This window comes from Triturus cristatus, chromosome 4_1, assembly GCF_964204655.1.
Source record: "Triturus cristatus chromosome 4_1, aTriCri1.1, whole genome shotgun sequence".
NCBI classification, from domain to species: Eukaryota; Metazoa; Chordata; class Amphibia; order Caudata; family Salamandridae; genus Triturus; species Triturus cristatus.
Window position 1 is genome coordinate 642,875,267 of NC_140585.1, and position 576,716 is coordinate 643,451,982.

Below are 576,716 nucleotides of genomic sequence, written 5' to 3' on the forward strand. Positions count from 1 at the left end.
GACCCATATGTCATGGTGTAAAAGCTGCAAGGCCCTGAGCAAGGTGTTGGGAATATCGAGCAGGGTGAGTTTCTCCCAAAGTTTACTCTATCCCTCTATCGACCCTGTCAAATGCAGATTTATAATCTATAAACCCCCTATATACGGGACTGATATTGGATTCAGCCTGATCGATCAAAAGGGAGAGTGCAATGAGGTTTACTGTTATCCCGGTGTGTCTTGTAAATCCAGTCAGGTTTGGTGGTATGATTTGATTTGTCTTAGCCCCGGAGTCCAGCAGCACGCCTGCGAAATACTTTGCTTCATTATCGATTAGGGCAATCATGCGGTAATTCCCAGGAGATTGCTTGTCACCACCTTTAAAAATTGGAGCGAGAGTCGACCCGCGCCATGTGGCCAGGATGGAGTTCCTTTCTAGTATAGCTAGATAGAGCCGGGCTAGATAGGTGGCCCAGAAAGCTGGATCCTGCTTGTATAGGGCAGGTGGTATTCTGCCTGGGCCGGGAGCTCCGTCTCTTCGTCCCTTTGCGATTTGTTTTTGGATTGAGGCCTCGGAGAATAAGCGTCCGACTAGCGGCAGGGCAGGTATTGGGCTGCTGTGAAGGAGGTGATTTGTATTTTCCTTCGTGACCGCGGGAATTGCTGATGAGGCACTCCATTTTTTTGAAAGAGGTTGGAAACAGGAAAGCGATAGAGACGTTCCTTTGAGCGCCTTGATGCATCTACACCTTAATACAGGTACCATAGGAATACAGGTTGTCGCCGTCCCTGGTTCCTATTTTTATTGTTTCATTTTCACACAACAGTCCTAAAGAAGCGCACCAGGATCCATTAGGGACCTTTAACAAGCGTGAAACATGTTGACCAGATCTCACTTTCACACACACTCACGGGTAATGAGAGCAGCAGAATAATACTCCTCCCTCTATTAAATGTGTTTATTAGAGGTCCTCCATATCCCTTATTTTTTACTCTTATCTCCCGGACCCTTAAATAAAATGTGGCTTCTAGGTACCGCTGAGGTAATTTTAACTCACTCTCACATATTTTAGGGCCACACACCCACATGCACAACTGTGGTATCTCCTAAAAGATCTCTGACAAAGAGCCCTCTCGTGGGGCCCGTGGGGGACAGCAGCGCCGCCCCCACGAGGAGCAACGCCCAATGATGCAAGAGTGTGTGAGGGCACTATTTCCAAAAGAAGAAATTCCCCACCCTTCATCTAGTTCCAACTGCATACATAGAGACTACACGTCATTCTCTCCTTTTCTTCCTTTTCCTCATGCACAACAGGAATGGGTTGTCGTCTGCCTTATAGGAACAGTTACCCCTTAGTGATTGTACTCAGAGAATAAGAGCCTTAGTGTTAACTGGTCGTGGATAGTGGTTTGAACTTCCCGGACAGTGCAAGCCAAGCGAGTCTTTCGCCTGCCCAGGATTTTGATCTAACGATGGTCAGACGTTACAATGATCATTTAGAAAGTGGAACCACTCCGGCTCCGAGATCTTGGAGCCGACCACCTTCAGAAGTGCGCTCCCCTAGAACTGTGCTGAGTTGTTGGTCCTTATCATACAGTAGTTTAGCCCAGAATGAGTTCCAGGTGTTCCTTCGATGTTTGCGTTTAGCCTCCTTCAGATGTCTTCGAGCCTTTCTTAATTTACTTATTATTTTTGGGTCCATAGGTGACATTTTGAGTTTTCTCCACAACCAATTGATGCCTTTTTTCCAGACCTCATTATATATCTAGCATAGATTACTTGTGAGGCCGGCATCCTAACTTTAACTAGTAGTTGCTTGGCTTCTGCTGCCAAAGTTGGGAGGCTGTTGATAGTACACTTGATGTGTTTTAAATTGATGGTGTGGATTTCAAAACCTTGGTCCGCTGCTGGGTTATGTTGCAACAGCTGAATGTCAAGGAAAAGCACTTGGGGACGTTGATTGCTGTTTATTTTTTCAACAAATCTAAATGCAGAGATTTGGTTTAGTAGAGGAAGGCTAGCAAATGAATAATCAATCAAGGAGGCCCCGGTGTTAGTTAAATATGAGATGCCAGGAGGTTTGTCAGGATGAAATCGGACATAGAGGGATCTTAATCCAAGGTGTTCCAAGTTCCCTTGAAGGGCCCATCCCCTTGAATCGTCTTTGGTCCACCCAGGGCGATCCTTCATGTTGCTGGGTTATCTCGTTAGCAAGGAGATCTGTCATTAGCCACATGTTGGAAGGCTCCTGAAATTAAGATATCTGTGCTGGGATTTTCAGAGCTGAAGTTTAGCACCATGGAAATCAGCTCCATGGTAAGCGCTGACCTTGAGCCCGAGTTTGGGCGGATGTAGACATTTATCAGGGTTAGGCGCCTTAACTGGCCATTGGCGGTTCTGAGTGAGGTGCCGACTTCCTGAAGCCCTGGGGTGTCACTCGCTTGATCCCAAGAGCGAATTGCACTGTTGGTCGATGCATAGATTGCAGAACTGTCACTACTGCGGCTGAAGTTCCTTTGTTTGGTACATCATTTTTTATATGTTTGGGGTGGTACTGATGAATCCTCTTTATTAGTGAAGTTGGATTTACCATTACTGTTTTAGATATGCCACTTTTAGAAAGTGGTTATTTCGATGCTCTTACTGCTCTGTGCTCCTGCACATGTCTGAAGTGGGTGACAGCTACACTTTGTGCATTCCCCCTAGACAGCCACTAACAAAGGAAGGTTAGGTGTGTCTGCATACTTCTACGCATTCTGGTGGCTCTTAATGAGTCGGAATGGAGGGGAGCAGACACTTACACCTGAATAGGAGGGCCTGTTTCCCACTGATTACCACCTACTGATAGTCTGGAGCCACGGCTGGGAAGAAAGGGCCTGTGTGCTCTTCAGAAACCTTTCTTTGAAGTCATCCCCCACTTCAAAGTCACAACTGGGTATACATACTGGGTCTCTGACACTAATGGGCCTGTGACAAACTCTGTCAGGAAGTAGGACTGCTGTGCTGCTACAAGGACTGTCACTTTGCAGGACTGCTGCTCCGGAGAAACTGCTTTTCTGCTCTGATATGCTGCCTGTTGCCAGCTGCTTGCTATCCTATACCCTGCTGAGAAAAGGACAGGACACACCTCACTTGAACCCAGAGTGACTCCAAGGGCTTGCGGGCTTGCCCCCTATTCTAAAGTCTCAGGGACATTAAAGACTTCCTCCAAACCTGCCACAACACCTGGACTCAGCCATCTGCGAGTCCTGACTTGCGAGGTGGTGCCAATCCAGTCTTGTGCCCTTGGAAGTGCTTGTGTCTGTGCTGAACCAGCAGAATCCATGTGTTATGCTTGGCATCCTTGGCACGGTTTCCCCTGACATTTTGCCTCTACCTCCTGTATTTTTGATGCTGTGCTGGATTTCGTTTTTATGGTTAGATGTGTTGGGCAGTTTGCCACTGCTGATCAGTGTCCAAGTGCTCCCTGTAAAAATTGTTATTAAGATTGATATCCATGATTAGCCAGCAAGATGGCCGACAGGTGAGGAGCTCCGGCCGGAAGCTCCCGGCCAGGGACTGCCTTTTTGGCTAAATCCTCTCAAATCCACTCCCCTCCTTGACCCTTATACATACTCACCTGGGTTTCTGTGGATGGCGATCCCTCGATCTTCTTACTCACAAGATCGAATTTGAAACCGGCGTCTGCCAACTTTTGACGAACTTTGTACCCAGCGGGACTGGCCGCTGTGGCACCGTCCTCCCAGCCCTCCATCTGACCTCCGAGGTTCGGTCTATGGCGATGCCAATTTCTGAGCAGATGATGCCCGGTGCTCCTCCAATGCTTGGCGGGGTCTCCATTAATCGCGAATCCATTTCAACGCGGCAGATGCCCAGCTGGGCTGCCCTGGCGGCTGTTGAGGAGATGGGCTGGGGACTATGCCATCTGGCCGTCGCCTGCCTCCCGGGCTCGCGGTCGCCTGGACACAAAGAATTCACCACCAGCTCTCCTGAACTCCACTGCTGGGAGTGCTGACCTGCCAGGTGGGGCCTGTTCCAGCTTTGGACCTCTGGATGTTGTTCCTGCTGTTGAGAGCTGGAAGAAACATAAAGAAAGCAAAAAGAACAACTCCGACGCAGTCAGCACTGCCGCCAGTGATGCTGTGACCTGCACCGAGGCAAGGGGCACAGCTCGTGAAGTGCAAGACGCACCGCCCTGCCTGCACCGCAGCTCCGACGCCCTTAGATGCTTGCAGTTATCGGCCTTTCCAACGCCAGCACCGACGCCATCACACAGGTGCCTATATCCTGTTATCGCGGGCCAATGACCTACGAGGATGACTTCACAAACTCTTCAAGTTTGCATCACCTAACCGGAACCAATGCCTCACCGCTGATGCTGCTGTCTTCCCCTGTCCTGACTCAACACGCCACCTCCTCACGGACACGACGCCTTGCCTCCCCCTGGCAACCAGGGAGCCACCTCTACGATGCTGTGCATCATTCAGAGACTTCCTTTTCCAAGGTACTGTTGTTTGGGGTCCGTGTGACTCTGTGCCTGACACCAACACCTCACTGTCAGCGCCATACTTTGGATTTATGCCTGTTAAAGCACCGTGATAGCCCTAGGTGGAGCTATTTGTTTCTACAAGTGCTATTTCTGCAAGTAACTGTTTTTAAGTGCTATTTTGATCTATGTGTGTTGGATTCTTGTAGTTTTGGTCATGTTTGGGTTAGCTAAAGATACTTTATTTTTCTAAACTGGTGTGGTGTTTATTTGTGGTTTTTTCACTGTGTTACTGTGTATTCTGAGTACAAATACTCTACATATTGCCTTTGGGATAAGCCTGTCTGCTCGTGCCAAGCTACCAATGGGGTGCGCATGGGTTATCTAAAGTGTGTATCCCCTTTACCCTGACTAGAAGCAAGGGTCCCTACCTGGGAAAAGATACATACCTCTGCCAACTAGAGGCACCTCTTTCTAACACAAGGCATCGACGATTTTGCACTGATCGGTACTGTTTGTGTTCTAAAAGCTTGTGCTTTCATGCAATATGTGGAACGCTGGAGCTAAAACAAAACAACCCTTGAAGTCTATTCTTCAGCCATATTGCGGCAGTAATATCCCTGTAACTGTGCTTTTATAGACAAGTTGGGAGGGGTGGTGAGCAACAAAGTGCATGGGGAACAGGTGTTTGTGGCAGGGAAACAGCACACGTGAGCAAGAGCTAGAAAATACTTGCACTCTCATGAAATGCTAAAAAAAAGAAAAAGAGGTAGTTTAGTAAATGTAAGCAGTGGAAGTATACAGGTCAGCCAACCAAAAAGATCGCACAGGGGATATAGTCCATAGTAGTGGAAAACACAAGATGAGGAAAGCAGGCTATCAAATAAGAAGTAAAGCAAATGAGAGTGACAATAAAGCAAAACAATGGTAAGCAATGGGGACTGTGAGCAACTTTTAGTTCACAATAGCTTTACATAACTTAACATTTTTCTGAAAATTTGAAATTAGCAAGATAATGGTATCAGATGACCTTTTTCCTGACCCTGTCTTATACTTTATTCGGTGGTCTTGATCCTAGTATTCCAACACTTGTCGAGTTAGCAGAGTTGATGATTATACCCTCTTAAGAGAAGTGAAATTGTCATTATTTCAGCATTTTGAATTATATTGGACGATAGGGAGCAGCTTCAATGTTTCATATTAACATTAAGGGAAACTTTTTTATATGTTGCATATTTATATAGCGCGAACTCGACCCGAAGGTGTTGGAGCGCTTTACACGAGAACCGTATTTACATTACACATTCAGGCACGGGGAGATTAAGTGATTTGCCCAGAATTACAGGATGTGGACGCGACCCCGAGTCTCGAACCCTGGTTTCCAGCACCAAGTCGGCAGTCTCGCCGACGGACTACATCCCCTCCCCTTGGAAACGTGGAACCCACCATTCACGGGGCCCTTGTCCTATCCTCGTGCTACCACCCAGTTTCATTACTGTTTCTCTTTCCATTCTTCCGGTGAAGGATTCTACAAAGAGGGGCTCTAAACGCAAGTAAAATTGCCTAGGCAGTACATTTAATTGTTGTGGATTGCAAGTTATATTTAAATATGTCATTAACACTGAGAAAGAATGTTGTGGATTGCAAGTTATATTTAAATATGTCATTAACACTGAAAAAGAATGGACAGAAGAAATTATATTCTGAAACTTATCAAATTGATTTTTAGGATCGATGTTCTCAGCAATTGATCAGGATTTTATCTTGAACGATGTTTGCTTTGAGCATTTTGAAATGCTTGCTTTAATTTTTACAAAACAATACTTTAGAGACATACATTGGCAAAGCCAATAGCTCAGCGCTGGCTTTATAAAGGTGAAACATAGTGGTTTTAACAATTATTGTATAGTAGAATGTAAACGCCGAAGGCATCCAAAATGGAAACGTTTTTATCGATTTACACAACAAACGTTTAAGTTCACCTATATGGCATAACAAATATTGATTTTAAGAGTCTTCCCTGCCGCTGCAGTCGACTACAGCACTTTAAATATATTTAATTTACTAATGAGATTCTACCCTGTTTGGCCAGTACCACGGCGCCTGTCACAAGATCACTGCAAAACACTTGATTACAGCAGCTATTAGAACACTACTCTGACTTCACTGGTACCAGCAGCGGACAGGAAAGAGCACAGACAGACTTAGCTCGTCACTCATAAGGGGCGTGTCTTGCCGAGTCAACCGGGGGCGTTACCTAATTCATCAGACCCCGAGATGGTAGCCGGAGGCGTGGCTGGAAAGGACAGAGGTCAATGCGAGTAGCGTCCACTCTACCTTTACGCAAGTGGACAAGAGCTTAATACAGTCACACCACGGGCCTCTTAAGCAGCAGTTTCAAAGGCCGGCACAATGGCCACCCACACCCAATGGCGTGCAAATGGAGGAGGGTTCCCAGAAACGTACGTCACAACTGTTCTCCTCGGCCAATGGCTTGTGGGTGGAGGCGGGCCTATTAGCTGGGAGCGGCGCGCGCTCGGGCTCGTGCACATCGATGTGACCCTCTGCTAACATATCATCCAACAGAATGGAACGCGCCTGCGCCGTAAAAACGGTGCGAACCAACAAGAAGTGACCCTCTGTTCGTGCCCCCTGCAGCGGCTTGCTCCGTGCTTCGGCTTGTGGAGTGAAGGCTCGCGCTGAGTGTGTCCTCGCGCCGCGTCAGCAGGCTTCGGTAAGTGCCCAACGACTCGCACTTATCAGAAGTCGGAGCGTTTCAGCAAGGTTCCCCTCAAACAGCCAGGCTCCTCTTGCCCCCCCCCCCTTCCGCCCCCTCGTAGTCTGTCTCCAATGCAGGTGATGTCCACTGGTCTGCGCCTCGCGGTGGTACCTATCAGCTGTGTATTCCCAGTTCCCGAGCACGGGTGCCAGCGTCCTTCCAGCATGCTTGTTCTCTGGCAACGCTTTCGCAAAATGTGTGCAACAAATGACACACAGCAGGGCGAGGGTATAATACCTACATCCAGGAACATAAAAAATCACGTTTTATCACCAAATGGTCCCCTTAAGACCACCTCCAACCGCCCCCGTGGAATCCGCACCACCTTACGTTCCTTTGACTGATAAACATTCCACATAACATGGATCCATAAATTCATGCAAGCCTTCGCTCATGCACACTCGCTGCCTTCCATACCAATGCAGACCCACAGCGGGCACTACAGCTGTGCACGCTTCCAGTATCCGCAGCGCCCCTCACCGCTGTGTGCGCTGACAGGTGGGCAGCATTCACCCTGTCCCATTACTCGGCACCTCTTGATTAGATCTACCTGGTATCTGAAAACCTGTTAACATCTCGAGTGTGTGACAGGTTGCAAACAAGATCCTGTTTCAGCCCCAGCTACCTCGGCTCTCGGATGCGGCGATCACAAGTGGGGTGTGCGCTAAACATTGTTTCTGATGTGTATTTTACTCAGCCATTGCTGTGAAGGGAGGTAGCGTGTCTCCTCCCCGGGCATGCTTCAGCAGCGTCGCTAGGTCACTGGCAGCGGCAGCCTCGCACGGCTCTTTATCTGCTAATACATGCCTTGGGATTAGGGAGGGGGCTGAGAGTCTCTGATGACACGTTGGTGTCGCCGCTCCTCGCATGCCCGCCCCCACCCCCCTTGCGCTCGGGGGCTCTCTGCTTTCTGTGGGATTGGGGGGTGACCTTGGATTGGTGTCCCCTGTGCACTGGCTGCAGCGCTGCTGCTCCCGGGATGAGACGTGCGGTGGGTGAACAGCGCACGGGCGCCAGTGCGTGAAGGATGCGCTCGTGGGGTCTAAGCGCACGCCTGCCCTCCGTGCGTGCGGATCCATCTAAGTCTAAGGTAGGGAGTCCCGGATCAGCCCTCGAGTAGACACCTCCCAAGCACGCACAGGCGCAGAGATGGCATCGGCTCCCAGCGCACTCCTCCCTGCAGGATTAAGAGCCTGAGATTAGCCTACTCCGGTGAAGGAGCCCCGGAGCCGCCGCTTCCTCCGTCAGAGAAATAAATGTGCTTTGGGTGGAGGAGACCAGCCCTTTTCGTGCATCAGGCTGGGAGGTGAGACATCGGAGGCAATATTATGACTAAAAATAGGACCGCTCGCTGGCTGCTGGAGGTGCAGATATTTTACAGGCTTTATTTACCGCAGGGCGACATTACTGTACATTTCCACCTCCTCGCCCCCATTTTATCAAAAAGTAACCGAAATGAATAGGGTACTATGGGTTCATGCAGAGGGCACTGTAAAATAGCATCAGTGTGCTTTGGGCGCTGGGAGCTATTTAAGAGAGAATAAAAGATGAGCCAGTAGGAGATGGGCTGCTGGAGACGCGCATCTGCGTTGCTGCATCGTGTGCTTCCCCTCAGCGCCGCGTAATGTGACTGTCATGAGCTCCCTCATCCCCTCCCCACACACAGGCTTGCCGGATCTCTGAGCCCTTCAGGTGTTGCCGCATCCTTGATCTAGACACTCCCTTGCCCATTCCCGGCAGATGGATTGGTTGATCTCCTGCTGTTTGTCTAGTGATCTCTTTTTGTATTCAGAGGACGGCAGCCGCACGCCGAGCCACCCGAAGCCTTCCTCGGCTATTGATCCTCGCTGTTGTTTGTCTGCAAGGCAGTCAGGGTCGGTGCGGGCGCCGGGGGGCCTCTAGGCAGAACCCTCTTTTAAACTGGGAAGTGCGCCCCCGAACCTGTGCACTAGAGCAGGTCAGCAGTCCGGCCACAACCTTTGGATGCCAAGCGCGCGAGCCTCCGCGGCCCTGACGCTTCTGGGCCGAGCAAAGGGCGAGCAGTGTGCTTTGGAATGAGCGCGCGTAGGAGAGGCTGCTTCACGGAGCAAAGGTACGTTTTTTGTATTTTTTTTTCTTCTGAGGAATGTAAGCGAAAATTGAACGGGCCCCACCGTCCGCGGCTAGATTGCAGGCAATCCGATGTAATGGGGTTTGTCGCAAAGAAACGCAAGGCACGCACGCAAGGTTTTCATGCAAATTGTCCCGTCAGTGATGTACAGCACATCAAGTCTCACAACACCCCCACCTCAGTTTCTTGGCATTGCAGCCAGCTTGTGAGAAGCCCGTGTGGTGCAAACATTCAACTGAATATCAACGGCTTCCTTACATATGGAACCCAATGATCCATTCACTCTAGGTAGAGGAGAGGATAAAGGCACAGTAAATTTGCTGAGCAAATTTTAGGACGTGCGGATTGTACCATGGTGTTTAAAATTTTAACATAGCGTTTTTGACTTTTGACACGCCTTTTAATGACATCAGTGTTCGATTTTTCACTCCTTTTCTCCTGTATAGTTACTTTTGTGCAGATACTCTTCGTTCCCATTCGAATACTGTTACAGTTCACATACATGTTTACTGCTGGCCATAGAAACTATGGGAACAGTACATATTTATGTGTTGAAATGTTGCTGTACTTAAAGACTGTCTGTTTGGATTGATGTTTATATTTTCGTCCGAGTAGCATGCTCTTGCCATGTGAAAACAGTCCCATGGAAATCCTCTCTGGATGAAAATAGCTTGTAAACATCCCCCCTTGAAACCCTTAAAGCATGGTCAGGCTGTCACCTCTGTGTATGGGGTTTCCCCGTGGCTGCATTCCAATGTTCTTAGGCCCTTCAGCATGTCAGCTGCTCGCTCTAAACTTCAGCGCCTGCTCCGTAACACCCTGCAGATAGCTCCGTATGTTTACAGACTACACACTGTGCCTATATGCACTGTTATTATGTAGCACTTATATTATGTTTTGGGTAACGTTAAACGTTCTTGTTGCCTTGCAAGTAGACTGTGGTCTTTTTTTCCTCCGTTCTGTTTTGTCTGACTTTAATTCGTATGTAGTTTTTTCGTTTTTGTAAATGACTGTAATTTTCCTAGCTTAATGTAGCCTGGGTTTTCAATCTAGTCTGATCCTACCACAGATTAGGTCTAGAATTGTCCTTGGCACCCACCATGTCACACACACACAGTCACCAACACACACGGATTTCATACAATTGATGCTGATGTCCCATGTGCCGGCAGATGTGAACCTTGAAGTGCTACGTTTCCATGCTGCAAATAAAATACCAATATCTTCTCACAGAAGCTGCAAGTGACTTACATGTTTCCAAAGGGGGTTTCTGTAGCATTGATTTTATTGAAGGTAAATGCTAAACCGGATTTTAGGTAGGATGCCTGACAGCGTTTTTAAGAGCATCCTCTTTGATTCATTTTTTTTTTAAATTGTTTTTATTAGTTGCGCGCACGGAGGATTAATTGACTAATTCATAAATGTTAAATACCTTTGTTTCCTGGTACTTGTGGCAGAATGAATCCAAGTGCTGGTTTGGTTGAACCAGCGTTCACGGTAGATGGAGAGCTCTAACATGGACCCTCTGAGTGGTTTAAGTTACTGGCATCTCTTATGTACCCGCTAGGCCTTCTTCACCCTTTGGTGTCTCTGGCACGCCACCTCTGTAATTCCATCATGATAATCTGTCCCTTAGATCAGGTGAGCTGAAGTACAAATATGCAAATCCAGTCAACCCGTCACATGTGACTCTCACAGGACAATGGAGATGTAGTTGGTTTGTCCTTAAATATGTTTGTATTTCCAGACGTGTCAATGACAAGGTTTGTTAGTTTAGAGGTCTGTCTGCGCAGCCCACAGTCTTTCAAGTGGGTCGTGCTGTCTTAAACTGGTTACTGGCTGAACGGAAAGGACAGTATAAATCATTGATCAGGTGTGTGCAATGAAATTAAAATGAGTGCTTTTGCTGACTGGCAGCTTGATACCTCATCCTGACAACTGAAATGTCGAATCCTTTGTGGCACCTTCCCTTTGTTGCTGCAAGTTTCAAGTCATTGGGTGATATCCGATGTCTCGAAACACGGCTGCTATGTGGACATTGCATGCTACAGTAGAAAACCAAGTTGAAGAAAATATTTGTATGGCTTCTAGAACATTTTCTTTGGACCGACCGTACTCCAAGCAGAATAATGAAACATGTCACTTTGGTTCTTTATCTTCTAGTGTTGTCATTTCTCTTTGTTGCTAACGAAGTAGCAGTGTGTGTTTCCATGGTCTTTGAAACCCAACTCTCTTGTCGGTTTCCACAGCCATGGTATAATTTCAAGCACGTCATTATATAAAGTACCGATAAGATTAAGTGGTGGATGCTTCGCTGTCTTTTGGCTTATGTGATGGTGGTTCTGTATGGCTTTAAAAACTAGCAAAACAATGAATATTGGCAAGTTTTTTTGTTTCAATTATTGGTATACTGGTTGACGACTCGGTTTACACTGAATAACTGCCTTTCTTGGTCTACTTTTGGTAAGCGTGGAATTGGCATGCTCACCTGTGAGTACCCCAACACATGACATCCCATGAAAACTGCCTCTATAAGTTCCACTCGTATCAGGGGTTTTATTTTGCTTGTTTAGTAGAATCCTTTATCAAACCCAGGTGTTATTACAAATGCAATAAAATGGAGCAGTTTCTCATTTTTATTGCCTCCTGCTGTTGTGGTTTTTGTGTGGGACCACACTAACGGCTCTTAAGAACCAATCATTTTCTTAAGTGTCTTTCTTCTTTATAATAAAATTAAGCAAATTTGTGTTTTGGTCATAACCGTGATTTGAAACATCCATTGCGGCACTGATGCTCATGTTTATTAACGTGTAATGTAGCAGGCTGGTGCCAACGCATGGCCCTGCACAAATTTATGTATAGGCACCATGTTTACCGTAGTAATCTGGGTATCAAAGATGACCATTTGACGTTGCATTCACTCCCTTCTAATTGGGCTTATGAAACAGAGTGTAATTTATTAAGGACATTTTAATTCTCTTCAGTTATTCAAAGTCCAACTTAAATTACACTGTTCAAGTGGCATTTAAGGATTAGACAGCACTCGGCAATGGTGTACTTCTTGAGCTAATTTACACCATTTTTTTTGTAACTAAATTATATAGAGGTGTACAAAAAGTACTATGCAAGCACACATTCTGATATTCTCTTTAGCAGAATCTGTATCCAGTATCATTTATTTCCGTAAATGGGCTTATTTCCTTGGAAAGTCTACCAGTACCGCAGATTTTCTGTTCTACTATATTCAATCATAGTGACCAGAGTAACCCAGTGGGTGGGCTTTGTGGAGATCGGGAACATCCATAAAGCTGTACTGTGTGAATTCCACAAAATTTGCTAGTGCTTTTAACAACCAGTTTCCACGCTAAAAGTTAGTGCCATCTCAGAGCTGTGAAGGGTTTAAATTGGTTATGAACAACGCCTAAGTTCCCTTCTGTTTCATTGGAGCCATATGGGAAACCCTGCCCCATATTGAAACATATTTTTCATGTGCTGATATACGTATGCACAGTGCTTGCAATTTTGTACCCAAGAGACTTTCAACTGACGGCAAATCTGTCTTTTCGGGGTGTATGCCCGGAAATCAGGAGATGTGTCCTAAAGTCGAGAGCTGCCGACTTTGGCAATGGGAACTTGGTTTGAGTTCCTGCGTCAGCTCAAAATCATGTGATTGTGGGTAAATCACTTAATCTCCCCATACCTAAATACTTATTTTAAGTGACCATGTGTAACGTAGTCTGGAGCCCATGTAAAAAGCTTTTATGTATGTATGTATGTGGCATTTCTCTAGCACAAACCTAGCCAAAAATCAGGGGAGTGCTGTTCACTATCAAAGTCACGCTTGAGTGTGCTAAAAATAGGAGTGGAAGCGGAGCTTTGTGAGGTTAATGTATTGTGATATAGTCTTCTTTAAAAAGGTGAGTCTTAAACTCTATTTGGAGCAGTGTTTGGCCAGTCGTGATGGATACAATGATGTTTTTCCAGATCCTATGCATGAATGGAAGAGGCTGTTGGCTTGTTTTTATCTTTTTTAGACTTCTTACTCTGTAGGTGTCTTGGCTGCGGCTGGAGGTGTCTTGGCTGCGGCGAGTTCCACCAGAGATGGTGAGTTTGTCTGCAAGATACCCAGGGGTGTAAAAGATGCAACTGATTTTGAAGGTGTTGTGGGTTGGCAAAGGGAGGCAATGGAGTTCCATTAGTGTGGGAGTGACGTGATCATATTTATTCAGGCTCTGGATGAGTTGTGCTGCGGCATTTAGGTTGCCTCTATGCGGAGGTAGTGTGCAGTTTGGGAGCCCATAGAGTAGGGCATTACCGCCATCCAAATGCCAGAGTACAAGGGCTTGAACAAAAGTTTTAAACTTTCTTTCTGGAAGAAACAATTTGACATTCTCTAAAAGAGAGAGCTGGTACCAGGTTGTCTTTGTGTTTTTTTTTCCCCAATGTATTCCTTGAGGGAGAGGTAGGTGTCCTGACTGAATCCAAGTGCTTTGACATTCTGTGAGAGTTGGGGTTCGAAGTAGTCAAGATTTGTGTCAATAAGTCAGATTTGTTATGTTACTGCGATTTCTAGAGCACACATTCTCCAAACTGTCTCTTGGCCCTAAGTAACTGAGCCAGCACAGGTCAAATATTTATTGGTGGGCTTGCTTTAAGAGCCAGGTCTTCAGCAGCTGTCTGAGTGTAGCATAGTTAGTGGTGGTCAACCGTTCCAATGGCAGTACGTTCCAATCTCGGGGGGTCAGTGACTGAGAACCTAGTGCTATTTGCGAAAGGGGGACCCCAAATGCACAATAGAGAACCGGTTTATGCGGGGTAAGAGACAATCAACTTGAAAAGAAAACCGAAACCGGTTCAGGAGATATATATTCTTGGGCCTAATAAAAAGGTCCCTATTATAAAGCAAAACAAAACTGGAAGAAGGAAAACAGAAGAATATACATCAAACACCCAATGAGGATATCTTTTTAATTTATTTTTTTATATATTTTTTGATTCAGTGATTCATTTTAGTTAGTACTAAAAACATTCTTTATCTAATATATACATGTTTAGGAATTAAACATACATTTGGAGAACATCGGTGTATATATATTCAATCGTAAAAAACATAAAAACCAAAGTTCAAAGCCCCGTAAACAAACACTCAGATTCATACATTTACTCATTCAATCAAAATCACATTCATCAATACACATCACAAATGAACTGGATTATCCTTCGGTATTTAGGTGGATATGGTCGTTGGTGTATCTTCCAACGAAAGCCAGATGGTATTCAAAGAAGAAGGAGGTCGCCAAATCAAGCGCCAACGCGCGTTTCGGTATCGGACCCACTGAGGGATTCCACCTTCATCAGGGCGGACCAAGGATAATGGGGGGGGGGCAAGAACAAAACCCCTAGGTATTTAAGGAAATAAACACAAATAAACCACATATAACAAAATCAAGTTCCAACAACAATAAAAATTGTTAAACGCAATTTTCTTAAAAAAAAGAGGGCATTCATGTGATTTAATACACAAACAGATTCCAGTTACTAATAGATACAGATCAATCACAAAGTTATTTAGCATGGGTCCAGAGGTAGCTCAAACAGACATTCACCAAAAGAATATCAAAGTCGAGTAAAAAGATATAGTAAAAAACCCAGCACCAAGATATGGACAGAAGAGATTACAAACATAAAAAGAAACATCCAACAGATTTGTTGAAAAGATTTGGAAAAATAATAACAAGAAGCAAAGCGTCTATACCAAACTTCCAGATTAGGGGGTGTAAGAATGGAGATATCCACCCGTAAGTGATAAGGGGATCAACTCTAGCTGATACATGCTGGGCACAAAGTACTTGATAAAACGTAGGTGCCAATCAATCGCACCAATACTCAAGACGCCGTCAGAAGTCGGGGAGAAGCATCCAGTCTTCTCTTAAATTGAGGGATAGGTAAATAGTGTAGATAACTGGATCTCAGTTTTCTGGTGGGGGAATGTTTAATAATCAAAGATTTGACGAAGGCCGGACCATCCATATGCAAGGCCTTGAAGACAGTGCAGCATACTTTGAACATGGATCTCTGTATGACTGGAAGCCAGTGGAGAGATGTTTAGTCACCTGAGAGATTTGATAGTTTTTGGGCAGGTGATATATCAGCCGGGCAGCCTGTTTTTGACTCAGATGGAGCCTGCGCTTGAGATATTTAGAGAGGCACAGATAAAGGGAATTGGAATAGTCAATTCTTGACATGATTGTAGCCATTATGACTTGAACCAAGGCATCCGTGGTGAGAAATCGAAGTTGAAAGAAGCTGGCGCAGTGAAATCTTCCAATCTGCTGATGATGATGAAGCCAAGGCTTTTTACTGACTTTCTAGGTGGGGAGAGCCCATCTCACTAGGCCAGAAGGAAGCGTTCCAGAGCTTAGGCTTGTTTTTGGTGATTTCTGTCTCTGTTTTATCAGAGTTTAGCTTCAGATGATTGCTGTTCATCCGGGACTGGATGAACAGCATAGTTTCTTGAAACTGCAATCTTGACGTGGGGCTATCATTGATTGTAAATAGCAGTTGCATGTAATCGGCATAATTAAATAAATTTACTCTCCTGTTTTAGAGAGAGTGTTAACCAGGGGGCCGGCGGGCGGGAGAAGGAGAGGGCGAAAAAAAAAATAGGGGCAATCTAACTGATTAGGATCTGTCTCTTAAGGAATAAGACAATCCAGTTTAAGGCTGTGTCCCGTAAGTCTGCAGCCTTGACACTGTCAGCCAGTAGGGTGTGTTTGGCCGTTCCAAAGGTCACCGACAGGTCAAGAAGTACTAGGGCTTGAGTATTGCCACTATCCACTCCCTTTCGCATGCTATCTACTACCGAAAGGATCACCGCTTCTGTGGAGTGTGCAGGCCGGAATCCTGCTTGGCAGGGGTCAAGGAAGTCTGTGGCCTCAATTAATGAACAAAGATGGCGGGCTGCTTGTGCCTCAAGTAATTTTGCTAGATAGGGGAGTGGGGAAAACTGGTCGATAGTTTTTCATGTCGAGGGGATCTATCCCTGCTTTCTTTTGTAGTGGCCCTATGACTGCCCTTTTGACTGTCTCTTATTTGTTGTTCTTGCCACATCGTTCTGCTTTGGTTGGGTATTAGCTTGGCCTTTGGGCCAAGTTCATGCTATATATTTGTTTTTTTACAAAAGTAGATTTCCATGCATAGTCATGAATGGATTTATATATTTCCAGACTTACATAATCTATGAAAATCACATGAGGAAATGTAGGTGTCAGATGTGTGTGTCAATGTTCTATTTAGTGTTCATGCCCATGTAGCAATGTAATTAAGTTAACCCACATTCCACCCTGCCTTGCATGTAGTGTTGACTAAACATTTCAGCAACAGATGTCGTACTGTTCATATATATTGACGATGGCATATTCAGACATAAGGCTGGGCTAACAACATGTTACACACCCATGTAGAACTTAAATGGGGAGTAATCATTTCCAAAGTGTATATATAAAACATGCAGTAACTTGCTGTATGCTTCCACCTCTAATTATCTGCTGATAAAGCCAGCTAGGATGAAATGTACTGTTGCTGCCAATTTTGAAGATGGATTTACAGCAAAAATGCACTGTCTGATTTACAGGACATAGTAATTATGAAAGTAGCATAGATGTCAAAGGATCTGTCTACCCATTTTATAATCCTCACAAAGCTCTGTGAATTGTAGAATGTATTTAGTTTTATAGAGCATTGGATATATTTTAGTGCAATTACCTATGTTTGAGGACTTGTACCCCTTTCCAAATTGCCAATACAATTTCTAAACAACCATTGCAGCATGCAGTAGGTTTAATGTTTGTACATTATGTGCTGTCCGTGCTTGCTCAGCTGAGCAAGTACAAGCAAAAGCTTCTGAAGTGTGTATGCTGTAGAATAAACATTTGCATTCTTTTCCAATGGTCACATTAAAATAGTATTGCTTTGAAGCAAATGTAACAGCTAGGTCAGGTAATTGACAACAGTGATGGATACTTGTGATGAAACTTTGTAACTGACAGTTTAGATTCTACCAGGGATGATTTTTCTTAGTGATAGCAACTAAAGGGTGCTGTCCACCAACCATGAATCTCTAGTAGAAATTTTGGTTTCAGAATCCAGCCCTAAATAACCATCAATAATCATACCACCTTTTTTAGTACCATGACCAGGCACCTACAATACATTTATCTCAAGTGAAACTCTTGAAGAAACAAGTCATCAGTTTGTTTTGTATGATCACAAAAGGTTTAGCAGTTTAAGAATGGCTTTAGAGTGCCTTCAGCACTGTTGTAGACATATCAGTGCAAGCGTGAGCCCGTTTTATACCAAAAAGAAAAACAATCCTCTAGGTTGGATGGATCGTTAGACTATATAAACCAAGATTTAGGTTCGGTTCATCTGTATTTTAATATGATCTGTTTTTGCATTAAACATAAGCTATCTTGCTGGTAAGATCTATTCGTATTCATGGATACCAAGTGGTGAACTGTAGCCGATTAGTTAATGAGTTGAAGTATTTGGAGCGACTTTAGGCAGTATAAGCTATCTCGCCTATTAAATAAAGAGTTTCTACTGAGTGACATAACTAAAATCAATTTTACTTTAGTTGGAATAATCTTATTGTATCATACTTCTTGCTTTTATACCAACAAAGGTGATGGTGCATCTCCCAGCAGTGGTGGGAATACTGGAAGGGAGTTTGAGGCACTGCAGATGGATTATTGAGACAAGGAGGGACCAGGCTGTCGTGGTAAAAAGTACTCGAATAACCCACCATGATACCACTACATAACTGCTGCCACCACTTCCGTGCTATGTTACTGGCTAGTCGTCTCACATCAGTGGTGAATACATTATTTGGCTGTTATGTTAACAAAGCATTGCATAGTGCCACATGCTATCCACGAGGCCCCTATGACTTTGAGTGTCAGGCTATCTCGACTTCTCATCTTGTAGCTTTCTTGTCTGTCCTAGGAGGGCTTCTGTCCCAGATAATGGATTGAGGCTGTCCTGGTGTCGGCGTTGGGGTGAGCTGCAAATGGTCTAGAATAGGACCACAGTGCCAGGCTGTTGTGTTGAGAACTTTAACCCCACATTTAACATGGTCAACAAGAAAATTCTGACCAGCTGATGAAAGCTGGTTGAATTGTCAGGAGTTTCTTTGCAGTGTTTTTCTGTTTTCTTAGCGTTTACCAATTCACTGGCATTGCCGTCCAATCACACTTTTATTTTTCTGATTTCTTGCATGTTCTTTCTTTAGTGCATGTTTGTCAGGGCTTTTATTCTTTTAATGTCTGACTGAGTGCTCTGGGAGCACTGATCAGGATGAGTTTTGTTCTATGTGGATGGTATCCCATTGATCATCTGAGTTTGACCACCTTTCCGCTGTTGTTGCCAGTCTCTGTTGCGATTGTCATGCAGCAGTGTAAGTGCCTTTACTTTTATACGTGAACATTCATTTATTTTTGGGGTTCCCACCCCTTAGTTGGTTCTGTATGTGCCACTCTTCAGTGAATGAGGTGCCTGTTCAGATCCACGGTGAAAAATCTTGGTCATCTTGGGCAGGGATCTATCACTTGATGGCCAGGTAAAGACATACCTGCCATCTGCTTCCATCAGTTAAGGCTATTATGATAAATCTTGCTGTTTGTTACCACCATCTTTCTGCAAGGATGGCCATGTCTTGATCAAAAGAAAATCCTCTTTTGTTTATTTAGCAATCCCTTGTATGAATGCTATGGCTTTGGACAGCACTACATAGTGTTTTTTTACTGGCGATCCCATGCACCTCTCAAATCCCTTCAGTCAGGCTTACTGTTGCTTCTTGGTGTGCACAACTTTACATAAGTGCACTGGGTGTTTCGTCTTCCGGTTAGTGGACTGACTGTGAAACTCTTCCTCCAGACTTCCATGACAATAGCTTATATATAGCCTTTGCAACTCTTTGAGCATGTGTTTTTTCTGCTGATCTTATTCTCTGCCCTCAATGTATTTGGGATTGGCTCTATTTAGCCCCATAAATCCCAGTGCTGAACAAGTGATTTAGAAGTCTGTTAATTACTTAAGTGCTTGCTGACAGAGGGAGTCCTTATTATACGAGCTGAACTTCTTCTATCGATGCAGTTTTAATCCTTTTTGTTTTCACCCAAGAAGACCAAGCTCAAATGTCTTGTATACAGCCACACAAATATTAGTGAAGTCTATGGGGGAGGTAATGCCTTAACAAGTTCTATTTATGAATACTCATTAAGCTACTACAGCTTATATTGCAGATATTTGGAAGCTAACAAAGTCGATGGGTCATGTTTGCAGGATCTGACTGGAATTCTCACAGGCCACAACATGGTAGTTGTTTTATATGAGGATAGTCTAAACTAGAAGAATACAAGGCCTGTTATTAATTTGTTACTGTATAGTTCCGTGCATGGCACCTGCAGATCTTAAGACTTGTGCGTCTGGCATAGATATACATTACGTTCTGTTATGTCAAGGGCACTCTGTATCCTCCTACGGTATCACTGATATTCTGTATAACCTTATTTTTCTTTTGATAATTATATTTGTCTTATGGGGTGCTTCAGTGGGTAAACTGAATTTTGTCTCTCCTGCCCCGTTTGGTCCAGGAGTTGATAAACAAATGAGCATGCCTGTTCCCATGGTAAAACAAACATTGGAATAATATGTGACTCAGATGAACTAATTTGTAAATTAAATTCTGAACGCTCTAATGATGAGACAAGATGATGGAATTCCACCACTGCATCATCAAGGTAAGTAAGTAATTGCCTATGAATGCTTACCGTAGAGGGGGATACTCTGGAGTGGATGTTTTTACAGGGTGATCTGTCTTTGACGTTTTAGTTTACATATAAAGGCAACTATTGGTATTTTTAGATGTTAAACTTTGTGTTAAAATGACATTCTACTCTAAACTACTAAGAACGGTGGCGTGGCCCAGATGGTGGTGTAGTAGGATGCCTTTCCTTGTCTCTCCTACCCGCCGCTGTCCTGATGACATAGCACAGGCTTGCCAAGTACAAGCTAATGGCATACCCACCCGGCCCCCGTCTGGACACCATAGAGACGGACGGGCCAGTAAGCAACCCCCGGTTACGTTGTGCAAGGCCCAGAGCGACTGTCCTAACTGAGCCTACGGTGGAGCTTGTTGAGACCAACCTACCCTAGAGCCTGGGAGATTAGAGAACCTGCCGGAGCTGCCGCCCAGCAGCGCACAGACCGGCAGGCGATGGGCGGCTGGGGCTGAGACTGGCAGTCCTTGCAGGCTGATGGAGGACTGCACTTTGTACGAGGGGGGTAAGGCAGCGATGGCGGCCGGCGAAGCAACAGGAGACTGTCTGGAGAGCAGGGCTTGCACTGTGGCCTGGGCTTGCACTGTGGCCTGGGCTTGCACTGTTGCCTGGGCTTGCACTACGGCCTGGGCTGGACTGGCCTTGTTGCGGGACTGACTACCAATGCCGGTGCACACAGCCCCCTCCCTCACTACAGTCTCTGCAGGCCCTGGAGGAACCCGGGAGGCAGAACAATGGGCACATCCACCGAGTGGGAACAAGATACAGACCGGGTCGGGGGCCGCAATAAAACCGAGAATCCCTGCGGCCTTTGGAGAGACATCCATTGGCTTTACAGGGCCAGAACGGGCGAGCCCAGCCGGGACTGAAGAGGCAGCTCCCTGGTCCCCAGCGACCCTAACCCCAAGAAGGACGATGCCTAAGAGGCCCAGGCCTTTCAGCAGTGCTATGTATAACCGAGAGGGTGGGTGGGAGGGAGGACGGGGATCCCTGTCCACATACCTGACCCTTCATGGTCAACCCTATGGACTTGCTAGACCGTTCGACTGAAAGTAAGATACTGTTCAAGTTTACTAGTTGTTCTCTTTTCTCTTTTCTTTTACTTAGTGTTGGGACTCACGCAGCTGATACAGTGAGACACATGTAGAACTCTCCTTAGGTCCGTCACTGCAATTGATGGACCTCACAGACCTGGCACGCAGCTACACCCCATAGTCTACACCAACCTGACTGGTCCTGATGTCCACTACCCCACTTAAAGTCCTCACCCTTAATGTGAGGGGGCTTAAGTCCGGTAAAACGCAATGCAGTATTATCCTATTTGGAGAATTCAGGGGCGGACATCTGTCTTCTTCAGGAGACTCCCCTTTCTCTCCAGGGATTGCCATTGCCTTAGGTCACGTTTTTCCACACCTGTTTTTCTCCTCTGCTTCTACGAAAAAACGCTGGGGTGGCTGGTCTCGTGCCGTGCTCCTTCAGGGGGAAAGTAGGTCAGAAGGAAAACGTCTTGCATACCACTTCACACTGGGAGGTCAGTCCCTGACCGTGTGCTCTATCTACGCTCCTCGCGATGGGCAGGAAGCATTCCTAAACATGGCATTAGCTGAGGCGATGTCCACCACTGAGAGGAGGTTGTTGTTGGGAAGGGATATCAACCTGGTGTTCGATAATGAGCTGCACGGAGAAGCAGGGGTGCTGTCGGAGGGAAGACCAGAATGGCTGGGAGACCTTGGGCTCAGGGACGTATGGAGGGCCTTCCACCCCCCAAACACGTGAATATTCCTTCCTTTCTAACTCCCACAAGTCATACACTAGGCTGGATTACATGTTGAGCACGATAGACGTACATACACTTGTCACAAATACTAAAATTCTCACAGCGACGCTCTCAGATCACACTGCTGTGAAACTGTTGCTGTCCTTCACCCCGCTGCAGCGCCCCATCCACCAGTGGAGATTACGTGATACTATGCTGCAACGCCCTGAGGTTGTGGCGCCAATCCATAAAGCCATTACTGAATACCTTACACACAATGATACCCCTGATATCCCTATTGCGACACTGTGGGAGGCACTCAAATCCGTAATAAGGGGGAATTTATTCTGATCTCGGCGGCTGATGACTCTGCCCAAAGCCAGAAATGGGAAAACCTCACCAAACAGGTCAAAGAGCTTGAGCGCATACACCAACATACAGGGCCCGAGGGTTTGGTGTCAACTGTCCGCCCTTCGCTCTCAAATGGCAGGCATCAATTTAGATCGGGCAGAATACATCACCCTCCACTTGTGCCATTCCTTTTATGCTGGCAGAGACAGATGAGGCCTACTCCTAGAGCAGAAACTGCGTGCTCCATGACAGGTCATGGGAGTGTCCTTGATACGCACGCCAAAGGGGTTGCTGGTGACAGAGGATAAAGCCATAGTGGATACCTTCTGGGAGTTCTTCACATGCCTCACCTATGGTCAGTGTCAAGACCCCGCAAATAGAGCTCGTTATCTTCAATCTGCGCGCACGACCCCCCCTCCTACTGGAACAAGCCGAATTACTAGATAAAGAGGTCCACATAGAAGAAGTTATGACCGCTATTTCCTGTCTAAAACCAGCAAAGTCCCCAGACAGATACTAGTCTGCCTTTTTATAAAACATTCTGGCCCATCCTAGCGCTCATACTAACGCAGCTATTCAACTCCTATGCTGACCCAGGGGGGATCCCAGCCTCAATGCTTACTGCCTTGGTTACTGTCATTCTTAAACTGGGCAAAGATAAGTCGCAGTGTAGCTCATACAAGCCCATCTCACTTTTAAACTTGGACCTGAAACTGTTTACGGGCATTCTCGCCATTAGGTTTAACTCGTATATGCCTGCCATTATCGAGCCAGACCAAGCGAGCTTCATACCCCAGAAACAAACGAACGATCACGCCAAGCGCATTCTACATGTCGTAGAGAAAACCTTTCATGCTTCAGGTGAACTCCTGTCTTAGCTCTTAGCAATTTATGCTGAGAAGACTTTCAACATAGTCCAGTGGACTTTTCTAGAACAGGTCCTGGAACATATCAGACTAGGTGAGAAACTCCAAACGCGGATCCTAAATTGCTATCATCGGACCACTGCAACAGTCCGGACTAATGGCTACACCTCTGCCCAATTTCCAAAAGGCAGGAACCTGCCATGTTTCAGGGGTCCCCTCTGTCACGCCTGTTATTCACTCTTTACATGTAGCCCTTAGCTCGAAGGGTCCGAGTTGACAGCGCGATTACTAAAGCGACCTTTGGAGGGGAACGTCACACCATCAGTCTCTACACTGACGACGTGCTGGCAACATTGGACAGGCCAACTATGGCATTACCGTTTTTCTGAGGGAGGTTAAGGCCTTTGGAGTGGCATTGGGCTTCTGGGTAAAGGGGAGAAATCCCAGGCGTTTAATCTCGCCCTGTACCTTCTTATGGTGGGTCAACTGATAGAGCAATATCCCAGCCAATGGGCAACGGAGGTGATCCCCTATCTCTGAATTAAACTAGTACCTAAAACACAATCAACCGCCTCCATCAACTACCAGTAACTACATAGACAAGTCCATAGTGATTTAGCCCGCTGGAAACCCCATCTGATCTCCCGGTTGGGGAGGGTGGCCACCATCAAAGTGTCGATGCTTCCGAAAATACTGTACCTTTTTGAAACCCTCCCACTCTCACCACCAAGGGGCTTGATCTCCAGACTGAGCTGCTTCAATTCATTTGGCAGTGGAAGAAACCTTGCATGAGGAGGGAACTGGGCTTTTCTCTCCCTAGAGATGGAGGCTTGGGTATCCCGGACCTTCAATTACACTACTGAACGGCTCAATTGCGCTACTTAGTAGAGTGTAATCGGGCTGAGTCTGAGAAACACTGGCTATTTCAAGATAGAGCAGTGGCAGGCACGTCCCTCTGGAAGGAGTTTGTCCTAAAGAAATTGCACAGACCGCAGAACCTATATTCCCCCCCAGGTTACATGAGCAATGATGAGGGCATGGCATTGTACCAAAGTCTGGTGTGGACTGACATCCTTTCCCTCACCCATGACCCCTCTTTTGAAATAACCTGGACTTTGCTCCAGGTGTAGGACCTGGAACATTCACAAAATGCTGACAGTCTGAATGCCGCTCTATGGGCCACATGTTCAATGAAGAGGGAGTAATCCCCTTCACCCAAGTGTCCGCGGATTATGGACTCCCCGAGACTGAACACCTCTGGTATATGCAAATTGGACACTGAATATTACACCCCCACAGCAGATGTCTTAACCAATTGTGAAATGGTTGATCACCAAAACATCCGCCAAAAAGTTAATCTCTGAGATTTATGTATTCCTGAACCAGCATAACCAATATATGCGCAACAACAGTCCGGTTAGATGGGAACGAGACTTTGGAAGACCACTGGGGCGAAAAGAGTGGGAAGAGATCTATCATAGAGCCAAGCACACAGCTGCTAATGTGGCACTTACCAAAGTGGTCACATACAGGTATTACACCCCGGTGCAATTGCATAAGGTCAATCCGGCACTATTCGAATACTGCTGGCGGGGATTTCAGTTCACATCCTGTGGGACTGGTCACAAGTGCTTGGCGATATAGATTTATACCTCCAAACACAACTGCCACGATTCCCTACCTACACAATCTTCAGTTTGCCCAATCCCTTAACGTATACCCTAAAGGGTAGACGAGGAAGCAGACCGGTCTAGCGATGGGGGCAGACAGGCAGAATATTCTCTCGCGCTAGGGCACTTCACAGATTCCCACCCACACCGTATGGCTCCACAGGTTATGGCACATTCTAGGCATGGAAAAGATTTTGCTTACACTCGCTAACCAGGGTGCCTCCTTTAGGGCATTGTGGCATCCATATCTATCCTTGCTCTCTCAAGATTTCTCGGAATTAATTACCCGAAATACCTTCGCCTTCTACGTCTACCGAAGACGGACACACAGCCATAGTAGAGTTGTTGTAGTAATTGATGCTTGTTAATTGAATAGCAGTGAGCTGGGGTAGGGAAGGGGAGGTGGGGCGGGGGGGTAATTTGGTTGCCAAACGGTTACCCGTATGGACATGTTTGCTTTGAGCGGTCTCACGAGCTCATGTGAGGTCGGCATTGCTGATATCGGCACGGTTTCCTTTTTTCCCCTCCCTTTCTGAAACCTAAACAAAAAATAAAATTTAACCATGAACTACTAAGTAAAGGTATCCGTGATTTTGGTGCCACACACAGTGGGTGCCACCATTAAGAAATGGCTACTAGTACATATGGAAAAGTGTGTATGTATATATATATATATATATATATATATATATATATATTCACTGAAAAAACCATAGGTTTCACACACGTTATAGTTAGGAATTAGCATTTAAAAAACCTTGCAAATTCACTGAAAAAACCATAGGTTTCACACATGTTATAGTTAGCGGAAATTTTACTGATAAAAAACCAGTGAAATTCCCCCGTTATAGTTAGCGCAGGCAACTATAACTCACGCGACCGCAATCCTCTGCTGATGCTAATACTGTATTTAGACACTTATTTGCCCATGTCTTCTTCCATACATTTTTAGCTATACATATATTACAAATTTTTTTTTTTCATAAAGATACATATGTCATCAGCAGAAGATTGCAGTCGCGTGAGTTATAGTTGCCTGCGCTAACTATAACGGGGGAATTTCACTGGTTTTTTATCAGTAAAATTTCCGCTAACTATAACATGTGTGAAACCTATGGTTTTTTCAGTGAATTTGCAAGGTTTTTTAAATGCTAATTCCTAACTATAACGTGTGTGAAACCTATGGTTTTTTCAGTGAATTAGTACGGTTTTTTAAATGCTAAGTTTTTTTCCCTTATAATAAGCCCTGTACATTTGGTGGCCTTCGGCCACCAAAAGCACAGGGGGTGGGGTAAGTGTGGATAGTGTTTTTTTTTATTTTTATTTTTTTACCGTACGCTTACGGTAAGCGTACGGTAAGCGTACCCCGCGAAATTGCCGAAAAAAAAATAAAACCGTTTTTGCACTTGGGGGATGTTTGGGGACTCCCTCAACATGACTATGTGGGAGGGAGTTGTCAAAACAGCCCCTTTACATGTTTTTGGGCTTGATATTTTAAAAATCACTCTCAGTGCGAGAGACAAAATGGCGGCCGCCGCTTCCTGGTTTCGGCCGATTCGAATGTTTACTAAGATCTAAGAGCCAATCAGAATCGCGCTCGCGCACGCCACCGTACGCTTACCGTAAGCGTACGGTAAGCGTACCGTAAGCTGGCTCAGATATATATATTGATTTAAAGGCTATTTTCTCAGAATCTACTGAACAGATTTACACCAAACCTACAAAAGGCACTTCCTTGACCTAGGGACTACCTCTCTGCCAAATTTTGAGTAATTCTGTTCAGCCGTTCGGGCTGTAGCTCGTTCTAAAGGTCCTATGGAAAAATGCATGGGAAAAACGCGTTTTGGGACCCCCCTTTTATCTCAGCCCCCGCTTGACGGATCCCCCCCGAGACTTTCAGGGTAGGAGCGGAGCGGAGCGCCCCACCTATTTTGAAAAATTTGCGAGGATTCGTCGACCGGCGCCAAAGTTATTCAAAATAGAATGTTGAGGTTTTCCTATGGAAACGTGGTCCTAACTATAACTACCTACTGGCTATCGCCAGTAGGTAATATATATATATATATATATATTCACTGAAAAAACCATAGGTTTCACACATGTTATAGTTAGCGGAAATTTTACTGATAAAAAACCAGTGAAATTCCCCCGTTATAGTTAGTGTAGGCAACTATAACTCACGCGACCGCAATCCTCTGCTGATGCTAATACTGTATTTAGACACTTATTTGCCCATGTCTTCTTCCATACATTTTTAGCTATACATATATTTCAAATATTTTTTTTTCATAAAGACACATATGTCATCAGCAGAAGATTGCGGTCGCGTGAGTTATAGTTGCCTACACTAACTATAACGGGGGAATTTCACTGGTTTTTTATCAGTAAAATTTCCGCTAACTATAACATGTGTGAAACCTATGGTTTTTTCAGTGAATTTGCAAGGTTTTTTAAATGCTAATTCCTAACTATAACGTGTGTGAAACCTATGGTTTTTTCAGTGAATTTGTACGTTTTTTTAAATGCTAAGTTACTTTACGCCATTCGTGGCGTGCGCGCCCACTTAACGCAGTTCGTTCCGTGCGCGCACATTAAGCACGCGGTGCGCTTCGCGCACCGCGCGCCCACTTTACGCAGTTAGTGCCGTGCACGCACGGTGGGCACGCGGTGCGCTACGCGCACCGCGTGCCCACGTTACGCTAGATGGGCCATGTACGCACGATGCGCTTCGCGCACCGTGCGCACATGGAGGACATATGATGCACTTCGTTTTGAAAGGTAATATTTTAATTTTTCGTAATTTTTATAAGTGGGGTGGAGAGAGTGTTGTTAATTTTTTCTTTTATTATTTTTGTTTAAAATATTGTGGTTTTTCACTGCCCCCTAATAAGCACAGGGGGTGGGGTGAGTGTGGATAGTGTTTTTTTAGTTTAATTTTTTTACCGTACGCGTACGGTAAGCGTCATCGGCGAAATTAGCGAAAAAATAAAAATTGCATTTTTGGCCTTGGGGGGTCTTTGGGGACTCCCTCAACATGGCTATGTGTGTGGGAGCTGTCTAAACAGCCCCTTTACATGTTTATTGGTTTTATTTAACAACCTAGCTCTCAGTGCGAGAGAGAAAATGGCGGCCGCCGCTTTCTGGTTTCGGCTGTTTGGAATGTTTACTAAGATCTAAGAGCCAATCAGAATCGCGCTCGCACACGCCACCGTACGCGTACGGTAAGCTTACGGTAAGCGTACCGTAAGCTGGCTCAGATATATATATTGATTTAAAGGCTATTTTCTCAATCTACTGAACAGATTTACCCCAAACCTACAAAAGGCACTTCCTTGACCTGAGGACTACCTCTCTGCCAAATTTCTAGTAATTCTGTTCAGCTGTTCGGGCTGTAGCCCTGTCTAAAGGTCCTATGGAAAAATGCATGGGAAAAACGCGTTTTGGGACCCCCCTTTTATCTCAGCCCCCGCTTGACGAATCCCCCCGAGACTTTCAGGGTAGGAGCAGAGCGTAGCGCCCCACCTATTTCGAGAAATTCGCGAGGATTCGTCGACCGGCGCCAAAGTTATTCAAAATAGAATGTTGCGGATTTCCTATGGAAAAGGGGTCCTAACTATAACTACCTACTGGTGACCGCCAGTAGGTTATATATATATATATATATTTCACTGAAAAAAACATAGGTTCCAGGCACGTTATAGTTCGGAATTAACATTTAATAAAACCTTAGAAATTCACTGAAAAAACCATAGGTTTCAGGGGCGTTATAGTCAGCTGGACTTTTCACTCGTACAAAACCATTGAAATTCCCCTGTTATAGTTAGTTCAGCTAACTATAACTCGCGCGCCCGCAATGCACTGCTGATGACGTCACATATTACATCACTCATGACATGGTCAATGACATCACTGATGACATCATCCAGTGAATGTGTGTTTTTTCTGAAAATTACATATGTTTTATATATGTATATCTCAAGGTCGATGGAAGAATAAATGGGTATGTGTCTAAATGGATGATTTGTTTTTGAAAAATTGATTGTATTACTGACTGATTAAGTGTATCATAGTGAATACATGGCTTAGTGAGTAATGTTTAAATATGTAAATATCTGTATCAGCCTCTCACTTTGTGTATAAGTGGCTGCATGGGTTGGTGAGTAGCTACAGGAGTGTCTATATAGGTTATTAGTTGGTTTTTTGAGTATCCGTATGAGTGTCCGAGTGTGTATGGTTCGGTGGGGGGTATTACGTAGTGCATAGGTGCATGAATGAGTGACTCACTGTTTGTATGTGTTGAAGACAGCATGTGTGCAGGACTATATGGATGGATGAGTGTGTGCATGGGTGTGTTAGTGAGTGAATGACTGTCTCAATAGTGTCTTAATGAGTAACTACATATGTTTTAAACTAGTATATGTGACTATTGGTGTATTAAGTGAGTATATGTGAGAGTGAGAGATTGAAAGAGTTCCTGTATGAATAAGTATGTGTTTCTATAAGTGATTGTTTAGAAGACTAAGTATGTGTAAGGTTCTGTAGAAGTAAGTGTGGTGGTGTGTGTGTATAACTGTATATGCAAGTAAATGGATGTTTGATTCTTTATTAGCATGAGTGACTGTGTGTGAGTAACTCTATGGATGAGTAGCATTGTGTAACAGGATGTATAGGTGTACGAGTACATATGATGAGTGAGTACATGTATGAGTGACTGTATAGGACTGTTGAGAATGAGTGGATGTGTATGTGGATCTTAGAATTACTGAAAAGGTTGTTGTAACTGGTATTGGTATGTCCATTGTTTTGAAAATTTTAGTTTCTATTTTTTAATGTGTGTATCAAAGGTTATATTAGGGGGAGAGGAGGTCTGCCACTCTATCACAAGGATGATGTCATCAGTGATGTAATATGTGATGTCATCAGCCGTGCATTGCGGGCGCACGAGTTATAGTTAGCTGAACTAACTATAACGGGGGAATTTCAATGGTTTTGTACGGGTGAAAAGTCCAGCTAACTATAACGCCCCTGAAACCTATGGTTTTTTCAATGAATTTCTAAGGTCTTTTAAATGCTAATTCCTAACTATGCCTACAGAGAGAGGACATAAGAAAAAAACGCACTGAAAGAAAAAAAAGAAATGCAGAAAGAAGCAACAGAAGTCCTCAAAGACGAAGAAAAGTGCAGGAAGAAGGATAACGTGCAGAAAGAAGCCTTGTTGCAAAATCATCCTGTACCCTCAACTTTTTCAGACGGATACTTGTGGTAACTGAGTCTGACTAACCAGTCCTAGAGCCAGTGCTATGTTAAAAGACACTCAGAATACAGTGAAAACACCTACATACACTAGGGAACACTATGCGTTGGGGTCCCCCTGTGATTAGCATGACCTCCTCTGTAAGCCCCTAGTATATAATAGGGCAGGGGATTAAAACTACCTCTTAAAACGCGCCACAGGGCGTGTTTGCACACACACCTCAGGCCCCGTCCCCTCCCTTCCCCACTGTGTAAACATGCCCTGTGGCCGTTTTAAGTTGGGAGATTAAGTCCCCTTGAATCCTGATGGTCCCTAGGGTCCAACTAAACCACTAGGTACCTCCAGTAAGCGCCACAGAGCTGCGTTGCAGAGATGTAAAAAGGGGCACGGCCCAGACTACCTCTCGGCAACGCAGCACAGTGGCGCTTACTGGAAGCACCTGGTGAGCTAGTTGGCCCCCAGGGTCCCTCAGGATTGAATGGGAATTATTTCCCCAACTTAAAACGCGCCACAGGGCTTGTTTGCACACACACCTCAGGCCCCGTCCCCTCCCTTCCCCACTGTGTAAACACGCCCTGTGGCTGTTTTTTAAGTTGGGAGATTAAGTCCCCTTGAATCCTGAGGGTCCCTAGGGGAAAAATAGCCCACTAGGTACCTCCAGTAAGTGCCACAGAGCTGTGTTGCATAGAGGTGTAAAAAGGGGTGTGGCCTCAGAACACCTGTATTCAACGCAGCTCCCTGGCGCATACTGGAGATACCTGTTGGGCTAGTTGGCCCTCAGGGACCCTCAGTATTGAAGGGGAAATAATTCCCCAATTTACAACTGGCCAGGGGGCGTGTTTGCAGAGTGCTGCAAAGAGGGGGCATGGCCTCCGGCGCAATGCCGGTCATTTATTTATTTATTTATTTATTTAAGAAGGAGGGCTGTGTGGCCCCCCTTCTTTTTCAAATTTATTGGCCCTGGGGACCCCATCCCACAGGGCATGCACCATAATTTTTTTTATTGAAAAAAAATAATTTGGCCCCCCCATGGCCTTAATCGGCCCCGGGGACCCCAACCCCCGGGGCCGGCCTTTGTTTTTTATTATTTAAAAAAAAATATATATTTATAGAAACACCTAGGACATGCTGGACAAACCGTATGTACCTATCATCATTGCGTGATATTCATTAAAAGGCGACTATGCATACAATGAATCCACGTGGAATATATTTACACCGCTAGTGAAGCTCTGACGTGTCTGACGTCCTACCGTGCCTAATCCTGGCGCCCCCGCCGGTGGGTACTCTCCAAGTAGACACCCTTGTCGTTTATTTATACAAACATGGGTAGCTATTTACCGGGCACATTTAATACACATGCACACCAAGCCATTCAAAGGGAATTCGACAAATTCGACCAAACTATGCAAGAAACCCCCCTCATGGTTAATAAAATACACCTCCACCGCCGGATGTGTAATACTTTTTATTTTACTCTCTGGAAAGGAGACAAACCTCACTTGAGAGTCAGTGTGCTCCTGGCTGAGCCCAATGCTTTGTTACACCCACCAGTGCCCGCCGAGTGCCACACACCTCTGTGTTGTATTCCACCAGCTAGTGCGTATGCTATGACACTCTCTAGCCCATGTGCACTGTAACGCCACCCCGTGAATGTCATGCCACACTTGCCTTCGCACGGGTTATATTGCCCCATCTAACGTGCCTTCCTCGATGCCTATGTTATAAAGCACAGCGCTATGCCATACATATTACAATCTGGGATCCATATCTTTGTCACAGTGCATATGCAATGTTACACTCCCCAGCACATATTTTATATTACAACCTTAGAGACTAGTTAGGTTAAACAACACTGCCCTGTGCATATTACACTCCAAGGCGCATATCGCATAGCACGCACTAGTGCCTGTGCTATCTCGCGCTCTCTAATGAATCTGTCATTGCGCACAATGTATTGCATATTATATTTCACGCCCGGTTCATCTTATATCACGCTTTTTGGTGCATAGTTTATACCATACACTATATCTAGTTTTCATTTTCAATCGTACTCTCGGGACTATGTTCTATATAACACTGCGTCCACCTACCCTTTTCACGGGCATTACATTTTGCGATGGGGGGTGGAGGGTCGGGGGTGTTTCTGCCAAGTGAGCCCGGAGTCAGTCACAAACGTCCTCTTCTTCCTGAATAAAAGTGAGACTATGCTGCATACTTGTTCATATTTTAAGTAGTTCGCACAGACACACATTTTAAAAACCAATAAAGTTGCTAATACCCACCTTCTCTGAACAGTTAGCTCTCTGCCGAATCCACCTCCTCCCTATCCTCTGTTGTCTAAATCCATGGTCTAACCTCCTCCCTCCTGTGCTGCCACCGCCCTCCATTTTGCATGATGTACCAGTCCACCCCTCCTACCCTCCATTGCCCAATTCTATGGCCCATCATTGACCTCTTGCTTAGCCTCTGTGCTTAGCTTGCTGCCCCTATTCTCCTTCCCCCCCTGCCCTCCGATGTCTTTGTGCATGCCCCTGCTCCATCCTTTTTGCCAACCGTGTTCCATGAACCTGCCACTCCTATCTACTCTGAGTGTTCTGTTGAGCTGCCACTCCCCTCCCACCTGCCTAGCATTGTTAGATGACTGTAACCTGTCCCTGCCTGTCCACATGCCATGCCACTATCCCCTTCCTCCTGTCATCCATGGTCCATTTTACTGCCACACCCTTCTGCCCTCCCTGGTCTGTTTTGCTGCAACTGCTTCTCCTGCCTGCCCCGCGCGGTCTGTTGTGAGGCCCCCTTCCCCTGAACTCTCTTGTCTGTGCCCAGGTCCTGACCCTCCCTTCTATCCTCCATGGTCTTTTGTGCATGCCCCTGCACCCTCCTTCTTGCCCATCATAGCCATTGTGCTGCCACTAACCCTCCCGCTTGCCATGCATGGTCTTCTGTGCTGCCATGGCCCCTCCCACCTTCCCTGTGTGGTCAGCTAGCTGCCCCTGACCCCCTTCCACCTTCCCTCCATGGTCTGTGTGTATGCCATCATAGTCTCATTGTTGCTCTCTATGGTGTGTCTTGTTTCTAGTGCCCATCCTGCCTGACCTCCATGGTCATCTTGCTGCTCCAGCCCACTGTTTCCATGTGCAGACCCCTATTCCCTCCCTCCTGGCTTGTCTGTTCCATTGTAATGCCCGACCCGTCCCTCCTGCCCTTTATGGTCTGTTATGCTGCAGCTTTCTCTCCTGTCTGTCCATTATGGTTAGCTAGCTACCATTGCCTCTTTCCCCTCTGTTCTCTGTTGTCCATGTGTATGGTCCTGTCCCCTCCCTATTGCTTTCTATGGATTCTTGTGCTGCACTCCCGTCCCGCATGCCCTGTGTGGTGTATTGTGCTGCTGCAAATCCTGATGCCTGCCCTGTAGGGGCAGTTTGGTGCACCTTTCCATGTCCCGCCTGTCCTCTGTTATCCGAGTCCATGTCCCTACATCAATTCCTCCTGCCTACCATGATCCAATGTACCATACTTGTGAACATTTTGAACTTGGTAAGAGGGAGATTTTGAAAAAAAAACTGGGGTATTGATTTTCCCCTTTGAGTTACATTGAAAAGAGGAGATTTTAGACAGGAGACAGATCAAATAAAGCCCATTTGAGCTTAAAAACATTGGACGTTTCCTGGCTGAAACGGGTCTGTTGGCATGTATGGTTGTACTACCACTTCCTTCTGCCCACAATGGTCTATTATATTGCCACAGCCTCTCTTGCCAGTCCTGTATTGTTGGTTTGTTGCCCCTGCCCCCCTTTCCACTGCCCTCCATAGTCTGTTGTGCTGCCACTGCCCTTCCTGCCTGCCCAGTGTGGTCAAATTGTTGCCTCTGCGCACTCCTACCTGCCTTCAATTTTCAGAGTCCGTGCCCCTGGCCTCTGCCTCTCAACAGTATCCCAATGAACAACTAGATTGCTAACATTCTATATTTATTACAAAAGTGTGGAACGCCTGATGTCATCTTGATGTAATCAAAACTATAATACCTAGAGCATTTCCTTTAAAAATTATATATATGAGATGGTCTTATTTGCATCAAAATTATGGTTAGTGCTCTAAAAAACTAAAATGAGGACATATTTTCTGAGTTTTCAAATAGCGACAAAGATCTTTTAAATTATTTGTAATCTTTGTTTTTTTTATCCAGTTGACCACTTGATTAAATGTTGCACCTAGGGGATAGGATGTGGTGTTACTTCCAGAGCTGCAGACTTTGCAACTGGGGAACCAGGTTGGATTTTCTGCTTCAGCTCAACATTCTGTGATTCTGGTCAAATCACTTAGTCTCCCCATGTCTACAACCAAAATGAATTTGTTCTTGTGTGATGTAACCAATGCTTATGTAAAGCACTCCAATACCTGACAAGTCTGCACTATATAAAACTGCAAATACACAAAAAATAAGTGTTTTGCACACTTCTGTCATTGGGCTACATGTGAGCTACATCTGGGTGATATTTGTGCTGCATTTGGGCTCTTTTGTCTCTGGTGGCCATCTTGGGAGATTTATTTGTTATGAAGTTTCCTAATTTCCTCATGTACTGCAGTCTCCTCAGTAGGAAATACTTTCAGTTTTTTACTTTGATTCCATCAAGAAGGTATTCAGATATGTCACACATTTGCCATAAATTGTGAATGTTAGCACTCTAGTTGCTCATTAGATCACTGTAGTAAAGCTACTGCTCACCAGGGAAGTCTGCTGCTGGTATTGAAAGTGCATGTTTCAGTCTGCATGTCAGAAGCTTTTTAATGAAAAAGAAGAGGATTTGAAAAGTCACCCAAAATGTGCCCTAATTTTTCTTTCTGCAGCACTAATGATACTTTCTATGGCAAAATGAACCCCCTCATTTTGTTCCTTTTTAAATTAAATGTTTTAGGAGTTACCACTTTATTCCAATCAAGATGGCTTCAGGTGTGCAATACGTTTGTCATAAGTAGGACTGTTAGCGCTCTAGTTGCTCTTTAGAACACTCTGGGAAGCTGCAGTAGAACACAAAGGAATCAACTGACAGTCTCTGCCCTTGTTGGATGTACATGTTTTACTGAGAATGTCAGACTTCATTCTCACATGACTGAGAAAGATAATGTGAATTTACAGAAAATATGCTCTGTTTAGCTTGTAGATCACCTTCCAAACCTCTGTGGGAAAAGCATGAGAAAATAGTTTTCTCTTAAACATGATTCGTGATATCACAGCAGAAGGCTTTTTCACATGGTAAAATCACCACAATTCCTAAAATGAGTATGGTACCATCAACAAATGATTTATAATGTAACTAAAGTCTTAAAACCTTCTATTAACTGCAATGCTTTTTAATGAGGTGCTATCATGTATATGGGTCCCAAGATGGCTGCCAACACTTCTTGGATGAAGTACTGACAGCCAATCAGATCTCACGCTGTGATGTGTGGTTAGTATCCGCCCAGATATAACTATTTTTTTAACTCTAATTTTCTCAGGAACTGCTGAACGGATTTACACCATTTAAGCAAAAGGCACGAGTCTGAACTGAGGACTACCTCTCTGCCAAATTTGGTGTAATTCCGTTCAGCAGTTCGGGCTGTAGCTGCGTCAACCGGTCCTATGGGGAAAATGCATGGGGAAAACGCATTTTGTGACCCCCCCCCCTTTTTTTCTCGGCCCCCGCTTGACGAATCGCCGTGAAGTTTTCAGGATAGGAGCGGACCGCAGCTGGACAAAAGTTTGGAAAATTTCGCGAAGATTCGTCAATCGGCGCCAACGTTATTCCAAATAGAATGTTGCAGATTTCCTATGGAAAATAGGACCTAACTAGAACTACCTACTGGCGACTGCCAGTAGGAGATATATATCTCTCACTGAAAAAATCATAGGTTTCAGGGACGTTAGTTAGTTGGACATTTCACTCTTACTAAACCATAGAAATGCGGCCGTTGTAGTTAGTTCAGCTAACTATAACTTGCGCCCTCGCAATGCACTGCTAATGACGTCGCATATTACATCATTCATGACATGGTCAGTGACCTCACTGACATCATCCACATGATGATCTGATGCACCTCCTCACACCCTAATATAACCTTTGATACACCAACTCTAAAATACAGACTACCGTTTTCACTGATTCCTAGGTCTACACACACAGTCACTCATACATGCAGTCACTCATCAATACAACACTATCATATGCACTCATACGCCTATACACTCCCACACCGCCACTCATGCAGAGTTACTTACACACATACTCAGTCATGCTAAGAATCAATCACACTTCCATTTACTCACCTATACAGTTATACACACACACCACCTCACTTATTCATACAGATACTAACTCCTACATACTCTTATACAATCACTGATGCAAGTACACACTCATCCATGCAGCTACTCTCACTGACTCACTTTTAGTCATTTATTTACTCCAACTCTCACATACACTGCCTTTTACATATGTAGTTGGAGATGTACCACTGAGAGACACACACACCCACACACCACCCCCCCATACAGCTGTTTCCACATGCACTCTTTATCCCATACACCCAGTGAATCAACCATTCACACATCTATGCACAGTCACACACCTCCCACCCAGACACTCAGGCACCCATACAAATACTCAGGCAACCAATCAATAACCCATATTGACACTCATGTAGCTACTCGCCAACCCCTGCAGCAGCTTACACAACAACAGACCCACTGATACAGACATTCACACAGTTTAGTAACTAAGCCAGTCACTGGATGATGTCATCAGTGATGTCACTCACCATGTCATGAATGATGTAATATGTGACATCATCAGCAGTGCATTGTGGAGTTATCGTTAGCTGAACTAACGGTAACGGCGTAATTTCTATGGTTTTGTAAGAGTGAAATGTCCAACTAACTAGAACGTCCCTGAAACCTATGGTTTTTTTCAGTGAATTTCAATGGTTTTTTTAAAACAAATTTCTAATAATGTGCCTCAATCCTGTGTTTTTTTTTTTTAGTTAACTTCTAAGGTTTTATAAATGCTAATTTCTAACTATAACATCCCTATGAAGTCTCCTTGAATCCTAAAACTCCTGTGTGGCCAAGTAGCCTACCAGGTACCTCCTGTAAGTGCCACAGAGCTGCGTTGCAGAGAGGTGTTCCTAGGCCACGCACCTTTTTACACCTCTCTGCAACACAGCTCAGTGGCGCTTACTGGAGGTACCTGGTGTGCTAGATAGCCCCCAGTGACTCTCAGGATTCAAGGGGAAACTAATTCCCCACTTTAAAACGTGCCACGGGGCGCATTTGCACTGTGGGGCAGGGCTTCCCGCGATTTACCGGTTCCTTTTTTTTTTTTACTTTAAAAAAATAACATTGTGCGGTGGGCTGCGTGGCACTGGGGTCCCCATCCCCCCAGGGCCTGGCCGCTCCATTGTGGACCGCAGGGGGGGGGCAATTCCCCCACGGTCCCGCCGGCTCCCTGCCTCCTGCGGTAGCCGGCATTGCTTTTCCATAAGGGGAGCTGCTGACATGCAGCTCCCCTTGTGGAAAAGCAATTCTGCTTTGCTTGATTGAAGCAAGAGCAGGTTTTCCTGCTCTCTTCAATGAAGCAAAGCAGGGTTTGCTATGGCATGGTGGGCACCCAGGGACATTGCAGAAGACGGCCCTTGGGGATGGCGGGCCACGGAGGACTCTAGGAGGGGGGCCGTGGGGCCCCCCTCCCATTGTGTGCAAACCCCCGGAGAGGTGGTGGTCCCCGGGGCTCGGGGGTCCGTAACGGTCCACCCGCATTTGCATACTTATTGCCTGGGGAGGTGGTGGTCCCCGGGGCTGCGGGGGGGGCTGCATGTCCCCCAAACATAAATAAAGTCCAGGGGAGGTGGCGGTCCCTGGGGCTGCGGGGGCCACCGCTATTATGTTTGCACATGCCCCGGGACCTGGCCCGCCCAGGGACTCAGTAATTACCAAGCGCAAAGCCCGCGCTTTGTTTTTATTTTATCAGCTGTTTTACATTTTTTTAAAATGCTCTTTTTGGGCCCTGGGGGTCCTTGTGGGACCTCCTGAGCAGGCCTAGGGGTTCAGGGGGTTTCTACCCTGCCCCCTTTTCTTGTTTTTTAACCTTAGTTTTACTGTTTTCTTGTGACTCGGTTCTACCGAGTCACAAGATGGCTGCCACAACTTCCTGGTTTAGAGTGTTGGCAGCCAATCAGATTGAATCTCATGCCCAGGAGGGTTTGCGAACCCACCGCGGCCCCAGATATCGAAACTTTTTTTCTTTTTTTAATCTCTCAGGAACTACTGAACGAATTTACACCATTTAAAAAAAAAAAAAAAAAGGGCTCTTTCTGAAACAAGACCTATCTTTTTGCCAAATTTGTTGTCATTCCGTTCAGCAGTTCATTCTGTAGCTTTGTCTAAAGTTGAAAAAACTTTAGACCAAGCTACTGGAAAAATACATGGGGATAACATGTTTTGGGACCCTCCTTTTTTCTTGGCCCCAGCTTGACGGGAGCTGACCGGAGCGGGCCACTAGTTTTGAAAATTTCGCAAGGATTCGTCAAACGACGCCAAAGCTATTGGGAAAAGAAAAAAACGCTTTTTCAATAGAAACTAGGTCCTAACTAGAACTACCTACTGGCGACCGCCAGTAAGATCTATCTCCCTCCCTAGATAGATAGATAGATAGATAGATAGATAGATTATTTAAACCCTCTATTGAAAATGCAATTATGGAATAAGAAGCATACCTTGGAAATCTAGATTACAATGCTCATGATTTCCAGCAAGAAGGAAGAAAGGGATTGCTAGCACCAATTGCTTACACTAAAGGTATAGGAAAAGATTGCACAAAGTACTCTGGTGGTACATAAAAAGGCATGTGCCTTAGCAATAACGTTTTTTTTTTTTTAAATCAGATAAATGTATGGCATTTTAAGAAATAATTTGGGTCTCACTGACCATGTTGTATGTCTATGGTGGTATTTGTAAGGTGCAAATCTAGCTGGGAAGAAACCGTGCACTGAATAAAATAAGCCTAAAGAACAATGTATTAATTTACAAGAGGCAGATGCTGGTCAGTTACATTGTGAAGTGGTAGTGGTCCAGTTTCTTCCCTAACTACAACAATGTTGGAGCTATTCTGAACGATATTGGAGTGGAAACTTGAATTGTATTTGAAAGGTAAATGTTCAGAATACCCAACTCAAAATACACATCAAATCTTAAGACTGGTTTAGAGTTTGGTGGCTGAATTACTCCATCACTACTGTGACCAGTATCCCATCTGCCTTGTTACAAGTGCATTATATATATATATATATATCCACTTGTAATCATGCGGACGGGATATCCGTCACGTTCATGATGGAGTACCCATCTGCCGAACTCTAAACCAGGCTCTTAGTTTGTCTAAGCATTGCTAACACCATAGTACTTGGGTTCAGTCTAATTCATCATAGACAATTATCCTATGCTTAACCACACAAAGGCACCAGGTGCACATCCATGTCAGTTACAGTCCATAACTTTGAGACCAAGACTTTGGTGCTTTGAATGTCAGAGTCTCTACATTCTTTTGGAACAAAAGGATTCTTTGCTACACTTTTTGCCTATATTTCGAATGCTGTACCAACCAGTGTGTCATCTAAAACAGTATTCAGACTTCGTCAAGGCTAAATTAATAATACCGATATTTATAAAGTGCAAACAGCTACCTCAAACAGGTGTCCCGGCGCTCTAGCAGTAGGCTGACGAAAAGCTCAAAGCAGAGCCCTAAACCACTATTCTGACCTAAAGAGCCAGGTTTTAACTGCTTTCCAAAAGAGGCTCTGAATCAATGTGATGGAGTTTGCTTGGCAGAGAGTTCCACAGTTTGGCAGCCACGACCGTGAAGGACTTGCCGCCTAGGCGAGCCTTCCTAATGCGAGGGGTGCAGATCAGCTTTTGCGAATTAGACCTCAATGAGCGAATTTGCTTATAGCAGCATAGCCTTTGTTTTAGGTAGATAGGGCAGTTACCATGCATAGCTCGAAATGCCAAAGTCAGAGGCTCGAATTCAATTATTTTTGCTACTGGTAACCAATGGAGCTCTTTTACATGCGGATAGACATGATGACGGAAAAGAACACGTCTTATCAGTCTCGCAGCCACATTTTGGACCATCTGCAGTCGTCTAATTTGGTACTTTGGCAAACCCAGATAAGAGGCCATTAGCATAGTCCAGCCTAGATGTCACCGTGGCATGGACTACAATTTTGTGGCAATCTTCTGGAAGCAAATGCAGAAATTTCCTCAAATTTCTCAGTTTGCTGAAACCGGTGGCTGTCACCTGCCGTATTTGGGCCGAGAATGAAAGATCATCCTCCCACTTTATGCCTAGACTTTTTATAGTAGCTGCAGGGGATGGCCCCATTTCCATCGTCCACCAGAGATCCAGCGCTGGAGGCGGCTCCTTCCCGAAAAACATCACCTCCATTTTTTTTCCAGCGTTGAGTTTATTATTGTTCATCCACAGCACAATGTCTCTCATCTAGTCCTTGAAGCTCTTGAAGGAGTCCTTAGTCTGCTCTTTAAAGGAAAACAGCTGGGTGTCGTCGGCATGTGAAATCTCCTTCACCCCCCAGTTAGCTATCAGAGTGAACAGCGGAGCCAGATCGAGATCGAACAGAAGTGGACTCAACGCTGACCCCTGAGGGACTCTGCACCAAAGATGTTTAGGTTCAGACTGATAGGGTTGCAAAGCGACCTTCTGTGAACGATTATTGAGGTAAGGCTTCAGCCACGCCAGGACCATGCCCCCAATGCCCATCTCCTGCAGTCTTTAAGCCAGCAATTGTGAATACAAATCCATTATTTGATCTGAGAAGGCTAAATGAATGTTCCTAATCGAGACCTCGGTAACGTGCCTTGAAACAAGGTTAAGTCATGGACTAAATTGTAGTGGTAATGCACCTAGGATAGAGACCCATAGGCAAGGATAGTGGGATAGTGGGATGAAGCTAGTGATTCAGTTATAGGCCATGCCATCTCTGTGCTTTGAATGAAAAGTTGGAGCCATATTGGGGAATGCTCCAATTGAATTGGAAGGCACACTTTTGGGCATCACGCCTAAAAAATCAAGTTTCCGTTTCCCTAACTATTAACACCACAGTACATGGATTCATTCAAATCGATCAGAGACCCGGTTTCATAACTAGCAGAATATTAATTGCGGCACCAGATATATATTCGGTGTTTTATGGCCTTGTTCACATGCAATGCCATAAGACCCCTAGAAGAAGACATTCTGGAACATTCAAGGGCAATCAAAATACTCCATGATGAATGTCCTTGAACTGCACTTTTCAACAGTTTGAAAAGCCACTCGTTCATCAAAGTAATTTTTAGCCCACATAAGTGGGAACTGGCGCTATTCAAGATGTAACCGAAAACGTCATTACTGATTATTTTAATATATATGTTGTTTGGACGAATGGGGCATCCACATGTAAGATGCAACAACATTGATTTTTTTTTCCAAAAGGTCGACCATGATTGTCCATTTCTTTACGTTTACCAATTTTCTTACCAAGAAATTCAAGTTCTGCATTATTTCAGAGCAGAGTTATGGATGCCATAATCCATGATGTTTATTTGTTAAAGGATTGACGTTTATACATAATAATACTTTATGATAATACAAGGATTATGAATTGATGGATACTGTTTTTTTCTTTAAACAATTTATTTGTTGAGTAGTTGTCTTGGAACATATCTGAATCCCATGGAGACTGGCTGGGTGAGGTATTGGCACTAGAGTATCCAGTGAGCAAAGTCATTGTGGCTCTTCTAGGATACCTCAGTTTCTTATGATGAAGTCTGTAGTGGTGGTATTGTACATTCAATTACAAACTTGCCTGGTGGTTGGCCTGAAGGACTACTGATAAATATTAAGTCCTTTATGAAACCTCACATTACAGGCTTGGCATTGAGACAGTCCCCTGTTTTGGCGTGCATTTATGACTAGTAACTGATTGCATGGCATAGCTAGAAAGCAAGATATATCTGTTTTCTTACGATTTAATCTGTTGAAAGATTGAAAACCCCGAGCTAGGTGAACAAATTAATTATGATAATGGAAGGCTGTTGAAATCTTAACCCGACAGGTGGCCACAAATAGGTTGAAAAATTGATTGAAGTGTCAGAACGCAAATTAAAACGTGCACATTAAAACCAGCAGTTTGCAATGTCGTGCAAACAGAAATGTTTGCGCAACATTATAGAGTAGATGGTAAGTTCATTGTTGCCTTCCAGACCGATGGCAGTGATGACTGAGTAATGTGACAAGACCATCTAGCGAGAAACAAAATGTTGTGTTGCATTGGGAGGAACATGATCAGCAGGAATGCAGATCTCCATTGCACTGTGCACAAGGTATGAAAGACCAAACCTCAACTAGGGCATGCAGGCTCCAGTAAAATGCAGAGGAAACAGAGCGCAGATAGGCTGTCCAGTCTGGACAGTGGTGGACAATGGCCCAAACAACATCTACAGACCATGAATAGAGTATCTGGCACATGTCATAGAGTATGATAGACACATTTTTTGAAGAAAAGATCATTCACAATTATTCATGCAACTAGGAGTTGTTACCCAACTAAAGTTTGGGGCCAGAGTGCACTAGTGGCACCACTAAAATCTATATTTTATGTTTTAATCACTATCTGCTTATATCTGTCCTCCAAATGCAGATAACTGGTTCAAATCCTAAAGGAAGCCACCCTGCCAATCTGTACTTTAAAGTTCTGGTGATTGAGATCAGAGTACGCATAGGTCTAATAACCTGCTGATTTCTGGTGCCAGGGTGTCAAACGCACCCCTCACAGATTTAAAAGCTGCTGCGCTTTCTACATACTTTTAAAACGATTGTCCACGTTGAGAGTTATCATAGCTAATAATGATGAAAAATGGGAATACCAAGATAGCAAATATTGCTACGCCCTGCATCGTGCTTCTGGGCAGATGACTGCATATGTTTGATAATCGTCATCCACCAGGCCTGCTTGCCAAGTTGGAAAGGAAGGAATGACCAAACCAAGTCGCTTGAATACACACAAGGACCCATGCTCTGAATAAGATCTTTGCCAATCCGAAGCAAAATCCAGTCAGTTTGTTAGCCCACATTTTAGAAGGACAAAGTGTTGGTGAAAAACTGCAAAACGCTTTGTTTTCCCTGCCAGTGACATGTTTGGGCTGCAGGAATAATCAAACTTCTCCTTGTCCCTGCGTGAATGTTAATTTTAACCCAAGTGATCTTTCCAAAAGATGGAATGTTAAATCTGATCCTATACCTGTAACCACAATGATTCACAGGTACTTGAGAATACTGCTGTTTCTTTTTGGCTACCAGGAAGGCTTTTAGTGTTTAACACAGCAAGCCAATGGCACTGTGGTCCTGGCTGTTTCTCGCATAGTCTTCATTTGGTGGGGAATCTTTAAACAGTCGCATTCGAGCCAGTCAGAAGCACAAGGTCTCATGAAAATGCACCTGTAGTAACGTAATAGCTTACACAGCTGCACTGTAGGCAGTGTCAACTCCGATGAGCAAACTTAGCTTTCTAGTCACTCATGCTGAAATGGAAGGAAGAGTGGTCTAAAAGCTGAAAGCTATGCTAAGCTTAACAGAGCTAGATAAAAGACATCGAAATGCAGCATTTGGTGGGCTCTCTCAAGAATCGAACTTTTTCAAACTTTGATTTGGGGCCATGTAGTTGTACTGAATGCTTATTCGGGCCAGCGCTGAGTGCTACATCTCTAGAACGCCGAGTCCTGATAATTGGTATAACTCGCGCTAGGAGCGTTTACATGCATTATCGCGCAATCCATTCAAGCAATGGTTTCGATTATAAGGAGCTACATTAGCAAATATTGTATGTGCCATTCATTTTTTTTTTTTTTTTTTTTTTTTTTGCTTTCGGGATTATTAACTGATTTATTCCCTGAAGGGCGAGGACACTGAAACCATCCTGAGGATTAACTAAAATTAGTAACCTATTTCCCATCCACTTATTTGCCATCCCTGATTTTCTTAGTTTGTAAAACTTAAAAAATATATATATATATATATATATATATATATGTATTGCTTTTTTCAAGATAACATCTAAAACATGCGATGATTTAACCAGATCCAAATACACATTCCCTCCTCGACTGTCGCAAAACAAACCCTGCTAGGTTCTTTCCATATACCAGATTTCATCTTTCATTACAATTTTCAGTCTTGCGTACTACTCTCTCTTGACAAGGGCAGCGTTGCTAAAAAAGCTTATATCCGTAATAATGTCATCTCGTTGGATGCCCAACAAGCCACCCTAGCAGGCAGCTCAAGTGGGACACCGAGCACTGTGATTAAATATTTTTTTCAGCAGAGAAATTTTATTTTAGAGTACTCCTGCAGGGTATTGGAAAACAACACATGCTCTCAAGTAACGTATTGAATAAACCAAAGGAATTTTACCCATGATGTCCGTAGTGTTAGGATTGTCCCTCCTGGTGGTCATATTTATAGTGACCGGGGGACATTGATTGGTGCTTAGCCAGCCAGTGATGCAGTTGGTAATACCATCGCACCTGGTAAAAACATTATGGCACCACAGCCTAGAATCATAAACACCTTGCACTTACCCTCAGTAGCAGCAAATTATGGTACGTCTACTAATGGTGCTATAAGCAATGACCCTGTGAATCTGATATGAAGCCACCAGGTAGAGCATTCCTACAATGAAGGTTGTGTGTTTGCTACCTGGAACGTGAATGTGCTTTCCAGTAATGTCTTAACATCTGACTGGGCTAATTTCATCCTTAGTTATATCATATGCTTTCAAGAGACCTGGTGTATTAGCCCGGTCCATGTGAAAGGATATTCATCCCATTTTTTAGCAGCTACAAGATCACAATCTGGCCAAGCAAACTGGGACCTGTAAATCCTCATTTCCAATAGAATGGCGGTTAATGTTAGGAAGGTTGTAATTGTGGGCCCATATGCTCAATTCCTATGGCTAAGTAAACAAGCATTGGCATAGCCAATAGGTCTCGCCTTTGGGACCTTATAAGTGTTTAGCTATGCAACAGTTGCATAACTAAATACTTATAATGTCCCAAAAGCGAGACCTATTGGCTATGCAAAGCGGCAAGTAATCGTGGTAAAGCGCAGCGCGTGCGCGCCCGCGCACATGCACTATAGCTCTAGGCTGGCCTGGTAGCACTTTTTGGAGCTCTCTTAATAAGTCTCGCCAGACCAGCGCATGCGCTGGGTCAGGCGAGACCTAAAAAGAGGTGACCGATTTGATAGTAAATTTTTACAACAATGTCTTCGACGGCTCACGAGATAGTGTGGTAACAGCTACTGATCAGGGTCTGGAAACGTGCTTATCTATAGTCAATACTGAGTATGCTTTAATTTGGGCAGGAGATTTTAACTTGCAGCCATATGGCCTCCTAAATATAGATGAGTAATCTGATCATTTTTGCCACAATGCTTACGGGGAAGCACTCCATCAGATGATGGTCAAATATGATTTTTACCTCCTTAGAGGAGCCAGTGGCGTAAATGAGACCTCTAATCCAACTTTTATAGGCACAAACTCTAATTCTAGAATTTAAAATGTATTGGTTTCTGCCTCTGTAAGCCACTTGTGTGGTAACCTTACTGTGGTACCCTCATTGTTTAGTGACCATAACCTTCTAAAACTAACTTTTTATTTCTGGGGTAAAAAGATGGATGTTTTTAACCCAATTAATCATATAAAACCGGTTGGGACAAATGGGGTTACAATTAAATGGACAGGTGTCGATCCCTCCTTGACAATGAGGAAAATAGGAACTTCCAACCAAAGTGAAATTGCATACTATCCTTAGGGGGAAATTACTCCATTAGTACTGACCGAGAAGTTTTTTAATGTTAGTAAATACTAAATCGGTGAAATCTATTTTAACAATGACCCCTGGGCCACTAGGCGGTAGGAAGAAGAGGTGGTTTGACGGTGCCTGCACTAAAGCCCTACGGGGCTTGAAGCATGCCCTGTCTCAATCTCCATGTGACCTATCTAATATTCAATCCTTACGGCATGAATATGAGGCAGTTATAGTGGCCCGGAAAAGGACACTTAAGTAAGAGGCTTGGGAAAATGTGGCTATTGTAGCAAAAACTCGAAATAACAAACTTTTTTAGGAGACGGTAAATGCCCCATTTTTGAAGAACGATAACACTCCAGAATTCAGCTCTTTTGTCCCAGTGGACAAATGGATGGAACATTTCTCAGAAATTTTTGATAGCCATAGGGAGACGATCATGTGGCAGGATGGGCTGTTAGATGTGGGAAGTAACCTCCCCTTGAACATTACAAATGAGGAAGTCATTCAGGCTATCCATGCGAGTGCAGGGGGACGGCCCCAGGGCCGGATGGTGTCCCGGTTGACGTTTTTAAAACGCACCTACTCTATGGGGACCCATCCTAACCAGAGTGTTTAATATAGCTACCACAGATATAATCACCAAGACCTGGGGTGAGTCAATTATTATTCCCATATTTAAAAAGGGGAATAAAGAAAATCCTAGAAATTATCGCCCAATTTCACTTATAGACACCGCAATGAAAGTAAGGAGTAGGGTCCTCCTCCTAAGACTTGAAGAATGGGCAACAGAATACGCTGTTTTGACACCAGTCCAATATGGGTTTAGAAAACGCTTATGGACTGTTGAACAATGTACTAACCTAGTACTGCTTATTGGTAAATATGCTAGGGCAAAGGCAGGATCCCTATATCTCTGCTTTGCCGACCTAAGCAGTGCATTTGATATAGTGGACCACCATTTGTTGGGAGCTCCCAGGGCCATTATTGGGGTTCCTCTCCTGCCTGTACGAAAAATTATCTACCCAGGTCCGTTTTGGTCCCCAGGGAGAATGTACACCAAATTTTAAGGTGGGACGGGGAGATTCGGCAAGGGTGCGTATTCGAACCGATTTTATTCTCTTTGTTTTTAAATGCGATTGATAATCACCTACAGGCAATACAGGCTGACGTCCCTATGGTGGCAGGTCGTCCGACACCCATCTTATTATATGCGGACGCCACCGTACTTGTTGCACGAACCCCAATAGGCCTGCAGAGACTGATGGACGCATTTTCTGACTTCATGTTAAAGAAGAAAATGGTCATAAATAAATCTAAAACATACACTATGATTTGTGGGCCCTAACCCCCTAAAACTTTTTATATTGGGAAAAAAAACCTCCTATTTAGATTGTGAATTCCTTTTTGTTATTAGGTATTGTTTTTGCGGACAATGGCTCTTGGTCTCTACACATTTCATATACCAGAGCCAAAATGAGCAGGGCAACTCAAGGTATTTTTACAGTTTCTTCCAAATTGGGGAGTCGGCAAGTTAATGAGATGGTAGCCTTATTCAAAGCTAAAGGAACAAGCATAGCCCTATATGAGGCAGGGCTATGGGGTCATTCAAATACTAAAGTCATGCAAATACAAGAAAACTTCTTCCTGAAACGGCTGCTTTATTTACCGTCATCTGCATCCAATACCATTGCGCATTATGAGGTGGGTCTCCAGTTTTTAGAAGATTTCCTATTGGCCCGACCTCTACTACTGTGGGATTCAATATGGAAAAGGAAAGAAACCGGTTTTACTAAATCAATTATTTTAGATTGTCTTAAATTGCAAAATGCACCTACAATTCCATGGCTGCTATACGTTAATACTGTTCTAGAAAAGATATATAAAACATCAGTATGGACAGAAACGTCAAACTTTGATCTACTCTATGAAAGAAATTAAAGACCTCTTTTTACAAAATAGGATAGATCGAAGGTTATTGACTGAAATAGAACAAACCTATTGTGGCTCAGTATGTATCATATAGCAGCGATATGATTACTAATAACTATTTGTCATATGTGACTTATGCACAGCATCGCTTTGTATTAACGAGATTTAGATGTGGCATTGTTTATTTTCTCGTAGCTTTTCCTACTTTGCGGTTCTATCCGCCTGCAGATCTTTTATGTCCATGTGTCAATCTAAGCAAACGGAGCACGTTGCATTTTATGCTGTTTTTGTAAAATGTATAAGATTTTTGGATGTTTTTATTTAAAGCTACTATTTATTACTTATAACATCAAGTAAAGAGGCTATGAAATTCTTGGTTAGATTAGGTGACCCCCTGACTTGTTATAGTGTGGCCCTGTTCATTATGAAAGCAATTAATAAGAGGAAAAGTATAAGATCATAGGAGTATTGATTTGATACGATTAGTTTTATAAATAACCTTTTTTTTGTGTAATAATTAAGAATTGCCTCAATGATGTACAAGTATGAACGTTATGGTCAATACATTTTGTATATGTTGGAATATTTTTATAATATGATTGTATTTGTTCTATTTTTATAATTACTATTCTTTTATGGGTATCTTAAGATAGTCGAATAAAGACGAAATAATTAGTAAACCAAATCACCTTTTACCTGCTACAATATAATGGGTGTAGTATTTATGTCTGTATGAGTCTGAACCCTGACTTAGTGGCCACCTCTCTTGGGCAAATATGTGCCTATCCCCGATCATTATGCTCTAGTAGACCCACGTCTCCCTCCTATTGCCCCCTGAATGTCTGCAGCATGTTCTGTCATTGGGCAACTTTTGCTATATCAACGTAATAGCGTGCTTCTTCAGAGGAGTGGTTGGACTCTAAATTTCAGTGGCAATGCCTCCTGAACCCTTCAGCTGCAAGTTTTTATATTTGAGGAGGGAAGATTTGACTAGTAAGGAATATAAAGAATTGCATATGTGTAAGGCTCAATTCCGCTTTCAGATCTGTGTGTAATTTGAACCTATCCGCCTCCCCAAACATCCCCCTACTTCAATGTTCCTACAATATCCCATTTCTTAAATCCAGGGAGCATGCATAGTTTAACAATGCAGAGTCCCACAGTGGTATTTCCCAATTTGAAATATTTTTCCACCCTGTTTTGTTCCATCTATCACGGCAAAATGTATCTCCATAGTCCAGGATGTTGTTTTGTATGATGTATACTATTTTGTGGATAGTAATCATCTTGCTCCACAGCGTGCTCCTGTGCCCATGAGTACAAGTGTCATCCAGTGTACTACATCTTTTCAAATCCGGTGAGGTCCAGTTTTCTCGTTCGAAATGTGTACCGACCCTTAGTTATAAAGCTACACCTGCGTGCAACTTTAAAGCTTGATAAAGGCCCTGGTTATAGCTGTCATCAATTCTAGTGGCATATTTAGGTATCTTATCACTTAAAATGCAGTTTTGTCCACTGATCATCAAATTGCATAAGGAATTTTTTCAATTATGTAAATTAATATAGGTGTAATGTGTCAACATCCATTGGTGTAAATGTAAATATGCTGCCATACCTCTTTTTTACAGTTGTGCTAACTCCTGTATAAATTAAAATATATAGTCACTTAAATTTGACCTTTTGTATGACCTGCATTCACAACTAGTCCTAGATTTACACATCACATTAGATCCAATCGAATGAAATGTGAATGAACTGGATCCTTGTGAAATTACTGCTTCCCCTTTGGAGTTTCTGTTCAGATGAAGGAGTCCACCATACTGACAGGTGACTCTTAACACCTATGCCATCATCCACATAGTCTCTATTGGCCTATTTGTAAACAGAGGGACACCATAGTAATGAAGAGTTTGGTTTATGGTGCTATTGGCCAAGATTTCAACCTCTACTACCTTGTGCCCAAATCTCCATCAAATTGACAGGTTCGAACTTAGGCTAGCCTCTCAGGAAGAGAGCTGATGGCAATGATGGATACAGATCCCATAATTCATGCACCCCTAGTCAAGAATGCACCTAGAAGGACCACAACAAAGGAGCTGATCTGGTTCTTAGCTCATACAGTTGATAAAGTGAGACTCTCACTCTAACTTACCAAAGCTGCTTCTGTAACTCCTTCACGTTCCTTACAAAGATATTATTAGACGCCAATCATTGATGGATTTGTCAGTGCTTAACCCAAGACCCAGGCTGTATGAGTTCAGACCACTTTTTGAGCTCCCGGAAATGTTCTCAAACATGTCTCTATTTTCAATTAATCTTTTATGTGATCTTATGGATGACCACTAGCATTGTTTTAATTTTCTGCGGAATATTTGTAGTGCTGAAAACGCAAGAAAGGGGAATTGAACCAGGAAGAGTAAACTTAGATGGGAAATGATGAATTCCAAATAAGTGTCTTGAAGTTTTTCGAAATTACGTAACTTATTTAGCTGACTAATATTAACGTGTAACTTATTTCACAATTGACTGTCCTCGTTGGCAAAAGGTTTGATAGTTCTATTCACAATTATCATAGTCGACCACAATAACAGAATTTGTTGAGTCCCTAAAGCCATGTTAGTGGATTATTTCGCTTCCTGTCCTGACGACATGGGGAGTTTTTCCACTGATTGCCTTATTTGTGTTGGCAACTTAGAAAGATTAGCATTTTAACAGGTAGGAAGCACTGATGCCATATTACGTGAGCATCCTCTCTAGCAGTGTTTATTACAATCCGTACAGCGACATTCTGCATGACTTGAAGGACCTAAACATTTTTTTGACATGCCAACATGCAAGAATTTGAGATTGTCGAGGTAAAACCTCAAGCAGTCGTGGCCGTGTCGGTGAGAGAGATTGGGCAAATTCTCTTGACCAGTTTTATATTTTAATTTTCTGTTTGGTTAATCTTATTTATTTGCAAATATTAAGAGTAAATCAAATATGACCCCTAACCTCGTTGCATTTACAAGCGTCACTCTGTGTATCCATAATCCTAATGAATTGGCTTGGGACAAGAACTAAAAAAGAAAAAAAAGTTACATTTTTAATATTTGAACTTTGTTTCATAGACTCAAATAATGAAGAATAATGGGTTTTACAGTTCGGAGTGTTGATTGTATTACTTGCAGCTCATCCAGTTTGTATGGAAGTATGACTGTGGGCTTAAGTCTGATCTTTGTGATCCGCTCTACAGTTCATGCAACATGATTGAAAATTAACTGATTACCTTATGTTTGATACAACTCCAGGTTGTATCAAAAGTTCTCAGAGAAGTTCAACCTAAATGTTGACAAAGCCAGTTAGCCTGGCTTTAAACATGTAATATTTGTGTGAAAACATACAATATTCAATGGGTAAAACAAATATATATATTAAACATAAAGGAGTTGGTGCAGCAGCCCAAACACAGCTGCCCTGGTTTTTTATAGACAGTGTATATATCACCTTTACCGGTCACGATCTTCACGTCTGGAGTGATTCTACCCAGCTAATGTTCTTTTTATACTTTTGTGTTTCTTTTCAGATTGACATTAAGGTATTACCTTGTCGCAATATAAATTGTCCATAATGAGCATATTTAGCAACATTGATACATTTATTCAACACATAGTATTCCCCATGTATTGATTGTATTATAATGTCTTATGTGAGTAGGGTAGGGATCTGTGTACCCGTCCTGAAGAAGAAGCACGCTTTGAAACATGTTGACACAGACACACGCAGGAGGTTTTGTACATTAATACGTCAAACCTCCACCTCACCGTTTTTAATAATACCAGCAGGGAGGTTTATTAAAATTCCTTTTAGTCCTCACTTGCCAGGTATTTTTTAACACTCACTCGCCATCCACTTCTGACCCTACCACTCACACCCTCACACACTACACATAGTGGTTACATCAAGTGCTCCCGCTTACCCACTGGTTAGTAGCACGCCGCGCTCTGTAGAGGGGCACGAATACCCCTATGATGAAGCATGACACCAAGGGCCCTTTTGGTGTGTGAGGGGTATTTAAAGAACACAATGTGCTTCCCACCAATGTAGGAAACCCATCCAACCCAAGACCATATATCTTGTTTCGCCTATTTCTTGTGGGTGGATTCCATTAGTTTATTAGTTATAGTTAGGGGAGATCGAATCCACTCCCTGTGTCCGCCCGGACACCCTCTCTCTCCACTCCCTCCTTTGGTATTTAAGAGCAAAAGAGTCAACAGAGGCAAAGCGGATAAGAAAGGGGGTACTAAATGTGAAAAGCCAGGTTTTCAGATGTCCACATCTGAAATATAAGTTGGTTATTCCATAGTTTGATGGCTGCTACCGAGAAGGTACGACCACCCCATCTAGTCTTTAGTAATCTGGGGATCCTACGTTTTTTGCACAAAGAGTATCTCCGTGTCCTCCCCAAGTGTACCATTGAAAAAGCGCTTTCAAATTAGAGGTGTCCTTATGATGTTGGGCCTTAAAAACTAGGCACAAAGCCTTAAAAGCAGTGTATTTTCTGACAGGAAGCCAGTGAAAGGAATGGATCACCTCCCTAACGGAATGCTGCTTGGGAGTGTACAGAATGAGACGAGCTGCTGCATTCTGTACAACCTGTAGTTTGTTCAGGGAGTAACTAATAATGATCAAAAAATCAAAGGAGGGAGTGAAGAGGAAAAAGGTAGAATCGTCCTCCTCTTGATACTGTTATCCAACATAGGGATTCTACCATGTATTAAGTGAATATATATGCACCCATGTGTGTGTTCAAATTTTTATTTGAAGTGTTTAGTCATACGTGAAAAATGGTGCAAAAGGATCAGAGCTCCTTCTCAATTTGTGGGAAGGGCAATGTTTCAAAAAATTGTAAAATACCCCTCACATACTGAAACCTGATTCAGTGTCATGCTTCAGCATTGGGGTCTTCCCGCCCCTCGACGGGGCGTGCTACGACTTGCGTAGACGCAGGAGAACTGTATTAAGTGATTGGTGAGTATGTGTAGTGTGTGGGATCGTGAAAAGAAAATGTGAGATGGTTAAAAATTCTCTGGCTAGTGGAACAAAAATACTTTGTCTTCCCTGGCTGAGAATAGTAAAAGTGGGGAGGTGTAGATGGTGTACTATAATGAGTCTCCTCCTACAAGGTCGACATGTTTCAGAAGCCATCCCCTTGGCTTTCTTCCTCAGGACCACTACACATACTCACCAATCACTAAATAAAGTGCTCCTGCGTCTACGTAAGTCGTAGCACGCCCCGTCCTGTAGAGGGGAGGGAAGACCCCAATGATGAAGCATGACACTGAATCAGGTTTCAGTGTGTGAGGGGTATTTTACAATTTTTTGAAACCTTGTCCTTCCCACAAATTGAGAGAAGGTGCTCTGATCCTTTTGCACCATTTTTCACGTATGACTAAACACTTCATATGAAAATAGCAGCGCACACATGGGTGCATATATATTCACATAATACATGGTAGAATCCCTATGTTGGATAACAGTAACTAATAATGTTCAGATACAAGGCGTTGCAGTAGTCCAACTGTGAGGTAACCAGGGCAATGATGACTGACTGGTGCAATTCCGATGGGATGTAGGGAATGACCTTTTTCAGGGTCCTAATGATGTAGAAGTAAGTGCTGACAGTGTGACTGACCTGAGCATCAAAGCTCAGAGTCATCAAGGATGACCCCGGGGATTTTGGCTGACCTGACAGGGAAGGGGAGAGGTTCGCAGACATCAGGCCACCAAGTGCTTGATCAGATGGTGTTTTGAGAACCAAACACAAGCACTTCAGTCTTGTCTGCATTAATCTTCAGGAAGTTGTGCTTCATCCAGCAGATGATGCTGGACATGCACTGGTTGAACTTCACTGCCACCAACCGGAGGTCCTTTGCAATAATGATTTGCGTGTCATTAGAGTGCGACAGCACTTGTAAACCAAATGAACACACCAAATCAGCCAATGGAGCCAAATAGAGATTGAAAAGGGTAAGAGTCAAAGATGAGCCCTGTGGTACCCCACAGGAAATACTGAAAGCCTTAGCCTTGATGCCTCCACAGCTGACAGTTTGAGCCCTACGGGACAAAAATTAGTGGAGAAGCTACAAGGCAGTCCCACTGACGCACACGCTGCATGCAGTCGCTGAACCATCCATGCCGGATGTATCGAATGCTGCCAAGAGGTATTTGTTTCATTTCTATCAAACTCGATTAATCTGTTTGCAACACCAGAATTGATTCACCCGGTGATCCGCCTCTATTTTATTGACATTCCATGTTTATCACAATGCCTTGGTTAGATGCTATGTCATTGTATGTTCAGAAGTACACTGCACTAACGGTCGGTGTAATTGTCGTGGCACTGTAAAAATGAAAAAACACAAACCGATTCAAACAAAAATTAGCAAAATGTAATCTGATGTGTAATATGCTGTATTTTACTGTAAATGGCAATGTAGTTATATTATTGCTTTAAAAAAACTGACACTGTTAATGTTCTGTGTTTCCATAGAAACAGTGGGCCTAGGGTTGTGCTGCATTTTGTATCTTATTGTGGCAGTAAGCATAGTTTGAGTCTTCAACTTCAGATACTCCAAATAGCAGACTCCGAATCCTAAATATTGTCAGTGCTTTTAAGTTGAGAATATTCTATTTACTATGCATACTAAAACCCAAGGCTGGTGAAAAGATTTAAAAATCGTTCAAAATATTTCTATTTGGAGCACTTGGTCTGTGCCCTATGTGCTTGGCTGTACAGTGGTTAATGTATGGCACTCCACTGTTTCCAAAGCTGTCTTCACCAGTTGTGTCTTGAACATTTGAGCTGCCATGTGGACAGCCCACTTCTGTTTTAGGCATCCAAGCCATGGAAGCATTTACAGTTCTACCCTCTTTCAGTCATTACTTTCGAAGTCCAGTTTTAATGTGTGTTTTTTTATTCTGGATGTCCTGTTAGTTAATAGCAAATATATTTTTTGGTTTGGCATTATCCGATAACTTTTTGATTTTAGTAAAATAATATATATTCTACTCACTTATAGGGGCTTCCAGCCAGTCTTCTTTATCCATTAGTCCGTTATTGTCATCCACATTTTTCTTTCACACACAACAGCATTCTGAATCGCCCAGAAAGTTAGCCCACGTCAGATACTGGCTAACTTCATTCTGCTGCATTCTACTCCTTCACAAAGGAGTACACTGGTACACAAAATTGTTTTTCCATTGCTGGGTGCCAATGCCAATGTGTGTTTTTGAGACCAAATAAAATATTCGTTGTTTTTTTCCATCTTGTTGAGGGCCCAGTAGCCAGCAGTTCCCATAATGCACCGTGAAAGCCAGAAGGCTGACAGCCAGTGCCAGTTTTGTGCCCAAATCATGAAAGATAATCAAAACACAGCACATTGATTCTTTGGGCCTGTATTACTTTAAACCTAAATTCACCCCACCCCAAGTTCTGTAGTAGATTAATCTCTTATCCACATGTGGAATTCGATCTAACGAGGAATGCTGTACCAAAATGGGAACTTGGACCGTCATGTGCTTATGAACCAAGAAACATTTGCATAAAAGTAGACTTTTATACCACCTTGTAAATCTGCACAAAGAATTGCTTTAATCCGTTCTCGCAAGATATGTTTTGTTTTGGCTGATAGTGAAGTACTCCGACTTGACCTGGCTTTCACAACGGAGCAGAACAAAACTGAAACGTGTAAACCGTATTTCCTATAGTCACCAATGTAGCTGTTGGACGACACGTCTACGCCATGCTTTTGTAGTGTAGGTCGTGGCTGTTAATCGTCGTGTATCACCATTCGCTGCCCGAGGCTGCGCCTTTGTTGCATTCCTTGTGTTTGTAACACTCGATGTAACTTGAGCAGAAGGCGCTGTATAGCATTTTCTTGCCTGTACTCCAAGGTGGCGGCTGCAGTCGTGACGCGGTCGGGAGCAGTGAACTGACAGGTGCTGCGCCTGCGCTTTGTGCCGGGTTGCCTCCTTTTCTCCGACTGTTCCTTCATGTTGTCTTTGACATTATACAGTTACATCTGACCCGCCCTGCAGACAGCGCGCACATTCTTACGCTGTGAACCACTCTGAAGCTTTGGGACAGGTGTCTTGGCACTAGCAGGCGCTCTCTGTGCTTCGGCATTGTCTTGAGCAAAATTATTCGCGGCCGGGTTTTCCCACCAACATTTTAGTTAAGATTAGCAGTTCATAAACTCTCCTCGCATCCGCTTGCAAAGCCCCTTCTCGCATTCCTTGTTATTTATTACTCACTGTTCAGCCTTCCTTTTGATTTAACCTTGGGTCTGTATTCCTGTCAAGATGTCCGAAAGAGGGTGTTGCTTTAGGTGTTAAATATTTCTGTAATCTAAGTGCGCAAACATTAAGAATCTGAGCATCCGCGCTCAATGATCTCTGATTGGAAATAGAATCCTGCAGTACGCACAGCTGATAGATAACGTGCATTCTTTGTTGAGTTCTGGGACCGTGGTGTCCTGGCAGCCGACTGTGCCAAGCATGCTTATCGAACCACAAACCAAATCCCCAAAAAGCTCGTGGTTTTAAGAGTTTATAAATACTCCCCGTTCGGTGTGCTTGAGAGTCGGAGGCAGGAAACAGATGTCACAGAGGCTGTACGGTTCAAGCCTGGCCCCTTCAATGCATCTCATCGGACCGCTGAATTCTACACTATTTAACTTTCAGTGCAGTACCACTACGTCGTTAAGATGTGATGCTACATAGGACGCAAATATTCCCTTATCGGCGAAAAACTGCATGAACCTTAATATTAGCATGTGGCACTAAACGATTTTTCACAGTTTTAGGCGCATGTGGCGAATAGGTCCCAGCTGCTACATCATCTCTTCAGTTTAGTAAATTGGGAAATCAAACCTTCTAACCATATTGTTTGTTGTTGTTGTAGTAACTTTATTTCGGTCGACAGACCATAAAAAGTACAAACACATAAAAAAAACCCAGTAAAAAGACATTAAAATAGTTAAGTTAAAAAGTTCTGCCTAATACGCCACATATACAACAAATAACGAGAAACAGCAAACACAATGGGAGGATAAGTATCATAAGTCAATATCCTACAAGCCTGTGTGTAATGCAAAAATCCCAGATTCCTACAAATAGGAATCAACCAGCGTTTTCTGGATACAAGGTAGGCAGGACAAAAAAACAAAACATGAGAAATATTCTCAGTATGGTAAGTGCATGCAGGGCAAGCTAGAATGTTTGATTTGGTCCACTTAGAGGTAAAAGATCTTATGGGAAGAGTGCCATAACGCAGCTGGATATACAGCTTACGGGCAACTGGAGGCTCAATTAAGTCCATAAAAACCTCGGCCCTAGGCTCTATTTTTACTTGAAGGAACTCCGATGATAACCTACCCAAGGAGGATGAACTCATTAGCGTCTGAAAGTTTAACGTGTAGATATGGGAAAGGAGTGTCTTCCTAGATATCCCAGCACAATTAGTCTCCGGCATGTCGCATAATCCAGGAAAACCAAGCCGAGTACAAACTGCATTAATATGCCTAAGCCACGGGATCGTTTTGGATCTGAGAAAAGGCCAAATCTCAAGGAATTCAACTCTATAATCAGCCAGTTCAGGGACAGACCACAGCCTCTTCCAGTACATAATCGGTCTAGCGCCTATTATCTCCTATATTGGAGTTAGCTCAAGGTCCAATCTAAGAGGGATCAACGGTGTACTAGGCGGTAGACCAATTGGGTTTCTGACAAGACTGCTCCACCCTTTTGAGATCGAGGGTCAGGGTCTGCATATGCCCCCAGAGTTCAGCCCCATACATTGCTGACATTCTCACTTGGCGACTGTATATTGTAAGTGCAGGGGAAACCGGCCTAAATGTAGATTCCTTAAAAACTTTACTTAGTCCCCCTGCTAACTGGGTGAGCCTAAGCGTTGATCTAGCAATATGTTTATGCCAATCAAATTTCTCTGTGAGGGTAACACCCAAATATATAAACATTTTGTCCCTTTCCAAGGGACTATCAAAAAGCACAGGATTAGGGCGGGTACGTTTTGGGGGGTTGAAGATCATAAACTTTGTTTTTTCTATATTGATTTCCAACCCCCGAAGATGGCAAAACTCTACAAAACCATCAAGGGTTTTTTGAATGCCCGATGATGTTCTGGACAACAAAAGAGTGTCGTCCGCGAACATCAGAGCGGGCACTCTGCCTGTGGCCAGTCTTGGGGCATCGGTATTGGGTACACCATTCAAATATTCAATAAGGCCGTTGATATAGAGGCTAAAAAGAGTAGGTGCCAAAACGCACCCTTGGCGAACTCCTTTTAAAACTGGAAATTGATCTGTGAGTTCTCCGTTCCTTCCGGACCTAACCTGTGCAAAGTTGTTTAGGTGTAATCTTGAGAGAATGGCTAACAAATAGGGCGGGAGACCCATTTCCGCAAGGACTTTCCAGAGTTTCGCACGTGGGACCAGGTCAAAAGCCGCCCGCAGATCCACAAATACAAGATAGAGGCTGCCACCCTCCACCTTAGCTGTTTTCCAATACAGGACCTGCAGGCGGAATATCTGATCTAAGGTAGAGATACCAGACCTGAATCCTGCCTGGAGCGTAGAAAGTATCCCCTTTTCCTCGATCCACCCGAGGATCCTGTCCAAAATAACCCTCCCCATCAGTTTTTGTGATGTATCAATTAAACTGATGGGTCTATAATTTGACGGGATTAGAGGGCAAACCTTTTTGAGAATCGGCACAATTTCGGCTCCTAACCACGTGGGCGGCAAATCATCGCCCAGCAAAATCCCGTTAAATAGGGTAACTAGGTAGGGAGCCCAAATTTTTGGTTGTGACCTAAAAAGGTCCCCAGGCAGTTTATCTAGACCGGGAGCTTTTTCTGGGAGCAGGTTACCTAAAGCAATCTCAACCTCACGTAGGGTGATTAATTCATCTAGTAAGGGGCGTTGGCTAGCAACAGTTAACCGGGAAAGTTCGTCAAGTACACTAACACGAAGTTGCTGGGATTCAGTGGCAATAGTGACCATATCACCAGACTCAGAAGTGCCATAAAGGGCACAAAAGTGGCTTTCCCAAACGGAAGGGGCAATATCAGGGGCAGAGGCCAAACTATGGCCACTGAGTCCAGAGGCTACTATAGTCCAAAATAGCTTAGTTATTGTTACCAAGTGCAGAGCCCAGATTCTCCCACTTAGCAACTTCCCAATCCTTTTTGGCATCTCTAAGCGCCTTCTTATACGCAGAACGATGTAGCCTAATGGCTTCCCTATTACTAGTTTTTAAAGCACTAAAGAGAGCCTTCCTGGTAGTCCGACAGAGAGCATTGTACCACCGAGGGGACGAAGTCCGTGGGCAAATGGCCCTTCTCTCGGGGCAAAGAATATCCTTAGTTGCTGCTACCAGGTTGACATGGATTTCTGAAGTCCTGCCTACATAACCAACTTTTCCCATTTCTTCAATAAAAGGGATAATGATCTTGTATAAGGCAGCTAGCTTAGGGTCGGACATCTGGAAGTCTAGCCATTTAACTCTTCGTCTACAGTTTGATATAGTCAAGGGCACAGTGGCAGAATGTTCAGCCAAAGTTTGACATTTGAGCCCAAAGCTCCCTAGCCTAAATGAGAGTACCAGAGCGTTATGATCGCTATCAGTTCTTTCAATAACTCTAAATTCATGCACCTTATCCCAGTGCCTAGCCTCTAAAAAGATGTAATCGATTATGGAGGACTGGTTATGCCGATTGAATGTTACATTTCCCGGTCTGTCAGGTTCCACCCTCCCGTTGCAAGCTCACAATGAGGTTGTAAGGGCAAATGACTGCAGTTGTAAAACTAGCGGGGTCCAGACCTTGACCGAAGGGGGTCAATGGATGGGGAATCGCCCACAGTCAATCAATGTCATCTGGGTCACCCGTGGAAGAATCCATGAGTGGCTCGAAGTGGCAGTTGAAATCACCGCCCACGATTAACACGGTAGAGGGGTCCATTGTCTGGATAAAGGTCAACAGAATTTCAATGGCCTCTGAAGTAAGACCCCGCCTAACTGGCCTTGAGTATACATTAAACAGGGCGATATTTGGCCCATTTGGTGTAGTCAACAGTACACACTGCACATCCTGCGAATTAGTACTTATTTGTGATGCAGTTACTCCCAAGTGCGTACCAACCCATATAGACAGACCCCCTGCAGGTCTACCCCTCTCGCCCTTGCTGGCCATGATATCAAATATAGCAAATCCCTGAGCTTGACTGCTTTTTAATGCCCAGGTTTCTTGTAACATGCAAATATCGTGGAGGGCCATAAAGGAGCCCCATTCTGGAATGGGCAATTTACTCTTAAGGCCCGCCACGTTCCAAGAAAGAATTTTTACATGGCCAGTCAGTAGAACTTGGTTAACTTGGTCATGGGGCAAAAAACCACAAGGGGCGTTAATAATGACAGATCCCTCTTCTAGTGCAGAGATATGCTCATGGGGCAATGCGTATTGGTCAAGAGTAGGTGGAACTGTTCCAGAGAGAGTAGGTTGTTGTAGGGTGAAGGTCTGCAGTAGGGAAGTAGACTCGATATTCTCGGCCTGCTGCTCCATGTTAATAGGCCTACTAATTAAAGATCCCCCCTGTCAATCGCAATCGTCGAAGCCTGAAAGGGCATCGAATCTGTTTGCGACTTCCAGCGGGGTTAATGGTGGCCAGTAATCTGTCCTCCTATAACCATTTCGGTGACTCCCAAAAGGCACAGAGGCCCAATCAGATACACTTTCACAAGCCACAGGGATGGGTGCATGGATAAAATGCTGGTTATCAGAGGATATGTGTAAGACAGCATGACATGTCTGCATTCGGGCCGGGGCCCTGAAGTACCCCCTATGGGAGACTGAAGATCTTGGATAAAAATATGTCAATTCGCGAGGCGTAATAGGCCCACAACTTTTGCCCAGAGTATAGTCAAGGATATGAGTAACAGCTCTGGGGTCTCTAAAATTAATAATAATTAGATCCCCCTCAATATCCTTAGCTCTACGTCCCAACCAGGGGAGTCGCCGAACGTGCAATATCTCCCCATTAACATTGAAGGGAAGGGGCCTATTTAGGGTAAGCCAGTGCATAGTTTTGTTTTTGAGCTCAAAAAACCCTTCATTTTTGCCCTTTTCCAGTAACGGAACTCTCGTAAGCACTACCACATAAGGGACAGCTTCTGGGGGCAAATCAACTTGATGCCTTAAGTGGTCCACTGCCTTTGATACAGAAGTACCTCCCCTCACAATTTGAGTATTTCCTGAAGTAGATTCAAACGCTCCCCTTGTCGCTTCACCCAAATCATTTTGTACTGGTTGCTGTTGGGCTGTATTGGGAAATGAGACCATAGATTGGCTTCCAGAGATAACCTTACAATTTTTCCTGATAGGGATGGAAGAGGGCACTGCTGTCACAGGGGGAGGCAACACTGAATGTGCATGGTCTTTATATGCCTCCACATGTTCAGTGATAGCCAATTCTAGGTCCCCCAGACGTTGCTCCATATTTTTTAATCTTTCCAATATAGGTAGAGTGAATGACCTTAATAGTCTTTCGATACTCAAGAGGGGCAACGTGCAAACCTTCGTTTGTCAGACAATGTGGGGAGCAAGTTGGATCAGGGGAGGAAGGTGCCATTGGAGTAATAGTGCTTGTATCCTTAAGAGCCTCTGTAGAGGGAATAAGTGATACACTAGACTTTGGCATGGATACAATATCTAAAATAGGTCTAGGTCCCCTACCAAAGTCAGAGTGGTTAATCTTATTCCTTTGAGGATCACCTACCCTCTTTCTTCTCTTAGCAGGAGGGGGTCTTTGAACTTTAGACACAGCCACCCTCCCAGCCTTCTTTTTAGTAGCCTTAGTCTCTGGTTGAGGGGACACCGTAATCATATCAATTTCCTTGGTGGAAATACTAGAAGAAGATAAATTGATGGAGACATGTGAATTATTAAGTTTATCAGGTGAAGAGGGCGTGTCTCGAAGCAATATAGGAACGTTATCAATGGCTAATGACTCCTGAGTAATAGTAAGAGGACTTGGCTCGGAAGGAGTAGTATAAAGCAAAATGTCCGTGGGCAATCTATTTTTCATGCTTTCTATGGAACGACGCCGCTCAGCCCTTCGTTCAGCTAATACAATCTCCTTCCCATTTGCCGCAGCAGCCCTGGAGAAGTAATCATCCAATGTACCCTTGTTCGTACCTCCTACAATTGTAGATGGATTTTTGAGCAAAGTCTCGGCCATAGTTAACAAAGCAGTGGAACGAGTCAGTACTCGCAATTGCCTCCAATGGATGGTCAAGTTAGAGGAATGCCCCGGTTGTTTGTTACTTTGCATTGGCAACTAAAGTGACACAAACAAATACTTGGTAATTGATGAAAAGTTATGTTTTATGTGCCTGTAAGTAATTAGCTAATAATAAAAGTATATCCGAACTAGGGGTGGGCGGAATTTGCGTAGTCGCGCTACACAAAGCTCCGCAAAACGGTAAATCTCCGCAAGCACGCAGAAATTCCGCTAACATGCGGAATTGCTTGTTTGCGATGCTTTTTTCCTGTTTGCGAATGCTGTTTGCGTGCTTTGGGTGAAATATCTTGCGAACACACATTTTTTAGAACACAAACAAGCAAAAAAAATCGTGAAGCCGCGGAACGCAGAATTTTGGTCAATTCCGCGTTCTCCGCAGAACGCGTAATTACCCAAACTCCGTAAATTCCGTGAGCGGAACGGAATTTACCCCCCAAGCCTAATCCGAACTGGGTTTGATTGGGGTGGGGTAAGGGTATTTGTATTTGCTTTTGTACAATTTGAGTACATTGAAAACTGTTAATTTCTGTTGTATTATGTCCCCGAATCTTTGAGTGGGCATATTTTCATGCATCACATCCATTACTAGTGGAAACTACGAAGTTGTGTTGTTTCAAACCTATCTACAGATTCCCCCCCCCCTCGCCGGCCCCCCCCCCCCAACTAAATCACAATTTCTCATTCTGTTTAAACCTCTCCTTGCGATCTCACAATATCTAACTGTTGGACCTTTCCCGTTCTGTAGGGTCACTCTGGGTTTTTGCCTTCACCTTCCTCCTTTTACTGGATTCATTTTTGTTCTTATTTAGGAGTCTGGGGTAGCTGTACAACCGTTTTTTGCGGTCACAAACAGGAATTCGGCCCGTTTGCGACTGCAAAAAAGGTCAGCCCCATGTACAAACCATATTTTTTGTGAGTCACTAACCTATTAGCGACTCGCAAAATATGGTATGTGACTCGCTAGTAGGAAGAGGCATGCCAAGGGCGTCCCTTTCTAATAGCAAGTGCAAATGACATGTACGATCTGTTTTGCGACCGTATTTGGGGTCGTAAAACCCTTGCAGTTTACCACCCTTTTCAAAAGGGTGTTAAGCCACTCGCAAATGGGAAGGGGTTTGAGGATCTACATGCTGTCTCAAGAAGGAAGACTAGACATTCTTGCCATGATCCCAGGCTACCTGAGTTGACTCCATTGGTGAGTTGGCAGAACTGTTAGCTACAGGGAGACAACAAGCTTCCAGAGGCCTCCCTGCTGCTGCCCAGGTTACCAGCTGCAACTGGACCTGCTTGCGCCTTGCTTCTAGCCTCTGCTAGTGAGTCCCTGATCCTCAAGAGATGCCCCCGGGGTCCTGGACCCTTGGTTGGCATCAGTGAGAGTTGCTTTACAAATAAAGATGAAAATCCTGAAGTCTGTTCTTATGCAAATGTGAGGTGACCTCTTTTGTGCTCAAGGTCGACCGAAAGCTGCCTCCTTGCAGCTTCTTCCAACGTGAACGGAACTCTTTGCGCCAGACTTGAGAAGGTAGCTCTTCAGCAGAACTAAACTGGTCCCTGTATCGGCCTATGCCCTTAGTGGTTGGCATTAGTTTGTGTCTTTGCCTCGGTCCAGCATACCCAGATAACCAAAAGTGGCACTTTCCGCTTCTTAATAACTCACAAAGTACAATGGCTAGGAGTGAGAAAAAAGAGGTAGGAGTAGGGTGATATCAAAGTAAAAGAAATAGATGAGGGAGAAAACCTTTCAGGACGAGAACCCTCACTCACCGTAAGGTAACATGGTTCATCATATGGGTTCCCTCCTCACACTGAGGTGTAGGCTACGACTCCCCTAGGGGAGGTTTCTAAGTTGTTTTCACAAGATGAGCAGTGAAAGAAGGTCAATGAGGGGCAGAGTGCAAAAAGGAGTGGTATTCTAGGTGACTAAAACTATCTCTGGGGGTTCTCTAAATCTTTATTGGTCGGCCCCAGGGACAGGGTTAAAAGGAGGACTGGGGAATAATCAAATATATCCCTATCAAGGGTTAACATATTTCTGCCATAGATTGGTCTCTTACAGGGATCCAGCGGCATTCGTCAGGACCTTGGTGTTAAGTAGTCACTCTGCAACAGTGGATATAAGTGATTGAAAAAATAAAAACGTGTATATACTGGCCACCACAGGATCATGGCAGTCAGGCTGACGATGACCCGTGTAATTCTTAGGGGGTTGTCTTCTTATTATGGGTGTGAAAGAACAGCTCTCCAAGCTCTAGGTATTCATTATAGTGCCCAACTCAATATGCATGATCCAATCTAGCCATGGAAGAACAGATCAATACCCTTTCGGCTAAATGTTTTGGACTTATGCGTATGTTGAGGAAAGTCTTACCGTGGATTCCCATCTCCGCCAGAAGGGCCCTGATCCAGGCACTTCTAGTAAGCAGACTGGATTATGGGAATGCTCTCTTGGTGGGGGCAAGGGAGAACCTACTTTTCAGGCTACAAGTAGTGCAAAACACGGCCGCTCGCTTAGCCTTAAACAAACCCCCGCGGACGGCATCCATGCCACTTCTGAAAGAGCTCCATTGGCTGCCATCAGAAAAAGGGCACTCTTCAAACTTCTGTGCCTCGTATTCAAGGCACTCCATGGACAGGGACCTAAATACCTCCTGAAAAAGCTGGAATGGTACATTCCATTGCGACTTTTAAGGTCTAGCAGCCAAAAGCTTCTCATAGTGCCTAAAAGCAAAGATGGGGGGCCATGCCTTTTCCAATCTGGCCCCGAAACATTGGAATGCATTGCCTTTAGAACTGCGCTCCTGCCCCTCGTTAACAATTTTTAAGAAGCATTTAAAAACCTGGCTATACAACTGACACATCTCGCTGTAGAAGCCCGCCGCCCAGGCGCCTAGAGATCCCCTTGGGGATGATTCGTGCGCCATATATATAAAAATAATAATAACTCCAAACGGACGTCCCAGCGAGAGGGAAACTCGCGTTGTGGCACTATTTTCACTAAAACATTTAAAAATCAATATCGCCAGTTCTACCGCTTGGGCTTTTGTTGGTCTGGCGTCGTTTTATTTATTACATGTAGTCTATTTTCCTAAATTGGTTTTGGATTTTTCTTGTGTTTTCACTTTAATACTGTTTGAATGCCGAGTAAACATTTTACACATTGTGTTAGACCTGGCATCGTTGGCGTGTTCATTCCCCTGTCTTTTTTGCTTCTGACCTCCTGTTATTGACTGTGTGGAGCATTTCATTTTTGCTGATTTTAGAACTCTGGGCACTTCACCACTGCTGATCTGTGCTAAAGTGCAAGTGCTCCCTGTGGAATTGTGATTATGATTGGATATCCATGATTGCCATATTTGATTTACTGGTAAGTCCCTTATAAAAGTGCAGTGTGGGCCAAGGGCCTGTAAATCAAATGTTAGTGTGTCTGCAGCACTGATGGTGACAACCACATGAGTAGCCCTGCAACCATGTCTCAGGCCTGCCACTGCAGTGTCTGTGTGCAGTTGTCAACTGCCATGATAACCAGGCAAGTGCACCCACTTGCCAGGCCCAAACCTTCCCATTTTCTACATGTAAGGCACCTCTAAGTTAGGCCCAAGGTATACTAATGGACAGGGTGCAGTGTATTTAAAAGGTAGGACATTTACTGCGTGTTCTACATGTCCTGCTAATTTTGTTTTTCACTATTGCAATGACTAACTCTCGCTTAGGTTATCACTGGAGCTGCCTCATAACCTCTTACAAGTGAAACTTTCAGTTGGGAAGAGATAGAGATTAGCGGTTCCTGAACTAATAATTAAAAAATAAAATGAATCTTTTAGTGAAGTTGGTTTTTAAATTGCATGTTGAAAAATGCCACTTTAGAAAGTGGGCATTTTCTTGCTTTACCATTCTGTGCTTCTGCCTCCCTGTGGAATCCACGTCTGGTTTAGACAGTCACACAAAGGGAGCTGAGGTGTGCCCCGCATATCCGGATGGCCCATCACCAGGCTGATGGGTCTTCTCAAGCTAGATTGGTGGGTGGAGTTGTCACTGACACCTGAATAGGACTGTGCCTGTCCTCACACAAAGTTGTCTCCACCCCCTGTAGTGTGTGGAGCCTGGTCATGGAAAGGCAGGGCCTTGTAGACTAAAGACTTTCCTGTGAAGTTTGCCTACTCCAAAGGCAGAAACTGGTATAAGTCCTGAAGCTGTAACATCATAACTTCTGAACACTTCTGGTCTGAGAGGAGATTCTGTCAAGAAGAGCTGGAGAAGCTGTAGGAGGGGAACTGCCGCTCTACATTTTGCTGCGTTGTGCTAACCTACTGCGTGCTGCTTCTGTCTTGGGCAGTGAAAGGACTGGACTTTTGCTTTATGTATCCCTCTTGCCAAGTTTGTCCAAGGGCTTGTGTGTGTACCTGCCTTCTGTTAAGAAGTCTCTGGGCCATCAAAGACTTCACCTGCAGCCCCCTGAACTCCTCTGCTGGGAGTTCTGACCTGCCAAGTGGTGCCAGTCCCCGTTCTGGGCCCTTAGGTATGGCTTTGCTGCAAAGAAGAGAATAAAATCCATGCATCTCCCTTCAGCACCACCTGTTTTTTATGACGCAGCACCTCTGGGTGATTGAAAAACCAACGCATTGCTGCAGTGCGGCCGAAGAATCGACGCAGCACCGGCCATCTGGCTGAAAGATTGCCACATCCTGAGTTCTAAGAACTGCCTCTCCGACGTCGGCTTGAACTTTGACGCATGCACTGCTGTGTGGCTGAAGATATCGATGCATCAACTGCCCCTCGGCTGGAAAATTGATGCAGCGCCAGATTCGCCACCGCAACATTGACCCAACGCGTCTGGATTTTTGACGCATTGCACCTGTGCGCCAAGTACTTCATCGATGTGGCCCAGCAGTAAAGAACTGAGGCTGCATGTCTGGCCACCGAAATAGCACCTCCCCTCACAGTAAGGAACAGACACATCACATCCCCTGGTAGTAAGGAACTGACGCAGCACCTCGCCTGCGCTGCAGTAAGGAACTAACGCATCACCTCCCCTGGCAGCAAGAAACCAACTCATCACCTCCCTTGGGAGAAAAGAACTGACGCATCACTTTGCTTTTCCGGCGCCTCCTCCCCCTTCACCGGTTTTCGACTTTGAATTTTGGCATGTTCCACGTACTTTGTCATAAAAGTGACGCATCCATAGTGTTAGACCTGGCACCTTGGCGTGGGTCTCCCTTCCATTTTTGCTGTTGCCTCATGTTTTTTTGCTGCTATTAGTTGCTCGGGGCACTGTGCCACTGCTGTCCAGTGCCACAGTGCAAGTGCTCCCTATGGTAAATTGATGTATGAATTTGTGATTCCATGATTGGTTGGTTTAGTTTACCTGTCAGACCCTAGTACAGTGCACCGGGAGTGCCCAGGGCTTGTAAATCCAAATGCTGCTGGTGGGCTTGCAGCACAGGTTGTGCCACCCACAGAAGCAGCCTGTAAAAGTGTGTCTAAGGTCTGCCATTGCAGAGCCTGCATGCAGTCTGGTACTGTCAGTCATGCTGACTGGGCAAGTGCACCCACTTGCCAGTCCCTAAACTTCCCCTTTTCTTCATATCAGACACCCCTATTGTAGGCCCAAGGGCAGGGTGAATTGTAAGGATAAGGTAGGACATGCCCTGGTGTGTGTGACATGTTCTAATAGTGAATTACAGCCGTTTTAGTTTTTCACTATTGCAAGGCTACCTGTTCTCCATAGGCCAGAATGGGCAGTTTGATTATTACATTTTATAATCCTAACTGACTCAGGGAACATGATAGAAATTCGAATTTAGTATGCCTGAACTCCGAATGATAAAATACATCTTTTAGTGAAGTTGGTTTTAATATTCTGTGTTTGAAAATACCACTTTTAGAAAGTAGGTATTTTCTTGTCTAACCATTCAAACCTGCCTCTGCTAGGCTGTGTATTCCTTGTCTGGAGTTTGAATGACAGGGCTGGGGAATTCCAGGAGACAGGGTGAGGTAGCCCAGTGGTGAATAGAGAGATCTGCATCTAGATGGGTGGGAGGAGTTGCACCTGGGACCTGAATAGAGCTGTGCCTTCCCTCCACAATGCTGGCTCCACCTCCTGTGGTGCATCTGATGTCTCTGCCCTGCACTCTGAAAGGAGGAGTCAGGTAAACAAAGTGCTCCAGGACTGACCAGAACTGGTTTGAACAAGGCAAAGGACCCTCTGCCTTCAGAGGACAAAGGATTTTGGGGTTTAAGTATTGGGACCCTGATCCCAAGAATTTAGATCACTTTGGGGAAACAAGAAGATACCTCTGCTGAGGAGAGGAACCAAGAAGAAACTGAGGAGAGACTATCCCTGAGACTGGGGGATTGGCCTGCAGGGGTTGCCTACTACCAAAGAGAGGAGAAAGGAACTTTGTGTGTACTTTTGCTCAACTTGTGAAGGATCTCCAAGGGCTTGGAAAAGAGCTTGCCTCCTGCTGAAGTCTCAGGAACAACAGGCTTCACCCGCCAGCTCCCCAGAGTTCTTTGGAAGTGCCTGCTGCTGTTTTGGGCCTTCTGAGGGACTGCATGTCGCAAGAAGCTGGAACCGCGACTCAAGAAGAAGGCCGCCGCTGCAGCAGACTAGTCGAGTCTTCTTGCCACATCGGAGAAGCGTGCCCCCCTCTCCCTGTCAAATGAACAAAGCGTCGTCTCCCACTGGGGTTACACATTTATAGAGTTATAGAGGCTTTGAAAAGGTTCTTTCTATGGCTCTGCTTTATAAGAAATAAACTGTGCTTTTTTCTTTTATCTCCTCATTTTTAAATTGTGATTGGGAAATTGTTGGGGGGCGCGGTACCTTTCTCATTTGGGAAGCAGTTTATAAATATTATTCCCCTCACCTGACTCGCGCTTGGGGAATACAATTGGGGGCTTATTTTAAGTATGTATTATGTTTATTTAGATGCATTTACGGGGTAGGAGTGTTTAATTTGTACGCTCCCTGGTCTTTTTGAGGCCACTTTCGGTCTCGGCCGCCATTTTGACTGGGCCGCTTGCCTCCTGCTGTTAGCGCTATAGTTGCTGCACGCCGCTCTCAGCCCACGTTCTTTAATGGCCTCTGTTCGGACGTGCAGTGGCCGTGCCGCCAGCGCGCCAAAAGAGCACTTAAGGCAAGCCCGTCTACGGCCGTCCACGGCAAGTCAGCGGCCATGGCCAGTTATGCTGCCCGGGCTGTGCCTTATGCTGTTAATCCATGTCAATACTCTGAGTTATTGAAAACGCTTCGGCCTCCCCTTGTTTCTCGCACAGAGGTGGCCCCTTGCCCTTTCTGTCGGCCTGCGGTTGCCTAGAGTGTGGGTTTACACTGATGCCCGCTCCTTTCCCTGCTCATCTGTCTCATGGAAATAAAAGGACTGTGCGTATCAGCGCCGCTTTGATTAATGCCAGATCTCTAAGGAAGCACTATTTAGATGTGTTTGATATGATAACTGAAAAATCCTTGGATCTGCTGTTTGTTACGGAGACCTGGCTGGACACCTCCTCTAATCCTATTGTGGCTTTGGTAACACCTTCTGGGTACAAGCTTCATCGGGTTGACAGCGCAGCTGGCAGAGGAGGTGGCCTGGCTATTTTTTATAGGGAGCGCTGGGTGTTGCATGGCGAGGCCTCAGTTGTATGGAGTGATTGTGAGGTTTTGGACTTTAGTATACAGTTCTCACCTCATTTCACTCTAGGTGGCTCCCTTTTTTACCGCCCTCCAGGTTCGTCGGCGGCCTTTCTTAAATCATGTGGGGATGCCATGGCCGAACGTGCTTTGCGGTTCTCCCGCTATTTGGTTTTGGGAGACGTTAAGCTTCATCTCGATCAATCTGACTCAGGAGACACTGTTGAGTTTCTTAGTTCCCTGGAGTTGGCACAGCTTTCCCAATGGGTTTTCCACCCTATCAATCAGGCGGGCCATATTTTGGATCTCGTGTGCGCTAACTTCTCGATACAGGTGGAAAAGCCCTCTCCCGTCTCCTGGTCAGACCATTTCCTGATTTGCTTTTCTTGGGAAATCACTCAGCCTGTCAAGAAGGCAGTGGATTTCTGTCCATCAACTTTCAGTAAGATAGATCTTACTCAGTTTGCTAGCTTTTTAGCTGAATCTCTGCCCTCTCTTCAGGCAGATCTTGAGGGAAACCTATCTAGGTTCACCGATTGGATTTCTGACTCAGTGTCTGCCCTTTCTACACCTCGCCGGGTTAAGTCTGCAAGAGAGTCTCCTTCCAAACCTTGGTTCTCGTCTGAGCTTAAAGTCTTAAAACACGAATGTAAAATACTAGAAAGGGCTTGGCGCTCGAGTGGCTACTGCCCGCTAGCCAAACACAAATTGAGAATTAAACAAAAAAGTTACTACACTGCCATAGCTGCAGCAAAAGGCTGCTACTATTCAAGACTTATTGACCAAGCGAGTAATAATTCCAAAGAAATATTCTCCATTGTGCAAAGTATTATGTCTCCCAGTGCCTTGGCTAGATCTGTACCAGCTTCCGAGACTTGGTGCAATATTTTGGCTAAGTTCTTTTTGGACAAGATTTGCACTATACAAGCTAGCTTCTCCTCGTCTAGCATGGCATGCAAGACCGCTTTAGCTGGCTTTTTGCCTGCTGCACCTCTCAATGGTTTGTCTTTTGAGCCTATTGAGCTGGATTGTTCTCTCAAAATCCTAAAGGCCTTGAAGTCGGGATCTCCATCTGACCCCTGTGCTGCTAGACTTTTGGCTTCCGTTGCGGATATGATTAATCCGGAAGCCAATAAAATCGTCAATATGTCGTTAAGGATGGTTTTGTGCCAGCCGCATGGAAACAGGCTCAGATTCTCCCTCTTCTCAAGAAACCATCCCTTGATCCACTGACACCGGGAAACTATCGCCCCATTTCACTGCTGCCTAGCCTGTCCAAAGTCTGCGAGAAGACTGTCACCAAGCAACTGACCAACTTTGTTGCGTCATCTGGTCTGCTGCACCCGGCCCAATCGGTGTTTCGTGCCTTGTTTAGTACGGAGTCGGCCTTGCTTGAGGTGACGGAGGCAATCCGTGAGTGTCTGGACGCCGGTGGGAGAGCAGCATTAGTTATGCTGGATCTCTCGGCTGCGTTTGACACGGTGCCACACTCTCTGCTTTTGGATCGCCGTCTGAGATTGGGATCTCCGGCACAGTTTGGCGATGGATTAAATCTTTCTTGGAAGAACGCTCTCAGCAGATCTGGCTTCCCCCTTGCGTCTCGGTATCGCAGCGTGTAGCTACAGGCGTCCCGCCGGGGTCATCCCTTAGTCCCCTTCTTTTTAACATCTATGTCACTCCGCTGATTTATTTAGCGGAGTCACTCGGGGCTAAGGTGATTGCCTATGCGGATGACACCCAGCTCCTGTTTTCTTGGAGTAAGGATAATGACTCTGTCTCGATGGCTCAATACTGTCTCTCTTCACTCTTCAGCTGGCTGGCCCGGGCACAGCTTAAATGTAATGAAGAGAAATCGGAGGTCCTCTTGTATGGTGTCTCTCCTGACCACTTTCGAGAGAGACTATGGCCCACTGGCCTTCCCCGACCCAAAGCAAAGGACACTGCTGTAAAAAACCTAGGGGTTTGGTTTAATGAGAATCTGTTTCTCTACCCAGGTTAAAAAGCTGGTCGGATCTTGCTTTGGTATTTTGAAAGCTTTGAGGAAATTTTTACCTTTCCTTCCAAGTTCGTCCAAAGAAACGGTGGTTTGTGCCCTGATTCTGTCTCGCCTAGACTATGCCAATGCTCTTTACGTGGGCATTCTGGGCTACCTCCTGAATAAATTACAGGTCATCCAAAATTCGTCCGTCAGACTCTTGCTGGGTATATCCCGCAGGTGTAGTGCGCGGGCTCATTTGCGCTCTTTACACTGGCTCCGGGTGGAGGCACGTATAAGATTCAAAACTCTGGCCATTGCCCATAGGGCCCTGTATGGCCTAGGCCCTTTATATCTTCAGAAGAGACTTGCTTTTTATGTCCCCTTTAGACAGCTGCGGTCCTCCTCCCAATTTTTGATGTTGACACCAAGATTTTCACGTCAGAGGCTGGGTGGGAGCTCCTTTGTGCGCAAGGCCGCTCTGGCCTGGAATGCTCTTCCTTTGGCGCTTCGTTGCACTCATGATCCTGTGATTTAAAAAAAAAAAAAAAAGAAAAAAAGAAAATTAAACTCATATTTTTGGATAATGTCTTAGCCTATGGCCCCTTTTCTTAGTTCGCGCCGGGACACTCTGCTGAGTATCTGTACGCGTTATAAATTGACCTAACATAACAACATAACAGGTACATTAATGGGAGTCCGATAACATCAGGCATCAGAGTATGAGTGCAAATGCGTGGCGCATTACAGATCAGGATGACTCGAGGTATAATGTCAGACGATTCAGGCAGGTCTTCCGCATATACTTCCAGTTTCTCCCGACAATAAACCACATCTCTGATCCACTTCCGGATCGTGGGCAATCCCCTTGCACCCCAGCACATCGCCACAGCTCGTTTGGCCAGTAGCGTCGCCACAGCCACCAACCTCCTCTTGCAGGGTTTTAAAGATGTCACATTGCCCAGCAGGCATAACTCAGGCTCACATCTCACCCATTCCTGCACAACATCCGTCAGCACGCCCACAACTTTGATCCAAAAGGCAGCTATTCCCATACACAGCCAGGAGAGGTGTAAAAAGTCAGCCTCTGGTTGTCCGCACTGCACACAAGACGAATCGTGTAACCCGAATTTTCGCACTTGGGTATAATAGAACTGATGCAAACATTTAAAGTGTATAATGCAAAGGTTACAATTAGCAGTAAGACGCTCAGTCAGTCAACTTACAACAGAATCGCCAATTTTCTGCAGACAGCATTACCCATCCCCCCCCCCCCCCCACCCCCAGCGCCTCATTCCACCTGATATGGGAGGGGTGATCCTCCACCTCCCTCTCGCGGAGGGATGCAGAATATAATTTTGTAAATATGCTCTTACGGTTCTCTCCAGCAAGCACCGCATGCAGTGCTCTCAGCGGCTCCGCTGGATAATCAGGATAGACGTCCCTGACTGCCTGTCGAACCCTCACATATGTGAAACCCAGCATGAAGCGATTTGTCCCTCCCACTTTCTCGTCTGACAGAGCGCTGAACTGGCCCCGATATGCCAGGGTGTGCCGCCAACGGTAGTTTAGGGGCATAGAGATAAGGCAGACGTGCCCGTTTAGCCAATGCCTGCTGATCCCAGGCAGTGCACTGCACCGGGTTGATTTCCGTCCAGGGGTCCCCACTACCACCCGAAAGGGCAGCTGCCACTAATGGCAAGGGGAGTATTGCATCAGCCTCTATTGCAGTATGTGGAAGAAAGCGTTGGGGGAAAAAAAAAAATGCGCAAATTGCACCTGTGCGCATAGATAATAGAGGCGTAGATCCGGCGCCTCAATATGCCCACGTTCAAATGGCTGTACCAAAGTATCCCAGCTGCAACGGGGCTTCTTGCCCCCCCAGACAAATTGTCAGAAGGGCCGTCTGTAGCGCCTTAAAGACTGACCTGTTCAAGCGAAGCGGAATATTCACAAAAAGATATAGTAATTTTGGCAGAATGGTCATCTTGGTCACCGCAATGTGGTCCATGAGTGATAGAGGTAGACGGGCCCACCGCTCGGCCTTGTCTGTGATTTGTGTGATAGTGCGCCCATAATTCATAGAGATGACCTTCTCAGGATCTCTATGTAACCAAATCCCCAAATATTTCATGGAGTCCGGGGTCCAGGACAATGGTAAGTCTAAATCTACCTCGCGTGTTCCAGCTGTCAAGGGTAATACCGTTGACTTAGCCCAGTTTATCCCCAAGCCAGAGAATCCTTCGAATTTTACATATTCGCGGAGCAGTGCAGGGAGGTAGGTCGCAGGTTCTCGGACGTACAAAAGCATGTCGTCCGCATAGAGTGAAACAACAAGCGGTCGTTGTCGGAAGCGTAGGGCAGCCGAGGCATGCACCTGGCGCAACTTGCAAGCCAGCGGTTCTAGCGCTAAAGCAAATAGCATCGGCGACAGCGGGCAGCCTTGCCGTGTACCCCTGCCAATGGGGAACGCCGATGACCTGAACTCTGGCGACTGGTTCAGTGTACAACACCCTGATCCAGTGTAAAAAATAAATAAAAAGGGGGCAATGCCCATCCGCGTGAGTACAGTGAACATATATTCCCAAGAAAGAGAATCAAAGGCCTTTGTGGTGTCTAGGAGTACCGCCGCAGCCTGAAAGTCGGGGTCAAAATAGTGTAGAGTTGCGAAGAGAATGCGTAAGTTGTGCGTGGTGGAGCAGGCAGGCACAAACCCCGACTGATCAGGAAGTACCAGCAGGGGGACCAGCGGCGGAAGTTGAAGGGCAATTATTTTAGTTAAAATCTTGGACGATAGGAATCACAGCTGTTTGGCTCCTTGTCAGGATTCAAAAGCATCACTATCAGAGCCTCCCTTAACGAGGGCGGAAGGCGCCCAGTATCATATGCCTCCGCGTATACCTCAAGGAGACTGGGGGGGGGGGGGGGGCAGGGGCAGTTCATCCGCAAACATTTTGTAGAACTCGCTGATTAGCCCATCCAGGCCCGCAGCTTTACAGGTGGGAAGAGACATGATAGCCAGTTTCACATCCTCCTCATCAAAGGGTTGGATAAGATATTCTCTGTGGCCTGGGGCCAACCAGCCAAGTGCTACGTCATCCAGATACTTGTGAATATCATCGGATTGCACCACGTCTCTATTCCTATAAAGAGCAGTATAATAGTCAAGTATAGTCTCACTAATGCCGCCCGTGGTGTAGTAGGCCTCTCCCTACCCATTGAACATCTCTGTAATATATTCCTGGCTCCACGGAGCAGCCAGCTTTTGTGCAAGTGAACAGCTAGGACGCCCCCCCCCCATCATAATAACGAGCCTTACTATTCCGGGACCTATGTACTACCTCCTGGTCGGCAGTTTCATTGTGTTCAGTCACCAGCTCCCGGATCTTTGACAGCGTTTCGGGCAGCGGGTTTGTCTCGTATTCCCGTTCTAGGGTCGAGATGTCAGCAGCCCGTTTGCGAATTCTGTGCCGTAGATCCCGCAGTACCCCGGCTTGGGCCCCCATACACACCCCTCTAATGGTGACTTTTTAAATGCCTCCCGCACAGTGCCTACGTTATCAACCGAACCAATATTTTTCCTAAAGAAATTGTGAATAGCCTCTCGAATGGTGGCCCTCAAAACTATGTCAGTCAGGGAAGACGGCTGCAGTCTCCACTGTAACGGCGGTCTTGCACATGCGGGGATTTGGAGTTCCAAGAGCACTGGAGAATGGTCCGAAAGTGTCCGAGCCAAATGACGTACCCCAACCGCCCATGTGCATGCAACCTCCGAGGCCAGCCAGAAATCCAGGCGGGACCAAGTCCCGTGCACAGAGGAAACAAACGTGCTCTCACACCTCTGGGTGTTGCAGACGCCACACATCTTTCAAACGCCCCACATCCATCAAGCCATGAAACGCCTCCGCGGCCTGTTTAGGCCGTACCAGCCCTCTACCCATACAATCAGCCTTCATATCCAGACATACATTAAAATCCCCTCCCCATATTATCTCCGCATCGGGAAACCCCGAGATATGGCACCAGACATCTGCAAAAAAGTGGTGTCGTCTACGTTCGGTCCATACATGTTCACCAGCTAAAAATTCAACCCACCTAATTGACCATGTACCAGCACCAGCACCAGTCGACCCGAGTCATCTGTCTCAGTGCGTGAGACCTGAAATGGGATCCCCTTCTTAATCAGTGTGATCATCCCCCACGCATAGCCAGAATAGAAAGAAGCTACCCGTAGTCCAGCCCATCTACCTCCCACATTCTTTTCAGTCAATTTCGTGAGGTGGGTCTCCTGCAAAAAAAAAATCTGGACATCCATCCTGTCTAAGTGAACACAGACCTGATCTTTTTAGGAGTGTTGAGACCACGTACGTTCCGAGTCAAAAATTGTATGGTACCTTTCATCCAGTCAGTAGAAGGCAGAGAGTCCTAGCTAATAAGTTTGTCAAAGACCTATATATGCCTGTGTATCCAGGAAGAGACGATTCACAATACAACAAACATGAAGTGCCATATTGCCCCCCTCCCATCATAGCGCCCCCTACCCGCCAAAGCCATCCCTACCCAAAGCGAGCAAACCCAACAAACAAGTCTAACAGTTTGTATACAATGGGGTACTCCCATGAGGGGGAACACTTGACAGCTACGTGCCACCCTCATGGTAGGAGGTGGCTAATCCGAGCTAAAAAGAAAAATAGAAGTGACCCCGAATAGATACTTAGTGCATCCTAGACCCCGCTCTAAGAATATATAGTGCATCCCTCAGCAACCCCTGTCGAGCCGAGCGAGTTTCACACATCACAAGTATAGCATGTAACCAGCCATCAGATCAATAGGCGACATATAGTGCACATCTCCCAGCCATTACACATATCACAAATCCACCTCCTCTGGTTCAGTCTGAGGCTCACGCCTCCGCCGTTTCAGTTGTTTGGCATGGTCCATCGCTGCCTTAGGGTCAGAGAAGATTCTCGACTCTCTCTCCTGGCCAATTCGTAGGCGAGCAGGGTACAGCATGGCATAGGAGATGCCTTCAGTTTGAAGGAGTTTCTTTACAGCTCCGAACTCCCTCCGAGCAGTTTGGACGGCGACCGTGAAGTCTGGAAAAAATGATAGAGTTCCCTTGATGCTCAATAGCGCCTTTCCCTGTGGCCATCCTCAGGATTCAGTCTCGGTCCCTGTAATTTAATAAGCGAGCAATGATGGGGCGTGCCGCTCCACGATAAACATGTGGGACAGATTCTCGGGCCAAAGATATCTTTTAGCAGAGTCTCTATAGGTCTCCATCCTCCCAGTATTCGTCGACTCCGGCAGGCCTGTAATTCGAAGGTTGTTACGTCGAGACCTGGCCTCCAAGTTCTTGTTCTTGGCCTGTATCGGTGCCAGTACCATCTCCATATTTAGGGTCTTGCCTGATACCTCGCTCAACCCATCTTCAGTTGTGGAGACTCGCTGTTCAATCTCCCCCATCCTAGCGTTTTTGTTTCTCCAGCTGGGAGGACATGTGGTCCAGCCTATGGTTCACAGCGGCCATGGTACCCTCTATAGACTTGAGGCTTTTCTACATTGCCAGTAGGGTGACCTCCAGTGTGGACAGGCCATCAACTCCTCACCCCCCCCTCTGCCCCTCCCGAACCCACGAATGCAACGCAGTTCCACCCCACCAGGCCTTTGCAGAGAAGCTCCGAGGGCACTCAGCAGCAGACTTTCAGCGAGCAAGGGTACCCAAGCTGGCGCAGATTAGGGAGCAACCACGAGCACGGCCCAGTGCAACAGACACTCCAGGCAAGGAGAGTTCATCCCGAGACCTCCAGATGTGCACCCAAAGGCAATGACCACCCCGGGGCCTCAGCTGCTAGTTGCGGTGCAATCCCGGGTCATATGCGCTCATGCCCAAGTCACAAGGTTGGCCCCCAGGTATCAGTCGCTGTGTTGGTCTAATGCAGCTTGAGCCTACCCCCGCCACCGCAGAGAAGACCCGGACAGGGCCACGACCCACTCACCGCCTCCCGCTGCCGGCGTAAGGAGCCTCCAACAGTGCACCGCGGTTGCCGTCCTCTGCCTCCAGACTCCAGGGCTCGCGATGCCGTATCCTCCCGGGACACTAGGGACTCAGGGCGCTGACAAGCGCTACGCCGGGATCCCCGCCTCTCCGTCCGGTCCTAGACTCCGGCCGGAGCCCCAGACAGCCGACGGGTTCTACAATCACTGTCGCAACTCAGGCGAGCCCAAAGACGTCTCACAACACTCCACAGGGCTCAGCTTCTCTTGCCAAGAGGGGTCACAGCTGTCCTCTCACTCCACGGCCAGCCGAATGTTCAGGCCCAGGCTGCGGCGGCCGCCATTTTCACTCTGCACCAGGCGGGCCACGCAGCAGAGGTTATTGCCCGGTCCAGCCGACTGCGATGGCAGATGTCGCGTGCAGTAAAAGTGCGCTGCACGGAGCAGTCGTTTCATAGCCGGGTTGCTGATAATTTTAAGCAGATATTAGTCGGATTGGCGATTAGCCGGCGGAGCTGGACTAATGTGCGGCCATCTTGCCTAGCGCCCCCCTTCTATCATAGACTTTAAGCGTAGGATTAGCACAGTGCCATCCACGATGAGATAGAATGGGATAACGTCTTTTGCCATTCCTACAGCAAAGTTTTTAAGCATAGGACTAACACTGTGCTATCCAAGCCGAGCTGTAAAATTTAAAATAGCCTTTTACCACTCCAGGCACAGTAATACAGCTTTGAATTGATAAAATACCAATTAAGGGAGAGGGGGTTTATTAGATTAATAGGGTTACATAACCAAATGTATAGTTAAAACTACCTATAATGGACGGCATATCTAGTTGATTTATTCAGAGGTACCTTTTGGCGGAACTAACACCAATAGAGGATGATTAATGGGTCATGATCACCCTACCACCTCAACTTTTGGTTAACATGTTTCCGACATGCTCTTAATACCCTCATGGGTTGTTGGCCTTCGTCAGGAACAGAGATAAGGACTAGGCCTTTGACACAAATTACTCTTCAATAGTAGAACAGCCCACTACTGCCTATCGCCATACGCAATCTCCACCTGAAAGAATAGCATGTGATACTTGTAGAATACAATCGTAGAACCCTAGACATTCACTGAAAAAAGAAAAGGTTTAATTGGTGATCTGGTTAGGGGACAGTCACACAAGAACTAATGTTTAAAAATGTTTAAATGTTTAAAAATGAGTGAACTATAACTTGTGCCCCTGTCATGCACTGGTTATAACCTCACATATGACATCACTCATGACATTTTCAGTGACATCGCTGGTGGCATCTTAAATGGCGTTGATGAAATCACTGATGAATTTTAGATTTCCAGCTGATCAGTTTGTAGGTTGTTGTTAAAGTGTCTTACTAGACATTTCTCATAATATTTGAGTAGAAAAGGACGATGGCTTTGGGAGTAAGGTTGTGGCGAATTTTCATTGGGCTACTTACTTGATGGTTGCCTATTTTATGATGCTTCTAATAACATAATTTGTGTTTGTTACTTCAGCTTAGTTTGCCTTTTCTTCTAGGCGTGAAGGATGGAAGTGTCTATTGAAGTAAGGCTCTTCTCTCTTCACCCCTTTCTTTCTCAGTAGTTCTGTTCCACTTGGTTTTCTTAGGTCTCACCTGCAGACCGACCGCTTTAAATGTCTGACAAGAACTGTTGTCATCACACAATACATACATCTATATATACACAGAAGGGAGTTTTGAATAGCTTTGTTCAGCCATTGACTATAGTGGCTCAGCTGGCTTTTGGCATTGACTAACAAGCTGTCCATCAGTGTTATCGACCCCTGGCTCTTAGTGAACATCCTAAAAATATTGCTGTTGCCCATCCGCTTGCTGTCCTTTGTTGCAGTGGCTAGTGGGGTGCAGGCCCCCATGCGGTCTCTACATGATAACCAATAAAAGCTACGCTTGCCTGCAGCTCCTGACACTCCCGCCGTGAGGGGAACGGCTTTCTTGCTCCAGCCTACCTGTGCAGCGCCGTGAGGGCAACGGCCGGAACAATACCGCAGCTTTCCCCCCACTGCCAAAGACTCCATATCCCAGGTGCCCCGGGGACCATCGGCGCACACGGGACGTCACCGCCTGCGCCCGGAGGCGCTATTAAACATCGGAACAACCCGCGGGACGCGCGCGGGCAGAGCCGGGCTAAGCCCGGGCAAAGGGCGGGCCGTCTGTGGCTGGAGGAGGCCGGGCCGGGCCATCCCTCTAGGCCCGTTAGGAGGAGACCATATGAGCCTTGAGACTCCGACATATGTGGTAACCTCCAGGATTGACATTGATCAGTCAAAGTTTGCCCGGAAAATCTGTCTCTTATTATAAGAAATCTTTTTTGAGGGCGTGTATTTTATCTCATTATTATTATTACTTTTCTTTTAACTGTTTTTAACTTGTGTAAGACAATCTATTATTGTCTTTTTCTAGGTGGATACTTTTTGTCTAAACCTTTGAGTAGTAAGGGCATAAACAGTAAGCACACTGTTGTCCGCCCAATGACTAGACAATTGGCAGCAACAACTCAACCACTCCCGAGCCTCACAGCTATTGATAAAATGCTCCAAAAAACAATAGGGGTTGTGGCAACGGCCATAGAAAACACTGAGAGGCGTCTCTCGATTACCCCTGTTATATCCCCCACCACATCTTTGGGGGACTGTTCTGTAGCCACAGCCAACCCTTTTGAATTTACGTCATTTCTCATGCCCTCATTCTCTGATCTACCTTGTGCTCAGATTGAGCCTGACGTAAATGTTTCAATAGAGGTTCCCCTGTCTCCACCTCCCTTGACACGCATCAAGGCTCTCAAATCCAACGTTAGAACGAAAAAGTCAAAATTTGTTAAAAATTCGGCCAAAAAAAGAGCATTAACACCTGTTCTTGTACAACCTGAACCTAGCTCTTTTTCCCCGATCATAGGACCCCCTGTCTGGGCTACTCATTTAATAACTGATCTCCAGACACACATGGAACAGCTTATCAATAACCAATTTAAATCCTTGTCTACGAGGACTGATAAGCTAGTTTCATTGATAAATAATAAAGGCCTTGGGAGAGCTCAGTCAAACTCTGTGCTGGGGGATCTCGCCACTACAGGGGCCTCAGGAGCAACTAAGCCTGCTGTTAAAGGCCCAACTCAAGGTGTCATGCCGAAACCCATTTCAGTGCCGAGCGCCTCTGGTTTAACCATTTGTTCTAATTTGCCTTCAGCTGTAGCAGCCCGAAACAGTCCGGCTTACTTTCTATATCCAAAAACTCCCAGTACCCAGAGCATCGACCCGGGAAGGACCCCACTTAATCCTCCCCGGAAATCTGGTGTAAATGGATAATTAAAACATCCCCCTCGCCCCCAGTTACACCCAGAGGCATCACCGTATGTGGTGGTGCTTACGGGAGTACCTGAACTGGTTGGCGAACGAGGGGAAACTTTCCCTGAGTTAAAGAATAAGATCATCTCCTGGCTAAGCAGACATAGACCCTTAATGGGAGCTGGTCAGGGGGAGATCTTGTTTGCGCGTAGAGTTAATTGGTTGGGGACAAGACCCAAAGACATCTGTGATTGTGTAATTGTTAACTTCAGGGATCCTAGAGTAGCTGAACCAATACTAGCTAATGGAGGGCCTCCTAACACTGGCACGATTAACACTTGCAACCTGGGGTATTTTTATTCTCGAATTTTAACATCGGGAAGGTCGGAACCTTCCTTTTTCCACCATGGCGGTAATGAGTTTGATTACAATATCTCAGTGGGCAATAGATATAGTGCATTGAGTAATGTAGATTGACTGCCAGTGCCATCGCGTGCAGACGGAATGGTTCCGAATCGGCCTGGGAGTCATGTTGTGGAGGGCTTGAGCATAGAGGTGGGGTCCCTCGAGGAGGTCTCTAGAGCCAAAGTGGGTAGTACAATTACATTTCCCCATTTTAAAAACTCTGGCTCAAGAGGAGGTGGAATGGTGTTGGAACAAATAGGTCCTCCGCCTCCCAGTGCCCCGATGAGGAATAATCATGTAGGGACCAGGGTACTTAGTTGGAATATTGCGGGACTAAATAATAAGGTTGATGATGCTAGGTGGAGGGATTGCTTAATGGAGTGTGATATTATTGGGTTGCAGAAAACTTGGGACTCTAATAACACGTTTCATCTGGATGGTTATACAGCTTATAGGTCCTCGGCAATTGCTTCCCCTATGGGGAGGGCTAAGGGTGGGCTATTGACCCTGATTTCTTTAAAAATTGAGGGCACTCACAATAAGGTGGAGACCGGCTCACCTTATTGTTTGGCTGTACAAATCTTAACCAGGGATGCGGGCACTTGGCTTATTGTCAACTTATATAATTCTTTTGAAAAATCTTCTTCAAATGAACATTTAGTTAGATTACATGATTTTTTGGAGTCATATAATGGAGAAAATCAAAACTGTTATTCGGTTTTTGTGCTGAGTGATTTTAATGTTCATTGTTGTAAAGAGAATTGTCATGTATGGGATAGCTTGGGACCGATCGGCCAAGTGAATATACATTTTGAGCACTCCCCACAAGGACTTTATCTGGAGCAATTGGTGGCAGATTATGATCTGATTTACCCAAAGTTAACTGATGAGGAATTTAGTTCCAACTTTCAAAGGCAAGGGTATAGGGTCAATCATTGATTATATTTGTATAAGTACTGTATTAGTAAACGGGGTAAGTGGGTACTGTGTATCCTGGTCTACTTTCAGTGACCATAACCCTGTCACATTGACCCTGGTGGACGACCTAAAGAAAAAGGAAAAACCAAATAGAACAGTGGGTAATTTAGAAATACGCTCCACAGATAAAGCGCGCTGTTTAAAATGGTGCCGGGTAGTGCCCCAGGAGTTTTATGCTTATTTACTGGTTAAGGTTGGAGATGAAATGTCCATTTGTTTGACAGAGGGTAATGTGGACAAGATAGTTTTGGAGGCATACTCCAAAATTTGTGCACAAATTGATAGGGACCTTAAATTGCCATGTAAAGGTCAAGATAGGGTTGGGGAAAGATGGTTTGATCATAATTGTTCTGTAGCCCATCTGAAGTTGCTGGCTGCATTGAAATCCACTCCATTGGATAAACCAGCTATAGCTGGTCTAAGGAAAACATATAAACTGGCCATGAAGAACCGGAAAAGGGAAATTAGGGAGGAGGCCTGGCATGAGCTCTTATCTATTGACGTTGTCAATAATAGTGCAAAATTTTGGGCTGTGGTAAATAGGCCCTTTTTCCAGGACTCCTGTAAAAGCGAGCTTGAATGTGGCATCCAGGAACAGGTGTTGTACAACCACTTTAAACTAGTCTATGAAGGGGAAGATTCTTGTGTTAACTCTGACCTTAACATAGAGGAGTATACTTTGTCGATCACTGAGTCAGAGGTGTCCGAGGCAATAAGGCAGATGACGAGTAATAAGGCCCCTGGACCGAACGGCGTGCCGGCAGACCTGTTTAAATCTGACATCAAGACATGGTCAAAAATATTGTATAATGTTTTCATTAATGCCTGTCAATTGGGTCTGCCCAAAACATGGTCAGAGTCCGTTATAATTCCTATCTTTTTAAGAAAGGCAAGTGAGGGGACCCCAGTTGCTACCGCCCAATATCTCTCATTGATTCTTCAGTGAAGGTACTTGGAAGGGTGGTGTTAAGTCAACTCACAGGATGGCTTGAGGAAACGGAAACACTCTCAGTCCTGCAGTATGGTTTTAGAAAGAGCATGGGCACGTTAGATGAATGTTTAAATCTACATTTATTGATCGGAAAATATACAGTTGCTAAGAAGGGTGCTCTTTACCTAGCGTTCATGGACCTGTCATCTGCCTTTGACCGAATGAACAAGTCCAAACTCTGGACTATGCTCCTAAATTTGGGAGCCGATAAAAACATTGTCCATTTTCTCGCAGACTTACACAGGGATTTATCAGCCACTGTGAGGTATGATCAGACGGGCAATTGTACCGATGGAATAAAAATTGTCAATGGCGTTAGGCAGGGGTGTATCCTGGCGCCTCTACTCTTTACGCTTTACATGAATAACCTGGATTTGATTTTAAGCGCTGGCTGTAAAGATATCCCTCGTGTAGGGAAACGCTTGATCCCGGCACTCCTTTATGCGGACGACGCTGCCCTTCTAGCTATAACCGCGGTTGGATTACAATTACTTTTAAATTCCTTCACGGTTTTTATGAGATCCCTTGACCTTTCTGTAAATTTTTCTAAATCCCATGTAATGGCAATTGGCTGCAGGACCACAAGGGTCAAAACTTTTTACTGCGAAGGGAACATATTAACCAGGGTATTTACGTTCCCGTACTTAGGGGTCTTATTTGATAATCAGGGCTCTTGGGGAACCCAAATTATAGCTAAAAGAAACGTCCTGACTAGAGCTACATCGGCTGTTTTAGGTTTTGCCTACAAATTGGGAGCTAGACCAATGAAGGCCCTCTTAAAAATCTATAGAGCCAAATGTGTCTCACTTGTAATGTATGGGGCTGACCTGTGGGGTTGCAGGAATGTGAAGGCCATCCAGGTGATCGAAGATAAGTTCTTTAGGAATATTTTATCTGTCCCACAATCAACAGCAAGCTACATTGTTAATCGGGAATGTGGAGCGGGTTTTGTTGAAGATTTAATTGCCATGGCACCGCTGTTAAAATGGATTGTTACCTGGTTAAACCCTGAATTAGGGCTAAATCGTGAAATCCTGAAAGATTGTTTGGCCCTTGATTATGGGTGTCGCATTCCCTGGCTTAAATATGTCCATAATTTGTCAGTAAAACTTGGCAGACCTGAAATATATAATTTTCCTGAAAAACTGCTGAGTGGAGATATAAAGTGGGTTAAAGATTCATATTTGCGAATAGCTACAATGGCTAGAGAAGATAGGGAGCTGGTAAAACCGACAGTAAGGGCTCATCAATTGCGGAAGACTACCCTACCATGGAACCATATCTAGACAAGGTTACACACCCCAATCCCCGATTTTCTACTGGTTAGATTCAGATTAGATCAATTTCATGTTCTTTTAGGTGAATCGCCAGGCTGGAAGAGGGTGGAAGATCTTGGGGTCTGCTCATGCGATGATTTCTCTGTTCAGGATACCATGCATTTTATTTTTTTCTGCGAATATCTTCCTGGTATCAGGAAGCGCTTCATTCTCCCAAATTTAGTTAATAAGGGCTTCGTGCAAGTTACGCCAGCTCTCCTTTACCTGCAGTTATTGTCGAATGTGTGGGAAGTCTTTAATGTTGCTAGTTTCCTTTCTGCGGCAGTAAAAATTATAAGGAAAACAAGTCGAGCCTAATCTGTCAAACTTTTTATCTGAATTAATTTAACTTATTTTGTGGTTTTCTTTGTAATTCATTCAAAATATGCTTGTAAACCTTTGTATATAGTCTTATATGTAAATCATGGTTTTTATCTTTTTTAGGGACAAAATATGTCTTTGAGTATACTTTTATGGTTATGCATAAACCGAATAAAGTACATTTGATTGATTGATTGATAACCAATGTCTGTGGTATTCCCGACCTTCCATCGCTGTGCCTCACACGTTTAATGCCTGCTAGTGTTGGAGTCATGCCCTGTCGCCTACATTTAGTACTGCAAAACTGGCCGGAGTCCATGCAATACCCCAGTGTGAGAGCTATGCCTCTCCCCTCCTGATGTAGGCCTATGCTTCGCCCTTCTGAGCCTTTACTTCTCTCAGTGACGCCCTACTCCATTCCAATCGCCGGTCTCTGAGCTATGCCCTACACCCACCCTATCCCCTCTCACGGACCTGCTCAGCTGGTGCAAAAGAGATTAATGCAAGCAGCATGGGTTACGTGGTAGAAAAGTACGAGTTTAGATTAGAACATCCGAGAAGACCCTGAGTCGGGCTACAGACAGTTCCAGACATAGTTATGGTGAGTTACCCTTCATCCATGGCCAGAGTGAAGACCTGTTTTAAATCTAAAGAATGAAGAATTTAATATTTTTTTTTGTGAAAGCCATTCATGAGGAGCATGAATGAGAACCACCAGAAACTGAGGAGAGTTAACTTTCTTTACAGTGCGATGGAACTGGGGGTGCAGGAGATGCTGGGGCACCCCCATAAAGCTTGGAAGAGTTTAAACGGCGAACGAGCAATAAAGGGGTTTGACTTTTTTTTTTTTATGGCAGCATTTTTTGTGTTTTTAAAAGACTCTATTAAATATCCTCAATGGTTTTAGTGAGGAGGTACTATTGAACAGCACCCCTACTCTAAACATCGTTCCAGCACCATTGTTTTTCAATGTTTTTTCAAAGTGTATTCTGTCCATCTTACTTCCCACATGAATGCCGCTATGCAGGACACCCGCAGGAATGCTGTTGCCCTTTATTCATATTTATCTATCACTCGCACCGGCAAAGATCTCATGTCGCACTCTATTTCAGCACAGTTCTTCATGTTGACGGGTTCTTATCACCACTTTAACTGGTGTCACTATTATTATCACGATTGTCAGAGCCACAGAAAACCCTCTCAACTCTCCCAGGCACGCCCCAAACAGAGCAGCAGAAAATGTACGTTTGATTCTATATCCATTGCTGTCCAGCATGCCATAAAGTCATTTCCGTGTTGTTTTCCAAATAATTGTCAGGCAATGGGAACGTTTCTTCTGCTCACCCATTCCGTGTCTAAGGCAAGGTCAGGCACTGCCAACCTGGCTCTGGTTTTGGAACACGGTGCCTTGGCTGAACAAAATTGATGGAAGGTATGTGCCTGCAAGGACTTCTCCTGTCGGCTCCTGTATGGGGAGAATTTCCAGCCCATAGCGGGAGCAGGTACAGATCTGCACAAGTCCATAGATTTCCCTCTCCGCCTGCAGTACAGTGCTCTTCTTCTCTTAGCCACCTCAAAGCTCAGCCAGTTTCCAGCTTCCCAGGGATCGCTTGAAAAACTGCATTGTTGGAGAGCTGGCCAGGCAGGCCCCAGGCATGCCTTGCAGCCTAAGCACATGACATCCACACCAGTTCAAAGAGGGCAGTGCACGCAAGGCAACACGTAGGGAAGGTGTAGTGGAGTGCACCCCGCCATAAGTGTAGAGTGATGGATCTAGGAGACCCAGCTGCCTCCTGGAGTAAAGCTGTATGCAGATTTCTGTTTTACCTCTTTACACAGGTTATTGTTCTATTGGCTGATGCACCTGGTGACACAGACTGAGGTAAAGTGCACAGACAAGCAACCGTAGGGCACAGGTTTTCATCTTGCTGAACCTGTCGTCCACTTTGCTAAAAGTGGTAGGATAGATTTGTAACTTAGACGGGCTGTATTTTTATAAATCTTAAAACTGTCCGTAATATGCTACTGGAAGAGAAAGCTTAATGGAAGGAGGGACAGGTGTGTATATGCAGCAGGCAGAGTAGCAGTAGCATGGGTGGAGAACTGTTTGCGTATGACGTGTCTGTCATAAGGCTGCCTGCGGCAGTGCCGACTCTGGTGGTCGCCGGCAAGGTTTGTGGGTGGTGGGGCGGGCTCGCTGAGCAGCAAGGGAAGGGGGGAAATTGTGTGCAATGTAAAGAAAAAAAATATCTAAACACTTACCTTGCTGCGCCGGGTCCTGCGTCTCTGTTCCTGCTCTCTACTACACTCTCCTTGTCGGACTCGAGGCACAGCCAGGTTCCCCTGACCAATCACAACTCTGCAATACAGTGTTGTGATTGATCTGAGCGTCCTGGTTTGACGCTCAGCCAGGGAATGGGGTCCTGGGCATGTTCCCCACGCAGGCTTTTGGGCAGACCGAGAGGGCCGTCTGAGAGCAGAGCAAGCATGGAAACATAAAATGATATGCTTCTTTAAAGCAGTGGGGCGAGGCTCCCCCCCCCGTCTCTGCCCCCCCTTACCTCCCCCCCCCCCCCCCCACCTCCATAGCGGAGAAGCCACCCCTGGCCGACTCCTGACTGGAGAGGATCTGGCTGTGGGCATTTCCCCTGCATGCTTTAGTTTGCCATATGTGGCGCATGTCTGCCTGTGTCTTATGCACAATAGTCTGAAATCTATTGGCCTTACTTATGACTCTGATGTCTTGTTCAGGCCCCTGGTCGACCTACGGGTTTAGGGATATTTTTCAGTGTCCTTCAATAGTTTATCTTACTTCATGGTCTTTGCTCGCTTGTTCCTCCTAAACGTCCTAGCTTCCATGTTTTCTTGTACATGCCTCATGTCAACTGGTAACATTGGCCCAACCCCGGTGTCCTTGTATGCACAGCCTCAGTCTTGTCCGTAGACTCACTCTGTCTCTCACGGACTCCACCTTGATTTGCCCCAGTCGCCCTCACAGATCTTCGTACTATTCCCATGTGTGCCATCTGTCTACCAAGAGCTTCTTACTGAGGTTTGTGGAGCAGGGACTGCCCTGAGAGCTGGCACCGCACAGAAAGCGGACAGCGCTGGCTTCTCTCAGACCGGGGGGGGGGGGGTGGTTCAACAGATGGGGGGGGTTGTTCAACAGATGGGGGGGGTTGTCTCATCCCACGGGCCCAGACCAGCACCTAGAAAACTCTAGCACCGCGGGGCGCTCAATGGCCTGCTCGCCTCTCCCCATCCTCTCACCTGCTGGTCCTCATTGGCTACTTGTCTGGAGATAAGGAGGATGTTGCTAAAAGACATTAGGGAAGCGCGAACCTCCGGCCTAAATGATGGAAAGGAGCGAGGAAGGAAGAGCGGTTAAATGGACGATGGTTAAAGTGATAAAAGGAGGGGGAAGTTGTAGAGGGACCTGTACTGTACCTCGGACAGAAAGTCACTGTTTCAGAACTGTTATTAATTTTGACTACACCACATTGTTTTCAGGCTCGCAGCCAGTTTGAACTCCGCTCCCCCCGCCCCCCCCCCCACCCCCCCACCCTCCTTTCACAGCCACACTCCTTTCACAGCCACACTCCTCATCCCATTTGAGAGGCCTTTTCTTATTGAAACACAGACTCCTCTCTTAATCATGCGGTGAACCTTTGGAACAAGGAGACCCAGTTTTGAGTCGCACCTTTCATACTTTATAAATTGTATGATCCTGAACATATTTCTCTTAGCTGCCAGTAACTGGGGTTGCCTAACAAGTGTTCCTTTTGGAATGGAATGTGCCCTGTATAAGAAAATCCCCCAAAATATTGAGAATATGAGCTCTTGCCTTCCATATACAAATCCCACAGGTAACCAATCGTTGTAATTAACAGTTAATGATATCCTTCAGTGGTTGTAAATAGATCTACTTCAGCAGAATAATAGGCCTATAAGGTGTTTCAAAGTTGTAGACCGCAAACAGGCACAGTAACCTGTTAAGCTATCCTATAGGCGATATAAATTGGACTTGCCATTAAGCTCCACTGCAAAACTTTTTGCTTTAAGTACAATATGATTCATAGCGGTTTCTTAGTGACAATCTGACAGACTGGGGGTGGTGGGGGAGTCTTAAAGAACTGCATGTTATTTGTAGAGCTAAGCCGCGTTATGCTCAAACTAGTGTTTTAACTGGCAGTGTACTATCCCTCCATTCTACTTCCTCCTTTATGTATCCCTTTTGCTATCTGTGGCATATTTACACACACTTTCCTTCTCCTCTGTCTGCCAATCTGTCATTTTCCCTTTCTCACCCTTTTACTTGTGTGTTCTCCCTCTATGTATTTCCTCTTTTTCGGTCTCTCCTACGGATAGCCTTTAGCTACCGGTTGCCAAAGTACTACTATGGACCGTGTCAGTACTTAAAATGGGCTTCTGATCAGCCCATCGTTTAACACTGGCTTGCTTGTCTGTCTCATTTGCTTGCACCTATTCATTGGATTCCTTTCCTCTTCTTGTGTTTATTCTCTGAATCATAGCTTCTTTACCTTCTTTTTGATTGGATGATTTGTGTTCTTCCACTGCTTACATTCAGGGGGTTAATATTTAGGTCTAGGCTTTAACAGCAAGGCTTTCCAACCTCCACGAAGGAATGAAGGCCGTCGCCGACTGGATGAGAAACAGCCGACTGAAGCTGAACTCGGACAAGACTGAGGTCCTCCTCCTCGGCTCCACCCCCCTCGGCCTGGGACGACTCCTGGTGGCCGACTGCACTAGTAGCACCCCCTACACCCACAGACCACGCACGCAACCTAGGGGTCATCCTCGACTCCACCCTCTCCATGACGAAGCAGGTCAACGCCGTCTCCTCCTCCTGCTTCAACACCCTCCGCAGGATCTTCAAGTGGATCCCCACCAAAACTAGAAGGACGGTCACCCAGGCCCTTGTCAGCAGTAGACTGGACTACGGCAACGCACTCTACGCAGGAGCCCCGGCCAAACTCCTGAAACGGCTCCAACGCATCCAGAACGCCTCTGCTCGCCTCATTCTCAACATCCCTCGCCGCAGCCACATCACACCCCACCTGAGAGACCTGCACTGGCTCCCCATCAACAAGAGGATAACTTTCAAGCTCCTCACCCACGCACACAAGGCACTCCACGACACCTGACCTGCGTACAGCCGACTCAGCCTCTACACCCCCTCCCGCCAGCTCCGCTTCCCAGTCCGCGCCCTCGCCACCGTCCCCCGCATCCGAAGAGTGACCGCCGGCGGCAGATCATTCTCCCACCTCGCCGCCAACACGTGGAACACCCTCCCCATCCACCTACGGCAGACAGAAGACCTCCTAACCGTCAGGAAACTCCTCAAGAACTGGCTCTTCGAACAGTAGCAGCGTACCTGAGCCCCCGCCCCCCCCCCCAACCCCCCACCCCCCACCCCCCCAACCAGCGCCTTGAGACCCTCACGGGTATGTAGTGCGCTTTACAAATGCTATGATTGATTGATTGTTAACAATATACATAGTGGCCTTTGGGGCCTCCTCTTTTCAACCACCGCCTTTCCTCATCCAGTCTCTTTCAGCCCTTGGTTTGAGACTTTGCAAATGACGTCTTGGTTCTGCCAGGTGACGACTTTGTCTCTCACCTAATTCTGTTCGCTGTTTGAATCTATCCTTCCACTTCCATTCTGGTGCTTTCATTGAACTGCTTGAAGGATTACTTTACAGCTGTGCCCCTCTGTTAATTTCTGCTGACTCCTCACGTGCCTTACTCTGATGTGCTGCTGCTGCAAGTATTACCACATTAAACCTATTTGCTTTTGCAAATGCTTGTTCTGTTTTCTCTCAGCAGCCATTTGTTTTCTTGCTGTCTGCCGGGTAGGCGGTTTCTTCCCACGAATCCTTACACCTTTGCTCTTCACACCCCTCCTAGCTGGCTTTATTTTAATTTAGAATTTGTTTACATGTGCCCCCCTCCCTCGCCCATGCTCTCTGAACCCTCCCTACTGTTCCTGACCCTCTGCTCTGGCATTGACCTTTTTCCCCCAACCTCTCGCCCCTCTCCCCCCACGCACTCCTCCGTTGCTCCCCCTTCCTGGCAAGTCATTTTCCACCATCTTGGAGCGGTAAACTAAAAGGGTGGTAAATTAAAAGAAGGCTCTGCCAAAATGCTCTTGGTTGAGGGATTCACCCTTGCCCTGACATTTTGTTGCTCTACAGACCGTTCGTATAATATCACCAGAATGTGTTTTTTGTGTGTAGATTTCCTTCAAATTTGCTCCAGTTCCTTTACTTAATGGTTCTACCTTGTTTATTGAAAGACGGTTTTTGACTAATCCTGGAGTACTGGTCACACAGTCATTTACAGTTTATGGTACAGCTGGTATGTATTGCTGTTTACCTGACACTTTTACTTGAAATAAGTGAGGTTTGTGTGTATGTAATATATATTTATATTAGTGTTTCATTTTGAGAGTTGGTGGATGTATTTCTCAGGAAGGTCAGAATTGTGGGCAGTTTTTGACCAGGCAGATTAAGGATTGGCTAGCCAATTCTGTTTATTTATACCTGTTGCTTTTTCTAGAGCTCACGTTAGTTTATGGTTGTATTAACAACAGTTAATACATAATTGGTGTGCTGCAGAATTTTATGGCCTTTACTTTGACCAACCATCCCCTTTCTTTTTGTTTTTTCCCTTTTTGCCACTTGAACTTGTTAAAGTGTTGATTTATATACAAATACTTATTTTTTGTGTAGATTAATTTTGTCACAGCCATATAACCTGTTTTCTTGTCGGTAATCTGCCAGCACTCGGTATGCAGTCAATGCCATGTGTTAGCAACAGATGTGTAAGTAATCTTGCTGAGATCAAGTATTGCAATACCGAGGTTCGTAATGAAATTGATATTTGAGTCCACACAACACAAGCTGGGACAGGGTGCAACACACTAGATAATACCGTTTCTATGAAGCAAAGATCTTTTCACAAACAAATGGTGGAAATCTAGCATTTGTCTTTAAGGCACTTTCCTTGTATCCTCTTCTTGGGGCAAAAAATGCACCTGCATTACACACATCAAATGATACTGTTAATTTATTATCCTAAAATGTGAACACAGACTGGGCTGTGAGGGAGGAACTTAAAAACGTGTGCCTTCTACATTAGTCGGAGAAGAGCATTATGAATTTAAAATGCAAGATATGAAGCATAAGGAGCAGTGCATTTCGGATTTACAATATTTGAGGTATGCGGAAGAATTTCTACATTGAATGATAAATGTATTTCAAATGAAGGATGACGTTACAAGTGCATCTACAATAAAAACACATTGGACTGTAAGCATTCCAGCGAAGAGTGCACCTGCTGCCCTACAGGAACAGGAAGGGTGAAAGTGGGAAATGGGGGGGGGGGGGGGGGGGGGGAGGAGGGGTGTAAGGGTCACTGGCAATCAGTGGCAACTTGGCCTCAGACATGAAGGATGCAGTAATTTGTCTCTAATGTCCCTGGGCCTCTCCTATTATATCTGTGCAAACTGGGCCAAGCACAACTCTCCCCAGCACTTGGCTCTGCGGCAGCAATGGTAAGCGGTCACAGGCTTCTCAGGACCGTAGTGTGGGGTGCATCAAGCGTAGCACTGACCGAACCCCGAAACGTGCAATGACGTATTGTCTATTCCAGTGGTTGTCTTTTGGTTTTTTTATAAAGGAAAATTCTTTAATACAATCAAAAACAAAATAGTACACACTACAAACTGCAGTTATGAATGATAGTCAGTGCAAGGCCACTGTACACAGGATTCAAGGACCCTTCTTTTCTCACCCGACCTTTCTCTGTCAAGTTTTCAGGCACAGGTGCGGTAGGATTCTTCCTATGCAGCGTTTGTGCGCCTAGTTGTACAGTCTTAATTCCAGTCTTCACCTTCTCACTAATGCCTGTAGCCCATGTCTGCTTCTTCTTCCAGGAGGAAGGTGCACCAGCTGCGAGTGTGTTGGCATGCCAGTCTTCACCCAAGTAGCAGCAGATGCGATGTCTGTTTTCCAGAGTGAGTCAGTAGGGTCAGAGGTCACAGGGCGACTCCAGGCACATCTGAAGGTGGTGGTGATGCAGCTCAGATGACACACACGATGCTAGATCAGCTGCTTGGCCAGACCGGTTCAGTTAGTCTGTGGCAATGCCGTCTGCTTAGGACACACTTCTGAATTTCATCTGCTCTCTCTGTTTTGTGGCACAGTAGTTCAGAAATAAAGTTGTGCAGTTTGTGTTTTTTCAAGATGGTGCTACTCACTAGAATAATTTTGGGTCACAGCAGAACAGTCGTCTAAGGCACACTTCATGACAGTGCCATGTGGCCATTTCAGTGAGAGACCAGTCTCTCTGATCTACTTGTCGGTATCTCGTTTGTCTGTGGGTGAATTAACACTCAGCTGTCGAGTTTTTTAAAATTATTATTTCTTGGCATTTTAGTCCAGCGTTAAGCTGTTTTAGCCTGCCCTGGTGTCTTGCTTGTGCCTATCAGATAATATAGAAACTTCCACACGGTAGCCCAAACCCACAAGGCGAAGCAGGAGACATAAACACAGCACCTTTTAGAAAAGGGATTTATTTTACAAAATGCAAGGACTCTCTCTTTTAGAAAAAGGCTTGGAGTTTTATTTTACACAATGATCTGTAATAGAAAGGCTTTCCCCAGATGCCAAATGCACAAGATTCAAATATACAAAGAGATATATATGTTTATATGCAAGCAATAATAACACAGTTGGTAAATATAATGCATGAATAATACTGATGAATAAACAAGCAGCAAATACTATGAAATAAGACTCAAGCAAATCTACTGGGACGTCCTGCAAGAGATCAGAAAGCTATATATTCATCAAATAAGTAATTTGGAGGTGCACATTGACTCGCGCACACACACATCACAAAGAAAACACATCAAATGATCAAAGCCACTGGCCAAACATCACAATGGCAATAACCAAAACTCAATACTTCACCTGGTGCAAACATTGCATCTCAACCCACTCCTGACTGAAGAAGTTAAACGGCAGCGATTGAGAGCCTCATCAACCAGATCTCCACGCTCCAAGGTAGATGTGTCCGTCCCCACTCGGCTTCCAAACTCCTAGTTTCTGAGTCAAAAGTTCTCAGCTTTATGATCTCAAAGCACACTAGAAGGTTCGGGAAAGACCTCCCCCCTGGGCCAGAGAAATCTTACCAGAACTGGCCAGGTTCCAAGCAAGTATTCCCATGGCAGGAAGGAGTTCTCGCGTCCCCTTCTCCAAATCTCACATGTTCCAGCCTTTATCTTGAAGCTCACAAAGCCTTCAGGATACATTAAACAAAAAACAATCCTTGAACGTGAATAACCCAAACAACTTGCAAGCACTGCTGTGCACGCAGAAAAGCTGAAGAAAGGCAGAGTCAGGAAAAAGGATGACATGAGGCCATGTCGAAGCTAATAGTAAGAACTTCATAATTCTCATCAATGTACAACACAATGCACAATTGTGCACAGCTGCTTGTAGATTCATATACTTCATCTCACAATGTCCAACACCGAGCACATGTGTGCATCACTGCTGCAAGTGAGGACCTGTTTGCCTGGACACGATGCAGGATCACATTAGATTTAGCTGGGGGACTTGGGACAATGTGACCTTTTTCAGTCTGCCCTTTTGCACTGTGCCAACCACACCTTCCTGTTCAGGTATATCACTACTGTGTCTCAAAAGATCAAGCCCCCTAAAGACCTGGGCTGCATTCAGAGTAGGGGGAGGAGTTTTCACTAGCACCTGAATAGGCCCAGTCTGCATTTAGAGTGGTGGGAGGAGATTTCCCTTGCACCCGAATAGGGCTTGTCTGCCATACACAATGCTGTCTCCACCTCCTGCCGAGCAGCTGCACCAGAGAGGACAGAACTGGTTTGGACTGGGCTCAGAAACCCTTGCATAAAGAGAACAAAGATATTTTTGGATTATAAGTACTAGATCTAAAACCTCTGAACTTTAGACTACTTCTGGAATCAAGAGGAACCTTTGCTGATGAGAAGAGCTGGAGAAACTGAGGAGAAGTACTTCCCTTGCTGTGTGCCTGTGCCTGCAGTTGATGTTTCTGGCAAGGAAAGGAGAAGGACTTTGCTGTGACCCCTGCTTGAGGAATGTCTCCAAGGGCTTGAGTAGAGCTTGCCTCGTGTTTTGAAGTCTCAGGAAAACAAAGACTCCACCCCCAGCTCCCCTGAACTTCCTTGCTGGGAGTTCTGACCTGCCAGGAGTGCCTGTGACTGTGTGTGGCCTCTGGAGGTTGTTTCTGCTGCTGGGAGCTGGAAAGCGACACAACAACAAGAACATCTACGCATAGCTCTTTTTGCAACAGTTTTTCCAATGCAATGCTGTGGTGTGAGAAGAATCTCCTCGCACTGCCGTGGAAACCGACAGAGCACCTGTCGCTGCTGCAAGAATTGACACATCGAGGGATCGCGGCTGAAGAAATCCACGCACCGCCGCTTGACGACGCTGCTGCATCGCCCGCCAACACATCACTGATTTCCACGCATCGTCCCTGTGCGTCAAGTTTTCTACGACGCATCACCCGTGGATCGGAGTCATCTCAGAATCGACGCATCACTTCCCCCTACAGACTGGACCCGACACACCGCTCCAATGTGTCCAGTGGAACTGTTTCATCGCATTCCACGAGGGTCTCAGGAATTGACGCATCTTTGTTTTTCGACGCTTCCCATCGCTGCGGCTGTTCGGCTTGGTGATTTCTGTCTCAACTACAGGTACTTTGCAAGAAATCATGCATCCATACTTTTCTATGGACTCCGTTGCTAAAACCTTTTGAAAGTCATTTTTCTTAATACTTGTATGTTGAATTTTTGTCGTTTTGGTCTTCATAAGTTTAGTTAAAGATACTTTACTTTTCTAAACGGGTGTGGTGTGCATTTGTGGTGTTATCACTGTGTTACTGTGAGTGTTGGTACAAATACTTTACACATTGCCTTTTGGCTAAGCCTGTCTGCTTGTGCCCAACTACCAGGGGGGTGAGCAGGGGTTATCTAGAGTGCGTATCTCCCTTACCCTGACTAGAAGCAAGGGTTCCTATTTGGACAAAGGTACCTACCTCTGCCAACTAGTGACCCCCATTTCTAACAACAAGTCTAAGTCTTCGCACACCTACATGCAGGATAAGCATGAGGGTGGAAGGAAAGTCAAGAAACAGGATACCAGATACTCTCAGTTGGGCACTCAGGGCTGGAAATATGTCTGTATTCCAGGCAGGGGACATTCCTAACAAAAGGCTTTCAAAGAGAGATGATCTGCAATATTCGAATGCTGTGGCTTAATGAGTAAGTTTAACCTAAGGTACATACCAGTGAGGGATGCCACTGGCTTCCAAAGTAACATTGTTTTGGGTGTAGCGGAAACCCTCAATATCCATTCGCCTTACAATTAATAGAAAATAGAATGATGATCAATTCTTCGCATGCTAGCAAATCATCTCTCATTCAAGCAGCTCACATTTTAGAATATAGATTTAAATCATCAAATGAGACAGAGCAATAAATGTCCTTTGTCTAATCATTGTACCCAGAGTCATCGTCCGGTAGAGGCAGAGATGATCTGGCCTGGTTTTTGTTGAGCCACTACTGTACTTGATACAAAAGTTTTCCGTACCCCTTGTGTTTTTTTTTTTTGTTTTTTTTTTTTTTAACATGGGGAAGTCAAATGCTAGAAAGAGGCACTGGAAAACTTGTTCAGCATGGGTATCGCTCCTTTGTGTTATGATGGGAGTGAAGATCCAGGGCTTTTCTTGTAGTGGTGCATTGACAGGGAAGGATTTTCTAGAGGAGAAATGTTATACATCTGTGTCATTACTAAAAGGCTGGGCTTGGCTCTATTAAATTACAACCCGTAAAGACCATAGCAATTGGTACAGGAAGGGCTAAGGAATATGGACTGGATTTTTACAACATTCAATTATGATTTTACGTTTTTTTCTTAGTAGTTTGTCATTGAGAGATTGGAAGTTCATTTTGTAAGGTTAACAGAACTCTATATAACCAATAATATGGTCGCCAGTTCTGGGTTTTATTTAAACAATCCAATGCATCTGAGTTGTAGTAAGGTTAATTTCAGTTGAAAACACACCTGAAACCAATGACGAAAGGAGTTAACCACAGGCCTGGAGCATTGCATATTTGGTGTGTCATTGGTGAAATGGAGTCCTCTAATCTTCATTTGTGAAAAGAATAAACATGCTATGTTAGCCAGTCTACTTGTTTTATTGATGGAAACGAGTGTAGATTGTTAAAGTAGTGCTGAAAGCAAGTGTCGATAATCAATGTATTACGTTTTACTACTTGAAAACGTGGGCAAAAAATGTAGACTAGCGGCTTCTTTGTGACCTGAAAAATACATGCTCTTCGGGAGGAGAATATTTGTTTTCGTTCTCCAGTTTGGCACTGAGATGTTCCACATTACATCTTGTTTTCTTGAAGAAACCTGACAGTTAAAAATAACACTAAAAGACCCCCAGAAAAGCTACTGGGGATCAGCTGATCAGAAATGGCAACCAAGGTGATTGAGAGAAACAACGTTAACCGTAGCTAATTATAAAGCGAGTGCGATCTTGAGACTGTGACAAACGTGTAGAGATGTTGGTCTATTTCAGAATGTCTGCCTAGTGGTTCAGGTTTATTTGGTGGTATATGAATAACTCCAGTGGCACAATTGAGCCGTGATTCGTAGCATTCAGATGCATCGCAAATCCTGAGGTACTGAGCACATCTCTTATGGTCTAGAATGACTCGGTATGTTCATGGAGCAAATTCAGAAGTACATTATTACTGTGGATAGGGGAGCGCCTCTTCAATTCAATTTTGGCGCTCAAGCCCATTATGCTACCCTAAATACAAGCCCATAAATCGGTGACAATCCTTGAAGACCTGAAACTACAGGGACTACTCATCCCTTTCCTGAACAATCCCATTAATTGCATACAGTTTTCAAAATCTAGTTTATAATCCAAACTGAGGCCCCCAAATGGGCTTCTTCTTTTTTTTTTTTTTTTTTTTTTTTTTTTTTAATAGTTGCCATAACACTCATTGGAGTTGATGCTTAGGCCTTAGCTCCGTTTGCCTGGGTTGGAGGGTTGTTAATGTTGCAATTGCTGTTTCAATTTAACTGTTTAGGTTGAGCATTCGGGACCTGTTGTATACATTTTAGTATATACTTCTCTTGTGGGGTTAAAACCATCCCCCTGGTTTTCATTTGTTTTTTGTGTCCTTTAGACATCCTTGCTTGCTAGTGGTCAGTCCTGCCTCTTTGTCCCTCCCTTTTCTCTTTCGTTCCTCCCACGGAGCAGGGACCAAGTGCTAAATCTTTACACTTTGGTTGTTTCTTTTCTGTTGGGAGGTATTCTTTTTTTATTTCTTCCCTGCTTGTGTTACTGTTTGCCTGTGTTCAGCTTCAGCTCCCATAGCTGCTTGAATCTTAATGGGGCATTGGTTCCTCCCACTTCGGCCCCTGTCGCTGGATGCCCACCCCCATCTTCCCTCGCCCGGCATTTTCTAAATTAGTTTAATAGTCCATTCTTTGTTTTCCTGATAGTATTTGCATATAAAACCACTGTTTACATTTCCTTTTTAGGGTCGAACAGTTCGTACGTCCCGCCTACACTACAGCAAGCTACATAAAGTCCGCTTGTCATTGCCGTGTTTTCAGTGGCACAAGCCAAGGAGCGATGTTAGGAGCAGCAGCTGCATTGGCTCCTGCAGTACTCCGTTGTACTTTTCGGCACTCACTCTCCCCTGAAGCCCCCAAGCTCCAGGGATTCCCCCAGCCAGTACAAGCCCCACATGAGGCAAGGCATATGATACCGGCCCTCATGCCCCTTTCGGGGGAAGGAACATCGAGGTAGCAACTGCTGTGTGGCGTAGCCACCGAATGGCAGATGGCTTTTTTCCTGAACTGCGGTCTCTGTGTGGGCTCTAAGTTGCTTCATAACCGTAAGTTCTCCATGCTGTGTGCACATGTGACGTGGTTGCTCTATGCGTTTTTAAATGTGTATGAGGGGCCAGCGCGGAAGAGCTGTTTAACATTGCTCATTTTTGCATATTTTATATATGTTTATTGCATGGTAACTGTCTCTCCAACACATAATCACCTCTCCTTCTGTGGAATAAATTGGGGGAAAAAAACCTCTGAAAACAAAAAAAGCAGCAGTGCGCCGTAATTATTGCATTGCACCACCAAAGCGTGTGCTTTTAAAACGCTCTTCTCTTATTGCACTCTAGGGGCTCTTTGGCATGTCGTCTATGGATTTTCGTGCATGTTTTAGTCTTGTTCCTGCATTCTGCGTCGTGTGTCTGAAAGTTGAATCTGGTGTCTCGTTTCCAACCCCACAATGTGACTACAAATCTGTGTGATACGTCAGTAGGGGTCATGAATTATTTGATGGCTGATCACAATAGCCTGGAGTCGGCGCCACCGCCAGATCGGATGGAGAAATTAGTAGTCTCCTGGGCTCTTAAGGTCCGTTGGCGCGTAGCTGCTTGCGTTTTCAACGTCCCTTGCCCGTTCTTTGTGCATGCTCCCACTCTGTCATGACTTGCCCCCGTCGTTGTTCCTTGCTCCTCTCCTATCACCCTCCCTCCACCATGTCAGAAGTATGCGCCATGACACGGCTAGCGCTGGCCACATCATAGTGCTTTTTCCCCCTAACTTTCAGCCGTAGTTTTGCCAATGCTTTTAAAAAAAAATGTTTTGTTCCGTAAAGTTGCCTTGCATATCATTACAACTGGTCTAATAAATATGTTTATTTCAATATGCTGCGATTCTTTGCAGTTCTACTAGTGGATGCATTTCGTCCTATTTTCCAGGAAAGAGCACTTGACTAACACGGTGCTTTAGTGAATTTATTTTATATAGGATAAACCACGTCCATAGCTTGTCGCAAGTGACCGTGAGTTTGAAAATAAAGCTTGGTTTTTATTAGTATGTTCCCCGATAATATTAAATGTATTTATTTTCAGAAACATCTGTGGGGACGTAATAAAAATAAAATTAACCATTTATCTTCAAACACAGTAGTGGATACTGTAGAATTATCTGTTTTAGAGGAACACATTGAAAACTTAAACTGGAGGTGCAAATTTTGAGTCCAGTGATAAGCTGCAGCTTGAGCAGAGTGGGCATGCAAACCAAATCTAATGTGGGCTGCTCGGGCTGGCAGCTGCCGCAACATACTGCACACTCTAACCGGCCTAGGCTGATGGTAAATAATATCATTTTTGTGTGGACTCGCTCTGCTTCGGTTATGCTCCACCAAGTACGCCAAGTGGTAAATAAGACTAACAGGGGAGGAAACAAATGAGCAGAAAACATGTAAGTAAATGGAGACTTATAAAATGCAAAACAAAACTGCACATCCCAAAATGCCTAGCAGTGTTGGTTAACAAGTCAAGCTTTTCCATTTGCCTCGCTTGCCCTGTTCCTTCAGAAGTGACGCACCTTTGGAGCGATAGATTTGAGAACACCTTTCCATCCATGTTCAAGGGAATGATGCCGGCCTTTTGTGAACAAAAGCCTCCATTAATTAGAATGCACCCAACAAAGCGGCCAAAACAGCCCCATGTCACCTGTGACTTTCAAGCAGTCCATACTTAGCCTGTTGGTGTTCAACTTAGATATTACTATCAACGTACCCAAAATCTCATCCAGAACGCTCTCAGCGCACACTGTTCATAGGGTCAGAACGAGACACTATGGTGAATAGAGCCTCGCCCCCTCCTCACAGGATTCTGGACATTCAGGATATATTCAGATGTTTCACAATGGAGCTATGGTTCCAGTCCTGAAAGTCTTATGCCTGCTAGGTCTGATGGACTCCTGCATTCTATTGATTTCCCATGCACGCTGGCACATGTGGGCCCTCCAGTGGTGCCTCTGTAGGCGGTGGTTTCTACACAACTGGTATCTCAGTCGTCAAGCTCTCCAAAGACACTGCAGTGGATCTGCACTGATAAGGTGTGTCCGGCAATCTTTCTCAAGGTAAGCTGTTCCACGCTCCTCCTCCGGTGGCCCCTAACGGATGCCTCCACTGTAGCATAGGTCATTTGGGGGACCTGGAGATCAATAGTCTCTGGTCTCCAGTGGAAAGATTGTTGCATATCAATCTTCTGGAATTGCTGGCAATATATCTGGCTCTCAAGGCCCTCCTCGGTCAGTCAATTCCAAGTCTCCACAGACAATACTACTGTGATCTGGTACATAAATAAACAAGGAGAAATAGGATCATAGCCACTGAGTCTCTGCGACTCTGGTCCTGAGCTCATGACCATCTGATCTGCCTCTTGGCAAATCACTTGACTGGAGTTCTCAACATGCTTGCGGACAGTCTCAGTTAGCATTTTTCTGTTTATCACGAGTGGCGTCACCATCTGGAAGTGGTACAACATATTTTCTGGCAATGGGGCACCCCTCAGATAGACCTATTTGCCGCTCAAGAGAATTCACACTGCTATTTGTTCTACAGTCTTTAGTACCTGTTGCAGGGAGCACTGGGGGATGCGTTTCAATTGGACTGGGGTGCCCACCTGTTTAAATCATTTTCCCCCAATACCCTTGTACCCTTGGGTTCTGAAGAAGGTTAACCATGACAGGACCCAAGTCATATTTATAGCCCTGGATTAGCTACGAGGGGTATGGTATACAGACCTCTTCACCTCTCTCTGTGCCCTCAGCTCCGTCTCCCTCACAGGGCAGACATCCTCTCGCAATAGCACGGGCAGGTTCTACACCCCCCACCTCCAGAGCCTGGAGATTGAATGGGGCAACCAGAGATATTTATTTCTTCTTCCTGATGTGGTAGACGTTATACTATCGGCCAGGAGACACTCCACCAAGTCGGTTTATGCTGGCAGATGGGGCACATTTGTAAAGTGGTGTAAAGAGAATTCCATTGTATGCTTTGCACTGACCCTAGTGCAGCAAGGTTGTGTGGTTGCAATGGTTAAGTGGCATTTGGTTGCCATTATGGCATTCCTCTGCTTACGGGACCAGCCTTCCCTTTTTAAGTCTCCTATAGGGTTAAGGTATTTTAAGGGACTTAATAAAAAAAGTTCCCTCCCACTCCATTTATCGTGCCTCAGCGGGATCTTAATTTGGTGTTAACCTTTCTTATGGTTGCTAGAACGTCGGCTAGTTGTGTTCATGAATTGCAGACGCTAAGTGTGAAACCCCCTTCAAGACTTTCTATGCACGCATGTTGGTATTGAGAACAAAGGCTCCCTTCCTGCTAAAGGTGGTTACTCCCTTCCACTTGGACCAGTTTATCACACTTCCTACTTTCTATCCTCCCCCCGCATCCATCTAAAGAAGAAGAAAGGCTTCATCAGTCGGACCCTAAAAGTCCTGTGAGCTTTTATTTTGACAGAACTCGTGATCTCAAGCTGGATGATCAGCTTTTTGTTGACTATGTGGGCAATATGAAAGCAAGAGCATTGCATAAGAGAACATTGTTCAGATGGATTATCGTGTGATCAAGATCTGCTACACCATGGCTAACCAGGAACCACCTGGAGATATTGAAGCTCATTCTACTAGAGCTAATTCTTTTACTTCCGCTTTGACTAGAGATGTCCCTTGTGGCAACTTGGACCTCCCTCCACACTTTTGCGAATCACTGTTGTTTTGACTATGTAGTGAGGGGGGGGGGCGGTCACTTAGCCCGCTCAGTGTTGCAGGCTCTTTTGGTTTAAGCAAACCGGCACCCACATCCGAGCGTGAGACTGCTTTGAGATTATATTTAAAAGGTGAGGAATCCACAGTAAGATATATCCGTCAGAAGCACGAGTTACTTACCTTCGGTAACACTTTTTCTTGTGGATACAGTATCTACCTATGGATTCCTCACTGACCGACACTCCTCCCTGTTGCTTGTCCACATGTACCAAAACAGAGGTATTTTTATGTATATTTTGTTTATACCTCTGAATGTATGTATAGGTGTGTGTGTGTGTATATATATATATATATAGAGATTGTGTGTGTGTGTGTGTGTGTGTGTGTGTAGATGTATGTGTGTAGATGTTTCTGTATTTGTGTGCATATATAGTATGTATATAATGAAGTCTTTTTGAGACTTACCATGTGCTTGCACGTGGATACTGTTTATTCAGCCATTTGTCACAAAGGCACAAAAAATGAAAAAAGTGATTGGAAATGGACGTCCGCACGCCGACGAGGTCGTCTTATGGTTCTGATTACATCAGGTAGTCACTTGTGGAGCTGGGGCATTATGATGTCCTCACCGAAGTGGGAGAGCTGTAAATAATTATTTCAGTGGAATGCTTCTGCATTGGGTTATTCAAAAGGTGAGGAACTGTATCCATCCAAGAGTTACTAAAGGTAAGTAACTTGTTCTTTTAGCCTTTAAAAAGACTCTTTGAAGGTCAGATGAGTTGCACACTTGGGTGAAAGTTGCTTGGAATATTGTTTTAAAAGGAAAGCTGTCCATTTCAGAAACAAGGTTGCATTCCTAGTTTGCTTATCATGTGTTGTCCGATAGACTGTTTCAAGGGCTTCTGTTAGAAGGTATATAGCATACATATGCCATTCAGTTGATTCTACCAGTCTGACTGAGAAGAAGGGGGCTGCCAGAGGAGACTGCTAAGTTATGCTGCTTCTCCACTTTAGCAGACATCTAGAGATGACAATAGGGAGGGCGTGAAGCATACTGTAATGAGTCCCAAGAAGATGGGCTCCAAGTTAATAAACCTTTACCATTTACATGTTAAGTCTTTTCCTCTTCCTTTGTTCTCTCCACTCTGATATGCCTGAGAGTTCCCTTCGAAAAATGTGAAGAATCCACCTGCAGAGACAGTGTTCCACAATTCAGATATACATTCGACACCTTTGCAGTCCAGGTAGTGATGTTTTTGACAGGATTTGTCCTTCTGAGATCATAAAATATCCGCTCCCACCCTTCTATCATCAGGGGAAGAAGGCTCCGGTCCAGGGGAGTAGAGTTAATGGTTTCACATTTAAAATAGAGAATGGTTTACTAAAACAGATAACAAAATATACTTTCTTTGAGGTATGCATGGAGCGTTGATGGGCTGTAAGTACTTTTACATGTAGCGGGGGAGGGATTTTGACTACTAGGACGCGTTTAGAGGGGGGGAAATTTTAGTAAATGAACATGTACTGCAGGAAGTGATACAAATCAGCCTTTCTTGTAGATAAGCTTGCGAGGCTAGAATAATGGTGGCTTCATATCCTCTCATTTTAACATTGATCTGAGGTCCGGAGTGCATACCACCTGGCTTCCACTGTGTAAGTCAGTCTAATTCTCTGCAGAGGTGCGCATGTGGAAATGAAAGATTGTACCACCTGCTCCATGAGTGAGCTGATTCAACCTCACGTTTTTTACTCACTCTTCGATCATGTCACGACAATGAAGTTCTCAGGATAAAGACCGACTGCTCGTGTCGAGACTGTGAACGGAGGGAGAGATGGGTCAATGCACCATCTCTGGTATTTTTGGTCTCAGCAGTACAGTGTCCATTGGCTGATCATGGGAAGCGAGGTGGCAACTTCACGGCCTGCCGACACATCGTGCATGATAAAAAGTACACCCTTGAATGTGGGATTAGCTCCTCGGGCTTCCTGTGCTTGCAGCGCGGCTCCCAGCCATGGATGGTCCTTCGCTCTGCAACGCGAGATGCTCCCAGGGTTAATCTATCCGAGCGAGCAGCTGGTGCATGAAGGATGGGCACGGCTTCTGTCACTGGAGGATTAATGTCCGGGCTGCCTTCACAGAGCGTTTCCCAGGCAGGAACTGACGGATCGTCATATGCTTAGCAGAAAGCACACGCTGATTTTTGTTTTTTAACACGTTGCTCTTTAACTATTTAAATTATTCCTGAATAGCTCCATTTTACCAGCATTTTACGCAGACTTTGAGCAGAATGAAGGTCATTTCGCGTTCCATTGCCAGAAGTGGTTGAAAAACATTTGTATGTATTGTTCTTTATTTAGAACTGTTTGCTACTTCGATCACTTGAGGTCTAAGGATTATTTGTAACACCTTTTGTGTGCGGTAGAAGGTATTTTTCTTCTTTTCTGAGCGGCCTCCAGTATATTGATGTCCAAGTAGGCGCGTCTGGCCAACCATTATTAAAATACTTTCAGGGGCAAGAGATCATCCTAGGGAAGGATTAACTCCTGATTAACAATAGATGTAAAATACAATGGCTGATAATCGTTCTACACAACACAAGTCATTAGTGCCCGTCTACCATTGCTGAATGCCGTAATTGATAGGTTGTGTTGTTACTCATTTTAATGGTACTCATTTCTCTGACCTCGGTAGGATGGAAGGCTGACTCTGCCTTGCTGGTAATCAGTCCTCTGACTTGTTCTTCACAGTGCATCTCTGCATCAAGCATCTGACTCATTGAGCCATCATGCCACAGTGTGGTGATTCAATTTAATAAACAGTGCTTCTATATAGTGTAGAATGCTGCACAACAAATCCATAGATGTAGAACGACTTTTTGTCCTCGTGCGATTTTTCATCTGAAGTTACAGCAGAACCTGGTAGATCCTGCACATTTGACTTTTGGCAACCATATTTTCTAAGGTCTTTACCACAAAATCTACTCGCTTGTACAGCAAACTGCAGTAGAGGTTGTGAAGCTACCCACAAGGGTCATCCTCTAGCCCACACAAATGTGAATCATTTGGGGTAGAATTGATCAGGCTTTGGCAAACCATGCCTCTTCAGCTTTAATTTTCAGTTCTGAAAATTGTGAACTCCACTGAAGCAGAGTGCAGTGAAACAATTTTGTCCTACACCTGCTAAATCTCACTAGTCCTGCAGCAGTAGTCTGCGATAGCCCAAGAAGAGCCCTAATTCCACCTTACTCAAAGTCCAGCAAAAGGCACTTTGCTAGTTTGTGTTCCCCAGCCAAAGTCGCTTGTATTGTATTATAATGAAGTTTAACGTTCAGAGAAATTGCACTTTGGTTAATTGTAAGATTGCGTGTGCTTTATGTGGATCTCTTCAGAGTTCCGTATCATAAATATACCTGTGTACTGTACCAGAGGGCAGTTCATTCATAATTACAAATTTCCTCTTTGTGCACGTGTTGCTACTGGACAATTTGCTCTTTGCACAGTGTCTGCCACAGAAGTTCAGTATGGTTAGACCTGTCAGCCCTTTGGGTGGTCCCTCCTCATCATTATTTATTTTGTCCCACTTTTGCCTCAAACCCTATTATAATTTTTCCTTTTTGGGAACCACCAGACTTTAGTGTTGATGCAGGGTCAGGGAGCCATTTTCCCTACCCCTGGAACTTCTGTCTGAGGGCCTGAGACACACAATGGTGGCCTCCCATTGTCACCTGTGACATCATCAGAACCCACTGGAGATTTCTAGAACCTTCCGTAACATTCTGGAACCCTGTGACAGTGAGAGGCAGTTTAGAATGTTGGGAGGCCATCTCAGAGTGGCAGTTGGCATCTGACTAGAGAAGAGAGAGGACCAGTTCAGAAGGAGGTCGGAGTAAGGCAGCAGGGGTGGAAACCAGTGCTTGGAGTGGGGTCCAGAAACCCACCCTTGATGCTAGTCCCTACTGACCAAGCCCAGCCTAGAGCCCTGTGTGGGACCAAGACCAGAAAAACTATCTTAAGGACCTAAATATTGTGAAGAGGCCTTAAAGAAGAAGACCAGCAAGCTCCTGACCTGTTTAGCGGTGTCCTCCTGGAGCCCTGACGTCGAAGCCTGGAGACCTGAGGCCTGAGGTGGAGAAGCAGCGCTGACAGAAAGACGTCGTACCCGGAGCCGTCAGAGGTCGATAGAGGGCGCCGACGGAGGTCGTGGAGAGGCACCGGAGGTCGAGTAAGGAGTCACCTGAGGTCGAGGTGAAGCGCGCCAGAGGTCGGGAGTGGAGATCGCACTCCGGAGACGCCGGAATCTGAGGTGAAGCGCGCCGGAGGTCGGGAGTGGAGGTCGCACTCCGGAGACACCCGGAAGCGGGGAGACCGTGACCCTGCGACGCCGGAAGGCGACATCGAGCCGGAGCAGCCCAGCGACGTCGAGCCGAGGCCGCCCAGCGACACCGAACCGGAGCCGCCCAGCGACACCGAACCGGAGCCGCCCAGCGACACCGAACCGGAGCCGCCCAGCGACATCGAGCCGGAGCAGCCCAGCGACATCGGGCCGAGGCCTCCCAGCGACACCGAACCGAGGCCGCCCAGCGACGTCGACCCGGCGCCGAGCGGAGCCGATCATCGTGAAAAGGGCAGTAAGTGGTAGAAAGGGCATCTGAGGCCCTTTGGAGCCCTAAAAGACCATTCTAGGGGCTAGAGGGGTGTTAGAACCAGCCTGGGAGTGCCAGGGGTGAACTGAGACTGGTGCAGTGACCTCTGTGAGGGGTTGTGTATTTTGGGAGAGCCAGATCCTTAGGTTACCCCTATTCTACCTCAGTTCAGGCCCAGCCTTGACCAACCTAGGTGGGACACCCCCCATGTCATCCAAATGACCACAAGCTGTACTTGGGCGAAGTAAAACCAAACTACCTCGTGAAAGGGTTGTGAACTGTAATTGTCATTGATGGTGTTATTTAAGTTATTGAGGGTGCTTTATTTATTGTCTTCCACTAATTTATTCCTGCACTGTATTTATTTGCCATCTGTATTTATTGCACCTATATTTATTCCGTGTTTATTTATGACCTGATCCTATTTATTGAAACCCCACTGTGGTATTATTTATTTGACCTGCTATTTTCAAGAAAAGTCTTCTGGTATTGTATGTATGTTTTAAAACCTGCAACTAAGAGAAAATAAGATAAAGACAAACTACTTTCTTTCATAATTTTTACGGTGTAGTGTCGTTTTTGGAACGGATGAACACATGGTTATTGTGAGGGTGTGACGTACGCTTAACACGGTGCCTGACCCCCGACCGCTCGAGCCAAGCTACCACGGTGCTGGGTACCTGGTGACTGCTAACCCGTTTGCCCGGTTTCCAACAAGTATGTATAATATGTCCATGCTGTGTATGCTCAGGGGTGTGACTTCCGTTGTTGCAGCAGGTGCAGTGGCACCAGGGCCCGCATGACCCTGACAATTGCTGCATTTTATAAACCTGTAGCCGTGCTGCCCATATCCTTCCTTGCACATGGGCCCAAACTATGCCACTGTGTTCAAAGGCGAGAGAGGGAGAGGAAGCAGCACAAGCATATCCAAGAGCAGCGGCAGCTGCTTCAACGCGCTGTGCGTCACCGTCACCTAATTTAATCACGCAAAGCAACGCACATTGCCCAATGACGGAATTGCTCATTAACACAGTCTGATGAACGTTATGGTGTTGTCCTTGGCCATAAGAGACGTTTGTTGCAGCATTATTTGTTTTCTGTGTTCCTTGATATCACAAGAATTGTTTACTTATGAGCACTTGCGGGCTGTAAAAGGTGTTCTGCATGTGGGGGTCATCCTGCGGTGCAGGGTCGCTGCGAAATGGGTTCTGGTAAAATAAGCAATGCTTCTCGCTTCTCTTTATTCAGGGTTTACAGTCTGACTGCTGTCTTGGAATGTTTTTGGGGAGGGTGGAGCTTTCCATAAATACCTTTGCGGTAATAACGTCGCCTGTGAGCATCACTACAACATCTGCTGATGGCCGCATTCGAGGTTACACTCTGCATTTAAAGTGTATTTCATGAACGCTGTAGAGGAAATTTTTACCGACTGTTTTCTGTGTAGTATTTATTTTTAGTGAATAGGAACACCATCAAAGTTTACTCGCACTCTAATTTTATATCTACACAGGACAGTGTAAAAACATCACATCATTTGCACAGGTGCTGTTCTCGCCATAAACATAATCCAGGGCCACCCCTTATTCCAAATGGAAACCTGGGTATACATGCGTGTCAGAATGAACTGCTGCAAGTGAGGACCTGTTTGCCTGGACACGATGCAGGATCACATTAGATTTAGCTGGGGGACGTGGGACAATGTGACCTTTTTCAGTCTGGCCTTTTGCATTGTGCCAACCACACCTTCCTGTTCAGGTATATCACTACTGTGTCTCAAAAGATGAAGCCCCCTAATAGAAACGTGTTTGTAAATATGGATTGGTTTAATTGTCTAGGTCCTGTAATGCAAGTGGTATGATGGCAGCAGGAAAGAGTCAGAAGGAAACACAAATTGACCACATATCATTAGTCCTGCCATTGAAGCGGGATTATTTTCTGAGCAGTCAGTGTGGCAGTTTCCCTGCTAAAAATATCATTAACAACTTTACTCTCTTTGATACTCATATAGGAATTAAATAAGTAGCTGTTGCTGAAACAAATGCCCTTCTTATGCCACAGTGGTTCTTACAATTGAGGCTCTATATTATGATTCCCTTTCTGATTGTGAAATCTTGGATGTGCACGTTCCTTGTTCCCCCTATTTCCGGAGCTAATGGGGCACTCATTGGCATAGCCAATACGTCTCGCCTTTGGGACCTTATAAGTGTTTAGCCATGCAACCATTGATTTGTTGCACCAAGGATATTGTGCTGCATAACTAAATACTTAGAAGGTCCCAAAAGCGAGACCTATCGGCTATACAAATGCTTTTTTTTGTAACTTACAGCTCATGTCATGAACGGCGCGGTTTCTACGGAGCTCAAGCACTTTCTGTTGTGTACATGAATGTTTGCAACTGTGGGCACTCTTTGAATCCGTGCAGTGCTATGCTGCAGACACTGCTAATAAGTCGCACTTCTAAGAGGTTACTACTAAGCTGCAGACTCGAGACACTGTGTCTGGAGTGCTTCAGGATGTGCCTTCCATTGTTGGTGCCCTGCCCCGGCAGTGACTAAAGTGCCGGGGCAGGGCACCATAAAAAAAACATCAGGTGTCTCAGTTCTCAAATCCTCACTTACCTAATACAGCGCCATTTAAGGGGCAGCAATACTACTAATTTACTGCTCCAGTGAGTGTTGTATGGAAGCACACAATTGCAGTGCTTCTTCCTTTTAGGTCCTACCACCCCCCCTAGAACCCATTCTATAATCCAAATATAAGCACAATAACCAGGGGAGCACTCAAAAAATCATATAGACCCTTAAATTCATAATCACAATTGCGCAACTATTGTATCAAAAGTTAAAATATATATTTCTTCTCCATTTAATCCATTGAATAACAGAAGCCGATATTTGTTGTATTCACCTTCATTCTTTGAAAATTAATTCTCAGGCCAGCCAACGTGATTCGTCCTTACCACAGGACTTCATCAGGGATCCTGATCTAGGAATTCTGTTAACCTCTACTTCATTCATTTTGATTAATTCGTATCTCCTACATGATCCAGTACTTTTCATGTTGAGCAACATCATCTCTGCAACAAAATCGTCCGAAAGCAAAAAAAATTCCTCACTTGCCTACCTGTTGATTTTGTGTAATCCCAAAATCGAAGGATGAAGCAGCGTATTAGGAACAATTGTGAAAAGGAGTGTAACTCAATGACTTTATCACAGTGAGAACATATCACCTTCCCAAGCGATGTGTTTTCAGTTTGCATATCTAAACACCCGTCTGCTGCTGTTAACTATGTTTAAACATCGATGTTCTTCTGGTTCCAGATCTGCCGAGCGATCAAGCCAAACTCTGCAACTGCGCTGTTTTCCCACACCTCCCCAGGCCAAGACCTAAAATATACAATTTTATTCCATCCTCAATGGCTGCAAATTGACCAAAAATGTCCTGTTTATTTTCCTAGCAGAATTTATTTTCGCTGCTCGGGAAGAAGCAAACGCGCGAGGCCTTCATTCTTGGCCCGCCCAAGGTCTCGGGATGATGGCAGCTTTGGCCGCGCTGCTGCTATGATTTATCAAAATAACTGCGCTGTTCGTGTTCAACCATCGCGCTCGGCCGGGACTAAACACTTCCACCGCTGTTTGTGCTGGGGTAAATAGTGACAAATGGGCTCCTCCTCACCTTAACCGTTGGTAAGCCCTGGTACTTACACCTCGATGTCTTGTTTGCCCCTCACCCACCACCCATGGCGAAGTTCAGGAAGCCCGCGGCCGAGCCCGCACGTGCACATGTCCACAGCAGTGCTGCACCCCTATAAACTTGTCAGCATGAAAAGAATTACTCGCAGCTCCCTGTATAAACCCATCCGAGGCTTTCGTAAACAAAGGCCTCGATCCCTCTCGTTGTAATACAAACAACTGCAAGAGGGTATTTGCTCAAATTCATTTATGACAAATTCAGCCCACTTGAAAGGGAACTTTGAAAATAATCATTCCGCGCTGTCTGGCCCACGGGGATTTGAGTAATTAATGCTTTCACTATAAAAGTGAGAGAGTTCAAGGATTTAGAATGAAGGGCATGGAACATATTTTTTTGTATGACAGCACTCAAGGCTCCAAATGTAAATGGGAGGGTTACATAAACAAAATAGCAAGCATCGTCCGCAAAACTGAAAGTGACATCAAAGTAACTTCATCCACAACAGATGGCACCCTGCGCACCGCTGCTCGCTCCCGGAATGCAGCCGACACTCTGCTCGCTCCTGCAAGCCTGCAAGGCATAGGCTGTAGGAGTGAACATTTGTCTAAAAGGTGGGACATGCGCCCGTATTTAGCCATTGGCAGGCTACAAAAACACTGAGTCTGAGCCACATGAAGAAAAGCTGTGGGAGTTGAAAGCTCTTACTAGAAGCCTCGCAGAGCAGCGCAGGCACACTGGCTCAGGCAAGACCTAAAAGAAGACCGCTGTGCGAGTATTTCATCCCAACTGTTCCCTCTTGCGGTTCTGCTCCAGCACCTTTGATCTTGTGATAAGTCACCACCCTCCTCGACATCAGGCCCAGTAAATTAGCAGAGAGATATAGTGACTGGGCCCACTCAATAGCGGAGTTCTTGATCAAAAAGAAGTTAAAATGTTTTATTACAAAAACCTCAAAATGGCATTACAGAGAAATGCAAACTATGTATGCCATAAAAGCTCAGATACAGAGTATCTAGTCAAAAATCATAATTAATGTCTCAATAGGAGGCAGGAACAAAAGGGGTGGACAGTATCCCTAGCTAATAGATGTTTAGGAAAATCTCTCTCTGAAGTAAACTGGACAGGGCATGTGTTACAAAAACAAAGGTCTCTGGCTCATCTCCCCCCACCACCCCAATCGAGGTTTTTACACATTTTATAAATGGGTGAAAAGCAGAGATTTCAAAATCAGCCTGGCCTGACTAGTGATAACACATATTGCGCAAATCATAAGCACAAATATAACATTGACCCATTTCTGAAGAGTGTAAAACTCTAGCAGCTTCTGCAGTCTTGATGTGTACAACATAATATAATTTTTTTTTCAAACAAAGGTTCATACAGTAGTGTTCTAGCTTGCCTACATTGGAACTTCTTGTTCCTGAAGTTTCCCTCTGTTTAATACGTTTAGTAAACATAGAAAGTTATGTTCGCATTACATGCCCTGTAAGGAAAATGACCAATTATGTCAGTGTTACACATGGGGACATTGATTGGGAAGGGTATTGCTCAGGAGCAAGATGAACAAAACACCAAAACGGCTTCCCTAAAAATAAACTTATGTTTCTGCCAAAATGTGGCACTAGTAAACTACATCAAGAAACACCCTTCTAAACACCTAATAAAAATCGGTTAAAGTACAAAATCATGAATTCGTCAGTTAAAAATAAATTCATCATTAAATTATGTTTTAATGCTAATGATTTTTCCTACCCAAAATTCCACATTCAGAAAAACCTACCACACTACTCATCCCTGGTACGGTAGGGATTCTAAATATTAGTGCCACATTCAGGATGGTGACAGAAATAGTATAGATTCAGCTAGGCAATCCTATAAGATGACCCTGGGTGGAAAAAGGAACTGTGGCGGGAGCATGCAACAGACCTATCTAACGGAAGCCATAACAATTAAGGATATGCAAGCCTTCTGGCCTATCATTGCCCTCCAGATCCAACTTTTCGCTATATGAAAAGTGTGAAAATACTCGATTTTTCAGTCAATTAACTACATTACTATCTTCCTCAAGGAAGCACTTAAAGCAATAGTGCCACAAAAATTCAACAAAGCTGCTGGGTTACATAACATTTTAGGAGACCTTTTTAAGTCTGCGATTAGGATATGGGGTACTTGCATACATGCGGCTGGCAGAGGGGCTTCTGTTCCTTAAACACAGCTAGAAACAGAAAATGTTCTCATCTTTAACCCCTTCAGTGCCACGCCCTTTCCCCCTCCTGTGCCGGGCGTTACATTAGCGGGCGGGGTTCATGACGAGATAGTCTCGTCATGGGCACAGCGCAACCGTGCTCCATGACGAGACTATCTCGTCATGGGCACAGAAGAGGTTAAGAAAGGAAGTTTCGCTGACCCAAGAAACTGATTAAGTATTCAACAGAAAGGCAATCTCTAGAGGTTCTTTGCAGGGATGATGCTAGCCAGACTGTGAATGTGATGCAACTGGAAGTGCCCTAGCTAGGTTTAGAAGAGTGCCTGCAGAGTCTATCCGCCATATAGTTTTCTTTTTTTTTTACATATGTCTTTATTAGTGTTTTCAATGTTTTTCGAGTTGTTTTCATAGAGGTGTTGCTCATAGTTATTATCTGGCCAAATGCAGTGTTCATTTCCTGAAGTACATCAATGAACCGTTAATTAATTAATTACATATTTTAATCGTACATTTCAGACCTATTTCCCTAATATAATATAGTGTTTTGGTAGCACATAATCGTGTAACATTATACACTCTAGGGAGGGACAACTCGCGAAGCATCTATTAACCATTTTGGCTTTTTCATCAGTAGAGCCTTTCAATCAATTGCTTCTGGCCCTTACCTCTTGCCTTGCGTGTCCGTAGGCGCCGGGAAACCTCCGGGTAGCTGTGCGCCATATAAATTTAATAAATAATAATAACCATAGCTTAGTTATAATAACAAACAATTTGTCCCATTTTCTGGGAAACCATTCAACTGTTGTTCAGTGTTACCTCTAATATTCACTTTTTTGGTCTTTCTTATTGCTCGTACAGATGATCATACATATGTCCTTGCGTATGCCCTCTATTTACTGCAGTAAGGGAGGTGGGCAGTGAGCGAGCCCGAAGGTGTAATCCCTCTCTTACTGTGCCCCTTCGCCAATCTCCACTTATGCTTCTACCGAGTTGTCACTGCCATTCTCCATATTCTCACCTGCTTCCTCCTGCTCACCCAGACGTTCTGCACCCCTGGTACGCCATGCCCTCAGTATTTTTGTCTGTAATTTTGCTGTTTGGCGAAGGTGGAGCTCTCTAGCTTCCTCACGTTGTATAGCTCATTCTTCTGCCTTGGCCCAGCTGCCTAATTTTTTCCCATATCAGCTTAGTGGGGCCATTCAGCGCTTTCCAGGTCAGAGCTATTTGTCTGCATGACAACACCAGGGCTAGTTCTACAAACCCCCAGCTTGACTAGTACCTGTAATGTCTCATATGACTGTGGTTCTTGTTGGGTGCTTCCCCAGAGGTCTTGAATCGTTTTCACTACTGAATGGTTAGTGAGAAATTGGCCACTCGGAAAATTCTCCACTCTGGTAACAGTCTCCCACCGACATAACCTCAGCCTCTGGACATTTGTATCCTCGAATGGGGCAAGCGGGTCTACGTGCGGAAACCCAATGATTTGTAGACACTGAGCATAAAGGAGAACTCCTGTAGTATGTTGGAGACATCTCTTCCAGCTATACAGTGCCAGTTGCAGCAGCACCCCTGGGCTAGGGATGTTCACCGAGGGGTGCAGAAGCTTCGCTATCCGTAGCCTCTGATTGATAATCGGATGCATAGTATTTAGGAGTTCCATGTTTCCGTCTGTCTAACCACTGGGCCAGACATTGCAGCTGGGCCGCCAGGTGATCTAGGTCGAACTCTGGGGCGTCTAGTCCACCCTCCTCAGGTGTCCTCTGTAACCCGTCTAACGAGACTCTATTTCTGCCCCCATCCCAGATCAATTCCTGTGCTAGTCTGTTAATCCCAGCAAACCACGAGAGCGGACTCACTACTGGCAAGTTCACAAAGTATATAGCATTCTTGGGAGCATAATCATCTCTGCCAGAGTGATTCGGGCCATCATATGGAGTTTTAACCAACACTAGAATGGGACATACACCCCGAGGGACCGGATAGCTGGGTTCAAATTCCCTTCTTGGAGATCGTTCACATCATGAAATTCTTGTATTCGTAGATATTTAAATGAGCGGGGGCCCAGTTCAGGGTTGCAGGTAGGTCGGTTGGGCGCTGTGTCCCACTCGTCAGCGGGAAGATATAAGTTTTCGATTTATTCAGTCTCAGGCCTGCCAAGGCCTAATATTCCTCCAGCAGGGTCAGCACTTGTTCCGTTCCATTCCACTCCACTGCAACCGTCTCCTAGGTATAATAATAAATCGTCTGCACAGAGCGAGATAGTGTGGTCTCTCTTACCCAAACGCATTCCATGTGTTCGCCCTTTCTGCCTAAATAGTTCTGCTAGTGGTTCAATAGCCAGAGCAAACAGGAGAGGGGATAACGGGCACCCCTGCCTGGTACCTCTATGGATATAATACGAATGTGATATCACCCCTCCCATTTTCACTTGCGTCATGGGGTGGGAATACAGTAATGTAACCCACTTTTATGTCTCCCAGTCCCATTTTAGCAATTGAAGCGCACAAGAAATCCCACCATACCAAATCACTGTAATAGTCTATGAATTTTGGCAGATGTGGCCCTTGCCTGTATGAACCCATTCTGGTGTCCGTGGATGAGGCTTATCATATCGGGTAGGGGTCTTGATGCTAAAACCTTGCTCCGGATTTTAAAATCCACATTCGGTTTGGAAAGCGGGCAAAACCTGAATATCTGTGTCCCTATTAGTTTTGACTTTGGTAGGGGAACCACAAAAGCGTCCCTAATAGAGTCCAGCAGTACATCCATGTCCAGGACTTCTGCATAGAGCGTCTCCAATTTGGGAGCCAGGGTATGTCTACCGGCAGACCATCTGGTCCTGGTGTTTTCCTGGTCACCATTTCTTTAGAGGGCCTCCTTTATTTTGAGAGCTGTCACTGGCACTCCCAACGCAGCTCTCGAGTGCGGGTCTACTGTCCGCAATGATAAGGGGGTGAAAAACTCCCACAGGTTGTGTGTTTGGGGCCCTCATAAAGTTTCCTGTAAAACATGCTAAATGCTTCATTTATTATTCTGAGGGAGTAGAGCACTACCCCCATCGTATTTATAATTTGTGTGATCCTCTAGAATCGGGGCTTATTAATCATGCAAGTTGGTTGTCCACCATACCCCCCCTGCCCCTTCATGTACTCTGGAGCGATATTTACGTAATTTGAAACCCCGCAACAGCTCTAGTACCCTATTTTCCTCCCTCCCTCTGGTGTTCAGCGGTCTATGCGTTTCTGCATCCCCCGACAGTTTAAGGTGCTGGTCATGTAGGGTGGACTCCAATTGGGTGAGTTCTGACAGCAATTTCTTGCACAGTTCCACTGAGTGTCCCAGGCAGTGTCCTCTTACCGCCATCTTAAATGCCTCCCATTCTAAAGCCCAGGTGTCCATCGAGCCCTGGTTGAGCTGGAAGTATTTAGTGACCACCATCTACCAGGAATTCCTGAAGTGTTCATCAGTCAAGAGGGCTGGATTAAGCCACCATGTGGGGTGGGGGGGGGGGGGGGGGCACTGTTGGTTCTGCCACAGGTCAAAAACACAGGAAGAGCGGGTTGTGATCTGAAAAGGTGCAACTTAGATACTCTGTGTTGCCGCTGGGGCTGACCGAGCAGAACAGACCAACAAGGCAAGTCTAGCGTGAAGGTTATATAGGTGTGAGTAATCGGCATAATCATGCAGCAATCTGTTATGTACCATCCAGACGTCTGTAAGAGCCCACTACGTTAACCACTCTCTAAGTCCCCGTGCCAGTTTGGAGGCCAATGTGCCTTGCAATGGAGGGGTTCAACTATCCAAATCAATGTCCGCCACACAATTAAAGTCACCCCCCCCCTCCCCCAAAAGATGTACTTTCCAATGTGAGTCTACCCTGTACTAATACGAATCTGCCCTCTAGGTTTATATGCATATGTTACATCTCAAATGGCATGCCAGACCTGATCCATAGGAGTGTGCCCTGGAAAATGCGGAGTAGGAGGTGGCGTGTAGTTTTCCTCGCCTCCTAAGCCGTAGTCTAACCTCTTCCTCTGCAGTCCGGTGGGGTTCCTGCAGCATGACTGTGTGCACCCCTCCTAATGACATAGCTATGCATCTTAAGGCAACAAGTAACTCCCCATTCCTAGGGCAGCTTCGCAGCGGCTTGCCACCTAAACCTGTAAAAAGAATCAAGAGTAATAAAGGTAGGTGGCTTCTGCTAACTCCATGGTATAGCCAATCTAGTTAGGGGTGCAGTGCAAAGCAGGACTGTGCAACAATTGCCCTCACTCCGGCTTTAATAAGGTACTGCAGTGGCCTTCCTCTGGTTTGGTGACCCAGTACAGGATTCAGATATCTCCCTTGCATCTTAATCCTAAAGCACGAGTGTTACACCCCAACCTTCAAGCAGCCACCATTCTGCAAACGCCTCCCATCTCGTCATACTAATAAAGAGGGAGGCCTCACTCCGTCCCCATACCCCCAGATCACTACCAGGCATTACCGGAACCATAGATCACCTTCATATTAGTTCGTCCAGTGATCCCGGAGTCAGCAACGTAAGTAGTGTGTCACTCTGTGCCTGAGTGACCAGTTTTGTGGTCGGTGGACTCCGCAACCCATCCGTCCGCCGAAGGTGTTGTCAGGACCTCTGCTACTACGAGTTGCTTGTCATTCTCGCGATGTCTGACAAGAGCTGGGTTTTTGCAAGGTGAGCCGTTGATTAGATCTCCGCAGCCTTCTCCGCTTTGGTTTGGTAGGTACTACCGTAGCCCTCCGCGGCCTGGGAGGCTGTGCATCAGTCTTGTAGCTTTCCAGCCATAACCAAACATCATCTGGAGAGTCATAAAAATAAGCCTGTCTGTCCAACTGTTTTCAGTGCCTTGTGGTAACTGCAGAGAATATTGTATACCTTCTTCCCAAAGTGTTTTTTTGCCTCTAGAAAGGAAGCTGGCGATGTTTGTACCTTTGCAGTAAAATCGAGAAATACTGACACTCTGTTATCCGTCTCATATGGGCCATGTGTGCAAGAGTGTTGGATTATGGCATCTCAGTCTCTATAGTATAACAGTCTTGCCACCACTGAGCGCGGTGGCTGTCCTGATGCCAGAGGACGCAGCAGGACCCTATTTGCTCTCTAGAGTGCGAAGAACTTAGTGATCTAGGAGTTACTGTCTTCTGGAGCCGGTCTTCTAAGAAGGCCACCAAATCTGTTCTTTCTGCACCCTCCAGGAACCCCACCACTCTAATGTTATTGCTGCTTTTACGACCTTCCGCATCTTCAGCTTGCAGGTCGAGGGTTACCACCCTGTCAGTTAATTCGTCCAGCCTGTGTGAGTCCATTTTTTTTGTTCTGGATGTATCCCTTCCAATGCAAGTTCCTCTTCCTTCATTCTATCTACTAGTTTGTGGTGGTCTGCCTGTAATAGGCTCAGTTCTTCAGACACTGTCCCAATGTCCTGCTGCAGCGTGGTTTTTGTGTCCGTTATAGCAGCCAGAATTTTATTGAGATGGGTATGTGTGGATTGATCATTTGCCTCCACCTCTTCCACTCCGGTCTCCACGGTGCCCTGGGAGGGCTGCCCTCCATCCGGTGGTCCATTCTCCTGTTTTGGTCTAGGTTTTCCTATCTTGACCTCTAGTTTGTGGTTTATGGCTCTCTCAGCAATGTCGTGTTAGCTGTACTGCTAAGGTCCCCCCTGGTCAGCGTCCAACCATACAGTCCGCTGTTCCCAGGGCATCGCGGTCCTTGTGCCATATGTGCCTCCCCAGACTGACAATGTCGACCGGACCTTATTCCATTCAAGTTTCCCTCCAGTTGCTAGCCATCAAGGTAGGTCTACAACAGTGTGTGAGGGGGTTCCGTGCCTAACAAAGTCTTAGAGGTGCCCGTGTTGCTCGGTCCCACCATGTGGGGTGTTTCATCTGGGGCTCCTAGGACTGGCTTCCAGCACTTCCAGAGCAAGTCGAGCCAGTTCCACTGCCTCCTGGTGGGCCACCCCCACTGCGTTTCAAGTGGGTTTATTGACATCCGGAAGCACTAGACTCCCCACTCCAGGGATCCAAATAGTCTCAAGCGACTTCTCAGGCAGTCCCCAAATTGCAGGATGTACAGCCACATGTATTGGGGGGCCTCTGCTGATCAGACACACAGCGCGGGCGTGGCCACCACATCCCGGCGCCGGGTGCTGTCACTCCACCTCACCTTGTGTTGAGGCTTCAGGCGCTGCAGCAGCCCTGCTGGCAGTCTCAAAGTTACTTCTTGCCAGCACAGTTGATCTCTCTCAACAGCTGCTGTAGTTGGTTGCCCGGCGGCGTTGTCACCAAGGGCACCTCCTCATCCAGCCTCCATCCAGTGGGCACGCTGTATGGGCCCAGGCTGGTCCTCGCCAATAGCCGCAGGCGAGGCCAGGAGTTCTCTCTCCAATAACGGCACCCAACTGATTCTTCAGGGGCGCTTGACAAGGCGCTGCAGTAGTATTCCCAGACTCATTATTTTGCCCTTTACTGTTTGGGCCCACTGGGTCCTTGGGAGGAAAGGCCGCTGCAATCAGATGTTGAGCGCGGGCGTGCGGCCTCACCCTATGCTTCTGCCTCAGACTCAGTCGCAGTCTTGTCAGGAGCCTAACAATCTCCTCTGTATGGCACAGCGGATCTTTCCCTGCAGCTGCTGCCATCCGAATGCAGTCCTTCATCTCTCACAGTGACAGCCCGCTTGTTCGGGGCTGCCGCTACTCTGGGCACCGCGCAGCAAGGGTCCAGTCTGGTCTTTTCCTCCAGCTGCGGGCGAGACCAAGGGGTGGGAAGGGGGTGGGGGGAGTCGCTCCTAATCAGGGTCACACTTCCACTTGTTTTGGGCTGCCCTTCAAAGTATCGTGACCACAGCGTCGCCTCCGATCCGTGACCATGCTGGGTAGTGTGGGGCGCCGGCAACAGCGATGTGGCATATGGCTTTCTCCGGGACTCACCCAAGTCCTGTGCTCACCGCTATGTTCAGTTGATTCAATCTGGCAACGATTGGGTGTAGGGAGGGCTGTTAGCAGTTATTTCCAGGATTTTATGCTGGTGCCAACACATTTTTGTATGTACTATTGCCCATGTAATTCATGAACCTAGCAATAACACAACATTCCTTGGTAAATAGGCGTTCCTGACTTTTCCTTCCACACTCTAGATTTTCTTCCAGCACCATTAGCCAGGGCCTAATGCCCTTTTCCTGGTCTTTTGAACTAGCCCTTTATGTACTGAAACATTATTGTGGTTTCAATGGTATTCTAAGTTGACTTATTATATATTTACTCGGCTGACTACTTTTAACTTCTTACCCAAATTCATAAACATCACTACTTCCTTTAGTCTTTCTAGTAAAAACACATTAGTACCTAGTGATGAATCTCGAAGCCATCTATTTCCAGTGTCCGCTTCATATATTTAATCCTTTCAGCTTCACGTTTCCACCAATGCCATTTAGTTTTGTTGAATTCTGTGCCACTTTCCTGCACAGTGAGGGCTGCATTGTAGCATCTGCTGTCAGGAACCCAAAGCCAGCTCCATCTTTGTGTGTGGAATCTTCCTGAGTGATGTCCTCTGTCGGGATGGCAACTCTGTTGAAAAGGAAGGTCATTTCCTCCTCCTTGAAGACACAAAATGTCTAGAGTTTGATGGCAAGAATATATATCGTTTTGGGGTCTTTTTTTAAACCGACTTCTCATTAAGATGTTGCAACTTTGCTCCCATGTATTAAAATGTTATGCATAACATGGGCAACGAAGCAGCTAAACAAACTGTTTATGGCCAACATCACTGCCAGGCCTCTAAATAACATTCTATATGCACAGATGGATTTGGAGACAAAGTCAGAATCCCAGAAAGAATTAATTTACCCCCATTCGATGGGAGGAACGTGTTTACCCCTCCTCTGTTAAAGTCTACTAGCATACCATGATGGTCATGGCCAAATCGCAAAAGTATGATCTACTCATCAGACTGGTAACTAGGGAAGGCCTTTGTCTTACAAGACTAGAATATCCTTTGACTTTAGGCTTAATGTATCTGCCTCTCATTCCTCATGGTTGCCCCCATGTGCAAGAGGAGGTGCACCAGGAGAAAAACAAAATCTGACTGTCCAGACTAGATTGGAGGTTAAGATGTCCCCATGCTTTGATATCATCCTTTAACACTCCTTCCCCCACTGATTTCCGAGAAATATTTTGAGTTAAAGTGACTCTTCTTTTAAACTCCACTTTAGGAGGATTGTGTGGTACTGATTGCTCTACTTCCTTTAAAGGAGAAACTGCAGAGAACTTCCCACTCCAGCATTCTAAGAAGCTGACTTTAGCTCAGGTCCTGAAGCTGTCAAAGCTATGACTGGCAATGCTCGGTGGACCTGGATCCTGTTCTGCACAAACATCAGCGGTACCTCTACTTCTTGGTGGGGAAATCAGAATTACCAATACACAATGCTCCACATAGGCCCATATGAAGCCCAAGATCATGGCCCCAGTGACCTTCTTTCTTCAGCTGTAGTAGTTACATTTCTACTCCTCCCTCAGCAACTGCCTGATGAGGGCTTTGATGAGAAAGGGGTTACACAGATGGACCAAATATAGGAAAGCATTGAACATTGTATGTCCAAGAAAATGTGCATCTCTTCAGTTGGAGCATTTTTTGGGAGGTGTATAGGGCAGTTTTGAAAGAGCAGATTATTGCACTGGTCTTGAGTAAAAAGAAAGACTGGCCAGTATTAGGCAGTTGGACATAGAAGCGGTACAACTAGTGAAAGCTGCAGGGGTCGGTATATATTTTGAGTAAAATCAACTGGCTACGAAGCAGGAGCAATATAGGCTCCTAGTAGCAGATGAAACAATGACTTTATCATTGCGCACAGATTCTTTTTTTAAATCCGGAAGCAAGAGTCTAATTCTTGGCTTTGTTGAGCAAAACGTTGGTAGACGATTGATACATCCCAGAAGTTGTTGATGGTGAAGGGTTGTTGGTTAATGGTAATTTAGAGATGATTAAGGCGTTTGCTAATTATTTGAGTTTCATGACTCTAGGCATGGTCCGACGTGTATGAAATCATAGAATTTATTGAAGTGGTCTCAATACAGAGCCTAAATGATGCAGAAGGAAGCTTATTGGACAGCGAAATCGCGGAGAATGAGGTCAGGCTTGTGTTTGTGGGTCTCCAGGCCCCTTCAGCTTTGTAGTGAAAATTATTTCTTATAAATTCCAACTGCACCATATTGCACAAAAAAAGCCTTCAGGACATGATAAAAAATTGGACACTATCTGAAGTCCTCAAATTGGCAACAATGACTTTTAAAATTTTATTTATTTATTTCATTTTAAACCCCAACAACATGAGACTCACATAAATATCATATACATGACATTTGTGCATTGCAATTGAGTACTTCAGAACAGCAAGGAAACACCATTCATGGTACATTACACTTGTGCTTTTATCGACCTCGCACGCTTAGCCCTTAATTCAAGCATTATTACCAGAGACCTAGTCCAGAGACACCATCACCCTCATTCCAGCTACCCACATCAATGTTCAGGCGGTGCCCCTCCTCAGTTGCAACTCCACCCACAGCAGCAGTCTTACCCTCCACATATGTTTTAAACAATGCCCAGAAATGTTTTGGTCTATTTCGTGGTGGGAGCAAATCACTATAAACTTCAGTTTGCGTACTACTATAAAGCATATCCCTTGACCATTGTGCAAGTGTGGGAGGAGGCCCCCGCATCCAGCATATCGCTACACATCGTTTTGCTAACAGACCCATATCAATCAATCTCTGTGCCCCCTTTGGTATTGTTTTAGAGTATCCCAGTAGGGCAAGTGCCGGTTCTGGCACCAGCGACAAGTTTGCTACTTGGTTTAGTTCAGCAAAAACCAGCTCCCAAAAATGCGCTATTCCCGGGCAGGTCCAGGCCAAGTGAATAAAATCAGCGTCCTGTGCACAGCACCTGTCACACACAGGTCGACTCCGCTCGGAGTCCATATCTGTGTAGTCGTTCCGGGGTATAATATACCCGGTTGAGAAATTTGAAGTGTATTAATCTATGCCTTCCGTTCAAAGATATACATTTTGTGCTGAGGCAGCAGTATGTCCACATCTCGTCCATGATGTCCCTTTGGAGATCCCTCTGCCAAGCCAGCCTCGCCTTAGTGTAGTCACCACTCCGAGTAGCCATCGAGATACGATAAACCTGGGACACTATTTTAGTAGGGGCCTGTATAGTAATAAGGTTGGTCAGGGCCCAGGGGGGTTCCGACATGTCCTCACCCAGCAGCTCACTGAGTGTGTGAAGGACTCTATGAAATTGGAATTTAGTAAGCAGGGTCGGGGTCTCATCTTCTATACCTAGGTCCCCCCAACTTGTTGCCACGCCATCTGAAAATAGGTCGCCTACTGTGTATATGCCAAGTGTGCTCAGTGCTGCAACGACCCCTTTATCCGCACATGGCACTAACCATCGACACCAGTAGAGTCTTGCAACTGGAGAATATAAGATAACCACAGCCTGAAGTTGTAATAAATAATGCCAAGCATGCACGACTGTGTTGAGGGAGTCCATAATCCCCGTACGTCTATCAGGGGACCTAAACAGCAGAGCAGGGAGCGGAGTGGGGTCAGCCACTATAGATTCTCTACTGATACACGGTATGTCAAGTGGTCCATGAATCCAATGGAATGCCTGCGTGCTCTGAGCTGCTCTGTAATATAAATCGAAGTCAGGGGCACCGAGTCCACCCATAGAATACGGGAGAGTAAGGATCCGCCAGCTAGTTCGTGCCTGCTTACCAGCCCAAGCCAGGCGGATCATCGGTGATTGAATGCGCCGAAAAAAAAACTTTGCCAGCACCATAGGTATATTTGTGAAAAGAAATAGGAACCTAGGTAGGATTATCATCTTCATAATGGATACCCTGCACATCAAGGAGAGTGGTAAACAAATCCACCTTTCTATATCTTCTTCTAGCTTATTAACCGCCACCCCATAGTTCTCCCGAAACACCACTTCCGAGTCTGTATGCAATTTAATACCCAGATATCTCACCGCCTCCGTAGACCACTGCAAAGGGTATTCAGGCTCAAAGACCAAAGTGGATGGAGTGAGAGGGAATATAATATACTTATTCCAGTTGACGCACAAACCTGACAGGGCAACAAAATGCACCACTTCCCGCAATATTGGGGAGAGGTTATCTGCAGGGTCACGGACATACAACAACGTGTCATCCGCGTAGGTAGAGACAATCGGTGCGTATCCCGGGAATCTGATGCTTCTATTGCTATGATATTCCCATAGCGCACATGCTAGTGGTTCGGCCACTAGGGCATATAGGATAGGGGACAGAGGGCAGCCCTGCCTAGTGCCTCTGGAAATCCGAATAGGATCTGTAACAAGGTTGCCCAGCTTTATGCGGTCTGTGGGAGAGTTGTACAGCACCCCAAGCAATTGAACGAAGATCGGCCCTACCCCCATCCGGAGGAGGACATGCTGCAGGAATGGCCACTCCACGGAGTGTAATGCCTTTTCCATATCTAAAAATACCACAATAGCAGGTATCTCCGATCTAGTATGTTGTAATGTGGTGAATACCGTTCGCAGATTATATGTCCGATTTCTGCCTGGCACAAATCCAGCCTGTTCTGGCGCCACTAGAGTCAGCACTAGGGGGATCAGGCGATTTGCTAATATTTTTGCAAACATTTTTGTGTCCACGTTAAGTAAGGACAGGGGCCTATACGAAGCACAATCGTCAGGAGGTTTACCCGGCTTGAGGATCGCAACTATAATCGCTTCCCTCATGGATGGTGGCATCATCCCAGTAACGCACATATCCTCAAACAACGTGGTCAAATGTGGCAATAGCAGTTCTAAGAACACCTTGTAGAAGGCTACCGTCAGGCCATCCCCTCTGGGCGCACTCCCCGCTCTCATCCTGTTCAATAGGTCGCTTTCAAAATTTCCGGTGAGTATTAGTGAGCCACGGCAATTTGATATGGGTCAGGTAGTCAAGCATGTCGTCGTCCGAACTGTCCCCCCGGGAGGAATATGCCTCCCACACAGTCTGGAAGCTGTCTACAGTACCCAAGTTTTTCTCAAAAAATATTTCAATAGCTTCAGCAATTTCTTCTTTAAAAACTGCGTCTAACAGCGAGTAAGGGGGAAATCTCCAAGTAAATGGGATGTATACGCATTTTTGGCGTGTCAAGCACCAACAGTAATGGGGAGTGATCAGAGTAGGTGCGGGGCAAATTTTTGCACGTACGAATAGTCGAAAGTAGTTGCCTAGATATAAACCAATAATCTATTCTGGTGTGGAGGTTATAGTATGCGGAGTAGTGAGTGTATCCCCCCTGCGTCGGTTGTCGGTGGTGCCATACATCACTCGTATCAAAGCGAACCAGTGTGCTATCCATAGGTTTAGCCGAGGATGATGCCAGTCTCTCCGGGCCGCCAGACCTGTCCAGTGCTGGGTCCCTAATCAGATTAAAATCGCCACCCCAGAGTTGCCTGCCTCCCAAATGATGACTAACAGTGTCAGTCAGTTTCAGGTAAAAATCTGGGCCATCATAATTTGGTCCATATACATTAACCAGCAGAAATTCACTCCCCTTCCCCTTGCATCTTGTGATAACAAATCGTCCCTCCTTATCCGTCTCTACAGGTTCAAGCTTCAATGCCTTCCTAGGGTTTGCCCTTGTCAAGACCCCTCTCGCGTGTGTAGTGAAACCAGCAGCATGAGAATTACCTAGCAACTCTCTAAGGCGCAGCACAGGGCTGTCCAGTGGCAAGTGGGTCTCTTGTAACATTACAATGTCAACGTCATGCCTGGTCAAATAACTCAATACCTTACGTATTTTCCGATGGTCGTTCAAGCCACGCACATTCCATGTGAGTGCGGTTACAGTGTCAAGGCCCTTGCCCCCAAGTGTACTATCCATACTCTCTGTGTGGTGGATTTACCTGTTTCCGCCATTCTTGTTCCATTACCGTGTAAATGTACATGCCATACTTGCCTGAAACTAGCCTCGTGAGTCTCGCAACCGTCCCTCCCTTCACCCACGCCGGGGCAAACCCCAACTGTGCCTGGCCACCAATACCCCTCCCATGTCCCCCCCCAAAAACCCACAGTAATGATCTTAAACAGTGTGATACACCTAAGGGCAGATGTTGCGAGCTAGAGCAGTACATGAGCAATAGGGGAATCAAGTACAAGCTCCGACACCACCCTGATATCTTTGTTCAGCCGCACTAATCCCCTCTGTAACTAGGCATCTAAAACAATGTAGGAACATGATAAACTTTGCCCCGGTAAACAACAATACATTTGCATATCTGTGGAATCTCTGCTAGGATTGTCGGAGACATACACACTGCCACCCATCGTTGCAGCACTCCTAGAACCCCCTCCTCCCCAATGCAAGTCAACATGCTACGTCACAATTTTGCTTACTGGGACACCAACAGCGTCGAGGTCAATCCTGTTCCTCTAGACCGCCACCGGTAGCTCCCAGCGATTTGCTCTCTGCCCGGGCTGGGGTGTTTCTCTTTGGACCACTCTTTCAGGGCCTTTTGAAGGGTCTTTGGTTCCGTGCAAATACGGGAGTGGCCATTCCGGTTGACTTGTCAGGCAGGGTATAACATTGCATAGTCTATGTTCAGGTTTCACATCTGCCGTTTCAAAGGGGCAAACTGTCTGCGTGCCTCTTGGACACGCGCCATGAAGTCCGGGTACAAGGAGATGGAAGACCCCTCATACTGCAAAGATTGTTTGTTCCGGACAGCTGCCAACACCGAGTCTCTGACCCTATAGTTCAACAGCCGCGCTATTCTAGGTGTAGGAGGTGCCCCAGGTGAAGGGCGAGGGCCCAGCGATCGATGCGCTCTTTCAACCACGAACATTGTAGAGAACACGTCATCTCCCAGCAATGTTGTTAGCAGCTTCTCAACTAACTTCTCCATATTACCAGTGGGCGTCGATAAAGGGACTCCCGTAATCCGTAAGTTATTGGGCGTGAGCGCGCCTCCAAATCTTCAGCCTTGTCCTGAAAACCTGTAGAACTCTGCCCATTTGCTTGTGGTCAGTGTCCATCGACGTTTGTGCCTCCTCCATCTCAGTGACCCTGCGCTCTGCCATGTCAAGGCATTCTGCGCGCTTGTCCAGTCTTTCGGACATCCTGTCCATCCGATACGACAACGCATCTATTTTGTTGCCCAGCCCTGTCATGCTTCCTTGTAGGTTTTTTCCATTAGAACCAGCATAGAGCGTATATCACCTTCCATTTCTTCGGGCCCTGTGTCTTGGGTGGCATCCCCCTCATCGGTAGCCTTGTCCCGACCCTTTAATTTCTTGGGGTCAAACGTAAGTTTGGGTTGTGTGCGATCAACTCTACCCATGGTGGTACCTGTTTGTGGTAAGGAGCAGGTCGGAATACAGGTAGCCAAATCAGCTCGTCGGAATTGTACCGCCGCTATCCCAATGGCCCCAGTCGCACCAGCAACTCGCCACGATCTCCAGATACTGCTAGCCTCGCACCATTCAATTCTACAGGTAGAGGAAGCCTCAACTCCGTCAATTGCAGTGTTAAATAAACAAGCCTACAGGAGCGCCAGAACAGGAAGCTCACCTTTCGAGTTTACGGAGCCCTAAGCAACAACTTGGTCTGGCCCGTCTCCCGGGTCAACTCAACACAACTCAATTACTCACTGCAGGCACCAGAGTCTCCCTTTATACTTCAGCCAGCAGGGCCCTGCACCGATTTTCAGTCTTCACCTGAGATTAGGATGTCCCCTGCATGTGATGGATCATGCGTGTGCGGAGCGCAGCAGCGTAGGTACTCAAGGTGCAGAACACTGTAATTCCAGTTGCCAGTGCTACGCTCATTTCTGCACCACAAGGTGCCTCGATCCAGGTCTCAAGCCAGGGCCACCGAAGCGGGAGATATTTGCGTGCGCGCCTGAAGTGGTAGCTGTGTGTTTCAAATCACAAGGGGGCGCAGCCGTCTCCGTGCCATCCTCTTCGCATTGCAGGCCACACACGACCACTCCTGGGACGGCATCCCAGATCCCAGGTGCCTGCAGCGAAGACGGTGCCCGTTCGTCAGGGGCCTCAGGCAGCGCAGCCACTCTGGCAATCACCACAGGCACATCGCATACTCACAGGCAGCGCCTATGCAGCTCTCCGGATTGCCCTTATGCACCCTCTCGTCGCTCACAAATCTATGATTGCTGCGTAGTGTATCTCCACCGCGTCCGCACCTCAAATGGCCCCGGCGGAACCCGGCCGAGGCAGCGTACCAGGCTCTCAGACCGTCTCTCAGGTGGGCCGTCCACCTGTATGTGAGTGTCACAGGCCAACCTCAAGGTACGTTGCTACTCCTTTTTGCAGCGATCCGTCCACTGAACCAGAACGTCTAGGCCAGCGGGGAGCCACTCCCGATGCGCACCACTGGAGGATTGCTGCGGGTGCGTTAATAGGCATCGGCTAACCGCCCTCTCATGCAGCTGCAGTGGGGCCTAGTGGCGGAGTTCAGCAGTATGGGATCTGCCCCACCCCCCGCCCCCACGGCCGAAGAGGGCGCAGGGTCGCAGGCAAAGTCGCTAAAAGGGGCCCATCACCTTCAATCCTGATGAGTCACACCCTGAACTCAACATCTCGGGTACCTGGGGAGTCACAGCAGTCCAACCGCGAGGATCGTGATCTCCACGCCCCCGCCTCTCTTCACTCTAGGCCGGCGTCTCCATTGCAGTCGTGGGCCGCAACAGCTCTTCTCGCAGCAGCGGTTTAGAGATCTTCAGAGCAGATCTTCGGGTTGCCTGTATTGCCGGAACTACGCGCAATGTTTTTTCCAGGTTGTGATGTCCGGCAGAACCAGGATAAATGTAGGATTATTTGGCGGCTGCACAGAGCCAAGCGCTCATGCGGCCATCTTGCAGCTCGCAAGCTCCGCCCCCCCCCAACAATGACTTTAATTCATAAAGACAAACAAAGGCACAGGTGAGAGTCATTTAACCCAATAAACAATATTCAGATTAAAATCCTTGCCAAACCTTTAGAAAAAAAAAAGTGCTTGGGGTGGTGTAGTGTCAGAATCAGTCACAAAATGTGTCCAGTAGAAGGCACTACGTTAAATCTTGGGATAGTTATAAACTGCTTACATATGGTTTGTGGTCTTGACGAAGATGGGTGTGTGCCAAAATATGATAGCCTTGAAAGAGCTGATTTGCAAGTTACAGAAAGCCTTTGTTCAATTTTTACAGTTAAAAAGTATGTACCAGGTAGGGAGACCTTTTGCCACCAATCTTTTGTGCCTTGATCCTGGGGCCAGTGGCTTGTTGAGTAAGGAGGGATGCTTTAGTCAAATGGGTTAAATGAGATTCAGGTTTCACCATAAACTGGGAAAAGTACCTTACTGAATAAATGATTGGTCACCTGTACCACCACCTAGAGCTTCCTCTCTTACATTGAAAATGTGATAATTCAAATATTTACGAGAAATTATGAACCTCTACAAGTGTAACCTTGAAAGACTGTTGGACCATTTCGGAAAGGACCACCAAATGGGAAGTCATGCTCTCTTTGAGGTGGTTAAGCTCCCATGATTTCTTTAGACATTGCAAAATACCCTATTCTGGGTTTCTGACAGTTTCTTTTATTTTTTAGGGAAAGGGGGAAGATTTATTTTGTAGTGTCTTGTGGGTGGTGATCACCTACTGATTTACTCAGTACTTTATGTGGAGGGATATATGATGAGGATATTTTAAATCCAAAGTTGCATAGTTACTACCTGGAGGCAAACACCGTAGTCATTAACCCCTTGAGTGCCCATGACGAGATGGTCTCGTCATGGGCCGCGGTTGCGCTGTGCCCATGACGAGACTATCTCGTCATGAACCCCGCCCGCTAATTCAACGCCCGGCACAGGGCGGGGAAAGGGCGGGGCACACAAGGGGTTAATGAATGAGTGTTTAAGGTGTAGCATGAACCCTCACTGAGAATTAGCAGTTAAAAGAACGACGAGGATGGGCTTCACACATTTAATGGTGTGGCAGTCGACTACATTTTAGTCAGGCCAAGCAGAAGTGGTAGTAAAGGTTGGAGATGGGGCAATACCGTAAACTGATTGGGAGAGGGTAATCTTGCAGGAGAACCCCCATTATGGACTGTGAATTACATGAAAGAACTTTCCATGCTATGCAGGCAAGAAGGGCAATATTTTTTTTTCCACACCGGAGTGTGAAGTTGGAAGTGTCCACAAGCTAATTAAGTACGTACAATTGCATTACTTCACAGGAAGTATCTCATGCCAAGTGAGGGTCCCCATGAGTACACGCAACTAGAAAAGGCTTACCGCTACAGAGCTAGTGCCAACGACTATATCCGTGACCTACAAAATGCAGAATAACCATGCTCAGCACTCATTAGCAAAGCTAAACATTAAGTGGGAAAATGATGTAAGGAAAGTAGAAGGGGACTTTTGGAAGCAATGGTATATCCTAGGGAAGATATGATAATGGTGCATTCAGACCCATCAAATAGAAAATACTTCATAGGACATGTTACTTTAGAACACAACTCTTCAAGAACTTTGATATGTCAAGTCATTGGCCTGCTTGATAGAATGTGAACATGTTATAACATACCCTGTAGCTGTACCCAAGAGAATATTTTTTTATAGTAAGGTGGCCGAGAATTTGCATGAGGTTGTGGGTACAGCACTCAAACTGCCTCCTATGTGACCTGTTCGGTGTTTGTGGTGATATTGAGACTATATGGTACTGCAAACAGTTTACAGATTTAGCAATTACTGTGGCCAGGAGAAACATAGCCTAGAAGTGGGGTAGTAGGTTGACTGTAAAATAAATATAAGTTGGCAAATTGAATTGATCTAAAAGTTGGACGGAGAGTGGGCAACAAGGTCGTAGAAAATAGGAGGGAAAAAAGTAGCAGGTAAGTATGAGGTACAAAAACTGGATATTTGTAGCAGGTAAATAGCCCACAAAAAGAGCATTTAAGCAGATCAAAAGGAGTTGTCCAGAATACAAAGTGGAAAGAGTGAGGCAGTAGTCAAGCCACAGTAAGTGCCTTTTGAAAGGAGGTTAAGGGCCTTATTATGAGTTTGGCGGTGCAGGAGTGGGACTGCCCTGCTCCCGCACTGCCAAACCCATGTTTGAACCACTGACCAGATTAGGAGTTTTCTCCTGTCTGGTGGGATGTTTATGGCGTTCCCAGGGCAGTGTCTATAAAATAGGCACTGTAATTGGAACGTCAAAGTCAGTCTATGCCGTGCAGGTACTGATGTGCATGCAAACTGAGGGGCACATGTTGTTCCCCCTTGTGCATCCACATGGCGTGACTTTGTTTCTTCACTTCCACACTTTCCATAGCGGTCGCACCTCCATGAAAAGTGTGGGGTGAGGAAAGTCTCAATATTCTTGGCAGAGCCACAGCAGCCCGCCAAACATATTGCTACCTCACAACCTCAGCACAACTGCCAAGGAACGGCGGTCCCTGGGTGGCTCAACCGCCATAGTCATATTAGGCGGTTGGGAGACTGCCACCGTGTGTCTGGCAGTCTGTGGACCTCCAGACTCATAATAGGGCTCAATGGCACGTCATGAAAGTAGCATTTGAAATAGTGGTCCTGAGAACCAATGGTTGTGATTTTCATATTCTGATTTTGTACAATTTCGATAAGATTGCCAGTGGCGGTTTCTCTGTGTGGGCGTCGGGGCTCCGCCCCAGGTAATTTCCCAGTTAATTAATTTAACAAGTTTCCTTTGATTTAAAAAAAAAATAAATACCAGTACGTTTCTTTTTTATTAAGAAAATAAAAAAACGCAAAGAAAAAGAACACATCGCCGCAAACTTTAACATGGGGCACTGTCGTCAGTCTGCTGCCTCCCACTGTCAATACCCCCGCGCTGCACCACCTGCTATGTCTTTGCCGGCTGAGAACCTCACAGCCCTGAAGGCTGTGACGCCATCAGCAGGCAAAGACATAGCCTGGAGGCCCAGTCTCCACCCCCTGATGGCGTGGAGATTAAGTTAGCCCCGGGCGTTTTTTACACAAGCCCGGGATTGCTAACATCTCCACGTCAATCAGAGAGTGGAGGAGACAGGAGAGTGTGAGATTCACCCCCACCCCCTCCCAACTCGTCACAGGGCGTGGTGAGAAGTGAACCACCTGTCCCTGTGACGAGTGGATAGGACCCTCTGCGCAGACTCGGAGTAGTTCTTCCCGCGCATGTAGCAGCAGCCGCCATTTTCGGGACGGACTGTGTCGTGTCAGGAGCGGTGGAGACTGACTAGTGAGTCAAGGTCGGGGCCTTTGAAAAAAGAAAGCGGACCGGTCGTGCTCTGTAGCAGCAGCCAGCCTAGTCCACCATCCATCCATTTGGTTGCACTTGCAGGAGGTTGCTGTCAGGAGGACCGAGAGTGAGACGTGTGTGAACTCGGGCAGGTAGGGCCTACCGGACCGTTCTCTAGACTCCCATATGTGGACGCCATGGCTCGTGCTAATGACATCAGAGATTAATCTAAGCCTACCCTAGGGGAGCAGGGCGGAAGAACCAGCACAGAGCATACGAATCACCGCGGGGTATGAGAAGGAGACTGTGAGCGATGCTAGCACGCTGCATTACAGAGACATTTATGAGGCCTTCCTTCCCGCGCGAAACGTAATTAAATACAGCTGCGAGGTTTCGCTAGCATGGAATCCAGCCTAATTGAGGGTTCTCACTGGTAACCTACAGTAACATTCTATACATTTTTGTTTAGGGAGTATTTTAACGTTTGTATGAGGCATATTATGTTACATTTGTTTCCAGGAATTTAGACATAAGTATGTTGTGAGCAGTAACATATTGTATTTCACAAGTAGCGCGTTTGTGTGCATGTTTGCTTTTCAACCCTCCTCCTTCGCTTGAGTGTCTGTTTTTTGGTCGCGTTCCGTTGGAAGCCTCTGCTAGGTAATCTTTTTAAGTCTGGCAAAACAAGTCGGTTTCTATGGGTGAGCCTAGGGGCATTGTCGTTATCGGTATGAAGTGACTTGGCGGCTGCCTTGACTCCTAAAGCAAATTGATACATCTAGATGTGACATCGTTTCGAATTCAACTAGGAGTCCTACAAGAGTAACATAAAACCGAGCCGGACTCAGACAGAAAATTGGGCGGGGCACCAAAAACAAAGTAGTCCTTTCTAGCGAATCCGATATCTAAAAAAAATGTAGTCCACATTTGCAACTGAAGCCAGTTTTGAACTTGTAGCTGTATATGTGTTTTTCCAAGATATCTGTAATTGCATTCACATGTGCTTGCTGCAGGCAATGTTTGTGGTATTACCAAATAACAATTCAGCCACAAGACTATTAAAACAGGCAACCCACAAACAGCCAATGAAACGGCCAGCCCATCTGGCGCTGACAGAGTTCGCTATAGGCCAGTCCGACTGTGACATACAATGAAACCCACACTGGAACTTTTAGATGCATCAAAACCTTTTACAATCAGGTTTTAAATCCATTCATGCTGTGGTAGGAATGTACATCTGTGTTTGGGTCCCATAGCCTTCACAAACGTTCTTGAAATAATTGTTTTACAAGATATTGCAATCCAAAGCAACTTGAATTGAAGTCTGTTTAGTAGAGATGGCCCATTTCTGTTCATTACACATTGTTTTAGACCACTGTCTGCGGTGAGCATGAGCATTGATTCACTAAATGTCTGGGGTAACGGAAGTGATATCATATACCCTTTGACCCTAATGATGTCAAAGGAAGTGACAACACAGGACCTTTGACTCTGAATCTTCCTAGGGAGTGATGTCACATGACATTAATCCTGATGACATCACATTAATTAACATTTCTGAAATTCCAAAATATTTGCATGATTAATGTAACAACACACCACAAACAAATGTCTGTTTTGACTGTCATCTATATAAAGGTGTGGACATGATATGTCAAGAGAGCAGGCACCTGAATTGTAGTAATCAGGTGGGTGTTTCTCTCCTTTTGAGAAACATTGGAAAAAATGGGCACTAATAGTGAATTTTAAAGCACAATTTTCACATAATTTTAAACTTTCTCCCATAGTAGCCTGTGAAATTAAATTTTAGAAATGTATGCTATTTCATTGTTGTGCCTGTTTTAAGACCACTTATTGCACACCTACATGATTTTCGATGAGTTTCCATTTTTTGAACCTGTGCTGTAAATACAAACCTTTTTTCCTCGTCATCTACCCTTCTGCGTGCAATCATTCCACTTGGTCAGTAGGCAGATCCAACCTATTTATGCAACATTGTTAAAATTAATTGTGGTTTATTGCAATTTAGAATGGTTTATTCATGAGGCCTTGGAACTGATGATAGTTTTAGGGGAGGCAGTGGCCTGTTTCTGTTAAGCACAATGGCTTCCGAAAGTCTTGAAAATCCACCATTTGGCTGCTAATTTTTCAAAATTTTCTCGGGGGGGGGGAAACCCCCCCGAACCCTCCGTAGGTGGTTCGGGCTCGCTCGCTGCGCTCGCTCGCGCGCCATTCGACACCAAAAATTTTCAGCCCCACCACTTTAAAATCTCACCAGCCGCCACTGAAGATTGCCAAATATTGCAATTATTTGAAAACCGAGTTCCCATGGAATTAATTCCGGATGGCTCCTGAAATGTTCTTCATTTCTGTTAGTGATCTTTTTTGGAAATCTTTTAAATTGATCTAGTTTCAATAGGAACACGCACTGTTAACCTCTAATCGTACATTCTGGCAAAGTGTTTTGCCTGTCACCGGATTACAGTCTAGGGTGTTGCAGGAGTCGATGTAAGGTTGTACGAAGATGTTTACAATAAACTAATTTTTAGAGAGTTAAAGTACAGTCTTTAATGATCTACAGGGTATGAGGGGGGGTGAGATGTGATAATTCTGTATTAGCTGCACATGCACCTTTAAGCTGACACCTCACATGCACTCCTGTCATTTCATCCTGCAAGTACAAACTTTTGCGCCGCTTGATATCTTGTGAACTCTTCAGAGATGTGCATACCAAGTGAACACATACACAAGCTACACTTGGGATCAGGTAGACAGCACTCCCACCTCATTAGGAAATGGTGCCTTCTGGTCGGCGCTCATTGCTCAGATACCTTGAAGCTTTGATGTGGTATCTCTTACAACTTTAGCCAAGTGGTGTCGCTTACAACTAAATAATTCAGTTAGTAAGCAGCTCAGAAAATTAAACAATTAAAACGCGGGTTTGTTGCACTACCTCAGTGTATGTTGTAATGTAATATGCATTCAGGTGAACCGGAAAATCTGTACTGAGCAGATGTGTTTTTCCCCCACTCTAGTGACAAGCTGATTCAGAACTTCAGAGTTTTTAACCCCTTACATTTCAGCCATTTTAGTTAATTCTATCCAGAACTTCCTGTTCACATTGCTTTTTTACTGTCGCTAATACCGTTCCTTAAGAGTATACCTGTGGCTGTTCTTAGTAAAGCTAGTGTGGAACCCTTGAGAGGAGCTATTAACAAAGCGCGAGGGGCTGTGAGCTGATCAGTAGTGGTTTTAGGATTTTAGGCTCATGAAACGATCATGGACAAAATGTTGCATTTTGGTTTTTTTTGGTCTTCTTCTTTTTTCCCTAATAACAAAGGTCTCACCTAGTCTCGCCAGCGTTATTTAGCCCAAACCAAATTTCATAAAGAAAGATGCATGTATACATACATGGAGGGCCCTTGGTCCCCCTCTTCATCTATTGATCCATTTAATTTTCATCCACATTTTGTTTATCCTCACACAGCATACTTACAGCGTCGGTAATTATTCGGACAACTTTGTGACTGAAAGCATTTTACCTGATCCCATGTGCACATAGTCCTTAAAAAAAGACCTGTTCTGTACCAGAGCTGATGGGACAGTCATTTACTTTATATATGCCAATGCCAGAAGTATAGGCTTTGCCAGTGCTTGTTGGACTTTCAGTGTACAGTGCCAGCAAGTGGAAAATACATCTAAGGGGGTCTTTCACAGTGCCACAAGTTGACACAGACTAATTCTGACTATTTTCGTAATGTAAACAAACTCTCCAGCAACTTTATTTTTATTTTTTATTTATTCTCTTCCCTTGAGATTTGACCCCTGCTTTAGTTGGTAATGTATCTGCCATGGCGAGGTGGCTTTTTTGCCATCATAAGCTGTAATAAACATCAGATGTTATGTAATAAACCCTTTTTTACTAAAATATGCTCTTTGGTCTTCCAAATGAATGCTATATTTTCATCATTGAGTTCAAAATATGGTGCAAACCTGACCTCCACTACGAAATCACCTAATAATATGGTCTGTCCAATTTTGGCATTCGCGTCCAGAAGCAGTACATGGGACTTGCAGCACTCTGACTTTAAAAATCATTCTAATTTTAGACTTTGTAACTTTCACCTTCAATGTTCATGTTGATTATATTTTTACAAACCATGTCTATGTATCTGAGGGATGCGTCATATATGTACCTGCCTGATATGTGGGAATTATTGAAAAAACAAAAACTGAGAAAACACATTGAACAAAATCAAATCTTGGAAAACTAATTTTACGGAATAGCAATTTTAAATAAATTCAAATTAATTGCAAATTGTTTTAAAGAAAATATATTTTTGGAGGGAAAATCCTATATTACATTCGACTTGGGTGGAGTTCAGCAGGGGTAGTTGGAGGTTTTAGGGATCAGGGATGGATGGAGTGTAGGGGTGTGTTGAGGGATTTTTAAGGTTCACAGATGGGTAGAGTTTAGTGATGGTGAAGTTTTTTAGGGGACAGGAATGAGTGGTGTCTAGGAGTTGTGTGTGGATCTAGGGTTTGATAGGGTTCAGCAAAGTAAAAGCATTTTAAGTAAATGACAATATAAAAGAGATCAATCTGAATTAATTTCGATTGAACTAATGCACTGGAATAAATACCGGCAACAAAATGTTTCTGAAAGTAAGACCTGCGACCATTGCATTTACACTTTAAAAAATAAGGATGTAAAAGGCAATTAAAAAAACGTATATATTCTATGAGCTGGCTTCATGAAATGGAGAATTCCATTCATCCTGCAAATTTCCATTAAACCGTTTGTGAAATGATTTCTCTGTAATGGATTTATTTACATGACATCGTTTTCCTATGAATTCACATACAACCACATAATGGAAAAACCCCAGCACCAGTAAACCGTACCAAGACGTTTAGAGGGTACTTGGGATGCCTCATAGTTATTAAAAGTGCCCCTGTCAGTCAAGCCGGGAAATGCATGTTAAAGCAAACTGCACATTTCTTTTATACATTGTAGTTTAGCTTCTTCCTATGCCAAGAATGCAGACGGTCTAAAAAGAAAGAAATTGATGAATGGTAAGTGGTGTGCGCAAGAAATAGCTGGATAAATGAATGTAGTTACTAAAGCTGGCAATATTCGATCGAATTGTTTGCAAAAAATGAGTGCTTTAATACAAACTTCTCCCCTGTGACCTTCCCTTTCAAATTGTGCACGATTTCCTGAATAAATGCTGTTTGAGACCTCCAAACTGCAACCTGCATCATCTTATATAGTTGATGTACTACACCCTTCTGACTAAGGATGCAACCTTATCTGGTTGAAAACAGGTGATGCATCTAATGGTGTGAAATAACAGTAGCTTCTTCCAGCAAAGTGAACATCTGCCCAGTATTGCACTTGTGCCCTAAACACCACAGATTCAGACTACAGAACTGGATACAAGTACTGCCTCAAACCAGACCTAACCACCACCTCAATTTTCATGCATTAGAATTAGTACTTGTGGGAATTACTCTCAGAAATGGACAAGCTAGCCTGGAAATGTTTGTGCAAGCACCAGCAGCCTTGCGAGTATGAAAAAAGAAGGTTTAGACCTGGCCAAAGGTGTTTCTGCCAGGTCGAAATGCCAATTTAAAACTGAACTACAGGTTGCAATGGCAGGCCTGAGACCTGTTTTACAAAGCTGTTTTATTGTGTGGCACAATGAGTGCTGCATCCCACTAGCAGCATTTAATTTACAGGCCCTGGGAACATATAGTACCATTTTTTGGGGTCTTATAAGTAATTTTAATGTATCAACAAGGCGAATTATATTATGTGATAGGGAGAGAGCGAAAGCACTTTACCGCTGGTTAGCGGTGAAAAGGTGCACATTCCTAAAAAAACGGGTTCAGCAAGAGAAGGCAAAAGTCTAAGGGTGACCTTGCAGATGGAGTTCTAGAAGCTGAAGCAAGAGGAATCCAGGCCGGGTTTTGCAGCTCACGGATTGCAGGACTGTCAGGGCTGAGTGTGCGAGTTTGAGCGCCGGGAGGAGGACGCCGCCCCGCTCCCTGCCCCGCTCTCTGCCCTCGCTCAGCTTTGCCCCCGCCTTACCTCCGCAGGGAACTTTCGGGCGCTGCTGTCGGGCGCAGCCTGGACTTTGGACTTCCCCGTGGCCTCTGAGGCCCGAGGCCTCTGGCGGAGGAGGGTGGAGGAGGGCGCGGCAGAGGCTCGGCAGAGCACACTGGTGACATCGGCGGACATCGGCAGTCAGAGGCAGTCGGTAGTTGGAGGCACAGAGCTTTTTGGAGTACCGAAGACCCCTGGCCTACTCCTGTGTCCGGTGAATGATTCTTCAAGACCTTCATTAACGTTGTGGGATTCCTATTGTGCATGCCCGGAAGGCGAGTCTCTGTCTGAGACAGCATAGATGCGGACGCGGTGCAAGAAACTGCAAACTGCGGAGCTGAGAACCGAGCCGAGCCGCGGCAGGTAGATCTTGCGGCTGGAGACCCACCGTGGAGGCAGGTTACGTGGGAGAGCTGCTGAGAGTCACGGCGGGAGAGCAGAGCGTGACTCGCGGCTCGTAACTCGAGACCCGCAGCCGAGGCGGGACGGGGGAGAGACGCTGAGAGCCGCAGTTGACGAACCGAGCGGCTTGAGTCCACAGCAGTCACAGCAGCTTGATTGGCCGCCTGCTGCCTGTTGCTTTAGAGCCATTACCGCCATCACCGTCCGGGAAAGTGAAAGGCGGAGAGCCCAGCAACTTTCAACTTTCAACAACACCACCACCGCGAAACTGCCGGTGGACTTCGCGAGCCAGGTACCAACGGTAAACGCTGATCAAGTAGTTAGGGGCAATTGGGGGCAGCATCGAAAGAACAGAGGGGTCGAACGGGGTTAGGGGTGGCCCCCTTGAACCCCCCTCCCCTAGGCTTCTCTCTTTCCTTTTCATATAAACAAAAACAAACAAAAAAAAAACAACATAATAACGGCTAATACATCGTATTACATCATATTACAAGGAAACCAAGGGAAGGAAGGAAAAAAAAAAAAGAAAAAAAGGGTTAAATTACAATGCGGTCTGGAAGGCTGAAAAAAGAAACAGCCAAAAACCGCAAGAAGTCGAACAAAGAACCCACAGAACTATCTGAGGATCAGGAGTTTGTAATGGCGCTAAGGAGCGAGGTTGTGCAATCACCAACTCACCTACAGAATTATGAACATGGCCTTGGCCACACAAGTTGTATTACCAAGAACGAAATAACCCAGACGCCTTCAACTCAACAGCATAATATGCAAGACGAATCAACTAATGACGTAAAAAAGAGGACCCTCAGAGACTTCTTTAAGAAACAAGGAACCAAAGTTCAAGTCTCTACCAACCCCATTGAAACATCGCCTCAACCTGTTCAGCTGCCCCAAGCTCTTCCCAATATTAACACAGCTCAGATCAAAGTGCATGCCATGATTCACGATCATCTTCAAAACCAGGCCTCCACCACACCCTTAGACAGTTATTTAACAAGGGACGCACCCCCCACCCGGGAAAAAAATAGGTCAAGTCCAGTTACGCAGTTAGGAAACACACCTCCCCCTTTACAAAAATTTAATAAAGAACAGAGTTCATCACCAATAACCATTTCAAGTGACGATTCTCTTTTCAATTCCAGACCATCACCCTTACAGCAGGAATCTAACATTCATCTAGATAATCCGGGCTCCTTTGGAAACAAAATAAAATCCACCCCCCAAGCAGCACAATGGACAAGAACCATTCCAGGTAACATTAAGCCGTTAACGCCAACGACACCACCTGTCTTCGCCCATTATGAATCACCTGAAACAAAGCCAGGTGAGCCCAATGACCACTCCCTCTTGGACCTATCCTTTTTCAAGACAGAACTCAATAAAACAAAAAACGGTCATGACCCAGCAGCGTTTGATTCTACCATCATTTGGCCCCAGCTCCTTCAAACTTTGCAATCTACAGTGTCTGCACTAAATTACCATTCAGACAAACTCGATTTACAAGTCGACCTTTTAAATACATTAGCAGTATACACGGCAGGGATCGAAAACAAACTAGAAGGCTTGAATACCTTAATAACGAAAGCGCAATCTAAAGTCAACCTGACCCAAGCGATATGCTGCTGCTCGCCAATAATTGATAGCCTGTCTACACTCCCTCAGTTCCTCGCTATGGTCCTGACCGAAATAAAGAAACTACCACCAGGCGTGCAAACTCAATCACACCTCTTAGATTCACATTCAATAAATGGAATCACCCCAAAAGTCAAAGACCAAAGCATAAATCTTAAGGCTTCTTCAGCAAAAATCACCACTCGGTCAATCAACGCTTCAGTAACAGTTCCGTCTCCAGAGAATCGAGATAATCGAGCGGTACCCAAGGAATACGGTATTTTTCAATTAATCAAATCAAACAACAAAAAAAATATCACGTCAATAACAGACAAACCACTCACACTTGAGACTGCGCAAATTGGTGACACCACGGACGCCGGCCCAGGTATGGGACCAACAAATAAATCACCAAAAAATCAATACCTGAGCAAAAGAGAAAGGAAGAGACTACGGAAAAAACGCAATAAACGTAGTACAGCGACTCAAAATATGACTAGCGAGCCATCACACACTGAAAAGGTTAACACACGACTAAGCTCAATCAGCACTGTTAATTTAGATACCGTCCTCACATCACCACAAAAATCACCCATACAATTGTTCATAGAGATACCAGGCAAGGTGCCATCAACACCTGCCAATAGCAAAAAAAACAAGCCCCTACCTGGGGCCAGGGGAGAGGTTACAGCAAAGTTCCCACAGCCTCTGACTTCAGATGAGCTGGGAAAAGTCACAAAGTCAGAAACATTATCTTACATCATCAAGACCGGATTAGACGATTCGATAATTCCAGCAAACACGGCGAGTGCACCAAAAGAAATTCAAAACAATGAAATCACAGAACAGCACGATGACGAGTATAGGTCAAGAGGCAAGGAAAATTTTCAGATAACATTATCTAAGAACTTGGACATACTACAAACGGGTAAGCTTCTACCAAACAAAGTAGACCATGCACCCCGAGGTGAACATATTGGATTTAAGCAACAATCATCCTATATTCAAAGGAGAATTGATTTACCTCAAACCATAGACGAAAATAATCATAAGACCTCTGGCCCGGACCTCTTAACATCTAACTTAAAAACTAAACTGTTATTCATTCCAGAATATTATACACAAGGACCACATGACATCCTGAACAGAGGGAACATTTTGAAACTTTTCAAATGCACCCCCGAATTGTGCCATATCGAATCCAATGATATAATCTCAATCGAGTTCAAACCTATCGAAAGTAATCAACTCACAGAATCAACGTTAATTACCTTCTCAACTTCAGCAATCAAAGAGGAAGTACTTTCAAGGTCTGATTTATTTAATAAATGGGGCATCAAAATAGTTCCCCAAACAGAACCACGGTATCCATCGGTCCTTGTGAAACCTTCGGTCACATTAGACAAACAGGGACCATCACTTTTTTCAGTATTGAGATCAGCCAAAGGGCGATCCCCAGTAAGGGCGATCTATCCAAAAAAAGAGGAGGCCAAAACCATAGCAATTGACTGGGCCTGGTTGCCAGCGGCACTGGACGGGGGAAATCATAATTGAACTCATTCTGGCCTCTCAGTGTGCTCATGGAACATCAATGGCTTTACCCAAAAATTTCAATCCCCAGATGTGATAATGTTTTTAAAAAAACACGAGGTCATACTATTGCAGGAAACGTGGTCCTTGGTTAGCCTCCCAATAGAAGGATACTTAGAATACAGAACACCAGCTCAGAGGCTGCACAAATCGGGTCGACCCAGTGGCGGTCTTTCAATTTACATCTCCGCCAAGTTAAATGTTAATATAGTGCAACTGACATTTGAAGAAGATTGGATTTCCGGCGTAAGGATTGACAACCCTAAACAGACTGAACAACTAATCCTGATCAATATTTACATCTCACCAAGTGCCAGGGAGAAAAAAATGAAGTTTAACCATCTAATCCAGGTTCTGTGTAACATACAAAGTAACTACAAAAGCCCAGCCTGCCTAGTAACTGGTGACTACAACACAAACCTCTTTCAAGAACTTCCGAAAGAGTATGATGCACCGTGGCCAGACACTCTGGAACAAATAAAACCCACTGGCAATAAATTTAGCAAACTAGGCGAATACATGGTGCTACAACTTAGTGCTCTGGGATACACAATCTTAAACGGTCGCTTCCCCAAGGATAATCCTCCAAACTGGACAAGATCAAACGGTCATACTCATTCCTTTTTAGACTATACCATCTGTAACAAGGAAATCCTCCCTCTCATCGAGAATTATACCATAGCTGCTCGAGGAGACAGTGACCATCGTCCCCAAGTGACCACCCTGTCATTCCACTTAGTACATCACGCCACGACAAGTTTGACTTCAGAAGGAAACTACACTGATAACCTCCAAAGGCTGAAGTGGTCTGACCCGATTATACCAGCAATAATGAGTCAATGTAGAGTCCAGCGAGATTCAACGAGTATTGCTGCACTCCCGCCTATTTCCTCATGGGAATTCTTCTCCCGGGAACTGCTTAAAAAATTCCCACGTACTACACGGAAAATCAAAAAAGGAAATCAGGCAATAATAACAGCCGAAATCAGGAAATTAAAAATAGTACGTAACAGTGCTCTAAGACAACTACGCAGGTTCCCTGGGGAAGATTATAATCATAATCTTAACAAATATAAGCAAGCTCAAAAAGCACTTCGACGTGCAGTATTTACTGAGAAAGAACCGCTCTGAGCAGTTCTGGCTAAAATTGTTACACGCAAATAAAAATCATAACCCAAAATTCTTCTGGTCACTTGTTAATACTAAAATACACAAACAAGGAGGACAAAGCAGTGCTAATATCTCTGAAGCTGAATGGGTTTCCTATCTCACAACTCACTTTGAGGAACCAGAAAAAGATATCCCACCGGCCAGACCACCAGCCACGGCTCCTCAACCCAATTCACGCCAACTACCTGGCACAACGGATGCAAGGATATTAGGAAACCATGTCGAATTAAATACAAGGACCCCATCGACAACCAATACGGAATCTCTGCTTCAGTTTATAGATCTGTCACAAAGTGCTCCAACAACTCTGGGAATTATTAGAGAAAAAACTGTTCGAATCATAACCGAGTGTCGTTCAGACGGAGCTCCAGGACCAAACGGACTCCCCCAGTCTCTGTTTAAACAGGATACAGAATTTTGGGGAAACCAATTGGCACCTCTCTTCTCCTATTGCCAGACCAAATCGGTAATACCGGAATCGTGGCAAGGTGCCATTATCCAGCCAATTTACAAAGGCGGCAAGAGATCAGACCCAAAAAACTATAGGATGATCACTCTGTTGGACGTGGAATCAAAATATTACGCTAAGCTGCTCCTTCAAGATCTGGCATCCTGGGCTGCAAAAAAACACCTTATACCTTTTAACCAGACAGGATTTGTGCAAAAATCAGGCACTATAACGAACTTGCTTGCAATTTCTGTCCTGCTGGACAAAGTGGTGGCCTCAGGAACGTCAATGCATGGCTGTTTCGTCGACTTTAAGGCTGCATTCGACCGCGTACCCCGAAGCCGATTATGGCTTAAACTGCGGTCATGGGGGATTCCACCAGTGTTATTACAAGCCATAATCATGTTACACACCAACACATGGGTTCGTATAAAACTTGGGGATGGAACCTATATCTCAAGGAAAATACAAACCTCCCGCGGAGTGAAACAAGGGTGTGTGTTGGCGCCCCTTCTTTTCAATCTTTTCATCTCTGACTTGTCAGAATCACTTGACGAAGTTAATTCTCACCCCCCAAAACTTGCCGGGACAAGAGTTAGTAATCTACTATACGCAGACGATCTGGTCCTGCTAAGTCACACCAGGGTTGGCTTGCAGAGACTACTCGATCGGTTGTCTCTATATACCAACGAAAATGATCTCGAATTGAACTTAACAAAGACAAAGGCAATCACCTTTGGGCAAAGGAAATATCAAGGTGGAGGTTGGCGATATAACGGTAATAACGTCGACAGAGCCCCTTCTTACAAGTATCTGGGGGTTCACTTGGACAGAAGGGGAATATTCTCCAAACACAGAGAAGAGGTAGAAGCCAAAGCCCTGACAATCCAGGTGGCTTTTAAGACTCTAGCAAGGGAACTATCTGGTCCCAGTCTGACCCCACTTATAACTGTCATGAAGGCAAAAATTATCAATTTCCTCACCTATCGCCAGGAGATTATGCAAGGGAAAGACAACAGCCACGTAAATAAAATAACAACAAGAATATTTAAACAGGCGCTGGGTCTACCAAAATCTTCATCTCCCGCCCAAATACGTCTCGAGTTTGGTCTTCAAGACCATCAAGCAGTAGGGCGTGGAGCATATATCAGGTTGTGCAATAAATTGCGTACCTCCAGAGAAGGAACCCTGGAGGCTCTTTTGTGGGTGGAAATCTCAGCCGGCTATCCTGGCAGTTCATTCCGGCGCTACCTGCAAGATTCTTTAAAACTCTTGGATATAGAAGAAATTTGGTCCTCTAATCCATCTCAGCAGGCTCTTAAAATTTACATCAAAAGAAACGTCCGCCTTTGGTCTTTTCATTCGGATAGAGCCCAACTGGTGCATCGTAAGCACGCCTGGTCAATCATATCAGGATTCAAGCCAGGGATTATGGCACACTACCTGTCATGTACCTACTCAGCGCTGTGGAAAAAAAGATTTCTGGCCCTCAGAATGGGCGAATGGCCATTCCTGTACCATTTGCCAGGATGGCGCCGCACAAATTCCAACGTAACATGCAGGGGGTGCGGGAGCAGCCCAGAAACAATCGAGCATGTGTCATGTCTATGTCCTGCAGTCCTCGACGATCGAAAGTTCTTGTTAAAGAGCGAATGGAACAAACTTGGAATTCGTACGTGCCGGCAAGCCATCCTTGCATCAATGAACCCGGACAATCCACAGCTCAACATCCGGTTCACTAAGTTTATCACAGGAACAGCAAGAAAATTTATACACAGCGAGAGCCAGTATGCCATTAACGGTTAACTATCAAAGGACAGATTAAACCCCTTACTGCTTTACCGGATTTGTACATCTGTCAGCATCCCCCAATTGCAGCAGAACATGGCCTGTTGCGTACGGACCATCTTGTTTTCCTGTGTAATCTTGGAACCCTCAAATATTGTACGCAGGGACCCTACAATATAAATGGACTCGCACCACTAGGGTCTTTACCACAAAATCTGACTTAATTACAGTGTTATTGATTATCGCCTTTTAAAAATCAATGTCCGTTTGCGGCCCTAATAGACGAAAAAATCTGAACGGAGGATTATGGCCCTTTTTTAAATCACTTTCTCTTTTTAAAAAAAGGGGGTTGCACCGTTTAGATGAGTTAAATACTTTTTATCACTATAAAAAACAGGCCTCTAGGAGTTTTTAAATTATTTTATGACGTATATTTACTTATTGTGATGGTATAAATGTAAATATTTTAATATCTATTCTTGATACACGTTCTCACTATGGTAGCATATTCATCATTGTAATGATTTTTATTAATCAAACAATAAAGTATTCTTCTAGGATGGAGTTGGGTCCAAAAATCATCTTTGTTTTTTATTTTCAAAGATGTGCTTCATATTCGCTACTTTTCAGCTTTTTGGGAAATTATCTGTTCTTAATATCCTATGAAAAAATAAACCCTTGCCTACCAATGTAATTTTGTTTTTGTAAAACATTTTTGATATTTAACATTAATACTATACAGCAAGAAAAATTGATAAGGTATCCTCCCAGATAGCAGATTCAAATAAAAGAAAACATGTGTAGCACACAACATTATCTGAAAAGCCGCAAGGTCTCTCTGGCATCGATCCTCCTCATCACCTCCCTAAACCACCAGTGCACTCCCATCCCATCCTGAAGGTGTGCATCTCATTGTCGAGAGACCAGGGTCGTGTGGTATAGTGCTCAAGCAAAAACCTTCAGACCTGAGCCCAGTGCTTGAAAATCATACCATCCTTATGTGGACAACTGCTAGCTATGTATATAGTTTTATTGCTGGTTCATATACCTCTCCAGGCCCCTCCTTAATCCAAATTTGATTTAATTATAACTGCTGGTTGGCTTTCTGGCTTTGGGCTCTCATAGGTTTAATGGATGCGATCGATTTTTCTTTTGTAGTAACAATAGAACATAAAGATACAATCTCCTATTCAACAGTATCACATACTTGAGGGGCTTCTATGTAATCATTTAAGTATATCTGCTCCAACTATTTTACTCTGACTTCCTCAGCAACCATACACTGTGGGCACTGTTGGTTTACTACCCATACCTTGCTACGCTTGTTGCCAAAAGTTTCCAGAGTCTTTGGATGAAAGCGTGCTATTCATGCTATCACAACAATTATTATATTGTAACCCCATTTGTTTTACTTATCATTTTACATTCTGATTTTAAATACTTATGGAGAGTTACTGCATATCTCTCACTTGAGTTCCTGATTTTTCTTCTTTATTTTCTAATTTGGGTGTTTAAACACCTACATTCTCTATCAGACTAGCTCCACCCTTTGCTTTGGTTGGAACTTGATATTTTTTTTTTATAGTGGCTAGTGGACTTTAAATTTACTTCTAAACATTTCACCACCTGCCTAATTGCACGTCCATACCAACTTATGAAATTAACCAGTACTTCCAACCTGTAAATCTTTTTCTGTTTTTGGTTGAAAATTTCACAGAATTAATGGATGTTTTTTATTAATTCGGGTCTAAAGTATTTTAAAATTCACTGTTAAGTTGAAAAAGCATGCAAAACAATCAATGAAATATGTTCTGCTGGAAAATCAGAAAGAACTTGACCATTTACACACCTCCTAAAACAAAAATGTCGAATATCTGTCTACGGCAGAGGTGGAGTAGTTTGAGAAAATTGCGGGGTTTATAATGCAAGCTGATAAATCCTTATTGTAAATGTCAGTTTTTCACAGGTTTTATATGATGCTTAAAGTATTGCAAAAAGTGATGGATACATGGAAAAACCTCTGGATAGATCATCAAAAAAGGAGGCCCTGATGGTTTTGACACAATTGTGAGTTGGATGGGCCTATATTAACAATTATCACGATTAAGAAATAAACATTGGAAGCAATTCTTTGTAAATTAACAAGAGTTGCCAAGATCCAATTGCAGTTGGAATTTAACAATCCGAGATTACTGGCCACCCTGTTGGGTTTTTAGGGTCATCATTTCCCCTCAAACTCGACCTGAACTATTAGAAGGAAATGTATGCTCTGGTAAGAAGCCCTCTGTTAAGAGAATTTCTTCGCACAAACAAGAAATAAATGATGGCCCAGTTGGACAGAATCTTATTTAAGAACTCTAAATCTATTAATTTTCTAAAGACATGGATGTTTGAAGAAAACACTAGTAGATTGTGCAAAGATCTGAACTCCCAGTGCATTTCACAGTTTACAGGTCAATCGCATTATAGTTTGGGTGAGTAGATTATTCAAGTTACTAGACATGCAGGTCTGGTAAAAGTTTTATGATTTTTTTGAGGCCTGTTATTCTAATGTGTTAAATCATGTACACTGATATTTTGTTGCTTGGAGCCTCACAGGTTACCATTGTAAGCAAGCGTATCCTCTCGACAAACTCTGGGGTAGAAGATTTGCACTCTGAGAATCCTTGTTGGACCCTTTAATAAGGGTAGTACATTGTTTTGCCAACTGTAATTTTATAATTTTTTTTTATCTTTATACTAAATATCTTGCCTAGTCACCATAACCAACTTGAGTTTACTATATTGAGAATAAGCGTTCCAAAAAGTCAATCATTGGGTAAAGGCTATAGACCTCAAAGGCTATGGAATTCACTGGTTTATTCAGACATTTCATCCCACATGTCAAAAATCTATTCTTTATTTATGAAAAGTGACAAAATAAACCAGATGCATTTATTATAAAAGGCATCCATTAATGCAAATAGACCTTAAAAAGTGCATAGGTATTCTTTGTGCCAAAACCAGGAGATGGGTATTTTCTTACATGGAATCTCACAGATAACAGTAGACAAAAGTTTGATGTTGGTTACTACTTTTGACAAACCATGGAGGTTTAGGATTTGCACTGTGATAATCCTTCTTAGACCCTTTTAGGGGTGCTTCACAGTCTGGCGATTCTACAAAAAAAAAAACATGTTTACATGCACACATATATGTGCATAGAGGGCTTTGGGTCAGCCCTTTTCTACCTCTGGTCTGCGTACAGCATGGAGCTATGGTGCAGCCCATTTCAACCGCTGGCACTATTGCCCTGAGAGTGACAGTATTTGCCTGGTTATAAGTGTGCTTTAATGTCAGGGCTGGTGGGCCAGTCCTTAAATATATCCTTTAGCTTTCCATTTTCTCCTTTTATTGGCCCCTATAAATTTGGTTCCTTCTACTTTTTTGTTTTCTTTTTTTAGATCATCCTGCCGCTACCCACACCGTACTATTAGGATGCTCGCTTGCACTCATTTTATCTACAGTACTGCGTATCATGTACAGTAGGGGTCCTCTGTAAAATTAGCTACTTATGTGCAATGAAAATCTCCCAAACTTTTAATATTAATAGGGTTGTAATGGTGGACACATCAGTCAAGACCTATTTCTCGGAAACCCATGTAAGATTATCATCAGTGATCACCTTAGTGCATCAGTGCTAGCAGTAATGTAAAAATGACGTTGTCAAATTGCAGTGCCACTACATGAGTAATACATGGCTACAATGCCCCTGTCACAAAGTTAATAATACGTTTCCACAACGCTGCACTATTCATCACTTAAAAATTAGCTTTACATTTAGAATTACATAATGTGTATTGTAAAGTGCACATTGACCATGAAGGGAGTCTTGGTGCTGAAGTAACATGTTTGTTGTTATCTAACTGAATGGCTGTAAATGGTTGAATTGGAAATTCAACTTCAAATGCTATTGAAAATTCAACCATTTGTCCCCAAACATCGGCTTACGAGTACCGAAAATACACCTATTTTCGCATATATTACATATACTTGTTCAACCAAGAAACGGCTTCTAGCTTATTAGGCTATGCTGCACACACAAGTTATTAACCGGTAGCTTGAGAGATACCATTTGCAAGCCATTTGTGGGAGAAGCCTCGTACAGCCTCTGCTTCTCAATTTGGGTGGCCTTCTTGGAATGGAGGTGTTCATTCTATATCCTTCTTTTCCTGTTCTAGGATGCACTTTGTACAGTGCCGTTGATGAATAGCCCTCCGATGCTATTTTCAATATTTTTTTATTATTTTTGAAGCGGGTGCCTGCCATTTTAGCTAGTGACATATTTTCTTCTATACTTTTATTCTTTTAATGTATCTTGCATATGTATGTTGAATGCAATAATATGTCGGGTGGTGAATGGATGCATCAGTGCAAAGATGAGGGACTGGGCATGTATGATAACGTGTTGAGTGCCTAAACTCGCAAGTGACTGAAGAGGCACGTTCACTTATAAGTCAGGCCAGTTTGCATTTCAGATGGTTGTTGAAATGACTGCAGCATACCTGTCGCATCACAGTTCTTCAGTGGCCACACCTAAGTTCAGATACTTCGTTAGTTTATAAAGTAAGGAATGAGTGTTGCAATCAGGACATCTATGCAATGTCCTGATCACATCTGGTCCTACTCATTCCCATCAGTGCTAACCAACCTACCGCAATTCCTTGGCAAGTCCACTTTGTGCACCTCACCTTGAGAACGAATTGGTGTGTGACATGGGGTAGAACTATAACTCGCCCAGAGTAGAAGAGTTGTGACTACGAACTTAAGATCTTAAACCAACAACCACTATTGACTCTCTAGAAAGTTAGCGAAGCTTAAAAGTAACGTTTTGGATGTGTAAGTGTTTTGTGAAAGTAACGCCTTCAAATGTATGTCTACAATAATTTCAGTTTCGAAGATTAAAATGCCAAGCATCAGCAGCTTGAAAAGTGTTATGTTTTTTCACCATTGTAGAAAGCACAGTTATACCAGGCAGGAGGATAACACAAGTTCTTGACTATAGACTCTTGGAAAACGGCCTGATGAACAGAAAATCGTGCTAAGACACACCTCAGTTTGAAGTCCTTTTAGTTAAAAGTTTGCGAGGTGTATTAATTTTTTATTCTCTTAGGACTCTAACCCAATAAGCAGTTTTAAAGGATTATACTTAATACCTCAGGGAGTTAAGGTTTCCCACAGTACACCATGATCCACTGTATTAAATGTGTTTCATAGATTAATAAGGTTGTGTAAACGGCTTTCTTTAAACTGCGACCTAATATTCACCTCGGAGCTAGAATATAATTTGTTGTATTAAAATTTGTTCTGGAACCTTATTGGTGTTTTGGGATTTAATTTTCCCAATCCCGCAAATGTTTCTATATAAACTTTACAAAGAATTTCCCTTATGAAACCATAAGGGATATAGGATGATAATTACTGCCTTATTTCTTAAACCTTTTTCTCAGATTGAAATAATGAAACTTCCTTTCTAAGAGGAGGAGATTGTCACTGTTGAGATGTGCCTCAATATTGAAAATATTTTTGTTTGATACCACAGTAGGGTTTGGCATATGGTTACTGAAATCTCGCCAGGGCTATACTGTAGACCTTAAACTTTAGAGTCTTGTATCATGAAATGTGCAATACCTGGTATGCATTCCAGTGCACTGTAGTAGCTTCAGAGTTCATTTATACTTTCTAAATTAGTGGAAATTTTGGCTTTATATTCCATATTGTATGTGTTAGTAGTATTATATGCTTGAGGTTTGAGCCCAGTACGTTTCCACTTCGCTTCAAACTAGATTTACGATTAGTTCAAATCATTTAACATTATGTAGAATAATACACTGCCAGTGGAGTTTCTACACTCACCCAGCCAGCTAACCTCAGTTTAATAGGAAGCATGGTATAGGTGCAGGTAAGTTAATACAAAATCACTATTTCTATTTATTTCTATTTCTATTTATTGGATTTATAGAGCGCATGGCTGCCCAAGGGCTTCCCAGCGCTAAAAAGGGCTCTGACAGTGAACAAGCTGAGTCAATGCCTAATTATTGTGAGAAAAGCTAGGTTTTCAAATTCTTCCTGAAAGCTAGTTCGTTTGGGGCAGCACGAATTTCCAGAGGGAGGGCATTCCAAAACTTGGGTACCAGATGGGTGAAATATCTACCTCCCCATCTGGCTCTTTTAACTCTGGTAGTTTTGAGGAGCTGTTGCTGGCTGGATCTGAGATGTCTAGAAGGAATGTACCTGGATATCAGATTCCTCAGTTTTTCTGGCCCAGAATTGTTGTTGGCTTTACGAGCGATGCACAGAGTTTTAAACCTAACTCTAGCTTCAATGGGTAGCCAGTGGAGCTGTTTAATTGCTTCCCTAGCAGAGATGCGGTTGGGGATCTTTAACAAGAGTCTAGCGGCCGCATTCTGTACCACTTGTAGCCTCCTAATGAGATTTAGGTGAACCCAAACAGAGGGAGTTTCCATAGTCCAAACGTGGGATGAGGAGGGATTGTACCACCGTTTTTCTCAGCTGCTCAGGGATTACAATAATGATTTACCTTACCATTTTGAGCAGGGAAAAACATATCCCTGAAAGTTTCCTGGATTGACAGTCCAGTGTTAGGGAGTCCTCCAGCCAAATACCAAGGTTTTTTTTATTGCGGATTTGGCGACAGGAGGATCTCCCATACATTTGGGCCAATGTATCAGAGGTGACTGGATACCTGGATCTGAGAGCAAAAATAAGCTCCGATTTATTCCCCCTGCGCCCCCCCCCCCCCCCCCCGTTCAGCTTTAGACAGCTGTTGGACATCCAACTCGCCACTCTCTCCAGACAGATCGGTAGTTGATTGTTACTAGATTCAGAGCCATTAGGAAAGGACACCACTAATTGGGTGTCATCGGCGTATGACCCCACCGATATTCCAATTTACTGTACCAGCTCAGCCAACTGACGGACATATACATTGAACAAAGTCGGACTGAGGGACGAGCCCTGCGGGACGCCACATGTGGTAGGGAGGTGCTCTAAAGCGCAGTCCCCTTCCATCACCTGGAAAGATCTATTATCCAGGAAGGAGGCAAGCCACTCCAAGGCTTTTCCCTGAATTCCCACTTCCCCCAATCTCACTTTTAAAACGGCATGATCCACAGAGTCAAAAGCGGCACTCAGATCTAGCAAGAGGAAGGCGGCAGACCGACCTTCATCAAGTGTGGATTTTAGCTCTTCAGGCACGGTCAGTAAGGCTGAATCAGTACTGTATGTGGCTCGGAAGCCCATCTGGGTAGGGTGGAAGATATCATTGGACTCAAGGAAGTTAGACAATGAATGGTTAACATGCTACTCCAGGAGTTTACCCAGGTATGGTAAAAGGGAAATTGGACGTAGATTATTCAAAATTGCTGGATTGAGATTGGCTTTCTGTTGGAGTGGCTTGATGATAGCATGTTTCCAGGCTTTTGGAACGAACGCCGAATCTAGGGAGAGATTGAGAAGTTCAGTCACTGAGGGTGAAAGAATATCCAGTGCGTCCAGTAGCACCCGAGGGGCATTGGGCCCAATGGAGAACCCGATTTAATTGTCCTAATCAGCTGTCGGACCTTCTATTCCTCTAATCTGGGAAAACAGGTCAGGGAAGATGTCAGGGGCGATTTAGCCGTTATAACAGTGATAGATTCCCTGTTTTGGGGAATTGATCGTATAGTTTAGTCACCTTATTAGAAAAATAGGCTGCGATGTCATTACATCGTTTAATAGAGGTGGTGGGGGCATTTATGTTTTCGTGTGGGTTAGACAAGGTTTTTACTACTTTAAACAGTTCCTTAGAGTTTACTGCCCGGGCTATTTTTTTCTCCATAGTATTTGGATTGGGCTAACTTCATTTCATTGTGGTATGATCTGATTAGCAGCTTGTCATATTTGAGGGAGGGGTCATCATTTCTCCTCCAACCTCTCTCAAATGTTTTGCATTGTTTTTTTAGTGCGAGAAGCTGCTCATTATACCATGGGGTGATTCTAGAGGAACGTTTGCTGTTAAAGGTTCTTTTCGGTGCACAGGTATTGGCAGATTGAGTAATCCAGTGTTCCCACTGCTGGTATTTTTCGTCTAAGTTACCCGAGAGGATAGGGGAATTTTCCTTGAGGGTGGTTTGCCATGTTTTAAGAGTCCACTTTAGACCAACTCCTCTTAGTGAGACTTTGAACTAAAGATGTGTGCCCTTGCAGTGGCCTAGGTATGGTAAAGGTAATTAAACAATGATCTGACCAAGGTACTGGCAAGGGTTTAGAGACTAAGTTGAGGATAATTAGAGAAAATAAGGTCCAGAGTATGGCCCTTCTCATGGGTAGGTAGAGTTACAAATTGGGTAAATTGCAGTGCTTCCATGTCGCCTTGAAGCGGTCTAATATGATTGGAATCGTGCATATCTACATGAAGATTAAAATCACCGAGAATTGTCAATAGAGTCTTTTCTATAATAAGGCTGGATATTTGATCAGGTAGCGCCTTTAAGAATCTGTTACTAGCACCTGTGGGCCTGTAAATCAATACCCCTGAAAATGTATGTGTGGGGGAAAGGGTTAAATGAAATTGAGCTCTTTCACAATCAGGAAGTGCAAAGTCGGATAGGGTGCATTAGTATACTTCTTTGAGTGATCGCAATGCGACCCCAGCTCTATTAATACGGTCCTGCCTTTGTAGTTGATAGCCCAGGAAAAGGGCAAGATGGATATCCGGACCTGAACTGGTGTTAAGCCAGGTTTCACTCACAAACAATATATCTAGAGGCTCTTCCTGTAGCATGATTCTGATTTCAGACAGATGTTTTACCATAGAACGAGCATTTATCAATCCCATCTTCCAGTTACTTTCTTTATCAGTATTGACTCGCGCTTGGCTTGTCAGCCCAGTGTTGGTGGTTGTCATATAACCGCAGGTGGGGCAGGAAACCATAGGGGAAGGCGAGTTATGAGTTCCTATCTGGAGCGCACAGGAATGGTGTGGTTGAGGCCTAATTTCTAGTAGCTGCTTCCTAGAATATATATAGGTACCTATGTTATGTGGACCAGATTTTCTGGCCCCTGGTCCCGTTTGGGCGCGGACGGGTGCAGACGGGCTTGCCTTTGGCACGCCTTCAGCGCCCCAGCGGCGCGTCCGCTGCGCTTCCAGCCCTGAGTGTTCATTTAAATGCGAGGTGGAGTCGGCAACTAGACCGCCGATCTCCAATCCTCAATCAAAACTATGGTGGCCAGGTCCCACTCTAACTCTATGGTTCCTGTAAGGGAGGGGGAGGATCCCTGCTGTTAACGAGGCTAGTGGTAGTGCAAAACTAGTTCAAATTCAATTTGAGGGTAGAGGTAGTGCAATACGAGTTTTTAGTTCAATTCAGACAATTCAACAATGTAAACAATTTAAAAATCGCTATGTTAAAAAGAATGCCCCCACAAAGAAGCAATGACAGGTTAAAAAGGTTCACACGTTTAAAAATAGGTTTCAAAAGAAAAACAAAGTGTGCGCAAAGCAGAGCTTTCACTGCAGGCTGTGACATGGTTTTGCATAGCCGACCATGGGTGCGGAATTCCTATAGCCTGGCGCTCAGGACACATTTTTTGGGGTCAAGGGTTACAAGTTTTCATGTTTATTTTGTCCGTGGGACAAGTAGGCCCAACCCCCTGCAGCACAAACCCTTTGACTGCCAGCTCACAGTACCACATTATAGATCAGGGAAGGGAATTGTCTGCAGTCAATTAATATTTGTGTCCATATCTTAATGCTGTTCGAACTTTTATATATGGTTCATTAATACAAAGCCTTTATTATTAAGGTGAACCCTGTAAGGAAATGAAAGGCCAGAAGGCACTATCAACAGTGGTTCCAGTATAAAAATGTGGACACGTTTGCAAAGTTTAACAATATGAGGCTTCATATAATGACTCCAGGATGCTCTCAGATTAGATGCAAATATATGCAAAAGCTTGAAAGCAAGATTAATGATTTTTGCTTTAAAAATAAAATGCTAATTAAAAAATGCAACTAGGAAAAAAACGTTTAGCTTAGCTACTGTGAAATTGTAGGTGCCATTTCTTTTACGCATCATTTAGTAAAATGTGTTGATGTATGCTAGTATTTCCCAAAAATATTCATAATGGAAAATTAGTGCAACCAGTTTCAACAAAATTATAGAAAATATGAAAATAAACGTGCATTGGCAAAGCCAGTAGGTGTGACATTGGTGGTCAGCCTTTTGGTTTTGTCAATGCGTGTCTTGTTTTCGCTTGGCTTTTGTGAGACTTTATTTTTGTGGGAGCTGCCAGGCCGCTACCATTATAACAAACATTGGCAAAAGCAAAAATATTTTTGGTTTCAAACCACAAATTGCCACAGTAGTTCCTGGCACTGAACAAAACTACTTTGGGTGCCGATATGCTCCCTGTGAAAGAACAGCATGCTGTTGCCACAGTGAAGCCCGGTTTCCAGTACGGAGAGAGAATTTTAATAAAACCAAAAGGTCTTGGTTAATGCCAGACCTAAATAGAGGCCGAATTCTTAATGAAAGTCAAAGGTGCGCCCATGGTATGGCCTTGCATTGGTGCATATTTATGGCTTTTGTGAATTCCGAAGAATTTACTGAAGTAGGTCAAGAAATCATACTCCTAGAAAATATTTGTGAACTGCATTTCCGCATGAACAAATATGCATATGTATATTTCCTCAAATCTGTTGAGTGGATATAATTTCACTTTCCCACCAATTACTTTGTCTCCCCAACTCATGGAAGAAGCTTTACTTCTGCCCTGTTGAGAGTAGGTTTCAACCTTTCTCTGTATTGGGAAATATTAGAGAAGAGCTGGTGAGAACCCATAAAACATACAAGATAGGTTTGAACAGACTCAAAGGCATTCCAACTATGAGGAACTATTGCTTACCACTACCTCCAGCCCCAGTATGTAGATCTGCGAAAAGCTGGTAAAATAAGGGAATTGCTAGTAATCTGGCCCTACTGTGGTATGAGTTCTGACATAATCTGAGAAGCTATTATCAGAGCTCTTGTATAATGGGATTGCTGCCATAATTTGTCAATGCACTACATGGCACCAAATGGACAAGTGGATTTTGTTACAGGACAAGTAGTTTTATGAAGCAAACTGTCCCATGGAAAGTAGATATTTTATCAAATTCAACACCCCTGGCCGACTCATATTTCCTCCCTGCAAAGTCCTTCCACTGAATCTTCGAGCGTCTGACTGTAAAAAGCCTGAAGTGGATGGAAATACGAACAAGAGATTCACAGTTGAAATTACTCCAGCTATGACGTCTCTAGTTGGTTTCATCATATAACTAGACCCACTTGTCATTTGTCAATAGGTTTTTACCTTGGCATTCCTCAAACAGTACACAAGACAAGAAATGCAGTCCGTGTTTTCTATGTAAGCATTCCATAGCATGTATTAATCATCACTGTTTCCTCACTTATTATTCAGTCTCTTCTGTCTCGGGAGATGTATTCTATCCTCATAAATTTCCTGGTTGAAATCTTTGAACAGTTCTTAAAACTGATTCCAAATATTCATTTGTGTCACTCTTTACACAGTGTTTGAATTATTATTTTCTCTATAGTTTTTATAGTTCTTGTTGGACATACAACTTGCAGATCCTTATCCGAGTCTCACTCTGTTATTGCTGACAGTGCCTTTATTTTATTCAAAGCTCCAGTTGTAGTCAAAGTACTTCTGTTAAGATAAACTAATTGCTTTCATTCCAAAACATAATGTCTTTGCAATGAATCTTGCACTTTGGTTTACTTAATTTCTTTGCATATTGGGCAATCTTGATGTGACCTTTCACCCTAGAGAAATTGTTCTTTTCCTTCAATCTTTACGTATGACGTCAAGATTCAGGCCAAAAACAGGAGTGCAGTCAAAGCAGGGCCCCATCCAGTAGGCTTGTCAAAGCCAAGCGCATTGTGATAGTGGGACGTGTCACAAATACCTGACGTGCCCAGCCTAGCCATTAAATCTCGCAGGACTCCAACACATCCCGAATTTTGGAAGACTTGGGCAGAAACAATCCCTCAAGGACCAGATGAGTCCTTTTCAATGTCACTGGTGACCTTTGTTTAGAGTGCGTTGGCCAACATAGCGTGCAGGTCCTGACAGAAGGTTCAACAGTCGGTTCTATTTGAGATTTCCACGTTCTTATTTGAAGCCTAAAAGTAACCGGCAGGCCTAAATTATCCTACAGGCCTAAAATTGGACCTTCACCTACTGTTTCTGAAAATGCAAATATGAACCGTATGTCCAGCAAGTGAGGAAAATGTTCTACAAAACAGTGGTCTTTCTGGCCATTGTTTAACTTCACATGGTTTTTAAAGCGTTTTTGTTCTGGACATGTCTGGCTCCCAAACCTTTTAATTCATTCTAGTGGTCTTCCTAGATCAGAGGTGATCTTCCTTAGCATTTCCATGAGAAGTAGAGATAATGGAGGTTCCATCAAACTATCAACAGCCACCTTTCACAAGTATGAATAGTACCAATATATCTCCGAGTCATTTAAGAATACTGATTCTTCACTTCTTGAAGTTAGTCTTGAAATCCAGGGTTTGTTGGAGGGAGGAACAGCTCTAGCATTGCTTTTCCAATGAGCAGCATTAAGCCTTCTTGCAGTAGGAGTTCTTCCTCAGCCTAGATCCAAGCTGGTTCTGAAGTGCCAGTTGGCACGCATAATTTCTTAATGTTCCGTAAGATGACATTTTAATTAGGTTCTAACCTGTTCCCAAAATGGTCCCTCTTTTACCTTTACTGACGTAGTTCTTGTTGGAGTGTGAAGTTAATTCTAGAATCCCTGTTAAGTGATACTCTGTCAGGTTGAGGACAACCCTGTGGATGAGGAGTTACCATTTTCCCTCCATCCCTACCTAGTCACTTCCAAGTGCTTTTCGGCACCTTCTGCTTGCACTGTCCCTGAATGCCTGACCGAGTGAATACAGTCTATATAGGACCACATATTTCAAAGAACTGGGTGAGGGAGGGCTGTGTGCTTACATTCAATGCAGCAAGCTTGTTCTGTTCAGTGCCTCGGTTTCTTTTTGTGTTCCCTATTAATACTCTCCCATGACTTTTCTTGGGGTGCTGAGCTGGCTTTTTGCATATGTACCAAAACCAGTAACACAAATTTGTTTGCAGATTTGATCTTTTCAATCTAAATCTCTCATATAATTTATGCTCACACCAACCTGCTGTACAGTTAGTCAAAGTAGGAGTGAATTTACGGTCAAGAAATATCACACAGGAACCTCTTGGACTAAGAACAAATTCTCCTAAAAGGGATGGAGTAATCCATAAGGTATCCTTGCCTAATAGTTTGCAGGTTACAGACCATAAAAAGACCTTCAGAGTCCCTGCTCCAATCTTTTAGTTCTTTCGGTGATTGATAGTGAGCACATCTTACGGAACCTCAAAAATAATAAATGCACATCACTGTTCATGCTAGTCTCTTGTTGGATCTGTACAGAACGAGGGGGTACCTCACTATCCCAGATGCCAGTTGGAATAATGCATGGATTTTGTTCAGTGACTTTGAGAAAGGAGCGTGCTGAAAAGTCCCTTTTGAAATGTCCTTTTCTTTGACAACAGAAGAAGTATGTTCCCTTTCTCTGCAGGGAATCATTATACTACTCCTGATGCAAGGAACACAGCCTCTGAAGTAATCTTAATATCACATGAATAAGTTGGACCTGTGGGCAGCCTATCTTGCTCTAATTCTTTTCTTCCCTCATTGATATGCCTTATTTGTGAAGCTTTTTTCATAGATTGAAATAGCAACACTCCCTTTCCAAGAGGAAGAGATTCATTGTTAAGATGTGCTTTAATATGGAAGATATTCTTGCCCAATGCCACAATAAGGATCAAGTCAATACTGATTCACATAGACTAGAGATTCTTAACCTTTTGACTTCTGTGGACCACCTCTTAATCATTACAGGAGTCCGGGGACTCCCACTAAATCATTATTGGAATATGGGGACCCCGACCAAAGCAATTTTGATTATTTGAACCACAAGTCTATACATAACAATTCAGAGTCCAGCATTCATCAAAGAAATACACAAATGATGAAATATTTAATTTACAAACAAATATAAAAATCAATTTTAATTGGGTGGTTTGAGCTTCTCTAAATCCAATTGAGACTATCCATTGTCCATACAATATTCAGTTTTAAGCACTTTTACTGCTCCTCTGACTCAGTTTCAAGATATAAACTTAATTTTTAGCTTCCAATTTCAGATTCATTCACGTTTAGAGAAGGTTTAGCATTTTCAGTTTTACATTTTGCTACATGATCTACATACACTTTATTGATCTGTTAATATTTAATTTTCAAAGCAGTTGTGGACCCCTCTAGTAGGCTTTTAAGACCCTCAGTGGACCCTGATCACAGGTTAAGAACCACCGATTATAGACCATACACTGACTATTGCATAAATCCGAAAGCTTGAATGGATGAGGTTCAGGAACCACGTAAATGCTCTTTGTCAATGTTAGGCAGTTTAACTGAATGAATTGGTTGATTGCCTTTCAATCTTCAGCGTGTCCTGAGTCACAAGTACTGGGTAGATGGTTCTTAGTAGCAAAGTGGTTGCATACACACCCTTGCTTTGAGAAATATTCTATTGTTGAGTAAAGTTACCAGCAGACCTTTTTGCTGCTGTAGAAACCTCTACATGGCAAGACCTGGCATCTGGAAACCAAGAGGCAATATTGACAAGTAATGCCCTTCTAATAAGTCTTCAAAGAATCTTGTTTCACTTTTTCACTGATGCTATATTGTAAGCTTCAAAATTCACTTTTTTCTTGCTGGTAGTACACTGTACTTTGAGATAAGCTGGGACCCTTGAAGTGTTGCACATTTTAACCTTCTACGAAATATTTTGTAATGTTGATTTGGTTACATCTGTAAAACCCAACTTTGCTTTAAAATAACTGGCTAATTAAAAATACATTCTCTTTGTAAAGCAATTAATATGTATGCCACCGTTGTCAAGTGACCCAACCCGCTCTCCTCCTTTCCCCGTATACAATGTGAAGGACTACAATGAAACTGGCTTGTTCTTTTCAAGCTGTATTTGCCAGATCTCATTTCTGTGCTACATTGTCAATAAATCTCATTCAGAGGCAGACATATACTCAAGCTACCAATTCAAATGAGATACTTTTAACAGTGAACAAATGTGTATTTTATTTTCAACGCGGACTGCCTTTCTAGAAGCATTACACCAAAGATTTTTTTTCAGGTCTATCAAATGTTTCCCATTGACTTCTAAAGGCCCAAAAGTCTGATATCTAAATGTTTCCCGTTTAAATACTTAAATGATTTAGCATTTTTGTATTTCATTACATGCCTTAAGTAAAAACATTTTGTTGTGTGATTTATAAAATTAATATCCATGTTGGTGTTTTATAATACATGCATTAATATATTTGCATATTTTCAAACTGTTTTCTGTAATTTCAGGCCATTCCAAGACTGTAATTAATGTGGAGAAAGGGAAATCGGCATGGAACAATATTCAAGATGGCGCTTTGGAAACCTTCCCTGATACCTGTTTTTTATTTCTTATGAAATGTATCCTGTACAGTGATTTTCTTCATCTTAAAAGGATTATTTTCCATTTTTGGAAATTTAAGGGGAAAGATTTTTACCCAAAGGTACTTTATTTATTTGGAAAGTTGCACACATCATGGGTGACATGGCTAATAATTCTGTTGCATATAGTGGTGTAAAGAATTCTGTAAGTGAAATTAATCATGGAGCGGATTTTGGGATTACGCTTAAAGAACTGCGTGAACTTATGGAACTACGATCCACAGACGCATTAAATAAAATTCAGGAATGCTATGGTGATGTATATGGAATTTGCACAAGATTGAAAACATCACCACATGAAGGTAAGGAAGTTTTTCTGTTTGGCTTGGGTAAGTAGGATGGGTGACTATATTTAAACAAGTTAAGCATTTTCTCTATGCTGCCATCTCAGAACCTGTTTGTTTATACTAGGATTCGAGCTCCTGCAAGGCAGGTGAATGTATGAAGCTCTAAAACAATTACAGTGGGAGTCTGTGTAGATAGTTAATTTGTATTTACTTTTATTCTTTTCCTTAAAATGAAATTATTTTGCTCTGCAACATGAGCTAGAATGGGGTGAATAAATGTAACCTATTGTTTTTTTTCCCCACTAAAACCTAGAGTCTAACAGTCCATTCCTAGGCTAAATAAACTCAATACCCACTATCTGTTTTAAGTGGATATTTTGTGGAATCTAAGCAGCCATTTAATGTTTTTTGTACCTGCAATTGTAATTGGAAGATAGCCATTGTACGACTGAGCAAGAGTGTTTCTCATCTAGGCGAAATGCTGGTATTATTACAGTCACTTAATCACTTGATCTGAATCCTTTCTTCATAGGGAGGGTAATATTCCACATGTTTATATCCTCCTTGCCTCCAACCATTTTTACCAGAAATGTGGCACATGATTTTGAATGCAAATTTCTGCTTCACCAATTTATGTTGCTAAGTTTAGAATGCCTAGTAATCCATAAGAACATGCACAGACCATTGCAAGTGGCGGCAGCAGCTTCTTTGTAAGAGTCCGTAGATCTGTTTACCCTGCCTTTAATCTGAGACAGCTCACTCACCCTCCCATTTCTCCAAGTTAAATATTATTTTCCTGGAAGTATGACTCCTGCATCCGTTTACTATGCGTCAAAGTGCTTCAATACTTGAGTCATGGCAATTCTATAGAAAGTAAAATGTTCTGAGTTGTCTTACTATTTAGATGGGGTGGGCCAAGATTCACAAAGTATCGCTACACCAGTGATATTTTATATTGATGGCACAAATGACCATTTTTGTGTTCAGGTTGAATGGTTCATTATAATTTCAAGTCATTAGTGTTTCTAAATGGATGTTTCAACTTCTTGTGGGCAACAAAACATAAATTCTAACCCCAATATTATACAATGAACTGAATGTAGGGTAGCACAATATCCCCTGTTTAATATGGGCACAGTGACACACAGAAGTTATTACCAATATTTACCGTTTTTGATCTAAGGAAGCCAGTTTCAAAATCATATTGACACAATATCACTCCTGTCCTTCACGCCATGGTTTTTGTTTTAGTTGTCTCTGGTGCTTAATAGACTTCATTTTTGTTTTTCGCTTGATTAATGGAAGTATTCACTTAGGATATGACAGAGAACCAAACGCATGTAGGTTGGAAATCAAGGAGTATAAGAAATGTCTAGGTGCATTTCACAAAAATCTGGTGAAGGAAATTGTAGATAGTCCAATAGTAGGAAGCTGTAGCAGTTTCTTTAGGTGTTGCCTCTTTTGAACAACAGGAATTGTTAGATTGTCTTTAGTATATTTTAGTACATATTTTATAAATTTTTTCCCTAATCAAAGGTAAACATTTTGCCTTCACTTAACAGTTTACTCCATGACAGACCGAACTACTAATTGTCGTTAAATGCTGTCCTTATTACATTGTACCTTGCATGCCTCTCTCCAGTGTCTTGTGGTGGATTCCCCAGTCTTTTCCTTTATTGTGGACATACTTTTTACTTTTCGAGTTGGGTTCACTAAAGTTTGTCTCAATAATTTGCTGTCTTTTTTTTTTTAGCTGAAGCATTACTGGTGGTTAACATTTTTAATAGCTTTTGAATGTCACATTAATGTTTTCAATAAACGCTGTACTGTTGAATTGTCCTGTTCCAGTTCATCCAAGTGTACCAAGTTTATTTGTGCTGTCTTCCTACAAACTGCTTTGGGTGTCCTTGGAGGAAACATTGTACCTCCTACCTTTTCAACCACTTTAGGCTGTTTCATTGGTTGCCTTTGTCATCTGTTGTCGGTGTTCTGCTTTTGATTGGCTGCTTTCCTCACTATCTACTCGGATTGTAAGTTCGCACTCTTCCCAGAAGCATTTTATTTCTTAGCATGTTTTGGAGCTGCCTGGCTTCATTCACTTCCTGAGGGTAATCCGCTGGATCAGGTGCTGTCTGTGTGCTCCTTTCACATATTTTATGAATTGATATGTTCTCACTTTTATTTTATTTTTGACTTGCTTTGCCTGACACTGCAGATGCTAAGGGCGCCTTGCGCATGTCCGCGCCTAGCTCCAGAACCCCGTCCTGCACTCTCCTGATAATCCTCAACTAACTGGGTTATTCGCTTTGTACTCCTGGGGCAAGTTTGGCACCGGTATCACTTTTCAGCCACTTGAAATTTGCAGCACTGTTATATGCAGAGTATGTGGGTTCTCTGTTTCCCTTTGCTGACTTCACACTCTGCAGAGGTTCTGCAGGATATAAACATCTGATCCCAAAGCTAAATGCTTTCTTATGAACACATGTTCTCTGGTTAAATACCTGCTAGATGTATTTGATTTAGTTGAGTCATATGATACTGATGCTGTTTTTCTCATGGAGAAATGTTTGGAAAATACCTTTACCCCTGACATTGCACAGCCGTTCCTCAAGTACTAGTTAGACAAACATGGGAGTGGCCTGGCTGTCGTTTACAATTCTTCCTACGTTTACAATTCTTCCTCCTCCTGTATGCTGGTTGTAGCACCTGCTTCCTCTCCTGCAGAAACTATGATCTTAAAGCTTTATCTTGGCTCCACTAGACTATTTACCAGTTCGCTTTGACATTGGCCCCAGATAATAAACATTCTTGTAGTCCAGCCCTCCCCAATTTCCTTGGTCCATTCTTACTTAATTTTCCCAACTTTTTATTAAGTGGCCCCAATTTTCATAAAGAAAATCTGGCGAACCCAGATTTGCTTGCCTTAATAGTCACTTAAACCATGGGGTCATTCAGTTGGTCTCTGCCACCTGCGCCTATGGCCAGCCACTTGCTGGATCCACTCTTTTCCAATATTATTGAGTTCAAAACTCTTCAACCTATCCCTCTGGAATGACGGACCACTATGCTGCCCCTTAGGGCATCATACCTCTCTCCATGATACGCAACAAACCAAGACTAATACAGTATATCCAACATTAAGTGCGATTAGATTTTACATTCTCTCGTGAGCCAAGCAATCCATCTTAATCAATATATAGTCTTGGCCGCCCAGCAATTGTGCATCTGGGTCTCTAATTCAATCGAATCTCCTCCACCATTCCAATCAAAACTGCCTTTTTGTCATACATTTCCTCCCGCTCCGTGGTATATTGAAGAGTTACTTAAGACCAACCACAATTGTAAATGTTTGGAACAGGTCTGGAGACACTAGTATAAAACAAATATGTATATCATAACATCAATTAATAGCATCTCATCTAATGTGTAAACTGCGATTTTGTCATAGTTTTGCAAGGTTTGCTTTCCCACCCACGGGTGGACTCAGTTCAGTACTCCAACGTTGAATGTGAAAGACAGATTATTGTAGCCCTGCCGAAAACTACTCAATGCATTACTAAAATAGTTATTGCTTTTGAGTTACTAGCAATCCCTATATAGGGATCGAGGGCACCATGGTAACAATAACCTATTTTGTTCATAATATCACACATGCTGCACTAAGAATACTGAACACTTTTTACTTAAAAGTATTTCTTTTTACCCGAATAACCGGTTTCTCAGTACCTTAAAAAAAAAAAAAAAGCTAGGATATTATGAAAACTGCAAGAGAGCACATTATAAACAACAAGAATAAAAATGAACATTTTTTAAAATGGTTAACTGTCATCTAGAACCTAACACCCTAACAGCTACATCTATGTGATACACTAGGAGCATAGAAGGCAGAGCAACTTGCAGTCTAGAGTTTCTTAGGGACTGCATACCTTGTTGACAGCAAAGACATGCTGCGGTAGCGGTCTTCCCCCTGGGTTTTAGAATTATTTGTGTTAATAGGAAAGAAGATAAGTGGAGTGGTGGGGTAGCCATCATTCTGAAAGGAGCTTGGGACATTGTCTCCTCTGATTTGAGCAGTAAAGGCCCAATTGAGGGCATGCATTTTTGCATTAAGATTTCCCCCACCCTCTGTCACTGGCTTACTAATATACAGAACTCCTGACTGCCCGAATCAATATCTCTTGGAACTAAGCGATCTTATTGCACAGAAATCACTTCAATATGCGAACTTTATGGCCTTAGGGGATTTCAATCTACGTGTGGACGACCCCGCTGTCCCCAGGTGTCACAGCTTGTGCAAGTCCTAAAGGTAGCAAACCTTATTTAACATGTATCTGTCTCTACACATAAAGCAGGCCTTAGACCTTATCTTCTCAAAATATTGACTCTATTAAAGCTGAAGACCCTCATTGTCTGACATGGACAGATCATCATCTAGTTCCTTTTTCCTTTAACCTAGGGAATATACAGCCCTCTCGTAAGAAACTTTCAGCATTAAGCAGGAATTGGAAAATAATATTTGCAGAATATGTGCAGACAATATAGGTCCACTGCTCCTTAATGGTGGCCCATTATGCACGGGTGATCCAAAGGAAGATGCAATTGGGTTTAATGGCCAGATCACGGCCTCCTCGATGCTGTGGCGCCTCTAAAATCTTCCAAATCTCAAAGAGATTCACTGTCCGCCCCATGGTTCTTGGTAGACTTAAGAACCTAAAAAAGTGGGTGCAAGAGATTGGAAAAACAATCGAGGAAAGACTATGCTCCAGAGGCGAAGCCAGCCTATAGAGTGGCCTTAAAAAAGCTGCGTAAAATGATGGGAGCAGCTAGAAGAGAGTATTTTGTTAAGCAGATTGAGGGTGCCAAGAATTCAGGCTAGGAAATTTTTAGGATCGTCAGATCCTTCACTAATCCAACAGCTGTTGAAGGAAAACTTCCTCCCTCCTTAGCCTTGTGTACAAATCTATCCAATTTCTTTGAGGAAAAGATACAGAAAGTCTATTCCTCTTTTACGACGGGAGACCCATCATTTGTACCACAGGCACTGCCATCCAGCAAGCCTATGGGCACTTTTATGGAGTTCGCCCAAATAACACTGCAGGAATCGGCTGAAATCTTAAGATGCAAATTGGGCTCTCCGCAGATCCTTGTCCACCCAAGATCTTCAAACTACTAGCTGACTGGATCAATCCAAGTATTGAATCACATCTTGAATGTGTCTTTGTCCTCTGGCATCATCCCTGATGTCTGGAAACAGGCATTTTTGCTGCCTCTCCTGAAAAAAGCTAATGCCGATCCGGCGGTGCTCGGCAACTACTGGCCAATCTCTCTGCTACTGGCACCGGCTAAAATGCTAGAAAAATTGGCACAATGTCTACTCGCCAACTTTGTCGACACACAACATCTTGCATGACACGCAATCAGGCTTCCGGAAAGGATATAGTACCGAAACCGCACGGTTCAGCACTAAGTCCCCTACTATTTAACATTTACCTGGTACATCTATTCAATCTCATAGACACCTGGGATGTGAAGGCTGTTTCGTACGCAGATGACACTCAGCTGGTGTTCTCTTTTATCGATCACTCAAAGGATTAATTTACTAAATTAATGGGGTGCCTGAAGGTCATTGCCAGATGGATGAATACCAACACATTGAAATTAAATGCAGACAAGACCCAGGTCCTGTTCTTTAGTCAGCCTTCCCCCTCCCTACAGGACTCTGGTGGCCTGGTGAGCTGAGTACCCCGCCCAGTCCGTCAAAGACGGCGAGGAATCTGGGCATCAAGTGGGACTCATACACGCCATGTCTCGTCGATCTGTTTTGGAAAATTGAAAATTTGAAAAATTCCTACACCTTTTTCCGGAGGACAGCCGCAGGACAGTAGTTCATGCCACGGTGACATCCCAGCTGTACTATGCGAAGTCTGTACATGGGTCTACCCAGATACTTGATGCACAGACTGCAGATAATTAAGAATGTGGCTGCTAGACTCATTCGGAGAGTGCCCTTCCACCACCATATCACCCCTCATATCCGGTTTCTGCACTGGCTTCCAGTAGCAAAACGTATTGAATTTAATTTCCTGACATTAGCTTTTCGGGCCATGCATAACATAGGGCCTAGCTACCTTAGAAATAGGCTTCACCCTTACCAATCTTCTTGAACACTGAGATCTAATTCCCAGTTTCTATTCTGTGTTCCCCATTTCGCAAAAGCCAGAAAAGGAGGAAGGCCCTTCAGTCAGCACCGCCATGCTATGGAATGCACTGCCCTTACATCTACGCATGTCGGACTCTGAACCCGAGTTCCGTAAGAACTTGAAAACATGGCACTTCATCAAGGTTAGTTGCAAGGCCCAGTTTGTTCACCTGACTTCTCTACACAGCGCCTGGACACCTCTGTCTGAGGAAGCGGTTTGCGCTCTACAAAAACAAAATAAGATGGTGACTTCCAATAAGATGGCATCAGGGCCTACATAATATGGAGTTAGATCTTAGGGGCTTTACGTTTCATCCATGCTACTAAAATTAATTGTCTAGCACAGAGGATCTATAAATATTCGAATTCTACAGACTTTTCCATGGTCAAAAATCATCTTGCCACCCTTGCCTTCTCTAACTGTATTCCTCCCGCCAAAGATTTGTCAAAATTGGGCCTCCTTTTTCCAGAAAAACATCTTTAAAATGTATGCTTCTTTTTCTTCTCAGCCTCCCCCCCCCCCCTCCCCCATATATTATCTTCTTTCTTTAAACAGCATGTCAAATCCCAAGTCTTCTAAGTTGGAAGGTTTTACAGAACTTTAATTCCAAGGGACACTTGCACTGATGGAGCACATCAGATCGGGGTCCCCCTTAGAGCCCTGTATGGCTCTTATTCTCCCTTGATGAAGATGGCTTTGGTCCTGTCTCAAGGGATCTTTGTAACCTTTCTCTGAGATCATGTTCTGTTCCATCTGCTTGGAAACATGCATAGGTCAGCCCCTTGTTGAAAAAAAATATTTAGCTGTTCAAAACAATCTCTCTTCTATCTCTCCTGGTTAAACTGAAGGGCTCGAACAAGAAACTATCCACTTCCTAAAGTCTAATGACTATTTGAACGTGCCTAGCCTGGTTTCTGTGCTTGTTATAGCACAGATGCGACCCTCTTAGCATTGATCAAAGACCTTAAGATGCTTCTACAGAGCAGTAATTCTATGACACTGGTCCCTTTTGACCAGTCTGCCTCTTTTGACCGTCTGCCACCCTCATTCCTGGCCTTTTTAATATGGACAGTTGTAAAAAAAAAAAAAAGAATCCCTGTTGTGGTTTGGCTGTTTGTTTCCATACCATTTGGCACCCTGCAAGTCATCTGTGGGGTACCTGAGAGCTCATTGTTCAGCCCCCATGCTGTTCATCTCTTATGTCAAACTTCAAATTACCATTATTGGTTGCTCAGTATAGGCATCCTGTTCTAGGCGGATGATAACCAAATTTACTTTTCTATCTCAGAAGATCACATGATAACTGCATCCTCACCCATGTAAGTCGCCAACTAGATGTCCTTGAATTTTCTAAAAACGACACCAGAACAATACCAAAATCCTCTTTTTTTTTCTTTTTTTTTTTCTGCAAGGCGTCGAAAGACTGCCTCCCCCAGCTGGTGCCCACAAGAACTCAGCCTTACTACATATGTGTAGAATCTTCAACGAACCTCAGGTTTGTGGAATACTACCAACTTCATTTTGCTAAGCAAAGAGGACAGGTGACGCCCACCTCTTTTGATATGCTCAACATGCCGAGGGAAATACTTCCTCTCCCCAATCTTTCAAGGAAGATTGTTGTCCATGTGCTCATTACTCAAACTTGACTATGGCAGTATGCCCTACTTGGGGACCCTTGAATATCTGATCTACGTATTCCAGTTAGTGCAGAATTCTGCAGCCAGGTTTCTGCTCAATTTCCATCCCACTGCTTCTGTTTTGGATAAGTTCAAAAATCTTCACTGGATGTTTTGGTGGGGTAAAAAGAATCCTCTTCAAGTGTCTCTATTTAATTTATAATGCCATGACAGGAATAGACCTCTTCATCTCCAATCTAATTTCCTGATTTACGTCCCATAACACTCTTTGCTCTGCTTCCAAACTCCTTGGCTTTTGGTTTCCTAGCTTCTTGATCGCAGTGCTAGGATGTCCTTTGGTGGTAGCAGTCATGCTTTAGAAATACTGATTCTAACACTTGGGTGTTTGTGACGTCTAAGGCGTTCGTATAACTATCCCATACAGTTTTAAATGACCAGGGTTTAGGCCCGCGGTGCTTTCAAATGGTGGGAAAAAACACCCTTCTCAGTTATCAATCCTAGGACTGAATACCAATGGATAACCTCTTGAGGCACACACAATTCATGTCATAGGATTCATTCCGATTATACAGTACAATGAACAAAGAAACATTCTTGTCTTGACTTTTGTATTTATTTTCTGGCTTTTTCTTTTTTCTGTTAGACCTCCATTAGCCAGGCTAAACATTAAAGAAATCTACTTTAATTTTGAAGAGTCTATAGCAAATTTTAACATCACTATTTACATACCATGCAGAAGGCGTAGTTTGTTATGGTGCTTAGAAACAAGCCATAACATTTCCATAGCTTTTTTCTAGTACTTCCTTTTAATGTTCTGATTGCTCGCCTGTACATTTTCCCTGAAATGCACTTTACCATTGTAGCAGCAGCAGCCCTTTACAAGAGTTGGGCTACAGGGGACATAGGAGAAGTAACTCTTTAATTGATCAATGGTCTTTTAAAGACCAGTAAAAACTATGAATGTGTGTAAGGTGTAAGCCTTCTACATAGACTTGAAAATCAGAGTGCCGGGAATGAATTGGAGCCCATTGTATGTTTTCTATTAAGTAGATCTCACTTTATCCTTTCAGGTCGCTGCTTTCAATTCACAACAAATGCACAAAGCAGTTCTACCACCTCTTTAACATGTGTCTTGTCTCTTTCGGATATAATCTCCTCCTGCAATCTCAACTTTTACTGTTATTCAGATAATACACAAATCAAATTTAAGTATGGAAGGCCCTCTGACTTTGACTCTTATGTAAATGGACATTGACTTAAGTGGTCAAATAAACAATGACCTCCAACCAAAGCAAAAAAACAAACGCATCACAAGCAAATATATTGATATGCGGCAAATGGATCAAACACCACCCATCAACAATATGGCCTCCGCAACCAAACAACTGGGCCCAAGTAAGGAATCTAGGAGTAACAATGGACTCCAATCTTTTAATCGTACTCCAATTGGACTTTCATGTATGTTTCAACTCCATAGTTTGTCACGTCTTTCCTTCCTACTGGCTAATAAGAAAGATAACTCTTCCCCTAGAGTTTGAAATACTTGACTTTCATCACTTGCTGACCGTGTTAGCCCCCCCTCGAAAGTCTGGCCTAGTTGCACCCCTGGTGCTGAAACTTTTAAATGTTTTCTTCCAGCGTGGGTCAGCATAACTTGGTGTTCTCTCCTCACTGTTTTTCTCTGCTATGTTTATTTCTCAGTAACTGTCCAGAGCTTGGCATATATAATGGACTTTACACTGCTTGGCTCCACACACTCCTGCCTGGTCCTCGGTGTGTTTACATTCTTGCAGTTTTCCGTTGCAATCGCATTTCTTAGTTGACTAAATATCTTGCCGTGGGCTTTTCTGATTGCTTGTCCAGAACTTGGATGGACTCGAGCCGGTGGTTTTGTGTTCCTACGCCACCGCCTTATGGCTGTGCCACATCCGCTTTTATGCACTTAGTTTATTGTTAGAAGGTCCCTTTTTTTTACCGCGTCTTTTTGCTTCCGAATTTGGATTGCATAAGAATGAAGCAATAGTAAAGCAAAAGAATGTGCTGGATTATCTAAAGCATTTGTGTAACTGTAGTAGCACTTTCCATTCCTTTCTATTCTGAATGAAGGAAAATATCCAGCTATTCTGGCTCTGTGGTAAAGTGCTCTAATGCCCCGGAGCCAAGTTAGCGCTGCTGAAAAAAGAATGCCAACTTTACAGTGCCTGACTGCCTGGCCTCTATATTTTAATTTATATCTCATGCCCACCCTGCCTCCTCCACGTGCTTAAATCCTTCTCCTTGGATTTCTTCGTTGTTGCCGCTTTGTTTGCTGCTGGGTCTTTGAATACAACATGACTCGAATGCACGCTCCCAGGCGCTGCTTACTTTCTTCCTTTTGTCAGCGTTTTCCTCCACTCCCTCCCGTTCATTAGGTTTGTATTTTTTGTCACGTGTTTGACATGGATTACTGGACTGACTTTCCTGTGCTGTTTTTTTTATTTTATTAATTCTCGTGCCTAGTTGTTTTATAATTTGGATGATGTAAAGGGAAAACCGATAAGTTGCACTATTTGATTTAAAGTTAGATAAATAATAAAGAGCCTCATTAGGACAGTGTCTTTCTCCAAATTTAATTTCTTCATAATGTGGGCAATTTGTGTGAATTGCTTGTGCTTGCCCCTTCCAACTAGTGCTCTGAGGGAAACCATACATGCAAAAATGGTGTAGATTAGCTGCTACCGACTCGCAGGCAGAAATTCCCAACGGAAGGGCACTTGCTAGGAATAATGAATCTTAAATGTAGATGATGTTTGTAACTTTTGTTTTTGGGTCATCTGGGTTTGTAGACCTTGTTTGTGTGTTGAGATGTATTCATTCCAACTTGTGAGGCCATCAGTTTTATCGCATTGATTCGGGTTCAGAGCTAATTCTTCAGCACTCTTGTCAAAATGGAATATGTTTTTTCAACTAAGAGATGACAGATAACCAAGAATACAACCCTTTGGCATTGAATAACACACCCGAAACTACAACAGTAATTTAGTCAGCTCATTATGCAATCATACCAAGCTACCTATTTGTCGGCAAAACATATGAAGATTTACTAGATGTGCTTCTACAACTTTCCATCAATGTGCTGTAATTTTTAACATTGAAAAGGCAAGTCACATAACAGCAATTATCTAAGCTTGCAAATTCCTCTGCCATTTTAATCGAATTGTGAATTGCATTGCATTGTTTAAAATAATCCGACAAGTATACATCTCAGAACTGTGCCGCTACAATTGCACTAAAACCGAAAAATGGTTGACATGGTTTACTAAATAATAAAATACAATGCATATATCGGAACAAAGAATGTGAACGATTATTAATAAAGAATTATTAATAAATTAAAAAAATGCTTCTACCATATTGATCCAGACACACTTTTTTTTTCATTCCCACGTGAGACAGATTGGCTTTGCCAATGCTTGTTTAGTTAGATTTTGAAATTTCGGGATGTCCAGAGACCAAGAGTAGGTAATTTACCATGGATATCTGACAAATGCAGATTATCACAAAGCATATTCATTTGAACGTTTATTGCAACCAAGCCTGTAAAGCTGCCACCTGTCAGAACAGCCAATTAACGATATATGCTTAGTATGGCTGAAAAACATAGGAGAAATCGGCCTTCCAGATAGTAAAGCCCACATTTCCACACCCCTTAGGCCTTTTGACACTAACAGATATTTATATTCACCCATCTCAGTGATACTCCCTTTATCAACGTCAGAAGCATGGTAAGCTGAGTGGCTCTCTGCTGGATTGGAATCTGCGGCCATAAGGTAAACCAAGATGATGTGGAGCTGAAGCATTAGTCCATTGAGCCACCCGACTTTAACAGAAGGCGTAGTTGTGTTTACTACAAGGCAACTTTGCTTTACGCCATAAAGCTGTGCTTGCCTCTTTTTCAGGGAATCGCATGAAAGGAAATATATAATAAATATTCACCACTGACGACCCCTAAGGCTGTCCAAGTGATCCATAATATATATTATTCTTGGGAATGCTCCAATATTGTGCGAAGTGGTTTCACTAACAGACTTATTGTTTTAACCACTTTGAAGCAGACATAGATAATTTCCACCTTCAGAGTACACTCTTAACCCATACATTAAAAGTAATGCAAACCGATTTGTGCAGATATAAGCCACTATGCAATTGTGTTGGGTCTAATAAGCGTGATACCATTGGCAAGTGACCGACTCCCCTCTCCCTGCTGCACCCCCCCCCCCCCCCCCCCCAAATGCACCATATATATCCCAATGAAGAAACTGGCTTGTTGGTTTTCATGCAATATTTGTCATATCTCGTATCTGCGCTATAAAATTATAAGTGATGTTTATTTTTACATTTTGTGCATCATGCACTCTAACTCCCATCCTCTTAATGGCACTTTCTACAGAGAGCCACACACCGTGATGGCCGCCTAAGAAGCGAGCTCTGCTGGCATGATCTCAAAATCACCACAAACCTCACCCACACTAGGCCCTCCAAATGCTACAGCTGAATTATGTTGTAAAGGAAATCCAGTGGCTGTAATGTAGATTATAAGAAGGTTTATTACATTTTAGTTACAAGTAGGTAAGTAGATCGGTAAGCCCCACCAGGAGAAATATCCTTGCTGCTAAGCCCATATCTTCAACTGACACTCAATCCAAACACTCAACATGACCTCACACACTGGCTAAGCAGCAGGGACTTGGAACGCTGGGGGGGATGCATTAGGTTACAACAAATTACTGTAGCTATGAAGACATTTGTCATTGAGATCTGTGTTTGGGACCATTTGACCTCGAAGCTGCAGTGACTAGGATACCCTCGAGAGCGTGCAAGGTTAATATTGTTGGAGCTGGACTTGGCCTCCCTGTTATCTGCAGGCAAATCACTGATAAGGGATTGTGGCCTGTCGGGGTCTTTAACTGCTTTCGGACAGGCGACCAGCAGTAGGTCTTCAAGTGTCCTTGGTGGAAGGGCCTGCAACTGTATCATGGAGCCAGGCTACCGAGAACTAGAGGGCTTGGGATAGGCGTATCCCTACTTGCCTGATGTATGGCTAAATACTGCAGGGAGCTGAAGCTGGACGTTCAGATGTGCACTGGGTTCCATGCTCCCCCTGTGTCCAAATTATGACCAGTCACTGTCTGACAGCTGCCAGTAGTGGTCATCGATGAGCTGGGCTCCAGGTCTGTGGATGTAGCTGCACCATGGTGGAATCTTGCTGTGTGAAGCAGAGGTCTATCACTAATAACAGACTTATTGTTTGGGTAGTTTCTCCAGGCATGGCACAGTTGCACTGTAGCACTGGATTTTGTTATCCCTGGGTGGAACCAAAGAGTAAGCAGCTATAGTGGTTGCTGAATAGCCCACCTTGAAACACAACGTGGCAAGTCCTTCAGCTGCTGTTGGGTAGATGGTAGTCTTATGGACTAGCTTGGTAGAGTCTGGCAGTCATCCTGCGTGCATGAGGCGAGCCTCCCACTAATTATGCCACCACTGAGGTTCTATGGCATTTTCGCCAATATCCTCATCATCTGACTTCAGTACTTTCTATGTAGCCTGTGGTGATGTTTTTTTTCACACTCTGATTTACCATTGGCCCTGTTTGATTTTTCTTGCAGTTGCTGGCAACACGATGGTTGAAAAGGTGCTAAGTACATGTTAGAGAGTTGAGGCGCTCTTTTTTTTCCCTCAATGCTACCCTATCCCCTGGTTACCGGGATGTGAGCTAGACAACACAGTAGAACAGGCTGTGGTGGAGAGAAACGTACCAAGGTATTGCGAGCTGGTCAGAAATGGCAAAAGCTTCAATATGATAGACGGCAGGTGCAAGGTCAAATAGAGGAGCAACAGCAGAAATGGGGTCCACCACAGCATGATAAGGTGCCTCACTGCTGAAGGACATGAAACAGCGCCTATGGACTATTGAGTGGTGGAATCAAAATGCATGAATAATATGGAATTTTTTTGGGAACGCCAGCAGGTGCCTTTCTTTGCATGAGAGGCTTTTTCACAAGTATTCATTGTGGAAAGAACACATGATTCATTGGAGACCAGACTTAGCAGAGGTCAGAACTCAAGACTCATAATTGCTCGTTTGCTCAAAGTGAGGGACAGGGATGTGGTCCTTTGCTTGAACAGGGCTGACACTCACCTCTACAATAATGGTTCCTACATCGCGTTTTATCCAGACTTTACCCTAGCTGTGCAAGCATCCAGGAGATTATTTCTAGTGATCAAGAAATTGCTGAGGAAGAAATCCTTTAAGTACTCAATGGTGTATCCAGCCAATTGAGAATTGAGCACAATGGAAAGGGGCATGTTTTTTTTTTTTGCACTGGAGGTCATTAAAACGTTCTTGAAACCCAAGGAAAGGTCAAGATCTGGCTCTAGCAGCCCAAGCTCTTCCCATGATAACCATAGAAATACAGTGACTGGCTACTGTGGCAAGGACTAGTCACAAATCGTATTATTAGCATCATACTCTTTAGCACACTTAAGTAAACTGGACTGTGATTGTTTCAGTATGTGTGCATAGTACTTAAATGTTGATGTAAAGTGACATCAATGGCTAATTCTCTGGATGATGGTCTTATTAGAATCTGTTTGTTCTTCGTTTAATAGTTTGTGTTCCATTGACATGTTCACTTGTAATAACTCCTATTTGTTGGGTGTACTGATAGAAGGGTAATATTTCTTTACAGTGGTGGACAATATTAATTTCCTTGCACCTTGTGTGTGCTCTTAGGCACCCTTAAGCTTAGAGCCCAACCACAGGGATGTGTCACAAATTTATTTTTAAATATATATATATGATGGGCGGGCTATTCGCTAACTGTTGGGGTTTGTGTGAGAGAGGGTTGAGGTTTAAGATCCTTGAGGTCTCTTCACTTTTTGTTCGTATTTTGAAGTCCTGCACTGTGGGGACATGCCATGCACCGACACTCTAGGTATATATTCACATACACTGATCTATCCTTAGGCTTCAAGCACGTACGATGTTCATTATCTTATGCACAATACATTAAAAGTACTCAGTTGAAATATAATCCCTGGGAGGTCCGTCAGGTTCCTGCTTATCTTGATCATATTAAAATCAATGTGGCTCTGCTTCAGGAGATTCCTATCTCACCAGCTACGATGTTTACTTTTGCTTCCATGTGGGGACGGCACAGATACTTTTCTTCGTATTCTAGAGGAGAGGCATTTCTTAGACCTATAACTGTAAATTTCACTTTGCAGAAATGGTAGGTGGGGGAGTCACAGTAGTAGTGTGACAGGTCGATTCGCTGCAGATGTATATGGGCCCAAAGTTGTTGCCTCTAAATATTTAGATGATGTTATGCTTAAGTGTTGCAGATTTTCAGCTGCTCTGTTGCTCTGGGTAGGGGATTTCTATTTAGTGTTGACATCACAGCACAATAAGTCTACCATATTTCAAAGGCCACTGTCCCAAGTGAGCCATGCAGTGCTCCATAGCACGCAGTTGTACCATCTGGGTGTTGCTTGGACAATAATGCCCATGCAGCAGCAGAATAAACCTATTATTACACGGTGTAGACACTAGTTTGTGTATAGATTTGTGGCTAGCTTCACATTCTCTACTGGAGAAAATTCGGGAGGTGAGCATCCTACCAAGTATCTTGTCTGATGACTTCCCCGTGATGCTTACATTAGCTAATTTTGCTCTTTCACAGAAGATTAGTTGCTGGAGGTTTAGAGGGACTGAACTTCCAGACCTGGTTTTCTGATCCATGATATGATCGGTAATATTGGGGAATTTTGATTTAAAGGAGTAAACGGAGTCTAAGATAGAATCACTCTGGGAAGCATTTAAAGTGTATATATTCAGGGTGTATCTATCTCTAAAGGGACAAGTTTTCTTAGATCGCTTTGTTGACTGCTAGCAGTTATTAATTTGAGCTGGTGGTTTCCGGTGCTTAGCACCGGCACTTAGTTGTCAACACCTGCACTTATAACAGTCCACTTTGTAGAGTAAACACCTAGGCAATCTAAACGCAACACAATCTAATATTCAATGGAAAGACAATAATGATATGGAAGGAGACACAACATACAGGATATTATAAAAAATATATATAGACTTTTTATTATATTTAAATATAGCAATGATAAAGATAAATTGATAATGAAGGACTGTATCATTTGGAAATGTGATTCAAAATAGAAATTGGATGAAATAGACAAAGCATAATACAGTATGCAGCAAATCGCATTTGTAGTCGATCAGATAACAAAATATAAGTACAGAAACATAAAAATAAGAGTGGCGAAGACCGAGATGTTCTCAACGCGCGTTTCGACGCTAACAAAGCGTCTTCATCAGGAGAGCCAAAGTATCTTTGAATCCTATAAACATACAAAATATACAATGTGAAACACAAACTATATATATGTATTTTTTACACACATTAAAACAGTAGTATTCAACTGATTATCATTTTTTTGTTCATTCATCTAAATGCTTTTTTCTTAAAAACATGGTGCTCCTTCACATGAGTGTAGTGTCAATAACAACAAAAGTACTGTCACACACCTGTCCATAGTGAAAAAGCCGTAATAGTATGCATGAGAAAGGGAAGTGATAAAAGACGAGGTAGATATAGTTGTATGAGTAATCAGAAAGATGCAGGGTAAATGTGAAGACATCAAGGTGATATATAGAGAAAATTACAGCATGAGATGTCAAAAGTAATCACGAGGTGAAAGAAAAATGAAGGAAGAAGGATCTTACTGAATCAGTAAATGAGCAAGACTGGAAGATAATACGTGAGGTCCAACTGTAATACACTGGCATGAAGGATTCTTCCTATATGAAGTAAGAGCAAACAAAAACTCAAGATACAAGTGGGGTAATCAGCCAATCAATTAACTCTAAGATATGGGGCATGAGATGTCAAAAGTGATCACTAGGTAAAAGAAAAATAAGGATCTTACTGAATCGGTAAATGAGCCAGACGGTAAGATGATATGTGGTCCGACTGTAATTCACTGGCGTAAAGAATTCTTCCTATTTGAAGTAAGAGCAAACAAAAACTCAAAATACACATGAAGTACTCAGCCAATCAATTAACTATAAGATGTGGGCAATGCGATGTAAACTGAAGCAGAGACATAGCATACCTAATAATCAGAGGCATCGCTTGTGGCGAATAAAGAGCCAGGATAGTTGAAATCCATGAAGAGAAAGGTGTAGGGGCCGTCCGAAGGATAAGTAATAAACTACACAAAGGGTACTCTGGAAAATAAAGAAAACACAAAACAAGTATAACTAGGGGCAATGACGAAGACCAAAAACGTCACATGGAAAGTGATGCCAAAATGTACCTGCCTCGCAGATCCAATGGGTCTGTGTAATCAGATAAAGCCTCCAGAGATTAGCGGAGGTTCTCTTTCTTAGCAAATGTAGATGGATAGAGTAGGCAGCTTCCAAACGGGTAAAGGATAAATATATATGTTTCACGGGTGACCACTAGGGGAAGAAACAAATGTATGGAGAAAAAAGAAAAAGACTAACGGTTACTTTGAAAATAACGGGAAATACGAGAAAAATGCATGTGGCTATAAAAGGGGACCGTAGGACGACTTACTTGGTACAGTACCGCATACAGGATTTCAGCATCGATGGACCACAGGCAAGGGTGAGCTAGTCAGCTGGAACGCCCGATTTAAGCGGAAGACGTGAGGTCACGTGATGCGACCAGGCGAGGACGTCGGCCGTGAGCGAGATAGAAAGGGGACAGCGGAAGAGTGACTGAACTACTGTGTAGCAATGAGGAGGGATTCTGAAACAGGGAACAAAATGGGGGTGGGACACTAACGATAAACAAACCGATCAAAAGAAAAAGGATCAAAGTGAATGAAAAGTAAAGTATATTTACTGAAAACCAATGTATCACTGTCCATGAGGGGGATAGTGAAGTCAGGGTACCGGAAGGAAGAGTGAGAATCAGGCACAAAGAAAATCATAACATATGGATAATGTTAAACAATGAATACCAGGAAATAATGTACAATGCAGGGAAATCGGGACATTAGTCTGTTGAAGAGGATGGCATTTTCCCAAGGAAGATCACTATTCAATCCCTTGTGGAACGTGTTGAGGGTGAAAATCCAAAAAACTTCTCGTTTTTTACGGATTTCGTCACTCTGTGTATCATTTTTCAGATGGATTTCTTCAAGTATGTGCCATTTGATTTCTTCTGCTGAATGTTGAAGCTCTTTGTAATGTTTAACCATAGGGGCTACTAGTTTGTTGGTACGGATGGCAGAGCGATGTTCATTGAGACGAGTGGCAATGGGTCTGGAGGTTTCTCCAACGTAGCCAAAGTTGCATGGGCAGATGATTAAATAAATGACGTTGGACGTTCTGCAGTTGGTCATTGATGTAGAATGAGTGGTATATCCGTTCAGAGTAATAGTGCTACCTTCTATGGCTCCATCGCATGCTTTACAGCTGGAGCGTAGACATTTGAATGTACCTTTAATGGGGAGGTTGCCATCAATGCTTTTCTGAATGAACGGAACATGGGTGCTGAAACGTGATCTGACAATTATGTCTTTCAAATTTTTATTGCGTCGATGCGCATACAGAGGTTTCTTCAAGTGTGTGGAGGGATCCTGATCTGAATTAAGAATATGCCAATTGGCATTGATGATGCGACGTAAGTGCAGCAAGGTGTTTCTGGCTGTAGGTTTAGTGAAGAGATCCACTTCCAAATGTCCGGAATTGTGTGAGATCAGGATGTCCAAAAATTCAATTTTCTGTTTGTTGGTGTGTGCTGTGAAATTGAGGTTGGTATCTGTAACATTGATCCATAGGAGGAATTCCTTGAGTTGTTCTTCAGTGTCTCTCCATATGAAGAAGATGTCATCTATGTATCGTGCCCAGCGATACACTGATTCGAAAAAGGGAGCAATTTCATTGTAGATAAAATGAGATTCGAATTTGGACATGTAAATATTGGCTACTGAAGGAGCTACGGTAGCTCCCATACTTACGCCGCGGATTTGTTTGAACCAGGTGTTATTAAATTCAAACGTATTTTCAGTTAGTACAATCCTGAGACATTCCAAGACAAAAATGTTTGGGCACGGTAACAGTCCACCACATGGTGGCACTGTTTCTCTGATTTTAAAATGTGCACAACAGTTGTTTACTAATTTAATGTACATTAAACATTACTAATACCTGCCACTCTAGCCAGTCTTTTAGCTTTGGGTGGCATGGAGTAGTCTGAATTGTCACTTGTGTAAGTGTATATTTTTTACTTCAGTTTTGTATAAAATAACATGGCAGTGGATAGAGTTACAACCCCAGTACACAGTGGGTAACGCACAAACAGCTCTCCACATTACAACACAGAATCACATACAAGCTCAAAAGTGTGTCGGGATGATGGGCGTCACTGTTAAACAAACCCATACCTGTACCCCGCTCAGGGGACTGGTCTAGCTGTAAATTACCAGTTAGAGCCTTCTGAGCTGTTAGAACTGTCACTAATCACTTGTTGTGGTAGAGTTGGGGTCCAGGAGCCTGTCGCTCAAACCTCTCCCCACGAGATAGTCCCCACATCTTGTCGTCCCATCTACTTAGTATCACATATAAATTTCCTCTGCAAATGACCATTCCATCACATCCCTCTGCCAATGAGCTATCTCTAGGGCGTACTGGCCGATCCAGGTGATGGCCAATCTGCGTTTAGCAGGTACCCATGCAAGCTGCAAGAATCCATACGCCATCTTGCAATCTTTATTCCTTTTGATGTTCCCTACCAAGCAACACTGAGGGGGGTCACAGCTGCCTGCAGGGAAGTGACTTGCGCTAACTCGCCCACCACCTGGTTCCAAAAATCTTGCACTGCTCGGCAGCCTAAGGGCAAGTGGAGGAAGTCTGCTCCATGGTTTCCACAATGAGGGCAGTAATCAGAGCGAATATGTGATAGGTGATGAAGAGCCTTGGGGGTAAGGTAAGTGCAGTGCAAAAAGTTGTTGTATACTAGCTGGATGTGGGCATTGCATGAAACTACGCAAGTTTGTAGATACAAGCCCAATCCCTGCCTTCCATGGTTGTTCTCTCCTTCGCGTCAGCCATTTGTTGGACTGGTAACAGTATCCACACCGGCTCCCAATGGAATGGGGCGTGTCTCAACACCACTGTGATGGAACGTTGCCAAATTTGTGCCATCTGCTGCACCACAAATGGCACGTCGACCAGGGCCCAGCTCCCTCCATTATTATCGCTAGTAGCTGTCCAGCCTCGACCATCCCCGCCAGCAGGTACTAATCCTAGCTGTCTCTGGGCTCCAGCCAGCGTGCCCAGGGACAGCTTAAGGATTTTGAAGGCCCTGGGTCAATTGTATTTTGGGGGTCCCTTGTTTGCAACAGCTTTGAATTTATGATCGAATTTCAGCTCTTTCATGCCCTTTTTGACCAGGTCACTGACAGTGCACAGGGACACTCATCCAAATGTATTATGTGTTTACTTCTAATATTCAGGCATAGTGATGTGTATTCAATGTTGTAACACATCAGCAGCTCACTAGTATCACAGCAAATAATCTCCATGACGCCCTCCCATGTCCCATATGTGAGGTCCTGTTTTGATCTAAAAGAAACTATTGCAGGAAACAAACACACATTTCTCTGCAAAATGTCTGCAATAGGCTTTCACATATCACCCACATTAAAAATAAATTAAAGGAGAACGGGATTTAAAAGAATCTATTTAAGAGTTTTTAAAGGTCATCGGGGCAAGATTTGTTGCAAAACAGAGCTGGCACTATCATGGGGCCCACTGACAGGTTGTGGCCGTGGGCCAGAGCCCACATTACCTGCTCCTTAAAATGTCTCTGTGCGTGCCACGTGCTGCATATGCGTGACATAGTAATACAAATCTAGCTTCCAGGGCACCCGCCTCATATGGTCTGTTCAGCTTGGTCCAAGCCACTCTGCTATGTCTGGTGGCCCAGAGCATTGAAACGAGGATCGAATCCAGCTGCCTGGACACTCTGGCTGGCAGGGGACAAAGAGAGTTCCAAAGGACATATAAGCAGCGCGGCAGGCCCACCATCTTGGAGTTGGTCAGACTGCCCATCAATGACAGAGGGAGTGTGTTCCAGAAAGCAACCAAGGCTCTCAGTGAATCCAAAACTCTACTCATGTTGAGGCCAAGCTGTTGTGCCAGAGTGTGAACGACCATGACCCCCAGGTACCTAAATTGCGCCAACTCCCAGAGCAGACCAATGTCCGGCAATCTCTCCCCTGGGGTTCCAACCGGTGATGAAAAGGGAAACTGGAGGGACTTTACACGATTTGTCCTCTGCTCGACAAGGTCCTAAAGTAGTGTAGCAAGTGCAACAGCATAGCCACAGATTCTTGGGGGTGAGCTGAGAATACAAATGCGAGGTTAGTACCTGTGTTGGCAATGTCATAGTCAGTGCTAGTAGGGTCAATGGGAGGTGCAAGCAGTATTGGCCGCCGGACAAGGACACTGGCACTTTGTTTTTTGACGGATGTATGATGGAACTACGCATTCCGTTGCAACGCATGCCTTTACCACACATGCATTACAGCGCGAATGCCTTTGCCACGTATAACCTTTACCACGCATGCTTTTACAACGTATTTTGTTGTAAAACATGTATGGTAAATGCCTCCCTTTTCTAACAACACCTGACCCTGCTCTTATTCCTAAATCTAGACCCCACAGTACCCCTGCCCTGTTAAGAAAATACCCATCTCTGCGCTAAATCTAGACCCCCACCGCGCTTCCCACCCTGTTTAAAAAAAATACTCGTCTCTGCCCTAAGCCCTAAATCTTGACCCCAATGCGCCCTCCGTCCTGTTTAAAAAATACCCGACCCTGCCCGAAATCTAGGCACCTGCTTAAATGGTCCGGTGTGTTTTTTTTCCTAATTTGAAAAGGGAACTCTTCATACAATAAACAGATGCAGTTTATCCTAAAAGTGTACTCAGCTTTCACGGTGGTTGTCAGCGATTTTAAACGGGCGCATGCCTGACCTGAACAAAGATGTTGCTAAGACAGCAAAACACACGTTTCCAGGATGACACACAAATGAAGGATTCCACTGCACTCTACCTGCCCTGCCTGATAAGGCTTTTATCATAGACGTCACAGCACGATGAGTCAACTCTTGTGAGGCACAGCTCGTCAAGAGGAAGCGGAAGTATCTCTTCGCTCCTCTAACGATGCCGATAGCCTTGCCCACGCAGGTGCCTCTACCCGCATATGCCCTCACCACGTACGTTGTAAAAAAAAAAAAATGCGTGGTGAAGGCTATGCGTGGTAACAGTGTATGCGTGGTAATGCCTGCGTGGAAACAGCCACGTTGTAATGGCTGTTTCTCGTTTATTTATTTTTTACTTATTAAGCTCTGGCTGCCAGGAGTGCTGGAGAAGTTATTTAGAAATGTTGAAATAGCTTATGACTTAATCAAAGACTGTGCCACACTAATTAAAATACCTGATACTTTCAAAGATTTTAAAGAGGTTGCCAATCGGAAGGTGCTGTATCTAGTTAAACAGACCCACACTGGGGCATTTGGGGGATGGAGATCAGCTCGGTAGAACACTGGCATAGATCACGAAGGATCGGAATAGTGAGTCACAGGTTTTAGATATTATTGCCAATGAAAACAACTTCTTCTCTAGATATTGTGAGCTTATTAAGGTTAAATTATGAGTGATTGCATTCCTCTAGTCTAATTTAAATCCTACTGGAAGGATCATTAATTGATGTTAGTCTTGCTTGGGTTCAGATGAGATGCCTAAACTCCTTCCTCTCTCCCGATTTGAGCATGCTAAAAGTGCAATTAATAGCTTATCAAGTGACTTAGCCCTAGAGGGCAGTAGGTGGTGGCAATGGTATCCCTATAGAGTTTCATAAAGAATACTGCAATATCTTGGCTTCCTAGATCGCTAGATGTGTACATCACTGCTGTTTTTAAGGCAGATTCCCTCCATCGATGATGGAGGCAATCATAACTATTCTCCCGAAACCTGAAAGTGATCCTCATTGGTGTTCTTCGTAAAAGCTACTCTGGCTGTTAAATTCCACTTAAAAGATTTTTGCTAAGATTCCGTCACAGTTGTTTCAACTATTAATGTAACTATTAGAACTCATGGAAGAATCTCCAACGTTCAACAGCCTTCAATTTACTCACATTGATGGCCATTTTGCAGAAGGTGGAACACCTTTCTGCGGTTGCAGTCACGTTAGAAGCCAAAAAAGCTTTTGATACTTTGGCATAGCCATTCATGTGGGAGGTGCTAAGATGTATGGGCCTTGGCTAATAATTTATATATTTGATAAGCTGATATGTGGGGCCTGTGGCCTCGATGAATGGTTAATAATCTATGTTTCTAGGTGGTACCTGTTACTTTGGGCCCACACCCTTATTCCGGCCTTTGGCTTAATTAAAACTGCGAGTTTCACTCCTAATTTGACCTTTACATTAGGAGGCCATCTCTATTGGTATCCATGAATGCAGATGGCATCATGCTGTATTTTCAAAATCCAGGAACCAATATGGCTCCAATCATCAGAGGTCTAGTTTAATTTGGTGGCTACTCTGATTTATATCAGTTAATCAGCAAGTCCGTTATTTCCCCTCACAGATAGTACTGTTTTTCTTGGAGACTACCTACTTAAATGTAAAACAGAGTGGATGAAATATTTAGGCATACGTCACTAATGACACTCCAGAACTGCTTGGAACAAATTTCGGGTGCGATCTAGAGAATCTAAAAGCACAAGTTGAGCTCTGGTTAGTAGTGCTGTTCATATTGCTACATGGGCTGACCTTGCTTATAGAGATGGTTGTGTTGCTGAAGTCTTTCTACCACTTTGCAAATGTACCAGTCTGTAAACCTAATAATTATTAAAATCATTTAAGGCAGGTTCTGTTGGCTCTGATTTGGGCTGGTAGACTGCCCCAAGCTCAGTAAGTTCTGATATTGCAAACGGCGAGAGGGGGACTTGTCAGTGCTCAACCCATTTTTTGTATTATCTATCTGCACAGGCACACTATGTAAAGTTTTGGTTTAGTGAGCATGCCTCCCTTAAGCATGTCAGACTCAAACGCAGGTGACCTGTAAAAAGTCTACTGTTGTAAGGGATTTGGTGGATGTGGTTTGAATGATCAAATGGTCCTGGTGGGAAGTAGCAAGAAGGGCTGGGGCTGAAGTAGCTTACTGCTACTTGATGAAAATAGTATGCAGTCTTCTTCGCCCATGCTTAAAGTTCCACTGAAAATACATGGAATGCCGTGGTAATCAGTGTTCGGTGATTATTTTCCAAATGGAGTATTTCATCAAAATAACTTTGTTCGATTTAAATTAGTAAATCATTAAAGCACTTTGAAAACATTTCAATAGCATCACTTAAAATCATTTAAAAACCAAAATATTAATCCATTGAATAATAATGAAACACCCCCGCTAGGAATCGTGCTACATTAAAACAGATGTTATAGTTATCTAAAAATTGAAGATATAGTAAAGCAAGCCTCACGTGCATAAAATTCATTGGTAAAAGGAGGGGTCGAATGTACTTAAAACGTAAACTAGCCAATTTGGGACAAATAAAAACAATGTGTCAAGTATCCAGTGCAGCAGCCATTTTGCATGTACAAAGTGGTGGATCCGTAGGTCTCTGCCACCCCACTACAAGAAAATATGTTGTCTGTTCAGAACTGGTATATACAGTGTTAAATACAGTTCGGTTTGACTTGCAGATTTCACCATCATATAATATGTGCACAAACCTTTGGACAATGAACGTGCAACCCTTTTTTCTTGAGTATGTCCATGGAATGCCTCCTTCACCTATACAGCATCTGATTTGGAGATCAACCCGGTCAGGAAATCGTTCTGGTCTACCCAGATCCCACAACCTGCCCCTAATATTTTGCACCTATGGTACCCGATGTCCATAGTTCAGACTCTGGCAATCTCTCGAGCTTCCTGTTAAATTCCAAATTGCTTTTCAGCCGAACCGAAAGCCACAATAATATGGGGCGAATTTTAGTATAATCGGAGCTAAACCCTTCACCCAATTAGTCATGCACAATCTCAGAGGTTGCGCTCTGTGGGATCCTCAGAATCTTCCGAAAAAATGTGTTCTTGCAAACCTGTATAGGGTGACAAGACTTGTTTCCCCATATCTCAGCACCGAATGACATTGTCAATACACATTTAGCTTTATATAGGTCCATTATAGACTTAATATGAACATGACCTAGGCACATAGAGAATGCCTCCACTCTGTGTTTTCCTATTAAAGGACTGTATGTGTGCACTCAACAATTAATTTTACTGTCTGGCTAAATACCTAGATAAAAAATATTCTGCTTTACCGATGATGTGACTGTTAATTGAATACATTTTAGTTTTAGCATGTTTCTGCTGTTTGATGAAACTAGCGCTAGGATGCCCAGTCGCTGAGGCAGCCATGCACTTTACAAATTATTTGATTTGTTTGGCATGAACCTGTACTTTTTCATATTGACCCTTCTAACGCACACAAACTTCAATTTGCAATCATATTTCCATGCCGGCGTTGCATTGGCAAGACCAATTGTTGTGGAATTAATAGTGTTTGTTTTTTATTTCCATAAAGAAAGCAATACAATTTCCATATACAACTGATAGTCACTTAAACGTCTTAAAGGTTTTTAATCTGATTGTATTGTAATCTGTATGAAAAGTAAAACTATCCTTTACACTCTTATTCTTCGCAATGAATCCCACAGCTTTACTTGGGGTCCTATTTAAAAAAAAAAAAAAAATAGAAATCTTCCAAATTTGTCATGGTACCACATCTAACAGAAATACCGTCATTCATTTTCAAAGTACGTTCCCTTTCACTGAACTCTGTCTCTGCATGCACCCACAAGATATCGAACAACCTCTAGAATGCTTGGCTCTTTTTATCTAGAGTGGCCTGTGACTTATGGCAGACTCTTTGCGTGCCAGAACGGATAAAAAACAGGTCGAGTCATATTCTTTATTTCTCAAGTGAATGTAGCGTTATGGAAAAGTGTGAATTTTCGGAAGGAAGAAAATGCGAAAAGGAGGCTGGATAATAAAGCTTGGAATTCTAGGCAAGACATTTTCTGAAGGACACTGCAGTCCGCAGTTTACCCTGCTAAAACCTTAAAGCATGCTCGTGATTTGCATTAAAAAGGCGGCTTGAAAACAAAGTGAAAAGTGGCAGTGTTCGCATCTTTACAAGAGCCACTCTGCCTACTGTGGGTAGTGTTAGACCATGCCAGTGTGTCTTAAGCACCTTAATCTTCCTCAACCGCGTAAGGTAGTTCAGGTGACAGATATATGTATAGTTTTTGGAAACGAAGATCCCAAAGTAACTCTTAAATCTTACTGTATAGCCTCCTCAAAGCTCATTAGGCAATACTTCATGGGCAGTATTCAATAATAAAATTTCTGTTTTATTCTAATTTATTTTTCTAACACCTTTCCAAGAGCAAGTTTGAAAGAGCCATTGTGTGGTTAATACTACCTTACTTACCAAAACAAATAGTGTAACATGGTTCACGTGCAACTTTTTTCTTTTTTTTTTTTAGTTTAAAAGAAAGTTTATTGGGTATAAGTATAAGATAAAATAGTAATACAATACAGTATATAGTAATAAAAATGGAAAATATGTTGTATACAATAAAGAAAGAAAAAATAGGAGGGTGAGAAGGAAGAGAGGGGGGGAGGGAAAGCAGAAAAATATATATATCCTATATTAATACTACTGAAATATCATTCAGAAATATAACCTACATATCATACTTATCTCACTACTACAAACTTAATTATATATTGAGAATAAGCACAGAATATAATAATATTTAATTAACATTAATTTAAGGAGGCTTGGAAACTTCTTCTATAGCTGGAATATGTGACGGTAATGATTGAGCAGACATATCTAGAAAATTGGTACCGGGTAGCCATAATAAGTCACATTTAATGGCCAGTGCAATCGGGTGAACATAAGCTCTATCTAATCTGTGGTTATAACAAACACCATACCACCAGGCCTGAAAAGAAACATTTGAAGCATTTTTCCACGATTTAGTAATTTGCTGAAAAACAGCTATAAGTAAGTCAATGATGGTATTAAGGGAGGTGGAAGAGGACCAAATTTCTGCAACACTACCTAGAAAAATATGAGAAAAAGAAAAAGGGATATGTGTGTGAAATATTTTGTTAACTTGCTGCCATACCCTAGTCCAAAATTGATGAATAACTGGACATGTAAATAACATATGTTTAAGATCTGCAACAGGGGCTGGACAGGACCAACAGGTAGAGGGAGTGAGAGGGTTAATCTGATTCAATTTGGCTGGAGTCATTAAGAGTCTATTATATATGAAAAATAGTGTTTGTGTAGTATTTGCTGCTCTAGAAGATTTCCTTAGTTTAGTCCAAATTTTATCCCATACTAAAGTGGAAAAGGAAGTGCTTAAATCAGATTCCCAACTAGATTTTACTGCAGACTTATCCCGAGTATGACCAATGTTTCTCAATTTATTGTAAATTTGAGAAGCTGAAGTGTTCAATTTCAAAAACGAAATTTGAACCGGAGAGGGATTGATCTGTGCGGAAGAAGTCATGAGATTATCATAAGAACTTTGAGCAGCTAGGGTCAAAACTATATATTTAGAATGATAAGAAGGTAGGGAATAACGCATTTGCAATATAGAGAAGGGTATACAGGTATCACCTAGAAAAAGCTGAGGAGTCCAGTTAAGACCAAGATTGAACCAGTCTTTCCAAAAAAGAGTCCTATTTTTAATCTTAATGTGACTGTTATACCAAATCGGAGATTGCAAGAAACGGTTTTGGTCATCTAAACCATCTAGCATAAGTGGATGAAGAATTTTATGAGTATGTTTAAGAATGGGGAGAGAACATTTTTGGGGAGTATTAGATATGGATAAAAATTCATCAAATGAGAGAGGGTAAATAAAATAAGATTCAATTTCTACCCACAAAGGTAAAGATAACAAAACAGTCGCATTCTGTGATAATAATGAAGAAGAATTCTTAAGAAAGAAGGAAGTATGATATGATGCAAAATCAGGGAAGTTAACTCCACCTAAATGTTTAGGTTGTTTAAGTTTGGAAAAAGACATCCTAGGTTTTTTGTTCTGCCACAGAAATTTTTATAAAATAGTATATATTTTTTTTGTACCAGAATTTAGGAATGTTGATTGGAAAATTAGATAAGAAAAATAAAATTATAGGGACCAACATCATTTTTACAGAATCTAGTCTACCCCACCAAGATAAAAACAAGGGGTGCCATCGCGATGTGGAATAGGTTAAAGTTGACTGGAGGTTCTTAAGATTAAGGGATACAGTATCTTTAATAGAAGGAGTAAACCATAGACCTAAGTATTTAATCTTAGTAGAGCTCCAGTGGAAAGAAGAAGATACAAAATCAGCATGGAAACAATATTTATTTAACGGAAGAATTTCACATTTGTCTACATTGAGTTTGTATCCTGAAACTGAAGAGAAAGTATAGACTTCTGAAAGAAAAGCCGGCAAGGAGGTCTGAGGATTAGATATAAATAAAAGAATATCATCGGCATATGCCGAGAGTTTTAGATGTTTATCGCCATAAGGAAAACCAGTAATATTTTTGTTCATCCGGATTCTAGATAAGAAGGGTTCTAAGGCCAAAATAAATAAAAGGGGAGAAAGGGGACAACCTTGCCTGACACCTCTGAGAATTGGGAAAGAAGAGGAAACTAGTCCATTAGCTAAAATAAATGATCTTGGAAAAGAGTAAAGCAGTGAAATATAGGAAAGAAATTTAGGGCCAAAACCAAACCAAGTAAGAGTTGAAAAGATAAACTGCCAATTAGCATTGTCAAAGGCTTTCTCAGCATCTAAAGCCACAGCTGCTAACGAAGATTTAAGGGAATGAGATTTACTAAGCACATTGAAAAAGAGACGGGTGTTATCAGAGAGGTGGCGACCCTTAATGAAACCACATTGTTCTTTACCGATTAATTGTGGTAGAATATTATCTAGACGAAGCACAAGAATCTTCGCAAAGATTTTATAGTCCAAATTGATTAAAGAAATAGGTCTGTAATTTTTGCATAGTGAATGATCTTTACCTTCTTTAGGAAGGAGACCAATCAAAGCCTCTTGAAATGAACCTTCAGATCTCTGGGAAGTTATAAAAAACAAGAATAGTTTAAGTAATTTGGGAATAAGCAATTTGGAAAAGTGGGTATAAAATGCTATAGTAAAACCATCAGGTCCCGGAGCTTTCCCCTTTTTAAGTGACTGAATAGCTTTGAGAATGTCTTTAGTGTGTATATCAGTTTCTAGAGAGGCGAAATCCACATCCAAAGAAGGAGGTGGAGGAATTGAGGCTGAATATTGATCAATGTCAGATAAAAGAGGTGTAGATTCAGGAGTGTATAGTGATTTGTAAGAATTGGAGAATTCTAAAAGAATGTCTTCGTCTTTATGGAGTACAGTATTAGATGAGGATATGATAGATTCAATTTTAGTACGTTCCTTTTTGATTTTGAGATATTTAACAAGAAGATTGCCAGATTTGTTTCGTGCACTATAGAATTTAGCGCTAGATTTAAGTAAATATAGATTTGCAGAGTCAGTAGAAAGTTTATTAAAAGAAAGTTTGACATTAATAAGTTCCTCTAAGGTAGACTGGCTTTTTGATAAGTAATAAAGGTGTTCCAGTTTTTTAATTTGTAAATTAAGTGCCTGAGATGAAAGAGAAGCTGTACGTCGCTTTTGAGCAACAAAGGATAAGATAAAATCCCTAGAGGCAGCTTTAAAGGAATCCCATACAAGTTGAGGAGACAGTTGAGGGGATTCATTTTCTTCGAAAAATAAGGAGGCAAATTCGAGAGAGGCTGGTGTGAACTTAGGGTCTAATAAAAGAGAATTATTAAATCTCCAGCGTCTAGTACCTTTAATGGGAGGAAGTAGATCTAAACTTCAGGAAACTGGGGCATGATCGGAAATTAGAATAGATCCTATGTCTGAGTGAGTAATGTGCTGAAGTAGAGCCTTGGAAATAAAAAAGTAATCTATTCGGGATTGTGAAGAATGAGCAGGTGAATAATAAGTGTATTCTTGTAGTGTGGGATGACAAAGTCTCCAAGAGTCTACAAGAGACCTTTGAGAGATGGTGGAAGTGAATTGAGAATGTATAAAAGAAGGGACTAATCTGGAGTTCCTGTCAATAAAGGGATCGACAATCGTATTACAGTCCCCACCAAAAATCAAATACTCATCAGTACATTGCATTAAAAGGGAAAGAATTTGGGGCCAAAACAATTTATCCTGAGTAGTGAGAGCATAAATATTAAAAATAGTGAGAGGAATCTTGTTAATCAGTAAGGAAATCACAACCCATCTACCATCAGAATCATTATCCTGTCTTATGAGCTGGACATCCAAGAATTTATGACAGAGAATAGCAACGCCATTGCGTTTTCCTGAGCCAGGTGATGCGAAAACATGGCCTACCCAATTCCGTCGTAATTTAGTTATTTCAGTATCTGGTATATGAATTTCCGGTAGAAGAGCAATATCTCCCTTTAAATTTGACAAAACTCGTTGACGTTTGATAGGAGAACCCAAACCTTTAACATTCCAAGATATAATATTTAACAACATTTAAATCTTATATAAAATTAGTCAAAACAATTCGTGAAAGAGTTTGCCATGTATAAAGGCAAAAACAATGCAAAGTATTCAACAAAATATGAAAAAAGAACATAATTGTAAAGAGATAGCAGTGAGAAATACATAAGTTCATGAGATAGAAGAAAAAATGAGGATGAGAAAAAAGATTATATAAATGAGGAGCATAAAAGAAACTGAAAATAGAGATGAAACAGAGGAATGAGGAGAAAAAGAGGGAAGGAGTGAAGATAACAGGAAACAAAAAGACTAAACAAAATTAACAATTGGTAAAACAATACAATAATAGAAAAACATACCACAAAAGAACAATAATGAAGGGGTAGGTGGCGCCACATGGGGAGGGCCAAACGCCAGGCGAGAGTTCGCAGGACGAGAAGCACACAGAACACCATCCAGGCGGAGTGAAGAACACTGAGAATAAGGGAGCACAGAAACCACAACCTAATAAAAAGGGGGTAAGTAAGATTATAATTAATATGAAAAAATTATAATAATACCAAAACTTACAAATATGACAAACAAAAGAAATTCACACTTGCGGACAAACAAGTAACAAATATTAAACCATTGAGACAAGGAGATTCACGACATATTATGATTTAGAGATGTACATAGAGACTCCTTTACAAGAGTCCAAAAATCGTTGAAGTACAGCAGGGTCTTCATAGTTGGTTTTTCTGTTGTTGTAAGTCACTTTGAAAAGACAGGGGTGAAATAAGCCATAACGAGCGTTCAGGCTGCGAAGAGCTGGTCTCATATCTAAAACCTTCTTCCGACGGTCAGCAGTTATTTTGGCATAGTCCTGAGCAAAAAAGAGATTGGAACCATTCCAAGAAATCTTTCCTCTCTGTTTGGCTGCCTGTAAGACTTTAAGTAGATCCGTATATTCTAGGAAATACAAAATTACTCCTCTGGGTTTCGTTGAGGAAGATGGAGAACGGGGGTTTTGGCCCAAACGGTGTGCATGTTGGATATTTAATGGCGGAGATTCTGGAAGACCAAGGAGAGTTGGAAGAAAGGACTGAAAATAGGATATTGCGTTAGAACCTTCAAGTCCTTCAGCCAGACCATAAATGCGTAGATTATTACGCCTATTGCGATTTTCTAAATGTTCAACTTGTTGTTTAAGATGTTCAACTTCTTTATGCATAAGAGGAACTCGCACAGCGAACTCTTGAACAGAATCGACTCGTTTCTCCAGGACACCAACTCGTTGCTCAGTGTGAGACTAGTTATCCTCCAAGCTCTGCAAACGAATGTTGGTTTCTTCCATATAAGGTTTGAGGGCGCGGATCTCCTGAAGAAGAAGTTCCAACGAAAGAGGTGAAGAAGAGTTAGTAGGAGAAGGCGGGTTCGTTTTTTCTCGTTTTCTAGGCGTGAAGGGGGCTGAAAATGTTATTTTGGACCCCTGTTTGGAGCCTAGTCGAGTCGTAGAGGGAGAGGAACCCTTTATAGCCACAGAGTCACTGGGAGTATAGTCTGCGTTCTCTTGTAGAATGTTAAAAGGATTGAAGTCCTCTAAAGATGCACCATTGGACTGCAGAGCTTCTTTACGATTAGTCTGAGATGTTGCCATGGTCTTAAACTGAAAGAAGGTGATTTTCAGCAAATTCTGGAGAGTGAAATATAGCTGTATGAAACTACCAAATGTAGGACAATACACAACACCACTATATGAGAAGAAACGCTGGTGACGGTTCAAAAAATTCTGACCCAGAGAGTATTGTCACCCAAAGTGAGCTGGCAGCAGTACGGAGCGAAAGAGTGACATCTCTGCCCTGTCAAACTGGTTTTATGACAAACAAATCATTTTCCAAGCGTAGAAATAGCAAGCCACGGAACATAAATTGTGTCAGATAAGGTAGCACAACTGTGGTGTTCAAATATGAAGTACCAAGCGAGAAACAATAAAGGAGCTCAAAGCAAGCGAAGTAAAATTCTGTTTAGGCAGTCATTTCATTGAAAACAGACATCCTCTGAGGTACAGTGGCAGCAAACGCGAGGAGCGCCTTAAAAATGAAAACAAGATGGCGGCCGCGAGTGCATTGCAGCCGTTCTGAAGCGAAAAGGCATCCTGAAGCTCACCATACGCCGGTGGTTATAGCGCGTTTCATGGAGTAACACTTGCGACGATATCAGAAGAGGTTTCTACTCTCCGAAAGTGAGCGGAGACAGCCTGGAGAAAGTCTGTCGCCTCACGCCACCGCGGAGCTCTCTAAAACGGCAGCCATCTCTGAAGGCGCCTAAGCCACGCCCCTCACATGCAACTTTAATTTTGAGAAAGTTGCAACTGGTAAGTGAAATTAATCTAAGGCATGATTTGAGACTGCTAGAGATTCTATGAAAGAAGAAAAGCAAGTTGAGTACATGATTAAAAGACTTTGCCCTAAAGTATATTCTTGCTTTAATATTTAGAAGGTGTTTTGATTAAGTAACGGTCAGCTGTTGGCGATGGATTTAATTTCTTTGTGAATTTCGATGATTTTCGAAAAAGGCGAAACTCACTTTTTCCTGCTGCGCAGAAGTAGAGTTGCCTTGCTGGCAAAAAAGGTCCTAGCCCAAAGCTAAACACACTTGCTTTTAGGTGCTTTGAGAATGACGGGCAATGTAATGAATTACCTTCATGATAATTGCATTGAGGTAAATTAATTGCCTAGACACCTGGCAATGCTCTTGAAAACAACTTACCCACGTGGGAAGCCTGTATGTGACTCCTGCCTACAGGTTCCACCTGGAACTCTAGCAGGTAGGTACGACACACCGGATAGCCTGCTGGGAAACATACTTTCCTGCACTGTAAGGAGCCATGCAGGAGTTACCCTAATGGAATTACCATCGCATTAATCACATTGCTGTGTCCTTGATAGTTCTGGCCACCACACAAGTAATCCTCACTCCGTGCACTCCTCACTGCGTGAAACAAGCAATATTTCTGCTGCATTGCAATCAGCCTTTTCTAATCTATGCCAAACTGATGCGAAAGCTGTAGAAACGGGCAGAATTCCTTGACGTTTCCCATCCGCCTACAGTAGGTTGCTAAAAAAAAAAAATGCTAATCCCTATTGTTCACACCTTTTTGATCTCTATTCTTTCCACTGAAATGGTCTGAAATTAACTGGTATTTGGAGACTTCTGATTAATATCCCATTTTAGCTTTATAATCCAAGCAAGAATGAGTCTTTTGTTTATTACTTTGGAGTATTGAGTCAGACTGATTTACCAGGACTATAATTTGTTTACTGAACTATAAAACCAGTGTGAATTAACTCCCTTGGCTTGTTTTTGAAGTTAAGAATCTTTTTTAATGTGAGAAAGCTTCAAACGTATTTTGTATTATATTAGATTCCATTTACTATGGTCACGTTTTCAAAACCAGTTGTTCGCATCCCTTTCATCGGCGATAGTCAAACATTTTTTTAAACATCTGGTCCTGCTGTGCTTTAAACGAAAATATATTTTCTTTACTTTCTCATAGAGCTATGAGGGAACTAAAGTGGAGTATCTTTATACCTATTAATATGACTATTATTTTTGATAACCTCCAAGAATGCTAGAATAGAATTCCACACATTTGTTAAGTGGGTTACGTCCTCTACTTAAACAGATGCTCGCTGGAGCATATCCATCAGATCTATTAGAATTTTCCTCTGGGCTTTATCTCCCATCCACTTCTGTTTTTTTTTGCCTAAAATTGTGGCCTGGACCACTTCAGCCCCATCTCATGCCACTAAGTATAAAGGAAATAGTCTCGTCACACACTTGCACTATGGCTATCTGACAATTTAGGCAATATCCAAAGATACTTGGACTACTGATACCCCATTTCCAGTTTAAGAAATAATTTCTTAGTATCGTTTGCCAGTGTGGTGACTTTGCACTCTGGTATCCTGATGAGACAGACCAGTATTGTTTTTCCATCGTCAGTTGATAAATTCAGTATGCATTTTATTCACTCAGGATGTGTCAAGGATAGAACTGGCTCTTCCATCTGCCAGCTATTTTATAGATAGGTATTCAATTTCTGAATTATGAGAGCATTTGCTCTAAATTAAGCCTCCTGATGTTTCAGTTTACTATAAAAGGCAATATTTCTTAAAACCTAGCTATTTATTAATTCTGAATAATCATTGATTTTCTGCTGAGCAACCTTCCAGGATTGCTGCCTTGTCAACCGCTGATGTATAAATTACCCTGAATTTTTAAACTATATTTGAGATTTCAGAGTTCACTAATTTATCCTGCGAAGAAGTGAGTGATGCAGAACTCACTTGGAGTTCCTGCTCATCTCACCCATATTATTTGGAAGTCTATAAATGCTCCACCTGCTCAGCCCACCATGTTTTCGGAGCACCATTTTATGTACAAGTCTATAAACTCACCGTCTAGCATTAGTTCAGGCTCTTCTGTTCTCTCACCAACCCTAACTTTGTATGAGTTCTCAACATCCATGTGCTTGTCCAACATTTCTTGATCTGCCAAATTGTTGTTTGTCTGGTTTAATTCCCTTACCTTAAAATGCTGCCTTAGTTGAACCTAGGAAGCATTTTATATTAACCATTGTGTTACCCAGTTTGTACCTCAGACATCTGGGTCCAACAATATGAATATAAGATGCTCCTAGAGTACACATACAGCTTCATTAATGATTTCTTCAAAGAATGTTATGTGGGTGATCTACCATCCCGCTATGATGACCATCAATGTTACTATTCAAGATGCTGTAAAGAGGTTATTTGCTTATCTAGGATTGTTTTGGATGATCAGGTTAATTTTCTCTGTGCGTGTGGACATCCCGACGGGTGTTTATGAGGTCCTTAAGTAATATTGCAGTTTCTAAGGGAAATGGTGTTTTAATTGCTGAACTTTTTCTCTATTGTCTTTCCTCTAGCACTGATGGTGTTCTTCTGCTTTTGCTTAGATATAGACATATGCCAATAACAGTGTGAGTCCCTTTTTCACTGTCAACGGTCAAATCAATCCTATAAGAACTTTACGATCTGGAATTGTGTGTTGTATTTCACAATTCATATTATTGGGGTAAAAGTTGCATTTCATGATTCATTTGAACCCAATTATACACTGATAGCCTGCTAATTGGAAAGCATCATTATTCTTGCCCTTCAAATGTTGACAATCTAAATTTCAGTTGCAGTCTTCTGCATCATTTGGTTTTGCCCAGGAGCTATCACGAACCTTCTGATCTGGACTCTGTGATAACTGTTGGGGGGGGGGGCACATCTTCATTTACTTGGGAAATAAACCATTGCAGCAGTACATATCTAATCTATCAAAGGTTGTTCTACCAAACACCTGACTGCTAGCCCCATAGGTTATATTTGTTTTTGTCAAATTAATTGTCTATTGGAAGCAATGGTGTCTTTATCTTTTCACCTGTGTGTTTTCCCGTACCTATTTTAAATTAATGATTTGTGCATAGAGTTGTGTGCAGTCCAGTGAAGAAAGGATACCCACCCAGTAGGGGCTGATCACACTGCATTCACATATTGTATGTAAAAGGTCCCTAATATAAGCAACACATCACAGACTAGTCTTGGAGGCCACTGCGCTAATCATCCATAATTTTTATTGTATAAAGTTTACTCTTTGTAAGTACATTAGTTGACTCAGGCGATATCTTGACTCCATGTTTGATTCTCCTTGGGACCCCTTAGCCTCATCGGAAAAAGGGCCAAGATTATGTCACTAACCCTGACGCAATGCTTCAAAGGAGTCTGTATTGGTAATGGCAAGGGGCTAATAGGATGATCGTTTGGTCCTTTAGCTTGCATCACAATAGTTTAATCTCTAAAGGCTTAAAATCAGGGCGATCCCCTTAATCCTGGGTTATGGCAGGTAATAGTGTGTTATACCGGTAGATCGTGGCAAAATTGGCTACAGTGCAAGTCATATTCATCCTGAAGCTCTTGAAAGGATTTTGATACTACCTGTCATCACATCACTTAAATGACTCCTTGTTTAAATTGCTTCAACCTAGGCTTTTCCATGCCCATATTGGTGTTTCTTTAGTGAGCTTCTGTCCCCATCCAACTTTCTGTCTTTCCAAATCTTGAGTACCAGATTTGTTGCCAGAGGAAGTGTGGGATCCACTGACACCACCATCCCCTCCTCCCCCCCCCACCCCCCCCCCCCCTTAACGTAGATGTCATTCTGGCACCCACTTCATTGTCCACTCATCAGCCTAAGCTGTGTCCCCTTGTATGTCGTACCATCACTCATTAATGATCTGCAGTTGAGATGCACAGTAATAAGATATGTCTACCACTGCTATTCCTTCCTCGTATGTTGACTTAAAACATTTTGTTAAGAATATATGCAGAAATTCCAGATTCCATAGGAAGCTCTGTAAGTTGGAATTAATTTGTCAAAGAAACAGATTGTGGTATTTCAAAAAGAACATCTGAAGTTGGTATAGTAGGGGCTGAAAAAACACCATTATAAAAATCGTGGACCTACCCAGAAGCTTTGTATCCGCAATTAGTTTTTCACCTGTTGGCGGGATATTCCTATCCCATGCCTGTTTGACATTTTGTGTAACAAACACACAGGTATTTGGACCCTTTTTTGATCACCTACAAATCTCAAGCCCAAACATAGCCTACTATAGATGCAATCCAATGATAGCCCCAAAAATGCGAAAAATCTGCTATGCTTGTGGGCCGAACCACTCCTGGTCCATTAGAAACACCAGAATGTCATGCTGCTACTCTTTTTACTCTTTTTAAAACACCCCATGCCCCCTTAAACCTATCTATCCTCCGCTATTCTGCTAATGGATCAGTCGTGATGACCAAGAGCAGCAGTGACAATAGGCACCCATGTCTAGCGGCTCTCTGAATTGGAAATGAGTCAGATATTATTTCCCCCTACCCTCACCCTAGCTGATAGGCCTGTGTATAATGGTTTTTCACATTCATAAATTTTAGGACCTAGATTAGTCCTCAGTAATAGCGTGAACAAAAGTCTCATCCCACCAAGTTGGGGGCTGTCTCGAAGTCTATCCAACCTATCTGCCAGAATATTGTGAAGGTAGTTTGTTATGAAGAGTAGCTCACTTTGGCATGATTCCAGGCTGATCTGACCAAACCAAGGAATAAATCACCTTGGAAAGCTGATTTGCCCAAGCTTTTGCTACTATTTTGACTTTCCCATTCAGAAGTGTGTCAGACGGTAAGAGGAGCAGAGGTCTGGGGGGCAGTCTGGCTTATGAATTACCTCTGTCAGTTGCTTGTGGATCAGTCAGCAATAGACCACTCTCTCATGACTTTTGTTATTACTTTCCCAAGTTAATCTGTCATTTTGTCGGACTGCAGCGGGCCCAAAGCCTCTGACCATTCTGTAACAGTAAGATCCCTTTCCAAGAATCCCTTTTCTGCCTCCGTCTGACCCTGCAACCGGAGGTCAAATGTGTTCATGTGCAGCCTCTCTTCTTGGGAGTAGAAGTCTGTATAATATTTTGCAAATCTGTTTTTTGGATATTAATTTACCTTGAAAAAATGAAATGACGAGGCGTTTGGCAAAACAGGAAAAAGTTAGTTTAATTAAATGCAGGGCCCTGGGAGAGCATAGACTGTCACATCTGAAGACAGTCTCAATGTACAGAGGTTTTGGCCGATCATATATACAGTTTGTGAGGTCTTTGCACATGGCATGTAATAATGTTCTCCCTAATGGATTTCGGTGTTTTGACTATGCCCTTTTTCTGTATGCTTCAGTTTTTGGTCTACTTTTGGACTTCTTCTGGCAGGTCATTGGGTGCCTTCCTGAGGTCTTGTGTAGGACTGGTTGTAATTTGGCTTACCAGTAGGGTTTTGAGAAGCTGCTCTGTGGCCCCCGTGATTCTGATGTGGCAGTGAGTGGGATCGGGCCTATTGCTTCATTGGACTAGGTTCGTGGAGGCCTCCATGCACTTTGTGCGGGTGGCTGTGATCGTCATCTATGGAACCCTATTCCCTCCCATCATTCCCCTCCTCCTCTGATCCAGAATGCTTTGGGTCTGCCTCTCTCAGCGGAAATCTGGGACTTTCTACCTGGTGACACGCTACTCCCACTGCTTTGGAGGGCATGATCCGATGAGCAGACTATGGATGTGTTTGGAAGCATTAGGGGAGAGGAGGAGTCAGAATGTCCGGCTCCCGATAGGAGTCAAGTGCTCGACGGGGACTAGTCTTGCTATGAGTAACGAGGTGAAACGGCTGATTGCCCAGGTGAATTTCCCTATTGACTTTGTGCCAAATTTTTGCATGGACTACAGAGTTCTATGGGTCATCTTCACATCCCAAGTCCATGGAAAACCTCTCGTATGGCACTGGAGCATTACCTAGTTTTGGAACAAAAAAGGGGGACTCTGTTTGGTGGAGACCCTGGGGTTGGTTGGTGAAACTTAAATAGCTTGCCCAAGGCTGGACTTGGACTGCTGGACCTGGGGGCCAGTTTTATGCACCAGTTGGGGGCCACCTTGCTCCCTCTTCATACTGTCTTCCTTCCGGGGGGTGCGATCAGCCAACCCTGCCCTGGGGGATTAACAGCGGGATTAGCGATTGTTATAATGATGCGGTCCTAACATGGATTGCAAGTGCGCAGGTAAGGAAATGTATCCTGAAGCGACGTGAAAGTGGTAAGTCATGTTGGGGGTTTTGATTAACTGCGTATTTGTATTGGGCGATTGCGTAAAGGTATTACCTCCCTAGACCGTTACGCCTCCCTGCCGTGGCCCCGGTGCTTGTTGGGATGGGTTCCCTGCCTGCTGCGGTTGCCATGTGTTGTGGCGGTATGGCTGTAGCCTGATTTCCTTGAGGCTGATTGTATGAAGCATTTGTGTTGCTCTGGGTTTGGTTTCGGGGGATGGATAGTCTTTGGAGGTGTCCTGGTACTATTCCTTTCTGCTTATGATATCCTTTTAGGTGATGAAAGTCAGCTCTGTGTTTTTTTCAGTGACAATAGTGGCATTTTTTAGAATTTGGATGCTGCCTGTCTTTTTGACCCCTGTTGCAGGCACTCTGTTGGATCCCACTGGCTGGGTCTTCTACCAGTCGGGTGTCACTTGTAGACTTGTGGCTGCCGCGGCCCTCTTTGGGGCAATCTTGCCCTTTTCATTCCAAAGGGGCCAATGTGGACTGTGTCCTACCCACTTTAGGCCCCGGGATGTTTCTAGTGTGGCAGGTGGGGAAACTTCCTCTGGGTGCCGTATTTCCTACAGCGGTCACTCGCTTGGGTACCGCATTTGATAAAGGGTAGTGGGCCTCTACTCTAATGTGGGGAACGTACCACTAGGCAAGGGGCCACCTTGTCTGTGCCACTTCCTCACTTGGAGAGGTGCCAGGGTGGTGAGGAAGGCTGTCCCTAAGCAGCTTGGGCCAACTCCCTACCTAGCTTTGGCGGATTCAGGCACATGTGTGCATCGTGGTCCTGAGTCTCTTGCCCCTTGTGCACATTACATGCGATCCTTTTGCAGTGTCTGCCAAGAGGTGGTGTGGGCGTCCGGCCCACTGCCAAGCTAATTTGTATAACTCTAAAAAGATTCCCTTGTAACCCAGGACTACCCAGAAGAGGGCTCAACGGACTGGGATCACCCTGGTTGGCATACATGTGGTGTGGGAGTGGATTGCTGGTTTGAGCTCTAGTAGGGAAGCTCCAGGGAATGAGCAGGCTTTAGTCCCATTCTCGGAGAACTGAATGGACTTTCTTTGCTTGTACAATAGGTCCCGCCCTAGTACATTGGTCGGATGAGAGAGGATAGTACAACAAGTGGTCTCTTAGCCTATTCTCGCCTATTTCCATATTGAGGGGTTCTGTGAGAACTTCGCCGTGCAACAGAGATTCCCTGTATTTTGGCAGTGGTCTTTGATATGGGGGCTACTCCTTCCCACAAGCATGACCTTGCCGCCCTTGTATCCACAAAAGAGTGGTACGGTGTCTTGCCTATTACCAATGTGACCACGGGTCCTTCCTCAGGGCTGCCCTGGGCTGTTAGTGGGGCGAGTGTGATTTTGGTAGCCTCTGTCGTGCACTCCCCATTTTACCCCTGTGTTGGTGGGCATCATCCTATGCTTTCGCCCTCGCTGTCAGTTCCCAAGGAGCTAGAGCCTTCTCCCCTGACGTCGCTAGATCTTTGTCCGTGTAGGTTGCGAGGTGTGGTCACCCTGCAGTAGCCCATTGTTTTAACAGAGCCATTCTTCTAGCCCTTTTTTGGCCCATATGTCTGGTCTGGAAGTGTGTTCTATGATGTTGGTATTGAACATTCCCCCCTTGGGCCAGGGAAATGCGTGCTTTGGTATGGGCGTGCCACTCGCGAGTTCTGCTCTGATCAAGGGGAAACTGTGTACACAGAGCTGTTTCGGCAGCAATCTACTGGTTATGAGCTCTTTAACCCCTTCAGTGCCCATGACGAGCTGGACTCGTCATGGGCCGCGGTGGCGCTGTGCCCATGACGAGTCCAGCTCGTCATAGACCCCGCCCGCTAATGCAACGGCCGGCACTGGGCGGGGAAAGGGGCGGGCACTGAAGGGGTTAAAGACAGTGCATCTCAAAAACGCTTGACAATTGACAGGCAGATGCAATGAAATAGTAGCAACCTGTAACAAGGTGCAATGTTTAGTTCACAACTGGTAGAGTTGATGATTTTTTTATTTATTTTTTTCCCCAGCAAGAAAAGCAAAGGCTGAGATTCTGATTTGTGGGAAAACATAGTTATTTCATAAAAGTATAAATGTATTAACCTGACATAACATTCAAACATGAAGCACAATGGCAAAGTTTTAACACCACTGCAACATCAATATTGAATAAATGGAAAACCTAAAAGAAACTAGAAGAGAAAAGTTATGTTATGGTTATTTTGTCCAAAAAATCTTAGCCCCCGCCTAGCGCCTTCAGCCCGAGGAAAGGGAATACTCTGTGTATTTCACAGAGCTAAGTGATAGTTTGTCAGTACCAGCTCGAGAACAAAAATAGCAACAATTTGTGTGGAGAAAATGGAACAACTTGACAACTATCAGTCCTCTGTGGCCAGACACAAGCTACACCGTATTTACCAAGGTCCACCTTTTTCCCCCCTAACGTCCGAATTGCACCCTATAGCTCACCCAGGGGTCATGCGAACCTTCTGATGTAACGCCCAGAGGTCCAAATGGAAAAAATCCACCTCTTCACTTCTTTCAGACATTGTAGGGTGTTAAGAAACTGGCAATCCCTAAGAAAACCCCTTTAACAAAACGTTAAGATCAAGATGGTGGCTCTATATAACACACCAAGGGCCTTGGTGTACCAGTTGTGTAACACTCAGCGGTTCCACCGGGGAAAAAAAAAACACCCCCCACACACAAATTACCTTCACCTTCTCTAGCATAGTAATATATGCGCCTATCCCAGTTTCCCACACGCCTCATGCTGGGACTATGGATCAGATATAGTCTCTTACTCTTGTGACGGAAGCCTCTGGATGAACCTCCACCACACAGATTCCGCAGAACTTTTAATCAATTATGGTTTCTGCTCACCAGTCTTGTTGCACTGATGTGAATTCGTTCGGGCAGGGATCCTTGGCCTTCTTCAGCAGTCTTGTTTGATAAACCAATCTCTTCTATCTGGTTCGCCAAAATGTTGCTCGGATATGAATTTGCCTTAAACAAATTAAGACGAGGCATTTGGCAAAACAGGAATACGTTGGTTTAATTAAACGCAGCAGCCGGGAGAGCATCGACCGTCGCTTCTGAAAAGCATCATAATGTACAGAGGTTTTGGACGATCATTTATACAGTTCGTAAGAATCAATAAAATGATTTCACATTCTTAGAGAGCCGGTCCGTTCCTAGGAATAAATCATGAATACAACCATCTGATAAGAGGGACACAGGTGACACTCTTCCTCGGGGAGAGCCAGTGTGTGTCACTGTGTATGTGGCCAGATGTCTGACATAGGGAACCTGTGATAACTACGTGTGATGTGCATGCTGGTCCTGATTGGCTTAGTGTTTCTAACTACGTGTGGTACCTAATTTTGTGGTGTTTTGGGAATGTGTGCCTTTGGCCAAATATGTTTTATTGGGGCCAATTTCCTCTGAACTGTTTGTGGTGTAACTGCCTAACTGTGGAATTGAGCAGGAATTTTCTCTAGTTGCGTGTTTGTCTTCGGGCCGAGTGTAAACCCCAGCTGTGACCTATCAATCGGTAGGTCTAAGTTTTGTTCGAGCGGCCTGTTTGACCATGTATCTCTGACTCTGGGTTGATGGGGAGGTCATCCTGGGTGAACTCGACAACAGCAATACAAGTTCGTTATTGCCTGTACATAGAACATGGCGATTATTAATATCATATTTACCGACATTCTCATTATTATGCGTACATAGATATTGATTTGACTGGTTTTGACGTTATGCGTGCATAGTTTATGGCATACATCAACATTGCATGTATTGGTATTGCCACTTTTGTGCATGCATATATCATGGTGTACATTGACATCGCATTCACCAACATTAACAAATCGATAATCTATATATTTTTCCCTCTATTTATTGAACCGACATTCAGTGTGTAATCGGATCATGTTTTCACATAAGTGATGCAGCATCTTACTTGCCTTGCTCCCCATTGATAACTGTGGCTCTGCATTGCGAGCCATGCTCTCCATGCCTTGTCTATCAATATCTTCTGAAGCAGCATCATAGTGTGTAATGAGTCTCTAACTGTAGCAGGCAATGTTAAGTGTATGTATTGGGATTCAAGTTCAAAGATGTGAGTCTCTAAATCTGCTATTTCCTTCTGCTGTCTATGCTTATGGCTTGTTAGGTAGGAAACTAATAACGTCACAACATAGATTGGCCTTAAGGTCCTCCCATGATGCTGCAGGAGATTCAACTGAACCCTTGTATAAAATGTCAATCATCTCTCCTGTGTGTGTGTTCTACAACGCTCGTCCTGCAAGGACCAGACACTTGAGGGCTTTCTCAGTGCATGCCTTTGCAGGTTCAAGTGGAGGTAGCGCTCCACAGGTGAGTAGTCTGAAAGGCCCATGCCAGAATCTACATCCCAAACACTCCATGTTTGTCCTAGTTAGGCAAAAAAAGTGATCTAAATGGAAGAACATTTTGTGAGCCCCTGAATAAAATTGAAATCTCTGCCAAACCTCTGACAATCCTTGAGCCCCCAAGAATTTTGCAGTGTGGGTTCTGGGTAAGTTATCCACCAACCTCCACACCCACCTGCAACAGAATCTGTCAAAACTTCTTTCCAGTCTCCCCCCCTAACTAACTGTCTCCCAGTTAACGATACCGTAAGTGACTGAAAATGTCTAGATCGCTGCTGGTTAGTGGTGCACATACATTATTCATGGACAATGACTTCCCCTTAAGAGGCCATAAACCTCCACCTACCTACCTGCCTAAGCAGTCTTGCCAAATTAATGTGGCCTTGAAGGGCACATCACTTAGAATGAGTATGGCTGCTCCACTTGAGCCTCTCATAAAGCCGGATTGAAATATCTGTGAAACCAAATGGAATTAAACTGTAGAGACCCTTGTCTTAAACTCGGAGATCAGATTTCAGCTTTGTAAGCTAAGGAACCCTATTAGGATGTTCCTTCATACTCCTCAGTTGTTTTGAAAGTATATTGAGAGCTTTAATTAATAACTCTGTTTTGAAACATGCACATTGTTAGTAATGTTGTTTTAAACCATATTAGATTTACCAATATCAGTGGCGTGGATGGAACTTGGGCTTGAACAAAATAACCTGCGACTGCACTGTGCTATCTTTCGTGAGGAGGGTATATGCAGTAATTCCAGCATAATGGCAATCAAGTTAATCATGGCAAAGTAAGACATTTTAGCCTCCGTTTTTAAAGGAACTGTCTGGCAGTTGTAACATTTATTGAAACGGGTAAAGGTTGCATCAGCTGAGTATTAGGATTAAGGTTTTTTCCAAGGTTGTATATGGTTACCTTTCTCACCAGTCCAACAGGTTTGATTTAAAGAACCTTTTTAATATATCCTCTTTTGACAAATTGCCTTTTTTCCTTGGATGCTCAGAGAGGCTCACTTCAACAACCGTAATGTAAAGGGACGAACTTCAGGACCTGTGGCAACTCGTAGGTATCGTTATTAGAAGAGCCATTCCCTTTACTCCATGAACCCTACTAAAAAAAATAGTTTTTCATGTTACTGTAGAGACTTACTTTTAGCTGAAAATTTGTTTGCCACAGAGTCACTTTTTTGTCCTTAGACAGGGGAGCCTTTTCAGTCACACAGGGTGTGAATGTGGAATTTACTTTACACGTTCCTTTCCTTTAAGAAATGTTATTTAATTTGGTTAAAGTTCAGCCCAACATACTAATGTAATTAAGAAATATTGATGAAGGCATTGACCACTGCAGCAGTTCTGTGATTTGATATGTCGCTGACTCCCACCCCCACTGTACTTAGGATTACAGTTTCCATACTTTTTTTCTATGTACTTTAACCCGCTATCGAATGAAGACCGCCTTGAAACAAGGTTGCGCTTCCAGGCAATCCACATGGGAAAACCGCCTCAGACCCCCAGTGGGTCGTGCCCCACAGTTTGAGGAATTCTGTGCTAGGACCACATATCTTCAGTAAAACAAACTTTTGCTTTGTAACTTTTTTTGCTAGACCTTGCCAGGCAGTGCTGGGTAGGTATCCAGGATAATACATAGTGGCACTATGGTGTTTCAGACATCACTTACCACTCCAAAGTGATTGGAGCAGTAGTGATGCATCTCAATGCCAGAGTGCTAAAGGCATCCACTCCGCCTTCTTTCTCACAGCCAAGTTAGGATCCAATATCCAACATTTAGCAGAAAGGTATGCAACAGAGCATACAAAATGAGCTCCACGGAGCAATTGCTAAAGAGCCGGTCCAACTGAAGAGCGCCCTAAAAATCTGACGTTTGTAGGTGACGTGTTTTTACTTCTCCAAAAGAGTGTTTCAGAGTGTACCAATTGTGTGCATTTGGGGTTAGATTTATAAACGGGAAGGGCAGATAGCGGTCCCTTTTCTGGGAGTTGGGCTTAACACAGGTTAATATTGTGTACTAAGTTCGCTAGACAGAGTGTGAGGACTTCTTGTATTGCTTCATAGTTGTATTTCATCATTGATTCGGATTGGTCTGTAAGCAATTCACTAAATATTTCAGTTGATGGACTGAATAATCTCATTCCCTCATCAGTCCCGTATTAATAATTTGGTTTGGTCTGTTTAGCCCATACCCAGAGACGATAGATTGTCTCTATAGTAGGGATGGCTTGGAGGGGACTACAAGTCGAAATCAGTATGTCGTTTGCAAAGGCTGACGTTTAAACTCTTATTGGGATGGTCATTTTAGAGGAATGTCCGCATTTTTGAAAAATATCTGAAAGAAAAGTTTAGTTATTGTCCTTGAGTTTTGGAAGTCATAGGCTTCAAAGTTTGTTATATAATATACATTTCCTCAAAATGTGGATACTACCCATGTAATTGCCTGAATTTTCAATTGACAGCAGCCAGGTATATTCGCTACGGAGCCTGTATTTTAACGTTGCTTTCTCTTCAGCAACTGTCGCTAAAGATGCGTCAGGATGATTACCTATATTTATTATTCTGTATTTAGTTGCCATATAAGTCTCAGCAGTTGTTGATCAATGGGTGCTTTTCATTTGAGGGAGCATTTGCTCCATTTTAAGGTCGTGCTTACAGACTGTTTTAAGCAGACTTTAAACTGCTGACGAAAGGTAAAAACTCTTAGTTGGCTTTTGAGCTATGGCTGACTTACTTATGACTCATTTGCTTGTTTCTTATTTGATGACTTTCCTTCTTTTTCTCCTATTTGTCTCTTCCCTGGAGCATAGCTACTTTATCAACCATTGTTTCACCCCGAAATAATACTCCTCGCTCCCTCGCGTGCTGTGTTGCTCCCTCATCTCACCCCCATCCAGAGCATGTCCACTGGTCCCCTTCACCAGGATGTTTTTTGGGGCTTTTTACAAATTTATTTTCTCTCCCTGCACCTAATTCAAAGCCCCTCCATTGCCCCCATTCACTCTTATTGCACCTATCCACTCTCCTATTGCTCCACAGTCCTCCAATCCAGAATTATTTGGGGTGCGCGGTTGGGTGGGGTGAAGGGATTGCCGGAGAAATGGCAGCTGCCGTTTGGTGTCAGGCCACTCTGTTTGAAAAAAGTACTTGGACACTTTAAAAAATATATTTTTTTTTTTTTTTTTTTTTTTTACACGTGCGGTCTGCCATCTCAGAATGGCAAATACAGAAATAAATAAAATGATGACTGTATCATTGTGCATGCATGTATTCAGAAGGAAGCAGATTCCAGTAGCATCTTGAGTTGTATGCGCACATGTGTGCATGCATGTCATCACAAATTTAGATTTCTTTTATTTTTTCAATAGTTTGGAAATGCCAGACCTGTTGGATTTGTCAATGCTTGTTACCGTAATACTTCCACATCAGTCATTTTCTTAAACCATTCTAAGACCATTTTTCCCCCAAATCTTCCACCTCCAACTGTCCCACCGTATTTTGGATTGTTTCTCCTCTAATAAAGGATATCCGTGTATCCCATTCAATAGGTACTGTGGTTGATCCCTCATTGATGCAGTAACATTTATAAACTCTCTGGGGAGTTTCTCTCACTAATGTTTACCTTCTCGATGTAGCACGATATAGGTGTATATCTTCTGACCCCGATTGGGTGCTGCCAGGATAAGGTTATTCTTGGATTTACACCCTCCTTTACTGTTCAAAGTTGTGTAAAACTTTTATGCCAACTTCGGGATCGTTCTGCCTGTAAACATTCATCGGAGTTGAGAGGAATATTTTTTTAATCCTGTTTATTTAATTTCCCAATTAATTACTTATTAGCTTTTTCACGTAACACAAACCTGTTCTAGGATGCGAGCATCTCATGCATTATGAGAGGTGTTTATAGTGCAGTATTGTGGGGACGGCTATGTGAAAATGGGTTTACGGAAACCAAGATGTGATGGGGAAGCAAGGTGAGAACATCTAATTTTGAGAAGACTATAGTGCACACTAGAAGGGTTTCTTTAATACTATTATATATATGTCACATATTTACATCAAACTTATTTTACAACTTGAGGCACAGGGAAAGGAAGTGATTTGTCCAAAACATCATAACTTTGACATTAAGTGCCAAAGCCAGGATTAGAGCCTAGAGCAGGTTTTTAACGATTAGCTCTCAAGATACTGGTAGCTTTCCAGCTAGCTACCTGTAAGTAGCGCTCCTGTGTGCAGCCCAGCCGACTAAATTATATTTTGCTTGGCTGAGCTGATGTATGTAAAATATTCACAACGAAAATGTGTGTATTTTCAGAACTCAAAAGCTCATGGTTTAAGAAAAATGGCTCCATTTCTAAAATATTTTTAAGGCTGATATTTGAGTGGTAAATCATTTGGCACTATGCAGCCATATTATTATCATAGTAATGGTGCCAGGGGCATTGTCAGTCAGTCAAACATAAGATCATTTTAGATCAGTATTTAAAAAGATTTGCAACATAAAACTCATTACATCAATTATCCATAACATTATAAAAACATTCCAGGCTAAAATCAATCCAAGTCCACAGATGATGATAAAAGGATTTGCTCCCTAACTCATTGTGCAGTAAAGTGCTTAATGCTTTACAAAAACTTCATTCACACCCACTCAAAGGTTAAATCGCAAAACCGCATTTCCAGCAGTAACTTAAACGCTTGCCTCCTTTCTCTAATCCTGTATTTTGTTTTTAAATTGGCTTTAATAAAACTTCCGTTGTGTTAAAAACCACTGGCAATCCACTAAAATATGCCTTAAATCTCCCTTCATATTAAGACCACACTTACAAATTCTATACTCCTCCAACAGAGAACCTTGTGCCAGTGGCATTGGGTTCTGCATTATCCATTTAAAAGCGCATGAAACTGACAAAAACTTTTCACATTGCTTGTGGCCACTAATGTAATCTTGTCTGGTGCGCTGGCACCAGTACAACGCTTACAATATCAGTGTATCCTTATCATTGGACGTAAGTTGCTCCTGTTACAGAAACGGTTGGAGATCCCTGGCCTGGAATGTAAGGTCCCAAGTCTAGAAAGATATCACGACTAAACAAGTTCTGTAGGCTTTGTAAACGGACTATAAAATCTACTTCAATTTCATTTGTGGTGTTATTAAGCTGTTTGTGCTGTTACATTTCATGATGAATATTCAGGATGGGGCATTAAGGTAACTTCATATTGTTAACTGAATAATGTGGGTATGCTAATGTGTTGCACTCGAATCATAGTATCTGTTTTTCGGCAAATATTGAATACCTTTTCTTCTCAAAGTAATTTCGTTGTTGGTGGTCCAGGAGACAGCAAGACTCATCCTTGACCTCTCATGATGGACCCACATTGCACCACACCTCGGAGAGCTACACTGGCACCACATGCACAAATGCTGCTAATTGAGGCTGCTCACGCATGCATACAAGGCACTGTGCAACATTGGTCCACAATACATGAACAACCGCCTTTACTTCCACCAACCCACCTGACATGCCTCTCTCCTGCTCTCACTCACCCCCCCCCCCTCCTTCCCCTCCCAAAACCCAAAAAAGTTGAAAGGAAGGGCCAGCATTCTCCAAGACAGCGGAGCATTAAGACTCTTCCTACTGTCCCTCTTGCAAACCATGCAGACCTTGCGGTTTCCCACATCCATCTGTTGCATGAATGCCGATTGCTGTGCCCACATCACACCGTACCTTGGGAAACTTCACTGGTACAGCCAATACATACTTCTCATGCACATGCAGAGCCCTACACAGCACTGGACCAGAATACCTGTAGTCACATACACTTTCACCAACCCACCAGACACCTACGCTCTGCCTCACTCACACACTCACTCACTCCCAGCATGCGCAAAAGCAGAACTGGAGGTCACTTGTTCTTCTACATTGCATCCAAGACATGGAACAACCTCCGTTAACACATCCAGGCCTCCTCCTTACTTCTTAAATTCCGCAAGAAGCTAAAGGCCTGGCACTTTGAGGAACTGACTGGGACGGACACTCAACACCTTTAGTCTTGTGACTACATGCCTGCTCCAGCACCTGGACACCCTCACAGGCGATTCGCTGCACCAGACAAATTGACATAACATTCCTTCAAACATTTTAATTGAAAATGTATGCTTGAATGTATGTATTTATGCACGCAGATGCACTTTTTATTTATATAAGTGTATGTGTCTGAAAAAAGGTACATGAGGGGTAACTGGTTCCACAATACCATTTAGGGATTATATTAGAGTGATCAACAAAGGACTAAAAGCAAAGTGGAAAATTGGAAAAGGCTTATTCATAGCAGCACCTTTAATGCTGTATCCTACTAAATGGATGGCTTGTGATATGAATATGCAAATGATGTTAATTTATGTTGATCATTAGGTGGTCTGTTACTGTTTGACAACGTGTAAGGTTAGAATGAACAATATGCGTTATTGTTTTGGGCAATTCCACGCAAGGTCATGTCTTGTTGCGGAATAGATTAAAAAAAAAAAAAAAAAAAGTGGCTCCAATTTGCTGGACCACCTACTGGTTGGATTTTTATTTGACCGCAATGGCGTTATTCATGTAAATATAAAATTCCATCATATGACTATTTCTGTGAATCATAAGTTTTTAACTATTGTCATTTGCGAGTAAAAATAGTTTCTGTGGAGTAACATATTGTATTTTCTACACCATGCGGCTTTGTCTGTTTACTGTACGCAAACATCATTGACACTACGCCCTTGTAGATTGAGAGATTGTTGTCCAGTCTAAAATTAACCTTAATGACCCATGCCGGACACGTCGTTGTTAAGGTCTATTAAGGCTTTAAACCTCTTAACCTCATGTTTTCTTGATAAAGAAAATCATTACAAATTGCATACATATCAATGTACGTTCCAGGGCGTTTGGCCAGGCCTCTTAATTAATCGGTCTATTCATGTCATTCGTATTTTTCCTCAACCCACCATGGCAAACAGCATGGGGCAGTAGGTTAGTCCACTTCAGCCATTAACTCATTTCATTAAGAGTGCTGCATTTTGCTTGGACATATGTGCACTTCTCCCTAAAAAGTAGTCCGCTTCTTAAGTAGTCCAATCTCTCATTTAAAAAGAAAAATGTATGCTTTGAATTTTTTTTTTTTTTTTTCTTTTTTATGAACTGTTGTAATGGATCATTTTTTATTTTACTTTTTTTTGGCAAACCTATCCATGTTCGCTTTAGACTGCTGCATTTATATTTTTTCTTACTTTTAAAGTTTTCATGCTTATTGGGTATGTGTGAAAGAGGTAGGATTGCCAAGGCCGTTGGGGGAGCTCCCTAGAGTATTTATGTAACTCTATGGAATTCCCAGGAGTCAAATTCCACAAGTTCCACTCACCCACCCTTAATCATCACAAATGTAACCATAATCATAATTTAGTGATCTGTCGAGTAAGCTCAACTTTGCTATTTAATGTTGCCTTTTCAATTTATAGAATGTGTAGGTATCTACTCGATACTGACTGAAAACCAACTTCATTCCATTTCATATAGAGCGAAAAAGTGAACAGTCTTTTACAGAATTACTATATTGACTAAAAGCGAAATGGTCAAGAGAGGCAAGTACAAAAACGCCAGATGATGGTCACAGGGCCAGGGAGTTTATGGGGACACAAGCAAGAAGTGGAAAGAAGCTACATTGGCATTTTGGGGGGAAAAAGCAAAGGGAAAAGGAGGCAGGGGGCAGGGGGCAGCAAAAAACATAGGACCGAGCAGCAAGCATGTTGCTGAAAAGCGAACATGATAAAAAAATAGTTTTTCACCAAGAAGCCCCTGCGCCCTTTGGGCTAGTCAGCCCGATGAGTTTCACTTAAGTTGAAAAGATAGGTAACCTAGGTTAAATGAGATGGTTATTCTGCAAAGGATTAGTCTGATTTGGGGTTTTTGCCAAAATTACATGCATACGTATGAAGTGCTGCAGAACTACTGCTTTAAAGTGTTGTACATTTCAAGTTAAAGGCAATTTTCAAGTGATTGGAAAATACTTGGAGTCCACCCAAATGTGAGGCATGGTTTCTGTGTGGTATTTCTTACTCGTCACTACAACGTTTGATATTAGCCGTACTGGGTCTGGTGGTTCATTGGACTAATGCAAACTCCAGGAATCTGTTCAATCTCCTTGGACACAGGTTCAAATCCTTCTGGATCCACTTAGCTTTTCATGCTTCTGAGGTAGATAAAACGGCAACTATTGAGTTGAGTAACAATAAACATAGGTTATTATACACCAGCATGCCACATGGGTTAAACTTATTTTTACAAATGCACATACTATGGATAAATATGGTTTATACTTGTCCAGGCTTTAATGCTCAGCTTTAACCATTTTTCTAAAGTTTGGTTGAGCAAATGGAAAGGGTTGTGTTCAGATTTCAGGGCTTTGCAACTTGAACACCTATTGAGGAATCTCTGTGCTTCAGGTCCTTGACAATTTAGATAGCAAGTTGTGATGTAGATGAGAGAGTACAAATTCTGTCTCTGATGTGAACCAGTGTGATTTTGGTGCTGCTTATAAATTTGCGGTTTGTGCCAAATATTACAATGACCTTTGGTTAGACATTATAATAATACTTTTAGTCTTCCATTGTATTTCCTATCCACGGTAATATTAAAATCATCCAATAACTACAAAAATTATTGTGATCAATCTGTTTCTTACCCTGTTGCCCTTCGAGGTCTACGGCATTCCTTGGGCTCTATATCCTATTCTAAACTTCAGCCTTCTGAATTATTCAGCGAATAAATAGTAGAACCCACATGCATATGTGTACTTCGAATCAACACATGCTGGAAGGATCTCACTGATCATTGTACTTGGGAAGTTTCTTTTAACTTGAACGACATTATTGAAACATAAGATACTGAAGTGTCCCACAAATGCTGTACATTGTTAGGGCCACTGTATATCCCCATCGTCCATAATTTCTACACCTGTGGAAACATGCTTGAGACAAACCTATATGCCATCATTATTGTTCACTGAAAACAATTAGGCATAATTATCAGGCACCTTCATGCAGTGGCTCTGCACACACCCACACTCTACAAATGGACAAACACATTGAACATGTAGCGATTTCGGGACTCGGAGGATCAGCTAACCCTATTCAAACAATTTCAGGGCCACGTGGGGAATAAGGACCTGGTGTGCTCTTTGTCACTTCCTCTTGGACAGATGTGGCAGTGTTTAATTCAATTGATTTAACCAGGAAGACCTGCTCTTTGGTAAAGTTTAATGGTATTACATGATCCAAAATAGATATTAATTCAACGTGTCGCTCTAATACTTACGTGAGCATGGCTTATAGTGCGCTGTTTCATTAACAAATATTTTATTTATTTATTTATTATATTAATTTCTAAGGCGCACAGCTACCCACAATGATTGATTCGTTGTTAATCAAGCAGCCAAAGACACTTGGTCTATGCTATGCTGTTTATTAGTGACATTTATATTCCAATAGGCTTAAATGGAAGTCGCAACATTTATTCACCAATAGTGACCATGGTATGTCATCATTCAGGCCTGTGATGAGTCTTAAGTTTGAATATAGATCTTTGCCCTGTTTCAGAAAGTTTGCATGCATGTTTGGCTGATTGTGTAATGATTCCAGGATACCCCAAACTAGAACATCACCATTATGCCACTTTTTCTGCAAAGTGGGCTGTCAGTTTTGTATGCCGGCATCGGATGGTACTCCTATTGTCAATAATTTAGCTTTTGTGTGTTTTCATCCTAGTGTATTTAATTTGGCACTGGCAGATTATCATTTGTATTGCATTCATCAAGTTATAAAATGTGTTTCTCTTTAATTGCTTTGTGTGTTTCAAGCCTCTTTTGTGTTTGTAGTAAGTGGATAGACATTACAAAGACCTGTGGTTAAATTGTAAAAAATAAAAGTGCTGAGGCTCTTGTCGGGAGGCAGCTTGCACCAGCCCATTTCTCCTGTTAGCGGCGCCTACAACAGAAGCAACAACTAACCTTGAAAGTAGGGAGAGGATGTGGCGTAATGGCCAGAGATGACAACTTCATAGATGGGTTACTGAGTCTCGGCGTCGTTAAACATCCTGTGATTCTGGGCAAATCACTTCATCTCCCTGTGTCTACCATAAACTACTTAAATGGTGCTCCTGAAAAGCGTCGGCGTTGATGATTAAGTGCTGATGCTCAGCACCAGAAACCACCGGCTCAAATTAAGCACTGCCAAAGACCACATGGAAGTGGCCAGTCATAGTTGGCTGGTTCCACTTTGTCGTTATTGGTTCTTGTGGACAGACATTTATTTAATCAATTATAGACTAAAATGTCTCTAAGTTTATAAAAGCAAATAGTGGAGATTCCAGAGTAAGATAACCAGTGTTATGTAGTAGTTTTTTATAAACTTATTTAATATTTTTTGTATGATATTTGAGATCTGTGAAAATGTTGTTAAGCAGTTCATTCTTTAATTTTTGGGCTTTGTAGTGTTTTCTGGTAGTGCCTCTCTGTTTATTCCTGGCACATTTCATTGTTTAATCACATTATTTTGTTTTTAATTGCCATAAATCTTCTGCTTGGGTGTCAAAGGTCTCAATTTCGCTGCAGTTTCTTCTCACCCATAAAAACTGTCCGTATGGTAAATTTTCCCATAATACGTTCAGGCGGAAGCAGTATTATATTGCGATTGGTTGACTTTTAAAAAGGTCTCGTTGTAAATTTGACTTGAGTACATGTAATTATTAAATCTAATGAGATATCAGTTTTGGAATAGGTGGATGTAAATTTTAAAAATCGATCTTTCTGTAATCCAATCTACAAACTCTTTTGGTAGGTCTCTATTGCTTTTCCAAATAATCAAAATGACGTCAATGTCATGTCACCATACTTACATTGGTCTCCAGTATGAATGGTCTTCTAAATAGATATATTTCGCTTCAAAGTTATGTATGCAAGGTCAAGCCAAAATAGGTGCAAAGGTGTTCCTCATAGAAAGGCCTTGAATTTGGTGGAACACCTTTTCTTTCAATTGGAATACCTGTTTTAAAAAAAAAAAAAATTAAATATATATATTTCTTTTATGCTACGGTGGCACACTACATAATAAAATGTATTGGGGTAGTATGTACCCATTGGTTTGTTCTAAGGAGTATGTCAATAACTTGTGAAGTGGCCTCCTGTGGTATACTCGTTATATAAATTAATCTCCTTTATAATATGCAATGTCCTTCGTGTCGTTTACAAAGGATGACATTTTTTCTTCATATGTTATAAGAATGAAATCAAAAAGTTTGATAATGAGTACTTGATAGGATTGGTTGCTTTCAGATGGGTTATTCTGTTTTGTTTTTTTTTTTTTTGCTTATGAATTTTCGGACGAATGTGAAAATAAGGTATTTTGGGCTCATTTTAATGATGAAATCTACCTCCAATTTAGAGATAAATTCAGCAAAAAAAACATAGCCATATTAGTTAGTTGGATCCTCTGGTAACATCACCTTAACAGTCTTATCACCTAGAAGTCTCCTACACTCCTTTCTGTATTGTTCTTTATACAGAGTGACATTGCCACTGCCTTTTTCTGCTGGTTTAATAGTACTAATTGCACTCTGTTGTTCTTCAGATGTACGTTTAAATGAATCCTTGGTTTGAGATTTTTTAATGTCATCTTTTCTATCTTTAATTTTACCATTGGGCATTAAAATGAAAGATTCAAATTAGTCTTTAATGTCAAACCACTGGTAATTTTAATATTTACAACAAAAAATCCCCCTGGTTGCTTGATCATCAACTAAACACATCCAAAGAGGTTGTTATTGGAGCCAATCGGGTTTTGCAAACCCTACCCATCATGGAGCATTACCCGGTGATAAAGTATGTCAAACGAATGGGTAAGGGTCAGTGCATCCTACAAAGGATACACTTTGGACTTTTGACATTTGGTGGCTCAGGTAAATTTACCTTTTTTGAGCACTCCTTTCGCAATGTCACACCATTATAAGCAAGCTTGGAGTGCCTCATAATCAAAATCCCCAAATTTCACAGTATAGCATGACGCAAACTCTATCTTAAGTTATTTTTTCTAATTTATTGGATTCAGAGCTGGTTTACTGGTGCTCTGTAGAAGGTGTACAAGGAGGTAAAGCTCAATGTTGAGGAAAGAACTACCGGATCAGCAATTTAAAGGAGTGTCAGAAAACCAGATCACAAGTTGCCAGTTAATATGTGATTGATGCTGTGTTCTCTTCACTATCTGTTGTGTACTATGAGGAGGACTCCATGAGGAGTGAGAGATGGAAAATAAATAGCTCCTTTTTTGGATATTGTGTCAGACCACATGTTTGAACTCAGTCAGCAGTCTGTTTACCAAAAGAGTATGGCTATTCTAAATGTTCATGGCAGTAAACTGTTCAAATCTAAAAAGGCAACTTAACATGACTCCAGGGGCAGTTGTCTTTCTACACTTCAAGGCAATCATCAGATCCATCAGGACCAACACTAATCCACATCAGACTCAGACGTGCCAGATGCTGCGGTTTCCTCGGCACATCGGTACACTTTCGACATGAGGTGTTCGACAAAGACTTTATTTAAGGTTCACACTAGCCATACACAAGCCTCTGTGGAGGAAACCAATAGAGAGCAACTTCAGGACGAGGACTGACTTAGAAAGGAGCGTTGAAATCTGATCATGAACCGAATCTTTATTAATAAGGGTCAGAAGGAGTGCACCCTTCATATTTTTGTTTTAATCAGTTTTTATTAGTTTTCTGTATAACAAAGGACAATGCAAATATCTGCAATGCAGTACGATTTACAAGCAGGCTGTGGCCAGTATATTCATGTCACTTACATATGTCATTATCACAATATTTAAAAGAAGCGTCACTGCATACCTCAATGCGTCTACTCTCTTCTGGCTCATCCAAGTCTCCTGCATACAAAACAATTAGTGTCTGCCTTCTGCTCGATCTGTCAAGTAAATGTCAGTAAGTGTACTGTAGTGAGAGCTGCTAACTTGGGAAGCGGAAAGTAATATTGGGGACAACTAAAACATAACTAGGATTGTATGTTTCACGTAAAATAGCAACACCCACGGGTCCAGACTCAGCCCCGTACCCCACAATAACAGTCAAAAGTGTACCTCCACATCCCAACGTGTAAGATCTATTGAGTGTATGTTCAGCAAACCATAATCCGGGGCACCAATTCTGCTTTTGTATTGGCATTGAGGAGTGCACCCTTCTTGGTGGTAAAATTCTAGTTCATTGGCAAGGAGCTCTCCATTACAGTGTTAAAAGCATCGGATGATTTCCCGTTAACTGCTGTAGCCCTGCAGAGTTTATACACCGTTGTATGGAAAAAGATGTAAGGAATGCAACAGCACGTATATGAAGCATTTTGAAAGCCAGTAGGTTTGGGTATAATGTATCGCTTGCAGAAATAGGTGTGCACAAATGCGGTTTGCATGCTTTGGCAATGTAAAGCCAGACTAATTTGCTTTGGCAATTCTTGCAGGTCCAGATCCTTGAATGTGGGTGCAAACCTCTACAGATGTTCTTTAACATAACGTTACACTTAAATACCTTACTTCCATGTAATTATGCAGAGGGTGTAATTGTGCAGTTGCAGAGTTTACAAAAATTCCACCCGATATAGTGGTATGCGCGTTACTATCTCATCAACAGGACTGTATGTACAATGCAGAACTGCATACACCATGTGATTTGGAGCACAACTGTAACAATATTCAAATGACAATCCATCTTGCATTATGTTGAAATAGGGGTTTTCAAATGAAAGTCACTGTATGTCTTGCACGCTGTATCAACATTGACTGAATATTTCACTGCCAGATTTCTCTTTCACATTCTGAAAAGTGCGCACTATAATCTTTATTAATTATTACAGTATTGTTATTCAAGTAAATACCATTGATCATTAACTTTTCGCAAAGATAGATTTTGATAGGAATTCTACATCTGAATATCAACTCAATATTTATAATAAAGAAAAATGCATTGATCTAGTAGTACAAATTAGCAAAAGGGGAGTTTTAGGGGATTAATTCCTCATCATTATTACATTAGGCCCATGTAGAAAATACCTCCATTGTGGAGTTTTACCTTAAATAGGGTACAAAGGTTAATTAATCAATTTCTGGGCAACTTACACTTAGTCAGCTTCTTGGTAACCCTGTTGTGGTGTATGACTTGCCAGCCCTTTGGTCACTTATTCCAGTTGGTTTGCATGTGTTACCTGCTTATCTCTTCACCTTCTTCCTCTTCTCTATGAAGTCTCAATATATCTGTATGGATGCTTATGCATTTTCCTTGCTATACGTGAGGGCATGTAGTCAATATCTAAACCTGATTTTTGTTGTTGTTGTAGAACATCTACTATCCAACCACATATAACTGGTTTACTAATAGCCATGTCAAAAGCCTTATCAATATCAAATGCCTCCACATGACTAATGACATACCTGTGGAAGCAAGTGCCCAAGAGCACTAAGAGCATACTACCAGGTATAAATCTCCCCAACTTGGTATGAACTGTCATTCAAAGAGCAGCTTTTAATGTGCTTTGGATTGTCAATCATTTTGTTTTTAAAACAACATTTGTGTTTTTAGAAGTGGTCCCCAAATGTCAGCTTGTGACTTTCATTGTACAAATGAATAGTATTGACTGGTTCTGCCCCACCAATCCAGATATTACTGTCACATGCCAAGGATGCCCATCATAATGCCACAGTTGCCTACATTTTGCCAAGTGTGCCCACCATTATGTCAAACACAGTTGCCGTTGATGGCTACCATAATGCCCTCAAACTCTACATCATGTTCGTGATTGGCATTATTATTCCAATGATGATCTGATAGATGGCCTCAATGAGGAGGAGCTTACTTACAGTGCAGCAAGTATAAATGCTGTATTGCCATGATTATACCAAGAATGCCTAACATATATCCCAATTTACCTCTGGAATGCCAGTGTCAACTTAGTCAGGAATAGGCGTAATTGTGCCAGAGGTGAGCCCCTTATATTGGGGGCACCAGTTGTATCCCTTTGGTGTTGCCCGATTTCAGGAATGGCTTCAGAGAGACACAATGTTTTTCCAGAAGTGCCCGCTTACGACGCAGCCGCTATGTACGCAACAGATGCATAAGAGCACACATTTGTACACTTGCTCACTGAAACACCAAAGCCCTCTTCCTCTTCCTCACCACCGCCCTCTTCCTCACCACCGCCCTCTTCCTCTTCCTCACCGCCGCCCTCTTCCTCTTCCTCACCGCCGCCCTCTTCCTCTTCCTCACCGCCGCCCTCTTCCTCTTCCTCACCGCCGCCGCCCTCTTCCTCACCACTGCCCTCTTGCCCTCTTCCTCACCACTGCCCTCTTGCCCTCTTCCTCACCACCGCCCTCTTGCCCTCTTCCTCACCACCGCCCTCTTGCCCTCTTCCTCACCACCGCCCTCTTGCCCTCTTCCTCACCACCGCCCTCTTCCTCACCACCGCCCTCTTGCCCTCTTCCTCACCACGGCCCTCGCCCTCTTCCTTCAATCAAGCCTCTGCAGTACTAGGAATGACTTATTCAATATGATTGGATCCTCCAAATTGTGTACTGTGTTGGGCTGCACTTCATGGAGCTAATTTCAGGGCAATTGTGAGTTACACACTGGTCTCCAAAAGGTAGCTTGGGAGTTAATGGTATCTGTCCCCTAAACAATTTTTACAGTGAAGTTACCATTTTACAGCTAGCAGCCTAGTTTGTGCAGCACATAATTCGTATTGGATTTACCACACACCTCTGTTATGCAGCCTACCTGTACCACTCGGCAGAAAACAAAAACTAAGTTTGTGAATTGCCACACTCTTTTTGCCAGTGCCTTAAAGTAAGGTGAGTAAAGAGAGAACGTCTCAAGATATTTAGTGAAAGCACTTTAGGATTACAGAAGAAATCAAATAGTATAGAAAGCCTTTTCCATACACCATTCATAGCCTAAAAATAAGACAGTATTTTTTATTAATAAAGTGTTTTTACATAAGGTTAGTATTCAAAAGTCTTCAATGTTTCCTCTTGCTTGGAAAGTAAGCATCATGACCGAGAGCCTAGGTGGAACCCTCTCCGCCAATAAACAAACTGCCATGCTAGTGAGAATTTACGTAGAGATCAAAGAATCTGCCACAATCAACAAAAACATTAAATGGTCTGCACCAGCAGCATGACATTTGGGCTACAGGGAGATAAATTAAAAGTGCTCAGCTCCTGCACATGGCCAGGAACTGCAAAAATGAAATGTTCGGTCTGAGTGACCTATATGGAACCTCAGAGGAACAACAAAATAAATGCTCCATCCCAATGGCATGGCCAAGAATTTTCTGAGGAGAGCAGAGAAGTTGCTGGAGGCTACGAAGATTGCAACTTTAGTAGTTCATCTCCCGGCATTCTCTAAATGGCTTTCATTAAACAAAGCAAATCACACAGGATAATAAAGAAATACTTATGAAACTAGTTGTGTATGTAACTGTAGTATAACTATTTCTAAAGATATTTTTAATGTATATTTGTTGCGTACAAAAACATGTGCTCTTAACAAATACCAGCTGAAAAATCTTGCTGTGAATACTTGCCTTGGATTATACTTCAAGAAAACATTTGGTGGTTAATGTAGAACCTGTAGCTGTAAGTGGGAAAAGCCTTTATTCCAACATGGTTTCTTCATTCACCAAATTGTCCCTCCCGTCGGCTGAAACAAATGCACCTCATGTAATTAAATGAACACCCTTCCTTGGAGGTAGAATGGCACATCCCATAGTAAACATCATCTAGTTAGTGAGTAATTCTTCTGAATTTCCTTCTGTGTATATTTCAGAAAAGCACCAGCAGAAGCCCTGGCATACAGCTGGGACGGTCTCTATCCAGGCCTAAAAAGCAAGCTCACTGGAAACAAGTGTGGGTGGTGCAAAGTCACAATTGAAGTATAGATTTGGTGCCAGCCAATAAGCCATAATTGTCTGGGTCATAAAGCATCTTTACTCTCCATATAATGTTGCGGATGCACCTTTCCAAAATTCATAAACCCTATAAGGGCTGTTTTGATATCCTAAAATAGATGTTATCAGTGTACGAAATCGCTTAAGGGTCATGCTGTAGGATCATGCTGGGCTTCTCAGAACAAATAAATCAAATCACCTCTTCGGGCTTCTTTTTGTTTAGGGTCCTTGAGAACATCTTTCCATTCATTCCCCGGGACCTACAAAAGACAGTGATGGTGGCAATCGTTACCTCCAAGATTGATTACTGTAATGTTCTATATTTAGGCACCCTTAAGCAACTGGTGAAAAAACTTCAATCCTTACAGAATACAGCGGCCAGAATGTGCTTCTAAAAATTCCCAAGTTTGCATCTGTTTCCAAATCACTGCAAGGCCTGTACTGGCTACCTGGCAGAAAGAGGATCAGTTTTAGGGCACTTTGCCTGGTCCAAAAAGCGCTTTACCGAACTGGTCCTGGATACTTTCAGAATCTGTGTTCACAGTAGGCACCTAAGATCCAGCTCAGTTAAAATGATAATGGTCCCCAGAATAAATAAAGCAAGATGGGGCGGAAGGACGTTCTTCTTTTGTGCGGGGAAAATCTTGAATTCACTACCACTAACTTTACGCTGCCAACCCAACTTGTCACAATTCAGGAAGTAATTAAAGACCTGGCTATTTACTGAATCTTTCAGTTAAGTGCAGTTGTCCAGCTCCTGCCTACTGCCTCTTACTTGATGATTAACTGCCAGCACTAAGACACCATCGAGTACTTGCGCGCTATTTAAAAACTAATTTAGATTACATTAGGAGCTCCATTATTCCAGCTGAAACCAGTCAATGACTATTATTACCCTGAGGCAGTATAGTCCTATTGAATGACAGCAAAAGTAGTTGGAAGTTGGGATTGAGGTACGTCAGATTGGTTAAATAAACCGTTTGCCACATTGAGAGTCATTTTGAATTTTCCTGCATACCAGGTTCATCTTGAGCCAAGTACTAAAGATGATCTTCATTTAGTGAGTTCAGGTGTCAGAATTGATGTTCCTGTAATTGCAAAGCATGATTTCAGATGTTAGAATTGAGGTTGCTTTAATCTGGTGTGATCCTATATGATCCATCAGCTGTACTCAAAGGGAAATGAGGGGTGTTTATTGTGGAATGACTTGTATGATCACTCCCTGATACTATGTTTATAAAGGGTACTGGAGTTTAACTTGTAGTTCTTTTTTGTAGGAGTTGCACAAGGAGTTGATACTCAGTCCCACCCCAATTGATTCTTTGATTGCACAGGGACCTGCTTAAAAGCCAACTCCTGGGCCTATTTGTTTCAGAGTGGTATCTGCCTGGTCAGTGAAAAGGCCTCCACTATAATTTCCTTTTCATATAGTGGAAAGGCGCAGACCAGTCATCAGCTAAATTTCCTTTTGTGGGGATCGTCCCCTGTGAGGAGCTTTATGGCTCGAGCAATGTTCTTTTCTGTTTTCTGGAGTATCTCTTCTAGTCTTGATATCTACATGAACTATAAAGTAGTAAATTCTCAGACAAACACTCAGAAAAGCGGAGGAGCAGTAGGACCAGTCATCTGAATAGTAAATAATACCTTGTGGCTTAAAGCTTTTCAGTCACTCCAGGGACAACTCTAGCCCCCGGAATCACTTTTATAGTACATTTTAAGCATAGGTTTGACAATCCAGTCCAGAAATTAGGTTTCTCTTTTTCCCTTTGTTTCCTGGTTTCTTCTTCTCTTTACTGGTTTTCCTCCACTTTGTTTTTGGTTTGAGCTGCAGTTTTGGTTGGTGTGAGTTAGGGGTATCTCTGACCATTGATGTGTATATTCGTAAATAATTGTGCTACTCTTTGATCGCATTGCACAGTAGGGTAATAACCAAAAGAGATGTCTCTCTTAATATTACAAGCAATTGCACAAATGATTTTACAATTTTCAATCCGTTTCACCCTCAGATTGCCGGGCCCGTGCAATGTTCATGTTGAACTGGTTTTAAAGTTCCTGGAAGGTTTGCTGCGGACTGGCTCCCCTGCGCGGTGATGTATATATTAGCAAACACGCTACCACCAAGTGCTACATTCTTGATCAGAAGACACCATCTCTATGGGGCAACACCTGGTGAATAGTGTCTCTCGATAGGGGAATATTTTGATGGATACAGCGGCCTTCTAGTGGCTCCTACTGCTTAACCAAAGAGCATTCCATCGTATTTGCGCAAACATTTTCCCATCACTGCACTAATAGTGCATTAACTGTGGGCTGTGAGGGAAGCAACCATGTTTCCTGCATGACCTTGATATTTAACATATGCTGTCTAATCTATCGATTTAGAACTATTAATAAGTATAACATTATTGTGATTTGTGCTACATCATAAGTATTCTAATTATGAAGGGCTTGTGTATCTCGCTAAAACCATAAATCTTTCTCCCAGTAGTATTAACAGCTCGTTTTAACAAGTGTTTCGTGTGTCAATTCCCCATTGAAACACTGTCTGTAATCATGATATGGTGCAAGTATCTCTGTTAGTTGGAAATGATTGTACCTTTCTGAAAGTACAATAGAGGTGTTCTTGACAAAATGCACGGTTTCCTTCTACTGTCTGATTCTACTACAAGTGGAAGGGACCTGTTGTGTAGTTTAGACTCTGAGATCAGAAATGTATATAACCTGCCCTCCTGTTGGGAAGCCATGTGGCTTCAAATAATCAGAGGATCTCGCAGATTAGTCTATAATATTATTGTCACTATTTTGAGACCGATTCACATGCAGTTCTTTATTCTTTTTAGTAGTTAGGTTTAATTAAGTCTTTGGAGTTGCAAGCTGCTCTTATTTTACTTGGAGGAGTGAATTTAACCAATATTAACCAGGTATTTCCATATTGGTAGAATCTGTGCCTTTTTCAGGATTTTGCCCTTTAGTAGCCCTTTGTAGGATTTAGGACCTCACGGTAAGAACCACTGATGCATTCTAAGAGGAGTCTTGGTCCCAAATGACAGATTTCTCTTTGCCCCATACCACAAAGGTATACCCACCAGTGCAGAGAAACAGACAGGGGTTCCATGAACCCCTCTCCTACATCATACGTAAGAAAGGACCCATTTTGGGACTGCCATCAGTCTTGCCAGCGACTGTCCCTAGGGTCACCTCCTTACTTACCACACAAACCTGTGATAAATAGTTTATATGCTAGTCTAGGACAGGTCTTATGTGGAAAAATGTTGGCAATAACGAACATAACCTAATGCATATGAACAACCCAAGTGTGGTATATTTTGTACATATGTTTCCTGTTTATCCTAGCACTAATTACTAGTAGCCAAGTCCTATGATCATGAGAAATGTGAGAGTCTCATACCTGGACCACAAAGATATAATAGGACTGAGTCTGGGGAAGATGCCTGATGTCCTAGGAGAAGCTGCTTCCTGGATTCTTTTATTTCGTGCCACAAATGTATGGAGGAACGCACTTTTGTGAGCGAAGTGTCCTTCGCAGAGAGTTTGTAGTGTGTGCACACTTGATAGGCTTGGTAACCTAATGCATTTGTCATATGAACCTTACAGGAATAGCGGCAGGAGTGCTAACCTATTTATAGTGTGTGTGCAATATAGGAACACTGTCATAAATAACAGTAGCTAGTAATGATAAAAAGCAAACCTAGCAGTGCACCAACATCAAGGCCATATGCATGACCTTACACAAACCTAGAAGTTAGAAATAGAAACATGGTTTTGTGTCATCAACCAATGATCATATTGGCCACACACTAAAAACATGGCACACATACGACATTTGCACATATTAAGGCTTCCAGTGTCTTTACATTACTGTATTTGTAGGAACGTTGGAGGTGGCTTATTGGGGCCAGGGTGTACCACTAAAGTCACTAGGTGCACCTTGGCTCAAACCTCCAATTTCCCCCAGCCCCACCACCCCCTCCCTCCCCAACCCGGTTATGGCACAGAGCAGACAGACTTAACTTGGAAGCATTTTGTAAAACCTTCATGCAGTATTCAAACAGTAATACATTCAAAACACAACCTAAGAAAAATCCCAAACCTATTAAATACAATAGAATGAAGTTAAATTAATAAAATGACACCGAAATGACTACAATCCAATCAGTAAAACTTGAGATATGATTTTTTAAATGTTAAGGTTCAAAATGGTGTCAAACTGTTGAGCTACAATCGCCGTTCATCTGAGTGCTCTGGACTGGGTCAAGGCTAAAGGTTGACTGCGTTGATGCACCGGTTAAATACAAGGACCATGTTTGTCCCATTGAAGAGTTTAACCTTTGGACTTACTCTTTGGAATAGAAGTAAAAGAATCGTCAGCCGAGCGAGGCAAGTGTGTGGCGTAAGAGGGCTCCTCATCATCAAATAACTGCTGCATAAGGTGGGGGCAGGACAGGCTCAAGACTCACTCCCGTAGAGGCCAGAGCAGGATCCAGGGCAGGTCCCGTTGTAATCAGTTGGCTGGAAAAACAGGCTTCTTGAAGCTTTTTGTGTACCTGTAGCCCTATTAGGAGCCATGAGTCCCAATTTATCCTGTGTACAAGAGGGAGAGCAGGTCCAGACTGCAAGGCTTTTCTCAGGTCACAGACCAACAGGTCTTATGTTCTGTTCGTCCTCAGATCTGAGGAGGTTACCGTGGGTGCCAGATCTGTCCCCCGGGCCATCCTCTGGGCAGGGGAAAATCCCCGCCTCTCCCTAACCATTGAGGTAAAAGTTCAGAAGGGTGACCCTACACACTTTTACAGCACATCCTCTGCTTCTTACTGCAGACAATCCCACAGTGCCCCTCTCTGGCCAAACACAACTTGGCAGAATCGTTCTTTCTCTGTGCAGAGCTTCTGTGAGCACCGTAGAGACGTGGCCAGGGAATTGAGCAGCCCCTCTTATGTTTTGTGGTCACCCCAAACTGATTATGGGGGCAACTCCTTTTCCACTGGGCTTGGTGCCTGACTGTCTAGGCGTACAATGGAGGGCGGCAGATCAAGTGTTAGCTACATCTGCCTGTGACACAGTAGGTCCATAAAAAGCTAATTAAGTTCCTGGGAACATCCCAGTTTGTCAGACTGCGAGACAGAACACTTCCCCCCACACCCAAGGCATTTGTCTCTGAGTTCAAGTTTATTTAATTATGGTAACGGAACTCCGAAGAGGTCCACATAAATCACAAATCCACCAACCTATAAAAGAGATTTTGCTTTACAATAAAATAGACACAAACCTAATCCTCCCCACAAAAGATCAAAAGCCAGTAAACTGAAATCAACGATCAAAAGGTTTTTCAGTTAACAAGACGGCAGCATAAGATACAGTCCAAGCTAATTAAGTGTCCTTCGTGCCATTAGTGCAAATTATAGGGAATAATTAAAATAAGATAATATGCCATAAAATACCATCAGAACATGGAGGATAAAGTCTTCCACATAAAACAAGTATCTACATCTACATCTTACATATCTGATGCACCTTAATATAAATTTAACAAATACGTAAACAAATTTAAATTTCCGTGACAGAATATTTTGTTTGGGGGGGGAGGGGGTCATATTCTACTACTGCTGAGGATGAGAGGATAGGTAAATGTAAACATATTGGCCTTATCTATTTCCGTCGGCATATTTGCAAGGCTGGACAGATAAGTAATCCATGGTTAAGGTTTCCTGCTTTCCGTTTTTACTGATTTTTTACAGATAAATACAGAAACAAAACATTCATTTTCTTGTATGTATATATTTTTAAATGTGGATAAAAATGGAAATATTGGTTGCTTTTTGAGTAATTCTAAATACTGTCTGCCATGACTGCCAGGCAAATAGATGTGTGGATTGATAAGGGGGTTAAAAAGAAAGTACTTTTACTAAAGAGGCTTTAACAGCAGTAGACATGCACAATGTTGATACTGAAATTTGCATATTTTCATATAGGTGCACGGATTTATCCACTGGAGTGTTCATAACACTGAAACCTGGGAGACAAGCAAGCATTAGTGCATATTTTTCGGCTATATAAATGTGGAAATATGCTAATTTGTTTAATTTTTCCACAAAACCCAAAATGAATATGGATAAATACAGACGGAAATGGCATAAAAATAAATACCATAAAACCGGGAGCACTATACATGATTGACCTCTTTGAGACAGTTTTTGCACAGATTACAGATGGGTGATAAACCATACCATTTTGCCAGTAAGTGATTTAGAGGGAGCATACCCAGCCTTAATAGTAACCAAAAACTGCACACCCCATGCGCAAAGTTCCATGATATATAAGCCTGTGCTTTATTTATCAAGCAAAAATCAATAGCCGGATTGTTACCATTCTTTAAAATGCGAGCTTCTCTGTCCCTTGAAAAACTTATAGACCAAGTGGCCTATTTCAGGATAGCTTTTAGTTGGCGATAAAGGGATTTTTGCACGGAACACCTCCAATAACTGAGTAAAGTGTCTTCTCCTGGCAGACCTGTAAAGGGAGCCCAAACCTTTCCCCTGAGTGATGGCTTTAAAAATATTGTTATTTATATGGGCTTTGTCACTTAAATTGCCTCACACTGTCTCTCAGAAAGGTATGTGACTTTACAAGTTTCAATTTACTGCCGCCTAGAAACTATGCATAGTTTCCATACTTCAAATTTTTTCTCCTGTGCACTCACATAATTTTACTTTTAGATGCATTGATCTTTAGGTGGTGAGTCTCAGAGAATTTTTGGAGCACCTGCAGATGACTATTTAAACCCTTAGGGGTTAGATAAAAAAAATTCTAAGTCAGTATTGAGTAGAAACCCAATCCATTTTTTTCCCCCAATTACCAGTGCAATGCCCTCACTTTGGGCCAAATAATCAGGGAGATCTGAAATATATAAGGAGACGAGCAAGGAGGCAAGTAAGCATCCTTTTTGTAGTTAATTTGCAGTGGTGATGGCTTGGGGTAGTCATTTTGCATCCTATTTTAATTCTACACCAGGTATCGGTATGGAGGGCACGAACTAGCTCCAAAAGGGTGCCTGGCATGTCCAAGTTTAAAAGCTTACTCCACAGCAAAGGACAGTCTACTTTGTCAAAGGCTGTGGAGAAATCCATAAAAGCTGCATATACTGTCCCCCCCTCTAATTTGAACATATTTTTCATTTATTACCTGGAAGGCGGTCAAATTATCAATTGTTCCGTGTTTCACCGTTAACCCAGTTTGCTCCATAGGTATGATTTTATTGGCCTCTGCCAAATCGCTAAGATGGGTCAGGAGGCATTTACCCACTGTGTCAAGAAGCGCAATCTGAAGAGAATTTTGTGTTGGGTCACGGTCTCCTTTCTTAATTAATGGAACTATGATACTTCCCTTCCAGGAGGGGGGGGGGGGGGGCATTTTTTATTTCATAACGGTGCTTAACAACCTGGCAAAGGATTTTACTCCACAATGTACCTTTTTGTTTTATGACTGTGAAAATAGGCATTCCCCTGATCACCATTTCTATTAATTTTTCATGAGGCAGTCCATACAAGGCATAGTCTTCCTTCAACATGAGGTACTTATTTGCCCTCTCTTTTGCTGCGTAGAGTTTCTGAAAAAATCTAACCCATTTGTATTCTTCAATTGCAACAGGGAGAGATCAAGATCTAGCTTCAAAACCCTCTGCAGCAAGAGACCAAAAGGTCCTTATCGGGCCTTTTGAGACTGCTTACCTAAGTTTTGTCCAGATACTATCTTCCTTCCCCTTTCTTAGCCTGGCCTTGAATTGATTCCTGCTCCTTTTTAATAATATTCTATAGTATCTTTCTTTTTTTTTTTTTTTTTTTTGGAAAAAGTTTTTATTGAACAATAATTCGGTTACAAGTATGGGCCTACAACCACCCGGGCCGGCCGCTAGGTACATAAGGAAATATACACATATCAAGGCTGCAATCCGTTCCCAGGGCACTGCCCCGCAGTGGCTCAAGATAGTCCTCGAAGAACAGCAAGCGTCAGTCCAACAATAACCGAAACAAAAAAGAAAAACAATAAAAACAAAAGGCGAGTTACGAGGGATATCAGTGCGGTTCAGGCTCCCCCCGGGAAACTCCAGTCAGAACATTTGAGCAATCCGCTAAAGAGAGGAGGACCGGGAGGCCGGGAACGGAGGGGGGGGGGAAGGGGGTCAAGGGAGATGAACGTCCATATGTGGTTGTTACAAAAGGCGCTAGGAGCCGTCAAGGGTCAGGGGGACATGGCGATATCAGTGTCTACCAGGGGGGGCGTACAGATGCCTCCGCGATACGCATTCCATTGACCCCAAATTCTACCCCATGCCCCCGGCTTGCCACGGGCCACATACACTGTCTTCTCCCGAAACATACACCAGTCCATATTCTCCTTCCATACTGACACGGTGGGCGGCCGTTGAGCGCCCCAAAGTTGCGCTATATCCCTCTTGGCAATCATGTTCCCTAGGGCCGCCCATCGGGTCTGAGCCGCGTTGTAGTCATTGGGCTCCCACACATTCAGGACACAGCGACGCACCTCCGGCAGCAGCACAACCCCGGTGACCTGTCCCATAACCGTGTGGACCCGGCGCCAGTAGTCCGCCACCTCGCGACACTCCCAAAGGATATGAAGAAAGGTGGCGCTGAGCCCGCAGCCTCGTTTACAGAGTCCGTCGTCTGAGAATCCCATCGCGACCAAGCGCGGACCCGTGACATACACCCGGTGGAGAATCTTGAGCTGTACCAACCGGAGACGAGCCGGAATGGCAACCTCCTTGGGGGACGACAGTGCAGACTGCCAGTCTTCGTCGTCCAGTTCAACCCCATCCCCAGTCCAAGCCCCCCGAAGGCGCACCAGGAGATCTGCCCGGTGATTAATCAATTTTTTATAAATTAAAGAAATAGTACTATCAGGGGCATGTCCGTCAAGTACGCGGTCCTCGAGGGGCGAGGAAACAGGGATCTTGGTCCCCTCCCCGAAGACCGAGAGCAGGGCGTGTCGAACCTGGGCGTAGCGGAAGAACTCCCTGTCGGTCAGCTCGTATTCGGCCTGGAGCACCGCGAAAGTCTTGACCGCGCCCTTGTGCCACAGGTCTCCCACTTTGCTGATACCAATCGTGTCCCACTGGTCAAACCCCTTGGTGGTCCACAAGCTGCCCAGGCGGTCGGAGGCAAACAAGGGAGTAGCACATGTCATTCGCTCACTCCAGCCCGTGGCCGCAGTGGCAGCCCTCCAGGTCCGCACAGCAATCTTAGTAGGACCCGTAAGGGTCCGGTCAGCCAGGCGGGAATAAAGTGCCCTGTTGTAGTTCCCGCCGGGAAGCAGGAACTTGTCCATCTCATACGCCGGATTCAAGCCGGGCGCATACGTGGCGTGGTTAATGGCAGATAGCTGCGAAGCCCAATAGTACCTGCGAATGTCAGGAAGCGCGATGCCCCCGTCATACCAGGGGAGAGTGAGCTTGGCAAGAGCAATACGCGCCCGGCCGTTCCACACCAGTCTCCTCTGCAGGCTCTCCACCTCCCGAAAGTAGGCCACTGGGATAACGTCAAAGGAGTTCTGGAGTGCATAGAGGAACCTGGGAAGGGACATCATTTTAAACAGCGCGGCCCGACCCAGCGGGGACAGGGGCAGCCTGCACCACCGGGCCGTGTCCTCCCGCAGCCGCCGAAGTGGACGCAGAAGATTCTGCTCGTAGCGAGCCACCGGGTCCAGCGAAACGTATATCCCCAGGTACTTAAAGCCGCTCAGATATTTGAATCGGGAGCCGAGGCGGCAGGAGAGGAGGACCACCAGCGATGGGATAAACGCAGGATTTAGACCAATTGATCGTGAGACCCGAATTGTTCCCAAAGGAGGTCAGAACGTCAAAGAGGACGTTGAGTGACTGCCGCGGTGAGGTGAGGTACAGGAGAATGTCGTCCGCATACAGCGAGACCCGATCTTCAAAGCCCGGGCCCCACCGGATCCCTCTAAGCGAGGGCTCCCAACGGAGCCAGGCAGCGAGTGGCTCCAGGGCGAGAGCAAAAAGCAACGGGGACAACGGGCACCCCTGCCTCGTGCCCCTGCCAAGGGCAAAGGGCCGAGAGACCCGCCCATTCACCACCACTTGAGCCATGGGTCCCGTGTAAAGGAGCCTCACCCAGCCAATAAATCCCTCTCCAAAGCCGAATTTTTCCAAGACGGCCCAGAGGAATGGCCACTCAATAGTGTCAAATGCCATCGTGGCATCCAAAGAAACCAGCACGGCCGGTTCGGGGAGGAACTCCGCCCTGGCGAGGACCCCGTGCAGACGCCGCAAGTTAAGAGCGGTGTTGCGGTGCGGGATAAAGCCGCATTGGTCCGGATGAATAAGGTCGCACACTACACTCAACAATCGATTGGCCAGGACTTTCGCCAGGATTTTAGGCTCCGCATTGAGCAGTGAAATAGGCCGGTAAGAGGTACAGCGGTCACGAGGCTTGCCCTCCTTGGGAATAACGACTATAGTGGCCAAGCGCTGGTCGGCAGGAAGGGAACCCGCCGCAAGAGAGTCGCGGAACATGCGGCCGAGGAAGGGCGCAAGCTTATCAGGACGCAATTTGTATAGTTCAATGGGCAGCCCGTTAGGACCCATAGCCTTGCCCGAGCGAAGGGAACGAATCGCGGTCGCTATTTCATCCGACGATAAGGGGGCGTCCAACCGCTCCCGGTCCTCAACGGACAGGCCGGGCAGAGCAATATCTCTCAGTAGGAGGCGAGAGTCATCCTCGTCCCTGTCAGTCACCGGGGAGTACACCGCCCGGAGGTGATCAGCGAAGCATTCCACAATCTCATCCGGCTCAGTCACACACACACCATCCGCAGCACGCAACTCGGGGACCACACGATTCACTCTATCTTTTTTGTCCAGCCACGCAATCAACTTACCCGCCTTGTCCCCCGCGTCATACAGTCGGCCCTGCCGCTCCCTATACATAGTTTTGGCCGCGTCAGTGACCAGGGACCTATATTCGAACTGTTTCAGGCTAAGGGCATGGAGTCCGTCCGGAGTAACATTCGCCTCCAGGGCCGACTCCAGCCCCGAGATGTCAGTCTCCAGCTTCACCACCGCCTCGCTCCTAACCTTCTTGGCCACCACTATCTGGGCGAGGGCGTGTCCGCGTAGCACAGTTTTAAAGGCTTCCCAAAGGGACAACGCAGACGACACCGACCCCTCGTTTTCACTGAAGTATTGGTCCATGGCCTTAACCAGGCTGTCACGAGTCACAGGGTCCCGCAGGTACCAGGGGTTAATGGGAGCTATCCGACCTGCGGACCGCGACCCGGTGTCAAAGAGAAGCCACAGCGGAGAATGGTCGGAGATACCACGCGCCAGGTGTCTGACCTCTCGAATCCGACCAGTCTGCGCCGCAGGCATAAGAAAGTAGTCTAACCTGGAGAGACTCCCATGCGCCCCCGAATGAAAGGTGAACTGACACTGGGTCGGATGCAATAGTCTCCAACTATCCACCAAGCCGAAGGTCTCCAACATCCCACCCAGCCATGACTGGGCAGCGGGGAGGGTCCTTGGTGGGTGACGATCCAGTTCACCCGAAACCACAGAATTAAAGTCCCCGCCCATGAGCAGGAGGCCGTCCGGAAGGTCAAGCAGCATTCGACCCAAGTCAGTGAAGGTGGAGTTCTGGAGGCCCGGGGGGACGTAGACTGAAACCAGGGTAAGGGGCTGCCCCTCCCACCTCCCAGTCAAACACACATAGCGCCCCCTGTCATCCGAGACTATCCTCGTGATCTCCACCGGAAGGGAGGTTCGCAGGAGAATGCCCACCCCCCTGGAGCCAGTTGTGAAACCAGAATGGGCTACGAGGCGGTATCCCCCCCTGTTCATCGCATGGCAGACATTGCCGACCAAATGCGTCTCCTGGAGAAACACCACATCAGGAGTCAAACGACGCAAATATTGCAGTACAACACCCCGCTTAATACGATCCCCCAACCCATTGACGTTCCATGACATAAGCCTCAACCCGTCTCCCCCCATCCCATCCAATAGCTCAAGAGGCCCCCAGCCCGCAGCACCGCTCCCAAATATGGATAAAAATCAATACCTCGCCTTGTAAACAAAAAACACACAACTAAACAACCCCTCTTCCCCCCCAACCCCACCCCAAGTCCAACGCCCCCCACCCTGCACCCCTGCGGGCCAAAGACCCCCCCCCAACTTGCAGTGTGCCTGTCGCCCCATTAACCCCATTCTACAAAAAGACCCCGGAGGAGGAAAGGGACCCGTACCCGCCCGCACCCCTCACGGGTCCTGGTTAAGCACAGTATGCAAAAGAAGTAAGACCCAACTGTACAGTGCCAAGCCGCAAAAAGTAAGGACCAAAGGTCAGTCTAAGGGGACCCGTCACCTGCGGTGCCCCCAGAGGGCCCGGGCCGGCCACCCCCGTCCGGCAGCGAGTCCAGCCAGTCACTTGCGGCCACAGGAGAGTCAAAAAAGGCAGTCCGCTCTCCATGCTCCACTCGAAGTTTCGCCGGGTAGATCATTGAGTACTTCAGGCCTAGCTCGCGGAGACGGCGCTTCACCCCTTGGAATCCCATCCGCTGTTTCTGGACCAGTTGCGTGAAGTCCGGATAAAAATTGATGGTCGAGTTCTCGTAGCGGACCGGGCCACGGGTCCGTGAAGCCTGCAGAATAGCATCGCGGTCCCTGTAGTGGAACAGTTTCGCCACGATAGGCCTCGGGGGGGCCCCCGGCCGCGGCCGGCCGCCCGGAACTCGATGGGCCCGCTCCACAGCGAAGAATTTGCTTAGGCCAACCGGGGACAGCTGTTGCAGGATAAGTTCCTCGACCACGAGGTCCACCGGGCGGCTGTCGGAGGACTCCGGTACCCCAATGATGCGGATATTGTTGCGTCGGGCCCGTCCCTCGAAGTCCTCAAGCCGCCGGGCCATATGGTCGTTGACCACTCTAATGTCCCCGAGCGCGGCCCGCAGATCCGACACCTCCGCACCCAGGGTGGAGGTCCGTGCATCAAGGGCCTGGACCTTCTCGTTGGTTTTAGAGAGGTCGGCCCGAATCAGGGTGACATCGATCGCGACCGTGTCGATCTTACGGGCCAGGGCCTCATATTGCGTCGCGATAGTTTCCCTGATGCCCTCGATGGCGCCCATAATGTCCTGCAGGGAAGGTTCCGCAGCGACGGTCGTGCCTCCCCCTGCAGCGTCCGGGGAGAGGCCAGCAGCGCCAGGGGACCTCCTGCCCTGGGTATAGCGGTCCATGTTGTTGCTCTGGACCGCACCCCCGCGCAGTGAAGCCTTGGTCTTGCGCCCCTCCGGACCCCCTTTGCCCGCCATGTGAGCGCAGTCACTCAATGGGACCTCCGATCAAGGGGTGCGCGGGTGCCAGCAAACGGACCACAAACCGTCGGTGTAGGGGCCGGAGGCGTCAGACCCGCCAGTAGCAGATGAAAGCAAACCTCGGGCAGAGGCCCGGGAGGCACCTCGCCACCTTGAGCACGCACGCCAGCTGATCTCCTGAAGGCCAAAACCGAAACCGAAAGTGCTGAATCGGTAACTGGCACCGCGCTGAGGCCGCTGTTGTTCAATTGCAGCCCGGCCCCACGGGACACCTTCACCCCGGCCACCTCCGTCGGGTGGGTCCCAAAAGTTCCGGCGACGATAACTCAGGATTCCCAGGTCCGATTGGAGTTTTGAAAAGAGATATATGATCAGCTGGTCTTCATCTCCCAGATTCCATACACCAAATCAGGATAGTCTCAGGATATATTCCGAGGAGCAGAAAGGGTCCGGGGAGCCCTGTGCTCACGCGACCATCTTGGATGCGCGCTAGGCTCCTCCTTGTATCTTTCTGAGTTATAATTGAAATACTGTTTCCTGACTAGAGTATTTATTTCCTTGGTTAATGGAAGGAGGGATCGGGGGACCCCTTCAAAACTTTACCTTTTGGTTCACATAACTTGCATTTTCCACTAATTGTTGCATGAGTGTATTGAAACTTTATATTTATTTTCCTGCCCAAGCTGCCAGCTTATCTAGAATATCCTCTAAGATGCCATTGAGGCCAAGAATGACCCTGTTATCCCAATGGCATCTCCCTGCTTTCTTATCAAACCTAGCGAACTCACCATCGAATACCCAAGGGTCAGTGGGAGACGTGTTAAAATTTACAAGGAGAGTCAATAACTAATGATCACTAAAAACAAAATCGGAGACCTTGAAGTCTCCCAGCAGTAAGAAAGAAAACCTTTTCCCATCACCATGTAGTGCAAGATTGACTCTCCACCAGAAGTCTTTTACATGTAAAGACTGCTTGAGAATCAGAAGGCAGTCTCCCATTTGCTATAACACCATCAACCTTTTCCAGTTCAACCACTAACATTTTCCCTCTTATTAGTTCTTATGTTTTTGGGAAAAAAGAGCTTGTGGAATCGGCATGACTTCCTCTTTTTCTTTATCCCGAAACCTTTCTAATGTGGGATTAGAAATCTTACAATTCAAGTCCCCTAGCAATGTTATCGGTGGGGGATGTTCTTTATCATAGGCTTCTTTAATATGGGAGAACACCTCACTTAAAAGGACATCTGTGAGCAAGTTTACACCTCATTAAGGGGGCCATCCAGTTCCTGGGTGACAGTTGGAAGCTCTTGCAAATGGGCTTCTAGAGGATGTAGGTAGATAATGGGCAACTTAAAAAAAAAAAAAAGAATACTTGTCCTAAAGTATTTATTACAAATCTGACTTTACCAATTGATTGGGCTTATTTTAAAAAGTCGAAATATGAAATTTGTAGCTGCTTTGTATGCAAAATATTACATTTAACGTTGTATTCCAATGCTTTCCTATGGAACAGCTACCCTTGCTACAGTGAAAATAACTTGGATGGCTTTTTCACCAAGCCATCCAGCATTAACAATAACCTTTTACATATCCTAATTTTAAATACAGTGCACTCTTTTTGATCCTGTAAGGCCAACTTAGGGCTGATGTATTAATATTTTTAAAAAGAGGGGATATGCATGTTAAAAGGCATTATTTTGATGGGCCGAATTTGCTGTTTAAACCTACACACCCTAGTTGTTGGTGGAAGGCCTGCAGTCTTATACACACTATCGCCATAGGGGATGGGAAAATGAGTGCTGCAGTCCACTTGACATTTAAATTACATGCCTTGGGTACACTGTGATACCATATACTAGGGTCTTCTAGGTAAGTTAAATGTGCCAATCAGGGGTATGCCAATTTTTTCATGTTGAAAGGAGAAGCACATGCACTGTACCACTGTTCAACATAGGTAAAAGTGCACAGAGTTCTAGAGCCAGCAAAAAAATGAAGTCCGAAACCTGGAGTGGTGTCATTCAAAAGATTGTAATTTTCAGCAACGTGTAGGTTAAATATGGAGGGAAAGTTAGCTGCAGAAATATGATTAGCCTTTGTACTTGACATGAAACAGAAGGACATTGCATACGAGTCATGTGATGCTCTCACCGAGGGAGGACAGAGTGTACAGCAATGCAGTGGCATGGTAGAGCAGTGAGTCCCAGGAAGAGGGGCAGGTGGGCTTTTACTTGTGCATGCACATAAGCAGCAAAGTATTAGCACATTTATTATGCATTACTTCCATAGGAAGCCTCTGTCATTTACACCAGATTATTAATATGGTAAGTCACAACTGACGTAGCAAGAGTTTATAACAAAACTAGTTACCCACTTTTGCTACATCATAAAGGACTTCCCGCCAGCCTATCAGGGTTCTCACTGAGTCTGTCAGCACTGTGCTGCTTGTACGCTTTAATTGAAAGCAGATAGCACAGCTGTAGGAGGGGATGGGGTGGGTTGAGGGCCACAGGGACTGTATTTTTTTTCACATTTGGGTTAGGAGGGAAAGGCCATGTTATGTATGAGTCCCCTCCCCCCTTACTCCTCTGTCCCTGCATATCAGTTGAAAGCAGGGGTAGATGAATTCAAGGGCCTTATGTAACATGCTATTATATATGGGTGAAAAGTTATTTGCAGGGATGTTTTCACCTCTGGGCTCTAAGTGACCTGAACAACTCGAGCTTAGCTCAAGCTCTTTATTTCATCTCACTTAGAAAACCTTAGGTGAAAAACATCCCTGTAATTCATTGTTACCGATCTGTTATTATTGGTTCTTATTGGAGAGCTATTGGCGTGAACGACTGGATTCTAAATCGCGTAATTCATTGCTATGATGCAACAACCGTGGCTAACAGAACTTGTTAACCACTGTGGATACGTCATAAATGAATTCAAGCCTACTTTGGCAGGGCTGTCTGAGAGCCTGTCAGAATGGCTCAGCAGAGCAGGAAACGGAGTTCCAGAGCAAAGGGGAGGGAAGGAAAGGCCAGGCAAGGCACATGGAGTGGTTGGAGGCAGCAGCTTTTGTTTTTTAAGTTTGGCGGAGGGGAGTAGAAGCCATGTTATGTATGGCTCCATAATTACGCCTCTTCCCCTTTGTAGCAATTAAAAGCAAGTGTAATTGATTTTGGGGTCCATACGGAACATAAAATTATAAATGGGTAACGGAGTTGGTTTTTCACCTCAGGGATCAGAGTGATATCCTAGACAACTCGAGCTTCGCGCTGGTCTGTCTGATGTTGCTAAACAGCCCCCCTGATCCCCAATCCCCAGGGGAAAGCATCCCTGTAACTCACGGTTATCCTTCCGTAACTCCATGTATCCTAGATGGTACGCAGTAATCTGAAAGATATCGGGACACTACAATACAAAGTCTCTCTAGAAGTATTGTTGGCGATAGTTCATGCATGAGAGATTCTTGGGTGCTTTCTGAAGCGGGAGAATTCTGAACAGGGAATCGGAACATCAGACACTCCACAGACTAGAGTGCTTGCTGTGTTGCACTAAATAAATAGCTATTCCCGGTGCTTTTATTGCTTTTATCCCTTAATGCGCATTGAAATTATGCAATGGGTTACTCTAAAAATTCCTACTCAATCTGCAGAGCTCTCTGTCTGCAACCTGAACTTGGTGGGGACCTGCAATCAGTTTGTGATATCACTGAAAGCAAAGTTTCTATGGGAAAGCGCTGGAACTTTTGCCTTAGCCAGCTTTGGTGGACGGGTATTCGGTTTATTTTTCATGATTTCCAAACAGAGTGGTCGAAATGTGGTTAACGTTGTACGCTGTCAAAAAACATCTCATTTTAGTAAATATATTAACCATACAAACAGTAGGATATACACATGACTTGTCTCAGCTCAGTGGTGTTCTCCTGATAATATAGTTTGTTATATAGAAGGGGTTTTGTTTTTCAACAAAGCATTTGCAGAGATGAACAGCTAAATCATTACAACTTTTCTGATATAGCAACATTGCGTTGCTCCTAATAAGAAAATTGTGTCTCCCTGCCTGGATTGCTGGACCCTTAGCATAATTTAAATATTATGTTGGAGTGTTATCCTGCATATTTTATTTGCATTTAAGGTTCTGTGTTTACTGATAGGTCATTTGATTTCGGCTATGCAGCCCGTATATGTATGTGTGTTTTAATATGTTGATCATTAAACATTACTACACATACTTAATGCATGCATTCAGAAACGCTTATGATTGCCCATAAAAGGTTCTCAAAGTGACTCTTGGGTCACACTGTGCTGTTCAGTTTTGATATTTAAGAACGCCTCCTGAGAAATGCTACTTTTGTGAAAAAATATACTTTTTTTTAACCAAATATTTTATGTGTCTTTCTTGCAGGTTTGAGTGGTAATCCAGCAGATTTAGAAAGAAGACAAGAAGTATTTGGGAAGAACCTTATACCTCCGAAAAAGCCAAAAACGTTCCTGCAGTTAGTATGGGAAGCGTTACAGGATGTAACGTTAATTATATTAGAAATCGCAGCCATAATATCTTTAGGCCTTTCTTTTTACCGTCCTCCAGGAGGAGAAAATGAAAGTAAGTATGAAAGACTTATATTTTTTCCCTCACTGTATTATCCCTTATTTAATTTGTTGATCTTCAGCTTTGTTTTTAACCAGTTTTTATTTTAAAATGCCAATGGTGGTGCTGCTTTGTGGAGGTTAGCTGTTATAAGGTTTAGGGAGTCGGTAAGAATTCACAACTTGTCAAGAGCACATACTGGATTTCTGTTTCTTTGGACCTGTGTAGCATGACCGCTTCTGTCAGGTGAAAGTGTTTACATGGCTGCTCATAAATACAGAATTCATTCAACTTGAACTGCCTTATGTTAAAATATGCTTCCAAGTAGAACAAAGAGGTTGCTGTGTTACATCAGTCAAAAAATAGCATTAATCATCAATAACCTTGTAGAAACTATCCACTCTACTCTGGTATCTTTCATGGTGTGCTCGCTTGAGCACCTTTTCATTGTGTATAATATTACCAATAAATGCTATACTATTTATATTTGTAATATGGTCTAGCTTTTCTCTTTTTGCTATGTTATTGATGATTAATTATTTTGTTTGATTTAATTTAACATCAAGTAATCTTATTGTTCTTCCTGGAGCCATTATTCTTGAGGCGTTTGTATGCCCCTGGTTCCTGGTGGTGCCTGGGCTGCCCCTGTTCCTGAAAGCCATTGTGTTAAAATATGAGCACACAGCTCTGCCCACTTTCGTATTACATTTTTGTTTTCCTGCATTATGAAGTTGCTATGGTCTGTTCACTATTCGGATGGAAATAACAAGGGTTCTTTGTCCAATCCGCCAAGACCTAGTACCTGCTCCTTTTAGAGTTTGACAATTCCTCCTCAGTAAAAACGTAGGTAGGCTTATAAAATATTGCTTTTCTAAATTAGGATTGTCAGCGCTAGAGGTCATCCAGTGGTTTAATGTGTTCTTCTCTAGGTTTCTCCAACAAGTATAATGGTGCTTTCCAGTAATCAGCGTCAAGACACCCTTATGGGTAATCAAGCGCTTAATAAAATGTATACCATAAGGAAAGGTGCGCTCTTCCAGTGGGCCCAGTATGTCTGACTTGAAAGGAAGCAACAGCAAAACAAGCATTGGCATAGCCAATAGGTCTCGCCTTTGGGACATTATAAGTGTTTAGCCATGCAACAGTTGCATAACTAAATACTTATAAGGTCCCAAAAGCGAGACCTATTGGCTATGCCAAGTGGCCGTGCGGACGTGAAAGTTAAAGTGATGCGATCGCACATCAAAGCGGCCACGAAAGTGATCGCGGTCAAGCGCGAGCCCGTGTTCATGCACTGTAGGTCTAGGCTGGCCTGGTAGCACTTTTTGGAGCCCTCTCAAAAAGTCTCGCCAGACCAGCGCATGCGCTGGGTCAGGCGAGACCTAATAAATCTTCTGGCAGCCCTTCAGCAGAGGTGTGAGCTTACATTCACATTTTTAAAAGAAGTAATTTGGAAACTCTTTAGGTCTCGCCTGACCCAGTGCATGCGCTGGTCTGGCGAGACTTATTGAGAGGGCTCCAAAAAGTGCTACCAGGCCAGCCTAGAGCTACAGTGCATGTGCGCGCGCCGCGCTTTACCGCGATTACCTTCACTTTCGCGGCCGCACAGCCGTTTGGCATAGCCAATAGGTCTCGCTTTTGAGAACTTATAAGTATTTAGTTGTGCAACTGTTGCATGGCTAAACACTTATATGGTCCCAAAGGCGAGACCTATTGGCTATGCCAATGCTTGTTTTTTCCTGATTCTGATCATGAAACTACTTTTTAAACCAATGTCCGTTTTCAGAATTGCCTCAAAACACATATTTATTTTAGGCATACATCAGTGTACATAGTTAACAAGCTTGTGTTGGCGATTAGTAGTAACCCCACAATTGTATATTGCTTTAAAATACATTTGAGGGTTGCATCATGACACCAGCCTTATGTATGTTTTGTGCAGCTGCATTGAATTTTTTTCATTCAGTGTGTGTTCTTTTTGAACTGCATAAAAGTGCATTCACTAAAGGGTTTTTTCAAATTCATTTTACAGTGTGTGAAGCAACAACTGGTGCTAGCGAGGAAGAAGAAGGTGATACGGGATGGATTGAAGGCGGTGCAATCCTTGTGTCTGTGGTTTGTGTTGTGTTAGTAACAGCTTTCAATGACTGGAGTAAGGAAAAACAGTTCCGTGGTTTACAGAATCGGATTGAACAAGAGCAGAGGTTTACGGTTGTCCGTGGTAGTCAAGTCATCCAGATACCGGTCGCCGACATAGTTGTTGGGGATATTGCACAAGTAAAATATGGTAAGCATGTTTTTTTCTGTACTCCCTATTTTCCTTGTGTCAAATAGACTTGTCCATGTCAAGACAGCTGTATATTACGGAGTGATCTGCCAAGGGTTTGAATAGGAAGATTTCGTTTAATGTTTTGAGAGAAAACGCAATAAATATGAAAGTGTGCTCAAAAGTCCCGGGCGATGTGCCCCCTAAATAGTTATTTCTATTCGAGTAACTCATTGAATTTGAAAAAACCTGCTGCCACTAGAACCAACTCTCAAGTAAGCACGGAGCGCTGCATAGTTTGTCACAAGTGCATTTACAAATATTACTGTTTTATGGGCACATAGTAGTTTGTAAATTCTGACAAATGTGGTTCTTGGTTCTTTTTTTTCATTTGAGGTTTGACTTTGAAGAAGTCAAGGCAGAAATGAATTGGGGGACAGGGTACAGTCCTCTACATTAGGACGCAATCTGGGTGCAAACTGGGTACAGCCATGAACTTATGAGTGCCCTGGGCACACATTTGAGTGTAGCAGGCGCGGCTTGAGGCTTTATATCACTAAACTCGCTGGTAGTTCCAGGACTCAAGCAGTGAAAAGACTGCAGTATCGTTAAGTGATAAAGAATTTAATGACCGGGGGATCTCCATTTTCTAAACTGCGCAAGGCGCTAGAAAGTCAGACAAAATCACATTAGTGTCGGAATACTGTTAAGCACGACTTCAAGTGGACTCTACTTTGTAGTGTTATGGGCCAGGCCTGCTGGAGAAAAGTTGTTGGCATTTAGGTGGCCGCAGCATGTGTTCAAACATTTGATCCCGTAATTAGATCGATGGGAAAACTATGGGAAAGGCTCTGGAGGTGATGAAGATGATTGACATGGTGATCTGTCCCAGAAAGGCATTCTTGAGTTGGTACGAGCGCCCCATAGTGGGAGTAGTCGTGCTGTACTAAATTTGCCTCATCTTCTTGCCTTCAGGCGCTCATTTGAAGGTCTCATACATCTTCAGACTGCTCCTTTTTGGCACACTGCCACCGAATGAGGCCCTGTGTGTAATACTGCTTTCCCTCCTAAGGTTCTTCCTGTCTGCGAGTTCAAAGCACTGGTACCTGGTAATGTCCGTTTCCTTTGGGGCAGGCTCCTGCGCGACGAGTCGAACATGTGTCCAAACACACACGAGTCATTCCTTTCCCTTCCCAGGAGGCCAGTTGGTTCACACCCAAGACAACAAAAGTCTGGGCAGTGGATGAAGCTGCCAAGATCATGTTAATGAGGCCACATCCACATTCTTATGTTGAGGACTAGAGCATTTACAATGTGTTCTACTCTACCCAAAGTTTGCTTTTAGAATACACTCGGAAAAACAATCCAATTTAAAACAATGGTTTATCTGTTTTAAGTAATCCGTCTTCCATCTGCAGATGTATATAAAGTAAAGCTTGACCACGCAGGACGGGTGGCTTAGTTTTGACCTGTTGCTGTGCCCGGCACACAGTACCGAACACACCAGGTTTACCAGAAATGCCACTAACTCTTCGTGACGTTAGAGTTGCATTGCGTTGCACTGGTGCTGGACACAGTTGCTGCACTTTTAAAACCGGTTACGGCTGCTAATGCTGAGAGGATTGTCATTTTCCCAGCCTGCCACCATGACACTTCCAGAAGTAAATCAGGCCACGTTTGTGGCACTGCTGCCAACTGGTGGCTCCCGCCTCAGCCTCAGCCCTCGGATCCAATGGGCAGTGTTAACAAGGGATCTTGTCATGCTCCTGCACCACACGAGAATTGGGGAACACACAATTGCTGATGTTTTTAACTGTGTTGAAGTAGGCATAATAACCAGCAGTGTGGATGCCGGCGCTGTACGAGTCTTCTCTCTGCCCCAACATCCAGTCCTCAGTGCTACCTCATGCTAAATACCCTTCTTCAGATTAAATTCCCTGTGTCCTCGGGGGACTTTCTGAAAATACGTTTCTGTTCTTAAGTAATTCACATTTAGAAAGTGAAGAGCTGTTTACGGTACTGAGCTGTAGGGTGTAATGTTCTCAAGCAGTTTAAAAAGTGTTTTTTTGTTTTATTTTTAAAGCGCCAGAGCCTCTCCTTTTGGACCATCATGAGTCTGGATCCTTTGTACCCATCTGAATGGGACCGAGGTGAGGGCACTCCATCGTAGATGGCGAGGGCAGCTGTATGCTACGGAATACTCCTCATTTGCTCGCGGAACGCTAATATGGATTCGCCCAGGGACCCCGTGGGAGGCCACGGACACTGCGATAGACAGCGAGGGCAGATACACGGCCGCGCGAGGTAGGCTAGATGGCCAATATATCACACTGATGTCCATCTACTCCCCAAATGTTGAACAGGCTGGCTTCCTGGCGCGGCTATCATTGACTATGGCAACTTGGCACGACACTTCGTGGATCATAGGGGGCGACTATAACTGCACCTTAGACACCACGCTGGATCGCTCCTCCCCGCCCCCAGCTAACGCCCCTACCAGGGGAGCCACGAAGGCGCTGCTGGAGTGGGCCGCCCAATGGGACTTACACGACGTCTGGCGACAGCGCAACCCAGGGACGCGGACGTACTCCTATTACTCTGGCGCTCACGACTTACATGTCCGCCTCGACCGCTTCATGGCATCCACAGACCTCCTACCTCATGTGACGGACGCGCAATACATGGGCCGCACACACTCAGACCACAATCCACACTCTATGTCCATAGCCTGGGCCCGCCCACACCCCCCTGTCCCCACATGGCGCCTGCAGCCAGCACTGCTGCTAGATGCGACTTTTCGCGCTGCCCTGCTCGAGCGCATCGCGCAATACTTTGAGGACAACGCTGGCACAGCAACTGACTCGAGGGTGGAGTGGGACGCCTTCAAGGCCGTGATACGAGGCCACTGCCTGCGCACTCGGGGGCAGATAAGACATCAGCTAGAGAGAGACCTTACCAGGCTGGAAGCGAACTTGCTTGCGCGAGAGGGGGAAGCTGCGGGGGGAGACGGGGCCCACTGCATGATGCCCACACGGAACATGCGCGCCTCCTGGAGCGACTTCGCAATGTTAACTATGCCGCGCACTCGGCGAGGACTCACCGCCTTGGGGACAGACCAGGCAAGCTTTTAACGTGGCTGATTGCACGGGACGCCCGCTCTGCACCAGTGACGGCTATACTGGGCGAGGGGGGGGAACTGGTGTACACGCAAGCTGGTATCCATGACACTTTTACTGTCCATTATACCGCATTGTATCGCTCCCGACTCGCGGTCCCTTACACTGCTATCACAGACTATCTCTCCCCTCTGCCGATGCCGCAATTGACTATTGTTCAACAGGATGAACTCGGCGCTCCGCTGGAGGCGGACGAGCTTAGAGAGGCCATCTTTCAGCTCTCTAACGGGAGAACACCGGGCCCGGACGGGCTACCGGCTGAATTCTACAAGGCTGGCTCGGACATCCTAATCCCGGAGCTCCTGCGAATGTATGCGGCGGCGGCGGAGGGAGCTGCCCTGCCCCCGACGCTGAATGAAGCCACGCTGGTCTCTATACTTAAGCCAGGCAGGGACGGCACGCGAGTGGGCTCCTACCGCCCATTGGCTCTGCTAAACACAGACTATAAAATCCTTGCTTCTGCGTTGGCCAGGAGGCTGGCCCCTCATGTACCAGCTCTTGTGCATCGGGACCAAAATGGATTCGTCCCCACACGCCATACCTCCTACAACATCCGCAGGCTCTTCCGGGTACAGGAATACGCCACGCAGCAGTGGCCAAGGGCGGGATGCCTGATACTGGACTTGGAGAAAGCCTTCGACTCCGTTGAGTGGCCGTACCTGAGAGCAGTAACAGAGAAATACCGGCTGGGGGGGGGCTACAACGCCATGATCGCCCTGCTTTACAGCGAGCCGACCGTCCGGGTCCGCACGGGCCGCATCCTCTCGGACGCCATCCGGGTCCGCAGCGGCACCCGCCAGGGCTGCCCGTTGTCGCCGTTGCTGTTTGCACTGGCAATGGAGCCCCTGGCTGCGACACTTAGGACACACGGACTGGAATGGGGAATCCCATTGACGGATGGCTTGCACACGGTGTCCCTATATGCGGATGACCTGCTACTATACGTCAGAGACATGACCGCCATCCCTGCCTCCCTCGCTGATGTATTCCGCACCTTCGAGGCAATATCGGGCCTGAGGGTTAACTGGGCCAAGTCGGGAGCCTACCCCTTTGACCGGAGACACCTGAGTGCGACGTTCGACTGGGAGGGGACAGGTTGCGGTGGTACCCCACCACTTTCCGCTACCTGGGGATTCGGATCTACAGAGCCCCGGCGGACGTCCTAGACGGGAATCTCCTCAGAGCGATCGCATCTGTGCGTACACAGGTGAGCTACTGGAACACCCTGCCCCTCAGCGTGCCTAGTAGGGTGGCACTGACTAAAATGATAATGCTGCCCCGCCTATTGTACTATTTTGCAAACCTACCCTTGTATGTACCCGCCAAATTATTCCGCGACCTGGAGATATTGCTGCGCAACCTCATCTGGAACAAGGGGAGGCCGCGTGTAGCGCTGGCCAAATTGTACATGCCCACAGACGCTGGGGGCCTAGCGGTCCCCAATATGGAGCTATATTATCTAGCGGCACAGATGCAATGGGTGGCGGGGTGGCTGAGCGGCAAGCAACTAGAGGACACTGCCTCGCATACGGCTGCCTGGACACGGACGCAAGTCCACACACTGTTCCATCCGCTGACTCGTGCGCCCTGCCCCTCCCAGGTTTACCTGGCAGTGGCGCGCAGGTGTTTCCAGAGGTGCCTCCGCCTCACACGCGCGACCACACCGTACGCTCCAGAGTTACCACTATTGGGCATGCCTGGCCCGACGGGACCCCTCACGGAGGCCCACTTGGCAGGATGGGAACAGGCAGGAGTAGATACGCTAGGTGACCTGTATGAGGACGGCGACTTGCTGACGTTCGCCGCTCTGGCCGAAGGTACGACGCTCCCGGCAGGACAGTTCCTCCTGCATGCCTCCCTCATGCAGACGCTCTCGGCTTCTTGGGGTGACATGGCGACGGAGCCGCCGGCACATACCTTCATCCAATATCTACATATCATGGGAAATGGCGCACATGTCATACACTGGCTGGTGCAGGCGCTCCTAGCGCATTCGCGACTGCCAACCTTGATGCTGAGGGAACGCTGGGCGACGGACAGGGGCAGAGACTGGACAGACAAAGAATGGGCGATGATACTGGCTAGCCCGACCAATGTTCCGCGCAACCCCCGCTTCAAACTCATACAATATTACATACTACAGCGAGCATATCTCACCCCTGAGAAGATCAATAGATATTTCTCGCGGACGGACGCCGCCTGCCCACGGTGCTCGTCACCAGGAGCGGACCTTTTACATATGCTCTGGCATTGCGCTGACGTGCAGGCATACTGGGACGACGTGCTGTCACTGATAGAGCGCGGTGCGGATGGACGGCTCCCGCGCACGTGGGAGGCATGTATCTTGGGCCTATACAAGCGCACGAAAGCGAATAAGGTGCAGGCGCGCTTCTGGGACATGGGGCTTGTAACGGCCAAACGCTTGCTCACCAAGCATTGGAAGGCGACGACCCCCCCGCACATTAGGCACTGGAGGGCCTCTTTCGTAAACTGGGCGCAAGCGGAAAGTGCAGTGCTCCTACGTGAGGAAACTGCGGGACTCAGGCAGTTCCCCATCGCCCACCTTTGGGATGGCCTCCTAGCCACCTTTCAGACGGCCTGCCGAACCCGAGGGATAACCTGAACACTGGGTGGACATCGACACACTACTAGCTAGATGGCGACATCTTTGAGACCCTGACGGGGATAGCTCCCGGCCCCCTCTGCCTGCTTATTCCCCTGGCGTACCTCGCATACTGCGCGGCAGGCTGCTACTGTTAGATATCCCCTGCTCTGTGCTATGGCGCGCGCGCGGGCCTTACTGCCGCTGCTGCTCGAAAGGGCGCACACACTACTGGGTCATGGGCACACCCAAGGAGCCAGAATCTTTCCGCCCCGCACAGATGCCCCACACTAGACGCGGAGGACCACCTCCCTCACGCGAGCGGGCAGTCCTAGACTGCGAACACAAAGCGCTGCGGACCCTAGGCCCTCCCCTCCGATGGCCCCCTGGCCCCCTCCCTCTCCCCCCCTCTTCTTCTCCCCCCCCCCTCGCGACCGGCCACTCGACGCGCCTCCCACACGGCCCGGTTTCGCCCCGCTGGGCAGCTCCTATCTCCTTTCACACTGCTGCAGGCAGATCTCCACTTTCCCCCCCCCCCTACCCCTCCTATTCTAGCCCCCGCCCGAGTTTTCGACCCTGGCCCTGACCCCTACGTTTATGTTACGCACCCGGGGAGCAGTTCGGCGACTGGCTCAGCTCCCTGGCAGACCCCGTGTTCTAACACAGCGACGGTCGCCACGCGCATCCTTGCGAGCTATGCTGCAACCTCCTTGTCGCGCTCCAGCCCACGCCACGCACGGGCCACCGGGACTCCGGTGCCCGCAAATCAGGGCACCTGACGGACAACCCGGCGCCCAGCGCACTTCCTCCTATGAGCCTAGGGGCTGGTTGACGACGCTGCGCTGCGGGCTGGTACACAGCGCCCCCCTCACTCGCAGACAATGCGCTTTAGAGGAGAAGCGACGCGACAAAAAGCAGAAAAGCACCATTGACTCGCTTATACGCAATGTACACACCCAATTCCTCTACATATGTTCAGCTGACCTCCGCCGCCGGACCTCCGGGTTGTCGGCTAAATGGCTGTGTCTCATCATCTGACTGTGTATATTCAAACATTGCCGACCTGATGCTCTGGCGCAGGACTGTACATTGCCAATTGATGCACCTGTGGTTAATAAAGGTTTTCAAAAAATAAAAAAAAAATAAAATGAGTCTGGATCCTTTGTCATGCGGTCTCCACTGTTGTTCATAAACGCTGAATGCATCCGCCTGGGTGCAATGTCCCTGACCATGTTACCAGATCAAATATTCCATTTGTACATAATCCTTTCGTATCTCGTGTTGCTTTTGTTTGCGGCGGAGCAATCCAGGTTTGAACCGGCAACTTGTGGGAATCTATTACTGAATACAGTTCGGGAAGCCAGATATAACGTGAGACCAGAACTCCTCCAAGTATGACTCCTGTTACATGTGCCACAGAGTGTCTATAGGCGTACTCTTTTAGCTTTGCATACGAACATGCAAAATACTGTTATCTGCCGCCCTTCCTCACCAAATGCACTTTATGAAATTGTTTGTAGTTCTTCACAAGGAGGTGCTGCAATGAAGAGCAGCATCCTGTGCTACATATAAGCCATCCCACTCTTATTGGCTTGTCCTTTAATCTTACAGTGCAGGCTTCGTCTTTCCAGAATGTGTGTTCAACAGCCGAAAGACCCGAAGACCATCTACTTATGGGGTTTAATTCAAACCAATAATTTGACATTTAATTTCAGACATAACAAAACAGCGACATACTGTAACTGAGAGATTATGAGCCTTTTGTAGCATATTTAAATATAATTTATTGCATACTTGAGAAAATCTACTCTCTGTTCAAGTTCTGTGTAATTGCTTTTTTAGGAAGGGCTTGGAATGTTTACTGTTTCAGGTGTAGGGACTGGAGGGTTAGGCTGTGGGACGGACAGGTTGCAAAACTGATGTGAGTTGTAACTGTGCTCGCACATGGCCGAAACAGTGTATTGGTTTCTGCAAGAAATCCTTGGTTCACCCTCGTGAACTGAGCACAAGCAACAAGGCCTTGCTCCTAGAAAATGCATTGCTGTATATGTGCCGCAGCTGTCAATTTACAATGCCTTCAACAATGAAATACTCCAGATCCAAACCAAGTTAGTTACATGATAGATGGACCCAAATGTAATAAAGCTGTAACAAAGAATCACACACTGGGGGGCTAGGGGGGGGGAGGACCAAACGGTGTAAAGTGTACACGTTTGATCAGGCAAATGTGTATATCTTTGGAATGCACTCCTCTGAACTCTTGTAGAATACATTCGGTGGCCCTAAACTGGTAGTAATTTTAACGGATAATAAGGACACTTCACTACTTGTAGTTTCATTCCAGAATACATATATGAGGAAAGTGTGGTTTTTGCAAACACATTTCTTCCAAAGATGTCGTATGGCTTCACAACAAATGCCTTTAAACACATACTTTTATCACACACCTATTACTACGCATTGCCTTTACAATGCAGTAAGCCGTTACCACGCATCTGCCTTTACTACACATGCCTTTACAATTCAAGGTAAGTATATATAAAGTTAGTGAAATACTACACATCCCTAAACCCTAAAAAACACCCTTACCACCCAATACCCCTATCCACACCGAAACCCTAAAATCAACCTTACGACGCAATACCCCTACTCATCCCTAGCCCCTATCTATCTGCCTGTCGTTCTATCTAGCTATCTATCTACGCAACCTTACCTTGCATTGTAAAGGAATATTCGTGGTAAAGGCAATGCGTGGTAAATGCAATGCGTAAATGCTTGGTTGCGAAGGCTGTTTCCCCTTTCAAAGGTTGGCATTTTAAGATTTATGGGTTCTCCTTCAGACTGAGAGCTTCGGCACGTTATTAGTAAAAGTGCAATTTGTAATCCTATGCATGCGTGTAGGTAGAAGAAATGTTGTTCTCTTCTACACCATATATATAGACTCCGCAGCCAGATAATAGCCATGAACTCACACTTGATTTGCCACGGTGAAATTAATGGTTCTTTTCCGCAGATAACACTTATTGGTGCCTTTTTAGCAGATAACATCCAGTGCTGGGGTCACAACAAAACAAATGGGGAAAGACAGCTTGAAGATGATTTGCTGAAAGAATCTGTCTCATTTTAAGCCCACTAATAGAGTTGATTTTGCATAACTTTCTTTCCAAGTACTTCACTTTTATTACTTCTCTTGTACTGCATGTTCTCTGTAATGATCGATGTAGTGTATTCCTCAATTATTTTATGTAATCTTCCTTTCATATTCAACGTTATGTCAGACTTTTGCATAAATATGATTTAGTTGCGGATACTCTTCCAAATCCATAATGTCCTGCAGAAATGTCAGTGTGCAAAATATTAATTTGCCTCTTATACCAAAGGGAACTGAATTTGTGGTTGACTGCAGCATGTTAAATATTGCCACAACTCTAGCACATAACATATTACCTCTTCCAGTACAAACGCTGCAGTTGTAAAAATATTAACATTCCATTGCATGAAATTCAAAAACGTTCTTCATGGACCACAATAAAAATTCCTCAGATGGAGCAATTGACCGTGGCAAGCACTCGCTAGCCACAGACCTGTCATCACTTCCAACAGTACATCTCTTCTGAGCTGCTCATGGATCTGCTAATATTTGCAACAGAGTGCTTATAGAAATAGTTACAACTGGTGCTGCTTTGGCATAGATTGCATTGCTGTGTGTTTGAAGGTAGGACGAGACACCTGTGGAACCCTTGCACCCTAATACTAAAAGCTGCTTGCTTGCGGAGGCTGATTTAGAATAGGTTCTCTATACCTTAAAGCAGAACATAGAAAAGGGTAACTAAAGCACACAAAATTGCCTCGCTCGCCCCAGTCTGAGCTACTTGGTGGCAAAAGGATCAATAGGGAGGACCTAGACCGGAAGAACCAGTATATCAAATAACCCAGCATTGTTTGAAGCACAACCCGGCACTCTTATGTAGTATCAGTCCAAAGTGTTGGACCTGCTGCTTTATAAGTGGATAGACTCGAAGTAAAACGTGTAACACTGATACGTTTCCTTTCGCTTAGCAGAACTTGGAGTGAACCAAGAGTCCCCAACAAGTGGCGGCTGCTACTTAATGGCAGTGGTAGGGGAGGGGTCGCTGGGCGGGGTTGGGGGAAGAGGGAGGGAATGAAAAACAAATTGAAAAATCACTTACCCGCTAGCCAGATGCCACCTTTGTCCTCTTCAGCTCGTCAGTCGACTGCAGGTCTCCAGGAAGCACACAGGCTCCCCCAGCCAATCGCAACACTGCATCACAGCAACATTGTGATTTTTCTGAGCGCCGTGGTTCAGCACTCGGAGAGGGACTGGGAGGCTGTGCATGTTCTTCACCGAGAGTGTACAATTCAGTCCGGTGGAGAACGTGCGAAGTGCGCATGACTGTTTGGCCAGCCCAAGACACCCAGAAAACTGTAAAACCTGCACATGTTACCCAATTGAAGCCCCACTCATTCTGCTAACTTAGCCCTCTCCTTCACATCCTCTTGAACAGCTGTTAAAAGCCCAACAACTAGTTCCCTAATAGGCCTGCTACTTTCTCTTCAAAACCTTCCCTTTCAGCAGTTTGCGCAGTTAATTTGACTGTTTCAGGGAGGCTCATGAGTCTAACAATATGGACAATGAGCAGTTGCTCTGCAGTATTCTGTCTGCATGGCACTCTCGTAACAGCCTTAGTAAATCTTTCAGTAATCCATGGTTTCTGCTCTCTGACATACCCGCGTCTTCTTACTGTCGCCACAACACCTGGCAGCAATTTAATTTCCTTTCCTGATCCGTCTTACCTTCCATCATATCTCCTTTTCCTCTCATCCTCTGTATATCAGATGCCTAAGGTCAGTTACCCAATAAGTACTTGTGCTCTGTTAGGTGATGTCTCCAGGACACCCACAAGACTCCTGCATTCCCTCTCCTTCCTTCTGCTCTCCTTGTCTCCATTTTCTTTCCTCCCACTCCTTCAACACTTTGAAGCAATCCTAATGGTAGCATGACTTTCTTACCTTCAGCTTCACCTATGCATAACTTAAACGTTGCCAGTCCCAAAACGTCCTATACTAATCCTAAGCTAAATGGAATGTATTTGTCTTGTTCAACAGAAGCACGTTTTAATTAAACTTTTTTTTAACAAACTCAGCTGAGAGTGATTCAACTAGTCTTTTATTCTTCAGTCAAATCCTGTTCTCAAGTTGACCCTGTTATTCATCCTATACATAAAGAGAGTAGACAAATCCACTTGTGTCCATCTATGCCTTTTCAAGAAACTCAGAACTCTCCCCTTCCTTTCTTAGCTAAATGTTGCTTCATATGCCCTTGTTCTTTCTTGCTTCGACTCTGGATGCTGTTCTGAGAGGTATCCCTCAATCTTAACTGTCTTCCCACAGCAGTACTTCACTCAGTCCTCGCCTCCTGTCTTCCATTTGTAAGTTGGACTTTATCAATCACATCCTCAATGAACTCCTCTGACTTCACATTGCTGTCGGGATAAAATTCAAAATCTGATAACTCGCTTTCTTAGTAGTCCATCTAAATTGTTCCCTATATCTAGAGGCACTTCTCAACCTCTCTGGATGCCAAAAATGTCTGAGGAGCAGATCCTGTCTACGCCTCAAACACCTACATTTAAAACTTCATCTCTAAATCAAACCTTTTCGAGTGCTGCATCTTTCTATGCTAACAACTCCACCAACCCTGCAGAAATTTAGAAAGCAACAGAAAACACACCTTTTCTACCTTTACCTAAATGATTCAGCCCAAAACTAATATTAAGGATTGTCAACCATGGAAAACTAATTAACCTTATGTACACATTTGTTGGCATTCACATACATTCAAAGCAACTGTGCTTTTAAACATCCATTTTCCAACCTTTGAGTGTGATTTACTACTGCAGATTTCGGCACACTTGTGGCAGAGAAATACACAGTTGTAGAAACATTTACACAAGACCGAAATATCTTTGTGAATCCCTGACTGACTGACTGAAAGAAATGTCAGTTGTAAACTAACAAATTTATCTTTATGAATAGGGCTCCCTATGTTTTTTTTGTCCTGTGTACACAGTATTATTTAGATTAGTGTGGCACAACTAATCATCTGTGAGGGTATCCAGGTGCTGGAGCAGGCGTGTGGAGCATATGACGAAGGATTTTGGACATCAGACTTATTTGAGGAGCCTGGTCTTCAATTTCTTGTGAATTTCAAGAAGTGAGGAGTGACATTGTAAAGGAAAATTTACCAACCCCAGAACCTCCACCATCTCCATCACCTCTTCGCAAGACATCTGCAACAACCTCTTTAATTTCTTCCAAAAGAAAATCCTCAACATCTACAGCAACTTCTGCCCCCAACGCAAGAACTCAACCAGTTGCCCACAACCACAAGATCACAAACTGGAAACCCCTCACCCCAGAAGATTCGCCTATATCATGAGAACAATCCACTCCGGGACCCCCACTGATCCCTTCCCCCACCATATCTTCAAATTAGGAGGAACCTTCCTGGACAACTGTAAACTCGCACAAATCACAGCTCTCTTGAAAAAGCCCACGGTACACCCAAAAGAGCTCAGCAACTACCGACCCATCTCTCTCCTACCACTCCGATCCAAAATCATTAAGAAAGCTACCAACAAACCACTCGCAAACCATTTTAAACAACACCATCTTCTAGACATCTTGTAGTGTGGATTCCGCTAAAACCACAGCACAGAAACCACTCATCACAGCAACTGACGACATGCAGACCATCATGGACAAAGGAGAAACCGCTGCACTCATACTGCTCAACCTCCCCTCAGCCCTTCACACCATCTGCCACAGTACCATCATCAAAATACTCCAAAACACCAGACTATTTAATCCTGTCCTGAGCTGGCTGGCCTCCTTTCTCACAGATAGGACACAGTGACTGCCCTACGCCTCCGAACCCGAGGACCCAATCTGTAGAGTCAATCGGGGATCATCGCTGAGCCCTAACCTTTTCAACGTCTAAATGGCACCACATGCTCATGTTATAAGATCCCACAGAATTAACATTGTATCCTATGCAGACGACACCCAGCTCATCCTCTCCCTCAAAGACCGCAACCACACTACCAGAACCAACTTCAACACCTGCATGTCTAACAAAGCAAATTGGATGAAACAGAACTGCCTAAAGCTCAATTCAGATAAAACTGAAGACTTGATCTTTGGAAACAAGAGCTCTCCATGGAACTACTCCTGGTGGCCAACAGACCTCTGAGACCCACTCCCACCCCTACTGACCATGCCAAAAGCCTGAGCATCATCGGGGATGACAGTCTCACCATGGCCAAGCAAGTGAATGCGGTCAACTCCACCTGCTCCTTCATCCAAACATATGCTCCACTATATATTCCATTGGGTCCCCACTGACACCAGGCACACGGTCATCCAGGCCCTCATCACCAACAGCTAGACTCGGCAGCACACTATGCTGGCATCCGGAATCCGCTAATACAAAGAATCCAGACCACTCAGAACGCTGCCGCCATTTTCATCTGCAACATTCCCCCATAATGCACTCATCACACCCACCTCCGACAGCTTCACTAGCTACTAATCTGGAAACTATGCAATTTAAACTGCTCACCTATGCATACAAAGCCAAGTCATCACCTACGACTACCACCGTCTCAACTTCCACTAACCCACTCGGCAACTGCAATCAGCCACACTCTCAATTATGCAAATACCACACATCCACAGGAACAAGTCAGGAGGGTGCTTCTTTTCCTACATCGTTGCAAAATCCTGTAATGAACTTCCTCACCACATCAGAACCTCCCCATCCCTTCCTAAATTTCTCAAGGAATTGAAGACCTGGCTATTAAACTAGGAGCCCGATCAGCCTACTTATCTACTTTAGCGCCTGGATTCCCCTCTGGTGATAAGCGCATTATACAAATCCTCATAACATAACAGGAGAAGGCCCTTATGTTTTGAGGGAGGTTGTTCCAGGGCTTGAGTGTGTTGTAGGTAAATGCTAAAACTCACGTTCTGCTTTTGGGGATGTGTGCAAGTGAGTGTGGCTGAGCATAGGTGTCTGAAGGGTTGGTGGAAGTGTAGGCGGTTGTTCAGGTATGTTGGTCCGATGTTGTGCAGTGCCTTGTAAGCGTGTGGATGAGTTTGAATTGGCTGTGTTCCTGGATGGAGAGCCAGGGGAGCTCTCTGATCTGTGAGATGTGGGTATACCTGTGGGAGGTTGATGAGTGTACCACAGCATTCTGGATGGTCTTGAGTTGCTGTAGGAGATGGTTGGAGATCCCAGCTTAGTGTGTGTTGCCATAGTCCAGTCTGCTTGTGAAGAGGTCTTGCATGGCGGAGCTCTGCTGTTCAGGGGTATCCAGGTGAATATCTTGCGGAGCATGCAATGGACGTGGAAGCAGGAAGAGCTGACCGCTTTGACCTGCGCGATCATGTTGAGCTTGTTCTCCAGGACGATTGCTAGGTTTGTGTTGTAGTCGGTGGGTGTAGGTGAAGGTACAAATTCTGATGGGCACCAGGTGGAGTCCCATGGAGAATTCTTATTCTTGAAGATCAGCACATCCGTCTTGTCTGAGTTGAGTTTTAGGAAATTTGATCTCATCAAGTATTCTACATTGAACATGTAGTAGGAGAAGTTGTTTCTTGTGGTGGTGGACTTGACGGCCAGAGAAAGGATGAGTTGGGTGTCCTCTGTATAGAATATGATGGTGATTCCTTGGGATGTGATGATGTTGGCTAGTGGAGTCAAGTAGATGCTAAGCAGGGTGGGCCTGAGATGAAGCTGGACTTTGAAGGACTCCACAGATAAGTTTCTTGAATTCCAATGTGTAGGGTGGTAGTCTGACTCTGTGTTCTTGTCTGAAAGGAGCCTATCGACTTTAGGGCCGAGCCGTGGATGCCTTTGTTGTGCAGTACTCTGACTAGGGTGTAGTGGGAGCCTGTATTGAAGGGTACGGAGGGTTAAAGTAGGATGAGGACTGCGGTTTATCAACGGTCCAATATGGTGCGGATGTCATCGGTGGCTATAATGAACGCTGTTTCGGTGCAGTGGTGGTTGTGAAATTCTTATTGGGTGTGGTCCAAAAGGTCATTGAGTTTGAAGTGGCTGGTGAGTCGCTTGTTCTCCATCACTTTGGCTGGGTATGGGAGCAATGTGATGGGTCAGAAACTGCTCAGCACGCTGGGATCAGCGGATGGTTTTTTGAGGGCGTTGACTGGGAAGGTGGAAGATTTAATAGAGGTGTTGATGATGTGGGTGAGGCTGTTGCTGATTCTTGTTCATCCCATGTTGTACATGTGGTGGGATTATGGGTCCTTTGGTGCCCCAGAGTATACCTTTTGAATGAATGATGCATGGTTTACATCTTCAGTGAGTGTTTTCCATTGTCCGGTGCCTGTCTCTGTTGGTGATAGTCAGGTTGCTGATAAGATGTTTGAGGTCTGTTGGTTGTTCAAAGTTGCTGTAGATTTGTACTGTTTTGCTGTGGAAGAAATAGAAGTTGCAGAGTTCCTGTGATGAGGTCATGGTGTTGGCACAGGCCTCAGGAGTGGTTAATTATTTGATTGAGATCTCCTTGAGCTGTTGGAGCACACCTCTATACGCTTGGTTACTGCCGCCTTGTAGGTGGTTCTGGCGTTGGCATCGTGGCTGATTTTCCATTTTTTTTCTAGCTGCTTGCAGGAGTGCTTAGATTCATGAGTCATCGGTATACCAGCTGGCTTGTTTGTTGGTTCTTCTTTGTCTGTTAGTTTTGATGGGTGCGAGAGAGTCTGAGCAAATTCTTGATTCATTTGTTGAAGTTGGTGATATCCTTGTTGAGGTTGTTGTTTGAGGTGTTGGGTTGGTCTGTTTTGAGGGCATTGAGCCAGTCTGCCTCTGTTCCTTTGCTCCAGTTCTGAATTGGTAGGTTGGTGTTGGTGAGTGCCCTGACTCGTGGTGTGGTGATTTGGAAGTGTATGATGCAGTGGTCAGACCATGTGAAAAGTAAGGCGGAGTTGTACATGATCCTGTCACAGGTGGTGAATATTGGATCCAGAGTATGTCCTGTGATGTCCGCAGACTCTGTGACTAGTTGGGTGAGTGCAATGTTGTTCAGGTTTTCAAGGAAGGCTGTGGAGCAGGGGTCTGTCCATCTGGTTGTTGAGGTGGAAGATGAGGTTGCAGAGTAGCATGAAGGAGTAGATGATGAAAGGAGCAATTTGACTGGGATGAGGTTGCTGAAGTTGGTTTGTGGTCCAGGTGGTTCACATGCAAGGGTACCTCTCAGGGTGAAGCTGTCATCCGCTTGCAGTCTGAAGTGCACGTGTTTCATGAAGTGTTGTCTGTGGATCTGGATCATTTGATGGTGTCCTTGATGATTGCGAGCCCACCTCCTGGCTTGTGCAGGCAATCCTGTTGTGCGATCTTGTAGCTTGTTGGGCTAAGCACAGCTATGTTGGGTGCCGACATGGGGTTGAACCTGGTGTCCATAAGAAGGAGGTGGTCTAGCTCACGGTTGCTGAATAGATCACAAATCTCGGTGGAGTGTTTGCTGAAAGAGCGGGTGTTGAGAAGCATGCATGCAAGTTGTTGTTGTAGTGCTGTTGTGTTGTGGTGTGGTGTGTTGTGTTGTGTTGCGTTAGCCGGAGTGGGAGGTGAAGTTGTTGTTGCAATTGGTACTTGTGTGGGTGTACTGCTACAGACGAAGCAGCATTGGGTAAATGTGAAGGGTCCTACTGTGGTATGTGGTGCAGTGCGCCAGCCCGGGACGGAATAGGAGCACAGGGGCTGGTGGGCAGGGCTATCTGGAGGGGAAGAGGAGGTGGCAAGAAGATGCAGCCAGAGGTAAGAAGCCAGATAGGGTGGGGAAGGGGTTGCTGGGAGTGCATGCCAGACATGAGTAGAGAAAAGGTGCGAAAGCAGAAAACCGGCATGGGGGTTGGAGAGGCAAAAAAAGGTTTAAAAGAGCGGATTAGGAGAATAAAGGAAAGTGGCACAAAGCGGTAAGAATGGAGGTGGAAAAGGCACAAAAAGTGAGACATAGGCGTATGAAAGTGGCACAGTGGGGCTAAAAACGGGAAATAAGGCACAGAAAGGAGACCTGCGAGATTAAGAGGAGGACAGAGACCCAGGAGAGAGAGAAGACAAGAAGAGGAGGAGGAGGAGCGTTCTATAGGGCCTTGACTAGTCGGTGGACCGGTCCAGTTTGGGTCTGGGCCTAAACACCTAACTACTTGCCGTAAATAGCAAGTGCTCTGCTGTAAAATCAGTGATACCCATTTAAACAATCGCCAAAAGATGATACTCCCTGCTGAAATTCAAAACCTCTATATGTTAAACTTAGATGTCTGTACAGGGCACAATACTGGCACATATTGTCACCTATATAGAATTACATTTCATGTACATTCAAAAGAATAATAATTACATTTGTTTTAACCAGGTGTCAACATTGGATTTTTTAATTCAGTTTCTGCTTAAATAGTACTAAACTTAAAGTGACTGACGGCACCAAGAAAAAACCACTAATAACATGCACGTTATGTTTCATACACCAAAACGTATATACTTTTTATTGGAAGGCGAATTGTTTTTGACGTAGCACTTTCTGTCTATTCATTGCTGTTTGATAGTGGTTTGATGGGAGCTTCTTCTCTGTGCGTTGTAATATGAGTATTGCAGAGCGCCCTAATTTATTTGTGGGGTTTGAATGATTGTGACCACAACAAATTTCGTACCGGTTGGGATTTCACACCTTCCTCCAGACAGTTAGCTACTTGTTAAGTAACAGATTGAAGCTCGTCAAGGCTCTAAATGTTTTTTAAAGTATAGCGAGTATTTTGGAAACGCCTGGCATTGAGGTTGGCAAGCCCAGCCAGCTCCTCTCACGGAGCATAGTTTGACTGGGTTGGTAGGCTGAATCCATTTCAGCCCAAAAGGCGTAGCACGCCTGACAGAAAACGTCACATGTGCATGGGTATGTCTAAATTGTAGACTAAATATTTGCGTTTAATATTTTAGGTGATCTCTTACCAGCGGACGGTGTACTCATTCAAGGAAACGATCTTAAAATTGATGAAAGCTCGCTGACTGGAGAATCTGACCATGTTAAAAAAACTTCGGAAAAAGATCCTTTATTGTTGTCAGGTATGGCCCAAATATTTCCTGTCTTATTGTCTGTATTTGAGATTTCTATAAGGAATGTTTAATTCAATGGTGTTTCTTGGAAGTATTAACAAATCAGAATCTTTGTTCCCAGGTCACTAGTACTCAATCTATCCACCACGGAAGGATAAAAGGCATTGCAAACGATTTGGTATTTAACGAGTATCCCCTGGCGGGGAAGTGCAAGCGGTGTCAAACCTAGCTCCCTGCAGTTGGATGCTACCACTGACCCATCTGGGACTAGTTATAGGTGCAGGGTGTAGTACCTCAAATTAATTAAGCCCTCATGTTATGGTTGTTTTGACATTGCTTTGATATATAAATGATTTGCTTCATGCTCAAAATAGCAAAAGGCAAAATAGCTTTATAATTTGAACGTGTGCCAAAAAACGATCTCTATTCAAAACAGTGAGTTATATTTATGGAGAAGACATATTTTTTTTTTAAACCAGGGTTTGAGCGCACAACTGCCTCACCCCTTTTATGTCAGAACATATATTTTTCACCCAGCTGGTGAGCTCCCTTGATTACATTTAGTGCCCACATTCTTTGGTACCTAACCCCCATTGCGATTTGAGACACCCTTGTTCTACCTCTTCTGTTTTTTTGTTTTTTTTTTATAAATTAAAAATGTCTTCCACCTGCCAAAGGAATAACTGTATTTTTGGTTCAGAACCCCTCCTCTCATTTTGTTCTTCGGTTCTGTTCATTGTTATTAACTTTCTCATAAAAATACTTACCTGTACCCGGCTAGCTAAGCAAATAATATCCGAAATAGCCTGTAGAAACTACTAAGGTACAGCAAAGTATTGGGGCATAACAGAAAATAAACTGTGACTGGCAGCACAGCCGTATTAGAAGGGTCCTTGCCATAGAAGTGTGTGACTCGACAAAGAGGATGTATACCAAATTCATCCCTTACTCCCACCCACCATAAAAGTTATATGTGCCCTAAGTTTCATTTGGAAAATCTAGTCCTTAATATAGTCAGTCAATTTTTACTCGTTCAGAAAAAATTGTTATTTTAAAGTTTTTATGGTTTTTGGGGGGGGGTTTGTGCAAATTTCCTATTTGCATCCATCGCATTCATCATATTCTGAATGTTGCTGTCTACATTCTTGATACTTTCCTTGGTTTCGCGATGACGAATGGTATTTTTTTCCACTGTCCAAATACATCCTTGGTGAATGAGCTGTGTTTCTCTGAGGTTTTTTGCCTGGTAAAAAGTGATTATTTTTGATTTTCCGCTGATTAATCTGTGTTTTGGGATTACAACTGTCTGCCTGCTCCAGATCTCCTCAGCTTACACTTCCATGTATGGAGATTGAGCGGTGACAGCTGAGGAGTTTCAGCTTGCCGGGTGAGGTAATGAATGTGATTTGTGTGACCAAAAAACGCTCAACTAAATCGATCTAAACAGGGCATTGGGAGAAATTTGTGATCTGGTGTAGACTGTGTCCGCTTGATACCTTTCAGGCCAAGTTATGAGATGTTCTGTTATTTATTTTATCTTTGGCCATCCAAGGTTTTGTGGTAGTTGCAGTTAAAGGTTATATGTGATCTCTTTCAGCCCATTTATGTTTGCCTGACTAAGTGTCCTAAATCACCTGTTGTGATGAGGTTCTTATAAGGGTTAATGTATGTTTTTGCCAAATCCCTTCATTATGCCTCCATTGGTCCAAAGTTTGGTCCTGGTGTTTCATATGTGTATGTTCTATGAGCCCCTTGCACAGTTGCTTTCAATGGCGCCTCACCATCGAGATGGTTTTTCCTTTTTTAATTACTTCTCAACATCTCGTCTGTGAGCTGCAGGCACTATCAGTTCAACCTTCATACATTTCTTTCTTTCCTGGCAAATAGTTGCTGAGAACACTAGCTTCTTTTCTGCCAAAGGTTGTCTTACCCTTCCATGTGGACAGTCCCTCATCTTACCTAGATTTTACTCACCTCGACATCCTCGAAAGACTAGAAGCTCAATCAGCTTGGTCCAAGTGGAGTCCTCTGATTTTCATCTCTTCTGGTTGTTTGAAGAGGAAGGCATTTCAAATGCACACCCTGTCCAGGTAGACCTTCCTACACAAAGACATGCTATGCTCTGGCCAAGAAGAAACCCTCTTAGGGCCTGCATGCTAGATTCCCTGAAGCCAATTCTCCCTCCAAGGTGTTGGGGGCAGTGTTCCTGTCTTAGATATCGGGTAGGCTCCTGCATGGGCGTCCATGCATGAATTTACCAAGCACTACTACTTCGACAGTCCTGTCTACAGAGAGGGCCATTTTACATGCTTGGTTCGCAGGACTTAGTATGAGTCTTCTCTTCTGACCCTCCAGCTGATGCTAATCTTGTTTCCTAGCCCATTGAATATTGCAAAAATTAATTTTCTGGAACCATTGTTTTTCAAACTGCTGCAAACTCAAAGTATGTTAGAAATAATTTTCAAGTTGCCACACCCTGGCTCCTACCATTATTTAATCAGGCAGATTGCAGTCCTATTTTTATCACATAGTTTGATATATGGGTTTTTGACTAGCTCTCACTTAATTGGTGCAATGTGTTTCATTTCCTAATACGGATGCAATCATTGTCTACCATTAACCTTCGCTTTTAGATGGAGTTGAGGAATCTAGGGCACTTCTAAGGTAACTACTTGTATATGATTCATTCTAATGGGTTCCAGGTGTTTTGTTGTGCTATACTGGTGATGATTTGGCTAGTCCGCTGCCATTTCTTGTATCAACACAAGGATAGAAGGGTCCTGCTAATTGTCCAAAGCCTTCCATAGATTCCATTCATCTGAACTCTCAAGCTGCTCAATGCATTTATGTGTCTTTTTAGCCAATGCTTAGTGGGTACGCTTTTGGATATCTCTGCTAGATATCTCACTTCAATTAGCTCCATGAAACTGCCTTCCCTCAAGTTATATCACATGTCTTGGAACCTAGACGTATTGGAGATGAAATTCTTATTAAATTAATTTCATGCTCAAATGTTGTAAAGCTATCCTATAAGGCTGTCCACAATACTTCATTTGAATATAGACATTTTTATCCTTTTAAATTGATCACCATAAACTTGCATTGAAAAGTTCCTTCTGCATGTCCGCATAATTTACTGAATTCCTAAAATGTGAGTTATGTTGTAAATTCTGGCTTTTCTTTAAATTCATGTTGGAGAACATATCCTTACCTGCATCTTGGTTACTGAACACACTAGTTGTCCATCACTCATCTCTAAGACTTAATACGCAAGTGTGCTTGTTAGCATGTTGTACTCCATGAGCTGCTGTATTCTGGGTTGGAAGCTGTTTGTTTGAATGATGTTGGCAGAATCATCCGAATTTCTGAATCCAAATATTGATCAGATCTTCCAGGTGAATAGAATTAAATGCTTGGCATTTCCAATCTCAAAAACACCAAAAAGGAGTTTATATAAAGTTCTGAGTTGTTATTCAGTCCTCTAGAAAGTGGTTTGGTTGGAGGCATGCAGACACAAGCCATCAGTGATGAATTGCTGGTCATGCTTCTTGTATTTGATTTTCTGGTTGCCATAGACTTTTTGGACTACTCGGTTGTGCTTTAGCACTTAGGTGGTTTGCTGAAGGTGTCTTTCGTACCATTGGTCCATGTTTAACTGAATAGGATTTTGTGCCTTCATACTGTGTGAAATCCTTACTTGCTTCTGTTACTATGAAACAAACCAGTTTTGATATTGAATTATAATTGCTTCAGGAACTACAGAAACACATAAATTCTTATATATTATATAGAATGCTGAAGGAATGTTGTATGTACGTGAAGTAGTTAGTACATAGATAATAATGCAACAAAGTAGAGGTGCATCACGTTTCATACAATGTCTCTTACATGATGAAAGGAAGATTTGCTTGACAATTAATTTTGCACAGCAGTTTGGACCTGATGTGTGTGTTTTTGGGAGTATATTTCTTGTACTGATATGCCTGTGTCTATACAGTTAAAAAAATAAATATTAATTTATGTTTCAGGCACCCATGTAATGGAAGGCTCGGGAAAAATGGTAGTAACTGCTATTGGTGTGAACTCGCAAACGGGAATCATTTTTACCTTACTTGGCGCTGGTGAAGAAGAGGAAGAAAAAGAAAAAGAGAAGGAAAAAAAGGAGAAGAAAAGTATGTATATTAGTTTTGGGGATCTGTTGAATGTATTTATTTTTATGTCCGTTTCAAGAATTATTTGTAGACCTTTCAGGAGTGAATATTCAATATAGTTTTAGAGTCTCGTACAGCAAACGTGCTTAGAAGAATATAATTTTGAAAATCAAAGCCTTAAAATAACTCTCAATAACAGGGACGAACATGACGAATATATTGAATGCATAAACAATGTCACATGGGCAAAACCCATGTTTTCTTATTATTTCCTCATTCTCCAGTTCCAAATTACTTGCATATATTTGTCATGTTTTTTTTATAGTACTTTTTACAATAATCGCCCAGTAACACTGATGAATGTATTACCTACATAATACAACAAGGATTTTTCTAGGTAGCGTAGGGAAAATAAAGAATTAAATAGAAAATGGAACATATTGTTTGTTCTACTGCTGTAACAAGGAGCAGTCAAGGTATATTTAAAAGTAGGGGACTGCTTGCACTGGTTTTCTTCTTCTACGTAACAACATCTTTGATGCTTCATAAGTGAGGGCAGATAGAACAGTTTATGTAGCCTGGATATTGATCACTCCACTCACAGGCACAGCAGAACCTCCAGGAAAGTAAGCGTGAAATATGTGAAGACACTAAATGTAGACCACATACCTCTGGAACCACGCAGGTTGAAAACAATCTAGTCAAAAGCGGTGCCGTTAGAGAGCCATTAAAATTGCACAGCATAGATGAGAAACAAAGAAAGGACTACACAAGAAGCAGAACGATGTACCCTTCTAAAAGCAAACCAATCATAAGGAACCAAAACTTAACTGCAGTTTGAACGATTACGTTTGGATGGGCAGTCGTTAATTAAATGTTTATATTGGATAAATGCATAAAAATATATACATACCAAACAATGTAAATCTTAAACATGTCACGTATGCACTAGATAGTTTTACAATTAATTTCTCGGTCCAAATGCCGTGTTGCCTGGCCAAATAATTTTTAATCCGCGTAACCATGTGGAAGGCATACCTATATAAAAGGGATGCCACTATCTCTTTACAGTCTCATTCAGTGCTGTTCTCTCCGGCAACTAGACCCTGTCTAACTCTATACTTTTAAGGATAACCCTACAGATGAGTTAAGGCTGCTTCCAGCACATATACCAAAACCTAGTTTAGCTATCTTTCTGACCATATGCATCGTATGGGTACAGAAATCTCCTGTGATAATAATTACTTCAACCTCTCAAAATGTCACCTACAACTTTTTCCCCTAAATTTCCTTTCAAGGTATTTGTCATTGGGATTTAATTGGGGAAACATTCAGCCCAAGTAGCTTTCTTTTCAAAAACTTGAATTTGGCTTTCTGTTCCAAGACTACAATCTTGCAGAAGTTGGCCAACTTCTTCAGCTGATTCTCACAAATATGTAAGGCATGCTTGATTTAGAATGCCAATTGTTGTAACCCGGATACTTGCAACATAATTAGGAAGATGAACACTGAATCTAGCTTACCTAGATTTCTACTTGGACATCGCAAGAAGGTGACACTAAAGTAAAAAACAGGAAAACAGTGGTCAAATCTTCCACTTTGTTGTGCATATTTAGGGAGAAAAAAGATGGATAATAAAAGTAACACTTCCACTTACTCTAATTAGTCATCAAAGACAGTTGGTTAAGTCTTGCTCTTAATGTAGAGTCCTATCCTACTGTATAAAGAACACCAAGTTATTTTTCTGGCCCGTTTGTCTTCCTTGATTAATTTAATTTAGCCTGAAAATTAATTTCCTTTTCTTTAAAAGAGTACCTGTGTCAAGTGTCTATTTCACATGCTAGGTCTGCCTCATTTGTGCTAAGAATCTAAATTCTCTTTGTGTTGGGTAGAAAGATCCTCACTGTATGGTCAAACAGATTGGATAGTGCATGCATGCGGAACACCCTCCTTGACCTACACTGGCAGTCTATTTAATTAAAGTATCTTAGAACTGAAGCAGTCAACCAAGTCGGCTGCATTCAAGATATCACCACTACAGCATGACACTATAGCGTTGGATGCCATTAGGCGCCCAAAAGCTGTGAGACATTTGGATGCTTTAATTACCTTTTTGTCCATCATATTTCTCCACTTGTCAATGAATCGTTGGTTCCTGGAGCTCTTCCATCTCCAAATATACACTAGAGCTTTTGTTGACTTGGAAATGGAGAGCATAAAGAGGTGTGCACAAAAATGTAGTGACTTTCATAAACCATTTGTAAGGAGTTTGCTGATATTTTGGCACTGAACAAATAACATCATTACACATGGTTATCCTGGGCCTGTTTATACAAGAGGTGAAAGAATGTGATTACCAATTTGAGACCCAGATGAACTTGGAAACGCTGCACCTTTGCCTCTCCCAGCTCAACCACCGCCTCTCATGGAGAACCCCTGTGCACTACTTGGATTTGAGCTTACTCTTTCCATGATTCAAAAAACACAACTTTTTAGCTCCCTGAATGCATGCACCTTCTGTATGTTTCTGGGTATAACAATGTGGTCACAGGTTTAAAACCTGGGGAATCCACCCAGTCTCATTTGTCCAAGAGCAATAAAATTGCCACAATTAGGGTCGAGTAGGAAATTGGTTATCTATACCTAGAAACTGCAATTCTGTAGCCCTTTGCAGGTTCTGATATTTTATGTTAAACAGTATCACGTTGTTGTGACTAGTGAGACTCACTTGCAATCAAGAGTCAGAACCTAAAACAAGCCCTGGGGGAGGCCTGGAAGAACTTTAGAGATGTGATGGCCTAACATATTATTGAAAAGCCTTTGGCAACTGCTGACCACCAATAAAGTTTCCTCAGCTGTCACCATATAAATATGGGTTCAACTGCAATTTGATCATCTCTCTGCATGAGATTCTTAGATAATGTTGATATTGGTCTGTGCAAAAATACACCACTCTTTGAGCCAACTTTTGAGTGCAAAATTAAAAGATTGTCAAGGGAGAATGTGCCTAATTTCAGCATATCCAGAAGCTTAATTTGGGCAGTGGAGAAGCCTAGCAGGTAGTCTCTGCTATGCTTAAGGGTGTCTTCCATGGGCTCTCTCAGAGCAACGAAATAAAGTTCACTATGTCAGTGTCGGTTCAAGGGTGAGATATTTTGCCATTAATAAATGCTGTAAGACATCCTGCCTTAACAGTAGTCTTGGTCCCTTTTTCCAGCTGCATAGGTGATACCTGCCAAACTGTTTCAGTTAAATCTGTGAACATTCACATAGCTTAGGTTGGCAGGGTTTGCGCAGTCACATGAGTTTGCTTTGAAAGTGAATGATTTCAAGCTGAAGGGTGCCCCCAGAGGTGGTATTGTCCAGGATGACGTCATGGAGTTTTGGTACAGTCTTTTGGTTAATTTGAGTTCAAGTCTTCTGCACCATAGTGGCAACCATTACCCCAGAGTAGTGAGCCACTTGTCAGGCCAGTAATGGTTGAAATTCCCTCTTGGCTCTTCTGCTAGCATGCATCTTAGATCTTGTACCTTCCAAATGATACATCTCAAAGCTGAGATGCAGCCAGGCCCATCCGAATTTAGTGTAGACTTGTGTACTTGGTTAAAATATAACTGCAAAGGAGTCTGCCGGAGAGTTCAGGCTTTTAATGTAAACATTTCATTCTTTTGAACACTTTCTCTAAAGTCTCAATCTCCCCACGGACAGTTTCGCAGACCAGCATGTTGACAGCCAAGCCAGTTTGCATATAAAGAAACTGTGCAGTTGGCCTACCTGTTCCAGGAATCCATATGTATCCGTTACATTTGCATTTCTGGCTGGCCTTTATCTGAGAGAGCCACCATTTGTCGAAAAGAAGCTTCAATGTTTAGAGTAAACTGTTGCATAAATGTCTGGGTAAGGTGGCATATATGAAAACTAGACCAGGAATTTCGGGCATTTCCCGGAGACATTTTTTTTTTTTTAAAGATTCAAACAAAGTGGCCCCTTGACTACTTTGAGTTAATAAGTCTTGGATAAAAAGCTCTATGTCCACTGTAAATCCCAAGCTGGCATTTGATAGGAAGGCTAAAATCTGATTCTCCCAATTGGTCAGAACCTGTGGACCCTGCAAACGTGTTGTTGTCCTATTCAATGTGGCCTGTGACATGGAAATCCTGTCATGATAAATACACGTTCACATTTCCTTTCTAGCTGAAAGGGATGCTGTTCCATTCTTGAGTAGCTTAATAAAGATTCATTTGGCAATGATAGTTCTGATGTGAGAATGACTTTTTTACATTACTTTGCCCTTAAATTCAAAGTGAAGTAATCTGCTAAGTGAATTTAGAAAAGGCTGCCATCAGGTATACATCTTTTAGGTCTTTCCGAACAGCCAATCCGATGGAAGCTTTATTTCTCACAAAAAGTCTGAGTTCCACCTTGGCAATAAAGCACTAGGTTTTAGAAAGTCTTCCTTTCCAGAATCATTCTCAGAAGACATCTTAGATCACAAGAAGATGGGACAGTGGCTCCCTTCTGAAGAAGAGCTACCTCCTCATAGATTATTAACCATTTATTTGTCTTATGAGAAATTAATGTTAAGGCCACTTAATATGCCCTTGACTTCTCCCCTTTTGCTTTCTACATCTAGAGTCCCAGTTTTTTAAGACATTGGAAAATTAACTCCTTGTCTGTCATACAGCTCACAGATGCTCACCGTAGACTTTTCAGGTTTCACTCCAGCCAGGGCTTCCACAAGGTCCAGTTTCACAAGGTACAGTACCAGTTCCAACTGACTGCTGGTTCTTCCACACAAGATGGCAGCATTCAGCATTTGTCCCTACGGCATTGAACAAGATGCTAGCAGGCTGAGCTTTGCGGTACAGTTCCAGTTCCTATGTGTAAGTGGAAATCATAAGTCCTCCTTTCTTATTTCCCTAGCAGGTCAGGCAGAACTCGTCTTCTCTGAGATGTTGTTCCAGGTTTAAGAAGGTTCTAAGAAGTTGGTAATAAGGTGCCATTTTTATCCTGTTCACTAGATGATGAAGGGCGATTTCCCTTTGTCAAATATTGACAGTATTCTCATCACCAAAACTCCTTCTGATTTTCTGCACTTCTTGCATCTCAATGTAAACCTCCTCAGTCTCCCTTGACTGCATTTTCATCTAGGCTACAATATGGAATTTTTTTAAAGTATACACTTTATTTTCCTTGCAGGTAAAAAACAAGATGCAGCAATTGAAAATCGTAACAAAGGTAAAGCTTTATGTTGTATTGTGAAATATGTTTAGTCCAGTCCGTTTTCTTTCACTATATTATGTCATTTACCAATAATTTTACCTGTGCTCGCTAGCATCTGAATTGCACTAAAATAACATTCTAATACCACCATCACTAACATCAAAGTTAGTTTCTTACAATAAGGTCTCCATTGTATGTCTGCAGTGACAGTATAATTTCTATTTATGGCGACTTCCGTGAAACCTCAGAAAGTGTTATTATTAAAAAGTAAACAAGTGCAGCCATTTAATATTGCCCCATGTAATATTATTGTGTCACGGTCTTGCAGTTCCAATAAAGACGCTGCCTCTTGCCTTCTGTAGTAATAAGACACTCGAGTCCTAATAGGTGTGCCATCACTAAAAATCGAACCTAGTTTGAATCCCTCTCTCCACTGCCTCGTTAAAGCGCTGCCATCAGAAGAACTGAACCTACTAACACGAATGTGGAAGGATATATGAAGATGATGAGCTATGGTAAAATACATTCCTGATTGATCACTCTGAGTGCCGAAGCTAAAGCAAAACCACACCTTTTCCAGTTCTTTTATTTGCATGCGTAGTGGAAGGAGTGAAGGCAGTCCGCCTCCGGAGGATGGGCAGGCATGGTTATCAGACTGTCTTTTCAAGAGATGGGTTGAGAGGAAGTGCTTGAAATCATGTAGAGAGTAGGAGCTCGGATCTGACTACGAAAGTTATTTTATAGGAAGGGTGTAAGTAATGTAAAAAGCAAAAATCTAAATGATACGTAGTGTGGCTTATTTACAGCCCAAAGCTTATTGCTTGCAAGAGTAGTGTCTAGTGTAGAGCTGTAGTATGTGAGTATTGTATTGTAATTGCATTTATGCTGTGCTTACAAAACCCTGGAACAAAGCATTGAAGCACTTATGGTGGATAGCACACTACTCAGTAACCCAAAGTTAGTGGTAAACCCAGTGGTTATTAGTTACTTTTATAAATGGATTATTTGCTTGTGCTCTGACGAAATTGAAGCATTTCCTCCAGTTTCCAGTTGTGGATTAATGTAATAGGAGTTAGGTTTGCTTACTAGAGTTGAGTTCATAGTTGAAAGATGTGACGGTGGCCTCCCATGTAAAGTTATGAACTGTAGGATGAGAAGGCTGTAGTAGTCCTCGCATGTTTGACTAAAACCTTGGTTTGTGTCTGTAAAACATAACACACAAGATGATGGACGGAATGTTGCACATTGGCAAAACATTCACCGATCTGGGTTTAATCCATTGTTATTTTGCTCACCACGCCACCCCAGTTCAGACAAAAACGATGGATATAGGCCCAGATCTCTGTACTGGGGTGAATGTATGACATTGTTCTGCATTCTGTCCATCAACTGTTCTTTTTGCATTTGTCACCCCGAGTGGGACGGGTATGCTCAGACGTGAGTCCTGTGCTCTCCATGCCACTGGAATCAAGCTATCATGGCTGAAGAGGGGTGAAACCCAGAAACCGGTCCTAGGACGCTTGTTTCCAGTCCAGGGAGGACCTGGCCTGGCAGTTCAGGCTGGACTGTTCCCATGAGGCACAGGATCAAGACTGATTTGCATATGGCTGGGTTCAAACTGGAATGGCATGGTGAGCAAAAAAACGATGGATTTAGGCCCAGATCTCTGTACTGGGGTGAATGTATGACATTGTTCTGCATTCTGTCCATCAACTGTTGTTTTTGCGTCTGTAAAACATATACTGCATTCTTGTATCAACATGAATGCCTTTATAGGGTGACTAGTAAGGTGCTGCTGGAGTCCTCCTAGTAAGCTTCTGTGATAGAACAGCTCACTAAATTCCATAGTGATCTACAATGACTTGGAAATAACAGAATAGTGGGAATCAATATTTCTTATAAGTGGTTGGAATCTGATGCTGTAGTAGCTGAGGAGTTAGTCGACCTGATTGTCATTGTGTAGTTAAGTTGCATTCCAAGGTTCGAGATTGAAGACTGAGACTGGGAGCAAGGAAATTACAGGAAAATGAAAACTGAAGAAACAAGGTAGACCTGGCATTTGGGGCAAACAATTCCTGACTGCTGTTTATTGTGAAAGAATACAAGATTATTTTTTTGTGAGGCATACCACTGCCCTAAAGCTTGGCCCTCATCTTTCAAATGCATAAGCACCATAACATTCAGAGCCATGATCCTTGGCTCCACAGTCATACACTGCATCAATTTTCTACACACATCCATAGGGTAAATATTCATACATTGTTTGTCTCATATTGATGAGGTGAAAGGCTAAATCGTGGGAGGGAGGAGAGATCAATTTAATAACTAGGCAGGCCAGTAGGCAACTCGCTCTGGCAGGAGACCGGTAAAAAGAAATATCCGGCTACTACAATTTGTTGATGCCACAACTGTCAGTCTTCCACATCCTGGTGAGCTGACACAAGTCATGCTTCATTAAGGAGGTTGCACATGGCATGTCCCTTCAGACTTCAGAGCACAGCTCTGGGTCGCATTCCATGCTGCAGTAAGTTCTTAGCAAACACGTATATTTGTGTGTGCTACAGCCAAAAATTAATATCTGAAAGTAGAAATGCTCCCTCTCTTGTACAATGCGGGAGACTTTTCTATCTTTTCCATCCAGCAAGCACATTGCATGTTAAACTGGGCATGACTGCACAAGTCAACACGTCACTGCATCCTTCTTTCACACCCTGAAGATGCTGAGGAAGATCTTCAAAAGGCTCCCTTGCAACACTAAAACAAACTGTCACTCAAGCCCTAGGCACCAGCAAGTTTGACTACAGGAACATGCTCTATGCTGAGATCACCAAGCAACTCACTAAACAACTACAAACCATTCTGAACTTGGCAGCCAAACTCATTCTCAACCTCCCCCACAGAACCTGCATCACACGACACCACACCTCAGAGTGCCACTGGCTCCCGATAACCAGCATGCTTATTTCAAATCTCCCTCTCCTCTCCCCTCCCTTCCCTCTCCCCTCCCTTCCCTCTCCTCTCCCCTCCCTTCCCTCTCCCCTCCCTTCCCCTCCCTTCCCTCTCCCCTCCCTTCCCTCTCCCCTCCCTCTCCCCTCCCTCTCCCCTCCCTTCCCTCTCCCCTCCCTTCCCTCTCCCCTCCCTTCCCTCTCCCCTCCCTTCCCTCTCCGTCCCTCCCTCTCCCTCCCTCTCTCCCTCCCTCTCTCCCTCCCTCTCTATCTTCCTCTCTATCTTCCTCTCTTCCTCTCTTCCTCTCTTCCTTACTCTTCCTCTTTCCCTCTCTTCCTTACTCTTTCTCTCTCTCTTCCTCTCTTCCTCTCTTTCTCTCTCTTTCTCTCTCTTTCTCTCTCTTTCTCTCTCTTTCTCTTTCTCTCTCTCTTCCTCTCTTCCTCTCTTCCTCTCTTCCTCTCTTTCTCTCTCTTTCTCTCTCTTTCTCTCTCTTTCTCTCTCTTTCTCTCTCTTTCTCTCTCTTTCTCTCTCTTTCTCTCTCTTTCTCTCTCTTTCTCTCTCTTTCTCTCTCTTTCTCTCTCTTTCTCTCTCTTTCTCTCTCTTTCTCTCTCTTTCTCTCTCTTTCTCTCTCTTTCTCTCTCTTTCTCTCTTCCTCTCCTCCCCCTCCCCCCACATACCTGAACAGTTGCATCTCCTTTCAACAACCTCCAAGACATGTCCGCTCTACAGGACTCCTACATGCAGGCATTCTTGATTGATTTGTTAAAAATGTAAATTAAAATCTTCCATAGATAAAAAGTTGCATGTATCCCCCTGTTTTGCGGGCCACCTGGATGTATCAGTTAAAAAATGTTGGTAGTTTGAACTGATTTAATGCTTGCAAATATGTACCTCCCATGTGCATTTGAAATGCAAATCTGTTGACACGTTTAGTTTTTTTTCTTTAGAAGAGTTGTGCATCCAGCGATTTATAACGGACATATTTACGGGACCTGATAAAAATATCTTGTAATTAAGATGGAGGGCATGATGGAATTAGTTTGTACTAATGAGCATTGATTGGCCTCTGCTTGGAGAAAATGGTATATCTGCAATCTACTTTCCACCCCAGGATGTTAAACCATAAGGGTTGGGATATGCACTGAACTTCCGAAAAAAAACTTTAAGCTTAGGCTTGTTTAAGAATTTATTGCATCAACTATTGCCTTGTTCGTCTTATGCAGTATTTCTGAATCTTTAAACTTTAGAAGTTCATCGAAGACTTCACTTCTTAATCGATGTATTCGATTTAGCCCCCCTCCAACTTGTAAGAAGCAAGTGGTGAGGGGCAAACACTTGCCAGATGATAATTTACTTCTATTGTTTATTTGTATTGTTTAATTTTATAGTCATGAATGCAATGGCAACCTCCTTGCAATACTCTGTGGAGAAGGAAGTTGTGAGGATTTGTTTTGTAATGGAATTAAAAGGCATGTCACATATTATACGGTATGTAAAGTATGACTTAAATATCATGTTTGTGTAACTTTTATTTATTGTGCTTTTCAGCAAAAGCCCAAGATGGTGCGGCAATGGAAATGCAGCCACTGAAGAGTGAAGAGGGAGGCGATGGAGAAGAAAAAAAGAAAAATCATTTGCCAAAGAAAGAAAAATCTGTTTTACAAGGGAAACTTACTAAACTAGCAGTACAGATCGGCAAAGCAGGTGAAATATTTGTGTAGGGTAAATGTTAGTAGTGTGGATTGTGATATGTATTACTGGTATGTAGGTTTTCTACAACTTCATGTCCTTGCTGATAGACAAGGATAGAGGTATTTGTAAGGCACTTACAGCATGAATTAACAGCTGGTACACCATGTGCTATGGTGAGGGTTAATCTTGTGGGTTTTTTTAGATTTAGACTTGGAGTGTGCAACGCGGTGCAAGATATTTGCTTTCTTGGTATAGGCCCTTCATTACATCTGAAGTTAAATCCAGCTTTCCTTATATCTGCAAATCCGTTACTTCTAAGGGTAACAAATTATGATTTTCCTAGATGTAGTAAAGAAAGTCCTTATTCTGTCAAACAAGTATTTCTTAGAATTCCAGTGACAAAGTTATTTCTCTGATGAGATAATCACTGCTCTTAATAAGATTGACATATTGGTAACTGCTAGTAAAATTATTATTCTGTGCCAAGAACTGTGGGAGAGGGTTATGCATGTTTTGAAGCTTACACACTACTGTGCATTGACCATCTCCTCCACCTTGATTAGTGGATGCCAATACTGGAATGGAAGGTCCTGTTATATCAATAGTTGAAACATTATCTGGAACTTTAAATCTTGGTCAGTCTTATAAGTTTTAAATTGGTACACCATAAGTAGGCGAGGATCTTAAGGAAAACTGTCATGCCACACTGTTGTGGTATTGTCTTGGTTTTACAATGTTCAACAATAAATATTTTTGCTTTTTCACTCGGATCCAAAATGTCGAAATGGGACAATATTGCAGGTGATCCAACACAATCGCATCCTAAGTTTCAATGACTGTTGTTCCCAAGGCAAGTCAAGTTATTCATTCATTGGCCTTCAGATGCTTAGTTTACATCCTAAAACTGTCTATACTCATTCTAGACAGATATATCAGACGCATACCTTAAAGCATTCTGCACGCTGTTGACTCACTGTTGTACCAGCTATGCCATGATACCGTGCTCTAAATTGCTAATTGCATCTTATGTATAGGATCCTTAATCTTGCATTTTTTGCCAGCTATGACCGACATTCAGCACTTGAACTACATCTGCTGAGCTAAGGTCGTCAGTCATGTCCAAGACACAAGCTAGCCCATCAACACCATGCTGATTTTGCTTCTAATTGTTTCTGTAGTCCAGACTTTTTGAATGAAGACTAAAGGTAATTTCGAAAGTGCCAGGTTTGACAGTCTTCTGAAGTCTTTCTCTCGGAAAGGTGAGACATTAATGATGCCTTCTTCAGGTGAGTCTGCCTATCATTCTGTGGGCATTAATTGAACCTTGAAAAGGATTGGAAAATTCCAGTACTCTTCCATTAGCACTGACAATTCTTTGCGATGTCCACCATGGTACTATAATCACCAGTGATCCATTTGCCTATTCCACCTTAGCAAGCACTCTGGAATGACTGAGACTGATTCCTTCTTGCTTGTTCTACTGGATACAACCACTGCCTTTTTGTCTCAAGCTTGCATCTTTAAAACTTATGCAAGTCCTTGTAAGATTACAGACTCTGCCTGCTGGGGCAGGGTTATGTTGCCCATAACTCCCTGCCACTGGAGAAAGGAGTGGCCGTGGCTGTGGCTGTGTCGGTGGCAGAGGGGGTGCCTTTTAGCATAAGGCGGCTTTCTGCACTCATGAGATTTCGGTCTCTGTATGTTTGGGCATGACTGTGTTGCTCATAACCCCTGCTACAGGAGAAAGGAGGGGCCATGCCCCTGCATGCAGGATGTGCCCGGGCGAAGACTGGTCCTGTCTGCACCCGGGCGAAGACTGGTCCTGTCTGCGCCCATCAGAGCCCAGAAGAGGCTTCCCTCTTGGCTCCAACTCCTGTTTTTTCCACGTAACTATCAATGTTCTTCATATCCTTCACAACCGAAGGAAATATGGGGAAAAGAAAGCATTTCAACTTGCTGTTTTTCTCTAGTACAATGGGGGTGATTGAACAAGAACTTGATGTAGTTACAGTGCAGATAAACAACATCACAGGGGCTAAAAAAGAAAGACTTGGGGCTACTGCTAGTAGTGACACTGCTGATTCTACACCACCCCATGCATTGTTCCGAACTGAATCGCATTCTGGCAGATCTGACAGCCTTATGTATCTGACGTGCTGGCGACTATTCAAGAGGCTGGTATCCAAGGACTTAAGAAAAGTCCTGATTTTATAGCTGCTCTCACCCCCAGCTAAGAAAACAGTATGGGTGTCCCAACCAATGGAGGTGCCAAAAAACAGTCCGGTTAATCCCTGTCGCAGTCCACCTGCAAAAGTAAAAACTCTACTAAAGCAGTCGTTTCCAAAAGGGATTCCAATTCGGTTTGCTCTGTGCTTGAAATATTGTAGGAACGGTTAGTTGGGTTCATGGAAACTATATCAAGTCATTTTCAGGGAATGGAAAATCTATTGATTAAACTTCTCCCAAATGTGGGGCTTAGATTAGACCTACTTAAAAAGGATGTAACTTCAGCATGGGGTGATAGCCTTTTCCATAAAGATTCTGCCCTGCAAGTATCCACACAAATAGAAAGGCTTTGCCCTCCAAGCAGGGAATGTCTGCCATCACTGTGCCTGTACAAAGCAATAATGTTGAGAGTTGCTCCTTGAGAGCTGTGAATCAGTGCATTTTGGACCTTCCACCTGCTGCTACACCCTACACTATAATTTTAAAAAAAGTTATTCCTCCTCTGGGCCTTGGTAAAGTAGAAAGGCATGACCACTTACTCAACAAGGTCACCCATTGGTCTACCCTCCGGTTGAAAGTGCTACACTACACAGGAATACCAATAAGGTCCAAAGAGTTGCATGGATTGGCAATAGCACTAAACCTGATGGTTGGGACAGCCTTTGTTTATTTTAGGGACAAGTTTATACTAAGAAGAATCTTAATCAGGCGATTAGGGATTGTATGAAATTTGATAAGGTCGACAAAATTCCATTGCTAATGTATATAAAGAATACAAGTTATAGCCTGGGTTTTCCTGAATTTTATTCCAATCCAGAGGCCTTTTTACCAGCCGTTAAACAACATTCAAAGGATTGCTGTTGGATAAAAAGGTTGTACAACGAAACAACACAGGAAAATAAATTGCATGCCTTAACCACGCCATTTTTACCCCGCATTCTTTACCGCATATGCTTTTACAATGTATGCCATTACCACACATTGTTCATATTTTTAACAGCAATGCATTTGTGGATGTAGACCCCAACCATATCCTCCAACGTAACTTAAATGTGGGGTTAAAGTCATGCGCTGTAAAAACATACACGTGATAAAAACGTGTGCTAGAAAATGTGTGGTAAAAACCTTATTGTAAAGGCTATTTACCGAGAGGAAGCAATAGACTGTACGGAGAATATTAAAAGCACAGTTTGCCAGTGCAGTATTTTAAATTCTGGATCAGGTATGGAGCTGTACCATATATGGCTAGATAACTACTAGCGGGTTCTGTTGAACAGGTTGAGATCAGCACTTTGCACTTTATGGTTGCTTTCCTAGAGCCAGTTAAGTATTAATCGACCCTAGATGTGTGCTCGTGTGATGGTTATTCTGCACTATCCACTTTGCACTTTTCTAATGCCAGAATAAAGTTTACAAATTAACAAACATGTTATTACAGCTTTTAAAGGCTATTAATGTGCGATATTACAAGCAAGCCATGTTTTACTTGCAAGTACTCCCTTCGCTGAGTGTATGCCTGATAGTAGTGAATTACATACAGTGGGTAATCAAATCTAGGAAATATGCTTGTCTGATGGTCTTGTTGCACTTTACATTTGATATTTTCTGATGCCTTTTGGATTTGATTTTAATATTGAAATGTTTATTCACTAATTTTTATGTTATTGATAACCTGTTTTTGCCTTTTATAGCCATTTGACCGAATAAAGCTTTTTTGGTAATCATTGAGTCCCTATAATGCAACTGAGCTTGCCAGTAGATTTTGAATGAATTTTGTAAGCAGCGCCACTATCTTGGCCAATTCCCTTTCCCAGAGTTCATATACCCCAAACCTCTCTCTTGATTCCACTAACCATCTGTGCTGGAAGGCTCAGAAATCCCATATCCAGCTCCAAGACTCGTGACAGCTCCTTTTTTTTCTCTTTTTTTTTTTTAAACCTTAATTTCAAGTTAACCAACGATGCAGCATTTAAAACAGTGATCAAATTGGACAGTGTGCAGTTAAGCGAACATAACCATATGAAGGTACAACTTTTGCCATTCTCCAAAGAGCTAGTATACAGTGTCTCTACAGTGGGACATCCTGGACATGTCTCAGCCAGTACTCCAGGAGCTCTGTGCAGTAGAGGTTTAACTATCTGTCAGTGCTCTCATATCTTGTCGAATCAGCATCTGGGGCTGCAAACCTGTCTCCCAGTTTTTTCCATGTGAGTATATCATCATCTAATCATCTCTCCTGTTTAGTTTCATGTGGAGCTAGTCCACTAGCGTCCATTCCTCTACATCTCTGAGCCAGTGTTCAATCTCTACCCTGCATCTGGCCAAAACCAGTGCAAGCTGCAAGTATTTCTGTGCCGTCCTACGGCATTTGGGCCTGCTAATATTTCCCAGTAAACTAAACTGGTGGGTGAGGGTGCCCTATAGCAATGTGGTGTGTGTATGTTTTTCCACTACCCAGAGCGAAAAGTTCTCCACTCTTTGACATCCCCAGGCTATATGTAGAAAGTCAGCCCCATGGAACCCACATCATGATGGAAAGGAGCCCTCCGAAGAATAATTGTCACCAGCTACTGCTATATGCGAGCGGTCTGTCTGACCACAGTCTGGGCACTAGAGCCCTCCATCAGTAGAGCAGAGACCTGCTCAACATCAACCGCCCATCAACAAACGCTTCTTCCAACTATCGCCTCCTTCCAAGCAGCGGGCAGCGTGCTGTATGAGTGCCGCATGATAATAGAATACAAGCTGTGGCACTTCCAGGCCACCTTCCCACCCTGCTTCATTTTCCATCCCAGATAAGTGAAATAAGAATTGTCAAGCTACCTGAACACACTGGAGGGCAGTGAACAATGGGAATTCTGTATGACATACAGGCAGCACGGTAGAGGCACAAATTTGGAGATCACCATCCTACCCATAAGTGTCAGTGGCAATGTGTTCCAGAACTCAACCGACGGACACAATGAGTCCATCACGTTCCCCAAGTTAAATCACAGTTGTTTCGGCTTGGAATGCACAACTATGATTCCCATGTAGCGGAAGTGATCCAGCTCCCAACGCAAGCCAATGTCAGGCAGGCACCCCACAAGAGTCTCCACCATCTCTGCAAGAGGAAACAATAGGGACTTATTGTAGTTGATCCACAGCCCAGGCAGGGGCCCCAAAGTCATCCAATAGTCATACCAGGGTCCTGAGGGAGTCACTAGGGGAGGTAAAACATAAACCAATAGAATGTGGTGCACCACCCCCGAATCTATGCCACAGTTATGCAACTCCCTCCGGGCCCAGACTCCCAAGGGACTCACGCAGGGCTAGACAGAGTTCCGAAACCATCCATGGCAAACTGCTTGGCCTGCTCCCCCTCCAGGGGGTGCGGCCGAACTGTTTTCTAGGGCCGGTTTTGGCCGATTTTGTTACCGGGGGCCGATATTCCCAGCCCCCGGTGACAAACTGCCCCCAGGGGCCCAAAACCGTCCCCCACCCTTGCGGCCCACCGGGGAAATGCCTGGTGCACGCTGGGGCCAGTCCGGCCCTGGCTCCAAGGCAGGAGCAATTAGGGACATGGGACAACCCTGCCGCATCCCTCTGCCCAGTAGCCTCAGAATAGCACAGTTCCACCTGCACTCTAGCACTGGACTCTGCGTAAAGCAGCTTAAGCCAACCCCTAAACTGGGGCCTGAAACCCATAACCCACAAGACTTTGAGCAGGTACCCCCAATCTACAGTATTAAAGGCTTTTTCCAGGTCTCTAGAGACCAAGGCAATTTCGTTGCGGCAGCCCTCAACCCTGTGCAGCACATGCGTCTGCGGTTCACACCCATGCTACACCCTGGGATGAAGCCGCATTGATCTTTGTTCACTAGGCTGGTCATAACTGGGTTCAGGCGATTGTCCAGTAATTTGCATAAAACTTTGACATCACTTGATCATGGTGAATGGCCTATACGCTGCAGGGTTGGTCTTATCCGTGCCTGGCTTGAGCAGCATACAAATATTCTCTTCCATCATGCAGGGCGGTAGTACCCCCTCTCCTTTGCTTCGAGAAAAACCTTGAAGGTCCTGTGTGACGGCAACTGAAAACTCCTGGTAAAACTCCACCATGCACCCATCTCCTCTGGGTGTTTTTGATCATGGAAGCATGTGCAGCGTGCAGCTCTTCATGGTCTAAGGCGGAGCCTAATTCCTCAGTCTCCCCATTCCTGGGGAGCTCCAGACCCTCCAATAATGTCTGAGACAGTTTGTGTGTTACCTGATGATCCCCCCTATACACTCCTTCCAGATGTCTTCGAAAGGAGGACACAGTGTCCGCTCTCGAGGTCACTGTCGCACCCCCGGAGTCACTAAGTGTCTTGAGGATGGTGTGTTCTTTCTACGCAGGACCCAGGCCAACAGTCTGCCCAATTTGTCTCCCTCTCTATGCAGTCGCTGTCTGTATTGCTTCATGGTATATTTATCCAGCGTGTCCCACATGTCCGCTATAAGTCAACACACATCAGACTCCACTACTGGGTCAGTCAGATTCGGTCTTTGCAACGTGGCCAGTCCTGTGTCTGCCTGCATCTTATGCCGCACCCTGTATGTCCGCCCCAGACACGTCCCTTTCAACACCACCTTCATCGCCTCCCACTCTGTAGCACTGCGTGCAGAGGAGCCCCAGTTAATTTCCATATAGTCAGTCAATGCTTGGGACAACGTTTCCCTTTCTGCAGCACCTGTCAGGACCTCACTGGAAACCTGCACACTGCTCTTTGCTGCGCAGGTCCCCCCCACTTCAGTGTTTAAAAGACTGGGGAGTGATCAGATAGAAATCTAGCCAAGTGTGACAGTCATACCCTCTGCTACGGAGACTCCTCCCACTATTATCCTGTCCAACCTACTAAGCGTGTTATGAGTCAAGAATGGCAGGTGTATGTCCGCTGCAAAGGATGAAGCATTTGCCATGCATCAACAAGCACTAAATTGTCCATCGCCTCCCTGAGAGTTTTGATCATATGGGCTTTGGTGCCCTCCCTAGGTAGCAGTATGTCAAGTTCCCCATCCATCATGCAAATAAAGTCACCTAGACTGAATAGGGGTATGCCCACAACCTGCGCAATCAGGTCCTGTATCATGTGAAAAGTGTGGGCACTTTTGGAGCGTACATATTAAGCATGGATACAGCCCTCCCGTCTAGTCTTCGCTTTAGCAGCATATGCCTGCCCTTCATGTCAGCCTCTGCATATGTAAGGAATAATGGTGTACCCGGAGCCATGCAAATCAGCACCCTCCTGGCATATGTTGCGTAGGAGACATGGAAGCCCTGGCATCATCCAGGTGGGTCTCCTGTAGACCGGCTATACTGACTTTAAGTTGTTTTAAGAAGGGTAGCTCCCTGTACCTTTTGCTACATTCCACATGAGTAGCCAGATGTTGCCCCCATCATCATGGTTCAGAAATGCATTGTTCCCTCTCGCATCCACTGTATGGTTACAAACACCACCCGCTGCATAAACGCACACAAAAACCTATAATATTGATAAAAAAAACACCCCCTCCTCCCACGGACTAACATAGTGCAAAAAGTCGACATATGCCCACCCAATGCATGTGCCAGGACCTGCACATCCTCCATTTCCATCCAACAAGGATAGGCCCTCTACTTCCATCACCCCGTAAAGCCACTCATCGCAGCTATTGTAACCGAGTCCTAATGGGGAAACCTAGTCCCACAACAAGTAGCTCAGTGTCATCTTGACCCCAAGTAGTTTCTCCACGTCACCTCAACGCAGCTAAAGCCCCCACAGGTAGACACCATCGCATTCAGACTGTACATTTCAGTCATTTCTCGGGGCAGACAGTCAGCATCCCGCAAGCAACAGCAAACCTCAGCCCATTGTTTAGTCTACCCTTCAGGGCCTCCTGGAGATCTGTGAGCATTACAGTAGGATCAACTCTGCATCTCTTCAGAATACAGAGTATCCGGCACACATTCTACCGCAAGACCTTGAACTCCGTCTACGGACCGGCCAAAGGGGATGGCGAGCACTCTCCTGCTGACATCCCAGAGTTCTCCTCTTGACGCACCTGCATGGTGCCATCCTCCTGGGTCGTCACTCAGTGGGAACATGAGGGGCTGACAGCCATGGGCCCCTGCTAGAAGCAGCCAAGCCCAGGCCCACGTCTGGGCCCAGCCTCCAGTCCCCCACATGTCTCCCCTTCAGGGTGACACACCGCTGTCTTGTCCCCCCATCTCCAGCCATTCCCAGACCTCCTCCAGGCATTCAAAAAATGTGCCTTCCCCTGCAAGATAACCTTCCTGGTGTAGTCCATGTAGATGGCTATTTTGCAGTTCTCGAATAGGGGCACAGCCTGCTCCTGGGAAGCTCACAGTATGCAGCCCCTGTCTTGATAGTTCAGGATCCTGGTGATGTTGGCCCTTGGTGGGGCACCCATTGTCAGCTGGGGCATCAGGGCCCTGTGTGCCTGCTCCGTAACGAAGAATTCTGACAAGCCCATGGTTGAAGCGGTCGCCTCATCCAGTTCTCCAGGAAGATCTCCGAGGTCCCCTCTACTGTCTCCGGGAACCCCAGCACTCGGATGTTGTTGTGGCAGGAGCGGCCCTCCGCTTCCTCCATCCTGTGACCCAGCTCACTGGTGACTGTGGTTAGTTTAGCTACCTGTCGCTTGAGGGTGATGACATCCCCCTGCAGTGTCTCAATGATGCTCTCTGCCATGGTTACCTTATCGGCTACCCTCCGCAGATCAACTCAGAGCAAATTGATCTCCATATAGACCGTTTCAATTTTTTGCTCAAGTGCAGTTTGAGAGCCATAGATGGCTGCCAGCAGCTCCGCCCATGAGGACTCCAGTTCCCTCTCTGAGGATGCACAGGAAGAGTCCGTCCTATCCTGATGGGTAAGCCTTTGGGACGGCCGTCATAACGTGTATTGTGTGATGGTAATAGCGGGGTGCGAGCACGCTGTTTTCTCCTTCCCCGTGTTCTTGATTTAGAGCAGCTGGTACTCTGCGTACTGACACAGTCCACCAATTCAGATGTGGACAGGCCTCTGCCTGCAATGCACTGCAGCGCAAAGCCTCAACTCTGGCCAGACCCAAGCAATCCAGTGGCTCCAGCAGATCGTTGGGTTCCATCCCAGGGGTGAGAGAGAACCCCCTTCCCTCCAGCCATCTCAATTCCTCAGAGCCAGCCTACACATGCACCTTCACAAGCTTCAATCACCTTGGCGCCCCTGCTCCTGCCACCCAGCAGCCATTCCTGTGCTGATTGCCTCCCATACGGTCACCCTTTGTTCCGTCGGGCCAAGAGGGTCTCAGGCCCCCCAGGTGCTTGTTGAGGGCCCAGGGACACTCCTGTATGCCGCCTCCTTGGGGGAGGGGTTGCCCTCTTTGTCTTGCAATAGTCTACCAGCAACCAAGAGGTAGGCCCCCCTCCTCTGGCCCATCAGTCCAGGTTCCTCAAGGTGCACCACCACACCTCAGCCTCCTGGACCCTGCTGAGCCAGCCCTGTCTCAGCTGTCTTCCTCAGGCCAGAGGGTCCCCGGGTCCAGCTTCTCCAATTTTACCTTGCTGCAGCCTGCTGATCACTTTGCCACCCAGTTCCATCTTTCCCCCGATGGCCCCTAGGGGGGGTGTTAATGTACTTGGCAGGGGGGTGGAGGACATCTCTCTCAGCCCCCACAGTGCTCCGGGGCACCAGCAGCAATCAGGAGAACGATGCAGCTTCCAAGGCCACAGCCCAGAGCGCTGCTTTCGCCAGCCGGGTCACATCAGTACAGACCAGCAGGCCTTCAATCACCAGCTGACAGTCTGATCCCATAAGCAGTTGGAATCCATCTCTGCCCGAGGCCTGCGCTGCAGACCTCCTCCCGCGGGGCTGCAGGCTGATCCAGCCACAGTGCCGATGTCCGTCGCTGCAGGCTTCTCCACGAGACCTGCTCTGCATCGCCTTTCCCCAGTCCATTACAGTGTCCATGAGGGTCAATTCGGGGTCCATGCAGCTCGCGGGACAGCTGGATTCTGCAGGATCTGACCAATCCGGGCTGGAGCGTTAGTCCTAACGGCCATCATTTTAGGAGGTCGAGCCCCTACAGACTCTGGTGTCCAACCCCAAACCGAATCCGTAAGAACTCCGACCATGGTCATGTTAGGACTCCACACTAACGAACCTGGTTCCTATTTGTTTTGACTCTGACAAACACTTCCCCTACCATAGAGCTTTCCTCAGAGGCTCCATCATATTTTTGGCTCACATTCTAACCAGACTTTTCCACCACCTGATTATGATGGAGATGACTTACCACCTCATTACAGTGCCGATAATGTATACATAGATTTGCAAGAGGCCAGCAGACTTGATACTTCCCCTGATACTGGGTTGATTTCCCTGCTTGGACCTACAGCCAAGGAGGGTGCCTCATTTGCCATTGTGATTCGATGTGCGTTTGAAATCCTGGACCTGCAGCTGCCTTCTGTTGAAGTCAAGACAAATGCCCTTATATAGAATTTGTACCCTGGCCCAGCCTCCTCTGAGCCCTTACTCCTGTTTAATCAAGCCCAGACTGACACCCTTATGGACTTTAGGCTAAGCTTTACTTTTTCCCACCAGTGATCAGTCAAGTCGCTGAATGCCTGTTAGGCTATTATGCACATCCCTTTTGGGAGACGATGAGCACTACCTTGCCCGCAGTCCTGAAGGAGTTTCGACCTCTTTGGATCAATCCATTGAGGATGGCCAGAATGCCATCAAGTATGTTATTAGGCTGGCCTTGATACTACAGATTGCTTGGGGCAAGCGGTGGGCACTAGTGACTCTTCTGGAGATATGCAGGCATCCCATGTGGATATGCCTTTCGAAGGGTGCTGCCTATTTTGCGAGAAGGCTGATTCTGCCCTCAAATGGTTAAGGAAAGCAGAGCCACTGAGAGTTCCTTAGGCCTTTCCAACATTGCTTGTCAGTCTTGCTCCTTCCAAGGTTACTTCAGAAGAAAGGCTTATAGACCTAGTCAGGCCCCACAACAGCCGCTCCAGTCCTTTCATGGCTGGGGATTAAGTAGTCCTTGCACATTTCATCAAGGGCAATGCTCTTCTCAGTCCCCTTCCCCTGCAGCATAAACCTCCATATGCTTTAGTTTCCCCTTAGCTGCATCCAACCATCCTCTGGGAGGGAGAATCGCACATTTTCTCCCAGAATTGCAGTATTCTGCATCTGAGTGATGGGTTATGCCCTTCTGTTTCTATTTGACCAACAACTCCTTCCTCCCACATCAGAGTGCCGGTCAGAAGGGCTCCTCTCCATCTTGCTTGAAGTGCAGGCCTTACTGGCCAAAGGTGCAATCAAGAAGGTGCTGACCTTGAAAGTGGGGATGGGTTGTTACTTCTGCCATGTCCACACACCGAAGGTCGGAGGCCTTCATCCTATTGTAGTTCTCCACCTTCTGAACAGTTTCCTGTGGAAAATACAAATTTAGAATTCTCACATTGGGCCAAGTACTGTCTGCCCTGGGTCTGGGTGACTGGATGGTTGTTCTGGATCTACTGAATGTAAACACTCATGGGCCTGTACTGCAGTTGCACAGACCTTAACTGCAGGTAAAGGTAGGCAAAGAGCATTTTGAGTTTGTCATACTCCTCTTCAGTCTTACCAGCGCCCCTCAGCTGTTAATAAAAGTGATGGCGGTGGTCACTGACAACTGGCTGTTGAAGGCTGTCTAGCGGTAGTCAGTCATAGACCTCCTCCAGATGACCACGAACATCGTCGCGTCTTTGGGGCTCTTGATCATCAGTCCAAAGTCAGACCTGACTCCTTCACAGAGCTTCCTTTTATCAGTACTCTTCTGGACATGGTGGAGTTCTGGGCCTTTGCTCCCTCACAACCATTCCAGGCCCTTCAGGCTATGATCCTGATGTCTCAGCCTCACTCCTGGATCTTAATGAGTGGTTCTATGGCTTCTTGGTCTGGTGGCCTTGTGCTTTCTGCTTGTCCACGTCACCAGTTGAGCTATGCGGGTTCTGAAGTAGGATCTGTAGTCTCAGTGAGGCCAGCACCAAGGAAACCTGCCTGATGATATGTGCATTTCAGAGGAGACTGCACAACATCTGCAGTGGTGGCTATTGAACTGCAACCTCATTAGCGGCAGCCCGCTCCCCCTTCCCTACTCAGAGCTGATACTGACAGTTGCATCACTGCTGGATTTTGGTGCCCATCTGGGAGAGGTGGAGAGCCCCAGTCTCCGTGAGAAATTCTGCTCCACATAAATCTGTTGGAGCTGCAGGCCATCCGCCTGGCACTAAAGGCCTTGCCGACAAGGTCCTCGCCATGGCCATGTGGTACTGCATCAAGCAGGGCGGAGTGGGGTCCTGGGCCCTGTGGTTAGAGTTGCTGCGCCTCTCGAGTTGGCTGGAGTCTCAGCATTTCCCTGATTGTGAACCACTTGGCGCAATATTTAAATGCCAGGATGGAAGAGTGCAGCCATGATGCCTGGCAGATCCTGAAAGGCAGTTGCAACAAGAGTGTGTTCTGGGTACAAAGAAATGAGTTTTCAGCTGCAGACAAACTATCGATCATGAGTCAATAGTAGCCTATAATGTACTTTCTAAGAGCACATCTTTGAACCACTTAACCTTTGGTTGGTGTAAAATGTACTGGCATCTACAAGGCTTACCTTGCTTATCTGCACGTCAAAACTAGGACAGAATTCCTGAAAAGTCGTATTGCATCAACAAGTTCTTGCATATTGCAGCATAATGTGGGAGAGGAGTTGGCCTAATGGCTAGGGCGGTGGACCTCAAATCTGGGGAACTGGGTTCGAGTCTCGGCAATGACGCTGAACATCCTGTGATTCTGGGCAAATCAATTAATCTCCCTGTGCCTAACAAAAATAATGTGTGTCCTCCTGTAACGCAACTGGTGCTATGTAAAGCGCTCCGATACCGGGTCACGTTTGCGCTATATAAAACTTTGTTTTAAAAAAAGTCTAGCTGTCCAAATGTGAAGAATTGTTTTGGTGTGCTTGGTCTCGACTTGAACCTTATCCGTTTTTATCCTCAAGTGGCTTTTTAGACATGTTTTTATTTTTTTTTAATGACCTGAGTTGTACACCTTTTTCTCAAAACTTTCTTGAGGTATATGAACTTGCAATACTCTTAGGAAGGCACCAGCCATCGCCGAATGACAGCAAGAAAATCTTGATCTAATTAAATGGCTGACCATTAGCCTCATTCCCTTAGTCCACCTCACTGCCTCACCCTGCTCAGTTTGGTGTCTGCCTGCAGTTCTCTTCCCCAATTTAAAGCACTGCTCGGATTTCTGGTATGTCCTTCAGTATTGTCCACTTTATAAACCTTTTCCGAGGCTCCACTGGCTGATAATCTGCTCTCGCGACCAATCCTGGTGAAAACCCCGCCAGGGAAAGCCTTCTTGATTGACGCTTGAGCTCTTCACAGCTGTGAAAGTTTGAACGTATATACCCATCGCCTTGATGATCTCTAAATAGTAAGCCTTTTGTTATTATTCCTACCTCTACCAATTCCACTGATATAGGAGAACCGTTCATTTGTAGGGAACGCCTCTCTGCCTTCCCGCATAGGCAAATCGCTGCAAGTGCCCAGTCTGACCAATGTTCTGGCTGGACTGGTCAGTGCGCACGCGCCTCCAGAGACCCTTAGGAAGAGCATACTGGTGCAGAAGGCTTCGAGGCACTTTGCGCCCCCGGCCCTTCGAGAGGATGGTGATTAACACTGTAGTGGAGGGAATGTCTGGTGCTGAGCAGTGAGCACCACATGAAGGGCACTGGCTGCTAAGGGCCCCATGGACCCCTGGAGCTGTTATTTGTGCCCTGGGCTGCCCACACACAAATAATACACACATTCCATTTATTAACAACAAAATAACAGGCAAAAACCTTGCTTAAAACATTTTTTTTATAAGCGAAATCCCACGGAATCGAAACACCACCTGTTTCCCAAACAGTAATCTTTCTTTCATTCTTACCGGGGCAGCCCGGTAAATGAAACGCGGTGTCGGCGAAGAGATAACTGACAGACTGGTTATGTGGAGTTGTGTTTTTGAATGACCGTAGTATTTTTTATTTTTTAAGATGTAGTTGGTTTGAAGCGAGGTCACTCCATTCTAAGACGTGATGGGCCCAGTGCCCCTGCAGCCTCTGACCTACCCGGCTGGGGTTGCATTCCTGGTTCCTAGAACACCGTGGCTCTTACATCCAGGTGATTGCATCCTTGAGTTGTTTCTGTCTCGCAATGAGACGGGGCGGGGGTGGGGTTGTTAATTGAAAAGCTTCGTGATGCTTAAGGCTGAATTTCCCTGAAACAACGTGCCCGGATTCACAAGCATGGCTCGCGTGCCCAGTGGTGGACCACGTGATGCCCGTTATCTTGCACGGAATGCTTCCGAGCAGCCGTATCTGCATGAAGAGGCGTTGTGTGGTCTACATCCAGCCTGTTCATGAGAGACACGGAGCCGAGTTTTATCTCGTCGTGACTCTGTGTTACGAGCCGCCGACGCGGTGGCTCCTGCAGGTCGCTTGCACTTTGATTCGCACATGGTTTGGGGGCTCCAGTGTGGAAGATCAGGCTAATTGCGGGTGTGGTTTTCACTTCCCTCCGCACTGACAGTAGTGCATTTGCTTCACATTTCCTTATTGCATTAACCCAGTGGTGGAAGTGGGCGGGATCGGCAGGGCTCGGCGTGCCCGGCGTGCCCCTACTTCTTAAATTCCAAAGATTCCGTTGAAAATGCGTCCCAGGACGCAAGAAATCGGCATGGCCTATAGATAAAGCTGGGCGTTCCTGGCGTTCGTGACGGGCGGGGCGGCAGAAGTTACAGGACTGGTTTTTTTGTGTGTATATTTATATAGCGCGAACTCGACCCGAAGGTATTGGAGCGCTTTACATAGCACCGTATTTACATTACACATTCAGGCACAGGGAGATTAAGTGATTTGTCCAGAATCACAGGATGTGGACGCGACCTCGAGGCTCGAAATCTGGTTTCCAGCACCAAAGTCGGCAGCGTAGCAGATGGACGACATCCTCTCCCCAAGAGGATGTGGTCCTGATCTTCTCTGGGCAAGGAGGAAAAGACAAAGAAGGTGTCCACTTGTGGTCTGCCGCTTCAGCTGCCCCCTCACTCTTTCCTTCTTCCATCTCTTTCTGCCTAGCAGTTCCTCTCTTACTGAAAACCGTGACTTCAAGAAGGGGCTCTCACTCTGTTTCCTCTCCTTTCTTTTATTTGCTCCTCTGAGAAATGGATCCAAAAAAGAAAAACACTTTTGCTGGAAGTGTTGTATACTTCTGAAATTTGAATTCCAAAGTAAGCATCGGGAATAAAAGGTTAAAAATATGAAAAATAAATAAAGTAAGACAGAGTGGTAGCAAACTGGCCAGACTGATTTTATTCACACCCAAACACATTAGCGCCACTTTTACAGTTTGCTAGTGAAGCGCTATTTTTGTTTTCTTGTCTTTGTTTTCCCGGGGCTTGGAACTAGTGCACCAATCCTGAAGGTACTGCAAAACAAAATGTGTACTGCGGCTCTGCGTTCAGGGATGTGGTCTTTTTTACCATACTGCTTACGTTTTGTAAAGATATAAGTAATGGACAGGACCCTGTAGTCATGTCCTTAACTTTTCAGGCAAAAGCGCTCACTGATTTCTGAATTGTGAGTGTAAAAGCGTTAAGGTAACCATGTTCCTGATTACATTTCACATGGTTTGCTAAATTTTGCATTCCCTATGAGTGTTTGCTTTTTCCAAGATGGTGTCACTTTTTTTCTGTAGGCCGCATATTGCTCTTGTCTAGTGCGTAATTTAAATTGAGCCGCATCCAGGTGTTTATAGCCGGCAGCAATTGGGTTGCAGTTGAAGGCAGTGTGTTTTTCTCAGTGGGGCAGAATAGTGCTCAGTGGGGGAGAGGATGTGGCACTATGGCCAGAACTGCTGAATTTGGAACCTGGGAACTAGGTTCAGCCTTCATGACCAGACCACTCTCCTGAGGGAGCACATTCCCATGCTAGACCTTAAAAGGCTTCGCAAGACCTTAGAAGCCCTGGTGTCTTAGCACCAGCAGGTGGACCCTAGCATGACAAGTTTAAGTTAACCTTCAAGGCTTGTCCACCACTATCCATACTGAAGTTCACCTCCAGTCTTGCGGGTAGGCCGATGAAGCAGCACACTCTAGAGCGACAGTGACTCTGTCACTGAGGTCACAGGACCCTTGAAGGGCCAGCTCTAGGGCAGTGCAACCGGTGTGAACGCACTGGGTGCTGACTTTGAGTGGAGGCATCACTTTTGCAAGTATATTATGGTTTTAAAAGCGCTTTCTGCCTCCTTCCTGGCCTCCAGCAATTAAGTTAAAATCCTAACATAGAACAGTGAGCCATTAACTGTCATCTAAGAGCTGCATACAAACTGCAAGGTATGAATTAGAGTGTTATGTTTTCCCCCCCAGTCATTGATTATCCTAATGTTGCAAAGAGTGTTCTTTAGGATAGAAATCAATTCTGATTGATAAAGAGAACCCCCAATCATGGTATTACGTTTTAAATTATGAGTTTGTGTTTCTCCAGACCAATCACTATTAAACTATACTGCCTACTAGTATGGTTGTCATGTGACTCCTACACCTTGTAGTCCTTAGTCTTTTGTAACATTTTCTATACAGTGATTTACACACATTGATTGTGTAATGTGTGTGATGTGAAGTGCTCCGACACCCTACAATGGTATGAGTGGCGCTGTAAATCAAATTAAATGCAACTGAGAGTGGGGTTATGGAGACTTGAGGGGCACTGTTAAAGGGTGGTAGTGAGGGAATCCGTGGGGGAGGTGGTCATTGGGGGGCACCAACAAACATTAATGCACAGGGCGCCACCAGTGCTAACGCCGGCCCTGCCCTTGTGGCCAGTATTCCTCACCCATAGGGACCTCCATTGACCTTGTTTCAGCAGTAGAAGCTGCAACTCACCAGGGATTGGCAATGCAGGAGTTGCACTCACACCAAACTAAGGGGTCAATTATAATGGTGGGCGGATCGCCACAGCCCATATGGCGGTGGCGATCCACAGGCCATTATCCTCCGCCCGCCTCCCATTTACCCCCGCCATATCAGGATGGTGGGGGGACCCCAGCGGACGGAAAGACCGTCCGCTGGTTTTCCGCCGGTCTCACAGGAGACCGGGCGGAAAAGGGGTCTAACATGGTGACGGTGTCTGCCAGATACCGCCATCCATATTAGCATGCAGGCGGAGATGTGCCTTTCCATTGCGGCGTTGCTGCCATGGAAAGGCATGCCGTCTTTGCCTATGGGGGCCCGCAGCGGGCCCCCAGGTTGTTGGGGGGGGGAGGGGGCACTTTCGTCCGCCCGCCATCCTAATAGGCCCCTAAGTTCGCAAACTTAACGATCTCTCTGCTTCATTCACAAGCACTTTTAACATGTGCTGCCTGCTGTGGGGCCACTGGAATTAATTATGCAGCAAAGGAGGAGAAAATTATACCGCAGTGTTGACTAAATTATGCATTAAAAAAAAAAGGCTGCAGTGTAATGCAGTATACTTTCTGATATTTGATAATTTTGACATGTGTACCCACACTAACCGTCTCTGGAAAGATTTTGCCTTATTAGTACCAATGTAACATACAAATGTAGCAGTGAGAAAGGTGACCAGTCAACTTTTGCAATAGGCCATCCACTCCGCAGGAACACAAGTCACGCTTTTTATTAACTTTTGATACCTTTGAGCTACAAATAATTTATTAGTTTAAATGGTCAGATCATGCAGCAGATCTTGCATTATGAGGCAAATATGGCAGAGCCATAATTATATAGAACAAATTGGCAAATGAGGATATTTTGCGATTCATGTTTGAACTGCTGTTGTGGAAAAAGGGAGAAGTGCTGATAACAAACTCCATGGCTCGGAGACAAATGGCTTGTGCTTCCACATTTTGTCGTATTTAGGACATTCTGTGATTAGAAGCAGATTCCGCTCTGTGAATGTATTTTAATGTCAATAACTCGTTATAACCTTAAATAATCATGTGTATCCATTGGTTGATTAAACTGGGCAGTGAAATGCCAAACAAAAACTAAAAATTGGGATGTTTGCGCATTCTGGCCACACCTCTGGCTCCGCCCACTGACCCAATCCACGCGTTATTCCCGCCCTCTGATTATCCGCCCACAGTTCCCCTACTTTTTTTTCCCCCACTTCAGCCACTGCATTAACCGCGGTACATTCATCCATTGCATCAGTGCAATGGCAAATTTAGTTTTATCAAATCCAATTCTTAAACTTGGGGCACAAATCTTAATAATAGGCAGCCCATGTTAAACTGAGCAAACACGGTCAGAAGTCGGAAACTAGTAAACAGAAAAGTGCAAGTACAGCTCAGTGCCCCAGCTCCGGAATCCAAACATGTATTAACTGATTGTACCTGACTTTTAGGTTCTGAGTATTTGCTTCCTACCTACAGTTAGGCCACATCAACCCCGCCCCCCCCCCCACCCCCACTGTTAGTGTAGGTGAGTTTTATGTAACTCACTCTTACAATACAGTATTAACCAAAGCAGGGTTACTTAATTCTTGCACTGCACATCATTAAAACATGTTTAAAGGTCTCTCTCAGAAAATGTGTAACTCTTTCCCTGTCCCCAAAATTCTCGGAGTGCCTGGTAATGTGATAACCTAACAATAACTGGTTGCAGTTCATTTATATGGGGTTATATAGAAATACTGCATAGCCAGGGCCACTGGAATTATGCGCTTGTGCGGCCGCAGCGTTTTTAGCATAGTTGTAGTCAGTCAAAAATGTTTATTTAGACCCTAGGTCTTTAAACACAGATCATATACAGCCATATCACCTTTTATGATGATATCACTTAAATATACTGCATAAGATAACAAGTACATAATTCATTATATAAAACTTATTAAAATCAGTATAATTAAAATGTACCCCATTTCAAATCTTCACCCTATTGTGTCACATTATTAACACTATCATAAATTACCTACAATTTACAATTGTATATACACATAAAAACCATACTGCGAACATAAACCTTCCTATGGCACATGCCATGTCCCAAAAACTCATTTTGGTTAGAAGTTCCACGGTTTGTACACTGTTTCTAATACCATATTAAAAAAAAATTGGATGTAAAAACATTTCCGTGCAGTCAATACTTTAAAACAGTTCAATAAAATTTGCAATGTATTGCATTTATTACTTAAGCCACAAGTACAGTTTCCAACACAGTCACGCCACTTTTATATGTTCATTGATATAGCAGGGGTCAATTCTGAGCCATAACCTTAACACTTCTCCTCTTAACCAACAGTTGGGTATTGCATCCATGTACGGGTACCCTCCTTCCTTTTGCCACGAGTTGGACATGAAATTATCTGATTTGTGTTTTTTGCTCCTCAAGGAACTGCGTCTCATAATCTCAGGATAGTTCCTTGCCTAATGCTCTGAGCTCACTTTTTGCAATCTCAATATGTAACTTTTTCGGGCACAACTGAATTCTCATATCCCCACAGACGTTTAAATGCATTTTCCCAGCCCCATTGGCCCACTTTAACTCCCTTGGCAGTATTTACATTTTACACCACTGAGACACCTTTTGGTCTTCCCCCTAATTTTGTTGCTCCAAGAATCTTATCAGTGCTGTGTAGGCCATTGTATTACAGGATACCATACCAGTCTCCATTCTTGTATCTTGGATCAAAGGAGATCCAGAAAGACAGTAAGTGTTTTTTTAAGCATTTAGCCTCCTCAACTTCCCAACCACTTTTAAAACTTAGATATAACAGTTCTGCTCCATATTGGAATTGTGGTGTAATCATGGCCACATAGGCTTTCAAAACAGGCCTATCTGACATCTCGCCATAATCTTTATTGAATTTCTTCAGGCCACTAACTGGGGTAGCTGCCTTTACTCTCAGTCAATCCAAATGGACACTCCATTTTAGGGATTTCTCAAACCAGACCCCTAAATGCTTATATTCCTTTACTATCTCCAGCTTGTTGGAGTGTCAAACCATTTTTATTGCAGGACCAAATATATACCGTATTACACTCAGGACAATTGTTATTAATGCAGGTTTCCCACCCCGCATCCATTTATCCGTGCAGTATACACAGCCGTTCTGCCCACATCCCGGAGGCCGGGTGGCACCACTTAACCATATGTTACATCGTTACAGTACGTACAAGTACGGTCGTCTAGTGGGGAGATCCGCTGCCTGCTTTTAATGTTAGCCCCCCTCTCCCCCAAATTCCCATGAATCTCACATTCTACTTCCATTAAGTTTGATCCTGCAATCCCTCCCTCTCCCTCCCCCCCCCGCCCCCCCAGTGCCCCCCCCATAGCGCCTAGCCAGGAAGAGTTAGTATGTGTGATGGTTAGCAGGAAAGATCCATTAAGCACTAAGCGTGTGTGACTGGCACGGGAGCCGGTGTCACGACTACATCGGCTGTATCATCAGAGTCCTCGTCTTCCTTCCCCCTGGTTAGGCTGTCTCGCAGGGCCTGCACTAACATTTCCCATTCCATTGCTGCTGCCGGAGTCCGCTCATACGGTTTGCGGTGAGCTAGCTGGTACCTAAGTGTGCTCTCGCTAGCCGCCTATTTTAGGAATTCGTTCAGCCATCTCCGGTGTGTTGGGCCTGCCTTCGACTTCCACCCCTTAGTCACCTCCCTCTTCGCCAGTATTAGGCCCATGTCTATAAATTTGCTGGATATTTTATTCTTGGGCGTGTGCGGGAACCAGTGGAGTATACTAACGGCCGCGTCGTACTGTAAGTCCCTGTCTGCTACTTCATTCAACGTGCTGCCAATCTCCCCCCAGTACTCCTGCAGGTGTGGGCAAGCCCTCAACATGTGGATCAGGTCTGCTCCTATCTTGTTACATCTAGGGCAAGCAGCCTCCTCAGCCCCAAAGTATTTCCTTATTTTGTCTGGGGTGTGGTATGCTCTGTGGAGCACATAGAAATGAATCAGTTGAAATCGTGCATTTCTCGTGCTTTTTCTGGCTCTACGCACTAGTTGCGTCCACGTGGTGTCCGGGATTTCCACCTGCAGGTCCAGTTCCCACTTGTGTTTTAATGCAGCCAGGGGCGAAGGGTTTCATTTAGCATCCGTGAGTAGAGACACGTCACTGCCTTGAAGGTGCCAGCTGACATCATGCACGCCAGCGTCGTCGTGGGGTCTCCAGCTTGTTGGAGCCCAGAAACTAGCTAAAATTGTTTACTTTAGTACCAAACACATTACCTTTTTTTTCCATATTTAGTACAATTTCTTTTTATAGTTACAGTATTCCATAATCATGTCCAGCTTTCTTTGCAGGCCTAACTCTGTTTGATCTAGAACTAAGATTGTCTGCATACAAAAGACATGCAACATGTTTGCCATCTGTTTTAGGACTGATGTCCTTAGCGCCCCCCAGAACTGCTGGCAAGTCAGCTATGAATAAAGAGAAAAGTTGGAGAGCCAGGACGCACCCCTGTCTTAATCCATTTTCAATTAATATTTTATGCATCACTGTCCTCTCAGTGTAGATAATAACCTGTGCCCAGTTGAGCTGGGCAGCTCCTGTATAATAACCATGAGACCGTTAGGGATGCTCCACTTAATCCATGCCTCCCATAAACGTTTCCAGTTCACAAAATCCGCCCGGAAAATGACAAAATAGCAAAACAAACTGCCCCTCATCTCCACTGACTTCCGCGCTTTGGACCAGAGTGAGATAAAATGATCAATAGTGGAGTGCCCTTACTTGAAACCTCCCTGCTCAGGGGGCACAATATGATTTACTTCCGCCCAGTCTTTAAGCATTCCAGTACAACTTTTGCAAATAATTTTTCGCCTGCATCCAGCAGATTTATTAACCTATAATTCTTAGGGGCTTTTATGTCTTCTCGCTCATGGATGGATCCAATAATTGCCCCTCTCTAATTGTCTGGGTTCTGGCCTTTGTGAAGAATGCCCATAAGCATTTGCAAAAAGAATTCAGTCCACCAATCGGGGCTGGTCTTTATAATGAAAGCTGGGAGTTTATCTGGTCCAACTGCCCTGGCGTTTTTAGTATAGTTATAGTTTCCACAAAACCCATCATCTGCTGCAGAAACTGCAGATTTTAACAAAAAAAATATTGTTTCTAGCTCAAACAGTTCAAAAGTTACTTAAAACACATCAACAAGTGATCACGCTCTGCGGAAGGCCGTTTGCAATGGTTTCCTGGTCACCTTTCTGTTCCTTATTTCTGTATTTGGATGCTAAATAGGTACTAATTAGGTTCAGTCAATACCCAGATAGTGTTAACAAGTGTAAAATTGACAATATATGGAAGTAATACCATCACAAAATGTGCTGCATTAAGCCTCATATTTGCCTTTTCTTTCCACATAATTTAGTCAGCCCTGCTACATATATTTGGCCCGCTCCTGCTGCATAATTCCAGTAGTCCTGTGTACAGCATACCATCAGACCTACGGGGCCTGAAAAGGACTATGTTGTGAATACTCTAAATGAATATATGTATCACCTCTGCAATTTTGTGCCTATATTTCACAAGCTGCCTATCTGAAACTCACTCCACACTGCAGGTTTCCTCTGTCACTGTGAGTTAATGTTGCTTTTCCTGCACAATGAAGGTGCGTCTGGCATTCCTCAAGATCATTGAAACCACAACCAAAGCTTCCCTTAAGTCAGTGAGTTATCGTCACGAACCCTTTAGTTAAATTTCAAAGATGCACATTAAACTAGAGTTTTCAGTGCACCAATGTGCTGCTACCTGTAAGATGCCTGCAGTGATTGGGGGGGCCCAGCCCCCTCTACAAACAATAAAAGGCACGAGAAGAAGGTGGCCAGCTTCGCTTCGCTTCCGTCTGCAGCTTTTGGGGTCCATTTTTGCTCCTGTTAACAACAAGCATTTGCAATGCATTCGATCTCGCCTTTGGGACGGTATATATATTTAGCTATGCAGCACATTAGCCTGGGTGCTGAAACATCTACTATTCTTTAACATGGAGGGAAAGTAAGCACCAAACTGCGTGACACGCTAGGTATGGGAACAAATGGAGAGAAATATTGCCTTTCAGCGGGAAATGGTATAGTCCAAAGTTCCGTTTTTAATATAAAAGCAGTGCCTTTGGTGGTTATATCACTGAAAATACAAGATTTAAAAAAAATATATTCTTGTCTACGGGTGCTTGCAGAAGACAATTTCTATGCACTGGAATCTAAAGAATGCTAAAGTGATTCTTGTATTTTACTAACCTCTGCTGGTCATTTTCTATCAAGAAAGATAGAGGCAGTTGCCAGAAAAAGAAAAAAAAGAAAGTCCCTCAACACTAAGCAATTCTGGTATTTTACTGACCTCTGCTGGTCCTTTTCTATCAAGGCGGTTAAATAGAGGCAGTTGAACAGAAAAAAAAAGTCCCTAAGCGGAAGCAAACAAGTCCTAGGGCTGATCTCCAGAACCCACAAAGTACATACACATATAAGTGTACAATCCAACACACGCCTTGACGTTTCGATAAGGTCACTCGACCGCACCCCTCCCATCCGGGCTGTGTCCTCGTTAGCTTTCACAAACAGTTCCCTGATCAAGCCGACGCGTTTCGAGGCTATGGCGCCTCTTCTTCCAGGGCTCATACGGAACATCACTGACGAGTCACCTGACTGCTGATACCACATCCTTTATTTAAGCAGTTGCCAATCACGGCGTACCAACATATCACTCTGCATTGTGGGGCTTATAGTCTTTTAAGGTGATTCAAAATATAACTTTAAGTAAGCACAGTGTCCGTTCCTCAATAGTTCATTTATTATTACACCTTTAGTAGGTGGGGAATTATAAGTGTATACTAAAGTGTATATATACTAAAGTATATACAAGAGGTCTCGAATGCTCGACCTAAAAACGAGAAGCCCACAGAGTAATCTCAACATCTCTTTAACCTTTGTGTTAAAAACATTCCCATCCCGTGTATTGCGAGCGCACTCAAAGGATTACTGATGAAAAGGAATGGTTGGGTCGGCAGCGGTAGTGTATAACATTGAACTATTCTAACCGAGACATCTCCACGCCGTGCACTTCAGAGCGCACTCGTCCATCCAAACCACGGGTGAGGGCTCCCGTTGTACAGTTACTGTGCTCAGTTACATTAGTACATTTTTCAAAATGTTCCTTCTCCGAACACCCTGTTACTGGCTGCACCTCAGATTTCCTCCGGGTCACCTTGAAGCCAGAGATATACCCACATTTTCGTATCGAGGCTCAGACAACGAGAAGTCCGCCGCATACAACAGTTTTCAGTTTTGCATTATGCCTTCACATTATTTTTCTGCTATGCTGCCAAACACTTCAATGTAGTACTAAGTGTAGCAACAAGATGTATCCTTATACTCTCCATCTTCACAGCCTTTTTTACCCCTGTTGCTCGACAAATTGCTTTGGCATTATTAACAATAGTTGTACCTCACTGCATTGAACAGCTGCCAACGCAGTGTGTTTCTCAGGGACTGTGTTTTTAACAAGTCAAGACCACGTTACTTGGCCATTCACCACCTTCTCGTCAGTACTCTCAGCAGCCATAATAACATTTTCATTGTTCATAAAAATAATTGTATCAGTTAGAGTTAGTACTTTCATGCAATTGTCATAATGCATCTTAATTAAATCGGATTGGGATGGGTTTGTAACGTTATCGACCAGATTTAAAATGTTTTAGTCTGAATATGGACATTAACATTAGGATGCAGTATGGGTTCAAGGTTTGTGCAACGAGTGTTCACCATATTGCAAGGGAAGTTATAACCTTTGGGTGGAGGATCATCAGATGGGAGTAGATAATCCCGGTTAGGCCTGCTGTTTGGTTACCTTATTAAAAACTGAAGAAGGGGGCACACCTCAGAAAATCCATAACTAACCTAAGACCTGGAGCCGCTCATATCTCTGTTTTTGATTAACGCAGCCCTGGTTTTCTTATTTCTCGAGACCTCTAGACTCGGGCATCCTAGGAGCAGCAGTGTTGACCCGCGTCGTCCTCCCTTCCCTCTGGGTGTCATGGTCCTGGTAACATCTTCTAGTCTGGGATCCCAGTTCGATAGCACCCCGTGCTTTGTTTTATGTCCTCCTACCTTTATTATGGTGTGGTGTATTCATCCCAGGGTTCATGGAAACTTTCCCAGCCAGGGAGCAGTTTCCAAGGACCTGACACATGTGGTTAAAAAAGGAGCACCGATGCATGAAAAGTAATGTTAAATAACTACCCGTCATGACATCGCTTTCCCGGAAATGTTCAGTGTTAAACTGTATTGTGGATAACTTCCAAAAAGCTCCATTTGCATTAACATAACTCGGTAACTAAGGCAAAGAATGCCTTGAGTTGGGGGGATAAAGTAAGCGAATGGAAAGGCTATTTCAGGCTTATCTTAACTATTTGTGACCACTGCAATCACTTAGCACTGTGAGATTTGTGTTTCGTTTTTACAGATGTTTAAAATCGAACCATGTAGGACATCCCACTATTAGCATTGCTGCAACTGTCTAATTGCTGTCCCATAAATATTGTTGGTTTAAATCTGACTACACATTTTGTCTTTGATTCCTAAAGGTCTGGTGATGTCTGCAATCACAGTTATCGTCCTTGTGTTGTTTTTCGTTATCGACACCTTCTGGGTTCAGAACCGTCCTTGGCTGGCAGAGTGTACGCCAATTTATGTCCAGTACTTTGTAAAGTTCTTCATTATTGGGGTGACCGTCCTTGTGGTGGCAGTGCCAGAAGGTCTTCCACTTGCAGTCACCATCTCTTTGGCGTACTCTGTGAAGGTGAGTGGCAGATGCGGAAGCTAATGGTTGTGTGAAAGAAAAGTGTGGACGTGTACAGCAAGCCTGGTAAACTGGCTGTACTTTGTATCACTGAATGGACAGAAGATAGGCTGTCGTGATTGGCAGAAGCATTTTTTCATTTCAAGCCAGTGGCTGGTTGTTTACATTGATTTTGTTTAATGTAGATCAGTAGCGTTAGTTTAAAGATGATGGACCAGATGCATAAAGGGGGGTGTTGGTTGCAGCTTCTGCGGCCAGCCTCTTCCTTTGTTCAGGAATGGATGTACAAATCGTTTGGGTCATAAAGTAAATATCTTTATTGTGTATGGTTAGTTAACACCTTTACAATATACAATGTGATAAAACCAATCCATATAAAAATAGACAAATCTTAAATGGTATGAAAAACAGCTTAAAATAAATGCATAAAATACAAAATTGATATTCAAGGGCCATCAAATACTAGCAGCAGTCTAATTACATCCAACAGCTGTAAGAGGGAGCGGGAGCTCAAGTGTGGCAGCGAATTGTTCATCGGACTGGGATTCCTGGGCAGCACCCTCGGGACCTAAACCTTTTATATGCAAGATGGATGGATGGATCATTTGGGTGACAAAAGGATGATGTGCATTGATGTGCACATGCCCTGACCGTTTATACACCTTGGGTAGAATGTTGCTGCATAGCTCCTCGCACAGCGCCGCAAAAGCTCAGACGTAGACTGCAAGTGGACAGTAGATTGCTATGCTGGTTTGCATGTTTCCAGTGCACTGCATCGTGACCCTGATATCATAGGCACAGTGGACCATAGTGAGGGGTGCTTCGCAAAAGTGCCATGATACAGGGCCATTTTAAGCATTTGGGGGGCCGAGGGCCAAATGTATTTTGGGGGCCCCTGTCTGAAACAGCTGTGAATTTATGATCCAATTTGAGCTCTTTCATGCCCTCTTTGGCCCGGTCAGTAACGGTACACAGACACACTCGTTTGATTTTAAATGTGTTTACATCTAACATTCAGAGAAAGTGGCGTGTGTTTTTAATATTGTAGCACAGCAGCAGCTCACTAAGATTACGGCAAATAATCTGTGAAACCCTCCTAACAACCTGTTGAAGAATTATTCAAGATTATCAGGGCAAGCATCTCTGCAGAACAGAGCTGGGTGTATCAAGGGGCCCCCTGAAAGGCTGGGACCCTGGACCAGAGCCCCCTTTGCCCATGCCTTAAAACGCCTCTGCCAGGATAAGGCACATGTGGTAGACCCGTTCCTGCCTCTCCCCAGGTCTATTCAACACATAATGAAAGGTAAATTAGACCCCTTCCATTTGCAATTTCGAAGAGAGTGCATAAATTGCAAAGCAGTGATGAACTTCTGCCCCTTCCGTTGTATCTGTCAAGGCCTTACCCGTGCCCATTCCGGGTAAGGCCTTGTCTTCTTCACGGGCTCTGTAAACTTAAAGGGCGTTTGCACATCTGACCCAGCGTCTAGAATTAAAAAAAAAAAATGAATTCTTTGTAATTCGGACCTTTTCTTTTCCACAGCTGTTTCCACAAACAGTTGCAACCTATTTAAGAATTATCCTCATTATGTAATGGGTGGTGAGGTCTGACCCTTTATGGCGCTTGTTTTAATCAGAAAATCTTATTGGCATACGAAGCGGCAAGGACAAGTCCAGCTTAGTCCGCGTAGTCACCAAAACCAATGGTCTGTCTGGCAAGAGAGTTCATCGCAAAGATAGATTTTCACGTGCAATCAACAGCAGTAAACTGCTTAGGGAAAACATAGTCAATATACTGTCAAGCTGGTTCAAAGTGCAAAAAAATAAGATTACGAGACGATGTATGCATGACCAAATACACATGGACAGATTTGTCTGAAGAAGTGTCGCGTTTGAGCTGGTTAAATCACAAGATATAAAGTGGAAACAAAACGCCTGTTTTTTATTTCGAGTAATATTCTTTGACCTGCAGCTTAAGGTCCAAGTTGTTGATATAAGTTACCAATTATTGGCTGAATTTAAGCACACCGTTTCGGCATGTATTTATTGTAAGTTGCCATGCTTCTTTTGCACTGTTTGGTCGGGAAAGTACAACTTAATGTTCTCAGTCTTCATTTTTGCTTCGGGCACGACTCACGACTCGTGCATATATCGCTTGGAATCTCATAATGCATTGGGACACTGTTGTCACCTTCTTACCTTTTAGCCACCATCAGGTCAGGAGGTGTAAGCTCACATGCTGGGCCTGGTCTTAGTCGGCATTGTGCAATCTCCCGGTGTGCAACAAGCCAGGAAGGCCAGCTTTTTGCTCTCGCCCAAGCCCTGTCCTGTAGCAGTGGTACCCTTATATTTTGTTCCCACCAGTCTGAGGGTCTGGATGGCCTACCTCCAGCCCAGTGGAGTAAATGTAGAGAAAATACAAACTGGATGTGGTTAATTAGAGCCGGGAAACTGAAAGCCCTTCAGCCGCCCTAAATGTAAACCAGTATAATGATGGAATTTTTTTTTTTATACTCTTTTAGTATTGTTTTTTTATGGAAAGCAGATATTTATTTTTTTAACTGGTCGATTAGGAATACCACTTATGCAGTAAAACAAATCATGTTGCTCCTAGCATTAGTACCATGAATTCTATATGTACAGTCCAAAAAATTAGAACTGTCTAATGATGAAATGTTTTTTTAAACGTGTTTTTGTAAATATTGATGAGTTTTGTTTTTAAATTGTCTTTTATGACTTGAAGTCGAAATAAAGACTGTTTGATTGATTGAAAATACAAACTGCGCAAGTCTGCTGCGACCAAGCTGCAGACGCGCAGTTTGTGTTGTCAGAGCACTGAAAGGAACAACTCTCTTTGAGTGGAAGTGGGCCTGGAAACCGGCATCCTAACGCCTTTTCAATGACGCGCTGCCTTTCAGCGCTATAAGGCAGGACCCATGTCACACGAATATTGTGATTGACAACTTGACACCCACTTAGGCTCTGATCTGCAGTATCACGTGAGGCGAGTGTGACTGAGAGCTTTCTGTAAAGAGTGGAGGCTGTTTCATCAGATTGTCGCTCTGCATTTCTCTCGGATGCGCGCATACCCGGAGATGCTGTGACATCACTGTCGTCCTGCGAAATGTCGACTCGATTCAGTCACTGTACTGAGCTGTTAATGATTCGCAGCTCATAGGGGCAGCTTCAAGTAAAGTTTTTCAGATAGTTGAGAGTTTCAGTGAAGAGTACCAGAAGGAAAGGGGAATGCAAGAGGCAGAGAGGGAATGAGCGAGAGACAGAAAATGTGTAGAAATGAAGGGGGCCGGGGGGAGGGGGGTCTGAGACCAGGTGTCTGACTCCGACTGTGAGACTGTCCTACAGAGAGTGATGGAAATAGCTACGGTGCTTTATAGAAATTGCGAAACCTAAAAACAGTACAAAGAAATAAAATGACAACCTCAGGAACATTCCGTGTTATTTCTCAGTATACCTTAACAAAATGTAATTGAAAAGCCCCCGAGTTGCCCAAACCATGAAGCGGCGTGGCCGGTCTTTCCAGGAGTCCATAGAGCAAGCGCAAGCTTCATATCTGGCTGTGCCAGTCGATGCTTGCAGCAGGGACCTGAATATTTCCAGAGTGGTACTACTTTGAAAATACCAGAAAGGTTGGTTTAGCTTGTGACGTGCACTACAAGAACTATATTGTTTGTGTACCAACAATGTCGGTGATATCTGTAGAACAGTATCCACTCTAATAGTTGCTAAGAAAGTTACTGATTACTGGAAACCAAACGTAATCAGATACTCAATACTAAAATTACTGTTATTTGTGAGTTCATGGGCTCACGAATTTACACGAGAGAAGTTCCCTGACTTCACAGAGATGCATAGTTATTGAGGATAGGTAGTGCAGAACGGCCTTACTTTTAAAGCCTTATCATGGATTATGTCTAAAAGAAACTCAAATTCATTCATATGAGATTTGTGAACCAACACCTTTCTGCCGCCAACACCCCCCACCAAAAATAATCTTTTTTTTTTTTACTGCCCAAATCATGGAATTCTCACGCTCTGTCAAAACCTGGAATGCTACTAAACAGCAGCATTAAGCATTATTTAAAAATTGATCCATTTTGCTCCTTCAGGAACCGGCTAGGAGGAGACAATTTGCAGCAAATGTGCTGAATTTTAAATTCAGGTAGTGATGTTTGTGGACAAAATTCAATGAACAACAACTATGAAGGAAACCATCATATGGTTGGACCGCAGCTCTGTAGAAGGCCTTGGACTAGCAGCCTGGACATGTTTTGGATGGAACGGCAAGGCAGAGGTTCTAAAACAGCAGTCTCTTCCTTGGCTTGTTAACTGTATGAATGTCACGTACCCTACAGATGGGTGTGATTCTGTGCATCTGTGTTTCTCTCCATCCTGTGTGATCAGCACCACCTTCGGGGTGCCTTACTCATTTTCTAGCATTCCCTGCATCAACATGTTCTGGCCTAACCTCAGTGGCCGACCCAACCTGCAACCCGAAAGCCCTGCCCCCAGTGTGCACCATCTACACCAGTTATAGGAAGGACTTAAGTTAACCTCAGCTGCCACAGTTAGAGGTTTGCCCTCAAATGACGTAACACGCGTAGGAGAAGTGGCTGTATTTTTGTGCTTTTGTCATTAGTTCGTGAGCAGCAGGAAGTAAGTTCACTCAGACTCACTCATATCCTTGGATAACCACTGGTCCCAGCACATACCTAAAAACATAAGCAGTAATCAAGGAAATAACATATGATCCCGGGTAACACACTCCTCCCTGGATCAAGGGTGGAAGCAGAAGGTTAGGAGCACTACTTTGCAGTTTGACAAAATGGAAGGTATTGGTAAAGTGATCATTTTGAGAGAAAAATCCTCCTGTTGTACTGAAATGTTGACACGAACTTAAGCCGTGACCCCACTAAACGTGTTACTCCGCAGCTTCTGTGCTAATGAATGGCTCACTTCTAGACCAGATGACACTTGTAAATGCACATTCACTACAGCATCTGCTGGTGTGAATTTAGTTTTGTAAATAAGTAAAGCCAGCAAACATGCATGAAAGAGCTCTTTGGAAGAGTGTAATAAGGGAGTGAGGATGTTCTCCCTCCTCAGATCGGTGATACCCTGACCTTTACATTAGGTACTTTAGTTGGATATTGCAAATGCTTTTAAACTTGGAGCTGAACATGTTTGTTATTAAGCCTCATAAGTGTACAGAATAATATATTGTTTTTCTTTTTCCTATCTATAGAAAATGATGAAAGATAACAATTTAGTAAGACATTTGGATGCCTGTGAAACAATGGGCAATGCAACAGCAATTTGTTCAGATAAAACTGGAACCTTAACAATGAACAGAATGACTGTGGTGCAGGCGTTTTTGGGTGAAAAACATTACAAAAAAATTCCAGAACCGGACTCAATAGATGAGAAGACTTTACACCTCCTAGTAACTGGAATTTCTGTGAATTGTGCTTACACTTCTAAAATTCTGGTGAGTGTCTTCTTATATGTGTCAATTTGAGATATTGGCGCTTTTTTAAGCAACATTTTAATGCACACATCACAATATGGTTGCATGATCTGTCTCTAGTTTTTAATATTGTCTGTGGTTGGCATGATTTTCCTAGTGCGAGGTTTTCCCTAAGGGCAAACACGGCGGACATTCTTTAGCTAAATTCCCGTGAGAAAATAATTGAGTAGACATTTGCTTGGTATGCCTGAGATTTTAGCCCCTCCCTCTTCAGTAGGGTGCACCTATCGTAATTGTATTGTTTGTTTAATTAAATCATTACAATGTGTATTAAAATATTAGCCTGGCATTTTGCGCTGTGCTTCTCCCATCGCAATCAATGAAAGAATAACAGTTATATATTATTTACATTCTGGAGTGAGGTAGTCATCATACATGAACAAGTGCAAAGTGGCGTAGTAGTAACATTTACATTTAGATAAAAGTTCCCTTCTAAAAATGAGCTCGCCATCAAATAGGAACAATTGCAAAGTAACGCTAAAGTGCATACATGTTCGTAGGCCAGTGCAAAATCAAAATGTTAAGTTGCTTAGGGGCTTAGTTGTGTGTTGTCCAACAGTTCGGCCATTAAACAGTGAGTGGTTAAATAGAAGCTCTAGATCGAGATAACGTGTTCCGTGTTGTACTGCTGCAATTCTAGTGTAGGGTTCAGAGTTACAGTGATCGATAATCGGTCGTTAATGTTACATCTTTTCCTCAGACCCACAGCTTGGCGCTCTGTATTCCTTGGGCAGGGTTCCACTGTTATTAAAGAAGCAGTCTTTCAGTAGAAAACTAGTGTTCTATATTGCACATGGAGTAACACTTGGAGGGAGGAGGAGTCCGCGCCAGGGTGTGCTGTTGGCTTTGTGAGGTTATTCGATGTTGTGAGACTTAGATAAGGGTCGCCGATTCATCAGATCAGAAGACTAAAGAGCGGCAAAGACTACTTCAATTGTGTACCATTGTTGTGCCCACTAGTACCCGTTTCCTCATGTTTGCACAGCCCAACCTGAAGTTTGAGTGACCAATAAACTGCTTGAAAATACGGTATACAAGATGAATGAAGATCGTAAAACTGATATTTAGGGCTGTGTTCACCGGGTATAATGCAGCGATGATGCTCTGCCAGGAGGACCGGACTCCCAGTTTGTTCCACTCCGGCCTCAGTTTTGATCTAATCGGGTTCATCAGTGCTGAGCAGATGCATACGACATGCTCCAAAGATTCGACTGATTCCCCATAACCCCTACACATGAGCTCACCTGATAGGCACCGCCAAAGGGGTAGATGTTTCAAAAGGTGGTATTTGCCCAGTCTAAGTGCCAAAAATCTCTGTTTTAGTTGCAGGGATAATGTGCGAGCAAGTTATGGCAATGGAGAGGCCTGCTGGTAAGAGTTGATTGCTGCCCATGAGTGCTTGCGGTTGGCAAGGATCGGCCTGTCTGACAAATAGCAGCACAGTCTGATACGCTTCTTGATGCTTAATTTGAACGATTTCTTTACTTGAATTAAGGTTCTACTGTTCACTTGCTGATAATTGCAGCGTACATTCATTAAAGAACTGACTGTCACCTACCAGGGTTAGAACTAATGTCTGACCATAGCAGGGACTCGAAGGAGCCAGCTCTAGCCTGCCTTAAGTTGTGACTCAGGTTGAGAAAAGCACCCACACTTTGCATTTCGTAGTTAAGGAGGTTGAGCTCTAATCGAATCTGGACTGCAGATTAGGTTTTTGGCAACTGAAGCACCTTTTTGTAGATCTTAGTCACATGTTGGTTTAATGCGGTGCTAAGCTTGCCCAACGAGATTTCAAAGCCGTACTACAAGGTGGGGCTTTTTTTAGGTCGCATAACTTTTAGCATTGGAACTATGCTCGGGCTGTCAGCTTTTTGGAGAGTTTAGAAAGACTGACTTGAAGAGCCATGGCTTTTATAATGATTTAGCTGCGATGCTTGACAAGGGTGCCCCTAGAGTCTATTGTTATCCCCAGATATTTGTGTTTTTCCTACCAAAATTTGGATGTTGTTGTACGACCAACACCGCTTCTGTAATATTTTCTGCCAAATATGCCCACTTGGGTTTTCTTTAGATTTATCCAAGTTATTTGTGGTGGTGTAGCTGTGTAATTTATTTAGCAGTCATTGCAGTCCAACTCTCGTGAGACTGAGAACAAGGTCGTCTGCATATAGGAGATTGCTGATCTGAGTACAACCAATCCTAGGGGAATGGCTATTTATTGCTTCTAGCTCTGCTGAGAGGTCGGCTAAGAACAGGTTGAAAAGCAGAGGAGCTAACACACATCCCTGTTTCTCACCTCAACGTCTGTATTTTTCTAAATGGTGCACCTATCTTATGTGGAGCGCTATTCTATCAAGCCTATGGAGGTAAAAATAGTAGTAAGACATTTGCTGTTATCAATGAATTTTTCCCAAGACTATGGGGGTTATCTTCACATTAAGTATCATCCAGTTTTGGAAATTCGACATTAGCTATCCCTAAGGTCTTATTACTTTGTTTCAGTCCACTGGGAAGTCGTTTTCAGCATATAAATAAAACTAAATATGTGATATGATATATTTTTTTAGGCAAATTATGAAGGTTGAATGTATCTGTGATCAGTGGAGTCTGCTGATCTTAGTGGTGTATTTCATATATCTGCCGTCATGCCAAAAATTGCACCTGTAAATTTCACCGGTTTTTCATTTTCAGCTGATTTCCGACATTTTGCAGGTTTTTGAAAACCTGAGGTGACCAAACATTTGCAGCATACACACATAATCACTTGCTAAATTCAGAACTTTGTCTAGATTTTAGAAATACATATCTCTTTGTCACTGGTTTTTATAAAATATTTCACCTTTAAAGAGTAATCTATTAAAATATTGCTAAATATAGACTTTTATCCCAGTTCGCAAAAGTTCGGAAGTGGATGATTTTAACACATTTATTGGTGCCATTTTAGGAGTTAGATTTTATATAGCTCCTAATATGAAAAAACACATTTCTGTTTTTACTTTTTCTGAGGACTCTCTTCAAATAAAACCGCAGATCCTTAATTTAAAAAAATAGTCTGATCATTTGTAGAAAGTTCTGAAGGTTTTAATGCAAGCCAAATCGCCATTAAAACTTTTATGGTGGATTATGTGGCCTTAGCCCCCAATTCGTAGTTTTTTTTGTCGATGGGATTTCAGATGTTGCCAATAGCTTACATTCTAGTGATGCTCTTATAACATTACACTGTGTGTGTTGTGGCTTCTTTAGATTAGCCTCTATGTCAGCTTTAAAGCAAACACCTAGCTGGGGAGCAGTGGTGTACTGCGCAGTGGGCTCGAGCTCTATTATTAGATTTCAGATAGTTTACACTGAGTCATGTAATAGTGAATAATTACGGGTGCTAGTGTTCCTTGAAGGGAAGTCTTTTTTTCTGAACTGCAGGTTGGTGATAACTGTTAGGATGGAAAACTCCACTGCATGGTAATGGACAGGTACCCCTGTCCTGAGTGCTCCCAACTGTGCTGGTGTCTGGATCCATGCTGATTTTGTTGTCCTAGGCAAGCATGGATGATGCATGTGCCGTGCGCCATGAAATTAACCGATCTCACCGAATGCAGTCTTTTTGGATTGTGAGGAGCGCCCAAAGCGCTTTCCTCATAGTGGTGAAATGCTACTGCTTTTTCCTGTAACTAAGCAGCACGAGTGCGGTGGTGGCAGTATACCATGTAGCGATCAGTATGGGTGAACAGGTCCTTGTTAACCTGTGTCATGGCACTGAGGCCTACAGGCTCACAAATTGGAAGTTCCGCTGTTGTGTGCTTACCTCACCTCTTGCCTTGCGTCATATTGTTGTGAAGTGCTGCACAGTGCTGGAGTGGTGTATCTGCCCTAAGTGTATGTGTGCCTGGAAAGTACTGTGCAGTGCGTGCATGGTAGATGCATGTGCTGAGTTTGTGTGTCTGAGTGGTACAATTTATCAAGGGTATAGCACTGTGCAGTACATGCATGGTAACTGTATGTTATGTTAAGGCAATTTCTAAAAACTATGTGCTGGGTGTTTGTGTACCTGTGCGTGGTAGAGTACAGGAAAGATACAGTGCTGTACATATTAAAAAGATGTACCTGGTGTGTGTGTGTGCCTGTGAATACATAGGCTATGTCTTCCAGGCCTGCATGATGAAACCGGATGAGGTAGAGCCCCATCCCCAGACAGATTTATGTTTGGCTGCGTTCCTGTAAACTGGGTGGAACACACTGGAGAGGGGAAGAGTCTTGTTTCCCCTGTGCACTTCATAGGGTTCTCTTTGATTCAGGGAGGTCAAAAACACATCACCGTGGCTGATATCCAGGTGTGCAGTCCAGTCACTCCTACTCCCTGTTTTGTGGGGCTATCCGCTTAGGAGAAACAGTCTGCTTTCAAGAGAAGTCCGATGAGTGGGCACTTCAAAAGGAAGCAGATCCCCCAAATAAACTTTAAGACTCGTACTCAAAATCACATTTGGTGTCTGGAAATGGACTATAAGAAAGGGAGCTTGAGACCCCTGTACATTCTTAACTGTCCTGCAGCCAGTCAGGCTGTGCAAGGAGGAGAAGCTCTGCAAGACTTCTGCCTGTGAACAGGGCTAGGGGCTAAGACCTTCTAGTCTCCCTGTTGGGTGAGGAGGCATCATCCAGGGAATACAAGATCACCTAGCATGGAGCACCAGCGCCTACTTGCTTGCGAAGACAAGTGTGCCCTATGATGAGAAGGTAAGCACTAGAGGGAGCGAGGTCCAGTGAGGAATCCTGTTGTGGTTCCCCTGTGTGAGGTGGGAGGAGCTACTGCTGCATCAGTTGGGTCGCAGCCTGTGTGCAGAACAAAGGCGGTGAGCCTCTGATGCCAAGGGAGATCTGCCGTGAAGTGGCTGTAGATCTTGCTGTGCCAATCTGGCAGGAGCTCGTGTAACGAGGTGCCAGGTACCCTGAATGCCAGGAGAGGCTGCCTCAATGTGTGCTATACTTCTCGCTGTGCCGATCGGGCCATAGTTCATCTGGAGTGAGGATTTGGCAACCCTGTATGCTGGGTGGACCATGCAATCATCTGCTGAGCCAATATGGTCTGGTCGCTGCACGTATATAGCAGAGGAATGCCAGAGGGGGTCACCTGAACTAGCAAGAAGTGCGACCAGACTGGAAGCGTCGCTGGAAGAGGGAGGTAGTAGTTATCTCCCACATACCCACATCAGGACGCGGAACCAGCATCAGCCACTTAGCATCACCTTCTCTCCATCGAGAGGTGGACTGAAAGACTTACTCTGTACGGAGAAGCCACGAGGAACCTCCGCTCGGTGCAGGAGCAAGGCTGCATGTGAGAAACCTAAACCTCGCCAAGTGCAATGCCACCTGGGCTACGTGCAGTGAACTCACCTGAACTAGCTACTGCTACTCTGGCGCCCGCAGAGGGTGCACACTCAGGAACTCTGGACGCTCCAATTCTGCAGGTGCGGTGCGACTGAATTCATGCCAAATCGACCCCGGGGTAACTTGCTTGCTAAATAGCGCTTAGTAGCTGGTACTCTTTTGACTTTACCATAGAGTCGTAGTGAACACTTAAGACTGACTGCTAGTTACCCTGGATGTTGCCTAATTTGAATGGGAAATGACCATTATCGCTAGAGCGAGAGGGACATAAGGAACTGCCCACGAACACTAGATCCCTGACCTCAGGGGGACTGTGTAGTTGTGTGTGAATGTTGTATTTGCAGTAAAATAAAAATGCTTCTCTTTTTGCAGAAAAGTGAGTATATAGCTGGACAATAATTTGTTGCTGCTGTATTTATTTTGAGCTGTGAGCCTGTGTGCACTCCCTGTTTTTACCTCCACCCGAGGGAGCCTTTGGCTGTTTGGACCATGCTATTCCTGAGGATCAAGTGCTGAAATGGTACATGGCCCAGTTGCTCAGGATCCATAGTAGGTAGGGTCTTGATACATCAAGCCTAATTACCCATGGTTGGGCCCAGTAGCTCCAGCTTGCCGCGTAGCCCTCCGAACAGGGTTCTGACGGCAACCATTCTGATTCCGGTGGTGATTTTGTCCCAGATGTGGGATGCTTAAACCCAATGGGGATGTTTCAGATCCTGAATCATTAGAAGTCCTGCTTTCCGGTATTTTCCTTCTTGCAGTTCTTGGTAATCAGTCCAGGAATGTCATAACTGATGGCATGACACTGCCTTGTGCATTATGTGATTAGTTTCCAGTCAAGTGTGCCAGCCTGTGGTTTCATGTGGCCTTGTAGACGATGCAGTTGGTGTCAAAGGTGATCTAGTCAGGGAGGGGGTCCAGTGAACATTACTAAGAGTTCAGCAGATGTGGTTGAATTTTTTTTGAGACATTACTGGGAGGTATGCTGTGCCATTAAGGATGCGTTTCATGGGTGTTGGTCTGATGTTAAACCACACTGCATCTATCCAGGTGGGATAGCACACGTAGAGTTTCCCTTACTCTTTGTGATTTACATTTTTCTTAACTAAAGGGAATACAACAAACCACAAGAGACGTCCCACTGTCACTGAACACATGAATTACAGATAAATACTGGTTACGTATTTAATACCCAGATATGGATTCCCCTTCATGCATTACAGCAATTTTATTCTCTATATTCTTTATTTTTAATGTTCGTTTTGAATGTAAATTTCTGCCTTAATCATCACATATGATATATCGGTGTTGCTATGCAGGTTCGTATTTGTAGAGCATGAATTTAGCTCAAGAGCAACGTAGGGCTGAGTTTTCAGTGTAGTAAGACTCAATTAATTCAAAGATGGCTTACCGGATTTTTGGATATGGATCAATGGAGTAGTGTTAGCTGCATAGAAAAGTATTAGTGCCAACACATTTCCAATTGTGTTTCCTCTTTAGTCGCTTACAAATCGTTGCTGCATAGGTCAGTTAGCAGTTGAGCCAGCAGCCTTTCTTGCTTGACTGCTTTCTTCAGTTTCAGCATATAGTTCACTAACTTAGTCACTTCTTTATACCCTCTTCTAAATGTGTGTTTATGCTCATGAAGTAATAACTTGCACGAAAACCAGACGTTTTATCCTTTTCACATTTCACCAGCCTTCGTCGAAAGTCATCTATGCCAGCTTTCTGAGGTATGTTTAAATCTCTTTCTCAGGTAAAATGTAATACCCAATGTGAGCTGAAAGCTGACAGAGGAGAATCTACAAATCCACCACCCAATTGACTATTGATCACTATTCACCTTTTTAGGTCTGGTGCAGGCCAAGAACTTTGGTTTGTACTAAAAGTATATGTTTAATATACTTTTTTATAGGGGCTTTCAGCCGGCCCTCTTCATCCATTGGTCCAGTATTGTCTTTTTAATTTTTCTTCCATCCACTTTAGCATAAAGCATGGGGCAGTGAGTAAGCCCACTTCAGCCATTGGCTAAATTTACAAGGAGGACATCAACAAATCAGTTCCTTTCTGTGCCAGAGAATACTATGACAAAGTGTGCGTTTTAAGGAAAATAATAGTGTGAAGAAAGTCACTGCTAATTAATAGTAATTACCTTCTTCCACAAATACATTTTTATGCTCTGTAATTCCACCATCTAATCTTGAGAAGTTGGTGGTGCTTAATCTGTGTGGATGAGTCCGGAACATATCCATGAGCACCTGGACTTACATTTTACTGTGATTTTAACCTAGTCTATTGCCATGGCAGGCATTATAAAAAGAAATATGTTGTTTTTTCACAGAGCAAGGGGATGGCGGGGCTTCAGTTGTCATAAAATGTACAGTTCTGATTCTTTCCCGCTCCACGCACTTTGTAAATTTCAGTAAAGTAAATTGTATGCCTTCTCTTCCTAAGTTACATACAAGAAGCAAGTAGTCTGCTTAAAAACTGATTTTTCGCTACGGCATGTAAATATCCTGTAAACACAAAGCTATGCTGCAAAAAGAATCAAGTAGGAAACAGAACTCTGGTCATCGGAAATCAAGCAGCGTAAATACTAAAGTCCCAAATTATGAATTAAAGTGACCGACCAACTTTTCTGAAGAAAGAATAGAATCCAAGCTTTACTTGATAAATTAAATAGGAACAGAGGCAAGGCATTGACTGAGACTAGATGAGGCACACCCAAACGTACTATTATCATGCCTCTGTATCACTTTCAGAAATGTTCTTTTTCAAGTTGTGCACTTGTTTCTATTTGGAGACCTCACTCAATGTGAATCCTCATGCTCCTCTGAAAACAGGGCACTACCTTCCTCCATATCTTTTTTAGTTCACGCCTACGCAGTGTGCATGCACTGCATAGGAGACCTTTAGCCGTCGTGCAGGTCTTTTTATAAAGCACATACTCGTGCTTGTGGCGGCATACGGCTTGCGGGAGTGCCCAGCCATGTACCACAAGCACGAGTATGTGCTTTGAAAAAGAGCAGAATGCGTGCGCACGCACCCGCTTATCGCCTGCGCACTCACTCAAGCGCCTCTAAGCACCACTCGCGTGCTTTTTTAAATTTTCTTTTAGCGGGCGTGCTCACACAACTCCCGGGCTTGTTATTTCATTGTATTTATTTTGACGTTTTTAGAGCGCCTAATTGGCACCTTACGGGAACTTCAGGGCGCGTGCTGGTATTGCCTCTTTTCTGATGCCAGCTCATGAGCGTGGCTTAAGGCTGCCTCTGGGCTCATGCGGTGAGCCAATGGTGGTGAGTTTTAGGGATAGGAACCTCATACTGTGAGCAGGAGCCAGTATCACGGGGCAGGATGCTTTGGGTCAAAGGGCAAGGAGCCTTTAGTCGCGTGCAGAGGGCACTTGATTGAAACGTACAGTGCGCAGGGCTTTAAGTGGGCAGGGTCCCTCCTGGTCGTAGACCTGCCAGCAATTAACAAGCATTTGCAATGCAATAGATCTCGCATTTACGTCAGTTTGAGCTATTGACATTGCAAATAACAATGCCTTTTATTTTTGTTTTCTTTTTTAACATCAATAAAAGGCATTGTCATTTACAATGCCAATAGCTTAAACTCACGTTAATGCGAGACCCATTGCATTGCATATCCTTGTTTGCTTTGTCTTTACATGAGGAACTCCAGGGCTTGGCCTCTGATGCGGTTTTAAATCCCTAGGGCTAGATTTTGTTTTGAGTGAACAGCAAATCTGAAATTGATTTACAATTGTGCTAAGCAATCAGAACTTCATGTCAAAATTCAAAATGTATATTTTTATGCAGTAATTTCTATTTACACAATACTTTCGGGATATTTGATATAGCGTTTAGAAGTGATTGAATTCCCAATAGCTGCTAAATAAATCTTTATTCACTTATCGGGCCAAGTTCTCTGCTGTTTGCCAACAGCTGGTCGTAGGTTGATTTGTAGTGGATTGGTGAACTTCCCTTGAATATTTGGAATGCTTTCTCCCTGACTTTTGAAGTTCCCACCACTGAGTGAATTTTCCTGTTTGCTTATTTTGAACCGAGTTTTAAGGATAAACTTTGGATTGAGAATTTATCTGCAAGTACATATTGCAGTCTTGTGTCATTGAGTTTCTACAGGAGTAGATAGACGAAGGGCTGAAGATGTGTACGTGTGCTTCTTTCTCAATTAATCTTAAGGAAGTACCACATTTGTTATGTTTTGTACAACTATTTCTGCAATCTCTTCTGCAGATACGGATGTTATAGATGGTGCCCGTTTTTACAGTTTGTTCTTGTTGAGTCTTTTCTGCTTATTCTTTATCCCCTGTTCCCTTGATGCTATCCGTTTGTGAAACAATAGGATCTAAAAAGAAAAATGAATATATAAAGCTGGAAGCATTACTTTCCTTCCTAAAAGGCACTAATGTGCCTCTTTTATTCGGGGTGGGGGGAAGCTTAGAAGATACGGATTTAAAGAGTGCACCTATAATAAGAAGGTAGGACAGTTTTCAATTTTTTTTATTGAACTTTTAGTTGATACCGTACCTATTTCAATATAGGACTATAATGCAACAGTCCTAAAGCTGTAGTGATTTTCTAAAGATGTACTTGCACTTTGCACAAATGTATTTAATGCTTCAGATGTTTTCTTAACGCTGAATGCTACAAAAGTCTTTAATATTTTTTATTGTAGTTGCAGGTTTTGCTTAAGAATATTCTATAACTATTTTTACTTTTACAGCCTCCTGAAAAAGAAGGTGGTCTACCAAGCCAGGTTGGTAATAAAACTGAATGTGCCTTGCTTGGATTTGTTCTGGACCTAAAACGGGACTATCAAGATGTAAGAAATGAAATTCCTGAGGAAACACTTTACAAAGTGTACACGTTCAACTCTGTACGAAAATCCATGAGTACTGTATTGAAAAATTCTGATGGCAGTTACCGGATGTTCAGCAAAGGTGCCTCCGAGATCGTTCTTAAAAAGTAAGCTTAATTATTTTTACCTCCAAATCAAAAAATTTGCAATAGTCGCATTATTTTTATGCAGATAATTTCTCCATGTAGTGTAAAAGAAATGTAGAACTGTGAGTATAAGACTTTGACAGTGATTGTCTTTTCTCAATATTGGCATTTTGAAAATAAGCTCAGTATAGTTGGGTAAGAAGCAAAGTGGCATCTTGTCTAGTTATAACCCAAAGGAGTCTCTTGTGTGGCTGGTTGTTTTAAGCATTCAGTAAGTCATCATAGATGCACTCTGTCACATATCCTTTGACGCATGCTATTGATCTCATAACTCGTTCTTGTATTCACTCACTTATCCTTCCACAGTAATACAACCCAAACTCAAGCATATGAAAGATAAAAATAAAGAGAAAAGTAGAAAGAAGAAAACCTGCTGCTCCTTAAACATGGCCGGCATATACCGCAAATTAAAAATGAAGTTATCTATCTACCGAATACCAAAATTGTCCAAAAAAATAAGACGCACTCACGGCAGATAAACTCTCCAGAGTTCTTTATTCAAGGTAAACCGGCATGTTGCATCACTAAATTCCTTGCCTTGCGCGTTTCAGCCCTCCTGGTCCTTGTTCACAAAGGAAGCTCACAGCACTTCACTCTCCTTTGCATGCTAATTTGATGATTGCCCTCCGGTGGGCCTCTCTAGTGTGGAGATTTCATCAAAGCACTCGTAGTGTCCTTTAACAATTTTTTCCCTTCAATGGATGAGCGCCACTACATTTCAATAATTGTTCATCAGCCCTCCAGTGGCCCTCTCGATGCCGCAAGCAGGTTAAAATTCCATCAATGTACTGTACCGATGCGAGGCTCTGAGAGGTTCAAGCTCCCGGTCCCACGTTATACTCTAGTGGTGGTGCAGACTTCAGGACTGTCGTTATCATACCAAGAGTGTCCACAAAAAAAAAAGTACCTTCACGGCAGATAAACGCTCCTGAGAGTTCTTCATTCAAGATAAACCGGCATGTTGCATCAAGATGAAGTCCTTGCCTGATGCGTTTGTGACTTCCTGGTCCTTGTTCGCAGGGACAAATGAAGCTGGCAGCACGCAGCACTTCACTGCACCACCACAGGCTTTTCACAATACATAAATCAGATCTACTGCCTTTGTTGTTACTTTTAATAATAAAAAGATCAGACTTTTGGCATCTGATGTAACATTTCACAGTGCACCAGTCAAGCTTATGGCCTTTATCACTGGCTTTTCAGCATAACCAATCCAGATGTACTGGATTAGGCTTGCGCCTTGCCATGCTACGGTTGTCAGGCATATAGTCCTAAAATTACAATTGTATAAAAAAAATCAGAGATGCCAAAACAATGGACAACCACTCCTAAGAGGGAGAGACTAACGGGGATTATAATGGTGCACACCACCTACCCCCAGGATTACTCAGAGGGGGCAATCAACACTAAAAATATGGCCTTCAACAGTAGTCTGTGAGATTACATTTAGCAAAATGCCTGTCTATAGGCTTTAACACAGTGTGATAACAGTCCACCCTTAAAGGGCTATTGACTTTAACCCCTTTTTTTTCTCAAATAGTTCAGGCCTACTTCCTTGGTCATAAATGTTTTTATAAAAAACAGATCACGCCCGTAGCATTGATCGTGCGCTTGTTACAATAGCCAGTTCAGAGCTTTTATATTGAGCGCAGTTTTTCCCACAGGCAAAAACAGCAACACAAGCAGTCTTTTAAGTTGTGCTCTCTCTCAGTATTGCTTCTTGAGTCTCTTTTTCGGTTGCTCACATGAGGTCTGGTGACAGCTGCGCTGACCAGCCTGACCAAAAAATGAACAGTTTTTTCTAAATCCAAATAACACTCTATTAGTCAATGTTTTTGGCCCATCTAAGATGGCCTTCTGATAACCTGGCCTTGTGTAAGGCAGTATGGCAAAAATCAGTTTCCTTACTTTCCACGGATACGTTTTTCTTCATTTAAATTTTTGAGACAGGGTATATAAGTTTTTAAGCCACAAATGCATTTAACTCATACCCCAGCTTGACTAAAACCTCTTGTAACCCGATACATTTCCATGTCATGTGTTTGGCTGTTCAGTAGTATCTCTGCCAATCCCCTGATTTGTGGCATCCTATACTAGGATAGTGAGGTCGTGCCCCTTAAGCATTGTTATGATCAGTTTGTGCTTGATATTAACCGATACTGATTTAGTTAACAGGCCTGTTCCACCTAAAATCTAGCCTTTCCAATCGGAATAATGTATTATCATCCCCTGTTTTTAAGAATCTGATGCACGCTAGTCTCACTTACATGTAGAATCTATGGCTGTAGATGTTTTGTTGAGTTTGGTAATTACATTTTATTTTATATGGTAAAACCTTATAGGCTAACTTCCAAACCACATAGTTTGATACACATCCCCCAAAGAATATTTGGCAACTTTAAAGCTTCTTTCTTAAAATTAGTAGATCGTGACTTTCTGGTGCATGTGTAAGTATGAAGCTGAAACTCCAGTACAGTTCAAGGCTTGGACCACTTTAGTACTGTGACCCATTGTGCTACTCACTCGATCATCACAGTCCTGGTATGAGTGGTAACTGTTGGCTTCAAATTCTCGTAATGAATTCCAAGCAGGGTTCTAAACATGTAATCCACAGAACGGTGTCGAATTTGGTGTTATTGCTATGAGGACAGCTATGCATTTGAAAAATATGAGGTCTGATTTCTTGTGGCTGACTCTAGATTGCCCTTTGCACTAGGTATCTCACTTCTCTAACATAATGATCGCACTCTTAAATATTGGCATTGCAACCTATAATTTCCTTTCGATCAGTGGCAGCTCAACATTTTAAAAAGGTGCAGTACTGAGGCTGGCATTGGTCAACAACTGATGGTTGAGCATTCAAAACCGTTTTGAAGTGCTTGGCACCTGTATGCCTGTCTAGAGCATGGATACCGAGACAATGCTGGGCTGCTCCGAAAAACTGTGGCCTACCATGATTCACCTAAAGGAGCATGGTGTCGGAGCTCTCCTATTCTCTCACCGTTGTGTCTTAAGCACCCATTCCAGAGATCTGTCAATAACCTGTCACTCGTGCCTAAAGTATACTTGTTCTGTGAGAGATGAACACTTGTACTAGTCTGCCCTCCTGAGTCTGTTCTACGGTGAATGGAAGATTAGAGGGAGTCTGGCTTTGCTGCTACAGTCCCGTGCCTGCTCTTTGAGGAAGCAAAGCTTGCACTGCTGCTTCCCGACTTGTACATGTTTTGTGATGGGGGATTGCTAGCGCTGCAGCTGCCCGAACTCTACCTGTCTTCAGAAGGAGGGAAGCTTGCTCTATTTCTGTCCAAGGTGTTTTTGTTCAATAAAGAGCTGTACTCCAATGCTGTTGTCCCCTCGTATGAAAAAAACAGAGGATATATTTATTGTGCTTGCGTAACACGAACTATTAATCATAGACTGTATCACAATAGCTGATGTGAACTCCTTATAGTCCTGAGGAAGGCACCTGACCCCATTGGGGCAATAGCCAAGGCAGAAACATATCCATGTAAAAGGAAAGTATATTTGACTGCTAGACCCTCCCAATTTTATTCTTGTGGCAGGGAAAAAACTGTAAAACATTTAGCTCAACAGCACTAGAGCTGACAGTTAAACAACATAAGAGACATAAACTCACTCAAATTAAGGAACCCATAACTAGCAGACTATGTAAGCAGTGAGCAGTAGTACTCTCATATTCTTCCCAGTACTAGATGTGGAATCCCCTGAAGCATGCCACACTACTTAAGTGAGGGTTCATTATCCTAAGTGAGTGCATGAGTGGAGGGTAATTCCATAAGAGGTTTGTCTGTTTTTTCACCAGAGGGCTCTTTTTCTTGTATGTTTGTCTGGGAATGCATACACCACACCTCTCATACCCTCTTTAGTGTATTAGTCACTTGTGTTGTATATGTTGTGTATATGTGAGAGTTACGTGAAGTTCCTCCTGCTACTGGTACCTATTCTTTACTTGGTCTTTGTTTTAGGGAAGGTTGTGTAATGTGTACCTTTGTGTTGTGAACCTCAATATAAAACTTGCATCCCAGGAATTCACCTACTGGTACTGCATGGACACATTTACTCAACCATTTGTAGAGTTCCATCAACGAACAGATCACTAATTTTCTGAATGTCTGCTTTGTGCCACACTACTGTATTGGTAGATTCAGGAGTGCCTCCAGTTTGGAGTGTAACCATATTTGGATATCTGGGAAGAATGGTTCAGTAGTCTTAGTGGTCAAGGCATCATTTCCATCAGTATCTCATAATCTCGTATGTAGTGTTGGTGCATTGCACGTGTTCAGTGACATGCTGCTCAGTGACATGATGATGGAAGCACCCAACTTTTTTTGGCTTTTCTGTTTAGCAAATCATTTAACTATCAATTTCAGCTCAGCGGACCGGAAATAGCTTTCATAATCTGGTGCTCCCAGCCTTTACTCAAGGTTGATATTTGCAACATGCACAGTGGAACTGTGTGTCTTCCTGTACCCTATATCATTTTGGCAGTAGTAGTCAACTGGGTAAATATTTTCTTGTGGAGTTAAACTAGTAGTGTTGCAACATGGTACAGGAAGTGCGATATGACATTCATTTTTGAGAGGGCTACTCTGCCTGTTACTGACAGTGAACGTTTTTTCCAAAAGTGGATGGAGTTTTCTGTTTGCCATTGTTTTACCTATGTCCCCCTCTATTGCTCTTTTCTCCACATGGTATATTTAGGTCCCTATATATACTTAAAGATGTTTTGTTTCCACTCTAGAAACAGGTCAGGTAAAGTGCTACAATCTTGGGATGGCTGAGAGCATAGCAGAATATAGACATTGTTTACAAGCAGTCCTCACATTCTGCAGAATTGTTCCATCTGTGACATCAAAGTCAGTAAGTTGATCTTTAGATCACTATCGGGTATCTAAACATATCTTGCTGCCCCACATTTCAAGCCCTGGCATAAAGATGAGATGTCTGAAGTTCTATCATATCTGTACGTTAATAAGTTCTTTAATTTATTTTTATTTTTCCCGTTTATGTAACCTTGGCTGCACAAGCTCTTCACACAATAGATGGATTGTGGCCTTAGGTCATAGCCTATATCAAGCTGTGTTATCAAATTTTTAATCTTGCCATTGCAAGTTCTGAATCCCATGATGAATGAGGTAATGCAGCAGAAGTCACACTTAGAAATAAAGAATTGTGTCCAACATCTGCAGAGCCTCAACATGGAAGAAGTCCTACAGGTTTTTGTAGGCCTCATGGTTTTGGCTCATACAGGCGCAGTTCAGAGTTGATCAAATATTTCACAAAATATTCTGTGGTGGAGGGGTTTCCAAATAACCACTTTTGCTATTGGTTCTTTAATGCTAAACAGGCTTTTTTATGGTCATGAATGTGGTGAGTATTCTTTATTGTACTTACCTGTAAGAGTAGTTATCCAGTAAATGTATTATTCCCATATTCATCTAGCACTCTGCCCTCATTGGAGTTTAGGTGTATCAGTGGGTGCATACTGCGCAAAATGGACACAAATGGGTCCAATGGTGATGAAAGGTCAATAGATGTAAACGATTTCAGGGCACAAACATTTTCAGGGTACTTTTTTTCTCTTTGGAATTAAAGAAGACTAACACTATTAATGTGGCAATCATTTTCTTTACATGTTATCAAGGGTGTATAAAATTGCTACTGGGTATGTGTTTTTTTAATCCTGAAATGGGTTGTTGCCTTTTAAAGGAGTTGGCATATAATTCATAATACACATCTTATTATATTGATTGAACTTGTCTTTTTGCTATATATGTTTGAATGTGATTTTTTTTTTCCCCCTTTTTTCAGATGTTATAAAATCATAACTGCTGATGGTGAAGCTAAAGTTTTTAGACCAAGAGATCGTGATGATATGGTAAAAAGTGTAATTGAACCAATGGCCAGCGAGGGACTTAGAACAATATGTCTGGCTTATAGAGATTTTCCAGTGGGAGAACATGAACCAGAGTGGGACAATGAAACTGACATTCTCTCTGGTCTTACATGTATCGGTGTTGTAGGAATTGAAGACCCGGTTAGGCCAGAGGTAAGTTATTATTAAAATATGTTTTCCACATAGATTTGTACAAGAATGAGCAAGTATAATATTAGTTATGAAAAGTTGAAACTGTTTTGCAATAGTGTATAGAATTGAGATTTTGTCTGGGAAGGGATATTCTACAGGTTTGTGCAGTCTTCTTTTTTTTTTTTTTTTTTTTTTTTTTTTAAATGTGACACATTGTTTTGTATTTTTCTGCCACTGGTCAAACCATCTATCAAGCCTGAATATGGATTTACGTGCAGGCAATGATGATTCTCAGCAGTTTACTGCATGAAGAATCACAATTCTTTTTAAAACAAGGAGGCTAGCGTTATTCATAAACCTGTATTCACTACCTGTGAGCAGCAAACACTTCAGAGCCAAGAATAGAATACAGCATGAACACAAAATCCATTATAGAACACTTCAATCCATATAAGCTCCATGACCACCATTTCCGTCCATTTGTGTGGCTGCTTATTTTAACCAAAATGTTAATTAAACTGCTTGAAAACATCTTTAATTGTCCATCTGAAAATATTACGGGCTTTCTGAAAGAAAAGAACATACTTTGCAAGCTATTCTTTTACAAGTTTCAATCCTTAACAGTATAAACCCCCCAAACACACACGCTCACACACACGCTCACTCACTCACATCGTCCTAGTTTTCCTCCCCAAAGCAAGGGTGGGAGGGATTACGCTAGCCTCTTTGTCTCTAAAGTAAAATCATGATTCTCTATGCAGTAAACTTCTGCTGATCGTCATTTTGTGCCCAGACAAGAGGCTAGCATTATGCATGTTTAAAGCCTTGAAGTGCAAAGCCACAAACATGCTCAATTGGCTTTAAATCTAATCAAAAAATGTCAGCAGTTGACCAATCAGCCGCCTTAATTATCTCCAACCTTCCACCCCGTTAAAAACCTTCATGGTCACAGCACCCTTCACGAAATGGGCTTTAAACAAAAACGAATTTCCCCCTTATTTCATAACATTCTTAACCCATTCAGCAGTGGTTGTTAAAGATAAGCACCAAAATATTTCATATCAGAGATCATCAATTTATCCACTCCTATGCTCCCTCACTCTATTCTCATACTCTTTAATAGATCTCACAACAAAGTTTTAGATACTCATCAAACTTGGATAAAAACTGAATCCCCCTTAGTTTTAGTCCTTTTCCAAATCTCAAGAAACACACCATGAGGCTGAAAATACCTATTGCTTAGCTGGAAAGCTCTGACGTCCGAGACTCTCTTAAAAGAAATGACAAAGTAGCCAGCTCCAAGGTTAATTCTTTTGTATCCAAAAACCTATTGCTTGCCGACTTCTCAAATAATTTAAAATTAGCTCAACATCACTTAGACATTGATATCTAGACTTAGGTGCTCCTTTAAGCCATGTACCTTTAATGACTCTACAAATCAATGGATTCCTGCTAATCGACATACCATCCAGAAGTGAATCTACAACCGCTATTGGAGATCCGAAACAATTAACAGTTCTATAACTTAGACCTTTCCCAAAACATTCAACTAGAAAATTAGCAATCATAAACTCATCAGCCTATACGGGAGCCCAGTTCCTTCTAAGCACCAACGGCACCAGACATTCCCATACCTTTTTCTTGTTCCTGGTCCCCAAGATTCATTGAGTAAGTCCGAAGCCTCTCCCGCACATTCTTCAGATCTTACTGAATTTCTTAAATTTTCCAAACTAGAAGGCTGAGCGCATCTGACTCTTATCAGAGGATGCTCCTGTCCATTTATGTCCATTAGTAATCCTTTGCAAGGCTGCACCAGAAATGGCACTTCCACTACTAATTCCATCACTGTCAGAAACCAAGCTTGAGTTTTCCAAAACTGCATCACCAGCACCAACTTGAAACTCTGACTGGCAAAAACAACTGCTTGTAACTCCAAACAATTGATGTGATCCTTTCAAAACTTACAGAAGGAGCACCGTAATTTAAATAGGAAGTCTATGGAGTATACAATGTCTACTGAGCCTAAAATAAAGGCAGAATACAAAGTCACACAAGACTATTCATCATGTGCTCCAAATGAAGGCATATCAAGACAAATCTTTTCTTAGTATTCTTTCTTTATTTTTCATTTTCAAAAGGAACAAGGACACAGTCAACGTTTAATCCCAAACCATGGGGATTTCTTCAAGGCATAACAGAGGTCCTAAGCCCATAGCTTTCTAGCTGTATTCTTCCGATTGGACAAATTCATGTACCGTGCCTCCGTGTGTTCCACGTATAATCCCTCTCCCTCTCCCTCTCCCTCCCTCTCCCCTCTCCCCTCTCCCTCCCCTCTCCTCTCTCCTCTCCCCTCTCCCTTCTCCCTTCCCTCTCCCCTCTCCCTTCCCTCTCCCCTCTCCCGTCCCTCTCCCATCTTTCTCCCCTCTCTCTTTCTCCCCTCTCTTTCTCCCCTCTCTCTCTTTCTCCCCTCTCTCTCCCCTCTCTCTTTCTCCCCTCTCTCTCTTTCTCCCCTCTCTTCTCTCTCTCCCCTCTCTTCTCTTCTCTGTCTCTCCTTTCTCTCTCTCTCCCCTCTGTCTCTCCTTTCTCTCTCTCTCCTCTCTCCTCTCTCTCCCCTCTGTCTCTCTCTCTCTCCTTTCCTCTCTCTCTCCTCTTTCTCCCTTTTCTCTTTCTCCCTTTTCTCTTTCTCCCTTTTCTCTTTCTCCCTTTTCTCTTTCTCCCTTTTCTCTTTCTCCCTTTTCTCTTTCTCCCTTTTCTCTTTCTCCCTTTTCTCTTTCTCCCTTTTCTCTTTCTCCCTTTTCTCTTTCTCCCTTTTTTCTTTCTCCCGCTCTTTCTCTCGCACTCGCTCTCTCGCACTCGCTCTCTCGCACTCGCTCTCTCGCACTCGCTCTCTCGCACTCGCTCTCTCGCACTCGCTCTCTCGCACTCGCTCTCTCGCACTCGCTCTCTCGCTCTCTTTCTCCCTCTCCCCTGCCCCCACAACAGGCCTCATTACCATTGAAAGGCACCAAGGAGCTGATGGACGACACCTGAATTGATATACCTGCCCTTCCTATCCTAATTGGTAAACCTGAATCTCTAATACAATCGGAACCCAAAAATATATTTTTTTTCGGCATCCATTTTTAACATCCAATCCAAGTCCTGCAGAACATCTCATAACAGATGAATCCCTTCCATCTTATATTGCCTGTAAGTCGCAAGGTAATTTAGTTCTCTCAAGCTTATCACAGGTCTCCAACCTTTGTCCTTTTTTCCACTAGAAACTGGATACTCTCAAACCCAAACAGATCTTTGTCCACCTTCACAATTGCTCCTTTCTCTAACATCTGAGTCACCTTATCTGTTACAATCTGTGTTAAATGCTGTTTGAAATGCAACTCCCTTGGAACTTTGCTCTGAGTGAGCCTTGAATGGAACTCTATTACATACCCTGAGATTGCACCAATCACCCAAGGATCATTTGTAATTTCACATTCCTAAATGAAATACTTCAGCCTTCCTTCCAACCTTCCTACTCACCTTGTCCTGACAAATTAACTTGTGCTCTTCCTCTCATACACTGAGTTCTTCTTCCTTTTCCTCTTTAGGGGAAAAAACTGCTGATCCTTGACTTCCCCTGAATGTTCCCCGTATGTAATTATATGGGCTTTTATATTAGATGTGGCTGAAAGGTTGCCCTTTCCTTCCGGCCCTTCTATATAAACTGTGCCTTATCTAAAGCAGTGAAGGTCTGGACACATTTCCCAAGGGATTGTTTTAATTCCTCTCCAAAAAGCAAACCTCTAGCTTCTTTGCTAGTTTTCTTTTTAGACAAATCTCCCAGTTGTGGACGAATATGGAACAACACATACTTTGTATAGAAGAACCCTCACCCACCACCCTAGTTGGTGGCATTCTTCATCATCAGGTTCCCACCTGGGACGCCGAGTGTCTCCCAGGTGTGCTTCGACGCCTGACTATAGCGAAGCGGGTTTTAGTAGTGCAAGACAGTGAAGGGTGAGTTCATCTACAATTGCCTCAAGGATCCCCCTCCACGCTTGGATATAATACTTTTTTTTTTAAATAGTAGGGTCTTTGGCAAGGTTAAAAAGGAGTCTGAATGGATGTTTTGTGTGGTTAAATTGATCTACGAGAACCCGCTCCTCTGTAGTCAGGCGTCGAAGCACACCTGGGAGGCACTCTGCATCCCAGTTGGGAACCCAATGATGAAACATGCCACCAACTAGGTTGGTGGGTGAGGGTTCTTCTATAAAACTTAAGATTTTTCCTAAAAACATACAATTTTTCTTGTTTTAATAACTTCCTGGATGCAGTAGATTCAGTCTGGAACTGTTCCTTTTTTGTTTAAGTATTTTCCAGGGGACAAGGACTAGTTCCATTGAAATCCTCTCCCTCTTCGTGTTGATTTATTTACACAACAACACAGCCTTGTGTCTCTCAGAAATTAGGCTGGTGTTGGCATTCTCCTGAAAACAAATTACTCTCTGGTTCTATACTATTAATACATCCAATACGTATCCTCATATTGGTTCAATGATCTCTCTAGACAGTTCCTTCGGTCTGTTCCCAATTTGAAAAGTTATGTAAATAAATCAGGATCCAAATTAGATGTCATAGTCTCCTTATCCCCAATGGAGTGGGTGAAAACATTCCGCTCTCATTGTATTCCTCTCCTCATCTAATATTTAATTTACTCTGTCACAGGATGCATTGGCCACCAATCCAAGGTCCTTGGATGCCTAGTTTCTGAAGGGCTAAAAGCTACTGTCCCATATGTTCTTTGATCTCTTTCCACACACTATTTTTTTAAACACTCACTACTCTCCTATTCCTCTCGAAAACCATCATCATATCCCAAATCCAGGATATATTCCTCCGAATCCCTCTGTGTACCCTGTTGATATTCAACTTGGTGGAAAACATTCTCTTTTACAGGGTAAACCTACCCTCATTGTGTGATGCATGGGATACTACTCTTGTGAGTCTCTGTGGACATCCACTCATCAGAAAAATCCAGAAATTCCAGTCCCTTTTCATGTTTCCTCTTTTTCAAAAAATTTCCACATGGATCCCTTATTTGCCTTGCCTTCATCCTCCGATAATGGCCAAAACTCCTCATTAATGGCATTCCCTTTCCTTTTACCTTCCGTTAAGTGAAAACACCTCACTGTCTCTAGTCCAGCATCTTCTAACTCTTCAGAGATCACTTTTCTCATTATCACCTTTGTTCCTAGTGTTAATAATTTCCTTTAGTTATCATCTTCAATTTCTAATTTACAAGCCTTGTTGAAAACATATTTGCAAACCTTATTTGTCTTAATTGAAAATCTGGTGTTAAAATGCCTCTTTAATCAATCTCAATCAACAGTAAGTATTTAACTCAAAATGTCGCCCGACAAACCTCTGTGGGCAATAATAACCCTGTCACAGTTACAAGAGACCCGTCAAAAAATGCCCAATTGTCTTTCAAGGCAACATGGCTGTCACCATGGTGCCAAAAACAAGCTCTAATTTCTGTAAAAACAAGGTCTAATTTCCATAAAAACAAGGTCTGATTTTGATAAAACAAGCATCGCTAGAAGTCACGTCGTCCTGCTTTGGCCAAAACAAATATGGCTGCCGCCATCCAAAGACCTTAAATGAAACTAAATCTCTGCTCATACTTAGCGTTTGGCTGTCGGCACGAAGGCTCGGAACAGCACTAAGCAACATAACTGAAAACCGACAATCTAGCTTACTTTTCAAATCTCCTCAGGTATTTATCTCTTATTAGAAGTCTATAATCATTTTCAAACCAAATTTAAGAATAGATTAATATTAATTAACATGCTTAAAAGGTAAACCCAATAGATTAGCTGCAATTAAAATCCTAATCTGATCCTTCCCAGCAACTCTTTCTTGCCCGAAAATTGGGCTTCCACACTAAATCATCCAAATCATGAACATGCATTCCACAAACCTCACAATCTTTTTAAAAAGCCAACCCCATATTTATCTGCTCGAAGCAGCAAACAAAATGAGGAAGGAAATGGTGGTAATGGAGTTTAAATGGATTGTCAGTGTTCTATATTGGATTGTGTGTTTATGTTGTATTCTGTTCTTGGATTTTGAAGTGTTTATTTACCACCTCTGAGCAGCAAAGATTTATGCTAGCCTCCTGTCTTGTCATAAAAAGTAAACTGCCTTCTTTTATAAAGGTAGTAACTAATGGTCCGAAGCATCCAGTAAAGCCCTTAATCTCATCTCCCCAGCCTACCTTTCTTTTCTCCTAAGATTTTCCGTTACTCTCCCCAGGTTGTTCAGCTTTTGTTTATTCATAGCACCGCTTTCAATAGTTCATGTTTTATTGAGTCTATAATTCTGTGTACCTAACATATGATAGCTTTCTTATTTCTTTATCACATTAAATGAATCAATAGTTGCTTAGTTATTACTTCTATACATCTGTGGTGCACTCTTTACTTCTCTATTAAATGTTTATTTCCCTGCCATCACCAAATTACCTTGATCATTTAATAATATTTTAAATGCAGATCGTGCATGAAAGGTATCTCTTTTTTACAATGGATATTGACTCTTGCAAATTCTTTATCAAACACCTTTGAGGGCATCAAACTGGAGCAGGAATTTTATTTACTGTAGCAAGCAGTTACTGGCTCTATCCAGGACTGTTAAACCTATAATCATGGAGTCGTAGGACAACAGAAGTTACATCGGATGTAGTCATAGAAGATACTGATGTCTGTTCCCTTTCCTTTTTTTTCTCTGGCACAGGATCTGAGCCACTGAGATTTTCTTGTTTTTCTGTTCTGAGTTGAATGTTTGTGGGGGAAAAACTCTCAATATTGATACCACTGAAATTGTTTGGTTTCAAACCCTGTCATGGGTACCCTATGCAGATGTCATTAGCAGCCCCTTATATTGTAGGGCGTCCTTGGGCCTTACTAAGAAGACATTGGCCTTTTGCGTATGTGCTCTCATACACCCAAATGCCTGCTTTCTGGGAGCAGAAAGCCATTCTGGCCCTTGCTAACCTGTTGTAGAAATCATGAAGCCTGGCAATGTCTTACCTGAAGCCATTCTTCTATGCCATAGAAAACACAATAGAAAGAATTCTTCTTGTTCCTCACACAAAGAAATGGGAAAGCTCAGAAAGCACACTTCAAAAGTGGCAGAGTTCAACATGAACCTTTGCAGGTGGTTATCAAAACTGTAGGAATTCTCAGGCACAAATCAACACCTTTAAGTAGGTTATGTTGGCTATTTTTCAGAAAAGCCCAGTCTTCTGCCAAGGGTTAGCTGCAACAACAACCTCTCTGCTTCAGACAAACTTTGGTCCAGACTCTAGTAACTGCGATACATCTTGAGCCTGTAACTGTTGACAGTTCAGCTTGCTATGTATCTAGGAAACTGTCAGTGATTCCAATAGCGACGGTATTGGTTCTGGAGTTTACTCTGCTGAAAACTGTTAAGGCTCCGATGTTTGACACTATCCTAACCACTTGCAACTGCTCAGATCAGTATTTTAGTGTTAATACCTTCTATAACCAAAAATGATGATACAAGGCATTCTCCAATGAATGCATAATCTTTTATGTTGGATTCTGACATTTTATTGTTTGCTGATCTACCCGTCGTGGAAGAGGAAGAAATGTATACTGATGCAGAGATCTCATCTTCAAACGAACGCTAGTTAGAAGACTTACAAAAGGCAGAAGCTGAATAAGTCTCATGAGATGTGGTGATATTCTTAAAGTATGAGTACAAGCCCACTTTTCAGATGAATTTGAGCATGTTGCAGAAACTCTGGTAAAACCTGTGCAGTGTACCCTCCTCCTAAGATTTTGGTAGGCAAGCACACTTTGGAGCCAATACTGCCTTTAATGAAGCTTTGCTTTAGTACAGTAAACAAGCCTGGTAAAACCAGGATGCTTGTTTCCGGTTCAGGGAAGACCTGGCATGGCAGTGCGGGCTGGACTGTTCCCACGAGGCACAGGGTCAAGACTGATTTGCATATAGCTGGGTCTGAACTGAGGTGGCGAAGTGAGCTAAAGAATGATGATGGATTCAACCCAGATCTGTGACTTGGGGTGAGTGTCTGAAAAGTTTCAGTGCTCCTTCCATCATGTCCTTGTGTTTGCTTTGTTCGCTCTAAGTTGGCAGGGTATGCCCAGACGTGAGTCCCTTGCTCACTTTGACATTGGATTCAAGCTAGCCTGGCTGATGAAGGGTGTTGCCCAGAAACCGGTCCCAGGATGCTTGTTTGCAGTTCAGGGAAGACCTGGCTTGGTAGCTCGGACTGGACTGTTCCGATGAGGCACAGTGCAAGACTCATTTGCATATAGCTGGGACTGAACTGATATGGCGAAGTGAGCTAAAGAATGATGATGGATTCAACCCAGATCTGTGACTGGGGGTGAGTGTCTGAAATGTTTCAGTGGTCCGTCCATGTCCTTGCTCTCCAACACTGGTGTGGGCAGTTTTTAAAAAGAATACACCTTCTCCTTTGCATCTAGCATTCCTATTTGATATTATGGCAGAAACCAGCCTGGAACTGCCTACAAAGTCTCAGTCACCTAGTGGCCACTGAGGACCAAGGAATGCTACACAATTGGGGATTTTGTTTTCACACAGACGTCCATTCCTCAGCTGGGTAAAACTCATCACACACAAACTCTTAGTTAAAATTATCCATTCCGTTTCTTATTGTTTGTATCACCAGCACCACAGTGTGAAAAGATGCAATACTGCAGAGGCATTTGTGAAGTGCAGATGGGAATCTAAGGTGAAAGGGACTGTGGTGATTAATTGAATGACTGCTCTGAGGTAAACCCTGACCAAACCGCCCTTTACCCAAACTGTCACTCGCAGGGCTTAATGGAAAAGTGGTTATTGAATTTGGCCTTAAGACTTGGAGAATGAACTCAATCTCACCAGTGCCCAACACAACAGCTCTGCCAATCCAAGAAATACTACACTTTGTCGTATGTATTTTCACCATGTTTAATAACTGATGGGGCAGGGGATCTAGTGGTAGTTTGTTTAAAGACCATCTTAAACAAGATGTACGTGCTTGATGGGCTGCAGTTGTAGGTGGACCACAATTGATCACACCAAAACTGAGAAGGATGATAATGAGCAAATTCTTTGTGACCAATAGATTGTCTTACAACTTCCTGCATAGGCCTGTCTCCTGTATTTGTCTGCACTTTGCTTGTAGACAGTTTGTACAGACTTAGAGGTTTACCTTGCATTGCCAAGTTTCCTGCACTGGTCTTCTGCTTTTGTGCACTTTGGTCTGGAGGAAGAAGGGTTGGAACAAAACCGGGTTTAGAACCGTTAAGTAATAAAAAGGGAAACGCCTGGCAGCACTGTTCTAGTTACTAACTCAGTTATGATCATGACTTCCAAAAGATGGCAACATAAGTACTATTAAAAAGATTGACTCACATTTTAGCAGGTGCACAGTTTCCCCCAATGGGCAAAAAACACCTTCTGAAACCCGGAAGTGAATTTTGAGACAACATCCAAAACTATCCTGTGGGCATGCCATCAAGGCGTACAAGCTTGTCCAAAACAGGGTGGCAAAGACAGTAGCTGTAGGGACCCTTTCGGTGGAAAATGTAGCCATCTTGACAAGATAATCCATCATCACAAAGATAGCCTTGTACCCACAAGCAGGTGCAAATTCAGTGCTAAAGTCAATTGAAATAGCTTCCCATGGCCTATAGACCTCAGGTATAACTAACTGCAGTTTTTCATAGTTGGGCGTGCCTTGAATACATAGGATTTTAATATTAAAACGTTACTATATTGCTTGTATGTTTTTAACCGAGGATCCTGTCAAGGTGGATATTTGGCACCAAGTCAGTGTAGTGGTTTGCAAGTCTTTAGTCCATTATATCGGAGTGTCTTCATGTGAAACAGACTTTGTTTATATTTTGCATTCCACTACTTCGGAGAGTACTTGGACACCTGCTAAGGTCTGTGGCTAGTGAAGTCCTCGACAGTATTAAATGATGTGGGTGATTAAAACAGGATTGTCTTAGTAGGAGCTTTGTCAGCTTCTTGGTTCCTCAATCTGTCAAGGGGTGGATAGAGTATCACTCAGAAAATATAGACTTTCACATTGTATCACTATTGGTCTTCTAGTGGACTTTAGAAATTGGAGGTTCCAGTCGTCGTTGGCACAGTTGCTGCATGTGCTGTCCCCAGGAGGTAATGTCTCCATTCATTCACAATCTCCTTTGCTGGATCCATCTGGATGCCCAATGTTGTATGAATAAAATTCAAAAAATCAACTGAAGTGGTATGAAAGTGCCACTTAAAGATTTAGCAAACAGGCCATTTCCCACAGCTTTTGCTCCAATAAAGTAACACTTATTTTAGAGAAACAAGGGTCCCATTCAATTAGGATGGGTATAGTCTCACAATTCTTACAATCAAAAATTGGAATTTACTATGTCCATAATTGGAAAATATTTGAAATTTAATAATAAGGTGAAAACACAATTAATATGCGGTGAGAAGTGAGCAGACCATGAGTGGGTAAAAAGGAAATCAGCCGATTTCCTTACCACAGGCAAGTGACTTAAAAAGTGACTTTGTAGTGTTTGCAGAATTCAAATTATAGAAAGTCACAATCAGTATAGCATCTCATACTCGATGATAAAATACAACGTATAGTTAGGAGTTCAGAGACGTGAGTCGACGACGTTTCGATCCCCATAGAGGTGGTGGGATCTCTTCAGAACTAAAACGATGAAGCAAATGCCTGGGAAAGTTTGCTGTATGCGGACAGCGTAAGAACAAAAACGGCAATGCGTTCCTGAATGCAAGCCCCGTACGACCGAAGGTGCAATAGGGGTAAAAAGACCGCAATTAAGGTTGCGCAGAGGGAATGGAGGACGATCCTGTGTTAACGCAGACCAATTTCCGGTTCTGCGTGTGAATTATCCCAGCCGGGATAGGTAGAGAGCCAGCGTCCTTAGCGACGAAATAGCAGCATCTTGAAGGGAAGTTCCAGACGATCGGTCCGTGGGTGTCCGTGGAGTCACGGCAGTAATGATGGCCTCTTGCATATTCATAGTACCTCACGCAAGACTCCAGATGCGTCCTCTCCAAGAGTGCTTAGCGCGCAAATGGAACCAGGCCCAGGGTCAATTGACAGATCTGCTGTTGGTAGACGGTCATACCCATCGCTCTTTGCAGTGGTGGACCACCAAAAATCTTTCCAAAGGGTGACCGTTCCTGGAGCCTGTTCCTCAGATAGTACTGACAGCGGACGCATCGCTCTCCGGCTGGGGAGCTCACCTACTACATCACACCATGCAGGGCAGGTGGACATCTCAACAAGTCACTCCACATCAACTATCTGGAGTTACTAGCCATATTCTTAGCACTAAAGGCATTTCAAACAGATATCGGGCAAGGCCGTCCTAGTCCGCATGGACAACACGACAGCCATGTACTATATACAGAAACAAGGAGGCACACACTCTCCGCAGCTCTCTCAGCTAGCACAGAGCATATGGAGATGGGCCATACCCCAAAAAATCTTTCTCCTAGCCCAACATGTCCCTGGAGTCCAAAACACTGTGGCCGATCTGCTGAGCAGACAAACACAACAGATCCACGAGTGGGAACTCCATCCACAAGTTCTTCACCCATACTTCCAAATGTGGGGGCATCCACAAATAGACCTCTTCGCCACCCACAAACGCCAAATGCCCAAGCTTCGCCGCCAGGTATCCACACCCATTGTCCAAAGGCAATGCTATATGGATGAACTGGTCAGGCAGATTTGCTTACGCTTTTCCGCCTCTCCCACTCATTCCATTAGTGGTGCGCAAACTACAACAACACTCCCTTACTCTCATCCTAGTAGCTCCAACTTGGGCCAGACAACCGTGGTACACCATGCTGCTGGAACTATCTGTAGTACCGCACCAAAAGTTACACCTCTCTCCACACCTCTTAACCCAGAACCATGGAGAAATCAGGCACCCGGACCCAGCTCAGCTCAACCTGGCGATCTGGCTGCTGAAATCCTAGAATTCGGTTATCTAAATCTTCCCCCAGACTGTATTAACGTCATTAAAGAAGCTAGAAGACCTACCAATAGAGGTTGCTATGCAGCCAAGTGGAAACGCTTTGTGGTTTATTGTCACAGCAACAACTTCAATCCCCTAGATGTGTCCATTCAGCACATCATAGGTTACTTACTACACCTCCAAAGATGCAATCTAGCCTACACGTCTATTAGACTGCACCTTGCAGCCATAGCAGCTTATCTACAAAACAGGCAACATCTATCACTCTGTACCTGCCATTAAAGCCTTCATGGAAGGCCTTAAAAGAATAATTCCCCCCAGAGTGCCACCTTCACCTGTGTAGAACCTAAACATCGTCCTCACAAGACTAATGGGGCCTCCCTTTGAACCTCTGCACAAATGTGAACTTCAATTCCTAACATGGAAAACTGATTTTCTTGTAGCCATCACTTCCCTCAGAAGAGTCAGTGAGATACAAGCACTCACCAATCAAGAACCCTTTCTGCAAATGCACCATAACAAAGTGGTTCTCCATACTAATCCAAAATTCCTCCCTAAAGTCATTTCTCCTTTTCACCTAAATCAAACTGTGGAACTGCCCGTCTTCTTTTCGCAGCCACAGACCGTTGCAGAAAGAGCTCTCCACACATTAGATGTCAAACGAGCCTTACTCTACTACATCGAGAGAACATAACCCTTTCGTAAGACAAAACAACTGTTCGTTTCCTTCTCACCACCACATAAAGGCAACCCCATCTCCAAATCTGGGATAGCTAGGTGGATTGTCAAATGCATTCAGATTTGCTGCCACAAGGTAAAACGAATGCTATCTGTTCCCCCTAAAGCCCACTCTACACGCAAGATAGGGGCTTCCATGGCATTTTTAGGGAACATCCCCTTAGATTATATCTGCAAAGCAGCTACATGGTCAACACCGCACACTTTCACTAAACACTATTGTGTAGATGTGAAAACTAAGCAACAAGCTAGTGTGGGCCAGGCTGTACTCAAAACATTGTTTCAAACCACTGCAACAGATACTGGTGGTTGCCGCTAGGGATGGGTACTGCTATATAATCTATGCACAGTATGTAATCTGCAGCTCATATGCCTCGAACGGCAAATGCTACTTACCAGTATGCATCTGTTCTTGTCATGTAGAGCTGCAGATCTACACACGCCCACCCGGCTGCCTTTATCTGTTCTAGTTTATCTTATTTAGATACAACGCACAATTGGCATCTTCACTGTTTATTACTACGCTCCATCATTTCCCTGCTGGCGAAAAGCAATCTGAGAATGGAGCCAAAGCCCATGCGCAATACAATCCAAGGGAGGAGTCACATACCTCGTGACTTCCAAAGACTTTCCAAGAGGAAAAACAACTGCAAACATCCAGGCCCAACACCAGATGGCGATCTATGCACAGTGTGTAGATCTGCAGCTCTACATGCCAAGAACAGATGCATACTGGTAAGTAGCATTTGCCTTATCAGATCTTCAGGTTCACTCTGACCAAACACAGTTCCAATACATTCTGAAGACTTTGGTAGTCTTTGCTTCTGCCAACCTCGTTCCAGAATGGATTATGACCCCAGCAGATACAGCCCATTAACATCCAGGCCAGCGATGACTAAAAAGCACGCCATTGAAAGAAAGAAATCTAAGGATCTGAACAGCCCCACAGACTCCTTAATCTTGCCCAATTGGCAATACTCACTCCTCCCCCCCCCCCCCCCCCCCCCTGTCTTGAAAGGAATTTAGACTTCTGTACGTACATGGAAATGGTTAGTTTAAGATTTTGGAGGTCCTTATGTTAGTTTAAAGCTCATTAAGCATTAGGAAAGCCATCTAGTAACAGATTTCCAGTTCATATATGCAAGTGATTTAACTGGGTAAATTGCAGCCTTCAAAATATGCTCCAGTCTTGCCAACGCAGTAAAATATTTTGAGGCCATCCATGACTCCTCTGATAGAGGGGAGGGGGCTGAAACACCTGACATATCAATTGCTGACTGTTGCTTTGTCCTTGAGGCATTCATGCCAACTTGAAGAGCCACAATGGTATATGTGCTTACTTAATAGTAAGAAAACACTGGCCATCCAAACCAAGACATCCATCCCTTTTCTTTTTCAGAAGACCTGAGACAATGGACCATGCAGAGACTTAGTTTAGCAGAAACATCAAAGTAGGAAAATTAGAGTGACACTCTTAGTTATTGAAGAATGTCACTACCTTAAGGTCAAGCATTGTAGCTAGGTGCAATGCTCTAAAGTTCATGAAAGCTTCCATAGTAATTTGTCTTACCCAGTAAAGGCTTGACAGTTATGGCCTAGTCCTCTGACCCTCTGAGAAACATTAACAGCCCTGTTAACATCCTAGAGTATTGGGGGAGCTGGAACAGTTATTTGCACCTGAGTAACCTGAATAACAAAGGAAGTTCCTTGATTAGAAAACTTCAGTGTACTTTAGCCCTGAGGAAGTGGTTGGTATAGAGGTGTGAATTGTTAGGAAGGCCTTGAATTAATGCACCAAAACTGACAGAAATTTAGGATGATCACTAGAGCCATTGGGAAGGAAAGTTGGGTTGGGTTGGGTTCAAATTTCAACTAGTCCATGTATCTTAACTGTCTGGTAGCTCTCTTAGGGGTGTTTAAAGCCCAACAGTCCATAGTAAATGCTTTTCCCCCTAAAAAATCCTTGGATCCTAAAGTGTAACGTTACGTTCTCAAGCTTGTTTTTGAGCATCCTCTAACAGAAGTGTGCAAGCTTTACCTACTGGATCCATGAAACAACCCTGCAGTAGAGGTGAAAGCATGACAGAAAATTTGAGAAGAGCACTAAATCCCTGCCATTGTGATCTAAATCACTCCTGCCTATGCTACTTCACTTTCATCAGCACTCTGAGAATCAATGCAAAAGGAGGAGTGGAGAATGCACATCACTTTCGTGTCCCTATAATGCAAGAATGTGTCCATGCCCACACTCATGAATACAGGCCTTAGCTGAAAATGAAGATCCTTTTAAATTTAGTGAGATGCAAATAGTTCTGTCAAGCAAACCTCTGGCTGGCAGACAAGGCCTTAAACCTCTTCAGGTTCTACAGTAAATGCAATAATTCTCTATGAAGAGAATCCAAACTGCCATTATATTGCTCTGATTTTGCACATACTTCACCTCAATGGATTCCCCATGGTCCAAAACAGTTGTCCCAGAGGTATTTTGTGGCATAAAACCGCATCTATAAATCTTAGCTTTCCAAATGGTTGACACACTTGTCTGTCACTGCACTGTACATGGTCATTGGCTTTGTATTTTTGAGTCGTGTCTCATTTCAGACATTTCTATATAAGTCTCTATAACCTGCTCTGCTTATGTTACTCAATTATTTAAGCAGAAGCCCAAAATATGGTATAGTCGTTCAAGGGATCCATTTGTTCCAACCATTTTTGAAGTTCCGATCGTTCTTTCTCCGATAAGGGTGCATGTTCTAAACAAAACAACCCACCTACTGCAAATGTTAAATGTTTTTCACTTTATAGATGTCCGCAGAAAACCGCTTCCAGAAATATAGCTTAAATTAAATCCAGAATTTGAAATCGCCAACCTTCTAATAGTGCTTGTGCACAAATGTGCCCCCTTTTTCTGGAACATGGATAACATGTAATTGCTGTAAACATTGATCCCCCTACTGTGCCCATTTGGAGATATACTGGACCAGGTCTGCAGCTCCTGAGTGTGTCGATTGAGATTTTCTACTTATAGAAAAGAGGACAAGGTTAAAATGGGCCACGGGTGGACATAGGCTGCACTGAGAGATCACAAACTTAAGCTCAAGTTTGTGATGAAGAAAAGGGAGAAATCCAACAAAGATCTCTGCAGATAGGTAATAGACTGCATCTGATTCTTTTGTATTGCTGGGTAGAACCGGTTTACTGTCTTTACGAGGCAGTTCTCAAGATTACTTGACATTTGTGCAGTAATAGTGCTGTTCACTTATCCACTTCATGATTCGAACATTCTTGCTACATTGCATGTGTTTTAAAAAAAATCTTATATATGCCTTCCAAACCTATTTCTCATGCGCTTATTCTAATTGGGAAGAAAATTGAGCCTGCTTTGATCTTGCATTTATCTGAGACATTTGCTTGTCACTTGACTGAAGCCAAAACCATGGTGAAGTGGAAACCTTGTGCTTATTAGGTTTGGTACAGATTTCTAAGAATATATCCAGTTATGTTGAGAACAGTACTCTGAGAGGAGAGGCCTTTAGCTACAATCCGTGCCTCCATGCCTCCAGATCTCTTAATTTGGAGTTTGTCAGTAAACCTTTCTCCCTGTCAGCTGAGATCACATTGTCAATACTCTCCTTCTCTCCGATCTCCAAGATAGTGGCTGTTCAGCCCATTTAAAACTTTGTCCTCAGTGGACCTTGCGTGCTCAGTCAATTTTCTTTTTTTTTTATTGTTGGAAAGTAGTGATTATCTGTGGAACCACATCTGGAGTAGTTGACACCCTTCCACATCTTTTTTTGTGAATTGAGTTCAGTGCTGGAGCACGCTTGCTGTGGACTTCAGTAATGCTGGAAGGAGTTGGAGGTAGTTTGGCAGACTGCATTCAAGAGGCATGATAGTGGTGGACTGAAAGGAGTGCATTCAAGATATCTGAGCCCTGTAACCGTTCTGACTCATGATGGTGTTATGAAGGAACTTAGGCCGGGTCCATAAATGCTGTACCTATTTTAAGGTGGCGGAGGGTAACGGGAGTAGCTATAAAGTTTTGAGAGTTTTAGGAGAACAAGTCCGGAAACTGATGAACCTGTTCTATTCGTTTCCATGGGCTTGTTTCCAGTACATATACCTATGTCTTTCTCGCACACAATCTCCATTTGCCCCACTGTTCATATGAGCAGTTGCCATCTCATGAGTAATCCATTTCTAAATGAATTTCAACAAACTTTTTGGCTCATTAGAAACCTACTTGCATCAAACAGTATTGCATGTTTATTCCACAACTCCATGCTCTGTAGAGGACAGAATGTTAGCAGGTTTTTCACTGCAATTGTTACTGCATCAGTACATTTTGTTTTGTATCGTCATGCGCGAAAGTGAGGTGGCATTGGTGTAGATATTTGAATCTTGCTTGATCATTGACACATTGGACTTAGTAAATCGTTCAGTCCCTCTTAATCGACTCTTGGTATAATGTCAGAGGCTTAGTTTAAGCATCTAATACATGACCAATAGATTTATCAAATATCAGTTAAATAGCTGGTGGTGGACTTGTTCCACAAGTTTGTCTTCAACTGTTACCTTTTTAATGTTTTATATCCCTTGGAAAAACTCATCAGATTCCACACCAATGATTTTACTGGTGATGCTCAGGTTAAGCAAACTTATAGTTTCACTGAGCTTTCTATGTGGACCTTGCTAACAAGCACTTGATCTTCCAATGTGTCCCCAAGTCCTCAAATTGAAGTTTAGCAAGACTAGCATCAAGTTGGGAATCATTTTGGTCGTTCAAGTAGGGTTGTCTGTCTTAGGCCTGTGGGGGGGAGAGGGGGGAGATTTGTTTGTTTTAATGTGTTGATCTATCATCTAAAGCTTTTAGAATCCTGCTAGGTAATCTTCAAAATGTTATTTTGTTTTTCAATTTATCTCAAGACCCAGGGGTTTATAAAAAGTCATTCACAATGAGATTTGCAGAAGTCCGCATTCTATGGTTGTTCAGACTCCCAGAGTCAGTGCGGATGGGTTGGCACTTTCATGTGTACCAGATTGTTCTGAATAACGAAATATAAAATCAATTAACATCTTTACCTGTGAGGTGTGCTTGAAGGTCTGTGAAAATCAAATAAACAGCTGTTTTTGTTAAACAGGTGCCAGATTCAATACGAAAATGCCAGCGTGCTGGTATCACTGTACGAATGGTCACTGGCGATAACATCAACACCGCTCGTGCAATTGCTACAAAGTGCGGTATACTGCACCCTGGGGAGGAGTTCCTGTGCATTGAGGGCAAAGAATTTAACAGACGGATACGAAATGAAAAAGGAGAGGTACATTTACTACCTACACATGTTTTTTTAAATTATTTTTATTTAGTTTTAACATTTTTACTGTACAGTTATAATGGGTAATGTTTTGACGTTTAAATCTTATTTACAGATTGAACAAGAACGCATAGACAAGCTTTGGCCTAAACTTCGTGTACTTGCAAGATCTTCCCCCACTGATAAACATACCCTTGTGAAAGGTAGATTTAATTTCATGTTCAATATTTTAAATATGCAGTAATAACTTCAAACCTCTGCTTCATTTACATTTTCTATGTGAACGTTATTTCCTGCAAATTTCTCATCTGCTGGATTTCCCTTAAGCTTGCCCAAAAAAACTGAAAAAGAAAGAATAGCTTTAATCCTGTTTGAGATGTCACAACACTGTGCATGTAGCAGTCCCTCAGATTTTAGCACTCCCCATCTTTTTCATGTGAGAATCTTTATTCCCATTTCTTAGTTTCTGAGTCTGTCCTCATTTTCAGTTGTGTGTGCTGTACTGAATCTGCTAGATTTCAGCCTGTATTTGCAGTGTCTTGCCTTACCTTGGATTGGTGATAAAGCTTAAGGATCCTTCACCCATTAATTTCTTTCTATATTAAAGGGGGAATGACTAGGCATTTTAAAACATGGCTGATTAAGATTCAATGAAATGACGAGTTCCATTTGTGAAAAAGCTGTCTCAAAGTGCAACAACCACTGCGGCATAGCAAAGAGGAGCTAAGGCCAGAAGTTCCAGTTGGAGTGAAGCTTTAGAGTCCAGACTATCTGTCTTCACATTGTTCAGTGTCCTCTAGAGGAGGATTTCTCATATGCCATAAGAGACCAGTTCACCTGATGTTTAGAGGAAAGAGAAGTCAAATAGTTTTACTCCTTGTTCTTCCTTACAGAAATTGAAATAGGTGGGAGTTGACACATGGTCCTCTTTTAGTTATCACTCATGCAGAGCGCCTTTCACGGAGTTAAATATTCTGGTTTGCACATGTTGCTTTATATGGTTCGGCTACTACTGTCATCTAGTTTCATATCTGAAAAATTGTAAATTGTTATAATGAATGTCTTTTTCAGAAGTTAGGTGTGACTAAAATAAGTCATCCCTATTTCGATCTGAAATCCCCAATGACTTATGACAGAGACTACATTTTAACACTAGATATGTTTGATCACTTTCCACCCACATCATATCTAGTGCTGCAGTGGAGGACGAAAGACATTTCAAAGACTTTCCACGAAGTAAAGGAATAGCAACGCTGAAACTTTGGTACCTACTGAGAATGAAGTACATTGCCAACACAAATTTCCCAAGTCATACCTGTGGCACAAAATTGTAAGAGGATGATGTATTTTTGGAGGGGCGGCAAAGTTGTTTTAAAGAGCATAGAAACTAAACTATTAAGTGATGCAGCCCCGCTTGCGTAGTTGGTTTCATGTTGTCTGTTGAAAGCTCTTATCTTTGATATGATGAATTATGGCCAGCGCGTGCATTCCTTCAGTAGAATTAGTCCAACTTGATGATTTGGTGCAACATAAGCACTGCTGCCAGGAACGAATTCTGGGCAGCAGATGGTCTGCTGCCAGACTACAGATTACAATGGAAATTTTGCATCCTACTCAGGCTGAAATGAGGTCAAACTGGGATGTGCTTTTGATCCTAAAGAAGGCATTAGGTACAGATAGTTGGGGTCTAGTTGAAAGTCTAAGGGGTTGTATGAAGAAGTGAGAAGAACAGGACTAACTCCTCTCAGACTACCAGAGAAAACATCCTAGACACTGCAATATTAGGAGCAACGGAGTCTGCTACAAGGTGTCCAAGGCACCTGAATGCATAAAGGGCAATACCTTTTAGTCTGAGCGGTCTAATCAGGAGTCCTGGATTAGCCCAGTGTAGACAAAGGGCACGTAGTAGTGGCACTATGGTGTCTATTCAGTAATGTAATAGCAGCAATATGTGAGAAAGCATGGATGGCAGAGCAGTGGGTCACTAAAGCCTATCCAGAAATGTGATGGGAGCGAAACTGAATAAAATCTTTAGACCCCAATTTTGGAAATGGTTTTGGATAAGATGTGGACACCACAGTAATGGGTCTGTGAAGCCTGCCTAGAAATGGAATAAAAGCAATGCAGGGTGAAACCTCAACGCCACTGTAGTGCGTCTGTGAAGCCAACCAGGAAGCAGAATAGGACCAATGCAAGGTGAAAGCTGGATACCACAGTAGTAGGCCTGTAGAACCTATCCAAAAATATGAGGAGAAATTCAGGATACCACTTTGACACAACGGTAGTGAGGCCTGAAGCAGGGGTCTTGTAAAGTATTTAGCAGGGAGGAGGGTGATAAGGAAAAATAGGGAACTGCAGGTGGATTTGGGTAGTGGATATTTACATAGTGACAATTGCAAGGGAGATGTATGTTTAGTGAATAAAGGTAAAAGTAGGCAGCAGAGTTTCCAGTTTCTAGAAAGCCCAGACACGGACGATGACAAATTGATAACACCTTTTACTTTCTGATTTTTATCTGGATGGCTGGATTGGTTGTCTCGGGGAAGGTGAAGATACAGGCTTTCAAGTGAGAGTGGACCCTGAAGAAAAGTTGTGGATCTGGGACGAGTATCCCATTCCAAGACTTAGCCCCGCTGAAGTTGGGAGATGGTGGAATGAAGGAATGAATGAATAAAGGGAGGGTCAGAGGAGAACTTAGCTAACACTTTTAGTCTGCAAAGATGAGAATTTACTTAGTGCATGTGAAATAAACCCCAGACTGAATAAGGGGAGGAAATAATAGAAACCGAAGGATGATGTAGGCTGTGAATATTTTTGACTTGGTAGGCCCCCTTTTCTACCCTGTCTCCTGGCACTTTTTTGTCTTATAATGTTGCATTAATATTTTTACAGGAACATATTTCAATAGTTTTTGTTTTCAAAGTATCCGAATCAAATACATGTTTCACATGGCTTTAAAATTGCATTGTTTGCTGAAATTGTAGATTATAAAGTAGTGTTACATGTTTTAATGAAGATACTTTAAATTCACACAATTTGCCTTTTTTATTTTTAACCGTAGGAATAATTGACAGTACAGTCACAGAGCAAAGGCAAGTAGTTGCAGTCACTGGTGATGGCACCAACGATGGACCAGCACTTAAGAAGGCAGATGTTGGATTCGCTATGGTAAGAGTTTCAATTTTCAATTACTCCTTTAAATAAACTGCGCATAGAACCGCCATTGATGAAAGGAATCTAGAATTGGATTCTGTAAAGTCCATTCTGGTCCAAGTTCCTTATTTCTAGTTTATATGTTTGACTTAAAAGTGAGTTTACGACCTAGAAGCATTATTGAATTCTATATATTTCTTTCTTCGTCATTGATTAGTAAAATATTCAGCTGAATGTATGCTATCTAATGGCATGCTGTCTTTTGTTGGTAGTTTGGTAGGATTATCAAAGTATGATGTACTTTACATGAGCTATATTTCAAAAAATGTATAATGATATTTAAGAACGTTCCTCTCGCATATTCTAAATCTGGTTTATCTGGGTCAGGAAGTAGCCACATTTATTGTTTGATTTACAACCATTTCAGATATCTCAGAAGTTCTTTACCCTACACTAATTAGACTATTTATAAGGAATATAAACATTTGTGATGTGGCCGATGAGGTTATCTTTAGAGGGTCTGTCCAGTCTATCGAAACAGCCAGATTTGATAATATTTACCTCAAACAAAGTAATCACCGCTGTGGGGTTTTCTGGAGTTCGGTGACGTAGCTGCTCCCTTAGGTAGACAGGCTGTTTTGCTGCTATACTAAAATAGCAGTAACCAGGATCCTAAGCACACACTCCTAAGCTACTATTCAACTCTGAATAAATCACAAAGTGCTAGAATTAGTTTTGAAATATAGATTTAAGCAGATGATCCAAGTACACTGATGTACCTACAAAGAATGTATTATATCTTGCTCTGTCAAAAGCCATCTCATTTATGCGTCGGGCATAAGCAGTCACTGCTTTCTATGTTATAATAGGACCAGTCCTAGTGAGCATCCATACCTTGATGTTTTGATGCGTTTCTAAGAGAAATTCTGTAGCTTCTTGGTTCTACTACCTACTCAGGATAGCATGAACTTACACCTCCCCCATGGGTCACTGGCTAGGGGGCAAATTCCAGAACACTGTCTGATAGCACAGAAATCAGGATCTGCTGAGAAATATCTGTATTTCGTTATTTTGTGCTTGAGAGATGTTAATGGTAGGTGATCTGTTCTTTGGGGGTCCATGGGGTCTAGAGTGCAGATGAGCCATTGATAAATGCGTGTTCCTCATGAATAGGATATGTAGCATTTATAGATGAGGTGGGAAAGTCTTTATAGGGTAACTGGTCACCCGGAAGCAGTTTATGCCGGTGTTGGAGCAGCGGCAAACTAATCAACACCCAAGCCTACCTGCGGATCAGATCGGCCGGCCGACGGGGAAGTCGGGGAGTCAGACGCAGGAGCTTACTCTGCCTTCATTCCGGGGAGCGAGCCGGAGGAGCGTCCTGGGGGCAACGGCGACCGTCCCTCCTTTCCCCAGGGCGGTTTGTTGGCGGTTTGTCGGTGGCTCCCCAGTTGAAGGATTGCTTCCCCGGGAGCTAGGAGGGAAAGACGAGGCAGCGAAGGACACAGGCTGGGCGAAGCCTGCCTGCCTTAAGGCCCTTAAAGGAGCACGGACCCTTTTTTTTTTTTTTTTTTGATCATTCAGCCCGCTGAGGACGGGATTAAACTATCAAACGTTTCACCAGGCACTGAGACCGACGCTGGAGGCTGCACGCTGATACCAGGTCCTGGGAGAATCGGCAAGTAAGGCGCGCGCAGCTTTGCTTTGTTGCCCGTTGGTTGTCTTTGGGAGTCATACCAATTCCAAGACACCAGCTAATACTGAACATAAGTGACTGCGCTATATTGAAAAGATTGCATTTTATGAACTGCAAGTAACAAAAGGCCCTCTGAGTTAACAGCAGTAACTCAATCACCCATTTACACAACGTTTTTTTTGTTGTTTTTTTTGTTTTTTTTTGCTGGAAGTCACAGTAAATCATTTCGATTTGTCCAGCGCGGTACTATTTCGTAGGATTTCCCGTTGGTGGGAGCTGGGATCACTTCTGGAGTGGAACAGACAGTGCCGATACGGCTGCTCCCATTGCAGATGTGGCAGAGGAGATCTGACCTGGGACGAAGCCGCACTAGCCAGCATTAGAGCTAGAGGGCGTGGAAAACGTGCAGCGCTCATTTGGCCGGTAGTATTTGATCAAAGCCCTGTCGCTGCAGAAGTCCGGCAGTAGTCCCGTGAGCTTTTCCTCAGTCAAGTCCCCCTCTACTTTGTTGCCTTGAGATGAGATCTGGCAGGGTGAGGACGACGGCTCCCCAAAGGAAAAAGAAAAGCAAAGGGAGAAACGAGAGGACAGTCTCTGACCCAAGTCGGTCACCTATTCTGTTGCTGAGCGACACCGACACTACAACTGTTATCGAGCCCCAGGCCTTGAAGAAGCATTCTGATACAAGGGCCAGTAAATTAATTGGGAACCAACCGAAGATAACAACAAAATTCAACTACTTAAAGGACGCTGGGTCAGCGGTTTTTTCTAGCAACAAGAAAATCACCGGGCTCCCAACCCCCCTAAGCCCACTGGTGATTATTTCCAAGGATCGCTCAGTAAACGGGGGCCCAATGAGTGTTGACCTCAACATAAAGGAAATTGACACTGAATCAGTGGCGGAAAACAACAGGATTTTGGGAAATCTCAACTGTACGCTTCCTGAAGTTAGCTTAACCATCCCGTGCAGTCAAAACAGAGAATCTGCGCTTCACTTTATTAAGGGTATTAACACCTCCCTTATGACGGAAAAGCTAGGCACCTTCTCTGGGGGGGGTGGTTGCAACCAACAGGTTTCTCACTGTGTATGCAAATCTGAATCAGTGCATAATGAAACTGTAACGAACACAGAAGACGCTGAGGGTGTCATAAAGGAGCTTTCCTATCTCGAATCGACGGAATGGGCAAAAATGTTGAACTCATATGGGAATTCAAATCCTGGCTCTCCCAAGCCACCAGCAAATTCAAGGCAGGATAAAGGTGAGGTACCCTCGCAAGAAAATGCATGGGCCACCGCCCTTGATATCCTTCAAAAGTCAGCAGACGCTATGCTCTATCAGGCTGACAAAATGGATATACAAATCAGCCTCTTAAACACACTTGCCGTATACGTTGCCAAAATCGACGAAAGGATCTCAAATCTAAACAGTCTGATCAGACGGGCCCAGGAAACTGTAGATCGCCCGCAGCAAGGATGCGACTGCTTACCTATTGTGGAGAAACTCAGTTCGCTTCCGGGCATAATGGAAAAGCTGGTAGCAGACTTAAAAGAAATAGCAAAAGCTACACCTACCTCTGGGAACAGTAGCGATACAGACCCAGGAAATCCAAGCGAAGCTCGTCAATCTAAAACAGTCTTTAATTTAAGACCAAGTGTGGAAGAAATTGACAACTCCCTACGACCCGAAGAGAACACGGCGCAAAGTGGTGGCACGAGAGGGAAGCAGGTTACTAGTAGAGCCAGTTCCACCCCTCTCTTCAATTGAACAAGAAGAGGAAAACCCTGCGGGGAAAGTTAAGAGACAGAGAAAGCGGAAAGGATGCAATAAAATGAAAAGGGGCAAACAAGTCCTAAACCTCTACCCGATGTTTAGCAGCCTTGGACCACCTGGTGTTTCCGGAGATGTCGAGCAAGTAACTCCCTCTGTCCCAGGAACAACGGAAGCACAACCAATCAATCAAGTTTGTGACAAAGGGAAGAGTCTCACTTCCAGCCCGCCAATAGTAAAGGAACCACCAACGGTCCCTTCGGGAAAATACATGCCCATTGATGCAAAAGAACAAAAAACCACCACCAACTTGGCTCCCCCCAACATACACATCAAGCAGAACGAAATAGACGTGAATCATGCTCCGAGTCTTGCGACAAGGCCGCTTGGAGGCCCCATCTTAAAGCTGGAAGATGCAGCAACCTGTGCCAATCATCAACAGGGCCCACTCCCAGTAAATAAAAACTGGAACTTTGGTCATGTAAATAATGAAAAGCCTGACACTACGCGCAATGAGATCCCCTTCAAGGGTCCTTTGATAAAAATAGCGCAATTACCATTCATGGATAAAACAAAGGCAATGCCCAGGCCAAATAGCACAGTTCGGAGTGGGGACAACTACTCTACCCTCTTCTATCCAGAATACAAGTCTAAAGGCAGCCACGATATCCTAAATCGGGGTAACATTTTAAAGCTGATACAAGCGTTAGGTCTGTCTGATGAAATTACCTCTCAAGACGTAATCTCGGTAGAATTCATCGCACCATGTCAAGGCCAATCAAATGATTTTACAAAAATCACCTGGAAAACTGCTGAAGCAATGAACAAAATTTTAGGGCCAATCGACACCTTCAAACAATGGAGAATACTGATACAACCGGGAAGGGAAGAGGGTTACCCACACGTTTTACAGGGAAGCTGCGGTGTTGTAAATAGAAGCGTAGGGAGGGGTACAGTTTATTCCGTCCTTAGGGGAGCATGTGATAAAACTCCCACTTCTGCCCACCCAATGAGGAAAGCAAAAGAAGATGGGTGCACAACAAATAGGAATCTGGACGAGGTGGGTTCTTGGTCATGGCTGGCCGGCGCCCTGAATACAACCCGTCTTTTACGCTGACATCCTAGCAGGGTGGACTGCTACGATAAGATTCCTTTAAAAATCTGTTCATGGAACATAAATGGCCTCACGAACAAACTCGAGGACAACACTACCATTCCCTACCTTCGGGGTTTTGACATACTCTTATTACAAGAGACATGGCTCATGGCACCGCATCATCTAGAAGGCTTCAAAATCCACCACATTCCAGCGCACAAACTGAATCGTCCGGGAAGGGGGAGTGGCGGTCTAGCAGTTTATATATCAACAAAAAACGCAGTCACTTCACTGGGACTTGCCGGCCTCATCAAATCGCCTCCAATGTATGGGAATCTCTCTTATCGTGAACAATGGCCAAAAATGGAGGTTAACACTCATGAACGTCTATGTTCGCCCAAATACAGCATCCAGGAAATCCTTTGCAGATGAAGTATCGGCATCAGTAGTAAGAGCGCAAACCGGTTTTCCAAATTCAGAAATTTTACTCACTGGTGACTTTAACATGTGGTTAATGTCATTTCTTCATAAAAATGAGGTCACCAAATCACACGATAGCATCTGGGTGATCCCACCGCAAGCCAAGCCGGGTTGGCATAAGGAGGATTCTCACGGAAGTTCTCTACAAGGTAACCTCGAAAATCTGGGTCTAAGAGCTTTAAACGGACGTTATCCTGCTGACAAGCCACCTCGATTCTCCTACCTATCGAAAAAAGGCACTTCATTAATCGACTATACCTTTGTCAGCATCTCTTTGCTCCATCAAGTAGCTGGATACAGTTTTGGAAACAGAATAGAAAGTGATCATTGCCCGCAAGAAATTACTTTGAGGACTGGCCTCACACAACATAAAAAGGTAAGGGACTTGCCATCTGAGAGCCTCACAATTAACCTTCAAACGCATCAAATGTTCCCTTAAGAATCTTCAATCCATATCAGCCGAGGCCAAACAAATAATTGAGCGCCAAACGTATATATGTGCCAACTGGTCAATATTTGCTACCGAACTTGCGGATAGATTTGCGAAACCAACAAAACATGCAAGCCAAATTGATCAAAAGAACATGCCGCGCTCAAACGGTGAGATACTATCTGCAAAAAGAGCAATGAATCGCTCATGGCGGGCTTTAAAAACTGACCCATCGGATCCCAGCAAAATAAAAAAACTGAGAGAGGCATGTAATCATCTTAAAAAAGCTAAACGTGAACTACGCAAAAACCAATGGAACCTGTTTTGGGTCAAATTACAGTATGATATTAAATCAAACAACTCTGCCAGGTTTTGGCGCACAATCAATAGTACATCTGGACGCTCTTCCAAAGTCGCTTCCTCGAGCATTCTCAAAATAGAGTGGGTTGAATATCTTTCTTCCCACTTCAATGACCAGGAATTGCGCATTAATGATCAATATCCCCCTTTCAGGGACACACTACTACAATCAGAGACTGCCTCGGAATCTCATCAGAACTCTTCAAACTCTTCAAAAAAGCTCGGCCACAAAATGGCACCAATAAAAGTAATTCATTCGATCCAGAGCTGCGCTAACTTAGTGCCAGTCCAGAAGGGCGAAATTGAAAAAATAATAAAAAAAGGACGTCAGGATGGCGCGCCTGGCCCTGGGGGAATTCCTCAAGCTTTGTTCAAGGAAGATCCAACTTTTTGGGCTGCGAAACTAAGCCCCCTTTTTAACACATGTCTCCAAAACAACATCATACCGCCCTCCTGGCGTGGATCTATCCTTGCACCAATCTTTAAAGGCGGGGACAAAAAATCTCCTGGGAATTACCGCCTCATCGCACTCATTGACAACGAAGCCAAGTATTTTGCGGGAGTGCTGCTAAACTCACTTAGGTCATGGGCTGTGGAAAACTCCATAATTCCCCCGAATCAAACAGGCTTTACAATAAACACTGGAACTTCAGTCAATCTCATGTCCCTCTCATGCCTAATTGACCAAGCTAAATTCTGCTCTTGTTCACTTTATATGGGGTTATCGACTATCAAGCAGCCTTTGACAATGTCAACAGAAGCAAATTATGGCAGAAGCTGTCCAGTTTCAACATTCCAGAGGCCCTTCTAAGAGCCATACAACTCCTGCACCAGGATACATGGGTTAGAATTAAGATCGGGGACGGCTCAAGACTGTCTCGCCAGATTTCGACAGAAAAAGGCCTCAAACAGGGATGTGTCTTGGCCCCAATACTTTTCAATCTATTCCTAGCCGACCTTCCCGAAGTTCTCAATAAGGTCAATTCCCACGCTCCTAAATTATCCGGTTTGCCGCTGACAAACCTATTATATGCTGATGACGTGGTACTGTTAAGTAAAACAAAGATCGGAATGCAACGACTTCTGGATGCTATTTCCGACTACTCCAACAATAATGAGCTTCGCATTAACAACAGGAAGACGAAAATTCTAGCGGTGCATTCAAGGAAAGCAAAGAAGCTGTCTTGGGCTCTGAATAACGAACGCATTGTCGAATCCAACTGCCAAAGGTACCTTGGTGTCACTTTTAACAACAACAAATACAAATCCCAACTAGAAGAGCAAAAAAGGAATGGCACGGCACTTGCCTTTGCAATCGGTATAATTCAAAAGAAACTTCAAGGCCCTACTCTTGCACCCACACTTCAGGTGGCTCAGGCAAAAATCATTCCCACTCTAACTTATGGCAGTGAAGCTTTAAAAGGATTGGACAGTGACCATCTGGATAAAATAATCACTAATATCTACAGGTCCGTGTTTAAATTACCAAACCACACATCACCTGCACAAATCAGGTTGGAATTTTGCATCTGCAAACAACGACTGGCTAGAGCCATGTCCTTCCTCGTGTGCTGTCACAAGTTGAGGTTATCAAAGGAGGGAAGTTTAGGTTACCATTTGTGGGCCTGCATTGATATCTTATGGCGAGCAGGACACGAATATTGGTCAAAAGGCTTAAAAACTCTGTGCCTAAATGACCTCTGGATCCTGCATGCCAGTCAGAAGGAATTCAAAAGGCTAGCGAAAATCAGCACTAAACAATTGTCAAGAGTGGAAGACAAAGCCAGCCTCGCAAAAAGAAGTCATGGGTGGATGACCCTTCAATCCTATGCCTTACTAATCCCACAGCCGTACCTTACCACATTGTTTAGTGCTCGGACGAAACTAAGTTTTTTAAAACTGAGACTGGGAGTCATCAATCTGTTGACACATCGGCCAAAATGGAAAAGAGAACATGGAAAAGTACAGTGCAGACTTTGTGGGTCTCCCAAAGAAGACATTATACACATCATATGCCTGTGTCCTCTACTATTGACAGAGAGACGGGCTTTACTCAAGCATCACTGGAATAGAAACATGATTAGAAGCTGTAGAGCAGCAGTTTTGGCGTGTTTCGATCCTAGGAACACTAAACTAAATTGTGCCCTAGTAAGATTTATGGAGTGCGCTGCAAAAAAACATACTGAGCTGTCCAGAGTCTGCGATTCCCCCATTGGAATAATGCTGCTAAATCTTCACTTGCTGCTTCTGGCTCCTTTGAATATGACTTTTTAAACTGAAGTTTTACCTTATTATCCATACATATCAACTTTTTATGAAATTATCGTCTTAAATTAACCTTGAATTTTAAATGTTTGTATTTGCAATGGTTTACTTTTAAATCACGCAATAAAGTTTATATTATTATTAATATAGGGTAACTGTTGATTTCTCTCATGCAAATTGGTATCTCCTCGTCCCATTCCAAAATGACCTCCGAATAATCATTTTTGGGCCCAGCTAGCACCGCTTGGAATATCCTTTCCTGTCCTACGCTTAGACAAGTAGATTTCAAAAGCTTGGGTGAGGTGGTTACTGGTCTTCACAACCATTTTTCCTTGCACATTGTTTTTGCTTATAACGATTAGGTAAAATAGGGTTTTCAGGTTAAATGAAAGGATTTACAGAGGCAAGGGGAAGACCTCACATTGGGCAGAATAGCAAAAGGAATAAGTAGATTTAGGTTTTCAAGAGCGTGAGCAGGAACGGAAGATGGGTGACTTTGAGTATGCATAAGAGTATAGTGTCCAGATAAAGGGGATCCAGAGCATGGAGATGATGTTAATGGGGGTAGTTCAGGAGAGGCTCAATATTAAAAAGATTGGGTCAAAGAAAATTAACTGGTAAATATTTCATTTTTAAATGTGCTGTGCGCAAAGTGGCTGATGGCACTTAATAACAATATTGTGGAGATAGAAATAATCTGACAAACCGCACAATAAAGAAAAGACAGCAACAGTATCATAATGCCTTCCATAATTAACTGTTATGACAAATAGTTGTTAAAAAGAAAGATATTCAAAACAATTAGGAAACCGTAACAGTTGGAATAAGTCTCGTGGATTCCCACGATCGTGGACAGTTGCAGTATATCGATAATACAAAGTGCGATATTTTTTAACTCTTTGGAAATCTGGCCAGACCTAAGCCTAGCTACTTATGCATGCGTGCTCCCACAGACTTGGAGCTTAGCAGCCAGGTAAAAAGGTCAATGTCTTTTATTGAAGGCAGATCATTTCAAATTGAATGTGGAATTTAAGTGTCTTCCTACCAAACCACAAATGTAGAAACTCAGTTGTGGATGCAATTTTGTAATTGCTTCAACCATGTACCTCCTACCTCCTTTTGGGAACCTCAGTGGCTCCATGTAATATTCTGCACTAGCAGTACACTGCCTCCAGTGCAACTCCATAAACACTGGTAGAGGAGAGAGTGAAGAGAAGCTCATCGAGCAATAACCAATGAGAAGCATAAACATGAGGTATGAAGACAGAATAGTCAGCAGATGAAAGATCTAGAAGCAAGAATAAGTAGGTACCCCACTATGAGTACATTGCAGAATATCGTACACAACCCTCGGATTGCTGAATCAGTATTTTGTTATGGATTGAGGTCAGATTAATGACCTCTTAGGAGGTCACTCTGATCAATGTGTGGTATCAGAGGACTAATAAGATTGTTGCTCATGATTTCAAGGGTGAGTTTCTGTAATATGGTTTGTGCAAGTCCTGGTTTTGCAACAAAAGTATTGATACATGCCTTAAATATCCTTTGAAGGTTCCCAAGAGATAATGTTTTTTTCAGGTATCTGTAAAGATACAGTGGAGTTGCAGGTCCAGTTCTTCTTCCATGAGTAAGAGCGCTGCAGGCAGCAGGTCAGCACAGCTGGGCAGAGGTTTCTTTAGAGCAGCATCCAGCAGAGTGGCAGTTCTTACAGCAGTTTTTCTTCCTGGCAGAGTATCCACCCATCCAAAGTATGCTAAAGAGTTGATGTCTGAGGTCCCACTTATATGCACTGGTGCCCTGGTTCTAGAAATTGTCTTTGAAGTGCATGGGATTTCCTGCCTCCCCTGCCCTGGCTCCAAGCTGACTGAAGTGACAATGCAGAGTCGTTGGGCCCTTTATGTGAAGGCAGAGCACAGACTATGCAGGTGTAAGTAGGGCTGTGCTCAGCTACCCCTCGCCCCTTTCTAACAGCAGATTGCCCACTCAGGCACACCTAATCCCTCTATTATGTGACTGTCTGGGAGGTATTCACAAAGTCTATCAGTTACACCCAGCCATGTGACCTAGGCCAGGCTATCGGTACAAAAGGGCTAGGGGAAGAGAAAATGTCAACTTTCTAAAAGTGCCATGTTTAAAAGTGTGTTCAAAAACCCAACTTCGCCACTAATTAGAGCTTTTCACCCCAATTCCAAAGACATCAAACATTAACTGGTTATCTTTTCCCATTTGGAAATTACACTTATAAAATGTAATAAGGCAACTTGTACCTCTCTGCGAGGTTACACTACTTCCAGTTGAAGCACTGGGAACTATAACCCCACATGAGACTTGCTGCCACCAGGGAGCTCCTTCCTATCAGTCTCTTTGTACAAGGCGCGGGGTTGACCAGAGGGTGTATCTGTTTCTCTTGGTGCTCTTGATCTCTACCAAACTCCTTCGGGACTACGTCATGTATCCTTTTGGGAAACCTCATTGGGAATTAGCATTAAGGATAAATAATGGCGCACACTCTACAGAGATAATCAATCTATGGGACTAAGGGAGGCAGATTATAAGATCCTTTATGACTGGTATCTTTATCCTGAGAAACTACACACTATTTCCAAGCACATAAGATACATGCTAGATGGGATGTGGGATGGTAAGAGACTTTCACCATGTCTGGTGGTTCTGATGAGACTGTCCTAAATGGAAAGATTCTTTCACAGATAAGGGAGATATTGGGCTACCCGATCCCTGACTGTCTAGAGTGCGCCCTGTTGGGTCTTCAAGATCCCTCTCTGAAATGCCAGTACCTTGGAGATCGCTCTGTTTTTGGCTCTGTCTGGGGGCAGCCAAAATTGCCATAGCTGCAGCATGGAAGAAGCCTGACGCCCCATCTATTTCCCAGTGGCACTCCCATCTCTGGCAAGCTCTCGCTGTGGAACGTATGACGGATATACTGGCTGAAACAAGAAAGTGTTTTGAATATATTACGGGCCAGTTGGTGCAGTTCCTCTCGAAGGGCCTCCCCTCTTCTCCTGTCAACCCCGAATAAGAGCACTTCACCTCTTTCAGACTTAACTAAATGCCAGCTCCCTCCCTCCTCATGGGGAAAGGCGAGAATCCCCCGCATTTGTCACCCTCACTGGTAGAATCTTTTGAGATTTTCTTTTTGTAATTGCTGTACCCCCATGCATGTTTTGTTGATGTTTTTATTTACTAAAATGCTTCTAGATGGATTTGTAAACATTAGGAGTTTTTCCTCCAAGAAGGGGTACCTTCCTAGTTAAAACACACACTACTGCAGAAATGATACATGATTTTACTTGATATATTGTTGTTTCTATTGAGCCAATCTTTTGATAATCTGAAATTGTCATTAGCACACTGTAGCTGATGGTTTGACAAATCATTGACATTGTAGTACTTTGTAATGATACCCTTCAAACTTGATAAAAACAGTTTTACAAAACAAAATTTGATAAGACAACCCCAATGTTATTCTATGGGAGAGGTAGGTCTTGCATTAGTGAAAAACGAATGTAAAAGCTTTTCACTACCAGGACATGAAAAACACAAAAGTACATGTCCAACGTTTTACACATTGCACCCTGCCCTCTGGGATGTCCAGGGCCAGCCCTAGGGGTGCTTTATATGTAATAAAAAGGAAGGCATGGGCTTGACAAAAGGTTCACTTTGCCATTTTAAAATGGCAGTTTAAAACTGCACAACCAGGCTCTGCAATGGCAGGCCGGAGATATGTTTAAAGTGCTCGTTAAGTGGGTGGCACAACAATTGCTGCAGGTCCATTAGTAGCATTTGTTTTACAAGCCCTGAGCACATGTAGTGGTACTTTACTAGGGATTTATAAGTAAATTAAATAAGCCAATTCTACCATGCTTTAAGCAGAGAGCACAAGCACTTTATTACTGGTTAGCAGTGGTCAAGTGCACAGAGTCCTAAGGCTAACAAACACTAATTCAGCAAAAATAGGAGGTTAAAGGCAGAATGTTTGGAAGTGACCCTGTGGAGAGGGCCAGGTCCAATAATATTGTACAATCAGCCAGGTTTCAATCATCAGAACGTTTGACTACGGAAACGCACTTTAGGTGGGAATATCTGCTCAAGTCACCAAGATGCTCTAGGTCATCCAGAATACTGTGACCAAACTCTTACCCATCGCCCACATATCCACCCACTTCAAAGATCTGTATTGGCTCCCCATCTACAAATGTGTCCTTTTCAAACCACACAAACACGCCCGACATGTCCCTGAACATGCACTTTGTCTTTCACCCCCTGCAAGACACCTTTGCTCCACCAGCATTCTTCTTGCCTCTGTCCCTCACATTCAAAGCACCAGAGACGAAGACCGTGCCTTTTCGTATCTGGATCCGAAGAGCTGAATAGGAAAGTCATGTTTTTTTAAAACAGTTTTTGCATTTTTCAACATGGCAGTCCATTTTTCCGATGCTTTATTTCCACCTTCTTGCAGTTTGTGGTGGAAAGATACGTGAAAATGGATGAACCCGGGAAAGCTATACATTTCTGAAATCTAGACAAAATTCTAACTTTAGCAAGGGTCATTTTAGGAAAAACTAATGAAGGAAAAATGGGTATGAAGGAAGCCAGTAAGCAAGATGCTGTCTTTTAGAAAAGTGAGAATTTGTGCACCTCTGAGTTTGCAGTTGCTCCTACTATCATGTGATTCAGCGTGCATTTTGCTAAATGGTTTTTATTTTGCAATGGCTTACATTTGAAAGCCTTAAATGGAGAGTAATCGAATTAGCAATAACAAATGTTCTACTATTAAGTGTTCCTACTCCTAGCTAATAAAAACCAGTCTCCGCTTGTGTCTGTGAGCGTTCTCCGCTTGTATCTGTGAGCTTATGCCCGCAACAGGAAAGGCTTCAAAACGCACATAAGGGCATTCATTTTTTGGCATGAAAAGGAGGATTTTTGCTTATGTGGGTGGCTGCAGAATTTTGGCCTGGCCAGGAAAGTCAAGGGTTTTCTGAATTGTAGGGATCACTCCAAGTTTTCTTGCCCACAACTCCCTACAAACTTGAGCTAAAATCCTGCATTTTTCCTCACATTTCTGTGAAGTAAAAATCTAGAATCTGTGGGGAAGTTTCCCTGAAAGTGGAACTTTGCTCCCTTTCCAATCTTGCCTCTCCTGTGTTGATCGGTGGCAGAGCCTATCTGAGGCTTCCCGCCCCTGAACACCAATCAAAAGTGAAAACAGACCCCAGCGTTAGCGGCGTCTTGTTTTACGTTAGTTTTGCTCTGACGTTAGTGAACTATGCAGGTCATTTGTCACAGCATAACCAAAAAATCAAGCTCTGGGCTCGAGGTAGGCTCTTGTGTGCCGACTTTGATTTAAGAAATGGAAATGTTTCTGGTTTTCTCACTAGAAACATTGTATTTTTTCCAGTATGGTGATGACCCTTCTAAGGTAGTGTGGATGATGTCAAAGGCTTGCTATTGTGCATATTAAACCGTGAATTGTCAGTACTAGCAAAGAACCATAAATAGTGTTGTTTATGTTTAATCAAAGCTATCTTACTTTGGGTAGTGTTCTGTCCGTGTTAAATGTGTCTTCTCTTCTCTTCCAGGGCATTGCTGGAACTGATGTCGCGAAAGAAGCCTCCGATATCATTCTTACTGATGACAACTTCTCCAGCATTGTTAAAGCGGTTATGTGGGGACGAAATGTATACGATAGTATTTCCAAGTTCCTTCAGTTCCAGCTCACCGTCAATGTAGTTGCAGTTATTGTTGCTTTCACCGGGGCATGCATTACTCAAGTAAGTAATCGTTTATTGCATTTTTCTACTTTTCTTGCGCTTAACAACTGCTACGTCTGACGGTTGCATATTTTTTAATCACATAGTTTACGGTTCTTTCCTAGGTCAGATCATTGCCGCCTTTAGTGTCTTAATCAGCGAGTTGCTGTGGACATCCAGGTGTTTCCTTCCATCCTCCAATCAAGTCAGTAGTTGCCTCTGTTCATCACTAGATGGCACTGCCGTACCTGATTCTGAACACATCCAAACTAGATATTGTCAATGTTCCGACAACCAAAGAACTAAGTAAGACACGCCACACCGTGTTTTATCTCTTTGTTTCCGGTTTCGCTTTCTGCATCTTTCTCTGCTAGAAACTTGGAGTCTACCCAGACATTTACTTGTCATTCCCCTTTCCTCATCGCATGTCCTATTTCTGCCTGTGTCACAGTACACACTCAGGAAGAGAACTTTAGTTTTCCTCAAATATGAACCACTGACAACTTCCTCATTAGCCTCCCATGCTATTCTCGCCCACACCAGGGAAAGATCTGGCGCTGTGCCAGCTGCATTGTTATTTCAGAAATGTTCAAGTTTGATTACAGTGTCCAATGTTGCGTCGTGATCACCATTAACTATCAGCCGCTGTGCCGCGCAATAAACAGACCACACACAGTTGGGTCTCTCGGCGCGAACTGCCGAACTCGGGGCACGCCCCTCTTTATTTAACTCGACGCGTACGCCACCGTCGCGGCGTACGCATCACGTAGGTTACATGTGCGCTCTAGCGTCCAACGCTAGAGCGCTAACTGCAACATCCCTCCAACTTGGATGACAAAACTCCGACTCGAACTCCCCCACTCAGTCACTTACTTGGCAGGCAAAGTCTCTGAGGCGGCTACTTGGTGGAGGATTCTCTCTCCGCCCATACCTGGTCGTCGCTCGGGTGTTGGCGTCTGGCGGGCAGTCGCGTTCCGCCCGGTCGGCTGCGGAGCTGGGCCCGCCCGGGTCTGTTGTCGACTCGGGTTGGGTCAGGGGTGATGAAAGTTCTCTTTCGGGAATCCTGGTGTCCTCCACCTCTTCCTCCGCGGCCTCTGGCCGGTGTTCTGTGGCCGAGGGTATGCGCTTGAACCACGAGATGTTACGTGTGGCTGACTCAGCCCCTCTTCTGGCCGTGATCATTGTCCCGTGGCGGCGTTCCACTGTCCAGCTCCCTGGCTCGTACGGTGGCTTGAATTTCCCTCCGGGTCTTTATGAGGACATTGTCTCCCGGCCCTAGGGCGCGCTCCCGGCTTCCCCTGGCCCGGCTTGCTTGCTGGTTCCGCCGCTCTCGTCGTTGCAGAGCCTGCTCCGCTGCAAACGGCGGGGGGGCCCACCCGGGGACTGTGGGTAGGCCATCACGGCGTGTCCCTTTTAGCATGAGGGCCCAGGGGGCTTGTCTGGTGGAGCAGTGTGGTGTGCTGCGATACTCCCCAAGGAATCGTTGGATTTCTCGTTCCGGGTCCCGATGTTCGGCGCTGGCTATTCGCAGAACTTTGTTTAGTGTCCGCATGAAACGTTCAACCTCGCCGTTGGCTTGGGGCCACTGTGGGGTGATCCGCCTGTGGCGTATGCCGTGATGTGCGAGGAATTCGCGGAATTCATGGCCCTGGAACGGTGGCCCGTTATCGTTCTTCAGTTCTGAGGGGCGCCCGAACATGTGAAATATCTTCTCTAGTGCTGGCCCTACAAACGTGAAGGCGGTGGATGGCAGCGCCTCCACGAGGGGGTATTTGGAGAAGTTGTCCACGACTACCAGCGTTACTCTCCCGACTGGGAGGGTCCCAAAGTCCACGCTGACTTTGTCCCAGGGGTGTCTCCCGGGCTCTTCAGTCACGATGGGGGCTGGAGATTCAGGTCTGCTAGTCATCTGACATGCCGGGCAGTTCCTTACGATGTTTTCCACCAATGCGTCCATTCCCGGGAACCACACCTTTTCTCTCATTCTGGCCTTCATCCTCTCCGTTCCTTGATGACCTCTGTGGGCCAGGAGGGTGGCTTGGTGGCGAAGCGCTGCTGGCATGACGATCCTCGCTCCTCTCAGGACTATTCCATCTCTGGTGGCGCTGAGCTCATTCCGTACGCGCCAGATCTGCTGCAGGTCAGCCCTCTCGTCCTCTGTCCACGTGTTGGCCGACTGTAGGAAGTTGGTCCACGACCCCTGTTGGAGGGCTTCCCGAGTTCTGGTCATTACGGTGTCACGATCCGCAGCTTGCAAGATCTCTTGGAGTGTCAGTACCTGCGGGCAGGTTAAGGCCGCGATGGAGTCTAGATGCGCTTCAGCTGCGTCTTCCTCGTCCTTCCCGGCTTGTGGGGGCTCTCTTGTGTCCGGGTGTCTGGACAGGAAGTCGGCCGGGTTCTTGGCGCCAGGCCGGTAGGTTATGTCCATGTGGTATTGTTGGAGTCCAATGGCCCATCGTTCAATTCGTGGCAGGGGGTGTGGTGCTGTCCCTTAAAAAGGGGTACCAGGGGCTGGTGGTCCGTCACAACTGTGAACGGATGTCCACAGACGTAGAGGTGGAAGTGTCGACAGCCCCACCTTATGGCCAACGCCTCCCGCTCGATCTGGGAATACCTTTGTTCGGTTGTTGTGAGTGCTTTGCTCGCATAAGCCAATGTGGCCCACCGCCCTGGCTCTTGTTCCTGCGTGAGGACTGCCCCGAGTCCCACCGGGCTGGCATCGACTAGTAGCTCCGTTCTTCGTGTGGGGTCGAAGTAAACCAGAGTGGCGTGGTCGAGGAGCGCTGTCTTGATGGCTTGGAACGCGGTGTCTTCCTGGGGCCCCCACTGCCACGGTGCGTCCTTCTTCGTCAGTTGTCTGAGGGGCTCGGCAAGTGTCGCTAGGTTCGGAATGAATCGGCCGCAGTACGTGGCCATTCCCAGAAAGCTGCGTACCTCCGAGGCAGATGTGGGTGCTGGGGCGTCCTTGATGGCTTGGGACTTCCGGGGATCCACCTGAATGCCGTTGTTGGTGAACTTGTACCCGAAGAATTCTATTTGCTGCTGGAATAGCTGGCACTTGTCCTTGTGGAGTGTGACTCCGTAGTCCCTGAGGCGTGTCAGTGTGGCTCTGACTCTCCGATAGTGCTCATCTATGGTGGTGGAGTGGATCAGTATGTCATCACTCACATTCATGACTCCTGGCAGGCCTTGTAGTATGTCCCTGATCGTGTTCTGGAAGATCTCCGCCGCAGACGATATCCCGAAATTGAGCCGCCTGTATCTTCTCAGCCCAAGGTGTGTACTGAAGGTGGTGATGTACCTACTCTCTTTGGCTAGTGTTAGCTGGTGGTAGCCGGCGTTTAAGTCCAACTTGGAAAACCACCGTGCCCCGTTGAGGTCCGCAATGATGTCGTCCATGGTGGGTGTGATGTGTCTCTCCCTCTTGATGGCTTTGTTGGGGAGCCGCATATCAATGCACACCCGGATCTTGCCAGGTTGGCGAGGCTTCTCCGCGATTACCATTGGGGACACCCATGGGGTGGGGCCAGTGACTGTCTCTATGACCCCTTGTTCTTCCAGCTTCTTGAGTTCTTCTTCCACCAGAGGGCGTAGCTGAAAGGGGATCCGTCTGTGCTTCAGTGCCGTGGGTGTGATAGAGCGGTCGATGTGGAGTCTGACCGGCGGGCGCTTGATTTTCCCCAGGCCCGTGAACAGTTCAGGGAACTGGTCCAGCAGGTTTGCCGTTTGATTATCTTGAACTTTCCGGATGAACACTAGGAGTCCCAGGTCCTCGGCGGCGTGTCCACTTAGGAGCGTATCTACCTCTTGGTTGATGATGTGTACATCAATGGTGATCTCGGCGTCCTCTGTTCCCACCGGTACTGTCATTTTCCCCAGAAGGGGTAGTGGGATGTCGCTGCCATATGCATATATGCGGGCCTTTGATGTCTTGAGTTCTGGCTTCGGTCGGAGTCGGTTGTACTGCTGCACCCCCATGACTGTGACTGATGCTCCCGTGTCGATCACCGCGTTCACCTTTGACCCTGCGACTCTGACGTCGCACCGGGGTTGTGGCCGTCTTGTGCTTTTCAGGGCTCTGGTGAACGAGATCACGTATGTCTCCTCTCCATCATCAGACTCCGAGTCGTCCTCCTGCAGGGCTCGCGTGTGTCTGGGTTCAGCGTCAGTACGTGAGGAGAGGGACAGTTGGGATAGCTGTCTCAGCATGCTTTTCGCAGGCCTCCTGCCCCTGTGATCCTTCCGCGGGGCGCGCTTCCGGCAGACGGAGGCAAAGTGGTTCAGGGTGCCACAGCTGGTGCACGTTTTACCTTTCGCAGGGCACGTCTTGCCTTGGTGTTCTTCATACCCGCAGTAGTCACACTGCGCTGGGGGCGACCTCCTGGGTGCTGGTCGGCGCGTCTGTTCGCGCGTCCTCACTGCAGCTGCGCGCTCTGTCTTGACGGTCACTCATGGCCCCGTGCCTCGTGTGAGCGCTTGTTCCATCTCCGCGCGTGCGTCGGACAGGTCGTGGGACCGTGCCAGCACCAGAATATCAGCCATCGGGATGTTTGGTTGGCGGAGGATGAGGCTCCGCAGTTTCTTGCTTCGGATGCCATAGATGAGCTGCGCCCTGATCTCTTCTTTTGCTCGGTCGCCAACCAGGTGAGTGTCTGCGAGCACCCTCAGCCGTGCATGAAAAGCACCCACTGTCTCCCCCTCTTTCTGCTTCGCTTGACGCATCTTGAAGTTCTCGAAATCCGGGTTCATCTGGGGGTCAAAGTGAGTATTGAGGGCCGTCACGGCCGCGTCGTAGTCGTCCGCATTACCGGTGTTGGGAAGGTGCTTAAACAGGTAGACTTCCTCCCCCGCGTAGTGAAGAAGGAGCGAGCGCTTCACCGCCCCGTCCGTCTCCCGAGAACCGATGAAGTAGTTGTTGAGCCTGCCGATCCACGTCTGCCAGCGTGGGGCGGCCGTGGCGGGGTCAGCCGTCTCGCTGAAGGGTGGCAGGACACCGGTCGGAGGGTGAAACAGGTGGGCAGGCGCCTGGGCTCCGTCATCTCCCATGGTGCGGCAGGGAAGGCGTGGCGCTGGGAAGCAGGGCAGCTGCTAGAGGACCAGCGTGGCGAAGGGCAGACGAGGGCTACTTGGAGGACCTCGGGGCCTCTGGGGGGGGCTGACGCAGAAGATGAGGCACGATGCACCAGGAGAGGCGCAACGCTGAGGCGAGACCAGCGGGAATCTTCTTCCACCGGTTGCAGGCACAAGTGATTGGGGCACATACGCTCACCATGTGAAGAGGGCAGCAGTGAAGTCCAGGCCCTGGCAGCAGTAGCAGGAGACACAGACAGGTGGTGGCCCTGGCTCGAGCGAGCAGCGTGACTGTCCGGAGGGGGCTCAGGCGAGGCCAGAGCAGAATCGCGGGACTGCCGCGATCCCAGGAGCAGAGGCAGCGCTCATTGCAGTGCACGCAGCAGGTCCGGCCCCCTCGTCGCCAATGTTGCGTCGTGATCACCATTAACTATCAGCCGCTGCGCCGCGCAATAAACAGACCACACACAGTTGGGTCTCTCGGCGCGAACTGCCGAACTCGGGGCACGCCCCTCTTTATTTAACTCGACGCGTACGCCACCGTCGCGGCGTACGCATCACGTAGGTTACATGTGCGCTCTAGCGTCCAACGCTAGAGCGCTAACTGCAACATCCAAGATGCCCGCGTATAAGTATCTAATTTTAATATATAACCCGATCTAATGCCTGCAGAGTCCTTACCTTCTTTTCAAGTGTAAGGCCAGCTATGGGCCTAGTGCACGAGAGCCTTCCGTGGCTGCTGTTTCGGGAAGTATATATACTGTTTGTAGTTTGTGCGTATGTGATAGATGCTACAAGCGAAAACAACCGCAAAGTCCAGCGGTAGCAGTGTAGGCAGGTCTCCTCGATCCAGATAAAGAGCAGAGATTTGCCTTTTTAGATCCACTACTGTGCAATGCATTCCCTGACGCCTGAAACCAATAACGTGCTTAGCGTCACCCTTGTATGCATGTGCATCCCCACTCCCTTGCAATACAAGTGACCTACTATGAACAATCAGCACATGCATCTTCTGTATCAGAATGATAATAGTTACGCCTCTGGGATGGGAAAAAGTGGGAGGGCCTCCTTGAAGCAAGCCTTCAAAATAACAGTAAATTGTTTTGGAGTATTGTAAAGTGGGGTTCCGGTGGGCAGCCAGAGGGCCCCCAAAATAATGTTTCCCAAGTGAAATGGGTTGAGTATTTCAAACCCCAATATGCTGCACCCATTGATCATTCTGAAAGTCTGGAGTTCTGCCAGTTGTTTAAACCAGATGACGATTTTACCAGTTCCGAGGTGAATTTAGCATTGTTGGGGGTGGCATCTGGTAAAGCACCCGGCCCGGGCAGTGTTCCTGCAGACATCTTCCTGTATGACAAGCTTAGATGGGGGAGATATATCCAGCTGATTGCTAACGCGCTGGCTCATGGTGCCCCTATCCCTAGTTCATGGAAAGCCGCGGAAATCATCCCGGTGTATAAAAAGGGGGACCGCTCACTCCCAGAGAATTACCGGTCTATTAGCTTGATCGACGCTATCCAGAAGATCACTGGTAGGCTGATCCTCAACCGTGTTCATTTCTGGATAGCGTCAAACAATATTTTATCAACTTTTCAGGCAGGTTTTCGCCAATACACCAGTAACATTGATCAAGTATTCCGCTTCATACTCCTCTATTGGAAGACGGTTGTCCTGGGCAAGGGGAGTTTGTACGCGGTGTTTGTGGATCTTAGGGCCGCATTTGATCTGGTACCCCGTCCCAAACTTTGGCTGACATTGAAAGAACTAGGGCTGCATGGTGGCTTGTTGTCCCTGATCCAGAGGCTGCACGCAGATAATTCCGCTAGAATAAGATGGGGAGGGCAGGGCTTAACGACAGAAGACTTTCCTGTCCAAAGAGGTGTCAGGCAAGGCTGTGCAATGGCCCCAACGTTATTTTCTTTATATATTAACAACCTAGCGGATTGTCTTTTGAATGCCCAAGTAGACGCACCCATTCTTGGCAACACAAAGGTCCCTATTTTAATGTTCGCTGACGATACGCTTTTAATTGCCAAAACACCTTGCGGTCTTCAGCGTTCATTGGACATTTTCGAGACCTTTTGTGTTGACCGTGGCCTTGAGGTGAACATTAAAAAAACAAAGCTTATGGTATTTAGGCCACACAAATCTTTTAAAAATACTTTTGTTTTATTTAAAAATCCGCTCGAACAAGTACAGGTTTTTAATTATCTAGGTGTTAACATCCAAAACAATTTTTTGTGGAAACTACAGCGTGATATGTCCACCTTAAAACATAGGCAACTTGCTGGAGCTCTTGCTGGCGAATTTAAAAAGTCTCCCTCGAAGCCTATTAGACCTGTGCTTCAGGTGTATAGTGCAAAAGCGGTGAGCTCGGCTCTATATGGTGCTGAACTGTGGGGCTACGAGAACCTGTCTCCTTTAATTATTTCGGAAAACAGGTTCTTGCGTAGCATTACTTCTCTCCCCCAGAGCACGCCCATTGTCCCTTTAAGATATGATCTAGGCAAGAATTCAATAGCCGATGTAGCCAGGCTTCGTCCAATTTTATACTGGCGTCGCCTGTGGACCACCCCGGATTTAGCCCAGTATGCGGAGGGCTTTCTGGATATAATGTCTTTGACAGGCTCCCGGAAGATTGTTTGGCTCAACGAGACCAGAAAATCCCTTGTGGCGCTTGGGATGAGTGATCTCTGGGAGAACCCCATGGCTGCTACCTTTCCATCTAAAGCGCATATGAAAGTAAAATATTGGGAGTGGGTAAATGCCAAGGTATTTCAGGAAACCAAATCTCTCTCACTAACTGATGAGTTTTTGAATATTAAACCAGCTCCAAGGTTAGAACACTTCTGCGATCTTGTCACCAAAGTGCTCGATAGGAAATTATTTTTCCAGATGCGGGTGGGAGCATTGCCTTTAAAATCCTTTTCTGCTAGATGGAAATCTACGAGCAGCAACTTATGTTTTTACTGCAAATCTCAGGTAGAAACCCTAGCTCACATGTTTTTTGAGTGCCCTGCCTACGCGGCCCCGAGGCGTGTCTGGTTGAGACCTGTTTGCAAACTTTTGGGCACAAGACAGAGTGTAGAAGCTTTAAGACTCCTTCGTACTTGCACAGACCCGGTAATTGTGGTGGCCGTGGCCAAATTTTTGGGGTGGGCATGGGTAATTAGATCTAAGAGACTTAGCGAGTAGGTTTAGTGATTTTGGATGCTACCCTTAATGATTTTTGTGTATCTCAAATGTTTTTTAAAAAATGTAAATATTTTAAATAGCAACATTTTTAGATTGTATATTTGTGTATTTTGTACCTGTGCTGTTTTGTATCGCTTTTATGACTTCTGTCGAATAAAGCTGTTTGGATTGATAATAGTTATCCTAATAATCTCAATTCAGTGACAAATAATTAATTAAAAATACCTAAAGCATTTGGTTACACATCCCTACTTCCCATAATAGCTTAGTGTATTTCCTAAATAACACTTATACATATATCTGTGTATAGTGTTAGTTCCATAATTGGGTGATCCGAGCCATTAGTAATGTCTCCTGGATACACATCCCGGGTCCTGTGTCCCTCCTTGCAGACCTTGCAGCGCTGTTGGTCTTCGGGTGGATGCCAGCTCTCCGGCAGGTCCCCTCTCAGCCACCGTACCGGTGTGTGCGTCTCACCCCTCCTCGGTCTTCGCGTCTCTGTACACTCTCCCTTCAGTGGTTTTCTATGGAGAGGGGATGGACTTCTCCCTCACATCCTCTCCTACCATCGCTTTGCCGTAGTAGATACAGTGGCTGTTAATGGAGCTGCGGGCAGCAGGCAAGCGTTTCCGAGGCACCCGGAGCGCTATGCGCATGTTGCTTTTCTTCCAAAACGTGTCTGTGCAAGGCACAGTGGCCTTGTAACCTTGTTCTGCAGCTTTCAGAAACACAGCAATTTTGCAATTCACGAGAAGGGAAATAAACTTTTCTATTTTGTTTGCATGAATAGTTGTGAAAGTAAGGTTTATCTCAATCATGAGCGAGTGTGGGGGAAATGGTTTACCTATTATGGCCTGTCGATGTGAAGTGACGCTCCCATGCCATGTTGATAACATGTCTCCTTACATGTATGTGCGCACAATGTTTTCCTACTGTGAAGATATGTTCTGCCGCAAAAAGTTCAATAAAGTTGGTTATAAAATAAAAGGTTTATCTTAAAATGGTGATTGCGCACACCCATTAGTGTTTAATTCAGAATATTGGTTTCCTAGATCCTGAGCCCGTCGCACACATACTCAAAAAGAAATAGTGCGTCCATGTTTGCATACAGTCGGGCCTGGCTTAGGTTTACCGTGGTATATGTATAATCCATGCCACACAATGCCATATTGGCCTTTTTCCTCCTTTCTGTTCATGGAGCCATGTGTACTGCTTGCTTCACGTTGGGTTTCCCCGACTTACAATAGTTATTTGACTACTAATGGAGCATCTTCCACATGTGCAGGGGAAGTCTTTCGAAGTTATTCACTCTGACCCACTCATCCCATTGGTCTTGGCCACATCGATTAAAATAGGTCCTTTCTGCTTTGAGAGAGCCTGACTGCATGTGAACCTGGTATATAGGAGATCTGGAGCTAAGGATGTCCTTTGAATGTAACTTTAGAGGTTCATTCATTTCACTCCAACACACCTTATGTGAAGTTCAAGCTCCACAGTGACTCTAAAGGTTAGCACCAAAAAATACAGATTCAAGTATTATTACGCAGAAGGCTTGCTGAGAAGCTAGGCCACGTCTCCGCAGCGACTCCGTTAGAAGCTATTCACTCTCATAGCACTAGATATGCGGAAATGGTTTGAAGATGTAGAACAGTCTTAAGATAGTAGCACAGGATTAAGGCTTGGCCAGAATACTTACCTCAGGGTTGAATTATCTTGAAATTACCCTTCATTAGTATTTAAGTGCACGAGTCGGCAACAGAAAGAGGACAAGGAGTTAAGAAGATGCCAGGTGAATAATCCTGCAGTGACAAAGGAAAATATATGGATTTGTTTTGTTCTTGCAAACTTGATAAATAGTTATGAATTTTAAGTCTCAACTCTTGTGGCATAGCATTAGGGCTCAATGTTTTTTGCTGGCCATCTTGAAACTCACAAGTCTGCTCTGACTACCAAGCTTTGCCACTGTGGAAAAACATATTTCCACAGCCATGACTCAGACAACCCCTAAGTTCACGGAGCCCACAGCGGTGATCAGGGTTACCCAGAGGTGTGAAAAATTCAAGACTGACCAAAGGTAAAAAGCACCAAAAATGGCATGTGACAAGCAAGTGGCCATTTAGATTCCAAATCTAACTGATACTATGGGCCCGACTGTCCCATCACTTCTGACTCCTGAGCTTCATAGAGAGAGAGAAAGGGCAGGCGAAACATTGAGCATCTGGCTTTTATTTAACTGCAGGAGGTTGCCCACAGGGCCTGACTGTAAGCCAGGCCCAGTGCCCAACAGCAATTGGAAAATAAGTGCAAGCTAAAACATTTTAATTCACTGAGAAAAGCCCAACGATTAAAAGTGAGTAATGGTTCGGCTCAAACAAGATCTACTACTGAAATTCAGCAGTTATGGTTACCAATACACAAAACTCACACCATACCCTGTCCCGCCTGCCATGCACAAAATACCAAATTACCAACGGCTTGGAAATAAATGAGCGATCAAGGAAACATGAATGGTGGGGTAATGTTGTGTGTATTGCTAACCAGAACTGGCGAATTTCGTTCGTATCATGTTTTAACCAGAACAATAACTCTTCTCTCTTTTTTTTATTTTTTTTAAACCGTTTTTTCAGTGCATGTGTAATATGTATGTAACATTTGTAGCAGTAGATTACATCCTTTGCACATGTATGCCATCTACAATTTACATTACAGGAAGTTTGGTATCAAGGTGATTTGTGATATCTCTCCTTTAAACTCAAACTTCACTGGGACACATACTTGGCCTCAGATTATTTTTCCCAACATCTGCTTCAGAAGTGTCCTGAAATGCTCCACTCTGTTAGATTGCACTTCATCACCAGTGGACTGGGGCATTTTTGGGGGAAAAAGACCTTAAAGCACAGAAGTTCAAGCTGTTGCTGAGGACGACTGTTGATGGTTTAAGGGCAGAAATGTTATCTTCATCTCACAATCGTCAACCTCATAAGCATCAAAACAATGGAAGGTCAGATGACAATGACTGGTTTGGGTGCAGGGAGAACACACTCTTTAAATTGTGCCCATCTTGAAATCATATATTCCTGTGGTCGGACCAACGTTGTTTGGTAACCTCTGCTTACAAAGGAATCGCAACAAAAACGGTGTTTGGCCTGTAACGCTGTTCGATCCGAAGTGACTGTCACGCACTGAAGTTACTAAATGTAAGCACAGTACACTGAAATACAGCGCTTAGACTCTCCTGAGTCTCCATCCGCAAATAGGGTGAGGCCTTTGAAAGAGTCTGCTCCAATCAAGACATCAGAAGCCCATTACCTTGCACAGAAGTCACACATGAGCAGATTGCTACTTATATCTCCTCTGAATACACCGATTCGGGAGAAAGATTTCCCAGACCCTACACGAAACCCACAGCCAAGACCAAGACAGCACCTCTGGGTTCCACTCACACCAAGCAGGGCATCCCAGAGACTGCACCTAAATTCATGAAGGATACTTCCTCAGGGTCTGGATTTCCAACCAAAGAATGGCTGGGAGAGCCCAGTGACCTGTACAAGGAACCACCTAAAAAATCATCAGCTGTGGCACTGCGCATAACGGTCAACACTGTTTGGCACCTTGCACCAAGTAGCCCGGGCTGTGAGGCAGAGCGCATGTTGACTCCTTTGACTGAGACAGGTTTTCAAGTTGATCACTCCCTCACTGCCCCTCTCACTTCCTATATGAGGCAGGTGACATCCTGATAACATGCACCACATGATATACATTGATTACCAAAGTGGGCATATAATAGCACAACTCACTTATTGTACTTGTAGTTCCACAGAGAAAAGAAAACTGACTTTTGAGGAAGTAATAGCAGAAGAATTAAAGGCGTGCTCAATTTTAAAAATAAAGTCTCACACTGTGGTTATTACTTTTTCACATTTGTGACTAAAGGTTCAAGCAGATTCAGACCAAGACCCAAAACCTGACACATTGCCAGCAATAATGGCCTCAGCTACCATGAGGAAGCATAGCGGGATTACAGAATGAATCCTAAGGATGAGGTATTCTTGGAGGCATATTGCATAAAGGTCTCCTCTCGCCACTAGATGACACACTTCGTCATTGCCTTAGCAGCAGCACATCATGAAGTGGTACTGCGTATAGTAGAGGGTGGCTTCCTATTTGAAACCCTTTCTAAAACGGAGCTTGTAGCCCAGTTATGTAAATTGTAAATGTAAATTGATACTTGTATAGCGCACTACTCACCCACAAGGGTCACAAGGCGCTTGTACGAATACCGCTGTGGAACCCATCCTGGCTTTCCCTGTGAGGCGTCCACTCCTGGGCACCCCCAAGGTGGAGGCCAGGCATCCTTAGCGTTGTGGGGGCCGTTGTGGAGATTAAGCAAGCTATTGCCCAGAGTTGCAGAGTGGGACTCCATGATTGGAATGGCACTAAGGCGAGAATTATCAAGTCCGTGGAATTTTTGAGCTCAAGACCCGCCGAGGCGGGGAATTGAACCCTGGTCCCGGGCTAGACCTCTGCATCAGGGTCTGCCGCTCTAATCATTGAGCCACACTTCTCCACAGTTCCTTCCCATGCTTAAAACCGTCTTAATATTTTCCAAAGACAAGTTTAAGGAACCTCTTAAGGCTCTGCCTTTCACCCTCCGGGTACATAAAAAAATTGAAGCCTGCACTGCAGGGCCCAGTTCTTGTCTGGCAGACTCCATGACAGTTAACACTGCACTTAAAGGAGCACTTAGACAGGCCAGTGGAGATGGACCTCCTCCTGACAAAGAACGTATGAAAATAGATATTTCATGTATTAACGGCTATGTGAGCTGCCACACAAAGGTGTAACTCTAACACATTTGGGATGATATAGAGGGTTTCTTGATGCATCTACGTAATGCATAAAGGAAAAGAGCTAGAAAAATTGCTGCGGAGGGAATCCTTAGTTTTAACACACATAGTTGATGGATGTTAAATGTAGTGGACACTGTCTCGTGGCCAATCAGAAGCACTGTCTGGCTCTGATGCCATGTCTAGTTGAGGGTGTGAGTTTCAGCCAGAGGTACAACCACGCTTTTGTTTGCCATTTGACACGGAGCATCTGTTCAGGCTTTAAGTAGTTGAGGTGCTCAAAGATATTCGACACAGACCCAGCCAAAGCAATGGATATCTTATCAACCTACTAACTAAACCATGTTTAAGAGGCTATAATTCTCTTATGTACAAAACTGCATCAGGCACAAGATCACAATACCAGCCTCCCAGAGGTAGAAATGGGAGAGGTATAGGTAGAGCTGTGAGGTGGACAAAGTAGAGGCACTTCTGCCACCAACCAATGACCATGACCAACTGGTCCTCTCCCCAACCATCCAACACCTGTTTCAGAAAGACTGAGGTTCTTGTACCTGCCTCAGTGGCAAGTATAACCCCGTACAATCAGTGGACACAGGGGAGTAGAGGTGTTGAAACTGCATTTTCCAACATTGAAAACCAAGACTAAACTTACTGGCATTTTACAACCTTGGATCAGTGGGTGCTCTCCACCATTACCCAATGATGATAGTCTGTTAAGTGGTTTGGTAAAGTCTATGAAGACATTATCCTTTGACCTGTCCAATAAATGTTAACATATGAATACATGAATTTTAGCAGATTTTGCATATTTAGCAGGCCAATGAGACCATTTTATAATTCCCTTGTTTGCTTATAACAAATGCTTAAATGCAGACCTACGCAGATTAGGTTGAATAAAAAATGATTTCATATTGTTTCAACATTTTCATGCTGCTTTTTAAAATTGATATGGTCTTAGTTAACAGTCAATAAAGATTCATTGCAATAATAATACTATTTCGAATGCCATCATACACTTCATCTTTGAGGAACTACAGCTTTTAATTCAAAAAGAACCTACAGCAATATTTCTCAACTGTCAGAAAGGCAAATTCGAATAATGGTAGCAAAACCTGGAACAAATTTAAATTGGTGCTCGCCATGTATTAAATTTCTGTGTTTACAGGCTGATTGTGCAAAGTTTTTAGAGATCAGTTTAGATGTCTATTGTATTATTTGTGGTGGGTGATTACCCCTGTCAAGGAATAATCACAGCCCTTGTCCGGCTGAACCCTTCATGCCATCAAATTAAACTGAGCCCAGCGGTAGCTTTGGCACAGAACAGACGGGCAAAACTGGAAGCAATGAGTAAAGTATTTCTGCAGTCCCGAAACAATTTTAAAAAAAATGCCATTCAATACAAATCCTAAACGTAATAGAAAAATTGGGTAACATGTAATAAACAAAATGACGATGACAAATTCAATATGAGGAAACAGAGATATGAATTTATTACTTTTTTTTAAAGTAGGAATAGGGCCAGAAAGCGCTCGGTACCAATGATAGTCTATGGTCTTGGTACACCGGGACCGAGGTGCAATATCCAGTTGACTGCGTTTGAGAGAGAGTTGGATACAACAAGCGAGTTCATCCTGGTGAAAGATTTTACCTTCTGACTTGGTCTTTTAAGTCCCAATGAATCACAGAAGTACACTTCTGAAGCCCCCCATGACCTCCGAGGACTCCCTTAGAGACTCACAGGGTGTCAGGCGGAGGCCAACAGCAGGATCCAGTCAGCATAGTTGCCACTGGTATGCTGGGTATATCAAGGGCAATGCCCCTTGCAGCTTGTTTATGTAGCCACATAAGAGGCCAGCCAACTGACCCGTGTAGTCCACCTCCTTGTCCTGGGTGCAAGAGGGAGCAGGTACAGTCCTTCAGGGGTCCTCCTAGGTCACAAACAGATGTCCAGACCTTTGATTTTCAGCAGGTTCAGAAAGTGTTCTGAAAAGGGTGCTGGGGATGAGATGTTTATGCCTGGCACTAGCTGGTGGATGGGATTGACTCCTGGGCATTCCCTAACCAATGGGGTAAAGGTTCCAAGGGCCAACCCTACCCACTTTTTCAGTTGGCATTTCCGTCTCCTTGCAATAGGGCGAACAGGGACAAGTGTCAGGGTGTTTTAAATATGGCGAAAGTCTTCGGCCACACCAGACTTGGGCTCGGGCGGGTGGAGTTCTGTAGTCGACAGGTAGAAATGTACTTTTTATGTCACTGGTGTATTTCAGCGCATGTACTATGCCCTTATTAAAAGGTTAAATATGACAATCCGGGATTTGCCAATTTCTCCATGTTTTAGGGATCAGAGCACATACACTGGGCACCTGACTGCAGTGCCACAGTGTGCAAAGTTTAAAAACAGCTCTAAAATAGGGTCCAGGAAAAGGTGAATCACCTGGGGGTGTCCGTGCAGAAAAGGCAGATTTCCTACTTCTGTGATTGCGGCTTCATTTCTTTCAGCAACCCCCTTCACCGTGTCAAGTTACATGTATTAATAGGGGTGCTCTTGTTTTTGCAATGCTCTGTGCATGGGGACAATTGGGAGGGCCACAATTTCCTATGACACGCGTAAACTACTAATGTTGAAACTGTCAAGCTGCTCGAATTGCTCTCCCTAACATGACTTTTCTTCCACCGTCGTTTCTAGGTATGTAAGCATCCTCTGTTCTGGTTGTCTTCTTTTAAAAGTCATTTCTTCTTGCAGGACTCTCCACTTAAAGCCGTGCAGATGCTTTGGGTAAATCTCATAATGGACACTTTAGCATCTCTTGCTTTGGCCACCGAACCTCCTACAGAATCTCTCTTGCTCCGAAGGCCTTATGGCAGAAATAAGCCTCTCATCTCTCGAACAATGATGAAAAATATATTGGGACATGCCGTCTACCAGCTAGTTGTAGTTTTTACGCTTTTGTTTGCTGGTAAGTAATGTTTATACACTTTACACTTGGACAACTCTTAACCTGTATGGCTATCATAAAATGTACTATTTTTCACTTCATGGAGAGTTACTTGCCATTTATATTGTGTTAAAAAAAATAACATTTTGTTTGGGGAAACGAAGACGCGCTTTGTTCCTTTGGGATGGAGGAAGGTGGATCTTATTTCATGCTTACTCTGGAGCCGGCAAGAATAATTGTTTACTTCTAATACCATAATAATTAAGATAGTTTTATCATACAAAGATATTAGTGTTTGGTGATATTATGCCCATTGTTGCATTCAGTGTAGCACTTGGGTCATGTCTATTTTCCGGTTAGTGCACATTGGATATGTTGTTTAGGGACTATTGGAAAACTGCTCTAAGATGCTCACCGTTGAATCGAGCAGAATAGATAAGGGTGTTTTTTTTTTTTTTTACTCCAAGTCACAATCTCTTGATGGAGCATCAGGACTGTCATTAGGGGAGGGCATCAGGGGTTCTTTGCTAAGACCCCGTGATTGTTGGTGTACACACGTTTATATGACAGAATATGCCTGGATATAAAAGCAGGCCTAACCAGCTCCTTAATGAGGCTGCTATCTCAGACACCACAAGATGCAGCCAAATATTATATTCCAGTTCCCCAATTTACCTATTTCTTTAATTGAGCTGCATTCTGGATGAGCAAAGTCTGAGCTCCACAGTATTTTTGGCTCCAGCCCTACAAAAAGATTGTATTTATTGACACGTTTTCAAGTGCGATGAACAGCACAGGTTTATGCGCTGGTAGAATTGTACATGCAAAACACAATGAGTAAAACTGAAAAGAATTCAGTATGTAAAGGTTATCCAACACCCCCGAGGTCCTTGTGTGTTGAGACTTGCACGTTCTGGCCAGAAAACAGGCTGCATCATGCATTAGAACTTTGAGGATCCATTGAAGGTTTGCCACCCCGTGAATCCTTATTTTAAGGCTATCGCTGCCTGGATGGTATGGGCATGGTCTGATATGTGGTATTGTAATATTTGTTTGATACCCTCAGATGCTCCTTAAACAACAAAATTCAAAAGCAGGGTTCAAGAGAGTGCCACAGGTTTGCAAATTACACCATTAGTGGTGCTCCATTATAGTTGGTTTATCATTTTCATCTTTCAGATTTTTTCTTATACCTTATGTCAAATCTTCAATTCTCCTATGTACAGTTTATGTTGGAATGGGTTTTAGTTTTGGAAAGGGCACAGAAATACATCCGCCCATATCATGCTGCAGCATCTCAGGACTGTCTAATGCAAGATGGCTGTGGAAAAAAATTGATCTATGACTACATCTTGCTGACCGATGGGGTCTTTGGAAATTGAAAGGACATTACATTCTAAATTGTTTTATGCTAAATAAAATGATGGCTTCTCCCTGTGTTGTGTGGTAGACACTTAACTAAATTATCCAGGTGACTGACCAATGTATAGAACTTCTTGTATTAAGCATCCAGGATAGCTAGCAGAGCAGGAATTGCAACTGCTTGGGCACTAACAAGTTGAACTGGCTGCGGTTCTCAGATATTTGCATCTAGAAGACTTCCTATTTACCAACCATTGAATGTCATTGTGGCACAGATTAAAGAGGAGACTAATGATCATTGGAGAATGGCTGAAATGTGTGAGAATGGAAGGTCTTGAATATTAATATTTGCTCTTACAATTTAGGGGAAATGTGTGAAGGTGCAGGTAGAATGGATTGATGATGAGACTTAAAGTCTGGGCAATACTAAGCTGATCATTGAAGAATGTCCCCAGGGATCTGACGGATATCTGCAGGAGATGTATCTATCTAGACTCATATCTGCTTACTTGGACCAGTTTTCTAGGCCTATCCAGTCATTAGTGCTCTGGTAGCTGGGGAGGCCTCGGCCTGGGTGATGACCATCTCATTTACTCTTTTAGTTTTTCTGTTCGATTGGAAACGATGCACAATCTGGGTAAAGTTCTTTGGACACCTTGATTGTCCCCTTGAATGCTTTTACCGCTTTTTCACCGGATTGCAAACTGCTCACCTGCTGATCAAATGACACTTACATGGACTATTGTCTGCCCAAATGTGTTACCTTGCATTAGATGCTATTGTACCGGCTACAATGTGCCTCCTTACTCTTTGGATACTGCCACCATTCCACTTCTCAGAAACAAACTCTTGTTGAAGCAGCCACCAGCAGCCCCCTCATTTCTTCTTTACTGCATGGCTAGTTGAAAAAGAGGTGAATCATTAACTTTCCTAATTTATACATGAAAACCATCGCCTCGACCCTCATCCGACTGGGTAGTAGCTGTATGTGCATGGTATTTAGCGGTTATCTAGACTGGACGTTGCACTTGGTGCAGTTCTGGCTCAGATTAGATGTATTACTGGGTGTGAGTGTTTGATTGGTTCTGATGCTCCGTCCATCACCACTCCCTTTTGTACCTCTTTGTTCGCCATAAGTTGGCAGGGTATGCTCAGACGTGAGTCCCTTGCTCACTTTGCCACTGGATTCAAGCAAGCCTGGCTGAAGACGGCTGAAATGCCAGAAACCGGTCCTAGGAAGCTTGTTTCCGGTCCAGGGAAGACATGGTTTGGCAGTTCGGGCTGGTCTGTTCCCATGAGGCACAGGGTCAGACTGATTTGCATATGGCCATGTCTGAACCGGGGTGGCAGAGTGGGCTAAAGAACGGTGATGGAACAAACCCAGATCTGTTGACTGGGTGTGAGTGTTTGATTGGTTCTGATGCTCCGTCCATCACCACACCCTTTTGTACCGCTTCCTCTCTTTGGACATGCTTGATGTTCCTAACGTTAGTCCCTTTTTCTTCTCGCTTGGCCTTCATCCTAGCCATCAGTGGGTCCCACCTGTAGTGCTGTAATGCTTTGATTTGAGATCTGCCTACCTACGTGGTGCACCGCTTGCAAGTTGTTTTAAAGGCTGTGGGTTCTTCCTGGGCTTCCCACTGAGCCCCAGTTTCTAGTACGTAACCAGACTGCACTGGCTTCCACTTGCCAAGAGGGCTGTTGGTGTTCGTGGCAGAGCTGCCAAGAACTCTGGCCCTCTCGCCTTGAGGAAACGGCGTGGTTCCTGTCCTCTTCCATGCTTCTTCAGACGAAGCCTCCGCTCTGCCCGCTCCGTGCAGGGCCCGCCTTAAAGTGCTCAGAGCTGTCCCTGCGCTCTCGCTATCGAAAGTCACATTAATCTGCTTATCTTTAGGAAATAGAGTGAAACCCGGCTCTTCTCCAGATCAGATGTTGCTGCGTCTCTGCTCCCAACACCAGGACGTCCACGCTAGTAATTGTGCATTTCTGCAAAAGCAGTAAACATATAAATGCAAATCATGGACTGGCATTTGGATATCTTTTGAGCATTCTCAATTGAGTTGGTTTTTTTTTGTTTTTTTTAAAACCAAATCCATATTTTTGAAATGTCTTCTTGGATGGGATTTTATTTAGGAATGAAATGTCCTGTTTGACATTAGCTGTTGAGTCTCGCACGCTCTGCTTTTGGTGATGCAAATGCCCTGCTCAGGTGTATTGGCCGTCGCTGCTCTCTTGCTGATCCTATGCTTGCCGGTTAGAAGTAAGAGGGCTGAACAATGAACAGAGGGTTTGTGTCCCGGGGGCTCCTCCCCCAGAGGGGCGGGTTCTACCTGGCGTTACCTTTTTTTTAATTTAGGTAACTGCCCTTCTTAAAAATCAACTCTGTGCGATACTTTATCTGCACGGTTAGTGTGTTCTGTTTAAATGGCGATGCTAACAAAATGCATTTTGTCCCAGCAATGCGTGCCAACTCTGTTTCCCTGGTTTCCATAAAGGGTTTTTGAGGCTGTAAACCGGATGTGGTGTTTCATTTTGTATTCTGTGAAAGCGTTGTCAGTGGGTCGTATGTACTTTGCATGTGTATGCGCTCAGATCTCTTTTCTTATTTCGTTGATGGTGATAGATTATCCGAGTACGGCTCAATTGTGGACAGACCGGCCCACTCCACTCTGTCAGCGGAGCATATATGATCTGATATGGAGAAGAGAGTGTATCTGGCCCGGCTTCACTCTGCTTTGTTTTACTGTGTGTCTTCCCCTCTTGCGCCTCTTGGCGCTCCAGGCGCCTGTCCCCAGGCAGGTACCTGTGCGGGTCATGCTAGGCTGCTCTGTGCACCACCCCGCCTGCACTCTGCAGGCATCTGCTGTTGAGGCGTGTTAAGAATGATTCTTAGTTTGGCCGTGACATTCTCTGCTACTTGTTTGAGTCGTCTCTTCCCTTCCTGTGGAATCCGCCCTCATGTTCAGAATAGAGTGAGCTTCAGTGGAGACCCTGCTGGGCCCCGCCACGGGTGAATTAATGCAGGGGACCCTGCCGTGATGAGGCGTGAGCAGCCGCATTCTTCTACGCTTACTTCAGTGCAGTAAAAACAAGCATTTACAATGCAATGGTCTTGGCAATATTATAGGTAGAGCTATTGGTATTGCTCCTTATTTTTTTTAATATTTTTGTATCCGTAAATAAATGGCATTGTCATTTCTATTGGCATTCGCTTTTTTTTTGCATATGTGACACCTATTGCATTAGCAGAGAGAGAGTGAGGTAGTGAGAGAGAGTGAGGTAGTGAGAGAGAGTGAGGTAGTGAGAGAGAGTGAGGTAGTGAGAGAGAGTGAGGTAGTGAGAGAGAGTGAGGTAGTGAGAGAGAGTGAGGTAGTGAGAGAGAGTGAGGTAGTGAGAGAGAGTGAGGTAGTGAGAGAGAGTGAGGTAGTGAGAGAGAGTGAGGTAGTGAGAGAGAGTGAGGTGGTGAGAGAGAGTGAGGTGGTGAGAGAGAGTGAGGTGGTGAGAGAGAGTGAGGTGGTGAGAGAGAGTGAGGTGGTGAGAGAGAGTGAGGTGGTGAGAGAGAGTGAGGTGGTGAGAGAGAGTGAGGTGGTGAGAGAGAGTGAGGTGGTGAGAGAGAGTGAGGTGGTGAGAGAGAGTGAGGTGGTGAGAGAGAGTGAGGTGGTGAGAGAGAGTGAGGTGGTGAGAGAGAGTGAGGTGGTGAGAGAGAGTGAGGTGGTGAGAGAGAGTGAGGTGGTGAGAGAGAGTGAGGTGGTGAGAGAGAGTGAGGTGGTGAGAGAGAGTGAGGTGGTGAGAGAGAGTGAGGTGGTGAGAGAGAGTGAGGTGGTGAGAGAGAGTGAGGTGGTGAGAGAGAGTGAGGTGGTGAGAGAGAGTGAGGTGGTGAGAGAGAGTGAGGTGGTGAGAGAGAGTGAGGTGGTGAGAGAGAGTGAGGTGGTGAGAGAGAGTGAGGTGGTGAGAGAGAGTGAGGTGGTGAGAGAGAGTGAGGTGGTGAGAGAGTGTGAGGTGGTGAGAGAGAGTGAGGTGGTGAGAGAGTGAGGTGGTGAGAGAGAGTGAGGTGGTGAGAGAGAGTGAGGTGGTGAGAGAGAGTGAGGTGGTGAGAGAGAGTGAGGTGGTGAGAGAGAGTGAGGTGGTGAGAGAGAGTGAGGTGGTGAGAGAGAGTGAGGTGGTGAGAGAGAGTGAGGTGGTGAGAGAGAGTGAGGTGGTGAGAGAGAGTGAGGTGGTGAGAGAGAGAGTGAGGTGGTGAGAGAGAGAGTGAGGTGGTGAGAGAGAGAGTGAGGTGGTGAGAGAGAGAGTGAGGTGGTGAGAGAGAGAGTGAGGTGGTGAGAGTGAGGTGGTGAGAGTGAGGTGGTGAGAGTGAGGTGGTGAGAGTGAGGTGGTGAGAGTGAGGTGGTGAGAGTGAGGTGGTGAGAGTGAGGTAGTGAGAGTGAGGTAGTGAGAGTGAGGTAGTGAGAGTGAGGTAGTGAGAGTGAGGTAGTGAGAGTGAGGTAGTGAGAGTGAGGTAGTGAGAGTGAGGTAGTGAGAGTGAGGTAGTGAGAGTGAGGTAGTGAGAGTGAGGTAGTGAGAGTGAGGTAGTGAGAGTGAGGTAGTGAGAGTGAGGTAGTGAGAGTGAGGTAGTGAGATAGAGGTAGTGAGATAGAGGTAGTGAGATAGAGGTAGTGAGATAGAGGTAGTGAGATAGAGGTAGTGAGATAGAGGTAGTGAGATAGAGGTAGTGAGATAGAGGTAGTGAGATAGAGGTAGTGAGATAGAGGTAGTGAGATAGAGGTAGTGAGATAGAGGTAGTGAGATAGAGGGAGGGAGATAGAGGGAGGGAGAGGGATGTTGAGGTAGTGATACATACCTTCTCTGTGGGGGTGGGGAAGGCGGGGGAGAGCAGACACCGCTGGAAGTTAAGAGTGGGTCCCGAGAGAGAAAGAGGAGCGGTAGTGGAGGGGGCAGAGGGTGGTAAAACGAGATAAGAGCAGGGAGAGAACGAGACGCAGAAAGGGAGACGGAGGCGGGGTGCGAGGAAAGGTTATGAGAAGAGAGGATAAGAGAAAGTAAGATAAAGAGAGAGATTGGTGAGGGAAGTGTAACTGCTGGGGGCGGGAGGGGGGCAGGCACGAAAGAAGAGGAAGCGCACGTGAAAAATAGGAGGGAGTTTGAGGGAAAAAGTGACCCAAAGGAAGAAAGAGGAGATAGCTGGGTGGTGGAAGAGAAACGTGTGAGGTGAAGGACAGCAGGAGTAAGTGAGGGGTCACAAGGAAGGAGGGATGGAGTGACACAGAGGGAGGAAGTGACACAGCAGGACTGGAGGGGCAGAGAGGAACTGATAAGGAGAGCGCAGAGCATAGGAGATGAGGGAAAAAAAGAAAAGTTGCGCCAAGGATGGAAGTGTTTCTGCTGGTGCAATCCATCAACTGTTTACAAGTGCGAGCTCATAGCGTGACCTCTGACCTACAGCAGGGGCGCGCTCTGCGCTCGCGGGCCAGACCTTGCTGAGAGCACCGCCCCCTCCATCTACTGCGAGCCTGGAAATACTTAAGATCAAAGCTTCCCCCCTGTTGCAGAACAAAGGCAAATGTTGTAAACGGGCAATCTGGGCTTTAAAATAAGAGCCACAGCCAATTTACATGCCATGGCTTTATTGGGGGACCGATCAATTATTTTCCAACTGGGCTATATAAAGTTTAATAAAACATCGAAACTGGCTGGGTTTTAGTTCTGGACGTGCATGCTTGCATGTTGTACTTGAAGGCAGCGGGCATCTTCAAATAAACAGGGGCTGGAGACCCACGGGCCTTGAGGTAACGGAGATGGGAGGCAGGCGCTTCCTCAGGCCTGACCACGGTGCGCTGTACAACAACTCTGCACAAAAGGAAACCACACTATACGGGCCCATCACCCGGCTGCCGATGCAACCCCCTCGTGGCCATCTGTGGGCAAACAAACTTTCCAAAGAAAGCACACATTCTCTAAATCGATTTCGGGCAATACTTACAAAAGGTGTTTAACCCCAGAGATACAATCAATTCAACATCTGCTTGTTAACAATTTGGAGTTTTGAGTGCAACATAACCAGCAACAAAAAAAAAACACGTGACTGTCCGCCCCCTACATTTTGCTTGAAGCAAACCAATTCAATCGTTTGATACTAAGCCCTGCTCGTAAGTATGCACGGTGACAATTTTTTGTCGGTTACTTTGCATACTTGAGAACAGGTTGCATATACGTAGCGAGCCAACCCTCGCAGTCAAACACGCCCCTTTCTTCTAAGAACCCCGGCCATGAGTCCTTAGTCTCCTATCACGAAGCCCCGTCTCCGCTATCATGGCACGGTAAGTACCTAAAGTACCAGCCCAGAAAACAACTTACTCACCCTTACAGTTGCTGAGCCCTTATGGCAATCTACGTATAGGATCAGTGAACGAATGCCCTCCCATTCCTTGCTTACCAGCAGGTTGCTGCTACGGTTATCTCCCTCCGCCATGATCTCGGATCCACAGACGGTCAACGACTGTACCCCGACAGCTGTGGAGTTAAGAGAATATAAAATAGCGCAATAAATATCCCAACAGCTTTTACGTGTTTCCGGAATATCACCGTAAACACATCGACACGGGGCGCCCTGATTGGTGTACATCTACCGAAAACTCTACCCTCGTCAGCCAACGGCAAGGCGCATGCGTATCCGGAACCACCAGGAGAAGTTTACATTTAAAACGTTGATGGCTTGAACACGCACTGTTTACTGTTGCCATAATTTGCTGAAAGGAAGCTCCAACACATGTCAAAGAGCACATCTAGTGTTTTAAAAAATCAAATAAGACCACACCCACAAAACCACATCAAACCTAAACAATAATCTGGATCACTCAAGTCGAATCAAGTTTTCCGTTATTGGTATATTGGAAGCCGGATCCAGCACGGGATTGAGAAGGGTGATCCAGCGCAGGATTGAGGAGACTTGCAACGATATTGGAATCCGGATCCAGCACAGGATTGAGAAGGGTGATCAGCGCAGGATTGAGGAGACTTGCAACGAGGTAAAGTTACGGGGGTCTAGCACAGAACACAGGATTGAGAAGGGTGATCCAGCGCAGGATTGAGGAGACTTGCAACGAGGTAAAGTTACGGGGGTCTAGCACAGAACTAAGACGTGGGATCTTGCACAGTACTGCTAAGAAAAAAAATGGCGGATGGAAGCTTCGAAACTTTTTCGGATTCGGGGGCGTGTTCCTGCTGTTCAAAAGGGCGTGGCTAAAAAGTGGAAAGAACAGCAAGGAACACGCCCCCGAATCTGTAAAAGACGGAGCCTATTTGGAGGGACGGCTCTCTCCTCCAACGGCTGGCCTCAGTTTAGGAAGCCAGCCAATGGAGGAGAAGCTAAAAGAGAGGCGGGCTAAATAGCCACTCTAGAAAACATTAAATCTCCGACTTCCGGTTCTGCCTTCGGCAGACCGGTAGTCCTCGACCTAAAAATAGACTTTATTTAAAGGGTGAACTGAAATTGAGAAGGCCCCAGTTGCATACGATCACCTCTTTTAGGATGAATAATCACAAGCTTGGGGTCGCTTATATTTCCCTGGCAGGTATTTTCTTTAAATTAATGTTGACTTATGAGTTTTTACCTTTATGGTCTTTGAAGTATTTGTCTTGGAAACAGTCCTTTTTTGGGGGTCAGTATCCACAGCCAAATCATGGGCAGTTGCAGACGCTTAAGTCTATTTAACTATGTAAAGCTTCCCTTTCAGTGAAGGCGCTAGGGAGGGTGTGCCCATACCTAGGGTTGTCTGAGTTTTCTGTTGACTTTGGCTGCATCTCGCTCAGTAATAAGGAAAGGCGCTCAGATCTTCCACACCCCAACCTTCTGTATGTTGCCTGTCCGCAATTATTGCCGGAGGCTCCCTCAGCTACCTCTCGGCTGAAGTGTGGAATTCACTCCCTATCCACACAGGGCTGACAAGCTCTCACTCGCTAGCAATTCAATAAAAACATAACTCTTTTCTGAATGATTTCTCCACATGTCTGTAACAGATTTTTATGTCATCCTTTACAGCGCCTGGCACATATCTTCTGCCCTCCGTACAAATTTAGCACAATTACCTCCGTAGTATCGAACAAATAAGCTTCTTTTCTCTGGTTTCTTTGGGTCAAACAAGGGGAAGCTGTGAAAAAACAGTTTCTAGATGGGGGAATCCTGTGCATAAAGCTCTGTTATGAGCTGGCAAAGAAGAAACTACCTGCAGGCATTGGGTCGTTTACTAGCAAGGAAAGGCAGCCATGTATGCACTTTTAAGAAGGTCATTTGTGGTACATGGTTGTAGGGTCTCTCTAGTCATATTTACCACTACTTTTTTCAGAAACAATGAAATACTTTTGGAGATTTTGAAAATTGGGAATCTGCAGGAATATCAAGTTTTCATCAGAAAAAACGTTTCCGGAGCTAAGCAACTCTTACATAGACTTGCTAGTTTAACCAGTAGGGTTGCAGTTAACTTAGTAGAAGGCGAACCCCTCTCCCTTCACTTTTTAAAATTATTTAAATGTTTTTCATCGCTGACCTCTTTTAATCATCAGTGTTCCATTCTGTGTTCACTGGTTCTATTGTGGGCCAGCTCCTCGGATACCTGCAGCCCGAGGTTACTGCCATCTTTTACTAGGCTTTCACCCTGGTTATTTCGCCGTGCTTGCCTTGCCAACATGTATTTGGTAAAAACCCTGTCGCACGTGTTTACGTTGGTTTCTGTGGGTGTCCGTCTAATACGGCCTACATGATCTTATCTGTCCTGGCCTAGAATTCAGAGCCAACGTTTCGGATATGTGCCTAGAGTATGTTGCTGATTTCCGCATATGGGGAGGAAAGACTAGTCTAATTTGTTTGTATAAGGATCACGTGATTGGTGGGTGCGAAATGAACAACCACTTATGAACTGCCAAACCTCTGAATGAGAGCAGAGCCCCGGCCACCCATTTAAAAACAGCAAGCTTTGAAAATGAAAGAAAAGCTGCACTTACCAATGCATTTGTCTGTGGAACATGTACACTACAACACTAAATGCTTCTGGAATTCGGTAACAGCAAATCGATAGCGTGCAAACATATATTACCTAATAGGCTTGGAAGCTACAACAAAGAGAATAAATAGCAGATGATGTGCAGGCTGCAAAAATGCTGTGTTTGCACCGAGCGTTTCTGCTGACGTCCCGGTCCATCGGAGGAACTGCTGCGGGTTCGGGTGTCCCTACTGGAACTGGACATTCAAGCGCTGTAATAAATAGGTTATGTCACACAATACGGAATATAAATGAAACCTAAAACAAGCGCTCCGGCGCCTATGGGTTTACAGAGGGGCTAGAAATAGATGAACTGCAGAGACGAATGGGATGCAGATGTAAAGGATAACTTCTCTGAGCAGAACGACTCATTATTTGATCATAATACAAATGTATCCGAAGCTGTAATGAACCTGACACGACCTATTTTAAGGAGCAGAATTCCCGACAAAGGAGAATTTCCTTTTCTTCTGGCACATACATTTGATAGGACTGATTAGGTCTTGTCCGCTGGAAACTTGCAACGATATTGGAATCCGGATCCAGCACAGGATTGAGAAGGGTGATCCAGCGCAGGATTGAGGAGACTTGCAACGAGGTAAAGTTACGGGGGTCTAGCACAGAACACAGGATTGAGAAGGGTGATCCAGCGCAGGATTGAGGAGACTTGCAAGGAGGTAAAGTTAAGGGGGGTCTAGCACAGAACTAAGACGTGGGATCTTGCACAGTACTGCTAAGAAAAAAAAATGGCGGATGGAAGCTTCGAAACTTTTTCGGATTCGGGGGCGTGTTCCTGCTGTTCAAAAGGGCGTGGCTAAAAAGTGGAAAGAACAGCAAGGAACACGCCCCCGAATCTGAAAAAGACGGAGCCTATTTGGAGGGACGGCTCTCTCCTCCAACGGCTGGCCTCCGTTTAGGAAGCCAGCCAATGGAGGAGAAGCTAAAAGAGGCGGGCTAAATAGCCACTCTAGAAAACATTAAATCTCCAACTTCCGGTTCTGCCTTTGGCAGACCGGTAGTCCTCGACCTAAAAATGGTAGAATGTTTTCACTTGTACATCAGTAAGTCGTAGTACTCTGATGTTCTTGACTGATAACTGAAATGAATGTTGGTACCTATTAAGACATCCCTCGGAATTAATGTTTCTACTGAGGTGTGATATCCGCAACATTTCTCTCTCTAAAAACATTCTGATAGTCTCCATAGCTAACTCTGCGGTCCAACTGGTTATGCAACCCCCAGCGGCGGACACTGCGAGCTGTTGACCCAACAACGCTCTTCTGGCATCGCATAGCCATACTCCCGGGCACATTTGCGAGGACAGGTTCTGCGTGGAATGTGGCCCAATATACCTTTATTGGCACAGTGAAAATTATTGGCAAAGCGAAAATATTAAATCGCACGTTTTTGCCCCAGCACAGCTGCATCTTCTGGATCCCATGAATATCTAGATCGTCGCGGGTCCGTACTCTGGAGCTGCGCGAAGAGAAACTGCGCTCGGAGTTCGTTTAATTAACTAGGTTTATAACTGTACTAAGTAAAGTCCAAATCGTAGGCAAGGTGGTAGGTTCCAAGATGTAATTTATGATATCAGGTTCCAGGGTGAGTAGAAAGATGGTAGATAGTAGTAAGATGGTAATTAGTGGAAGCCCCACCAGGAGCAGCCTCCCTGCTGCTCAGCCTCTCACCTTCAGCTGACTCTCGAACCAACCCCACACAGCAACACTCCGTGACATCACCCTGCGTTCTCCAGCCATTCAGGCTGAACAGAAGGGAGGGTATGGGTGCAAAGAAGAGAAGAAATCACACTGCAGCAATAACTAATGCCCAGGAAAGAATAGCAGGTCTTAAAATATGCATGCAGGTGCACAGAGAGCAATATGTTATTATCAGCATTGTTGAGCGAGGCTCGTAATGGCCGCTCTCCACACTCCGCAGTGGTAACATGGCGGTGAGAATAAATGTCAACCACTAACGGGTTACTGAGAGCAGCCGTACTGATAAACGGACATTCGCACATCTATTACTACAATACATAGGTCCCAGGCTACTCTATATAACCGAAGTAGAACGACATTGACGCGGGAAAAGCGCTGTTTCACTGCTTTAGCCTGCATAGAACAATGATTTGACACGCAAACAACTCTCCCAATCGTCACGTGGTGCCTTGAATATGATCTTACATTACTCGCTGCTCGAATGTAAACACGCGCAACATTATTTCATTTAAGTAACTTTTTCAAACACGAAACATGAAATAAGGCCAAGGCATTATGCAGATGCGCAAAATGCGATCTATTACTTTATTTAACTTTGTCGCCGCAAGGGCTTCATGACCTACTCAAAAGCATGGCTTCTTCCCACGCGCAACAACGGTACGAAAATGCAGATTTTGTAGGCAACTCGGGCAGGACATTGTGTTGACAAATAAATTACGTTTGAGCATTGCTTATGTTGGTCTGCCATCTAGCGGACAAATAAATTAGTATTCATACCTTTGAATTCTCAGTTAGAAAATAATTCAATCATTTGGCATAATATGAAGATAGGAAAATTATGTGCTTCTAATGTGCCCTTGCCGTTCTCTGGGTATAAACATTTATATTAGTTTTTGAATATTTGCGACCTGAGCACTTTCCTCCCTTTTATATAATGTGGGTTACACTAGTGCTCCAGTAACCACAGACTAATGAGTCCTGCTTGAAGTGTAAAGCCTTTCCCTGATATCGGTGTATTTCTGGAAGGACTGGGTGATGGAAGTACCATCTTCTCTAGGCACCTTCGGATACAATAGGAAAATGACTTGGCTCCGAGATCTTTAACAAACACAAAGTTTCTATACCAAGGGAGCACCTACAATCAAGATATTGCTTAGCAACCAAGTCCCCATACTCTTCAGGTTTCTGGTTGCTAGTGATAATCTAAATATGCTTCCAGGCTTTACTTAAAATTAACGGACACCTTAAACGTTTGAGTCTTTCCCCCCATAAATTATCGAACGGGCTCTGCATTGCTGCCTTTGGTAAGGAATAGAAAGGACATTGGGTCACCCTAAGGTGATGGCCATTTTAAAAGTCAAAAGCAAGAAGATATTACATTTTGGCTGTAATTTTTATGTAATCCAGCAAATCTTGTAGTCAAAATTGGACTTGTTCCCTTCTTGGCACTTGGCCAGTTGAGTCACAGCCGAGCATTTGTGCTTTTAAGCGTGCTGCGTCATGACAAATCTATCTTTGGCCATTTTAGGATCCACAAACATCTTCCAGTGGCTTTCCCCTAAAAAGGAGACATCACAGCTATGGCCTTGGTGTTCAATAAAAACTTGCACGTACTTCACCTCGTGATGTGCCTGCGCCCTCCTCCACGTTGGAAACTTGTGTTTGCCACTCCTTGCCAAGGGCTCCAGTTTCCCAGCATTGCACCAACTCTGTTCTTTCTTTCTAAACTGTCTAACTAGGCACACGGAGCGGCCACATCTCCAAAGCTACTGCTGTCTTTGTACACGATTTTTCAATCTAAGACATATGATGGATTCGATAAGTAAAATTTACTTGAGGCGACACTAAACAGCTTTCTCTTTTGCTATGGCAGTTCTAGGTACCTCAGCGGCTTCCAGCCTCTACTAAACAACTGTCTCTAAAGAGATGCGCTTATGTACTTTTTCCAAGCATTAAACCACCCCAACGGAAAAACCTGCCAAGGAAGTATGCAACACCTAACAAGAACATACATGTAAATATATAACCAAAAAAGACGCATATTTTGTATGTGCATTACAAATGTATTATACATATTTACTATTTCACTGTTTTTAGACACAATGGCACAAAGAACATGATGCATCATATCACAGAAACGAAAGCAATTATTATCTCACATGTGCTACACTTACAAGCAAGAAAGTAGAACAATGTAAAATGTCAATTGGAAATGTACTAAATATTAATGCTTGCTATGGGAGAGCCACTACAAAAGATGGTGTTGTAATTAATGTAAGGGAATGCAACCACCCCCAAATATGACAGAAATGGAAGAGATGTATTGCAAGACATAGGAGAAGCAAGCACTAGCTCCCAAGATCCCACAACTAAAATCCTAAAAGATAAGTACGGACCTGGCTGTCTGCGTTTCTCCTACCCCTGTTGATATAAATCCTTTACAATAAAGTCCTTTAATTCACTGCTGAACAGGCCAGCAAACCCTAGGTGTCTGTAATCACACATGTGCTACACAAGAAGCCCTGTGAAGTTCCCAACAAGCCTAATTGCTGTACATTTGTGCCTTTTTTCCCTGCGTGAAATTCCGACACATTTAATTGTAAAGTTTGCTGTATATCCACAGTTCCAGATAGCTCCTCAATACACGAGTTTTCTACTTGCCATAAATGTATCTAATTTGATTGTTATTATGATTGGTCTACTCATCTTTACCATATCCAAAATGCTTCCAATGGTAAAATCTGAATCGACGCACTCCTGCTCATAACTTACTATGATTAGCCTTCTATCTGTGGAAAGAATGCCTCTGAATGTAGGTCATTTTACACTTTCATATGAATCGTTCAATTACTTAACTCGGACACGCTACACTAGCCCCACGTTAGATGGACACATAACACTGAAACTTGAAAGCAATGTTGTTTTTATGCTATTTTCTAAGGTGGTGAGGAATGTATGAAATTTCATCTGCACACTATTTCACCTGTTTATTTTTTGTTCATTTTTCCAATGTTGACTAGATTTCATTTTATGTTTTTTACTCTGCTGTGCTTCCGGTGCAGCCCCCGCTATTGTGTCACTGGTTTCATTGACTCTAGGGCTGCAGCTCTGTCTTTTGCATCCTGGTCAGATATGGATTTGGTCAAAAGGATATATATCCCAGAAATTCAACATTGTTGTTGTTCTGCTGAGCTGAACCTGATTGCCTTGTTGCAGAACCCATGTCGCCTAAGGATACAGATTAAATACTGTGTACTTTGCATCTTCTTAGAAATGGCGGGATGGGTATCCACATCTTTTCCAGGTAATTTGACCAGGAAAGATCAAACCAGAAGTCAGAATCTAGTTATCTAATATCGAGACATGAAAAATGTTGTGCCTGAACCAGCTTAAGCAAATTTGCCATTTGCACATGTGACAGGAGGACTGCGCACCTCCTCCCACCTCTGAATGACTCTGCTTAATCCACCTGCAACCAGAGTTTTCTGAACCAAACAATACTATGAGCAGAGGGGGAGCGTTGTCTTGGGGCATCCTTTGCTGGCATATATTAGTGAATAACATTCCCATAACCTAGCCCATTTCTAGAAGTAGTACATCTCAGACTTTCTTAGCTGCTTTTTGGAACTTCCTGGTATAGTGCTAGAAAAAGGTGAACAGATCTTGTTGGAGATTTGAGCTAGAGCAGAGCCTCAGTCATTTTAGGATCACCTACCAGTGTTGTTCCCGTTCTCTGTGCAGACAGCACCACATCAGAACCAGGCTGGGAAAGGAGGAATCTCCCCCCCCCCCCCCCTCACACACACACCCACCCCCACACACACACACACACACACACACACACACACACACCCAACCTCTGCCTGAATCTTCAACCTCCAGCATCTGGTTCTGAGAGTTTGTTCCCCGGTGATATTTGGGAAAGCCCTGCTGAGAATGAGCGGCTCAGTTGAAATTTTAAGACGACTCTCAGGGTAATCTTTACAAATGTTATCTATGGTATACAAAGTCACAATTTGGGGAATGATGTGCTCGCCTCATCTTGATGAGTGAGTGCCCGGAAGTCCATGTACAGTTGAATGAGCTGCAATTATAGTTACTGCATGGATGTTATTTAGCATGTTAGTAACTTCGGCCAAGTAAGGCCAGTGCAAGGCAGCTATTTGTCTCTCTGTGAAAAACTTGTGCTTGTTACACTAAAAGCCAACTCGGGTTTGTTACGAAGCGCAGGATCATGCTCTGGCTGTTAAGTATAGCGACTGTGAATACTTGGAGGGCCTCTTACTTTTGTAGTCTTGTATATGAAGTTAAGATGTTGAAGATCAGCTTAGATTTCAAGCCTGACTTTAACCTCTTCCATGCTCATGACGGAACGGTTCCGTCATGAGCATCGGTTGAGCTGTGCTCATGACGGAACCGTTCCGTCATGGCCCCGCCCGCGCTCGAACCCTTCAGCACCGCGGAGGAATCCGCGCAGCGCTGAAGGGGTTAAAGACCAATCATAAGGGGTCCCCGCACTCCAGCGGAAGAGCATACAGCTCCAGCTCAGAATGCTTTAAAAAGGAAAGCAAGCTCTACATGGGAGTTCAATATTATTTGGACAGATAGATACTGATAGCCCTGCGGTAACTGCCACTTACTTGAGTGGTGCCCAACCTGGTTGATCGTTCCAAAATAAGCAATTCTTTCCATAGAGCGCTGCTTAAATTCACTTTACCATAAAATGATCAAACATTACTTGTAATACATTAATTGATGCTGTAGCAAGTAAACGCCACATGTGTCAAAGGCTTCGGCATACTTAAACTCCTGAGAAAGATATTCTACTGCATACGCGTGGATCTCTGCAGAACCGTAGTGCAGGCTCTGGTTACACGTCAAGGGTACTACGGGAATGCTTTGTAAGGCATGCCGGATGATCTATTCTCCTGTCTGTAAGTAATCCAAAATGAACCTGCTAGGCTTATTTGCAATACAGATGGATTCCGCTCAGCATGTTTAAAAGCCCCCCACTTCTTGCCTATGTGCAAAAGAGCAAAGTTCAAAATCCTCTGTCACACGCACAAGGCACTTTAGGATACTGGACCAATGATGCTATGCCATACACTAGAATGCTAGAAACTGTCTGGCAGTCTGAGATCTCAAAACAATGCACTTTAAAGTGAAGACAGAGGGCCGCTCCTTTTCCTTTTTAGCAGCAGCCCAGGGGAACTTACTGGCACTCGACTCACGGAGGAACACATCACCTACAGTAAAACTCTATTGAGAGGCCAACTGGAGGGACATCGAGCAAACAAGGCTGAATTGTCCTTGCTTGCCCTGAAACAGAGATACTATGAACTAGGGGACAAAGTGATTTGTTTGTAACAACATTGTGCCTGCCTGCATGCATCCAAGATTGAAGTTGAGGAAGGGGTCTTGGCTCCAAATGAGCAAAATGAGCAGGCACAACAAAAACAATTTCATGGCAGTCTCTCTACAAAGGGTAAGATGGCTCTCAGGACAACCTAAACTCCTACCTTCATGACTGCCCTTGGGAGCCTCTTGATCCCCAACACTCTGAACGTTTGGAGACTCCCATTACCTTGGCTGAGTTCCACCAAGCCCTAAAGGAGCTACCCGTGGGCAAAACTCCTGGCCCAGCTGGTCTCCTTGTGGCTCTCTATCACCAAGTCCTTCCCCAACGTTAGGATCATACGTTGACACTTTTTAACATTTTCACAGTGGACTAGTGCCTTACCCCTACACCATGGCGGCAGCATAGATGGTACTTATCCCCAGGCCTGGTAAAGACACCTCCCTTTCTGCCTCCTTTTGCCCAATTGCACTTTCAAACATAGATGCCAAGATCTTATCTTGTACACATGCTAACTGACCGGAATATTCAAAATCTATTATGGAGGAACTCTGCCGACACAAGCCACTTCAGATGTCCTGGCTGGGCCGCCTTCAAGCTGTCAAAATGTCCATCTTCCCGAAAATTCCCCATCTATTCCAAACTCTGCCTACCCCATCCACCAAGATGATATTTTTTGCCTCCATCGGGGCATATGCACCTTCATCTGCAGAGGGAAATGCCCCAGATTCTCAAATATAGTATTGATGCTCCCTGGAGACCGTGGGTGGGGGCTTTGCCTGCCCCAATCTCCTTGATTATTACTGGGCGGCCCATATGCGCTATATCTCGGAATGGGTCGTTCAAGAAAGTGAAAAGCACTGGTTCCATTCAGACCGAGGGGTGGCCTGCCGTCCCCTCTGGGACATGGCATGGCTTCCCAAATATGCAAGACCATGGAGTGCATACATAGCTACTCGCACCAAAGAGGTCCTCGAGATCTGGGATAAGACTGCACTCAAACGGGGCCTTACTGCCTTCCTCCCCCCCCCCCCCCCCCCCCCAACACTCTGCTTGCATGTAATCCAGACTTCATGCCAATTCTACAGACTCATTCCTTTTCTAGCTGGGGAGAGGGAGATTGCCACACCCTCCGGGATCTATTTGAAGGGAAGACTATTAAGACTTTTGAGCAAGGCAAACAGGACTTTCATATTCCTGAGTCGTCCAGATTAAAATATTAACCACGCCACGGGGCATACCACCCTTCTAATGTCCAGACGGTGAAACATCAGTAAACCCCCTTTGAGACTCTTGTGGGGTCATTTGAGGGGACAAAAGGACTAATACGCCCCTCCTACCGGGTACTCCAGTATTTAGCCCCTGTGCCCCTTCACGCATACCAATCAGAGTGGCATACCGACACCACTGAGGGAATTTCGCAGAAACAATGAGACTGTTATGGTGCGACATTCCGAAGATTTATAGAAGTATAGCCCAGTGTGGGACAGCGTACAAATTAATGATGAGATGGTACTATACCCCTACGCGCCTTCATTCTATCTACCCTGCCATCTCAGTTTTGGCGCTGCACTTTGGGTCCTGGATACTTTCTACACACATGGTGGTCCTTCTTTCTCATAGTGACCTACTGAAAGGAAGTTCTTGACTACATTAAAAGGTTACGCGCTTTTATCTCCCTAATATCCACAATGCAGTGATTCTCAGCATCCATAACCAGGTCTTGGAAGCTATGCCACACACTGATTGGCACTTAATAAGCCACGTTAGGTGCCGCCAAACAACTTAACGCCCTTCACTAGAAGAAACCCACAGCACGTCTAATTGCCCAATGGTTTACTCGCCTTTGGCATGTCTTGGCCATGGAGCTCCTGTCCCATAAGGTAACTCACACAGACGATAAGTTCACCCACATCTGGAAAATCCTCATAAGCTACTTTACTGAGCTGGAACACTGCTGTTTTACACTGGCCAGACTCAAAGCTCTTGAACTATTTGACTAGTGCACTCCCTGGCTATAGTGATTACACCTGTAGGAGGTGACACTCTGTACTTACCTCATCCCCCCCTCCCTCTATTACTCAAGTCTCCTGGATTCCTCTCCTGGGCTTCCTATGACCATATTTCTCACCGAAGCAGTGTCATCATCCAAAGGCTCCTCGTTGACCTTCAATACTTTGCTTCCCTTATTTCTATTTCTGCTTATGTTTTTCTTGTGTTGCTTGCAAGGTTGTATGTCGATCCAGCACTTGCTCGGCGCCTCTGTCGGGCTTCTTCAGTCCTGCCTTGTTTCCTATGTGTTTACAATTTACCACTGTTTAGCCCATGCTGATACTGCAATAGACTGCAAGTGTTTGATATCCTCGTATGCTTTTGAATGCTGTATTTCATGTTATCTTGAATTGAAAAAACTTGCCAATAAAAAGATTTCTAGTTAAAAAAAGAAAAATGTGCTCCTAATTTGTGGGACATAATTGCTGTCTATTAAGTTTAATTTACTCTTTGCTAGTTGACTAATAAAATGCAGATAGGAAGTCAAAACAACATCTTATCACTCATACATTTTTGGAAAAAACTTGCAAGCCATTGACGTACATACTATTTTGGTGATCAGTTTTGGCTTTGAACTTTGTAGTAAAAATAGTTCAGCGATTTTGTTTTGTACAATTACACTATTTTGTTGGTTAAACTATTTTTGATATATATGTATTTGCAGTTACAATTTTAAACTCCAGTTGATCCTGTTTTCACTGTTGGCATTTTAATGAGGTCTAAAGTTTCTTACTTGTAACAACTTCTGTTAGCTCCTTCTCTCACTCCAACAAATCTGGTGTAGACCACCATAAACTCTGATCCACACTGTCTCAGGGAATCCAAAGCCGAATAGTTTGGGGAACAGTACCACTGGGCTTTAAGGATCAGCACGCCAAGCCTAATATTACTTCCACCCTCAACTTAATTGGACCAACTGACATTATTTATTCTCTGGTTTGCTTGTTATAGTGATAGTAACTAGGTGGAGATCGTGGTAACCATCGTTTCCAATCTATTAGAGAGTTCACCCAGTCAAAGAAACTAAAAGCTAATTTTCAACTTTTCCTTCTCTGGCTTGTAAAAGCACTGGCACCAGTTCCAGGCACATACTCATTTTGTGTGCTTGCATGACCTATAAAGATCTTATTCTGCCGCAGCCTTTACCGGCTGGGAGCTTCTGCTCTCCGGAGGGTCGCATGCTAGTCGCTGTACACCTTTTACTGTGCTTTATCTGCCATATGGAATTAAAAAAAAATACGCACCGCTAGCCAAGTCTTTTTACTCTGTGGTCTTAGGGTATGGAATTCTTTCTCCTCTCCATCAGACTTGCTCCTTTCTATTTTAACATTTTTTTTATGATCGACTTAAGTTAACTGCATTTATTTAGTTCTTTTTTAAGTCCTAGCTTACTTGGTTATATCGGATTGTATATTATATTGTACAGTGCTTTCTCGACTGGCAAAATTCTTGCTAAAAAAATACAATAAAAAATAAAAAGCATTCGTAAAACGATTCGGGTCTTCCTTTGATGTGGGTACTTGGTAATTTTGGCTGCATCAGCTTTTTATTCTATAAATTAGCTGATTTCATAGTCACAGCAACAAATTGAAAGAGGTGGGTAATCTGGGCCTTATTACAATGTAGGGCTGATGATTGTGGAAAGGAACCACCTGACTTTGTCAACGGTTCTGACTGCAGTATTTTGATGCGACTGCCCATGGTGCGGTTGTAAACCTCCATTTCTCAATGGGAGCTTGTGCGGTGGGCGGAAAAGGCCCGCAGCACAAGCCTCCATTGAGAAATGGTTTTGATACGTCCCTCTATCGTGTGGCAGGCACCACATGGTGTCTGCCACACGGTGCAAGGATGTTTAGGGGGGGCACCATAGTTGCCTCCCAGGCCCCATTGCGGAGTGCCAGGCAGGAAGGGGGACCTGCCTTTCCGTCAGCCTTTCCATGTCGGAAAGTCTGACATGGAATGGATGTTGGAAACCGACATCATAATCCTGACGGCGGAGCCACTGTCATTAAGGGATTATGTGGTCTGTCTGACGGCCCGTCAGAACCATGTCGGAATCCCCCCGCAGGTTTACCGCTGACCACCGTCATCCTAATACGGTGGTTAGACTGCAAATCTACCATAAATGGTCTTAAAGTCTCCCTCACGATATAGTGTTCTTCTCTACTTACATAGACTAAACTTTCTCTGTTTTGAGGGAACGCTATGCCACGTGAATACTGTTATTAAATCAACAAATGTGGAGCATGATAGTAATGCACTGGGATGATGCAGAGAAGCCAAAAGGTAAATGACGAGGAACAGTGAACTATGACCCCGTTTGTACACTGGGTGTTCTTAATAGAGTGCACAGTATATTAGATTACTACATATTCTGAGTTTGAGAAGACTGGTGTGTGCTGATATTTATTTTTGCCCCCCTCAACAACCACTACACAGCTTGATGGAGATGTACATGGAGGGGAAGGGGTGCAGTTCCTTCTGAATTGCTGATCGACAGAGGCATTGAATGTGGTCTTTTTAGAGTGTTATGTTGGCATGCTTGAATCTGCTGGCTGAGATCACTGCGTTACTAACAGGTGTTTGTGTGGGCTGGTTTAGTTCTTGAATGGACCTGGGTTCCAGGTTTGTGGTCGTAAGAAGCATTGGTGAATTTGAATGGAGTCTGTTACTGATATGTGCTCCTTTTATTGTCAGTGTACCTCATGATAAAGAGAAATAAAACATGTAGAGCAGCAGCTGAACTACTATAGAAAACAAAGGAAGCCGGTGTTGAACATTTTGTTTACACAGACTTGTGACAGATTTGTACATTATAATGTTAATCTTTATAGGAAAGAGAAATGCAGATGTCCAGGATTAACAAAATGTTGCATTTAAATCTACAGGAGAGAAACTGTTTGATATCGACAGTGGACGGAATGCACCACTTCACGCCCCGCCTTCTCAACATTACACTATAGTATTTAATACGTTCGTGATGATGCAGCTCTTCAACGAAATTAATGCTCGAAAGATCCATGGAGAAAGAAATGTCTTTGAGGGGATCTTCAATAATATCATCTTTTGTACCATTGTGCTAGGCACGTTTATTATACAGGTAAGCAGCTTATTTAAAATAATTATGCGGAAGCATTCCAGTCGTCTTTCATTAATTGCTTGCATTAACTCGAAATGTTTTTCATAGTTAGAGCTCTAGCTTCACGTACATTTTTTCACATCAAGTTAATTACCATCTGCCATATTTATGTGTAGCGTTGGGTAGGGTCTTTGGTCTGCCCTCTATTCATTGATCTTTTCTCGTGTCATCCACGTTTTGCTCCCGCCCACACAGCATAAAGCATGGTCGGACCACCTTATCATTTGGCTTTTTTTAGGGCCAGTGATGGCATGTTGCATATGCACATCTGCTTTAAAGTTGCATATTGTGCTAGGGCTTGTGATCTAGTATGTCATTTATTTTTTCAATAATTTTTTCGTTTTTGTTTTTGTGTACCTCTTGCGAGGGACTTTCAGCACCTCACACAGCTCACCAGACCACTCCTTGTTGCTTTCAATGCAATACATCTTGCACAGGTAGTTCTGTTGCAGCCAACTTTGAATGCTGTTTCCGATTCTTTATTAATTAATAAAATATTACCAACCCAATCAAGGAACTCGCACTTCTTCACAGACCTGATTGTGGCCAAGGACTGGTCAGGCATGGGCAGCAGAGATGCACTTGACAGTGACCAAGCTAAGAGGTGCCGATCAAACAAACTGCATCAGACACAGCATGCTCACCCCTCACAAATTAATGAAGAAACAATCTTCAACCAAATGCAAAGAGACAATTGAGCAGGTCGCTCCATGGCACCCCTTTGCCTCAGATGACACCACAGACTCTTTCTGTTGAGACCCAGTATCACTGGAATCCGAAGCAGCAAATAAAGATGCTTATAGGGACAGTAGGCCACCTCCACATCACCCACATCTCTCCAGATTGATTAATATTAACTTGGAGACCGGCTACTCCATTTAATTTTAGGCATGTGGTTGCTTGTGTTTGTGTGATATGGGCGACTTGCTAGAGACGAGAGGGACCTTGAGAAGCCCAAATGTATGATCTTGCTAATCAGTATTGAAATGGGAGGCATATGTGTAAAATGAGTTGGGATATATGATATGAAATACACTCGGGCCACAAACCCATAACATCCATGAATCGTTCCTTCAAAGACCAGTTATAAAAATACTTGTTTGTGTTAAGCTTGGACAAGTTTACATTAAGCACTTTGGGCGGAGTGGGGGGCAAGAGATTAGTTATTGCTACTATTCCTGTAGTTGTTGATTTTACATTTATTTTTTATTTATTTTTATTTACAGAGGCGCATAAAAATGCATTACATGCACTATTAACATCTCATTGATCATAACATTCGCAGAAATAATTAGTAAAAACTCATCCAATAAGAAGGCACAGATGCAAAAAGCAGAAACCACCGTACAAATATTGCTCACATTTTTAAAACACAAATATACAATTTTTATCTTTAGGAACCAAAAAAGCAATCCCAGAGTTTATCAATATTTTTTAATTGGCCCGCCCTCTCTACAAATACCGTCTTTCTTCCCATTACTCTCTGCATTTTCCTGAGCCAGTCGGCAAAACATGGGACTTCTTTGGACCTCCAGTTTTGTAAGCATCATTAAGTTCATAAACTTTCCACAGACATTGAGATAAATATCACCTTCTGATGCCCCCTCGCTACCAGTGGCACATGGTGATGTCCCAATAGCCCAAGTATAGGATTCTTGGGGATCTCGAGCTGCAATTCAGTTTCCAAAAATCTAAATATACTGTTCTAAAAAATTACACATTTTAGTACAATGCCAAATATTACGAGACCAGTTTCTGTGATCAGCCGCACTGCACCTAAAATATTTATTCATGTGGTCTATCCTTAATTTATTTAGTAAATTGAGGAGTCCGGTAGATTAATCAATTGGGGAAAGAAAACATAATTTTGCAAATACTTGTACCCCTCAATGTTTTAAAATTCAGTTAATTTGTTCTTTGACAGATATCTCTTTTCAGGGTTATCCCTTTCTCCTTTAGCCATTATGCAGAGATTCGGCTATAAATATCTATCTATTTTATCACATGATTGCAGATACTTGTACCAGACTCTTACTTTATTCTTCTGGGGAATACAAATTAAATTTTCTGCCAGCTTCTCTACCAGAATCTTCTTATTTTTTGAAATTGTATACAGAATAGTGATGTTTGGGGTGCTAGTGGAGAAACTAATAATGTGCTCGTTGTCCTGTTACTTCGAATCCAATGAACTTCATTGTACATTCCATTTGTCTTTCCCTGCCATCTCAATTAGATACAACCTCTCTCCTACTCTGTAGTCCAAGTACACTCCCAAGAGCATCTTGGCACTAGAGCATTCTAAATGTGCAAAATAATAGGTTTTCACGGTAGGGAGCGCTAACCCTCCTTTCCACTTTCTGTATAAAATGTCTCGTACTATTCTCAGGCTGCCTTTACTCCATAGAAATTCATCATTGAATCAACCATTAAAAAAAAAAAAAAAAATCAAGACTTTAAGATACAGGGATCGGCTGCAAACAAAAATTAAATAAGGGGAGAGCTGCCTTTTTTAATTTTTTTTTATTTTTTATAAGAGCTACCCTTCCCAAAATCATGAGGGGTAGTAGCATCCACTTAGTTATTAGGTCTTTTTCTTTATTCAGGAGAGGCTTGTTGTTCATGTCATTCAACCCACCTATAACCTTTTGGTCAAGTATGTACACAAGCCCTAAATTCAGGCAGCAATTTCTCCACCAAATAACTATAGAGGATAACCTATGTCTTGGCCTTATTAACTTGGCATCCGCCTAAAGTGTGGAAGGCCATGAAAATCTCAAACACTCTCTCCTGCACCGATCTCTCGGGTTCCAATAATATTACATCGACCGCATGTAATTACATTTTGTACATTTGAAACAAAGGCACCTCAATGCCTTCATCTTGTCTTGTAGCCTGCACTAGGGGCTCCAAAAAATAGACATAAAAAAAAGGCAAGAGGGGAGAGCCGTGCCTGATTCCCTGTGAAACTTTAAATCAACCAGCTTCAAATGCATTCAAAATCCATGGTCTGAGGAGAGATTCAAAATCTCTCCAGAATACATGAAAGTGTTTCCCAGGCCATGAGATCAAATGCTTTTTCAGCATCTAAAAATAAAATTGCTACCGGTACCTGTATTGTGACACCTATATCAAGGGCCTCAACTAAATAATTGGTATTAGTGCAGAGCTGCTGCCCTACAATAAAGCTGTTCTAATCTTCATGAATCAGTCTGAGTGCTAATTAATTCAGACAATATGCAAACCGCTTCATTATAATTTTATAATGGAGTTAAGCAGTGTAATAGGATGATAGGAGCTTGGATCGCGGACATTTTTATCTTTTTTAGGAAAACGCACCACATTGCTCTATTCAGACGGGGTAATGGGGGTTGACCGGCCTTTCAGAAAAAGTTTGCCACTTTCAACCATAAGGGATAACTCTGCAAAAGCCTTATGTTCAGATGGAAACCCATCTGGCCCTCTTACTTTACCCCCAGGCATGCTCTTCACTACTCCCTCCAATTCTTGCAGGAAGAATGGACTATCCATAAAAAACGGTTCTCTTCTAAAACTAGGATTAAGATGTCCGGTACTGTAGAAATATTTAAAGTGCACCCAAAAAATATTCCTAATCTCAACATCAGAGGTAGTAATAGCACCTGTTTTAGGACATTTAATCATTTTATCGCACTATTTATGCAGTGCCCCAGAGCTTGCCATGCCATGAGTCCCTCTGCATACTCTCTTCATAGATCTGCTGGAGATAAGTAGAAATTTGCACATAATTGTGAGCGGAATAATGCTCAAGAAGCAGCGATTTTTGCCTCGTAGAGTCCTTCTATTTTCTTGAGACTCGCCCCTAAGACATTTCTGATATTCATTATCAATTTGATTCTCGAGATGGACTTTCTCTTCTTCTATAGATTTAGACTGGAATATATCTCTGTAGATCAGGGAAGCTCATGAGGCTTTCATGGCATCCCGACCATAGTCACCGAGGCGGTACCGTTACTCTGCTCTAAAAAGTTCTCAACTCTATTTTGCAGGTCCCAGCCCAATTCTCATCTTTAAAAAAAAAACTTTATGAAAAACATGTTTTTGGGATTTAAGCATCAGCTCACCTCCAAATATTACAATCTCTAATGCTGAATATTCTGCAAAACCATTTGGTAGCATATCTAGCCATTTAAACCTAATTGCAGGTAAAGCCAGAAAGAAATCGATACGAGTCGCATTTTTATATATGTCCGAAAAACAAGAAAACTCCCTTTTAAGGGAAAAGACGTTTTCCATGAATCAATTAGCTTAAACATTCTGGAAGAATTCTTAAAAATATTTACTGTTTTATCTTTGTTTATACTTATTTCTAGTTGTCGTATCCAAACCTGGGTTTTGAAGGAGATTAAAATCCCCCTCCCACCACAAGATCATTTCACCTTAAAGCGACCCTATAGCCTAAAAGAGTTTTCTTTGTGGACCGCGATAGTCCTTAACATGAGCATACACACTTACTAGCGTTAGCTGGAGAGAGTCTATTGAACAATCCACTCAACAGCCTGTCATATATGAATTGTAAAACCTGTATGGTCTCCTCGACAGTGGGTATACACTTAAAACCCACCCAAGCTTTAAACATAGCAAACTTATTCAATTTACCAGAAGGAATATGAGTCTCTTGCAAATTATCTTCTCTGCCTATTATTCAGCCTGTTGGCATTGAAAAAAAATACCTTATACCTAGGATGAGTCATTTCATTCTGTATAAAACTGCTTGTACAATTAAAGTGCTAAGGGAAGTGCATCCTTGCAAAACAGCAATACCGGGCAAAATGCAATCTTTTATAAAGTATATTACATATAAACAAAAGCAACCCACCTGAAAGTGCTGTAGATATTCCTATTCACATCTGCTCTACTCAGTTTGATCACTACCTGGTACCATGCCCGCCTACATCTCAAAAATCCTGGGGAAAGCTTGCATTTCCTGCTCCTCCCTATTTTCTGTTGTATTTCCCTCGCCCCACCCCTCTCACTCAATCCAACCCCTCCTTACTGCAGGAGCACCACCACCCCTCCTGCCACAAACATGGTAAGGTGTTGCGTGTTTTTATTCTGGTTTGAGACCAGCACCCCCCTACCATAGCCATCCATATCACCATTCCCAGAACTTTCATCGCTGATCTTGACTAATATTGCAATAGTAAAGCGGTAGTCCAGAATCGAGTAGATCTCTCAAACACTAATACAATTTCACCCCAAAAGTTGCCTAATCAGAAATCCAATAGTCACCCAGCTCAACATAGCTATTGCACTGTAACCATCGAGATCTACAGTGATCAAGCAATTATGCAACTAAATCACAGCATCTTAAATTCCCTGCTTTTTCTCGGTTAAAAAATGTCGTTCTGCAGAAACCTGAGTGAAAAAATGGAACTGACCTTTGAACAAAAACTTAAACTTTGCTGTCTGGACCAGAGAGGCCTGAGCACCTACAGCCTGAAACAGTACAATAATATTTTTGAAATCCTTACGCCTCTTGGCAGTTTCAGAAGTCATATCAAAATACATTTGGAAGGTAAATTCATTCTGTGCTGAATCTTTGATCCTATAATCTACAAAATTTACCAAAATAGTACAGGGGTACTTAGAGTTAGGAGGAATATAGGACGGCGCTCTGTGGGCTATCGTGATAGTCCTAAGATTTCCGGAAGTACATCTGATTTAATCAAAAATTGAACAAGTATGATTGGTCCTTCACTGTCCTCTTTCCTCTCAGGTACTCCAATAATTTGGAGGTTCGATCTCTTGGAGTGATTTTCCAAATGTTCTTTTTTTTATCCCCAAAGAGTTAATATCCTTCTGGAACCACTTCATCCTTGATGATGCTGCCTCCACGTTATCCTCACATCAACTCACTGCTCCAGCTCATCGCATTGCCAGTTGCCCTTCTATTCACTCCAATTGTGGCTTGATCCTATTGGCTAGCCTAACCTGCCAATGCCTTATAGCTTCACCCTCTCCAAGTAGTTCTCTAAGCAAAAACATCACAGGGCTGGGATCGGGGTAAGAGCCAGAGAACTCCACAGCATAATCCCCTCCAAGTGGTTATGGGGTAGTGGACTCTATTGACAACTCCATCTAGTACTAGCTTCCAAGGTCTACTTGTCACGAGATGCTGCAGTTGGTCAGAGTTATTAATCTGGTCTTATTTAAAGCCCGCTCTGAACTCTGCTACACTACTGCCTTGGATACAGATCTGAGTGAGCCATCAAGAACAGACTCCCCCTTGTTATAAACTTTCCCAGGCACCCTATTGAAAAAGGGATTCTTGTCTCTTGTTAAGGTACCTGGGGAAGTATCTCCCCCGGTCAAAGTTGGCGTATCAGCCACAAAATTCTCCACTACCAGTGTGCTATAAGAGTCCTTCGCTTTCAACTGCTTCCTATCACTTCTGTTCAGCTCGCAAGATACCCCTTTCCCCTGCATTGAAGCATCTGTTTCCATTGCTTCTTGCTGCTGTTTCCCACCGCTGTTCCTTACATTAGCTGCCTGACCTTGAGCGAGGCTGACCTGTGCGCTTGAACACCTATCCTAGTCTGTGTCCTTTGCTGACTTATCAGAATAAATTCCTGCATTTTTATGAGGGACCATAATGGATTGAGCAGGCTGCCGGAGAGATGTTGTATCCAATAAAGTGGAAGTGGTGCTGGGATATTTGAGCATAGTGAGACAACTTTTATTTTGCTTGGCCTCTTGGCAGGTTGTGTTGCAAAAAAACAAGACACTGCTTTCAATAAAGTGCCTTGCTGTTGTTTACCACTTTTCGTCTTCCTAGCCTCCCCCACCCCCTCTTTGGTGGCATACTTTCCCCAGAGTACCTTTGTGTTACATAGACCAGTGGCTTTATATAGGAAGTCCAGTTAAATTCCAAAACCCCACAACAAAGGTAAAGCTAGTTTTTACTACGAACCCCCTATGTGTACACTATCTCGTTTTTTGGGGGTAATAGATTCTGACTTTCTAAAGACCAGTTCGCCGTTGCCTCTCAAACTCAGCAATTTAACATCCATTTCAGGTGTGGCCTCCTGCAATTCTTCTGCAGTCTCTCAACAACTCATTGCATGAATACCAAATCCAGCTAGCACTCCGTCATCAACTTCTGCACCTTTCTGCTGGCGATAGCATGTTGCGGAGGAGCATTGAGGCTGAACATTCACAGTGACTTTCTCTTCCGACCTCCCAGCAGTCTGTACATCAAACCCCTCAAACTCCAGGGACTCCAACGGCTCCATTCGAAACAGCAGGACCATAGGTGCCAATGCCATCTGTAGTCAGCTGGTGGGTGGAGGGGTTTCATCAGTCCATAATCTGTGCAACACTTCTCTGGCGGCAGTTGTACAGTTCTTATGGCATCAAACTTAGACACTTTGAATCCACTAAAGCATACTGATGTTTGATGGTTCTATCCACTGATGTGGCCACAAGTAACATTACAGGTGTTAATACGTGAAACAGTACATTAGCACATAATTAATGAGCCAGAAATATAACTGATCTCTCGCAAATGCAAGATTATCACTTGGAACATAAGAGATGGGGAATTTATCAAAAAGATGAAATACACTTATTGAAGATGGTGTATGGATAGTGCATGTTTACAAGAGGCAGAAAGCATTAACATACATGAGGGGTGCAAGGGGCAAATATACTACATAACAGACTTTCCATATGCAAGGGAGTGCATTGATAAGAATCAGACCAAGTTTGCCTAATGCCTTGGGTTACATAGTAAAATTGAAACTGATGGCAGGTGCATCATCATGAAGAGCACACCGGATGGTAAGCCCACGGCAATTGCTAACCTATATGCAGAGACATATTCACAACTGGAGTACTTGGATGCCCTGAAAACGCATAGGTTGCTGCTTGTGCGAACTCTACTGGGGGACGATTCTAATTGTGCTTTATAGGTCACGCTTACCACTGTCTGGCACAAAGGCAGTGAAAAACACCCAAGGGTTTCAAATTGGATGTGCAGCTGAAATTCAACAGTTGCATGGATCACAATAATCTTACTAAATAACAGGTCGACTTGTGACCGGTTATTAGACTGGAAGCCTTTCAGGGTGTTCAGGCTACTTATGGGGTATATCAACAGTTCGAGGCATGTGTGCTGTAGATACTCATGCTTTGCATACTCCTGCCATCTAGTGTTGGGGCCGCATGTTAGCAAGTTGTTTTTCTTCAAAGAAGTCTTTCCAGTCACAAGGTAACGTAACTTCCCCTTTCGGTGATAGTGCGTATGGGCATCGACTCCATTGTTAGATTGTTGTTTTCCATAATCTGGTTTGGAAGTGTGTTGTTGCACTCCGGTTTGAAACCGTCCTTCGGGTTCCCCTCGGTACGCAATCCACTGCCCCCTCAAGGATATTGTTCTTGTACGTGTTTCCCTGTTCTCCAGCTATTTAATCGAGCAGGAAACACTATCTTCGGTCTGAAACATCGTGGACGGCCCTCGGGCCTAGCCACTTCTGTCCACCCTTCTGCTGATGAAACGGAATCTGTTCCAATTCTGTTTCTCGCTGCCACTCCCAAGTACCCGCGCCCCGACCTACATAAACTTTGTAACTTGTGCCTCTCACTTGAGCACAAGGAAGAAGACTGCGACACCTGTAAGTTGTTTTGGTCCAAAAAGAGTCTACGCAGTAGTCGGGCTTAATCGAAGAGAAATGCAACACCAAAGCATTCAACATACTCCGGATATCTCTAGGGAACAATCTGAACATGAAGAGGTTGAAGTTTCGGCAGCAGAAGAGAAAGAAGCTTTCTCTGTTCCAGAATCCGATTCTGAATAGGAGATTTATTTGGAGTCTGAAGATGTGCCTCCGTGACATGGTACAGTGAGTACTAAAGACCCTTTACTTCACAAAACCTCCTCCATCAAGCATCATGGTGCTTCGGCACCACCTCTGCCTTCGGGCCTTGGTCGGCACCTAGACGATGCTTCCGACGGCCTGCCCTCAGGCCCAGCACCGAAACAGTCAAGCCTCCCAGCTCGGGATTGAGTCGTCCAAAGTCGTCGTCTTCGGATCTTAAACCCTCAGTTCCGAAAGACAAGACTGCTTCGAATTCAAAGCCTTCCACTCCGAAAGATAAACATGCTCCCGATCCAAAACCATCCACTCCTAAAAGCAAGACTAGTTCGGCACCGAGACCTTTGAAACAGAAAATTAAAGAAAGCCTCAAAAAATCTCCGGAACCTGTCGTGGAACTTTTCAAAGAAAAATTAGACCCTAAACAAAAGATGTACATCAACCCAGATACTGACCATATTTTAGCTAAGACACCATCTAAACGGAAACTTCCTTTAGAGGACCCTGCTTATAAAATTCCTCTTAAGAAAAAGGACATGGCTACAAGCCCTATTCATCCACCTGCACCATCTTCACCACATTTACCAAGTTCAGATCCTCTACTCCTAACACCTGAAGGGTCTCTATCCCTACGTGATCTAGATGATGAGGAGGAAGATGACCATACTTGCTTGCCTGTAGCTCAATGGAATCACTACACTATTGACCCCAATCTATACCAGATGATAATATAGCTTACCAAGAGCTTATTTCTAGAGCAGCAGATTATCATGGAGTTGCATTACATAAAGAGTCTTTGGAGGAATATTTTTTTATTTGATACTCTAGGGTCTAGACATAGAACAAGTCAGAGCCTTCCTGTGTTAAAGGGCATGATGAGACATGCTGACGAAATATTTGAAGACCCTGTGCGTTCCCCTGTTTTAACCCTAAAGGTATATAAAAAATGTAACCCCTGCCATGTGATCTTGTAAGAGAGCAAACTCATAGACCTATGCCGATGCACCTCCCCAGACAAGGAGTCCAAATTAATCGATGCATCTGGTAAAAACGTGGCAGCTCAAGCCACTAACCGCTGGTCCATTGCTAACATAAGGGGCCTATTAGCTAGGTATTATAGGGGACACTGGGATGAGATGGAACACCTACTTCAATATCTCCCAGATGGACACAAAATGTAAGCACAACAGTTAGTTCACAATGGCAAACTCATTTCTAACTCATCTATAAGATGTGCTTTAGATGCTGCTGATACTGTAGCGAGGGGAATTAATACCAGTATTCTCCTAAGACAACATGCCTGGCTTAGGATTGCAGGGTTTAAACCTGAAGTTCAACAGTGCATTTTAAACAGTCCTTTGACAAACAACACATGTTTGGACCTCAAGTCGATGAGGCTTTAGAGAAAATCATGAAAGATACAAAAGTGGCAAAGTCTTTGTGAGCTCTCCAGTCCCCATGAAACAGAGGCTCCTTTCACCTCTCATTTTACAGAGTAGGGTCCAAAAGCACATCCTCAGTCCCTAATGCTTCCTCTTAGAAATCCAACACACAACCCTCTACCTCTAGAGGTTTTTATAGAGGAGGGTACAGAGGAAACAATGCCACAGGTAGGGGTAGAGGCAGCACAGCGCATATCTCCCCTTCCCCTAACAAACAGTGACTTGCCCTCATTCCCCCTGAATCACTTAATATCTGTTGGGGGGGAGACTTCAACAATTTCTCCCCATTTGGCAGTCCATAACATCAGACAAATGGGTGATCGACATTATCCGATATGGTTTTTGCCTGGAGCTTATCACCAATCCTCCAATTATTCCTCCTCGCACTCACAAACTCTTGTTAGAGCACCTACAGCTACTCAAACAGGAAGTGCAATCTCTATTGACAAAGGGAGCTATAGAACCAGTTCCATTACAGTACCAAGGTTTAGGGGTTTACTCTCTGTACTTTCTAATCCCCAAAAAGGATGGTTCTTTAAGACCAATTTTGGATCTAAGAGTTAAACCGGTAAATACTATCAGAAGGTTTCCATATGGTAACACTTCAAGTACTTGCACTTCTACAGCAAGGCAATTTTATGTCCACGCTAGAATTATGACGCATACTTTCACATTCCAATCCACCCAGCTCATCGCTCATCTCAGTTTCATGTTCGGAGGAAAACACTATCAGTTTAAAGGTTTCCCCATCCGGGGTAACTACTGCACCTAGAGTGTTCACAAAATGCCTAGCAGTAGTAACCGTTCATCTCAGGAGACAACTGATTCCCGTCTTCCCATATCTAGACGATTGGCTCGTCAAAGCAAGGACACACCAAAAGTGCTTGCAACACACTCAGACTGTTAGACCTACCCCACCAATTGGGATTTACGGTCAATACGCAAAAGTCTCATTTTCAGCCTTCACAAAGGCAGCCCTATCTGGGAGCAACTCTCATATAGCTTTAGCCTCTCCCAATACAGCCAGAATACAAAATATTCAGTTTCAGGTCAACCAATCTCTACCAGCCAAGATGTTCATGCAACTGCTAGGAATGATGGCATCATGCATCGCAATAGTGCCTCTTGAAAGACTACTACCTAGTCCCCTACTAAAATGCTTAGCACATCAGTTGAATCAGTCACAGGTTCAATTAACAGATCTAGTGTTGGCTGTCTGCAGTGGTGGAACAAGCAAAACTTATCAAAAGGGCAGCACTTCATAGACCCTGTTCCACAGATCGTGCTAACAGCAGACGCATCTCTCACAGTTAGGGGTGCCCATCTTCACAACCACAAAATTCAGGGGCTCTGGGTCGACAAGCACAAACGTCTTTACAACTATCTAGAACTTCTAGCAGTATTTCTAGCGTTGAAAGCCTTATAGTCTAACCTCACAGCCAAAGTTGTCCTAGTCCGCACAGACAACATGACAGCCATGTACTATGTACAAAAACAGGAGGGGGGCGGGGCACACACTCTACAACTGTCACGCCTCTCTCAGACCATTTGGCGTTGGGCAATCCATCACAAAATTAATCTTCTGGCAGAATACCTCCCCTAAGTGAACAATCAAATTGCTGACCTCAGCAGGAGGAGGTAACCAATACGCAAGTGGGAACTTCATCCCCAAATTCTCCTTCCACTCTTTCAAAAATGGAGACCTGTTTGTCACAGTGGACAACGCAAAATGCCCACACTTCACCTCCAGGTTCCCACGCCCTCTATCCAAAGGCAATGCCCTACAGATGAATTGGTCAATGATATTTGCCTACTCTTTTCCACCTCTCCCTCTCCTTCCATTTCTGGCTTGAAAGCTCAGGCAAACATCACTCACACATTTTAGTAGCTTCCACATGGGCTCGTCATCCGTGGTTCACCACACTACTGCAGCTATCAGTGGTTCCACATCAAAAGTTGCGTCTCAACTCCAGCCTTCCCCCTCGGAACCATGGAGAAGTCAGGCACCCAAACCCCAAGGAGCTCAACTTAGTGATTTGCCCCTGAAGTCATAGTTTGAATACTTAAATTTACCACAAGATTGTATGACTAGTCTTAAAGAAGCAAGAACGCCTTCCACCAGAGCTTGTTATGCAGCTAAATGAAAGATTTGTTGTCTATTGAAACAACAACAAAAGTAATCCTCTAGATGCTTCTGTACAAAACATTATATATCCTCTTTTGCGTCTACAGCAAGCTAGTCTAGCCTGCACATCTATTCGATTTCACCTTGCAGCAGTAGCTGCATATTTGCAAAATAGACAGCATTTATCTTTGTTCAAAGTTCAAGTAATTAAAGCCTTTATGGAAGGCTTGAAAAGAGCAAATTCAACTAGAACATCTCCGGCACCAATTTGGAAGCTTAACATTGTGCTTACAAGACTCATGGGTCCACCTTTTGAACCATTACACAGTTGCCCTTTACAGTTCATTTCATGTAAGGTTGCCTTCCTCGTTGCTATCACTTCATTAAGGAGAGTTGGTGAGCTATAGGCATTAATCTTAGAAGAACTCTTCTTTCAACTCCATAAAGATAGGGTGGTAGTTCGCACCAATCCAAAGTTCCTCCCTAAAGTAGTTTCTGCTTTTCATCTTAAGCAATCATTTGAGTTACCTGTGTTCTTCCATCAACCTGATTCAGTAGCAGAAAGAGCTCTTCACACACTTGGTATCCAAAGAGCGCTATTGTACTATATTGAAAGGACAAAGGATTTTTGCAAAACAAAGCAACTGTTTGTTGCATTTGCTCCACCTCACAAGGGCAATCCTATCTCTAAATCTGGCATTTTGAGATGGATTCATAAATGCATTGACTTATGCTATATCTAAAATAACTTTATCTATACCTCATAGAGCGCATTCCACTTGCAAAATAGGAGCAACTATGGCCTTTTTAGGTAACATTCCTATAGCTGACCTCTGTAAAGCCGCATCATGGTCCACACCACACACATTTACCAAACACTATTGTGTGGATGTTAGCACGTCAACATTAAAAATGGAAAGTTTCTTTCAAATCAAACATTTCATAATTTTTTTTTTAGTTCTAAGTAGCGCAAACTCGACCCGAAGCACTTTACGCGAGCACCAGTTACTTCACACAAGGACACCTTGAATTTTTGAAAGGCAGGAGGAGATTAAGTGATTTGCCGAGTATCACAGGATGTTGAGCAGATGCCGAGACTCGAAGCTCAGTTCACAGTCTCAAAGTTGGCAGCTCTGACCATAACACAACATCCTTTATTTAAAATACACTTCCCTTTCTGCTGCAAGCGTTGCCAGTATAAAAACTGCTGACTAGTCACAGTCACCAAATAGTAACTTACACAATGAGGTCTATTAGTGTGACAGTTCACAGCGCATTTTTGTTTTGTATTACTAAGATTACATTTAATTTGGTAAAAACCGCCACAGAGCGAATGCTGTCACCGTCCAAAAGAACACCCGCCAGGCCTGGGCTGCGCATCTCAGCTGGGGTCTCCGATCACATACTTGGGGAAAAGAATGAAGGTGACTTCTCTTCCCCTCCCTTCATGCACAGGGCAGCTCCTCTGCTGACTTTCCGAGTGAGCTAGAATACGCCGTTTGCCTGCACGAGGACGAGCACAACGCCATAGCTCAGCTGAAATAACAAGTATAGCTACTATGGAGCCAGTCCGATTTCTTAACTCCCCAGTCATAGGTCCGGGGAAACTGCGGGGTGATGTTATTTGCGGGGTCTCACTCACTAACTCACTCTCTCAACTTTCCTCTCACTAACTCTCTCTCTCTCACCGACTCACTCACTCTCTCATTAACTAACTTACTCTCACTAACTATCTCAATCCCTCTCACTAACTATCTCACTATCTAACACTCTTTAAAAACACTAATTCAAACTCTCTCACAGACTCTCGCAAAACGAACTCATTTCTATCCCTCATACACTCTCTCAAAAACTAACTCTCTCTCTCTAACGTAACTTTCTCACTAACTCACTCTCTCTCATTAACTAACTAACTTACGAACTATCACACTGTTACACAGGTACTATTTCCCAAGCTTCAGCCTCCTGTTATTTATGCCCCCATAACAAAAAAAAACAATAACAAGCAAGCATTGCCACAAGCAAAAAAAAGTTTCAAACATTTATAGGACAAAATTACATAAAAACATTATTGATAAGTAATACTTTTTGAATATGGTCTTTCACTTGGACGGAATGCTTTCTTGGTCATATATAAAATAACAAAAGTGCTATCAACACGTATTCATTACAACTTTTCATCATTGTACAAACTAATTTACAGCACAGCTTAAAAACATAAGCAAAGTCAATATCTCTAGCTAAACACTTATAAGGTCCCAAAGGCGAGACCTATTGGCTATGACAATGCTTGTCTCCTTTGCCTTTGTCTCACATCCTCACACATTCACTGCTCTCAGGAGCTCATGTGTCCTTTTTTAATGCAAGAAAACGTATTCCTTTTCCTAAGACCTTCAGCATGTGTAACAGTTTAACAGGTTTGAGCAAGCTCATGTTCAGCCATTTGTCCAGGAACCTTTGTCATTCTCACTCTTCGTCCCAATTTTGAGTACCTTTTGTTTGAATAAAGTAATCTCCCTCACCATATATTGGAGTTCTCATTTAATTTGGCAATTTTAAGGAATAGCTCTTTCCTCCCTTAGTTATAGGAAATGCGTAGCGTGTACTATTATGTGGTTAACTGTAATTTTGTCCCAGGAGGCATGTAAAGTGCCTTAAATACAGGAAAATGTATGTATTGGAAAACTTGAGACTAGAAACATCTCCATTCTTCAAAGTTAATATTCTGTGTAATAAAATAAGGATCTTTTATGGTTTTTGAAGTAATCCTGTATGTTCCAAGGTTTTACCGCTGGACACTATGAATTTAGTTATCTTTTGTGGTGTTCAGGATATTCTTTATTCGCCTTTTGTTTTTATCCACAGATTGTCATTGTTCAGTTTGGTGGAAAACCTTTCAGCTGCACTGAACTTACAGTAGATCAATGGCTGTGGTCTATTTTCCTGGGAATGGGGACATTATTATGGGGCCAGGTAAGTCATGATTGTTTCTTTCTTCAAAGCCTGGTATTGTGTTTTTCTACATGTTCTTATTAAATGCACTCAATATATGTTACCTTTCAATCTCTGGATGAGATGCATTCTGCAAATCATCGGTTTTGTTAATCAATATTTTCAGTTTTCTTAACACTTAACTTCATCTGGACATATTTCTCAAATCAACTTCTGTTTTCTAGTCAGAGAACAGTTGTAATTTAAGGAGCCTGCAAATGTATGTTTAATCAGTACCGTGCATTTTAACTCTAGATTTTTGAGAAAATCTTTTCAATTCAAACATTTTACTAAAAAACGAAGTTGGTGAAATTCACATCATAAAAATGTATTTTGTTGAATCTTGAAAATTCAGCTGAAGTAAAAAGATGAAGAGAAAAGTTAGAGAAAAATATTAAGTTCAGGCATGGAGTCAAGATGAGGTTGATAGAGTAACAGTCAAAGTTAGGGGTTGCTTTGAAATAGCTCAGACTATAGACATTAGAGTAAGTGTCTAGTTAAGCGTACTGACAACCATGTTTAGAGTAAGGCCAAGCATGGAGTATTGATAAGAGGTTACGTGGACTAGGCACAGTAAATGAAAGGGCACTTTGCATCTGCACAATTACTTAAAAGCAGGAAATCTAAAGTATAGTTACCCTTATCTGGTGTAATTGTGTGCGATATGAGTGGAGTTTTGGAAGATATATAAATACTATAGTTGGCAATTTACAGATAAAAGTAATATATTGTGAAAAAAGGTTTACTTACCTGCTGCTTTCAGCTTTGGAGACCATGGTGTTTACACCTGACATTAGGTTGTTTCTGAGCACTGCAAGAAGAAAGATTTTAGTTCTTGCTTTAAAATATTCATACAATGGTAATTAATGCCTTGATTGTTGAAGGGATGGAGTTCCAGGCCCTTGATGCATGTCAGGAGAAGGATTGCCTCAACATCCTCATCTTTTGCATGATGGAAATTCAAGTAGTAGAGAATGTGAGCTCCAAAATTGCCTCTGACAAGCTGAGCGGTTTCATTCTTGTTGGGGCACCAGTGTGAAGAAGTTTGTATGTGTTGCAGTCTAATTTCTATAAACTACGTGCCTCAGTGAGGATACAGCTTATTGTGACCTGTATTGCTATATTGGGAGAGATATGATCAAATCTTTCTGATCCAGTGGCTAGCTCAGCTGCTGTGTGGAGATGTGTGTGGGGGGGGGCGGGGTGAGGGTGTGGAGATGTGTGTGGGGGGGGGCGGGTTGAGGTGAATTATGGAGATTCTCATGAGTTGTGAGTTTACTACATCCATCCGAGATAGCACAGCTCCTTGACTCACTTGCTTAAAGTTTTTTTCCCCCCCAGAATGAATGGTTTTAAAGAGTCATTTGATTATGTCCCCTTTTACCAGGGAGTTGGTGAGAATTTGGAGACTTGAGATCTTTTCCAACACGTTACCAAGAGATGTTGTGCATACCTCCATTCATATTTCTTGAATACATTTGTGCAGATTTTTTGTATCTTTATTTAAGCTCATGGGACCAGTTACCTTAATACTGGCCCCTTTCAGTGTTATGAATCTTGAATTGCAAGCCTAATAATTTTTCTTCGAGGATATGATCTAAGGAGGCTATATTACCAGACCGGTTTGACCGCTCAATGTTATTAAGGCCACTTGTCTATTGTTTGGGTCTCCTTAGCTGGCCTGGTTATATGACTGACGGAAAGGATGTTGAATCAGAAAAAATTGTCAGATTTGTCCCCGGAGATTAGTTTCTCTGGTATGATTTTCCTTCTTTGGTAACCCAGATGTCTACGTTTTAGCCTTTAGCATGGGTTGGCCAATTGTTAATTTGCATGTAGTTATTTACTAAACCTACTCAAGCTGTCATACTGCTGATACCTAGTTAAAGAGTTAATTGATGTTTTCCACAAACCCTGTACTGTCACCTAGTGGGTGACAGACTTCAACTTAAAGAATTGCAAATGTCACTCATTTATTTTTATATTCCACTCTATGAAATCTTTGTGGATAGATGAAAACACCCCACCACCCAATGTTTCTATTTGAGTCTGGCAGATGAGTACCCAAAAGGGGGAAGGTCTTCCATTGGCTGTGATGAATTACTCAGGCATATTTCTGTGAGGTATAACCTGTCCGGAATGTTAGTGATGATTATTTGAGCAGTCTTAATGTTGTGTTTCCAATGGCTACTTCTAACCGCAGATTTTGCATGTTTGCTTAGACTTATTCGTAAACTCTTTAGCAATTGCTCCCATGTGCCAAAAGATGATGCCATCAAACTCCACCTTGGCTTCAGCCAGCCTCCAAAAGTGGCATCTGTGCACGGATCTGTTCACACTCCAATCGAAAGCTCCTCTCCCACACTTTACTGGCGCTTTACTAACATTCCAACCGTCTTCTTGGTTACTGTGTGCGAGGGATGCAACCCCCAAAGGCTATGGGCCTCAAACTGTGCAGCAGCTACAGGAAACAGATGTAAGTTACAGACCTGCCTGACGTCTTCCATGGATCCACTGGGCCCTCAGTCGGGCTTCCAATGGGCCCCATACCAATGCTGACTGACTCCGCTAGACATCTGGACCTGGGCCAGACCGCTATTCCTTAGCTGGTAGCCACACACTGTTTCCAACTGGGCTAATGCCAACCTTGGCTCCAGTATTGCAAGTTCCAGAACCAACCTCTATCTTAAATGTGAAACTAAGCTCAGCTAGATCTCAGGCAGTGTCATCTTATGAGATTAAGAAACAGCTAGTTGTGTTAAAGAACTTATTGGCAATGACTTTGCCCCTGCGCCAGTCTCTTCGCCATCTTGATGCTTACTTGGCTTAGATACTTTTCAGGAAACCATCTACATGATAAGGAGGCAAACCATTTGCCTCCTTATTACTATACTAATGACTAACTATTCTTAGACGTCCAAAATGCTAGTGTGCTTGATACTTTAGTGGAGACTGAATTGGACTACGCATTAGTGTATCCCCGCTGAAAAAAATAAAAGAATTTGATGTGGTGGTTGGCAGGGAAACAGAGGTGTTAAAACTGCAGTTGCCAGCACAGGAAAGTAATGCTAATCTGCTTACTGAAATTGTTAAGCCTAGCCACTCAAATTCAGAGCATTTGGTACACTTAAAAAACGGTGACAGGAAGGTAAACAACTCCTGTATAATACCTTAACGCACCATGTATGCACCATTGAATATTATTAATTACAAAATGCCAATAAAAATGTTTTTTTTTAAAACGTTACCAGATATTTCGCTGCAGGATGGCCTAAGCGATGCTCAGCGCGTCTAGTTAATTGCCTCTTAGCTAGGCATCACAAACCTGTTCCAGGTGATCCAGCCTTCTCATCTCTGCACTTAACACCGGAAAGTCTTGTAGTGCAAGCTGGATGCATGCTGCATGTTTCTTTTTGGTCATGCAGGCATTCCTCATGGATGTCTTTTGATGGCTTTAGGGTATCTGGAGACAAGGTTGATTCAGCCCTTGAAGGTTTAAGAACAGCCATACTATGGTCAACTTCTTGGGCTTGCTCACCCTGTGTGCACCAATGCTGGAAGTTCACAGGCTTCTTCCAGGTCCTGGCCTACTGCCAAAGCCAGCCATCTGAGTCCATGCAGTGGCCCTCCAGTGGGCTCTCTTGCCCTTTCAAAGCTCCATGTTGTGTGGTGGCGGCAGAGGACAGGGTCACCAACAATATGGCCAGTCTACATCCTCTCCACTGCCATTACCTAGCCACTCTGTTTAATCCTTCTGGAGTGACTAGTGGCCAGAGAGGGCAAAAAACACTTTACCTGCCCAACTGATGTGGAGTGGACATCTGAAAGAAACACGTTAGTTAGATTCCTCACCTTAGAATATCCCCAGGCGTCAGACTGGATCCGGAAGATTTTTCATCAGCAATACCCCTTGCGCGTCGCTAGGCGTCGTCTGCGGCTCCGCGTCCGTCATCGGCGTCGTGCGCCGGAATGACGTCGTTGGAGTACTTAGACGCCACCCTCGCGCGCTGACGTCAGTTCTTCTTTTTTCCGCGCCAGTAAGCGCAGATCCGGGAGAGCTACCCCTTTAGTCATTTTTTGACTAACTTTTTCGATCCTTTTTGATCTTGTCTCGACTCCGGTGCCGGTAGGATGCCTGGTTTTAAAGCCTGTGCTGACTGTAGCCGCTTGATGTCGGTTACGGACCATCACCGCCGGTGCCTTTACTGCTTGGGCCTCGACCACGACGCGGAGTAGTGTTCGGACTGCAAGGCCCTGACGTCGAAGGCTAGACGGGAGCGGTCCCGTAAGCTTCTCGAGATTCGCCATTCGGCTCCGCGCCCCTCTCGATCCCGGTCCAGGAGGAGGTCCAAGGATCGGTCGCGGAGCCGCAGCCGACATCATCGGTCGTCTGGATCCAAGTCTTCGGGTAAGTCGAAGCACTCCAAGAAGTCCAAGAGGCGACACCGCTCTTCGGACTCCCCTTGCCGGTCGCGCGACTCGGCCGAGGGTGGTTCCACCCCCGCGGCTCCGGCGGAGCCGCAGGCGCCGTGCACGTCCCCATACCCACCGGTCCCTGGGACTGACGCGACGCCGGCGGAAGTCAGTGCCTTCCTCTCGGCCATGAGGAGCCCGCGGGGCGCCTTCGGGCCCTGCGGACCCGACTGGGCAACCTTGCCTGCCGGCGGCTCCAGCCCCGGCGCCGTCGACGGCTCCGGCGTCGACGCAGCAAGCGCCCGAGGGACCCGTTCCCGAGTCCCCACCGACGCCGGTCGACCTAGTCACGCCTCCTCCGCCGGCGTCGACACCGGTACCACCTCCGACTCCGCTCGACGTCGAGCCCCGGTTCAGCCCCGGTCCGGGCCCGGCTCCGATACGGCGTCGATGGACGCCGCGTTCGGCGCCGCTGGAGACACATTTTGTCTATCGCCCGGCTCCGATCCTTCCTCCTGCATACCAGGAATCGGATGATGGGGACAACTGGGAGGGATCCGAGGATCCTATGGCCGCTCAGGCTCAACTGTCACAGGACTGGGCAGATGAACTGGGGGAGGCCAGTGGCCTGGATACCTCTCCGGACACTGGATTCATCTCTCCTCCGACTGTGGCTTCGGAGGAGGGTGCTGCTTTCTCTGTGGTGCTGCGCAAGGCGGCCGCAGCCCTTGGGCTCGAGCTACCTGCCGTGGCTGTGAGGACTAACGTCCTCACTGAGGTGCTTCAGTCTGCAGCAAGCTCCACTGAGCCTCTGCTACCATTCAATGAGGCCCTCACTGACGTTCTGCAGGGCACCTGGTCCAAGCCCTCCACAGTTCCTCCTGTGGATAGGAACGTCGCCAGGCGCCACCGCCCTGCTCCGGGCGACCCCAGTTTCCTGTCCCAACACCCTACCCCCGAGAGCCTGGTTATCCAGGCCTCTACCTCCCAATCCTCCTTCCCGACCGCTCCGCCGGACCGGGATTCCAAGAGGCTGGAATAGTTCGGCAAGAAGCTGTTCTCCTCCCTTAGCTTGGGTCTGCGGTCTTTGAACACCGCCTGCCTCTTGGACCGTTATTCCCACTCTCTGTGGGATACGGTGGAGGACGTGCTGCCCCTGTGTCCGGAGGAGGTCCAGACACAACTTGTATTTGAAAATAGAGAGAGACCTCTTGTGAGATTCAAGGGAATAGGGTACTCTTACAAGTAACAACTAGCAGTCCCTTGAACACAAATATATTAAAACAATGTAGATTTTCAAAGATAGTCACTTTACACACAATCAAATTAAAAAAGCCATATACATTTATTTTATAAAAACATGTATTTCATCACATTTAAAAACATCACTTTGTATTGATTCCTATTCTAATCAACACCCTGAGTCTGATCACATGAAACATATAATGACTCGCAAGTACATACAACAAGCCTAAGACAAAATTACACATTTATCATAAACAAGTCAAATGATTTAATAAAATACACAACCCTATTATAAGCCCACATAACAGAGAGAATACAACATGAAGACGACACTATACTTTGTCATAAACTATACATCCAATTTAAGACAGCTCTGGGGATTAAACACTTGTGAGATCTTGACCCATTTATCCTATCAAGTGGATATCCTTTTCTTTGGATTGTATTTGTCCTATGCGTCGACGCGTTTCGATGGGCTAGATTTATGCCGCTATCTTTGTCAAGACCAGTAATCGATGTTTTTCTCTCGTTAAGTGTTGGTTTTTAAATTTCAACTAAGGAAAAAAAAAAAGAATTTTTTTTATTGATATGTTTAGATGGGTTATCACCTTCATCTATTTCATAACTGTTTCTAATAAACTATGCCCTGTCCAGACTGGCCCTAATCCTAATATCGTTGTATCTGGATAACTCAATCTCCAAGAATTTTTAAGGTACTGTCACTTTCACTCCTAGCACTTAATGTGTTATGTTACTTATATTCATATTTACACTCGATGTTCATGTTTTTGCGGTCTCCATTAATGAATATTCTCAACTGAGTATATTTTTCTCTTTGTTCCTTATTGATACTGCCCACTACGGATGGTTGGGCGACACTTCTTGTGTAACGGGAATTAATGTTCCACCTTCATCCTTCACCTATATATAATCTGTAAAGCATATAAATTACCTCATATCCATTCTTTTTCACGTTAACTCTACTTCACTACCTCACTCTATGCCTATAGATTGTATAGTTTAGGTTTGATTTGCATTCTTACCGTTAGATTTGTATAATACTGCTATATCTTCTCAAGGAAAAAGGGCACTGTTCTTTATCTGTTCAATTGGCCCAGCTACTGTTGTCCGTTTGTAGTAATCTATAATACATACATATTATGGTCATATCCCTGCTATGTACGACCTACTCCATTCCTATCGTTGGCCCTTTGTTGTATGAAGTTTTTTCCTACCTTTTTCTTGGCGTTTATATAGTGGCCCGCATGTCGTTCCTTTTCTTCCAATTTAAGGCAGGTACAATTGAGACCTGTTCAAGGACCGGCAATGAATGGAGCGTCCTCCCTGTTTAACAATTCCCCTATTCTGAGGTAAAAGAAAGGTTTTGAAATTAATGTTGGAGAAATTTTAGGAGTGTGCCCCCTACGAAGTTTCTCTAAAACCCACGTTTTTTTTATCCCATTACAGCGAAAAGCAACTGATTTCACTGTTAGTTTTTCCTCATTGTTAGTCTTACCTTGGAGATACAGGTTCTGTCGTCCATGCGGGTATAATTCCTTAATGCGGTCTGTGATTACCGCCATTATCTCCCGATGTCCTCTATTTGTTTTAACAGATTCCCTTTCTGATTGGTTACCTTCATCATGTGACTTATCCTGGGCCAATCCCCTTGTCTCATTCATGTAGCTTGTGATTATTACATGTTAACTGCCTGCTCATACGTAGATGCAAACATGTGTTCTGATTTTAAAGTAGAACCCCGTTCATTGGTTCTAATGTACCCACATCCATCTAGTGGTTTTGTTTTCCTCGTCTTTTTTTGGAAATAATTTAAATTAAAGCTTTACGAGTTTGTTCCACAACTCAAGTTAACACAAAAAACGAGATGTGTTGGTTTTTGTCTCTATTGGGTCTTTTTTTGTTTTTTTTGTTGTTTTGTTGTTTCCTCACGGACATAAATAGTAATATGTGTCTACTCACCCTCCATATTTTCGGACAAATTGCCCTAATGTACTTAAGGAAATGTGGATAATACGCTTTACACATTACACGACAACATCCGCCACATTTTATTATCTATAGAGAGGAAAGGCAAACTGCCACTTGCCTCTAGTAGTTGATACTAACAACATTTTGTACACACCCTATGTGTGTGGAAAAGGATACCTGTATCCTAACCACCCTATTCTTACAAGTGTCCCTATTTGGTCGGGGTCTTACTAACCGAAAATACGATAGCATCAATATTCTCAATTATCACGGAAACTCAGGTATTGGCCAAAAAAATATAAAAACGTTACAAAAAAAGACATGTGGGACCATTCCTCACACCGACTCCTAAGGTCTGAAGGTTGCAAAAAAATACCCAGGTGATGTCACAGAGCCATTGTTACAGTTGGAACTATCTGTGACCCAATAGAGCATAAGCTCTCTCCAATGTCTCTTATCTTGTAATGATGCTCATCCAATCTTCCTTCGAATTAAGGCCCCTATCTACTGTGTTCAAATAACACATGAACCACTGTTCACGTTGTTTTCTTCGGGTATTAGGGTCCCCTCCTCTCCTGTTGACTGTGATTTTTTCTAGGATGAACCATTTGAATTCATTGCAATCGTGTTTGAATTTCCCATAATAGTCTGTAAGTGGAGCCTTATCTTTCATATTTCTAATTGCAGACCTGTGTTCAGACAGGCGGGTGCGAAGTTCTCTGCCTGTCTCACCTACATAGCCCAATCCACACGGGCAGATGAGGAGATAGACGACATTTTTGCTACGGCAATTATTCAATGTTTTCGCCCATATGTTCTTCTGGTTGTATGTGATACTTTTAGCTTCCATACACTGTGCACAAGTCGAACAAGAGCCACATTTGTAGTTCCCTTTGGCTTTTTCACCTGCCAGTGTGGTTTGAGTGTCATGAGTCTGTTTGTAGGTCTTCACCAGGGAATTACGAATTGTTTTATTGCGTCTAAATGAGAAAAGGGGTTTTTCTAATCTACTTTCTGCTTCATAGTTAAGAATTTTCCAATTTCTGTTAACTATGTTCTTAATTCTATTGCTTATATTGGAAAATTGTGAAACAAACAATTCTGCCACTCGATATGTCGTTTTTGTTTTTGTTTTTGTTGGTCTCTAATAGACATTCTCAGTTGTAGAACCTCGCCCTTTTTAAGGAATGCTTTATTAGCTTCCTTGGATATCCTCTTGCTTTCAGTTTATTTGTTAGGATTTCCGCATGGCGGTAGAAGTCATCCAAGGTTGTGCAATTGCGTCTCAGTCTTAGAAATTCTCCATAGGGGATGTTATCTTTTTGGGAACGAGGGTGATTGCTATCATATGTGAGTAAGGTGTTCTTGTCAGTGGGCTTTGTAAAGAGCTCCATCTGTAACGTATTAGCCACATTCTTAATTTTGATGTCCAAAAAATCTACATACAAGTTGCTGTAATTCGCTGTGAATTTAAGATTTTGATCACCTAAATTAATCCAATCTAGAAAAGATTCTAACTCCTGGCTGTCGCCATTCCAGATAAAAATATCGTCTATGAAGCGGTGCCATCCCTGTACATTCACAAAGAATGGAGCCATCTCGTTGAAGATGTGTTTCTGTTCGAAATTGCTGACATAGAGGCATGCCAGGCTAGGAGCAAAGGTAGCCCCCATGCTGGTCCCTTTCACCTGTATGTAAGCATCATTTTTGAATAAAAAAATATTATTCTTGAGAACCATTTCTATACAAGAAACTATAAAGTTTTTATTGGCCCCTTCCAAGTTTTCTTTCTCAAGGATATCTGCAACCACCCTGATGGTGTCATTTTGGGGGATATTTGTATATAATGCTTCAATATCTAGGGTGACCAAAAGTTGGGTCACCCCATTGAAGCTCTGCCCTTCAAAAATAGAAATGGCATGGGCTGTCAAGACATCGATTACTGGTCTTGACAAAGATAGCGGCATAAATCTAGCCCATCGAAACGTGTCGACGCATAGGACAAATACAATCCAAAGAAAAGGATATCCACTTGATAGGATAAATGGGTCAAGATCTCACAAGTGTTTAATCCCCAGAGCTGTCTTAAATTGGATGTATAGTTTATGACAAAGTATAGTGTCTTCTTCATGTTGTATTCTCTCTGTTATGTGGGCTTATAATAGGGTTGTGTATTTTATTAAATCATTTGACTTGTTTATGATAAATGTGTAATTTTGTCTTAGGCTTGTTGTATGTACTTGCGAGTCATTATATGTTTCATGTGATCAGACTCAGGGTGTTGATTAGAATAGGAATCAATACAAAGTGATGTTTTTAAATGTGATGAAATACATGTTTTTATAAAATAAATGTATATGGCTTTTTTAATTTGATTGTGTGTAAAGTGACTATCTTTGAAAATCTACATTGTTTTAATATATTTGTGTTCAAGGGACTGCTAGTTGTTACCAGACACGACTTACCCAGGCTCTGGCCGATGGGAGGGATGCAGCACGGCATGCTATCCGATGTGGGCTTGACACTACGGACTCGCTGGGTAGGGCGATTTCTACCTCAGTGGCGCTTAGACGTCACGCCTGGCTGCTGTCCACGTCCTTTTCGGGCGATGTCCAGAGCACCCTCATGGACATTCCCTTTGATGGCACTCGCCTTTTCGGCGAGAAAGACAGTGCGCTGAATCGCTTTAAGGACTCCCGGGCTACGGCCAAGTCCTTGGGCCTCTCGGCCCCGCGGTCGCAAACTTCCGCCTTTCGCCCCTTTCGTGGCCAAGGAAGGGGTGCCTCATGTGCGCCTAGCCACCAGCCGCAGAACCAACCTGCACGCGGTCGCGGACGTGGTTTCCGCCGAGGCGGTTCTGGAGGACGACGCGGTCAGCCCACATCCACCCCGGCAGCATCCGCCTCAAAGCCTTCCTAGTCCGAGCTTTCAGGCCCATTCCACGCCAGTGGGCGGCAGAGTTCGCCATCACCTGCTCCACTGGCGGTCCATCACATCGGACAGGTGGGTGCTGCAAATCGTCCGAAGGGGCTACTCCCTCCCCTTCGAGACGACCCCTCCAGCCATGCCACCGCAGCACCACCGTATCTCGGGGGATCATTTGAATCTTCTCCACGAGGAAGTTTTGGCCCTCTTGGCCAAGGGGGCCGTCGAGCGCGTTCCGAGCCCAGAAGTAGGTCGTGGTTGTTGTTCCCACTACTTTCTGGTTCCCAAGAAGGGCAAAGGGGGCCTACACCCTATCTTGGACCTCCGGAACGTCAATGCCTTCCTCCGGAAGGAAAGGTTCAAGATGTTAACTTTGGCTCAGGTTCTAGCTGCCCTAGACCCTGGAGACTGGATGGTAGCGTTGGACTTGCAGGACGCATATTTCCACATCCCCGTCCTGCCGGCCCACCGGCGTTACCTGCGGTTCAGTTTACCGTGCTCCCCTTCGGCCTCACCAGTGCCCCTCGGGTGTTCACGTAAGTGATGGCGGTGGTCGCAGCTCATCTGCGCAGATCAGGGGTTCCAGTCTTCCCCTATCTCGACGACTGGTTGTTGAAGGCGGGCTCGCCCCAGACTGTCGTCTCCCACCTCCAGACTACGGCGGATCTCCTGCATTTGCTGGGATTTTCCATCAACGTGCCGAAGTCACTCCTGAGCCCCTCTCAGAAGCTCCTCTTCATCGGAGCGGTTCTCGATTCGGCGCAGTTCCGGGTCTATCCGCCGGAACAGCGGGTCCGGGATATTCAGGCCCTGATTCCCATCTTTCGGCCTCTATCCTGGGTTTCGGTCAGGCTAGTGTTGCGGCTTCTGGGGCTGATGGCCTCCTGCATCCTACTAGTGCATCACGCCAGGCGGCGCATGCGGGCTCTGCAAAGGGACCTGAAGTTTCAGTGGGCCCAGCATCACGGCAACCTGTCCGACCATGTCTTGATCTCGGAGGGCACTGCACGGCAGTTGCAGTGGTGGCTCACGGACCGCGATTGGGTCAAGGGCAAGAGCCTCTCCCTTCCCCAGCCGGAGCATGTCGTAGTGACGGATGCGTCCCTCCTGGGATGGGGTGGCCATATGGGAGAGGCGGAGATCAGAGGCCTCTGGTCTCCGGCGGAGTCTCGTCTCCACATCAACCTGTTGGAGTTGAGAGCGATCCGACTTGCACTGAAAGCCTTCCTTCCCTCTGTCAGGGGAAGTGTCGTGCAGGTGTTCACAGACAACACCACCGCCATGTGGTATTGCAACAAACAGGGCGGGGTGGGGTCGTGGACCCTTTGTCAGGAGGCTCTGCGCCTCTGGACGTGGCTGGAACACCAGGGCGTCACCCTAGTGGTTCAACATCTGGCGGGCTCTCTGAACGCCAGAGCAGACGAACTCAGCCGCCGGTGCATGATGGATCACGAATGGCGTCTGAACTCCGAAGTGGCGCAAGGTCTCTTTCAGCAGTGGGGAGAGCCTTGGTTAGATCTATTCGCCACCGAAGAGAACGCGCAATGTCCGCAGTTCTGCGCGTTGGAGTTTCCGGCACTCGCTCGGCGACGCTTTTCGTCACGAGTAGAGTTGCGGTCTGTTGTACGCCTTTCCGCCTATACCACTTCTGCCCAGAGTGCTGAAAAAGATCAGGCACGACTGGGCCCAAGTCATCTTGGTGGCTCCGGATTGGGCACGAAGGTACTGGTATCCCGAGCTACTCAGTATGTTGACCGATCCTCCGATACGTCTGCCCCTTCGGGAAGATCTTCAGTCGCAGCAGCAGGGGACGGTCCTCCACCCGAACCTGTCCAGCCTCCACCTCCATGCGTGGAGATTGAGCGGCGGCAGTTGATGCCATTTGACTTGCCTCCTGAAGTCTGTGATATCATTCTGGCAGCCAGGCGTCCCTCCACAAAGACGGTATACGCCTGCCGGTGGAACAAATTTGTGGCATGGTGCACAGCAAAGGCTGTGGATCCCCTTTCCGCCCCTCTTTCTGAGGTTCTCCTCTTTCTTCTTTCTTTGGCCCGGCAGGGCTCTGCCCTGGGCACCTTGAAAGGTTATCTTGCTGCCATCTCTGCCTTCTTGCGGCTTCCTGATCAGCCTTCTCTTTTCAAGTCCCCTGTGGTTACACGCTTTCTAAAAGGCATTACTCACACGTTCCCTCCTGTCCCTTTTGTAATGCCTCAGTGGGACTTGAATCTTGTTCTCACATTTCTAATGTGCGCTCCCTTTGAGCCTCTTCGTAATTGTCCTCTTCGTCTGCTGACGCTTAAGACTGCTTTTCTGGTAGCCATCACCTCGGCTAGACGGGTGAGTGAGCTCCAGGCTTTGTCTTCAAAGCCTCCTTTTCTCTCTGTTCATCCGGACAAGGTTGTCCTTCGGCCTCGTCCCTCCTTTCTTCCGAAAGTGGTGACCCCCTTTCATCTTGGGCAGTCTGTCACCTTGCCCACCTTCTTTCCGCCTCCGCATCCTTCCAAAGAGGAAGAGAGGCTCCACCGTCTGGACCCAAAACGTGCGCTCTCCTTTTATCTGGACCGCACAAAGCAGTTCCGGGTGGACGACCAACTTTTCGTTGGATACGTGGGTGCTAAGAAGGGGAAAGCTGTGCACAAACAGACCATCTCTCGGTGGGTCGTTTTGTGCATCAAAATTTGTTATTCCTTGGCAAAAAAGGACCCTCCTGTTGGGCTGCGCGCCCATTCTACTCGGGCCACGGCGGCTACTACTGCTTTGGGACGAGGTGTCCCTTTGCAGGACATCTGTCAGGCGGCGACGTGGGCTTCGCTACACACGTTTGCCAGGCATTATTGCCTTGACAGCCAAGTCCGGAGGGATGGCTTCTTTGGCCGTTCTGTCCTCCAGGACTTTCTGGTGTGATCTTGGTTCGCAGACCCACCACCGGGGATGGTATTGCTTGGGTATCTATTCTAAGGTGAAGAATCTAACTAACGTGTTTCTTTCAGATGAACAAGTTACTTACCTTCGGTAACGATGCATCTGTAAGAAACATTAGTTAGTTAGATTCCTCACCGACCCACCCATCCTCCCCGTTCTGCGAACTGACATCTAGGGTTAAGGTTATCCTTTTCAGGCCCCTAGATTTTATTTTTGGCACCAGTGTCGGTCTTTGCATGGCTCTGCGTTCCTGGCGCGGAAAGCTATGTACAAGAACTGACGTCAGCGCGCGAGGGCGGCGTCTAAGTACTCCGACGCCGACGACGGACGCGGAGCCGCAGACGACGCCTAGCGACGCGCAAGGGGTATTGCTGACGAAAAATCTTCCGGATCCAGTCTGACGCCTGGGGATATTCTAAGGTGAGGAATCTAACTAACTAATGTTTCTTACAGATACATCGTTACCGAAGGTAAGTAACTTGTTCTTCTAGTCATTTTTAAGGTTCCATGCTAGTCTGCACACTTTCACAGTTCTTAATCTGTTACTGATGCTCTGCACCTAGTGTGCAGAATATTTTATTGTAAACTGATGGCACACAGAAGTCACACCTTTATATGGCTCTGAGCCATCTCTTCTGAGGGTGGGACAAAGGGCACATATTTGCATGGGAGCAGTTGTGGAAACGTTTCTGGGTCCAGTCTGGCACCTGGGGGTATTCACAATTGAGGAATCTGTAGTAAGACCATCCACCAGAAAGAGAGTTTCAGAAGGTAAGTATCTTGTTCTTCAAAGCCAACCTGCATCTGTGTCAGAGGAGTTGTTTGTGAACTGGGGTTGAATTTATTTTTAGTTTGGGTTGGCACCTTTATCTATTGTAGTTATTTCTGTTATTCTCAATGCAGGACATAAGATTATCTGTGAAATCAAGACATCTGTTTGTCATAGTTTTGAAGCAAGGTCTCAGTGTTATTGCAGAGGATTTCGGTTTTGAGGACTAGTTGTGGCGCTGGCAGACCTTCATCTTCACCAACTTATCAAGAGGCTTCTGTTGCACAAATCATTTTAAGGATATTTGTAAAGGTTTTAATTTCCCATAATAGTTTCGCCTGTTTAGCTTCTAGTTTCTGGGGGTTACTTTGCAGCAGCTTCGGAATGCTCAAGTACACAGTGATTTGAAACAGAAAAATTAAAGTAGGACAGTCCAGCTGCAAGTCTTCACTCAAATACTGATGTGAATAGTTCGGCTTTGCAGACTTTCCATAATCTGACATTCTTGGTTATTTCGCCGAAGCATGGATTCATGGTGCGTCAAGGTTTAGAACATTGCACTGCCAAAGACTGAAATGTCCATTTTAATGCAGTGTATTTCATAGTCTAATTTTTCCTTGAAACGCTTTCTACGAAAACGTTTCAGTAACCTATGCGGAGATTAATTGACCGTTTCATTACAACTCCTAGAACTATGAGCAGTCCAGACTTTAGTGTTTATTATTTTGTGATGGAAATACTGTTTTACATGTACAAAAAAGGTGCATATTGTAGTCGTCTACCCAGATCCTTCCATTGGCCATTGTCCATGAACCACACCCCTTGTGGACCATTGCTCATAAGGAAGCTAGAGTCGCATCCCTGGTTACCTCCCACATCTTTGCCTCACACCTATCTGACTTGCAACCCATCAGTTTAATTTTGAACTGGTGGGAAAATACTGGAATTGCCAGTACCCTGTCTTTTGATAACTGTGTAGGTTTTAAAACTTAGGATTTATCCAGCGACCCTCTTGAAAGTACAGAGACCATGTTTTGAAGATTGTTCCTTTGAAATATATTTTGTTTACACACTTTTTTACAAAAATAGAATTAAAATAACTATATTTAACAGCTATAGGGTTATCAATGAAAAGTGCAGACATACCAGGTATTTAATTTCTGGTAAACATACAGCATTGCAATTGTCACTGCTTGTTTAGTGTGTAACCATCACTTCTCTGCAGTGGCATTTCCTTGTAGTTGTGACCATTTTGGCAAACGCATAATTGATTTCCATGACTTAAAACGTGTTTCCTGAAAGGCCTATTTCTCTTTCCATTACCAAACCAGATGAGAGCAGCGTTGTTTTTGCCTGCCCACATTTTGTAAGAATACTAACCTTCAAGTGTGTGTTGATTTCCCCATAAATTAGTATTCTCTAGAATGTGTACTTTGTAATTGTATTCAACTTGCATGTTACAAAAGGTGTTTGTTTGTCAAAGTAAATTACCCAGGAAGACTAGATTCCAATTCACCAATGGCCCATTGGAAAGTCTTTCATTTCAAAATTCCACTCCTGCTTGGGATCTCTATTCCAAAAACGACAATGTTCATCAAATATTGTTTCTGAGGCACCTAACTTGTGAGCGGGTTATAAATTAAAAATAAATGAATTACATAATGAATAAATAACCAAACTTTTAGAGGTACCATCTCCCACACATTAGCAATGGAGCGAGCGAGAGGTAAAGATATGACGAGGCTAGTCTTAAGTCCACCTCCCCCTCTGTCATTTCTTCTTGGTCTAGTCTTCCATTCTATAGTCACCTGGGCATTGGTGGTCCTTGTCCTCACTACCTTAACAGTACTTGCATCCAAAACCCAATCCCAGTTAGAGATTGCCTACTGGCTGACCGAGACGAAGGAAAATCTTGAGTCTTGTGGGGGACTCATGTACATGAGATGCTTTGGTATACTTGAAAGAAAGGATTATCATAATTACGTGCATTTTTGGTAAATCCTTTCAGTTCCATCCATTACGTTACACCTTTTCTGCTTGATGTGAATGAGAGGGAATTACCCTTGATTTTCTCCATTTACCAAATTGCAATTTCTGTGTTTTACTCTTTTGTAAATCATTACGCCTTCTGTTAGAACTGATGTTCATGACCGATTGCAACCGTAATTGTTTTGTCCAACGTAGATGCAGTTAATTCTTCTGTGTTTAGTCCAGATTTGCATGGCATTCTTTTTACTGCCACTTAATGGCGCTGCACTGAATATCCATTGCACTCCTTCATTAGGTGTGTTTGAAATAAGACTGCAAGGATTTTGACTGACAACCAAAGTCTGCTTAGCGTTGATATCATGATCTGACTTTCCATTCTTTGTAATACCCTGGGGTCAATACACTGTTTTTCGTTCTGTATTTATCATATTCATTATTATTATTTTGCTTTTTAATCTTACTTCACAGTGGTCGATTTTGGCTTTTTCATACTCCACTTTGTCTCCTTTTTAGGTCGAGCTTGGACAGCGCTTGAGCTGTCTGGAAGATCTGTTGTGTGTACTTTGTGAGGTTTAACTCCTCCCATCGATTTTGATTGGTTTATCTACTTGCCTGTTAAAATGTCATGCTTGCCAGTGGGGCAAATCGTCTTCCTGGTCCCTCCTTTTTGTAACTTGTTCACTCCTCTGTAGTATTGCCCCAGCACTTGTCTTTCAGGTTCATTTTTTTTCTGTTTTACTTCAGGCTCTGTAACTTTTTTTTATTTTGACATTCTCTGTACATTTGCAAACGCTTACTTACGCCCACGCTTGCTCCCTCTGCTCGGGCTGCACCTACTTCCTCCCTCCTGCTTTTTGATTATTTCTTTCCTGCTCAGTTTTTGGTGTGTTCAGCTTCGGCTCCAGTCGTCCCACCACCACCTCCCACCCATCGTTGCTTGTTACTTTCAGTGCTTCATCGCCTGTCGAGTTCACTTAATCTCCCCATGCCATCTTCTCGCCAACATATCCTGCCCGTATTTTCAGTGCTTAGGCACAGTTGCCACTTGTTTTTATTATTTCCTAGCAGTCAAGAGGTTAAGTACAGAATATAAATCCTTACAGCACCACCAGCTAGAACTCGTCCAACAAGAGGTCGTGTTTTCTGGCAACAATGCTAACCCCTAGTCGTTGGACCAAATAAGTGCTTTGATGGTGTTCGCAGTCTGACAAAGCAAAATGGATCACCATAAAATGGGCTTTTGTCCAATGCTTCATTTTAGCACCCGCTCTTCCCCAAATTCGTTTATTTGAAATGAAACCGAGATGGCCGCTACATTTGCGAACTATAGCCTTCAGTCTTCGAGTCCTTTCTTTGTTTTTATTACACTTGTGCAGACCTTAGGTTGAGCAGCAACTCTTTATCTATTGTTTGTGGACTAGGCCCTGGCTTAAAAAAACACTGCCGTCTTTTATTTCAATGTCGATAAAGCAAGGAGATGGCGGGCACGAGTTTTGTGGCTGGGATGTAGTTGTGGATGCACTGCCCTATTTTGACTGAGGCTATAATGCCCCAGGGGTTTAAGAGGCGGTAAGTTGAGTTGTTTGATTTACGTTCATATATGTTGTTAACTGAACTAGGAAGTCTGAAGATAGGCAAATGAGAAGAGCAACTGGTTCTGCCTCATGGGCCAATCTCTGTAGAAATAGGAAAATACCAGAATGTCATGTTTTTGTTAGGTCTTTACTTATGCATGACAAATCAAATGACTGCTCGCTTATAGCATGGAAAGAAATATCAGACCTGCCAAATGTGAATATTTGCACAGTTTCATTTTATTTTTGTATACATGCTTAGTGTGGCGTTTGCACGTGTTAATGCAGGATTGCAAGTACTGGAATGCAAAGAAAAAAGTTAGACAGAATAAGTTGTTAATGTCCGACCTTGTACAGTTTAGGATGAACGCAGTTTGAACACTAGTACATTGCAATCTATATTATAGATTGTTATGGGCCTGTTTGACAGGACACAAGTTCTAAAAGAAGTAGTGGGGGAGACTAACAAAGTTATGCAGTGTGCAAATTACATCATGGCGCTTGACATCACAGCCTGTGACATTACTGTGCATGACATCTCTTGTGGATTACAGGAAGTGGCATCACAACCCATGACCTCACAAGAAGTGACAACACAAAAAGTGACATCAGATCTTAAGACCTCATACACGTTTAGCAGGTATAGCGTAAGTACATTTGAGAGCATAATATTTAACAAATTAGATTTTACTTCGGGGTTGTGCAAAAAAAAAAAGAGATGCAACACCCAAGCAAAATCTTGGCATTAACATATTCAATTATAGGCTAAACACTTATAAGGTCCCAAAGGCGAGACCTATTGTCTATGCCAGTGCTTGTTTTACTTTTAACATGAGCTGTATTGTGGGGTCTATGGAATATGGCACGCACTGGCAGTCTGAGCATCGTATATCAACAGACCCCGAACCTAAAAAGTGTGAGCTTGGCTAGGTGTGGTCTAACTAATGAGCCGGAGAGAAAAAAAACGATTGCCAAGGAGTACCTGCCAGGCACCTTCTCTTCAAGCCAAATCTGTGATCTTTTTTATCCGTCCAGATAAAATAGTGCTTGTAGGCGCTTCATATTAGCAAGTCTTCAAAATATATGGCTGCCACATTGGGTTCTGGCAGTAAAAAGTCAGGTCCAATAGCAGTGTTTAAGGTCCTCACTTCTCCAGTCACATCTGAAATTTTAACATTTATCACACGTGACCCTTAACCTCTCAAACTGCAGATCCGAGTACTTCACTTGTCTTTTCAGAGCCATCTAACATTTAATTCCTTTGCTCATATAGGTACATAAGTTGGTGTTCCAGAATAATAATTCATAGTATGACTTCACTGCAGACTTTTAGTAAACATTCAGACACAAAAGCTTAGAGTTTGAAGACTTACTGGCCTTTATTCACATAGCGGCTTAGGACCATGGAATACTAATTGTATCGCTGACTAGTTTTCAGGTTGTGTATGTATGACGTTTCACGTTTGTGTGACATTTCAGTTCCTCGAATGTTACACTTGGAGTGACACTTAATCATGAGTGGAACAAAGCCTTTTTAGCCATGTAATTAGAAGAACTTTAGATCTTATTTCATTCTGTGTATTATAAAGGCCTTGACAAGTACATTAGAACATCTGCTGCAACATTCTACCCTCTTCATTAGAGGTATAATATGAACAATGCTCAGAAGAGGCAAAGCTTCACTACAGTCTCTCCAAATTTAGTAGGTACTTTTGGTGAGTCGGGGAATATCAGAAGCAGAGGGCTCGATGACTTGGCTCCAGTAGCCCACATGCATGGAATCCATCATCAGACATCAGTAGACACTGGGAGACAAGTGCCAGTACCTTCGCTGTTAGGGTGCTCTTAAGTTGTCATTGAACTTCTAAAGTGATCGCTGCCATTTACTTACTTTCTCTTGCAAAGAATGGTGCCTGCACATGTGGATGTATTGGTTTCTGAGGCCTTTCCAGTTAGAAAACCGAATAAGAAAATAGGGGCTGCCCACAGTTTGTCAGCTTGGTGCCTGGCATCACTGACAGACAATATCCTGACAATGACAGACTTTCCGTGCAATAGCATTTGTGCTCTTCCTTGCTGTGCTAGAGAAGTGATGGCTAGCACAGGGGTAGCAGTAGTGGTTTTCTGATAATTCTAGTCAGAATTTGCTGGATCTGACCACCTAGGTAAGGTGGTAATGAAATTATTAATTATAAGCTCTGCTAAGGATGCTGACAAAACCACAAGATTGAGGACTAGGAATTAGTTTGGGCTAGCAGGGACTCTGTTTTTTCAGTGATCATTGGTGCATTAGGAATTTTAATACTATTCTTATCCCAGTTATACAACATGTAGAAGGAGTAAAGGAAGGCACAACAACTTTCTGACTGGCGGAAGGGAGCTCCAATCTTGAATAAATATCTGGACTTCAATTTTACCCCTTAGTTAGAAATATCCTATACAAGCCATCAATGTTTTTTAAACCAAGCGTTTGTAACCTGTAGAAAAGAAGAGCCTCAGTGTGGTTTACTGTGGTATTTGATATTGAAGGATATTCTTTTTGCCACAGATATGCAACAAAAGATACAGCTCATGTGAAAAACAGATACAAATAGTTTCTGCTTCATTAGAGCTGAGTATGAGCCCAAAAATCCATCATGTGGAGAACATACGAAGAAAGTGGAGGTGATGGGATGGGCTTTGTAGGCTGAGCCAGCTCAAGACTGACATTTGGGTGCCAGGGCTTTATTTCCACTTCTTGGAATGACTTTAGGTAAGCTCAGCAGCTGTCAAGACCAATCGTCAGCTCTAGCCTCCACATCATTTGATGGGAATGTGGTTCCACTGAGTCACTATGGTGAAGCCCTAGTTGCTGCACATCACCCAATCTTCGTGGTCTGGTCCACACTTCTCCTGGAACACACTGGGCTGAGGAATTCCTAGCAGAAACAGGAGCAGCAAGGCCAATTTAGAATGCACATCATTCTGTTGCTGCTCTAAAATAAAGCCTACTCTGGCTCTTGGAGAGCAGTCTTAATGTACAGACCACCAGCAAGAATTGATAAGTACAGTTGAGAGAGATGTCTAGAGAAAATTAGAAAACTTGCGTTTTGGCAGGACGGTACATTGGAGGGTTATGCATGTTACGATAAAGCGAATCCGACTCCTTGCAGGTAGCAAATTTAGCCTTCTGTAGGCTAGATACATATACTCGAGCTTTTCCGGATTAAAGCTCAACATGCTGCAGCATGCTGTTGAGTCCATGGAGGTACATTACAGCACGTTGAGAAATGGCAAAATCAGCATGTGTGACATTCCCAAGCGTCTCATTGACAGAGGTTTGTCAAGCATTACTGACTGTCCCTTCTTAGGCAAAGTGGAGCAGAGTCCCAGCTCTGATGCAGACCTTGAATAAGTTATACATTGCAAATTTGTTCTCTGCTTGCATCATCTCGCGCAGTGAAAAAATTTTGTTTTAACATCTGCTACCCATCCAGCTGTGTATGATTGTTGTTTATCCAAACAAAAACATATGAAGAGAAAGATGTATATTTCTCAGTAATAATATGCCTCATGCCACCACAAATCCATCACATATAAATAGGCTTTCTCAGTGTGCTGCAGTTTAAAAATCATTAAACTGATTTATAGCCAATACATGCTGTGTGCAGTTAGGATCAATAAAGGGATCATGTTTGGACATGTGCAGTACCTTATAAAGATTTATATACTTTTTTTTTTAAAAAACTGACCCCAATCTCCTATTGAAAAGTTCTCATTTGAACAGTGGGTCTGTAGCAGGCAGCTTTTAAGAAGAAATTAACCCTGCTGGGTATATATTTAGATAGTAAGTACATGTTGTCATCTTGTGATAATCTCAAAGTGCTTTTGTTTCTAGAGATAGTCAGGAAGGCAAATTGTGTCAGTAGGCTGTAAGTCATTGGAATGCAGTTGGTTCATTCAATTTACAGTCCGTCCCTTATTTAATGCACTGAAGCAAATTGTTTCTTCAAGAGTTCAATTTTAACAAGTTTTTTGTGAAGTTAAGAAGTTGGGTTCATCTCTGATTTGAGAAATTCAGATTTTAGATCAGCCACTGTTTGTGCCACTTGTATGAGAACAGTGATGTTGGGTCTTCAGTCCAGTAGACCGTGCACAATGTCTTGAAATTGATCGAATGGAGTGCTTTCAAGGCTGGCTGACAAGTTATTCAGTTATTAACATTATAACACATTATGCTATCTGATCAAAGCACTAAGCCACATCATTACTCTAAACCTACTGACCAGCCAAAGAGTGTGAAGTAAGAATATTTGTAGGGTGATCTTATACAAGTTAATGAGGGGGTACATGTGTTTGGAGAAAGTGGAAGTGTTACATGGATAGTGGAGGGGGGAAAAGGCATTAATTGATAGTCCCTAAACAAGAGAAGTATGACTACATTGAATATAGAGTGTGTATTTGGTGGGTGGTCTGGATACAGTCTGGCTGGGGTTCATCTACCAATGGACTCAAGCGGAGAGTCCGTTACAAGATCTAATTTTGGTCAGCCGTCAAGATTGCCGCGCTCTGCAGTGGTGGAATATGAACAACCTGTTAAAGGTACAGCATTTCCTGGACCCAGTTCTTCAGAGAACAGTAACACTGTGCGCCTCCCTTACAGGATGGGGTGTGCATGCCTAACATGTAACTGTCTAGGACCACTGGACACACAGTCTGAGAGATTCCCACATAAATCACCTGAAGTCACTAGCTGTTCACTTAGCGCTGAGAGCCTTCCTTCTTCACCTAATTGGCAAGGTAGTCCTCATTAAGGCAGAAACATGACAACCATGTCTCCAAAAGCAAAGGGGCATCAAGTCCTCAGTTTTCCCATTTAGCTCAGACCATTTGGACGCGGGCTCTCCGATACAACATTCACCTGTTAGCGGACTATCTCCCAGGAGTGGACAATGACTTTACAGATCTTCTCAGCAGGAGGCGCCAACAAGTCCATGAGTGGTCCTCCTTCAATACTTGCAGCATTGCAGACAACCCCAAATAGGCCTCATCGTCACAGCAGAAAAGGCCAAACGCCCAAGCTTCACCTCCGGGTTCTCACACCTACAATCAACGCACTATATGTATTAGATGGTCCAGGATATTTGCATACACTTTTCCACCTTTCCCACTGCCTCCATTTCTGGCTCACAAGCTTTGGCAGACATTTGTCACCCTCATCCTGGTGGATCCCACATGGGCAGGCAACCATCGTTTACCACACTTCTTAAACTGTGAGTAGTTTCCCTCGAAGCACTGCCAAACAGAGAACCATGGAGAAGTCAGACACCCGGACCCCAGATTGCTCAACCTCGCAGTCTGGCTCCTGAAGTCTTCGAATTTTTGCTACCTCAATCTCCTATAACAATGTATGGATATTCTTAAAGAGGCACACAGGTCTACAAATCTGGCCTGTTATGCTGCCAAATGGAAAAGATTTGTTCACTATTGTCATTCCAAATACATTGACTAGCAGCTAATATACAGGATATTGTCTGCTACTTATTTCACGTACATACCTCCGATTTCGTTTTAACATTTATAAGGTTACACCTAGGAACAGTGGCAGTATAGCTGCAAAATAGGCAACACCCTTCCCTATTCAGGATTCCAGTTGTCAAAGACTTGCTTGGAAAGCCTTAAGAGTAATTCCTCCTAGAGTGCCACCAGCTCCCACTTTTAATCTCAGTATTGGATTAAAAAAGATTAATAGGCCCTCCATTTGAACCACTCCACTCCTGCCCCTCCAGTTTTTATCCTGGTAACATTCCTAGTTGCTATCACTTCACTCAGATGTGTCAGTGAGCTTCAGGCATTAACTTTAGAAGAGCACTTCTTTCAGATGCATATGGATAGGGTTGTACTTCACACCAACCCCATGTTTCTTCCTAAGGTAATCTCACAATTCTATTTTAATCAATCTATTGAACTACGTGTCTTTTTTTTTTTTCCTCAGCCTGACTCAGAAAGGGCTCTCCGCATGTTAGATGTAAAAAGAGCTCTCATGTATTACTTGGACAGGACTAAATCTTTTATGAAAACACTACAACTTTGTCACTTTCTTAAAACCTCACAAAGGGAGGGCCATTTCCAAATTAGGTAGTGCACAATGGATTGTTAAATGCATTCAAACGTGCTATGCTAAATCTAAAATAACTTTACCCATTCCTCCTAGAGCTCACTCTCCTCATAAAAAAAATAGCCCATAGCTCGCATATTTAAAGCAGCTACATGGTCTACCCCACGTAGAAAAATTACTGTGTAGATGTGCTGGCCCGTCAACAAGCCAATGTGGGCAAAGCAGTCCTACGGACATTATTTCAAACTAACTCCCACAGGTTAACCACCACTTACGGTGAACTGCTTTACAGTCTATGCTAAGCGTGTGTATCTACAGCCACACATGCCTTGAATGGAAAATGTTACTTTTGCAGCGTGAATCTTTCTGGATTCACTATGCTGTGCATTATTCCGCGATCTTGTGGTTGGGTCCGGATTCGTAGTCTTTTCTTTGTTTTTTTTTTTTTTTTTGTAGCCCAGGTGGGCGTCGACGTCCACCATTTGGTGCACCTCCCGTGACGTCGTCGTGCTTCCTGCGGAAGTCCCACCTTTGGGGCGCCATCTTCAGATTCTTTTTTCCGCCGTTGGGTCTGGATCGTCATCGGGAAGCTCCAGAAATTCACTCGGAGGAAGAAGGAAGAAAAGAGAGTTTCATCGATAGAATCAAGAGAAGACATCAGGAATAGAACAGATTTCATCAGGAGCGCGAAGAAAGAGGACCAGCGAACCTTTTTTCTTCGACAGCCTTGGAGAATGCACGCTCAGAGACCCTGAGCGAAATGGACAAGACGCCATTCAAGTTCTGCCCAAACTGCCACCACAAGTTCGCGCAGAAAGACCAGCATCCGGTTTGCAACCTCTGCCTACCGGTGGATCACCGGAGTATCGACTGCAACGCCTGCTCAGCCTTCGCGCCGAAGACACTCAGAGTGAGAGAGAGGCAGAGAAGAGCCAACGCCAACATGGATGGCAAAGGGAAACCCCCGACACTCTACGAGCTGGGCCTCGACACGGACGACGAGGACAACGTCGCCGAGACAGCCGAAAACTTCACGGTCGTAGAGACCGACAAGAAAAAAGAAGACGAGGTAAGAGAATCGTCGAGCGCAAATCAAAAGACACCTCGAAAACACGAGGGTGACTCGAGAAAAACTGAGTCAAGGTCCACGAAGGGAGCCCCGGCGCCGAAAACTTCGACGTCCAAAGGGGGAACTTCGGACAAAAGGCCAAGCGGATCCTTACAAAAGGACTCCCGGGGGCAGAAAGACGCCGAAAGGCAAGGGTCGTCGAAATCGTCCCATGAAACTGGCCGATCGACGCAGAAAGAACGTTCGACGTCGACGCAAGTTTCATCGAAGAGACCCGCGGTCGACGCCGAAAGCATCTCCGAAATGGAGAAAAAGAAGAGGCGGCTCGAGGCCGAAATGGAGAACATCCTTCAAAGGAAGAAGGAGTTCGACGCCAGGATGAAGGAATTCAAGATTCCAACGGTTTCATCGGCGGACGTCGTCGAGGTCGAAGGCGAGTTCGACGCCGAAGGGCTGACAAGGGATCTCGAGGAAGAAGAGGAGCCCTATTATGAGGAAGAAGCCGAGGAAGAAGACCAACAGTCGTTCTACGAATCGGCGGCATCTACCAGCAACGACGTCGAATGGCACGATCTCGACACCGAAAACCCGGAGGAGGCCGTGGACACGTACCCCTCGAGGCCTTCGCCACCCGACGACATCGGGGTATACAATATGGTGGTGAAGAGCGCAGCAATGGCCTTCGGCGTCAAACTCGACGAGGAGAGGCCGAAAGCCGATTTTCTCGTCGAAACACTGCTCCCCATCCAGACTAGGAGTCAGTTCCTCCCCATGCTACAAAGCGTGATGAACCAGGGGAGAGAAGCCTTCAAGGAGCCTGCCACCTGCCGGTCGATCACGCCCAGGACAGAGAAGAAATATAAGCACTCCTCCCTGGACCCACCTTACATCAAGGGTAGCGTCACCGCAGACTCCATCATAGCCTCCACGGCCAGGAGAAGGGCCAACGTTCCAGCAACTTCGGGGCCACCTCCGGATAAGGAGAGCAGGAGGATCGACCTCACAGGCAGAAAGGTCGAGAGGAACGCCGCAATGCACTGGCGCATGGCGAATTCGAATGCACTCCTCAATAGACACCAATACCAACACTGGGATGAGATGGGGGAGCTAGTAAAGCACCTCCCCGAAGAATACCGCCAGAGAGCCTCTCACCTGGTGGATGAAGGCAAGAACATCGCCAACTCCTGTATAAAGACGGCGTTGGATGGGGCAGAGACTTCAGCAAGACTCATGGCCATAGGGGTCACAGAGAGGAGGCATGCATGGCTAAGAATCTCGGGATTCAAACCGGAAGTGCAGAACAACATCCTTGGCACCCCCTTCAACGGAGAGACACTGTTCGGAGCAACGGTGGACGAAAAGCTCACCCAGCTCAAGAAGGAAAACGAGACAGCGAGGTCCATGGGGGCCCTACAGCTGAGGGGAATGAGACGAGGTAATCCCTCGAGGAGACCCTACGGTAGGGGTGCAAGCCAACAAGGGACATCGCACCAGGCGTTCCAACAAGGTCAGCAGGGCGAAGGTCACGGACAAAGTCAGCAGAAGCAAAGCTGGCAATATCAACCTCGGGGCCAGTCCTTTCGCGGGAGAGGGAACGGACGTGGCCAAAGGAGGAGAGGGGGCGATCAGCCCTCCTCGAAGTGACTCAGCACGCAAGAAGACGCCTACCCTCGTAAGGTCCCCAAGGGTGAGGCGCAAAAAAGTGTCATCAGGGGGAAGAGAAGATTAAAGAGCCTACGAGCATACGTCACCAGTAGGCGGAAGGCTGAGGTTCTACCTTCAGGAGTGGCGGCGTATAACCACAGACAAGTGGATACGGAACATTGTGCAGTACGGATACTGCGTAGACTTGGAGAAAAGACCTCCAAACAGGAAGCCGAAGGGAAGACAGAGATCGGCCCAAGAACTGGCAATACTCAGAGAAGAAACGCGGAAACTCCTACAAAAGGGAGCCATAGAGACAGTGCCGTTCAGGGAACGCAACAGAGGGGTCTACTCAAACTACTTTGTGGTTCCGAAGGTAGACGGAGACCTCAGACCCATACTGGACCTCCGTTACCTAAACAAGTTCATCAGAACGCAAAGGTTCAAAATGACTTCACTGCAGGAGGTACTGCCACAGATAAGAGAAGGGGACTTCATGGTCACCGTGGACCTCAAGGATGCCTACCTTCACATCCCAATAAACAGAAGGCACAAGGGCCTTCTAAGATTCAACATCGAACAGGAACACTACCAGTTCACAACCCTGGCCTTCGGATTAAAATCAGCACCAAGGGTCTTTACAAAATGCCTGTCGGCGGTAGCGGCACACCTACGAAAGCAGGGAATACACGTATACCCCTACTTGGACGACTGGCTGGTCAAGGCAAACTCACGCGAGAAGTGCGAGAGGCACGCAAAACGCGTAACAGACACCCTCACAAATCTGGGATTTTCCATCCACTGGGGAAAATCATCGCTGGAACCGGAACAGGTAAAGATTTTCCTGGGGGCAAAGATCAACTCCCTCAACAGTACAGTAGTGCCCAGCGACAGGAGGACAGATGCTCTACTGAAGGAGACGCAGCTCTACCAGAAGGGGCGAGTTCTGACAGTGAGGGCGGTGAGCAAGATGATGGGGATGATGGCGTCCTGTATCCAGCTGGTGCCGAATGTACGCCTGCACATGAGACCATTCCAGGAATGGCTGCAACAGCAATGGTCACAAGCAAACGGAAGTTGGGAGGATCTAGTGGTTGTTACGCACGCAGTGCAGGAGGAGATAACTTGGTGGAACAGAGACAACATAACAACAGGGAGAAGCCTGACACCACCAATCCCAACAGTGACCATTACCACGGACGCATCGCAGAAAGGATGGGGAGCGCACATGGACAACCTCAGAGTGAGGGGTCTATGGGCTCCAGCAGACGCGGTCCGCCACATCAACTACCTCGAGTTGAAAACGATACTGTTAGCCCTGAAGGCATTCCAGAGACACCTGTTCGGCCAGAGGGTGTTGGTACAGACAGACAACACCACGGCGATGTTCTACATCAACAAACAAGGGGGGACACAGTCGTTTCCCCTCTCATCCCTAGCTCAGGAGATTTGGAGATGGGCCATACCTCTCAAGATAGATCTACGGGCAATTCACCTACCAGGGAAGGACAATGTGGAGGCAGACTGGCTGAGCAGACAGACCTCGGCATCGCACGAGTGGGAGCTCAATGGCCAGGAAACGGAGAAAATCTTCCAGAGATGGGGGACTCCCACAATAGACCTATTTGCAACACGCCACAATGCAAAATGCCAAAGCTTCGCGTCCAGGCAACCAGATCAGCAATCCAAGGGAAATGCCCTATGGATAAGCTGGTGGAGGACATTTGCCTACGCCTTTCCACCGATACCCCTGTTGCACAGAGTGCTCGACAAGTGCAGAACCAGCAACATGACTCTGATCCTGGTGGCTCCACAGTGGGCGAGGCAGACATGGTTCTCACAGATTTAAGAAATGGCGCACGGCAATCCGTACAGGTTCGAGAGGAGAAAAGACCTGCTCTCAATGCAAAACGGGGAGGTCCTGCACCCAGAGCCAGAGACACTCAACCTAGCAGCATGGCTCCTGAAGACCTAGAGTTCGCACACCTAAGGTTACCTCAGAGCACTATGCGAGTGCTACGGGAGGCAAGGAAACCTACTACAAGAAAGTGCTACAGCGCAAAGTGGAAGAGATTCACGGTGTGGTGCAGGAAAAAGGGCCTGCAAAACAGAATGACAAGAGACTCAACTGTGCTGAGGTACCTCACACACCTTCTAAAGAGTAACCTCTGCTCGAGCTCCCTAAGGGTACACCTAGCAGCGATCGTTGCCTACACCAGAGGTGAGAAGGGTGGAAGTTTCTTCACCTCGCAGGTGGTGAAGAGATTCATGGAGGGAGCCAAAAGAATGGCACCCCCGAAAAGGTTGCCGCCGCCGGCATGGAATTTAAACGTGGTTCTGACGGAGCTCATGAAGGCGCCGTTTGAACCCATTCACAAGGCCACTCTACAAATGTTGACGATGAAAACTGCCTTTCTAGTGGCCATAACCTCACTACGCAGGGTGAGCGAGCTTCAAGCACTAACGCTACAGGAGCCCTACATTCAAATTCACAAAGACAGGGTAGTCCTGAGGACGGACCCACACTTCATGCCCAAGGTAGTGTCGGCGTTCCACATGAATCAGAGTATCCAGATACCGAGTTTCTTCCAAAACCCGACTACAAACGCAGAAAAGGCCCTGCACACCCTCGATGCCAGAAGAGCGGTGATGCACTACATTGAAAGAACCAAGGAACTCAGGAAGTCGAAGCAGCTGTTTGTGTCCTTTGCTACTAGCTTCATGGGTAGACTAGTGACCAAGGGCACCATCGCTAGGTGGATTGCCCTCACTATTCAATTCTGTCACAAACAGGCTGGACAGGAGCTAACGGAGGGGCCCCAAGCTCACTCCACAAGGAAGAAGGGGGCCACAGTTGCCTTCCTGGCAAACACGCCCATCCAAGACATTTGTCTCGCAGCAACTTGGGCATCTGTGCACACGTTCACAAAGCACTACTGCGTGGACATTCAAATGAATAAGGAAGCACAGGTCGGACAGAAGGTGCTACAACACATTTTCAACGACCAGCGATCATCTTCCACCCAGCCACCACAAAAATAGGAAAACCGCTACAAAGTCTATGCACAGCATAGTGAATCCAGAAAGATTCACGCTGCAAAACGAAAAGTTTCTTACCTGTCGGTGTAGTTTTGCAGCTTGAAGATCTTTCTGGATTCACTAGCGAACCCACCCACCTCCGCCAGGAAGATGAGGCTGGAGGAAGAGGGGGTGAAATGGATAGGATCAAAGAAGTGGAAACGTACAGAAATATGGACAAAAGGATTAAACAATCGCCTAGGGTTAAAAAAAACAGGGAAAAAAGAACCCGAAGATGGCGCCCCAAAGGTGGGACTTCCGCAGGAAGCACGACGACGTCACGGGAGGTGCACCAAATGGTGGACGTCGACGCCCACCTGGGCTACAAAAAAAAAAAAAAAACAAACAAAAGACTACGAATCCGGACCCAACCACAAGATCGCGGAATAATGCACAGCATAGTGAATCCAGAAAGATCTTCAAGCTACAAAACTACACCGACAGGTAAGAAACTTTTCGTTACCCAGTAACCATCTGTTCGTGGTATGTAGTCCTGTAGATTCACATGCGCTCCCCCTGCCACCTGTACTTGTTTATTGTGTGCATCACCAGCAAAAGGAGTCTCACTACCTCGTGGCTCAAAAGACTTTCTTCAAAGAAAAGCAACTTGCACACATCTGACCCCAACACTAAATGGCGGACTTATGCTAACCATGTGAATCTACAGCACTTTATACCACAAGCAGATGCTTACTGGGTAAGTAACATTTTCCTTTTTCCAGCCTTTGCTTGTGAGCTTGGAAACTAATTTCAGCAGCAAACCATATCCAATTTTATGTGCAAAAGGTCCTGAATGAAAATTCCAATAAAACTACTGCAGATAGAGAAACAATTGACAAAATCTTGAAGGAAAATTCTGAATATGAGATTGAAAAGCTTTGTTCTTGTATGGAGAAAGTGGCGATGAAAAGATCCCTTTGGGGTGTGTCACGGCTAAGAGTGACTTTCAGACCCCAGATTGTGTGCCTTAGCACACCTGTCCGGACAACATTGGCGATTCGAGATTCAATAGCAGCAAAAGAGCAGCTTCTCATTTCCACTCCCCTGGCCCCCAATGCACATTAATTTTGAGCTTTTCCCCATCTTGCTGCATTGTCCATTACGTAAATGAACAGCTGGAACTTGTAGGCTTATTGTGGCTATGTGTAGTGAAGGGGCATGTTCGAAATTAGGGTTTCTAGTTTGCAGTGGTAGGGACCCTTCCTTCTTGTCAGGATAAGGGAGTTGCACACCTAGATAACCCCTGCTCATCTCCCTGGAAGCTTGGCACAAGTAGACAGTCTTTTCTCAGAGGCAATGTGTAAAGTATTTGCACACTGTAACACTACAAATGGGCACCACAAATGTTTAGTAAAATAAAGTATCTTTATCTAAACCAAACAAGACCTGAACAACAGAAATCCAACATACACAGCTCAAAATATGACTTTTAAAAGGTTTCAAAAATTCTGCCCATAGAAAACTATGGATGCGTGATTCCTATACAAAGTATTTCAGATGCATCAAAATCCATGAGGCAACAGATGCAGAGGAGGGAAGTGTCAGAAAACATAGTGATGGGCCAGTTCCTGAATCCTTGTAAGCGTGGCATCCGTTCTGCTCCATGCAGGAGAAGTGATGTGTCTAACCTGGACTGCATGGGCAAGTGAGGTGTCAATTCCAAGACTGCTCTGGTTTGCAGGTGGTCCACCAGCGAAACGTGGTGCACAGGTGCAATGCATGGAAATCTGGAGCGTGCCGGAGATCAATGCGGCGGCGAACTGCGGTCCTATGATGCGTTGTTTCTTGTAAGCGCACAGCAGGGCCTGCTTTGGAGTCTGTGATCTCGGTCTTTGGAGGTCAGTGCACTGGACTTAACGTGCTGCAATTCTTTGGGCTGCTGGCAGGTGCTGCGTTGTTTTCGGGCCTACCTTAGTGGTACGAAAAGGGAAAGTTAGGGCCTGGCAACTGGGTGTACTTTCCAGGTTGTTATGGCAGTTAAAATCTGCTCATGCTGACAGTGCAGTGGCAGGTCTGAGACACATTTAAAAGGCTACTTGGGTGGGTGTCGCAATCAGTGCTGCAGACCCACTGGTAACATTTGATTTACAGGCCCTTGGCGCGCACAGTGCATTTTACTAGGAACTTATCAGTAAAACCCATATGCCAATCATGGATAACCATTCATAATCACAATGTATACAGGGAGCACTTGCGCTTTGGCACTGATCCGCAGTGGCAAAGTGCCCAGAGTACCTAAACCACCGAAAACAAAATCCAGCAGACAGTCCATAATGCAGGAGGTAGAGGCAAACAATCAGGGGAAACCACGCCAAGGATGCCAGGTCTAACGGGGACATTCAATCTTTTATGCAGGATAAGGTAGAATTTGAATCAGGCGAACTGAACTCCTGCATTACGCCCGACTGTACAATTGTGCAATGTGCCTTATATAAATTAAACAGCAGCTCCAAGAGCCATGATCTCTTTTGAGAAGTTTTTTTCCCCACAATTTCATCCAAGGGAGTTATATACCTTTCCAAGATTAGCATCGGATAAATGGGGCTGGAAGAAAAGATCAAATGGGGAGATCTCTGCAGAGCAATTGGAAATACTCAAAGGTAAAATTGCATGGAAAACCAAAGTTAATTAATAAACAATGTATAATTGATATTACACCCAAATGGGATCCACCGTATGTTTCCTGGTTGCAACCTAGAAGTGTTGCAGTGGCTGCGACCCAAGTGGGCAGTGCGATGCATATGTGATGGAGTTGCTCCATAATCGTTGCCTTCTGTAGGGAGGTCTTATCCACAATGGAGTAGGTGATGAGCTACAAATTATGGCAGACAGGGGAGTAGTTCTGCTCAGTTTTCGAAACCAATTCATTAGGCGCTCGGGTCACTCTGTTCCAATAGTTCCGACTGTGGAGTTTTCTGACAATGGAATAACTATTTGCTAATGTGAGAAGACTCTCCTGTACCTGTATAATGATAACTGGGACGGAATGTAGCTTAATGGGGAAGGAGTAGGATACCTGTCATGGTCTTTGGTCATTGCTTTGATTGGCTGATGAATAAACGCAATATACTATGTACGTACCTATTGGGAATCGGCCACGGGGCAGGAAGCAATCATCGTAGAGTTGTTTCTTTCTATTCTATTCTCTTTTCTTTTTTGTTTACTCCTTGGTGGAGCAGTTTGGTGACAAGCTGTACCATTAAAGTGAGCTTGTATTGAGGCGTCTTGTTTAGGGATTTCATTTATAAAAGGCAAAGACAAGTGTAAAACAAAAATTACATGTGGAATAATGTGATTCAAATGAATGAGTTAATGGAATTGGTGATGTTGTAAAAATCTGCCAAAGTGAGACCAAGTAAACTGTTAATTTATCTAAACACATGCATTCATGTTGAAGTATTAAATTATAGAACATTTATCAATGGTTTTTTAACCTTTTTTTTAAACCTCTTCCATAGCTGGTCACAACAATACCAACAAGTCGTTTGAAGTTCCTTAAAGAAGCTGGTCACGGGACACACAAGGACGAAATACCTGATGAAGAGCTCTCTGAAGATGCTGATGAGATTGATCATGCTGAGCGAGAATTGCGGCGTGGTCAGATCTTGTGGTTTAGGGGCCTGAATAGAATACAAACACAGGTATGGTCTTGGCAGAGGTAGGAGGGTGCAAATGGGGCGTATGGAAACATGTTACAATCCTCTCCCTTTTTCCCTGAGAGTGGCGTAGATGCTGCAAGATGTGTGATTGATAAACATATTTTTATAGGGTAAGGCTTTCTTTAATCTCAAGCTCTTTCTATGCTTCATCTTTAAAAACAACTTTTGCTTATTTAAGTGTTGTATAAAAAGTGCCTTTTCTTTACCTTTTGTGTGTTGTAGATGGGATGGTCCTTTCTCTTGTTCTCTCTCTCTCTTGCTGAGCAAGCTGTCACAATCTCTGATTCCTTGCAGATGGATGTAGTGAATGCTTTCCAGAGTGGAAGTTCCATTCAGGGGGCTCTAAGGCGGCAACCCTCCATCGCCAGCCAGCATCATGATGTAACAAATATTTCTACCCCTACACATGTAGTGTTTTCCTCTTCTACTGCTTCTACTACTGTGGGGTGTGAGTGTGTGTTCCTAAGTGCATGAAATTAACATTTCCTAATCCACACACCTAACGTTTCTCATTTTCTCCTTAGTGTTCAAACTCATCTTTCAGGCTTCTCGTAAAGCTTTCTTTTCACAAGGGTGATGAGGCCTCATTCGGCTTTCTTTGTTTTTAGTGGGATAACAAACAGATGCAACTAATACAGCAAACAATCCATGAAAATGTGTATTGTACACATTCTAAACTATTTGCATAGTCTTACAAAGACAAAAGGGGATTTTGTAACAAGATTATAGAAACTGGCGTAAATATTCGAGTATGAGCCTACAATTGTCCTTCATAAACATTATCATGTAAATTCATCTATGGAGTCGCTTAACCTTCAATGTGTGTCTTCAAGCACTGTCCTACATGTTGCTCTTTAGAGTGTCATGAAATTCATCTGTTAACATTTTGATTTGTGATCACTTTTCGGTGTATGTTTGCGTGTTTCACATAATTTGCAAATCTCTTATTATGGGCAAGTATATTTCAGGACAAGTGGGAATCCTGCAATATTTAAAAGAGGAATCATAAATTAAGTTAGTTGCTTTAGTAATTGTTTTACTCTTTAAACACTTACAAAGTTGACGCATATAATACTGGTGCAGTATACAATATAGGTTTCCCTAAAAAAGCCAACAGTTGGTTAAGCTATGTATTTTGCTAGATCTTTCCTTAATCATTAAAGGGGTTCATAATTTTTTTGGGGTGGGGTTTTCTTTTTAATGAGGCCTTAGCAAACGTATGTTTTTTTCTGATAATGAAACGTCTTCTCTAGGTGTTCCTGCAGTGTCTTGAAATGCAGTGCGTCACAACTCAATAACTAATTCAATCTTTTCCACAGAACCTCTTCACAAACAGGCTTCAGGTTTACAGTTTCTACTTCAAAAGCACTGTTAATATTGACTCTCTAAAAAGATTTTTCATTTCCAAACATTTATTCTTTTCATTTTAGTTTTTGTAAAGGTTTCAGTCAAATTTGGACCTCATCAAATTTCTTTATTGTGAAGGAGACATAGAAGGCAGGCACTAAAGGTGCACCATCTGGGTTAGCTATAGGTCCATAGGTTGGTGTTCTGCATGAAGTGCAATGAAAAAATACTCATTCCACTGGTCCTGTCCATCACTGGTCCTGTCCCTCAAGAAAGGGAAGACAGCGAAGGACAGTATTACAGACTAATTTAGGTGGCAACAGCACAGTAGGCAAAAATACCAGGTTATAGTAACTGGACTTTTATACTGCTTTGGCCTCATGAGTAGTATGGAAGAGTTGAGTCATTCGTTTTTTGCAAATTATCAGAAAATGTTCCGCCAGTCTATTTTGTGGGAAGGAGTTCCAGAAATGTCATACATCAGAGTGTTTCAATAGAATTTTGAGGAGAACATTCTGTCCTATGGACAGTTATGTCAGATTTGATGTTCTTTCCATAGGTTCCTTTCTTTACCACACACTCGAGAGGGTGCTTTATGATATTTAGTTTTGTTTGTGGACAGTTTTATTTATATAATAGTGCCTTTCTGAGATGCACTTGATGTTCAAACTGTGACATCAGATCAGGAAAGAAACTGCTACATTTTTCAACATAAGTAAAATTTCTTCAAGCCAGTTTTCCTCTTTAAAATTGACTATAGTACATGGTTTAACGTATTTGAACCAACTTTGAGTATTTGGCCTGTAACAGTAAAAATGAGACATCACTATAAAGTGCATTGGGAATGACATGTTTCCTAATATTTAAATACCATTTAACCCCGACTTGTAAGATGCAGTCCATAATTCTATTTAGCAGTTACTCACCAGCATTTGTCATCTGTAAGCTAAATTTGATACAATTTTCTGAATAACAGTGATGTTAGTTTTTACAAAACAATAAAAAAATTGAAAGGCAACAACTCAAAACAAATGAATTGAGTACAAGAATAAATCTCCAGATGTCTTGGAAGGATATTATTACAAATTAAATTCTTTATTATTCTTTCCAATGGTCATAAAATACAGCCATATAGCCAACATGTTTCGCCCATATAGTGAGGGCTTCCTCAGGGCTGCAATTGGACAAAATTATAAAAACATTAAAATACAGAATTTAATTTCTCATTAAAAACTAAAGTAGTAATAGCCTACTACAATAGTCCACTCAAATACTCTACACCAAGAGTATGAAGAAGGATTAGACTAGCAGATTAAAACAGTGAATGCTTCATATAAATTGCACAGTGAAGAAAATAACATCTACTAATTATTTACTATATTATCCAAATTGGTCCTAGAGCTTCCCAGACAAATTCAGTTCTTGTAATCAGATTAATGCAGTTTCGAAATTGTGCCAGAAATAAGTCTTATATTATATCCAGAGATATGCCCTCCTACTGATTCAGCTCAACTAATTTAATAAAACCCACCCGTTATTCCCCGCAATCTCTGTATAGATTGAAAGAAATTTGTCTATATATCAGCACTACTGTTCAATGACTATCTCACAATCTACAAGCGGTGCTCACATTCTTCCCTCCAAATTGGATCCAGTAAAGTCCCAACCTCTAATCGCACTCGTTATTAATATATCCACAGGTGCCATCATAACATTATACTTATTTTGCAAAACGAGTACACTTCACAAAAACAATTGGGCTACCGATCCTACCAAACAAAAGATAATTATTACATAATTCCACAACACACATACCTTTACAAAACTTCCATATCTCAGATTTGAATATCTAACGATATCCTATTTATTTCCAAAATAACATACCCGTGTTCGGTGTGCGCATCTCAACCTCATCTATTTGTACAACAATTGTAGATTATTCGGCACCAATATTTAAAACACATACCCACCAATTGAAGATCATCATCCTAAATGGACACCTGTTAACCTCATCTTGAAATGGTCGGTATTAGCTGAGACCACCATCCGAGGCATCTTCAAAAGGGGGAGAGGGATTGGTGAGTGCCATTTTCAGATGATTAGATACAAAAGCACCATTGCGATAAATTTGTTAATTGACAAATCTAGTGGAAAACCTAAATTCATCCCACTCAATCTATAATTACCCCAAGGAACACTATGAGACCATCTTCTATAAAGGAGATTTGTGAGCACCATCTAAATATGTGTATATACAAAAGGCGCAGTTGAAAATAATAGTTTCATCAACCAATTCTGTCAAAAATTGGAATCATCTTTCCCAATTTAGAATATCCCTGTCAAGTTCTACGATGAATCAATGACCATGATTTACGGTCCACTGCACAAGTGCTGATCAGTCAAATACGAAACATCATCCTAAACCATATTCAAGAATAAAAATTAATCAGTGCCATTTTGAAATGGTTAACATAAACAAAGAACCCTATTGGAAACAATGCTGCAGCGAACATATCCAGTCGGAAACTAAAACCTTTCCCAGTCATATATCGGACTCATTTGATAACTGTTCTAATTACCAGCCCTAAGGAAAAAATTGCAATAATCTCATTCAATTTACAATATCCCTATTTTTGAATCAGATGTACCCCCTCCTCAGATACCGTCATCAAAGCAAGAGCTCAATTTATGTTTTCACACAGTGTGAGAATAAAACGGTGAAGCATCATGGATCAACAAACTAATACCATGATGTAGAAACCAAACGTAGAAAATATAATGGAGTTCCTTATCCCAATTTAAACCTAATTCAAAGATTGAAATAATCCCATTTAGTTTACAATATCACTGTTTAGAGTCCAATATCTCTCACTTCAGGGACCATCATAAAGACAAGGGTTAAACATTGTATTCCACAGAAGATTAACAAAAAATGGCGAGATAACATTACATATGTACTTACTTATGCCTACTATCCCTCCTGTAGTATAGGCCATCAACCAGGACCCTACAGTCCTTCTCTGTCCTGCGCTTTTCTTTCAATCTGACTCCAGGTGTAAGCCATCTCCTTGCAGTCAGCCTTGCGGCCTCCGCGCCACGGGTTTCTGGCCTTCCTCTTTTCCCTTTCCCTTGAGGGTTCCAAGTGAGAGATTGCCTGGTGATGTTTGATGTGGGATTGCGGATAGTGTGACCTATCCAGTCCCAGCATCTTTTCTTGATTTCTTCTTGAGCAGTGAGTTGGAAAGCCTGATGCAATAGGTCATTGCTGCTAATGGTCTTTGGCCAGCGGAGTTGGAGGATTTTCCGCAGCAGGTGTTGATTAAGGTCTGGACTTTGTTGGTGGTGGTCTCTGTTGTTCTGTACATTTCTGCTCCATACAGAAGGACCGATTTTATGTTGTTGTTAAAAAGCATGAGCATGGTTTACAGCATTGGGTCCTCAGCATGCCAGATGTTCTTTAGCTAAATGAAGGCAACATAGTGCAACAAACTAATATCATAATGTGGAAACGTGTTGGCTATATAGCTGTATTTTTTCAAGAAGATTGGAAAGAATAATGAACATTTTAATTTTTAACTGTACCCTTCCAAGACGTCTGGAAATTTATTTTTGGACTTGCTGAATTAATTTTCATATATTGCTATTTTGCATTGTTCTAATCATTGGAGTGTTGGAAAGCTTAGCCAGGGAGGTGGGCAATTGGCTAATTTACAAAGGGAACTAATCGGTTTGTGCACTTGAATGATCCTTAGCTGTCCTAAATTTCCTAGTTTTTTACAAAACCATACTTTTTCCCAGTACTGTTTATAAAGATATATTTATTAGTAAGTATCACTTTATGACTAGAATAGGACTAAAAGTATGGCTTTATATACACATGCTTAAACGTAAATATTGTATATTTGCATTAATGTCCAGTAAACCAGTAGCAGCTGGTGATTGCAAATAGTGGTGGGGCAAAAATATAAACAAGGAGGTTTAAACCTCTGACCACACAGTCACAGATCCCTGTAGTGCATATATTAGTCCACTTAGGTTTCAGATCTGGCTAGGATGCAAGTGGCTGTGAGTGACCTGATTCCTTTGAAGAATCAATCATTATCATCTTTTGATCCCACACATATTCTTATTCACCCACACTCATTTCAGTTCATTTTCTTACACCTTCACTGTTGTCTTTTTATTTATTTAAGGTAGTAGGATGAAAGTGTGTCCGAGTCCCAAATTGAGACCGGAATGTTGCATGCACCCCTCAAACCTTGAAAGCAAGGTTTATTGAGGGCTGCATGGAACATTCCGGTCTCTATTTGGGACTCGGACACACTTTCATCCTACTACCATAAGCCCATATTAATTCAATTACTAAACCACCTGTATTCAACAATTCATTCACACTCACCCACTGTCTTTATTCACCTACCCACTCACTTTCACTCATGCACATTAAGCTATTCACTACCAGTCACCCAAATCATATTCCCGGCCACTCTGTCAACCCCTGCAATCACCTACTAATCTATTCACACAAATGTACACAGTCTCATTCATTGGTATAACCAACAGTGTACCTAACTGAGAGCTACACTTAGTATATGAATGATTATTTTATTTCACCTGCAGAATATATCTGTTTAATGTGAAGTGGGGGGCACGTAGTCAATACTGCAGCGAAAATAAAACAAGCATCATTAGTCATTAAAATAAGGCAGCTTTCACTGAACCCCTCGCTGCTATATGTAGACAGCAGCACTAGTGAAGAATGTCGGGGAGGGGAAGGGATGGGAGAGGCTCAGTGGAGAATAGTTTTTCACTTAATTTCAAGGAACTCCAGTTATAATAGAGGCTCCAGCTTACTTGGGTGTGCTTTTTTGGGCAGTGCTCTGCTCCGATCATGGCATGTGTATGGCTTGAGCTCCCGTCAAGCTGGGGTGGCCGGCATGGCTTGCGGGTGGTGTAGCGGTCGTCGGGTCGGTCGCGGGCAGGTCACACATATTAATAAACAAAACAATCAAAATAAATAAACATACCTTTGTGCAAGGTCCTGCGTCTCCGCTCCTGCTCTTCTCCGTCTCAGACAGAAGCTCAACCAGGCCCCACTGGCTGTAATGCAGCCTGCATGGAGAACTGGGAAAGTGCACATGACTGGCTCGGGCGGCCCGAGAGGTCCGACCAAACAGTCATTGCGCACTTAGGAGTTGGCAAACCACTCAATCCCTGCCCAGAAAGCTGAGCAGCCCTGCCCACCTGCCCGCCTCTAAAAGCTGCTTAAAAGCGGTAGGGCGACACTCCTCCGCAATGGCGGAGGAGCCTGTACTGCCGTCAAGTCAAACACACTTGTCTTTGAGACAAGCGCTTCCTGGGACAAGGCGAGGGTATTTCAAGTAACTTCACATACTTTTTTACTAAAATAAGAATGTATGTTCTGGGAAATCAGTTTATATTCTTCTTTACCCACCCTTTCTTGTCTTGTCCTAGAGTGAGATGTGGTCAATAAGGCTTAGAAAAGGAATAGAAAAGTGTGGAATAAACAGCAGCTAAGGTGGAGTGTTTTAAAACCAGGGCTTGATGGTAAAACGCCCAAGGCTGTTTTATTTTGGCCCTTGTGATGGAGGCAGAGATAAGCAAGCTGTGTCTGGGTAAGCCCTGTCCGCTCTGAAGCCCATCGTCGGCCACATGCTCAGGTGCTCACACAGGTGCAGTGGAGCTTGTGAATGTGCCTGAATTTCAATCGGTTTAAGGGCAGACAGGAAGCTGTCAACAAAAAGCCTTATTCTAAAATTTCTTATGGTAAATGTTTAAATGGAGAGGCTACAAAAGAATGGGGGCACAGCCCCAAAGCCCTTAGGCATGGAGAGTTAGAATTCCATATGGATGGGTTTGTATTTAGTGCAGGCCTGGCAGGGAAGTAACATAGCGCTAAACTGAAGAGCCATGCCCCAAAGTATTGCATCAAAATCGACAAGAAGCAAGCAGAGAGAGGTTGGAAGTTTAATGGATGAGATCCACTTTTCAATCCTCGGAGAGCAATTAAGTGGCACAATTAAGATGAGTAAGAGCAACATCTTTTATGACACAGCATGTTTCTGTGCTACCAAGCACTATGCAAAACCTCAATGTTTGTAGCATGGGTTCGCTGTAGCTCACCTGCTTTTGTTGCTTCTGCCATCTTATTTTTAGTGCAGACATTTCACGTTATTTTTCTTCAAGGTAGAGGTTTCAGTTTGAGGTGATTTATGATGACTCCCAAAAACCCACAATCCACTCAGACTTCACCTTAGGTTGTTCTTTTCTGCCAGCAGGTGTGTTCCTCCATCAGACATGCATTTGGAGGTCCAGTACCATCAACAAAGCGTCAGTCATTCAAATCTAGGCACCACGATCTCTTCCAGCAGAGGAGACCTAGTCAGATGCCCAACATTCAGAATCCACTCTGACTGGAGTTTTATTCTGAGCGCCAGTTCATATGAGAATCACTTGTGGGGAGGTATGGAGAACACTCCATTCCAGTTTTGCACAAAATGCAGCAGTAAGTTCCCCTTGTAAAATCATAGAGTTTGTAACCTCTATTTGCCCAGAGATCTTAAGGAATCGCTTATCTAAAAAATAAAGACTATAAAGTGTCTGAGGAAACACCAATGGGCGTGCTATAGAATGCATTGTGCGGATCCTACAAAGCCCTCGACTGCCCTCTGTTCGGAAGAATTTGAAGGAACCTACTCTGATGAAGAAGGTCCTTCTGTAATCCTAGAAACTTTGCAGTCAAAGGGCTTAGTTTGTGAAGAAGCAAAAAATACAGATTATGGACGCAATGCTGAACAATGCAAACATTCATCCACAGTCACAGATATGGGTTTAAGCGATCGTTTTTTTTTTTTTTGCTAGCCACGCTACCCCAATTTGGACACAGCCATATGCAAATCAGTCTTGATCCTGCGCCTCATGGGAACCGTCCAGCACGAACTGTCAAGCCAGATCCTCCCTGGACCAGAAACAATCGCAACATTGTTGGGCATTCGTTTAGAATGCTCGACTTCAGTGCCGCTATTACAAGTCTGTCTGTCAAGGCAATAGTTACAAGTGACCTGTATGTGGGATGATCTAGTGTTCATAGAGCTCAGCACAATCTTAAACGGTGGAACAAGTAGAAATTGTGACACTGAATGCAATTTGTTGATCTTCAGCCACAGGTGATCTTTGCCACAGATGCCTCCTTAGCGGGATGCAAATGCTGCTGGAGAAGGTTACTGTTCAGGGTACCTGAACAGAAGCTGCCATCAATTTCTTAGGACTTGAAGTCAAATTGCACCCAGAGTATTTTACACAATTGCAACAAGACCGTTCTTGTGGGTGCAGACAACATGACTAAGATATATTCTGCTCAGGAACAAAGGGGTCACCAGAAAACCACATCCAAACTCCATGGGCAATGCTTTCTGGATGAACTGGTCGGGTAACATTGCCTATTCATTTCCTCCAGTGCTTCTGCGGCCATATATAGTAAGGAAGATGAGCCACATCAGTGACACTCACTCTCATTGCTCATGCGTGGGCAAGACAACCATGGTATTCCGTGCTAGAAATGTGGGTCCAAACATGAGAGTATCTTTTAGGGCAGACCACCTAACTGACAACCAAAACTAAAGGCCATGAACATTGTGCTTTCGCACCTGAGGTCCTAGAGTTTAGTTACCTGCAGCTTCCTCAAGAGACTGTTTTCATTTTGCGAAACATTCATAGACCTACCACGTACACTTTTTATGTCATAAAATGAAAAACATTTGACCATTAATGTAGCAGCTGACGTGCACAGTGTCTCCAGGCCTCAGTTCAAGACACGGTCTGCTTTGCGCTACACCTACAAAAATCAGGAACGGCATACACATTTATGAGGCATAATTTCGCTATGTTGGGGGCATATGTGCAAAACTGGCAACATCAATCTTTATTTTAGATACCAGTTCTTAAAGCATATATGGAGGGGGCTTGAGCTATCTCACCAAGTACACCACTAGTCTCTACGTTGGGCCCCTACTGTAGGTCATGTGCCCTCCTTTTAAGCCCTTGCATTCTTGTGACATGCAGTATGTGTCTACCAGTGGCAATTACATTTTTACATCAAATTAGAGAATTACAGGCCGTGGAGGAGCCTTTCTTTCTGGTTCATAAACATCAGGTCATCGTAAGGGTAAACCTGCATGTTCTACCAAAGGTTGTCTGCCTAGTCCATATGAATCAGATGTTTCACATGCCTATTTTCTTTCCACTATCTGCGTCTGTATCAGAAAGAGTATTGCATCTAGTTGATGTAAAAAGGGCACTAATTTACTACTTTGACCGTACAAATCCATCCACAGAACAAATTTGAGTTTGGGTTTCCTAAGTAGTGTTTTGCAAATGCAACAAAGTCTGGCTTTGCAAGATAGATACAAAAGTGCATTCTGGTTTGTTATTTGTTAGGCAAAATTACTTTTAAGTCTGTGCCAAGAACACATTCCACTAGCAAAATAGAAACTACTATGGCCTTCCTTGGAAACCTACTGCTTGCAGACATATAACTACAACACCGTTTTTCACATCGCATTAATGTATACACGTTCAAATCTGACAAGCGAGACAGAGTCCTTAAAACATTGCCTCCATATTGCAAATACCACGTATGGGGGAGAGTTCGACTTTTCAGTCTGTTTTAGCATGTGATTGATCTACAGCTGCTCATGCTGCAAACTGAAATGTTACTTAGCTGTGACTATCTGCTTGTAGCTTGAAGTCTTTCTTCCACTTTCCTGAGTATGTCTTAGAGGTTTTACATTAGGTACGTTATTATGTTTTGTTTCTTAGTGCACCTGTAGATATTAACTATCCTGCTTCACTTCACTCTACTTTAACTCATCCCCTGTGGGGGGTGGGGGGGCAATCTCAGGTGGAGTCTTCATACTGCTGCATTGTGGCTTTTGGGGATATATGAAGAGTCTCTTCGAAATTGAAACTTCTGGTATGCAGAAAAACTTGCAGTGTCCATGCCCAGCACTTGGTGGCAGGAGTGGGCAAGCATGTGAATCTACAGCACTTCAACACTTTTCTTATTACCGGATATTTGTATTGAAGATGATTTATACCACATAATTGCTTTCTGCACCATTGCTTTAGGTATTTTTCCCTCCACTAAAATACTGTATAATGTGATGGTCAATTAGCTGTGAAGGTTAGATTGTGCATTGTTTCATAGGGCATTGTCTGCTTACAGATCCTCTGGATGAATGATGGGTGTTATGCCACTTATTTTGTTCACGAGTGAACATTTGAACAGTGAAAGCATTTGATCAGGTGGTTTTCTTACATTCCTGAAGAGTGTGAAGTATATTATTCCAATTTCCCTATCCAGTTCTGGGTCCCTAGAGCTTGCCTAGGCAAGCTCCAAAGGCCCCAAACCAGCTCACCTGTTCCTGCCCAGAATCTGATCACTGGCTTCCCACAGTTGCCTGAATGTTTGCATACTTAGATCCATCTACAGCTGCTACCACAGCTGCTACCAGGGCCAGATACAGGCTATTTACAGGCCACTGGTAATCAGTGTCCTTTCAGATCCTCAACTTCCATGTAGCACCACACTCTGCTTCCAGAATAGCCTTGATCTAGTCCTTTTAAGGACTCACCAAGGCACCCCATTAACTGACAGTCTTTCCTCCGCTACCCTAGTGTGGTGGAGCAAAGCCTCTGACATTGGCATGATAGAGGTGTCAGAACAGTTCACAATGAGTCGGGGAGTTCTCACCACTGTGCCAACTTCTTGTCTCATCAGTGAAGCCATCTGGTCCTCTCGCGTGGGGTGCCCACCAGGTTCCCTTTTCATCCTCCAATGAAAATCCACCTACCAGGGCCTCTATCCCCGATGAACAGTCTACAGATTCAACAGAATCAGGATTCACTTTCTTTTTTGTGTCTCTTAACTCTTTATTGAAAACAGAACTATGGCTCAGGTTTACAGTACAGTACATTGTACGAATATATATCTTTACTACGCATGCTTTACATCGCGTGCCATTACAGCGCTGTCGTTACAACGACTACGTTGTTATAACACACCATTACATCGCAAGTCATTTTAACAACTTGCTGTAGGGGGCGCGCTGGACTTAGGAATAGTATAATTTACTATTCCTACTCCAGTTTGTGCAACAGCAAGAAAGGTGTTGGATTGTAAATCCAACACCTTCTGCCCCCTACAGCAAGTCGTTGTAACGACTTGGGATGTAATGGTCCGCGTTGTAACAACTTGGTTGTTAAAACGCGGTTGTAATTGCATGCAAAATAAAGCATGCGATCTAAAGGTTGTTTCGCACATTGTATATATTATAGCAGAAAGGAAAGACGCGGGGTGGGGGGATGGAGGGAAGAAGGGATTCACTTTCTAGCCTCCATCGGTGTCAGGACCGCAGTATAAATTAGACGTTTCCTGCTGGAAGCAGAGAAGCCAAAGGCATCTGCTTCTAGCTCTATTGTACCTCATTTCTGAACTATTGTTGCGTTTGTATACCATTAGCTATCCCTTCTGATCCCTCTGGCTGCTTTCATAAAAGGTCAGAAAATGTAAGAATGCTTTTATAGGGATTTCATGTGAGGACTGTGTATGATCCATACAAACGTCACTGACAGTGATAGAAATTAAACAGGTTGTTTAACAAGTTGGACGGAATACAGGTAAGCCATTAAGTTGTGTGTAGCTGATTGAAAGTTGTGCTGCCAGCTCTACCCCGAAATAAATATTTTGGTAATTTCACTACTTGGATTATTTACTGGCTTTTACTGTATGTTTTATTAACAAACTGTATATGTGTTCTGGTCATTGACTTGTGCAGGATTTTTTTCTTAGTGGTTCCAGGTTTAAATGCCAGAGAAGAGTACTGTAAGGCTGTCAACTATTGAAATCCCTGGCAGTGGGGATGAGACCTCTTCTAATACGCAAACCGTTGATTTGGTGTTTCTAGTTCTACTTTATTGTCCATAATAGCAATTAAAACTGCGCTCCTACAAGAAATAGAATAACATTAGGTTGGTTCTTTTGAAAAAGAACATCACTGCCATGCTTCCAAAAGTTCTTCCTTGTTTAATAAATATGTGGCCTAGGAATCTGTAAACATGTTTGCCAACAATTTTTTTTTTTTTTTTTTAAATGTAATCTTTTTTATTTAAAGTTATTTTTTTTGCTTACACTTCCTTTGGGGACCAGGCAGATAGATACAAACTCCCTCATGTTGCCTGGGGGCCCAAGCTGATTTGTTTCATTTCTGTTTCTTGAAGTCCAGAATTCAGCAGTGACCTCTAGACCTTGCTCAGGCCTACCATCTCCAAAAGCCATTGAGGCTGTAGATGTTCCAGACAGAACTCTATTCTGAGATTTCCTGGCCAAATTCAACATTATGAATATCAGGAGGATTAGAGGCTCCACACCTAATTTAGTCATGTGCCTGTCATTTGTATGTTGACACTACTAGAAGACCTGGAAATTTCCTGTTAGATAATACACATTTTTGCATGATTGTGAATGGAAATGATCTAGCCTGTTTTATTCACAACATTCCTAAAGGAACTACTCCACTTGTTAAAGTTAATTGCCTAAACTGATTCTGCTCTTGAGAAATTATGGTTTATAAGCATTATCATACTAATGGAGGTGATCTTGTTTTTTTGAAAAATGATAGTCTTACATGGCTTGTATTAAGTGTAGTCCTGCGCCAATATTACAGACAGGTTGCACTTCTCTGGAATGGTTTAGTGTGCCCTTTCACAAATAAATGCTCTGCCCTCAGTGCAGCTGAGAACTCGTACCCTCACAAACAGTTGGTATTGTAGCCTGCAGTTGAAAGGAAGCAAGAGATCCCCCTAGCAGGCAGTTGCAGTGAGTAACTGCACGCGCCTGCATGGCTATGTCCTGTGTGGTCCTTGGAACTTGCGTTCCCTAGCTCCTAGGAGTGCTGAGTGCACATTGACATTATGCCACCTCAGTGTGTCGCACAATCGGTACACCCCTGATAGCCTTTTTGTCTCAGCGCCAGCCTTTACAATAAAGGAGCAGTTGCCAATGCAAAGTATTTCCTCACTTGCCTAGGATCATTCCATCCTTGCAAATGAGGAAATGCCTTCATAATGAGTATGGCATACTTGTCCCATCGGAGCGACCGGCACTACAGAAGGAACCGCGTAAACGTTATCAATCCCTTCTGAATGCAGATTGGCGTACCTAAGGTAGGCAAGATTCCCCAATCAGCGCGTCAAACTCTTCTTGATATTCATAATTTACCTGCAGGATACTATGCAGGCATTAACTTTTCTCTTTCACATAGGACAGCACCTAATTTGCATTCTCCTTTCAGTTAAGTACTCTTTTAATTTCAATGTCCTTTCATTGCACAGTTGAATAGTAAAATCCTTTACAGTTTTCCTGATTATGTTTTTTCAAGATCTAGGTCACTACGATCGGATTTAATTTTTTACTGGAGCATTCCAGCATAGATTGCCATTGAAGTTTATAGTGCTTCATTCAGTGTAATAAATGGTAGGTCCCATGGTAGTGTAATGTATGTACGGTAATGAACAGCAGTACTGAGTTTAAATGCCCTGTAGTTTTCAAGCTAAGGTTCATGACCTCAAGTTTCGAAGGAGCATTGCACATCTTGCTCTCAGAATGCAAAAAGACAGCATAGATATGACTTTTAAAATTAAAGGCCTGTTTAATGCCAAAGCAATACACCTCCATATGTATGCACCGATATGACTTAGACCAGCATGATTTAGCCTCACGTTTGATGGGAAAAAATCTCTTGTTTACTTTCCATCAGTGGTTAACCCTCATAGCCCCACTCTAGTCATCTTCCTTCCAAACATGCTTCCATATTCACAGCTGAGCTTTAGAGTATTGCTTAGTTTAATGATGAGCTTCGTAATTCAGACCCTGTATTTACTCTTGAAAATAAATTAAAACCATCCTACTCTCAACCTTTGACTCTCCTCCATTCTGTACCATGAAGCACTTAATCAGCTTGCTCTGAAACAAATCCTTACAATGCAGACAAAAGATTGGTTGCGTCCATTAGATTTCCAGGTGTAGAACTTAACACCCATCCAGGTTAGAGATATTTTTAATACTGGAATTCATTGAAAGATAGGACTCCACGACTAAAAGCCTCTTAATGATGAACTCATTGCAGGCACAGGGATATCCCCAAGCTTAGTCTTCCATTGCCTCCTTTTCGCTGGGCAGATATGAGCTTGTTCCCTGAATTAGGCTCAGCACAGCCTCCCACTTGTCATAGGTGGATTTCTCAGACCATGACTTTAAGCTTGGAATTTGCAGTACACTGGTCTAAATTGAATCTCGAACCCAGAAAGGAGTCTGTTGGTGCAGTACTAAAAACCACACACAAATGTTTGTATAGTGGTATATTTAATGCATTTTTATCCGCAATACTCCCCTCTGCATGGTGTCTTTAAAAGACTGACTTTGAGGAGGATGAGTATCCATCTCAAGTAAGCAAAACCTTTGTTAAAGTTAAAGTGATCCACTAAAGTCATAATATATACTTGAGCTTGTCCCCCTGGTAGCTATAGCACAATGCAGAAAGGCTTAACATAGAAGCAATGTTTAGTTAAATTATGTATGCGGTACTAAAACAGTAATAATGTCATAACACAACACTAGAGAACAACCCAAACCGATTTAGAAAGAGTACATTTTAATAAAACATCACCAAAACAATAACAAGCATTGGCATAGCCAATAGGTCTCGCCTTTGGGACCGTAGAAGTGTCTAGACATGCAACAGTTGATGTTGTTGCACCAGGGATAGTGTGCTGCATAACTAAATACTTATAAGGTCCCAAAAGCAAGACCTATTGGCTATGCCAACGCTTGTTTATTTACCTATCCAAGCAATGTCTGCCATCTTGACTCTGTAAATAGAAAAAATTTCGTTCTGACGCATGTGCCTGTCAGTGGAAGAACAAGACCGACATTGCACCTTTTTTTAATGTTATTTTTCTGACAATGCTGCACACCGTCCCGATCGCTATACATCACAGCCATAAGTAATTAGCAAAGGTAATAGATCCAAAGGCAAGATCTATTGCCCTTGCCAATTCTTGTTTCGATCCTGCGGATGTAAAACAGTAGGGATCTCCCACGTGAGTGATTATTGAAGCAGCAGTTCAGCAGTGTAGTTTTACCGGGGGCCTCCAGTGTGTGCATTCAGACATGGTGAATTTTGCAGTCTGCCTTCCATGTAGTTCAAAGGTGTCCAGTTTTGAGATGACCTCCTCTTGTGGAGATGCGCAAAAATGCATATCGCGCGAGCGCCTATGACGTAACTGGCAGCCTCCCGCTGGTGCGGGTAACATGGATTCCCTGATCCCCTCTCTCACAGAGAAGCTGTTTCAGCTGCAACAACAGACCCTTGGCGGCAGGGAAGCCTCTAGCTGTGAGGTGAGGGCCTTCAGTGGGGCTCAGCTTCTGGGTGGCTCAGACAGATCTGCAAGCGCCTGGAAGGGGGGTGGGAGGATAGAGAGGGGCCCTCTGCTAACACCCTCAGAGCTGCTTTCTGCCACTCCAGTTTTGACATGTGCTCTGATCTCCGAGTCCAGACGCAATGTGTATATGTTGGGCTTCGACGCTCCAACAGCTTGTCTTGTCTGTATTCTGCGGAGCGGGGCATCGGGTGAAGTCTCCGCTTGCCTTGGTGGCCTCTGGAGAATAGGAGTTGAGTACGGCTGGGCACTCGTGCACGTCTGGCGTTTCCCATGCGGGAGCGAGCAGCAAGGCACGATAATTGCTAACAGATGGCCTGCTGCTCGCTCCCGCAAGGGAATCGCCAAACGTGCACGAGTGCCCATAGAGAGTGGTACAAACATGCACGCGTGTTTGCAAAAATGCTGAGCGATGCCAAGAGGTCTCTAAGCAGCGCTTGCGCGCTGCGTAGGCAAGATCTAAAAATCTGTAAGGGAAACCAGCTTTCAGAAGTTTTGATGTTTAAATGTTAAAATAGCACCAAAACGCACTAACTGTCAACTACAGTCATCTAGTTGCGCTTGACCAGTACCTAGGCACACTTTGAGGCTGACTGCAATAGAGCATGGGTCGGATCCAGAAACCAGGTTCTACCCTGTCAGAAGTTTTACCTTCGAACTTAGAGCCTGATTACGATGCCATTCAGGCTCTTGTCCCACCGGCACCGTGGTGGAGGCAGGAAAGGCCGGCTAGAAGTTGGCTGTCCCCCTGCCCGGATCAGGATGCAACTGCCTTTACTGCGGTCACAATGTGTATATTTCATATTTTGGCGTGGGCTGCAGCACTCGCCCCAATAGCAAACAAAAACATTTAAAACATCCCTGCACTATATAGCTTGCCACATGGTGCAGGGATGTTAAGGGGGCCTCATAGCTAACCGAGGGCCAGGGGTAAGGGGATCTGCTAGGGGTCCCCAAAGTCACTTTCTGCCTGCCTATTCATGGCTGGTGAGCTGCCATGAAAGGTCAGGCAGAAAGGGACATTTTAATCCCTATTGCGGTGCCCAAGCAGGCACCGCCCTCATTGTAGGGATTACTGACCCTTCCATGCACATACGTGCTCCTTGAGCCAGTCTGAAGCATAGCGGACGGGCCCTCCGCTTGCCGCATCGTAATGCGACGGGTGAACTGCAGGGGCTGATGTCGGTGGGTCTGCCACCAACGAGCCGTCGGTGTCTGACTCACCAACATCGTAATCAGGCCCTCAGTCGCTGAAATAGAATGGAAGTCAAAACTCCTTATCTGGCAAGGCAGCAGGCTATGGCTGAAGAGGGCTCTATGTTGTCTGATAGCTGCTGATTAGGATCTCAGTGAAGCCATTGACTTTAGGCAAGAAAGAAAGCTCAGAGCATAAGAAATGTGGATTTTGCACCCAGAGAAGGTCCCACATCAGCCAGATATTTTTGGTGCCTTCACCCGGTGAAGATTCCTACTTACTAACTTAGTCACTTTTTGGAGCTTGGATTCTTACAGCGCTGCAGGCTGGAGCCAAAGAGGGCTCCACAAGGTCTAGCTGAACCAGATTTGCTGCTGCAAAATGCTGCAAGTGGAAGGAACCTGAATCTTTGGCTTCGCGGCAATGCACTTTCTTCAGATCAGCCTGGCAGTTTGGTTCCGGTCCTCCAGAGGTTCATGAAACCAAAAAGTTTCTAAGTTCCAGGTTTCCGGAGATGGCAGGAGGAGTCCACTTTGGTGTTGGGGACAGCCCTTTGGGGTCAAGACTCACTCCAGCAGAGACCAGCAGCAAAACATAAAACGCATGTCCAGTTGGGACTGCTCAGCGGAGAAATAGGAAAAGCCTCTTGTAGCTTGTGTACCTATAGCTTGAATAGGAGGTCAGCCTGATGGCCCTTGGAGTCCACTTCTTTGTCCTTGGTACGAGAGTCTTCTAGACTCTTCTGAAATCAGACAGAAGGCTCAGTCCCCTTATGATCTTCCACAGTTCCAGAAAGTGGTCTGAGGGTACTGTGGGTGCAATTTATGCATGACACCACCCTCTGGGTGGAGGTGATTCCTGACCCCTCCCTAACCAATAGGGTAAAGGTTCCCAGTAGCAACCCTTTCCACTTTTGCAGTTCTTCCTGTGTGTCCTACTGCAAACAATCCCACAGTGCCCCACTCTGTCCAAAACCAAATGGGGAACCCCTCTCCCCTTCTGCAGAGCGAGCCTGCCTGCCCACCCCAGAAGTGTGGACTGTAAATAAGCAACCCTTTCTCTGTCGTCACTCTACACCATTTATGGGGTAGGTCCTCTCCCACTGGGCTTGTTATCTGCTTGAGTGAGGTAACCAGGAAGGACCCTGCCCAGGTTTCAACTGATATTTGCCTGTGGCAGGGAAGGCCTCTTTGAAGTTAATCAAGTTCCTCTGCACAGCTTAGATGGTCATACTGCCAGAGGAACAGAATACCTTCCGACCCCCAGACCTTAGACCTGCCTCTTTGGTAAGTTTTCACACAATCAATGGGCCTATTCTGCTTAAAGGTGACAGTTGGAGCTCAATCAAATAGGCCCTCAGAAGCTTTAAACAGTGGAAAGGTAACTCTCTAAAGTACCTTATCCAAAATAATAATTACAAATTCGACTTCAACAGTGATTTGAGCATGTAATGAATATTTCAGAAACTCCAAGAATGGGGTATGTAGGTGTTTCCTTGACGAATGTTAGACCTGGCATCCTTGCCATGGTTATCCCCCTAACATTTTACCTTCAGAACTCTTGTTTTTGCTGACTTTGTTTTTTCTGGCTATAGGACTTTGATAACCAGTTCATGTTTGATGTCTCTGGAATCATATTTCGAAATCTTAACTAATGGTGAAGTCAGATTTCTAGTGACTATTCAGAAAATGACACTTTTAGAAAGATGGCATTTTTTTGCCTTAGTTATTTGGGGCCTGCAGCCTGTCTTTGGGTCACATGACTGGGTGTGGGTGACAGTTGGGCTTGTTGTATTCCTCTAAGACAGCCACACATAATTGGGAGCTAAGGTGTGACTGGATGGGCCATCACTGGCAGAATGGTATGGAGAAGCTGGGCCCCACGCCACTTACACTTGAATAGGCTGTGTCCTGTCTCCACACAAATTGCTGCATACCCCTGTAGTTAGTCTGGAGCCGGGGCCAGGAATGCAGGGCACCTGTGCACTTCAAAGGCATGCCTCTAGAAGCTTCGCCCCACTTCAAAGGCACAACTGGGTATAAATACTAGACCTCCGACACCAGCTCTTCAGTACGCTTCTAGAACTGTGGCTACTCTGCCAGGAAAAAAGACTGCTGTGCACCTGAAAATACTGCCACTTTGCAGGACTGCTGCTCTGAAGGAACTTCTGCCCTTTTGTGCTGACCTGCTGACCTCTTGCTTGGGTGAACAGAGAACTGATTCTGCAAGTTCATCCTTAAACCAAGGACACCATATGGACTCCAAGGATTATCCTGTTAGCCCCCTGATCTGAAACTCAGGAACATAAAAGGCTCCCCAACACATGCACAATCATCTGCACCCAGCTGCAATGAGTTCCTGAACCCCAAGTTGTGCCCCTCAGGTCATGGACCCTTGGTTTGGCTTAGGGTGAATTAAAGTTTTTGGGCTCTACACAACCGAGCCTGTTCACACAAAAACCATGCCACTCACACCGCGATTCAACGCAAAGCTCTGGCAGCTGCAGCGTCACGCTAAAGCATCGCCCGCTAGCGGGGGACCCCTGATTCAGTCTCTGAAAGAAGGAACGGCCATCACCTTCCAACTATGCGGACGACTTACAGCTAATCTTTACTATAGATAACTCCCCCAAATCAGTACTGGAATTCCAGGCCACCATGCTCCACATCCGCCACTGGATGTACCAAAACCATTTAAAACTGAATGCAGGCAAGACGGAGCTAGTTCTGACTGGGAACAGTCAGACCTTCTGGGGCCCACACTACTGACCGGCGGAACTCTGCTCCCACGCCCCCCCCCCCCCCCCCCAAACCTTCCACCTCCGTCAAGAGCCATGGGGTAACCATCAATAACGACTTATCACTAAAAACACAAGTGGGCAGAGTGGTCTCTACCTGCTTCTTCCAGTTACGCAAGATCAGGAAGATCAGCCGTCTGCTCACTCACACAGCACTGATTCAAGTCGTGATAGCCCTGGTAATATCACACCTAGATTATGCCAACTCAATATACCTTGGCATGCCACTTTTCTTAAACGGCTTCAGCTGGTTCAGAACCAAGCAGCAAGACTGATCCGATCAGCAACCCAGATGGCAATCCGCCAGACCCTTTTAAAAAAAACTTCACTGGCTCCCCATTCTCCAACGTACAGCCTTCAAGACGGGTTGTATCATCTTCAGATCCCTTCACAGCCGGAGCCCCAAATTCATTAAATGCCTCTTGCCTAGGTACAATCCATCCTGCAACCTTGGTTCCGCCCACCTCCAACTTCTGACCACCCTGGCCTTCAAGCTAAAACGTCAGGGTGGCTGCAGGTTCGCGACCTTGGCTCCCAGACTGTGGAACTCCTTTCCACTAGAGATTTGATCATGTACCAACCTGCTGTGCTTCAGGAAAATGCTCAAGACCTGGTTGTTCACGCAGGCCCACGCTTAAATTCTTCCATTTGGTCCTGGCACACTCTAGAGCCAGCGCCATGAAACCTTCTGGTGTACGTGTGCTATATAAGAAATTGTTAACATAACGCTAAGCTCCAGCACCACCTGCCCAAAAAGCAGGCCTGCTGTTCGCTCTACACAGAAAGCCTCATGCAATGCACTCCCTTCTCCTTGCAGTCCCAAACAATGCGAACAGGACCCTTGGCATGAATTGGAGAAGTTAAACTTCAGCAGGCCTAACCTGGTGGCTGTAGCTGGCCTGTGCTCCTTTGCGGTCTTGTGCTTTTTGGTGCTATTTTCACCAAAATCTTTACAAATTCATAACTGGTTCTCCTGATTGGATTTTTGTCATTGTGGTCTTGTTTTATTTATTACATTTTATTCTATGTTTCTAACTTTGTGGGGGACTCTTTTTGTGTGTGGGGTTTTCACTGTTTTACTGTTTGATGTGTTGCACAAATACTTTACACATTGCCTTTAAGTTAAGCCTGACTGTTCTGTGCCAAGCTAAGCGAGGGTAATTTAGGGTTGACTTGTGCCTTATCCTGGCAAGGATTGTGGTTGTGCTTGACCACAGTTCATACCCCAGTCAACCAGTAACTTAGTTTCTCACACCATAGATAACATTAGTAAATGTAATATTGTATCCCAGTGTTTTCCTATTGAACAGCCAGCCTTGCTACAATGAAAATAGCTTTAACAGATTTTTCACTGTAAGGAAAACATTAAACCTTTTTATGTCCTACTTTTAAATGCATGCACCCTGCTTTATGGCCAATAAGGCCTACTTGGGGGTAACGTATTGATATTTAAAAATAATATTTTGACCTGTCAGAAGTGGTTATTTCGACAGATTGATCTTGCAGTTTAAAAACTGCACAGCCATGCTTCAAATTGTAGGGATTCATTCGTGTTTGCACTGTCCGTCACTCGGTTGCATAATGGGTATTGCACTCCGCTGGTGACATTTAACTTGTGTGCCTTGGTTAATTTGTACCATATACTAGGATCTTAGAGGTATGTTAAATATACCAATCACTGACATGACAATTTCACCATTTTAAAAGAGGGAGCACATGCGCTTTTCCCCTGTTTAGCAGGAGTAAAGTACACCGAGTTCTACAGCCAGCAAAAATAGGATTCAGCAAAACAATACAAGGTGACCCTGCAGATAGGGCAGTTATTCTGCCCTGACCATTGCATAAGTCTGGTCCCACTTGCCAGGAAAAAGAAAGGAATTCTGCAGATCCATCTCTAGTTGTATTTGACTTTCATTCCATTATACATGAATGTTAATCTCGGTCTAGTCAGTCCTACACTAGTAACTTTTATGGTGACACCTGTATTCCAATCTGAGTTTTGAGCATAAACATCCCACACCAGCAGATTTCAGTAATAACTCTAATTAGTCCATTCCAGACAACCAGTGGTCAGGCTTTAGGGGATGCTTCATGAGTATCACCCCAGATGATCTTCAGACCCAGCCTCTAGTAGTGCACCTCTGACATTCACAGCCTGATATCCTGCATCACATTCTCTCAAATGGTTGATTTATCTGCAGTCTACGTCTGCACAAAAAAAAATTAAACCAAAGTGTCTGACTCCCTCTTTTCACATACTTTTTCGCATAGTGTATTCCACTTTCTCTATAGCACATGTCAACACTGGGAATTAGACCATCCTCTTAATTTACTGTTACCTCAGCTTTCTCCCTCATATTGTCATACTGCTGCTACCCCAATTGGATTGTTGTTTGGGTAAAGGATGCACTACTTGCAACGTAAACGTAATTATATTGTATTATGTTGTGTGCGAAAGGTAGCATTTCATTCTCTGTCGTATTTTGACTCCTCTGTTGACCTTCAAACGTGATGAGTGAATGTCCGTGACATATTTTGTAGCTTGCACAGTGATATTTCAAGTGCAATCAGCCTCAAACTGGCTGAGAATAAGTGCATCCATTTATATTTTTTTGGAATTTAAACCGGTCTGTCTTCTTTTAGGATCCCATGTAGTCCATTTCTTTAGCCTTCTGTATTTCAAGCAAAGCTTGAACAAAGTCGCCTAAAAACCACAACACAAAATTGTTTGGAAGAGAAATGTCTGATATGGTAGACACTTGTGCAGAATGAAGTCTAATCAAAGTTTATGTTCATGTATTCATTTGAACACATTTTACTTGCCCTACTTGTCCTAACCCGCTTTCATTGAACACAGTCAATCAAAGATACAAAATGGCTGTGTTGTCCTAGAACGTGAGGACTTATCATTCCCCTAAATGGATGGCACATCAGCTTCTGACATGTTAACGAATTTGCCAATCTAATTGCTTTTTGAGGAACTGGAATGCGCATCAAATGCAAATAGAGCTGCGCAGTCCTTCAGCTAGTTACAGCTTATGGCTCTCTGATATTGCATCCATGCAGTTTATCAAAACAATATGCCCCCTGTGAGTGTTAGTCATCTCACCAAGCAGCGTTAGCAGTTGACAGGCCACTCAAATGGGGACAGCAACAAAACCAACCTCACAGAAATCGTTTTTTTCAGACTGCCTGTGAATTGTGTTAATGCTAAATGCAATTGTACTAGAGCGAAGTTTTAGAAGTGGGACCTTTCCCTTTGGTTTCTTTCAACACTTACAGCGTCTGACCTTACCTCACTTCACACCTTCTTCCTTGCTCCCAATATTAGTTAAGTCATTCTTTTATTATTCTGCTCCCCTAACATTTTCGGCTGTTCTCGAATAGTCGTCTCTTTAAACTTCTGCAGCAGCATGATTCTGAAATCAAGAGCTCACCATAGATTATGGTTGGTGCGAATAATCGCAACATACATTTTAAGTTTGACACTTGGCAGAAAGGAATTCACACCTTGCATGAATACTGGCAGACAAAGTCAATATCTTGACAATCCTACTCTGTAAATGGAAATCACTGGTTTATTAGCACGTTGAAAAAGCGGAGACAAACTTCGTTCCCTCAAAAATAGCTATGAAATTGGAGCATCTGTCTCGCGTTTTAATAGCAGCCAAAAAGAATATCAAAAATTGCTTTGGGAGGCAAAACGGAATTATAACAAATTTCAGTGGCAAACCCTCTTCTGGCTAACCAGTCAGCAATTCTAAAGGATGTTCTTGGAGTTTATTAATGGATTGAAGCCATCAAAGCTTAGACAGGAAGGGAATGGAGTGAGCCCCACACTTGGACAGAACATATTAACACCTTGTACTGATTCGGAAGATAACGTGCAACGTATTGGCAATAAAAGCCATTTATCAGTCAACCCACCCATGCATAAAGAAGTGCACAATATAAAATATCCGGTATGAGTGACCTTCAGGCACTATACCTCTTTAGACCTACTGTGTCTACCAGAGCATTGAGGGACTACTGTGTGTTCCCACCTTCCCCATCCACCCAAGTATAAGTGCAGTGAGGACATTGTCTCCCCCCCCCCCCCCCCCATGTTTCTGTACACACATTGGTAATGGTATGTGTATAGCACAAAGCTAGTTGGGCAAGGCTGCGATGTAGATTTTCATTGGAATTTCAGGTGCATCTATAATATAGTGCGCCCCCCACCTAATCCAGCAAATATGTTATTATGTTCCAGAGGTAGTGCTTAGTTCGGTTCACCCTTCATGTCTTGTTTTCCTGAGGCCAGGCTGTTATGAAAGAGCTTCCCAACATTGTCTTTTAACTGGAAACCATTGCCATAGGTTGGGATATGGAATGATCTGAGAACCACAGGCAATGGCATATTAGTAAAGGCATATTTATTTTGACAACAGCTGTCCTACTTTTAGGTTCTCCTCTTACTAACAACCTTACGCTTTAACCATTCAGCGTCAGCCTGAGGTGCTGCCTCATGGAAGACTCATTTTGAAAGGTAATAGTTGATGTTTGCAGTCTTCTTCCATGATGTGGCCAGTGCTAGCCCTACAGTGGGCTACAGCTGAATAAATATTTACAAAAAGCACTTGAAGATTTGTCAGTTACTGAAATCTGGGAAATGCCCTTGACAGAACAAAGATTTAAGAAAATAATAAATAATTCAGTTAAACATTTATCCCTTTTAAAAGATAAAGAACTGTTTATTAAGAGATCCCATGCTTGGATGTTGGTCCAGGAATATATAAGTTTTAAGGTCCAATCATACCTAGAAATACCATAGTCTGCAGAAACAAAAAACACATTTATGAAAGCGCGATTTGGCAACTTACCTGGCTTAAAACATGCAGTGCCCTGGTTGAGACCATCTAAACCGTCTATGTGCAGATTATGCAACTTATGGGAGGAACGTATTCTACATCTTGTTTGTATTTGTTCAGGAATGATGGCGGAAAGAAAAAGATACTTGAAAAACTGCTTTATTGACAGAGGTGTTCGTACCTGCAGACATGCCATGGTAGTCTGTTTTAGACCAACGGACATTCAAATGATTTCCAATTTTACTAAATTTTTAATACTTGCAAAAAAGCAGTTGGATGCTTGTGAATCGGCCAAAATAGATAGACTAAATTTAGGACTAAATTTACGATCTCATGCATAAGTTACAGAAATATTGACACATTTTATACTATGGTCTGAAAGATGATGGTTTGATGTAATGTTTATATATTGTATTTATGTTCAAGAAACCTGTTTTTCAACTTTTATAATTCTTTTAAAAAATTGGAATGATATTTCTAAATTGGTGCGTTTTTGCAAAGTAAGTAGTAATTGTAAGATTTTCATTAATTATGCAAATAAAATTTACCTCAGTGGGCTACAGCTGAAGGGGAAATGCTGCACAGTGGAGAAATGTACAGCTCAGAGAATGAGTTTTTAACCCAGCTACAGCTTAGTAGCTGGTTACCAGGAGTTGCCAATGTCTTAGTCTTGCTTCTGGACTAGAACTATCAGAACCCACCATATCAGTAATTTTACTAAAGTAAAGGAAAAATGTTTTGTAGGTGGAGATGTACCCCCAGGATAAACACAAGCTTGTTTCAAGAACTTGAGTAAAAATGTGATTAGTCTCACTGATCTTTGCTGCAGTTTAGGCTTTTATCCATGCCTTGTATGTTTGTAGATCTAGTGAAAGGTGTTGAAAGCAGGATTTGCAAATGTTATACAGTGATTATATGAAGCTGTTGGATGATGATGATAATGGTAGAACAATAGTGACATTTTGATGGTGAAAAAATTGTTTTAGTACCATAGAAGAATTGTTAAAAATGTGTTTTGTGTGAGGGGAGGGTGCGACAAAATGTCGATGGTGTGCAGGCAGTGAGGAACAAACAACGTCCGTGGCAAACAAGAAGCTATCTATTTTGTGACCGTGTAGTAAAGAGTAGAGGGGAAGTAACAGAAAAATCGATCTGAACTTTGTCACATATGTATTTCATGGTCTTTCCCTACATCTATTCAGGTTAATTATATGCTTAAAATATTTTAAAGTGCAGTTTTAGGACACTGGTCTTTTGCTACCTGTGAGATGTAAAGACTCCTACAATTGTGTATCAACTGTGTTTGAATTAGTTGAGCAATATACCAATTGAGAAGGAACAGGCAGTATATGGATGTAGTAGGTGAGGATCTTCAAGAATCATTACGTCAATAAAGATGATTGATTTAAAATCATAACAATAGGAAAAAGGAAAGTAGCAGGGGGTACTAAGCAATTGTTAAGCAGAAAAGACCTATCATGAACTAGTGTATGAATAGCATATAGGAAGGTAAAAACGGGATGTGGAAAATTGAATAGCAATGATAGATTTGTGTTTGAAAGAGATAAGGGATTAAAAAAGGCTAAGCATAATTCAATAGCTGTTACTCACTCCCCCTATTCATCATGGGACTATCACACTAAAATAGTGTTTTTGGCCAAATGCTTTTATGTGCTGAAAAATACTGTTCCCTGAACCTAGATAGGCTTTTAATATCACTAGTGTGGACCCAGCAAAGGAGTATAATTAAGATTGACACACTGAAAGTAGCATGGGAATGGGTTGGCTTAGCACTCCCCGACCTGTAGCTCTGCTATATATCCAGCCCCTTCAACATGCAGCTAAGTGGTGTATAGCAGGAAAAACCCTCATGGGATCTCTCCAATAGTCTTATTGGAAGGATCCCATGAGGGTGAGCCCCTTGCAACGCTTCTTTGAGAGGAGGGGACATGCCACCTTACCATCCCTACATACATTTTCAAGTTGGATCACATTGGAAGCAGCAGACAAAAGAATGCTTTGCCCCCCCCCCCCACTTCCTCCCCCACCGACCCTCCAAAGATTTATTAATTTGGTAGTTACAACCTTTAAGCATATAAGGCAAGAAATGTCTGTAGTACAGAGGAAAGAGGTTCTTCCACAAGAGGGTACCTACACCCAAGCAATACCTTTCTCACTTTAAGTGAAGTCCACTAGCCCTTCAGGGTAAGATATACACAATTCCTCCAATACACCAGATTGGCGGGGATCGCCAGGAAAAATCTACACAGTATTTCCTAGCATTCTCTCTGTCCCAGGCACTCAAAGCAGTATTGATTCTGGTACAATGACGCAGACAAGTTGATCTAATTCAAAAAGCCATAAAAACTGACAGAAATGAGAGCACCCTTCATGGTCAAACAGCACTGGCCAAACGATTTAAATACACCCATCCTAGTAATGGAATGGAACAAAGCATGTGCACAGGTAAAAAGGTGATGATGATAATCCATTGGTATAGTCCAGCTGCTTCAAAAGAAGCGCCCTGGTGCTAACGGAAGAGAAAGTCTTAAAGCACTAGAAGGTGATCGGATAATCAATAATTAATTACAAAGAAAGGTCTTTAGCTTCTTTTTAAAAATGGATTCAGAGGTAGCCATATATGAAACAGTGGGAAGCTTGTTCCAGAGTTCAGATGCGAGGTGTGAAAAATATCTGCCCCCTCTTCTGGATTTAAAATCTTTAGGAACTTGTAGCACCCTAACATTTGTTTTATCTAAAAGATATAAATTGATAGTACTGTTTGAGTCTTTTCCTAATGTAGATAGGACCATTCTGAGATCAGGCTCTGTGAGCAAAAGTTAGAGCTTTAAATTGAATACATTTGATTACTGGTAACCAGTGCAAAACTTGCCGAAATGCTGCTGCATTGTGTCTGATTTGAAGCCGGTGAGTCAAATAGGCCCGAAAGCCCAAGTAAAAGCTGTTATGTCCAATCTGGATGTTACTACAGTATGAGCAATGGTCTTTTGAGCTTGTTTGGGCATTAATTGAAGCTTTCTATCTCATCTGGTCACCATCAACTTGAATCTGGAAGGCAATATGATCCGAAGAAAAGAATTTCAGTTTTATCTGAATTTAATTTGAGACAGTTGTTGTCCATCCACTTAGCTGCGCCTTAATTAAAACCATATTTAAAAATGCATTTTAACTTTTTACATCACACTTTTTTGGATCCAATAAAACTGAAGAAAATTTACCCGGAAAAATAATCCTTCTGTCTCTGGAGTGAAGTTGAAGCCTTGTTCATGCACATGATCTGGTCATGTAGATTTTTAAAGAATTAGTGGGAAAGAATTGTGATTCTGCTATGCACAATGACTGGCCGGCAAGTAATGAGCTCCCCTAAATAATGCCTGCTAATTATAGTTCCCAAACCGGTAAAAAAATATGCAGCAAGACTGGTTTTCTAGGTTGCGTCTAGTACGCACTAAAAGACGAATAGTCAGATGGTGGTTGCAACCTAGAGGCCCAACAGTTAAAATGGGGGGGGGGGGGGGGGGAGGAGGAGGAACATGATTGAAACGACAAAAAAATGTTAGAAAAAATGAACAAGCATTAGAAGATATAGCCACTTGGATAGCTGTGGTTAATGAACTAATTGGTTTCCCTGCAATTGATATATTGCAAGACTAGAAGTCCCAAATTGTTAATGATTCTTGTACCGTGCTCTGTGCTATGAATGACCACTGAAAACTAACCGACCTTAGATTAACCTGTTACCAATACTCCATGGCTTCAGGTAATGAGTATCAAAATCATATATTAAGCCGTAGAACAACTTAAGTTTCACACATTGTGGAGTGTAGAAGTAGTCTTGTTGCCAAAGAGCAAACAACGCATAAGGCTTGGAGTAACAAATGCAATAAGGAGGCGCAATTTCCTGGCCCTGCCCAAGTAACTTTCCAGTCCAATTGATATATTGCAAGACTAGAAGTCCCAAATTGTTAATGATTCTTGTACCGTGCTCTGTGCTATGAATGACCACTGAAAACTAACCGACCTTAGATTAACCTGTTACCAATACTCCATGGCTTCAGGTAATGAGTATCAAAATCATATATTAAGCCGTAGAACAACTTAAGTTTCACACATTGTGGAGTGTAGAAGTAGTCTTGTTGCCAAAGAGCAAACAACGCAAAAGGCTTGGAGTAACAAATGCAATAAGGAGGCGCAATTTCCTGGCACTGCCCAAGTAACTTTCCAGTCCAAAACTAGAATGTGAACATAGCATTTGGTATTTTACACGTCTGAACCTGCGTCACCTGCGTGCATTTCTGTGCTGAGATTGTAATTCTCAAGGAAATAAACTGGTTTTTATTCATATAACTTGGAAGGGACTTGGAGCTTTATTTTTGCATTCTTTGTGCATCTGAAGTTTTCTAGTTGAACAGTTTGTTTAGGATTCACTGGATTTTTCTCTTACTTTAGTACTCAATTCTTCAATGCTTTTAGTGAGTTATTGTCATATAAATCCTACCTTAAAGTACCCTTCCACAATCACTGATAACTTTGAAATTATACTCTCCTAGTATACTGACCTTGTCAGCCTTTAGCACTTCTACTCTGAAGCATACAGTCAAGAGTACAGCACCTATGGCCTTATGAAAACAAGTTAACTGTGTTTTTTTCATGAAAGGGTAGTATTTAAAATCTGGTTCTAATTTTCAACTTTCTCGGGCTCTGCTCCTAACCACCTTCAAAGGCCTATTCTTTAATCATTCTAATGGGCTGAGCCATCCTTTGTAGTCCTTGCGGCTGGGAATTGTTTCCGGAATGAGCACTACCTCTCAACTGTGGCAGCACATATACATTTAGGGGCTCATTATGATGTTGGCCGGAAAGCCTCCATCCAACTCTGATTCAGGACCGACTTGCAGTCTGCGGTTCAGACCGCTGGATTACGATGCGACTGAACACTGTTCGTTCAGAGTCCCATTGTTCCCAACAGGAGCTTATGTTACACCCGACAACTGCCCGTAACACAGGCTCCTATGGGGTAATGGGGTGTGTGCGGAAAACCCTGCACCCTGTCGTAGGCATCCCACGGTGCCTGCCACAGTGCAGGGTTTTACAGGGGGGGGGGTCCCTTATGTACCCTCTCAGCCATCAACCGTAGGCTGCAGGGGGAAGCCTATGGTCAAGTCACTTTCCAACAGCCTTTCCGTGTCAGACAGGCAGACGCGAAAAGGCTGTTGGAAATTGGCATTGTGATCCCTTAGTCGGAAACGCTGTCCATAGGGGTGTTCGATGCGGTTCCGAGCGACAAAAATACTCTGAGTCGCTCAGAACAGTCGGAATGTCGGAATGACCAAACGCTGTACGTTCCGACCGCGAACATCGTAATCGGACAGTCGAAATGTAAAACAACTGAGTTGGTCGGTAGGGCTCTGATGTGGTCAAGTAGATTCCGACTGACGTGAGGAGGCTTTCTGCCCGACATCGTAATGAGCCCCATTGTGTATATATGAACCTATTGCTTTTGCCTAGATTCGGCTTTCAGAGGCCGAGCCCTGAGCGTTACATGCACACTGGACAGACAGTACCCTACTGAGTCTGCGGTGTAAGTGACACCGGTTCTGCAAAAACTTTCGCCCACTGTGTGGTGTCTCCCGGACTCTCCCTCCTGGGTCGGGACAGGACTACTGACAGGAAACCCACACATGCTGCATGTGCCTGCATGTTGAATGGGGGCGCTGTTCTCTTACTGGCTCTTGCAACGGTGTGTTTTAAATGCATGCCCTTCACTGCAGCCAATCTAGATGCTGCTCTCTTGCAGAGAGCAGCGCCAGGATTGGCATGAGCAGGCAAACTTGCTGCTCATTTAGTGACTGGGAGTCTGTGATTTTGAGCAACCCCCAATCACTCAATGTGCAGTACAGAGAAGCCTGTAGTGCGCATGTCAGGTTGGCCGGGGAAAGGCAGCCAGCCAAGCTGACATGAGCACTCACTTTGCTGACTAAGTGCAGCAGTGTGCTCATCGTTGCCAGTATCACATGACTGTGTCCATAAGCCTGCCCCACACCCTTGACATTGTGAATGCTGACACTGACTTGCGGGCACGTCGCTGGCTGCTTATAAATAAAATACATCATTTCAGTTTTTATATTACTGGATTAATAACTTACTACGGAGGCCAAGGGGGCAATTATAAGTGGGGCAACGCCCCGCCGCCCTAACGGAGAAACTGCCCCAGCACCGTCACCAGATATTGGTGCGTAATTCTACCACTCATCAGAACAAAACAAAATTAATATTGACATAAGCATGTGGAGGACTGTGGATATTTAATTCCTTGCTGCAATGTTGTACCTATTGCTCAGTTATGATACTGATAAGCTATGTAACTGAAAAGTGCAAAATGCAAATACAAAGCAGTATACAAAAATCAAGGAATCTTTAGTGATCATAGACAAGAGGGTTACAGAAAAGTGCAAACAAATCATGGGGAAATTAGAGAACGTTTAGTCCTTTATTTTCTGGTATTTCATAAAATCTACTTATTGTAAATGGGGATCAAGACTTGGGCCATTTTAAACCGAGCTAAATCAATTTTTTCATTCCATGCTATAGGCAGTTAAACCGTATTTGGTTAAGAAGTAAATTAAGCGTCATAGATCATTTCTGGGGAAATTGTTTAATGCACTGCACGGCAACAGATCAGCAGATAATGTTGTCTTCATTAAACATACTGTTGTCTGCATGCAAATACAAAGCAGCAGTTGTACATTGAGGGGAAAGCATATTTAAAGATCTGAGTTTTTGTAAGAAGTGCAGGATAGTGTAGTGACTATTTGATTGCAGTGTCTGACACTGCTTCATCCTGCAGATTGATGAGCATTAGTTGGCATTAAGTTTGCACATCTAAATACAACAGTGTGTTCTTTTGCAGTCTTCTCTTTAGGAAATCCTACAGTGTATGTGGTGCTTTCTTCATTATGTGACCTATTCATTCTTGGGCTACCCCACTAAGGTCTTGTGGGAAAGATTGAATGACGGGATACAACATTAAAGGGAATAGCTAATGGTTGATCTCAGTTGTTCTTAAATAAGGATAAAGGATTGCGCTTTAACTGTGTGGCTTCCTTTTAGCATGGCCAACTTCTTTCTGATGACCAAGGTAAAAATGTGCTCCCATCTGTTGGCCTCTCACTCCAAGAGATGGTCAAGTCAGAAAATTCAAAAGAAGAGCTGATCAGGGTGTTTGGCTTGATCCCAAGAGCTAAAGAATGAACTAAGTCCTCAAAAGGTTTAGCACGTAAATCGCAGAACAAATGTCAAGTAACAAATACCATAAGACTCTAATATTACAACAAAGGTTAGTTCTAGTCTAGTTTGTAAAAATGAGCTTAATTACAGAATATCTTTCACTTGTTACCGCAAGACATTGCTGTGATTGAACCAAAGGTCACTTCCTTTTAATTTGTCCTGTATGTCTGACCACTATAGTTATTATGTATTATAATCTGTTAAAGTATAATAATTGAGGTTGTTGTATGGCATACTTTCTGATCTGACGTCTAGCTGCAGAAAAGTACCACAGTGAAATTTAGAGATTTATTCAGGATGAAAACAGATTGGTCTAATTGTGAAGCAAGATCTGAACAATATATTTTGCAATGCAGCCACTGAATGGATATCTTTTTTCTGTAGTTAGCCTCTAAATAACAATGCTTAGCTGTTAATTTTCTCTCAGGAGCTACATTTAGTACTCTGGTATCAAAATAGTTGTTTTGCAAAATACATGTACTGTATGTGAATCAATCTGGTACTATGCAGAAAAAAAATATAATCAATAGAGGAAAATACAAGTGAAATTATTTAGAACATGTATGGAAATTGAGAAAACCACATAGTTACAAATGTACCTGAACTGTTCTGCAAAGTTAGCTGTAAAAGAAGGTACAACACTTTATTTGAATACTAATAGCAGTGACTTCCCTTGGCTGAACATGTTAGAAGAGAGCCCAACACCACAGTAAAGGCATTCAGATAGATTAGCAAAACAAAGGAGACATGGATTTCTCACAAAGTTTACTGTTAGATTACAAACCTTAGGTGGAACATTTGATAGAAGTGCAAATTCGCTGCAGACAAACCTACTCGTAGCAGTAGGGCAACTTTGAAAACTGACCAGTTTTGTGCCACTGAAGCATAACTAGACATATGACAACATATAACTGAAAGAAGTGCACATTAAACTTTAACAATGACCTTGGAACTACGTGATCTTTAGATACATTTTCAAAAACATAATCCATGATGCCATAAAGAAGCAATTGGCACTTAATTTACACGTTTTGCTTTTCAACTCCAGTTTCAGTAGGAACAGTTGAAGCGGAAAAAACCCCAGTTAGGTTTAATTTTGCCTACAAGCAATATACTAGCTTGCTGAATTAAATTCATTAGGGAGGTAAAGGGATAGTTCTCACAGGGATTATATATCCCAGTCCCCTGTGACGAGGGCCAAAAACTTAGATCCAAGTAAGGCTCTAGCCTTCTTGGATCACTGACCATTGCTTAATTATTTAGGTTTTCTACTCCCCTGGAATGAAAGCATTAATTTAAAAAACTGTATAAACTCAACTAATATTCTCTATTGTTGACAGTTTTAATGATGTTGTGCTAAAGCCTGTTTGTGACTTGTTTCACAACGTTTTATTTGGCAGGTTCTTTAGAGTCATTTCTACTTTCAGAATTGATAGACAATAGGTCTTTACCAGTCTCCTTTACCCAAGTTAGCCAAGTTTTGGGAGTGGGAAATATGCATATAAATGATGAGCTAATGTTAGATTTGCTTTTATACACAAACTCTGGCTATTTTGCTTTAAATTAAGTGAAATTAGATGTTTTGCTTCACCATGCTATGGAGTGTCTCATATGTTTGTAATTTTGTCAACAAATGTGAGTAAAGGTATTGGAGGGATTCAAGCCAATCTACACACCAACCTCCCTTTGCAGGTGGATATGTTGTATGCTGTCACATAGGGAACTATAACACCGACCAGGTGTGCGTAACAATGTTAAAACTCTCCAAAGGCTCACTTACTTTCTAGGATGTGGTCTATATCTCTCTCTCCAGAGAGATTGGCTATTAGTGTTGTAGAGAATTGGATACATGATTCTAATTGTTCAAGGAGTGTTCTGATTGGTTCTTCTATGCATCGTTGTTTACCTCGCACACAAAATCTAATGCTTAACATAGATTTTTGTACCATTTGTTTTAATTGGGGGAAAATATTTTTATAGATGAAGTAGCAAAAGTTAATGGAGAAAATATTGACTTTTCCAGTACACAGTGGAAGGGAAACCTTGGTGACTGCCATTCACATGTCTCATCATCTACTTCTCCTGTCTGTAGGCATTTATTGAAGCAAAAAAGTTGTCTGTACGTGTCCAAAAACTTTGCTTTTACATGTGGATGAGGTGAAAAAGGATTAAATGATTGGGAGCAATGCTACTTTTTTATTGGTTTGTGCTGAATGTGCAGGTGGTATCTGTATTGTATTTTCATGAGCCAAAGTGACTTGACTTGTTTAATCATTGTTATTTGTATTGTTTTAATTTTAATAAACACCTTTATTTCACTGTCTAGCAATAGTTTATAATAAGGACGGTGCTGTTTAGTCATTCAGCAAATAAGAGTGATTATTGTTTCCCGTTTGTTCAAAATGAAGATCCTGCTTAGTATGTTTGGTTGTTCTAGTTTGCTTTTCACTTTAAGTATATTTTGTGATATCACTACTCATATCGCAGGTCATATAAGAAATGTATCTGTTGCACTGAGGTATCGTACATGCATTAGGCATACTCGAATATTTACAGCTATTGAGGTATTACCTTTTTTGCATGAATAGTTTTGCCAAATGTCAGTTCAATTGTGGCATTAAGCTTGCATATGCTTGGCTTCTTCATAGTTGGCAACATCCAAACCCCTAGCATGACAATCCGTTTTTTAGTGTGCTTAACATTATTGCATTATTTAAAAGTACATTTTTTTATTTGCATAGTTTATAAATATTTATGTTCTGTGGTCTTGCGTATGTTTTTTTTATTTTTTACACTCCTTGTATGTGTCGTGGGCAACATGAAAATTAATCACTAAAGAAATGATTTAGATCTTTCATGTTATACTCCACTTGTTGTACACTGTTTTTATTACAATTGGTCACGGTTTCTATAATGCTTCTGTTCATTTTTCATTTTTTTTCATTTTTACAGTTTATTGCAAGTTTCACCACATTACACACACATTTGAATCACTCATGTATTTGCTGCTCATTAATAACAAATTTGTTTAGTTTGAAGTCTTCCAAACATGGCCTTAACTACTCTTAACAATTATTTCTTGTTTCTGTTTGTTTTCTTTGTCGTTTCTTCCTAACAGATCCGAGTGGTGAATGCATTTCGTAGTTCCTTATATGAAGGACTAGAGAAACCAGAATCTCGAAGTTCAATTCACAACTTTATGACCCATCCAGATTTTAGAATAGAAGATTCAGAGCCTCATATACCCCTTATTGATGACACAGATGCTGAAGATGATGCTCCAACAAAACGGCACTCCACTCCTCCGCCATCTCCTAACAAAAATAACAATGCAGTTGACAGTACAATCCATCTTATTATAGAACCGAACAAGTCAGCTACCTCTTCATCTCCAGGAAGCCCACTGCATAGTTTGGAGACATCGCTCTGATTGTAAGCCGAATGTTAACATGCTCACTGATTTGTAAAGAAACAAATTAAAACTTGGTCCTTTCACATATTGTGATGGACAGGATAGAATTCTTGTCTTGGACTTCAACAGAAGACACACTTGTATGAATGTAGATTTATTTTTTTAAAAAACAAGAAGCTTTCTGCCAGACTGAGGGTGCTTTTTTGGGGGTGGGAACCGGGATTGATAAGGAGAAAAACTCAGAATCAGATTACAGTAACTCCGCATATGTGACTTTAAAAATACTGGTTATATTCCTGAACAGCGTGTTAGCAGACCTTTAGTTTAACTTGATCATTCTTTTTTGGGCCCCTGGTCGTTAAATTGATACTTTAATTTCTGACGTTGGCTGTAATAATTTGAATTATTTATGTTATAAATGATACAGATCTGTTTACAAGGTTTGTAGATATTTTTTGTTCTTGTTTATAGATGGGAAAGTTTTCTTATACATGATGCAGACCGAGAAAAATAGTCCTTCAAATACTGCTGTATTTTCAGAAAAAGGGTGTTTCTATTGAAACTGTACTAAAATTTGCCTGCGATTTACCTTATTTAATATTGTAGATAAATTGATAATTCTAATAGCCAAATAGAGAACACTAATGCTTTGTAAAAACATGAGCAGTGGTGTTGTAATGAAGTCATGGCCTCTGTCCTTTTTAGTTGATTAAACTACATTTACTACATGGTTCAGAAATAACCTATTTTTTAATTTGGAGAAAAGTGCTGAATAACTTTTTTTCAAAGCTGAGACGAGGATTGTTTAATGCGGGGCATCAATGTGGAACGAAACTTGCTTGAAATACTTTTGTTATCTTAAGCAAAAATGGATTAAATCAAAATTCATCAGAAATTATTCCTTGTTTGTCTAAACATGTTAGCTTTAGCACTGTCTTGGTGAACTGTGAGTGGAACTGTGTTGATTTTCTAATAAATCTGTAGATAACCTTCATAACAGCGTGAGGGCTGTTGGCATTTTAAAGAAGGTTTCTACTAGGAAGTAATACAGTAATACATGTTTTTCTTTTGTTTTGAAACTTGTTTGTAAACATGAATAAACATGCCCTTTTATTAAATATGAAGCGTTTTTCATCATATAGTACCATCAAATTTAAATGATTGCGGTAGGTTGGGATGTTGCACGTGTTTTTAATCAGCTGAATCAGTCTCAATGTAATAAGGTAATGGGGCCTTGAAACAAAGTAAACTGTTTTGAAGCACCATCTTTAACAGCATGGCAAAGTGCTGATAAATAATCTAATGTCTAATTCATACTGGAGTGCAATAATATTTTCAGGAGTAAGGAAACTTACTTTATTTTCGATCTCATCTGCTTAACTACTGTTTTTTTATGTAAGATGGTAATATTGACATGACTGTTTTTCATGCGTCTTAGAGCAAGAAATGATAAAAACAAAAAATGTGACTATTTTCTGTCCATGCACCTTAGTTAGTATGAACATTTGAATGAACTCAATGCATTTGAAATGTCACAACATTATTGTACCATTACAACCAATGTTGATTTCATTTACTTAAAGTGATGCAGGAAGATCTTTCAAGTGATATTTATTAACACTACAGTGCTGGTGGTGGATGTTAATTAAATATTTACACAGTTGTTGGATACTTTTGATAATTCATTGAACACTGAGATAGTTATAGTTGTGGTGTATGGACCAGTTTTACATTAACTTGGAAGTACAGAAAGAGCGTGTTAAGCAGCATTTGTGTTTGTGTTCAGGATCTAATATTTGAGAGGCAAATGCATGTGTGAAAAAGAGACCGATTATATAGCTCAGAGTGTCCAGAAACAGTTGAGCCTATTTGCCTAGTGAGAAGTAATAACATTTGACAGCTTTCTGTAATGGCACACATGATTGTAAGTAAATTGGGTTAGAGATGAGTGACAACAATTTGAAAATTTACTTTAGCTGGCATGTCTGTCTGAATTATTTTGTTTTGAGATACGGAAATATGCATGCTTTCTAAAGGAACATTCTATGGCCAGCTTTTGGCAGAAATATCTGCAAGCAAGAGGAGTTAAATAGAGCTCTGTTTGGGTAGTGCAGCTTCTTTGAATGGTACAACCTGCAAAAATAGCAATGTGATATGCATTTGGGGATTGAAGATTAGTTATGATATTAGCTAAAGCACTGCCATCTAGGATCATTCAAGTCGTCCTATCGTCCAGGAAGATACTGCAAAAATATGTTGAGGATTTCTGCTGCTTTAAGTATATCCGCTAAATAGTTTCTTATTTGATTGGGGTTGGTGGCTGGAAAATAAAGAGAACCCACATTTGTAAGAAAGTATTTGACACTACTAGATCATGCACAAAATAATTACTTTGTCACAGTTTAGTTCTGAATGTAGCCCAGGAGCACATACCATTTCAGATGACTGTGTGGAACTGTTTATTAGATAAGATTGGTTAAAATATTTCTAAAAACTATTGTCTCTCCTAGTGACAGTATTGAAAAATCCATGCATGGTAGTGTAGTTGTTTGAAAAACCTACCAATGTATTTGTGTCTGCTATATCACAATTTTAATACATTTAAAAAAATCAACCCACATTTCATTTTTGATTTTTTTTTTTTTCAAGTAAACTTGAATCTAGTATATTAGCTCAGCCATTTCAAAACAATTATACAATTGTATAGGTAAAAAAGGGAAAACGTGTTATTTTTGTAAACTAGAGCCATTTCTTGACTCCTAAGCCTTTTCTTATTTTCTACATATGGTTTTCATGCTATAGTTGTATCACTCATTGTTGAAAAAAATACATATGCTGTTGATCTGATTCTAAATGTGGGCATTAATTTTTAGGTGTAAAAATATGCTACGTACCAAGAAGTTTTCCTCTTTTGGAACTCTTTAAACTTCCCTTTTTTACTTTGGGGTTTCGCAACAGTCCTAGAAATAAGTGATGGGATCCTTGACACTCGTTTACAGATTCTCGAGTATCTAAGTATGAAAGTAAATTATTATTATGGATAGACTGGAGAATGTGCCTAAGCTACATGGAGTGATGCATAAGGTCTGCCCATAAATATTCTCTGTTAACATATGGACACCACAGTTGCATGTATGTTCTTTTAATTGCAATCTTTGTATTTGATGGTGAGTAAAGAATACCATTGATTCTGATAAAAAGAACACTGCATCTTACCTCTCCAAAAAGACAACTGGATGTTGCATTGCGCATCATGTTTTCTTTTAGATTAGTTATTACATTTATTTGCTTTTCTACTCCTTTATGTTTAAAGCATGAAAGTAACTTCTGAGAAGAGAGGAAAAGGGATAACACCTTCCCAACTTAAAAATCAATACATAAAGCAGCTCTTCTGAAAAAAACTAAATTCTCTGCCCTGACACCTGGGTAGCTTCAAATCAGTTCTTTGTACAGATCCACAAACTGCAAGTTCTTATCTCCCCTTTTTCCATTCTTATTGTAATCTGGAGTGGGTAGTTTAGTGTAGAAGAAGTCAGTACTTGGGTTTAGTTGTTGCCTTTTCTTTATTTGGGGTTCTTTATAACCGTTCATGAAGGACATAAACAGCAATAGAGTACAAATGAAAGAATAAAAGTTCGTAATGCTTATTCTTAAGTTTCTTCTTCTCTGGGCTTTGAGATGTCACTCCACGGTCACCCTCATAAAAGAAAAAAAAAACAAAGAAGAAAAACTAGGTAAGTCGCTGCTTGTATTCAATTTCACCCAAGTGACTGGTGGGTTAATTGCGTGCTCTTGCTTTCATTGTGGACTTGGTGCGGTTATTCTCTTAGAGTGATAATGGTGACCCTTGAGGTTATAGTTTTTCAGGCGTTACTTAAGGAAGGTGATAGTGGTTATAATAAAAAACCTCTCTCCATCTCTCCCTTCCCCCCCCCCCACCCTCACTTCTCACTCTCCGTCCGCCCCACAAAAACGCCTTCTCTCTCTCCCTGTGCATGTACCCTACTAAACAGTTTCTCATGCACCTGGAAAAACCACGCCCTCCCCAGACGTGGCTGGGAGCAGGAGCGGGTCGGTAACCAGGACTTTTCGTCCCCTCTTCGGGTGTTCTCGCGTCTCCTCCAGCTGCCGCCGCCCCCTCTTCTAGGTGTTCTCCTCCTTCTAACTCAGCAGATTCCACGCTCAAGACGTGTGTCGAACACTGCTCCTTCTCGGGCTGTTCTTCATTAAAAACTGGGGTCAGTGTTTTCCACCATCCTGGGCAGCTTCCTCTCCCGATCTCTCTATCTCTGTTGCGCCCGACTTGTCTCGTCTCTTTGACGTATCACTGATGGGTAGAAAATCGTGTCCTTTCCTGTTTGTCTGACTTCCGGTTGGGGTCATTAACTGCTACTGAAAAAAAAAGAAGGGATCATTCTGCTCCATCATTCTCTCTGACCGGTTCTTGACCTATCCCCATCCCTGGATTTTCCTGATTGGGGAAAAAGGGGAAACCGTGACAGGAAATCGGGACCCACTAAATCCTTGCCCGATTAATGCCAAATTTCAAAATGAAAGGGTTTAAGGGAGAGGAACCATTTAAGGACTCTGGGAGGATTTCCTTTATTCCAGCTTGACCAGGTCAAGGGAGCATGGTCAGTATAAATTGTAAATGTTTTACCTTCAAGATAATCAGGGGGTTTATATAGCGCACTACTCACCCATGAGGGTCTGAAGTCGCTGGGGGGGCGACGGCTCCGGCTCAGTTGAAGAGCCAGGTCTTTAGGTCCTTTCTGAACGTGTGCAGGGTCTGAACGTCTGATGTTCACAGGGAGCTCATTCCAGGTTTTCGCTGCGATGTAGGAGAACACTCTCCCGCCGGTTTTGTTTCTGCGGATGCGGGGGACCTCTGCCAGAGCGAGGTCGGCAGAGCGGAGGTTAGTCTTGGGTATGTGGAAGGATAATCTCTCATTGAGGTATTTGGGTCCGATGTTGTTGAGGGATTTGTAGGTGTGGGTGAGGAGTTTGAAGGTGACCCTCCTTTCGACGGGGAGCCAGTGGAGGCCTCGTAGGTGTTGGGTCATTGGGAGGACAAGTCTGGCTGTGGCGTTCTGGATGGTTTGTAGTTTGTGTAGAAGAGTTTTGTTGATTCCAGCATAGAGGGCGTTGCCGTAGTCCAGTCTGCTGGTTATGAGTGCATGGGTGACAGTCCTTCTGCACTCGGGGGGGATCCATTTGAAGGTCTTGCGGAGGATGCAAAGGCAGTTGAAGCTGGTGGAGGCGACGGCGTTGATCTGGCGGTTCATGGAGCGGGAGGAGTCAAGAATGATGCCGAGGTTCTGAGCGTGGTGTGTAGGGGTGGGTGGGCTCCCGAGGGCGGAGGGCCACCAGGTGTTGTCCCAGGCGGCGGTGCAGGGTCCGAGGATTAGGACCTCGGTTTCCACTTAGTTTAGCTTCAGGCAGCTGTCCTTCATCCAGGCTGCCGCGTTCTTCATTCTTTCCTGGAAGCAGAGTCTGGCATCTTCAGGATCCTTCGTGAGCGAGCGGATGAGCTGAGTGTCGTCGGCGTAGGATACGATGCTGACCCCATGCTGTCTGACGATGGCGGCGAGGGGGGCCATGTAGATGTTGAAGAGCGTGGGGCTGCGTGATGATCCCTGGGACACTCCGCAGCTGATTTCCATTGGTTTGGAAAGGAAGGGAATAACAGAGCTTCTCAATGACCCATTTGATAGCTAAACACTCTCTCTATGGTGGAATATGTTGTTTCCTGTGGAAACCTTTTCCTGATAATAAAAAGGACGGGTTTTCCTCTTCCTTCATTATTATTTTGAGAAAGAACAGCTCATAGTCCTACATCTGAGGCATCAGTGTGTAAAATAAAGGCCTTTTTAAAGTCTGGGCAAATCAAAATGAGTGCTGAGGTAATGGCTTCCTTTAAGGTATGGAATGCTTTCACTAAATCGTCTGAGGGGTGTTGCAATTACATATTGGGCGTTTCCTTTTTTAACAGATTAGTTAAAAGCACAGCTAAAGGAGCACATCCTGAAATAAATCTCCAGTAATAGCCAATTAATCCTAGAAAGGCCTTCACTGCCTTCTAATTTGTTGGAAAAGGAACTTAAGTAATGGTTTCAATCTTCTCAGCTTGGGGTTCTATAAGGCAGTTTCCTAAGAGATAGCCTAGATATTTTACTTTATAAAAACGCACTCTTGATTTGTTTGCAATTAAATGTAGGTTGGCGTTTGCCAGTCCATTTAAAACTTTTGTTAGGTGTGTATGATGATCTTCCCATGTACGGCTAAATACAACAATATCTTCAAGATAGGCAGAGGACTAATCCCTGTGATTTTTAAGGATCGAGTTCATTAACGGTTGGAATGTGGCTGGGGCTCCATAAAGCCCAAAGGGAAGTACCGTAAATTGGAAATGACCGAAAGGAGTCGAGAAAACCGTTTTCTCTGTCTTCTGTTTTTAGGGGACTTGCCAATAACCCTTAGTCAGATCTATAGTGGTTATATATTTGGCATCTTCTAACCTTTCGATTAACCTGGGAAGAGGGTAGGCATCCAGTTTTGTAATGCTGTTAACCACTCGGAAGTCAATACAAAATCGTATGCTTCCATCAGGTTTTCAGAACTAATACTATGGGAGAGGACCAGCTATGTGTCTGCCACCCTCGCTCCGGGAGGCATTGGTGATCCCCCTGCCCAAATCTAAATTGGCACACCCTAAATTGACGGAATTCAGACCACTATCCATGTCAAATATGAACTTAAAAATATTGAGTAAAGCATTAGTTCTGAGACTCCTACCCCACATGTGCCGACTGGTGCATGCAGATCAGTGTGGGTTTATTCCCTCACGCTCCACATCCAGTAATCTTCGACGATTGTATCATGTCATGTTTCATCCGGCACTGCAAGATTATCCTGATGCAGTTGGGGTGGCGATCGATTTGGAAAAAGCTTTTGACACTGTACGCTGGGATATTCTACTTGCAGTGATGGGAGTCTTGCGGATGGGGGATGGGTGGTTGCAGTGGATCCGCCTGCTATACGGAGCGCCCACGGCCCGAGTATGAACAGGACCTACTGTCTCGGCTGCCTATCCCATTCATAAAGGGACCAGGCAGGAGTGCCGCTTGTCGCCGCTAATTTTTGCTCTGGCCATGGAACCTTTGACGGCTAGGCTGCGAAGGGAATGCGCTAGGTTGGGGGTGACGCTCGATGGGACGCCCCACATTATTTCGCTTTACACAGATGACGTATTGATCTATTTGCGGGATGGGACCTCGGGAGTCCGTCCAATACTGGACATCCTGGAGGACTTTGCAGCTTTGTCCAGCCTGCGGGTGAATGGGAAAAAAACATTTGTGTTCCCGCTGCACCCCTCCATGCTTCGGCCATTGAGTCTTCCGGCATCCCTGGCGTGGGCTCCTGTGTCTGTCAAATATTTGGGGATACAGATTTATCATACGCAGGCGGACTTGTTAGAAGGGAATCTTGGGGGCACCCTGAGGGCTTTGCGTTCGCAAGTGGCCTTCTGGCGCACTCTTAAGTTGCCACTCATGGCTCGGTTGGCACTGTCGAAAATGATTGTTCTCCCCCGCCTACTGTATTATTTTGTCAATCTACCCGTATTGATACCCAGATCTTGGTTTAGGACATTTAGGGCTTCTTGTTTGGGACGGCGGCTGTAACAGAGTGTCTTTACAGACCCTACGCCACCCACTTACGGAGGGCGGGTTGGGGGCCCCAGATTTCGAGGCATACTATTTGGCGGCCCAACTCCAATGGATGGCTATATGGCTTGATGGCAGGGACCTCTCTACGTTCTCACTCCCTGCTGGGGCATTATATACACGGTTACTTCCCAGAATCCTTAACCGTCATCAGAAGATTCCCAATATGGGAAAGCTGCTTTCAGTGGCGGTGCAGTGTTGGGACAGATGTGTGGCCAGGTCCCGAATGCGAAAGCTATACACCCCGAGTCTTCCGCTAGTGGGTATATCTCAGGCGGAGCTGGCCCCCCCTCACGCAGGGACAGTTTCTGGGTTGGGAGGAGGCAGGTGTACGTACTGTAGGCGGTTGTTACAAGGATGAAGAATGGCTCCCACTGGCTGAGTTTCTTACATACCATGAACTCCCCCGGGTCAATTTTTAAACTTTCATAAGCTCTGTGGGGCAGTGTCGGAGCTTTGTGGTGCAGCCTCTGGCGAACCGGACACACATCCGGCCCTGGAGGAGATGGTGACTCTGGGCTCCGCGGGACATTTGATACGCTTGCTTTATCTGGCCATAAGAGAGCTGGCGCCGAACGGGTATACGGGAAAGATGGGAGAAACTGTTAATGCGACCATTGTCGGATAAGGAATGGCGGAAAGTTCTAATGAGCCCAAAAAATCTCCAGAAATACGGCCTTTAAGGTCCTTCAATTTAACATACTGCATAGGACCTATCTCACTCTGCATAGGTTGAATGTGGTTTATAATCGAGACGATCAGGCCTGTGCTAGGTGCGCGGACTTCGATCATATGATCTGGTACTGTCTGCTGCTTTCCAATTATTAGACCACGATTGTAGATCTGGTTAATAAAATATTGGATCGCACCTTGCAGTGTAGCCCTGAGGTTTGTCTGTTGGGCCTCTTCCCGAGACCCAAGGCTCATAAGTTGGGGCACAGATTCGTAGATCTGGCCTTCCTCCTGGCCAAAAGGAGAATCGCGCTTCATTGGAAAGCAGGGAATCCGCCACTGGTTACCAGGTGGGAGGCGGATGTAACCTGTTGGGCACGGGCTGAGGAACGGGTGCTAATCGCTGAAGATAAGATCACCAAGCGACATAAACCATACGCGGAGCCCTGGGGTGACATCGCCAAATCGTGGGACACTCGTCATGAAGTGGAGCAGGACTCCGAGGACAGGGGGACTGAAGCTTCAGAGTAGTTATGTGAGGGGAAGCTGTCTTATGCATTTGCCCTGCTTGCCCTGGACTGTGGAGGGGATTGGCCCCCTTCTCTGGGCACTCTTTTGGGACACTCCCCCCCCCCCCCCCATCTGCCTATACTGTTGACAATTGGCTCATTCTTTGCGGCTGAACCGCATAGTCTCCTGGCAATTAGTTATTAGTTATTGTTTTTTTAGGTAGTTTGGATAAGTTTCCTTTTTTTGTTCATGTGCGAAAAGAATCTGTGTGTGAAGAAGGCCGGCTGCGGTTCGGGGTCGTTTCCTTACTATTCAGATTATATGGCTTCTTTCATTTGGGAGTCCCGGAGAGGTCGCTTATAGCCTAGCATTTGATTTGGGCAATTAATAGTACCATTAGGTTGGTAACTGCTTATGTGTGCATGGTACTGGGCTTACACCTCCCATGGGGTGGCGGACCTGAGCGCGCAGATTCGACATGCGGCGTAGGAGAGATGTAAGAATTGATTATGTATATGATCGATAAGTATAGATAAAGATTGCACGAGCATTGAAGAATGGATTCTATGCTAAATGAAAGGGTGACACCTTGTCCCTTGATGGGTGATTACGTCTTTACTCTGTATTCTGTTATTATATTTATGAGTATGGTGGCGACTCTATTATGATGGAAATGCAGTTCTGTAATTGAAGTATGTTAACATGTCTTTTCAAAATTTAATAAAAATAAGATTTAAAAAAAAATGGGAGAGGACCAGCTACTTTGCATGGGTTCTATGACTTTCATACTTAGCATGTGTTCTATCTCTTGGAGTTCAGCTTGATGCCTTGCTGCGGGTATCCTTTAAGGTTTTTGCCCTTACAGCCCTTCCCTCTGGAGTACAAATGGAGTGTTCAGTTAGATCACTTCTTCCTGCTTCATCTGAAAAACCCAAGAGGAGGGCTGTAATGTCTTTTCCAACTCCTCCCTTTGCTCTCGGGACAAATCATTATTTATAGGTAACTGTTCTAAGGTGTATTTGGTACTGCCTTTAGCAGGGATAATATGTATGTCTTTTGCTGGCGGTCCTAACCATTTTTTAAGAAGGTTTATATGAAAAGTCTGTTCTTTGTGGGTTCCCATCTTTAATTTATATAAAAGGTTCCTGATCCTATAGGGGTCCTTCCACTCTGATCTCAGTTTTTTGTGGAATCCCTTAGTAAGACTAGGACGCAGTCACCTGGTTGGTATATCCTCAATCTCTTCCCCTTTTCATAGATTTGTTTTTGATTTCTTTGACTTTTCTCTAGATTGCCATGTGCTACTTCTCAAAGTTTCCCTAGCCGGGTCCTCAATTGTTGTGTAAAAATTATTTTTCTAAGGTTCTGTAGCTTTTTCCCACACCTCCTCAGTCATTTCCCAAAAAGTTCAGGGTTTCTGCCCATAGAGTAACTCAAAAGATGAACATTCAAACTGCTCTGCACCGGACTCCTTAACACAAAAAGCTAAGAGGGGCAGTTGATCCCTGTTTCTCCCCTCACCTGTGAGCATTTTCTTCAATATAAGTTTAATGGACCCATTGTATCTCTCGACTAACCCATCGGTTTGGGGATGGTACACCAAAGATTTAATATGTTTGATGCTTAACTGTTTATAAACTTGGGTCATAAGTCGTGAGACAAATAATGTACCCTGATCTGTGAGGATTTCTTTTGGGAATCCGACTCTAGAAAAATCTTGGTATCCGGTTTGCGGATGGGGAAAGGATTCTGGAAAACGTTTAGCGTAATCTACTAAAACAAGTGCATATTAGTAACCTTTTCTGGATTGTGGCAATAGGCCTATTAGGACCATTCCAATCCTTTCAAACAGGATACCTATGATGGGTAGAGGTTGTAGAGGCGCCTTAAGGGGGCATGTACTGATAATTCTTTTGGCAAACCTCACACTACTGACAGTATTTTTTTATGTGTGCGAAAATTCCCGGCCAGTAAAAATTGCTGAGAATGTCCTTAGTTGTGTTCTCTGGTCCTGAGTGCCTTTATTAAAATGGAAATGTACGTAACACATGATTTGGTCCTGGAAATCTCTAGGTACTAATAACGGAGGAGGGTCAGTGGGACCTGGTGTCTGATATAGGAGCCCGTTTCTTATTTGAATATGAGGGAAAACATGTGTATCATGCTGTTGGGCCTTTTTGCAAACAGAATGGAGAAGGGCATCATTTATCTGTATGAAACGGAAATTGTGGCCTGTCATACAAGGCTCCGAAGTTAACAAGGCATTTCTTGGTGCCAGATTTTTGACTTGTTCCTTAGGTCCCTTCACCCGATTAAAAGCGGATTCATAGAATAAGTCTAAAAACTGTAATTTGTCCGTTCCTAAAATAACGTCTTCAGGTAAGTTAGGAAGGACACCGACTTCATCCTCCTCCTTCTTACCTGTAGACACCAACAACTTGGCTACAGGGTACATTTTAATGTCCCCATGTACACACCTGATTTGTACAAGTTTCCCAGATATAATTTGTGAGGGGAAAGCTAATTCAGCTTGTCCAACCGACTGTTTAGTCCCGGAGTCCAATAGGGCAGTCGTCCATTTCTTATTAATTTGAACACTTACAAAAAAAACAGGGCCCATTTCTTGAGTGAAATATACAGAGCTTGGGATGTAGTTGACTTCGATCGGTTCTTCAGCGGACTTTTTGTTTTTACAAAAACCGGCTGTAAGGCTTCATTGCCTGCATTCAAAGCACTGGGGTCCAGTTGGAATCTGAAGCTCAGGTTTTGTCTGATATATTCTCTTTGTATCGCAAGGGGTCTTCTTGTGTTTTTTTCCACTATGAGAAGAATCTGTTTTAGAGCGGTTCCTTATGTTTCTATCAGGGTCTAAGGAGAAGGGACATATTTAAACATGGGAAAAAGTAGTAGCCATCTCGGTGGCTTGTTCACTGTTAAGCCCTGAATGCTGTCGCAACCATCTTTGAGTTGAAGGGGGTAATGCTTCTATAGATTGTTCCAAACCTATTTTATCTAATATTTCCTCTTTAGTATGGTCATTTGGTCTTAACCACTTCTCAGCAGCGGCTCTCAATTTAAAATAAAGGACTTTTGCGGTATCGCCTGGATTTCCCCCTTTCTTGCCGAAATCTTAAACGGTAGGCTTCCTCATCTAAACCGGCTCGATCCAACAATATTCGCTTCACTTCTTATGTGGCTTTCCATTGTGGTTTAGCGGTTTGGTTTGCTGATTATGCATCGCCAGTTACTAAAGGTGCGAAGTAAAAGAGCCATCGGTCCCCTGTTGTGGGACCGAGGAGCCTCCAGGATTGCACTGAAAAAACTAACGAAGGGCTGGTACGATGGAGGCATTGCACTCCCAGACCTACAGCGCTACTACTGGGCGGCGCAGTTGGTCGCGGTAAATCACTGGATCTATCACCCTCCGGATGACCCAGCTTACGTGCTTGATCAATATCAAACAGACAGGTCTGGCTATCTGGGTGCTTTGTACACTCCTGATAGGAAGGGAAGGGAGAGGTTCTTCGGTCCTACACAACATACAATAGAGACCTGGCATCTAGTTAACTCTCGGTTGGGATGGGCGGGGACTCTCTCGAGGGCCACGCCACTGTTGTTCTCTCAGAGGCTAGGCATGTTATGCCGCCAGCCCGGGTTTGATAAATGGGACCTTATTGGGATCTCGGCGGTGAAAGACCTGGTACAGAGGGGAGCATTGCTCTCATTTGAGGACCTTCAGAAACGCTACAAGATGGCACTGGGAGAAGTATACAGGTATATGCATATCAGCCACTCTATGAAAGCGGCGTTCCCATCTTTTAAAGATATACCGGAAGTATCACCATTGGAAGACCGTCTATTAGACGGACCCCTTAACTCGAAGGCGATATCCCTAACCTATAAAAAGTTGAGCAATAACTGGTCAGATACCTTCTCACAGCTCAGAGAACGGTGGCAGGAGGACCTGGGCCCTCTGGACGAGGAGGATTGGCAAACGGCCCTCCTGTCCCCCCGGGAGGCTGCCATCACACAAAGATTCAGGCTGATCCAGCTTCACATACTGCACCGTTCATACATCACGGAAAGTTCTGGTGAAAATAGAAGCTAGACCGGATGACTTATGTGCTAGGGGGTGTGGACAACAGGCTACTTTTTATCATACGTTGTGGAGTTGCGCAGAGGTGAGGGCACTATGGGAGGGGGCCTCGGAGCACATGCAAACCGCCCTGGGAAAAGAAATGGTATTGACCCCACAAATGGGACTGCTAAACATATGGGAGGCAACTGACCTTACCAAAACTGAACAACACTTTGTTACACTGGTATGCACGTTGGTGAAACGAGAACTGGCCGGGGGGAGTGCACTCACCGTGGGTCGCCGCGTGGGCGAATGAGATGGATAGATGTATGCTGGCAGAGTCCGCGGTCTTTGAGGCCAGGGGTTGCCCCAAGAAATGGGATAAAAAGTGGTCACAGTGGAATGTGTATCGAGGAAATCTGTGTGTCACCTACTGTTGCAATGGGAATGAACACTCGTATGGGCCGGGAGGAGAGGTTATAATCCACAGTAAGTACTAACAGCTGGCATTTGATCTGTCGAGCATATTAGAGTTGTTTTCCGATCATGTATGTATGGCTTTGATGTAAAAACCAATAAACAAATAAAAAAAAATTTTTTAAAAAAGAGCCATCTCTCAACTGGCCAAGCACTTGCTCCTGTATCTCATTCAAAATTAGTCAGGAAGGCATCTAAGTCACCCCCTCACAGTAGCATTTATAACGTTAACATAGGGGCACTAACTACTGGTCCCCTATGGCTGGTTAATCCAGAAGTTATTTGTAATTGTCCTTGTGCCAATTTCTTAAATTACTCTGTTTGGGTCTTCAAAGCATCCCTGAATATTTCTCGGTCACCTTTGGCTGAAGACATCTGGTGTCCCTGAGCCCATTCCAGTTTACGCTGTCCTTGCCCTAGGTGTTTGATTAAAGCATCCATTATTTTCAAAGGAAGGGATGTGCGCATATTCTCCACCCCTTGTAATTTGGAGTGGGTAGTTTAGTGTAGAGGTCAGTACGTAAGTTTACTTGTTGCCTTTTCTTTAGTTGGGGTTCTTTCTAACCGTTCATAAAGGGCATAAACAACAATGGTGTACAAATGAAAGAAGAAAAGTTTGTAATGCTTAAGTCTCTTCTCTGGGCTTTCAGACATCATTCCACGGTCACCCTCATAAAAGGGGAAAAAAGAAAGACTAGGTAAGTCACTGCTTGTATTCAATTTCACCCAAGTGACTGGTGAGTTAATAGCATGCTCTTGCTTTTATCGTGGTCTTGGTGCGGGTATTCTTTTTAAGTGATAGTGGTGACCCTTGGGGTTATCGTGCTTCAGGCGTTACTTAAGGAAGGTGATAGTAGTTATGATAAAAAAAAACTCTCCCCAACCCACTTCCCCCTCCTCCCCCCCCCCAACTTCTCACTCTCCGTCCACCCCACAAAAACTCCTCTCACTCAGTGCGTGTACCCTACTAAACAGCTTCTCACGCACCTAGGAAAGCCACACCCTCCCCGGGACATGGCTGGGAACTAGGGTGACCAACCGACCGTAAATTTCACGGACAGTCCGTAATTTCGGCCGTCTGTCCGTTGTCCGTGAAGGATTCTTTAACGGACACCATTTGTCCGTAATTTTAACCGGGCTCCGGTCGCACCTCCCTAAACCAGCACAGCTTCCACCCACCTCCCTGCTTGACTCCGATGCTGTTGAGGTCGGGTGTAACAGACTCCGATGTTGTACCAAAGCTCAGATACCCAGCAGCATTGGAGAGGCACAGCGGGATGGCAACCCTCACACCTTCAGCCCTTGATGAGCTGTTAAGAGGTGCTTGAAGGTGACAGAGGGAGGGGCTGCAGCTTCAGGAGCAGGGGCATCTATTCAGATGCAAACAGCCCTGAATGCGTCATGTCTCTGAAATTTAGAGGGGCCTTACACATTCCCTTTCTGCCCAGGGCCCCAAACATCCTAGAACCGGCCCTGATTACACCGAGGCAGCACGTGGTTCTCTTCACAGAGCTTAATTACTGTAAGCAAACCTCAGTTCTTCAAACTTGCAGTCTATAATGTAATAAAATAAAGAAATGACACAATCGCACCCACACTGATTAACAAAGTATGGAGGACAATCAGTTAAATCAGTTGTCTTGGAGTATCTCCTTTAAGTACTGTACATCACAGGGGGGATGGCAAAACTAACATTTTGGAAAGAGAGCCTGTCTTCTCGTTGTCTTGTCCAGGAGAGGGTGAGGAGCCCTATCCCACCCTGGAGGGGCCAAGATGATACTAGAATACTGAATGCCCACCCTGATGGATCCTGTCCCCCCTCCTGTGATGGCTCCTGCCCCCTCCTGTGATGGCTCCTGCCCCCCCTCCCCAGTGATGGCTCCTGTCCCCCCATGTTATGTGGTGACTCCTATCCCCCCCCCCCCCCCCCCCCCCGTGGATCCTGTCTCCGCCCAGGGTGGGTTCTGTCCCAGTCCTGGATTGGCTCCTGCAGCGAGGGTGAAGTTCTTGATGGGCCTCTTCTCAAAAAGGCTCAGCTCAAAATTAATATGAAAAGGTGAGCAAGTGAAGGGATGGGTGGAGGGCTGGATGAATTAGTGAAAGGGTGAATGGATGAATGAAAGATTGAATAGATGGATAATGAGAGAGGATGGATGGATTGATGAGTGAGTGGAAGGATGGATGAGAGAAAAGGTAAATAGCTGGATGTATGGGTGGAAGGGTAGCTGGATGGGTAAAAGGGTGGATGGATGAATGAAAGGATGGATGGATGAATGAAAGGATGGATGAGTGATAGGGTTAATGGATGAATTTATGAGTGGATGAGTGGATGGATGGATGGATGGATGGATGGAAGGATGGCTAACTGAAAGGGTCGATGGAGAGAGAAAGGGAGGATGGATGGATGACTGAAAGGGTGGATGGATGGATGAGTGACTGGGTGGATGGATGAGTAAGTGAAAGGATGGGTGAAAGGGTAAATGGCTGGATGGATGGGTAGAAGAGTGGAAGGATGAGTGTACAGATGGATAGGGTGAAAGGGTGTATGGATGGATGAGTGAAAGGAAGGATGGATGGATGGATGGATGGATGGATGGATGGATGGATGGATGAAGGGATGGATGAGTGAAATGATAGATGGAAGGATACATGACGGATAGGTTTGCAAATGGTTGAATATGTTTGGCTATGGCTGGGCTTACTTATATACTATTGCGCGACCTCCTCTGACGTGTCTGTAAAACTTACCTACTGTCCTGAAGATTTGTCCTGAATTTTGACCTCCTGTCCTGAATTTGTGTCCTGAATTTTGACCCTTTGTCCTGAATTTTTACACTCACCATCCTGAATTTGCACCAATGCCAGTTGGTCACCCTACTGAGTACAGGAGGGGGTCGATAACCAGGACTTCTCCCCTCTTCGAGTGTTCTCGCATCTGCTCCTGCTGCCGCCGCCGCCTCTTGTAGATGTTCTCCTCCTATCTCAGCGGATTCCACGCTCAAGACGTGTGTCGAACACCTCTCCTTCTCGAGCTGTTCTTCATTAAAAACTGCGTTCAGTATCTTCCACTATTCCGCAGAGCTTCCTCCCCCGATCTCTCTCACCGTCGTGCCACCGCGTCTCTTTGATGTGTCGCTGACAGGCAGAAATCATTTCCTTTTCTGTCTGCCTGACTTCCGGCTGCGGTCATTAACTGAGGCTGAAAAAAAGAAGGGTGCATTCGGCTCCATTATTTCCTCCGACCGGTTCTTGACACTTATTATATTTGTCCCAAGTTCCACAGTAATCTACCACCCTAGAGTAATGATTGCCACACAGTTTAAAGATTTGTATTGAGAAATTAAAATGAAATTAAGGAAGAACTATTAAAGCGCACAAATACCCAAAGGCATCAAGGCACTACACCAAAAAAAAGCAACTGAAGAAAGTCAGCATCCTAACTAAAGACCTGCATAAGCTAAAGCCTAAAAAGCTAGGTTTTAAGACGTCTCCTGATCAACTTATGGTTCTCTGTTGCTTCAATGTGACAGGGCAGAGAGTTTCACAGTTTAGCCATGGCAAAAGAAAACTATCTACCTCCATCAGGCCAGTGATACACTAGGAACAAAGTTCGTCCTGCCAGCTGATGAACATAGAGGACATCTAGGTGAATATCACTAGAATTTGGATCTGAGAAGTTGTGGGCCTGAATTGTGGATCAGGCCGTATGTGCTAAGCAGAATGCTTTGACATGATACTTCTGTCCACCGGGAGCTAATGCTCACATCGAGCTTTTCCCATGGAACAATGTACAGAAATTTTCTCAAAGACTGCTGCCCTGCTAGCTGCGATTTCAAGTTAATTTTGAACTCGCTTAGTGAAGGCCAGGCTTGAATCTTAGTGTGTTGTAGGGACCTCAGAGATGTAGAGGACAGATTCCAGTTGCTGCATATTGTTAGGTGTTAGCAGGATTTGGTTGGTGGATTTTCAACTCCAGGTGGGTATCTATCCATTCAATATACTGGCCTGGTAGTCTGGTGAAATGCCATGAACTACCATGATGAAAATTGTCTGTAATTTGTAGATAACAATGTTTTTTACTGAGAGATGCTTCTTTGTGATGGAAGGAAGTACTGCATGCATGCGTGGGTAATTTTTAAATGATTCTGGTTGCAAGATTAACAACCTTGTCAAATGGGGAATTAATGCTGCTGGCATCCTGTAGAAGGCTGTTGCAGTAATCCAATTTGCTAGTGGTTTTGCAGCATGGAAATTAGGGCATTTTTGAGATGTACTTGATGTCCTGATCCAGGTACTGGTGGTAATAAATGTTTCCATGTGAATTGAAGGATTACAATTTTAAGAGAGTAGTGGATGGAGTTTGGTGGAAGGGACCTTTGTTTTGGAGTTCAGCATGAGAGACCCTAGGACATCCCAGGACAAATTGCAGAGAAGCAGTCTGAAATGTGTATTAAGAGTTGAGAGCGTACCATCACCATACTACTAGCTGTACTGTGAATTGCCTCACCTTAAATTGAAGATAAAATTTACAAACCTATTCTAAATTACAGACAAGCTAAGAACTTTGTAAAGGTTGGCAAAGATATGTTGGAAGAATGATCTAGCTCCGGTATGTTGTATCTTTTTAGGACAACCTGAGCTTTTGGTGAGAGTACGTTCCAAATCTCAAATGTTTCCGTAGCTTAAAACATTAATGCATTTATAGAATGGCCAGGTGTTCCATCCACTTCACAGGTACAGTCACAGCTTTAGTTCTGATATTTCTGATACTAATCTACACTTCTGAAAACCTAATACTAGTTTCCTACATTCTGCCCATTTAATATATTTTTATTAATATGGATCCTTTCCCACTTCAATTACCGTCCAAACCTACTTGGGTTTGGTGTAATGAATGATGAGAATGAGGTGTTGCATCTCAATTTTAGAAGTTAATTCTCAGCTAGTAAGGTTTACTTGCAATTCATTTGCAAAAGGACCACATTTCCACTTTATTTTCACATCTACCTTCCTGTAATGCTTGCCTCCTTCGTTTTATCATAGTTAATTTGTAGAAAATGTTTAGCACTAATAATTTGACACTATCTAAAACATAGGTAATTTGAAAATGTTAGTACTAAATTTCATGCTATCAAACATTGTGAGGGCAACTGGCATGCATTAAATCTGGCAGAATGCTGTCATGTGTGTAAGATAAAGATCGAGGCAAAGTTCTATATTTAAACAATACTGGGAATGGTTTCCAAGTGTTCGTTCAACTTTTTCTCCTGCAATCTCATTCAGCATGATTCTCATAGCATCTCCTTTGTAACAATTCTCAACGAAGTAAGAAAATGGCTTGGTATGTTAAATAATAATTGATGACATCTGTTGTGATTTCCGGTTTAATTCTTCAGAAGTTCAGCTAAGCCTTCCATCCTTTTGATGGGTCAGAAAGTTGAGTGCAAATAATGTGGATGTTATTGATACCTGGTGATGTCTGAAGTGCTATATAGAAATCCAATTCTTAATATTGGGTGCTCAGAAAAGGCAATTTTGAAAGTTAATATGCCTTCTTGATTCTCAGAATTGAGTGTTGAAGGATTATACATTCACAGAGCATTTCTAAAGGTGGAATTTCTGCGATTGCTTAACATCCCAAATACATAGGTTTGTTGGAATTCTCTGAGCTCTTGTAGGTATTTTTCTATCCTACAAACTCCCAAATTTAGATCTGTCCCCCACCCCGGCGATGCCACCATGCAATAGGGAGGTAGGGGATTCTGCTTCTAGGATTGGCATGGAAGTGAGGGAGACGCGCAAGGGTAACTCTGGTAGGGAAACTCGAGTTCTGAATCTCCTCCCTGCAGCGTGCACTTATGTCTTGATTTTGGTGAACGTTCCTAGCCCAGTTGAAATTAGGTCTCTCACTGGCTAACAAAATTCAGAGGCCATGCCGCTCTTTATCACATCACATCTTGATGGCAAGGAAGGTAAACTTGTTGGGGCCATCTCGCAAAACAATCCTTGGTTACTGCGTAGTAGTCAATTTTGATGATCCAAGATTTGGTGCAACCCTCCTTCCACCCCAAGAGTTTCCCAGCTATATGCTGTCCCATTAAGGTTTTTCTATAAACCTCCTTATCTTGACCCGTCCATCTCTGGCACAAGCAGACCCAACGCATGGAGATAATAATGTGCAAAACTGCGCACCATTTGTGTACAAATCTTCACCTCTGCAAGGGGTTGGATGGATGTGATGGACTGAACATTATACATGAAGAGCAGGCTTCCGATAAGGGGTGGGGAGGGGACTGCCAAACCGTAGGTGCCTGCAGATTGCTGACACCACTGAACCAGTTAAGATCTTATCCTGGAATATAGCAGGTTTGCAGAAAAAATTGGGAAATCCACACTTGGTAAAGGTAGTGATCAGATATCACGTGATCTTCATTCAAGAAACATGGGAGACTGAACCAAATTGTCTAGATGGGCTTTGCTCATTCCCCTCCCCAGCTATCCCCTCAAATGCTGGCAGAGCTAAAGGCAATTTACTTATCGCAAACACCTTTAATGGGGATGTGACCACATTTTATAACGATTCCCCTTATTTTCACTGCCTCGTGTGTGTAATCACTAGAGATGGGGATTCGTTCAGTGTTAATTATTATAATAACTGTTTCTATGGAAATACCTTGCAGGTGGGGGGAGCTTTTGAGTCAACCCTGCGATCCATAGACCATGATCATCCTAAGGCTCTGAAGCTACTTTGGGTGGGGAATTTTAATGTTCATCATTGCCCAAAGGTTGGGAAGCCAGTGTGCGGGTTAATAGACAATAAGGAGGATATCCTTGTACATTTTGAGCACAGCGAATATGGTGATGCCCTCAGCAGTGTCTTGGGGCAAGTTCAATCTTGCAATGATGAACAAGGTGGTAGACCCTTAGGATGCCTTGCCCACACATTTAGAAGGGTTGATAGAGATTCTACAATAGACTATATCATTGCTTCAGAGGTATTCTGTACTTAGTTGGATGTTATTGAGGTTTTATTCTCTGGGTTCATTGATCATGCGATGCGGTCCTGCCTTAAATTACATGGGGTAATTAAAACCAGGTCAAGGGTGGACCTTTAGCCAGTGCTAGGGATGAAAAACTGCTTCACAATCAGATGTCAAAAGGTGCATAAAGCAAATTTTCTTCTAGCTGTCTTTAACTGCAAATGGCCAGAGGTTTTTATATGCTTGGACCCGGAAGTGATCCCATTGCAGGTATCCCGGTTTTCCTTTGTATTCTGTTTAACATAAAGCAAGCTCTGTCACATTAATATCTTCCCATTAAGCTGCATACTCCTGGTTGGTTTGATTCGGCCTGTACAAAAACTCTGGTTAATTTACATCGCGCCTTGCGCACAGACAGGAATGATAGGGAACTTGTTAGAAGATCAGGCACATTATACAAAGAGGCTCTTTTAGGTAGGACATAGGAGCTGAAGGAGAGGTCCTTGGAGGACCTCAGGAGAACTAGCGTGGTTAAGGACAGTGCAGGCTTCTGGAAGGTGTTAAACGCCTCCTATTTTAGGGACCCTAATGACCCGTCAACAGATGTACATATGGCGGAATCAAGTTGGATTGAACATTCGCCAATGATATATTTGAGTTTTGATGAGACGACTGAAGTTGGCGACACCCCTGACCTAGTTATAGATGCTACCCCCTTTTTTATGTAAAGTACAGAGGGCCCTGGGGGAATGTAGCCTTGGTAAGGCTCCCAGGCCTCACAGGCTACCAGCTGATGTTTTCATGGGCTGTCAGACTTTGTGGGCGCCTTTGCTTTTGAACATGTTTAATGCCATCGCAAAGGTGGGTCGACTGGCAACGTGGAAAAAAATCCATCATTGTTCCAATCTATAACAAGCATTGGCATAGCCAATAGGTCTCGCTTTTGGGACCTTCTAAGTATTTAGTTATGCAGCACAATATCCTTGGTGCAACCACATCAACTGGTATGTGGCTAAACACTATGCCAATCCTTGGTGTGCTGTGGGTGGTTGTGTGCTGTGTGTGTGTGTGTGTGTGTGTGTGTGTGTGTGTGTGTGTGTGTGTGTGTGTGTGTGTGTGTGTGTGTGTGTGTGTGTGTGTGTGGTTGGGTGTGTGACAGTAATACTTAAAGCATCTCAAAATAAAGGAACATAAACATCAAGTTTGTGGAAAGAGAAAGCACGTTGTAAGCCAAACGGGCGCAGCAAAGCATTAACACAACAACAAAACAAACAAGATCACTTAGCGAAAACTGAGTGATAATGGATACACACAGCCCATCATCTTAAGAGTTCGATTGCAGCCAATGTGCACTCAAACCTGCCCCCTCCTTGTGAGTTGCACCCCATATTTCATGAGTTGTAACTTCTGCACCCACCATAGCGCTTTGACATCTAATGCGCTACATAGGTCTAATCGATTAACCAGTCGCCAACATGCTTAACTTTTAAAGAGAGTGTGCCAAAAGTTTCCAGCTTCCTCATGTCCTCATGAAAGCGCCAACGAAAGGACTCCCTAAATGGTGCAACGGACATGAAGCAGCCGCTACGATCAGAAATAAACACACTGAACGTTGTCCAGTTTCACAGTAACATTTCCTTAATGTCCTTTAACCCCTTCGGTGCTCATGACGGAACGGTTCCGTCATGAGCCACGGTTGAGCTGTGCTCATGACGGAACCGTTCCGTCATGACCACGCCCGCGCAAGATTCCGTCAGCACAGCGGCGGAATTTGCGCAGCATGGAAGGGGTTAAGTCGCAAAACAGTAATACTAAAAGCATCTCAAAATAAAGGAACACAAACATAGAGTTTGTGGAAAGAGAAAGCGCATTTTAAGTCAAACGGGCGCAGCAAAGCATTAACACATGTTCTTTGGTGTTTGATGTTCTTTGAACGAGAACATCAAAGGGGCGCCGCGAAAGTGATCGCGGGCGCTTAATGAGCATGGCGAGGTTTGACAGCCTCTGCTCCTAAGCGCGCGCCCGCGCACATGCACTGTAGCTCTAGGCTGGCCATGGTAGCATTTTTTTGAGCCCTCACAAAAAGTCTCGCCAGACCAGCGCATGCACTGGGTCAAGCGAGACCTAAAAAGGGAGATAAATCGCACCCAAAGAACTGCAGACCCATATCACTACGTGATTCCACTGCCAAGGTAATGGGTGGTGTTCTGTTGCATAGACTGGAGGGCTGGGATGAGGCCAACAACATTTTAGTAGACAGCCAGTACGGCTTTAATAAGGGCCAAGGCACTATCAATCAATGCCTAAACTGGAGTACGCTAATAGGCAAATATGCTGTTGCCATGAAAGGTTATATGTTCATGGATCTAACAGTTGCGTTTGTGTTTCGCACTCCAAGCTTTGAGCTGTCATGTCTGAGGTGGGTATAGAGGATGCTGTTATTACCTTCATCAGACAGCTGTACTCTGAGGCGAATACCTGTGTGCGCTACGGCTGGAAAGGGAAAATACACAAACCTGTTTAAGGTTAAACGGGGTGAGGCAAGGGTGCATTCTCGCTCCCTTTCTCTTCTCTCTGTATACCAACAGAGTAGAAGCAGCCCTCGTGGGGAGAGCCAGAAATGTGCCATATATTGGCATGTGTCCCCTTCTAATGCTCCTCTATGCGGGCAATGGCATACTCGTGGTAAGAACTGGACAAGTGCCACAGGGTCTAAAAGAGGACTATACCATTTTTATGAAGGAGCTAGACCTACAGGTCATCGAGAGTAAAACTTTAATTTTGACCTGTGGGAGTTGACCAAAGAAGTGCCCTGTCTTTTGCATCAACAGTTGCAGGGTGGTGATACCGCGAGTTTTTCATACTTTGGTATCCTCTTTGACGCCAAGTACTCTTGGAAGCAGAAGGTGTCTAACAGAGCAGCCATGTAAGAAAAGAAAATTCTGGCTTTGCTAAGGTTTGTAAGAAATTTGGGATGAAACCTGTACACCAGTTGTTGTCCATCTGTGCAGCTACATCTGTGGCAACAGCCACATATGTGGCAGCCATCTGGGGGCCTGGTGAATGTTCATGAGTTCCAGCGTGTTGAGGATGCTTTTATGAAAAATCTTTCAGCACTCCCACACAGCTGCTCTACTGCTGTGTGCCATGATGAGTTGGGATTTCCCCATATTCTGGCCAAAATCAAGCTAGGCCTGCTTTTGCTCTGGAATTCAATCTGGACAAGGGAAACTGCTTCGTTAAACCAACATGTGATGGAGCATTGCCAAAAATTACATCCTGCCCTCGACATACCTTGGATCTCATATGTTAAACCAACTCTGGTAGAAATAGGGCTCTCTGATCTTTTCACCTCACCAGCATCATGCCATAAGATAAAGTTAAGGCAGACGTTTCTAGCCATGGCTGCTTTAAGAAGAATGGAGTCTAGCAAGAATAAAACTGCAGTTATTTCTTAGTTTAATCTCCTCCAATGTAGGCTTGAAACTCTATTTGACTGCAACCCAGAATCAGCAGCACCTCGTTGTGCTTACAAGATTCCGTGTTAACTACGGTTAATGATGGGCTACCCTGATAAATGCTACTCCGTGAAAGATTTGGTCTCTGCCTGTGTGATGGAACTTCCACTCAAACCAATTTGCGCATCGTGTAATCTATGTTGTATGGGACCTCTAGGAACAACACCTCAGTCTGGAATCACAGTTGGTGGCCAGCTGAACCCGGACCTACTCGAACACCAACACACCATGCATGCAACCTAGAGATCAGCCTTGGCAGCCAACTGACAATGAGATGACAAATAAACAGTTGCCTCCTCCTGCTTCCACACTCTTTGCATCCTCAGCAGAATCTTCAGATGGATCCCTATCAACAACCACAAGACTCACCAACCGCCTCGACTACAGCAACTCTCTCGATGCCGGCATCTCCACCAAGCTCCTCAGAAGACTCCAGACCATACAGAATGCAGCAGCCAGACTCCTCCTGGACCTTCCAAACTGTCAACCACCACACCCCACCCTCAGAAAGCTCCACTGCCCCCCCCCCCCACCATCCAGAAGATATGCCAGTTCAAGATGCTGATGCATGCCTACATGGCCGTCCATGATCAAGGACCATCCTGCATCCACTACTGACGGAAATTCCATCAACCCTCCAGACACCTGTGATTCTCCTCACTCGCCCCCTTGCTAACAGCCCCTGCATCCATCGCAGTCATAGCGAGGGTCGTACCTTCTCCTATGTCACCACCAAGACGACCTTCTCATCCATCTCCGAGACTCAAGACCTGGCTTTTTGACAGAGGCATGGCATCCTTAGCATCCAGATACACCTAGGGGTGAAGTGCTGCCCTATACAAATACTAACTTGATTGGAAAAACCATATTGTGCCTTTCCTTAAAAGATACAACTTCAGGTAGTCTAGACCTGCTCTGCGCATTCTGCAACAACAAACGGCCCTTTGGTATTCAGACTTTTGCACTCTTCATCTGGCAATGCCTGAGGCTAAGAAGACGTGCCCTGTCATGAAGGGTTATTAAAGGGTCAGCACTGTGATTGCACACAGTATGTTTGGCACTTTAAGGACGCATATGCACTTTATATCAATGCATTAATTGTAACTGTGGATCCTAGAAAGGGTCCACGTCTCAGTGTAATAGTGCAGCAAATCATGAATTCTATTGTAGAATGTTTTTCTTATGGGATGTAATCTTTTAAATCTTATGGTTCTAATTCTACTCGATGTGATAGGGTATTTTATGATTTGATATCGGTGTGTGGTGTGGGTTTCTCAAGACGTTTTTATCAATTAGGGGGACATCATTTTCTGGGGGTGGAAGAACAAACCTAAATCTGAAATTTTGATTCTCTAAAGCAAGAGACTATATGTATAAATTATCAGCAATTAGAATTTACTTACTTGCACTTGTTTAGTACAGTAGAGATGATATGGACAATGATTCATCAACTATATTTCAGCTTTTATAAGAGTTTAAAGGCAAAGCAGAAGAGATTGTCTTATTAAGGTGCTAAAAATACAAGGCTGCTGATCATTACGTTCCAATGAAGACCATCCTGACACAAAAGCATCCACAGCGAATTGTGTTGACTTCTTGAAATTTTCACCTGATGAAAACTGCAGAAACATGCATTTTTTTGTATGCTAGTACTCCTAGAATTCGGACTTAAGACCATTTCCAATAATACTCAAGTGTTTTTTAAACCTATGAAAACCATTCATTAGTCCTTCAAGAGGAAAGGGATGACTTTCAGGTCTTGGGCTTAGTGAATCGCATACTCGGAGAACGAGGACATTGTAAACAATATATATTCGGAACATGAACTTCCACATATAAACCATCCGACTCTCTAGCTCTTCTCCAAATCTGAAATAACCTTCTCTGAATATTTACCTGCTGTGTTGGTTCTACTCCTACTGCACAGCTGATCCGAGGACTTTATTTTCTTGATGTTTATTTTTCCTGCTTGGAACTCTTTTTTTTTTTTTTTTCTCTCTTTTTTTTTTTTTTCTTCTCTTCATCTCAATTAAAATTTTTCTGCTTTTAATTATTTACTTTTCATTTTAAGGTGCCCTGATAAAGTGGCTAGGGACTTTGGAATATGCTCTGGAATATAACTAAGTTGGATTCATTGTGGAGGACTGAGATTACTGTTTATTGGTATAACAAATGTGTTCCCCAAGTTTAATGTTGAGTGTAAAATTTCTGAGCTATTACTTGAAGTTACAATTCAGTTATGGACAAGGGAGGCAATGGTTAATTTTCTTTCATAACAGTACTGCAGCCCATACAAAACACCACATTTGCAGTGTCCCTACAGAAAAAATACTCAACATGTGACAAAGCCACCAATTTCTTAACAAACCTCTATTTCATTACATATCTTACTTTCCTCATCAGTCTCCGTACGTTTCTATTCCTTTCCTTAAACCTGTAAAACTTGTTAACTTTAACATTTAAACTATACATCTTTAACCATGTCAACCACAGTATTATCAAGAAATGTCCTGCAATAGCTGACAAACTACTCTAAAGGGAGACCTGATCCTGGTGTCTGAATCCTAATCTCAGAAGAAGTAGCAAAATGTGTGGCCGGGTCCACAAATCGCTTGAATCTCATGCCTCCCCCAAGCAGTTCATGTATTTTACTGTGGATAAAGTCAATTTTAATCAGTCGCCAAATAGATATTTTACTGCACAACCCCCTGCCACCAACGCGATTACACACAGTTGATGTGCGACTTGTCTTTTGACCGCCTTTCTCCAGCACTGCCCTCTTTGCAGTGTAGTTCATCTGAGTCTGCTGACATCCAACTTGATTACTATGTTCGGAACCACACCAAAATGGCCTTGCTAATTACAGAATTTCATGTGGTCCAGCTACCAATAGGTTTTCGCTCTGGCATTTTTTTGATGACTCAACTTCTTGAAAGTACTTCAAACACCCTGCAGGGATCCTACACTAAATTCCTCAGTTATTGGAAAGAAGGTAACAAATGTATGCTTGTCCTGCCCACTATGTAACTCTTTTCTGTGAATACTTAAACTGTTGGGAACCGTGGAATTGTCCCCTGCCAGGATTGTGTAATCTACCAAGCCTGGTCTGGCAAATGCCTTCTACAAAAACACTTCTCAAGAGGTTTGAGTCTTATCCAATGCTGTGAAGCTATACATGACTTTACCCGACTTCTTCATTAACTTGTCCTTGAATTTGACACCCTGGGCCATCTTATCAAGCTGTTACACCCACAACTTTGGGTCCAGTTGTAAATTTAGTGTAATTTATATCTCTCAGTAGAGATGGCACATAACTGATTGCCCTGTAGGTAAATAATCATTTTGGCTCACCATGTGAGAGTTTTGGGGGACCACCTTTGTGTTGGCAGCTGCCACCATTGCCAGCATCTTAGTCAACAGTTTTGACAAAACCAGGAGCTTGCTGTTACATAATATCCAGGAACTAGCAAACATTTTCGAGTCACTATCCAAAGTCAGACACTTCGCCTCTCCTGGATGGTCTTGGGCACTGTCCTCAACTGATTCCTCCGATTTGTTTCAAGAGTTCTCTGTGGTTGCCCCTGCACACAGTTTGTCACACAAAGCCCAGGGACCACTCCAAGGACTTCCGATGTCTCAAGGTAAAACATTCATTCCTCTTTATAATCCAGTTTCATCCTCCAGTGGTGCCTTGTGGTTAGTTGATGTTGTGCCTGCTTGCCCAGACCCAATGGCCAGCTGGATTTTTCCCTTAATTTAGATAGCAATTGTGAGGTTCTCTAGTAGTGGTCAGCACTGGAGTCTGCTACTTCTGAACCTGAGGGAAACTCCATTACAATTTGGCCAAAATTCTGGGATTTTTCTAAAGTAAAATCTTATCTGACCCACTTGCCAGCTATAAGGAATGGGAAGTAGGGTTTCTACACTGATATGAAGGCCCATTTCCGATTCTGAAGTGTGCCTATAACTCCCGATTCCCCCATTTTCTTTTTGCCGTACTACAAGTCTTTTTAGGTCTCGCCTGACCCAGCGCATGCGCTGGTCTGGTGAGACTTATTGAGAGGGCTCCAAAAAGTGCTACCAGGCCAGCCTAGAGCCCCAGTGCATGTGCGCGGGCGCGTGCGCCGCGCTTTACCGCCATTACTTTCGGTTTCGCGGCCGCACGGCCGCTTTGATGTTTGATCGTGATCACTTTCACTTTCGCGGCCGCTCGGCCTCTTGGCATAGCCAATAGGTCTCGCTTTTGGGACCTTATAAGTATTTAGTTATGCAACTGTTGCATGGCTAAACACTTATTAGGTCCCAAAGGCGAGACCTATTGGCTATGCCAATGCTTGTTTTATTTTAGATCCTATGTCTCTTTAATCATGCAACCATCTTCTTACCCTGACTGTGAGGTTTGGTTTGGATCCACAAAACCTATCATCTAAACAACTTTATTGCCATCCAAATCACATTGGAGATTCAGTCTTTGCCAGAACTGACGAGACTTGGTGAGACCTCTGTCCTTTGAGTTTCCTGCTCTTCAAAGCTCTCACTGACATGTTTCCAGTAGGCAGGTACGTAAGGTTTTGCAATTGAAAGCACATACAATTACACATAATGTACCTTCTCAATGTGTTGACAGCAAAACAACATCGACACCTCAAAGTGAACCAAATCAGTTTCCCAAATAATGTTCCAGGAGGTCTGCCTGCTTACGCTTACCCATATAGTCAGAACTATGCAGGGCAAAGTAAAATATTTGCTTTGTGAGAATATGTTAAGTAAGGTTCCACCCATGCAAGTAAAAATTGTACTGTACTTCAAAATCGTTCCATTTAACGAGTATTAAATAGGGAAAGGTACTAGGCAGGCACATTGTTGGCCCGATTCCAAAAAAAGGAATTGGCACTTAAAACCATTACTACTATGAGTTATTCAAGGAGCTACTCAGCACACAAGAAGGAATACATTAAGGTTTTTACACCTTCTATTGATAGTTTCATGAGGAACCAAGAAGGGTTGGAGAGGAAAAAACATGCAATCCACGAGGAACCAAGAAGGGTTTGAGAGGAAAAAAGACATGCAATCCATGAGTAACGAAGATTAACTCGGGAACAGAGAGTACAACTAGAATAATCAACAACATTAGAAGAAATCACAACTGCTATTAATTATGCCAGTCCTAAACTCAGGGGATGGAAGGCCTCCCAGTGGAATGGTATCAGACTTAAAATAGCAAGCTTGTGGGGTTATGTATGAGATACTCCACGTGAATTTTTAAAGCCAGTGGCGGATCCTCCTTTAGGGCGGAGGAGTGTCACCACACTGCTGCGAGCAAAGCAGGAAGCGCAAATTAATAAAATGGTCATTTCCATTTTATTATGTCGTTCCACTGTTCTAACTCGAGTGGGAGGCTGGGTCGATTCCTGCTGATTGACAGCAGCAGGGATTACTTGCCTAAAGTGCAGCGTGCAACTTGTCGGATTGGGCAGCTGTCTTGAGATAGCTTGCTTGAGATGCACATTTCCGACCGCACCAAACCAAGTTGTGTTAAACAGCTGGGGGATTGCAGACACAGGCCCCTAGTCTCATAAGAGTGCTGGGTTAGCCTGCTCCAACCAATCCTGGATAGCGGTGGCTGGCATGTAAGCAGACTGGGGGTGTTGGTGCGTGCATGCATGAAAGGTGAATGGTGCATGTAAATAAAAAGCAAAAAACACTTACCTTGCTTGCTGCATGACCTCCTCGCTCTGGTCTCCTCTGGTAACCAGCATGAGAGAAGCGCCAGGATTTGAGGGAGCGGCCTCTTTCAGCGCTTTCGAGAGTGCTGGAGGCCGGTGCTTTCACTAACACAGCTGCTTTAAGACAGCTAGGTTAGAGAAGTTTAAAATGCACATGTATGGATTGCTGTCACAAGGCAGAGGGCCAAAAAGACATGGGCACTCCCTGTTTCCACTCAGCTGCAATGGCCCCACCCCGTCCTAACACTCGATTTAGGACGGGAGGATGGAAATTAAAATGGTAATAAATTAACTTTATTACCATTTTATTTTTCATCCATGGGGAATTTTGGGCAGTGGGGTGATGCTCCTCCGTCCTAATGGAGAGCTGCTCCTGCCCAGGCATTCACCTGCTTCTTACTATCATCACGTGCTAGCTCGCTTTCTGCCTGCAATAGGTCCCTAGAGAAGTTCACAACACTGGTCTGCAAAGGTGTTAATGTCACATCGTGTTACAGCAAACAAATGATGGACAGAATGCTTACAATGCAAACATTCTCCCCCAGTCAAAAGATCTGGGTTAAATCCATCGTTTTTGTGTCATATCCCCAGGATATCTTTCTTTTTTTTGTTTAAGAAGTTTTTATTGAATTTTCAGAGTAAAAGAAAAAGAAAAAGCAAGTGATACAATAAAACAATTATTACAATATAGCGCCATAAAGAGATATTATATAAACGAAGTTGGTTTACAATGACTAGGTCGACAAAAAGAAAAAAGAATCAATAATAGGATAAATTGAGGAATAAGGCACTGGTGGATGGGATAGGAGGGGGAGGAGGGAAGAAAAGAGGAAAGACCAAAGAGGTGAGAGGGAAAGATAAGAGAAAAAGCCAAAGAGAGAAGAGAATAAAAAGAAAATGAGTTATCACATGGGAGGGTGCGAGGAGAGATAAGTAGTAAAAGGGAGCCAGAGAAGATCAGCTTTGATTTTTTGGGAGACAGAAGAGGAGGAAACGGAAGCAATCCTATGTTCGTCACAAATAAAATTCCACCAAGTAATTGACGACAGTTTAGAATTATCTTTCCATGCAGACAGGATCACTTTAAAAGCTAATGCAATAAAAAGATCAAATAACCTAGAACTAGGTAAAACAGTTTCCATATCAGGAGCTAAAGAACCTAAAAAAATATTTACAAAAGATAAGGTTACATTAAAGTTGAAAACTGACATGCAAACATTCCAAATTGAATTCCAAAAAGATAGAACAGATGCACATTCATATAACTGATGGATTAATGTACCAGTTTCGATAGAGCAGGACCAGCAAAGGGGAGAGGATGTGGGGGAAAACTTACAAATAGTAACAGGAGTAATAATGGCTCTATGATACAGAAAAAACAGAGATTGGGTTATCCTGGCTGCAGCCAAAACTTTAAATAATTTCGACCATAATTTGTCCCAATATTCAATAGGCAGAGAGATGGATAGGTCCATTTCCCATGCACTTTCAATGGTGGTTTTAGAACGAACATTGGCATTAGATAACAATAACTTGTAAACAGTGGCAGCTTTAAGTTTATGCGCCGGAAATAGAGGATACAATGGTGAAGAGGGTGTTAGAGAAGGTGAAGTTGATGGGAGAGAGTAGGTAGCTAATTGGGTTTGTATAGCATTAGAGATAATAATATATTCCTTGTGAAAGGAGTCAGGTAGCTGATCTCGTGTTTGTAATTCTTGGAAGGGGATGATAGAAAACCCATTCAAAAACTGATGGACAAAAAAGATCTCCTTTTCCTTCCAGTATTTGTAATAGAAAGATCTACCTTTGTATTTGAGAAATTTGTTATACCATAGGGTAGAAATTAAAAAACATTGGATGGGAGATAGGTCCTTAAGAAATGTATTGCACAGCAATTCACGGGAATATTTTAATACAGGGCTTTTGGACAAAAAGGTGCAGTTAGACATAAATGTGACATGCTGAAACAAACTCTTTTAGGAGCGACCGCTCAAAGATAATCCAACGAGGCATAGGCGTATCCCCAAAGTCGAAGGCCAATGAGAAAGATTGTTTAATCAAAAAAGCCGAGTGGTATATTTTAAAATTAGGGAAGCGCACTCCCCCCTCTTCCTTGGGGCGAATAAGTTTGTTTAAGGCAATGCGGGAGCGTTTATTGTTCCACAAAAATTTAAGACATAAAGAGTTTAATTGGGAAAAAAACCTGTTAGGGATTTTGACAGGGAGCATAGAAACCGTGTAAAGGATATGGGGAGAGACCATCATCTTAATAGTGTCAAGTCTACCCCACCATGATAAAAATAAGGGGGACCACACGAGGAGAAGGGATTTCAATTTATTCATTAGTGCGTTAAAAGTGAATTTAATAGTGTCCGCAATATTGGAGGCAAACCAAATGCCAAGGTATTTAATTTTGGAAGGACACCATGCAAAGGCAGTATCAGCAAACATAAATTGATAACATATCGAATTTAAAGGGAGAACCTCCGTTTTGGATAGGTTGAGTTTGTACCCAGAAATGGAAGAGTAAAGGCGGACTTCTTCTAAAAAGGGGGGAAGGGATTCACTGGGATTGGACATGTATACCAATATATCGTCCGCGTAGGCAGATATTTTAGTTTCAACAGAAGCAGAGGCAAAACCTTTAATTTTGGGATTGGTTCGAATACGCTCAAGGAAGGGTTCCAAACACAGGATAAAAAGTAATGGGGAGAGAGGACAACCTTGCCTGGTGCCTCTAGATAGGGGAAAAAATTGAGAGAATTGGTTATTAACAAAAATACTAGCCCTCGGACATGAGTATAACAATTTGATAAAAGATATAAAATTAGGGCCAAAACCAAACCATTGTAATGTATGAAACATAAACTGCCAATTTATACGGTCAAATGCTTTTTCAGCGTCCAGAGACAAAGCAGCCAGAGGATCTTTGTAATTTTTACCATGGGACAGGATATTCATGAACATTCTAGCATTATCGGAACCCAATCTACCTTTAACAAAGCCCACCTGGTCCGTCTTGATCAAAAGGGGAATGACAGAATCAAGTCGAGAAGCAATAATCTTAGCGAAGATCTTGCAGTCGTAATTGATTAGGGAGATTGGGCGAAAATTTTTACAAAGAGTGGTCCTTATCAGGCTTAGGAATGATGACGATCAAGGCATCCATAAAGGAGCCAGATGCTTTCGCGTCAGTAATGAAGGAGTTAAACAGCTGCAATAATTTAGGGGCAAACAAAGATTTGAAAGTGCAATAAAACTCCACCGGTAATCCGTCCGGGCCGGGGGCTTTTGATTTCTTTAAAGCTTGTAGGGCAGTAAGAATCTCTTGAAGGGTAATATCCGCCTCTAAAGCGGAAAACTCAGCACTCAGAGATGGGGGAGCAGGGAGTCCAGAAAAAAACTTATCAAGATTATGAGAGGAGGGGAATGTATCGTCTGAATAAAGAGATCGATAATAGTCATGAAAGACCGCTGCAATTTCTTCATCAGAGGACACCAGATTATTGCTGGATTCATCCATGATAGGACCAATGGTCTTACGTTCAGAGCGAATTTTTAAATAGTTCGCTAGCATTTTACCTGCTTTATTTTGCCCTCCGTGAAATTTAGACTTAATTCTAAGTAAAACATTGCAGGCATCAACAGTAGCAATTTTGTTAAGGTTGGTTTTGGCTGTAATTAAATTTCTAAGTGAGTCAGTATTTTTGGAGGAAAAGTAGTCGTGCTCTAATTTTTTCAACTGTTGTAATTGGTCCTTATACTTTTTCACATTGGCCTTTTTCTTCCGGGACACAAAGGAAATAGTAAAAGCACGGAGCGCCGCCTTAAAAGCATCCCAGTTATTAGAAGTGGAAGTGTCTAATGGGTTGTTAAAGGTGAAAAATTCATTAATGAAGGAAGTGGCTTCTTTAAGATAAGCTGTATCAGAAAGTAGGTGAGTGTTAAACTTCCAGCGATTATATTTGGTGGAGGTGAGTGAAAGGTCAAAAACAGCATAGACAGGGGCATGATCTGAAATAAAGATAGAACCAATTTCAGATTTTTGGATACATGGAAGAAGGGATTTGCTAGCCAAGATATAATCTATTCTGGATCGGGTTTGGTGAACATTAGAAAAGAACGTATATTCCAACAAATCAGGGTTACAGGTTTTCCAAACATCATACAGTGGGCGAGAGGCAATGGCCGATTGAAAGGATTTATGGGGCTTATCCGGCTGAAATTTATACTTTGATAAGCGATCCGAGAAAGGATCCAACCATTGATTGAAGTCGCCTGCTACAATAATATTGGGACAATCAGCGGTGGAAAGGAGAATTTTAATATCATTCCAGAATTTTGGATCCGGTTTCACAGGGCCATAAATGTTTAACAAGATTAGCGTTTTATTATAAACAACAATCTTGGCCATTACCCATCGACCTGCATCATCATTTTGAGAGGAAATAATTTGCACAGATAAAGATTTGTGAAACAATATGGCAACGCCCCCCTTCTTGTCAACAGCAGGGGAAAAAACAACTTGGCCTACCCATTGCCTTTTTAATTTCAGCGACTCAACATCATTACAATGAGTTTCTTGAAGAAAGGAAATTTGGGAATTGAGTTTAGATAAATGAGAAATTACCTTTTGTCTTTTAACAGGATTTCCAAGACCACGTACGTTCCACGTAACAAAATTACACATACGCGAGGTTCAAGGGAATGTGATACACATGGTGTGGGAATACTTCAGAGACAAAACGACACTGGAAGACAAAATGCGCATAAGGGTTACAAACGGGAACAACAAAACAAAAAATCACATTACTAAGAAGAATCAACAAACCTTTGACAATGTAATAAATGAAGGGAGGTCCGCAAGCACCATAATCATGAGAAAATGAAGGGAAAAGAGCGAAGAGAAAACATGGAAAATCTCGAAAAAGGAAGAGAGTGACGCACCGACCGGAAGAAGACTGAAAAAAGAAAGTGCGGGAAAGAGCAGGAGAAGAAAAGGAGGTGAGCAGACGTAAAAAGCATAGGAAAGTAGAGAAGGAAAACAGGTCAAGGAAAAGAGTCCAGACCTGAAAGACAGCAATAGAAAAGTAAAGTTGGAGTGTGATGAGACCGGAGAGAAGACAGCGGTGTAAATCACAAGGATAAAATTGGAAGCAGGACATAACCTAGGTAGTTATGAGAAAGGAGCAAAGAGATGAGGGAGAAAAGAGAGTTTGAACAGGAATAACCAATAACAAAGAAGAAGAAACGTGATTAACAAACATACAATAAGCAATAAGCAATAAAGCATATAGAAAACTATGTATAAGAGGTATCTAAGGTAACCAGAAAAAAGCTGTTAAAAGCTGTTAAGAGCACCAAACTAAAGCGGTAAAAAAGAAGAGACGCTCAATGATTTGTGTCCATATTGCGAGAGGAGATGTTATTGAGAAACAGTTTCAGTTTTCCCGGGTCATCAAAGGATCTTGTCTGGCCGTCGTGGGTGATCTTGCAAATGGAGGGGTGAAGTATGCCATACTGGACGTTCAAATGCCTCATTTGTGGACGCAGTGCAAGGAATTCTTTGCGACGGGCATTGGTCGCATTGGAGACATCTTGTGAGATAAAGATATTGTGACCAGACCACGATAGGTGACGCTTAAGTTTAGCTGCTTTGAGTACAGTCATAAGTTCAGTGAACTCCAGAAAAAGCATGATAATGCCACGAGGTTTAGTGGAATTCGGTTGAAGGCGACCTAGGCGGTGAGCTCTCTGTATATTCAAAGGTGTAGATGACTGAAGGCCCAGGAGGTCATGAAGGAATTTTCGAAGGAAGAGCAACATATCAGGACCCTCAATATTCTCTGGCAGGCCAAAAAGACGGAGGTTATTCCTTCGATTACGATTCTCCAAGTCCTCAGTATGGAGCTGTAGTTTGTGAATCTCTTTTTCCAATAACGGTATTTTTGTGGCGACATCTTGAACGTCACTGACACGCTGTTCTAACTCAGTCACCCTACCTTCCATGACAATCCATCGGTCCTCTATTTGTTGCAATTTTTCGTTTGTGGCGGCCATAAATGGTTGAAGGCCACGCACTTCCTCTAGTATATTATCTAGAACTGGGCTTTGCGAAGAAAGAATCGGCGAGGGCGGGCATTCTTCAGCCTTTTAGGCTTTGCGCCAGAAGAAGATGGTTTACTCGGAGGATGGGAGTCATTAGACATCTTGGCAATTCGACTAGACGCTTTCTTGGCGGGAAAAAGTATACGGAGATCTCTCATACGCTGAAAAGTTTGACAAAAATACTCATAAAGCCGTTACAGCATCACCTTAGGACAAAAAAACAAAAAGAAAAAGATACACGAAGCTGTATTGCATCCAACCTGTTGCTCAGGAAATAGGGGTTAATCACGGCTCTTCTGAAGAAAAGACAAAATTATGAGATCTTCTCCTGAGAGAAAAACGGTATAGAACAAGCATGGCCGGGGGCTAATGGAAACTGTTGAACTTGGAACAGACTCCCTCTCGGAGAAAAATGAAGCAGTAAAGCATCAAAGCATGATCCAGGAAATGCGTGCGCGGTGCCTCAAGAGTGGGATACAGGCGCCTTGATATAAAATGGCCGCCGTCGGGCATTACCTCAGGAAATCAAACCGCCACGTCTCCGAGGAATAGGAGTGGTATAAACAACCGGCGAAGGACAATTCTGAATCACGCCATGTTCCGCTGGTGAATTCTTCTAGAGACAGCACCCGCAGCTCGCTGGGAAGCCTTCCACACAGCTAGAAAGCACCGCGTCCGAGCGGAGCTAACGGAGATCCGCCATCTTCCCTCGGCGTCCAAGCCACGCCCCCCCCCAGGATATCTTTCTAATATGTTCAAATCTGTAATCTAAGGTGCCTTCAGCACCTCCTTACTTCATCCACAGCACCTCGTGCAGTATTCAGATTCAGGTCCTTCTACCGGCTAGGAATCTTGCACTAAATCACACTTCCTATTGAGGGTTATCCGCTCTTTACAGGATTTCAAAAAGCATTTTAGGCCTTGGTGCTGAGGTTGAGAGTTCCTTTCTGTCCAAACTCTGTAGACTAATGCTGGCCTGGTCAGATATAGGCGATGGAGTTGATAAAGCAATCTGGGCAATGAACTTTGTCTGCCAGCTCCTATGAGTGTTCTACTCGCTCATAACTCTTCCAGTCAAGAACATAAGAGCGGCAGTTTAGTGCCATTCTGGATTCCAGTAATTTAACTTGAAATGAATGATGATCATTCACAAACACCTGAATCAGGTTGCTTCCTAAGTTGGAGATCTCTAGGCACAGGTTTCAAGACTATCCCATGAAAAAACCTTGTGCACTTTTCAGAGGTGGGAAACATGATCTGGGCGGTAAACAAATTGATAACGAGGAATAGCATGTGTGTGCTGGGATGCATGTTTGTTGTATTGTTCTTTGATTGCCTGTGATACCTTTTTTTCCTTTGCATGGATATGGACCATGGTCTCTCAGAAATGGGCCTGGGTGATGAATGAAGAGTGTTTATAGCAAACTGAAAATTTGTCTTTTGGGCATCACTGAAAATTGGTTTTCAGATTACTCTCCCACATCTACCGATGACTGTTTACTCAACATCATAATATGAAGTGCAAAAACTGAAACACAGGTAGATGTGGGGAAGTGGATATCATTAACCATAAATAGGGAGATTTCTGGCATCAAAAATATTATATTCTAAGCTGTATTCATCCATTGCACAGTCAATGTATCTATCATTGTGGCAACAATCTACCAACCTGTGCTTAACTCTGTGGTAGCTTGGCAAAAAGGTAGTTAGACAAACTTAGAGGCAACGTGTGAAGTATTTATGCACTGTTAAATTCAATATAGGTACCCCAATGTAGGCTTGAGTATCATCCCAACCTTTCACCCATATTTATCCCTACACTACATAAATAACGGGCTGCTAGGACCGACTCTTTACCTAGTTACAGTACTGCTTACAGAACGTGGGGTTTTCCCTGAACAATAGCCTCATACATTATGCATGAGGATCCTTGGATTCTTGGAAACTCTGCATAATACCTATGTACAAGGTTCATTCCTGACATCATCCTAAGTCAGACAGTGGCACAGCAAGGTAGAACCCCCTGTGGATACCTTCAGGTATATAAACATCACATCTTGCTGCGATAGTTAGAGGAGATCAGGTCTTCCATGCCGAGATGCTGAAGCCCCTGCATGCAGATACTCCAGCTCGCAGTGGTCTGACATCCCTTGCGGGGTGTCCAACCCGAGACCAGAACGGGGTCCCACAGTTTCTCTCTTCAGGTAATGGGGCATAACTTTATCCTAGAGGGATTCTTGGCTTTAACACCTACACATATGCTAGGTACATTTAGGTACATCTAGTTAAGATTGCATCGTAGGAGTACGCATTTTATTGTCATGTATTTTATGTACTTGCCTGAATTCATGATTATAGCAGAATGGTAGAAATCTACCATCCTTTTACTTTCCTAGTGCTTCTAATCATCTATACCTGTTACTGTTCAATGATTGTGTCAGCACACCTTTTTTTACACTAGAATTACGACTGCTCAATAAATACTTATTGAAAACGACCCTACCTTTTATTCAGTGTATCTCTCTGAGACCAAGTGAACATGAGTGAATGAGCGAAAAGTAGTACACTGTTTCCACAGTCCTGAGGGATCAGGGTTGTCATGTTCAATAGTTTCCAGGAACTATTCCATCCTTGATAAGAGTAGTTTCTAGTGGCACTGTGAGCTAGCTGGTACGCAGGCCAACATGCCTGGTGGTGGTGTCTAGAATGAGTCAAACACCAATCCTACAGTGTATGTTGTCTAAACGCCCAGATCCTGTATAGGTTTTATAGGAACTACAGGACAGCAGCACACAAACGGTAATAACGTTAAAACATAACCCCAAAAAAATCCCAACACCAAGCTTTATGTTGGCAGTTGGTGCAAAAGGGCCTGTTTGCGGTCAGGAATAGCCAAAAACGTCAGGATTTCTCCTTTCTTCTCAGGAGGAGCTCCACTGATGCCGACCAAGTGTCCAATACATGAGCAGACACCCCTTGAGGAGCAGGAAACGGCACCGGCCAGCAGGGCTCAGGCAGGTCCAGTTGCAGCAGGTCAGCAGGGCAGATGCACGGAGGCTTCTGAAGCTTATGTCCCTGTTGCTCAGACAGTAAGTTAGTCAACTGACCCTTAGAGTCCCACAGGTCGCCTGAGATGAAGGGAGCAAGTCCAGTCTTCCTTCTCGGAAAGCAGGGCAGGCCTTAATCAGCAGGGCAGTCCTCTGGGGAACAAGGCAGGACTCGTGCAGCAGGGTAGTCTTATGGAGAGCAAAGGATTTCTTCTTCTGTAATATCCACAGGTTCAGAAATGTATTGAACATGTCTTCTGAGAATCCAATATTTATACCAGCCTTCTAAGTGGGGGAATTTTCTATGATACCATATATCTCTTACTGGAATGTTCTTCCCTACCCCTATCAAGGCTCCAAGACGTCCGGGATAACAAAAGGCAAGTGTCAGTTTCCTTCATGTATGCGTTAGAGCCAGCCCTTTGAAGTGTAAGTGGAACCTGCTCAGTCCCCAGCCACTCTGGAAGGATGGCCCACTTTGCCAACACCTAATCACCTTTTGTCTTACTTTCAGGGGAGAATACAAAAAGCCCAACAGCTTAGCCATTCAGAGCCATGTGACCCAGAACACTGGCAGTAGCCACCAAATGGTTAGGACAAGAAAATGCTAACTTTCAAAAGTGGCATTTTCTGAGAGGGCCATGTTTAACATCAGGAAAATAACAACTTGCTACACAATTACTATAAGAAACACCAATATTTCAGATGGATGATCACCCTCCTCAAGGAATACCATTAACTCGTCGAGGAGAATCTCAAAGTCACTAAATTAACCTGAGCTCAGCCCCTGGTAGCTATGGTACAAAGCAGACAGGCTCAACTTGGGGTAATATGTAAAGTATTCATGTTGTACCAAAACAGTAATATGGCACCAAAAAGAACTAAGTGCCAATTATAGCCTATGTAAATTATAGAACCGGACCTAGATCCGATTTCATTTAAGACCGATGGTCATATACACCAAGCGAGTTCCTCCGGTTCAAAGATTTTACTTTCTAACTCAGTCTTTTTTTGTTATGGAGCTCAAAATCCTTTAGCGGAGCAAATATGAAGCTCTTTCCAAGGAAGGTGCATCAAACTATGACACCTTTGCCACAAGGTCCCCCTGGTGGCTCCAAAGGGCTTGGAAGTTAAAAAGGTTTCTAAGTACCAACTTTTCAAGATTTCTGGAGGAGCTCCTCTGGGCCACTCCTAAGGCTCCCAGGACACGCAAGGCCAGCACTTATGGGCTCACTCCAGCAAAGGCCACCAGAAGGTTTCAATCCAGGTCCAGTTGGTACTGCTCAATTCAGGAAAAAGGCCTCTTGCACCTTGTTGTAGCCCTGTAGCCACACAGGAGATCAGCCAACTGACCTTTAGAGACGATTTGTTTGTTCTGAGCACAAGACGGAGCAGGTCCAGTCCTTCTGGGTTCCTCTCAAGATAGAGTAAGCAGATTCTGGTCCTTTTCTGGTCTTCAAACAGGTCCAGAAAGTGTTCTCAGGAGGGTACCTTGGGGTGCTACATTGATGGTGGAATCCAGCTAATGGGTAGGGGTAATTCCTGCCTCCTCCTTAAACAATGAGGTAAAAGTTCCGAAAGGCAACTCTACTCACTTTTGCAGCAGTTCCTGTTTGCCCTACTGCAAACAATCCCACAGTGCACCTTACTTCTGAAATTCAAGATGAAGAAACCCTTACTCCCTTGTGCAGCGCCTGTGGGCCCACCCAGAGATTTGTTCAGAGAAATGAGCAGCCTTTCTTCTGTGTTCACTAAAACTGGCTCTGGGGGTAGCTCCCCTCCTATCGGGTTTGGTGCCAGCCTGGCTGGGGAGACAAAGGGTTGTCTTCAATTCTCATCTTACATTTACTTGTGAAAGAGCAGGCCCCTTTAAAGTGTAATGTAGTTTAAGGGTCCACCCTAACTGTTTTTTTCCACAAAGGGGTAGAAAAGCACCTCTCCACACCCAAGCCATTGTTCCTGCTCTGTGAACAGTTTTCACACCTCATTAAGGCCACACACTGGCAAACCAGCTGTGGTTATGCCAATTCCAACGACATTTCCTAAATATTTTTAAAAAATCTGACTTTACCATTACATTGGACTTTGATTTGATTCAATATTAGGAATAGTCCTTGAATTACTTTTAAGTAATCTGTACTTTGATAGCCCTGCTAGTGAAAACAGCTTTTGGGGCCTAGTCACCGGAGAAGCATGCTAGTTTAATATGGCACAAGTTCCACTTTTAAATATCAGGCACCCTACCTTGTGGGTGACAAAGTTTACTTAGGGGTGACTTATTAAAAGGATTTCTGCATTTCAAAAGGGTCATTTTGACTGGTTGGTACAGCAGGTTTTATACTGCTTTTGTCTGCACACACAGCAGGCCCGAGGAGAGGTTTTCTCTGTCACTGTAGCGGGTGTCACAATGAGCACTGCAGCTCACAAGTTCAATGTAACTTTTTTTTAAACTTTATTTGTAAATTTTCACCTCAAACTAAGCGGTCATATACAGAATCCTTCGAGACAATATCCATTGACTTGTTTACGTTACACATATTAGAGCCCCGAACACATAGCACAGCTAGATACACTTTACTTTTTTCATGGCTTAGTAGACACAGCATCATATACAGTTAGGAAGACAAAAGCACCTGCATTTACATCCTATTGTCACCATCAGTCTCGGCATTCTGATTACTTTCTGTCCCTGTTGAGTTCAATAATTCTATACATAGTTTTCTCCAGGTTGCTATGTCCTCATCCAAACTTTCGTCCCTGCGGCAGGCTTTCATGTCTAGTTCCTTTGTCAGGGACCACTCCCCTATGTCTCAACAAATTTACAAAAGAGGGGGTCCGCTCACCCATCCAGCAAATGGCAACCCTCCGTTTAGCTAATACCAACACTAGCTGCAATAGCTTGTTGGCCATTTTCCTCTTCTTGCGGTGTGGCACCAGTCCTAGGAGGCACTGCTCAGGCTTAGCCTCCAACGCAATTCCCACCCCTCCACAGGGCCGTGCTACTACCTCAAGCCAATACTGATGCACTTCCCGGGACTCCCACGCCAAATGCATGAACCCAGCATGGGCTCCATGACATCTAGGACATTCATGCGAACGGGAGGCATCAATATGATGGAGCCTCACCAGGGTCATATACACCCATTGCAAGAAGTTATAGTGAAGCAACTTCAGCCGGGCATTGCAGGACACCTTGTGTGTTAGTGTACATACTCTGACCCACTCCCTCTCCAGTAACGGTGCCTGCAAATCTTCATTCCAAGCATTCCACGCCCTAAGCGCCAAAGACCCCAAATCCACCCTCATTGCCTTATACAACAAAGACACCAAAACGACACACTCCTCCACATGTAAACAAAATGTCCAGTGTTCCGGGGCATACCCAGATATGTGGGCCATGTCACCGTGCCCACTTAATTAGACCAGCATATTGTAGATATTGCCCCTGTCCCAAACCAAAGCCTTCACACGCCTGCTCAAATGTAAGGTAAGTATCATTTATATATAGATCAGCCCTGCAGTCAGCCTCTGTCCATGCCTGGAAAGACATGTTTTCCGCCATCCTGCGCACAGGCACCAACTGCCAAAAGGAAAATTCTGGATGGAAGGGAGCCCGCCGCAGCACTTGTTCCGCAACTTTCTGGCATATATAGGCCATTTGTCTACCAAGATATGGCAACTTCGCGCTCACCCCCACACCCTCCATCAAGAGCTTAAAGGGATCCTCTGACTGTACTCACCTGGCTAATAAACACGTTTCCCAGTGAACGCCCTCATCCAACTACTGCACTGCATCCTGAAGGTGTGCCGCATAATAATAAAGATCAAATCTGGGTACTCCAAAACCACCACCCTCATATAGTTTCTGGAGCACCTGCAGCGCCACTCTACAACGCTTCCCTGCCCAAAGCAGGGTCACCAGAGGAGAATTCAGTTGTCGAAAAACTTTCACAGGAATCGGGCATCGGGTATGCTAGAACTCTCTGGAGTGCCTCAGCGACTCCACCACCCTGTTCATGTTCAGCTGGAGCAGCCTAGCATCCCCATGAGCCACCTGCACCCCAAGATATCTAAAGTGGTTTGTTTCCCATCTCAATTCCAGACTAGGCAAGTCCTCCACCTCCCTATCTCGCAGTCCTGGTAGGGGGAACGCCAAGGATTTACGTCTATTTATATGCAGTCCTGAATACGACGCAAACCTGTCCATCAGCCTCCGCAAGCACAGAATAGCTTCACGCGGAGACGTAACATAAAACAGCACATCATCCGCATATAGTGAGTTAAGATGCGTACTCTGCCCAATTCGTATGCCCCAGTGGCCCAGTTCCTGTCTTGCCATTATTGCCATAGGCTCAATGGCCAGAGCAAACAGTAGCTGTGACAGAGGGCACCCCTGCCGCGTGCCCCGCCCCAACTACCACTGTGCCAATTTGGTTTGACCCATTCGCACACATACCACTGGGTTTGTATATAGTATTTTAACCCATCTGCGAAAACGCGGTCCAATACCCAACTTCCCAAGTATTTCGAGCGAGTACCCCTAATCCACCAAGTCGAACGCCTTTTCAAGGTCGATGGACACCAATGCCATCTCCCCAGGGGCTCTTTGGGTCTCATGCAAGACATGCCCCAGACTCCTTATATTCATTGACTTACTACGCCCGGGATGAAATCGCATTGGTGCTCATGGACTAGATGGGACATATGTGCACTCAACCGCTTGGCCAGCAGTTTACATAAAATGTTGACATGAAATTAATCATCGTCAGAGGTCGATATGCCGCCGGATCCTGGACATCGCCACCCAGCTTTGAAATCAGACAAATTTCACCCTCGCGCATCATAGGGGGCAATATTCCACACTCAAAGAACTCATTAAAAGTTTGCAACAACGGCCGGGTCAGTATTGCTGAATATGCTTGATAATACTCAATGGGCAACCCATCCCCTCCCTGAGTTTTGGCCCTAGGTATGTTGGCTATCGCCTCCCTGAGCTCCTCCTTAGTAAGCTGCGCATCCAGTTCCGTCTTGGCCTCATCAGATAGCTGCCTCAACTGTAGATCCTCTAAAAAGGGGATAGAATGGTCTGCACCACCAGGGGGTCTGCTCTATACACTGTTTTCAGGTTTTGCCGGAACACCTCTAGCATAGCTGCCGGAGATTAATCCAGCTCTCCTGACTGTGCTCGGAGACTGGTAACCGGGGGGGGGGGGGGATGGGAGGGACTGCTCCCTTCGCAGTATCCAAGCCAATAACCGACTAGATTTATCGCCCTCTGCATGTAGCCGCTGGCGATATTTCGTCCAGTCTATCCCAAGTATCTGCAACCTGTTCACGTAATGCACGCTCCCGTCCCTGGGAGTCATCTCGTCATTGCGACCCCGACTGAAGTTCAGCTAACATTTTCTCCCTGTCCTGCAGCTCAGATTGTAGTTGCCTCCGGATGCCATATGTCGGCCCCATCGCCGCCCCCCTAACCACAGCCTTCATCGCATCCCACTCGTGAGCTCTATTGCTAGCAGAGCCCCAATTAAGGGATACATACCCCGTTAAAGCGCCCATAATTGCCTCCTTCCCAACCAGATCTTCCAGAATATAAATGGGGAGCCACCATCTATGAGAGCCCTGGCCCACCGCTGCCCACCGCAACGCGCAACACACAAACGCGCCAGGTGTATAATCTCCGCTGCCATAAACGCTGGATGCTCTATCGCTAGTACCCTATCTGATAGAGACTACTAGCCGCAGATTCCTTAACGTAGAATTATCCCCAGGCGTGAGACTGGACCCAGAAAACTTTCTTGCTTAGCATCTCTGCGCGCCACCTCCACTGGCGTGACGTCAGCGAGGTCACATAAAAAGCCCTACCCCGGTGCCCTGACGTCAGTTTTCTTCTTTTCCGCATGCAACGGATCCGGATCGTGTTTCTGGCCTGTTTCAGGCCTTCTTTTTCCGCTTTTAAGCGTTTTTCTTGGTAACAGTGTGCGACTGCCTTCGGGCTTCAAGACGTGCTTGTCTTGCGCGCGCCAGATGTCAGCGATGGATCTTCACCCCATCTGCATTTGGTGTTTGGGGGAGCACCACAACTCCACAGACTGTGAGGCGTGTCAGCAAATGAAGCCGAAGTCCCGGCGGGAGTGCTGATAGAAACTCCTTTCGGTACACATGTCCAGGTCGGCATCGTCGCTGCGTCCGTCCCCCGCGGACGGCTTCAAGAACTGCCGCTTCAGTCTCCGACATCGTCCTTCTCCCAGGCCGCAAGGGCGTCGCTCACCTGTTGGTAAGTGTTGCAGTTTGTCCCTGAGGCCCGGTCCCTGGCTTGTTGAGGGCGTGGGTTCTCCGCGGGTGGTAGGCCCCACGCGTCGCTACCCTATCTGCCGTTCGTGGGGGGCAACCAGAGCCAAGATGGAGGCCTCTTTGGCTCTTCCTTCTCCTCCTTCTCTTCCTGGGATGTCTGCAGATCCCTTGTCGCGTGCGGGGACTTCTGCAGTGTCGCCGGCGGCTCCTGCACCGACAGGTTCAGATCCTGGTTCGGAGGATGTGGTGCCGTTGGGGTGCGGCCCTTCGGGGTTCCCTCCTTCGGACCACGGCGCCTCTGCCTCGCTGCAAACCCCCGCGGGGGTCCCTGTGGTGTTGCAGGAGGTTGCCGGGGCTTGGGGCGTGTCCTCGAGTCCCCCTCGGTTCTCTGGGCAGGCCTTGGCTGAGGTGACTCCGCTCAGGCACCGGCGGCTGCTGGCCCTGGCGGTGCCGCAGGGGCCAGCTAGGGGTCGGGACGTGTCCCCGGGCCCCCCTCGTCCCTCCACGCAGGCAGCTGCCTCGTCGGAGGTCGAGTCGATGCCTTTTCGGTGCCATTCCTTAACCTCCCCGGCCCCGCCTCGGTCTCCTGCGCCGCACTTTGCGGCAGAGGTCGTTCCGGTGTCCCCTTCGGCGCCGGTTGACGTTAACCTGACGCCGGTGGCGGACTCTACGGCACCGGGCCGACGTCGGGTCGTTTATTAGTCTTCGGACGCCCCCTCTACTCCAGAGGTTCGGCAGTTGTTGGTTTCATCTCCTCCGGAGATGGGTCACCTCGTCGTGGCTTTTTCCCCAGCGTCTTCCAAGGACGGCTCTTTGCCGTCACAGCGCCCGCAGTCTTCACCATTCATCAGTCCACCCTCCCCCTTTCCAGGCTTGGCCTTTCCTTTCTCTGGTTGGGATGGGGGAAGGCCGCCTTAGTTGCAGCGGTTGCCCACGGAGGAACTGCTTTGCCCGCCGCGGGGCCCTACGGAGGTGAGTGCTGCCTTCGCTCTGGCTGTTTCCACGGCTGCAGGAATCATGCGCATGGGCGATCAAGCTGCCCATTTCCCTACGGATCATCTGCTGGAGGTTCTCCATCAGGGCTCTGGTGGACGGGAGCTGCTTCTTTCCTTCAAGGCTACGCTCCACAATTCTCTTTTGGGGGCCTGCGGGCGTCCTCCCACAGGGGACCTGGTGCCCCAGCCACTTCTGCACCTCCACCGTCCTGCTCCGCATGATCCAGTCTTTCCCTCCACCCTTATACCAGGGGCCCTCTTTTACAGACTGCCTTTCCCTCCTTGCCATCGGTGGTGTCTCCCCTGTCACGGGAGGCAAGGTGGTTAGATTCCTGGGGGCGCAACCTCTTCGCCTCCTCCAGTGCTGCTTTGCGGGCCCTTAACACTCTTTGTGTGTTGGCTAGGGCCACTTCTTGCTTATGGGATTCGGCGGGGTCCCTTATGTCTTCCGCTTCTTAGGAAGGTGCCTGCGTTGATCTGCGGCACCATGTGTTGGATGGCCCGGAGCTGGCGGCGTTTATTCTTTGCTTGGCTCTGGACGTTTCGGTTGTGTTTGGTCGTACCATGGCTACTTCGGTGGCCCTTCGTCGCCATGCCTGGCTACGGGATAGTGTTTTTCCTGAGAACGTTAGGGAACGGCTGGTTGACATCCCCTCTGATGGCGCTCTGTTGTTTCACGCCCCTGCGGATTCTGCCATTCAGAGGTTTCTTGCGGGGCTTCGCCCCCCTCGTCGTCCTCCTCCTCCACCTCCTCCTCCTCCTCCTCCTCCTACTCCTCCTCCTCCTCCTCCTCCTCTCCCCCCCCCCCCCCCAGTGACCAGACTATCGGTCTGTGTTTTGGGAGGTGTTCTCCCGTTGTTTTTCCTGGGGCCTTGTAATGGGTAGCCCAGTGTGTGTGTGTTCTGTATGGTTGCCGTGCCCTTGGGGTCCTTCTATTGAGCACCTGGTACTGTTGGCTGCTGGTCCAGCCCTTTGTTACCTTGTGGTTTTGGCTGTTGGTAAGCCCGGTAGGCCCTGAGACTAGGTCTTCTTTATTGGCTGCTTGGTAAGCAGTCTGCGGGTTTTTTTTTTTCAGGTCTTTCTGTTTTGTCCTCTGTTGCGGAATTATTTTCCTAAGAGGTGTTCTCATGGTTCTTGGGACGTTACCTACCCTATGTGGGGTACTTGTTGCTATTACATAGCTCTGTCATGTGCTGGGGAGGTGTGGTCACACTTTTCGGGTTCCTTGCTCTCTGTGGCGTCACGGTATGTCGCAGGTGCGATCTTCTTGCCGATTGTCTTGGGGCAGCTTGCGCTAGATCCGTCCTTCTCCTTGTTGCTATGTCACTCGGCCGGTCTGGCCTGTTGTCTGCAGCATCGGGTTGTAGCGGTCTCGCACTTTTGTCCTGTGTTTTGGCTTAGTCCTCAGTCTGCTGCTCCAGAGGGTCTGGCTTTCCTTGGCCTCTGTGTTCTGGTGGCAGGCTTGGGCCCGTCCTCCTTTTTTTCTTTTCTGCGGTTTCCTCCACTTCTTCGTGGGTCAGTGTGTGTGTGGGTTTTTGGTCCGGCCCCTCCCTTGGGGTGTGTCCTGGCCCTCCCTGGCCTCTGCCTTCGGCTGACGTCTGCCTTGTCCGGGGTGCGCTGTTCCGTGGTGTTGCCTGTTGCTGGCGGCGCATGCCCGTGCAGGCCTGATTGTTCTACTCCACCGTTGTGATCTTGAAGTGTTTCCTTGCGCCCCTGCCTCTGGTTCCGCTGGGGCTTCGCGCTACGGTGGTTTTCTTCTTCCGCCTGTGCTGTTGGCGGTGGCACAGTTCCGGCCTTGCCCGCTACTTGCGGCCAAGGTGTATTCAGCTCTTTTCTATCTCTATGCCTGTTTCTTACGGTGGGCCATTCCCTTGGTCTAACTCTTCTCACTGGGTTCAAGGTGGTCCTTGTGTTCCTTGAGGCTTTTGGAGGGCTGTCTGCCCCTGCGGTGTGTTGGGCGCGCTCTTTCTCTTGGTTGGGCTTAGGATATCCTGGCCTTTTCCTTCTTGTTTTTGTGTCATGTCCCCTACTGGGGCCCTGGTCTCTCCTGGTGGGGAGGCTCTCTCGCAGGCCCTCCTCCCTTCTGGGTATGGCTAGGGTATCTATTCTACGTTAAGGAATCTGCGGCTAGTAGTCCCTATCAGATGTAAAAGTTACTTACCTTCGGTAACGATGTAACTGGTAGAGATGATTCTAGACGCAGATTCCTTCACGACCCACCCTTCCTCCCCGTTCTGCGAGGACCTTCAGCTTGGTTTTCTGCGCTCGCCTCCCTCTGGGTGGCTTGTCTTCTGTGGGGGCCTTTTCATTTTCTGCCTGTCTGGCTTCCCTCCAGCTGGGTTCTCTCCATTGTAGGGGCCTGCTTTTGTTCTTTTTCCTTTGTTGTTATGATTTCTGATCCCCTTGCGGTCCTCTACGCTGGGGGTTCTTTTGCCTGTCCTTGGCCTCCTGCTCCTTTCAGAGGCTCTGGCCCTCCTTGACTGTGTAGGCTGGGGGTGGCTTGCTGTTTCTCCTCTGTTTCGGGCTTGTGGCCCTTTGCTGTGTGGTCTATGGTTGCAGTCTCTTTCTCTTACAGCGCTTTCCACTGCTTGTGTCTCTAGCCCGGCTCTCGCCTTGGCTGGCACGGTGGTTCCACGGAGGGGTGCTTTACGCTTTCCCTACTGTGACTTTACTGATGTGGTCTTCTGGTACTTTTGTGCTGCCTGGTGCTTCCACCTGGCTTGCACAGTTGTTCATCAGAGGTGGTCTGCTCTCTTCCTGCTTTGGCTTTTCTGTTGTAGCCTCCTGGCGACTCGATGCCTGGTGCTGTTTCTCACCTTTTGTCTCTTTTTGATTCTCGCTTGTGTTTTCGCACGCTGTTCCCATGCTCTCCTCAGTTTTGTTGTGATGGCTCCGCAAACAGACGTCAGCGCGCCGGGGTGGGGCTTATGTGACCTCGCTGACGTCACGCCCGCGGAGGACATCGGGCGGAGTTGCGAGGCACTGCGGCCCCCCTCATCGGAGATGCTGAGCAAGAAAGTTTTCCGGGTCCAGTCTCACGCCTGGGGATAATTCTACGTTAAGGAATCTGCAGCTAGAAACGTCTGTGAGTGGGTGTAAAGCAGGGGAATATTTTCTGGGTTGGTTGGTGCTCCATTCAAACATCCCGGATGCCTAGGTCACTCATTAGTTTTTGCAACTGCTTAGTCATACGCGGCTTAGTACCCCTTCGAGGGGGGCATCTATCCAATTCTGGATCCACCGCACAATTAAAGTCACCCAACCATTATAGGGGAGTGTCCAAGTCTACAGTGATCAAATCCTGTTAGGCCGCAAAGAAATTTGGCTCATGAATATTAGGGGCATAGGTGTTTAATATACTGATGTCTTCGCCATCTAGCTTGCCCCACAGTAGCACATAACGGCCCTCTACATCTGCTTCAGCATATTGTAGAGTAAACGGAGCCCCAGGTGCCACACAAAACACCCCCCTGGCATAGGTAGAATGCAAGTGGAACACCTGCCCCCTCCACTTTTTGGCTAGGCGGATGTGTCTCCTGCAGGCAAGCAATCAATATGCCATGGCGCTTAAGAAATTAAAGGACCCTGTGTCGTTTAGTGCAGGTGCCTAAACCCCTAATATTCCAAATAAGTAACTTTACTACAAATGCCATAATCATACATTCACACTTTCTGTCTGGCAACAGGCCAGGACTTTGCACTCTTCTGCAATGACTCGCTCTTGGGCGCAACCCCACAACAATTCACACAAGAACAACTAAACCAACAAAAGCCCCGCCTCCCCCTACCCACAGACAATACTCGACAACCATCACAGACGATTTTGCCCACCCACCCCTCGTGCCAGGATGTGCACAGCATCCCACTAAGCCCAACAGGGGCAACAAGAGAACATTGCAGCCCCCGCCCACCACAGATCTATGATCCCGAGGCCATTCTGAAATAAACCGGCTGCATATATGCTTAATCCAGGCAACATCTCCTCCCCTAGGTCCCATCAGGCCCACAATAGTGCTATACTCCCCCTCCCTAAAGTCCCAGTGCCACAAACACCACCAGACAACATTACCAGCTCCTCCGTAATGGACCTGAATCAACGAGAAGTGTTGTAGTCCAACAGTCAATGATTAATCACTTTCACTGACATCCCCAGGGAGATCCTCCAACAAAGTCTCGGGCACAACATCTATCGTTAGGGGCAGAGTCTGATCCTGCGGTTCAGCGGAGGCAGCAAGTCAACCTCTGTAGAATTCTCCAGAGGAGAACTGGACTGCAGCGTCCCATCATCTCCCACCGTTATCCTCCACTGTGACACCTCGGGGCGTTTTGCGAGTCCGTTCGATTTTGCTGCCCTCACCGGCCTCCTTCCGGTCTGTGTCCCCTACCGTCGCTTCTGACCCCTTGCTTCTCCAAGCGGCAATCCATCACCACAAATCTCCAACCACTCCCAGACGGCTTCCGGGGAGTCAAAGAATTGCGCCTTACCCCCCGAAATCACCTTTAGCTTGGCTGGATACAGGAGCATATATTGCACGTTCATGTCTCGCAGCTTATGCTTCACATCCAGGAAGAATTTGCAGAGTTCCTGAACCTGCTTAGTGTAATCTGGGTATATAGTAACTTTTCATAATGAAGGTTCTGGTGTTCTCTTGCCGCCTAGGCGTGGTGTACTGCGTGATAGTGTTCAGCCCAGTCGTCTTCTGAAGCTTGTCTTTACCCATTGCGACTCCTAGAGCGCGTTCCTCGTGCTTCCAGCGACGCAACGCACGCACCAATAGAGCTTAATCAGTGGGTTTCCACTAATCAATCCAGACCAGCAGACATAGCAACAAACAATTACAGCAATCCAAATAAGTAGCATGCACTGCCCTCCTTCCCGGCACAGAAGCCGATGCCAGTTCCAAGCCTGTCCTGGCCACACAACCAGCAATTTACATTAGCAGAGCCAGGGCACCACAGTCCACATAGATATTGAGCGTTGGGAGTGCAAATTAATACGCAGTCAATGCAGCGCTCAGGCTACTCCCTCTTGTGTCACTCTCCTTAGGTCCTCAATTATGTGCTGCTATCCTTACATGGACCCCAGGCACTGCAGCAAATTTGGCAAATCCGTGTTAAGGCCCCTCAGCCCCCACAGTCCAGCAATGCCTAGACCTCCAAAGACAAGAAGGGGGGGTGATGGGCAGCAGCACCCCGCTGACACATCACCCCAAAAGCCAGCAAGCCTCATCACATATCTCGCAGCTCCATTGGGGGGGGGGGGGGGGGGGCACTGCTGCAGATCTGGCACAGCAATGTTGTTACGGTCCTCAGCCCCTACAGTCCAGCAGTGCCCAGGCCTCTGAGCATGAGAAAAGTGGGGGAAGGGGGGAGGGGCGTGATGAACAACATCCCGAGGTCCAGGAGGCCCCAGCACCAGCTTCCCCGTTCCAGGGGGGGCACCAAGCGCAGAGGCAGCTCCTGGACTCCCCAGCCAGACCCGACTCTCCAGGCCCACTCACCAGCACTAGTTGGGGGCCCAGTTCAATTCGCCACTTCATCGCCTGCTCCCGGACACCGATCCCAAGCGGTTGTTGATTGGGTTAAGGTTAAACCTGGATTTGTGTGCAAGGGTGAAAGTGCCTTCTTTGATGCCGTAGAAGTTGTTGAAGTTCTACAAAATGCTGTGAGATTAAGAAATGGTGAGGTTTGGAATTTAAAAAGAATTGCCATGGATCATTCGATTCGACCAAATAGAACTAGTGGTAGTTCAGGTTGTTCTGAATGGTTGAAAGATGATATGGAGGTGGGACCTCATTCATCTGTTATTCCTAATCTTACAGAGAATACTACTGCTGGATCTTCTGTTGTTGAGGCCGGGGATGTGGTGGTTCCGTCTGACTCTGCTGTGGCTGATTCAGCTTTGAGTGAGAGCTCTGTGGGTGAAGATTTAAGTATTTCCTCTCACAAAAGGTCTCAAAAACCTTTCCGTGAAAAGAAGACTCCTACTTGGCTTAAAGATTATGTAATAAATAATAGATAGACTTTCCTTTGTTTTTCTTCCCTCTCTTTTTAGTAAGTTTCCTTTTATGAATTGTTATATTATTTCCCTTTTTGTTAATGTACAGAGGGGGAAGTGTTGTGTTGCTTAGTAACTAGGTTGCACGAGAATGTATGAGGCAACCTAGTAGAGAGAATGTTTATACACAATTGTACGTTCTTATTCTAATGCATGTTTGATGCCAGATCGTTATTGGTGGACGAAGATACGGTAGCGTCCACCTGCGCTCCTCAGGAATAAATTAATTATTGCATCAAGACTTGTTTCTGACCCTTTCTTCACGTATTTGGTGTTCGAAACCACGTAATTTACCAAGATTGTTACTGAAAACAAAGGGAAACTGTTTCCTCATATCTTCCCCCAATGAGGACCCTTCGTCAACAATCAAAACCTGCTCTTTGCTGTGAGGATTCAAAATAATATGTAGCAATTTCTGGTCTAACCAACCTAAAACAGGTGGACCATTCTTGGCAACGTACAATTTTCCACGACTAAGTCTGTTCTTGAATTGAAAACAAACCATCTGTAACCTATGAGATCAACTTTTTTTTCTTTTTTTTCAACCACCGTAACCTTCTGGGTGAACATCAGGTTCCAATAAATGTTCACCAACCTTACTAATAAATTTACTTCTCCATAGCTTTTCCTCAATGATGGTGTAAGGGGACCCTGAATCGGCAATAATATTCACATTTACACCACCAATAATCATGTTACAAACAGGTTTGTTGGTACAGGCTACACAATCAATATTCAATACGTCTTAAAGAGAACGCCATCCCCAAAGTTCATTGTTGTCGCAATGTACCTATTTTGATTAAAGATGATGTAGCCAAAGAACTTGAGAAACTTGTGTCTGCAAAAGTAATAGAGCCCATAGAGGCTTCCGAGTGGATTTCTCCGGTTGTTATCGCAAAGCGATCAAATGGAAAAATCAGACTCTGTGTCGATCTTCGCTATCTTAATAACAACATCATAATCGATAGGTTTCCCCTACCAAAAATTAATGAGATGGTAAGTTGCCTCAAGGGAGTGGTTTTCCACTATCGACCTCTCATCAGCCTACCATCAAATTTCCTTGTCTCAAGATTCTAAACATCTCCCTTCGTTCATAACTCCGTTTGGATGTTATCAATTTGCCCGCATGCCTTTCGGCCTTGGTTCGGCTGCAGCTGTTTTTCAGCGTTTGATGTTTCATTTGTTTAACAAAGTGGAAGGAGTAACATTCTTCCAAGATGATATCTTGATTTATGGTGGGGCTAAGGAAGTACATAACTCTAGGCTCATTAAAGTTTTGAGCATCCTAGAAAGTAAAGGGCTTACCATTGAATTTTCAAAGTGTAAATTTGCATGTGAAAGTGTGACATATTTGGGTCATGTTAATGATCGCAATGGTGTCAGACCAAAACCTTCCTTGGTTTCATCAATTGAGAATGCACCAACTCTTACCAACAAGGATGATGTCAGATCCTTCTTGGGCATGGCGGAGTTCTGTGCTAAATATGTTCCTAATTTTGCAGATAAATGTTTCAACATTCACCAACTGCTTAAAAAGAATGTGAGTTTTTTATGGTCGAATGAGGGTGAGAGAGATTTTAAAGCTATTAAAGCTGCCATTGCTGGTGCAACTAGTCTCAGTAGTTTTGATCCTGCTGCTGAAAGTATTGTAACTACTGACGCTAATAATAAGGGATTGGGTGCGGTGTTATCACAATTAGATTCCAAAGGCAAAGAACATATTATTGCATTCCTCTCTGTGTGAGGAGAAATATCCAATCATTGAAAGAGAAGCCTTAGCATGTGCCTGGGGTCTCGATCATTTTAAATCGTTCACATGGGGAAAGATTTTCACTCCACACACCCTGTCAGTGGCCAGGATAAGGCTGCTCCACCGTCAAGCTTCCAGGCAATCTGCTCTCTGAACATGGAGTGCACTGCTCCCAGCAGCCAGAATCTTGGAGCTGTCCTCAGCAGCCAGGGGGCACAAGGATGGGGGCCCAACCAGCCGCGCCCGCACTCCCGCAAGGCCCGATCACCTTGGGAAAGTGTCCCGACGTCACAGGTCCTCCCGCGTAGGCCTGAGCAGCTCTACGCACTTTCGCGCTCGACAGCGCGCCGGCCCTCAGCTCACTCAGGACCGATCCAGGGGGGCTTCCCTAGACTTTGACCCACACGAGGTAAGGTTTTCAGTGGGGTATCCAGGATAAAGACAGGATTTGCAGACGGACGGAGAGCTATGGAGGCTCACGTCCCCTCGGCCATGTTGCTAGGCCACGCCACCAAGTTACATTTAACTTTACATGCAGTGGGTGTATTTCTGCACCACATGCTATAGTCCTATATGAAAGTTAAATATGGCAATTCAGATTAAGCCTATTTCGACGTGTTCAAAGGAGGCATGCAATTATTTCACTCCTGGTTAGCAGGGGTAAAGTGTGCAGAGTTCTAAATACAGCAAAACAGGGTATAAATTGTGGGTGGGGAACCATACAAAAGATGGTCTTTGCCTTCTCTTATCAGTTAGGTATTGGGCCTGGAGGTGGAACTGAAACAGCAGTGATAAATTGTGAAAACATCTTGTCAGCCCTTGATGCTAATCGCACTGATTCTCCTTGATTCCTCAGCTGCCCACGACACGGTGGGCCTCCACAACAGATTGCGCATTAGATTAAAAGATTGGATTGGCCTGTTAAGTACTGTGCTAGAATGGATAACATCATTCCTGTCTGACAGTAAACACTAAATGAGAATGGACTCTGACGAAACTTTATTGAAACAAGTACAATTCAAGGTCCCCCAGGGGACATTATTCTTTACTTTATTGTTTAATATTTACATGTGGCCGGCCCTGGCACAAATCATTGATTCTATCAGCTGCGGTTCAAACTGTATGCGGAAGACTATTAAGTCTTTCTCAAATTGAATAAAAAAGCACTTGAGCAAAATAAATTCCCAGCCTGTATGGAGCACATTATGTCCTTTTTTTTTTATGGCTCAACGGAGACAAATCCGAAGTCCTCATTCATAGTTACAGCGCACAAATACACAATGCTCTATCATTTAGTTGGCAATACACCTTGGGTCAACCTCTTACACCATCCATTAGTAAAAAAGAATTGAATTCTCTTCCACAATGATATGCCTTTTGAAACTCCTAAATACTCTGTGGTCAAAAGCAACACTTACCAGCTCTTCCTTCTAAGAAAAATCATATCATCCCATCTCATTGAATTTACAAGGTCACTTATCCTCCCTAAACTGGATTATTGCAACAGTAGCTGTGTGGACCTGAAATAGTCTTAAATTCAAAAACTACAAAGGATTCAAGACCGTTTAGCGTGAATATGCCGTCACCTCAGGAAATTTGAATTAAAAAAAAACAAGAATCGCACATGAATCGCATGCACCCACTTAATGGCATCACAACGACTGGCTGAGAGGCCACAAAAATGGATATATCTGTAGCCATTAGTTTAGGCTTGTAGAACCCAGTCTATCAATGTCATTAGGCACGATCCCTACACCTCCACTGAATAGGGAATCCAAGAGGCTGGACAACTTTGGTAGGAGAATTTTCTCTTCCACCAGTCTAGCTCGGGGAGAGATGACCAATGTGTGTCTCCTGGGCAGTTATTCCCATACGATATGGTAGTCAGTTGTTCAAGTGCTGCCCATGGTCTCAGAGAAGGCCTGAGCCATACTCTCCTAGACCATTGCTGATGGGGGAGATGCAGCAAAGTTCACCATATGGTGTGGGCTTGACATGACCGACTATTGGGCAGAGTAATTTCTTTGTCATTGGACTTGCGATGCCACACCTGGCTGAGAACAACAGGTTTTTCAGGGGATGTCCAGTCTTCTGTCATGAACCTTTCTTTGATGGCTCTCGCCTCTTTGGAGTGAAGGGAGATTCAGTGCTGAAGTGCTTCAAAGACCGCAGAGCTACAGCAAAGTCCTTGGGCTTGTCTACGGCCCCTCGCTAACCCCAATCCTCCTTTTTCCCCTTTTGTAGCCACGGAATGGGTCTCCAACTGCACCCAAACTTTTCCAGCCACCACGGCCAATAGGTTTTCCAGCCTTTTCGTGGCTGGTTGCTTGTGTCCCACAGACAGATTGGGACTGGCAGCCAGCAATTGAGTCGGTCCACCACCCCCCCCCCCCCCGGCAGTCGCTTCCTCTAAATCTCTAGTTTGCCCTCTGACCATCCAAGGCCTCCAGTTGAAGGCAGGATACTCCATCACCTGCCCCACTGGCAGTGGGTTGCAACAGTCTGCTGGGAACTCCAAATTAACCAAAGGTGCCAAAAGCCATTTGTGACTACCCCACCACCCATGCCACCCACTTATGATCATCTAACTGATGACCATCTCTTCTTGCTACATTACGAAGTGCAGGCTGTCTTGGCCAAGGGAGCCATAGAGAAGGTGCCTGCATCAGAATTAAGTCGCAGTTCTTATTACCGCTACTTTCTGGTGCCAAAGAAGGATGTGGGACTTTGTCTTATCTGCAAACTGCACCTTCTTAACCTCTTCTTTAAGAAAGGGAAATTCAAAATGTTCATGCTCGCCCAAGTTCTTTCTGCCCTTGACCCGTGAGACTGGATGGTAGCGTTGGACTTGCAGGAAGCTCACTTACACATTCTTGTGCTGCCTGCCCACAGGTGTTACCTGCGGTTCACAGTGGGCCAAGACCACTTTCAGTTTGCTGAGCTCCTCTTCATCCTTGCCAGTGCTCCTGGGTGTTAAAGTGATGGCAGTGGTTACAGCTTATCTACAGAGGTTGGGAATTCCATTCTTTCCCTACCTTGACGATAATCTGCTGAAGGCAGGCTCGCTCCAAGCAGTTGTCTCCTACCTTCAAAAAATAGTCCTGGACATCAAATTTAAAGTGCCCCCATTAGCAAACCAGATAGCTAAAAAAGTGGCCCACATTTACTAGTGATACGTTTTTTAACATATAAAGAGAAGCTGTATAGGTGTTTTGTAAGGTATGGGAGACCACATGCATTTGTACTTGTTGCAGGCAGTATTTGTGGTAATAGAGAAATCAACAGTAAAACCCAGCCCACCAGACCATAATATAGTCCCATAAATTCCCCAAGAAACAGCCTATACAATGACCTGTCAGACCAGTCCTTCGGGCACTGCCAGACTGCCCTATAAGCCTGTCTGGCAATGGTTGTCAATCGATTACACGAAAGACAAAATGTCCACCCTAATGGGTGCCGATGGCATGCAAATAAGATAAGCAAAACTTAAAATGATCTACTAAGACAAGCAAAACTTAAATTAACCTACTTTAAGGTCCTCCAGAATTCTTATTCAACACCCTGAAAGTTGTATAGAGGGAAGATGATACCTGAAGATCTCTGTTGGAGATGTAAGGCCGTAAGATGTGTTCTCATTCATGCCCTATGGTATTGCCCTAGTATCTTGCAATACTGGCTGTCAGTTTGGTCAATCCTGGCTTATACCTTTAATGTATCGTTGAACCATTTTACATGACAACTCAGAGGTGGCAAGGGCTACCTCTCATTGTCGCAGAACGACTTTTATGCCATTGGTGGCTAAAGTCTACATTTGGAGTTATCATTAGGCGAACACGGTTCCTTTCCGAGATGTATGGTGCCCAAAAATCTTATGCTTGGCATAACTTGAGCGTATCATATGCAGGATACTAAACCAAGTGGACATGTTTGGCTGAGCATGTGTAGCCTTTGTAGAAAGATGTACCCGCAGACAAAATAGCTGTCTGACACATACACACAGCATCTCCCCACTTACTCCTCTTCCTACCACCTTGCCATATTTATTAAAATTATCATTACTGTTTTGATTTTTATTATAGTTATTCTTTATTTCCTAGCCTTGCCCACCCCTTCCATTGTTGTAGGTCTCTGGCTTAATATGTTTGGATACCACTCTCCTTAGGGACCTTAGAACTGTTAGAAACTTAAGAGCCAGTGTACCTGGGTAATTTTACAAGGGATGTTGATCGGAGCATTGGATTAACAGAAACCGGATATGCAGTTGTGGTATTCTGCACACATAAATACTGTGGGAGACTGTTACTGGTGTGACAACCTTGGAAAAATGTGTTGTGCATGTTGAGATTTTATGTATGTTCTATCACTCTTATATATACTTCTTATATACTTTGTTTGTGATCAAACAGTTAGATAGTACTTCGGTTATTGTACAACCAAGCCAGCACCTCATTGTAGAGAGCTAGCATTTCCTGGACCTGTTTTGGATTTCGTCAGGCAGTCCTTCATATGTTACTTTAGGTTTAAATCTTTTATTAAAGGTTTTCAACAAAGAACCAATAGCGACAAGCCAACGCACTTTCCTGGCCCATGCAGGAGCAGCCGCAGCTGAGGTCTCCCCCCCCCACCACAGGTGGATGGGAAACTGAAGAAACACTTTCAGGCCCTTACAATCGCTATCAGTTACGCCCCCCCCCCCCTGACCCCCCCCGCTACTCCCCCCCCCCCCCCCCCCAACGGCACCCCCCAGTCCCCCCCCCAACCCACCAGCAAGAGAGACAAAGAAAGAGAAGAAAGAGGAAGAAATGAAGGAGTATAGACCCTGCCCCGGGAACGAAGGGACCAGAAGGCGTATGCACCGCCCTGCCCCGAACTCAATGGCCAAACAGGGCGGCTATGTGGCTTCCCCCTCTTCCAGGTCATCGCTAAGCCGCAGGAGGCGTAGGTATCGGGGGCACGTCAGCTCCCTGAAGTCCTGCGCCAGCAAGGACCGGAACGGCTGCCACAGTTCCGCGAAAGCGTCGCCCTTTCCCGCCAGTGTCAAAGAGATGCGTTCCATCCCCAAGATGTGCCAGAGGCGATGCAGCCATTCTAGATGCGTGGGTACGCGGGATGTCCTCCAACAAGCCAGGAGGCACTGCGTGGCCGCCCCCAGCACCAAGGCTATCTGTTTCCCCCGGCGGGATTTTAGAGGGTAAGTAAGGGCGTTGGGGACCCCCAGGATGATGTATGCAGGGAATCTGGGCAGCTCCGTGTCAAAGTATTTGTCCACCTCATCCAGAATTTGACGCCAGTAGGGCGCTAACAAGGGGCAATCCCAAAGAATGTGTACGAGAGTGCCCTGCTGACCGCACCCTCTCCAGCAGACCCCGCTATGTGAGTTATCCATGCGATGTAGACGCTCCGGTGTGTAGTACCAGTATGTCACCAGTTTAGTGAATGTCTCGGTGAGCCCTGCGTGTGTGGCTGTGTGGCGAGCCCTATAGCAACAGCCCTCCCATTCCTTTGCCAGCAGGTCCCTTCCCAAATCCTTCTCCCAGCGTGCCCTCCCCGCATGATATGAGTGGTGGTGTGTCGACAGGAGCATTTTGTAGAGATCCGATGTCAGTCTGGTGAGTGATCAGCCAACGCTCGAACGGGGTGAGCCGACGCTGCGCTGCAAGTTTCTCCCTCGGCCGAGTGGCCCAGTGTTTAACCTGCAGGTACCCGATCCGGTCCGTGGCCGGAATGCCGTATTCGGCTGCCAACTGTGCTAGGGGGATAAACCCCCGGGCGTCGTAAAGGACCCCCAGCGCTCTGCAGCCGGAGTAGCGCCAACCCGGGAACGCAGATGCTGGAAGCCCCGGCGGGAAGTCGGAATTTCCAAACAAAGGGGTGAGAGGCGAGGGGAAGGATGTCAGGTCCTGACTCTCACCAGTCTGGTCCCAAATCCGCACCGTTGCCTGGGTTACCCACGAGGCATACAGATTGGGTGGCCGTTGGTCCCGCCGCAGAAACGGGACCGCGGCCAGGGCCCTCCCGGCCACCGCCCGGTCCTGGAACAGCCAATGCTTCTCGGACATGGGCTTCATCCATTCCACCAGGTACCGTAGCTGAGCGGCCTGGAAGTAGAGCAGGAGATCCGGGACGCCAACGCCCCCGTGCTCCGGCGGGAGCGCACTAGTCTGGCGTTTGAGTCGCGGCTTCCTGCCCTGCCAGATGAAGTGCGCCAGATCCGATTGGACCCGCTTGATCCACCCTTTCGGTGGATATATGGGGAGCGTGTGGACAAGTACAGGATTTTAGGCAGTATCGTCATTTTAATGGCCGCGATCCGCCCCAGCCACGAGATCGGCAGGCGGCGCCAGCGATGGAGATTGGCTTTAACGGCGGAGGAAAGACGGTCGTAATTCGTGGTCCTAATGCTCGGGATCGTGGGCGCTAGCAGCACCCCGAGGTAGGGGACAGGGCCCGACGCCCAGGGGACCGGATATTTCGTGCGGAGTTCTGCCACCGTGCCCGGCGCGAGAGAGAGGGAGAGCACCACTGACTTAGCGATGTTAACCTTAAAGCCTGATACATCCCCGAACACCGACAGCTCCTGCAAGATCGCTCCCAGAGACGTCAAGGGCTCCCTGAAGGTCAGTAGGACATCATCTGCATAGAGGCAGATCTTGTGAGTGTCCCCCCCCGAACCGGACCCCAGCAATTTGGCCGTTTTGGCGTATGTGCTGCGCCAGGGGCTCCATGTACATGGCGAAGAGCAACGGAGAAAGGGGACAGCCCTGCCTCGTGCCACGGGAAATCCGAAAGGGCGATGACGTATGGCCGTTAACTCGGACCGATGCGTGGGGGTCGCGATAGCAGTTGAGTATCCGCGCACCTCATTTTGTCCCGGAAGCCGAACCGGCACAGGACCGCCTCGAGATAGGGCCAGTGCACCCGGTCGAATGCCTTCTCGGCATCTACCGCCAGCAGGGCGTAGTCGGCCGGGAAGCGGGAGGCCTTCTCTATAAGATGCAGGACCCGTTTCGTGTGGTCGCTCGTTTGGCGGCCTGGGATGAAGCCCGCCTGATCCGGGTCTATGAGGTTCGGCAAGTGGGGCGCTATACGAGCCGCCAAGATCCCCGTGTACAGCTTGAGATCCACGTTGAGGAGGGATATAGGCCGGTAGGAGCTGCACTGCTTACTGTCCTTCCCAGGCTTGGGGATCACCATGATCGCCGCATCCAGTAGGGATGGGGGCAACTCCCCGAGCGTGTCAAACGAGTTGAAAAGGCGCGTGAGGAGTGGAGTGACCAGTGAGCAGAATTGTTTATAAAACATGGCCGAGAAGCCATCCGGGCCTGGGGATTTGCCCACCTTGAGCCTCGCGATGGCTGAAATCACCTCCTCCGGCCGGATCGGCGATTCCAGCAGCTCGGCCTGGAGTGAGGGCAGGCCGTCCACCCGCGCATGTTCCAGATACGCGTCCATCCCGCCACCGTCGAGGGGCTGCGCGTCATAGAGCCGGGCGTAGAAATCCCGAAACGTCGCGGCAATCTCCCCATCGTCTGTATGCAGGGCCCCATGGGAGTCCTCTATCTCCTTGACGCCCTCTCGCTGTCGACGCTCCCGCAGGCAGCGGGCCAGAAGGCCACCACATTTATCCCCTCCCACGTAATAGCTGTGCCGGAGGCGCAGTGCTGCATATTCCGCCTTGTCGCGATCTAGCGCTTCCAGCTGCGCTCTCTGCGCTTTTAACAGCCGCCAGACTCTCGGGGCACCCGTCCGGCTATGCATCCGTTCCAGTACCCTGACTTTCTGCGAAAGCTCCGCACGCTTCTCCTGTCGTTCTTTGTTTTCCGCCGCAGAGAGGGCAATAATTGCACCCCGGACCACCGCCTTCAGGGCCAGCCAGCACGTGGCGAGGGTTGTGGCCCCATTGTCGTTGAGCCGAAGGTATTCCTCAATGACCCCCTGTAGCTGTGTGACCACCGCGGGGCGAAGCAGGAGCGAATCTCGCAACCGCCACTGGCGCATCCTCCTGCCCATGGGCGGGAGCGTCAGCGTCATAACCACCGCCACATGGTCGGAGAGGGACGCCGCCAGTATCTCCACCCCTGAGGCCTCCCGGACGAGCGCGCGGGTGGCCAGAAAATAATCCAGGCGTGCATATGTACCGTGCGCACCCGCCGTATGTGTGTATTCCCGGGCCGTGGGGTTGTGTAGCCGCCAGAGGTCCACCATGTCTAGCTCCTGCAGCGCTGAGTGCCCCGCCTGAGACAAGGCCCCCACCTGCCCCGTGCGGTGGGCCGACCAGTCCATCATGTTGTCGAAGACCAGGTTGAGGTCGCCCCCAAGCAACAACCTCCGGTTCGAGGAGGCCGACAGGTTCGTCAGTGCTGCCTGGAGGAACCGCTCCGGGCCATCGTTGGGCGCATAAATCGTACCCGCTGTGAATGTGTAGTCTCCCATGTGGAATTGGTAGACCAGCAGCCTGCCCTTAATCTCCGCCACCTTACACACTGGGAGCCCCCTAAATCTTGGTGCGAGAAGGATCGCCACCCCCGCCCGCTTCGAGGAGTCACAGGAGAAAAACTGCACAGGGAATGACCTAGATTGCATCCTGTGTGTGTCTCGCATGAGCAAATGTGTTTCCTGGAGGAGGCGTATCTCCACATTGAGCGTAAGGACCTTAAGTGACACTGGAGGCATTCCTGGCAATCAGCGAGCCCCCACTTGCTATGCACATCCCCGTGCCCTCCCAAATGCGTCCCTGGCAGCCAACCGCCGCCCCCCGACCCGACACAGGAAAGAGAAGAAAAGGAAAGAAAAGAAGTAAAGAAACAGAGAACCCCAACTAACCCCATACAGCCCCCTTCCCCAACCCCAAAACCACGAAGCGTACCAAAAGTCCATCTTCCAAGGAAGATCAGGAAGTCCAGAGTCAAAGGGGAACGTGGCGTACCAAAGTGTCCCCCCCCCCCCCTCCCCCCGCCCGGCCGCCCTCATGTCCGCCAGCCAAGTCTCAACGAGAGCGAAGGCACTGGTCATCGGAGAAAAGGGACCCAACCTCGCAACAGACCCCTATTAGTTACCCTCAGGGGACCTCGCCCCTCGGTGCCAGCGTTTCAGCCACTGAAGAGATGGCATCCTGACGGCCTTGGGCGATCTCCTCGGGGGGCGGCCTCCGTCGTCTAGAGCCCCTGCGTCACTGCTTCAATAGGCTCCAGCCCACGCCGGGGCCGCTGGTTCTCTGAGAGCTCGGTGCCTGGCCGTCCCCCTCCTCCTTCGGGCAATCAATGTCCAGCAGCTGGCACGCCTCCGCCAGAGATCGAAGCTGGTACAGCCGATCCTCATGACGGAAAATAAGTCGAAATGGATGGCCCCAAGAGTATTTAATGTCCCGTTGGCGGAGGGCCTCCGTTCAGGGCGGAAGGTTCTGCGCTTCTGCAGTGTCAGGGCGGACAGGTCCTGATAGAGCACCGGGTGCTGACCCCGAAAGGCGATGGGATGTTGTGTTCGGGCCGCACGGAGGATCTCCTCCTTAGTGGTGTAGTCCTGGACACAAACCAGGATGTCAGCCGGAAGGGCATTGTCCGGACGTGGAGGACCCACCCGATGGGCCCTGTCCAGAGTGAGCGCCGTATCTGCCGGCTTACCCAGGATCTGATTGAAGAGCTCGCGGACGAATGCAAAGATGTCTCCCGCCTCAGCGTCCCGTTTCACCCCCCGGATGCGGATGTTATGCCTCCTTGACCGATTCTCCAGGTCCTCCAGGTGGGTTTGAATGTCCACTTGCTGGTCGTGTAGCCGGAGAAGGTCCTGGTGGACTAGAGAGAGTTCCGTGTCCTGTGCGTCTGCCCTGTCCTCCACCGCCTGCACCCTCTCTCCCAGGCCATCCAGGTCCCTCCGGACCTCCCGTAGCTCCGCCGCCAGCTCCTGCTGCATGCTTTTAAGTTCCTCCTTTTGTTCCGCGAATAGCGACAGCAGAAGGGCCTTGGTGATCGGCTCCGCTCCGTCATCTCCGGACCCCTTCGACGGCGTCGCCTCAGCCGTGGACGACCGTGTATCTGGGGCCACCGTCAGCGCCCCCCCCCTGGGGCTTGACAAACAGCTCCTGCAGCGACTTGCCCTGGGCCTTATCCTTGCCCTTACCCCTCTGTGTCGCCATCTTGCTGGTAGGCCCGCCTCAGCCGAGGCCCTCCGGAGGGGGCCGCAGGAAACTCGCCCCTCGCGGGCCGGGCAGGACTCCGAGGCTCGCCCTCCGCGCCTCTGCGGGTGACCTCGCCTTTTCCCTACGCCGCTTCCGACGGGGGGTGGGCAGCGTCCGTGACCGCTCTTCGCGTCTCAGGGCTCTCTCCCACCGATCGTGGGGCGGTTGTCTGCAGCCCTCACCCCCTCCACCCCCGCCACCGCTTCAGAAGGGTCGGTCCGCACCGGGCTCCTCGCTGTGCTCCGCACTCCCGGGGTCGTGGGTCCTCCCTTCTCACCTCCGGGGACCAGGAGGCCTCCTGACGGCACCGCCGTCCTCTATGTACGCTGCAGCGCCGGGTCCAGATCTTACCGCGCTGTCCAATACGGGCGGGGATCCCCAGTCCGTCAGGCCCCTTGTAGGCCACCGAAGTCTCCGCGTCGGGCCGAGCCCGCGCCGCGTCTCGCTAGGCCGCAGGCCCTCCTGGGCGCCGGTCACCTCCTCGACCTTCGGGTCTGCGCTGCCACAACAACCGGCTCAGTGCTGCGTCCGCTGGCTTGTAGCCCCGGGCCCACCCCGCCGCTACCGCACTGCCTTGGGCGCCGTCCCCCACGCTGGGCCCTCCGCACCTGAGGCCGGGGCCGTATCGCTCGCTGCTAGGCCGCACGCGGTCTCGACGTCCTCCACTGGCGAGCGAGCCCCACCGCTCACAGGGACACCGGCTGGGCCTCCACAAGTGCGCCCCGCTCTCGGGCTCCGCCGGCGGTGCTGTGTGCCGGAAACGGGAAGGGAAATCGGTCCCGCACCGGCGCTATTCTCGGGCGCTCGAGGGAGAGACAGAGAGATGCGTCTCACCTCGCCGCCATCTTGGCCACGCCTCATATGTTACTTTAGGACACATTACACACACGGATTTTTGGTCTGTGTTCTTTGTTAAGAAACATAGGGGCATATTTACAGGGGTATTGTGCCACCGGAGTGTCACTTTTTAGGACGTTCTGGTAATGCAATGCCCGTCTCCATATTTACAAAGCTGCGTTAAGCCACTTTGCATGGCTTAACGCTGCTTTGTAAATAATGTACCCTTTCACACAGGTTTCTGCATGAAAGGGGCATGGAATGGATGTTTTTGTGGGCGTTCCACTGCAACACACATTGCTTTTTGAAGCTGACCCAGATTTACAAGGACTTGTAATTCAGAGGCTGTGCCAAAAACAAAGGCCACTGAAAAGCAGGTGTTACATTGGCACAATGAGGAGAAATACTTTTATTTCTCTTCATATTCGCTCTTTCTATGCGTGTTGCATTCTGCATCACACATAGGAGAGGCAAATCGCCTTTAATGATTGTTTATGTGGAGGAAGATGTTCCTTCCTGCATATAAACGATCATCCCTGCAACACAGACACCCTTGCACCATGGCGCAAGGGTATCTGTGTTGGCACTAGGCAGATTTATTTAGCACAAGAGCAAGGGAAAAAACACAGGAGTGAACCGTATTCTTGTAAATATGGCACATCCCTGTGTTTTTTTAAATGATGCAGTGCGGTGCTGCAAAATTGCTTGCAGTGCTGTACCATTTCCTTGTAAATATCCCCCATAGTTTGATGGTCTAATTTAATCTAGTTAGTGCAAACTGCTGGCCTGAGAGCTTTGTGCGGAACCATCCTATAACCCATTTTAAAGGCCCCAACAAAAAATGTAATCTTCAACTCTATCCAGTTGGTCTTTAATTCCAATTAGTTAAATTGTGTTAAGCAGGATACTTACTCACAATTGCTTATACTGAGGATTCCAGTAATTAAGTTTTAACTGCTAGGGATTCCATTTGTCTGTCAAAAATGATTGATAAATTGTTTCTTAAACAAATCGTGTTCATATAATACGCAGGGGTCTCAGGCCACCTAGAAAATCAACCATACCCCAAATATGAAAACAACTAAAGGCTACAAATGAAGGAGCATTTGGAAATACAATTGGTCTGCTAAGGAACTACACCTGAAGCTGTATGAGAAATTTCTGGATTTTCCATGGATCTCATGGCCATCGTTCTGTGGGTGCTAAAGGAAGGTTAGTACCGGTGGCTTTTATCAGAATGGTGAAAGTGATTGCAGGTTTGTTTCAGATAACCTTCCAATGCTTCGAAGGAGTCTGTGACTAGCCCTTACATCATCTACCTTCTTCACATTGAGGCAGTGCCAGTGATCAACTTTGTTGCTTCCATCTCCTGCTATAATCTATAGTTCAAAGACTGAGCACCCGCCACCTTCTTTCATACATCAGCCAATGTTCTGGCCAAATCAGCCAGTGTAATGGTAGGGTTTCAATCTGGAAGCTGGAGCATTAGGGATTCACAATTTGTTGCACTCAACTGGATCCATATCAATCAATCAGGATTCTTATAAAGCACAACTACTCACCTGTGAGGGTCTCAAAGTGCTGAGTGGTGGAGTGGTGGAGTGGTGGTGTGGATCTGTGGTTCAGTCAAAGAGCTAGGTATCGAGGTCCTTCCTGAATTGCAGCAGTGATGGTGATTGTATGAGGTGAAGAGGCAGGGAGTTCCAGGTCTTCACATCTAGCATGATCCCATTGTAGCCATCTAGTGCCCCATTGACATGTCCTGAACAATCAGGGAAGCTTCACTGGCTGTTCATCTAGGAACATACAAGGTAAGGGGATAATCACTGATGGTTTCTTTGGATCTGGCTGGCTGCTTGATCAAGTCAGCAATCTAACAGAAGATGTGTTTATTAATTACCTTTTTATTTATTAGGCTCAGAGTTTACCTGTTTGGATACTGAAACCCAGCAGAATTCTACTCCAGATGGTCTCCTAATAGCAGGAAGTCTTACATTTAGTAGTGGCTTCATGGGTGTGTGCTTCAGCTGCTTTTTGGAATATACGTATCGTATGATGCAATTCTGTCTTGCTTATATTACATTACTCTTGTTATTGTTGCCTCTTATGCTGGTTGTGGATTTGCACCAGCGTACTGGAATAATTTCTTTCTTTATGTCAAGTATAGGCTTACTATATCTAAGGGTCACTGCACTTAAAACCTATAAGTCATCCCTCTAGCAGCCCTTTACAATCCCGAGGGCACGATGCCACTGCAAGAGCAGAACAGCCCTGCAGCATACGGAGTCCATTCTCCTGGGTTGTCAGTTAGGCAGCCATTTACGACAGAGTGGCATTATGCGACCGCGTGATGACCAACTCTGACACCAAACATGATAGGGTTATTTTCAGCTGTTTTAAACATGTTGGAATCATACCCCCCACACAAGTGTAACCGATGTGGGAGGTATGATTCCACCCCTCAGAAGTGAGCTTCGTGGGGTCCCTGGTGTTCCCGGTACCAGCCTTCTAGTCCCGGGCAGTCCAAAATGGTTGTTGTCGACTAGAGAGACATTTCTGCCTTCCTGCTGCTGAGTCAAGCTCGAGCAGGGGAAGGCCAAATAAAAGGGAACCCATCGCAGGGAGGTGTGAATACCACCCAGACAGGATTTAGTGTATTAGGGCTGGGTGGGTGCACTTGCAAGTGACTGAAAGTCTGCATGAGGGGCACATTTGGTGTCCCTGTGCATAGTCTACTTCAAACCAGTCCTGGGAGCCGTTTGCTCCCACCCTGGTGCGAAACTATCCAAATGAAATGGGAGTAACCTCCCCACTGTCCAGACCCTCCCCTGGGATTGTCCCCTGAATCTTGCCATCCCTCTCACATGGAAATACAATGGCTTACTAGGCTGTAGGACCTTAGATTCAACGTGGACAAGATTCTGAACCAGAAACCACTGAAGTTCGACCGTCTGGACACGCTGGACTTAGTTTGGGCTCGACTTCATCTCCATCTCAGTCTGAAGCATCGTCTGTGGCCATGCATCATAGAGGACCATGCAGGACCTGTGGAGCATCAAGGACAACCAAAGATATCTCCCTTGGAGTGAAGGTGTCATTCCCCTGCATTCGCAGGCACCGCAACACTGCTGTCAAGTCTGCTGATCCTGGGCTCCTACTGACTCCGAAGGCTCCAGCAACAAAGGATGTATGTTTCTATGTCCCTCGAGGTCCAAGCTGCCTTCTCACCAAGGTTGAGGTCGGAATCCCTCGTGGGGGCTGAAATACCCGAACCCCTGTGCACCGCATACATTTACAAGTGCATATGCTTGTTGGTGTTTCGCGAACAAGTGCATTGGGTTCCTATTAGCCCCAACCACTGGCCCCATTTCCTACCAAGAACTCCGGCCTCCTTGTACCGAGATCTCCGTGGGCTTCTGTTTGGTGAAATTGCTCGAGGTCCTCTCGCGACTACCGTGCCTCCGGCCTGTGGGTCCACTTGAGGGTCAACTTTGCTTTTCTTGGGATCTTCTAGTTGCTCCAGGTCTGCCCTGACTCCCCTTGCTGTGCGAAGTCTCCTGGGCCTTGCTGGTTTGAACCGTACACATCCTTGACCTTCCGTGTGGGTTGCCGTTGCCTTGACTTGTTGGTGCGCCTGCCGGACATCGACCCCTTAGTACTCAACATCCTTCGTGGGACAGCTCATATCCGGCTCCTGGTCATCCTCTACTTCTCTTGGTCCCTGTAGCTGCAGAGTAAAGAACTCCATCAACGCACTCAAAGCACCCAACATCGGTGGGCATTTGTCTACCAAGGCCCTTGTCACTCCTGAGTGACCCATATTCTCTCCCCTCTGTTTCAGGTACTCGTTGACAAGAATCCACCTTTGGATTTCAATGGACACTTTTCTTCCTTCCAGCAGTGGCTCCTCCATTGGGTTCGACAGCGGTTTCCAACGCCACTTCAGTCCTATGCACCTGACATCAGTGGGATAGGTATCTTGGGTACATTGGTATCCACGGGTGGGGTGGCTCTCCAACCTCCTATCTTCCATGGGGTTTCTTCGAAGTCCATTTTGAAGGGTCCTTAAACTCTAAAACATCAACCACGACTTTCCCATAGAATTGTACGGAGCACGAGGTTGTGTTCCTACACTGCACCTGTCCTCCGTGGGGTCCCTACTTACTCACCTTGGGTGGTTCCTTGGGGTCCCAGCGATTCTACATCCTCTCGACACTGTTTTGACTCGAGTCGTAGTTCATATACCACTTTCTTAGTATATGGTTTGGGTCCCCACCCCGGGGGCACTGTGTAGTGCTATTTACTGTCATTTCTGTGCTTAAGCATTGTGTGCTTTGTGATTATCTCTGTGTAGGAGATACTGTGCCAGACTAGATAGTGTTATATTAATAAATACATATTTTTATAACTACTGTGTGGTTCTCCTTTCATTTAACCAGTACTATAAGGTTGCATTCTGGTAAAACATGCAGCTTAACATTCCTTCAAGACTAAGCCTGAATGCTGCTCTCCACAGCTACCACTTGGTTAGCTTTCTAGGGTTATCTTTGACCTATTAAATCGCCATAAGGGTTGTTTGGACTGGTGCAAGGTGTCCACTTAAACTAGTGGACAGCATATACCAGGACAACTTCTCACAATGTCTCCTTAATGTGAGTTTACATGTCTTTACTTTGTCATCAATATCGACTGTCAATATCGAATGGTTTGATTTCTTCTCTCACTGCTTATTTTACTACCTCTTTGGCATATTAATTAATAACGGTGAAGCTTCTATAAGTATATGCTTCAAGTCTTCTTTAAAGAAGAAGTACTGCTATAGGAGTAATGTGAATCTGAGATGTTATTAGTAGGACCTGGTTAAATCACAGGATGGGGAAAGAATTCAAGTGTATTTTAAGTTGATTTTTTTGTCTTTGTCTTAAAACTTTCCCCTGCAAACACACACCCACCCCGTATCTAGCCTACATCAAGATCGTCAACCCTCTTTTTACGTATGCAAACGTCTGCTAATAACATTGTGTCATTTATAGGCTGGCAATGTGTGAATGGCACAAGTCCATCGTAGGTTGCAGGAAGGAGGTTCCTAACCAGTAGATCTGATGGCTTGTCTTCTTCATAAAAGGTCGGAAGTCGTCTTTTAAGGGAATCATGGTTATTTGACTCCATTTCATCTCGATGTATTGCTTTTTAACCCTACATGAGCTTGGGTTCACACTTCTTTTTTCATTCATTCTGGTATTCGTTAGTTTAATGAGGTGAGCATCTCTGCTGGAATGCTGAAATGATGGTCCATGCTGCAAGGGCAAGAGCTGTCGAAGGACCTCTTCTTTAATGAGGCAAGGGCAAGTCAGTTCCCTCCTTTCAAATTACTGCTGCCTGGTATTCACATGGCATGTGAATATATAAATGATCCAATGCTAGACAATAACTTTATTATAGCAGTGGTTCTCCAGCATTGGTTTACTGTGTAGATTCACACGTGTCTCCTCCGGCCTCCTTTGGGAGTCGCTTCATTTGTTTGTTTTTGGTGGCGATAGTGCGCAAATCTGTTCCACTTTAACTTTCCCTGTCCGTCCTAAAAACTCGTAGTGGTGTAGTCTCTGTACACACTTTCGTGCTCCTCGACTGGACTCGGCTCTATCTCTTGTAAGACTCTGTAATGAAATAGGACTGTGACATTCCAATTAGAATGACGGATACAGGTCAAAGTTTCAAGGCTTTATGTAGAGATTATTAGGCAAAATACATTAAATGTATCATTGATACGAGTAGCAGCAAGAATACAGATCATAAGTACAAATAACTCAGTAAGGGTCAATAGTAAATGAAGCATAGATTCGCCGGCTAAGAGTGGGAAACTAGGGGGCCCTGTAGACCGGGGAAATGCAGGTCCTTTTATAAGACTTTAGGCAAAGAATTTCACACATTGACAAGTACATGGTTCCCAGGCTATGCACCAATGGGTAGCAGGCAAGAAGACACGTTTTAGTATTGGGTTGTCCTTGATTAGGTACGGCATGGTGAGAAGGCTTTGGGAACATTTCCTGTCCTCTAAGGCAACGCTTATGATTCTTTATTAAAGTAGAGAAACAACAATAACAGCAATCACATGGTATATAACAACGTCATTTCAAGATGGAAGACAGCTCAAATTGAATTCATGTTAGTGCAAGTTTGATTCCTAATACATTTGAAGCTAGGAACGTGTAAAACAGCTCCCACAGTAGCAAAAGCTACAAAGATGTGCTCAAAATATGAACAAGAGAGGTTCTGAATGGCAAATAAGTGTCGGCTTTTGAGGTGTGGATAAAAGAGCGCTCAACCACCTGTGGAAAAGATCCCATAAGCACAACTGTATTCAAAGAAAAATATTCTGTGTCGTTTTTATTGGATGATTCACCGACTGGCATGAAGGGATATCTAACTATTATATAAAAGAACCAATTTTATGGGTAAATAATGTAATGTTTTAAAGACGGACTCAATAAATCGTTGGGTCACATGAGAAAGATATGACAAGTTCAACCCACGTATTAAAACTAAGATGCGTGGCGTTTAGAGAGATTGCTATTTGCTTTAGTAGAAGACTATCAGATAAACATTTTTGAGGCCTTGGCTTTAGTAGAAATAAAACATGGTTTTCTAGAAGGGGGATTGAAATATTGGTTGTCAAACGTGGCAGCCAAAGATATGGACCATCACAAGTCCATGTTGAGGATATCATGGCTGATGTTATTGGAGATCAATAAGGAAATTCAAAATTCAGCTCCACTTGTGGTTTTCAAAAATTTCTCCATTTGTTCCTCGTGCAGATACGGTAATGTAGTACATTTAGTATGAAAATGTACCCTTTTATTTTATTGGTCTGGAGCAGAAAAGCTCCACTTAACCCCTTTGCTGCCAGGCCTTTTCCCCCTCCTGTGCCACGCCCTTTTTTGGCTATTTGGGCTAGTGCGCGCTGAGGCCCCTGTAACTTTTTGACCACATAAGGTATCCACGCCAAATTTGCGTCCTTTTCTTCCAACAACATGGGGATTCTAAAGGTACTCGGGGTTTGTGGATTCCCCTGGAGGGCTCACAGAAATGAGCCAAAATACAGCAAAATTTAGTTTTTGGGGGAAAAAATGGGAAAAACTGGCTGCAAATGAAAGCATCTGGGTTTTTCCCTGCAAATGTTATCAAAAAAGGGTTTGTGGGGCTGAAATCACCATTTCCCCAGCTTTTAGGGGATACCAGACTTTTGTCAGAAACCCAACATTGTTTACACAGTTTTGGCATTTTTCTGGGACATAGCCTATTTTTGCTATTTTTTGTGCTTTCGACCTCCTTCCAGTTAATCGTAGAAATGGGTACAAAAGCAATATTGGATCCTGGAAAGCTATACATTTTAGAGAAGTAGACAACATTCTGAATTCAGCAAGGGGTCATTTGTGTAGATCCATAAAGGTTCCTTTATAGAAACTAACAGTTAAATATAGGATAAATTGAAAATTTGTTGAAAAAAAAAGCCTTTTGTGTCAACGTTTTCACCTGTAACATCTTCTAATTATAACAGCTTTTTGAAAGCAATATACCATTACATGTAATGTAATGTAATGTAAAAAGTATTTCTATAGCGCTGGACATTACTGGTTGTGGGGATATATAGGACTTGTAGGTTCACCAAGAACCTGACGAAAAATGAGCAGCAACTTGCAATGGTTTTTTATTATGTACCGGGTATATAGTAATTATTCTGTAAAAATGTGTACATGAAAAAGTCGGTATGAAAGACACCTATGTATTTCTGAAATGGGAACAAAATATAGAGTTTAGATCAGTAGATATTTGCACATTTCCGAAATTGGAAATACTCATCCTAGCATGAGAATTATCAGTCATTTTTAAGAATGACTTCTTTTTTACACAATGTCTTTAATTTGGAAGGCAGAAATGCATCGAAAGTCAATAGGTAATAACAGTTCCTTTACAAATCTGAATTGCCCTAAGTCTCCCGATAAAAATGGTACCTCACTTGTATGGGTAGGCATAGTGCCCATGACAGGAAATGGCTCAAAACCCAACGTGAACACACCACATTTTCACAATGCAAAATGACCCTTTTTTAGCAAAGTGCTTAGCTGTAGTTTTTTAACCCTAGCTCTGCCGGCACCTAGGGAAACCTAGCAAACCTATACATTTTTGAAAGCTAGACACCCAGGGGAATCCAGGATGGGGTGACTTGACTGCCTCCCACCAGGTTCTGTTACCCAGAATCCCTTGCAAAGCTAAAAAATTGCCCAAAAAAACATATTTGCCCCACATTTCTCTGGTGGAAAGTTCTGGAATCTGCGTAGATCCACAAATTTCCGCGTTCCCCACAGTCTTCTGAGAAAAATGGTACCTCACTTGTGGGGGTCGGCCTAGTGCCCGCGACAGGAAACGGCGCAAAATGCAACATGGACACACCTCAATTTCGCTGTGAAAAAGAACACTTTTTTGGCAAAGTGCCTAGCTGTAGTTTTTTAACCATAGCTCTGCCGGCACCTAGGGAAACCTAGCAAACCTATACATTTTTGAAAACTAGACACCCAGGGGAATCCAGGATGGGGTAACTTGACTGCCTCCCACCAGGTTCTGTTACCCAGAATCCCTTGCAAACCTAAAAAATTGCCAAAAGAAAAAAAAAATTCCCCACATTTCTCTGGTGGAAAGTTCTGGAATCTGCGTGGATCCACACATTTTCACCCACACCACGTTCCCCAAAGTCTTCAGAGAAAAATGGTACCTCACTTGTGTGGGTCGGCCTAGTGCCCGCGACAGGAAACGGCGCAAAACGCAACATGGACACACCTCAATTTCGCTGTGAAAAAGAACCCTTTTTTGGCAAAGTGCCTAGCTGTAGTTTTTTAACCATAGCTCTGCCGGCACCTAGGGAAAGCTAGCAAACCTATACATTTTTGAAAACTAGACACCCAGGGAAATCCAGGATGGGGTGACTTGACTGCCTCCCTCCAGGTTCTGTTACCCAGAATCCCTTGCAAACCTAAAAAATTGCCCAAAAAACACATTTTCCCCACATTTCTGTGGTGGAAAGTTCTGGAATCTGCGTGGATCCACAAATTTCCACCCAACCCGTGTTCCCCAAAGACGTACGAGAAAAATGGTACCTCACTTGTGTGGGTCGGCCTAGTGCCCGCGACAGGAAACGGCGCAAAACGCATCGTGGACACACCTCAATTTCGCAGTGAAAAATGAACCTTTTTTGGCAAAGTGCCTAGCTGTAGTTATCGAACCCTAGCTCTGCCGGCACCTAGGGAAACCTACCAAACCCACACATTTCTGAAAACTAGACACCCGGGGGATTCCAGGGAGGTATGGTTTGCGTGGATCCCCCAACGTTTCCTTACCCAGAATGCCCTGCAAACCTCAAATTTAGCTGAAAAAATCACCTTTTTCACACATTTATGTGTGGGAAAGTTGTGGCATCACTGAGCTGACACAAACTTTCTACCACCCAGCGTTCCCCCGGATCTCCCGCTAAAAACAGTGCCTCACTCGTGTGGGAGGCCTAAGGACCCGCCACGGGCTTGGGTCCAAAACGTAGTGAGGCGCACTACGTTTAGGACCCTTGCCTGTTGAGGTGCACTACGTTTTGGACCCTTGCCTGTCGCGGGTACTTGGGCCTCCCACACGAGTGAGGCACTGTTTTTATCGGGAGACCCGGGGGAATGCTGGGTGGTAGGAAATTTGTGTCAGCCCGGTTTTACCACAACTTTCCCACACAAAAATGTGTGAAAAAGGTGATTTTTTTCAGCTAAATTTGAGGTTTGCAGGGCATTCTGGGTAAGGAAACGTTGGGGGATCCACGCAAGCCATACCTCCCTGGAATCCCCCGGGTGTCTAGTTTACAGAAATGTGTGGGTTTGGTAGGTTTCCCTAGCTGGCCACCGAGCACCGGGCCAACAACCCAAGTGACCCCCTTTGCAAAACCAGGTTGTTTTGAGATAGGCAATTTTCATGTCGCCTCACTACGTTGTGGGCCCCTGCCTGTTGCGGGTACTTGGGCCTCCCACACGAGTGAGGCACCGTTTTTATCGGGAGAGCCGGGGGAACGCTGGGTGGTAGGAAATTTTTGTCAGCCCGGTGATGCCACAACTTTCCCACACAAAAATGTGTGAAAAAGGTGATTTTTTCAGCTACATTTGAGATTTGCAGGGCATTCTGGGTAAGGAAACGTTGGGGGATCCGCGCAAGCCATACCTCTCTGGAATCCCCCGGGTGCCTAGTTTTTAGAAATGTGTGGGTTTGGTAGGTTTCCCTAGATGGCCACCAAGCCCCCGGCCAAAAACTCATGGGACCCCCTTCGCAAAACCAGGTTGTTTTGTGATAGGTAATTTTGATGTCTCCTCAATAGGTTTTGGGCCCTTGCCTGATGCGGGCACTAGGCCTATCCACGCAAGTGAGGTACCACTTTTCTCGGAAGACTTTGGGGAAGGCGGGGTGGGTGGAATTTTGTGGACCCACGCAGATTCCAGAACTTTTCACAACAGAAATGGGAGGAAAATGTGGTATTTCGGACACGTTTTTAGGTTTGCAATGGATTCTGGGTAACAGAACCTGGTGAGAGCCAGTCAAGTCACCCCATCCTGGATTCCTCTCGGTGTCTAGTTTTAAAAAATGTACAGGTTTGCTAGGTTTGCCTACGTGCCAACTGCGCTAGGGCCCAAAATCCACAGGTATGCACATTGCTAAAAACAAATTCGGAGCCCAGTGGGCTTTTTCCAGCCCTGGTGGAGAATCGGGGAAGGGGGTTTCATCCCGATATGCCCCTAAAGGGGCAGAAAGACTGTGGCTAATTTTTGTGAGGGTGGGGGCATTGGTATGACCATTTTGGGCAGCCCCCACCCCTATGTTTATTTTTTTTTAAATTCCCTGGAGTCTAGTGGGCTTTTTGACCCCCCGTGGGGGCAGATTAGGGGCCAAAGCCCCATCTTCCCCCTGGGGGGGGCAGAAAGACTTTAATATTTGGGGGCTGGGCTGGGGGCATGGGCCTGCCCGTTTTGGGCAACCCCCACCCCTATGTTTATTTGTTTTAAAATTCCCTGGTGTCTAGTGGGCTTTTTGCCCCCTCGGGGGGCATATTGGGGGCTACTGGCCCCATCTGCCCCCCAGGGGGCGGCAAAAAGACTCAATAGGGTCAAAGTCATCAGGGGGGAGCAAAGGCCCTTGCCCAACGGGCCGCTCCCCCCTCCCTGGTGTCTAGTGGGTGGATCCCTGCTTGGGGATCGCTCTCCTGTGGTGATCCCCAAGCAGGGATCCACTGGGGTACCATTGGAAAGGGGAGATTCTCCCCTTTCCAACGATACCTCTCCCGTCTTTCTACATGCTCAGGGGGCTGAGATAGCCCCCTGAGCACGTAGAAAGTGAAACTGAAATGAGCCTCTTGGCTCATTTTAGTTTCAGTTTCAGTGTAATGATGTCGGTGGGACGTGCGCGTCGATCGTCATTACACGGAAAGCAGGGGGGGGGGGCCTCGGGAGCTAGGGAAGCTCTTCCCCAGCTCCTGAGTCTATTTTTAATTAAAGGGAATCCCTCTGGTGCCCGCACCAGAGGTATTCCCCAGGGAATGCCTCATGACGAGCTGGACTCGTCATGGGCACATCGCGACTGTGCTCCATGACGAGTCCATCTCGTCATGGGCACAGAACGGGTTAATACCTGCATCTCAGATTATTGTTTTGGTTGATAATTAGACTGCCACTATGTTCTAGATGAACAACGACTGCACCGTGAGGTGTAGCTGCATTTGAAAAGACAGCACAACTACACAGACTAATCCGCAACTGCTGCAAAAGCATTATTTGAACAGAGTCCACCGTGGGCCTCTTTATAACAAAATGGAATCTTCTTAGTATAAATCAGTATAACCATTGGGTAACTGATTACTATTTATCCCACCAGTTTTGTTCCAGTGTTGCAGGGATTTTGCAGAGTCACAGACCTATGCTTGGGATCATAAGACTGTAGTAGGCAGGGACTAAGTCATCCTACAACCTGAGTACTCATGAGTCCAGGACTGACTAGCTATAGTGTCTCACTTGCCCCCTACTCACTCACAGAGGAACTAGTGATTAAACACCCCAGAACACAACACTTCTGACTATATCAGGAATCACGGTTACAGGACACACTCTTTCACTCGTACTAGTCCACAATAAGGTCTGACAGAGACAGGAGGAAAGTTTAAAATGTTTATTTTAACTTTTGTGCTCTAGCATGCAGTATATGTGCCACAACAAGTAGGCAAATGCCTAATACAAATATGGTCAGCATAGCAAGTAGTCTGTAAATCATAAATGGAGCTGTCATTATATACCACAGTTTAGCCTAACCTCCCTCCCCTTCTAGAGAAGCAAAATGATTATATATCAGTAGATCTCTGGGTGTTAGCAGCAGACCCCGTAGGTCCTTAGTATACATAGATAAAAGTTCTACATCTCCGGTGCTGTCTGTCAAGAATTCCTGTCATGCGAGGGGAGGAAAACGGTAACCAGCGAAAACGGACTACATCTCCCAGGATGCTTAGCGGTTGAGAGGTTATGTAAACAGGAGAGCTGTTACATAACTCAAGGGAAACACGCCCTTATGTAAACAGGAGAGCTGTTACATAACTCAAGGGAAACACGCCCTTATGTAAACAGGAGAGCTGTTACATAACTCAAGGAAAACACGCCCTATAAAGGGAGGAACCGGGAGGTACAAGGCTGTCGGATATTGTGTTTACACCGACGTACCTGCTTCGTGAAGAGCAGTGTTCCGGAGTGGTGCTCCAGTAAGGCAAGAACGGAGGTAGGTCGAGTCGTTACTCCCTGGGCCGTGTCTTGCCCCATCGTCACCTGTGAAGGACCCGGAAGCTCTACCGGTCAACCATTGAGCTTCGCTTTTTGACTCGGCTGAGTCCAAGCGCAGTGGCGCTTTTGCTGGTTGGAGTCGTAACTCCCAGCCCGACCAGAGACACAGGGACTGCCAGCTGTAACGCACACCAGGAGGTGTTTGCCGCGTTACAGACTCGGAAGTCCACAGGATCGATCGAGCGGCTGCTCTCGGTTCAGTCTTCTTGCTTGTGATTGGGGTATCGGTGACGCATCACCAGGAGGTGACTCCGCGTCCCGGTGCAGTCTGAGGAAGAGGTTGAGCGGCTGCTCCCTTCAGGTAGAGACCCCGGCTGGGTGTTTCCCTGACTCCTCGATTCTCCCCAACACTCTTCGTGCCCCTCACAGCCTACCGATTGGCATTGTCGGCCATTTCATTTCTGCCCTCTGTTGGCATACGCCGGGATCGGCGTATATGCAGAGGACGGTTAGGACCATCCGTGCTGTGGGCTGGTAACGTACTTAGCCTGGAGGATTCCAGTGACTATAACTTTTGTTTGTTCTTTGTATTTTATTTGCCTTCATTAAAAGAACTAACCCTTCACAAGTGGTTGCGTCCTCATTGTCGTGTCTGTTAAACGATCCTGAGACGTTCAGGGCGTTACACTGTCACAATCTTTTCTCTGGAAAAGTCCCTCTCCAAGTGTGTGTTACCTATGTTTGCATACCTACATGACAAAAGTATGTGTGCCTAAGCAACAGCTGCATTTGCGTGTTTTTTCTACGTACTAGGACCTGACCAGAACAGAATAACAAGAGGCTTTGTTGTTGGGTTTGTCTACATGTTCAGACTAAATCCTAGGAAAGAAGAGAATGCAAAAACAGCGTCCTCTGTGTGGAAGTACAGTGTGGCACAAAGCAAAATGTCTTAGCAGGACCACGTTGCAAACTGTCCTCTGCTTTGTGCGTGTTATTCTACAAACATAGGGAAACCGACAATGGGCCTGCATGGGACACATGACACCCTTCCCTTGGTCAGGATAGTAACACTGAATGATGACGATAAGCAGAACCAAAGTGCATAATCCATTGTAGTTCGAGAGCGTCCGAAAAATAGTATTGCCAAATGAGAAGGAATGTCTTGTGCCCAAAAATATATCCAATTACAGCGTATCGCTGGGACGAGGATGTAAGATGCCAAATGGAACAACATCAATTCCAGTAAGATATTCGAGCCTTCCAAATTGAAAATCACAGCCATCCAATTGAGCAGGTCAAAGGAACAAACATACTCCTCTTTTCCAGTTGTTGATAGGACCATCCAAGGAGAAATTGTGTTGACTTTGATGAAACTGAGATCCAGGAGATGCTGTGCAGTTGCACAGGGACTACCTCCGGCCACTGGCCCCAGTTCCGGGGTCGCATACAAGCTTCATACCCAAGCAACAGTCCTGATTATGGGCCATTGAGGGACAAACAGTTGGAAATCCTGGGCAGCATGAGATGGGGTAGCCAGGCAGATATTCAGGGTCCACTGAAAGAGGCACCGAATGCAATGAAAAACAGGTTGCACACAGGTGAAGTAAGCATATCGGAAAGTTAGATAAAATTTGGCATCTAGGGGCACCATTCCAAAAAGTTGTAGCATTCGCTCACGGTACAGCTGCAGCGATGCCTCTCCGGGTAGGACCACAGATGGAGCCGCCATTGCGGAATAGAAGGAACTGATGATGCTGTAAATCAAGATGAGCAGCAACGGGAACCCACCAAATACGCAGGAAAGAATAGAGGGAGATATTCTCAAGAACGTGTGGTAATCATTGCAAAATTAGCTTAACGCAACTCTTCACATCGCAGTATATCGCGGGAAAATAACTCCGCGTTAACGTAGTATTCTCAACCCGGTGGCACCATGCGATAGTCACACAATAACACATCAAATGACCGCATTAAAATCAACGCGATGCCGCAAAAATGCGAAAGGCGAAAAAAGTTGCGATGAGGCCAAGCGCTATACAAAAATCAGCAATAACCAGTGCCAGGCCTGCAATTCCCATGCTTCATGCGGGAAAATGCACTATAAAAGCAGAACAAGAAAAACACACCAAAAACAAAGTCAACTGTGTAGCAACATGGATGCACCCGGACCAAGTGCCCAGGTCAACGCGAACCCCACGAGCCCCACAGACCACCAGCAAGGAACCTCGGGGTCGGGGAAGGCCAAAGAGAAGGGGAAGACGTGGTTCAGTCTGCATGACAACCAGATCGTCGTCAGGGAGGTGACAGAACACGAACGACTGTCTGCCACCTCCACTGTGTCATTGGCAACACAGATGGAAAAATGGCATTCCATCGTGAATGCAGTCGGAGTGTCAAGGAGGCCAAGATGCGCTGGCATGATGTGAAAAGCCATACCAGAAACCCGCTGCCAACAGGAAGACCGCAACAGCAAATGGAGATGGGAGTCCTGCGCCACAGGAGGAGCTGGAGCAAATTGTGGCCACAGTCATCAGTGTGGAGACGGTGCAAGGAGTCGGGAGTCCGGACACTGCTTGACATGACCTGACACAACATCAACAGGGTGAGTAACGAACAGGGACTGGCGGGACGGTGGGTGACGGGCACAATGGCACACATGTACAATGTTGTGTAGCACACCGCACAGCCACAATGACCCTGGGTCATGTCCCTGATCCCCGTGGCACACTGCAGCACACATACAAACATCAAGTAGGCCCCCGTCCACCATGTGCCCAAAGGGGTCCCACCCCACACATCACCAATTCCACAACACACACATGCACCCGTGCGAAACACAGCTAAGATGCAGATTTGTGAGCCACATTGACAATGCAAGTGACACTACATGACGAGCAGCATGGCAGGAGTACAATCACCATAACATTGTGCACGCCACGACACTGCAGTGGCTGAGTGTGTACCACATCAGTAAAGGAGCAGGTCACACTCTGACACATCCACGTGCACAAACCACCACTGACGTCAACAATACATCTGCAGACAAACAATTCACAAGAGTACAAAAACCGTCCAAGAGCACAAATGACCCAAGTTGCCAACATCACAGCACCTTAAAAGCACAAAAGTCAAAGGCACACCGCCTCCAAGGGTTAAGGGGCAGCAAAATCACAGCTGCAGGGGCAACTCACATGGATGACAATGTGGCACACAGTGCAACACTTACACTGCAGAACAGAGGACACAACTGGGTCCGCTGGTGCGTAGAAAATGGCCAATCACATCTGACATAGCAGGAAACTGAGAGATGAAAATGTACATGTACAACCTCACCTACATCATGCAGTCCAAATTTCCACTGTCCTGCATCAAATAGTCCGCTCCTCCTAAACAGTCACAATGTACATTGTCATGCAGTCTGCATGTAAACTTGAACAATGCGTCAACATACATGCCAACACAATTTCAACAAGCATCTCCCCTTCACATTGCAGAGGGACACACAACACCTCCAGCAGAGCAGACCAGACAACTCTAAAGTGATGCTCAAGAGGACCTCCACACTTTCGACACCGACGCCCTACAACAGTTCATGGACATCTTAGGCAATCGACCTCCAGGAGCAGGGCAGCCCAACTGCATCGAGGATACCCCACCCCCTGCACAGACCACACAGCTGGACACACCCACCAACACGGCTGGCTCCCAGCAGCCCACCGAAGCACACATCGCATTCCAAGGTCAGGTGTCAGACTGCCAGAAGGGGGTGGCCGAACAGGTGCGGGAGGGATTCGACCTCATGGAAGCCGAACTAGATCACATACGTGGGTGTCGAAGTCCCATCAGAGACCACCTACACTCCCCAACAGAGGCCACACTGCGACAGACACATGCCTTTGCACATTTCCAGTACTGAACCACACCCAGAGCCACAGTATAATCATCCACACCCCCACGCTGGACTGGCATATGTTGGCCCAGTCCATTCCTCTTACGTATTGAGTGGGGGACGACAAAGCTACATGTGCAAGGTCTCACCCTCTGCCTGCGGTGACATGGCTGCATCTGCTATACACGGCACAAGGTAATGTTGTAGGGCCCTAATGCATATATCATGAGCACATGGACACAATCAGATAGTTAGGTGAACTGGCTACGGGCACGTGCGCGCTACACCTTTATTGCCAGGGTCACATGCACAGTGACGCCCGTGCTGGATGTGTGTGGGGTGAGTGTAAGCCCGCCCTCATGGAGTCGTCGGTGCTGGCAACAACTTGAACAGTGAACGCAATTGAAGTGGAAACAGAAAACACCAGCAAAACATAAACAACTGTGAAGCATCATGGTGGTAGCCGGAGAAAGTACAGTATTCACCCAAAATGCAACCAGAATGGTCCATGATTTGTGGTGCACTGATTTAGTGGTACCAGAAGAGCTGAGCAGGGTATCAAGCTGATGATGGCACCCACGACAGGTGTGACCAACTCTGATAGTCTGGCAGAAGACACTTCCGACTCGGGCACCTGTTGTTTGGAGTTGGTCCTGGCAGTGGTTGCGTGTGCATCCTGCGGTGATGCGACATCCGGATAGATCAGGACTCAATTTGATGTGTGAGCCCAGGTGGACCGCAGTTGAGGCCAGAGACAGCGGACAGCGCAGGGCCACAGACACATGGCATTGATGAGCCCCAGGCTATCGACACAGAGGCCACCAAACATTCATTTAGAAAGGGTCCAGGACTTGAGCTGCACAGAGTTAGTGGCCCCCAGATGCACTGCGGCCGGCACAGGCACACCGCCACGGGACGTGACTTGCGGTGCAGTGAGCTAGGGCCACGCGAGCTGAGCGGGTCCTCGTCGATGTCGAAGGTGACTGTAGCGGAGGGTTGCGGGGGACAGTGGAAGGTGTCCTCCAGGGCATGATGCAGAGGGCAGAAGCCGGCCAGAAGCAGCAAATGGAGGAGTGGAATGCTACAGCCTCGTTTTTGCCACAAAGTCAGTATCACCGACATGCTGATGAAGACAAGCCCCAGTCCATAGACTCAGTCGCCACCAAAGTTGAACCAGAAAGTGTCCATGGATGTCGGGGAACAGACTTAGTGGCACCAGAGCTGAAAGGGGATGCAGTCTGCGATGAAGCCTGTACAATGATATCAAAGCTGCCATAAATAAATCAAGACGGAGTTCCCAATGTATGACCTACTCGAATGCAGTGTAGGCCCTAGGCAGTGCTCAGCAGGGGCCCACAGCCACGTGTCGTTGACTTGCGATGCACAGAGTTAATGACACCAGAACAGTTGTTTGAAGTGTTTGATCACCTCCGTAACGAGGATCCTTTTATCCTCCGGACTGCACCACGTCTTCCTCTTACTCCTCTCCTTGCGTACAATGATATGAACTCTGCCATACACAAATCAAGACTCCGTTCCAACTGTGTGACCTACTCGACCGCAGTGTAGGCCGAAGGCAGAAATCAGCACGGGACCACAGACAGGTGTCTTTTGGATGCTAGGCACGGAATTGGTAGCACCACATCGAAGGGAGTACAGTGACATAAAATCTACCATAAGGTGTGTACTCTGCTACTGCATAATCAAGACTCAGATCCAAATGTGTGACCTACTTGACCGTAGTGTAGGCCGGAGGCAGCGGTAGAGTACGTCAACGAGAAAGGAGTACTGTCAAGTACCTATGCTGAAAGTTTGGTCTCCACAGGAGAAGATGCTTGATCACCACTCCCCCACTCCACTACAGCGAACTCAAGGCTCACTAGCAGCAGTGAGGGGGAAAGGGGAATTGGACAGACAAGAGAGACTGCACTGTGTCTTCTTCCTGGACTGGACTCGGCACACCTTCCTCAAGACTCCTGTAATGAGAGTTACTTAACAACAGCTCCACAACGAACTAACTCAAAATGTACATGTTAGAAGTAGTTCCACACTATTACCTGTCCTGACACAGTGGGTAGCTGCTCTCTGAACTTATTCCGCTGAGTACCCTTTAAGCGGATGAGGAGGGGGCAGAACAGTTGGCGGGCAGCAACTCCTGCAATGAGAATCACATTTAAACCCTGTTTGTCTGAGACCCCACCTTAGCTCTATATGACTGCCTTTACCTGTCTACCACCTTACAAGGAATTCCATCTTTTCTTAGAATGTGAATATGTTCTCATAAGAATGCTGACTGAATTCTTCTTTCCGGTTCTTGAACTCCGCAGAGAGAAGCTGGTTGGTATATATATATCTATATATAACTGTATCTACATAGATCATACTGTGAAAGTCTCTTCTATTCACTGAGCAGCTGAGCTCAGTTCTTAGCTGGCAAGCGCTACATCTGTTGCGCAACTGCTGCTGGTTATGCGGGACTCTCACTTGTTTACGGTCTGAAAGGCTTGTCTGGTTCCCAAATTAACTGAGTCACTGGATGCTTTCTTTGGATTGTAGGCGCTCTGAAAATATGATAAGAGGCAGCACTTACTTCTCAGAATGTCATTCACTGGACTGGCCTCTATCACTTCTTACTTCCGTAGCGCGGTGTCCACTCGTCGAGTTCGTGAAGCCTGCCTCACTTCTGTAAGCTCTGGACATTACTTCCCGTAAAGACAGGGAGAGAAAATTACACGGACTGTTCCCGCTCACGGGACCTGAAGACTGACGCACAGGAGTGCAACAATCATGGGCAAATAATTCGAGACTAACTCTGACTGGAAAACCTGAAGAGTACGGAGCTCACCACGAGCTCCGCCTCTCCCGAAAGTTTGACGGTTGACGTGCGCTGCGTTCTGAACGCGCGCGCGCAACATCAACCAAGAAACACTGAACCTCTGCCTGAGCGAACAACTGGGGAATAAGATGACTAAACCAGCGGCCATCTTAGTAGGGGGAGAATTAACTAAACCATCAATGATTGTGGGAAGGCGGAGAGCGATCTTACTGAAACGCTTCTACGCCTCCCTCTTACAAGCCTAGCCTGACTCCTGGGTTGTAACCTTAACCGGGGGAATCTAACCATCTCAGCCTCAGACCTGACAGTACCCCCCACCAAACCCTCCCTCCTCTCCTCTTTGGGCTTAGTGGGATGAGTGCGATGAAACTCCCGGAGCAAACGTGGAGCATGGATATTGGATTGTGGCTCCCAGGATCTCTCTTCTGGCCCATAACCCTTCCAGTCAACTAGATAGAATATTTTCCCTCTTAGAAGTCTAGAATCAAGAATTCTCTTCACCTCAAATTCCTCCCTTCCTTGCACCAAAACAGATGAGGAAGACTTCCCGGCTCTAAATCCTTCTGGACTATGCTGGAGCAGGGAAACATGGAAAACTGGATGAATCTTCAACCTTGGAGGAAGACAAACCTTAACACTGACTGGATTCACCATTCGATCTACCAGAAAAGGGCCCACATACCTAGGCTGAAACTTCCGGTTCCCCTTCAGGCGTAAGTTTCGAGTGGAAACCCAAACCTGATCTCCCTTCACATAAACTGGATTTGGACGCCTCTTCTTGTCTGCCTGCTTCTTATAGGAAACCTTAGCCTTAGACAAATTTCTGGAAGCTAATCGATAGGCCTCGTGTAATTCTTGTACTACCGTTTCCACGGCTGGAACCTCACTGATTTCTTTGTCTACCAGAGTGTTTGGATGTCTACCAGAATTTAAATAAAAAGGGGAGTAACCAGTGGAAGCATGCTCGGCATTATTGTAAGCGAACTCTGCTGCCCAAATCAGGTCTGGCCACTCTCCTTCCTGATCCATCAAGAATAGGCGCAAATATTGCTCCAACTCTTGATTAACTCTTTCCGTCTGTCCATCCGTCTCAGGATGGAAGCTGGTGGACCGACGGGAGTCAACACCCAACCTTTTCAAGAAGGATCTCCAAAAACGAGAGACAAACTGAGGGCCCCTGTCTGAAATGACTATCTTTGGAATACCATGTGCCCTTACTATGTGTTGTGTGAACAGTTTGGACAGCTGTGTGGCATTTGGGAGAGCTTTTAATGGGACGAAATGGCTCATCTTAGAGAAATGGTCCACCACCACCCAAATGACCGACTGACCTCCACTGGACGGAAGATCCACGATGAAATCCATGGAAATGGTATGCCAAGGGTACGGGGCTAAAGGCAATGGCTGTAATAGACCTTGAGGGGCCCTTCTAGGAGTCTTTCCCTTGATACACAACTCACAAGTGGCTACATACTGCCGCACCTGAGCTTCCATTGCCAGCCACCAGAACTCTCTTCGGATCAGCTCCATAGTTTTCTTCACACCCTTATGTCCAGCCAATGGCTCATCATGGAAGTGTTCAATTATTTGTCTTCGCAGTTCCAGATTCGACACGAACAACTTGTTTAGATAGTAGGGCCTTCCATCTTTGACTTGGAATTCTTTCCCCTTGGCAATCCAATCCCACACCTCTTCTTGAGACAGTGAATCTAGTAGTTTCTTTTCTATGTCTGTGTAGGTGAGAGTTCCGATTATTCGATCAACAGGAATGATAACTCCTTTTTCAGCAGTCTTGACATCCTCGCTCACATTCAAACGAGATAAGGCGTCCGCCTTTCCATTTGCCGATCCTGGTTTGTAAGTTAAAACAAAATCATAATCTGCAAAAAATAAAGACCCTCTCAATTGACATGGGGTAAGGGTACGGGCGGATTTCAGAAACTGGAGATTCCGACGGTCCGTGAAAACGGTCACCACGTGCCTGGCCCCCAACAAATAATGTCTCCATTCCAAGAACGCGTCCTTGACTGCCAACAGTTCCTTATCCGCGATGGGATAATTGATTTCCGCAGCTGTTAATTTCCTTGAACGAAAAGCTACAGGATGTAACTGGCCCGTCTGCTTGTGACGCTGAGACAAAATTCCTCCAATGGCCAAGTTGGAGGCGTCTGCTTCCACAAAAAATGGTTCTCCAGGATCCGGATGGAGCAGCACCGGGGAAGATACAAAAATTCTCTTGAGTTTATTAAATGCTGATTCAGTTTCCGCATTCCACTCAAACATAGTCTTCTTTCTCAGCAATCTTGTGAGAGGACAAACTCTCTCAGAGAAGTTTATTATGAAGCGCCTATAAAAATTGGCGAAGCCGAGAAAACTCTGAACTTCCTTCACAGAACTCTGGGAGGGCCACTCCTTGATGGCCCTTACCTTTGATTCATCCATAGATACACCATTAGGAGACAAAACAAACCCCAAAAACTCAACTTGTGTGGAGTGAAACACACACTTCTCCAATTTGACAAATAGTTGGTTCTCAAGCAACTTCTTCAAGATGGATCTGACATGCTGGATATGTTCTTCTAAGCTGGCCGAGAAAATGAGGATGTCGTCAATGTATACAACTGCGAATCGATCCAAAAATTCACGCAACACATCATTGACAAAGTGCTGGAAGGCTGCTGGAGCGTTGCATAAACCAAAAGGCATGACTTGATATTCGTACAACCCAAAACGAGTACGAAAGGCCGTTTTCCACTCTTCTCCTTCGGCCATGCGTACCAGATGATAGGCGCCTCTCAAATCCAATTATGTATATACCTTCGCTCCCTTAACTTGATCCAAGAGCTCAGAAATCAAAGGTAGTGGATAACGATTCTTCTTGGTCACCAGATTGAGAGCGCGGTAGTCTATGCAAGTTCTCAGTTGGCCATCTTTCTTAGGTATGAAGAAGAGTGGAGACGAAACCGGAGACTGTGAAGGGCGTATGAAACCATTGGCCAAATATCTACTCAGATATTCCTTGAGATGGACATTATCTGCTTCCGACAGCGCGTAAATTCGGCTACAGGGCAGGGAGGCTCCTGGCTCCAGCTCAATTCGACAATCGTACTCTCGATGGGGAGGTAAACGTTCAGCTTCTCTTTCATCAAACACTGAGGCGAGATCTTCATATTCTTGTGGAATTTCTTGGGTATCTAAAGCACAAATGGTCTTTGGAAAGCTTGCTAAAAATTGGGATTGTGAAGCTCCTGGTGGTTCTGGATTTAAGTGAAAACAATGTCGCAAACAATAATCTGAGTTCATGCGAATAGATCGTCGGGCCCAATCAATTTGAGGATTATGCTCAGTGAGCCAAGGCAGACCCAAGATTAATTGAAATTGCGGAGCATCGATCAAACTGAATTGCAAGGAGCTAAAATGTTGACCGGGTCCACACAACAAGATCTCCTCAGTATCATAAACAATTGGTCCGGAGGACAAACTCATTCCATCTACTGCACGTACCGGCTCCGGCCGTTCCTTCCTAAGGAAAGTGATTCCGAGAGCCCTTGCAAAACCAATGTCGCAAAAATGTCCGGTGGCCCCCGAATCGATCATGACCGAAATCCCTTCCTTGATCTGACCTCCAAATCTTATTTGAACAGATAAAATTAAATGTGAGGCCGATGATTGCAAGGTATTTGCCACTAATTTTGGATCTGGAGTTGACTGTTCCTTCGCTTCCACCAGGGAAACCCCTTCTATTGGTGGAGCCGATCTTTTACCCAGGAATTGTTCTTGGGCTTCTTTGGGCATTCCTTCACAAAGTGACCAGAGTTTCCACAGTACATGCACAGCTTGCCCAAACGTCTCTTCTCTCTTTCTTCCTTTGACAAGGGTCCTCTTACGGAACCAATTTGCATTGGCTCGTCTTCAGATGCAGTTTCCTCGGGCTTAGATCCCTCTGATTTCATCCTGTCAAACCGGGGAGGAATATTTCTAATTTCCTTTCGCCTCTCGTTCTTCCTCTCACTTTGACGCTGATCAATCTGAAGAACTAAGTCAATTAATTTGGACACCTCCGTGGGACATTTAGGAATCTGTGATAGACCATCTTTGAGCTCATCCTTGAGACCGCGATAAAAAATTGCGGCTCGTTTTGCCTCTGGCCAATTTGTTTCGACAATTAGTTTGTTAAATTGAGCCAAATATGCCACTAATTCACGATTTCCCTGCTTAAGATCTAATAACTCATTATCCGTGGATTGAGAGATGGACCGTCTATCAAAAATCCGTAGAAATTCTCTTTTGAATCCTTCAACTTCATACAAAATGGGATCATTGTTGTTCACCAAAGGCATGGACCAGGCGGCGGCATCTCCACTCGGGTACGACAGCATGAACGCCACCTTAGACTGGTCTTCCTGTGAAAATTTGGGCCTTGTTTGGGTCCCCACTATATCTTTCAGGAGCTGCCAACGGAATAGTAGGGGAGATTGCGTGGATAACCTGCGTAGTGAGTTCAGCCGCAGATGGGGCAGGGGCAAAAGAAGGGGGCTTATCTTCCTTGACTGTTGGACGGGTACCCCCGGAAAACTCTTCAAACTGTTGACGCAAATAATGTGCATCTTGGGCTGACTTCCTAACCTCCTCTCTCAGAGACTTGTTCTCTTCCATGGTATCACTTAACTGCTTTTGTATACTATCTAATACTGTGGCAAGAGCCTTTACATCAATTCCCTCAGCCATCGTGCTCGGGTGGAAATTAGTTTTTTCTGGCACTTCAATCTGTCAAGTACCTATGCTGAAAGTTTGGTTTCCACAGGAGCAGATGCTTGATCACCACTCCCCCACTCCACTACAGCAAACTCAAGGCTCACTAGCAGCAGTGAGGGGGAAAGGGGAATTGGACAGACAAGAGAGACTGCACTGTGTCTTCTTCCTGGACTGGACTCGGAACACCTTCCTCAAGACTCCTGTAATGAGAGTTACTTAACAACAGCTCTACAACGAACTAACTCAAAATGTACATGTTAGAAGTAGTTCCACACTATTACCTGTCCTGACACAGTGGGTAGCTGCTCTCTGAACTTATTCCGCTGAGTACCCTTTAAGCGGATGAGGAGGGGGCAGAACAGTTGGCGGGCAGCAACTCCTGCAATGAGAATCACATTTAAACCCTGTTTGTCTGAGACCCCACCTTAGCTCTATATGACTGCCTTTACCTGTCTACCACCTTACAAGGAATTCCATCTTTTCTTAGAATGTGAATATGTTCTCATAAGAATGCTGACTGAATTCTTCTTTCCGGTTCTTGAACTCCGCAGAGAGAAGCTGGTTGGTAAGTACCCTTATATATATATATATATAACTGTATCTACATAGATCATACTGTGAAAGTCTCTTCTATTCACTGAGCAGCTGAGTTCAGTTCTTAGCTGGCAAGCGCTACATCTGTTGCGCAACTGCTGCTGGACAATGTGACTCTGTTATGCGGGACTCTCACTTGTTTACGGTCTGAAAGGCTTGTCTGGTTCCCAAATTAACTGAGTCACTGGATGCTTTCTTTGGATTGTAGGCTCTCTGAAATTATGATAAGAGGCAGCACTTACTTCTCAGAATGTCATTCACTAGACTGGCCTCTATCACTTCTTACTTCCGTAGCGCGGTGTCCACTCGTCGAGTTCGTGAAGCCTGCCTCACTTCTGTAAGCTCTGGATGATACTTCCCCGTAAAGACAGGGAGAGAAACTTACACGGACTATTCCCGCTCACGGGACCTGAAGACTGACGCACAGGAGTGCAACAATCGTGGGCAAATAATTCGAGACTAACTCTGACTGGAAAACCTGAAGAGTACGGAGCTCACCACGAGCGCCGCCTCTCCCGAAAGTTTGACGGTTGAAGTGTGCCGCGTTCTGAACGTGCGTGCGCAACATCAACCAAGAAACACTGCACCTCTGCCTGAGCGAACAACTGGGGAATAAGATGACTAAACCAGCGGCCATCTTAGTAGGGGGAGAATTAACTAAACCATCAATGATTGTAGGAAGGCGGAGAGCGATCTTACTGAAATGCTTCTACGCCTCCCTCTTACAAGCCTAGCCTGACTCCTGGGTTGTAACCTTAACCGGGGGAATCTAACCATCTCAGCCTCAGACCTGACAAGTACAGCGGGCCTGTGTCGCGGAGGCCGGGATGGTCTGAGGAGGCTGCCAAGGTCGCGGGCCTTGGGCTTGGAGCTTGCGCCGGCACGTGGTGGGCCCTCTTTGACACACACCGGTGTCGGCAGGCGAGCAGTGAGGCCTGGCTGGGCAGGAATGGGGGACCAGCGGCCCGGGGTGCAGCAGGCGCACAGGATCGCATGCAGCGGCCTCATGGCGGGATGGAAGGCGCCAGCCTGGCAGACACGTTGGGCATTCCGGAAGAGAACCACGCCCAGAGCTACGTGCTTTTTATTCACACCCCTACGCTGGCCTTGCGTACGCCGGGCCAGCCCACTCCGCGCACACTTACAGGGGGGGACGTATCTGCAATCTTCCCCACTGGCTGGGGTGACATGGTTTCGTCCACTGTCCACTACACCCAAAACACCAGCAGTGCATGTAGACATGGATCCGTCTGTGGTCTGCATACTGCAGTCTGCCAAGCACATCTCCGCCACACTTGGCATTGTGTAGATTCTCATTCATGGGTCACTTGCCTCCTCCGCAAATGCCTGGTTCCCACCTTTCCCCACATTCTGCTATTGTGTGGCTGAGGTGCCATGCCATTGATGGCTCATGTACATGGCTAGCCAAGGTTACCACAGTAAGTTGTGATGTCGTGTCTGGTGGGTGGGCATGTTGTATGTGATTTTGTAACATGTGCGTTGCCAGAGTTGTGAGTTGCATGATTGTGAGTTGCATGATTGTGGAGTTGAGATGTGTGGTGTGTTCATTTGGTACTTACCAACGAGCAGTGCATTCCCATAGGTGCCAGCCTGGAAGTGATGGTTGATGATGGACTGTCGGAAGATGAAGGAATCATGCACACTGCCTGGGTAGTTGGCAACGACATTGGTGAAGAGTCCCAGATGGTCCACTATTGCCTGCACATTGCTGGAATGCGTGAACTTTCTGTTGCGGTAATTGTGTGCAGTGTTGGCAGGGGGCACAAGTAGGACATGTGTGCTGTTCATTGCCCACAACACGTGTGGGAATCCAGCGATGGCGTTTAGTCCTTGCTTGGTCTCCAGCTGTTCCTGTGCATTGTGGGGGATGTATAGGTACTGGGGTACCGACCTGATGATGGCATCCAGGACATGTGTGAGGAACTTGGATGGAGCTGGCTGTGAGACTCCTCCGACTCTGGCGGTTGTTGGTTGGGCGGTACCAGAGGCCAACAGGTGCAGCACAGCCAGCAGCTTTGTCTGAGGTGGGATGTTGTTTGTCCGCTGTGTTGGTACAGTCAGCCTGTGGGCAATGATGATCATGATGCGGAGGATGGTTGTCCTTTTGTGCCTGTAGTGGGCAATGACATGGTCTGGTGTTGGGTCTATGAGGCTGGTGCATTTCCTGAAGGTCCACTGTCTTTGGCTGCGCTGCCTCTGTGGTGGTCCTGAGAGGTGTGGGGGTATCCAGGGGAGGTGGCGGTCCTGGGGGTGGTGGCGATGGGTGTTGAGGCCCTGTTGGGGGCTTCGAGCTGCTCGATCAGTGGCTCCATGGCATCTGTTGGTCTTCAGGTGTGGCTGTCGGCTGGGCTCCCTTTTCTGGTGAAGGTTGGCGTCCGACTTTACTCCAGGTCAGAGCAGATGTTAATTTCCTGCTGCTAACGTGCTTTATCGCCTGTTTTGTGATCTTATCGCCGATCTGGCTGGTTGTTGAGAATGTTGAGGTGTGGTGTTGTCACGGCTTTTTGCTCGGGAACGCCTGGTCTGCATCTCATTAGCGATATTTGCCGGGGTCATCTGGGGTTTATGTTTTTTGCGGATGCTATCGTGGGTAAACTGGTGGTATCGGCTGTTAGCACCAGCTTGTGAATGGGGCAATACATTTATCGCGACTTTGGCTGCGATAAAGTGCCGATAACTCTGCGCTACGTCCTTTAGAATATGCCTCAGAATGTATAAAAGCTGGGATTAGTCCAAAAATAGTTTGAAAAGAAGTCACGAGGCCTGAGCCCATGAGTTTAAAAAAGTGTACCAGGCCCATGGTATCGGATGCATTAAATATTTGATTTTTAGATTTCCCGAAATGCAGGGGGAGATTTGTGTTTAGTAATGATTGTATTTCACTAGATGTTCTTGCTACCTGCAATTCGAAGGTCTCACATGCTGAAGTGAGAGAACTTCTAGTTAAAACAATAACACTTTGTGTCTGCTTAGCTTATTGAAATCTTTTTTGCATGGTTGGAATGGAGGACAACAACAAACCATCTACACTCCCATGTGGAGGGGGAAACCATACGTTGGTGCAACAAGTAACTAACTGAGAAATAGACACCACATATGGGATTCCCGACCTCAGACCGTGACCGTTGTGATTATTAAGAACAAGATAACTGTAATTTGTAAGCAATGTGAGGTGGGAATAATTGCAGGAACCTGAGGCACTTTCAAATAAGCCAAATTCGGGGCAGAAACATTACAGGCGTAGTTGATTTTTACTTGCTGACACACAAGGGAATGTCCAGCAGTGCAATCACATATTTCTCCTGTAAGAAAAACTTCTCTTTCAGACTGTTGAAAACGATACTCAAAAGGCAGGGGCCATAATTCATGTATGCAAATGGTCCCAAGGGGTTCATATCTACCTATAGGGAAGTGTTTCATGCAGGAAGTAAACTGAAACATCGAGATGGGCAACAAGATAACCCCGCGTATTAACCAAACCGCAGAATGAGTTTCTGCTACAGTGAAGGGAAGCTGTTTGAGTTTTTCTATATGAGTATGGTATAACTAGTGTATTTCATATCCATTAATTGCTGTTTGCCCCTTAAATTGAATGGTAAGGATAATGCACTACAATTCAGGTAATGCCATGGCAAGCACCAATTTTTGAGTGTTTGCAGTGTCCAACCAAATTGCATAACTGATCTAAGTTGATTTTGACCCTGACATAAGGTAGACACTTCATTCTGTACAATGTCAACAGAAGAAACAATATTATCTACAGTATAAATGCAAGATGTTAAAGTATTAAGGCTGCTGTGGATAACAGCAAGCACTTTGTCTAAATTGTCCTGATCAACTGGGCGTAAACGTACAGCAGCCTCCATTCGCGACAATTTCCAAAATTCATTATATGCAACATAAAAAAATTGTTTCGACCAAGAGGATATTTATCCCAAAGGGAATTCATAAAGGTTTATTTCTTCCAATAGAAGTGAAAGATGTTGTTTCACGGCAGACAATGTGGAATGTTCTAACCATTGTTGACATGATTTACCTCCAAATAAGTGGTAACAGTATTGTATTGTGGGTAACGTGGATAAGGTTTATTTAATGTAAACACTCCAGTAGTGTTCATGAAACAAGAATGACAAACATTTATGTTCAAAGGCATAATGACCATCCAGATAGAGCTACCACAGTCGAATTAAAAGTACCATTTTTATATCATACTATTTAGTTTGTCTTTAGTATAATTTGTATAAGATTGCCAATTATCAAACCGGGCCAAGGACGGAATAGTGGCGGTATTCAATTCTTTATTCTTAGCCAACCCCAGACAAGTAGCCTGTTGGACCCTGTCATTAAGAAAAATATTTTGGGCAGGTATCAGACATACACAGAATAAAGATTCAAAACCTTGGACCTGCCAGGACTTAATACTTCATATTAATTTCAAACCGATATTGTCCTTCCAATAATCGTATCCTTTCAGGGCTAAGTTGTCAATAAAACAAGATGCATAAATTAACTTGTTCTGAGTATTTTTTGAAAGATTGGGCACCATTTTAAATAATATGATACTGGATCCAAAAGGGTATTACCGGTAAAATAAGTGTACTTCATCTTTTGTGTATTGGGATTACCCTGATATGGAGTTGGGCAATGTTCCCTTTGAGTATGATTACATTGGGGACACTGCCCATTTGATATGTGCAGGTAATGATGTCTATAATGTTGATAACTGAACAAATTGGCATAGTTATCAGAATTCAAATATAAATCTTCAGGTTCGAAAACAGTGTAATATTGCAATTCTGAAAACACTGAATTCACAGCATTGACATCCCAATCATCTGATTGCAACCCAGGTTTTATCAAATCATTGATAGAAACACGGAATACTTATGGCATCTTTAGGGTCTCCATAGGACCAAAAACATTGAATGGTACTTTATTCCACACAATTCCTTCAGTGACTGGGACCGCTGAAATGTTACCACGGGACTGGTATCTTTTCATTTTATGTGAGGAGGAATGTGGGGCTAACACCCCATCAACAAGTTCTGCAGCAGATCATTCTGGGAGGTAGTGACCATTAATCAAAAAAAAAAACAGTCATTAATCCAATCCACATGAACAGAAATACCATGGAAAACACGATCCAGACGTACGCCCAGGGTGGAACCAGAGAAGTGCGTTTTAACCAAGATATGAATACACAAATCCTCGCTGGAAGTGGTAGTAAAACTGAAGAATTGTCTGATCAATATAGTAACCAGAAAACTCTGCTGAAATAACGGAGGCTGGGATTTTGGATTTGAATTTGAGGCTTGCACTCCCGCAGGAGACTCAAGGGGTGGATCAGAATAAATGATTTCCATTGTGGAGGGTGTAGAAGGTAAAACAGATACAAGGTCAACTGAAGACTTGACATCCCCCTACGGCAGCCGGGGAGAATCAGAGAGAATGGAGCTCACAGGCTGTAAAGGAATATCCCATCCTGGGACACCCCGAAGCATACTGTTGAGTATTGGCCATATGGTGTAACTTGACATGTTCAATTGAAACAAAGCGATTTTCTTTGTAGCCAGGCAAAGGAGGTAAAATCACAATTCTGGTAGCCTGAAGACCAGCCGCTGGAACAGGAGCATGGTAGGAGGAACCAAATTCTTTCTTGATCGCCACCTTTTCATGAACTAGATCACCAACTTTTGGGGCCAGCTTGAAACGGGAATCAGAACTGCTGCTGATTCAGGTGAAGTCAAGGGCAAATGGATTTTAGACAGAGCATCATAGCACTTTTGTAGATCCTGTAAGACAGCACAGTGGTTATCTACATTAAGTGTTGCGGAAGTCACCACAAAGAACAAAGTCATCAAGGTCTGGAACAAACATCTTGATACCAAACAGCATTTCAGACAGGATCCGCCCACCAGAGATCTTTCGGGAGATTATTAAGAACATGTTGAACCCCATAAAGGTGAGTTAACCATCCAGGGCCCGCACATGAATACTCTTGCTGTTAA

General features: G+C 44.4%; 1 protein-coding gene across 8 annotated transcripts; it reads left to right on the top strand.

Moving 5' to 3' along the window:
- The first annotated feature begins 6,837 nt into the window (after nt 1-6,837).
- ATP2B1 (ATPase plasma membrane Ca2+ transporting 1) lies at nt 6,838-481,944 on the top strand. Of its 8 annotated transcripts, XM_085653028.1 has the most exons (23): nt 7,044-7,200; nt 108,131-108,276; nt 161,432-161,865; nt 240,308-240,505; nt 242,523-242,777; nt 260,572-260,697; nt 264,717-264,860; nt 270,039-270,077; nt 274,557-274,712; nt 300,567-300,781; nt 306,042-306,284; nt 316,452-316,693; nt 322,565-322,802; nt 340,714-340,893; nt 341,003-341,090; nt 343,949-344,055; nt 357,734-357,925; nt 373,766-373,979; nt 396,367-396,578; nt 411,902-412,009; nt 445,200-445,382; nt 445,695-445,781; nt 480,533-481,944. In XM_085653028.1, exons 3-23 carry the CDS (start codon nt 161,658-161,660, stop codon nt 480,842-480,844), a joined length of 3,747 nt encoding a protein of 1,248 aa, XP_085509154.1. In that variant the 5' UTR covers nt 7,044-7,200; nt 108,131-108,276; nt 161,432-161,657; the 3' UTR covers nt 480,845-481,944. The 8 variants fall into 8 exon arrangements, with proteins under 8 accessions (XP_085509158.1, XP_085509152.1, XP_085509160.1 ...); XM_085653032.1 differs by lacking the exons at nt 7,044-7,200; nt 108,131-108,276 and adding an exon at nt 6,838-6,928; XM_085653026.1 differs by lacking the exon at nt 108,131-108,276 and having other exon boundaries at nt 6,965-7,200.
- Nucleotides 481,945-576,716: the final 94,772 nt, after the last annotated feature.

Coding starts and splice junctions, on each gene's coding strand:
- ATP2B1 (XM_085653032.1), top strand. CDS start 161,658: ATGGGTGACATGGCTAATAATTCTGTTGCATATAGTGGTGTAAAGAAT. Junction 240,506..242,522: donor TCCAGGAGGAGAAAATGAAA/GTAAGTATGAAA, acceptor TTCATTTTACAG/TGTGTGAAGCAACAACTGGT. Junction 445,383..445,694: donor TGAATAGAATACAAACACAG/GTATGGTCTTGG, acceptor GATTCCTTGCAG/ATGGATGTAGTGAATGCTTT.